The sequence below is a fragment of the Ranitomeya imitator genome, chromosome 2, assembly GCF_032444005.1.
Source record: "Ranitomeya imitator isolate aRanImi1 chromosome 2, aRanImi1.pri, whole genome shotgun sequence".
Lineage (NCBI taxonomy): Eukaryota > Metazoa > Chordata > Amphibia > Anura > Dendrobatidae > Ranitomeya > Ranitomeya imitator.
In genome coordinates, this window is record NC_091283.1 from 214065567 (window position 1) to 214642282 (window position 576716).

A 576716-nucleotide genomic window follows, 5' to 3' on the forward strand; every position below is an offset into this window, starting at 1 on the left:
CTCACACCTTAAACCTGGTGGTGCAGTGCTTCCTGAAAAGTTATCCGGGGTTACCCGACCTGCTCCTCAAGGTGCGCACACTTTGCTCGCACATCCGCCGTTCGCCCGTACACTCCAACTGTATGCAGAACCATCAGCGATCTTTGCACCTTCCCCAGCATCGCCTAATCATCGACGTTGCAACAAGGTGGAACTCCACACTGCACATGCTTCAGAGACTGTGCGAACAGAGGCATGGTGTTATGTATTTATGGGAGGATACACATACACGGGCAGGCAGTTGGATGGCAGACATGGAGTTGTCAGGTGTGCAGTGGTCGACGCTACAAGACCCGTGTCAAGTCCTTCAGTGTTTTGAGGAATGCACACGGCTGGTTAGTGCAGACAACGCCATAATAAGCATGAGCATCCCCCTAATGCGTCTGCTGATGCCAAGTTTGACGCACAAAAAGGAGCAGGCGTCTGCAGCCGAGGACGAGGGAAGCCTTGATGACAGTCAGCCATTGTCTGGTCAGGGTATTCTACTGGACGAGGTGGCGGGCGAGGAGGAGGAGGATGAGGAGGATGGTGGGGAAGAGCATTTTTTGGATGAGGAAGCTTCTCAGGGGGCAATAGAAACTGCTGGCGTTGCAAGGCCAGGTTCAGGGTTTTTGAGGGAGACAAGTGACATTGATTTGCCCGAAAGTGCTCCTCAACCCAGCACAAGCAGTGATTTGACAACTGGAACATTGGCCCACATGGCGGATTATCCCTTGCGTATCCTCAAAAGGGACCCACGCATTGTAAAAATGATGACCAATGACGATTACTGGTTGGCCTGCCTCCTGGATCCACGCTATAAAGGGAAATTGCAAAATATCATGCCACATGAGAACCTTGAACAAATCTTGGCAACAAAACAAGCAACTCTTGTAGACCGTTTGATTCAGGCATTCCCAGCACACAGCACCAGTGATGGTTCTCACACGAGCTGCAGGGGGCAACAGGGCAGAGGTGTTAGGGGTGCACAAATCAGAAGTGGCGTTGGACAGAGGGGTTTTCTGACCAGGTTGTGGAGTGATTTTGCAATGACCGCAGACAGGACAGGTACTGCAGCATCAATTCAAAGTGACAGGAGACAACATTTGTCCAGTATGGTTACAAACTAATTTTTCTCCCTTATCGATGTTCTCCCTCAACTGTCATTCCCATTTGATTACTGGGCATCCAAAATAGACACCAGGCCTGAATTGGCCGAATATGCATTGCAGGAGCTTGCTTGCCCAGCAGCTAGTGTGCTATCAGAAAGAGTATTCAGTGCTGCTCGTTCAATACTGACCGAAAACAGGACTCGTCTGGCTACCCAAAATGTAGATGATCTAACCTTCATTAAAATGAACCACTCATGGATTTCTAATTATTTTGCCCCACCTTTCCCGGCTGACACCTAGCTTTCCTGTAAAAAGGTCTTGCTTTCGGACAGGTTTTACTCACTGTTCCAATCTCATATTTTGCAGCTGCTGTAGGTCCAGCATACGACATGTTTACACCTCCCAAAATGGGCTGACTCCCCCCACGGGGCCGTGGTCGTCACTTAGCGCAAGCACCCGTGAGAGTGCCATTTGTCTGAAGAGATGGGTGTGCACACTTTTGGGCGATGGCACTGGCAGTGGGTCCCTCATAGTACAATGAAGTGTTTCTGACGGTGGTGGCGCGCACCCAACGTCAGACACACCGTTGTAACATGAGGGGCCCTGGGCCAGTACCGCCGGCCACGAGAGAGTGTCCCCCCCCAGCAGTGCTCTGCCACTATCAAACAGTGCTCTGCCACTATCAAAATGAGTCTATGCGGTGAAATCCTTCAATGCCTGGCACGGACAATACCAAATTGTTGACATGTATGATGCTAGTTGAAATATTCAGAGGCCCTGTCCTACATTTACACCAGTAAATACTTTGCGCCAAATAACAATGTCTGAAAGTCAACAAAGGAGCCCACCCCTGTACCTAAGTATGCCACCTGTTTTTTGGTTTTTTTTTGAGAGACATTAACATCTATTTATTATTTTGGAGTACTAACTGTGTCAGACACTCCTTTCAATTGTCCTCCGCTGACCACACCATTGCTGCCTGTGTACCCCTGCAACATAATCGAACCCTTCATTGAGCCTATTTTTTTATTTTAGGCCTACTAAGTCTGTCTGCGGTCCATCCTTCAAATTGTTCTCTGCTGACCATACCAATGTTGCCTGTGTACCCCTGCAACATAATTGAACCTGCATTGAGCCTATTTTTTTATTTTAGGCCTACTTAGTCTGTCTGTGGTCCATCCTTCAAATTGTCCTCCGCTGACCACACCAATGCTGCCTGTGTACCCCTGCAACATAATCGAACCCTTCATTGAGCCTATTTTTTTATTTTAGGCCTACTAAGTCTGTCTGCGGTCCATCCTTCAAATTGTCCTCCGCTGACCACACCAATGCTGCCTGTGCACCCCTGCAACATAATCGAACCTGCATTGTGCCAATTTTTTTATTTTAGGCCTACTAAGTCTGTCTGCGGTCCATCCTTCAAATTGTCCTCCGGTGACCACACCAATGCTGCCTGTGTACCCCTGCAACATAATCGAACCCTTCATTGAGCCTATTTTTTTATTTTAGGCATACTAAGTCTGTCTGCGGTCCATCCTTCAAATTGTCCTCCGCTGACCACACCAATGCTGCCTGTGCACCCCTGCAACATAATCGAACCTGCATTGTGCCAATTTTTTTATTTTAGGCCTACTAAGTCTGTCTGCGGTCCATCCTTCAAATTGTCCTCCGGTGACCACACCAATGCTGCCTGTGTACCCCTGCAACATAATCGAACCCTTCATTGAGCCTATTTTTTTTATTTTAGGCCTACTAAGTCTGTCTACGGTCCATCCTTCAAATTGTCCTCTGCTAACCACATCAATGCTGCCTGTGCACCCCTGCAACATAATTGAACCTGCATTGAGCCTATTTTTTAACTTTAGGCCTACTAAGTCTGTCTGCGATCCATCCTTCAAATTGTCCTCCGGTGACCACACCAATGCTGCCTGTGTACCCCTGCAACATAATCGAACCTGCATTAAGCCTATTTTTTCATTTTAGGCCTACTAAGTCTGTCTGCAGTCCATCCTTCAAATTGTCCTCCGCTGACCACACCAATGCTGCCTGTGCACCTCTGCAACATAATTGAACCTGCATTGAGCCTATTTTTTAATTTTAGGCCTACTAAGTCTGTCTGCGGTCCATCCTTCAAATTGTCCTCCGCTGACCACACCAATGCTGCCTGTGTACCCCTGCAACATAATTGAACCTGCATTGAGCCTATTTTTTTATTTTAGGCCTACTAAGTCTGTCTGTGGTCCATCCTTCAAATTGTCCTCTGCTGACCACACCAATGCTGCCTGTGCACCCCTGCAACATAATTGAACCTGCATTGAGCCTATTTTTTAATTTTAGGCCTACTAAGTCTGTCTGTGGTCCATCCTTCAAATTGTCCTCCGCTGACCGCACCAATGCTGCCTGTGCACCCCTGCCACATAATTGAACCTGCATTGAGCCTATTTTTTATTTTAGGCCTACTAAGTCTGTCTGCGGTCCATTCTTCAAATTGCCCTCCGCTGACCACACCAATGCTGCCCGTGTACCCATGTAACCTTTTTTAAACCTGCAGCGAGCAAACTTTGTGGTGTAAGGTCTACTAGCAGTGTCTGTCTGCGCCACTCAATACAGCTGTCCTCCTCTTAAAAAAAGTGAGCTGCAATTGTCAGGTTTTCAGCCTGTCGGAATTTTAAAAGTGCATTGGGGCCACAAGTTTGGTTGGGGTCTACAAACTGTCTGCAGCTCCAAAGTGTTCTCCTGGTTGCCTTTCCTTAGCTTCAATTTTGAGACTCTCGTTAAGTAGTTGTTCATATAACACTGCATTAGGTCTACAAGTTGGGTTTGGGTTCTAAAAACGGTGTCTGCCGCTCCAAGGTGTTCTCCAGGTTGCCTTTCCTTAGCTTCAATTTTGAGGCTCTCGTTAAGTAGTTGGTAATATAACACTGCATTAGGCCTACAAGTTGGGTTTGGGTTCTAGAAACGGTGTCTGCCGCTCCAAGGTGTTCTCCAGGTTGCCTTTCCTTAGCTTCAATTTTGAGGCTCTCGTTAAGTATTTGCTAATATAACACTGCATTAGGCCTACAAGTTGGGTTTGGGTTCTAGATACGGTATCTGCCGCTCCAAGGTGTTCTCCAGGTTGCCTTTCCTTAGCTTCAATTTTGAGGCTCTCGTTAAGTAGTTGGTAATATAACACTGCATTAGGCCTACAAGTTGGGTTTGGGTTCTAGAAACGGTGTCTGCCGCTCCAAGGTGTTCTCCAGGTTGCCTTTCCTTAGCTTCAATTTTGAGGCTCTCGTTAAGTATTTGCTAATATAACACTGCATTAGGCCTACAAGTTGGGTTTGGGTTCTAGATACGGTGTCTGCCGCTCCAAGGTGTTCTCCAGGTTGCCTTTCCTTAGCTTCAATTTTGAGGCTCTCGTTAAGTAGTTGGTAATATAACACTGCATTAGGCCTACAAGTTGGGTTTGGGTTCTAGAAACGGTGTCTGTCGCTCCAAGGTGTTCTCCAGGTTGCCTTTCCTTAGCTTCAATTTTGAGGCTCTCGTTAAGTATTTGCTAATATAACACTGCATTAGGCCTACAAGTTGGGTTTGGGTTCTAGATACGGTGTCTGCCGCTCCAAGGTGTTCTCCAGGTTGCCTTTCCTTAGCTTCAATTTTGAGGCTCTCGTTAAGTAGTTGGTAATATAACACTGCATTAGGCCTACAAGTTGGGCTTGGGTTCTAGAAACGGTGTCTGCCACTCCAAGGTGTTCTCCATGTTGCCTTTCCTTAGCTTCAATTTTGAGGCTCTCGTTAAGTAGTTGGTAATATAACACTGCATTAGGCCTACAAGTTGGGTTTGGGTTCTAGAAACGGTGTCTGCCGCTCCAAGGTGTTCTCCAGGTTGCCTTTCCTTAGCTTCAATCTTGATGCTCTCGTTAAATTGTTTTTAATATAACACTGCATTTGGCCTACTTGTTTTGTTGGCCCTACTAACGGTGTCTGCCGCTCCTTGCTGTTCTCCTCCACTGAACAAACCAGTGCCACCTGTTTACTTCTGTTTCCAATTTTGAACTGCATTTAGCCTACCTACTGATTTGGGCCTACTCACTGTGTCAGCCTCTCATTACAATTGTCCTCCACTGAAAAAAACAATGCCTCCTGGTTAGTCCTGTTACCAATTTTGAACTGCATTTAGCCCGCTTTATTATTTGGGCCTATATCTGTATTTCCTCCTCATCTTGCCCATTACCCAGCCAGTGATAGATGAGTCTGCTGGTACATTGACCCAGAACGCTACATTCCCCGTGCACGCTACACAGCCAGAATGTGACCCTGCTGAATGTCAGGTTCCCCTTCCCGCATACCATACCACCTTTCACGGGGACAAAGAGGAAGGTGCAGATGAAAGTGCTGGTTCCTTCATCAGGTGGGGGGAATAATCGTTGGCGACGTCACTGGCACAGGGCCCATCATAGTACGCAAAAGTGTCGCTGCCGGTGGGAGGTGCCCCCGCTGTACAAACACACCACCGTACTTTGAGGGGCCCTGTGCCAGTGGCAATGCCAACGAGTAGGCCCCCCCTGCTTGCTCAGGATCACAGCACTTGCAAAGTTGAAATACTTACCTCTCCCTGCTCCACTGCTGTGACGTGGTCCACATTTCCTTGGCCCACTAAATACTTGAACCAGCCCTACCCCCCACAACTTTAGCCAAATGACCCCCAATTTCCAATGCCTAACTATTATTATAAGGTAAATTAAGATTGACAAGCTTCAGTAACAAGAATGGATGTTTTTGCCATTAAAATGGGCACTGTAGGTGTTTTCCTGGCCCCCACTCACTGCCGACTATGCTTCCCCATTGACTTGCATTGGGTTTTGGGTTTCGTTCGATCCCCGACTTTTCGAGATAATCAGCCGATTGCACTCGACTCGACTTTTGATCTAGTCGGGTTTCGCGAAACCCGACTCGACCCTAAAAAAGTAAAAGTCGCTTAACCCTAGTCAAAACAGATAATGGACCTCCATTCAATAGACATGTGTTTGCACAGTTTTCTGAATACTTGGGGTTCAGATACTTTAAATCTTCTTGTTGTTTTCACAATGTGACAGTGGTTTCTAATTTAGTCCCTAAAGCTAAAGGGGCCCTAGTCTATCTCTGTCCCTAAGATTACCCCTGATGGTGGGGATGCCTGGATCTTGTGCCTTGCTATCATCCTGCACCAAACTAATTTGATACTCTCCCCTACCCAGGTAAGAAGCTGTAGAAGTGAAATGGTTAACAAAGACAAGACAGACAGGGGAAAACAGAAGCTCAGTTACACAGAACTCACAAAGGAATAAATACTAAGGAAAGGGACTAAAAAGCCAATGAGGCAAAGACACTATATGTAACACCAATGGGGAAGGAAATGGTTTTCACCAAAAACCATGCACAGCTATCACAGAGCAACCACCAGAAATGCCTGGATAGCTCCACCGCTCCTGACCAGGTTTAGACAAGCTACTGCTGGCACTACCCTACCTGAAGAGTCCAGCACACACATATAGGGTGAGAAAACATATCACTGGTTCTCCCAGAGCATGTGACCAAGGAGAATTAACAACCTAGCAGAGATTTAACTCATGGTGTCGACACCCAAGTCTCCCTTTGATGATTACAGCCATTAATGAAGTTGCAAGGAAGAGGGTAAGAACCTAGAGATTCCCCAGATCCTGACGCCATCATGACAGTCAGCGATGTTTGCAAAAATGTCTTTGTGACAGATGTGTTCACACTGTGGCAAAATCAACAGAAGACAATTGTCGCACTGTATTCATCAAGTCAACACGGGTAGCCTACACAATTTAATTATTATTATGCGAAGTATCGTAGCTTGAAGCTCGTGGGTTCCAATGCAAAATATCCAAACAGGACCCCCAACTATCTTAAATCTTTAATAGTGAAAGTCTTTTGATATGGGCCAAAGGGACCTTTTGGACTCCAGGGCTCATTATAATCATGCCCTTGGCTATGTGATCCGACATTCATGGAGTAAAGGAGAACTGGATGTGGATTGTACAGCTGGCCATTTAGTAAAAAATTCCTGACAATATCTGGGATCAAATTACAGCTGTGGCTCACTAATTAGGATTCCACATCTAATGTAGATAAAACCAACATGTGTGTCAGTATTATCATTACTGTCACCATTCTCTTTCGTAGCACGAGTCTTTTTTTTTTAAATGACCAATCTGTTACTTGAAACTGACGGTATTAAGGGAACGTGTCTTACGGTAATAGTGTCTAAATTAGACTAATATGTAATTTAAAAGTCCTCACCAGATAAGGAATTATGTCAAATAACCTTACAAATTAAGGGTTACCGGTGATATCTGTAAGATAATGTGAAACTCTACGTCGCCATTTCCATTTACATTAGATACTTCTCTTTATATATTCCGATGACAAGTCTCTTTGATAATTGGTTCTATACTCCTAATCATGGTAAGAATTGCCACTAAAGTCAATCTGAGAATTATTAGTGAAAATCACACATCTCCAGCACACGACAGAACCATCTATGTCGTGTGGATCCATAATTCTCTGCCCATAAAAACTATGGACCTAGGTACCTTCTACAAGAACAAACCTGATACTTTCCATCACATGTCTTATAATGACAGTATGAATTATTGCTTCTAGCAGATTAATCAGCGCAGTGTATATGTAAGAGACTGAATGAAGAGGTGTCATCTCTCACCTTATTTTACAAGAATATATCCTTGCACTTAGCTGTGAAGTAACTGACCAATTTGTAACTGGTTATGATTATATTATGATTATTTTTTCCTTTTCCGAAAAAGTGATATGGTTTTTTTATCTTTAACTCCTTCCCTCTGTAACCAATTTTTATTTTTGCTCATTTTTTGTTGCTCCACCTCTTCCAAGAGCCATGACGTTTTTATTTTTCCTTTCACATAGGCGTATGATAAATATTTTTTTGCAGGATGAGTTATAATTTTGAATGACGCCACTTATTTAACAATTCTATGTACCACAATATTATTTTTTTTATTTATATTTTTAATGGCATTTGGCTCGATCTCAAGCCATGGAGACTTGATGAATGAGCGATCTGTAATTAGATCGATTTTTCGCAAGCCTTGATAGGTCCACCAGGGTCTTCTCCATCATTATCTTGATAGTATCAAGTCATTATATTGCTGATCTTCCTCTTCGATTTGTTTCTTCTATTTTTCCGACCATGATGTCTTTCTCCAGTGATTGCTCTCTTCATTTGATGTATCCAAAGTAGGCAAGTCGAAGCTTGGTGATCCTTGCTTAGAGTGACACGTCTTGGTTGATTTGTTTGTTCTTCTTGCCATCCAAAGTATTGGTAACATTCATCTCCAGCACCACATTTTGAAGGCATCAATTCTTCTTCTATATCATTTCTTTATCGCCCAGGTTTTGCATCCGTATGGGACTACAGAAAAGACCAAACTATGTACTGTATGAGCTGTGTCTGTCATCAGTGAAATGTTCCTCGATTTGAAGACCTTGTCCAGTGACTTCATTGTTGATTTGCCCATAGCTCTTCTCCTATTGACTTCCGGTGTCGTTGCTGCATCTTAAGTGACCATTGATCCGAGTAGGTTGATGTCCTTTACAACTCGTTGCCGTCCTTCTCAAATGATTCTCGGTCGTACCTGGCAGGAAACAATATCTTTGCCTTCTTTGTGTTGAGTAGCAGTCCCATGCTTGAGCTTTCCATCTTGACACTCCATAATAAGTCCTTCATTCCATCTACGCTTTTTGCTCTCAATGATGTATCATTTGCGTATTTAACATTGTTGATGATTTGTCCATCAATTTTGATTCCTTTTTTGGCAAGTCCAGCCTTAGATTTTATTCTACATTATAAAATTAATAATGAAATGAACCATAATGTACATTAGTTAGAAGATTGTTGTATTTTCTTAGAGTAAAAATCTGTATTAATAGATATTTCTATACAAACAATCGTCTGTAAGGCTTGGTTCATGTCTGCTTTATTGACGTTGGGGTTCCTTTGAGATTTTACATTTTGTGCTTTTCTTGCCATCAATAATAACGGAAATCTCCATAGATCCATGGTGCAGACTTGCAGCACAGATGTCAACAAAGTATTACCTAGAAATAAGATCTAGACAATCAGTGTTTCTAAAACAATAAAAATACCTTGAAACTTCTCCGGTTTCCTTTCTTGGACATTGGCTGGTTGGATAGTTGACCTTACAGTCTGACAGATCAACATGCCCAGTCTTTGCAATTAGATAGCCGAATTGCTCCTGGCATCCAAAAGTAGCTAATTAAAGAAGTAAATGTGCATGGTGAAAGGTCAGCTGCCAAATTCTCACCTATGTACATGATCTTTTATTTTAGATAATGAATCAATGCAACAGTATATGGTGCTAGAAAGAGCAAAGAGCAGGGGAGCGGAAGACGAGGAGAAATGGGATAACGGATAAAGAGAGGGAAATGAAGAATATTAATGCGTTACACTGCCCAGTTCTCATTATAACCGATATGTTACAAACACTTGACAGCTACCGTACTTCATGGTTAGTGGACTTTCTACTGAATGGTGGAAGACCCCATTTATTAACTAAGACTTCGCCCATGGGGTTAATCCAGATAACCCTTTTGAGGTACAGGCAAGTAAAGCCCATGGGTGAGACCCAGGATGCCGCCACCGGGGTGATGTCACACCAGCACGGTTTCGTTGGTGGAGGGAAAAGGAGGTAAACTTTATAATGTTGCTTTTCATTGAAATATTCAACATATTTCATCTGTGAACTACAGCCTTCATCAGGCACTAATAAAACAGATACGGCCATGACCGAAAGTGTTGGCATCCTTGAAATTGTTCCAGAAAGTGAAGCATTTCTCCCAGAAAATGATTGCACTTATGTTTTGTTATACACATGTTTACTTCATTTGTTTGTATTGGAACAGCAGAAAATAGAGAGAAAAAAGGAAAATTGGACATAATTTCACACAAAAACCTTAAAACTGGGCCGGTCAAAATTGTTGTCACCCTCAACTTAATATTTGGTTGCACCCTTTGAAAAAAAATAACAGAAATCAATTGCTTCCTATGACATCAACAAGTTTCTTACACCTCTCAAATGGAATTTTGGAGCTCTCTTCATCTTTTGCAAACTGCTCCAGATCTCTCATATGTGAAGGCGCCTTCTCCCATCAGCAATTTTAGGATTTCTCCAGAAGTGATCAATGAGATTTATTGCTGCCACTTCAGAACATTCCAGCTCTTTGTGTCATTGCTCTTTTGGATGACCTATGACATAGGACGCAAACCCAGCTTTCTGACACTGGGCACTGCATTGTGATACAAAATCCTTTGTTAATCTTCAGATTTTATTCAAATGTAGATGGATAGTTTGCAATTCCACTGATGGACCCTGAACCTGCAGGACAGCTTTAACCCCCTCTTCGTTTCTTGCATTTTCATTTTTTGCTCCCCTTCTTCCCAGAGCCATATTTTTTTATTTTGAGTCAAAATGGCCATATAAGGGCTTGTTTTTTGTGGGACAAGTTGAAATTTGCAATGGCATCATTGGTTTTAACATATCGTGCACTGGAAAACGGGAAAAAGAATCCAAGGGTGGTGAAATTGCAAAAAAAGTGCAATTCCCCAGTTGTTTTTTTTTTCTTTTACCATGTTCACTAAATGCTAAAACTCACCTGCCATTATGATTCTCCAGGTCATTACGAGTTCATAGACACCAAACATGTCTAGGTTCTTTTTTAAAAAAAAATCCAAACTTTGCTAAAAAAAAAAAAATGGCGCCATTTCTGAGACCTGTGGTATATCCATTTTTCGTGATCTTGGGTTAAGTGAGGGCTTATTTTTTTGCGTGTTGAGCTGACGTTTTTAATTATATCATTTTGGTTCAATACGATCTTTTGATCAACCGTTATTGCATTTTATTGCAATGCAGTGGCGACCACAAAAGTAATTCTGGCGTTTTGAATTTGTTTGATTTTTTTTATTGTTTTATTTTGAATGGGGCGAAAGGGGGGTGATTTGAGCTTTTATTTATTTTAATTTTTTTAAATATTTTTTTTTTTACTTTTGGCATGCTTCAATAGTCTCCATGGTACCCTTTAAGCTGCCATAACCTGATCGGCTCTGCAACATACAGGCGATGATTAGATTGCCTGTATGTAGCAGAAATGCTCACTTGCTATAAACACCGATCACTGGGCGGCGCTCACAGCAATCCGGCCATGACAACTATAGAGGTCTGCTGGAGATTTCTGGTTGTCATGCCAACCCATTGGTAACCTGTGATCACGTGATGGGGTCACCAATGGGTGGGATTTCCGGCGCCCTTACCAGGAAGCTCGAGTTAAATGCCACTGTCAGAGACTGACAGTGACATTTAACATGTTAACAGCCGCGGGTGGATCGTGATTCCATCCATGGCTATTAGAGGCACATGTCAGCTGTTCAAAACAGCTGACATGTGCCAGGAAAGATGTGGGCTCAGCGCCGGAGCACACATCAAAGGGAGAGATTCCGATGTGGGCATGCTATTGTGACCAATGTTGGAAAGGGGTTAATTTCTTTGGAACTTGATTGTAGCTGCTTATCCACCATCCAGAATATTCTGCGTTGCAACCTTTGATTCGTTTTTCTCTTCCATTCACATCGAGGGAGATTAGCAGTACCATGAGTTGTAAATGTTTTCCAATTTGCCTTTTTTTTCTCTGTTTTTATGTTATTCCAGTACCCAAAAAGGAAACATGTCTAACAAAACATGTGTAATTGCAATCATTTTCTGGGAGAAATAGTTCATTTTCTGGAAAAATTTCAAGTGTCAACTATTTCAGCCACGACTGTAAGTGCACAGACATTTGTACATGAAAATGTGGAAAGGAATCAGGGTTCGTGCACAAATCTATTGTTGTATTTGCTAAAAACATAAATGTGGATGTACAGATAAAAGTAAATACTTATTACATTTTCCAATCAAATTGAAATATACACGTTCATGAGTATAATGTTACAAAAAATGAAATATGTTTAAAAAGTAATCTGATTCATTCATAAGATGTCTATCGGAACTTTTTGATTCACTATTAAAACAAATGTTGCATAAAAATGTATGACATCATCATGTTGTAAATAATTAGATGATCAGAGTGGAAAATAGACTGCGATTTGTCCTGAACAGAAATAAAAAAGTAAAAAATAAAAAAGAGGGGGCGGAGGATAGTGACCACTTTTTTGCAGTGGATGATTAGTGGACAGACTATAAAGGGCAATCTGAAAATAAAGAAAGATGCAACATGAAACGTGCAGGAGAGATATGTAACTTGATGTATCTGTATATTTAGGTACATCACTATTGTATTCAGAAAACACCTGTGAATATTTGTGGATGAAAGATAAATCAGTGGCCAAGAATAGTGGGTTTTCAAGTGTGAAAAAATATACTGGAAATGAAATACATCCAGATTATGCAGGAAGTGGAATCAGTCACCAAGTTTTTACTACTCCATCTGAGAGCAGCATGACGTAGGAGTAAAGACTATGATTTCAATGATGTGTCACTTACTGGGCTGCTTGCAGTAGATTTGATAAAATCCCTGTTTTCTCTGCTGCAGATCTAGCAGTGCTCTGAATGCTGAGCTCTGTATAACCCCGCCTACACCACAGATTTCTGTGTACACTGTGCATACGTAGAAAGCTGCCACTCAGTGAGGGATTTTACAAAGCAGGATCACTACATGGCAGCAGGATTACTAGTCCTCTAGTGAAAATCTACTGCTAATAAAACTGTGATTTAATAAGACGACAGCAAGCAGCCGAGTAAGTGGCACATCCCTGGAATCAGGGTCTTTTTCCTACAGATTAAGTATCAGAAACCTGGTGACAGATTCCCTGTAATATGTTCTCTAGTAAGTCTCTTGTATGTGAAGAAACCATTGGAAGATTGAAGAGAGGAGGGTAAAAGTAAAGTAGCAGACAAATGTGGTGCCCCTGAGGGTCTAGTTGCCACAGAGTACTGCACCTCACCCAGAGGTGTGGGATTCTGTTCTCAGGTAAGGAGGGGGCACGACACAGAACCCTACACCTGCATCCAACACTAGACAATTCAGTCAGGGCCAGGCTGGATAGGAAAGGGTGTGGGAGGAGTGGGTGGGGTAGGTAGAGTAGGGGAGGAGATTGTTAGAAACATCAGCTTAGGTGGAGATTGAGAGAGAAGTGGAGCTGAGCATGCGTGGGGGTCTGCAACTCCTGGCAGACAGAAAGGAGTTCCCCAAAAGTGAGGGAAGTGAAGGAAAGAGAAATGACAGAAAGAACCGAAGGGAGGGGTCCTAGAGGCACGGGTAGTGAGAAATTCACCCGTGGGGCTTGTATCCACGCTGACCATCATCGGGTGAAGGGACCAGGTCGCAGTGAGGGACTGGCCCTCAAACTAGTGGAGATACTAAGAACTCAGCTAGCTATCCAGAGGCTGTGGCTTTTGCAAGAAGCACAGTGACATCTGCACACATTCGCTGAAAGGCCAGCCGTATAGGATTCAGGGAGGACTTAGCACTCACCGCTCGGCAGGATCCGTGGCTGCTGGCATGGGACACTGTGTGGCAGGCGCAGGGCAGGAGGGCGAGAGGCAGCACAGAAAGATGGCCAGAGAAAGGAACATAAGAAAGAGGGTTCTGGAAAGTGCACCCAAATTGCTTGAGAGCTGGCTGGATCACTTACTCGGAGGACAAAGCATCCTAGCTTGGGCAACTAAGAACTGTGAGTAAAGCATTGGAAACTGCATCTTGCTGTGTCCTCACATTTATTTACTGCGCCATCCACCCTGCACCACAGCTACTACAACTGCCACAAGCACCACTTTCACCTTTAACGCTACAGCTGCCCTCGGGTTTAGCTCCACCTGTGGAGCAGCGTTGGCTAACATCTCATATTTGCCGAGTACCACAGGTGGCGTCACGAACATTTAATCCCATAAAGTTTATTATTCTTTTATTGGACGTCCAGGGCCATGGACAGGGTCACTGCCGCCGTAACATGTCCCCTTTAAGAACCAGCCCGGTACCGAGTACCGTCCTAGCGGGCGCTCCACAAACAGTAAGACTACAAGCAAAAGTTAAGGCTTCAAACAATGTGAAGTTGCAGTATTCATTCTCAGTCACCTCATTCAAACCATCTGGAGAGCGAGTCTGTAGTTGATAGATCCAGAATGACTCTTTTATTTAACGTCAGATGTCTATTTGGATGACTTTTTCTTATTTGTTCAATTGGAATGATTTTTATTTCACTCCCTTGTTGGACATTGAGATGTCGGGCTTTGTTTGGAGAATTCCCATTTTGTTTTATGTCTGAGCCCATTTATCCCAGCTCTCAGAATATTGGCTGGTACTGCCCATATATATCGGAGTCAGCATGCACAGTCTACGACGTAAATAACAAAACCTGATTAACAAGACAAATGATGGAATCTGAATATCCCAGTAGAACTGTTTGATTTTCTTTCTATTTTGCTTCCAAAAGTGGTTTTGTAACAAAGACATTGTTTTTTATTGCATCTAAAAACACCTATATTTGTATATCTTAAACCTCTTTCAGTGGTACTAAATTCAGATGGATAGGTGCAGTGATATATTCGATGTTCTTATGAAGTTACATTTCTTGAATTATTGGTATACATTTTTTAAGGATTGTATCCTTCATGAGTAATTTCCAAGTCTTATTTAGTATATTTTTAATCTGGGCATATCCATTATCATAGTTGGTAATAAAATTAGCTTTAACCTAATTACTATCCTTTTCCGCTTTTCAAAAAGAAAAAACTATTTTAATTCACCCCTTAACGACTGGAGGTATTTTCATTTTTGCTTTTTCGTTTTTTACTCCCCTTTTTCACAGAGCCATATTTTTTTTTTTTTTTTTCGGTAAAATTGGCCATATGAAGGCTTTCTTTTTGTGGGATGAGTTGTACTTTTGAACTTTAACATATCATGTACTGGAAAACGGGAAAAAAATTCCAAGTGTGGTGAATGAAATTGCAAAAAACTGTGTATATTTGATTTTTTTTAATTTTTTTATTTTGAATGGGGCGAAAGGGCAGGCGATTGGAACTTTTATTTTTTTTAAATATTTGTTAACCTTTTTTTTACTTTTTGCATGCTTCAATAGTCTCCATGGGAGACAAGAAGCTGCAGTACTTTGATTGGCGCTGCTACATACAGGCGATGATAAGATTGCCTGTTCGTAGCGTAAATGCTCATTCGCTATGAGCGCTGGCCAGCAGGTGGCGCTCATAGCAATCTGGCTTTAACAACCATAGAGGTCTGCTGGACACCTCTGGTTGTCATGCCAGCCCATCGGTTACTTGCAATCAAGTGACGGGGTCACCGATGGACAGGATTTCGGCATGCTTCCTGGAAAGTGAAGAGTTAAATGCCGCTGTCAGAGATGGACAGCAACATTTAACTAGTAAACAGCTGCTGATGGATCGCAATTCCACCTGCAGCTGTTAGAGGCCAATGTCAGCTGTTCAGAACAGCTGACATGTGGCGGGAAATATGTGGGCTGAGCACTGGTGCCCACATCAAAGGGAGGGATTACGATATGGGCGTACTATTATGCCCATCGTCGGAAAGGGGTTAAAGAATCAGTTTACACCCCCAGTGAAATCTCTCTGGTAATGCCCACGTAGACTTAAAATAATTAACGCACACCTCGAAGCATTGGGATTTTGATGTAGATTGCTAGCTCTCCACTGGCGACATCATCAGGACCTGATTGGCTCAGGTTACAATGATGTTAACCCTGTGTTATCTTTTAGACGCCACTATCAATAGTGATTGTGGGTTTTAGAAGTTGGTGGGAGGGACAGGTCTCTTTCTCTCACCCCTCAGGCACTCCGGTGACGTGATCACAGAGAAGCTGAAGGTTGTCATGGCAGCCGGATGTCAAATAATGACCTCTGGGTCTGCCAGCTACAGTGGCCTGTTAATCCCAGCCAGCAGCATAGACTTACAGGTGATCTGCCAGTGTAAAGCTGACAGGTCTCATGCACTGCAATACAAGTGTATTGCAATGCATGAGACCAGTGATCAGAAAAATAAAAATTGAAGTCCCATAAAAGGACAAAGTAAAAAAGTATAAAAAAGTTTAAATAAAATCACTAAATGACAAAAAACAAAAAAAAAATGATGGCAGTAATTTTGTATGGTTTTTGTATAAAAAGTGTCTTTTATTGAGCTTTTAGACTGCTAGTCTTATAATGACACCTACTCTTATAATGATAATCTCCAGCTGATAAAACATTGATTATATTGAAACAACAGCAAGCATTTCTGGAATCAGTCTTTCTATGTCTACATTACGCTGCTCTCGGATTACATATCAATTACCTGCTCAGTTTCTCTGGCCAGAGCATTGATATGTGACATTAAGCGTCATACGTTGCTCTTCCCCAAAGTCAAAGAAACAAGCCTGACGTATAACCCTTTCTATGTTTTCCATTATCTACTTAGCTAAAGTGTGAACAAGTGCCACTTCTGACATACGAGATTACATGAAGCGCACACGCGTACAGTAGTTCACCGACAGGAAAGCTAAATCATGTAGCACAGCTGAAAAAAAAACCCCGTATGTCCAGAAAGTTTAACCGAGGGAAGGTAAAGGCTGCGGATGAATGGAAGCGGAACGGGTAAACCGAAAATGTGCTGCCTCTTATTGATCTAGAAAATAGTAAAAATCGATAATGCCTGAACCAGTCTGTCCTAAAAGGGAAAATATTCCTTTTCGATCCGCCTGGATCAACATTAAGAGCAATAATTCTATACATTTACACGAGTTTTGATTTTATTTTGCTGCAAGAAATGTAACTAAAGCAGATATGCCACTGATTCACAGTTCACATGGTAACAAAGCCACATTGCCTCTGAAATGTGAAGTTTTGTGTTCAGTCCCCTTGTTTTGCCTGTCACAATATTTTTTGTAGGGGCTATTTATATACTCACAAGTACAAATTAATTATGTATCTCTTGTCCCTTCTAAAGACCAAATACGTTTCATTATTTTGCTTTTTCCTCTTGACTAAGATCCTCCAGGCCTCTTATCTGATTTGTGTCTCTTCCTTTTACTTTTTCCAAATGGGCATCCTTTCTATCAACGGGTTCCCGGGACTAACCTGCATGTACCAGTTAGTGCAGCACTAATGCTTTATAAAACGGTAATAATATTTTTTCTCAGTGCCTCGAGTCCATGTTAAAACATGACAATATCTTCCTGGGCTTAGGAGACGCAGCTTGACATTGTGCTATTAGTCTGTTATCTACAAATACAACCAGATCCTTCTCTACGGATTTCCTTGTGTTGCACAGGTGATAATTTAATCACCTGCACAGAATGATTCCATCACCTGTGCAATACTAAGGAAATCCTGAAACCATGACCTGTTTGCAGCCCTCGAGGAATGCAGTTTGACACCTCTGCCATACACCACATGTCATTCAAGAATCTGTCTATTAATAGGTTAAATGAAGCAGAGACAGCATTTATCTTATGGCTATTCCTCATATAACTGAGAAAGAATAGAAATATTAGGACAACTCTCTGAATACAGTCTGTGATCCAGTTTTTCGGTTCAACCACAAACTATACAAAATTTTGTAAATACATAGAATTTAATCTTCTCGCAAGGTTTTTGCAGTGGGGAAAAAAAAAGTATTTAGTCAGCGACCAATTGTGCAAGTTGGAGTTTGGAGTGTGACTGTTTGAGGTTGTGCACAGGTGTCTTTAATACTGATAACAAGTTCAAACAGGGGCCATTACTACAGGTAATGAGTGGAGGACAGAGGAGCCTCTTAAAGAAGAAGTTACAGGTCTGTGAGAGACGGAAATCTTGCATGTTTTAAGGTGACCAAATACTTATTTTCCACCATAATTTGCCAAATAAATCTTGCCAAATCAGACAAGGTGATTTTCTGGATTTGTTTTCTCATTGTGACTCTGATAGTTGTGGTCTACCTATGATGTCAATTACAGGCCTCTCTCATCTTTATAAGTGGGAGAACTTGCACAATTGGTCGCTGACTAAATGCTTTTTTTTCCCCACTGTATCTGTCAAACACCTTGGAAAAGTACAACACCAAAGTCCAAAGCAATACATATATTGCCACTTGTTTAGGCTTCTACTCACCTCTTCATGAAAACAAAATCAGATTGGTCTCGCAAATTTTGTCCGTTTTGTACAACTTTTGTAAAACTATTATCCAATCATTTGGAAAAAATTCCCCCTTCTATCCGTGAGTCCTGTAAGCAGGTTGTGGGATGCAGTGGCCAAGAAAGGCAGAGCAATGGTTAGCAATTTAATTTAACAGTGAAGGTACTCCTCGCAGGGAGATTAACAGTTAAATAGAAAATGAAGGAAAGGGAAACAATGGCAATGCAGCAACAGTTCACTTAATAAACTTATCGTGTCCTTAGTTTACTCAGCCGCAGATGATCCGGTGTGGGTTGTAGTTCCAGCAATGGCCAATGAAATGTCCTCAGAGGAGGCTTCACAGCTTGCGGTCCGGCTTCTGGTGGCAACGGGCAGTCTCTGGTCTCACCTGTTGGGCTCCTAATTCATAAACTCATGCAGCCAAATTCAAGGGTGCTGCAAAAGCCCCAGTATCAAGTGAGGTCTCTGGTGTGCTGGTCAGCAAAGGGGATCGCAGTGTCGGGTCCTGTACACGGCCCACGCTCCTATGCACAAGCGCGACCCCAAATTTACCTGAGCCCACAGCCCTGTCTCTGCTCACAGTCCCGATGTAGTGATCCTGGGGTGTCAGCCGCAGTCCGTCACGGCGCTGATGCCTGGAACCCGGAGCCCGCTGCGCACGCGCCTGCTCTGCCTCTGCTGGCGGGAAACTGCCCATCGCTGCACGTGCTTTTTTGTTTGCGATGCCCCTTGCTTCCGGATGAAGAGGTCTGTCCTATATCCTATTCTTTCCCTAAACAACCTGGGACACAGCCTCGACAGTTCCGGACCCATCGCAGTACAGGTGCCCACAACCCGGCCTTCCTCCTTACAATGCCCATGCCTGGTGTTGAACACAAGACCTTTCCAGTTATTTTTTTTAATTCTCTTTACTGATGATTGTCCATGGTGGACATAGTCATTGTTTGTTGTCAGCTTGTATAGGTTATTATTGGCATATTGTTTTCCTATGTGCAGTTTTTTTATTCCTTCGAGAATTAAGGCCTAATAGTATATTTATTACCTTGATATCTCTAAATGCTGTTTTTTGTCTGTTTTTAGCATATTTACATAATTAAAAACGTGTTTTTTTATTGTTAACATTGCCAGTAGGTACATAATTATGTTCTATTTTCACAAATTCTGGCATTCTTGCATATAATCCTTTAAGAGACCCTTACATTTTTCGTCACTCATAATGGCTGTTAAGTGTAGTGGTCAATGATTACCTGGGGAAATATACACCGCATTTGGTTTTTACCAATCCCCTGACATTGTCAAACAATGAAGAATCTTGAAATCTATAAAACAGGAACACAGCAGAATTCAAGGTCTTCACAAATATTTGGTTGCAATCCATCTGGTCTTGGAACCTCGATCACATTTATTTTAGTTAACTCGGTTGGATCATGTTTGCATTGAGCCAATTAAGTATATTAGTTGAGGTATCACCGGTGCTGACTTTGCATCAGCAACTCTCTTAGCTTTTATAAACATAATTATAAAAGAAAACATTTAATAACTCTGTTTTTTTTCTTAATCTCAGTTGACCAACTCCCTGTTACTATTATTTAGGGTACCTACATGTGCTGAAATAGTTTTTTATTTCCGCATTTAAAAGATATTGATGTATTTATTATGCTTTGTTTATGTAGCGCAATCATATTTGGCAGTGCTTTACAGACATCAACATTGTCATGATTTAGGCCGAGGTTGGTTTCTTGCTATCCCCGGTCCGGTCATGCTGGGGTTAACCTTCTCTGTCTCGTTTTGGGTTTTGTGTGGCTATTTTAGTCTGCTGTGGCCTGCAGACCAATGTCAGTGATAGTTCATGCTCCCAGGCTAGAGCAGCAGACCCCTTGAAACCGTGTTTTGTCCTCTCCCCGTTTACTCTGTTCCCCTGACTTCCCTTTCCTGACACCCTGCTCCTTGTGCTTGGACCTCTAGGTATTTGACCCGGCTTGTCTTCTGACCTGTTTTACTGTCTCATGTCTCGGTTATCTCTGCTCCCGTCTGGCTCTGACTTCTGGCTTGTATTTGACTATGTGTATTGCTGTGATCTCTGGTACTTCTGCTCCTGACTGTTTCTGACTCGGCCTGTCTGTCTACTCTTTTGCCACTTGGTGGCGCCTGGTGCTGCTGCCTAGTAGTGTTACGTAGTGTGTGCAACCTCTCTTCCCTCACCAGCATCCCCTGGTGAAGGTTGCTCTATACTGCACTGCAGCAGCATTACAATTGCTCCCATTAGGGCTCACAATCCAAATCAGGATGTCTTTGGTGTATTGAAGGAAACCCAATCAAACACAAGGAGAACATAAACTCCTTACAGATGTTGTCCTTGGTGGGATTTGAACCCAGGACCACAGTCCTGGAGCGATACAAAACTAAACACTGAGCCACCGTGCTGCCCATCAAAAGGCAATTTTTTTAACATTGAAGGACCTGAATAAAATCTTACTGCATGCACAATAACATAATAGGACGGAGAACTGGGGAGCTAAAAAGCAGAATAGGGATCCACTGGGATAATGGAGATACACAGGAATAATCCAGTAAAACCGATAGCAGGAATGCAGTTTATTATCTATGCGTTTCAAAGTAAGAACATATACACATGATGACAGCCTTAAATAGGATGAAATTCAAATAAAGGCGCCATTTCAAATTAAATTCATTAAATGAAAAACAACAAAAAACAAAACAGGAATAAAAAACATAGTGGTGTTATATAGTAGCGCAAGAAACCTTGAATATAAAAATATATGTTTTTAATTGTAAAAGAATAAAAATAGAGACCATCTATAATATATGAGAATGTGTGAGGAATTAAGGATATTATTGAAATGTTGGAAAATGGACTCAACCTGTGTTGTTGAGGAAGATAGACTAATATAGCGTGCATGTATTGTGGTGAGCTAGAGTGGACAGGTGAAAGTAGAGAGTAAATATAATACTTGGGTGAGAGAAAAATGTATGTGGACATGGAATGCAGGAAAAACTAGAGGACACTGTGTTGATAAGTATGTACACTGCAACGCCTATAATGTATCCTTACGTGGTTAGCCAAATATTGAATAAACACCTATAGACAAAGGCACCACGCACCAATGATATAAAAGATTACTTTATTAGTAGAAAAAAAGACCACAACATGGTCATTAAAAAGCCAAAGCAGGCAAAAACGAGACATAACAGACACAGAACAATGATGAACAAAACCTGGTAGTAAATGCAAAACAGTATGTATACGCACTTGGTGTGACAATATAACTTACATTACATAACAGGCATAGTATATGTAGCGATGAGGCAAAAAATTGCATGGATATAATTACTCATAGGCAGTGTCATAGTCACTGCTCAAATATAAAGGTATAATGATATTGGAGTATAAGTAGCTCCAGATATATTACTACACATAGTTATAGGCAGGACTAACATACATTGTAATATTAATAAATGAAGCTAAAATAAGCCATGTACTTCCAATATGCATGATGTCCAAAAACCGCCAGAGCCTACATATAGCCGCTACAGTATCTACATAGACATATATTTACCCGAGTAATGGAGAGGAACCAGGAGTCCACCACACCCGACGCGTTTCGCAATGAAATGCTTCGCCCCCTGGAGTTGGCGGATGCTTTAGTCCAGGCCTGGGAGGAGATCCCTCAGGAGACCATCCGCCGCCTCATCAGGAGCATGCCTGGCCTTGTAGGGAGGTCATACAGGCACTTGGAGGCCACACACACAGTAGGTCAGATGTGATGTAGGTGTGGGAAAGTAGGTCAGGGGTGATGTAGGTGTGGGAAAGTAGGTCAGGGGTGATGTAGGTGTGGGAAAGTAGGTCAGGGGTGATATAGGTGTGGGAAAGTAGATCAGTGGTGATGTAGGTGTGGGAAAGTAGGTCAGGGGTGATGTAGGTGTGGGAAAGTAGGTCAGGTGTGATGTAACATACATAGTAACATAGTAACATAGTTAGTAAGGCCGAAAAAAGACATTTGTCCATCCAGTTCAGCCTATATTCCATCATAATAAATCCCCAGATCTACGTCCTTCTACAGAACCTAATAATTGTATGATACAATATTGTTCTGCTCCAGGAAGACATCCAGGCCTCTCTTGAACCCCTCGACTGAGTTCGCCATCACCACCTCCTCAGGCAAGCAATTCCAGATTCTCACTGCCCTAACAGTAAAGAATCCTCTTCTATGTTGGTGGAAAAACCTTCTCTCCTCCAGACGCAAAGAATGCCCCCTTGTGCCCGTCACCTTCCTTGGTATAAACAGATCCTCAGCGAGATATTTGTATTGTCCCCTTATATACTTATACATGGTTATTAGATCGCCCCTCAGTCGTCTTTTTTCTAGACTAAATAATCCTAATTTCGCTAATCTATCTGGGTATTGTAGTTCTCCCATCCCCTTTATTAATTTTGTTGCCCTCCTTTGTACTCTCTCTAGTTCCATTATATCCTTCATGAGCACCGGTGCCCAAAACTGGACACAGTACTCCATGTGCGGTCTAACTAGGGATTTGTACAGAGGCAGTATAATGCTCTCATCATGTGTATCCAGACCTCTTTTAATGCACCCCATGATCCTGTTTCCCTTGGCAGCTGCTGCCTGGCACTGGCTGCTCCAGGTAAGTTTATCATTAACTAGGATCCCCAAGTCCTTCTCCCTGTCAGATTTACCCAGTGGTTTCCCATTCAGTGTGTAATGGTGATATTGATTCCTTCTTCCCATGTGTATAACCTTACATTTATCATTGTTAAACCTCATCTGCCACCTTTCAGCCCAAGTTTCCAACTTATCCAGATCCATCTGTAGCAGAATACTATCTTCTCTTGTATTAACTGCTTTACATAGTTTTGTATCATCTGCAAATATCGATATTTTACTGTGTAAACCTTCTACCAGATCATTAATGAATATGTTGAAGAGAACAGGTCCCAATACTGACCCCTGCGGTACCCCACTGGTCACAGCGACCCAGTTAGAGACTATACCATTTATAACCACCCTCTGCTTTCTATCACTAAGCCAGTTACTAACCCATTTACACACATTTTCCCCCAGACCAAGCATTCTCATTTTGTGTACCAACCTCTTGTGCGGCACGGTATCAAACGCTTTGGAAAAATCGAGATATACCACGTCCAATGACTTACCGTGGTCCAGCCTATAGCTTACCTCTTCATAAAAACTGATTAGATTGGTTTGACAGGAGCGATTTCTCATAAACCCATGCTGATATGGAGTTAAACAGTTATTCTCATTGAGATAATCCAGAATAACATCCCTCAGAAACCCTTCAAATATTTTACCAACAATAGAGGTTAGACTTACTGGCCTATAATTTCCAGGTTCACTTTTAGAGCCCTTTTTGAATATTGGCACCATATTTGCTATGCGCCAGTCCTGCGGAACAGATCCCGTCGCTATAGAGTCCCTAAAAATAAGAAATAATGGTTTATCTATTACATTACTTAGTTCCCTTAGTACTCGTGGGTGTATGCCATCCGGACCCGGAGATTTATCTATTTTAATCTTATTTAGCCGATTTCGCACCTCTTCTTGGGTTAGATTGGTGACCCTTAATATAGGGTTTTCATTGTTTCTTGGGATTTCACCTAGCATTTCATTTTCCACCGTGAATACCGTGGAGAAGAAGGTGTTTAATATGTTAGCTTTTTCCTCGTCATCTACAACCATTCTTTCCTCACTATTTTTTAAGGGGCCTACATTTTCAGTTTTTATTCTTTTACTATTGATATAGTTGAAGAACAGTTTGGGATTAGTTTTACTCTCCTTAGCAATGTGCTTCTCTGTTTCCTTTTTGGCAGCTTTAATTAGTTTTTTAGATAAAGTATTTTTCTCCCTATAGTTTTTTAGAGCTCCAATGGTGCCATCCTGCTTTAGTAGTGCAAATGCTTTCTTTTTACTGTTAATTGCCTGTCTTACTTCTTTGTTTAGCCACATTGGGTTTTTCCTATTTCTAGTCCTTTTATTCCCACAAGGTATAAACCGCTTACACTGCCTATTTAGGATGTTCTTAAACATTTCCCATTTATTATCTGTATTCATATTTCTGAGGATATTGTCCCAGTCTACCAGATTAAGGGCATCTCTAAGCTGGTCAAACTTTGCCTTCCTAAAGTTCAGTGTTTTTGTGACTCCCTGACAAGTGCCCCTAGTGAAAGACAGGTGAAACTGTACAATATTGTGGTCGCTATTTCCTAGATGCCCAACCACCTGCAGATTTGTTATTCTGTCAGGTCTATTAGATAGTATTAGGTCTAAAAGTGCTGCTCCTCTGGTTGGATTCTGCACCAATTGTGAAAGATAATTTTTCTTGGTTATTAGCAGAAACCTGTTGCCTTTATGGGTTTCACAGGTTTCACTTTCCCAGTTAATATCCGGGTAGTTAAAGTCCCCCATAACCAGGACCTCATTATGGGTTGCAGCTTCATCTATCTGCTTTAGAAGTAGACTTTCCATGGTTTCTGTTATATTTGGGGGTTTGTAACAGACCCCAATGAGAATTTTGTTACCATTTTTCCCTCCATGAATTTCGACCCATATGGACTCGACATCCTCATTTCCTTCGCTAATATCCTCCCTTAAAGTGGACTTTAGACAAGACTTTACATAGAGACAAACCCCTCCTCCTCTCCGATTTTTACGATCCTTTCTAAACAGACTGTAACCCTGTAAGTTAACTGCCCAGTCATAGCTTTCATCTATGTAGGTGTGGGAAAGTAGGTCAGGGGTGATGTAGGTGTGGGAAAGTAGGTCAGGGGTGATGTAGGTGTGGGAAAGTAGGTCAGGGGTGATGTAGGTGTGGGAAAGTAGATCAGTGGTGATGTAGGTGTTGGAAAGTAGGTCAGGTGTGATGTAGGTGTGGGAAAGTAGGTCAGAAGTGATATAGGTGTGGGAAAGTAGTCTCAAAGACTGATGAGTCCCTACGTGTGTGAATACCTCTCTTAGCCTGATGTCTGAATTCCTGGGTGAATGTGGATACCTCTCTCAGCAATGCCTGCATTTATGGGTAAGTAGGCAGTGATTTTAATTACAACAGGTTCCTACTTACCCATAAATGCAGGCATTGCTGAGAGAGGTGTCCACATTCACCCAGCAATTCAGACATCAGCCTAAGAGAGGTATTCACACACGTAGGGACCCATCAGTGATTGAGACCACCATGACATTGGTCGATGGGCAGATAAAATTTGGCCAAATTTTATGCAAAGCATCTCATTTTTTTTCCTAATATTCAAAAGTCGTATTGCTATTCTTATTTCATATATTTCACATAGACATGCTTTAGCATGATAGAGTGCAACCTTCTTTTGTATATGGTGTGGAAAAGTAGGTCAGTGATGATGCAGGTGGAAAAGTAGGTCAGTGATGATGCAGGTGGAAAAGTAGGTCAGTGGTGATGTAGGTGTGGAAAAGTAGGTCAGTGGTGATGTAGGTGTGGATAACTAGGTCAGTGGTGATGTAGGTGTGGAAAACTAGGTCAGTGGCAAGGCAGGTGTGGGAAAGTAGGTCAGTGTGGAGGAAGGTGTGGGAAAGTAGCTCAGTGGTGATCTAGGCATGGAAAAGTAGGTCAGTGGTGATGTAGACATGGAAACTGGGTCAGTGTGGAGGCAGGTGTGGGAAAGTAGGTCATTGGTGATGTAGGTGGAAAAGTAGGTCAGTGGTGATGTAGGTGTGGAAAAGTAGGTCAGGGGGAGGTAGGTGTGGGAAAGTAGTACAGTGTGGAGGCAGGTGTGGGAAAGTAGCTCAGTGGTGATCTAGGTGTGAAAAAGTAGGTCAGTGGTGATGTAGACATGGGAACTGGGTAAGTGAGAACCTTAGATGAAAGCGGAGAAAAGGCCGATCACATGAAGAAATGATGGCCACTGAGAAGATTTCAGTGAAAATCAAAAGGATAGAAAACATCCTGCAAAGATGACCCCGGACTATGGATCAGCGAGAATCCTAGATCAGACAAGAATGAAACAACATTCCTTTCCCCAAACTCCAGCAATTGTCTCCTCACTTCCCTAATATTTACTGACAGTTTTAAAAAGAAGTAGGGATGCTGCACAATGGTAGACGTGGCACGGTCCCACTTTTTTACTGCCATTCACCCCTTTCTGCCATCAGAAGTACTATCCCGTCCATGTGACCTGGGACTTAATTCCCATGGACGGGATAGTACGTCATATGCGATCAACCGCGCTCCCGGCTCTGTAGTCCATAGAACAGGAGAAGGACTTGGGTATTGGGGTACAAGTAAAGGTACTGTCACATTTAGTGACGCTGCAGCGATCTAGACAACGATCCCGATCGCTGCAGCGTCACTGTGTGGTCGCTGGAGAGCTGTCACACAGACAGCTCTCCAATGACCAACGATGCCGCTCTCCTGGTGACCAGGGTAAACATCGGGTTACTAAGCGCAGGGCCGCGCTTAGTAACCCGATGTTTACCCTGGTTACCAGCGTAAACGTAAAAAAAAAAAAACACTACATACTTACATTCCGGTGTCTGTCCCCCGGCGCTGTGCTTTCCTGCACTGAGCGGCGGCTGGCCGAAAAGCACAGCGCCGGGGGACAGACACCGGAATGTAAGTATGTAGTGTTTGTTTTTTTTTACATTTACACTGGTAACCAGGGTAAACATCGGGTTACTAAGCGTGGCCCTGCGCTTAGTAACCCGATGTTTACCCTGGTTACAAGTGAAGACATCGCTGAATCGGCGTCACACACGCCAATTCAGCAATGTCTGCGGGAGGTCCAGCGACGAAATAAAGTTCTGGCCTTTCTGCTCCGACCAACGATGGCACAGCAGGATCCTGATCGCTGCTGCGTGTCAACGATATCGCTAGCCAGGACGCTGCAACGTCACGGATCGCTAGCGATATCGTTCAGTGTGACGGTACCTTAAGCTGAACAGTAGTACTCAATGTCAGGCAGCAACTGCATAAACAAACAAGATTTTAGGGCGTAGAAACAAAGAGATAAAACCCAATGATTCCAACGTATTGTTACCTCTCTATGAATCACTTGTAAGGCAACATCTATACCGAATAATGATGAGTGAGTATACTCATTGCTCGGGTTTTCCCGAGCACGCTTGGGTGGTCTCTGAGTATTTGTAAGTGCTGGGAGATTTAGTTTTGTCCACCCGCAGATGCATGATTTACGGCTGCTAGACAGCTTGAATACATGTGGGGATTCCCTAGCAACCAGGCAACCCACACATGTACTCAGCCTGGCTAGCAGCCATAAATCATGCAGCTGCAGTTGACAAAAACAAAATATCCCTCACAAATTGCACTCACAAATACTCGGAGACCACCCAAGGGTGCTCGAGAAAACCCGAGCAACGAATATACTCGCTCATCACTAATACTGAACAAAAATTTAAACGCAACAGTTTTTTTGTTTTTGCTCCAGTTTTTCATACGCTGAGCTCAAAGACCTAAGACTTATTCTAGGTACACAAAATGCCCCTCTCAAATATTGTTCACAAATGTGTCTAAATTTGTGTTAGTGAGATTTCTTCCCTTGCCGAGATAATCCTTCCGCCTCACAGATGTGGCATATCCAGATGCTGAAAAGATACTCGATTATTGCACAGATGCCTTAGGCTGGCCACAATAAATGGTAACTCTAAAATGTGCAGTTTTACAGTATTGTGGGTCCCGGGGGGATGTCAGAAAGCCATTAAGGGTGATTAAGGGTGATTAAGGGTGCCCTGTCACCTGAAACGCGTAGATAGTGTTTTTATTGTATTGTGCTGATGTTTCATCCTCTGCTTCTGATTGAAGTGAATAAAGTATTTAGTTTTTACTTTTCACGCCTCGTTGAGCTGGAATTTTTTCTTCATTTCTGGTCTCCTCACGCTTGATACAGCGTCTCCGTGCTCCGAGCCTTCTGGGATTACTACTATGGTGAGCTGGACTTCCCCTTTTTTTTCCTGTGGTTAGTATCTGGTGTGACCAACATTTGATCATGTTGGCCCACTGTTCTTCGATGACTGGGCAAAGTTCTTGCATGGCCAGGATACTCACCTGACATGTCACCCATTGAGCATGTTTGGGGTGCTCTGGTTTGATATATATACAACAGCATGATCAAGTTCCTGCCTATAAGCAGTAACTTCGAAAAGCCAAGAATGGAAAAAAAGCATATATTTGGTGTAAAAGGAACGTCCCAACCTTGATTTGTTTTTATGTGCATGTGTGAAGGGGTCCTAAGAAAAATTTAGACAAGGAAAGATAAGAGGTACACACCCTGTCGTCAGACAAGCTCACTGACAGATTTGCTATTATATCATTCTGCAGCTAGCTATGTACTGTAAAGCATAGAGGCTGTAGATGCTAAAGAATTTTAAAAAAAGAAAGAACTAAGAAAAAATGCATCAAAGGTATCTACATCCAGGACAGAATTTGGAGGATTTGATTAGCTTTCTTTAGCTATTTGTCTGCTGCCTTTCATTTTGTATTTCCACTGATTTTCTTAATCTTTTAGTCATCAATACTCATTAACTATATATTTGCCCTCCCAGCTTGACTTTGTTTTTGGGAATTTAGGTAAAATTTTAGAACAATGAAGGTTTATGGTCACTGTTGCCATAAGCTGCATTACAAAAAGTGACTGGATCTAACAGAGCTTTACTTCCTCAAGCTGGGCCATCATGCTAAATGATGAAGATAGTTTCCATCAAGGCATCAATGCTAGGATTACTTGCTTTTTTTCTGGTTCCCCAAAGAGGTAAAAAGAAATGAAAAAATGCACAACAAACACACACACAGGGCATAAGTTTCATGAAATCACATCTGGAGCGCCCCCACGTCAGGGCAATGGGGTACTTGGTACCGGGTCCCTCGGTTCGGGGGGGGAATGGGATGTCATGGTGGCCTGACCCGTTCCGTGGCCCTTTGAGGGGCGTCCAATAAAAGGTAAACAGTTTATAGAGATAGTGTTCGTGACGAAACCTGTGGTATTCTGTCAGGGTGACCGACGCTGCTTAGGGGTCCGCTGGGGTGATGTTATGGCAGCTATATGGTATACCTTCCCACAGGTGAAGTATGTCCCCAGGGCTTACCAGAGTGTAGATGATGGATGGTGTGAGTCGCAGTGAATAACGAGGACACAAGGTTGCAGTCTCTTTACCTTTTACTGAAGGTTTGGCATCCACAGTCCAGGATAGGGACCACAGGGTAGGCAGAGTCCAGCCGGTCTGAAGGCAAATCCAGAGTCTCCATGTCCAGGAGGAATTCCTTCCCCTTGCACACAGTAACGTAGTAGGTCCCTACTTGCATAAGCTACCATAAGGTCCTCACTTTTGTTACTTCTCTCTCTGTCCTCCAGATGGTACGGATAGGACACAACCCGTATGACTGATGGCCTGAGGCTTGTTTATAGGGACCCTAGAGACGCCCCGACCCCCACAAATTGCCACTGTGTCTTCATAGGTATAAAGGTTGGACAGCCAACTTGGAATCAACTGCCCTGCCAGTCTCTGAAGTAACGGCATAGAGCTCTTTACTCCCTCGGTATTCTGGCCACCGGATCTGCGCTTCAGATGGAGGCAGCCTACTTCTAGCTGGTCTCCCACTGATATTTCACTCCTGTGGCTATGACTTCTTTTCTCATTCACTACAGCACAATTCCTTTTGTGTCCTTTCTTAGGATGCTGCCGCATGAGTTGCAGGTGCAGCTCCGTGTCCTTCTTTCCTTTCTCTTCCTCAGATTTCAGTCTGGATCTGACCAGGGATCACCCCAGCCAGCTCGACCGGGAGACCTTTCCTCGTCGGTCCCCAGCCAGGAACTCTCCTCTCCTCCTTCCGAAAACTGACTAACTTCCTAACCAACCCTCCAGTTTTACCCTATATGAGGAGTGGCCTAATAGATAAAACCCTTAGCTCCCCCTGGTGGACTGGCGTGTGAAGTGTGTGTGTGGCTGTGATACCTGGACAGCAGATCTCCTTCATTTCCTTCAGACATAACATCACTCCCCCAACTTGGAAGAATAACATTACTGCAACGAACCAGGACTCTGGGGCGCTGCACATCCACTTCTCTTGAACTGTTAAATACAGATTTTCTGAACAGAAAGAAGCAGCAGAAAAAAATTACAGCACAGGAAAACGGCATTAATGGGATGTCCATTGTTATTTCTTGAAATTTTGCCAGCATCATCTCCCTGGGATTGCGTGACACTGTTATGTCACACAATCCCTGCAGCCTGTCATTGCTGGCTTCACTCTCCCCTCCTTCAGACAATTCAATACATCTGAAGAAAGTGAGAGAGCATCAGCGCTCACTTCTCTGGATGTATGTGCTTGGCCGCAGGGATCATATGACATAGCAATGCCATGCAATCACCGTGAGAGCCAGTGGTGAAACCACTGGAATGGCACCAGCACCGCAGATGAGTATAAGTGTGATTATTGTACAAGGGGGAAACATAGGGATTCCGATGGGGTTGTCCAAGTAGTGGATAACCCCTTTAAGAAATAAATAGTGATTTTTTTTTTAATTAACATCTATTTGAAAAATTGCTGTCAAGTATCACTGATGACCGCCTAAAGGACCTGACTTTCTAGCAAAAGTCGAGTTCGAACTTCTGAGTTGTGCACAACCCTTCATGGCCCTTCTTGCACTGAAAGAGTGAGACTTCGCTGTTTAAACTAAATTTGCTTTTCTACATCCTCCACTGAAAAGTTACTGAGTGCTGACATATTTAAATACAGGACAGAAATATATCTCGGTACCGTGTTAGCCAGTAGATAGAAAAATATTAAGAATTGAGAGTCCTCAGTGGTTGATACCTTTTAATGGCTAACTGAAAAGATGGTAACAAATTGCAAGCTTTCGAGACTACACAGGTCTTGTGTCTTTGCCTGATGAAGAGACCTGTGTAGTCTCGAAAGCTGCAATTTGTTACCGTCTTTTCAGTTAGCCATTAAAAGGTATCAACCACTGAGGACTCTCAATTCTACATATTTGACAAATTTAAAGTGGCTATTGTTCGGAATTGCTCAGTTAAGGATGTAGAAGAGCTTGTTTAGTTCAATCCTCAAGATCATATACCAACATGGGAGATCTTGTGATGTCCCCAGCAAGAGGAGCTGTGGAGGATGGTGGCACCCTGCTCTGCCGGGATCCCACAACCCAAAAATTTTGACCCAATTTTGTTAGAAAGTCTGATCCTTTAGAGGGCCATTAGCGACACTTGTCAGAAATTCTTTTTAGCTGATGGTAATTAATTGTTAAAATTACTAATCTGGGGCTACCCATTAGTTTCATAAATAATAAGGGAAGTTAATGATTCGTGAGAGGTCTCCTTTAAACCTTGCGTTTCATTTATATTCTTAGGTTCTTGCTGATTTTCCTATGTTGCATATGAGACAGGCAATACTCCAGCAAATAGAACTTTGAAGGTCTTTCCTTTGAGCTTTTCTAAAAAAGAATAACAGATAAGGGACATGCAGGTATCAGCAGTCGGTACCGTCACGTGGAAGACTATCAAGAGGTTATTACTGGACTGCCCATGGCTATCCCTGGGCAGTCCACATGCCTACATTTATATTCTAGTCTAAAATGTTGTCAAAGTAGCTACAGAACAGGAAGGAGGAGGAAGCGTGAAAAAAAAGATATCAGCTCGTCAGTGTCCTAATTATTCAGAAATAAATAAACATGAGCTCATATTTACAAACGTTGGCATGATGATTTTTACTCTTTTTAAAACATACAATTCCTTTGATTTCCATTTTTTGTGGCATAATCTTTTGTTCTAAGTGTAGAAAAAAATCGGTAAGAGGACAGTAAGAAGAGCAGCATTTTTGGTGGGGTGGGAGGAAACCAAATTAAAGGGAGCCTGACGCCAACAAAACGGGAATTAACATAATAGACATTCATGAAAGACTCATCCCCTATAAAAAAAAATCACGTACTGTAGACTGTAGTAATTCAGTTTCATATACTTTTTTTTGGTTAAATAGGTAAATGAATGGCTTTGGTGCACCCTTGGCACAGCCAGGGTCTCGGTACACTGTTTTATTCTCTCAAATGATGGTGATTGTCAGGGCTTGATTTGATGCGCTGCCTGATTAAAATCCACAGCCTTGCACATACTGACACTGCAGGGGCCAAGAGCGGCTGCAGAATCAGGGTCCTGGTCCCTACTCATCCATCTCCTGTGTGTAGTGGCCACTTGTTTCAGGGTGCTGATCACTACTCATCCCTCTCCTGTGTGTAGTGGCCGCTTGTTTCAGGATGCTGGTCACTACTCATCCATCTCCTGTGTGTAGTGGCCACTTGTTTCAGGGTGCTGGTCCCTACTCATCCATCTCCTGTGTGTAGTGGCTGTTTGATTCAGGGTGCTGATCACTACTCATCCCTCTCCTGTGTGTAGTGGCTGTTTGATTCAGGGTGCTGATCACTACTCATCCCTCTCCTGTGTGTAGTGGCCGCTTGTTTCAGGGTGCTGAACCCCACTCATCCCTCTCCTGTGTGCAGTGGCCGCTTGTTTCAGGATGCTGGTCACTACTCATCCCTCTCCTGTGTGTAGTGGCCACTTGTTTCAGGATGCTGGTCACTACTCATCCCTCTCCTGTGTGTAGTGGCCGCTTGTTTCAGGATGCTGATCACTACTCATCCCTCTCCTGTGTGTAGTGGCCGCTTGTTTCAGGATGCTGGTCCCTACTCATCCCTCTCCTGTGTGTAGTGGCCACTTGTTTCAGGATGCTGATCACTACTCATCCCTCTCCTGTGTGTAGTGGCCGCTTGTTTCAGGGTGCTGGTCCCTACTCATCCCTCTCCTGTGTGTAGTGGCCACTTGTTTCAGGATGCTGATCACTACTCATCCCTCTCCTGTGTGTAGTGGCCGCTTGTTTCAGGGTGCTGAACCCCACTCATCCCTCTCCTGTGTGTAGTGGCCGCTTGTTTCAGGGTGCTGAACCCCACTCATCCCTCTCCTGTGTGCAGTGGCCACTTGTTTCAGGATGCTGATCACTACTCATCCCTCTCCTGTGTGTAGTGGCCACTTGTTTCAGGGTGCTGGTCCTTACTCATCCCTCTCCTGTGTGTAGTGGCCACTTGTTTCAGGATGCTGATCACTACTCATCCCTCTCCTGTGTGTAGTGGCCGCTTGTTTCAGGGTGCTGAACCCCACTCATCCCTCTCCTGTGTGTAGTGGCCGCTTGTTTCAGGGTGCTGAACCCCACTCATCCCTCTCCTGTGTGCAGTGGCCACTTGTTTCAGGATGCTGATCACTACTCATCCCTCACCTGTGTGTAGTGGCCGCTTGTTTCAGGATGCTGGTCACTACTCATCCATCTCCTGTGTGTAGTGGCCACTTGTTTCAGGGTGCTGGTCCCTACTCATCCATCTCCTGTGTGTAGTGGCCACTTGTTTCAGGGTGCTGGTCCCTACTCATCCATCTCCTGTGTGTAGTGGCTGTTTGATTCAGGGTGCTGATCACTACTCATCCCTCTCCTGTGTGTAGTGGCTGTTTGATTCAGGGTGCTGATCACTACTCATCCCTCTCCTGTGTGTAGTGGCCGCTTGTTTCAGGGTGCTGAACCCCACTCATCCCTCTCCTGTGTGCAGTGGCCGCTTGTTTCAGGATGCTGGTCACTACTCATCCCTCTCCTGTGTGTAGTGGCCACTTGTTTCAGGATGCTGGTCACTACTCATCCCTCTCCTGTGTGTAGTGGCCGCTTGTTTCAGGATGCTGATCACTACTCATCCCTCTCCTGTGTGTAGTGGCCGCTTGTTTCAGGATGCTGGTCCCTACTCATCCCTCTCCTGTGTGTAGTGGCCACTTGTTTCAGGATGCTGATCACTACTCATCCCTCTCCTGTGTGTAGTGGCCGCTTGTTTCAGGGTGCTGGTCCCTACTCATCCCTCTCCTGTGTGTAGTGGCCACTTGTTTCAGGATGCTGATCACTACTCATCCCTCTCCTGTGTGTAGTGGCCGCTTGTTTCAGGGTGCTGAACCCCACTCATCCCTCTCCTGTGTGTAGTGGCCGCTTGTTTCAGGGTGCTGAACCCCACTCATCCCTCTCCTGTGTGCAGTGGCCACTTGTTTCAGGATGCTGATCACTACTCATCCCTCTCCTGTGTGTAGTGGCCACTTGTTTCAGGGTGCTGGTCCCTACTCATCCCTCTCCTGTGTGTAGTGGCCACTTGTTTCAGGATGCTGATCACTACTCATCCCTCTCCTGTGTGTAGTGGCCGCTTGTTTCAGGATGCTGGTCACTACTCATCCATCTCCTGTGTGCAGTGGCCACTTGTTTCAGGATGCTGATCACTACTCATCCCTCTCCTGTGTGTAGTGGCCGCTTGTTTCAGGATGCTGGTCACTACTCATCCATCTCCTGTGTGTAGTGGCCACTTGTTTCAGGGTGCTGGTCCCTACTCATCCATCTCCTGTGTGTAGTGGCTGTTTGATTCAGGGTGCTGATCACTACTCATCCCTCTCCTGTGTGTAGTGGCTGTTTGATTCAGGGTGCTGATCACTACTCATCCCTCTCCTGTGTGTAGTGGCCGCTTGTTTCAGGGTGCTGAACCCCACTCATCCCTCTCCTGTGTGCAGTGGCCGCTTGTTTCAGGATGCTGGTCACTACTCATCCCTCTCCTGTGTGTAGTGGCCACTTGTTTCAGGATGCTGGTCACTACTCATCCCTCTCCTGTGTGTAGTGGCCGCTTGTTTCAGGATGCTGATCACTACTCATCCCTCTCCTGTGTGTAGTGGCCGCTTGTTTCAGGATGCTGATCACTACTCATCCCTCTCCTGTGTGTAGTGGCCGCTTGTTTCAGGATGCTGAACCCCACTCATCCCTCTCCTGTGTGCAGTGGCCACTTGTTTCAGGATGCTGATCACTACTCATCCCTCTCCTGTGTGTAGTGGCCACTTGTTTCAGGGTGCTGGTCCCTACTCATCCCTCTCCTGTGTGTAGTGGCCACTTGTTTCAGGATGCTGATCACTACTCATCCCTCTCCTGTGTGTAGTGGCCGCTTGTTTCAGGATGCTGGTCACTACTCATCCATCTCCTGTGTGCAGTGGCCACTTGTTTCAGGATGCTGATCACTACTCATCCCTCTCCTGTGTGTAGTGGCCGCTTGTTTCAGGATGCTGGTCACTACTCATCCATCTCCTGTGTGTAGTGGCCACTTGTTTCAGGGTGCTGGTCCCTACTCATCCATCTCCTGTGTGTAGTGGCTGTTTGATTCAGGGTGCTGATCACTACTCATCCCTCTCCTGTGTGTAGTGGCTGTTTGATTCAGGGTGCTGATCACTACTCATCCCTCTCCTGTGTGTAGTGGCCGCTTGTTTCAGGGTGCTGAACCCCACTCATCCCTCTCCTGTGTGCAGTGGCCGCTTGTTTCAGGATGCTGGTCACTACTCATCCCTCTCCTGTGTGTAGTGGCCACTTGTTTCAGGATGCTGGTCACTACTCATCCCTCTCCTGTGTGTAGTGGCCGCTTGTTTCAGGATGCTGATCACTACTCATCCCTCTCCTGTGTGTAGTGGCCGCTTGTTTCAGGATGCTGATCACTACTCATCCCTCTCCTGTGTGTAGTGGCCGCTTGTTTCAGGGTGCTGGTCCCTACTCATCCCTCTCCTGTGTGTAGTGGCCACTTGTTTCAGGATGCTGATCACTACTCATCCCTCTCCTGTGTGTAGTGGCCGCTTGTTTCAGGGTGCTGGTCCCTACTCATCCCTCTCCTGTGTGTAGTGGCCACTTGTTTCAGGATGCTGATCACTACTCATCCCTCTCCTGTGTGTAGTGGCCGCTTGTTTCAGGGTGCTGAACCCCACTCATCCCTCTCCTGTGTGTAGTGGCCGCTTGTTTCAGGGTGCTGAACCCCACTCATCCCTCTCCTGTGTGCAGTGGCCACTTGTTTCAGGATGCTGATCACTACTCATCCCTCTCCTGTGTGTAGTGGCCACTTGTTTCAGGGTGCTGGTCCCTACTCATCCCTCTCCTGTGTGTAGTGGCCACTTGTTTCAGGATGCTGATCACTACTCATCCCTCTCCTGTGTGTAGTGGCCGCTTGTTTCAGGGTGCTGGTCCCTACTCATCCATCTCCTGTGTGTAGTGGCCACTTGTTTCAGGATGCTGATCACTACTCATCCCTCTCCTGTGTGTAGTGGCCACTTGTTTCAGGATGCTGGTTCCTACTCATCCCTCTCCTGTGTGTAGTGGCCACTTGATTCAGGATGCTGATCACTACTCATCCCTCTCCTGTGTGTAGTGGCCACTTGTTTCAGGGTGCTGGTCCCTACTCATCCCTCTCCTGTGTGTAGTGGCCACTTGTTTCAGGGTGCTGGACCCCACTCATCACTCTCCTGTGTGCAGTGGCCGCTTGTTTCAGGGTGCTGGTCACTACTCATCCCTCACCTGTGTGTAGTGGCCTATTGTTTCAGGGTGCTGGTCCCTACTCATCCATCTCCTGTGTGTAGTGGCCACTTGTTTCAGGATGCTGATCACAACTCATCCCTCTCCTGTGTGTAGTGGCCGCTTGTTTCAGGGTGCTGGTCACTACTCATCCCTCACCTGTGTGTAGTGGCCTATTGTTTCAGGGTGCTGGTCCCTACTCATCCATCTCCTGTGTGTAGTGGCCACTTGTTTCAGGATGCTGATCACTACTCATCCATCTCCTGTGTGTAGTGGCCACTTGTTCCAGGGTGCTGGTCCCTACTCATCCCTCTCCTGTGTGTAGTGGCCACTTGTTTCAGGATGCTGATCACTACTCATCCCTCTCCTGTGTGTAGTGGCCACTTGTTTCAGGGTGCTGGTCCCTACTCATCCCTCTCCTGTGTGTAGTGGCCACTTGTTTCAGGATGCTGATCACTACTCATCCCTCTCCTGTGTGTAGTGGCCGCTTGTTTCAGGGTGCTGAACCCCACTCATCACTCTCCAGTGTGCAGTGGCCGCTTGTTTCAGGGTGCTGGTCACTACTCATCCCTCACCTGTGTGTAGTGGCCTATTGTTTCAGGGTGCTGGTCCCTACTCATCCATCTCCTGTGTGTAGTGGCCACTTGTTTCAGGATGCTGGTCACTACTCATCCATCTCCTGTGTGTAGTGGCCGTTTGTTTCAGGGTGCTGATCACTGCTCATCCCTCTCCAGTGTGTAGTGGCCGCTTGTTTCAGGGTGCTGGTCACTACTCATCCCTCTCCTGTGTGTAGTGGCCGCTTGTTTCAGGGTGCTGATCACTACTCATCCCTCTTCTGTGTGTAGTGGCTGCTTGTTTCAGGATGCTGGACCCTACTCATCCCTCTCCTGTGTAGTGGCCGCTTGTTTCAGGATGCTGGTCCCTACTCATCCCTCTCCTGTGTGTATTTGCCGCTTGTTTCAGGATGCTGGTCACTACACATCCCTCTCCTGTGTGTAGTGGCCGCTTGTTTCAGGATGCTGATCACTACTCATCCCTCTCCTGTGTGTAGTGGCCACTTGTATCAGGATGCTGATCACTACTCATCCATCTCCTGTGTGTAGTGGCCACTTGTTTCAGGATGCTGATCACTACTCATCCCTCTCCTGTGTGTAGTGGCCACTTGTATCAGGATGCTGATCACTACTCATCCATCTCCTGTGTGTAGTGGCCACTTGTTTCAGGATGCTGATCACTACTCATCCCTCTCCTGTGTGTAGTGGCCACTTGTATCAGGATGCTGATCACTACTCATCCCTCTCCTGTGTGTAGTGGCCACTTGTTTCAGGATGCTGATCACTACTCATCCCTCTCCTCTGTGTAGTGGCCGCTTGTTTCAGGGTGCTGGTCACTACTCATCCCTCACCTGTGTGTAGTGGCCGCTTGTTTCAGGGTGCTGGTCACTACTCATCCCTCTCCTGTGTGTAGTGGCCGCTTGTTTCAGGATGCTGGACCCTACTCATCCCTCTTCTGTGTGTAGTGGCTGCTTGTTTTAGGGTGCTGGTCCCTACTCATCCCTCTCCTGTGTAGTGGCCGCTTGTTTCAGGATGCTGGACCCTACTCATCCTTCTCCTGTGTGTAGTGGCCGCTTGTTTCAGGGTGCTGGTCACTACTCATCCCTCTCCTGTGTGTATTTGCCGCTTGTTTCAGGATGCTGGTCACTACACATCCCTCTCCTGTGTGTAGTGGCCGCTTGTTTCAGGGTGCTGGTCACTACTCATCCATCTCCTGTGTGTAGTGGCCACTTGTTTCAGGATGCTGGTCACTACTCATCCCTCTCCTGTGTGTAGTGGCCACTTGTTTCAGGATGCTGATCACTACTCATCCCTCTCCTGTGTGTAGTGGCCGCTTGTTTCAGGATGCTGGTCCCTACTCATCCCTCTCCTGTGTGTAGTGGCTGTTTGATTCAGGATGCTGGTCCCTACTCATCACTCTCCAGTGTGCAGTGGCCGCTTGTTTCAGGATGCTGGTCACTACTCATCCCTCACCTGTGTGTAGTGGCCTATTGTTTCAGGGTGCTGGTCCCTACTCATCCATCTCCTGTGTGTAGTGGCCACTTGTTTCAGGATGCTGGTCACTACTCATCCATCTCCTGTGTGTAGTGGCCGTTTGTTTCAGGGTGCTGATCACTACTCATCCCTCTCCAGTGTGCAGTGGCCGCTTGTTTCAGGGTGCTGATCACTACTCATCCCTCTCCATTGTGCAGTGGCCGCTTGTTTCAGGGTGCTGGACCCTACTCATCCCTCTTCTGTGTGTAGTGGCTGCTTGTTTCAGGGTGCTGGTCCCTACTCATCCCTCTTCTGTGTGTAGTGGCTGCTTGTTTCAGGGTGCTGGACCCTACTCATCCCTCTTCTGTGTGTAGTGGCTGCTTGTTTCAGGGTGCTGGACCCTACTCATCCCTCTTCTGTGTGTAGTGGCTGCTTGTTTCAGGGTGCTGGACCCTACTCATCCCTCTCCTGTGTGTAGTGGCCGCTTGTTTCAGGATGCTGGACCCTACTCATCCCTCTTCTGTGTGTAGTGGCTGCTTGTTTCAGGGTGCTGGTCCCTACTCATCCCTCTCCTGTGTAGTGGCCGCTTGTTTCAGGATGCTGGACCCTACTCATCCCTCTCCTGTGTGTATTTGCCGCTTGTTTCAGGATGCTGGACCCTACTCATCCCTCTCCTGTGTGTATTTGCCGCTTGTTTCAGGGTGCTGGACCCTACTCATCCCTCTCCTGTGTGTAGTGGCCGCTTGTTTCAGGGTGCTGGTCCCTACTCATCCCTCTCCTGTGTGTATTTGCCGCTTGTTTCAGGATGCTGGACCCTACTCATCCCTCTTCTTTGTGTAGTGGCTGCTTGTTTCAGGGTGCTGGTCCCTACTCATCCCTCTCCTGTGTAGTGGCCGCTTGTTTCAGGATGCTGGACCCTACTCATCCCTCTCCTGTGTGTAGTGGCCGCTTGTTTCAGGGTGCTGGTCACTACACATCCCTCTCCTGTGTGTAGTGGCCGCTTGTTTCAGGATGCTGGTCACTACTCATCCATCTCCTGTGTGTAGTGGCCGCTTGTTTCAGGGTGCTGGTCACTACTCATCCATCTCCTGTGTGTAGTGGCCACTTGTTTCAGGATGCTGGTCACTACTCATCCCTCTCCTGTGTGTAGTGGCCACTTGTTTCAGGATGCTGGTCACTACTCATCCCTCTCCTGTGTGTAGTGGCCGCTTGTTTCAGGGTGCTGAACCCCATTCATCACTCTCCAGTGTGCAGTGGCCGCTCGTTTCAGGGTGCTGGTCACTACTCATCCCTCTCCTGTGTGTAGTGGCCGCTTGTTTCAGGGTGCTGGTCACTACTCATCCCTCTCCTGTGTGTAGTGGCCGCTTGTTTCAGGATGCTGGACCCTACTCATCCCTCTTCTGTGTGTAGTGGCTGCTTGTTTCAGGGTGCTGGTCCCTACTCATCCCTCTCCTGTGTGTAGTGGCCGTTTGTTTCAGGGTGCTGGTCACTACTCATCCCTCTCCTGTGTGTAGTGGCCGCTTGTTTCAGGATGCTGGACCCTTCTCATCCCTCTTCTGTGTGTAGTGGCTGCTTGTTTCAGGGTGCTGGTCCCTACTCATCCCTCTCCTGTGTAGTGGCCGCTTGTTTCAGGATGCTGGACCCTACTCATCCCTCTCCTGTGTAGTGGCCGCTTGTTTCAGGTTGCTGGACCCTACTCATCCCTCTCCTGTGTGTAGTGGCCGTTTGTTTCAGGGTGCTGATCACTACTCATCCCTCTCCAGTGTGCAGTGGCCGCTTGTTTCAGGGTGCTGGTCACTACTCATCCCTCTCCTGTGTGTAGTGGCCGCTTGTTTCAGGATGCTGGACCCTTCTCATCCCTCTTCTGTGTGTAGTGGCTGCTTGTTTCAGGGTGCTGGTCCCTACTCATCCCTCTCCTGTGTAGTGGCCGCTTGTTTCAGGATGCTGGACCCTACTCATCCCTCTCCTGTGTGTAGTGGCCGCTTGTTTCAGGGTGCTGGTCCCTACTCATCCCTCTCCTGTGTGTATTTGCCGCTTGTTTCAGGATGCTGGTCACTACTCATCCCTCTCCTGTGTGTAGTGGCCGCTTGTTTCAGGGTGCTGGTCACTACTCATCCATCTCCTGTGTGTAGTGGCCACTTGTTTCAGGATGCTGATCACTACTCATCCCTCTCCTGTGTGTAGTGGCCGCTTGTTTCAGGGTGCTGAACCCCATTCATCACTCTCCAGTGTGCAGTGGCCGCTTGTTTCAGGGTGCTGGTCACTACTCATCCCTCACCTGTGTGTAGTGGCCGCTTGTTTCAGGGTGCTGAACCCCATTCATCCCTCTCCAGTGTGCAGTGGCCGCTTGTTTCAGGGTGCTGGTCACTACTCATCCCTCTCCTGTGTGTAGTGGCCGCTTGTTTCAGGATGCTGGTCCCTACTCATCCCTCTCCTGTGTGTAGTGGCCGCTTGTTTCAGGGTGCTGGTCACTACTCATCCCTCTCCTGTGTGTATTTGCCGCTTGTTTCAGGATGCTTGTCACTACACATCCCTCTCCTGTGTGTTGTGGCCGCTTGTTTCAGGGTGCTGAACCCCATTCATCACTCTCCAGTGTGCAGTGGCCGCTTGTTTCAGGATGCTTGTCACTACACATCCCTCTCCTGTGTGTAGTGGCCGCTTGTTTCAGGGTGCTGGTCACTACTCATCCATCTCCTGTGTGTAGTGGCCACTTGTTTCAGGATGCTGGTCACTACTCATCCCTCTCCTGTGTGTAGTGGCCACTTGTTTCAGGATGCTGGTCACTACTCATCCCTCTCCTGTGTGTAGTGGCCGCTTGTTTCAGGATGCTGGTCACTACTCATCCCTCTCCTGTGTGTATTTGCCGCTTGTTTCAGGATGCTGGTCACTACACATCCCTCTCCTGTGTGTATTTGCCGCTTGTTTCAGGATGCTGGTCACTACACATCCCTCTCCTGTGTGTAGTGGCCGCTTGTTTCAGGGTGCTGGTCACTACTCATCCCTCTCCTGTGTGTAGTGGCCACTTGTTTCAGGATGCTGGTCACTACTCATCCCTCTCCTGTGTGTAGTGGCCACTTGTTTCAGGATGCTGGTCACTACTCATCCCTCTCCTGTGTGTATTTGCCGCTTGTTTCAGGGTGCTGGTCACTACTCATCCCTCTCCTGTGTGTATTTGCCGCTTGTTTCAGGATGCTGGTCACTACACATCCCTCTCCTGTGTGTAGTGGCCGCTTGTTTCAGGGTGCTGGTCACTACTCATCCATCTCCTGTGTGTAGTGGCCACTTGTTTCAGGATGCTGGTCACTACTCATCCCTCTCCTGTGTGTAGTGGCCACTTGTTTCAGGATGCTGGTCACTACTCATCCCTCTCCTGTGTGTATTTGCCGCTTGTTTCAGGGTGCTGGTCACTACTCATCCCTCTCCTGTGTGTAGTGGCCGCTTGTTTCAGGGTGCTGGTCCCTACTCATCCGTCTCCTGTGTGTATTTGCCGCTTGTTTCAGGATGCTGGTCACTACACATCCCTCTCCTGTGTGTAGTGGCCGCTTGTTTCAGGGTGCTGGTCACTACTCATCCATCACTTGTGTGTAGTGGCCACTTGTTTCAGGATGCTGGTCACTACTCATCCCTCTCCTGTGTGTAGTGGCCGCTTGTTTCAGGGTGCTGAACCCCATTCATCACTCTCCAGTGTGCAGTGGCCGCTTGTTTCAGGGTGCTGATCACTACTCATCCCTCTCCTGTGTGCAGTGGCCGCTTGTTACAGGGTGCTGTTCACTACTCATCCCTCACCTGTGTGTAGTGGCCGCTTGTTTCAGGGTGCTGGTCACTACTCATCCCTCTTCTGTGCGTAGTTGCCACTTGTTTCAGGGTGCTGGTCACTACTCATCCCTCTCCTGTGTGTAGTGGCCGCTTGTTTCAGGGTGCTGATCACTACTCATCCATCTCCTGTGTGTAGTGGCCGCTTGTTTCAGGGTGCTGGTCCCTACTCATCCCTCACCTGTGTGCAGTGGCCGCTTGTTTCAGGGTGCTGGTTCCTACTCATCCCTCTCCTGTGTGTATTTGCCGCTTGTTTCAGGATGCTGGTCACTATTCATCCCTCTCCTGTGTGCAGTGGCCGCTTGTTTCAGGGTGCTGATCACTACTCATCCATCTCCTGTGTGTAGTGGCCGCTTGTTTCAGGGTGCTGGTCACTACTCATCCCTCACCTGTGTGTAGTGGCCGCTTGTTTCAGGGTGCTGGTCCCTACTCATCCCTCACCTGTGTGTAGTGGCCGCTTGTTTCAGGGTGCTGGTTCCTACTCATCCCTCTCCTGTGTGTATTTGCCGCTTGTTTCAGGATGCTGGTCACTATTCATCCCTCTCCTGTGTGTAGTGGCCGTTTGTTTCAGGGTGCTGATCACTACTCATCCCTCTCCTGTGTGTAGTGGCCGCTTGTTTCAGGATGCTGGTCACTACTCATCCAACTCCTGTGTGTAGTGGCCGCTTGTTTCAGGATGCTGATCACTACTCATCCCTCTCCTGTGTGTAGTGGCCGCTTGTTTCAGGGTGCTGGTCACTACTCATCCATCTCCTGTGTGTAGTGGCCACTTGTTTCAGGATGCTGGTTACTACTCATCCCTCTCCTGTGTGTAGTGGCCGCTTGTTTCAGGATGCTGGTCACTACTCATCCCTCTCCTGTGTGTAGTGGCCGCTTGTTTCAGGATGCTGGACCCTACTCATCCCTCTCCTGTGTGTAGTGGCCGCTTGTTTCAGGGTGCTGGTCACTACTCATCCCTCTCCTGTGTGTAGTGGCCGCTTGTTTCAGGGTGCTGGTCACTACTCATCCCTCTCCTGTGTGTAGTGGCCGCTTGTTTCAGGGTGCTGGTCACTACTCATCCCTCTCCTGTGTGTAGTGGCCGCTTGTTTCAGGGTGCTGAACCCCATTCATCACTCTCCAGTGTGCAGTGGCAGCTTGTTTCAGGGTGCTGGTCACTACTCATCCCTCTTCTGTGTGTAGTGGCTGCTTGTTTCAGGGTGCTGGTCCCTACTCATCCCTCTCCTGTGTAGTGGCCGCTTGTTTCAGGATGCTGGACCCTACTCATCCCTCTCCTGTGTGTAGTGGCCACTTGTTTCAGGATGCTGGTCACTACTCATCCCTCTCCTGTGTGTAGTGGCCGCTTGTTTCAGGGTGCTGAACCCCATTCATCACTCTCCAGTGTGCAGTGGCCGCTTGTTTCAGGGTGCTGGTCACTACTCATCCCTCTCCTGTGTGTAGTGGCCGCTTGTTTCAGGGTGCTGGTCACTACTCATCCCTCTCCTGTGTAGTGGCCGCTTGTTTCAGGATGCTGGACCCTACTCATCCCTCTCCTGTGTAGTGGCCGCTTGTTTCAGGATGCTGGACCCTACTCATCCCTCTCCTGTGTGTAGTGGCCGCTTGTTTCAGGGTGCTGGTCCCTACTCATCCCTCTCCTGTGTGTATTTGCCGCTTGTTTCAGGATGCTGGTCACTACTCATCCATCTCCTGTGTGTAGTGGCCACTTGTTTCAGGATGCTGATCACTACTCATCCCTCTCCTGTGTGTAGTGGCCGCTTGTTTCAGGGTGCTGAACCCCATTCATCACTCTCCAGTGTGCAGTGGCCGCTTGTTTCAGGGTGCTGGTCACTACTCATCCCTCACCTGTGAGTAGTGGCCGCTTGTTTCAGGATGCTGGTCACTACACATCCCTCTCCTGTGTGTATTTGCCGCTTGTTTCAGGATGCTGGTCACTACACATCCCTCTCCTGTGTGTAGTGGCCGCTTGTTTCAGGGTGCTGGTCACTACTCATCCATCTCCTGTGTGTAGTGGCCACTTGTTTCAGGATGCTGGTCACTACTCATCCCTCTCCTGTGTGTAGTGGCCACTTGTTTCAGGATGCTGGTCACTACTCATCCCTCTCCTGTGTGTAGTGGCCACTTGTTTCAGGATGCTGGTCACTACTCATCCCTCTCCTGTGTGCAGTGGCCGCTTGTTTCAGGGTGCTGGTCACTACTCATCCCTCTCCTGTGTGTAGTGGCCACTTGTTTCAGGATGCTGGTCACTACTCATCCCTCTCCTGTGTGTAGTGGCCACTTGTTTCAGGATGCTGGTCACTACTCATCCCTCTCCTGTGTGTAGTGGCCGCTTGTTTCAGGGTGCTGAACCCCATTCATCACTCTCCAGTGTGCAGTGGCCGCTTGTTTCAGGGTGCTGATCACTACTCATCCCTCTCCTGTGTGTAGTGGCCGTTTGTTTCAGGGTGCTGATCACTACTCATCCCTCTCCAGTGTGCAGTGGCCGCTTGTTTCAGGGTGCTGGTCACTACTCATCCCTCTCCTGTGTGTAGTGGCCGCTTGTTTCAGGATGCTGGACCCTTCTCATCCCTCTTCTGTGTGTAGTGGCTGCTTGTTTCAGGGTGCTGGTCCCTACTCATCCCTCTCCTGTGTAGTGGCCGCTTGTTTCAGGATGCTGGACCCTACTCATCCCTCTCCTGTGTGTAGTGGCCGCTTGTTTCAGGGTGCTGATCACTACTCATCCCTCTCCTGTGTGTATTTGCCGCTTGTTTCAGGATGCTGGTCACTACACATCCCTCTCCTGTGTGTAGTGGCCGCTTGTTTCAGGGTGCTGGTCACTACTCATCCATCTCCTGTGTGTAGTGGCCACTTGTTTCAGGATGCTGATCACTACTCATCCCTCTCCTGTGTGTAGTGGCCGCTTGTTTCAGGGTGCTGAACCCCATTCATCACTCTCCAGTGTGCAGTGGCCGCTTGTTTCAGGGTGCTGGTCACTACTCATCCCTCACCTGTGTGTAGTGGCCGCTTGTTTCAGGATGCTGGTCACTACACATCCCTCTCCTGTGTGTATTTGCCGCTTGTTTCAGGATGCTGGTCACTACACATGCCTCTCCTGTGTGTAGTGGCCGCTTGTTTCAGGGTGCTGGTCACTACTCATCCATCTCCTGTGTGTAGTGGCCACTTGTTTCAGGATGCTGGTCACTACTCATCCCTCTCCTGTGTGTAGTGGCCACTTGTTTCAGGATGCTGGTCACTACTCATCCCTCTCCTGTGTGTAGTGGCCACTTGTTTCAGGATGCTGGTCACTACTCATCCCTCTCCTGTGTGCAGTGGCCGCTTGTTTCAGGGTGCTGGTCACTACTCATCCCTCTCCTGTGTGTAGTGGCCACTTGTTTCAGGATGCTGGTCACTACTCATCCCTCTCCTGTGTGTAGTGGCCACTTGTTTCAGGATGCTGGTCACTACTCATCCCTCTCCTGTGTGTAGTGGCCGCTTGTTTCAGGGTGCTGAACCCCATTCATCACTCTCCAGTGTGCAGTGGCCGCTTGTTTCAGGGTGCTGATCACTACTCATCCCTCTCCTGTGTGTAGTGGCCGTTTGTTTCAGGGTGCTGATCACTACTCATCCCTCTCCAGTGTGCAGTGGCCGCTTGTTTCAGGGTGCTGGTCACTACTCATCCCTCTCCTGTGTGTAGTGGCCGCTTGTTTCAGGATGCTGGACCCTTCTCATCCCTCTTCTGTGTGTAGTGGCCGCTTGTTTCAGGGTGCTGGTCCCTACTCATCCCTCTCCTGTGTAGTGGCCGCTTGTTTCAGGATGCTGGACCCTACTCATCCCTCTCCTGTGTGTAGTGGCCGCTTGTTTCAGGGTGCTGATCACTACTCATCCCTCTCCTGTGTGTATTTGCCGCTTGTTTCAGGATGCTGGTCACTACACATCCCTCTCCTGTGTGTAGTGGCCGCTTGTTTCAGGGTGCTGGTCACTACTCATCCATCTCCTGTGTGTAGTGGCCACTTGTTTCAGGATGCTGATCACTACTCATCCCTCTCCTGTGTGTAGTGGCCGCTTGTTTCAGGGTGCTGAACCCCATTCATCACTCTCCAGTGTGCAGTGGCCGCTTGTTTCAGGGTGCTGGTCACTACACATCCCTCTCCTGTGTGTATTTGCCGCTTGTTTCAGGATGCTGGTCACTACACATCCCTCTCCTGTGTGTAGTGGCCGCTTGTTTCAGGGTGCTGGTCACTACTCATCCATCTCTTGTGTGTAGTGGCCACTTGTTTCAGGATGCTGGTCACTACTCATCCCTCTCCTGTGTGTAGTGGCCACTTGTTTCAGGATGCTGATCACTACTCATCCATCTCCTGTGTGTAGTGGCCACTTGTTCCAGGGTGCTGGTCACTACTCATCCCTCTCCTGTGTGTAGTGGCCACTTGTTTCAGGATGCTGGTCACTACTCATCCCTCTCCTGTGTGTAGTGGCCGCTTGTTTCAGGGTGCTGAACCCCATTCATCACTCTCCAGTGTGCAGTGGCCGCTTGTTTCAGGGTGCTGGTCACTACTCATCCCTCTCCTGTGTGTAGTGGCCGCTTGTTTCAGGGTGCTGGTCACTACTCATCCCTCTCCTGTGTGTAGTGGCCGCTTGTTTCAGGGTGCTGGTCCCTACTCATCCCTCTCCTGTGTGTAGTGGCTGCTTGTTTCAGGGTGCTGGTCCCTACTCATCCCTCTCCTGTGTAGTGGCCGCTTGTTTCAGGATGCTGGACCCTACTCATCCCTCTCCTGTGTGTAGTGGCCGTTTGTTTCAGGGTGCTGATCACTACTCATCCCTCTCCAGTGTGCAGTGGCCGCTTGTTTCAGGGTGCTGGTCACTACTCATCCCTCTCCTGTGTGTAGTGGCCGCTTGTTTCAGGATGCTGGACCCTTCTCATCCCTCTTCTGTGTGTAGTGGCCGCTTGTTTCAGGGTGCTGGTCCCTACTCATCCCTCTCCTGTGTAGTGGCCGCTTGTTTCAGGATGCTGGACCCTACTCATCCCTCTCCTGTGTGTAGTGGCCGCTTGTTTCAGGATGCTGGACCCTTCTCATCCCTCTTCTGTGTGTAGTGGCCGCTTGTTTCAGGGTGCTGGTCCCTACTCATCCCTCTCCTGTGTAGTGGCCGCTTGTTTCAGGATGCTGGACCCTACTCATCCCTCACCTGTGTGTAGTGGCCGCTTGTTTCAGGGTGCTGGTCCCTACTCATCCCTCTCCTGTGTGTATTTGCCGCTTGTTTCAGGATGCTGGTCACTACACATCCCTCTCCTGTGTGTAGTGGCCGCTTGTTTCAGGGTGCTGGTCACTACTCATCCATCTCCTGTGTGTAGTGGCCACTTGTTTCAGGATGCTGATCACTACTCATCCCTCTCCTGTGTGTAGTGGCCGCTTGTTTCAGGGTGCTGAACCCCATTCATCACTCTCCAGTGTGCAGTGGCCGCTTGTTTCAGGGTGCTGGTCACTACTCATCCCTCACCTGGGTGTAGTGGCCGCTTGTTTCAGGGTGCTGGTCACTACTCATCCCTCTCCTGTGTGTAGTGGCCGCTTGTTTCAGGATGCTGGACCCTACTCATCCCTCTTCTGTGTGTAGTGGCTGCTTGTTTCAGGGTGCTGGTCCCTACTCATCCCTCTCCTGTGTAGTGGCTGCTTGTTTCAGGATGCTGGACCCCACTCATCCCTCTCCTGTGTGTAGTGGCCGCTTGTTTCAGGGTGCTGGTCACTACTCATCCCTCTCCTGTGTGTATTTGCCGCTTGTTTCAGGATGCTGGTCACTACACATCCCTCTCCTGTGTGTAGTGGCCGCTTGTTTCAGGGTGCTGGTCACTACTCATCCATCTCCTGTGTGTAGTGGCCACTTGTTTCAGGATGCTGGTCACTACTCATCCCTCTCCTGTGTGTAGTGGCCACTTGTTTCAGGATGCTGGTCACTACTCATCCCTCTCCTGTGTGTATTTGCCGCTTGTTTCAGGATGCTGGTCACTACACATCCCTCTCCTGTGTGTAGTGGCCGCTTGTTTCAGGGTGCTGGTCACTACTCATCCATCTCCTGTGTGTAGTGGCCACTTGTTTCAGGGTGCTGGTCCCTACTCATCCCTCTCCTATGTGTAGTGGCCGTTTGATTCAGGGTGCTGAACCCCACTCATCCCTCTCCTATGTGTAGTGGCCGGTTGTTTCAGGGTGCTGGTCACTACTCATCCCTCTCCTGTGTGTAGTGGCCGCTTGTTTCAGGGTGCTGAACCCCACTCATTCCTCTCCTGTGTGCAGTGGCCGCTTGTTTCAGGGTGCTGGTCCCTACTCATCCCTCTCCGGTGTGTAGTGGCCGCATGTTTCAGGATGCTGGACACTACTCATCCCTCTCCTGTGTGTAGTGGCCGCTTGTTTCAGGGTGCTGATCACTACTCATCCCTCTCCTGTGTGTAGTGGCCGCTTGTTTTAGGATGCTGGACACTACTCATCCCTCTCCTGTGTGTAGTGGCCGCTTGTTTCAGGATGCTGGTCACTTCTCATCCCTCTCCTGTGTGTAGTGGCCGCTTGTTTTAGGATGCTGGTCCCTACTCATCCCTCTCCTGTGTGTAGTGGCCGCTTGTTTCAGGGTGCTAGTCCCTGCTCATCCCTCTCCTGTGTGTAGTGGCCGCTTGTTTCAGGGTGCTGGTCACTACTCATCCCTCTCCTGTGTGTAGTGGCCGCTTGTTTTAGGATGCTGGACACTACTCATCCCTCTCCTGTGTGTAGTGGCCGCTTGTTTCAGGGTGCTAGTCACTTCTCATCCCTCTCCTGTGTGTAGTGGCCGCTTGTTTTAGGATGCTGGACACTACTCATCCCTCTCCTGTGTGTAGTGGCCGCTTGTTTCAGGGTGCTAGTCCCTGCTCATCCCTCTCCTGTGTGTAGTGGCCGCTTGTTTCAGGGTGCTGGTCACTACTCATCCCTCTCCTGTGTGTAGTGGCCGCTTGTTTTAGGATGCTGGACACTACTCATCCCTCTCCTGTGTGTAGTGGCCGCTTGTTTCAGGGTGCTAGTCACTTCTCATCCCTCTCCTGTGTGTAGTGGCCGCTTGTTTTAGGATGCTGGACACTACTCATCCCTCTCCTGTGTGTAGTGGCCGCTTGTTTCAGGGTGCTGGTCCCTACTCATCCCTCTCCTGTGTGTAGTGGCCCCTTGTTTTAGGGTGCTGGACACTACTCATCCCTCTCCTGTGTGTAGTGGCCCCTTGTTTCAGGGTGCTAGTCCCTGCTCATCCCTCTCCTGTGTGTAGTGGCCCCTTGTTTTAGGGTGCTGGACACTACTCATCCCTCTCCTGTGTGTAGTGGCCCCTTGTTTCAGGGTGCTAGTCCCTGCTCATCCCTCTCCTGTGTGTAGTGGCCGCTTGTTTCAGGGTGCTAGTCCCTGCTCATCCCTCTCCTGTGTGTAGTGGCCGCTTGTTTCAGGGTGCTGGTCCCTACTCATCCCTCTCCTGTGTGTAGTGGCCCCTTGTTTTAGGGTGCTGGACACTACTCATCCCTCTCCTGTGTGTAGTGGCCCCTTGTTTCAGGGTGCTAGTCCCTGCTCATCCCTCTCCTGTGTGTAGTGGCCGCTTGTTTCAGGGTGCTAGTCCCTGCTCATCCCTCTCCTGTGTGTAGTGGCCGCTTGTTTCAGGGTGCTGGTCACTACTCATCCCTCTCCTGTGTGTAGTGGCCGCTTGTTTTAGGATGCTGGACACTACTCATCCCTCTCCTGTGTGTAGTGGCCGCTTGTTTCAGGGTGCTAGTCACTTCTCATCCCTCTCCTGTGTGTAGTGGCCGCTTGTTTTAGGATGCTGGACACTACTCATCCCTCTCCTGTGTGTAGTGGCCGCTTGTTTCAGGGTGCTGGTCCCTACTCATCCCTCTCCTGTGTGTAGTGGCCCCTTGTTTTAGGGTGCTGGTCACTTCTCATCCCTCTCCTGTGTGTAGTGGCCCCTTGTTTTAGGGTGCTGGACACTACTCATCCCTCTCCTGTGTGTAGTGGCCGCTTGTTTCAGGGTGCTGGTCCCTGCTCATCCCTCTCCTGTGTGTAGTTGCCGTTTGTTTCAGGGTGCTGATCACTACTCATCCCTCTCCTGTGTGTAGTGGCCGCTTGTTTCAGGGTGCTAGTCCCTGCTCATCCCTCTCCTGTGAGTAGTTGCCGTTTGTTTCAGGGTGCTGATCACTACTCATTCCTCTCCTGTGTGTAGTGGCCGCTTGTTTCAGGATGCTGGTCACTACTCATCCCTCTCCTGTGTGTAGTGGCCGTTTGTTTCAGGGTGCTGATCACTACTCATCCCTCTACTGTGTGTAGTGGCCGCTCGTTTCAGGATGCTGGACCCTACTCATCCCTCTACTGTGTAGTGGTCGCATGTTTCAGGATGCTGGTCGCTACTCATCCCTCTTCTGTGTGTAGTTGCCACTTGTTTCAGGGTGCTGGTCCTTACTCATCCCTCTCCTGTGTGCAGTGGCCGCTTGTTTCAGGGTGCTGTTCACTACTCATCCCTCACCTGTGTGTAGTGGCCGCTTGTTTCAGGGTGCTGGTCACTACTCATCCCTCACCTGTGTGTAGTGGCCGCTTGTTTCAGGGTGCTGGTCACTACTCATCCCTCTCCTGTGTGTAGTGGCCGCTTGTTTCAGGATGCTGGTCGCTACTCATCCCTCTTCTGTGCGTAGTTGCCACTTGTTTCAGGGTGCTGGTCCTTACTCATCCCTCTCCAGTGTGTAGTGGCCGCATGTTTCAGGGTGCTGGTCGCTACTCATCCCTCTTCTGTGTGTAGTTGCCACTTGTTTCAGGGTGCTGTTCACTACTCATCCCTCTCCAGTGTGTAGTGGCCGCATGTTTCAGGGTGCTGGTCGCCACTCATCCCTCTTCTGTGTGTAGTTGCCACTTGTTTCAGGGTGCTGTTCACTACTCATCCCTCTCCAGTGTGTAGTGGCCGCATGTTTCAGGATGCTGGTCGCTACTCATCCCTCTTCTGTGCGTAGTTGCCACTTGTTTCAGGATGCTGGTCGCTACTCATCCCTTTCCTGTGTGTAGTGGCCGCTTGTTTCAGGGTGCTGGTCACTACTCATCCCTCTCCTGTGTGTAGTGGCCGCTTGTTTCAGGGTGCTGGTCACTACTCATCCCTCTCCTGTGTGTAGTGGCCGCTTGTTTCAGGGTGCTGGTCACTACTCATCCCTCTCCTGTGTGTAGTGGCCGCTTGTTTCAGGGTGCTGGTCACTACTCATCCCTCTCCTGTGTGTAGTGGCCGCTTGTTTCAGGATGCTGGTCGCTACTCATCCCTCTTCTGTGCGTAGTTGCCACTTGTTTCAGGGTGCTGGTCCCTACTCATCCCTTTCCTGTGTGTAGTGGCCGCTTGTTTCAGGATGCTGGTCGCTACTCATCCCTCTTCTGTGTGTAGTTGCCACTTGTTTCAGGGTGCTGTTCACTACTCATCCCTCTCCTGTGTGTAGTGGCCGCTCGTTTCAGGATGCTGGTCGCTACTCATCCCTCTTCTGTGTGTAGTGGCCGCTTGTTTCAGGATGCTGGTCGCTACTCATCCCTCTTCTGTGTGTAGTGGCCGCTTGTTTCAGGATGCTGGTCGCTACTCATCCCTCTTCTGTGCGTAGTTGCCACTTGTTTCAGGATGCTGGTCCCTACTCATCCCTCTCCTGTGTGCAGTGGCCGCTTGTTTCAGGGTGCTGGACCCTACTCATCCCTCTCCTGTGTGCAGTGGCCGCTTGTTTCAGGATGCTGGTCGCTACTCATCCCTCTCCTGTGTGTAGTGGCCGCTTGTTTCAGGATGCTGGTCGCTACTCATCCCTCTTCTGTGCGTAGTTGCCACTTGTTTCAGGATGCTGGTCCTTACTCATCCCTTTCCTGTGTGTAGTGGCCGCTTGTTTCAGGATGCTGGACCCTACTCATCCCTCTCCTGTGTGCAGTGGCCGCTTGTTTCAGGGTGCTGTTCACTACTCATCCCTCTTCTGTGTGTAGTGGCCGCTTGTTTCAGGATGCTGGTCGCTACTCATCCCTCTTCTGTGCGTAGTTGCCACTTGTTTCAGGGTGCTGGTCCCTACTCATCCCTTTCCTGTGTGTAGTGGCCGCTTGTTTCAGGATGCTGGTCGCTACTCATCCCTCTTCTGTGTGTAGTTGCCACTTGTTTCAGGGTGCTGGTCCTTACTCATCCCTTTCCTGTGTGTAGTGGCCGCTTGTTTCAGGATGCTGGACCCTACTCATCCCTCTCCTGTGTGCAGTGGCCGCTTGTTTCAGGGTGCTGTTCACTACTCATCCCTCTCCTGTGTGTAGTGGCCGCTTGTTTCAGGGTGCTGGTCACTACTCATCCCTCTCCTGTGTGTAGTGGCCGCTTGTTTCAGGATGCTGGTCGCTACTCATCCCTCTTCTGTGCGTAGTTGCCACTTGTTTCAGGGTGCTGGTCACTACTCATCCCTCTCCTGTGTGTAGTGGCCGCTTGTTTCAGAATGCTGGACCCTAGTCATCCCTCTCCTGTGTGCAGTGGCCGCATGTTTCAGGGTGCTGGCCACTACTCATCCCTCACCTGTGTGTAGTGGCCGCTTGTTTCAGGGTGCTGGTCACTATTCATCCCTCTCCTGTGTGTAGTGGCCGTTTGTTTCAGGGTGCTGATCACTACTCATCCCTCTCCTGTGTGTAGTGGCCGTTTGTTTCAGGGTGCTGATCACTACTCATCCCTCTCCTGTGTGTAGTGGCCGCTTGTTTCAGGATGCTGGACCCTACTTATCCCTCTCCTGTGTGTAGTGGCCGTTTGATTCAGGGTGCTGGTCCCTACTCATCCCTCTCCTGTGTGTAGTGGCCGTTTGATTCAGGGTGCTGATCACTACTCATCCCTCTCCTGTGTGTAGTGGCCGCTTGTTTCAGGGTGCTGGTCCCTACTCATCCCTCTCCTGTGTGTAGTGGCCGTTTGATTCAGGGTGCTGATCACTACTCATCCCTCTCCTGTGTGTAGTGGCCGCTTGATTCAGGATGCTGATCACTACTCATCCCTCTCCTGTGTGTAGTGGCCGCTTGTTTCAGGATGCTGGTCGCTACTCATCCCTCTCCTGTGTGTAGTGGACCCTTATTTCAGGGTGCTGGTCCCTACTCATCCCTCTCCTGTGTGTAGTGGCCGTTTGTTTCAGGGTGCTGATCACTACTCATCCCTCTCCTATGTGTAGTGGCCGCTCGTTTCAGGATGCTGGACCCTACTCATCCCTCTCCTCTGTGTAGTGGCCGCTTGTTTCAGGATGCTGGACCCTACTCATCCCTCTCCTCTGTGTAGTGGCCGCTTGTTTCAGGATGCTGGACCCTACTTATCCCTCTCCTTTGTTTAGTGGCCGCTTGTTTCAGGGTGCTGGTCACTACTCATCCCTATCCTGTGTGTAGTGGCCGCTTGTTTCAGGGTGCTGGTCACTACTCATCCCTCTCCTCTGTGTAGTGGCCGCTTGTTTCAGGATGCTGGTCGCTACTGATCCCTCTTCTGTGTGTAGTGGCTGCTTGTTTCAGGATGCTGGTCACTAGTCATCCCTCTCCGGTGTGTAGTGGCCGCTTGTTTCAGGATGCCGGACCCTACTCATCCCTCTCCTGTGTGTAGTGGCCGCTTGTTTCAGGGTGCTGGTCCCTACTCATCCCTCTCCTGTGTGTATTTGCCGCTTGTTTCAGGATGCTGGTCACTACTCATCCCTCTCCTGTGTGTAGTGGCCGTTTGTTTCAGGATGCTGATCACTACTCATCCCTCTCCTGTGTGTAGTGGCCGCATGTTTCAGGATGCTGGTCACTTCTCATCACTCTCCTGTGTGTAGTGGCCGTTTGTTTCAGGGTGCTGATCACTACTCATCCCTCTCCTGTGTGTAGTAGCCGTTTGTTTCAGGGTGCTGATCACTACTCATCCCTCTCCTGTGTGTAGTGGCCGCTTGTTTCAGGATGCTGATCACTACTCATCACTCTCCTGTGTGTAGTGGCCGTTTGTTTCAGGGTGCAGATCACTACTCATCCCTCTCCTGTGTGTAGTGGCCGCTCGTTTCAGGATGCTGGACCCTACTGATCCCTCTCCTGTGTGTAGTGGCCGCTTTTTTCAGGATGCTGGACTCTACTTATCCCTCTCCTGTGTGTAGTGGCCGTTTGTTTCAGGATGCTGGTCACTACTCATCCATCTCCTGTGTGTAGTGGCCACTTGTTTCAGGATGCTGGTCAGTACTCATCCCTCTCCTGTGTGTAGTGGCCACTTGTTTCAGGATGCTGGTCACTACTCATCCCTCTCCTGTGTGTAGTGGCCGCTTGTTTCAGGGTGCTGGTCCCTACTCATCCCTCTCCTGTGTGTAGTGGCTGTTTGATTCAGGGTGCTGATCACTACTCATCCCTCTCCTGTGTGTAGTGGCCACTTGTTTCAGGATGCTGATCACTACTCATCCCTCTCCTGTGTGTAGTGGCCGCTTGTTTCAGGGTGCTGAACCCCACTCATCCCTCTCCTGTGTGTAGTGGCCGCTTGTTTCAGGGTGCTGATCACTACTCATCACTCTCCTGTGTGTAGTGGCCACTTGTTTCAGGGTGCTGATCACTACTCATCCCTCTCCTGTGTGTAGTGGTCGCTTGTTTCAGGATGCTGGTCACTACTCATCCATCTCCTGTGTGTAGTGGCCGCTTGTTTCAGGATGCTGATCACTACTCATCAATCTCCTGTGTGTAGTGGCCGTTTGTTTCAGGGTGCTGATCACTACTCATCCCTCTCCTGTGTGTAGTGGCCGCTCGTTTCAGGATGCTGGACTCTACTTATCCCTCTCCTGTGTGTAGTGGCCGCTTGTTTCAGGGTGCTGGTCCCTACTGATCCCTCTCCTGTGTGTAGTGGCCGCTTTTTTCAGGATGCTGGACTCTACTTATCCCTCTCCTGTGTGTAGTGGCCGCTTGTTTCAGGGTGCTGGTCCCTACTCATCCCTCTCCTGTGTGTAGTGGCTGTTTGATTCAGGGTGCTGATCACTACTCATCCCTTTCCTGTGTGTAGTGGCCGCTTGATTCAGGGTGCTGATCACTACTCAACCCTCTCCTGTGTGTAGTGGCCGCTTGTTTCAGGATGCTGGTCACTATTCATCCATCTCCTGTATGTAGTGGCCGCTTGTTTCAGGATGCTGGTCACTACTCATCCCTCTCCTGTGTGTAGTGGCCGCTTGTTTCAGGGTGCTGGTCCCTACTCATCCCTCTCCTGTGTGTAGTGGCCATTTGATTCAGGGTGCTGATCACTACTCATCCCTCTCCTATGTGTAGTGGCCGCTTGTTTCAGGATGCTGGTCACTACTCATCCATCTTCTGTGTGTAGTGGCCACTTGTTTCAGGGTGCTGGTCCCTACTCATCCCTCTCCTGTGTGTAGTGGCCGCTTGTTTCAGGATGCTGGACCCTACTCATCCCTCTCCTGTGTGTAGTGGCCGCTTGTTTCAGGGTGCTGGTCACTACTCATCCTTCACCTGTGTGTAGTGGCCGCTTGTTTCAGGGTGCTGGTCCCTACTCATCTCTCTCCTGTGTAGTGGCCGCTTGTTTCAGGATGCTGGTTGCTACTCATCCCTCTTCTGTGTGTAGTGGCCACTTGTTTCAGGGTGCTGGTCCCTACTCATCCCTATCCTGTGTGTAGTGGCCACTTGTTTCAGGGTGCTGGTCCCTACTCATCCCTCTCCTGTGTGTATTTGCCACTTGTTTCAGGATGCTGGTCACTACTCATCCCTCTCCTGTGTGTAGTGGCCGTTTGTTTCAGGGTGCTGATCACTACTCATCCCTCTCCTGTGTGTAGTGGGCGCTTGTTTCAGAATGCTGGTCACTACTCATCCATCTCCTGTGTGTAGTGGCCGCTTGTTTCAGGATGCTGATCACTACTCATCACTCTCCTGTGTGTAGTGGCCGTTTGTTTCAGGGTGCTGATCACTGTTGTGAATTCTGTGGCAGAGCTCCCTCCTGTGGTCACAAGTGGTACTTCGGCTGATTCTCTCTGTGAGCTTCTGTTGGTGGAGGGAAGTGGTACTGCAGCTTCTGAGTTTCCTCCCTCAGGTGATCTGGTGAGGTCGTTAGGTGCTTCTCTACTTAACTCCACCTAATGCTTTGATCCTGGCTTCCTGTCAATGTTCCAGTGTTGGACTTGCTTTTCCCTGGATCATACCTGTGGCCTGCTGCTCTGCATAGCTAAGTTCTTCTTTGCTATTTGTTTGCTATTTTTTCTGTCCAGCTTGTCTATTTGTTGCTGGAAGCTCTGGGACGCAAGGGTGTACCTCCGTGCCGTTAGTTCGGTACGGAGGGTCTTTTTGCCCCTTTGCGTGGTTTTCTTTAGGGTTTTGTGTAGACCGCAAAGTTATCTTTTCTATCCTCGCTCTGTTAAGAAAGTCGGGCCTCACTTTGCTGAATCTATTTCATCTCTACGTTTGTCTTTTCATCTTAACTCACAGTCATTATATGTGGGGGGCTGCCTTTTCCTTTGGGGTATTTCTCTGAGGCAAGGTAGGCTTATTTTCTATCTTCAGGCTAGTTAGTTTCTCAGGCTGTGCCGAGTTGCATAGGCAGAGTTAGGCGCAATCCACGGCTGCCTCTAGTGTTGTTTGGAGAGGATTAGGGATTGCGGTCTGCAGAGTTTTCACGTCTCAGAGCTCGTTCTATGATTTTGGGTTATTGTCAGATCACTGTATGTGCTCTGACCGCTATGTCCATTGTGGTACTGAATTGCCTTTCATAACAGTACAGGAAGCCCAAAGTACTAATGATTCTCAATAGAGGGAAAAAAGAAGTTCTGAGACCATTTTTTTTTCTTTGCACTGTGTATTGCCTTTTTTTTCCCCTAGACATTTGGGTGGTTCAGTACACAGGTGTGGTGATGGACATTAGAAGTCTGTCTTCATTTGTTGATCAGCTCTCGGCAAGTGTACAAAAGATTCAAGACACTATTGATCAGAAATCTATGTTAGAACCAAGAATTCCTATTCCTGATTTGTTTTTTGGAGATAGAACTAAGTTTCTGAGTTTCAAAAATAATTGTAAATTGTTTCTGGCCTTGAAACCTCGCTCCTCTGGTGATCCAGTTCAACAGGTTTTGATTGTTATTTCTTTTTTGCGCGGCGACCCCCAGGACTGGGCGTTTTCTCTTGCGCCAGGAGATCCTGCATTGAGTAATATCGATGCGTTTTTCCTGGCGCTCGGATTGCTGTACGATGAACCTAATTCAGTGGATCAGGCAGAGAAAAATTTGCTGGCTCTTTGTCAGGGTCAGGATGAGATAGAGGTATATTGTCAGAAATTTAGAAAGTGGTCCGTGCTCACTCAATGGAATGAATCTGCGCTGGCAGCTATGTTCAGAAAGGATCTCTCTAAAGCCCTTAAGGATGTCATGGTGGGATTTCCTATGCCTGCTGGTTTGAATGAGTCTATGTCTTTGGCCATTCAGATCGGTCGACGCTTGCATGAGCGTAAATCTGTGCACCATTTGGCGGTATTTCCTGAGCTTAAACCTGAGCCTATGCAGTGCGATAGGACTTTGACCAGAGTTGAACGGCAAGAACACAGACGTCTGAATGGGCTGTGTTTCTACTGTGGTGATTCCACTCATGCTATCTCTGATTGTCCTAAGCGCACTAAGCGGTTCGCTAGGTCTGCCACCATTGGTACAGTACAGTCAAAATTTCTTCTGTCCGTTACCTTGATCTGTTCTTTGTCATCGTATTCTGTCATGGTATTTGTGTATTCAGGCGCTGCCCTGAATTTGATGGACTTGGAGTATGCTAAGCGTTGTGGGTTTCTCTTAGAGCCCTTGCAGTGTCCTATTCCATTGAGAGGAATTGATGCTACGCCTTTGGCCAAGAATAAGCCTCAATACTGGACCCAGCTGACCATGTGCATGGCTCCTGCACATCAGGAGGTTATTCGCTTTCTGGTGTTGCATAATCTGCATGATGTGGTCGTGTTGGGGTTGCCATGGCTACAAGCCCATAATCCAGTATTAGATTGGAAATCCATGTCGGTGTCCAGCTGGGGTTGTCAGGGGGTACATGGTGATGTTCCATTTCTGTCAATTTCGTCATCCACTACTTCTGAGGTTCCAGAGTTCTTGTCTGATTACCGGGATGTATTTGATGAGCCCAAGTCCGATGCCCTACCTCCGCATAGGGATTGTGATTGTGCTATCAATTTGATTCCTGGTAGTAAATTCCCAAAAGGTCGACTGTTTAATTTATCCGTGCCTGAGCACGCCGCTATGCGCAGTTATGTGAAGGAATCCCTGGAGAAGGGGCATATTCGCCCTTCATCGTCACCATTAGGAGCAGGGTTCTTTTTTGTAGCCAAGAAGGATGGTTGGCTGAGACCTTGTATAGATTACCGCCTTCTAAATAAGATCACGGTTAAATTTCAGTACCCCTTGCCATTGTTATCTGATATGTTTGCTCGGATTAAGGGGGCTAGTTGGTTCACCAAGATAGATCTTCGTGGTGCGTATAATCTGGTGCGAATCAGGCGAGGAGATGAATGGAAAACTGCATTTAATACGCCCGAGGGTCATTTTGAGTATCTAGTGATGCCATTCGGACTTGCCAATGCTCCATCAGTGTTTCAGTCCTTTATGCATGACATCTTCCGAGAGTACCTGGATAAATTCCTGATTGTGTACTTGGATGACATTTTGATCTTCTCGGATGATTGGGAGTCTCATGTGAAGCAGGTCAGAACAGTTTTTCAGGTCCTGCGTGCTAATTCTTTGTTTGTGAAGGGATCAAAGTGTCTCTTTGGTGTGAAGAAGGTTTCATTTTTGGGGTTCATCTTTTCCCCTTCTACTATCGAGATGGATCCTGTTAAGGTCCAAGCCATCCATAATTGGACTCAGCCGACATCTCTGAAAAGTCTGCAAAAGTTCCTGGGCTTTGCTAATTTTTATCGTCGCTTCATCTGCAATTTTTCTAGTATTGCCAAACCATTGACCGATTTGACCAAGAAGGGTGCTGATTTGATCAATTGGTCTTCTGCTGCTGTGGAAGCTTTTCAAGAGTTGAAGCGTCGTTTTTCTTCTGCCCCTGTGTTGTGTCAACCAGATGTTTCTCTTCCGTTCCAGGTCGAGGTTGATGCTTCTGAGATTGGAGCAGGGGCTGTTTTGTCGCAGAGAGCTTCTGATTGCTCAGTGATGAAACCATGCCCTTTTTTTTCCAGGAAGTTTTCGCCTGCTGAGCGAAATTATGATGTGGGCAACCGAGAGTTGCTGGCCATGAAGTGGGCATTCGAGGAGTGGCGTCATTGGCTTGAAGGAGCTAAGCATCGCGTGGTGGTATTGACTGATCATAAGAACTTGACTTATCTTGAGTCTGCTAAGCGGTTGAATCCTAGACAGGCTCGTTGGTCGCTGTTTTTTGCCCGTTTTGACTTTGTGATTTCGTACCTTCCGGGCTCTAAAAATGTGAAGGCGGATGCTCTGTCTAGGAGTTTTGTGCCCGACTCTCCGGGTTTGTCTGAGCCGGCGGGTATCCTCAAGGAAGGAGTAATTGTGTCTGCCATCTCCCCTGATTTGCGGTGGGTGCTGCAAAAATTTCAGGCTAATAAACCTGATCCTTGTCCAGCGGAGAGACTGTTTGTCCCTGATAGGTGGACCAATAAAGTTATCTCTGAGGTTCATTGTTCGGTGTTGGCTGGTCATCCTGGAATCTTTGGTACCAGAGAGTTAGTGGCTAGATCCTTTTGGTGGCCATCTCTGTCGCGGGATGTGCGTGTTTTTGTGCAGTCCTGTGGGATTTGTGCTCGGGCTAAGCCCTGCTGTTCTCGTGCCAGTGGGTTGCTTTTGCCCTTGCCGGTCCCGAAGAGGCCTTGGACACATATCTCTATGGATTTTATTTCTGATCTTCCCGTTTCTCAAAAGATGTCAGTCATTTGGGTGGTCTGTGATCGCTTTTCTAAGATGGTCCATCTGGTACCCTTGTCTAAATTGCCTTCCTCCTCTGATTTGGTGCCATTGTTCTTCCAGCATGTGGTTCGTTTACATGGCATTCCAGAGAATATCGTTTCTGACAGAGGTTCCCAGTTTGTTTCAAGGTTTTGGCGAGCCTTTTGTGGTAGGATGGGCATTGACTTGTCTTTTTCCTCGGCTTTCCATCCTCAGACTAATGGCCAGACCGAACGAACCAATCAGACCTTGGAAACATATCTGAGATGCTTTGTTTCTGCCGATCAGGATGACTGGGTGTCCTTTTTGCCTTTGGCTGAGTTTGCCCTTAATAATCGGGCCAGCTCGGCTACCTTGGTTTCGCCATTTTTCTGCAATTCTGGGTTCCATCCTCGTTTCTCTTCAGGACAGGTTGAGTCTTCGGACTGTCCTGGTGTGGATACTGTGGTGGACAGGTTGCAGCAGATTTGAACTCATGTAATGGACAATTTGACCTTGTCCCAGGAGAAGGCTCAACGTTTCGCTAATCGCAGACACCGTGTGGGTCCCCGACTTCGTGTTGGGGATCTGGTTTGGTTGTCTTCTCGTCATGTTCCTATGAAGGTTTCCTTTCCTAAGTTTAAACCTCGTTTCGTTGGTCCGTATAGGATTTCTGAGGTTCTTAATCCTGTGTCTTTTCGTCTGACCCTTCCAGATTCTTTTTCCATACATAACGTATTCCATAGGTCATTGTTGCGGAGATACGTGGCACCTATGGTTCCATCTGTTGATCCTCCTGCCCCGGTTTTGGTGGAGGGGGAATTGGAGTATATTGTGGAGAAGATTTTGGATTCTCGTGTTTCTAGACGGAAACTCCAGTATCTGGTTAAATGGAAGGGTTATGCTCAGGAAGATAATTCCTGGGTTTTTGCCTCTGATGTCCATGCTCCCGATCTTGTTCGTGCCTTTCATGTGGCTCATCCTGGTCGGCCTGGGGGCTCTGGTGAGGGTTCGGTGACCCATCCTCAAGGGGGGGGTACTGTTGTGAATTCTGTGGCAGAGCTCCCTCCTGTGGTCACAAGTGGTACTTCGGCTGATTCTCTCTGTGAGCTTCTGTTGGTGGAGGGAAGTGGTACTGCGGCTTCTGAGTTTCCTCCCTCAGGTGATCTGGTGAGGTCGTTAGGTGCTTCTCTACTTAACTCCACCTAATGCTTTGATCCTGGCTTCCTGTCAATGTTCCAGTGTTGGACTTGCTTTTCCCTGGATCATACCTGTGGCCTGCTGCTCTGCATAGCTAAGTTCTTCTTTGCTATTTGTTTGCTATTTTTTCTGTCCAGCTTGTCTATTTGTTGCTGAAAGCTCTGGGACGCAAAGGGTGTACCTCCGTGCCGTTAGTTAGGTAGGGAGGGTCTTTTTGCCCCTTTGCGTGGTTTTCTTTAGGGTTTTGTGTAGACCGCAAAGTTATCTTTTCTATCCTTGCTCTGTTAAGAAAGTCGGGCCTCACTTTGCTGAATCTATTTCATCTCTACGTTTGTCTTTTCATCTTAACTCACAGTCATTATATGTGGGGGGCTGCCTTTTCCTTTGGGGTATTTCTCTGAGGCAAGGTAGGCTTATTTTCTATCTTCAGGCTAGTTAGTTTCTCAGGCTGTGCCGAGTTGCATAGGCAGAGTTAGGCGCAAACCACGGCTGCCTCTAGTGTTGTTTGGAGAGGATTAGGGATTGCGGTCTGCAGAGTTCCCACGTCTCAGAGCTCGTTCTATGATTTTGGGTTATTGTCAGATCACTGTATGTGCTCTGACCGCTATGTCCATTGTGGTACTGAATTGCCTTTCATAACAGATCACTACTCATCCCTCTCCTGTGTGTAGTGGCCGCTCGTTTCAGGATGCTGGACCCTACTCATCCCTCTCCTGTGTGTAGTGGCCGCTTTTTTCAGGATGCTGGACTCTACTTATCCCTCTCCTGTGTGTAGTGGCCGCTTGTTTCAGGGTGCTGGTCCCTACTCATCCCTCTCCTGTGTGTAGTGGCCGCTTGTTTCAGGATGCTGGACCCTACTCATCCCTCTCCTGTGTGTAGTGGCCGCTTGTTTCAGGGTGCTGGTCACTACTCATCCCTCACCTGTGTGTAGTGGCCGCTTGTTTCAGGGTGCTGGTCCCTACTCATCCCACTCCTGTGTAGTGGCCGCTTGTTTCAGGATGCTGGTTGCTACTCATCCCTCTTCTGTGTGTAGTGGCCACTTGTTTCAGGGTGCTGGTCCCTACTCATCCCTCTCCTGTGTGTAGTGGCCGCTTGTTTCAGGATGCTGGACCCTACTCATCCCTCTCCTGTGTGTAGTGGCCGCTTGTTTCAGGGTGCTGGTCACTACTCATCCAACTCCTGTGTGTAGTGGCCGCTTGTTCCAGGGTGCTGGTCCCTACCCATCCCTCTCCTGTGTGTAGTGGCCGCTTGTTTCAGGATGCTGGTCACTACTCATCCCTCTCCTGTGTGTAGTGGCCGCTTGTTTCAGGGTGCTGGTCACTACTCATCCCTCTCCTGTGTGTACTGGCCGTTTGTTTCAAAGTGCTGATCACTACTCATCCCTCTCCTGTGTGTAGTGGCCGGTTATTTCAGGATGCTGGTCACTACTCATCCCTCTCCTGTGTGTAGTGGCCGTTTGTTTCAGGGTGCTGATCACTACTCATCCCTCTCCTGTGTGTAGTGGCCGTTGGCTTCAGGGTGCTGATCACTACTCATCCCTCTCCTGTGTGTTGTGGCCGCTCGTTTCAGGATGCTAGACCCTACTCATCCCTCTCCTGTGTGTAGTGGCCGCTTGTTTCAGGGTGCTGAACCCTACTCATCCCTCTCCTGTGTGTAGTGGCCGCTTGTTTCAGGGTGCTGGTCACTACTCATCCCTCTCCTGTGTGTAGTGGCCGCTTGTTTCAGGGTGCTGGACACTACTCATCCCTCTCCTGTGTGCAGTGGCCGCTTGTTTCAGGGTGCTGGTCCCTACTAATCCATCTCCTGTGTGTAGTGGACCCTTGTTTCAGGGTGCTGGTCACTACTCATCCATCTTCTGTGTGTAGAGGCCGCTTGTTTCAGGATGCTGGACCCTACTCATCCCTCTCCTGTGTGTAGTGGCCGCTTGTTTCAGGATGTTGGACCCTACTCATCCCTCTCCTGTGTGTAGTGGCCGCTTGTTTCAGGGTGCTGGTTACTACCCATCCCTGTGGCCGCTTGTTTCAGGATGCTGGTAACTACTCATCCCTCTCCTGTGTGTAGTGGCCGCTTGTTTCAGGGTGCTGGTCCCTACTCATCCCTCTCCTGTGTGCAGTGGCCCCTTGTTTCAGGGTGCTGGTCACTACTCATCCATCTCCTATGTGAAGTGGCCGCTTGTTTCAGGTTGCTGGTCCCTACTCATCCCTCTCCTGTGTGTAGTGGCCACTTGTTTGAGGGTGATGGTCACTACTCATCTATCTCCTGTGTGTAGTGGCCGCTTGTTTCAGGGTGCTGGTCCCTACTCTTCCCTGTCCTGTGTGCCGGGGCCGCTTGTTTCAGGGTGCTGGTCACTACTCATCCCTCTCCTGTGTGTAGTGGCCGCTTGTTTCATGGTGCTGGTCACTACTCAGCCCTCTCCTGTGTGTAGTGGCCGTTTGTTTCAGGGTGCTGATCACTACTCATCCCTCTCCTGTGTGTAGTGGCCGTTTATTTCAGGATGCTGGTCACTACTCATCCATCTCCTGTGTGTAGTGGCTGCTTGTTTCAGGGTGCTGATCACTACTCATCCCTCTCCTGTGTGTAGTGGCCGTTTGTTTCAGGGTGCTGGTCACTACTCATCCCTCTCCTGTGTGTTGTGGCCGCTCGTTTCAGGATGCTGGACCCTACTCATCCCTCTCCTGTGTGCAGTGGCCGCTTGTTTCAGGATGCTGGACCCTACTCATCCCTCTCCTGTGTGTAGTGGCCACTTGTTTCAGGATGCTGGTCACTACTCATCCCTCTCCTGTGTGTAGTGGCCGCTTGTTTCAGGGTGCTGGTCACTACTCATCCCTCTCCTGTGTGTAGTGGCCGCTTGTTTCAGGGTGCTGGTCACTACTCATCCCTCTCCTGTGTGCAGTGGCCGCTTGTTTCAGGGTGCTGGTCCCTACTCATCCATCTCCTGTGTGTAGTGGACCCTTGTTTCAGGGTGCTGGTCACTACTCATCCATCTTCTGTGTGTAGAGGCCGCTTGTTTCAGGATGCTGGACCCTACTCATCCCTCTCCTGTGTGTAGTGGCCGCTTGTTTCAGGATGTTGGACCCTACTCATCCCTCTCCTGTGTGTAGTGGCCGCTTGTTTCAGGGTGCTGGTTACTACCCATCCCTCTCCTGTGTGTAGTGGCCGCTTGTTTCAGGATGCTGGTCACTACTCATCCCTCTCCTGTGTGTAGTGGCCGCTTGTTTCAGGGTGCTGGTCCCTACTCATCCCTCTCCTGTGTGCAGTGGCCGCTTGTTTCAGGGTGCTGGTCCCTACTCATCCATCTCCTATATGAAGTGGCCGCTTGTTTCAGGGTGCTGGTCACTACTCATCCCTCTCCTGTGTGTAGTGGCCACTTGTTTGAGGGTGCTGGTCACTACTCTTCCATCTCCTGTGTGTCGTGGCCGCTTGTTTCAGGGTGCTGGTCCCTACTCTTCCCTGTCCTGTGTGCAGAGGCCGCTTGTTTCAGGGTGCTGGTCACTACTCATCCCTCACCTGTGTGTAGTGGCTGCTTGTTTCAGGGTGCTGAACCCTACTCATCCCTCTCCTGTTTGTAGTGGCCGCTTGTTTCAGGATGCTGGACCCTACTCATCCCTCTCCTGTGTGTAGTGGCCGCTTGTTTCAGGATGCTGGACCCTACTTATCCCTCTGCTGTGTGTAGTGGCCGCTTGTTTCAGGGTGCTGGTCACTACTCATCCCTCTCCTGTGTGTAGTGGCCGCTTGTTTCAGGGTGGTGGTCCCTACTCATCCCTCTCCTGTGTGCAGTGGCCGCTTGTTTCAGGGTGCTGGTCCCTACTCATCCCTCTCCTGTGTGTAGAGGCCGCTTGTTTCAGGATGCTGGACCCTACTCATCCCTCTCCTGTGTGTAGTGGCCGCTTGATTCAGGATGATGGACCCTACTCATCCCTCTCCTGTGTGTAGTTGCCGCTTGTTTCAGGGTGCTGGTTACAACCCATCCCTCTCCTGTGTATAGTGGCCGCTTGTTTCAGGGTGCTGGTTACTACCCATCCCTCTCCTGTGTGTAGTGGCCGCTTGTTTCAGGTTGCTGGTCACTACTCATCCCTCTCCTGTGCAGTGGCCGCTTGTTTCAGGGTGCTGGACCCTAATCATCCCTCTCCTGTGTGTAGTGGCCGCTTGTTTTAGGATGCTGGTCCCTACTCAACCCTCTCCTGTGTGTAGTGGCCGTTTGTTTCAGGGTGCTGGTCCCTACTCATCCATCTCCTGTGTGTAGTGGCCGCTTGTTTCAGGATGCTGGTTACTACTCATCCCTCTCCTGTGTGTAGTTGCCGCTTGTTTCAGGGTGCTGGTCACTACTCATCCCTTTCCTGTGTGCAGTGGCCACTTGTTTTAGGATGCTAGTCCCTACACATCCCTCTCCTGTGTGTAGTGGCCGCTTGTTTCAGGGTGCTGGTCACTACTCATCCCTTTCCTGTGTGTAGTGGCCGCTTGTTTCAGGGTGCTGGTCACTACTCATCCCTTTCCTGTGTGCAGTGGCCACTTGTTTCAGGGTGCTGGTCCCTACTCATCCATCTCCTGTGTGAAGTGGCTGTTTGTTTCATGGTGCTGGTCCCTACTCATCCATCTCCAGTGTGTAATGGCCGCTTGTTTCAGGATGCTGGTCCCTACTCATCCATCTCCTGTGTGTAGTGGCCGCTTGTTTCAGGATGCTGGTCACAACTCATCCCTCTCCTGTGTGTATTGGCCGCTTGTTTAAGGGAGCTAGTCCCTACTCATCCATCTCCTGTATGTAGTTGCAGCTTGTTTCAGGGTGCTGGATCTTACTCATCCATCTGTTGTATGTAGTGGCTTCATGTTTCAGGATGCTGGACCCTACTTATCCCTCTCCTGTGTATAGTTGCTGCTTGGTTCAGGGTGCTGGTTCCTACTCATCCATCTCCTGTGTGTAGTAGCCGCTTGTTTTATGGTGCTGCCCATACTCATCCATCTCCTGTGTGTAGTGGCTGCTTGTTTCAGGGTGCTGGCCCCTACTCATCCATCTCCTGTGTGTAGTGGCCACTTGTTGCACAAAGGATCACTAAGCAGTGAGTAGGCAATGCTGACAGAAGATGGAGATAAAAACGCACTCAATGTCAGTATGTATGAGCTCCTAACTCCCTGTCCTGTATGTTGCCGGCCACTGCTGCATGTGATCCTATGTGCAGCTAGTGGCCACTACATACAGGAGAGGGTTAATTGTGGGTGGGAATTGAGTTCTTTTTGCCCTGAAACCCTTCTTCTAAACAGGAGTCAGACAGATGTGTGAGGTGCTGTGGAGTTTGTTCTTTACTCAGTTATTGTTTGGGAGTCCTTTTTATCTCCCCGTCCATGGGACCGGATCCAGCTTAGAGATATGACAGGAGACCATAGTTCAGGTACAACAGGTTTGGCTTTATGGATACAAGAACTTGCAGCATATATATTGAGACAGAGTCCCTTGTTGGTGATGTTCTCTTTGTTCTGCGTACTATCAGTCCTTGACTCGGTTATTACTGACCTGCCCCTCCTCAACTTCTTCTGCTGGTCCCAGGAGCTTCCAATCCAGGTTAACAGTTTTCCTAAAGCCCACAATATTTCCTTTTTGCACTGACCATACAGAGATATGGCACTCAATACCACTATGAGTCCTACCTCTACCTCAATGGCGTAACTACAAAGTTATAGGCTCCGGTGCAAACTTTCAAATGGGGCCCCCATGCCAAAATATTTTCCACCCAAATTCACATTTTCCCTATTCATTTTGCACACTATAGCTTTGTTGCAATGTTGTATAGTCTGACCTCAGTGGCGTAACTATCCGGTGCCCCATCCTGATATATATTTGTCTCCCGTACTGCCGTTGTTCTGTAATGTATAAAATAAAATAAACCATTATACTCATCAGAGGCTTACATAGAAGCCAGTATAGTATAATGCACCCCCCCCAGCCTGTATAATATAACGCACTCTCATTAGGCAGCCTGTATAGTATAATGCACCATCATAGGCAGCCAGTGTAATATAATGCACCCCCATTAGGCAGCCTGTTTAGTATAATGCACCCCCATAGGCAGCGAGTATAGTATAATGCATTCCCCATTAGGCAGCCAGTATAGTATAATGCACCCCCATAGGCATCCAGTATAGTATAATGCACCCCCATAGGCAGCCTGCATAGTATAATTCACCCCCATAGGCAGCCTGTATACTATAATGCACCCCCATTAGGCAGCCTGTACAGTATAATGCACCCCCATAGGCAGCCAGTATAGTATAATGCACTCCCCATTAGGCAGCCTGTATAGCATAATGCACCCCCATAGGCAGCCAGTATAGTATAATGCACTCCCCATTAGGCAGCCTCTATAGGATAATGCTCCACCATAGGAAGCCAGTATAGTGTAATGCACCCCCAGTAGGCAGCCTGTATAGTATAATTCCCCCCCTTGGCAGCCAGTAGAGTATAATGCACCCCATGAGCAGTCAGTATAATATAATGCACCTCCATTAGGCATCCTGTATAGCATAATACACCCCCATAGGCTGCCAGTATAGTATAATGCACCCTCATTGGCAGCTTGTATATTGTAATGCACCCCCATAGGCAGACAGTATAATGTAATACACTCCCCATTAGTCAGCCTGTATAGTAAAATGCACCCCATAGACAGCCAATATAGTATAATACACCCCCAAAGGCAGCCTGTAAAGTATAATGCACCCAGAGGCATCCTATATAGTATAATGCATCCCCATAGGCAGCCTGTATACTATAATCCACCCCCAATAGGCAGCCTGTATAGTATAATGCACCCCCATAGGCAGCCAGTATAGTATAATGCACTCCCCATTAGGCAGCCTCTATAGCATAATGCACCACCATAGGCAGCCAGTATAGTATAATACACCCCCAGTAGGCAGCTTGTATAGTGTAATGCATCCCCATTGGCAGACAGTAGAGTATAATGCACCCCCATAGGTAGCCAGTATAATATAATGCACCTCCATTAGGCATCCTGTATAGCATAATGCACCCCTATAGGCTGCCAGTTTAGTATAATGCACCCTCATTGGCAGCCTGTATAGTGTAATGTCCCCCATAGGCAGCCAGTATAGTATAATGCACTCACCATTAGGCAATCTGTATAGTATAATGCACCCCACCATAGGCAGCCTGTATAGTATAATGCACCCCCATAGGCAGCCAGTATAGTATAATGCAATCTCCATTAGGCAGTCTGTATAGCATAATGCACCCCCATAGGAATCGAGTATAGTATAATGCACCCCCATAGGCAGCCTGCATAGTATAATTCACCCCCATAGGCAGCATGTATACTATAATGCACCCCCATTAGGCAGCCTGTATACTATAATGCACCCCCATAAGGCAGCCTGTATAGTATAATGCACCCCCATAGGCAGCCAGTATAGTATAATGCACTCCCCATTAGGCAGCCTGTATAGCATTATGCACCCCCATAGGCAGCTAGTATAGTATAATGCACTCCCTATTAGGCAGCCTCTATAGGATAATGCTCCACCATAGGCAGCCAGTATAGTGTAATGCACCCCAGTAGGCAGCCTGTATAGTATAATTCCCCCCCTTGGCAGCCAATAGAGTATAATGCACCCCATAGGCAGTCAGTATAATATAATGCACCTCCATTAGGCATCCTGTATAGCATAATACACCCCCATAGGCTGCCAGTATAGTATAATGCACCCTCATTGGCAGCTTGTATAGTGTAATGCACCCCCATAGGCAGACAGTATAATGTAATACACTCCCCATTAGTCAGCCTGTATAGTATAATGCACCCCATAGGCAGCCAATATAGTACAATACACCCCCTAAGGCAGCCTGTAAAGTATAATGCACCCCCGAGGCATCCTGTATAGTATAATGCATCCCCATAGGCAGCCTGCATACTATAATGCACCCCCATTAGGCAGCCTGTATAGTATAATGCACCCCCATAGGCAGCCAGTATAGTATAATGCACTCCCCATTAGGCAGCCTCTATAGTATAATGCACCACCATAGGCAGCCAGTATAGTATAATACACCCCCAGTAGGCAGCTTGTATAGTGTAATGCATCCCCATTGGCAGACAGTAGAGTATAATGCACCCCCATAGGTAGCCAGTATAATATAATGCACCTCCATTAGGCATCCTGTATAGCACAATGCACCCCTATAGGCTGCCAGTATAGTATAATGCACCCTCATTGGCAGCCTGTATAGTGTAATGTCCCCCATAGGCAGCCAGTATAGTATAATGCACTCACCATTAGGCAATCTGTATAGTATAATGCACCCCCCATAGGCAGCCTGTATAGTATAATGCACCCCCATAGGCAGTCAGTATAGTATAATGTAATCTCCATTAGGCAGTCTGTATAGCATAATGCACCCCCATATGCAGCCAGTATAGTATAATGCACTCCCCATTAGGCAGCCTGCATAGTATAATGCACCTTCATAAGCAGCCAGTAGAGTATAATGCACCTCCATAAGGCAGCCAGTATAATATAATGCAGCCTCATTAGGCATCCTGTATAGCATAATGCACCCCCATAGGCAGCCAGTATAGTATAATGCACCCCTATTGGCAGCCTGTACAGTATAATGCACCCCCATAGGCAGCCAGTACAGTATAATGCACTCCCCACTAGGCAGCCAGTATATTATAATACACTCCCCAGTAGACAGCCTGCATAGTATAATGCACCCCTATAGGCAGCCTGTAAAGTATAATGCACCCCCATAGGCAGCCTGTATACTATAATGCACTCCCCATTAGGCATCCAGTATAGTATAATGCATCCCCATAGGCAGCCTGTAAAGTATAGTGCACCCCCATAGGCAGCCAGTACAGTGTAATGCACTCCCCACTAGGCAGCCAGTATATTATAATACACTCCCCAGTAGGCAGCCTGCATAGTATAATGCACCCCTATAGGCAGCCTGTAAAGTATAATGCACCCCCATAGGCAGCCTGTATACTATAATGCACTCCCCATTAGGCATCCAGTATAGTATAATGCATCCCCATAGGCAGCCTGTAAAGTATAATGCACCCCCATAGGTAGCCAGTACAGTGTAATGCACTCCCCACTAGGCAGCCAGTATATTATAATACACTCCCCAGTAGGTAGCCTGCATAGTATAATGCAACCCTATAGGCAGCCTGTAAAGTATAATGCACCCCCATAGGCAGCCTGTATACTATAATGCACTCCCCATTAGGCATCCTGTATAGTGTAATGCACCCCCATAGGCAGCCAGTATAGTATAGTGCACCCCCATTAGGCAGCCTGTATAGTATAATGCACCCCCATAGGCAGCCAGTATAGTATAATGCAATCCTCATTAGGCTGCCAGTATTGTATAATGCACCCCCAAAGGCAGCCAGTATAGTATAATGCACTCCCTATTAGGCAATCTGTATAGCATAATGCACCCCCATAGGCAGCCTGTATAGTATAATGCACCCCCATTATTCATCCTGTATAGTATAATGCACCCCCATAGGCAGCCAGTACAGTATAATGCACCACCATTAGGAAGCCAGTATTATATAATGCACCCTCATTAGGAAGTTAGTATTATATAATGCACCCTCATTAGGCAGCCTGTATAGTATAATGCTCCAGATCAAAAAAATCCAATACGCACCTTTCTGCCTCCTTGTTCCCATGGTGTTCTGAGCACCCGCTCATCTCCTGACAGCGAGCGCCGGGTACTGACATCATCGCTACCCCATGTCAGTGTCAGCGTCAATGATGTCAGATGCTAACAGGGGATGATGGGAGAAGGAGCATAACCCCTCTCTCATCAAGCTGACCCTGTGATGACAGACAGGTACCCACTGGTGGCACAGGGCCCCCCACCACCTCCTCAGAGGCCCATAGCAGCAGAGCAGGGAGATCGTGTCTCCCTGCTCTGCTGCAGAATGTAAGTGTATCGGTGCACTGGGCATGCCAATACAGTTACATAGCGTAGCTCCGGGTGGGCCCCCTCCGAGCACAAGGCCCTGGACCATCGCCCCCTCTGCACCCCTGGTAGCTACGCTTCTGCTTGGAGGGCAGGTCTGTCTGTTGCCATGCGTTAGGAATCTCCTGCACAGCAACAGATGTTAAATTTTGCTCGAGTTGGCGTGCATCTGACCCACTGAGTCCCTGACACGCCGGGCCCAGTCACCGTGGCGACTGCTGCGTACATGGTAGTTATGCCCCTGCTCTACCTCTACAATACCAATACGAGTCTTAGGCCCAAGAATGCCCTGGCATCCACACGAATCTGTTAGGAGACCTCTGCTGCATCCGCTTTCTTAAAACCCATTGGCACCATCATTATCTAGCACTTCCTCAGAACTGCCTCACACATTTGACTCTCAACTTGACTCCTCATTCACTCGCCTCCACTCATAACTCACTTAATAAAAATAAAAAAAGCTCTAATTTCTGCAGGAATCATTTTCTGGCAGATCAGCAGTTCACAGTGTTGCAATCATTAACTACTTAACAGACATTTTGCTAAATTTTAAAAATATTTTTGGCCAGCAACAATGCTGAACTGTTAGGAGGGGGAAGGGAGGGAGGAGGAGATAGAGACTTTCCTCCTAGTGGGAACAGGGAAGTCTTGGCTGTTGGGACTCTGGCAGATGGATGAAGAATACAATTTTTGGACAATTTTAAAGGGAACCTGTCACCCCACCCAAGCGTTTGTAACTAAACTAAACTATTGCGCCTGCGTGGACGCGCGGCCCAAGATCCCGCCCCGCACTCTCTTCTGATTTTTTCACACTGTGGGGCTGGGAATCTTGGGCATGCGCAGTACTTATATGCGGCTCTCCCTCATCTCCCTCCGCTTTCCTCCTACTGTGCAGCGTCATAGGAATCTGACGATAGCTGACGATTCCTATGACGCTGCACAGTAGGAAAGAGGTGGAGGGAGATGAGGGAGAGCCGCATATAAGTACTGTGCATGCCCAAGATTCCTAGCCCCGCAGTGTGAATAAATCAGAAGAGACAGCAGGGAGGGATTTCGGGCCGCGCGTCCACGCAGGCACAAGAAGGAAGACATCATGGGATGTCAGTGGATGGGCAGCGCTAACTGCGCATGCCCAAGGACAAAGATTACAGCGCAGGCACCGGGAAAATGCCTAAACGCTGAGGAGGCGGCGCCCAAGAGAAATGAGGAAATAACTGATGGCTGTGTAAGAGGGAAAGACCTGCCCCCTGTCAAATTCGAGTTATGAGGGACAAATTATATAAACGATTATTTCAGCGTTGGCAGGGACACAAACTAAAAGAGCCATCTTGACAGAATGCAGCATTAGTGCTGCACAAGATGGCTCTTTTAGTTACAAATGCCTGGGGGGGTGACAGGTTCACTTTAAAAAGATTGTCAATTGGATTGCGTTGTTTTGGGAATTTCTGTCTACATATGACCATTAAAGAGACAGAATTGGCAGTGAATGCACGGAAAGAAGGTCTCATGTTGTGGGCTGTGGAAGAGTCCCTGTAAAAGAAAATTTTCTCAAGTCAGGAAACTAACCTCATCCTTTACTTTATCCATATGGAAAGGTTCAAATAAACAGTCACATAGAGTTAATGAGAACAACGACACAAACGGGAAAAGAAGCAAAGAATTAGCATCTGTTACAACAAGTAAAGGCGCTGCTAACACTTTAGAAATTCTGATGCTAAAATTTCCAAAAATGGAGCAAAAACTTTAAAACCCGTAAACTAATGTGCCAGAAAATGGTTCCTACTTTCATTACAGCTTTTAAAAAAAGCAACACTGGGTATTGAAAAGTTCACTCACAGCCTGGTGCACGGAGGCTGTATTACAATGACACCCACAGAAGCGGACATTGCTCCTCACTGGAGCTGCATCCTGTCCCAATGCTTGTCACACCAGAATTGTGTTGCTACAGTGATCTGGTGGATATGCTGGACCTTTCAAAATTAGGAGTGAGAATTTTGAAAACAGTGGGACTCCTACACTACTAAAGCTTGTGCACTTAAAGCAAGTCTTAGTAAATATTTAACCCCTTAACGACCAGAGGTATTTTTGGTTTTGCATTTTCATTTTTTGCTCCCCTTCTTCCAAGAGCCATAACTTTTTTGTTTTTTGGTCAGAATGGCCAGGTAAAGTTATGTTTTTTTGCGGGATGAGTCGTACTTTTGAATGACGCCATTGGTTTTAACATATTGCGTACTGGAAAAAGGGAAAAAAATTCAAAGTGTGGTGAAATTGCAAAATAAGTGCAATCCTACAGTTGTTTTTTGTTTTGATTTTTTTCTATGTTCACTAAATGCTAAAACTGACCTGCCATTATGATTCTCCAAGTCATTACAAGTTCATAGATGCCAAACATGTCTAGGTTCTATTTTATCTAAGTGGTGAAAACAAATTCCAAACTTTGTTTTAAAAAAAAATTGTGCCACTTTTCGATACCCTTAGCGTCTCCATTTTTCGTGATCCCGAGCTGGGTGAGGGCTTATTTTTTTGCGTGCCATGCTGATGTTTTTATTTATACCACTTTTGTGCAGATGCGATCTTTTGATCGCCCGTTATTGCATTTTAATGCAATGTCGCAGCGACAAAAAAAAAACAACGTAATTTTGGAGTTTTGACTTTTTTTCTCGCTACACCATTTACCGATCAGGTTAATCCTTTTTTTTTACTGATAGATCAGGCAATTCTGATACCAAATATGTGTACGTTTGATTTTTTTTATTGTTTTATTTTGAATGGGGCGAAACTTTTTAACTTTTATATTTTTGTATTCTTTCATATTTTTAAAACTTTTTTTTACTCTTGGCATGCTTCAATAGTCTCCATGGGAAGCTAGAAGCTTCCATAACCCAATCAGCTTTGCTACATACAGGCGATGATCAGATCACCTGTATGTAGCAGAAGTACTCACTTGCTATGAGCGCTGACCATCGGGCGACACTCATAGCAATCCAGCAGTGACTACCATAGAGGTCTGCAGGAGACCTCTGGTTGTCATGCCAACCCATCGGTGACCCGCAATCATGTGGCGGGGTCACCGATGGGCGGATTTCCGGCGTGCTTGCCAGAAGCACATGTTGAATGCCACTGTCAGAGTTTGACAGAGGTATTTAATGGATTAACAACCACAGGAGGATCGCAATTCCACCCGTGGGTGTTAAGGGCACATGTCAGCTGTTCAAAACAGCTGACATGTGCCGGAAAAGATGTGAGCTCAGCGACATTGGCATTCTATTAAGCCTGATGTCGGAAAAGGGTTAAAGGATTGATAGCAGTACACCCTGGAAGAGACGTAAAGATGGGCCTCAGAAAACATTGTTTTAACCTTGGTAATAATGAGTGGTACTCCTAGAATGATAAAGCCAAATCAGTATTTGCAAAGCCTGACAAAAATTAGAAGGAGGCCTTGTGATGCACCCTGGGATTTTGGATTCGTACACAGGTAAAGCCAATGCATGTGGTTGGTGACAGAGGCCGCCATGTACATCTCCATTGTTGAACAGTGCTGGCATCAGATATGTTTCCTAGAGTTTTATGTACATTGCTGTATTCGTTTAATATTATTATAACGTCTATGTGTTTCACATCTGCTTTTTACAAGATTAGGGAAAGATATAGAAGATAGGATAGGACAGTATTGGGAATAGATTAGTGGGGCACAATAGCGGTAAAAAATGAGAGTGCCAGAATAAGCCTTGCTAGAATAAGGGGTTTTCCAGGTTGGGAGGAGTTAGAGATGGGTGCAGTACAGAGCAGTGAGATATACTGGAGACACTTTCTGGGAAAAGTGAGGAAAAGTGATGCAGCAGAGAGAGTGGGCAAACGGATTACCCTGCGGGTGAGGAATACTGAGGCAACGAGGGACCCCAGGCTAAACAGCGTGCGAGTGGTCACCATCTAATGAAGAAACCATTCCAAAGAGGATCCAGGGCCTACGGCCGGGACTAGGCAGAGCTGAGCGCGCCTTTTAACTTTTCCAATTGAAACCAGACAGGGGGAATTGGAGGAAGATGGCGGACTTGGGGGCATGGAAGCCGCAGAAGTAAAAGGAGCGTCTGTGAGACGGATGTTGTGAGAAGAGAAGCAGGGAGAGCTAGTGGAATATGACTGGATGTGAACTTTGTTACCGCTGTACCAGAACGAGCTCATGGAATAAATTGGATGTGACTGTGTTACGTCTGTACCAGAACCCCTGTTTTCCAGTGAAGTTGAACTGTTGAGTAAGAATACGGAGTCTGGAATTGTTTGTGTAAAACCTGTATCTGGAACTAAGAATATGGAACCAGAGGGAATCTCAGTGTCTAATGTAAGTGTCCTGCTTCGCACATTTCACATACAACAGATGGGACATCGTGGTTCTTTTGTGGGGTGCCAGGGTACTGGGACACAGCAGCTCCTCGTCAACACTACGACCCTCTCCACTTCATGTGTGCAAGGGCTGAAAAACATTTATTCCTGGGGGTATTTAGATACCGTATTTTTTGGACTATAAGACACACTTTTTTCCTCCAAAAATGTGAAGAAAAATGGGGGGTGCATCTTGTAGTCCAGGTGCACCTGCTCTGGCTGCAGACTTGGAAATGGGGAGCTGCAGCGGCATAGCAGCGCGTCACAGGAGGCAGGAGCCGGCGGCTGTGGATTACTTCTATGCCCGCTGCTAAAGAGAAATGAATCTTCACTGCATTCCACACCCTTGGGATTGAAAAGCAGTGAATATTCATTTCTCTTTAATAGCGGACTTGCTGTTAGGCCTCTTTCACACATCTGTGTCTCCAGTACGTGTGGTGACAGTTTTCACAAGTACCAGAGACACTGACACATGTAGACCCATTCAAATGAATGGGTCTGTGCACATGTCGGTGTGCTTCCACGGACCGTGTGTCCGTGTGCCCCACACCTAGACATGTCCATGTACATTTTTTTACTGTCAGCACGGACGGCAAAAATGTCCCACACACGTGCACATGGAAAATACAAATTGATGTCATCCATGTGACAAGCATCGGCACTGGGAAAGAAGTGCTTCGGTAAGTGATGTTCCCCGGCAACAGGTGCTGAAAACGGCTCTCATCATTCTCCCCTGCTCTGCCGGCGATCAGCTTGAGCAGAGGATAATGATGAGAGCTATATTAAAGTCAGAATGATAACAGCAGGTGTAGACTTTTGGGATTCTTACTCCCATCATCCGACACCTACTGTCGCTAATAACAGTGACAGCAGGAGCGGATGATCGGGGGTATCACTCACCCACCGCCTGCGATATAACAAAATAAATGAATGAAAAACCCGGTGTGTCTTCCCCCCTATTTTCTTGAACCAACCAAGCAAAACTCATAGCTGGGGGCAACCCTCAGCAGTCAGCTTCAGGTGGGTTGGTTATCAAGAATAGAGGGGTGTTGTGAATTCTGTGGCAGAGCTCCCTCCTGTGGTCACAAGTGGTACTTCGGCTGGTTCTCTCTGTGAGCTTCCGTTGGTGGAGGAAAGTGGTACTGCGGCTTCTGAGTTTCCTTCCTCAGGTGATGTGGTGAAGTCGTTAGGTGCTGCTCTATTTAACTCCACCTAGTGCTTTGATCCTGGCCTCCAGTCAATGTTCTAGTATTGGACCTGTTTCCTCCTGGATCGTTCCTGTGGCCTGCTGCTCTGCAAAGCTAAGTTCCTCTTTGCTATTTGTTTGCTGTTTTTTTCTGTCCAGCTTGTCAATTTGTTTTTTTCTGCTTGCTGGAAGCTCTGGGACGCAGAGGGTGTACCTCCGTGCCGTTAGTTTGGTACGGAGGGTCTTTTTGCCCCCTTTGCGTGGTTTTTGTAGGGTTTTGTGTTGACCGCAAAGTTACCTTTCCTATCCTCGCTCTGTTCAGAAAGTTGGGCCTCACTTTGCTAAATCTATTTCATCTCTACGTTTGTCTTTTCATCTTAACTCACAGTCATTATATGTGGGGGCTGCCTTTTCCTTTGGGGTATTTCTCTGAAGCAAGGTAGGCTTATTTTCTATCTTCAGGCTAGCTAGTTTCTCAGGCCGTGCCGAGTTGCATAGGGAGCGTTAGGCGCAATCCACGGCTGCCTTTAGTGTGGTTGGAGAGGATTAGGGATTGCGGTCAACAGAGTTCCCACGTCTCAGAGCTCGTTCTTGTTTTTTGGGTTATTGCCAGGTCACTGTATGTGCGCTGACCTCTATGTCCATTGTGGTACTGAATTACCTTTCATAACAGTACTGGAGGCCCAAAGAACTAATGATTCCCAATAGAGGGAAAAAAGAAGTTCTGAGACCATTTTTTTTTCTTTGCACTGTGTTTTGCCTTTTTTTTCCCCTAGACATTTGGGTGGTTCAGGACACAGGTGTAGCAATGGACATTAAAGGTCTGTCTTCATGTGTGGATCAGCTCACGGCAAGAGTACAAAGTATTCAAGACTTTGTGGTTCAGAATTCTATGTTAGAACCGAGAATTCCTATTCCTGATTTGTTTTTTGGAGATAGAACTAAATTTCTGAGTTTCAAAAATAATTGTAAACTATTTCTGGCTTTGAAACCTCGCTCCTCTGGTGACCCAGTTCAACAAGTTAGGATCGTTATTTCTTTTTTGCGTGGCGACCCTCAGGACTGGGCATTTTCTCTTGCGTCAGGAGATCCTGCATTAAGTAATATCGATGCATTTTTCCTGGCGCTCGGATTGCTGTACGATGAGCCTAATTCTGTGGATCAGGCAGAGAAGAATTTGCTGGCTCTGTGTCAGGGTCAGGATGAAATAGAGGTATATTGTTAGAAATTTAGAAAGTGGTCCGTACTCACTCAGTGGAATGAAGGTGCGCTCGCAGCTATTTTCAGAAAAGGTCTCTCTGAAGCCCTTAAGGATGTCATGGTGGGATTTCCTATGCCTGCTGGTCTGAATGAGTCTATGTCTTTGGCCATTCAGATCGGTCGACGCTTGCGCGAGCGTAAATCTGTGCACCATTTGGCGGTATTACCTGAGCTTAAACCTGAGCCTATGCAGTGCGATAGGACTTTGACCAGAGTTGAACGGCAAGAACACAAACGTCTGAATGGGCTGTGTTTCTACTGTGGTGATTCCACTCATGCTATCTCTGATTGTCCTAAGCGCACTAAGCGGTTCGCTAGGTCTGCCACCATTGGTACGGTACAGTCAAAATTTCTTCTGTCTGTTACCTTGATCTGCTCTTTGTCATCGTATTCTGTCATGGCATTTGTGGACTCAGGCGCTGCTCTGAATTTGATGGACTTGGAGTATGCTAGGCGTTGTGGGTTTTTCTTGGAGCCCTTGCAGTGTCCTATTCCATTGAGAGGAATTGATGCTACGCCTTTGGCCAAGAATAAGCCTCAGTACTGGACCCAGCTGACCATGTGCATGGCTCCTGCACATCAGGAGGTTATTCGCTTTCTGATGTTGCATAATCTGCATGATGTGGTCGTGTTGGGGTTGCCATGGCTACAAGTCCATAATCCAGTATTAGATTGGAAATCCATGTCTGTGTCCAGCTGGGGTTATCAGGGGTACATGGTGATGTCCCATTTCTGACTATTTCGTCATCCACCCCTTCTGAGGTTCCTGAGTTCTTGTCTGATTACCAGGATTTATTTGATGAGCCCAAGTCCGATACCCTACCTCCGCATAGGGATTGTGATTGTGCTATCGATTTGATTCCTGGTAGTAAATTCCCAAAAGGTCGACTGTTTAATTTATCTGTGCCTGAGCACGCCGCTATGCGGAGTTATGTGAAGGAGTCTTTGGAGAAGGGGCATATTCGCCCGTCATCGTCGCCATAAGGAGCAGGGTTCTTTTTTGTAGCCAAGAAGGATGGTTCACTGAGACCTTGTATAGATTACCGCCTTCTAAATAAGATCACGGTTAAATTTCAGTACCCCTTGCCATTGTTATCTGATTTGTTTGCTCGGATTAAGGGGGCTAGTTGGTTCACCAAGATAGATCTTCATGGTGCGTATAATCTTGTGCGTATTAAGCGAGGCGATGAGTGGAAAACTGCATTTAATACGCCCGAGGGCCATTTTCAGTATCTAGTAATGCCATTCGGACTTGCCAATGTTCCATCAGTGTTTCAGTCCTTTATGCATGACATCTTCTGAGAGTACCTGGATAAATTCCTGATTGTGTACTTAGATGACATTTTGATCTTCTCGGATGATTGGGAGTCTCATGTGAAGCAGGTCAGAACGGTGTTTCAGGTCCTGCGTGCTAATTCTTTGTTTGTGAAGGGATCAAAGTGTCTCTTTGGTGTTCAGAAGGTTTCATTTTTGGGGTTCATCTTTTCCCCTTCTACTATCGAGATGGACCCTGTTAAGGTCCAAGCCATCCATAATTGGACTCAGCCGACATCTCTGAAAAGTCTGCAAAAGTTCCTGGGCTTTGCTAATTTTTATCGTCGCTTCATCTGCAATTTTTCTAGTATTGCTAAACCATTGACCGATTTGACCAAGAAAGGTGCTGATTTGGTCAATTGGTCTTCTGCTGCGGTGGAAGCTTTTCAGGAGTTGAAGCGTCGTTTTTCTTCTGCCCCTGTGTTGTGTCAACCAGATGTTTCGCTTCCGTTCCAGGTCGAGGTTGATGCTTCTGAGATTGGAGCAGGGGCTGTTTTATCGCAGAGAAGTTCTGATTGCTCGGTGATGAAACCATGCGCCTTCTTTTCCAGGAAGTTTTCGCCTGCTGAGCGAAATTATGATGTGGGCAATCGAGAGTTGCTGGCCATGAAGTGGGCATTCGAGGAGTGGCGTCATTGGCTTGAAGGAGCTAAGCATCGCGTGGTGGTCTTGACTGATCATAAGAACTTGACTTATCTCGAGTCCGCCAAGTGGTTGAATCCTAGACAAGCTCGTTGGTCGTTGTTTTTTGCCCGTTTTGACTTTGTGATTTCATACCTTCCGGGCTCTAAAAATGTGAAGGCGGATGCTCTGTCTAGGAGTTTTGTGCCCGACTCTCCGGGTGTATCTGAGCCGGCGGGTATCCTCAAAGAGGGAGTAATTGTGTCTGCCATCTCCCCTGATTTGCGGCGGGTGCTGCAAAAATTTCAGGCTAATAAACCTGATTGTTGCCCAGCGGAGAAACTGTTTGTCCTTGATAGGTGGACGAATAAAGTTATCTCTGAGGTTCATTGTTCGGTGTTGGCTGGTCATCCTGGAATCTTTGGTACCAGAGAGTTAGTGGCTAGATCCTTTTGGTGGCCATCTCTGTCGCGGGATGTGCGTACTTTTGTGCAGTCCTGTGGGATTTGTGCTCGGGCTAAGCCCTGCTGTTCTCGTGCCAGTGGGTTGCTTTTGCCCTTGCCGGTCCCGAAGAGGCCTTGGACACATATCTCTATGGATTTTATTTCAGATCTTCCCGTCTCTCAAAAGATGTCAGTCATTTGGGTGGTCTGTGATCGCTTCTCTAAGATGGTCCATTTGGTACCCTTGTCTAAATTGCCTTCCTCCTCTGATTTGGTGCCATTGTTTTTCCAGCATATGGTTCGTTTACATGGCATTCCAGAGAATATCGTTTCTGACAGAGGTTCCCAGTTTGTTTCGAGGTTTTGGCGAGCCTTTTGTGGTAGGATGGGCATTGACTTGTCTTTTTCCTCGGCTTTCCATCCTCAGACTAATGGCCAGACCGAACGAACCAATCAGACCTTGGAAACATATCTGAGATGCTTTGTTTCTGCTGATCAGGATGACTGGGTGTCCATTTTGCCTTTGGCTGAGTTCGCCCTTAATAATCGGGCCAGCTCGGCTACCTTGGTTTCACCGTTTTTCTGCAACTCTGGGTTCCATCCTCGTTTCTCTTCTGGGCAGGTTGAGTCTTCGGACTGTCCTGGTGTGGATACTGTGGTGGACAGGTTGCAGCAGATTTGGACTCATGTGGTGGACAATTTGACTTTGTCCCAGGAGAAGGCTCAACGTTTCGCTAATCGCAGACGCTGTGTGGGTCCCCGACTTCGGGTTGGGGACTTGGTTTGGTTATCTTCTCGTCATATTCCTATGAAGGTTTCCTCTCCTAAGTTTAAACCTCGTTTTATTGGTCCGTATAGGATTTCTGAGGTTCTTAATCCTGTGTCTTTTCGTCTGACCCTTCCAGATTCTTTTTCCATACATAACGTATTCCATAGGTCATTGTTGCGGAGATACGTGGCACCTATGGTTCCATCTGTTGATCCTCCTGCCCCGGTTTTGGTGGAGGGGGAGTTGGAGTATATTGTGGAGAAGATTTTGGATTCTCGTGTTTCAAGGCGGAAACTCCAGTATCTGGTTAAGTAGAAGGGTTATGCTCAGGAAGATAATTCCTGGGTCTTTGCCTCTGATGTCCATGCTCCCGATCTTGTTCGTGCCTTTCATATGGCTAATTCTGGTCGTCCTGGGAGCTCTGGTGAGGGTTCGGTGACCCCTCCTCAAGGGGGGGTACTGTTGTGAATTCTGTGGCAGAGCTCCCTTCTGTGGTCATAAGTGGTACTTCGGCTGGTTCTCTCTGTGAGCTTCCGTTGGTGGAGGAAAGTGGTGCTGCGGCTTCTGAGTTTCCTTCCTCAGGTGATGTGGTGAAGTCGTTAGGTGCTGCTCTATTTAACTCCACCTAGTGCTTTGATCCTGGCCTCCAGTCAATGTTCTAGTATTGGACCTGTTTCCTCCTGGATCATTCCTGTGGCCTGCTGCTCTGCATAGCTAAGTTCCTCTTTGCTATTTGTTTGCTGTTTTTTTCTGTCCAGCTTGTCAATTTGTTTTTTTCTGCTTGCTGGAAGCTCTGGGATGCAGAGGGTGTACCTCCGTGCCGTTAGTTCGGTACGGAGGGTCTTTTTGCCCCCTTTGCGTGGTTTTTGTAGGGTTTTGTGTTGACCGCAAAGTTACCTTTCCTATCCTCGCTCTGTTCAGAAAGTTGGGCCTCACTTTGCTAAATCTATTTCATCTCTACGTTTGTCTTTTCATCTTAACACAGTCATTATATGTGGGGCTGCCTTTTCCTTTGGGGTATTTCTCTGAGGCAAGGTAGGCTTATTTTCTATCTTCAGGCTAGCTAGTTTCTCAGGCCGTGCCGAGTTGCATAGGGAGCGTTAGGCGCAATCCACGGCTGCCTTTAGTGTGGTTGGAGAGGATTAGGGATTGCGGTCATAGTAACATAGTAACATAGTAACATAGTAACATAGTTAGTAAGGCCGAAAAAAGACATTTGTCCATCCAGTTCAGCCTATATTCCATCATAATAAATCCCCAGATCTACGTCCTTCTACAGAACCTAATAATTGTATGATACAATACTGTTCTGCTCCAGGAAGACATCCAGGCCTCTCTTGAACCCCTCGACTCAACCCCTCGGTCAACAGAGTTCCCACGTCTCAGAGCTCGTTCTTGTTTTTTGGGTTATTGCCAGGTCACTGTATGTGCGCTGACCTCTATGTCCATTGTGGTACTGAATTACCTTTCATAACAGAGGGGTCCCCATGTTGTTTTTTTAAATATTTAAATAAATAATTTAAAAAAACTGTGGTGTCCCCCCAATTTTTGACAATCAGCCTTGCTAAAGCTCACAGCTGGGGGCTGGTATTCTCAGGCTGGTAAGGGGCCATTGATATAGGCCCCCTAAACCTAAAAACAGCAACCCGCAGCTGCCCAGAAAAGGCACATCTATTAGATGCACCAATTCTGGCACTTTGCCCGGCTCTTCCCACTTGCCCTGTAGCAGTGGCAAGTGGAGTTCATATTTATGGGGTTGGTGTCACCTTTGTATTGTCAGGTGATATCAAGGCCATGGCTTAGTAATGGAGAAGTGTCTATAAGACACCTATCCATTACTAATCCTATAGTTGTACGGTAAATAAAGACTCAGCCAGAATAAAGTCCTTTAATTGAAAAAATGACACAGACTCCTTTCATAATCTCAATTTAACCATACTTATGACCTCGTCTAATTCCACCAAAGCCCTCGATCTCCTGTAATAAAAGTAAAATAAAACAACAACAATATACCATACCTGTCCGTTGTTCTGTCCCACACTGTAATTCATGTCTGGGGGCTAAATAGTTTTCAACCTGGAAGGTGCCAAGATGCGACCGTCCAGGCTGAGAACCACTAGTGAATGAGCTGCTACGAGCACAGCATCATTGACCAGTGGTGACTTGTCAGCGGTGACTTGTTGGCAACTGTGTCTCATCATCATCCACCTCTTGAGACTTTAATTGACATTCACAACCGTGGTCTTCTTCTGGCTGTGGCTGCTTAAATATTTGGGCATCAGTGCGTAAGATCTACTCATGTCCCTCTTGAAACTTGCATGTTGACAGGCCAGAAGAAGCCATAAATGGAAAGGTAAGGGTCACTTCCGTCTGTCCTTCTGTCTGTCGTGGATATTCATTAGTCGCGGCCTCTGTCTGTCATGGATATCCAAGTCGCTGATTGGTTGCGGCAAAACAGCTACAACCAATCAGCGATGGTCACAGTCCGGCGGCAAAATAGCCGCTCCTTCCTCCCCGCCGTCAGTGCCCGCTCCAAAATCCCCTCCAGTCAGTGCTCACACAGGGTTAATGGCAGCGCTAATGGACCGTGTTATGCCGTGGTGTTACGCACTTCGTTAATGCTACTATTAACCCTGTGTGACCAACTTTTTACTATTGATGCTGCCTATGCAGCATCAATAGTAAAAAGATCTAATGTAAAAAATAATAATAAAAAATCGTTATATACTCACCGTCTGTCGGCACCTCGGATCCACAACAGGCCTTTCCCACTCCTCGCGACATTCCTGTGACCGCTCCATGCATTGCGATCTCGCGAGATGATGATGTAGTGGTCTCGCGAGACCGCTACGTCATCATCTCGCGAGACCGCAATGCACACTTGAGACCGCAGCGCGCGAAGAGCGTCGGTAACCGCTTTGCCATGATCTGGGGGCCAATGGAAGGTGAGTTTATAACTATTTTTTATTTTAATTCTTTTTTTAACAAGGATATGATGCCCACATTGCTATATACTGCGTGCACTGTGCAATATACTACGTGGGCTGTGCAATATACTACGTGGGCTGTGCAATAGGCTGTGCAATAGGCTGTGCAATATACTGCGTGAGCTGTGCAATATACTATGTGGCCAGTGCAATATACTACGTGGGCTGTGCAATATACTAGGTTGCCTGTGCAATATACTACGTGAGCTGTGCAATATACTATGTGGGCTGTGCAATATACTACGTGGCTGTGCAATATACTACGTGGGCTGTGCAATATACTTCGTGGCTTTGCAATATACTACGTGGGCTGTTATATACTGCGTGGCTGTGCTATATACTACATGGCCGGCTGCGAACAATCAGCGACAGCAGTCCGGCCGCAAATTGGCGCGGAATTTGAACCACGCTTCGCTAATTGGTCGCGGCCGGCTGAATTCTGTGTATTCAATGTATTATTCTAAAATCTTCATAAATAAACTACATACATATTCTAGAATACCCGATGCGTTAGAATTGGGCTACCATCTAGTTTCTTATAAGTGGCAGTTAGTAATGTGCGAACACGAACCGTAAAGTTCAGGGTCTGTACTGAACACCTACTGTTCGGGCACAGACTTCTCCAGAAAGTCTATGTTACTGTTTGGGTTTGGCACCCCGAACATCAGGTGTTTTCCATGCTGTCATCAATGGCTATGGCACTACAGTGATTGGCAGGCAATTCCCGCAGGTTCAGTGGCTCAAACTCAGGTGCTAAACATGCCGGCCTGGGATTTGAGCATGGCAAGCGAGTACCCGGATATTCAATCGAGTGCCGAACTCATCGAGCTGTCAGATGCTCTAACGAGCCTCGAGTAGTGCCGATAGTCGATGAAGCATCAGGCACTTATGTGAGTAGCAAGCAGTACCGATTGTCCCGTGGTGTTCGGATTCCCATAAGTGAATTATCTGAGCCAGGCGGGGGAATATGAGAGTGAGAAAGTAGAGAGAGAATTTTTCTGTCCTCCGGAACAAATGCTCTAGTTTGCCATTTAATTCTATCATGCTCGCTACTCGAGACGAGCAATTCCGAGCGCCTGGCACTCTCAATTCAATTACAGAGCACTTGAGCATTTCAGTTCTCAATTAACATTATTATTATAATGTATCATTCTTTGTATCCAAGATGATTTAAAGGAATTTGCAATCAAATTCAGCAATATGGCTTAAGGCTATGTGCCCAGGTTGCGGAAATGCTGCGGAAATGTCCACAGAATTTCCGCAACTCCCTGCCGTGTGAATTCTGCATGCATTTTCCCCCAAAACACAAGTGTTTTGCAAGCGTCTTTATCTTGCAGAATGCTTGAGCTTTACAAGCGATTTGAAGCATTGCTTGGAAAAGTGATTGACAGGTTGGTCACACTTGTCAAGCATAGTGCTTGACAAGTGTGACCAACTTTTTACTAATTATGCTGCCTAAGATAGAATGTTAAAAATAAAAAAAAATAAAAAAAAAATATGGTTATTCTCACCTTCCGACGGCCCACGATCTCCTCAGCGGCGCTCCTGGTCTGTTCCGTTCCCAGGGATGCTTTGCGCGAAGGACCTTTGTGACGTCATGGTCGCATGACCGCGATGTCATCTAAGGTGATTCGCACAATGCATCCCTGGGAACGGAAGCCACTGCGTGCACCCCTGAAGAGATCGGGGGCCGTCGGAAGGTGAGAATCACCATATTTTTTATTTTAATTCTTTTTTTTTAACAAAAATATTGTACCCAGGACCTGAAGGAGAGTCTCCTCTCCTGCAGACTGGGTACCATCTGCACATGAAGCACTCACTGTACGCATGGTGGGCATAGCCACATGCATAAAGTGAGCGTATCAATGCAAACCTATGGCGGCGGAATCGCCGTGATTCCGCAGAAATAATGAACACGCTGCGGATTTTACCGCTATGCGATTCCACAGCGGGAAAATCCGCAGCATGGGCACAGCAACTGCGGAATCCCATAGGATTGCATGGAAATGCATTTTAAGCGTTTTTTAAGCATTTCCGCTGGGGCAAAAAAACGCGGTGAAAACGCATAAAAAATGCAACGTGGGCACACAGCCTAAAAGGAATCTATCATAAGGTTTTTTTATTAAAACTTGTTTTCTTTGCTGCAAATCTAGCAGTTTCTCGCTCTGCTAGCAGGGATCACACCGAGGTCACCACAGTTCATTGACCCAACTGGAAGCACAGTCTCAGTAACCGGATGTAACCTCGATGATGTCACCGCTAGTCACTGAGGCTGCGCTCGCAGAAGCTCATTCACCAGTGGTTTTCTGCCTGGATGGTTGCATCTTGGCACCGTCCACGTTGAAAACTGTTTATCCACAGATATGGATTACGACGTGGAACAGAATGATGGATAGGTGAGGGACATTATTGGTATTTAATTTTTGTTTTATTACAGGAGACGAGGGCTTCAATGGAATGGGCGTTAGGTGAGTATAACTGTGTGCGTTATTTTTAAATAAAAATGGAAAAGTGTGTTTTGTTTTATTTCAAATAAAAGACTTTATTCTTGCTGTGTGTTTATTTACAATACAACTATAGGATTAGTAATGAATGGGTGTCTTATCTTGATGTCACCGGACAATACATATGTGATATCAACCCCACAAATATGAATCCCACTAGCCACCATTACAGGGCTACAGGGCAAGTGGGAAGAGCTGGGCAAAGTGCCAGAATTGGCACATCTAATAGATAGGCCTATTCTGGGCGGCTGCAGGCTGATACTTTCAGGCTAGGGGGGGCAATATCCATGGTCCCTTACCAGCCTGAGAATATCAGCCCCAGCTGTCAGCTTTAGCAAAGCTGGTTGTCAAAAATGGGGGGACCTCATGCCATTTTTAAATAATTTATTTAAATAATTTAAAAAAAAACAGTGTGGGGACCCCTCTATTCTTGCTAACCAGCCTGGCTAACGCTGACAGCTGAGGATTGCAGTCCCCAACTGTGAGTTTTGCCTGGCTGGTTAACAAAAATACAAGTGAACCCACGCCATTTTTTTTTCTTCATTTATTTATAGCACAGGCGGCGGGTGATGAATACTCCCATCAGCTGTCGCCTGCTGTCACTTTTAATAGTGGAAGCAGGTGTAGGCTGATGGGAGTAATAGGCCCATCAGCCGCCACCTGCTCTCATCGTTCTCACTTGAATACAACTCTCATCATTCTTCCCTGCTCGTACTGATCGCCAGCAGAGCAAGGGAGAATGAAGAAAGCCGTCTTCAGCACCTGATGCCGGGGAACAGCGCTTACTGTACCACTTCTTCCCTGGCGCCAGTCTGTGTGCTACTGATGCAGCACACGGTTGCCACATGTGTGCTGCAAGTAAGGCCGGGGTCACACTAGCCCGTAATACGGCCGAGTGCAATGCGATAAAAAATCGCATTGCACTCGAACCAATATTAACATATGGGGCCGCTCCCAGCAGCCGACTTTTTGTCGGCCGTTTTCGCACCTATATAAACCTATGGGTGCGAGTGAGACAGCACACAGCACTCGGAAATCATCCGAGTGATGTGCGCTATAAGCAGACCCCAGCAATGGAGGAGATGGAGAAATTCATTTCTCCGCATCCTCCGCAGCTGTGCTCCGATCCTCTCTGTGCGAGAGAATCGGAGCACCGACGCATGACACTCGGCTCCTGCTCTGCTGCGATCAGGAGCCGAGTGTCATTAGCATATTGCATCCGCCAGTGTGACCCCGGCCTAATACACACACAGAAACATGGACACTGACATCTCCAGTACTATTTTTTACGGTACTGGAAATACCAGAACATGTGAAACCAGACTAAGGCTGTGTCTACAATAATTTTTTGGTGCATTTTTGACGCTTTGTATTTTTGCAGTGTTGAAAACACAGCGTCTTATAGTTCCAGCAAAGTGGATGGGATTCATAGAAATCTTTTGCCCACTGTACTTTTTTTTAACTCAGTGCAAACTGAGCTGTGGCGCGAGTTTCTAATCTGCAACATGACAATTTCTCTTGTGAGTACGCTAGATTTTATTTGCAGATTTTCCTTATTGACTTGAATTAGATCTTGAAAAACCTCAGGTAAAAAACGGACGTTCACAGTGGAAACGCATGAAAAATGCATATGATCCGCACATGACTATATCAATAAAGTTGTTGCAAAGCCAAATATCAGGAAGTGTCAAAACAAAACAACTTTATAAAAAACACGACACACCAACAAGAGATAAAAACAGGAGAGCCAAAAATGCAGTAAAAACCCATGGGAAAAAAAAGCACATGAAAAAATGCAAGTATCCTAGTTTACACAATACTTGCAGAAAATCTGCAATATCAAAAACTCTCCAAAAGCTCATCATGGGAAGGTAGCTTAAGAAATAACATGTGCATACACTAAGGCTACTTTCCCATGATGACTTTTTGGTGGGTTTTTGATGCTGCAGATTTTTTGCACCTATTATGTAAATTAGGCTACTTCCTTTTTTTTCATTGCGATTTTTAGTGCATTTTTTACTGCATTTTTATCTTGTTTATGGCGCTGCGTTTTGTGTCTCTTTTTCTTGTGTTATGCTTTGTATAAGGCCGGTTTCACACGTCAGTGGTTCCGGTACGTGAGGTGACAGTTTCCTCACGCACCGGAGACACTGACTCACGTAGACACATTGAAATCAATGTGTCACTGCACATGTCAGCGTGTTTTCACGGACCGTGTGTCCGTGTGCAAAACACGGAGACATGTCAGTGTTCGTGGGAGCGCACAGATTACACGGACCCATTAAAGTCAATGGGTCCGTGTAAAACACGTACCGCACACGGTGTGCAGTCCGTGTGCCGTGCAGGAGACAGCGCCACTGTAAGCGCTGTCCCCCTACGTGGTGCTGAAGCCGCCATTCATATCTTTTTTCCAGCAGCGTTCGCTGGCTAGAAGATATGAAAAATCCTTTTTTTTGTTTTTTTCTGTGTTTAAAATAAAGATCCCTGTCCCCAGCCCCCTCCCACCCCCTGTGCGCCCCCCCCCCTCCCCCCGCTGTTACTAAAATACTCACCCGGCTCCCTCGCAGCGTCCTGTCCTCGCTGCACCTTCTCCTGTATGAGCGGTCACGTGGTGCCACCCATTACAGTCATGAATATGCGGCTCCACCTCCCATAGGGAATATGCGGCTCCACCTCCCATGACTGTAATGGGCGGCCCCACGTGACCGCTCATACAGGAGAAGGTGCAGCGAGGACAGGACGCTGCGAGGGAGCCGGGTGAGTATTTTAGTAATAGCGGGGGGAGGGGGGGGCGCACAGGGGGTGGGAGGGGGCTGGGGACAGGGATCTTTATTTTAAACACGGAAAAAAACAAAAAAAAAGGATTTTTCATATCTTCTAGCCAGCGAACGCTGCTGGAAAGAAGATATGAATGGCGGCTTCAGCACCAGATGCAGGGGACAGCGCTTACTTGTAGCGCTGTCTCCTGCACAGTCCATGTGGTAACCAGTTGGCACACGGGCGGCACACGGCTGTCGCACGTGTGCCACACTGATGTTCACGGTAAGCACACGGACAAGGATAATTCCGGTACCGATTTTTCCGGTGCCGGAATTATCTGAACGTGTGAGACTGGCCTAAAGCTGCTTTGTTTTTGATACTTCCTTGTATTTGACTTTATAAATACAGTCCTGTGTGGAATACATGTGTTTTTTTTCCTGTGGATCTTCTACATCTAATTCAAGTCTATGGGGAAAATCTGCACATAAAACTCTGTGTACCCACAAGAGAAGTTTACATGTTGTGGATTTAAAAAAACATGGACCACAGCTTGGTTTACGAGGAGTAAAAAGAAGCCCAGTGGGCAGGAGACTTCTAGAAATCCCTTTTACTCTGCTGGAACTGTAAGACGCTACATTTTCGACACTGCAAAAATACGCAGCACCAAAAACTCATTGTGGGCATACAGACTTACTCTAAGCCATGAAAACAATAGTGAAAAATATGGCATGTACTGTATATGCAGGATTCATTAGCTTCACGTCTCGATGAATCTGCTAATTATTCACCACCAGGTGTTTTAGAACAATATAAGGTTTCTGCATTAAAACAGTTTTCATATAATTACATTTCTCACTGTTGATTGATTTGGTGGGAACATGGGATTCATTTTTTTTTTTAAATTATATACTAGTTTTTATATTTTTTATTGTACAAAGAACTATATAGGACTGAGATTTGTATATTTTGGTGAAAATGCTCTAAAATCAGACTCCTATAATTTTCTTTGTGTTAATATTATGTATACTATATTTAATTTCTTAGAATGTTACTTTGATTTGCATTCACAATACTTGGAATCATACAAGTACATGATGTATAGCTGGATTTCTTGTAGAGGGCCCCGACCCAATAACTGTACAAGACCTTTTCATCTAGTATGCACCACTTATGTGTCAGAAGAGTCTTAGATTCCCTCAGTCATCATGACCCAGATCAGTGAGCTACCTATAACAATCACATTATATACATTCCTTTTTCATAAACCAAATTTATTGCTACATATTTTGTAGCTTGTCTTATTTTGTAACATATTGTGCATGGGTTATTTCTCCTATTTTTAAAAGTTTTATAGAGAACCTATTTAGAAAAATGCCAGCCTAGAACAGCCGAGTTTTGGTAAAAATGGCACTGACCTTAAAGCGAACCTGTCAGTAGGATTTTGCTAAGTAAACTACATGCATTGTCAGGTTGGAAATCTGTCTTGTGTTTTTTGTGTAATCAGTGTTAGATGTTTTCAGTTAATGATATGCCTGTGCTGCGGGGAGACCTCTGAGCAGAGTCTTAACTTCCTACTCTAAGCCAAAGCAACCAAGGAAAGACCAAGGAGAAACCAAGGGAAGACCTGACCACAGCCGCCCTGAAGCACAGTCTGTCTCTCTCCCTTTCTATACGATGAGGAATATGTTTGTGCTTTAGGGCAGCCAGTGGGTAGGTCTTTCCTTGGTTTCTCCTTGGCCTTTCCATGGTTTCTCTAACTTAGAGCAAGAAGATAAGGCTCTGGCTACAGTCCCACACCAAAGCATGAGCATATTATTAACTGAAATCTTCTAATACTGATTACACAAGAACCACAAGACAGATTTCTTCACCCCAGGTATCATTTTCATCAGTTTAACGCTGCCAAGCTGACAATGTCTGTAGTTTACTTAACAAAATCTTGCTGAGAGGTTCGCTTAAAAGCAAGAAAAATGGCCAAAGCATTGCATGTGTAGCTATGTAGGACATCTATAGCTCATATTTTGAATACAATTAATTAGAGATTAAAGAATCATTTGAAATTTGAATTTCCATATTTTTTCAAAAAGATTAAATTTGAGCAAATCTAAGACCTCCAATTGCCCTGATAAGATTTGTATGACATTCTGAGGTCCCCTAGACCTATATTCATCCACTTTCAAGCCAATAATTGAAGCATAGCATTAGTAATGTCAAAGTGACATCCACATACTGTACATGGCCATGGGTAAATGGATGGTAAGTAACCAATAACACAATGACTTTCCAATCCCTTTCTCCCTATGAATTGCATCTATATTATTCCCGTTTTCCTTACACACCAATGTTCTACACTGCTGTGATATCACATACTCTATCTGTACACTTTATTCAGTGTTTTATGGCTTTGTCTCTCTCTCTCTACTATTAATCTGTGAGCTGTGACATTCTCTCAATCAAATTTACTTCAAAATTGGCTTCTGCATTCCCTGCTTAGGCTTTCATGCATGGTATGACAGTCCACATTGATTGGCTGTGCTATACAATGTGATGTAATATCTGCAAAGCATAATGGGGAAGCCCACCTGACCACACCCAAAGTCATAGTAGCCTCCTCTCCAATGTGTAAAATTGTGGTGGCCGTTTTAAGCAATTTGCAAAGAGTGAATCACAAATTATTTTAATTTGCTGGGTTCAAAAAAATCATAAGAATTCAACATGAATTCAATTCATGTTGAATCAATTCACTCATCTCTACAACTGATTAAAATGGTTAAATTGACCTAGATAAACGTGTATTCAGGCAGTGTTCCAAATGAAGCCACCCAAAATAATGAGCATTGTGGGCTACGTTCACCCGATGAGTATTTGGCGAGTTTTTGATGTTGCACATTTTCTGCAGGTTTTTTGCACCTCTTAGCTAAATTAAGTTACTTGCAGTTTTATCACATTTTTTATGCTACAGTTTTAGTCTCATGTTTTAATTAAATCTGCTTAGTTTTTTATACTTCCAGGTATTTGGCTTTGACAAAATTTAACTTATACAGTCATGTGCGGATTACTTGTGTTGTTTACCTGCAGATTCTGTCCATCTATTGCAATTCTATTGGGAGAATCTGCATATAAAACTGATGAGAAATTGGCATGTTGTATATGTCAAACACGCACCGCAGCTCAGTTTACACTGAGTAAAAAAAGTACAGTGGGCAGGAGATTTATATAAATCCCCTCAACTTTGCTAGTATTGTAAGAAGCGGCAACAAAGATACACAGTATCAAAAACTAACTGTCATGATTCTGTTTTTGGGTGACCCAGGACCAGGTGCTCCTTCACTCTCCTTAATGCTATGGGCCCCCAAGCTGGCCCTGTTCCCCAGGTTACTTCTGAAGGTGAAGATGCCGGGGCCACATACCTTGCCTTATCTCGATTCCACCCTCCATCTGTGCCCTTCCACCATGCAGGGAAGAGGGGAGTAGTTGTGCACTGTAGTACACCAACCAGATGAAAAAGGTAATACGAATAGGGAAAATGGAAAATACCAATCATACAATATTCACTCACATATAACAGAGGAATGCACCGGGGAGTGGAAGATGGGGAAATACGAGTAGGAGAAGGAAAGGGAATTATGACACTTACTAAACCAAGCAACGTTCACAGATAAACCCTCTAAGTGCCTTCTAATATAACCACTAACTCCTATCCTCGTAGCCATGCAGCATAAGCTAGCACTGACATGGTATGTCAGTCAAGACCCAGATTACATAGGGGACAGAAATGGCTAGCCAAGCTCAGCTAAGAGCTTAGACTCCCAGAGCTCTCAACATGGCTGATCAATCCCTGTACTGCCAAAAGGAATTTACACCATTTAAAAAGAAGGTGAGGTGATTCTTTTCAGCGCAGGAGTAGGAGCAATCAGAAGCTGTGGTCTTTTGGTTCCACTCTGCTGCGGTAACCCCGTGACACTCATTGTGGAATGTAACCTTCCTTAACAAAAGACTGAACATGTGCACAGCATTTTAATTTTTTCATTGCTGTGCATATGCTCTTTTATTGCGCCGGCTTTGCAGCCCTTTTTCAGGTGGTTTCCAGGTACACAGACGTCTTGTGCCAATATCCTTTGAGGTGCACTCAACTATTGTGCCCCATTTGTAATGGTGTATTATGGATCTTCACGAACACCAGGGCCAAAGTTCAATCTTACCTCTGTAACTCCCTAATGAGACTTCCTGAGTAACACAATGTAAAAGGCAATACGCGGCACGATAATTCATTCACATTTTGGAAAAAAAAATACAAATTGAAGCAAACTTTCCTAGAAAGCCACAACTCCCACATTTCAGATAACAGCTTTTAAGCCTTCCACCGTTTAATGTATATTTCTATATATATTGATATTAAATTTTAGTTTTTTTTCTTTTTTTTAATACTTTCTTTGTGTAACTCTATTAAGTCTGTTCATATTCGATATGACAGATTACGTTAATTACTCTGGTGGTACAACTTTTCTCCCTTGGCTGAGATGTAAATCATTTTCTAATAAAAAAAAATAAATCCAATGAAACCAATGATTAACAAAAAACAGTATGTCGTTTACTAACTTCCTTCTTTTCATTTTTTTAATGTCCTTCACAATAAACATGTGTAGCTTTGAATTTTCATTAACATACTGTGAGAACTCATCTCTCATTGCATAATGTCATTATTTATCTTGTATACTGCAGAAGCCGAGTCATCAGACGACACGCCGGTCTAACACAGACCTCCCGTGGATTTTTCTTCATCGTAAGTTCCCAGGAAACCTTCATTGTCATTTTAATAGCCGCAGACCTGCAAACGCATACAATATTGTTCACATTTTAACTCCCTCGCTCCAAAAAATATATATTAATATCAAGCCGAACAAATATGAATAAGACAGTTTGTTGGCTTAGTTAAAAGATCCCAAAAAGTATTAGTAAAAAAAAAATTGACCAATCTTCCCGATTTTTGATGATACATTTTTTTTTTTACCTGAACTCATCAAGCTTTAGGCTGATCTGACATGGGAATATTACAATGTCACAACAGTCAATGTACACAGTACGAATTTTCGGCTATAATAATGCATATGGTGGAGTTAACGCTCTTTCGAAAGCTCTTCGCGTAAGGGACAAACCATTCTTCTCTATCATTTACTTTTTTTTTAACGTTTCACTCAACATTACACTCTACTCGGTTATCATTGTAGAGTATGTATGTGCTTGTGTATCCGCTTTCACCCAACCACGCCATCCGGTATCCCATGCAGTCAGGTCTCAGCTTGGTGTGTCAATATTTGATATAATTAAGGAGGAACATGCTGGCATTTGCAGAATTAGTAGCTTGTCATCCTCCTATTTGGTTTATAATTCTCCTCATTGTTATTTTATATTTTACATTTTACAAGTTTAATATACAGAAAAAGAAAGATTCTCTCCCTTGTAGGGGGGTAATTTTTTATGGCAGTTTACTCCCTTTACTGCTGGTATTTTCAAGGCTCATGCAGGAGGTCACTAAATTTCTGAAGCATCTCTCCCCAGTCTTACTTGCCGTGTTCTGAACACGGCTGTGTGCTTCTCTCATGTCTTCCCCCTCCTAGGGCAGTGATTGTCTGACTCTGGTATGGGTGGACCCTCTTCGTGATTACGGTTATGGGATTGGTAGACTTGTTTCGAGGCTTTGTCAGTGGACCAAAGTGTTGGGGTAACTGCCATGGGGATTGATTGGAGGGCTGCTTGTTGGATGTCAAATGTCCTTAAGCTGAATTTATCTAGGTAAAAAAAAAGAGACATAATGCGTAACACTTATGTAGCGAAAAAGGATTGTGCATTTTGTAAACGTCTAGAATATTTTGGTACTGTGCCTCTCCCCTTTTTTTTCTTTTTTTTAGAACATCAGTACATATTTGGCACTGCCTGAAAATGAGCATGCTAACAAAGAGTATGACTACATACTTCCGTACACTTTAAAATAATCTCCACATTGTTCGCTTTACATAACCCCCACAGATGCTGGTGTATCTATTTACTATCATTTGTCAAAATTCGTGAAAATGGCTGCAAAATGACAATGAATTGCAAAAAAAAAAAAAAAATCCAAGAATAATCATGTTGGTCCCAAAACGTAGACTTAAAACCTATGAGACTTACAGGCCTTAGCGAGTCTAATATCAGGGATCGCTGCTCTATTTGCGTAGATCTGGTAATAATGTGGCGTGATATGATTGAATGACACATAATAACTTCTGTCCTAGCACAGAACTTGTCTTACAACAATGAATGTTTTATCATCTTGACGATGGAAGACTCGGTCTTCGATACACTACCATGTTATGGACTTTAAAACAAGTCTTGGGTTAAAAGATAAAATATAATCAATAGAAAATAGATTTGATAAGGATACGATGAGGTCTAAAATAAATAGTTTTTCACCAACTATAATTTTATAGATTCTATTCTGCCATAGGATTTATTAGGTTGTATTAAAATAGCCCTGTTCTGTACATTTACTGAGCAAATCAGCTGAAGTAGGGATGAATGTAATAAAATAATATTTCACGAGGTTCCTTAAAGAGTTTCTGGCTATAAGATACCATTGTGGATATTCTAACAACCTATTGTCAACGTAAGTTATTACAGAGACATGTATACTAAGACTTTGGAAACTCTACCAATGTGATCGCTGCAGTATCGGTAAATTGGTAAAAGATAGACAATCGGAAGAAAATCTAATGTTGCGCCATGTTTAATTTTAAGGCTGAGGCTGCATGGTCATTTGGCAAAAATGTGCTCACTGCCATTTTTGGGGGTCACATTGTAAGCCAAAACTTACTGGAATCGTGACAAGTACGTTGAAAAAAGCAATGGGCTAGTTGGATACTTAGTGTCTCACGTGTGAAGATCGCTCTACCTTGTACGACCCCTTTCACCAATATCACACTACCAAAATCACCATGTTGCCCCAACCTAAAGCATAAAAGTGTACCTATAGTAGTTCAGAAATTCATTAGTTATAAATAAATTGGGGCTCCTGATTCTCCATTAACTAGGAGCCTAAGGCGTCAAGCAACACAAATATCGCACCAATAGAAGTCTACAGGTTGCTTATATCTACTACAACCTCAAAGTTTATTCTAAGGCATAGAGAGGTCTCGTAATCTCACACCTAGGCCTGTAACAATGAAAAGGGTTCATCTTCTACATCTAGAAGTCAGGTTTCACCATCACAGTTGGGGATTCTTTACTGTAAGAGCAGTAAGAATATATTTACGTGGTTATTCATTGAATAAGTCCTAGAAATGTTCTGGATTATTTTCTTGAAATTATATAATACAAATTTATGGGTACTAGATTTCTTAAATGGGACATTAATCCAGGGATTTATTTTGATTGCCATGTTTTGAGCTGAGAAGGATTTTTTTTTAATATGGGATCATTAGCATTTGCTTCTTGAGGGTTTAGGTTTTTTTTCGTTGGATCGACACATCCGAATTACAGGCTAGATTCAGTGAACCTAAGTTTTTTTTCAATTTCAACAATTATCTAGTGTAGGAGGCCTAAAGTTGGAAATACACTTATTTAAGTACATAGAAGCTGCAGTTGTATTCAGGCCGTCATTAATTAAGACATAAATGAATATTAAATAGCTGCACTAACATAAAAAGAGCGATGACGGAAAAGCCTAATGATTTAACTCGGGTAAACCTAACTATCATAAATGTTTGATAAAGATATAACACTTAATTATAATTTAAAGGATTTAAAATCTGAAGACCCTGTATGGATGACAACCGAGCACACCCTCCAAAATGTAATAAAAGGAAGTATGTAAATATACTCCATTTTTATAGTTTGCAGCATAATCATAGTCAGGTCGTAAGGTAGATTCTAAGGTAATTAAAGTTCATCTAATTCCCTCAGAGTTTTCACCTCTGGACTTCCAAAATAAATGTTTTGACTCAGAGGAAGGCATGGGAGGGTTAACATAATTTGACTGTCATATGATCAGGTTGCTTCAGAATCTCAGTGTTGTACAAGTCCAGTGCATGATTGACCCGTATGATTTCACTATTGGTCAGCTTCAAGCGATGCTTCAGCATACAGGAAAAGAGGTCCAGCTGGGGTTTTCCTGGTCCAGATGGAGGAGCTAACCGGTTGATTCTTTCCCGGACGTCCAACATAAGCAACATAACAGAGGATGAAGAATAAAATTGGCCACCTTGGGAGTAAGACTGATTTACTTGTTGAACTGCACTACGCAGAAGATCTGGGTTAAATCTCAAGCTGAAACCATATAACTGGACCTCAGAAATCTTCACGTAAAACTGCCTCTTTGTAGGATCTGACAAGTCCACTGGGCCTTGTCCTGTATCGTTACGCATGAGAGAAGGTAGGCGTGCACGACTGCGAAGGTAAATGTGTACAGTTTCAAAAAAGGTCTTCCAGCGGTTTCCCAAGAGAAGAGTCCAATTAAAACACTGACTGTTTTGAAGACGTGTCTTCTCCCACCTTGGATAACCATGTTCTCCAAAAGGCATACTCCAACCTTCAGAATGGCTGCCACTGAATGGGTTGACATATACAAAGAAACTTGGATCCAGAGTGGTGTTCCTGGCCTGACAGATACGCATAGACATTCCAATGACCATGTGGAGGAACTCTACTCTATTTTTGTTGCTTTTTAAAGTGAGTGACATTCTTTTTCTCCAGCGTGGGTCGAAATATGTGTCTAATCGAATCTCGTTACTAATGAAGGTTGTGTGCACATGGAGACGGGAGTCCATCTTCTGCAATAGGTACCGGAGCTCTTGGTCTTGGAAGTCCAACTCTGTTTCAAGGCTTATGAATTGCTCACTTCTCTCAGAATCTACATTCTGTGCCTCACACCGGCCTCGATATAATTTGTAACCTTTATTACATGAGCCACATAGTGAGATGTTAGCCATGCTGCACATTGCACAACTTTGGTTTCCTCCTATAATGCATGGAATAGGTCGCTGGCAAAGCATGCTTCCTCCATGGCAAACACAATTACGCTGACTTTCTAAGAACGTGCCCCAGAAGCCATTTTCATTGCAGTAAAGGAGAGACTGCACTCGAGCCAACCATTGCTGAATAGATCTAAAACAAGAAAATACAACAGTCAGAAGCTGGAAAATAAAAGGTGATTTTTAAAGAGGACCTTTGCCTATCTTTAATTTTACACAATCAATCTTGCCAAAGCAATTTAATGGCCTCATAAAAATATAGGTAGCACATGAATGACGATATTTTACTGTTTAATGGGTATTAGAAACTAAGACTTTTTTTCTTTATATGACAAAAATGGTTGCAACGAGGATTGTAAAAACTTCCACGCAGACTAAAAATGGAACATTATAAAAACATAGACCCCTTTAAATGTTTTATTGGATAAATTACGCTTGATAACGTTCCTAACCTTTTAAAATTGCAAATTATATAACAATTTTGTGATGGGGAATGAAAAGTCTTTCTGGATTGTTGGATACAGATTAAAATAATTTCACCTTGTATAATATTTTCCAGTACATCGTACTGTATATACATAAACTGCGGGTGCAATAATATACTGCGGGAGCAATAAGTATTGAATAAGTAGTTCAATAAGTATTGAACTCAACTCGTCACCAAATTTCAAAGTAAAAATATTCCCAAAGGTGCTATTAATATGAAATTCTCACCCGACAACCCATTCAATCCACACAGGAAAAGAAATCAAACCATAGATGTCCATAAATTAAGTTATGTGTAATAATGAGAAAGACACAGAGAAAAAGTATTGAACTCATGAAGAAAGAGAGGTGCAAAATGCTATGGAAAGTCATGACACCTTCAGTAATTAGAATGCAATCTTGCCACTTAATGAAAAATAATATCAGCTGGTTCAACTAATGGTGTAGAAAAAAAGTGTTTCATTTCTAAGGAGCCATACAAGAAACATCTCATGATGGGTAAAACCAGTGAGCTGTCTCAAGACCTTCCCAACCTTATTGTTGCAAAACATACTGATGGCATTGGTTACAGAAGAATTTCTAAACTACTGAAGGTGTCAGTGAGCAATATTGGGGCCATAATCCAGAAGGCAGACTGCACTAGCAAATGGGATGCTTAAATATCGGTAAGTGCAAAACACATTTTCCATAAGACTAGTGATTTCTATCCTATACTCAAGAAGGCTAAATTCATATACAGGTCCTTCTCAAAAAATTAGCATATAGTGTTAAATTTCATTATTTACCATAATGTAATGATTACAATTAAACTTTCATATATTATAGATTCATTATCCACCAACTGAAATTTGTCAGGTCTTTTATTGTTTTAATACTGATGATTTTGGCATACAACTCCTGATAACCCAAAAAACCTGTCTCAATAAATTAGCATATCAAGAAAAGGTTCTCTAAACGACCTATTACCCTAATCTTCTGAATCAACTAATTAACTCTAAACACATGCAAAAGATACCTGAGGCTTTTATAAACTCCCTGCCTGGTTCATTACTCAAAACCCCCATCATGGGTAAGACTAGCGACCTGACAGATGTCAAGAAGGCCATCATTGACACCCTCAAGCAAGAGGGTAAGACCCAGAAAGAAATTTCTCAACAAATAGGCTGTTCCCAGAGTGCTGTATCAAGGCACCTCAATGGTAAGTCTGTTGGAAGGAAACAATGTGGCAGAAAACGCTGTACAACGAGAAGAGGAGACCGGACCCTGAGAAAGATTGTGGAGAAGGACCGATTCCAGACCTTGGGGAACCTGAGGAAGCAGTGGACTGAGTCTGGTGTGGAAACATCCAGAGCCACCGTGCACAGGCGTGTGCAGGAAATGGGCTACAGGTGCCGCATTCCCCAGGTAAAGCCACTTTTGAACCATAAACAGCGGCAGAGGCGCCTGACCTGGGCTACAGAGAAGCAGCACTGGACTGTTGCTAAGTGGTCCCAAGTACTTTTTTCTGATGAAAGCAAATTTTGCATGTCATTCGGAAATCAAGGTGCCAGAGTCTGGAGGAGGACTGGGGAGAGGGAAATGCCAAAATGCCTGAAGTCCAGTGTCAAGTACCCACAGTCAGTGATGGTGTGGGGTGCCATGTCAGCTGCTGGTGTTGGTCCACTGTGTTTCATCAAGGGCAGGGTCAATGCAGCTAGCTATCAGGAGATTTTGGAGCACTTCATGCTTCCATCGGCTGAAATGCTTTATGGAGATGAAGATTTCATTTTTCAGCATGACCTGGCACCTGCTCACAGTGCCAAAACCACTGGTAAATGGTTTACTGACCATGGTATTACTGTGCTCAATTGGCCTGCCAACTCTCCTGACCTGAACCCCATAGAGAATCTGTGGGATATTGTGAAGAGAAAGTTGAGAGACGCAAGACCCAACACTCTGGATGAGCTTAAGGCCGCTATTGAAGCATCCTGGGCCTCCATAACATCTCAGCAGTGTCACAGGCTGATTGCCTCCATGCCACGCCGCATTGAAGCAGTCATTTCTGCCAAAGGATTCCCGACCAAGAATTGAGTGCATAACTGAACATTATTATTTGTTGGTTTTTTTGTTTGTTATTAAAAAACACTTTTATTTGATTGGATGGGTGAAATATGCTAATTTATTGAGACAGGTTTTTTGGGTTATCAGGAGTTGTATGCCAAAATCATCAGTATTAAAACAATAAAAGACCTGACAAATTTCAGTTGGTGGATAATGAATATATAATATATGAAAGTTTAATTGTAATCATTACATTACGGTAAATAATGAAATTTAACACTATATGCTAATTTTTTGAGAAGGACCTGTATAGTAGGGTTGGCTTTATAGGGTCATACAGGACCATAATGCCTGGGCATACCCAGGGTCTCCTGATCTAAGCTTGCAGCCTCATATGTGTCATATATAAAGTGGATACAAAATGTCTACACACCCCTGTTAAAATGCTAGCTAATTTCCATGTGAAAAAATCATACCAAGAAGAATTGTTTGCAAAGTCTTTCAATCTATGATGTCACCCATGTTATTCACAAAATTGAAGTAAAAATTTAAATATTTTTGGGTTAAAAAAAAGGAACTATGTGACTGTATAAATATGCACACCTTAAAATTAATACTTTGTTGAATTATGTTTTGAATTTATTACAGCATTCAGTCTTTTTTAGGTATTAGTCTGTCAGCATGGCACATCTAAAATGGAAAATCTTTGCCCACTTTTCCTGGCAGTAGCTCTCCAAGTCTGTCAAATTGCGAGGTCATCTCCTGTGTAAAGTGCCCCTTTTATGTCAATCCACAGATTTTCAATTGGATTCAGGTCTGGTATTTGGCTAGACCATTCCAAAACTTTCATGTAATTCCAGTGAAACCATTCTTTTGTTGATTTGGAGGTATGCTTAGCATCATTGTCATGCTGAAAGGTAACATTCCTCTACGTCTTCAGTTTTAATAAGATGGTTTGTTGGTTTTGTGGTAAAATTGATAGATATTTGGAACTGTTCATAATTCCCTCCACCGTGACTAAAGCCTTGGTTTCAGCTGCCGATAAACAGCCCCAAATCATAATGTAGCCTCCACTATGCTTTGCTGTGGGTATGGTGGATCTGGTGTTCTTTTAGTTATAAGCAGTGCTGCCTTTGCATGAAACATACCTTTTGGAGTTATGGCCAAAAAGTTCAACCATGGTCTCATCAGACAATAACATGATTTTACAAATGCCCTGATACAGCCTTTGGCAAAACATTGCTGGGTTTGAATGTTTTAATTTGTATTAAATGGTTTCTATCTTTTCATCTTACGCCAGAGGTCAGACACATTAAAAAAAGTTGGACATTTTTGTCACAGGTAGAACACAATCAGAACATGCCAGAAAATTGTGCATCTCAGTGTTAGGTGTCGAGTTCCCACCTCTGCACAGGGGGAATCCCAAACCATCTCCGCAGCGGTCTCCCATTCTTCTCCAGCCACAGTGGAGTCTGCTCAGCGGAGATGTCGGTCCCAGCGCCTAGCTCAGGCTAATACTGGATGACTGGTTACTACTGCCTTTCCAGGCTCTGTCCTTGTAGCCAGCAATGTTCAGCAGCGAGCAGGTCTTTCTGGGACTAAGTCCTGCTTTTCTCTTACTGAGCATGCCCATGGGATGACCTCCCATTGGAGGTCGGGGGTCACATGCCTCCCGGGGGTCCTGTTGTGGCTCCTATTGGTCCATCTGGAAGGTCTTGTAACACTGCCACTATAAAAGGTTCGCATGGCTCGGCCATGCGCTAGTGTACACTTGTAAACGTGTGTGTGTTGACATGTGAAAGTCCCTCATTAATTATCCCCTCCCTTGTGTATGACTGCTCACGTAAGGTGGATGATTGCTATCTAGCGCCCGACTTAGCTATCAGCACGTGACACACAAAACAGCGTCAAATTGCTGTGACCGCCAGTGCAGCAACGTGCGCTTTCACAGCGCTTTCCTTACCCAAGCCAGGGTGGTTAGTGGCGTCTGCCAGAGCGGCACTGCACGCATTCCCGTGCATTTAAATTATTATTTTGGTTACGCTGACACCCCAGATGAGGTGTCGAGCGCAAGAGGTCTAGTTCTACTCTAATCCCGAGTCTAGGGGTAGAGTTCTGTGACTCCATTCTTGTGCTCTTTGTGTGGTACCGTGGCCCTGTGATGCAACAGGGTTCGCTTTCTTCATACTGGGTAAAGTTATCCCGTGTGTAAATCCATATTGTGCCGCCATATAGTCTTTCATTACTTAGCAGCAGGTTCCATCTCTGCACGGTGGACCCCGGGCTGCGAGCGCACCTTACTCTATCTTTCTAATTATTTGGTGCGTTCCGCTAGCCCTAACATTACACTAGCGCCAGTGTCTGACTAGTGATGATGGACAAACGGCAATCCTTGCGGTGAATCCAGCAGCTGGAGGGTAGGTTGGCGGCTCTCGAGCGCACAACTTCAGCTGTGGATGTAACCGCAGTTGCTGTTCAGGCTGCTAGCGTGGCTGCAGCAACTTTGTCCACTGCCACCCCTGTTCCGACTCTATCTCGCCTCCCACAGCCAGAAAAATTTTCTGGTGATAGTAAATCTTGTAGAGGTTTCGTGAGCCAGTACTCTATACATCTCAAGCTTCTGGCCGCACGTTTCCCCACAGAGCGGGCTAAGGTGGGATTTACTGTGTCTCTCCTGTCAGACAGGGCGTTGGAGTAGTCTATGCCGCTGTGGGAGCATGGCAATCATGTGGTGCAGAGTGCATCGTTGTTCCTGAGCACTCTGAAACAGGTCTATTTAGGAGCTCGTGTAACCATGATACGGCACTCTAACTGTTGGCATTGACTCAGGGCTCGTCCTTGGTCAGCCATTTTGCCATCCACTTTCGCACCCTAGCATCTGAGCTGGAGAGGTCAGATAAAGCCCTTATTCCGATATTTTTGAGGGTGCTGGCAGACCACGTGAAGGACGCTCTGGCCACTAGGGAGATACCTGCCACACTGGAAGAGTTAATAGCTGTGTCCACTTGTATTGACCTCCGTTTTCACGAGCAGAGTATAGAGCGAGCCCAGTGTAGGCAGAGGTTTCGGCTGGCTCCCACCTTCGCCAAACCTTTGGAATCTCCAGTCCAGGCCCATGAGTCACATGAGGCTATGGTAGTGTCACGAGCGGGATCTAAGTCCCGGACCACTCATGCACTCCAGGTTTGTCATGTTTGCCAGCAGTCAGGACATCTTACCACCAGATGTCCCCAGAGGTCGAGGAAACGTCAGCGTCTAGCGGTAGTAGGTGGAGGTACACTAGACACAGCGACGTTTGCCTCCAAATTGTCCTTTAAGGGGACAAATACTATATGCGTATTTACCCACTCGGTAGAGTTCTGCGTGGATTCTGGGGCGGAGGGCAATTTTATGTCTTCTGCCTTCGCCCAACATCACGCAATTCCCCTGGTAATGTTAGCTCAACCAGTAACCGTACGAGTGGTAAATGGGTCGACACTGCCCTCACAGATAACACACCAGACCATCCCTTTTTCTCTGTCCATGTCGCCATCTCATCAGGAAATTATATCTCTGCTCATCATTCCTGAGGGAATTGATGAGGTCCTGTTAGGGATACCTTGGCTACGGTACCACTCTCCTCATATTGAATGGTCCACAGGCAGAATTTTCAGATGGGGTGAATCTTGTGGGGGTAGATGTCAGAGGGAATGTGTTCAGGTTGCCACTACTGAGGTACCCGCAGATCTATCCTCTCTCCCCAAGCAATATTGGCCCTCTGCGGACGTCTTCTCCAAAAGAGCTGTGGGGACCCTTCCGCCTCACCGCCCCTATGACTGTCCTATTGACCTCTTGCCTGGTGCTGAGCCTCCCCGGGGTCGAGTCTATCTGTTATCTCTCCCGGAGACGGAGGCAATGTCACAGTACATCCTGGAAAATGTGGCAAGAGGATTCATTAGGAAGTCAGTGTCACCTGCAGGGGCTGGGTTCTTCTTCATGCAGAAGAATGGGGAACTACGTCAATGCATAGATTAAAGGGGTCTTAACGCCATCACCGTTAAAAATAAGTATCCTCTGCCCCTGACATCTGAGCTCTTTGATAGGCTTCGGGGAGCAAGGGTATTTACAAAATTAGATCTGTCGGGTGCTTACAACCTGATTCGCATCCGTGAGGGGGACGAATGGAAGACGGCTTTTAACACCAGGGATGGGCACTATGAATATCTGGTGATGCCCTTCAGGCTCCGTAATGCCCCAGCCGTTTTCCAAGACTTTGTTAATGACAAATGTTAATGCTCTCCACCTCGGTCGTAGTCTATCTGGATGATATTCTCATCTACTCTCCAGATATTGACTCCCACTGGAGAGATGTTTGCAGAGTCTTCAACTTCTTACAGGCAAATTCCCACTACGCAAAGATGGAGAAATGTGTGTTTGAGCAGGAGTCCTTACCTTTCCTGGGCTATATTATCTCAGGGATTGGCTATGGATCCTGCCAAACTAGAGGCTGTGATGGACTGGCAGGAACCCCATTCTCTGAAAGAGGTGCAGCGCTTTATGGGGTTCATTAATTAACAGCGCCAGTTCATTCCACACTTCTCAACTTTGGTAGCTCCCTTGGTTGCCCTCACCAAGAAGGGAGCAAATCCCAAATTGTGGTCTGATGAGGTCTCCAAGGCCTTTCACTCCATTAAGTCACACTTCGCTAGCGCTCCTATCCTACATCGCACGGATGTAGATATGCCATTTATAATGGAGGTGGATGCCTCATCCGTTGGTGCTGAAGCAGTCCTTTTCCAAAAGGATGCTCAAGGTCGGAAGCATCCTTGCTTCTTCTTTTCTAAGACCTTCTAACCAGCGGAGAGGAATTATTCCATCGGGGACAGAGAGATGCTAGCCATGAAGTTGGCCTTCTCAGAGTGGAGACATCTCTTGGAGGGGGCTTATTTTCCATTCCAAGTCTTCACAGACCACAAGAATTTGGTATGCTTGCAGAGAACCCAGCGGTTAAATTCTCACCAGGCCAGATGGTCCTTTTTCTTCTCCCGGTTTCATTTCACCCTCCATGTTCTTTCCGGGGAGAACATTCATGCCGATGCTCTCTTTCGCTCCGTTGTATCATCTGAGGAGGAGGAAGAGGAGCCTCGGCTTATTGTCCGCACCGAGAGCCTGAGAACTGTGGCCCCAGGTTCGCTAGAGTCTGTGCCTCTGGGCAAGACTTTTGCACCATCCAGCCTGCATCTAGAGGTCCTCTCTTGGGCTCACTCATCCAGGGTGGGTGGACATTTTGGGTCCAAAAGGACATCTGAGCTACTGGCGAGGACATACTGGTGGCCGCATATGGCTTGTGACGTTGCAGACTATGTTCAGGTGTGAGTCTATTGCACCAAGATCAAGTCTCTTCAGCAATGGCCAGCTGGTTTGCTTTACCCCCTGCTGGTGGGGGACAGGCCCTGGGAGATGATCGGCATGGATTTTGTGGTGGGCTTACCCAAGTCTCGTAGCTGCACCATTATCTGGGTGATCATCCACCATTTTTCCAAAATGGTACACTTGGTGCCTTTTCCATTGTTACCTTCTGCACGGGCTCTGGCAGCGTTGTTCATGAAGCATATCTTTCGCCTACACGGTATGCCGAACAAAATTGTCAGTGACCGGGGTCCCCAGTTTGCATCTCGATTCTGGAGAGAGCTTTGTCGTCTACTCAGTATTGAGTTGAATCTCTCCTCGGCATATCATCCCGAGATGAATGGGTTGGTTGAGAGGGCCAACCAGACCCTTGTCACATATTTACGACATTTTGTTTCTGCCAGGCAGGATGACTGGGCATCCTTGCTACCATGGGTGGAGTTTGTGCTTAACAATGCCGTAGCTGACTCCACCGGTCAGACTCCATTCCTCCTAAATTACGGCCAGCATCCGCGTGTTCCTGTGCCCATGCCCTTGTCTTCCGCTGACTCCAGGGTAGAAGATTGGGCTGTGGAGGCACGGGACATTTGGGACCACACTAAGGATGCCATTCGGGCCTCCAAGAAGAGAATGAGGACCTCCGCCTATGCACATCGGCGTCCCGCTTCGACCTTTGCTCCTGGCGACTTGGTGTGGCTCTCCGCCCGTAACATCAGGCTGCGAGTTGAGTCAACTAAGTTTGCACATCTCTTCTTGGGACCTTTCAATGTCCTCGAAGAGGTTAACCCTGTGGTCTACCATCTGGCCCTTCCTCCACGCCTAGGTATCACCGACACCTTTCATGTGTCCCTCTTGAAGTCCGTATACATGTCCCGGTTTTCCGAGTCATCTGCCGGGACATCGGGTTCGTCTACGGACGATTACGAGGTGAACGTTATTTTGGGGTGCAAGGTGGTACGTGGCAAAAAATTCTATTTGGTGGATTGGAAGGGTTATGGCCCAGAGGACAGGTCCTGGGAGCCTGCTGAGCACATTCGAGCTCCACAGCTAATTGCTGTCTTTGAGTCTTTGAGGGGGGTAATGTTAGGTGTCGAATTCCCGCCTCTGCACAGGGGGAATTTCGAACAATCTCTGCTGCGGTCTCTCATTCTTCTCCAGCCACAGTGGAGTCTGCTCAGCAGAAACGTCAGTCCCAATGTCTAGCTCAGGCTGATACTGGACGACTGGTTACTACTGCCTTTCCAGGCTCTGTCCTTGTAGCCAGCAATGTTCAGCAGCGAGCAGGTATTTCTGGGACTGAGTCCTGCTTTTCCCTTACTGAGCATGCCCATGGGACGACCTCCCATTGGAGGTCGGGGGTCACATGCTGAGGTCCTGTTGCGGCTCCTATTGGTTCATCTGGAAGGTCTTGTAGCACTGCCGCTATAAAAGGTTCGCATGGCCGCTCGGCCATGCGCTAGTGTACACTTGTAAATGTGTGTGTGTTGATGTGTGAAAGTCGCTCATTAATTATCCCCTCCCTTGTGTATGACTGCTCACGTAAGGTGGATGATTGCTATCTAGCGCCCGACTTAGCTATCAGCACGTGACACACAAAACAGCGTCAAAATGCTGTGACTGCCAGTGCGGCACCGTGCGCTTTCACAGCGCTTTCCTTACCCAAGCCAGGGTGGTTAGTGGCGTCCACTAGAGCGGCACCGCATGCACTCCCATGCATTTAAATTATTATTTCGGTTACGCTGACACCCCAGATGTGGTGTCGAGCACAAGAGGTCTAGTTGTATTCTAATCCCGAGTCTAGGGGTAGAGTTCTGTGACTCCTTTCTTGCGCTCTTTGTGCGGTACCGCGGCCCTGAGATGCAACAGGGTTCGCTTTCTTCATACTGGGTGAAGTTAACCCGTGTGTGAATCTATATTGTACCGCCATATAGTCCGTCATTACTTAGCAGCAGGTTCCATCTCTGCACGGTGGACCCCGGGCTGCGAACGCACCTTACTCTATCTTTCTCATTATTTGTTGCGTTACGCTAGCCCTAACACTCAGTGAATAGTACTATAGGCATCTTAGTAGCTTCCAATTTTTTCTTGCATTTTTATAAACTTTTGAGGGATGTGTAACCTTGTACTGACTGATAACTTTCAACAATGAGATTGCTTTCCTGTGTTGTAAGCTGTTTACAAATCATGGGTCTTACTGTAAAATGCAACTAAGAACATGTCATGAGAGTCCAACTAGAAGAGCTAAACTTTATTTGGGGATAATCAGAATCACTTTAAATTATGGCAGCTGTTTACTGACTTCTATTTATACTCCAGAATGATGTGGATCAGTGTAATGTACAGTTGATATTTCCCTCTAATCTTCATTCCAGGTACACTAACAGTTTGGTGTTACATTGATTGGGTGTGGAACCAGGGGTACAGCCATTTTTCCAAAGTGTCCAATGAGCCGTTCTTCAACACAAAAATCCCAGACAGTATGTTGCTCATGATACTGGAAGCAGCCTGCATGGCCTAATACATGCTACCATAGCCTGCAGGACATGTTTTTCAACTCGACACCAGCCCACAAGTGGTTTATGCTACTGTGAGCAGCCTGCAGATCCTAAACATTCCACCATGGTTTGCAGGATCTGCGAACTGGTCACCCATTGTGCACACCTGGGATGCCATTGGTCAGCAATTGTAAAGGTAGTTGCCAGAAGAGGATTTTGATGATTTGTTCAAGTGAATTCAGTGTCTGAGATCCTCAGACAACCATTAACAACCTCATTGATAGCAGACAAGGAGTGTAAGTGTATATTTCTGCATGTGGTGCCCATACTCTATACTAAAGAAATCGAGATATTTAGAAAATGTTGTTTCCATGTTTTCATCATTATATGATTATCATATCTATCCATCCTGAAAATTCCATAATTCCACAACTTTTTCTTCTTGGTGTTGCAAAATCACTGTTGATGAGTATAAATATAAATATACACATGGAAACAAAATCTTATTCTATCAACACATGTCTTCAACTTAACGTCGGTTTTGCTCATTTCTGATCTCAGTGGCATTAAGAGTCTCCTAAGAGGCCCTAAGAAGCAATGATATTTTCAATTCTAATTGTTGGGCAAATGCTAAAACTTAGAGATCAAAGCAGAGCTGTATTGTTATTGATTTCTAAAAAGGAATACATGCTAAATGCACTGACAAGTAGAATTAAGGAAATTGTGATATTACAAGGAGATGACTTCAATTATTTTGTAAAAAAAATGGATGTAGAAGAGGATTTGATTTATTTCCTTCTATTAGTTTGAAATAAGCTTCCTGATAGTTCAACTTTCTAATCCTCGGTTTTTGGCTTTCTTTTAATATAATAAGTTATTTTAATGAGGCACATTCACATGCAGCCTGCCGTAATACAACTACACAAGTGAACAGGTCACCATCTCTTGCTAAATCACCTTACATTCCCTGTTGGAACTTCCAATGTTATACAGAATTTGGTAAAGTCTATAGTGCCCAAAAATGGTCATCAAAAAGAGTTTTAAAGGGAATCTGTCACCCCAAGATTCGCCTATAAGCTAAAACCACCGGCATGAAGGGCTTATCTACAGCATTTTGTAATGCTGTAGATAAGCCCCCGATGTAACCTGAAAGAGGAGAAAAGCAAGTTAGATTATACTCACCCCGGGGCCGGTCCCGGTGTGGTCTGGTCCGATGGGCGTCGCGCCCGGGTCCAGCGCCTCCCATCTTCATACGATGACGTCGTCTTCATTGCTTCATGCCGCAGCTCCTGCGCCAGCGTACTTTATCCTCCCTGCTGAGGGCAGAGCAAAGTACTGCAGTGTGCAGGCGCTGGGCCTCTCTGACCTTTCCCAGCGCATGCGCACTGCTGTACTTTGCTCTGCCCTCAACAGGGAGGATAAAGTACGCCTGCGCAGGAGCCGCAACAGGAAGTAAGGAAGAGGACGTCATCGCTAGGGTTGAGCGACTTTTACTTTTTTAGGGTCGAGTAAGTTTTCGCGAAACCCGACTATCTCTAAAGTCGAGTCGAGTGAAATCGGCCGATCATGGCGAAAAGTCGGGGATCGACCGAAACACGAAACCCAATGCAAAGTCAATGGGATTTTTTTTTCTCTCTCTCTCTCTCCCTCTCTCTCTCTCTCTCTCTCTCTCCCCTCCGTCCCTGAACAGAAAAGCTGGTGTTACACATTTCAAATCGCTGCAGCGCACAAGCAACAAGATGACGATAGGCGTCCACGCCCCTAAGACCTATGTCATCACTCTGCCCACGCTCCTTCATTGGCTGAAAAAATGGCGCCAAGTGCGTCATACGAAACGCGACTTTGGCGCGAAAGTCACGTACCGCATGGCCGACCCCACACAGGGATCGGGTCGGGTTTCATGAAACCCGACTTTGCCAAAAGTCGGCGACTTTTGAAAATGAACGATCCGTTTCGCTCAACCCTAGTCATCGCATGAAGATGGGAGGCGCTGGATCTGGACCAAGATGCCCATCGGACCGGACCACACCGGGACCACCCCTGGGTGAGTATAATCTAAGATTCATCATTGTTCAATGTTATCAGTATTTGACAAAATAGAGACATTATCTAGAATTAGACATCCCTCAAAAGTTTCTGAAAACACAAAATGAAAATTGGAAGTTGCTAAGAGGCGTACAGCAGCATTCATTGAGCTTGACAAATTTGTAGCAAGTCCTGATTGTGTACTGCATGTTACAAAAATTTACCACATTTTTTATGTATCTGGCCCATGGGCTAAGGTAAAAAGATGGAAATCTTTTAATACAAATTAAAAAATTCAAACCCAGCTATGTTTTGGCAAAACCTACATCAAGTCCACCAAAAGCATTTGGGAAAATGTGTTGTTGTCTGATGAGACCATGATTGAACTCTATGGCTATAATTCCAAAAGGTATGTCTCATGCAAAGGCAGCAGTGCACATAACTAAAAGAACACCATACCCACAGCAAAGCATGGTGGAAGCAAAACTATGATTTGGGGCTGTTTATCAGCAGCTTGAACTGAGGTTTTAGTCAAAGCGGACGCAATTACTAACAGTTCCAAATATCAGTCACTTTTTGCCACAAAACCATCAGGAGTCTTATAAAAACTGAAGACAAAGAGGAATTTTACATTTCAGTATGTCAATGATCATAAGCATACCTCCAAATCAACAAAAAATGACTTCACTGGAATAACATGAAAGTTTTGGAATGGTCCAGCCAAATTCCAGACCTAAATCCAATTGAAAATCTGTGGATTGTCATAAAATGGGCGCTGTGCACAGGAGGTAACATCTCTTTTGAGCGTTACTGCCAGGAAGAGTGGGCAAAGATTGTCTATTCTAAATTTATCATGCTGACAGACTCCTACCCAAAAAGACTGCTGCGATATATTCAAAGTGTACTTCAACAATATATTAATTTTAAGGTGTGCATATGTATGCAGCCACATAGTTCCTTATTTTTCTTTTTATCCCCAAAAGATTTCAATTTTTATTTAAATTTTGTGAATTGTACATAACATTAAAGGTGGAAAGAGTTTGTAGACGATTCTTCTTGGTATGATTTTTTCACATGGAAAAAAAACTAGCATTTTAACCTGGGTGTGTAGACTTTTTGTATCCACTTTATGTGATTGTAAGCTTAGATCGGGAGACCCTTGGTCTGTCCAGGCATTGTGATCCTTACAAAGACCATGAAATACGACCCTATAAAGCCAACCTTACTGTATATAAGTTTAGTCTTTCTGAATATAGCCTGAACATCTTACAGAAAATGTGTTTTGCACTTACTATATAGGTATGACAGGTTTGTCTCCTTTTTGAAGCATCCCGTTTGATAGTGCAGTCTGCCCACTATCAGGCTCCTGTTCTCAAAACGGCCAGAGATGGAGGATAAGGTCACTAGACCAGACCTTCTCTTGTTGAAGGACACTGCAAGAACCTTCCCATATTCCATTTTTCTAACTGCCCATTATTGACTGCAGTGGTCTCCTGCTCGGTAGTCGTGATCCTTGGCTTGCTATGCACTTTTTATAGAACTCTCCATTCAGGCCACCTCTGGCATTGATTTCAACAACAGCGTTATCATCCAGGCATGATCATCATATGGCAATGTAGCTGCACAGCATCACAGCTCAATCTTTGGGGCACAGTGTCTGGTATTTATGGCCCATGCCATGAGTGCGCAGGCCTAGATACATCTGACATTACAAAGTGGATGCCCCATTTGCAATTATTTTTTATGAGCAGGTACCAAGACCCACTAATAACGACTGTCTCTCATTCTGATGGTCCCAGGTCTTCTACATTTTACAAGGATGGACAGTCATTTGAAAGGTGGTGAGATAAACAAATCAAATTGATGCAAATTGAATTTTTGGCACATTTTTTCGACTTTGTTGAACCCGAGAGAATTTGAAAAATTTGAGATTCACGTTACAAGAATTTGATTGAAAAAAAAAAGCCATTGCCATTTTACATATTTGCACCAGTCAGGATCACATGACCTTCGGCAGGTTTCTCCATAATGTCTTGTAGCTGTCACATCACATATTATAGTAAAAAATTAATCAAGAGGATTTCTGACAGCCTGTATAAAAGCAGATGCAGGAAATGCAGCAGCTATTTTGTGGTTAATCAGGATAGTCAATCTCAGCTTAGCCACAGAGATTTGGACAGAAAGCCATTAAACGTTAAAGGAACTATAATGTTATTTTAAAATGTTGTCACCGAATTCAACTTTTTGCCGAAATAGTTTTGCCTTGATTAATTGTGGCAAAAGGTTAATGCTAAGTATTATACAACTAATGAATGATCAGATGTTGCTTCTCCCGATCACTACATGTGATTGTCTGACCTGACTTCAGTTTATAAAGGAGGCATTTAGGAAATGACTATTTACCTGTATTACAACAATTTGTTAAAAGTCATTACAGTAGAAACCTTCATCATGAGAAATAATGAACTTTATTTGGCATAGACAGAAACATCTCTCCACATTGAGCGTTACTTTATGACAACGTCTATCCGATTGGAACCAAAGTCTGTGTTCTTCAATATGATAAGATTTTGTGCAGTAGTAGAACCCATTTACCTTTCTCTTGGCAGCTGGTGGTTGGGGTTGTGTCGACAGCGTAAGCTAAGGCCAAATAATTTTCGTGCTGTATGCTGCATCTTTTGTCGTTGTATTTCCAGCGAGCCCTGTAGTAGTTTATACCGATTCTGCAATTCCCAATCATTTCCCCAATGCTGGTGAATGGCTCCAATGCTCAAAAAGTGACTGTTGGGTAAGCGTCTCATGAAGGATTTAAACTCATCTGCGAAGGCATAAAAGATACCAATAATATCGCAAACCAAACAAAGAAAAAGAAACGATGTACAAAGTGAAGCTGTGACTTAGGGAGACACAAATGACTTTGGAGAGTGATGATGAGGTATGAAAACGGCTGGAGGAAAAAACAAGAAAAGATCTTTTATTGGCAATCATGCAATAATCAGCCAGTAAGGAACTATATAGTTTAACATTTAAGGTGGAAAGAGCTCCTTGTTGGCACTAGGCATAAATCCCTCATTACCAGTATCAGTCACAAGCACGGAGCTATGTGCAGTCACAGACACAGTGGACCCTAAGGCTCTTCATATAATTCCTCTGCCTGGTGCTATATCACAGAAATATTCTCCCCTAGAAGTAATACTTCAAATGGGGTATCCAGAGGAACACTGAGCACTTGTTTTTTTTCCATTCCGTGTAGAAGCTACCAGAAAAGTGACTTCTATATACAGGGTGGGCCATTTATATGGATACACCTAAATAAAATGGGAATGGTTGGTGATATCAACTTCATGTTTGTGGCAAATTAGTATATGGAAGGGGGAAAACTTTTCAAGATGGGTGATGACCATGGCGGCCATTTTGAAGTCGGCCATTTTGGATCCAACTTTATAAATGGCCCACCCAGGCGTATCCATATAAATAGCCCACCCTGTAGAATCGGAGGCGTACAAATAACACAATCACATCTAAAGTCATTAGATTTTGCTTATAATGTAATGATTTAACTTATGTTTGCAGATCGACATACTACACATTTTTTTTTTGTAAGTCCCATTTTTTAATTTTGCCAGAAACTGTAGAAATAAAGACATGGACCACACATCCAAAAACTATATGTTGATCTAATGTGGCTAGGCCAAAAATTTACAAAACTGAGCATGAGGTTCTTAGTTTAAGATTCTGATGAAAATGTATTAAGCCCACTGCCACGTCACATTGAACCTCTCTGGGTCCCATGAGTGCTGGTCGCAGTGAGGGTGGGCACACACGGTACTGCACCTTTTAGGCCATGGGCCCACTGAGAGGTTCATTCTGATGTAATTTTGATCAGAATGTTAAACTAAGAACCTCATGTTCGTTTATTAAATTTTTGCCTAGCGGCAATCAATATCTTGTAGATTGTGAGCCCTCGCGGGCAGGGTCCTCTCTCCTCCTGTACCAGTTGTGACTTGTGTTGTTCAAGATTATTGTACTTGTTTTATTATGCATACCCCTCCTCACATGTAAAGCGCCATGGAATAAATGGCGCTATAACAATAAATAATAATAATATAGAAATTTTGGATGTGGGGTCCATGTCTTTTTTTCCAACAGTTATGATTTTTTTTAATTTTGTTTTCATGTACTTAAATTTATAAATTGGATCTAATCTATATTATCTTCTTATCTCAGTAATGGAAATTTCTAATTTTTTCCTTAACCCCTTCCCGACCTTTGACGCCACGTAGGCGTCATGAAAGTCGGTGCCAATCCGACCCATGACGCCTATGCGGCGTCATGGAAAGATCGCGTCCCTGCAGACCGGGTGAAAGGGTTAACTCCCATTTCACCCGATCTGCAGGGACAGGGGGAGTGGTAGTTTAGCCCAGGGGGGGTGGCTTCACCCCCTCGTGGCTACGATCGCTCTGATTGGCTGTTGAAAGTGAAACTGCCAATCAGAGCGATTTGTAATATTTCACCCATTATAACGGGTGAAATATTACAATCCAGCCATGGCCGATGCTGCAATATCATCGGCCATGGCTGGAAATACTAGTGTGCCCCCACCCCACCCCTCCGATCGCCCCCCCACCCCCCCGATCTGGCCGGTACACTGCTCCGGCTCCCCTCCGTCCAGTGCTCCGCTCCCCCCCCGTGCTCGTGTCCGCTCCCCCCGTGCTCCAATCACCCCCCCGTGCTCCAATCACCCCCCCTGCACTCCGATCCACCCCCCCCGTGCTCCGTTCCACCCCCCCGTGCTCCGTTCCAGCCCCCCCGCGCTCCGTTCCACCCCTCCCGCGCTCCGATTCCCCCCCAAGTGCTCCGATCCCCACCCCCGTGGTCCCCCCCCACCCTATCATACTTACCGATCCAGCCGTGGTCCCGTCCGTCTTCTCCCGGGCGCCGCCATCTTCCAAAATGGCGGGCGCATGCGCAGTGCGCCCGCCGAATCTGCCGGCCGGCAGATTCGTTCCAAAGTGCATTTTGATCACTGAGATATAATCTATCTCAGTGATCAAAATAAAAAAAATAATAAATGACCCCCCCCCCCCTTTGTCACCCCCATAGGTAGGGACAATAAAAAAATAAAGAAATTTTTTTTTTTCCACTAATGTTAGAATAGGGTTAGGGTTAGGGGTAGGGTTAGGGGTAGGGTTAGGGGTAGGGTTAGGGGTAGGGCTAGGGGTAGGGTTAGGGGTAGGGTTAGGGTTAGGGCTAGGGTTAGGGTTAGGGGTAGGGTTAGGGGTAGGGTTAGGGGTAGGGTTAGGGCTAGGGTTAGGGCTAGGGTTAGGGTTAGGGTTAGGAATGTGCACACGTATTCTGGTCCTCTGCGGATTTTTCCGCTGCGGATTTGATAAATCCGCAGTGCTAAACCGCTGCGGATTTATGGCGGATTTACCGCGTTTTTTTCTGCGCATTTCACTGCGGTTTTACAATTGCGATTTTCTATTGGAGCAGTTGTAAAACCGCTGCGGAATCCGCACAAAGAAGTGACATGCTGTGGAATGTAAACCGCTGCGTTTCCGTGCAGTTTTTCCGCAGCATGTGTACAGCGATTTTTGTTTCCCATAGGTTTACATTGAACTGTACACTCATGGGAAACTGCTGCGGATCCGCAGCGTTTTCCGCAGCGTGTGCACATACCTTTAGAATTAGGCTATGTGCACACGGTGCTGATTTGGCTGCGGATTCGCAGCAGTGTTCCATCAGGTTTACAGTACCATGTAAACATATGAAAAATCAAATCCGCTGTGCCCATGGTGAGGAAAATACCGCGCGGGAACGCTGCGTTGTATTTTCCGCAGCATGTCAATTCTTTGTGCGGATTCCGCAGCGTTTTACACCTGTTCCTCAATAGGAATCCGCAGGTGAAATCCGCACAAAAAACACTGGAAATCCGCGGAAAATCCGCAGGTAAAACACAGTGCCTTTTACCCGCAGATTTTTCAAAAATGGTGCGGAAATATCTCACACGAATCCGCAACGTGGGCACATAGCCTTAGGGTTAGGGTTGGAATTAGGGTTGTGGTTAGGGTTAGGGGTGTGTTGGGGTTAGTGTTGTGGTTAGGGGTGTGTTGGGGTTAGGGTTGTGATTAGGATTATGGCTACAGTTGGGATTAGGGTTAGGGGTGTGGGGGGGTTAGTGTTGGAGGTAGAATTGAGGGGTTACCACTGTTTAGGCACATCAGGGGTCTCCAAACGCAACATGGCGCCACCATTGATTCCAGCCAATCTCGTATTCAAAAAGTCAAATGGTGCTCCCTCACTTCCGAGCCCTGACGTGTGCCCAAACAGTGGTTTACCCCCACATATGGGGTACCAGCATACTCAGGACAAACTGCGCAACAATTACTGGGGTCCAATTTCTCCTGTTACCCTTGTGAATCTAAAAAAATGCTTGCTAAAACATAATTTTTGAGGAAAGAAAAATGATTTTTATTTTCACGGCTCTGCGTTGTAAACGTCTGTGAAGCACTTGGGGGTTCAAAGTGCTCACCACATATCTAGATAAGTTCCTTGGGGGGTCTAGTTTCTAAAATGGGGTCACTTGTGGGGGGTTTCTACTGTTTAGGCACACCAGGGGCTCTGCAAACGCAACGTGACACCCGCAGACCATTCCATCAAAGTCTGCATTTCAAAAGTCACTACTTCCCTTCTGAGCCCCGACGTGTGCCCAAACAGTGGTTTATCCCCACTCATGGGGTATCAGCGTACTCAGGAGAAACTGGACAACAACTTTTGGGGTCCAATTTCTCCTGTAACCCTTGGGAAAATAAAAAATTCTGGGCTAAATAATTATTTTTGAGGAAAGAAAACGTATTTATTATTTTCACGGCTCTGCATTATAAACTTCTATGAAGCACTTGGGGGTTCAAAGTGCTCACCACACATCTAGATAAGTTCCTTTCAGGGTCTAGTTTCCAAAATGGGGTCACTTGTGGGGGGTTTCTACTGTTTAGGCACATCAGGGGCTCTGCAAACGCAACGTGACGCCCGCAGAGCATTCCATCAAAGTCTGCATTTCAAAACGTCACTACTTCAATTCCAAGCCCCGGCATGTGCCCAAACAGTAGTTTACCCCCACATATGGGGTATCACCGTACTCAGGAGAAACTGGACAACAAATATTGGGGTCAAATTTCTCCTGTTACCCTTGGGAAAATAAAAAATTCTGGGCTAAATAATTATTTTTGAGGAAAGAAAACGTATTTATTATTTTCACGGCTCTGCATTATAAACTTCTATGAAGCACTTGGGGGTTCAAAGTGCTCACCACACATCTAGATAAGTTCCTTTGGGGGTCTAGTTTCCAAAATGGGGTCACTTGTGGGGGGTTTCTACTGTTAAGCCACATCAGGGGCTCTGCAAACGCAACGTGACGCCCACAGAGCATTCCATCAAAGTCTGCATTTCAAAACGTCACTACTTCACTTCCGAGCCCCGGCATGTGCCCAAACAGTGATTTACCCCCACATATGGGGTATCAGCGTACTCAGGAGAAACTGGACAACAACTTTTGGGGTCAAATTTCTCCTGTTACCCTTGGGAAAATAAAAAATTGCAGGCTAAAAGATCATTTTTGAGAAAATAATTTTTTTTTTTATTTTCATGGCTCTGCGTTATAAACTTCTGTGAAGCACTTGGGGGTTCAAAGTCCTCACCACACATCTAGATTAGTTCCTTTGGGGGTCTAGTATCTAAAATGGTGTCATTTCTGGGGGATCTCCAATGTTTAGGCACACAGGGGCTCTCCAAACGTGACATGGTGTCCGCTAATGATTGGAGCTAATTTTCCATTTAAAAAGCCAAATGGCGTGCCATCCCTTCCGAGCCCTGCCGTGCGCCCAAACAGTGGTTTACCCCCACATATGGGGTATCAGCGTACTCAGGACAAACTGGACAACAATATTTGGGGTCCAATTTCTCCTATTATCCTTGGCAAAATAGGAAATTCCAGGCTAAAAAATCATTTTTGAGGAAAGAAAAATTATTTTTTATTTTCATGGCTCTGCGTTATAAACTTCTGTGAAGCACCTGGGGGTTTAAAGTGCTCAATATGCATCTAGATAAGTTCCCTGGGGGGTCTAGTTTCCAAAATGGGGTCACTTGTGCGGGAGCTCCAATGTTTAGGCACACAGGGGCTCTCCAAACGCGACATGGTGTCCGCTAACAATTGGAGCTAATTTTCCATTCAAAAAGTCAAATGGCGCGCCTTCTCTTCCGAGCCCTGCCGAGTGCCCAAACAGTGGTTTACCCCCACATATGAGGTATCGGCGTACTCGGGAGAAATTGCCCAACAAATTTTATGATCCATTTTATCCTACTGCCCATGTGAAAATGAAAAAATTGAGGCGAAAAGAATTTTTTTGTGAAAAAAAATTACTTTTTCATTTTTACAGATCAATTTGTGAAGCACCTGAGGGTTTAAAGTGCTCACTAGGCATCTAAATTAGTTCCTTGGGGGGTCTAGTTTCCAAAATGGGGTCACTTGTGGGGGAGCGCCAATGTTTAGGCACACAGGAGCTATCCAAACGCGACATGGTGTCCGCTAATGATGGAAATAATTTTTCATTCAAAAAGTCAAATGGCGCTCCTTCCCTTCCGAGCCTTACCATGTGCCCAAACAGTGGTTTACCCCCACATATGAGGTATCGGCGTACTCGGGAGAAATTGCCCAACACATTTTAGGATCCATTTTATCCTGTTGCCCATGTGAAAATGAAAAAATTGAGGCTAAAAGAATTTTTTTGTGAAAAAAAAGTACTTTTTCATTTTTACGGATCAATTTGTGAAGCACCTGGGGGTTCAAAGTGCTCACTATGCATCTAGATAAGTTCCTTGGGGCGTCTAGTTTCCAAAATGGGGTCACTTGTGGGGGAGCTCCAATTTTTAGGCACACGGGGGCTCTCCAAACGTGACATGGTGTCCGCTAAAGAGTGGAGCCAATTTTTGATTCAAAAAGTCAAATGGCGCTCCTTCCCTTCCAAGCCCTGCCGTGCGCCAAAACAGTGGTTTACCCCCACATATGAGGTATCAGCGTACTCAGAACAAATTGGACAACAACTTTCGTGGTTCAGTTTCTCCTTTTACCATTGGGAAAATAAAAAAATTGTTGCTAAAAGATAATTTTTGTGACTAAAAAGTTAAATGTTCATTTTTTCCATCCATGTTGCTTCTGCTGCTGTGAAGCACCTGAAGGGTTAATAAACTTCTTGAATGTGGTTTTGAGTACCTTGAGGGGTGCAGTTTTTAGAATGGTGTCACTTTTGGGTATTTTCAGCCAAATAGACCCCTCAAACTGACTTCAAATGTGAGGTGGTCCCTAAAAAAAATGGTTTTGTAAATTTCGTTGTAAAAATGACAAATCGCTGGTCGAATTTTAACCCTTATAACTTCCTAACAAAAAAAAATTTTGTTTCCAAAATTGTGCTGATGTAAAGTAAACATGTGGGAAATGTTATTTATTAACTATTTTGTGTCACATATCTCTCTGGTTTAACAGAATAAAAATTCAAAATGTGAAAATTGCGAAATTTTCAAAATTTTCGCCAAATTTCCGTGTTTATCACAAATAAATGCAGAATTTATTGACCTAAATTTACCACTAACATGAAGCCCAATATGTCACGAAAAAACAATCTCAGAACCGCTAGGATCCGTTGAAGCGTTCCTGAGTTATTACCTCATAAAGGGACACTGGTCAGAATTGCAAAAAACGGCAAGGTCTTTAAGGTCAAAATAGGCTGGGTCTTGAAGGGGTTAATACCACAAAATCAGACATTCCAATAAATAATATTTTTGACTTTCTTTTTCAACTATGTCTTTACGCCCTGGCAACCAAAGAGTGCCTAGCTTTGGTCTCAACAGCAATATTTATATAAAAAAAGTAATACTAAGCACCTCGATTCGTTATTGTATTTTCACTTGTTTTTTGTTACGTTTTTAGTGGATTGCTCATTTCTTTTGTTTTCCCCAAGTTCAACTTTTCTTTTGTGCCTTTACAGTGTATGTTATAGATGTTCGTCTGTTTTTTTTCTATATTTGCCATCGTGGATGGAGTTGAGGCTTCCCAGCTATTTTTGCTTGATTCATCATTTTTCATTTTTCAAAAAGTAGCAGCATTCACTATAAACGTTCTCCAGTCTTCCCCCAGAATGTTTGCTTATTTTTTGCCACATTTTGCACTATGAAGTTGAGACAGAAACAAAAGCACCCTTTTTGACTTGGCTCAAAATGTATTCACCATTTTGAAGAATTTGGAGCCAAAACAATGTCAGCGAATACCATAAGACACAAAAATGGAAAAACACGAAAAAAAAAAAAGTGTTAATCTTGATTCGGACCCCAAGTCTTCTTCATGTACATCAATGCATGTGATTTTATGCATTACATTATTGTAGCTGCTTTTGCGGCTGCTGCCTGGCATTGGTTTCTGTAATATTCAGTTTATATTCTTCTACTATCCCTAAGTTTCTTTCAGTGGCAGATTCACCTAGTTGTTTCTTGCTCTGTATGTGATTATGTAATTGCACATATTGACATCCGTCTGATGTTGAAGCCTTTTATGTATTCATGAAATCTCTTAAAGGAACCTCTGATCTCTCTAATTCATTGAGGCTTTTTACGACTCATTTTTTATTCTTTCTTACTTCTTAACGATGTATTGTATGTAATTATGTAATTTCTTATCACATCATCAGGGATCTTACATGTATCACCTTCTATGTATCCGCACTCGCCGTTCTCTCCGATCCTTTCATCTGAACCCCACTATAGAATATTAGGAACCTCTTCTGTGTTCCTTGGAATATTATAGTATTATGTTCACAAATTTCACTCTCTAACCCAAACCTCTCCGACATATTAACTCCAAACATCATTTCCATTGAGCTCTTCCGACATCTGCCGTTCTTCCATCATCACGCGAAGTTGACAAAATGACTCACAAAGGATGGAAGCCCAACTGTCGTGGAGCACATCTCTACAATCAATGACTCATTCCGCTGATGTCTTTTCTACCCTTTCAGGCGGCCGACCAAGGGATATTAACATCTAAAGGTAATGCACGCAGTGTTTGTAGAATCGCACAAATGACTGAAGGTATTAAATATATATTAAGCGAGGCGGGAGCATGCACGTGAAGCCATTATTCTGTCCATCTGAACAGACTCATATCATCGTGTCTTATGCAACAGCAATGAGACTTCTCGACTGAGGTATTAAGATTTGAACATAATATCTGTCAAATTGTTTTAGTTGTTACATAAGATATATCCTTCTATGAGCCGTTTTTGAGTTTAGTTTTGGGACCCCCTGACGTGGGTTGCGAGCTTGCTTATTTTTGCCAAAATATCGACAAATACCTCATGTATTTTTTACTTCATTTTATTGTGCATTTTTACATTTTTTATGCCCTTTTCTGTTGGTTGGGTGATTTGGGGTATCTGTCATATGGGGTGAACTAATATAGTGCTGGCCAGCCCGTCTGATCTAATAGGCTGTGAGACAGACACTGTGCATCACACGTATATATGTGACTGGCGGCCTATGCAAGCCTCATCTGTGTACATTTGTAACTCTAGACAACCACCCCCTCCATGTATTGGTAGGTTTGTGAGTGGTTGCTCCATTAGTATTTTGCACCCGTGCTGCCCCCTTCCTTTATTATTGGGGTCTGCTGGTGCACTGGTAATCTGACCTGGTGTGGGAAGGTTGTTTCTTTTCTGTGATTTGTAATCATCACTTTTTGACTCCATTTTTACAATAATCCAGGTATACTGTTCCTGCCATTTCACTATTACATAATTGTAGACACTTTAGGGTTCTCCCCTTTGGATTGTCTTTGCTGTATGTAACCTATGTTTTCTCATTAAGTAAACTAACAAACAATTATAAACTATAACTTTAATCCCTTCCCGACATGTGACGCACATGGAGATCTCGCGTTGGGTACGGGTCTGTAGAGAAGGCTCGGGAGCAGAGCGCACTCTATATAAGGCAGGTGGCGGCTGTGTTACACCATAAACACCATAAAAAAGATAAATAACAATGTTTTTACATCACACTGAGCCATGTGGGTCTGAATAAAAATCCACTTTTTCGCTCAAAACTATATGGAGTGCTGCCTTCCTTTTTCCTGTGTATATATATATATATATATATATATATATATATATATATATACTGTATGTTATTGAATTGTTGCTACGGTATAAATATCTCATTATTTTTAATTTTAAGGAAGCATACAGTGTTCAGTGTAAAACAATGTCGCCAACTGAGTGCCTCAATGACAGCATGAATATATGGATGCAATTGAGAAAAATAATTGCAATATCCTGCCTTCACATAAAATGTAAGATTGTTTCATTGACATTCTGCCATTTCACTTGGCAAACTATCTCATTTTCCCTGAATTCTCTTCCCTGTGGGATTATATTTATCAAACCCAGCAAATCTTCAGAAGAAGCAAGGATTTCATTATAGCATGGAAGGAAAATTATCTCTATTTATGTTTGGATTACAGACCACTTGCTTACAACTGTTGTCCTTTCTATCTTAGAATTGTTATAAACTGAGTGCTTCTAAATTGTATCTAAAATGTAGCCGTAATTGGTGACGGGATAGATGGAAAAGCACAGTTTGACTTCATGTATGAAACGGCACAAGACAACAGCTCAATCAACAGTCATATCCTAGACTTTACGTGAAGTACACTGCTCAAAAAAAATAAAGGGAACACTTAACCAACAGACTATAACTCCAAGAAAATCAAACTTCTGTGAAATCAAACTGTCCATTTAGGAAGCAACACTGATTGGCAATCAATTTCACATGCTGTTGTGAAAATGGAATAGACAACAGATGGAAATTATTGGCAATTATCAAGACACACTCAATAAAAGAGAGGTTCTGCAGGTGGGGACCACAGACCACATCTCAGTACCAATGCTTTCTGGCTGATCTTTTGGTCACTTTTGAATGTTGGCTGTGCTTTCACACTCGTGGTAGCATGAGATGGACTCTACAACCCACACAAGTGGCCCAGGTAGTGCAGCTCATCCAGGATGGCACATCAATGTGAGCTGTGGCAAGAAGGTTTGCTGTGTCTGTCAGCGTAGTGTCCAGAGGCTGGAGGCTCTACCAGGAGACAGGCCAGTACACCAGGAGATGTGGTGGGGGCGTAGGAGGGCAACAACCCAGCAGCAGGACTGCTACCTTTGCCTTTGTGCAAGGAGGAACAGGAGGAGCACTGCCAGAGCCCTGCAAAATGACCTCCAGGCCACAAATGTGCATGTGTCTACTCAAACGGTTAGAAACTAACTCCATGAGGATGATCTGAGTCCCCGACGTCCACACATGTGGGTTGTGCTCACAGCCCAACACCATGCAGGTCCAGGTCTGGGAGGAGATCCCTCAGGAGACCATCCGCCACATCATCAGGAGCATGCCCAGTCATTGTGGGGAGATCATACAGGCACTTGGAGGCCACACAGACTACTGAGCATAATTTCCTTGTCTTGAGGCATTTCCACTGAAGTTGGATCATCCTGTAACTTTATTTTCCACTTTGATTTTGAGCATCATTTCAACTCCAGACCTCTGTGGGATATTAGTTGCGATTTACGTTGATCATTTTTAGGATTGATTGTTCTCCCACTATGTAATGTACCTGGATAACAATGAAGTGATTAACCAGAGTCAGCATGGGTTTGTAACTAATAAGTCATGTCAAACTAACTTAATTTCCTTCTATGACAGAATCACTGACTGGGTGGATCAGGGAAAAGCTGTAGATATAGTATATCTTGACTTCAGCAAAGCATTTGACAAAGTACAGTGGGGCAAAACAGTATTTAGTCAGTCAGCAATAGTGCAAGTTCCACCACTTAAAAAGATGAGAGGCGTCTGTAATTTACATCATAGGTAGACCTCAACTATGGGAGACAAACTGAGGGAAAAAAATCCAGAAAATCACATTGTCTGTTTTTTAACAATTTATTTGCATATTATGGTGGAAAATAAGTATTTGGTCAGAAACAAACAATCAAGATTTCTGGCTCTCTCAGACCTGTAACTTCTTCTTTAAGAGTCTCCTCTTTCCTCCACTCATTACCTGTAGTAATGGCACCTGTTTAAACTTGTTATCAGTATAAAAAGACACCTGTGCACACCCTCAAACAGTCTGACTCCAAACTCCACTATGGTGAAGACCAAAGAGCTGTCAAAGGACACCAGAAACAAAATTGTAGCCCTGCACCAGGCTGGGAAGACTGAATCTGCAATAGCCAACCAGCTTGGAGTGAAGAAATCAACAGTGGGAGCAATAATTAGAAAATGGAAGACATACAAGACCACTGATAATCTCCCTCGATCTGGGGCTCCACGCAAAATCCCACCCTGTGGGGTCAGAATGATCACAAGAACGGTGAGCAAAAATCCCAGAACAATGCGGGGGGACCTAGTGAATGAACTGCAGAGAGCTGGGACCAATGTAACAAGGCCTACCATAAGTAACACACTACGCCACCATGGACTCAGATCCTGCAGTGCCAGACGTGTCCCACTGCTTAAGCCAGTACATGTCCGGGCCCGTCTGAAGTTTGCTAGAGAGCATTTGGATGATCCAGAGGAGTTTTGGGAGAATGTCCTATGGTCTGATGAAACCAAACTCGAACTGTTTGGTAGAAACACAACTTGTCGTGTTTGGAGGAAAAAGAATACTGAGTTGCATCCATCAAACACCATACCTACTGTAAAGCATGGTGGTGGAAACATCATGCTTTGGGGCTGTTTCTCTGCAAAGGGGCCAGGACGACTGATCCGGGTACATGAAAGAATGAATGGGGCCATGTATCGTGAGATTTTGAGTGCAAACCTCCTTCCATCAGCAAGGGCATTGAAGATGAAACGTATCTGGGTCTTTCAACATGACAATGATCCAAAGCACACCGCCAGGGCAACAAAGGAGTGGCTTCGTAAGAAGCATTTCAAGGTCCTGGAGTGGCCTAGCCAGTCTCCAGATCTCAACCCTATAGAAAACCTTTGGAGGGAGTTGAAAGTCCGTGTTGCCAAGCGAAAAGCCAAAAACATCACTGCTCTAGAGGAGATCTGCATGGAGGAATGGGCCAACATACCAACAACAGTGTGTGGCAACCTTGTGAAGACTTACAGAAAACGTTTGACCTCTGTCATTGCCAACAAAGGATATATTCCCCCATACTCTGGAACTCTCTACCCCAACACATCAGACTTGCGCCTACCATAGAAACCTTCAAAAAGAACCTGAAGACTCATCTCTTCCGACAAGCCTACAGCCTGCAGTGATCCTCAACCTACTGAACAGCCGCACAGCCAGCTCTTCCCTCTCCTAGTGTATCCTCACCCACCCCCTGCAGACTGTGAGCCCTCGCGGGCAGGGTCCTCCCTCCTTATGTACTCGTGTGCCTTGTTATCTGCTCATGTTTAATGTAATTGTCTATATTTGCCCCGTATTCACATGTAAAGCGCCATGGAATAAATGGCGCTATAAAATGTATAATAATAATAATAATAATATTACAAAGTATTGAGATGAAATTTTGTTTCTGACCAAATACTTATTTTCCACTATAATATGCAAATAAATTGTTAAAAAAACAGACAATGTGATTTTCTGGATTTTTTTTTCTCAGTTTGTCTCCCATAGTTGAGGTCTACCTATGATGTAAATTACAGACGCCTCTCATCTTTTTAAGTGGTGGAACTTGCACTATTGCTGACTGACTAAATACTTTTTTGCCCCACTGTATCTCACACCACCCTTATTGAAAAAAGTATTGAATGGACAAGGCAACTGTTAAGTCGATTCATAACTGGCTTAATGATCGGACCCAAAGAGTGGTCATAAATGGCTGCAAATCCAGTTGAAAGAATGTCTCAAGTGAGGTATCACAGGGCTCTGTCCTGGGCCCTGTATTGTTCAACATCTTTATCAATGATTTAGATGAAGGAATTGAGGGTAAACTGATTACATTTGCTGATGACACAAAGCTAGGAGGGAGAGCTAATACTAGAGAAGAGAGAGGATTCAAAAATATATAAATAATCTGGAGCAGTGGGCAGCAACTAACAGAATATTTTTTAACAAGTAAAAATACAAATTACTACATCTGGGCAATAAAAATGAAAAAAAAGCATATACAGAAAGGGAGGAATAGGGCTAAGCAACAGCATGTGTGAAAAAGACTTGGGTATACTAATAGATCACAGACTGAACATGAGTCAACAGTGTGACTCAGCAGCAAAAAGGGCAAATACAATTCTGGGATGTATTAACAGAAGCATACGGTCTAGATCATGTGAAGTCATTATTTCCCTCTACTCCTCTTTGGTCAGACCTCATCTGGAATACTGTATCCAGTTTGGGCACCACATTTGATATCAAGAAACTGGAGCAAGTTCAGAGAAGATCGACCAGGATGGTGACCGGTCTGCAAACCATGTCCTATGAGGAATGTTTAGCTTGCATAAAAGAAGACTGAGAGGAGACTTAATAGCTGTCTACAAATATCTCAAGGGCTGTCACAGTGTAGAAGGATCATCTTTATTCTTATTTGCACAAGGAAAATGGGATGAAACTGAATGGGAGGAGAAACAGATCAGATATTAGAAAAACAATTTTGACAGGGTGATCAATGAGTGGAACAGGCTACCACGGTCTTCCACGGACTTCCATGGAAGTCTTCAAATGGAGGCTGGACAGACATCTGTCTGGGATGATTTACTGAATCCTGCTTTGAGCAGGTGGTTGGACAAGATGACCCTGGAGGTCCCTTCTCACTCTATCATTCTATGATTCTATGAATAAACATTTACAACTGGAATATTTCATTCAGTGATATCTAGGATGTGGGATTTTAGTGTTCCCTTTATTTTTTTTGAGCAGTGTATATATACAGATCTGTCAAAAATTAAGGGACCACTGCAAAATGTTCAGTTTGTCTGATTTTTCTCTTTCTAGGTATATTTTTGAGCAAAATGTAAATTATTCTTTTATTCTATGAACTTCTGACAACATGTCTCCGAAGTTCCAAGCAATACATTTTGTATTTTTTTTCTGACAAGGAAAAATGGTCAAAATTAAAAAAAACTGTGCTTTTCAGACCTCAAATAATGCAAAGAAAACAAGTTCATAATCATTTAGAAATAACAATTCTAATTTTTTTTTTAACTCAGGCAGAGTTCAGAAATCAATATTTTGTGGAATAACCATGATTGTTAATCACAGCTTTCATGCGTCTTGGCAGCTTTCCACCAGTTTTTCACACTGCTTCTGGCGCAAAAATGTAAGCAGTTCTTCTTTGTTTGATGGCTTGTGACTATCCATCATCCTCTTGATTACATTCCAGAGGTTTTCAATGGGGTTCAGGTCTGGAGATTGGGCTGCCCATGACAGGGTTTTGATGTGGTGGTCTTTCTTTTACATGAATGCAGTTACGCTAGAAAATACTTCTTTAATGATTAGAGGTGTTTTTGGCCTTAATGTATAGAGCGCTACTTTTTGGGATACCTTTATAATAGCAATTTTTGTTGGAGTAATGATATTGCAACTACTAGGGGCGGTACCGGCAGCTACCATAGTCAAGAATAGCCAGAGGTCAGTACATGGAGCAGTAGTGTAGTTGGGAGGATAAGCAGGAATCATAGTCAGGATACAGCCAAAGGTCGGTGCATGGAGAAGCGTTGTGGTTGGAAGGATAAGCAGGAATCGTAGTCCAGTTGATAGCCAGAAGTCAGTACACGGAGCAGCGGTGTAGTAGGGAGGATATGCTGGAATTGTGGTCAGAATATAGCCAGAGTTCGGTACACAGAGCAGCAGTGTAGTTGGGAGGATATGCAGGAATTGTAGTCAGGATATAGCCAGAGGTCGGTACACCAAGCAGCAGTAGGATCTTGAGGATAAGCAGGAATCATTGTAAGGATATAGGCAGAGGTCAGTACATGGAGCAGCAATATAGTTGAGAGGATAAGCAGCAGGTGGGAAGAAGCTAGACTAAAGGCTGGGAGCTCAATAATCTCACAAGGAAGGAAGTGCAATGCCAGGTTTAAGTAGGGTGTTCAACCAGGAGATCACAAGATTGAGCCAATCAGGAACTCAGGATCGAGATAATCAAGCACTCTCATAGGTACTAGTATCTGGTTTAGCAAGGAACTGTCCAGTGAGCTGAATAGCGGAATCCCGACACAACCTCTTTCGGCTGAATCTTTAGAAATGAATTGTAAATGATTTACTTATTGCTAATAGTTTCTGCAAACCATGCAGCTATTATCAATAAGCAAACCATTTGCAACTAATAATACAAAGAAGTTGCAACTAGAATCGTCTTTTTTGCAGCCACACCTCAAGCAGGCGTAACACATGCTGATGTATGACCCGCTGCTCTTGAGCTAGTATTGTGTTCTTGCCCCAGACAGAAATTTGTCAGCAAGCCTCTGGTTGTAATGTACAGGGTGGGCCACTTATATGGATACACCGGAATAAAATGGGAATGGTTGGTGATATCAACTTCCTGTTTGTGGCACATTAGTATATGGGAGGGGGAAAACTTTTCAAGTTGGGTGGTGACCATGGTGGCCATTTTGAAGTCAGCCATTTTGAATCCAACTTTATTTTTTCCAATGGGAAGAGGGTCATATGACACATCAAACCTATTGAGAATTTCACAAGAAAAACAATGGTGTGCTTGGTTTTAACTTAACTTTATTCTTTCATGGGTTATTTACAAGTTTATGACCACTTATAAAACGTGTTCAAAGTGCTGCCTATTGTGTTGTATTTTCAATGCAACTCTCTTCTCCCACTCTTGACACACTGACAGCAACACCGCAGAAGAAATGCTAGCACAGGCTTCCAGTATCCATTGTTTCAGATGCTGCACATCTCGTATCTTTACAGCATAGATCTAGTACATGGGATCTTTGTGCTTTACACCTGTTATTCACTAAATAGCTTTGTATATCATTGCATTTACTATGTATGTCATTTTTATGTGTTTTTAAATAAATATTAAATTTTATTCTTGGGACGTTTTTCAATCTTTTTCGTTTTTGTATTTATCATGTCTTTAGCCTCCCTTATCATAATTTTGAGGGTATGACTATATAAAATAAATACGGTTTCTGATCTGAGGATTGTGCATATACATCTCGTATCTTCACAGCATAGACAATTGCCTTCAGATGACCCTAAGCATAAAAGTCTAAGGGGGTCAGATCGGGAGACCTTGGTAGCCATTCAACTGGCCCACGATGACCAATCCACTTTCCAGGAAACTGTTCATGTAGGAATGCTCGGACCTGATACCCATAATGTGGAGGTGCACCATCTTGGGTGTCAGGTCTACCACTGTAGAATAATTAACACAGACACAGGTACCACACCCATCAGAACCATCAATAATGTAATAAGGGCTTGTCATGGGACTTAGATTTTATGCTAGAGGTACAACAGACAACGCGGAGCACAAAATATATTCTAGGAAACTGGCTATGGGGGAATATGTTCTTCTGTATGGTCAAAACTCGTTCTTCTGTATGGTCAAAAATCAATTTTTCAGTCCTGTTTTTCCAGTAGTTATTGCTGTCATTAACTATTCTTACGCCTCCGCTTAATGCAGTATAAAGCATCAATAACTCACACTAATTGCATATGTTATCTGTCTTTGTTGTGTTCAAGATTTATAGTGTATTCTTATACAGCTCTCCGCTGCCTCCTGCTTGGAAGAGCTGACAGGGATAAACCTATCACAAGTAAAAGTGAAAACAGATAGACTGAAGCTACATTACATTGCATACTTTAAGACTCTGCAGAAAACAGTAATTCTATATCACTGATCTAAAACAGCTGCTCTTAGATAGGACATAGAGCAACCAGGAAAAACTGTGATGGTGGTAAAAACTTTTTTTTGATACATCTTTTTGCCTCTTTAAATCCCATATGAGATCTGCATTTTAATACTCTGAGTTTTTCTATTTATTACTCTCATTTTTTCAGGTTGGTATTATAACCACAGTTATTAAATTGAACATAGAGTCGTACAGTTCAGGAGTTCACTAGACAGCATTGTTCTGGCATTTTGTGTTCATATAAAGTTTTCTGAAAGTAATTTTTTTTATGTTATATTTCTTTTTTGTATGGGTTAAACCAAAGGAAAATGTCCTTTCTGCTGCTTGTCAGCACAAAAAGAAGAAAAATCCTCTATGCTTTATTATTTATGCTCTCGCCGAAATATCCAGTGCAGATTTCAACAGAGTCTAAGCCCAATGAAGCAATATTTTTATTTAAGTTTTCACAGTCAAATAACTTTAATCAAATGTTCATGAACCATGATTTGCGGATTTTCATCATCTAAATGGACCAAGACATAATTTTACAAGTGAGGGTTATTTAAAAAAAAAAAGAATAAGTACATTAAGGGCAGATCATATTCACACTGTACAGTTACAATTGCACATAAAATCTAATTAATGCTGTGTAAGAATCTCTGGGAAGAAAAAAAATGCAATTTGTTGGCGAGTTACGTCAGAAAATTCATTCAATAAGGATAATGAGCAATATAAAGAAATTATTTCTGGAACCTTATTTGATTTTCGTTAGAGAACAATCAGAGCCTCGATACAATTAGGGGAAGCCATGTGTTAAAATAGATTATATAATTTCTAGAATGAAGTTTATTTTAACACAGCTCTGCTTCAGTAAACAATAGAAAGAAATATTCACAACTTCATTCTACTATAAAAAATAATTTGACGGTAATGCAAAGATATTTGTTATTCTGAATATCTACATCCTATTTATTCAATAAGCGTCATGATTCCAACACTCACTAAGGATGCCGTGAGTGGCAGCTCAGCCACCCTATAGGATTAGGGGTGTGCTGGACTGTCAGTATTGTAAGTGACAGCTAATCTGCCCAATCTGGTCGGGCCTGCGGGGCTTTTTCTAGTTGTCACCTATTCAGGGTGATTACCTGGCTATTTATCTGTCTGGCAATGTTCAGACTATTGCTAATCGTAGCCTTGCCCAGTGGCGTGTTGCTCTGTGCTTTGTGTTATGAGCTTTGTTGCCAGACCTCAGATTTGCCTTTTATACTACTCAATTGGATTACCCCTTTTGCCTTTGATGCACTCTGACTTTGTTGCCTGACCCTTGACTTTGCCTTTGACTATCCATTTGTTAACTTCCCTGCCTCACTGCTTCCGAGCGAAGTGACTCAGCTTCACATTAAGTGTGTAATACATGTAATCGTGACCTGTGATCTTAAATGGTGGCACATAGGAAAACTGCCAATTAGTTTATATGAAATGATGAAGTTTTACCCTTGAAAAAAAGTACTAGGAGTCCACCTTACATGTAACTTGATGTCGACTGTGTTGGACTCGGCTTCCAAGAAGTGGTTCCCGGTAACCTGTTTTTGAAACTCAACACGTAGACAACAGAAACCAATGAACTTGACTCAGGCATACTCTCGAATAATAGCAGGGGTAACACGTGTTGGGAACTTAGGAAAAGTAAGTTTATGTACCTATAGTGCTGGCAGAATGTCGATGAAGAAAAACAATCTACTGAAAAAGAATGGATGCCAAGTTACAGAGCAGGCGAATCAGGACAGTTCCTGGACAAGTTACAATGATATATGCACCAAAAGTTTTTAAACTGTAAAGGATAAAGGCAGCGAGACCATGCTTTTCTACAGGTTTTAGGTGAAAGGAAAGTACAAAATGTGGTGTTAAAAACTTTTATGCCAAAGACAAAAGTATTGTATATACTAAATGACAGCTTCATAGATAAAAAATGGAAATTTTGGAAAAACAGAACAAAAAATGTATAAACCAATATGTGTAGTATAGTTTAATGCTGTTGTACTTTTTTTGAAATGGTAGTATGAGCGAATCAGGTGCTTACACTGACACGTCTACATATAGTTTACATTCTTCAATACAATAATCTATTAGCAGCTGTCCTGTGTGTACATAAGGAATAACACTATATTTGTCCATGATATTACTTATACTCTGCATTTTTGCCAGTTTTACCCTCTGCGGCCTCTATCTCTAATTTGCAGTTGACTCTGAGCTTGTGAGAGGAGGCTGCACACAGCGCAGTACACAGTAATGGATTCCTGCTCTTCATTCCTTACTTAGCACACAGACAGAAACAGCAGCATTAAGGAAATTATGCAGTAGAACTAAAGAGTATAGATGTGAATCCAGCCCTCAGGTGAGCTAAAAGATGTGTTAAAGAGAGTCTCTCAGCTGCTTTTTGCTATGTAACCTGAGGTAGAGCACAGATTCTAATGATGTGTCACATGTCAGGCTGCGTGCTGTTGTTTTCTTACACTGAAGGTTTTATTACATGGTGAATTATCATTGTCAGGACTACAGCAGTGCATGCATGCTAGTCTGACTCCTCCCCCTCCTGTGATTAGCAGCTCACTGTGAATAGACAATGTACACAGAGAGCCTGGTGTGGGCGGGGTCAGCTTTCTCAGCTCTGCCTCATTGCTAAATATAAAAAAACTCTGGTTGTGTCAGAAAACAAAGTTATACATCGTTGGATTCAGGGTCCCTCTGTCTACATCAGGCTGCTCTCAGATGAGGTAGCAAAAACCTGCTGACAGATTTCCTTTAATAATTTCTCCATCCGCTGCTCCATTCATTCTCTATGGGACTGCTGTAAAAGTCAAGAGCAGCATTCAGTAGCCCCAGAGGGAATGAATGGAGTGGTGACTAAACATGTACACTGCTACTGGATTGAAAGAGGGATAAAAGCTCCATGTTCTGCCGATCGGTGTGGGTCCCAGCAATCAGTCCGAAATGAATAATAAATGATCACATATCCTAAAGACAGGTGAACAGGGGAGAAACCCAGTAAGTAAAGGAACTTTTTTCACCAGAATTCCAATATTTCTAACAGCAATAGTAGAACCGCACACTGAATGATTTTTGCTTTAAAAAAATCAGGGCCGGCCCACGGGGAACTGATACCATAAAAATAAATAGTGCCTTAAAATTATGCAAACTCCATTCTCGTGTCACAAAATTCTTCCAATTATCTGATTTCTCTGGTGGCATTTAGTAAATTGATCCTTTATGGTTCTTCATTAACAGTTCACATTAACTGCTGAGCATAAAGTTAGTGTTATGTCCGTGTTTGAAACCTCTGCTGCTCGGTGGCACTGCTGATGGCTCCGATGGATGCAGGTGGGATCCTAATTCACATTCACATGGCTGGGACTTGTGGTCCCACCCAGAAAGGGAGCCTTTGTCTTACTCTAGAGTTTTGATTATTTGTTGCTATTGGCTCTCTGCTGTGAGGCTTCGGTGGGACCACTCCCTATTTAAACCCCCTCAGCCACTGCTTGCTGCCAGCTATTTTGTACTACCCTTGGTCTGTTGATTTGTCTGTCCCTTGTGTCCTACATCTCCTTGTTTAATTTTAGGAAAATGGTCATGTTTCTGTTTATCTGATTGCATCATGATTATGTCCCTGACTTTGATCTACTGATATTGACCCAGCTCTATGACCCTTAACTCCACCAGCCAGCAGCCACTCCATGGGCATAGTCCAGAGGCCCCTGTGTAAGTCCAGATCACGGTTAAGGATTAAACCCAGGGTTCCTTTGGGAGCTGCTAAATGAAGAGGCTTGTGCAAAGTCTTTCTGTGGAGCCTCTATAACGAGCTTTCAGGCTGTCAGAAACAGACATTAATTGAAGTTAATAGCTAGTACCCTTATCTTCATCTGGCCACTGTGGTTCCTTCAATTCCACATGTTTCTTAAAAATGTTCGGGGTTTTTAAAAAAAAAAAAATGCCTTCAATACTTTGTAAACCTCTCTGAGGTCCCTGTTTCTGCCACTTTTTCCATTTTGTGCTATGTAACTCCAATATTCACATTTATTGATTTTTGACCATAATATTGAAATTCCTGCTTGTAGACCAACTAAGTTTTCTCGGGGGGGCATTTTCATCCCGCCCTCCTAGATACAGTCAATCACAGCTTAGCAGCTAATCTATTAGTCAAGCAGACGTAGATGCTGCTGAGCTTTGATTGACAGTATCTACGAGGGAGCCAGCCAAGAAGACTCTGAAGAAACGCTCGGTTGTACTATAAGCAGAGATTTCACATGCTGCACTCCAAAATCAACCAATGTGAATATCTTTGGATTGGAGCGACGCAGCACAAAATGGAAAACACCAGGACCTCAAGGATATTTACAAGTTATTAAGCGCAACCTTTTTGAGTAAGTTAAATGTCATCTTTAAGGTAGGATTACCACCTGATTCTAAGATTACCCTATGGACAGTGTGGTTCAGTAGTCTGAGATGTCCCCACCATGGTTGTTATCAGTTCTTGTCTATATAATGTCTAGTTTTTAGAAAGACGATGAATTGCTCATTTTTACTTAATATTGGACTGTTTCACGATTGTAGAGGAACATTGTGGCAGACAATTTCATACGATCTATGAAAACTGGACACGATTGGCATTATTTCATGAAAATTAAAAAAATAACCAGCTCACCCAGACTCGGGCGTCCTGAAGCATGGAGCTCAAGGAACCAGTTGCAGATAAATTCAATGGAAAAAAAGGAATTCCAGCTTTATAGATTTGCAAAATTTTATTCCAGTAAAATGGATTCCGTAATCACAGTGGACTCGAAAACGCTCAGCAGAGCCCTGAGGAAGGACGCAGGCGAAACGCGTTGCTGAATCTGCTGTGATTATGGAATCTATTTTACTGGAATCAAATTTAGCAAATCTAAGAAGTCGGAATCTTGGCTTTTTTTTCCATTTAATTATTTCACAAACATTTGCCCTTTTTCTTGACATTTTGCAGGAAGTTAGCTGCTAAATACTCGCAAACACTAGGTGTAAGCTTTACGATACACCCTTTGAGTTGCTCGACATGTATGACATGTACTTGGATTAGTTTGTGTGTCCAATTACTTGCGGCCTTATGTCTGCTTTAGATGTCCTCCCCAGCGTGGTCACGTCGGTGATGGCAGTGGCAGCCAATTAGGAGCCTCAATGGCTTCCCCCCATTAGTTCTCATCAGCGGGAGTCTGAATCACATGCTGACCTCAGAATAACAGAATTCTTTTATAAAGCAGACATGTTTCCAATATTGATTTCATCATGCGCCATGTAGTCCTTATATTTATGGTATTTTGGGATTCTCAGATGACGTCCATCAGTATTCAGAAAATCTCTTCGCTATAACATGACAATCATTATTATCTATCCAATTTCACTTTTATACATAGAAAACAATTACGATAACGCTAAGCCCCCAAACTATCCCAGCATAGCTTGTGTCAACTGCTCTGGAAAAATGAAGGGTTACACTGTGATTGTTTGCTGTGGGCAACGAGGCCGTTATATTGCTGCACAGTTGTGAAAAATGAGGTGTACTCTTCATCTTCACCATGTGATCGTTTTTTTTCAATGTTGAGTTCCATTAAACATATAAAACAGGACATCTGAACTGGTTCTTCTGAGAAAAACCTAATGAGGCATATTTATCAAAATATGGAGAAAGGGAAGTGAAGCAGTTGCCCGCGGTAACCCATGAGAGTCCAGTTCTTTTTTTTTTTCACATTGTCTATTTTCTAACGGAAGCTATGACTAGATTATTTAGTATAGAAATAATTCCTCTTTTACACTAGTTCAAAGCCAGATTCTTATTACCCCATTTGAGGGTAGCAGGATGTAGGGGCAGAGACCCTGATTCCAGTGATGTATCACTTACTTGGCTGCTTGGGAAAGTTTTGATGAAATCACTGTTTTCTCTGCTGAAGGTCTAGCAGTTCTCTGAATGCTGAGCTCTGTATAACCCCACCCACATCAGTGATTGGCAGCTTTCTGCATGCACTCTGCATAGGCAGAAAACTCCCAATCAGTGTATTTGGGTGTATGCACCGATGGGGCCATAGACTATAATGGTGCTGACGGAGTGAATCAGAGCTATGGCATGCATCTCTGTCACACATAGATGCCTACTGGAGGAGGACACTCAGACATAGTAGACTGCCCCTGGGTATCCATCTCCAGTAGGCGTACAACCCCAAAAATGATGCATGACAGAGCGCATGTTCACACTGTCGGCACCATTATCGTCTATGGCCCAGTTGGGGGGGTTTCGACGTAAGCCCCAACGGGACATATGAATGGGTGCCCGCACCCTTAGTTGGATAGAAGGACAAAATGATCAATTGTAAGTACTCAGTGCTATATAGTATAATGATGATTGCAATATAATAAGAGGATCAACATTTTGATGGGAGTGATCCTTTAAAGGTAATCTGTCAGCAAATTTTTGCTACCTCATCTGAGAGCAGCATCACGTAGGAAAAAAGACCCTGAATGCAATGACGTATCACTTGGCTTCCTGGGTGCAGTGGTTCTGACACAATCAGAGTTCCTAGATGCAGCATAAAGCAGAGCTGAGGAAGCTGCCTCCGCCCACACCAGGCTCTGTATGTAAACAGTCTATTGACAGTGAGCTGCTTATCACAGAAGGGGGCGGAGTTGGACCAGCAGTCACGGGCACATCAGACCAGGCAATGAAAATATCCTAGTAATAAAACCTTCACTGTAAGTAAACAACAGCACACAGCCTGATAAGTGACACATCAATGAATTCAAGGTTTAAGCCTCTATCCCCTGCTGTCTTCAGATTTCATAGCAAAAACCTGCTGACACTCCCTTTAATCCTGTGTCTTGAGTGTAGCATGGCTCAGAGGGACTCTCACTTTACCCCTCTCTATGACTTCTAGAAGCTTGTAGGTCAATAGTTTGCATCAGGATTTATAAAGCAAATCTCTCTCATGTTTTGGACCTGATGCAAAATATCGAACAGAATATGACTTTGTGAAAGTGGCCACTTGTCAGAATGTGCGCTATACGCCATCGTTTGCTGTTCCGTGAATCGTTTGCTCTGGGACAGTTTGGCAACAGAATTAGTAAATAAGGTGAATTAGAGCCGCTGAGTCACGTTCATCACCACCTCTAATGTCTCCTCTTTGCACCATTAAATACTTGTAATGAGGTTGTCTTTGCATTCATGTGTTTGACTTACTGCAAAAAAAGGTAACAAATATCGAAGGTGTCTGAGATCTTATATTCATTAATTCAGTTTATATGGAGACGTTCATTGTGCACCTGTGTGGATCTCGGTGAGCCAAGAAGATGTCGGAAAGAAGGAAAAAGCAAATCGAGGTCACTGTAAAGGCTAAAAAAATATTCCCAAATTGTTGTAAGGGAGTCTGCCAGTACAGGATGACTGTTCAAGCCAAGTGCAGGTGCTCGGTGCACCGAGGCGCGGCCAAACATTCAAGTGCACCGGCCCACCTACTTGTTTTCCATCTATCGCCGCCCTTCTCTGGCTCTATGGAGCCACAGCTGTCAATCAAAGAAGAGAGGAGAGGAGGTGACGTGGTGATAGAGGGAAAACAAGGCGATGGGAAGGTGCATGCAAATGATCGGCTACGCCATGGTGCACCACTTAGTTGGCATAGTCATTCTGTGCTGACAGTCGCTTTAAAGGGAACCGGTCATGTCCAAAAATGATATTTACCTGTAGGATTAATCTGCAAGTAAATAGCAATACATTCCTGCCTGGCTGCCTTAGGGCTCGTTCAGACGACCTTATTTTCAGTTTAAGTGCAATCTGACAGAACATTGGATCGCACTCGGACCTACGTGGCAGTGCATGTCTTATTTTTTTTCTTCCGACAGGCTTGCAGAATCGCAGCATGCACAATTTGCGACCGATGTTATGATCCCAGTTGGCCATGCAATTTAAGGCTATGTGCACACGTTGAGTATTTGCTTGCAGAAAGTTCTGCAAAATGTGATCGCGTTGCTCCGAGGGTCTCCTACCTCCTTCTCCCTGCAGGCCCAGGATCCAAAATGGCCACGGGGCTGCATCTGGATCCTGCAGGGAGGTGGCTTGCCAAGCGCCTGCTCAGAACAGGCGCTGGTAAGCCAGGAGCCCTGGGTGTCAGATCGCTGATCTGACACAGTGCTCTGCAGTGTCAGATCAGCTATCTGATCTTATAACATGATGCCCCCCATGGGGCAATGTTATAAAGTTAAAAAAAAAGATTTAGTTGTGTAAAAAAAATAATTCCTAAATAAAGAAAAAAAAATATATATTATTCCCATAAATACATTTCTTTATCTAAATAATAAAAAAAAAACAATAAAAGCGCACATATTTAGTATCGCCGCATCCGTAACGACTCGACCTATAAAACTGTTCCACTAGTTAACCCCTTCAGGAAACACCGTAAAAAAAAAATCAGGCAAAAAGCAACGCTTTATTATCATACCGCCAAACAAAAAGTGGAATAGCACGCGATCAAAAAGACGGATATAAATAACCATGGTACCGCTGAAAACGTCATCTTGTCCCGTAAAAAACAAGCTGCCATGCAACATCATCAGCAAAAAAATAAAAAAGTTATAGTCCTCAGAATAAAGCGATGCAAAAATAATTATTTTTTCTATAAAATAGTTTTTATCGTATAAAAGCGCCAAAACATAGAAAAATGATATAAATGATATAAATGAGGTATCGCTGTAATCGTACTGACCCGAAGAATAAAACTGCTTTATCAATTTTACCAAACGCGGAACGGTATAAATGCCCCCAAAAAGAAATTCATGAATAGCTGGTTTTTGGTCATTCTGCCTCACAAAAATCGGAATAAAAAACGATCAAAAAATGTCACGTGCCCCAAAATGTTAACAATAAAAACGTCAACTCGTCCCACAAAAAACGAGACCTCACATGACATTGTGGACCAAAATATGGAAAAATTATAGCTCTCAAAATGTGAAGACGCAAAAACTATAACTATATAAAAAGCATCTCTTAGTGTGTGACGGCTGCCAGTCATAAAAATCCGCTAAAAAAAACCCGCTATAAAAGTAAATCAAACCCCCCTTCATCAACCCTTAGTTAGGGAAAAATAAAAAAAAATAAAAAATGTATTTATTTCCATTTTCCCATTAGGGTTAGGGCTAGGGTTAGGGCTAGGGGTAGGGTTAGGGTTAGGGCTAGGGTTAGGGCTAGAGTTAGGGTTAGGGCTAGGACTAAGGCTAGGGTTAGGGCCAGGGTTAGGGCTATTGTTAGGGTTAGGGCTAGGGTTAGGGCTAGAGTTAGGGTTAGGGCTAGGGTTAGGGCTAGTGTTAGGGCCAGGGTTAGGGCTATTGTTAGGGTTAAGGCTAGGGTTAGGGTTAGGGTTTGGATTACATTTACGGTTGGGATTAGGGTTAGGGGTGTGTCAGGGTTAGGGGTGTGGTTAGGGTTATGGTTGGGATTAGGGTTAGGGGTGTGTTGGAGTTGGGGTTAGGGGTGTGGTTGGGAAAAGGGTTAGGGGTGCGTTTGGGTTAGGGTTTCAGTTATAATTGGGGGGTTTCCACTGTTTAGGCACATCAGGGCTCTCCAAACGCGACATGGCGTCCGATCTCAATTCCAGCCAACTCTGCGTTGAAAAAGTAAAACAGTGCTCCTTCCCTTCCGAGCTCTCCTGTGCGCCCAAACAGGGGTTTACCCCAATATATGGGGTATCAGCATACTCAGGACAAATTGCACAACAACGTTTGGGGTACAATTTCTTCTGGTACCCTTGGGAAAATAAAAAATTGGGGGCGAAAAGTTCATTTTTGTGAAAAAATATATTTTATTTTTACGGCTCTACATTATAAACTTCTGTGAAGTACTTGGTGGGTCAAAGTGCTCACAACACATCTAGATAAGTTCCTTAGGGGGTCTACTTTCCAAAATGGTGTCACTTGTGGGGGGTTTCAATGTTTCGGCACATCAGTGGCTCTCCAAATGCTACATGACGTCCCATCTCAATTCCAGCCAATTTTGCATTGAAAAGTCAAATGCCACACCTTCCCTTCCGAGCTCTGCCATGCGCGCAAACAGTGGTTTACCCCCACATATGGGGTATCGAGGGACTCAGGACCAATTGTACAACAACTTTTGGGGTCCATTTTCTCCTGTTACCCTTGGTAAAATAAAACAAATTGGAGCTGAAGTAATTTTTTTGTGAAAAAAAATTAAATGTTCATTTTTTTTAAACATTCCACAAATTCCTGGGAAGCACCAGAAGGATTAATAAACTTCTTCAATGTGGTTTTGAGCACCTTGATGGGTGCAGTTTTTAGAATGGTGTCACACTTGGTTATTTTCTATCATATAGACCCCACAAAAATGTGATGTGGTCCCTAAAAAAAAATGGTGTTGTAAAAATGAGAAATTGCTGGTCAACTTTTATCCCTTATAACTCCCTAATAAAAAAAACATTTGTTTCCAAAATTGTGTTGATGTAAAGTAGACATGTGGAAAATGTTACTTATTAAGTATTTTGTGTGACGTATCTCTGTGATTTAAGGGCATAAAAATTAAAAGTTGGAAACCTGCGAAATTTTCAAAATTTTTGCAAAATTTTCGTTTTTTTCACAAATAAACGCATGTAATATCAAAGAAATTTTACCACTATCATGAAGTACAATATGTCTTGAGAAAACAATGTCAGAATCACCAGGATCCGTTTATGCGTTTCAGAGTTATAACCTCATAAAGGGACAGTGGTCAGAATTGTAAAAATTGGCTCTGTCATTAACGTGCAAACCACTTTCGGGTCTTAAGGGGTTAAAAAAGTTTTGTGATGTAATTTCTTGGTTCAGCACCACTTTTTTTCATGCCAATGCAGTAGCATCAGGGTAATGGGATTAGGGCTTGGTGTCAGCAGCTGACACCCTCATTACTAAGTCGATAAGTAAACACAAACACACACACAAACACACACAAACCTAGACACACATTGTCACCAGCCTATGTAGGAGCATTAACAGAATGAACCTTCAAAGGCTGTAACCAAACAGCAACTGTTAATTTTAAAGAAAAAAAATGAAAGAAAAATTAAGTGAGCTAATTTTAATAACCAGCAGAATGAAAGCCGATGGCTGAGGGCTGATGTTTATATTCTGGAAAGGAGTCAATAGCCATAAAGGTTCCAAAGTTCACAGCTGTTTGCTTACCCTTTACTGGGTAGATTATAGGTAGACCCCCAGGAAAAAAATTGTCATAGGTTCCCCCTATAAAAACTAACCAGCAAAGGCTAGGCAGACAGCTGTGGGATGATATTAATAGCCTAGGAAGGGGCCATGGATATTGGCTCCCTCCCAGACTAAAAACATCAGCTCTCAGCCGCCTCAGAAAAGGTGCATCTATAAGGATGAGAAGCCAGGATTAGGTGAGTATAAGGATTTGTTTTTACTTTTGGGTGTTGTGGGGGACCATCATACTATATGGGGGTTGTTTGGGGGGACCATCATACTATATAGGGGTCTGTTTGGGGAGAACCACCATACTATATAGGAGGTTGTTTGGGGGACCATTATACTATATAGGGTCCTTTTTGGGGGACTATCATACTATATGGGGGCTGTGTGGTAGACATGCATACCACATAGAGGGCTCGTATGGGAATACCATCATACTATATAGGGGCATGTGGCGGTATTATACTGTGTGGAGGTTTATGGGGGATACTATGTGAGGGGTTGTAGTGACCATCATACTGTATGTGATGATTAAAGGGAGGTATGCTCTTCTTTGACTGTGACGTGATTGGACTTTTTCTATGGGGCCTGTTATTTCTATGTTCGCCCCGCTCAGTAGCACTATTACAATAAAGAGGAGCTGAAGGTTATTATAAGGAGGCACAATGGGGGGGTCGTTATCATTATAGAGGAAGCAAGGAGGCATTATTATTATGATTATTATTAATATAAGAAAGCACAGGGGGTGTTCGTATTATTATAATGAGGTGCACGGTCATAAATATAAGGGGTCAAGGTGAGTATTATTAAAGGAGGCACCGGGGAATTATTAAAAGTTAGTATAAGGGACATTATTACTGTATGGTGCTGTACAGCTGTAGGGAGGCACAGGGGAATTATTATCACACAGGATACCTTGTGGTTTGTGTAGAGGTGGCAGAATGTGAGGAGAGTCCTGGAAAAGCAGTAAAGATGTCTCTATGTTATATTTTACGCGGAAGAATTATGGATAGAACAAGTGGTCATGGTGGTCTGGACTAAATGCAAAGGAAAAAAAACAGTGCACACCTATGTGGTCTGCAGAGCATTGGTGTAGACCGGATATTACCATTATACGGTGACACGGACAGCATGGGCCTGTGTGCTTTATAATGCCAGGGCTGAATTCCAGTCCCAGTCCGTCCCTGCTCCCGACACTTTGACAGCCTGCTGCACACTCATACTACACACACACACAAATGCTGCACACACATGCTTCACACACATATTCTGCACACATATTCTGCACACCCACATGCTGCACACTCATACTACACACACACACAAATGCTGCACACACATGCTTCACACACATATTCTGCACACATATTCTGCACACCCACATGCTGCACACACAAATGCTGCACACACATGCTGCACACACACATGCTGCACGCACATATTCTGCACACACATGCTGCACACACATGCTGCACACTCATACTACACACACATGCTGCACACACATGCTGCACACACACATGCTGCACGCACATATTCTGCACACACATGCTGCACACACATGCTGCACACTCATACTACACACACATGCTGCACACACATGCTGCACACACACATGCTGCACGCACATATTCTGCACACACATGCTGCACACTCATACTACACACACATGCTGCACACACATGCTGCACACTCATACTACACACACATGCTGCACACACATGCTGCACACACACATGCTGCACACACATGCTGCACACACACATGCTGCACACACACATGCTGCACACACATATTCTGCACACACATGCTGCACACTCATACTACACACACATATTCTGCACACACATGCTGCACACATGCTGCACATACATATTCTGCACACACATGCTGCACACACATGCTGCACATACATGCTGCACACACATATTCTGCACACATTTTCTGCACACCCACATGCTGCACACATATATTATGCACACACATGCTGCACACAATCATGCTGCACACACATGCTGCACACACATACAGTATTCTGCACACACATGCTGCACACACATGCTGCACACACACATGCTGCACACACATATTCTGCATACACAACATGCTGCACACACATATTCTGCACACACATGCTGCACACACATATTCTGCACACACATTCTGCACACACAACATGCTGCACACACATATTCTGCACACACATTCTGCACACACAACATGCTGCACACACATATTCTGCACACACATTCTACACATACATTCTGCACACACACATGCTGCACACCAATTCTGCACACACACATTCTGCAAACACACATGCTGCACACACAGATTCTGCACACATTCTGCACACACACATTCTGCACACACACATGCTGCACACACATGCTGCACACACACATGCTGCACACACACACATGCTGCACAAACATATTCTGCACACCCACATGCTGCACACAGATTCTGCACACATTCTGCATACATACATGCTGCACACACATGCTGCACACATATGCTGCACACACACATGCTGCACACCCACATGCTGCACACACATATTCTGCACACACATGCTGCACACACATATTCTGCACACCCACATGCTGCACACACATATTCTGTACACCCACATGCTGCACACACATATTCTGCACACACATGCTGCACACACATATTCTGCACACACACACATGCTGCACACACATATTCTGCACACCCACATGCTGCACACAGATTATGCACACATTCTGCACACACACATGCTGCACACACATGCTGCACACACATATTCTGCACACACATGCTGCACACACATATTCTGCACACACACATGCTGCACACACATATTCTGCACACCCACATGCTGCACACAGATTATGCACACACACATGCTGCGCACACATGCTGCACACACACATGCTGCACACCCACATGCTGCACACACATATTCTGCACACCCACATGCTGCACACAGATTCTGCACACATTCTGCACACACACATGCTGCACACACATGCTGCACACACACATGCTGCACACCCACATGCTGCACACACATATTCTGCACACACATGTTCTGCACACCCACATGCTGCACACACATATTCTGTACACCCACATGCTGCACACACATATTCTGTACACCCACATGCTGCACACACATATTCTGCACACACATGCTGCACACACATATTCTGCACACACACATGGTGCACACACATATTCTACACACACACATGCTGCACACACACATGCTCGACAAGAAAAAACCACGACCAACAACTCCCGAATATAATTTAGATAATCCACATTACATTTATTGACTAGCCAGGTACAGATGACAAAAAGCAAAAAGAGGGGTTACAACCACTAGCACATGGCAGAAATTAGGATGCTCACAGGACATAACATATATCAATAATATAGGCTTACAGGGACATATATCATAGTATGAAGTATGGGCATGTATATATATTACACATTTCCCATCTAGCCTGATCTGTATAAAGCCTAGCCCATAAGCTATATATCAAAAGTAAAGGGGAAAAGGGAAGCAGCTACAAGAGCTGATATCATTACCCGTGATGTGCCACACGCTGCACACACATATTCTGCACACACATGCTGCACACACATATTCTGCACACATGCTGCACACACTCATGCTGCACACACATATTGTGCACACACATATTCTGCACACACATATTCTGCACACACATGCTGCACACACATATTGTGCACACACATATTGTGCACACACATGCTTCACACACATATTCTGCACACACATGCTGCACACACATATTGTGCACACACATGCTGCACACACTCATGCTGCACACACATGCTGCACACACATATTCTGCACACACATGCTGCACACACTCATGCTGCACACACACATGCTGCACACACATATTCTGCATGCACAACATGCTGCACACACATATTCTGCACACACATGCTGCACACACATATTCTGCACACACATTCTGCACACACAACATGCTGCACACACATATTCTGCACACACATTCTGCACACACAACATGCTGCACACACATATTCTGCACACACTTGTTGTGCACACACATTCTACACATACATTCTGCACACACATGCTGCACACCAATTCTGCACACACACATTCTGCAAACACACATGCTGCACACACAGATTCTGCACACATTCTGCACACACACATGCTGCACACACATGCTGCACACACACATGCTGCACACACCCACATGCTGCACAAACATATTCTGCACACCCACATGCTGCACACAGATTCTGCACACATTCTGCATACATACATGCTGCACACACATGCTGCACACATATGCTGCACACACACATGCTGCACACACATATTCTGCACACACATGCTGCACACACATATTCTGCACACCCACATGCTGCACACACATATTCTGTACACCCACACGCTGCACACACATATTCTGCACACACATGCTGCACACACATATTCTGCACACACACATGCTGCACACAGATTATGCACACATTCTGCACACACACATGCTGCACACACATGCTGCACACACATATTCTGCACACCCACATGCTGCACACAGATTCTGCACACATTCTGCACACACACATGCTGCACACACATGCTGCACACACACATGCTGCACACCCACATGCTGCACACCCACATGCTGCACACACATATTCTGCACACCCACATGCTGCACACACATATTCTGTACACCCACATGCTGCACACACATATTCTGTACACCCACATGCTGCACACACATATTCTGCACACACATGCTGCACACACATATTCTGCACACACACATGGTGCACACACATATTCTACACACACACATGCTGCACACACACATGCTCGACAAGAAAAAACCACGACCAACAACTCCCGAATATAATTTAGATAATCCACATTACATTTATTGAATAGCCAGGTACAGATGACAAAAAGCAAAAAGAGGGGTTACAACCACTAGCACATGGCAGAAATTAGGACGCTCACAGGACATAAAATATATCAATAATATAGGCTTACAGGGACATATATCATAGTATGAAGTATGGGCATGTATATATATTACACATTTCCCATCTAGCCTGATCTGTATAAAGACTAGCCAATAAGATATATATCAAAAGTAAAGGGGAAAAGGGAAGCAGCTACAAGAGCTGATATCATTACCCGTGATGTGCCACACGCTGCACACACATATTCTGCACACACATGCTGCACACACATATTCTGCACACATGCTGCACACACTCATGCTGCACACACATATTGTGCACACACATATTCTGCACACACATATTCTGCACACACATGCTGCACACACATATTGTGCACACACATATTGTGCACACACATGCTTCACACACATATTCTGCACACACATGCTGCACACACATTTTGTGCACACACATGATGCACACACTCATGCTGCACACACATGCTGCACACACATATTCTGCACACACATGCTGCACACACTCATGCTGCACACACACATGCTGCACACACATATTCTGCATGCACAACATGCTGCACACACATATTCTGCACACACATGCTGCACACACATATTCTGCACACACATTCTGCACACACAACATGCTGCACACACATATTCTGCACACACATTCTGCACACACAACATGCTGCACACACATATTCTGCACACACTTGTTGTGCACACACATTCTACACATACATTCTGCACACACATGCTGCACACCAATTCTGCACACACACATTCTGCAAACACACATGCTGCACACACAGATTCTGCACACATTCTGCACACACACATGCTGCACACACATGCTGCACACACACATGCTGCACACACCCACATGCTGCACAAACATATTCTGCACACCCACATGCTGCACACAGATTCTGCACACATTCTGCATACATACATGCTGCACACACATGCTGCACACATATGCTGCACACACACATGCTGCACACACATATTCTGCACACACATGCTGCACACACATATTCTGCACACCCACATGCTGCACACACATATTCTGTACACCCACACGCTGCACACACATATTCTGCACACACATGCTGCACACACATATTCTGCACACACACATGCTGCACACAGATTATGCACACATTCTGCACACACACATGCTGCACACACATGCTGCACACACATATTCTGCACACACACATGCTGCACACACATATTCTGCACACACACATGCTGCACACACATATTCTGCACACCCACATGCTGCACACAGATTCTGCACACATTCTGCACACACACATGCTGCACACACATGCTGCACACACACATGCTGCACACCCACATGCTGCACACCCACATGCTGCACACACATATTCTGCACACCCACATGCTGCACACACATATTCTGTACACCCACATGCTGCACACACATATTCTGTACACCCACATGCTGCACACACATATTCTGCACACACATGCTGCACACACATATTCTGCACACACACATGGTGCACACACATATTCTACACACACACATGCTGCACACACACATGCTCGACAAGAAAAAACCACGACCAACAACTCCCGAATATAATTTAGATAATCCACATTACATTTATTGAATAGCCAGGTACAGATGACAAAAAGCAAAAAGAGGGGTTACAACCACTAGCACATGGCAGAAATTAGGACGCTCACAGGACATAAAATATATCAATAATATAGGCTTACAGGGACATATATCATAGTATGAAGTATGGGCATGTATATATATTACACATTTCCCATCTAGCCTGATCTGTATAAAGCCTAGCCCATAAGATATATATCAAAAGTAAAGGGGAAAAGGGAAGCAGCTACAAGAGCTGATATCATTACCCGTGATGTGCCGCACGCTGCACACACATATTCTGCACATACATGCTGCACACACATATTCTGCACACATGCTGCACACACTCATGCTGCACACACATATTCTGCACACACATATTCTGCACACACATATTCTGCACACACATGCTGCACACACATATTGTGCACACACATATTGTGCACACACATGCTTCACACACATATTCTGCACACACATGCTGCACACACATATTGTGCACACACATGCTGCACACACTCATGCTGCACACACATGCTGCACACACATATTCTGCACACACATGCTGCACACACATGCTGCACACACACATGCTGCACACACATATTCTGCACACACATGCTGCACACACTCATGCTGCACACACATGCTGCACACACATATTCTGCACACATGCTGCACACACTCATGCTGCACACACATATTGTGCACAAACACATGCTGCACGCACACATGCTGAAAACACATATTTTGTACACACCATGCTGCACACACATGCTGCACACACATATTCTGTACAGTACACACCATGCTGCACACACAGATTCTGCACACACCATGCTGCACACACATGCTGCACACACATATTCTGTACAGTACACACCATGCTGCACACACAGATTCTGCACACACCATGCTGCACACACATGCTGCACACACATATTCTGTACAGTACACACCATGCTGCACACACAGATTCTGCACACACCATGCTGCACACACATGCTGCACACACATATTCTGTACAGTACACACCATGCTGCACACACATATTCTGTACACACCATGCTGCACACACATGCTGCACACACATATTCTGTACAGTACACACCATGCTGCACACACATGCTGCACACACATATTCTGCACACACACATGCTGCACACACACATGCAGCACAAACATGCTGCACACACATATGCTGCAGAGCGGGCTGTTAATTAAAAGTCCCAGGAAGTTATTACATCGCTCTCACTGTATAGTGAGTAGTGACTGTAACCTTTCGCTGCACCACCCCAATGATTGGAAGCGAGCGGCTGCAGGGAGGATATAAGTTCATTTTCTCATTGCAGCTGTTGCTCCAGTACGGCAGCCTAACATGAGTTTAATGCCATTTATATGGAGATGAACCCTAAATTTCCAGGTAAATAGTATTTCTGGAAGTTTCCTTTAATGATAACTTTAATGTCAATTTGGATCTGACAGAAAGCTATGACATAGAGCAACGATGAAGACTCATAATGCAAAAAGTAGTTACTTTACAGAGAGTTGTAGGAAATGGCGATAAACTGATTATACATAAGCAACACAAATTTCTACCTATCAAGAAATTCTTAACAACATATTATTGAATAACGTACATAGTACTGGAATCATAAAGGGATGTCATTAGAGAAGCACTCCTTCTCCTCTCCCTCCTCCTCCTCTCCCTCCTCCTCCTCCGATCAATGATTTTATCCTCTTATTATATTGCAGGCATCATTTTATATAGCACTGCGTTCGTACAATTGCTTATTTTGTCTTTCTACCCAGATAATTCTTCTCTTTTTCCATTAGTTCTATGACATCACGCAATTAAAAATTGACTAACTGAATCCTTCTAATCTCGTTGTACAAACAAGAGGTCAACTTTCCCAGCATGAATCATCCCCCTCTTTACCTCCTGACCCAGCTGCTCCCCCCACACCCCAGCCAGGGACTTTTGCAGTGATGACTCATGAAGGGAAAAGAGACGTCCTATTGCTACAAGGAGCTTAGAAGGATTCAGCTCTTCAGTTATTAATCATGTGATGTCACAGACCTAATGAAAAAAAGAAGAATTATCTGGGTAGAAAGGCAAAATGAGCAATTGTAAGTGCACAGTGCTGTATAATATGGTGACTGCAATGTATTAAGAGGATGAAATATTTGATGGGAGTGCATCTTTAGCTTTACAAATAATGTGCCAGCTTGATAACTTTTCTCAGAAAGTTGTCACTTAAGTGAATTAAGATAACATGAATCTGTCAGCATGATTTCATTACCCAAACTATTTATATGGGTGTTTCTGGACTTTCAGAGAAAATATCAGTTGATGGAAAAGAGAAGAATTAACTAGGTGGAAAGGCAAAATGAGCAATTGTTTGTATATTTCTCTTAAAATCTTTGCATACCATTTTATCAAACAAAATTACAAAAATAACACATAGTGCAATAAAAACAATCCTAACATCCCCCAAAAGCCTGTCCTCCTCCCATCCATGGGGAAGAAATAAAATAAATGTAAAGCAATTTTGGAATTTCTTTTCGTTATACTGTTTATACTATAGCTCTTTATCATAGATCTTTTAGGCTACGTTCACACTAGCGTTGTGCGCCGCTGCGTCGGCGACGCGACGCACAACGCACCGAAAAACGCGTGCAAACGCACGCAAAAACGCTGCGTTTTTCGACGCGTGCGTCGTTTTTTGACGATAATCGGATGCAAGAAAAATGCAACTTGTTGCGTTTTCTTGGTCCGACGCTAGCGTCAAAAAAGACGCACGAGTCGGAAAACGCAACAAGCAAAAACGCATGCGTCCCCCATGTTATACATAGGGGCGCATGACGCGTGCGTCGCCGCTGCGTCGCCCGACGCTAGCGCGACGCACACTAGCCGAATGCTAGTGTGAACGTAGCCTTATGTCAATTTTTCAAATGATCCTTATCATTTATAAGCATTATCCAATTTTCAAGATGTGGGCCTTGCTCAGCCATCCATCATTTCGCATTAATTTATTTACCTATCAATAGCACAATATATGAACAAAACATAAATCATCTTTACGGGAGCCCTGCAAATGATCAATAACCAACAAAAAACAAAATCTCATTAAGTCAAGAGTCAAGACCAAAAATAAACCTAATAAAAGTCAAATCGCCTGGTCTAGCAGTGTTTCAAGCTTCAAGCCTGCGCCTTGGAATTGCGGCTCGCGCCCACGCACTGCTGCGGGCAGAGCTGAAAATGTAAGTGAGCATTTACCTCCTGTAGGTCACGGCATAGCGCGCAGGTGCGAGACGCAATTTGTGCGCTCAGGCGCAAGATTTCACCCAGCAATGTGGAGGAAGCGTTGGTACCAGTGAAAGTCTTTGTTCCAACAAGCGCAAGAAGAGTTTTACCTTTCCTCATAGTACCCGCCCAACTTTTAAATGTATTTTTTCAGCAAATTTTCCTATGCAATATGAGGACAGCATGAGGTAGAAGCTGAGACACTGAGTTCAGCAATGTATCACATATCAGGCTGTGTGCTCTTGTTCACCTACAATGAAGTTTTATCACCAGGAGAATATCACTGCAGGACTACAGCAGAGAATGAGCCCTGGTCCGACCACGCCCCCTCCTATGATAAGCAGCTCACTGTCAATATAGAATGTACATACAGATCCTGTTGTGGGCGGGTTAACTGAGTTCTGCTACATGCTACATTTAAGAGCTTTGAACAACCAAAAAGAAGGAAGTGCATAAACCCAAAGGGGTCAAATGTAATACTCTTTATTGAACTCTTGGTTTAAATTCCAATAAAATATTACACTTTTAGGGGGGAGAGAAAGATTTCCGAAAAGAGTGAAGCCGAACCCAGACATAATCACAGGGAGTGGTAATTAGCATGCAGGTAAATCCACATATAGAAAATTTATCCAAATATCATTATGATACAGGGTGCCATCTAGTGACCAATTGATATAACATCAAAAGGATGTAATATTTTAATGTATGGCATGTAAACTTGATCAAAGTAAAAAAAAGTACAGCCACTGCACATATCTCTAAAGGTGGATACTCATAATTAAGACTAAAATATAATGCTATTGTGATTACTGAAAGTAGTGTATTACACAAATAGGTATGGATATATATTCATATAGAGGTAAGTATACACATCCACTCTCAAATACCGCTCATAGCCATATTGCTTGCAACGATGTATGGATAGGTATACATGCATATACAAAGTAAAAGCCAATAAAGTGCTTGTGCAGAGATTATAATAAATCCACAATGCAGAATAATGATAAAGTTCTTGTGCAGTAACTGTATGGGGTAGATCCACAGTATGGGTGTCAGAGCCAGACTCCTATAAGCATATAGAGCAGAAAAATGGTCCAGAGGACCAAAAAAACGACCACAGAGTCCATATATGAAAAATATGCCAAGAACAATCTTTATTAGTTTAAGAACAATATTAATAGACAACACAGAGCAAAGCAAATGGGACAGAGTACCACATGGTGTGCACATACGCCTCACCAGTGTGTAAACCACCACAGGCACACAAAGTCAGGGAAGGAGGGCACCTGCATATAGATATGTGACAGTTCACAAAAAGTACAAGGCAGGCCGCAATATGGGTCACCATCCGGCTTCATATAAGTGGCGATGCCAATCACTAGCTGAAAAAAATAAACCAAATAGCGGAGAATCCGTATCTCCCCAAATACATACAGCCTAGGGACTAAATTAATCCGAGCAAGGCGTCCGAGCCACCGCACTTAGAAAGACCATCAGATACACCAAGCGGACCTTACCTCAATGTGTGTAAAGCAGCGTGCAGCCCTTCCCGGAGTACGTGTGCCCACCCCGACGCGCGTTTCGGTCGCACACCTTCTTCAGGGGGCCTGAAGAAGGTGTGCGACCGAAATGCGCGTCGGGGTGGGCACACGGACTCCGGGAAGGGCTGCACGCTGCTTTACACACATTGAGGTAAGGTCCGCTTGGTGTATCTGATGGTCTTTCTAAGTGCGGTGGCTCGGACGCCTTGCTCGGATTAATTTAGTCCCTAGGCTGTATGTATTTGGGGAGATACGGATTCTCCGCTATTTGGTTTATTTTTTTCAGCTAGTGATTGGCATCGCCACTTATATGAAGCCGGATGGTGACCCATATTGCGGCCTGCCTTGTACTTTTTGTGAACTGTCACATATCTATATGCAGGTGCCCTCCTTCCCTGACTTTGTGTGCCTGTGGTGGTTTACACACTGGTGAGGCGTATGTGCACACCATGTGGTACTCTGTCCCATTTGCTTTGCTCTGTGTTGTCTATTAATATTGTTCTTAAACTAATAAAGATTGTTCTTGGCATATTTTTCATATATGGACTCTGTGGTCGTTTTTTTGGTCCTCTGGACCATTTTTCTGCTCTATAGGTATTAGCGACTAGTCCGTCTTCAGTCTTCCCTTTCTTGTGGGATTTTTTGAGTATATTTGTGATATTATGCTATACTCTGTCGTGCTTTTGGCTAATTATCCTATAAGCATATGCAAACTACAGTAGTTAAAGATGCAGAGATAATACCTGTGTAATCATGTGTCTGCTGGGGTAGCCCAAAAGCCCCGACGCGCGTTTGGTACTCGCTTCTTCCCGGTGGGGTGACCCAGCTTCATACGAATTGAACATGAAAAGGAAGTCAGAGATCAGCTGCAGCCCGGACTTCCTCTTCATGTTCAATTAGTACAAAGGCGAGGCCAGTGATGCCAGCGCTGATTGGGCACCAGGCTCACGTGTCATAACACCAAACGAGACATTGCAGACATCGCAGGAACAGCGCTGACACGGGAGGGAAGTATAAGCTTTTTTATTTTATCAGGGCTAAACATTTAGATTAAGAAACGGTTGTCTTAGTAGTGCACAACCACCTTAACAAATATATCAAGTTTGCCTTTTGAAGCAGAATTTTATATTTTTGTATTTTTCTTTTTTCTATGTTTTGAAAGTAAAGTCAGGAAATGTCATTATCTTAGAGTAGTTGAAGTCTTCAGCTTGGCCCATTAAACATTTTTCCAAGTATCAAATTTTCAACTGGGGACATGAGTGATTTACAAGGATAGGTCTTGACTATAGATGAGTGAATCTTTTGCAATGTGAATTTGAAAGCGTTGGCAATTTTTTTGTTTAATCTACAGATGTACACAAAGTTTAAGAAGCAATCCCATCAAAATTGTGCTGCGTACTTACAATTGCTCATTTTGCCTTTCTTCCCAGTTAATTCTTCTCTTTTCCATTAGGTCTGTGACATCACATGATTAAAAACAGACTAGCTGAATCCTTCTAAGCTCGTTGTTCAAACAGGTCTCCTTTTCCCTCCATCCCACTCTTCAACCACTGACCCAGCCATTCCCCCCTGCCAGGAACTTTTGCAGTGATGACTCACGCAGGGAAAAGAGATGTCCTGCTTAGAGCTTAGAAGGATTCAGCTGATCAGTTAGATCAGATAGAAAAGAGAATGAATAATTGGAAAGAAAGTCAAAATGAGCAATTGTAAGTACACAGTGCTGTATAATATGATGACTGCATTATATTAACCCCTTCATGACCCAGCCTATTTTGACCTTAAAGACCTTGCCGTTTTTTGCAATTCTGACCAGTGTCCCTATATGAGGTAATAACTCAGGAACGCTTCAACGGATCCTAGCGGTTCTGAGATTGTTTTTTCGTGACATCTTGGGCTTCATGTTAGTGGTAAATTTAGGTCAATAAATTCTCCGTTTATTTGTGATAAAAATGGAAATTTGGCGAAAATTTTGAAAATTTCGCAATTTTCTCATTTTGAATTTTTATTCTGTTAAACCAGAGAGTTATGTGACACAAAATAGTTGATAAATAACATTTCCCACATGTATACTTTACATCAGCACAATTTTGGAACCAAAATTTTTTTTTGCTAGGAAGTTATAAGGGTTAAAATTTGACCAGAAATTTCTCATTTTTACAACGAAATTTACAAAACCATTTTTTTTAGGGACCACCTCACATTTGAAGTCAGTTTGAGGGGTCTATATGGCTGAAAATGCCCAAAAGTGACACCATTCTAAAAACTGCACCCCTCAAGGTGCACAAAACCAGATTCAAGAAGTTTATTAACCCTTCGGGTGCTTCACAGCAGCAGAAGCAACATGGAAGGAAAAAATGAACATTTAACTTTTTAGTCACAAAAATGATCTTTCAGCAACAATTTCTTTATTTTCCCAATGGTAAAAGGAGAAACTGAACCACGAAAGTTGTTGTCCAATTTGTCCTGAGTACGCTGATACCTCATATGTGGGGGTAAACCACTGTTTGGGCCCACGGCAGGGCTTGGAAGGGAAGGAGCGTCATTTGACTTTTTGAATGAAAAATTGGCTGCACTCTTTAGCGGACACCATGTCACATTTGGAGAGCCCCCGTGTGCCTAAAAATTGGAGCTCCCCCACAAGTGACCCCATTTTGGAAACTAGACGCCCCAAGGAACTTATCTAGGTGCATAGTGAGCACTTTAAACCCCCAGGTGCTTGACAAATTGATCTGTAAAAATGAAAAAGTACTTTTTTTTCACAAAAAAATTCTTTTAGCCTCAATTTTTTCATTTTCACATGGGCAACAGGATAAAATGGATCCTAAAATTTGTTGGCCAATTTCTCCTGAGTACACCGATACCTCACATGTGGGGGTAAACCACTGTTTGGGCACATGGTAAGGCTCGGAAGGGAAGGAGCGCCATGTGACTTTTTGAATGAAAAATTATCTCCATCGTTAGCGGACACCATGTCGCGTTTGGAGAGACCCTGTGTGCCTAAACATTGGAGCTCCCCTACAAGTGACCCCATTTTGGAAACTAGACCCCCCAAGGAGCTTATCTAGATGCATAGTGAGCACTTTGAACCCCCAGGTGCTTCACAAATTGATCCGTAAAAATAAAAAAGTACTTTTTTTTCCACAAAAAAGTTATTTTGGCTTCAATTTTTTAAATTTTTACATGGGCAGCAAGATAAAATGGATCCTAAAATTTGTTGGGCAATTTCTCCTGAGTATAGCGATACCTCACATGTGGGGGTGAACGACTGTTTGGGCGCACGGCATGGCTCGGAAGGGAAGCAGCGCCATTTGACTTTTTGAGTGAAAAATTAGCTCCAATTGTTAGCGGACACCATGCCACGCTTAGAGAGCCACTGTGGGCCTAAACATTGGAGCTCCCCCACAAGTGACCCCATTTTGGAAACTAGACCCCCTAAGGAACTTAGCTAGATGCATAGTGAGCATTTTGAACCCCCCAGTGCTTCACAAATTGATCCGTAATTATGAAAAAGTACTTTTTTTTCCACAAAAATTTTATTTTAGCTTCAATTTTTTTAATTTCTACATGGGCAGCAAAAAAAAATGGATCCTAAAATTTGTTGGGCAATTTCTCCTGAGTATAGCGATCCCTCACATGTGGGGGTGAACCACTGTTTGGGCACATGGTAAGGCTCGGAAGGGAAGGAGCGCCATTTGACTTTTTGAATGAAAAAATATCTCCATCGTTAGCGGACACCATGTCGCGTTTGGAGAGACCCTGTGTGCCTAAACATTGGAGCTCCCCTACAAATGACCCCATTTTGGAAACTAGACCCCCCAAGGAGCTTATCTAGATGCATAGTGAGCACTTTGAACCCCCAGGTGCTTCACAAATTGATCCGTAAAAATGAAAAAGTACTTTTTTTTCCACAAAAAAGTTATTTTGGCTTCAATTTTTTTAATTTTTACATGGGCAGCAAGATAAAATGGATCCTAAAATTTGTTGGGCAATTTCTCCTGAGTATAGCGATACCTCACATGTGGGGGTGAACGACTGTTTGGGCGCACGGCATGGCTCGGAAGGGAAGCAGCGCCATTTGACTTTTTGAGTGAAAAATTAGCTCCAATTGTTAGCGGACACCATGCCACGCTTAGAGAGCCACTGTGGGCCTAAACATTGGAGCTCCCCCACAAGTGACCCCATTTTGGAAACTAGACCCCCTAAGGAACTTAGCTAGATGCATAGTGAGCATTTTGAACCCCCCGGTGCTTCACAAATTGATCCGTAATTATGAAAAAGTACTTTTTTTCCACAAAAATTTTATTTTAGCTTCAATTTTTTTAATTTCTACATGGGCAGCAAAATAAAATGGATCCTAAAATTTGTTGGGCAATTTCTCCTGAGTATAGCGATCCCTCACATGTGGGGGTGAACCACTGTTTGGGCACATGGTAAGGCTCGGAAGGGAAGGAGCGCCATTTGACTTTTTGAATGAAAAATTATCTCCATCGTTAGCGGACACCATGTTGCGTTTGGAGAGACCCTGTGTGCCTAAACATTGGAGCTCCCCTACAAGTGACCCCATTTTGGAAACTAGACCCCCCAAGGAGCTTATCTAGATGCATAGTGAGCACTTTGAACCCCCAGGTGCTTCACAAATTGATCCGTAAAAATGAAAAAGTACTTTTTTTCCACAAAAAAATTATTTTGGCTTCAATTTTTTTAATTTTTACATGGGCAGCAAGATAAAATGGATCCTAAAATTTGTTGGGCAATTTCTCCTGAGTATAGCGATACCTCACATGTAGGGGTGAACCACTGTTTGGGCGCACGGCATGGCTCGGAAGGGAAGCAGCGCCATTTGACTTTTTGAGTGAAAAATTAGCTCCAAATGTTAGCGGACACCATGCCACGCTTAGAGAGCTCCTGTGGGCCTAAACATTGGAGCTCCCCCACAAGTGACCCCATTTTGGAAACTAGACCCCATAAGGAACTTATCTAGATGCAGAGTGAGCATTTTGAACCCCCCGGTGCTTCACAAATTGATCCATAATTATTAAAATGTACTTTTTTTCCACAAAAAATTTATTTTGGCTTCAATTTTTTTAATTTTTACATGGGCAGCAAGATAAAATGGATCCTAAAATTTGTTGGGCAATTTCTCCTGAGTATAGCGATACCTCACATGTGGGGGTGAACCACTGTTTGGGCGCACGGCATGGCTCGGAAGGGAAGCAGCGCCATTTGACTTTTTGAGTGAAAAATTAGCTCCAATTGTTAGCGGACACCATGCCACGCTTAGAGAGCCCCTGTGGGCCTAAACATTGGAGCTCCCCCACAAGTGACCCAATTTTGGAAACTAGACCCCCTAAGGAACTTATCTAGATGCATAGTGAGCACTTTGAACCCCCCGGTGCTTCACAAATTGATCCGTAATTATGAAAAAGTACTTTTTTCCACAAAAAATTTATTTTAGCCTCAATTTTTTTAATTTGTACAAGGGTAACAGGATAAAATAGATCCTAAAATTTGTTGGGCAATTTCTCCTGAGTACACCGATACCTCACATGTGGGGGTGAACCACTGTTTGGGCGCACGGCAAGGCTCGGAAGGGAAGGAGCGCCATTTGACTTTTTGAATGAAAAATTAGCTCCAATCATTAGCGGACACGTTGCGTAATGAAAGTATGTAGTATATGTCAGGTTGGTATGTGGTTTAGTGTACGTCAGGATGGTGTGTGTTGTGTAGTATACACCACACCCACACAACAACCTGACATACACTATACCACACCACACACCAACCTGACACTACGTCAGGTTGGTGTGTGTGGTGTGGTGTAGTGTACATCAGGTTGGTGTATTTGGTGTAGTATACACCACATGCACAAACCTGACGTACACTATACCACACACCAACCTGACGTACACAGCGCCACACAGACCAACCTGACACGCTATGTCAGGTTGGTGTGTGTGGTGTACTGTACATCAGGTTTGTGTGTGGTATAGTGTACGTGAGGTTGGTGTGGTGTAGTGTACGTCAGGTTGGTGTTTGTGGTGTAGTATACACACACACACACCAACCTGACGTACACAACGCCACACACACCAACCTGACACACTACGTCAGGTTGGTGTGTGTGGTGTAGTGTACGTCAGGTTGTTGTGTGGTGTAGTGTACGTCATGTGTGGTGTAGTATACACCCCACACACCATCCTGACGTACACAACGCCACACACACCAACCTGACACGCTATGTCAGGCTGGTGTGTGTGGTGTAGTGTACGTCAGGTTTGTGTGTGGTATAGTGTACGTGAGGTTGGTGTGGTGTAGTGTACGTCAGGTTGGTGTTTGTGGTGTAGTATACACACACACACCAACCTGACGTACACAACGCCACACACACCAACCTGACACACTACGTCAGGCTGGTGTGTGTGGTGTAGTGTACGTCAGGTTGGTGTGTGGTATAGTGTACGTCAGGTTGGTGTGTGTGTAGTACACACACACACCAACCTGACATACACTATACACACCAACCTGACGTACACAACGCCACACACACCAACCTGACACGCTACGTCAGGTTGGTGTGTGTGTGGTGTAGTGTACGTCAGGTTGTTGTGTGGTGTAGTGCACGTCATGTGTGGTGTAGTATACACCCCACACACCATCCTGACGTACACAACGCCACACACACCAACCTGACACGCTATGTCAGGCTGGTGTGTGTGGTGTAGTGTACGTCAGGTTGGTGTGTGTGGTGTAGTGTACGTCAGGTTGGTGTGTGTGTGGTGTATACTACACCACACACACCAACCTGACATACACTACACCAAACATCAACCTGAAATACACTACACCACACACACCAACCTGACGTAGTGTGTCAGGTTGGTGTGTGTGGCGTAGTGTACGTCACGTTGGTGTGTGGTGTGGTATAGTGTACGTCAGGTTGGTGTGCGGGTGTTGTGTATGTCAGCCTGGTGTGGGTGAGTCCATGTCAGGATGTGTTTAGTCAATGGACGTGTGATGAATTTTGAAGCATTCATTCAAACACAGTCCAGGTTTGTCAGGACACGTTTCACATTGGAAACGAGTTGTTTTTCTTGTCCCCCTTTTATAGCACACTCGGCACCTTTTTCTTATCCCCTCTCTGGGAAAATGTTGCCCCGGTACCATACGGGAAACTTGAGTTCCAGAGGTGCTGGGGCCCGCTCCTTCCTCGCCTCCAAACATCAGGGCCTTTATCACCGCCTCCTGGAACTGAAGGAAGGTGTTGTTGGTCTGGCCTGCACATCGTGATAGCACGTATGCATTATACAGTGCCATTTGTACGATGTGCACAGCCAGTTTTTTATACCACACCTTCGTTTTCCGCATGGCACTATAGGGCTGGAGGACTTGATCAGAAAGATCAACTTCCCCCATGTGTTTGTTGTACCCCAGGGCACAGTCCGGTTTTTGGACCTGTACTGGGGTACCTCGAACGGTGGTGGCCGTGGTGCCGGGACCATGGATTGTTGTCAAGAAAAAGACGTCCCTTTTGTCTTTGAACTTGACCACAAGCATGTTGCCACTACACTGGGCCCGGCTCTCACCCTTTGGGAGAGCCTGCTCAATTAGTGACAAAGGGAGACCCCTCTGGTTTCTGCGCACGGTACCGCAAGCGACGGTAGCTCTGGCAGAGAGGGATTGAAAGAGTGGGATGCTTGTATAAAAGTTATCAACGTACAGATGGTAACCTTTATCAAGCAGTGGGTGGACCAAATCCCACACTATTTTCCCACTCACTCCCAGACCAGGTGGACATTCTGGGGGCTGGATCCTTGTGTCCTTTCCTTGATAAACTCTAAAGCTGAGAGTGTACCCTGAGGTACTCTCACAGATCTTGTAGAGTTTTATCCCGTACCTCGCCCTTTTGCTTGGCAGGTACTGACGGAACTGAAGCCTCCCTTTGAAGTGGATGAGGGATTCATCCACACAAATTTCCCTTTGGGGAATGTACACTTCAGCAAACTTGTTGCTGAAGTGTTCGATAACTGGCCGAATTTTGAACAGCCTATCAAAATTCGGGTCATCGCGAGGAAGGATGTCCGTATTGTCCCTAAAGTGGAGAAATTTATGAATCGCCTCAAAACGTTTGCGATTCATAACCATGCCATATATTGGAGTTTGATATAAAATATCAGTACTCCAGTATTGGCGAATTTCTGGTTTCTTCACAATCCCCATGTGATGGACCAGTCCCCAATATTTCATCATTTCTGCAGAGTCAACGGGACTCCAAGGAGAAAATGATGAAACTGGGTTTTGGGAAAAAAATTGCAGGGCGTACAAATTTGTTTGCTCCACCATGAGACTGACGATTGACTCCGAGAAAAAGACTTTGAAAAAGTCTATCTCCCGGAGGTTGGCAGTCTCAAATTGGATTCCTGATTGGGGAATGAAATCAGGAATCCGTGGAGCAAAATTTTCAGGGACGGGGGTCCAGACGGGGGCACCAGTGCTAGGTTGGGCATGACTAGCACTAGGTTGGGGGTTACTTACTCTTGGCTGTGTGTCTTCTCCCCTGGGCTCGGGCTCTCCTCCCCTGGACTGCGGACGATTTCTCGTCCTGCGACATCTTGGGGGTGGCGAGTCCGTGTCACTAGAGGAGGAAGAGTGGGAGGAGTACAGAAAAGTGGGGTCCTCTCCCTCACTATCAGCTTCGGAGGCAAGAAAGGAATATGCCTCCTCAGCCGAGTACAGCCTTGATGACTGGGATGAACGGGACATTGTGTGTGGGGTGTGTGCGTGTGTAAAAAAAAAAACTAAACTTTATTATGGTGTTGCGTGTGCGTGTGTATGTGCGAGTGTTTGGTGAAACTATTCTGCAGGAGGAGGCTGTCAGGCGCGGGGGGGCTGTCAGGCGCGGGGGGGGGCTGTCAGGCGCGGGGGGGCTGTCAGGCGCGGGGGGCTGTCAGGCATGGGGGAGCTGTCAGGCGCGGGGGAGCTGTCAGGCACGGGGGGCTGTCAGGCGCGGGGGGGGGCAGGAAGGGGCTGAGGAGATGCAGCGTCAGATGGAGCTGGCAGCAGCAAGTGATAAAGGGGGGTGATCAGGTGGTCAGGGGGTGATCAGGGGGGCAGGGGGTGATCAGCGGGGCAGGGGGTGATTAGTGGTGATCACTGAAGAGGGTGATCACTAGGTGAGGAGGGGCTGACAGGCGCAGGGGGCGGTAAGAGGAGAAATTAGTGCAACAGCTGCAGGTGATAAATGAGTGCAGGGGGTGATCAGTGGGGGGCAGGGGGTGATCAGGGGGGCAGGGGGTGATCAGGGGGGCAGGGGGTGATCAGGGGGTGATTAGCAGTGATCACTGAAGAGAGTGATCACCAGGGGAGAATGGGCTGACAGGCGCAGGGGGCTGTAGGAGAGCAGAAAAAAGCACAGAAGCTGCAGGTGATAAAGGGGGGCAGGGGGTGATCAGTGGGGGGCAAGGGGTGATCAGGGGGGTGGGGGGGGCGCGGGGTGGTTGGGGTTGATCAGGGGGTGATCACTAAAGAGAGTGATCACCAGGGGAGGATGGGCTGACAGGCGCAGGGGGCAGTAGGAGAGCAGAAAAAAGCACAGAAGCTGCAGGTGATAAAGGGGGGGCAGGGGGTGATCAGTGGGCGGCAGGGGGTGATCAGGGGGGTGGGGGGGGTTGGGGGTGATCAGGGGGTGATCACTAAAGAGGGTGATCACTAGGGGAGGAGGGGCTGACAGGCGTGGGGGGTAGGAGAGGAGAAAACAGAGCAGGCAGCAGGTGATAAAGGGGTGCAGGGGGGTGATCAGGTGTTCAGGGGGGGGCAGGGGGTGATTAGGTGGGGCAGGGGTGATCAGGGGGGGGCGGTGGGTGATTAGTGGTGATCACTGCAGAGAGTGATCACCAGGGGAGGAGGGGCAGACCGGCACAGGGGGCGGTAGAAGAGCAGAAAATCACTGCAGCTGCAGGTGACAAAGGGGGGCAGGGGGGTGATCACCGGAGCAGGGGGGCGATCAAGTGTGCAGGGGGGAGGGAGCCGAGGTTGGGGGGAGTGGAGGACAGGAGAGGGGAGCTACCTGTCCGCAGCAGCAGCTGCGGTACTGGCAGTGGCAGTGGGGGAGGCGGTGGCAGCGGCGGCGCCGACACTGTGAAGAGGTGTGCGGGGGCTGCGGCGGCGATCGCGGTGTCTGGGGGCACAGGTGGGCAGTCAGGCACTTCGCTCCTCAGCTTCCACGGATGGGATGAAGCTGAGGAGCGAGGCAGACATTGTTTTTCTCCGCCCCTCCACATCTAATTGGAGGGCTAGCGTCACATGGACGCTAGCTCCAATCAGATCAGAGGGGGGTGAAAAAAAGGTCAGCAGCGGTGATCGTAGACCCGGGGGGGCAAAGCCACCCCCCCTGGGGTCAAGTATAGGTCCCCCTGCACCTGCGGGTCGGGTGAACTTTCATTAACCCCGGTCACCCGGCCCGCAGGAACGCAATCCTTCTGTGACACAGCATATGCGTCACAGGTCGGATTGGCACCGACTTTCATGACGCATACGCTGTGTCACAGGTCGGGAAGGGGTTAAGAGGATAAAATCTTTGATGGGAGTGCTTGTTTAGCTTTACAAATAATGGGCCATCTAGTTAACTTTTCTCAGAAAGATATCACCTAAGTGGATTAAGATAACGGGAATTTGTCAGCATGATTTTACTGGAGAAAACATCACTTGAAGTGCTGGATACAAACTACAGGGAGAGATGTGACTGGTTTGTGGCTTTCTATCCCTATCTCTGTTGCAAAGCAGTGAGCTTTGACGTCCTCTCTCACTATCCAGATTCACCCCAAAATGGCTGCGGAATTTCCTGCTTCTTCCTTTATACAGGCTATGACAGTCCCTCCTGATTGGTTGTGCTACACCTTGTGGTGCGATAGCTGCAATGGATTATGTGAAAGTCTACATGGCCACGAGCAAAGCTCATATGAGCCTTCTCTGGTTGATACAATCTTCTGCAATGTGGAAAATGGTGGTAGGCTTTTGTTTGAATTTGCCGGGTTCACCGAGTTGCACATCAAATCAATTCACTCATCTCTAGTCTTGGTCCGTAGTTAAAAAAGGGGGTTAAAGGGAATCTATCAGCAGGTTCCAGGACAGCATGAGGTAAGGGCTGAGATACCGATTTCAGGGATGTGTCACTTATTAGGCTGTGTGCTGTTTTTTCAGTACAATGAATGTTTATCACCAGGAGATTATCACTGCCTGGACCACAGCTCATGTGTGCCCTGGTCCGACCATGACCACTCCTCTGATAATCAGCTTACTGTCCATAGACAAAGTGCACGGAAAGCTGTTGTCTGTGACATCTAAAAACTCTGATTGTGTCAAAGTAACTTGACCCAGTGAATTAAGTGATACATCACTGGAATCGGGGTGTCTTTTCCTTTTTTCAGCTGCTCATATGAGGTAGCAAACCCCTAGTGACAGATTCCTTATATTTGGACCCTATTGGACTTTTACAGTGGCAAATAATAGCAGACTGTATAATGTAACCTGGAATCTTAATTGGTAAGCACTTCATATCAAGAATGTAAGCAATAAATTGACTCTAACGGTCCAATTGTAGAGAAAATCTTGTAATTATGTTTCATCAAGATCATTGAGTGCTCACTCTCATTAGTTATTAAGCTACAATACACAAAAAACTGACTAAAATTGAAACAATTATATATATATATATATATATATATATAATTGTTTCAATTTTAGTCAGTTTTTTGTGTATTGTATATAAATATCCTCTTTTGCTTTTGTTTTAATATACCATATTTTCCGGTGTATAAGACGACTTTTTAACCCCTGAAAATCTCAAAAGTTGGGGGTCGTCTTATATGGCAGGTGTCATCTTATACGGCAGGTGCGGAGCTCCGCTGTCGCTGCATATGGTGCGGGGAGCAGTCCCGATGATACGGTGCCTCACCGGAAAGGTGTAAGTGAATCAAGCCCGCCATTGTATTCTATTACCTCCTTCTTTCACCTGTCTGGCCCGCCTTTCTCTGCCGCTCAAATCTCGTGGTGATGGAAGTGAAGCGGCGCAGGCACGCATGTGACACTACACTTCCATCCTCACGAAATTTGAGAGGCAGGGAAGGGCGGGCCAGATGGGTGAAAGAGAAGGAGCCGTTTCACTTCCATCCTCACAAGATTTGAGTGGCAGAGAAGGGCGGGTCAGATGGGTGAAAGAGAAGGAGCCGTTTCACTTCCATCCTCGCGAGATTTGAGCGGCAGAGAAGGGCGGGTCAGACGGGTGAAAGAGAAGGAGCCGTTTCACTTCCATCCTCGCAAAATTTGAGAGGCAGAGCAGGGCGGGCCAGACGGGTGAAAGAGAATGAGCCGTTTCACTTCCATTCTCACGAGATTTGAGTGGCAGAGAAGGGCGGGTCAGATGGGTGAAAGAGAAGGAGGTAATAGAATACAATTGGCGGGCTTGATTCACTTACACCTTCCCGGTGAGGCACCTCATCATCAGGACTGCTCCCCGCACCATATGCGCGACTGCAGAGCTCTGCACACACCGTATAAGATGACACCCGGCATATAAGATGACCCCCGACTTATACGGCGTGTATATCCCAAACTCTATTTTTTGAAATGGAAAAGTTGGGTGTTGTCTTATCCGCCCAGGCATCTTATACGCCAGAAAATACGGTATATATAAATATTTTTTAATTTTATTCTCCAGGATAAGGGCCAACATACTTTCGGTGTTCCACCATATAAGTATTTGTTTTTTTTTTAAAGAAGACTTACTCAGTCCAATAATAGATTCATACAGTATGGACCATTGACCAAACTTGTGCTTAGCTTGGCTGGGCCTCACACCAGGTCCACAAACAACACAGAAGATTCAGAGAAGCCGGGGCACCAAAACCTTAGATTCTTGATAAAAAGAACTTGAACTTTATTCCATATTAGCTAAAACAGGAAGACAAAGCAGGAAAACGTTAATTAGCCTTTCTCAAGCCTAAAGAAAAATACAGCTACAGCTCTGAAGGCCTTTCTAAAGCTGTATTTTTCTAGGCTTGAAAAAGGCCAATTATGGCAGAAGCGTTTTCCTGCTTTGTCCTCCTGCTTTAACTAATATGCAAAAAAGTTCAAGTTTTTTAAGACGAACCTGCGGTTTTGGTGCCTCGGATATTAGGAAGACTTACTAGATTGGTTTGACGCTCTGTAAAAATATTCTATTTATTCTGTTCTTTTTTTATTATAACATTTATTAAAGTAGGGTTCAGGATCCAGTGCACACTCTAATATTACTTCTAGCATATTTTATATCTTCTCTTTAGGCAGTTCTTCCATCACTGAAAGCCAACCCAATCAACTCCATTGTCTCCACTCTGCGGAGACATGCCTGCTTGCTTCGAGCTTTGTTGTCTAATATTTTCATAAAGTCCCTGACAATCTCTGTCGAGATAAGATAAGAGGTCCATCTCTTAAATGCCACCTTATGACATTTTATACTGAATGTCCATCATCATTTGCTTATCTTTGGTGGCTTTTTGATGTGGGAAATTGCATTTCATTTTTATTAAAGTTTAAGGTGATAGTGAAAGACTAGGACTAAGCCATCAGAGAAACGTGGGTGTCACTTTCTTGGAAAGTGAAGACCTTTAGCTATAAACCGCAACAGTTATGTAATAATGAATGCCCTTCAACTAATTAATTAACCGAAGCCACGTAAACATGGAGAAATAGTAAGACTTGTGGATATTTATATTCACAGGTTTCCTGGTTTTTTATAAACTTACAAATTAAAAGCTGACATTGCAACTCGGCCATGGTGGAGAAATGTGCCTACCTCCGTCTGATGATTCCAACATGTGTTCGAAGAGTTGACGTAAGTTTTAGGAAGACGATATGGTGTGAAGTACCAATGATTGAAAAGTTTCCTCAAGGCTTCAAGGTGGTTGGATCATTTAGAAACTTTATGGACCAGGATAAAGATACATTTTCATTGGTGACTGGTATTTTTTTTATATTTCCTTACACATTTAGAGATGTGCGGAGGGTAGATTATAAAAGAAAGATTCAAAGGATGTAGGATAGGTTAAAAAAAAGTCAGATCAAGGCATGATTGTGAGCAAATGCCGAAGTTACAGTTAAAAAAAAAACTTGTGTAATGTTACATTTCTTGGAAGCTTGATCAAGTTACGTCTGAAATCTTTGCCCTTCTTTGCTTAGAACTCTTCCATCTCTAAGTCATATTTGATGCATTCCAAAATGTTATTTTTTCTTTCTTTCTTTCTCTCTTTCTTTCTTTCTTTCTTTCTTTCTTTCTTTCTTTCTTTCTTTCTTTCTTTCTTTCTTTCTTTCTTTCTTTCTCTCTTTCTTTCTTTCTTTCTTTCTCTCTCTCTTTCTTTCTTTCTTTCTTTCTTTCTTTCTTTCTTTCTTTCTTTCTTTCTCTCTTTCTTTCTTTCTTTCTTTCTTTCTCTCTCTCTCTCTCTCTCTCTCTTTCTTTCTTTCTTTCTTTCTTTCTTTCTTTCTTTCTTTCTTTCTTTCTTTCTTTCTTTCTTTCTTTCTTTCTTTCTTCCTTCCTTCCTTCCTTCCTTCCTTTCTTCCTTTCTTCCTTCCTTCCTTCCTTTTCCTTCCTTCCTTCCTTCCTTCCTTCTTTCCTCTTATATTATTTCTTCTTCTTTATGTCAATACATCCCACAATCGACTTGAATGTCCCATGTTTATGATTAGTCTGCATTCTTGTACTTTATTATAATGGTCCTGCCTATATAACTAGCCTACAGCTAAATACTGTTCATTTTTTTCTTATTAAAAAAGTCTAAAAATCTTTGAATAAAAAATATGCTGAAGAAAAAAACCATAAGAGTTGACCGCTCCATCACAGGTACTCTCGGGACATCCCATACATTTAGGACTTCTGGATCATGTAATGGTGTAAGAACATATTTGGGGGACAGTACTTATGTAGTAGATTATATAATAATGGGATAGGTGGACCAATCCCATTGCAGGATTTCAGAATCATATCATTCTCAACCACCAACAGACCTAACGCTTATATTTTTTTTGCTTAAATCTGTGATTAAAGTGACTCTTTTGGTAGGATTAACCCTTGTTTATACGGGAATGCAGGTCATAGAATGCTGAAAAAAATGATACCTTGATATCTGTGATCTGATGTCTTAATTCAGAGAAATTCATATTTTTCTTACTATGAAAATGAGCTGTTAAGATCTATGGGCCGGACATAGATCTCCCTGAGAATTTGCCTCTACAGCTCATGAGACATGTAATGACTGACAGTCTACTCTCCTGATTTACATGTCTCACACTGGTAACGCCCCCTTACATTTAGAATAAGCTCTGTAGGTGGATTCTCAATGAGATCTATGTCCGGCCCATAGATCTTAACAGCTCATTTACATATTCAGAAAAGCGTGACTTCCTCAGGAATAGCACATCAGATCGTAGATATCAAGGTATCATTTTATTCAGCTTCCTATGACCTACATGACCACACAGATGGCTTAGGAGTATTTATCATACTGACAGCTTCCCTTTAAGGCTTTCTACTGCTCCCTTGTTGGTAAAGACTGGCCCAGAGTGCTGATTATTTTCACTCTTCTCCAGTAATTCATTGTTTATTACAGATTTACCTTGGCTTTTCACAACTTTGGTAGAATAATCAGCTCTTGCCGGTACGATGCTATAATATTATGTTTCATATTTTGTGACGCAAACAATTTTTCCTGCTTTTATACATTTATTGTTCTATTTTGAATATTGTATTAAAACAATGCTTAAAAAGCGAAATAATTGTAGAAACAATGGTTATTGCCAACATGTTATAGCAAAATCCTTCCCTAACACTATCCAATACAGAGAGTTGGAAGTGGCAATTAAAATGGCTGAGATTTCATGTAATGCCAATGGAAATAATAATAATAATAATAAATTAGACAAGTGTAAAAGGAATAGAAGCAAAAATGAAAACAAATTATTAATAGTTCATAACTACCTTAAACACATACATATAATTTGTAACTGCTTTTGACATGAACGACACAATAACTGGAAGGAATAATATGCCGGCAGTTCAATAAAAAAAACATGTAAAAGGTAAGTTTATGAAAACAAAGAACATGTAAATTCACTTCAGACGTGATTACTATGGCGCATGGTGCGAAAGTGTCCAAACGAAGATTTAAGACACTGAACAGAATGAAAAACAGTTCTAAAGCGCAACGATAAAAAAAACGCACACAACATGATTTATGCAACAAAGGACAATATGGAAACTGAGAAATGTGAATCCTCACCTGAACTTTCAAAATCTTTGTATGCCAATGCCCAGGCCTTGCCCTGGTTACTCAGCGTGTTCTCCATGATCTGGATGTCAGTGAAGGGACAGTTACATTGGGGGAAGGATTCAGAGCACAAGCAGGTGCACTGACTGTTCCTGCACACATATTCGCCTTCCCCATTACACATGATATAACTCAATGCAGCCTGAACAAACTTCTCCTGTAAGTACTGAGGCATAATGATCTGCAGACCTGAAGACAATGACAATGATAGAGGAGATTAAACAGAGAAAGGTGTCGGGGGGTATAGATGGCATATACAGGATATTACAGCAGTGCTTACAGATTCACATACCTGCAGACTTCACCCCGCTATCACAGTATGATAAGAGCCCACTCCGGTAATTCTCACTTTCAGCGCACCCAGGTTACTGGCTTCGAAAAATATGTGAGAAAACCGGTAGCAGCTATTATCAGATTGTGAAAGGTGTTGGGTTGGAAGTTTAATCAGAGAGGAGAAATGTGCGGCATAAAATGCTTGTACCAAAATAAGGAGAATGGTCCAAAGCATTCCTCATAGCATCAACACAATGCACACGAATAATGGATCAACGGCAAGATACCAAACAATCTGTGGAATACGTGAGCCTCGATAAAATACGATGACCTTGAATGGCAGTTCCTAAAAGTTTTGGTGACCTTTAAATCAAAAAAATTACGGTACATCAACAGTACTCCTGATGGTCTTCTTCTGTGCCTATTTAAAGCATACGATGTGGAAGTGCCCACTAGACACGTGGACACAGTAGGGGACTAAAGGTCTTTCTTGGGTTAAATATTTCGAAAAAAAAGGATTTTCCAGCACTCCCAACCCTAAAACTAATCTTTTTATCCTCTTCAGTTCTACAATAGCTGATCTTCAGCAGCACGAATTACCGTAACACCCAGCGTAAGACTGAAGAACAATGGGCCCACCAGAGGATTTGATTCTGAAGGCCCACCTTTCTTTCCCGCTCAAGAGCCCAATAGCAGCTGTAAGGTTTGTACTATGGACTCTCCTGAAGGAGAAGTCAGGGCCCACCAGAGGATTCTCCATTTCTCTGGTGGGCCAGTCCAACCTTGGTAATACCCATTCATCAACTTTCCGGTGTATCGTGAGCAATATAGGCGTGGTGAGCTTCTTTTGTTTCTTTTTTCTACAAATTGGGTTAAGTATTTTGTTTGTCCGACTATGTCCAGTGCATATATATGGAATTTTTCACAATAATCAGTTTATAGTAGCCTATTCGTACAGTCTACTAGTGTAAAAAGGTCACCTTGTTGTTGGCAGATAGGCTTACAGAGCTTGATCAAAGTGGGTCTATATTGCAGTAATGCGGATAAAATAGTGGACTCAGAACGCAGTCACAGCAACCTTCACCTACACATTTGTTTTTGCTATATGGTACAGTACATGTCATTTTTTTTTTGTTTTTCTTTGTGCTATCCATAGGAAAGACAAGCAATGTGCAGGGGCTTCTCACAAAATTAGAATATCATCAAAAAGTGAATTTATTTCAGTTCTTCAATACAAAAAGTGAAACTCATTTTGTACAGGGTGGGCCATTTATATGGATACACTTAAATAAAATGGGAATGGTTGGTGATATCAACTTCCTGTTTTTGGCACATTAGTATATGGGAGGGGGAAACTTTTCAAGATGGTTGGTGACCATGGCGGACATTTTAAAGTCGGACATTTTGGATACAACTTTATTTTTTTCAATGGCAAGAGGGTCATGTGACACATCAAGCTTATTGAGCATTTCACAAGAAAAACAATTGTGTGCTTGGTTTTAATGTAACTTTATTCTTTCATGGGTTATTTACAAGTTTATGAAAACTTATAAAATGTGTTCAAAGTGCTGCCCATTGTGTTGGATTGTCAATGCAACCCTCTTCTCCCACTCTTGACAAATGGATAGCAACGTCACAGAAGAAATGTTAGCAGAGGCTTCCAGTATCCATTGTTTCAGATGCTTCACATCTCGTATCTTCACAGCATAGAAGATGTGAAGCATGTGAAGATACAAGATGTGCAGCATTTGAAACAATGGATACTGGAAGATTGTGCTAGCATTTCTTCTGCGGTGTTGCTATCAGTGTGTCAAGAGTGGGAGAAGAGGGTTGCATTGAAAATACAACACAATGGGCAGCACTTTGAACACATTTTATAAGTGGTCATAAACTAGTAAATAACTCATGAAAAAATAAAGATATGATAAAACCAAGCACACCATTGTTTTTTTTTGTGAAATTCTCAATAAGTTTGATGTGTCCACATGACCCTCATCCCATTGAAAAAAATAAAGTTGGATCCAAAATAGCTGACTTCAAAATGGCTGCCATGGTCACCACCCATCTTGAAAAGTTTTCCCCTCCCATATACTAATGTTTCACAAACAGGAAGTTGATATTACCATCCATTCCCATCTTAATTAGATGTATCCATATAAATGGCCCACCCTGTAGAGTCATTACACACAGAGTGATCTATTTCAAGTGTTTATGTCTGTTAATGTTGATGACTGTGGCTTACAGCCAATGAAAACCCAAAAGTCATTATCTCAGTAAATTAGAAAAATTAACAAAAAGCACCTGCAAAGGCTTCCTAAGCTTTTAAAATGTCCTTTAGTCTGTTTCAGTAGGTTCCACAATCATGGGGAAGACTGCTGACTTGACAGATGTCCAGAAGGCAGTCATTGACACACTCCACAAGGAAAGTAAATTTTGCATTTGGAAATAAAGGTCCCAGAGTCTGGAGGAAAAGTGGAGAGGCCACAATCCAAGCTGCTGGAGGTCTAGTGTGAAGTTTCCACAATCAGTGATGGTTTGGGGAGCCATGTCATTAGCTGGTGTAGGTCCACTGTGTTTTATCAAGATCAAAGTCAGCGCAGCCGTCTACCTGGAAATTTTAGAGCACTTCATGCTTCCCTCTGCCGACAAGCTTTTTGGAAATGGAAATGTCATTCTCCAGCAGGACTTGACCCCTGTCCACACTGCCCGAAGCACCAACACCTGGTTTACAAACAACAGTATCACTGTGCTTGATTGGCCAGAAACTCGTCTGACCTTAACCCCATAGAGAATCGCCGAGGTATTGTCAAGAGGAAGATGGGAGACACCAGACCCAACAATGTAGACGAGCTGAAGGCTGCTATCAAAGCAACCTGGGCTTCCATAACCCCTCAGCAATGCCACAGGCTGATCGCCTCCATGCCACGCTGCATTGATGCAGTAATTGATGCAAAAGGAGCCCCGACCAAGTATTAGTTGCATTTACTGAACATACATTTCTGTGGGCCAACATTTCTGATTTTAAAATCATTTTTCAAGCTGGTGTAATAAAGTATACTAATTTACTGAGATAATGACTGTTGGGTTTTCATTGACTGTAAGCCATAATCATCAACATTAACAGAAAGAAACACTTATATAGTACAAGTAATAAATAACAGGCTCAAGTCCCATAAAATGGTCAACTGGTTTTAAGGTAAAAGTCTGCAGTCACTCATTATAACTGCAGACTTGTTAATCCTCACATTATGCGTACTGCACATGTAGGATTCTTTTCCGGTGCTTTTTCTGGTGGATTCCACCCAGAATCCACCTGAAAAAGGATGTTGATTGCACATGTTCTTAATCCCTTCCGTACATATGCCTGACAGTTATGTTATATGTCGTGTCCCTGCCTTTGATGCGGATTTATTCAGCAATCATCTGACAGCTGGGGGTCTGCTGAAGACCCCCTTGCCTGTCATTACTATTGTCCTGCGACAGTGTTTAGCTGGCGGCGTTTATAAAAGATTGTGATTTTCTCTATACACAGCAGAGCTGATGCAGTGCCATGTATAGTACAAGCGATCAGGTGATCGTAGCTTTAAGTCCCCTAGGGGGACTATTAAATAGTTACAAAGTGAGAAAAAAGTTTATTTAAAAATATTTTTTTAAAAAATGTAAAACTTCAAATCACCCCCATTGAAAATTAAATAATAAAAAAAAGAAATACACAAATTTGGTATACATAGATCTATCAAAACATGAAATAAATTAATCCAATCGATAAGCGGCGTAATGAGAAAAGGAATCAAAATGCCATTATGTTTTTTTTGGCAGCCACCAAATTGCAAAAAAATGTAGTAAGAGGAGCTCAAAACATTTGATCTACCCCAAAATGTCATTAGTAAAAATGTGAGCTCAGGGCGCAAAAAATAATCCGTCACACAGCCCCAGATCCTGAAAATTTGAGGCTTTATGGCTGCGAGAAAATGGTGCCAGAAGCAAATTTTTATTTCCACAAATTTACGATTTTTTTTCACCAGTTAAATAAAAAAAAGCATTTTGGATTTTTTTTTGCTTTCCAGTGCATCACATGATAAAATGGATGGTGTCTAGTGATGAGCGAGTATACTTGTTGCTTGGGTTTTCCAGAGCACGCTCGGGTGGTCTCCGAGTATTTGTTAGTGTTCGGAGATTTAGTTTTCCTTGCCGCAGCTGGGTGATTTGCAGCTACTAGACAGCTTGATTACATGTGGAGATTCCCTAGCAACCAGGCAACCCCCACATGTACTCAGGCAGGCTAATAGCTGTAAATCAAGCAGCTGAATCAACAAAAACTAAATCTCCGAGCACTAACAAATACTCGGAGATCACCCGAGAAACGAGGATATTCGCTCATCCCTAATGTGTCATTCAAAACTACAACTCGTCCTGCACAAAAAAAAACAAACCCGGCTATGTGGATGAAAAAATAAAAAAAATTATGGCTCTTGGAAGAAGGGAGGAAAAATAAAACCTGAAAATAGCCTGATCAGGAAGGGGTTAAAGCTCTTTAATTCTGCAACATTTTTATTTTAATTGCTTGATGCATGTGTAGATAATGTGTATTCTTTGTGATCTGGTTTCCTATTGTTGTGAATACAGTAAGTACGGAAAGTATTCAGACCCCTTTAAATTTTTCACACATTCCATTGCATCCAATTGGTAAATTAAAAAAAAACATTTTTTTCACATTAATGTACACTCTGCACCCCATCTTGACTGAAAAAAACATAAATGTAGAAATTTTTGCATATTTATTAAAAAAAACTGAATATCACATGGTCATAAGTCTTCAGACCCTTTGCTCAGACACTCATATGTAAGTCACATGATGTCCATTTCCTTGTGATCCTCCTTGAGATGGTTCTACTCCTTCATTGGAGTCCAGCTGTGTGTAATTAAACTGATAGCACTTGATTTGGAAAGTCATACACCGGCCCATATAAGACCTCACAGCTCACAGTGCATGTCTGACCAAATAAGAATCATGAGGTCAAAGGAACTGGCCAAGGAGCTCAAAGACAGAATGGTTGCAAGGCACAGATCTGGCCAAGGTGACAACAGAATTTCTGCAGTACTCAAGGTTCCTGAGAGCACAGTGGCCTCCATAATCCTTATATGGAAGAAGTTTGGGACCACCAGAAGTCTTCCTAGACCTGGCCATCTAGCCAAACTGAGCAATCGTGGGAGAAGAACCTTGGTGAGAGGTAAATAAGAACCCCAAGATCACTGTGGCTGAGCTCCAGAGATCCAGTAGAGAGATAGAGAAAGTTCCACGAAGTCAACTATCACTGCAGCCCTCCACCAGTCAGGCCTTTATGGCAGAGTGGCGGACGGAAGCCTCTCCTCAGTGCAAGACATATGAAAGCCTGCATAGAGTTTGCTACAAAACACATGAAGGACTCCCAGACTATGAGAAATAAGAATCTCTGGTCTGATGAGAAGAAGATAGACCTTTTTGTTGATAATTCTAAGCAGTATGTGTGGAGAAAACCAGGCACTGCTCATCACCTGCCCAATACAATCCCAACAGTGAAACATGGTGGTGGCAGCATCATGCTATGGGGGTGTTTTTCAGCTGCAGGGACTGGATGACTGGTTGCCATTGAAGGAAACATTAATGCGGCCAAGTACAGAGATATCCTGGATGAAAACTTCTTCCTGAGTGCTCTGGAACTCAGACTGGGCTGAAGGTTCACCTTCCAACAAGACAATGACCCTAAGCACACAGCTAAAATAACAAAGGAGTGGCTCCAGAACAACTCTGTGACCATTCTTGACTGGCCAAGCCAGAGCCCTGACCTAAACCCAATTGAGAATCTCTGGAGAGACCTGAAAATGGCGTCCACCAATGTTCACCATCCAACCTGACGGAACTGGAGAGGATCTGCAAGGAAGAATGGCCGAGGATCCCCAAATCCAGGTGTGAAAAACTTGTTGCATCATTCCCAAAAAGACTCATGGCTGTCTAGCTCAAATGGGGTCTGAATACTTATGACCATGTGATATTTCAGTAAATTTGCAAACATTTCTACATTTCTGTTTTTTTCAGTCAAGATGGGGTGCAGAGTGTACATATAATGAGAAAAAAATGAACTTTTTTAAATTTACCAAATGGCTGCAATGAAACAAAGAGTGAAAAATTTAAAGGGGTCTGAATACTTTCCGTACCTACTGTATATTCATATCATGTTTGTAGGCCACCATATTTTTACTGTCAGTGTATATACAGTAGGTGGAGGGGTGACTTCATTATTATTAACACTTCTATTTTTGAAAACATTCTTATTTTACCGCATTTTTTCAACACCTGCTTCAAACTTTTGCACAGTACTGAATATATACTGTTTGTGTATATGAAAATATGTATGTTTGCACATACAGTCTGGAAAATAAGTATTTGATACACTGCCGATTGTGCAAGTTTTCCCACCTACAAAGAATGGAGGGTCTGTCATTTTTATCATAGGTACACTTCACTTGTGAGAGACAGAATCTTAAAAAAAATCCAGAAAATCACATTCTATGATTTTTACATAATTAATTAATTTGCATTTTATTGCATGAAATAAGTATTTGATACAATAGAAAAACAGAACTTAATATTTGGTACAGAAACCTTTGTTTACAATTGCAGAGGTCAGACGTTTCCTGTAGTTCTTGATCAAGTTTGCACACACTGCAGCAGGGATTTTGGCCCACTCCTTCACACAGATCTTCTCCAGATCTTTCAGGTTTCAGACCTGTCACTGGGCTGCATTTAGTTTCAGCTCCCTCTAAAATTTTTCCATTGGGTTAAGGTCTGGAAACTGACTAGGCCACTCCATGACCTTGAAATGCTTCTTACGGAGCAAATCCTTAGTTGCCCTGACTGTGTCTTTTGGGCAATTGTCATGCTGGAAGTCCCAGCTACGACCCATCTTCAATGCTGTTAATGAAGGAAGTAGGCTATTGGCCAAAATGTTGTGATACATGAACCCATCCATCCTCCCTTTAATATGGTGCAATTTTCCTGTCACCTTTGCAGAAAAGCACCCCAAAATTATGATATTTCCCCCACCATGCTATATGGCTGGGACGGTGTTCTTGGAGTTGTACTCATCCTTCTTCTTCAACCAAGCACGGTGAGTGGAGTTGATAAAAAAGTTCTATTTTGGTCTCATCTGACTACATGACCTTCTCCCATGCCTCCTTTGGATCATCCAGATGGTCATGGGCCTGGACATCTGCTGGAATGAGCAGGGGGACCTTGCGTGCCCTGCAGGATTTTAATCCATGACAACTTAGTGTGTTACTAGCAGTAATGTTTGATACTGTGGTCTCAGCTCTCTTTAGATCATTGACCAGATCCTCCCATGTAGTTCTGGGCTGGTTCCTGACCTTTCTGAGAATCATAATTACCCCACGAGGCTTGGAGCTCTAGACCGAGGAAGATTGACAGTCATCTTGTGTTTCTTCCATTTCCTAATAATTGAGTCAACATTTGTTGCCTTCTCACCAACTGACTGACCATTGTCCTGTAGCCCAACCTAAAGTTGCTCCGGTCTACAGTTTTGTCCCTGGTGTCCTTAGACTACTCCTTGGTCTTGGCCATGGTGGAGAGGTGGTTGGAGTGTGATTGAATGCCTGGACAGGTGTCTTTTATAAAGGTAACAAAGTCAATCAGGTGCAATTAATCCAGGTAATGAATGCAGAGTAGCAGGCGTCTTAAAGAAAATCTAACAGGTCTGTGAGAGCCTGAATTCTTATTGGTTGGTCAGTGATCATATACTTATTTTGTGCAATAAAATGCAATTTAATTATGTAAAAATCATACAATGTGATTTTCTGTTTTTTTATTTTATTTTTAGATTCTGTCTCTCACAGGTGAAGTGTACCTACAATAAAAATTACAAACTCCTTCATTCTTTGTAGGTGGAAAAAATAGCAAGACCGGCCGTGTATCAAATAAAAGTGCTAAAGAGAGTGAAGTACATGAAGGCAGCCTATAAGGCCATGTTCACACGGTCAGTATTTGGTCAGTATTTTCCATCAGTATTTGTAAGACAAAATCAGGAGAGGAACAATCAGAGGAAAAGTATAATAGAAACACGTCACCACTTCTGTATTTATCACCCACTCCTGGTTTTGGCTACAAATACTGATGTAAAATACTGACCAAATACTGAAAGTGTGAATGTGGCCTTAGGATAAATCTATGAGGTTTGTTATTTTTTTAGAACCTCATGTAGAATTTAAGGACTAACATGAGTTAAAATCTATGACATTTTCAAATGCTCAATAGTTGTTTGCTTTAAAGATTTTCCCAGGACCCGACTACATGGTTATGCAGACATATGGCGTAGGCTGACAGCTGGAGGGTCGGCTTATCTTATCAGATCACCATGTTACGTATCAAAGTCACCATTTGTGCATAATATCAGCAAGTTCCGAAAAGAGGCACATTAGATATATCAATAAATCACGTCATTTTTAGTGAGACCTGGGGACTATGTAACATGAATGTGGGTGTTCTGTCTCACCTATTATTGATCTAGTAAGAATGATCTGGTAATCCCCCAAAAAAGGACATTTTCAAACCATTGTACAAATTACAAAATTATGATATATCCATTATCTCACTCAGTGTCATAGACTTTGAATGGGGTCATAAGGGCTTTTATCGCTCTATTCAACTTTTTCTGCATACGGACTTTTGCCGGGGGACAAAGCACAGAAAGTGATAATTTAAAGCCTCTGATGACATTGACGGGTTCATCTACTAATGTGTATGGGGGCTTCGGACAATTTGTTATTGGGGCAGATTTCGATCTGGTATGCCTGATTTCAACCTGCCCATCTTTTTGCTCTCTAAGACATGTCTGGTGGTGGCTGTCTCATAGAGAATACAAGATTATTCAACCAAACAAGCGCTCCTGTGTATGGGAGAGTTAGCTGAGATGGCTACAGGCCGAACGATCAGCCAAAGCTTTGTTTGGCTGACAGTCATCTCATGTGTATGGCAGACTTACGGTAAGTCCCCCATACAAGCGATTAGTGAGGATTCTATCATTTGCATCCACCATGAACAATTATAAGCTTTTCAGTACATAGGTGACCATTTTTGTACAAAGTACAGCGGTGCAACAAAAGAAGGAGCCAAAACCCGGGTAACGAGAAGAAGTATGTAACTTGATCTTGGACCTAAATGGAATAAATTTAGCATGCTAACTCATCATGGTGCCGTCATGGGATAGCATCAGTCAGTCAAAAAAGGATCAAACATGTTGGATTTTAACATGCCCAACGTTTGTTCACACTTTAGGTAAGGTGTTGTTGGAGGTGATTGGCAGCAACTTATTAACCTGACCCGACTAAAATGAACGTAGAATGCATATCTATGGTCGAGAAAAAACTGTGGACAGAAGTGCCTTACGGTATAAATGCAATTAAACACCTGTCATGGCAGCTATGTTTACTTATTTCAATAAATTTTTATAAAAATGTGTGTCAATGTAAAACTCAAAGCTTCATGTCCGTCCCAACAATAGCACTATAGATTCCCATGGTTACAATGAATGATTCATAATCTAATATCCATTTAGCTGATATTTCTTTCTTCGTTTTTCTTCCAATTATGTCTGAGTGTGAATAACAGGTATGTGTATTGCTTGTCTATTCTACACAAGGTCGCCATTCAATTTTAGGCTGTTTTCGAAAATGTTGGCCACTCACACTCAATGGTATTCATAAAAGCGAATCTAATTGATATTCTCTTTAGAAGTTTTCAAGTTTTCGTCTCTAAAAAATATATCTGTATTTTGCAGAATTTAGACCATCATTCTGAATCCAATCACTAAGACTCTCCAGTGGTCCTGCATCGCACATTTAAAGAGGAGCTGTCACCAGGTCAAAAGTGTCCAGCTTTTGCTTTTATTTTATTCACATTGTTCCCTTGATTATTCCATTCTTTTCTATTTTAAAATAGGCCATATGGCTCCAGAGGCAAGATCATTTCTGTTTGCAGCTAATTTGTATGGGTGTGGCTCACAGGATTCTCAGGGACGGATGTTTTAGGCTGCTCTGCATAATTATCCTGTGAGCCATGCCACGGAGAATCATGTGAGCCATGCCCCCAAGAATCCTGTGAGCCATGCCCCCAAGATACCTGTGAGTCATGCCCCAAGAATCCCGTGAGCCATGCCCCTGGGAATCCCGTGAGCCATGCCCCTGAGAACTCCATGGGTCATGCCCCTGAGAATCCCGTGAGCCATGCCCCTGAAATTCCCGTGAGCCATGCCCCTGAGAATCCCGTGATCCATACCCCTGAGAATCCTGTGAGTCATACGCCTGAGAATCCCGTGAGCCATGCCTCTGAGAATCCTGTGAGCCATACCTCTGAGAATCCTGTGACCCATGCCCCGGAGAATCCTGTGAGCCATGCCCCTCAGAATCCCATGAGTCATGCCCCAGGGAATCCCTTAAGCCATGCCTCTGAGAATCCTGTGAGTCATGCCCTTGAGAATCCTGTGAGCCATGCCCCTGAGAATCCTGTGAGCCAAGCCGCAAAGAATCTCGTGAGCCATGCCCCTGAGAATCCCGTGATCCATGCCCCTGAGAATCTCGTGATCCATGGCCCTGAGAATCCTGTGAGTCATACCCCTGAGAATCCTGTGACCCATGGCCCTGTGGTAAAGACCATCAAATTTTGTATTAAACAAAAATGTCTATATCTCTGGAACTGTGTGGCAGATTTTAAATAAAGAAGAAAATGTAACACTTAGGGACTGAAGAATAACATAAGAGCAAATATTGACCACTTTTGAAATTATGATAGGTCATCTTTAGATGAATGCATGGTTACACATGCTCAATGCCACTCAATTTACTTTTTTTTTAAATTGTGGGATAAGTATGGAACTTTCTTATATTTCAGAACATGGCCATGCAAAAATTGAAGCAAATCATTAACATTAATGCCACAGAAGAGCCAGTTAAAAAAATATTCATATGTTGGTTCTTCAAGAGTCACAACTTCTCGGCCTCCCAGATTTTTTGTCCAGAAAAAGCTGCCTCTTGTGGGAGACTGGTCTGTCGCCTGCGAGACCTCTTTTCGGGTGCCCCAACAGTACCACTTCTCCATTCGCCACAAAACTAGCCATGACCATGGCAATGCTGATGGGCTATCCCGGCAAGGAGAGATTGCGGGAGTGTGCTCAGGGGAACACAGGAATGTGATGCCCCATAGCGCCCTCTAAAGGGGGAGGTGTGAGATATGGGAAAATGATATCTAATTGATATCATTTTGATATCTGATGGAATTCCCTGTCAGATGCAATGGCCCAAAGATACTCACTCCAAACTCAGCCCCCACTCTTGGCATTCCCCCAAGCAAAAGGCAAGTCAATTACACATTATACAATGGGACCTCATTATCCAGTGATGTCACTTCCTTGGTCAGAGCAGATCAATGTTTTTCTTTAATTGTCCCAAGCAAACAGGCCCTTGAAGCTCTCTCCAGTGAGCCAACAGACCGTAGACCCAGTGTCTCCCAGCACCAAGTTTTCTAATCATTTCAGGGGTGTGAACTCTTGTGCTCTTGTGCAGCCAACTGGAGTCCTTTGTTTGACTCAAGAAGACCTTGTAGCACTACAGGTCACAGACCAGCACAAGGCTCTGAGATATTGAAACTAGAAAATGACCTATAATAAAAAAAATGCAATATCTCTGAGCCTAGCCAAGCACATAATCGGAATCTGCATTCCTTTCTCCACAAGCCCATCCTCTACAGCCACCTCTAGAACCCTGTATTATTGAGTTATAAAGCATAGCTGCCAGGAATTAAATACGGTAGCCATATTTGGTCTCCCTCTGCACAGATAAAGTCCAGAAAAACCCAGTGGCGCTGCTGTCGTTCCATCTGGTCCCTCGAGAGGAAAGTCATGAGCGTCCATGCTTCTGGACAGAAAACCATACTCTCAGATATGGGAGGAGAGAAGCTGCACAAGCCCAGGGGTGGGCACAGCATGTGGGAGGGGGCAGCCTAGGGGATAATATGCAGCTTCTCATTTTGGAGTAAGGTTTTCTACTGGCAGGAGGCCCATTAGCTGACATGGCCAGAGAATCACGTAACAAAGATTTGGACCTGTGATCCAGCAACACCTCCCTGTGTTCACATGATACATAACACAGTACCGTATTTTTTGGACTATAAGTTGCACTTTTTCCCCAAAAAAATTGTGAGGAAAATGGGGAGTGCATCTTATAGTTCGAATGCAGAGTTCCTTCCACAGGTGAGGTGATGCCGCGGCCCGGTATCCAAGGCGAGCAGCAGAGTCGGGTGAATCACGGCTTTCTCGGTGGTGGCGGCCATCTTCCTGAGGTCGCGCGTGCGCAGATTGAGTTCTCTGCTTCCTGGGGCTTCAGGAAAATGACCGCGGGAGGCCGGGTGTGCGAAGACTGAGGTCGCGGCGGCCATTTTCCTGAAGTCGAGTTCTGCAATTTTCACCCCAAATTTGGGGTGCTTCCTATGGTCTGGTGCGTCTTATAGTCTGAAAAATACGGTAATTGCAACCTATCTATACCCTACCCTTGTACTACACACTCTTGACTGTATACCTGTATATTTGCTTTTGTAAATATATACCTGTATCTTTCTAGTGCGCCGTTCGGCGAGTAGATATAAAATTAATCTTGGGCTGCTCTTTTATCTAGATTCACGAATCCCCACGTCTGCACACTCAGTTGGTTGATTTCTGACCCAATATAAGCCTGCTGTCAGACAGGGCTTATATCCAACGAGGAACTGGTGGCAGCATACCGTACTGTGTTAGTGAGGAGCCCTGACAGTGACGGCCAGGAGGTTTATCTATATATCCTCAGCCTGGACTGGTGATGTAATCCCCCTCACTGGGAGTGCTTCATAACTGTAAGGGAAGCCCTCGGTGCAGTTCCCTGACTGGCCTGGGGCAAGTGGTGGTGCCAGAGAGCCGATCCCTGCTGGGTCCTTCTCTCCCCTTCCCAGAGGTGAGTGAAGTAAACACACTCCTTCCCCTGTGCCATCTGTTACAGTATGTTTTTCTAAATATGGATATACTTTATAGTGTCTAGCTTTATTTTATTGTTTTGTTATACAAATATAAAGATATAATTTTTTTCTGATATTTATCTCTCATGAGATAAGTATTTATTCTAGTAATCCCATTATTTTTATAAGCTTTTTAGGAATGTTAGATATAAGTCACCTTTTCTAGTGACTGATGGGGGTCTAAACAGTCAGACTCCCACTATTGTTAAAGCTTTTAACTATCCTGTGGATAGGTGATAACATCTTATCAATGGAATACCACTTTAATGGGGGTCCCTGACTGTTAGAAATTGTGAATATATGAATTCCCTTTATTAATATTATTATTGGTAGTACTAGTATATATAGTTATATTTTTAAATAATAATCTTTATTTTTGTACTGTTGTGTAAAAAAAAAAAGTTTAGACACTTATGGAATAGTTTTCCTTGTCCTCATAGTAATGTGCACATTCTAAATTCAGACTGAAGGCAACAATGAAGGCAGCAGGAAATAAGGAGTAAATAAACAAGCATGAAACAAGCCAGAATATGTGTTAATCCTTAGATTACTTAAAGTGCCTCCATTTGACTCTGATGACTGCTTCGCTGCTCCTTTGCATTCTCTTAAGCACCTTCATCAAGTAGTCACCTGGAATTGCTTCCCAACAGTTTTCAAGGTGTTCTTAGAAGTTCTGAACATTTGTTGGCTGGTTTGCCTTCACTCTGCAGGCGAGCTCATCCTAAACCATCTTAAATGGGTTAACGTGATTGTGGAGATCTAACACACAACTCCGTCCCTCGGCTTCATACCAGCCACCAAGGGCAACATCTGCAAGGAGTTTATATGTTCTCCCCATGCTTGTGAGGGTTTCCTCCGGGTTCTCCCACATTCCAAAGACATACTGATAGGGAACATAGATTGTGAGCTCCAACGGGGACAGCATTAATAATGTGTGCAAACTCTAAAGCGCTGCAGAATATGATAGCGCTATATAAAAAATAAAGATTATTATTACATAGCATTTACATAGCATAGTAACATAGTAACATAGTAACATAGTTAGTAAGGCCGAAAAAAGACATTTGTCCATCCAGTTCAGCCTATATTCCATCATAATAAATCCCCAGATCTACGTCCTTCTACAGAACCTAATTGTATGATACAATATTGTTCTGCTCCAGGAAGACATCCAGGCCTCTCTTGAACCCCTCGACTGAGTTCGCCATCACCACCTCCTCAGGCAAGCAATTCCAGATTCTCACTGCCCTAACAGTAAAGAATCCTCTTCTATGTTGGTGGAAAAACCTTCTCTCCTCCAGACGCAAAGAATGCCCCCTTGTGCCCGTCACCTTCCTTGGTATAAACAGATCCTCAGCGAGATATTTGTATTGTCCCCTTATATACTTATACATGGTTATTAGATCGCCCCTCAGTCGTCTTTTTTCTAGACTAAATAATCCTAATTTCGCTAATCTATCTGGGTATTGTAGTTCTCCCATCCCCTTTATTAATTTTGTTGCCCTCCTTTGTACTCTCTCTAGTTCCATTATATCCTTCCTGAGCACCGGTGCCCAAAACTGGACACAGTACTCCATGTGCGGTCTAACTAGGGATTTGTACAGAGGCAGTATAATGCTCTCATCATGTGTATCCAGACCTCTTTTAATGCACCCCATGATCCTGTTTGCCTTGGCAGCTGCTGAAAACAGGATAGCCTGAAGACGTGTTTTGGGTCATTGTCTTGTTGCGACACAAGTGATGGTCAAAGTGACCATGACTGCATATAAGGACTGCATCAAGGATGTAACAATTTTCCAGATTGTCTGACCTTCATGTCTTGAAATAATAAAGGCTCTTCACTTCGTTTCAGTTAAATGAGTGGTTTGTGCCATATTCCAGCTTAGAAGAGTTGTGAAATAGGGCTCAATGCTATGTGGAACTGTGTGCCAATTTTTGTGAAAAACAGTAATCTTGTCCAACACTCAATTTCCAAATTTATAAAGCAAGAAAACAGCTTTATTGATCCATTAACATCCAGGACATCCTGTTAAAAATCCTATGCTTTTCGAATGTAGAAATATGTACGGTTCTTAGTCATGGCATAATTCTAGGTTGGAAATGTGTAGGGCTTTTGTTTTTAAACTTGTGTGTGGTTTTTGTATCTTTTTAATGGATCAATAAAGCTCTTTTTTACTTGAAAAATTTGGAGATTGAATGCTGGACAAGATTATCCTTTTTTCACATGTTCTATTATCCTTCCAACTGGGATTCAGTGTCCGGGCACATCTTAAGAGTTCAAAGCTGTTTTCATCCAGTAAGCTGAACATTTCTTTCTTGTGAATGGTTGTACAAGTGTGTGCCAACTCTCTCTTTGCAAAACGTACCTCAAGGTCGCAAACACTTTCTGAAAGCCAACTATTTCAGGAATTAACTCTTTACAAAACATTCCTGTTCGTTGGAAGCCATTCCAGGTGACTACTTGGTGAAGATACTTGGGAGAATGCAAAGGGGGTATAAAGCTGTCATCAGAGAAAGAGGGGAGAATTTTGAGGATTTTTCATGTGTTCCTTTGTGGTCTTAATGCCATTAGATTGATTCTACAATGTCCATATCCCACTAAGAACAAGGAAAACCAAACTTGTCCAAACTTTTGGCTTACACTGTACACTTTCAATACTTGCGACCAACAACTCAACAATGACATTCTTCTTCCAACTACTGATAAGTAAGTTGAAGCATCACAGATCCAGAAATACCATATATTATTCCTATAGTTTCATTAAGCCGTTTCTTCCAAGGTTACATTTAATAATAGATTTGAGATGTTTTCAATCCTGGTACAAGTTAAGAGCTCACATTTATTATGTAAAATCCTAGAGATGCAGATAGAATAATGCTTGTGTTAGCGTCCTCATTAGAATTACATCTGTAAGGGTAGCCATGAATGTTACACTTAAAGATGTTTGGATTGAATTATAAACACTTTACTTGCGTACAAAACATTATGTTAATTCCAATCGACATTATACAATCAACTATACACTGTTCAGATTGTATAACTTGGAAAATGTTTATCTAGATGACATTGAAATCTTGACGACACAGTCAATTAAAAAAAGAAACACTGTGGAATAGGATCTCTAAAACCGTATTTTAATTGTCGCCTCTATTGAATTATGGATTTGGACACTTTCAGGGAAAATTGTGTTATTTTGGATTTTCATTAAAAACATGCATTTTTGGCTAAAATCATTTTTTCAATGGGGTTTCTTTAAAAAGATTTCAACCATTTCGCTTCTGCAGCCTTTGTTTATCATAGTACATAACTGGCTGCAGAAAAAGTAATAATGAATTTCATGAGTGATCTTGTTGTGACCGACGGCAGGGACCGTGATCCTTTCCATTGTTCTTGTGCACTTTTTTTCTATGCCGATTTATGACCAAACTAAAGTTGTCATACAGCAACTTTTATAAAGTTTATAGGAACAAAAATAAGGCCTACAAAATGTCAGCAGAATTACCTTACTGATACATATGTTTGTATGCATAAAATCTAATTTTTTCTTCATTTTTTTTTTAATTTTTTGGGGTTCAGATACCTAATTTTCTATTTTCTATTTGTTATGAATCAAGAGCGTCTGACTCCAGCAAATTTGCTCATCAAAACCGGTGTAAACAACACCAATCTTGATGTATCAGGCACATAGCTTCAAAGGCCGGCTGGCTACAATAGGGGGTGACAAGACTAGTCTGGTGCAGCCCACGGCTCTTTCCCGCACCACTCCAGTTAATGGTGGGTTAGTCACTATGTACACATAAGGGAGAGATCTGTCATCAACCAAGTGGGGAGGGCATAAATTGTCAGGAGGTTGCACAGGACTAGGTAGGTCTCTCCCTATAATCCATTACCAGTTATTCAGGTTTGTCAAACTATGTTTTCTCAGAAAAGCTACAGCATTTTAGAGAAATACATATCCGGCAACTATCATGCAGTCAGGTTCTATTCTTACTGCCCATGGTTCAGGCAGCATGAATCTATCGACATTCTGTGCTCAGAGACCCAACTTACACAAAAAAGACAACCACACCTACACTACTGAAAATATGTTTAAAGCATAACTAAACTTTTTGAGATATTTATTGATCAGTTTTAGTTTTCTCTCAAACTCAGTGCTGAAAGGGCTGTTTCACCTGCCTTGTTCATGCACTTAGAGAAGCTGTTTTGATCTACAGATCTAGTAAATACCAGTACTACTGTGTGAGTGACTTCTCTGCTCCTCATGCTCAGACAGGGAAAGTGTTTGTGAAAATGTTGTCTGAGCATGGAGGAGGGGAACAGAGGACTATAGATATTTCCCAGACCCGAAGTTCAAAACAGCTGCTCTAAGTACATGAACAAGGCAGGTGAAACAGCCCTCTCAGCATAATGTTTGAGATAAAAGGATGCAAAAAGAGTAATGTGTACACTGCAAAGATTCATGACTAAGTAAAGAATGATCATTACTAAATTGAAAGAAAAAATAGTCTTTAAAATTATTGAAAATGTAGATTATCTCCAAAATAATGAACAGTACAATAGATAATATAATATATGCATTCTGAAGCACACAGCTGTATACTCACCCTGAAGATGGAGTTTGCTTTCTGTGCTTTGTAACAACACAGAACTGACTGAATCGAGATTGTCATAGCTGCTACATCCGAGTGGTCCTGTACGAGTCTCAGTGACCTACAAAGATTCAAAATGGTTGGAAAAATATAGGATTAGAGACGAGAGAACTTTCTTTTTACATTTTTAAGTATTAGGCAATTAGTAGGGATGGGTGAACCCAAACTGGAAAGTTCGGGGTTCGTACCTTGCGTCCGGTAATAAACCCAAAAACACTGTCTTTTTTTTACTGTATGTCCGGCTTCCTGTGTGGGTTTGCCAGTCTAATAAAGCATGTTGAAAGGCTGCAGTACAGCCAATCAACAAGATTTTAGACTGTAGGTTCTTTCGGAGCCGTCACAGCCAAGTATTGGCATGGTTGTGATTGGCCGGCACAGCATATGACTCGGCCTGTATAATGGCCTGTATAAGGGCCAGATCACAAGTGTCACTGCCATTATGCTCTTATAAGTGTGGGAATACGATGTAGTTGGATAGAGGGACAGATAGTGACTGTGCACTCTTCAAAAAAAATGCTGTGTGTACTCTGCAACCCATATCTGTGCTAGTACTGTGTTAAACGCCTGGTGTGTATTCTGCAACCCATATTTGTGGGATTACTGTCCTTTAACCTGCTGTGTGTTCTTTGCACCCCCCACCTGTGGGAGCACTGTCCTTTAAGCCGCTGTGTGTACTTTGCACCTCACTGCCTGTGGGAGTACTGTCCTTTAAGCAGCTGTGTGTAAAATGCACCTCCTGCCTAAGAGAACACTGTCCTTTAAGCCACTGTGTCTTCTGTGCACCCATATCTGTGGGAGTACTGCACTTTAAGCCACTATGTGTGCTCTGCACCCCATCTTTAAGAGTACTGTTATTTAAACTGCTGTGTGTACTCTGCACCCCATGCCTGTGGGAGTATTGTCCTTTAAGCTACTGTATATACTGTTTAACTCATATTTGTGGAATTACTGTGCCAAAAACCTCTGTGTGTATTATTTAACCCATATCTATGGCAGTAATGTGCCTTTAAGCTGCTGTGTGTACTCTGCAATGCTGCCTGTGGGGGTACTGTGGGCCAGTGTCTGGGTGTGAAATTTATCAGCTTCTGTGGGGGAAATGTGGAAACATGCTCTGTGGGTGAAATTGTTAACTGAACTGCCGGTAGCAAGCCTCACTGTAGAACGCTAGCTCGATCCAAGATCATACTACAAACTTTTCACTGGTGGCATTTGGAAAGTATATCTGACACAGATATTTTGGAGCTGTTGTGGTACTGTGCCTAATGCTCTGTGGGTGAAATTGGTTATTAGCTTCTATGGGGGTACTGTGCCCAAAAGCTTCTGTGTACTCTGCAGCCATGTCTGTACGAGTAATGTGCCTAAAAAATAATTTTACTCAATTTTTGTGGCCGTGCCTAGAGCTCATAAAAATGTTTAACTACTCTTTCCAATTATAGAACCTCGAAATTGTCATGGATGGCTATTCCGTCTTCCAATATCAGCGAATGACTCAGTTGGGAAGTGGATAATTTGCTTGACTGCTGACTTCCTTGGATGTGGTACACGTTTATCAGGCTGCCTCACCAGAATACAACCCTGATTCTCCGTTACACATCAAACAGTATGACCAAGACAAATAGTATTGCCAGGAGCATACAAAAATAACCACTTGTAAACAATGTGTTCATTTAAAATTATATTACTTTATTAAATATCCTTAAAACACATTGGCTATATTAAATATATTAACAAGATGCCTCTTGTTTAACCAAAGAAATACATACAAATTGTGCTGGACTTTATCCTACTTGCTTATCCATAGGCACCTCAACTATAATGGGGGGTTTTATGTCTTCTGTTTCTGTAATTGTGGGTCAATACAATTATTATATTTTATTATTTTGGTGTAGTGTGCATGCCTTACAGTAGTGCTTTTCTTCTTTTTGGCTTCATTATTTGTTTTTACTACTGGCTCTTGCACTTCCCTTGATGATCTTTGTATAGTAGTGCACCTGGTTCCATTATCCTAAATGTGCACTGAGAACATTGTGTAACTTGACCTCCTCCATAATGATGGCGTTTTAGACACATTCTCTGCCCTGTAAAACAGGGAGGCAACTCTGAAAAAAAGTGTGGGCTTTTTATTAAAAGGGGCCTGGCCAAACATGCAAGATAGTCCACCAAAAGATGTAAACCAACCAATAGATGGTGTCATCTTAGACCAGATGATCTAAAAGTACGATTTATCAAACAGCAAAGAATTCACTGCGACACATCCGATGCATTTAAAGACTTTCCCATCTAAGTTTGCACTGTGTAAGAATTAGACAGAGGAGATAAATGTACCCCACGCTCTGGAACCGGTCCTTTAAAAATGACAGTGGCAATGTCAGTAAGTCACTATTTAATGTAAGTTACACATTATTTATAGAATATTATTAGAATTATGTCTGATTTATAAAGAAAAACTAATAAAAAAAGACAAATCTGAACAAACCAAATAAATGGTGAAAAGTCAGGAGGACACCAACAATAGAGCAAGGAAAATGCATCAATACAAACTAACAGACTGAGGGCAACACTGGTCATTAGAAGAGATAGCTTACCCTACATATTTCAGATACCCAGCTATAGCTGAAGAAGATGACGACTTCCATAATTTTGGTATATTATAATGAGAAAACCATTGATTATATTCTCACTCCTGTTCTGTCTGACAGATTAATGACAATCTGTAAAAGAAGGATTTCACCCCCAAAACTATTTATATGCGCATTTAGTTCTTTCAAAGACGAGTCCGGCAATACCTTTACATGGCCGGTCCCTTCCTCCGTTACTGAGAAATCAGTTCTCAAATTTATATGCAAATGAGGCTAAAGGGCTATGGTAGATCTGACGCCTCTGTCACTCCAGCTCTACTCCCCACCCAAAGCCACCTCCTTCTCCTTCACTGACAGCCTTTATGCTGTGTGACTTCAGGAAATGGAGCCTTCAGTCAAGTAGGAGGAGAAGGTGCTTGGCCGGGAACAGAGCTGGAGTGACAGATGCTTCAACTCTACAAATAGTTCTTCAGCTCCATTTTTATCAAAAGTGTAGCAAGCAGCTCAGTAAATGTTATATTTCTGGAATCAGGGATTCTTTTCCTACAATCATGATGCTCTCATATAGAACAGCAAAAGCCTGGTGACAGATCTCCTGTAAGTAAATGTCTCCCTATCCTTATAATTTAAGTCCATTTTTCTCCTGCCGAGCTTCTGATTTCTCACCCAAATGGAGGACCTTCATTGTTATGATTGGTGGAGGGCCCCTGATTATGTTTGGGTTATAATATTTGATTGCGGGACATCAGCACCTGAAGCTGTCAGTACCTTAATGGCTCCTGTTGATATTTGGATCTCATGAAGTTTCCTCATAGTTCCATCCCTGTCTACGAAGTAAGATGACGCCAAATGATGTAAAGACTCCACGCTCTGGTTTCCATTTCCCGCATGTCGGTCCAAGCGGCTTTTGTCCATGTACATCGTCAGCGCCTCCTCGCCTGTCGGATCAGAGAAAATCAGTGATGTTTTATTTTTATGCAAAAAGGCTTGGTTTCGTCCCTTATACACGGCGGCACAGTTGTCAATTAATGCACAGGACGCAATTAAAACGTACGGCATCATTTTACTCTATTTCATGCATTTAATTCAATGTTCTCCTCTAAGAGGCCCTTAAATCATTTTGATACCAACATCTTTGCCTAGCTAACCACAAAATTGATTATTCAATTACTGGAAATTAGAGTCATCCTGAATGGGTGCAGGGACATTACTTTCTAGACATCAATTATATATATATTTTTTAAAAATGGTTAATAAAAAAACTGCTACAAATTGTCCATTGTAGGATAATTTGAGCTACTTTATTATATATTTTGCTATATTATTTATCTTTATTACATCAGATTCCTCTATTATTTTTAGCCTTCTTTACCCTTTGTATATATTCTGACTTTATTGTGGGTGGGACTGGTGGCCTTTATGCAAATACATAAAGGGGTATTCCCATCTCCAAGATCCCATCACAATGTGTAGTAGGTGTAATAATAATAACACACGCCACCAATTAGAAAAGTAGTATAGTTCTTCTGATTAGCTAAGCCACATACCCAATGTGCAGGGCACTGCAGTAGCTTAGGTATCAATGTGTTAGACCACTCATATACTGACAATTGGATAGTAAGGTATTAGTGGTTGTAACCGTTGATACCTAAGCTACTGTAATACCCTGCACATGGGGCAAGAAACAGCTAATCAGAAGAACTATACTACATTTTTAATTGGATGTATTCCAATTTCTATTACACCTACTACATATTGGGATAGGATCTTGGAGGCGGGAATACCCCTTTAAGTAATCCAGTGTGTTATAGCTGGATACATGCCTATATCTTAACAAGTAGGACTATGATCCTCAAAACACGTAATACATTTGACACCATACCAAGAAAGGATTTTTAAGTAAACCTCTCCTTCAACAGATGGTCATCTGCACCACCATCAAAGTCTCCTGCTTGGGGTAACAATAAATAACCCTTATTCCTTTGGTTTCCTTCCCTAATTGAGGACCCTTGTGCCTGGCAGTGATTACCTCCAGCTATACATTATCTTAGACGACCATCATTGTAGTTGTGTCCACTTTTGAACAACCCTTAACAGTGAACCTTTTCTCTGCGTCTTCTGTTTCAATATCATGACCTACAAACAATAAGAACGCCTTTTTCGGGATTTCATGCCATTGAATGTTTTAGGATGGCACATGTGCACCTTTAGTGGCATTTATATGCATATGAATTATGGGAATACTGTCATGCTGTTTCATATGCGAAAGTAACGTGTCTATTGTAAGCTAATGTAGTATGGTGATGTATAGGATATAAAGTGCTAGAGCATAATGTCTGTATAGCCTAAGGATGGACTTACGACAACAGGCTAGCATGCAGACAGGAAGTGGTTAAGGTTAGGATTAGCCAAGTGGGTGGGCACTAGTGTTGATAAGAAGGGGGCACTTCCTGCTTAGGGGGAGTTCAGTGTCAGCCAGTGAAGTGTGGAGGAGAGTACAGGTTCAGGTACGGTGGGCTGCTAGGGGCGACATGGGCCAACTATTCAGGGCAGTAAGTGGCCAAATGGAGATTCCTGAAGGACTCTCTGTTCTCTTCCCAGATTTCAGCTCCATGAAAGAGGAAGAGAAAAAATATATCCTGCTGGGGGAAGAAGAGAGCGCGGTGGAGATAGCAGCGCAGTTTGTGAGCGGGTGCCATAGGCTGCGAGAAAGGCAGCCATGATATGCCACGGACTTCCTTAGCCCCCACCCTGTACCCCATCCGTCGTCCCCACAGTCCCCACCCATTATCCCTACATTCCCTACTCCCTATTCCCTACTGTACACATCCTTTGGCAAAACTAATGTTTATTTGGTCCTGCCAATAAAGCTCCTGAATTGACATTCCAAGAGAGTGTGGAGCCTAGGACTTGGGCCAGGTACCATGGGGCAGGCCTGGTCTTCTGACATCACGAGGTCCGTGAACATGGAGTTACGTGGGACCTGGGTACACTGCTGAAGTGGACAACGAATCCCTGAGGCTGATGGAAGCAGTGGGCTTGGGGGTAGTCCAAAATGAATGGGTGACAGAACAGAAGATGAGTTGTGGCTCAGGAGGAAGGAAGTGCGTATTGCTGTGCCCTATCCCACCCATAACCACCTGATGAACATGGACTGTTTAGTAAAAGTTTCGCTGTTACAAAGAACTTGGTGTCCCATGCATTGTGAGTGGCGGCTCCTGAGGACGGAAGTCTGGAGGCGGTGGACACCTGCGGCCTACAAATGAGTGTGATGGATTTCACACCCTACAACGCACTGGGAGAGGGACACCCCTTGTCTGTAAAGTGCCAGAGCGCAACCGGACAGCAGCTTGGTCGCAACTACCGCTCTCTGCCACCATATGTCCCTTAAAAAGTGCAATAACAAGTGATTAAAGCATCATATGCACTTCTAAATGGTGCCACTAAAAACTACAGGAAACAAGTCGTTTTGCTGCTCTAATTATAGAAAAGAGAGAAAAATGAACGTGCAATGAAAAAAATTGGTCCTGGCAGGAAGAGGTTATGTAATGTTCATATTTAGCAGGTCTGTCAGTGATATGGCTGATATGGCTGACTGTGACGAGGAGAATGAACCCAACTGCACATTGAATTGGCCTAACTGGTTCAGTAGCTATGGGGGAAACTACTTTCTCACGTAGGACCAGGTTGGGCTGAGCAGCAATTTTCTCAATAAATGAAGTCATCATTTAGGAATCAGTATTTTTTGTTTGACTTTAGTGTGGGGACTCACAAAACAATGAGGACCCTTGACATCGGTTGCGAGCTTGCCTATTTTAGCCAAAATAATGAACAATACCTCATGGTATTATATATATTTTAATGCAAATGTGTTAATTTCTATGCAGAGTGCAGCCAGGCCCTTCAATGTTGGCCTTGTAAAGTAGGGTGTCTGTCCTGGTGGCGTGCACTTATATAGTGCTGGGCAGCTCGCCTAATCTAATTGTATGGGTGTCACTAATAGGCACTGTGCATCATATCTGTGTGACTGGCGCCCAACACAAGCTTTATCCATGTGCAATTCTAATACTAGGGGATCACTCACTCCATGAATTGGTTGGTGTGTGAGTGGTTGTTTCATCAGTATTTTGCACCTTGTTGCCTCTGCTTTTATCAATGGGGTCTGTTACCCCCCGAAAGCGCATTACTTTTCTGACCTGTGTTAATAAATATGGTTGTCTTATTTCTGCTGTGCTTTGAATTTTTTGAGTTGCAGGCCGCTCCTGCCAGCGACTCGGCAGCTTCTGCAGGCATCATGTTGACAGTGCAGCAGCTTCTCTTCCACTCTGCTCTGATAACAGGGTGTGGCTATCGATGTCATGCTGATTGACATCTGGCTCCCTGCTGCCTAACTGCGGGGAGCTGGCTGTCAATCAGCATCATATTGGCAGCCACACTCTGTTGACTGCACAACTCGGAAGAAGAAGTACTCTGTTGATGTGGAGCAGCTGAATCGTTGGCAGGAGCGGTCAGTGAATATTCGGTACAACAGGCAGGTTGTTGCAACTACCTGCCTGTTAGTTTTTAGGCCTGTAGTAAAAAAATTAAAAAAAAATAATTAGCCCTGGAGAACTACTATAAATGTAGTTTGATGATTCGAAACATTTAAGTGTTGCAAACATTAAAAGAAATTAGGAAGGGGGCATATTTCTTCTCAACACTGTAATATAAACTAAATTAGGAATCTACTCAGGTCAACCCGAAGCAACCAACCGTTCCTTTTCTTCTGTTGTTTGAATTCGTTACTGCTTTTACTAACCTCCTTTTCTATCTTGTAGTCTATTCTTATCTCTAAAACCAGCCCCCACCTCCTCCAGCTCTCTGTGGATATCCTAAACTTGACGGTAGAAAATAAATGTCAGCAGTTTTTTGGGTTCCAGCATAAAGCTTCTGCTCTATTAGCTTAACATGCATTTGACTTTTTGATGCAAAGCATTTTTTTTGGTATTGTAACCGATGTTTTATTTATGACATTTGTATAATATGCGTCCGAAATCAAAATGACAATTTGAGCACAGTGTAAGTTACGTCATTACAAAGTATCACAGGGCATGGCGAGAAACTTATTAAGCATTGTACATCTTAAAATAAATTCTACATGGGGGAGCAGGAAAATATTATTCCAGTTGATGTTCAAGACTGATAAACACTTCATTGATGATGATTATGCCAAGGCGATGAAAAGTATTAGAGCCAAGGTTAACTTACGTTTTCTTTAGGAAGACATTGCGTTCTGTACATTGTCAGCTACCCAGAAAATGAACGCTCCGAAGCAGTGACTGAATGGGCACTTGACATTGAGAGAGGATGAACATCAACTCCTACACTCCTATACTAGTTATAGTTTATGTCATATCGCATCAAGAACAATGATGGTGGGAGCTGTAAAATGTTTTATAAACCATCTAAATTAAAGGATAACTTAGACATACCATGGTTCATACACAGTTTGGAGAGTGTTTTTTTTGTGTGGTTGCCAACGAGTATCATATGTCTAACGATGTGAAGGAAAACATCTAAAAGAGGTGGTCTACTACCTTTTCATTGATGACCTATCCTAAGGAAAGATCATCAATGTCTGATCGGTCCAGGACCGACACATGGAACCCCCGCCGATCAGCTGTTACTGGTGTAAGCGGTGGCAAGCGCCGGCAGGAAGTGCTCACTTGTGTAGATGGCCGTCTTCTGATAGTGGCCGCCTAAGGGTACAGCACATCTGGCTCTTATTGATTTGAATAGGAGGCGAATGTGTAATATAAAGCCCCGGCCACTACCAACAGACGGTAAGATCCACAAGTGAGTACTCCCTGCCGGCATCCGCCACTGCCAACACAGATAACTGCTGGTCAGTGGGTGTTCCGGGTGTTAAACCCCCCGATCGATCAGACATTGATGACCTATCCTAAGGATACTTAACAAATAAAACTGCACTCTGTAGTGCATTGCCTTATAAATATGAAATATGAATTGCATTACTGTTGTAGATAATAGGAAAGAATAGAGACACTCAGAACACAATTTGACCAGTTCATGCATGCCCAGCAGCCAACAACAAGGCAATCTCCTGTTGCTGGGAACCTATCCTAATGTGAATCCTCTCCTAGGCTGAAGCCTGTATTTATATGGGTAGGTAGGATCCTGCTACAATTAGAACTGCCAAGGGCTGATGCGTAGTGTGCTCGGACAGAGAGCTTATATATAAGTAACAAAAGACTAACTGTCTCTTACAAAGAGAAAACTGGTGTGAACTAAGAGTTGCCATCTCTATACATAATTAACAAGTAAAGTATAGAAATGGCTACTCTTACTTTGCACCTGTACGCACCAGTTTTTCAATTTTGCAAAAGAAGGATACTACAGAACTATTATATAATGGAGAGTGCAATTATTTCTTAAGGCATTTAGTAAAGCTGCCCGATGAGCTATAAGAGCAACAACGACAATATTACAGCAGCTTTTATGCATCGGTGAGTTTGTTTTTCCTAACACTATAGTTCTGCCACCACACATGACTGAGCAGATTATACAATAATATATACAGATTAAATAACAGATGACTGATAGATATGAACACATTAGAAACAATATAGAGCTGTTAAGCTTTGTACCTCCAAGAGTGGCAGAGACTACAAGATGTGTCCCGTATTTCTTAATGATGGTCTCGATAATTTGTTGAGAACTTGGCCTCCGCCCCAGAAGTCTCAAACTTCTCTGGAATTCAGGCATCAAGGGCAAAATACTTTTAAGAGGTTCCTTACGATCCACGGCAACGTTTCTCACCTTCCAGCGGGCAAACTCCCTTTAAAGAAAGTACGTTAATATACGTGAATGAAATAAGAAGGTACATATTTTATGGTTTAAGCAGCATAAAATCTCATTAACAAAAAAGTCTCCTAAATTCATGAACGTTTCCTAACTCTTTCAGATCACTGCACTTATTTTAGTAATCATTCTGGAAATATTTCAGGTCTGACTTTATTATGTATGAAGCTTCTAGATACTGTATATACAGAAGCGTCAAAGGTTAAAGGAAAGATTTTCACTGTAAAATAACTTTTTTTGCCCTTTACTTTTATTTTACTCCGAGTTCAGACTGGCTTACCTGTAGAACTTCCATTATTCTAATTTCTGTGATACTGATCACTAAGAATAGGAATAGAAATAGTCCAAAAAATGTGACTCTACTTAACGAGGCAATGCCACAGCAGTATTGGCAGGTGGCCAATCCAGGTAGTAAAATGTTCCATTAATTAGTCATTTACCCTACTTTTGAGTCTTCCAGTGGGCCACCTGTATGGCTGGCAATGCTGCTATAAATTCGATTATCCAGTAGATAATGGTCCATGATACCTGGACCCTCCTTTTCAGATCCACATGCAGCTGCACTAGGCTCTATTTAGATCCAGTGTCAGAATGTAGCATGTGACAGAACACATATTCCTACTAGAAATGTATGAATGTCAAATGGTCTACATGGAGATGTACTGATTCCAACAGTTACAGCTGCCATAAGAATCTTACATTGGGTTACAAGCAATCTCATGGACTGCGATGTTTTAAATTCATCAGTAATGTTAGAAAAAGTCATTGTATAGCTCTAAAATAATGACATATGTGTGTTACCATTCACATTGTCATGAGATGGACAGGTCTCATTGATGGAATTGACAGTCTGCAATTATAAAGATTAAAGTGGTCGGCTGCTTTCTCTGAATACGTTCTGACCAGCAGTTCTACCCATACAATGGCTGCTGGTGGAGGAACATGTGATCAGACCTGTCTATATAATGGCTGCTGGTGAAGGAACATGTGACCAGACCTGTCTATGCAATGGTTGTTGATGGAGGAGCATGTGACTAGACCTGTCCATACAATGGCTGCTGGTGGAGAAGCAAGTAACCAGACCTGTCCACACAATGGCTGCTGGTGAAGGAGCATGTGACTAGACCTGTCCATACAATAGCTGCTGATGAAGGAACATGTGACCAGACCTGTCCATGCAATGGCTGTTGATGGAGGAGCATGTGACTAGACCTGTCCATACAATGGCTGCTGGTGGAGGAACATGTGACCAGACCTGTCTATACAATGGTTGCTGGTGGAGGAGCATGTGACCAGACCTGTCCATACAATGGCTATTGGTGGAGGAGCATGTGACCAGACCTGTCCATACAATGGCTGCTGGTGAAGGAGCATGTAACCAGATCTGTCCACACAATGGCTGCTGGTGAAGGAGCATGTAACCAGTCATGTCCACACAATGGCTGCTGGTGAAGGAACATGTGACCAGACCTGTCTATGCAATGGCTGTTGATGGAGGAGTATGTGACTAGACCTGTCCATACAATGGCTGCTGGTGGAGGAACATGTGACCAGACCTGTCTATGCAATGGTTGCTGGTGGAGGAGCATGTGACTAGACCTGTCCATACAATGGCTGCTGGTGGAGAAGCAAGTAACCAGACCTGTCCACACAATGGCTGCTGGTGAAGGAGCATGTGACTAGACCTGTCCATACAATAGCTGCTGATGAAGGAACATGTGACCAGACCTGTCCATGCAATGGCTGTTAATCGAGGAGCATGTGACTAGACCTGTCCATAAAATGGCTGCTGGTGGAGGAACATGTGACCAGACCTGTCTATACAATGGTTGCTGGTGGAGGAGCATGTGACCAGACCTGTCCATACAATGGCTATTGGTGGAGGAGCATGTGACCACACCTGTCCATACAATGGCTGCTGGTGAAGGAGCATGTAACCAGACCTGTCCACACAATGGCTGCTGGTGAAGGAGCATGTAACCAGTCATGTCCATACAATAGCTGCTGATGAAGGAACATGTGACCAGACCTGTCCATGCAATGGCTGTTGATGGAGGAGCATGTGACTAGACCTGTCCATACAATGGCAGCTGGTGGAGGAACATGTGACCAGACCTGTCTATGCAATGTCTGTTGATGGAGGAGCATGTGACTAGACCTGTCCATACAATGGCTGCTGGTGGAGGAACATGTGACCAGACCTGTCTATACAATGGTTGCTGGTGGAGGAGCATGTGACTAGACCTGTCCATACAATGGCTGCTGGTGAAGGAACATGTGACCAGACCTATCCATACAATGGCTGCTAGTGGAGGAACCTGTGACAAGACCTGTCCATACAATGGCTGCTGGTGGAGGAGCCTGTGACTAGACCTGTCCATACAATGGCTGCTGGTGGAGGAGCCTGTGACCAGACCTGTCCATACAATGGCTGCTGGTGAAGGAGCATGTAACCAGACCTGTCCACACAATGGCTGCTGGTGAAGGAGCATGTAACCAGTCCTGTCCATACAATAGCTGCTGATGATGGAACATGTGACCAGACCTGTCTATGCAATGACTGTTGTTGGAGGAGCATGTGACTAGACCTGTCCATACAATGGCTGCTGGTGGAGGAACATGTGACCCGACCAATGCATGAGCCTCATCTAACTGTAAAACATCTCACATTGTAAAGCTGCTTTTCTATTAGAGAAGGCTGATGGACAGGTCTGGGTCACATTCTCCTCCACCAGCCACCATTGTATGGACAGAAGTGTTAGTAAGTGTGGGACTAAAGCCATAACAGCAAGAGAAATTGGCAAACCAATTTAACTTTTATGGTGAAAGAGATGTAGCAATGTGCAGAACATTGAATCAAACTGATGGAATCACTGACAGAGGTAACATCATCCTGCTGTGACTGAGATGATGAGGGATGTGCTATATAATCTATACCATCCTCAGCTTTCTTCTAACTTATTAATTTATGAAAGGAAAAGGAGGAAAATAGTGACCTGTATTTGGTAATAGTAATGCCCGGACGTATGGTGCCAGTGGTGGTGGTGGTGCATCTGCTGCTGCTACTTGCAGTTCCAACATTCTTATTGCCTGATGCCGTTATATGGATTTTTCTTTTTTATTTTACCCTGTTCATTTCCATTGCTACCTTTTCCATCAACAAATCCATCAGTATTGTTAGAAAAAGTTTCAGTATAGCCCTAACCTAATTGACATATGTGTTATCATTCCCTTTGTCATGAGATGTATTCCCACACAGTCTGATGCTGTGATAATTGAACAGTGTCAGACTGTGTAGGGACACAGCCTGTTGACAAGAATGGTAACATTCAATTTTCAATTTATTCACACATTTTCAGGAGAAAATGTAATTCTAGAGAAGGCTTTTATTTTTGCAAGAACATAAATGAAACTGATAAAAATTTAATAATCAGGTAAAACCCGCTTTAAAGAAGCTCTCCTCCTCCCTTCAAATTGTTTATCCTCCTAATATATTGCAATCATATTATATATCACTGTGTACTTACAATTGCTCATTTTCTTTCTGCCCAGTTAATTCTTCTCTTTTCCATTAGGCCTATGACATCACATGAATAAAAACTGACAAGCTGAATCCTTCTAAGCTCTATGTAGAAAAAGGAAATCTCTTTTTCCCTGCATGAGTCATCCCCCTTTTCAACTCCTGACCCAGCTGCTACACTCTCTTCCCTGCCAGGGACTTTTGCAGTGAGTAGAATTGTTGTTCTAATGATGATTCATAAAGGAAAAAAGAGTTCTTGTTTCTAGAGATTAGAAGAATTCAGTCAGTCAGTTTTTAATCACTTGATGTCATAGCCCTAACAGAAAAGAGAAGAATGAAGTGGATAGAAAGGCAAAATCAGCAATTGTAAGTATACAGTGCCATATAATATAACAACTGAAAAATACTAAGAGGATAAACATTTTGATGGGGTGCATCTTTAAAAGTGATAGGGTCCTTCTTTCCATCTGGAGAAACAAAAAAGATTGAAAACTCCAAAAGTGACCATGAGAACCATAAATATGTGGAATGTTTTATGGCAAAAGCTGCTTACAGAAGGAACAATCAAAAGGTTCAGATAATTTTTAAGAACAAAAAAATCAATACTTATATAAATGTACAGAGTAGTTATCCTGAAAGATAACTTTGTCTGATTGCTAATCAAGAGTCAAAAATGTCCCTTTTAGAGTAGATCCCTACTCTAATCAGATCCCTTTTTCTTCAAAGTTACACTCCTCTGTGTATCAAGCCACAGAAAGCATAAAAAACACATAATAAAAGTGTTGCCAGACATGTCAATCTAGCATTCGATAATGCATAACTGGTCAAGGAAGGTTGAACTTGATGGACCTAGGTATATTTTCAATTATGTACAGTTTTTGGTGCACATTGCACAATTGTTGGCATACATCTGGCCAACATACCATCACTTTCACCTGACAGTTAGTGTTGAGCGATACCTTCCGATATTTGAAAGTATCGGTATCGGATGGGATCGGCCGATTTCCAAAAAATATCGGATATCGCCGATACCGATACCCGATACCAATGCAAGTCAATGGGACACAAATATCGGAATGTATCCTGGATGGTTCCCAGGGTCTGAAAGAGAGGAAACTCTCCTTCAGGCCCTGGGATCCATATTCATGTAAAAAATAAAGAATAAAAATACAAAATATGGATATACTCTCCCCTCCGACGAACCCTTGCTGTCACTGCTGCAAGCGTCTGCCTCCGTTCCTGAGAATGCAGAGAGTGAAGGGCCTTCGATGGCGTCGCGGTCAGCTGACCGGTCACCTGACCGCTCACGTGACCGCGACGTCATCGAAGGTCCTTCACTCTCTGCATTCTCAGGAACGGAGGCAGATGCTTGCAGCGGTGACAGCCAGGGTTCGTCGGAGGGGTGAGTATATCCATATTTTTTTTTTTTATTCTTTATTTTTTAGATGAATATGGATCCCAGGGCCTGAAGGAGAGTTTCCTCTCCTCCAGACCCTGGGAACCATACGCACCGCACACGCCGAAGATGACTGGGAACTTATAGGAACTTCCGATTTCCGATATCACAAAAATATCGAAACTCGGTATCGGAATTCCGATACAGCAAATATCGTCCGATACCCGATATTTGCAGTATCGGAATGCTCAACACTACTGACAATACAATTGTTAGCAAAAAAGGAATTATTTTTGTTTGTGTAAATGGCATGAAGTTGCATTTGTACAGGGCCAAAACTTGGGTGACCTTTTTCAAACAGCACAAGCAAGAGTAATGCCCATGGTGTGAACCTAGTCTAAACAGAAACATTGCCTTCAGATTTAAAACAGCATATTAGCATAAAATACGACTGAATGTTTTGAAATTCAAATTCATCAGCTTTGTTGAAATTTGCCAGGTGATATTTTTTGCAATGAATTTAATCTACTTCACGTCATCAATTTCCCCTGAAAATACATCTATCTGTTGTCATTCTCCTGATATGAAAGCTTTTATTATACATAGTTTACAGCTGGGTGCCAAGGAGACTGACCAATCCAGCATGGCCAAGAGTGCAAAGTAGCTACGATTCAGAAAAAAAAAAAAATTCATGATAGGACTCATGATACGTTGACATTGTGTCCTTTTTTGGCTCCCAAGTTCTTTCCATCACACAGTCATAATCATTATTTATCATCATCATGACAATCATCATCATCATCATCCCTGACTTGATTGACAGTTGTCTCAGAGTGAGAAACGTCCTCCTCGCTTCCTTGATTCCCTTCTGATTTTCACCTCGATACGATTCATGATACGTGGACATCATGTCCTTTTTTGGTTCCCAAGTTCTTTCCATCACACAGTCATTCATAATCATTATTTATCATCATCATGACCATCTCCATCATCATCCATGACTTGGCTGATAGTTGTCTCAGAGAGAGAAAAGTCCTGACCTCTTTGCTTCTCTTCTCATTTCCACCTCTAAATTTGCCCTGAAAAACACCTCACCACCAGATTTACTCTTACTACCACCTCATCTGCAACTACCACTGCACCTAATACTACAGCTACCAGCGTTACTAGTTCCTGCCACCACCAACACAACCAGACATTTTAAGCATGTCCTCAACTGCCTCCACCCAAGTCCAAATGCTAACTCTTGTCATCCAACGCATCAACTGGAAGAGGCTGGTGATAAACATCTTCCTAAGCATCCAAAGTGACCATGGGACTAGAGATCAGAAAACACAGATATGTCATTGACGGAATTGAAAGTCTTCAAATAAAAATATTACAGAGGTCACCTACTACCACTTGTTAGTGCAGATTTTCCCACAAACTGACCAGCACTTCTGTCCATACAATGGTCGCTGGTTGAGGAGAATGTGAGCAGCCAAATCGATCCACCTCCTCAAATTGTAAAGCAATTCATTTTAGAAAGCTTATTTTCTATTGTAGGAACTTATTGTCTGGTAACATGCTCCTCCACCACAAGCCATTGCATGGACAACAGTCCTCGTCTTACTGAAGACAAATATTACGAGGGAATTGAGTCCTAGGGGGGAAAAAAGCAGATGTTATTTTCATCAAGGGTGCAGAAATTAAACTCCTAACTTAAGTCTTCAGTTGATCAGGATATTCCCTCAATTCACAAAGGATATTGACTTTGGAGGTCCAGGTACCCAAACTATAAGTTATATATACAATCATGTGTTTGCCTAAGTGTATTATACATATAGAATGTATACATGATGGAATATATTTGAGTTGACTTCCAATCAAAATTTGCAAAACTCCCCCATGCCAAGTCACACATACTATCATTTGTGCTGTTTTTATTATTGCTTATTTTAAAACATTTCTGTTTACCATTTACAGTATGTCACAAAAGTGAGTACACCCCTCACATTTTTGTAAATATTTTATAATATCTTTTCATGGGACGGCACTGAATTTATGACACTTTGATACAATGTACAGTAGTCGGTGTACAGCAGTGCAAATTTCGTGTGACCTCTAAATAATTCAACACATAATCATTAATGACTAAATCGCTGGCAACAAAAGTGAGTACACCCCTAAGTGAAAATGGCCAAATTGTTTCCAATTAGCAATTTCCCCTCTCCGTTGTCATGTGACTCATTAGTGTTACAAGGTCGCAGGTGTGTTACATTTCTTTGTTTCTCACACTCTCTCATACCGGGCACTGGAAGTTCAACATGTGACTCCTCATGGCAAAGAACTTTCTGAGGATGTGAAAAAAAAATTGTTGCTCTACATAAAGATGTCCTAGGCTGTAAGGAAATCGCCATCACCCTGAAACTGAGCTGCAGCGTGGTGGTCAAGACCATACAATGGTTTAACATGACAGGTTTCCCTCAGAACAGGCCTCGCCATGGTCGATTAAAGAGGTATAGTGCATGTGCTCCGTGCCATATCCAAAGGTTGTCTTTTCAAAATATATGTATGAGTGCTTCTGGCATTGCTACAGAGGTTAAAAGCATGGGGGTTGGTATGTCACTGCTCAGGCCATGCGCTGCACACTGCATCAAATTGGTCTGCATGGCTGTCGCCTCTTCTAAAGATGATGCACAAAAAACCTGCAAAAACTTTTCTGAAGACAAGTAGACTAAGGACATGTATTACTGCAACCATGCCCTGTGGTCTGAAGAAAGGAAGATAAAATTATTTGATTCAGATGGTGTCAAATGTGTGTGAAGGCAACCAAGGGAGGAGTACAAAGACAAGTGTGTCTTGCCTACAGTCAAGCATAGTGGTGGGGATGTCATGGTTTGGGACTGCATGGATGATACCAGCTGTGGGAAGCTACAGTTAATTGAGGGAATCATGAATTCCAACATGTGCTGTGACATACTGGAGCAGGGCATGATCCCCTCAATTTGGAAACTGGGCCGCAGAGCAGTATTCCAACATGATAATGTCTCTAAACACACCTCCAAGACGAACACTGCCTTGCTAAAGAAACTGATATTAAAGGAGCTGGACTGGCCAAGCATGTCTCCAGACCAAAACCCTATAGAGCATCTGTGGGGCATCCTCAAATGGAAGGTGGAAAAGTGCAAGGTCTCAATATCCACCAGTTCTGTGATGTTGTCATGGAGAAGAGGAAGAGGATTCCAGTGGTGGCCTGTGAAGCTTTAGTGAATTTCATGCCCAAGAGAGTTGAAGCCGTGCTTGAAAATAACGGTGGCCATACTAAATATTGACACTTTGGGCAAAATTTGGCCATTTTCATTTAGGGGTCTATTCACTTTTGTTGCCAGCGGTTTAGACATTAATGGCTGTGTGTACACTGACTAATTTACATTGTATCAAAGTGTCAGATCTTCAGTGTTGTCCCATGTAAAAATATTAAAAAAAATTACAAAAATGTGAGGGATGTACTCACTTTTGTGATATATTGTATGTTCATTTCTATGTATCACTCTCAATGGTCGCAGAAAGAGAAGAGAGAATATATGAGAGAGGAATTAAATTGTACCTGAATATAACAAAAATCCACATTTGCCAAAGGGAAAAATATCTGTAGTTCGTTTCTGAGAGGATTCAGCAAAATGGCAGCTGCTAGCCACCATTTTTCTGAACCGTGAACAACCTTTATACATTTACAAAATGTAAAAAATCATTATACTCACCTTAACACTCACCTCTCCGACACCTTCATTCCTAACCATCAACCATGAGGTTCCTCATCGCATCTTCTGATCACCTTCATGAGCACTGAAATCCCCAGCCATCTCATGCTGGGTTGGGACTTCAGGCTCTGATGAGGGTTCTGCACATGCATGAATAAGGTCAAGACACCATAACATCACGACGTTCCTCATGATCTTTTGCGAGCTTGCACAGAACCTTCTTGGGCCTCATCAGAGCCAGAAGTCCTGATCAAGTGAGAGTAGTCCAGGTATTTCTGCAATCAGAAGATGCAATGAGGTGTGGATGGATGACAGTAAGGAGCACCGAGGCCAGAGGAGTGGGCGGTAATTAAGTAATTGTACAGATTTCTTTTTTTCATTTTTACCTATTTTTTTATTGTTATTTTATGGGATATGGATAAGGCACATTACATTTATGAAAAATAACATCTCTGTGAATCGAATTTCCTGGGAAAATCTGCATGAACAAGTGATTTCAAATATTGTCTGATCCGCTAATTTCTAATTAGTATTTCTGAAATCATGTGAAAATTAGCAAAGGACTGAAACTATGCCTTTATAATAGAATATGTCCAATGGCCAAGGAAGACGTCTACATATTGGAAATATACAACAGTAGTTGCCTAGTTTCTCTGGAGTACAAAAAATACTGCCCAGCAACAGACAGTGAGCAGGGTAAGACATAGTTAGGTGTTGGGGCTAGCCCAGAGAGGGTGGGATTATGTAGCAGGATCAGAGAGGACTTCCTGGTAGTTACTCAGATAGGGCCTAGCTTGCAGCTAAAGCAGACGTTTGCTCTGAGTGCTCAGCAAAGCCACATGCATTAGGTGTTCTGTGGCCAGATAGGAGATTGGTACAGAGACAGCATGATCCTGAGGAACTGACCGTGCCAGAGAAAGTTACAGAAACGCAGAAATAATGACAGTGCCAGCTCAGAGGACTGACAAGGGAGCAAGGCCCCAAGTAGCTTACAGCTCTTAAAGGTAATGTGTAACGAGCTGGGTGATGGAACCACTGTGCCAAAGCCCAAGGAAGACCTGGAGGGGCATGACTAGGAGCATCACCCAATCTGACCATGGACATACAGCAGTTAACAACACCACGGTCCGTGGAGAGACAAGGGAGGAGATCCAGGTGCTACTCCAGGACTGACCTTAAGTAGATGGCAGCTGACCCCTAGGAACGGATAGCTGGGATGGCTCGGAGGAATGCCCAACAGATGCAGGCAGGCAGAGAAGATGACAGGAACCGCAGGTGCAGACAGGACAGTCTGACGGAGAGATGACCACTGGTGGGTGCACTTGGCCCAGCTGCCATTGAGGAAATAAGCACAGTGCCTGGAGACCTGCTAGGAGTGCACGCACCCCGGGCAGCAGCAGACCCGGAAGGAGCAGGACGGGAGACTCGGTGGTGAGTATACTGATGGCTCTGCAGGTAGAGAGGAACTGCAGATAGAGATGTAGGCCCTACATAATGGGCCAGGATGGAATAAAAAGTGAGTGTCCCAGGCAGGAGTTCTCTAAGCGTCAGAAGGCTTGAACCTGAGCCCGGCCATACTGGCAAACCCTTCCCTATATGAGGAGATTCAGACATGGAACCGCGGGAAGAGGAAATGAGTTTCACGGAAAGTACTGTGTTGCTAGGCTGGCTGGTGGTGAAGGAAATCAGGCAGGTGGAGGCAGGAATGTGTGAGGCAGTGGAAATAATGAGACGGTGTATTGAGATGCTCTCTATTAATGAAGAAACGTAAGAGAAGTTGTGTAGCCGCTATCCCGTGTATATAGTTGTCACGCAGTGGCTGTTTAGTAGAACTTTGTTAAGAACTGGTGGTCTCCTTTCATTAGCTGATTAACATCTGGTCCTGGCAAACCAGCGTCATTGGTTACATCCGGCTGCACGAGCATAGCATCCTCACAGCCCACATCCACACACCAGGCCAGGACTCCCACCTTCATGCAACGTTCCAGGGTGAAACAGATGAGTACCTGGCCCATCACTACAGCCCTTTGCCATGTTGCACACTCACAATGTTCAGGGGTAAGGGTGCTGGGTGCACCAGAAACACTTTGGTGTTCTTATCTATGGACTAATGATGTATGGCATAGTGACATAACGCTAAAGGTACCGTCACACTAAGCGAAGCTGCAGCGATACCAACAACGATGTCGATCGCTGCAGCGTCGCTGTTTGGTCGCTGGAGAGCTGTCACACAGACAGCTCTCCAGCGACCAACGATGCCGGTAACCATGGTAAACATTGGGTTACTAAGCGCAGGGCCGCGCTTAGTAACCCGATGTTTACCCTGGTTACCATCGTAAAAGTAAAAAAAACAAACACTACATACTTACCTTCCGCTGTCTGTCCCCGGCGCTGTGCTTTCCTACACTGACTGTGAGCACAGCGGCCGGAAAGCAGAGCGGTGACGTCACCGCTGTGCTTTCCGGCTGGCCGGCGCTCACAGCCAGTGCAGAGAAGCACAGCGGGGGACAGACAGCGGAATGTAAGTATGTAGTGTTTTTTTTTTTTTACTTTTACGCTGGTAACCAGAGTAAACATCGGGTTACTAAGCGCGGCCCTGCGCTTAGTAACCCGATGTTTACCCTGGTTACCAGTGAAGACATCGCTGAATCGGCGTCACACACGTCGATTCAGCGATGTCTGCAGGAGGTCCAGCGACAAAATAAAGTGCTGGACTTTCTGCAGCGACCAATGACATCACAGCAGGATCCTGATTGCTGCTGCATGTCAAACTGAACGATATCGCTAGCCAGGACCCTGCAACGTCACGGATCGCTAGCGATATCGTTCAGTGTGACCAACCTCTCCAGAAGGTGTCTGCAGGCTGTGACTCACTGCATGCTATCTTATCAAAGATTAAATATTTTAATACAGAAAGCAAAGAATGGAGCATTTAGCACTAATTAAGGTTCATATGTTTATTATGCCATTAATCAATCCCAAATTAACCCCCTAGATATTGATTGGCTGTTCATGTCACTACGCAGAGACAAGTAAATGGCTCGATCCTGCCTTTTATCTGCATTGTCACTTGACTGTTGCACTTCTTGCCACTTTTGTCGTGTTTTGTATGGTGTGATTACATGTTTCCATGGTAACCTTTCTTATTACCATTGAAGAACAAAAGCAGCATGCTATCTGTGGAGGCTGCGGTAATCTTCCTGTGGACTTGTGACAAGTTAATCCTTTTTTTCTCCTTATGCAAATTCACCTATACTGTTTTTCTGATATTTTTGCCATTCTCACATGTTCTTAATTTTTTTTTAGTTTATATACTTATAGTCAAACAAATGCTCTAAGACTTAGGCTCTTAGCATGGGTTTATCGGAAAAGTTCATGTTTTGAAAATGTATTTTCGATTTGAAGAGGTTGTCCGACACTTGAATACAAGACATACAAGTCTCCCATACTCTCCCTTTAGTCCCCTGTGGGTCCAGATGTCTATGCCAGCTCCGAAAGCAATGTCTACTCAATTCCAAAGGACGGCTGCAGTCTGTGGTTGGCTGCAACAGTCAGATGACTAGAGGAGCAGATGATGTGTTCTTCTAGTCATCTGATTGCTGAAGCCAATCACAGGCTGCCCTGATAACTTCCGAATGGAGTAGACACCACTTTCGGGACCGTCACAGACCTCCACAGCCAACTGCATCGGATCCACCGAGGTGCTGAATGGTGAGTATGTCTCCATTTATTATATTTGAGCCATTTTTGAAAATTTAGTCAAGTCTTGGACAAATCTATTCAATGTATTTTTAAATATTGTTATATTATGTTGCATTATATAAAATATGCCAAACAGACGGAAAAGTCAACGGCCACTTCATTTTCACTGATTTCCTTTCATTCTCAAATATATAAAGTATAGTAATTAGCAAGCAAAGGTTATGACTTTATTCCATCTAAGGGCTCATTCAGACGTCCATTTTTCACGTACATGTTCTATCACTGTTTATCAAGGATAGACCACATTCCTATTGGAATCTCTGGAGCTGTTCACATGTCCGTGCTTTTTTGCAGACTGAGTGATGTAAAAAAAATCAAAGAGATCAGTCCATTTTTTATCCAATACTATGATCAATATTACTCATAGAAGTCCATGAGACTGTGAAAAATCAATGACAGCATAGATTGCCATCTTGTGTTGTCCATTTTTTATCATTATAATGGGTGGAGAAGCGGTTTCAAGCTTTAATTTTCTTTTCGGCATATGAAAAAAAAATAGAGGAATCACTGATGGTAAAAACTGAAAATTGATCAAATTAATGAAAAATGGTCCTTACTTTACGTGTGAGAAAATCAGAGATGTATGAATGAGGCCTTAAAGAGGGAATCTGTGGTAGGATCAACCCTCTTAAGTTGTCTGTATAAACATGTAGGTCAAAGGAATCTGAAAAAAATGAAACCTTGATCTCTGCAATCTGATGTCTTATTCCAGAGAAATCCATGTTTTTCTTAAGATGTAAATGAGAAGTTAAGATCTTTGGGCCGGACATAGATCTCTCCAAGATGTAGAGCTCATTTTAAATGAAAGGAGGCGTTACCAGTGTGAGGCATGTAGATGCGGAGAGCAGACTATCAGTCATTACATGTCTCACACTGATAACACTTCCTTTCAGATAAAATAAGCTCTGGAGACAGATTTTCAGCAAGATCTATGTCCGACCCATAGATCTTAACAGCTCCGTTACATCTTAATAAAAATAATACATTTCTCTAAAATAAGACATTAGATTACAGATATCAAGGTATCATTTCATTCAACTTTCTATGACTTGCCTGCTCATATAGACTGATTAGGAAAGTTGTTCCTGCAGACAGATTCCTTTTAATAATTTATCTTATTAATTGGCCATTGTAAAGTAATTTAACCCCTTAGTGATGAGGCCAATTTTTTTAAAATCTGACCAGTGTCGCGTCATTTTATGTGGTAGTAACTGTGGAATGTTTCAATATATCCCAGTGATTTTTAGATTCTTTCGTGACACATTATATTGTATGACAATGGTAAACTTAAGTCGATATGTTTTGTGTTTATTTATAAAAAATATCAGAAAATTTACAGAAATTTCTAAATATTTGCAACTTTGAATGATTATCCCTTTAATCCAGATAGTCATGCCACACAAAAACATTAATAAATAACATTTCCCTCATGTCTGCTTTACATCAGCACCATTTGTAAAATTTTATTTTAATTTCTTTTGCATTTTAGAAGGTTTAAAAATGTTGCAGTAATTTTTCATTTCTCCAAGGAAATTTACGAAATGTATTTTTTAGGGAACTATTTAGTTTTTAAGTGACTTTGGGGAACCTGTATACACTGCTCAAAAAACTAAAAGGAACACTAAAATCCCACATCCTAGATATCACTGAATGAAAGATTCCAGTTGTAAATCTTTATTCATTACATAGTGGAATGTGTTGAGAACAATAAAACCTGAAAATGATCAACGTAAATCACAACTAATATCCCACAGAGGTCTGGAGTTGGAATGATGCTCAAAATCAAAGTGGAAAATGAAGTTACAGGCTGATCCAACTTCAGTGGAAATGCCTCAAGATAAGGTATGATGCTCACTAGTGTGTGTGACCTCCATGAGCCTGTATGATATCCCTTCAATGCCTGGGCATGCTCCTGATGAGGCGGCGGATGGTCTCCTGAGGGATCGCCACCCAGACCTGGACTAAAGCATCCGCCAACTCCTGGACAGTCTGTGGTGCAACGTGACGTTGGTGGATGGTGCAAGACATGATGTCCCAGATATGTTCAATCGGATTCAGGTATGGGGAACGGGTGGGTCAGTCCATAGCTTCAATGCCTTCATCTTGCAGGAACTGCCGACACACTCCAGCCACATGAGGTCTGGCATTGTCCTGCATTAGGAGGAACCCAGGGCCAACCACACCAGCATATGGTCTCACAAAGGGTCTGAGGATCTCATCTTGGTACCTAATGGAAGTCAGGCTACCTCTGGCGAGTACATGGAGGGCTGTGCGGCCCTACAAAGAAATGCCACCCCACACCATTACTGACCTACTGCCATACCGATCATGCTGAAGGGTGTTGTAGGCAGCAGATCGCTCTCCACAGCATCTCCAGACTATGTCATGTCTATCATATGTGCTCAGTGTGAACCTGCTTTCATCTGTGAAGAGCACAGGGCACCAGTGGTGAATTTGCCAATCCTGGTGTTCTGTGGCAAAAGCCAAGCATCCTGCACGGTGTTGGGCTGTGAGCATAACCCCCATCTGTGTAAGTCAGGCACTCAGGCCATCCTCATGGAGTCGGTTTTTAACCGTTTGTGCAAACACATGCACACATTTGTAGCCTGCTGGAGGTCATTTTGCAGGGCTTTGGCAGTGCTCCTCCTGTTCCTCCTTGCACAATGGCTGAGGTAGTTGCCTTGGGTTGTTGTCCCACAATGCTGGGTTGTTGCCCTCCTACGGCTCCCTCCACGACTCCTGGTGTACTGGCCTGTCTCCTGGTAGGGCCTCCAGCCTCTGGACAATACGCTGACAGACACAGCAAACCTTCTTGCAATAGCTCTCATTGATGTGCCATCCTGGATGAGCTGCACTACCTGAGCCACTTGTGTGGGTTGTAGAGTGCATCTCATGCTACCACAAGTGTGAAAGCACAACCAACATTCAAAAGTGACCAAAACATCAGCCAGAAAGCATTGGTACTGAGATGTGGTCTGTGGTCCCCACCTGCAGAACTACTTCTTTATTGAGTGTGTCTTGATAATTGCCAATAATTTCCATCTATTGTCTATTCCATTTGCAAAACAGCATGTGAAATTGATTGTCAATCAGTGTTGCTTCCTAAGTGGACAGTTTGATTTAACAGAAGTTTGATATACTTTGAGTTATGCTTTGTTGTTTAAGTGTTCCCTTAATTTTTTTGAGCAGTCTATATTGGAAAAAGCCCAAAAGTGATACCATTTAAAAAAACAGCATCAGTCAACATATTCAAAACTGCTTTCAGGTAGTTTATTAAACCTTCAGGTGCTTTTCAAGAATTAATGCAAAGTAGAATGAAAAAAATATTTTTATCACCTAAAAGTTGCTAACTTCTGAACAGGTCACTATATCTGGCAGACTCCAGGGTCTTCATTTGGCCATGGATTGTCATGGAAAACATCAGGACCACAAAATCATAATTTCAGGGTACTGTTGTGGTTAAAAAGGAAGCTCCTGCACTCTGGCAAACATGTAGGTGCTGTACTTACTATTGACAGCAGCATCTAAGAGGTTAAATGGCCATGATTGGTGCTAACATTGATTTTGATGCAGCAAGTTGTCAGCTATAGTGTACAGCCGACAGCTGCTGCATTGTCACCTGTATGGGGATGCTAGTCTCTTATATCTTAGGCCAGTAAAAAGACGTATTGGAGGTCTTTAACCCCTTAATCCCATATGACGTACTATCTGGTTGAGGTGACCTGGGACTTAATTACCAGTGATGGGATAGTACGTCATATGCAATCGGCCACGCTCACGGGGGGAGCGCGTCCGATCGCGGCCGGGTGTCAGCTGACTATCGGTCCGCTGCACCCTGCTTGTGCATTTGTATTGAGGCCTATTTAGACAGGTAAGCATCTTTGCCTGTTTTTGGTGTTTTTTCTTGAATGTGTCCTTTTTTGGTGTTTTTCATGTTAGAGTAGGACTGGCAATACGTAAGGACCCTTGGCGTGGGTTGCCAGCTTCCATATTATGGCCCTAATATCAACTAATACCTTACATATATTTACCGTATATACTCAAGTATAAGCCGAGATTTTCAGCCCATTTTTTTGGGCTGAAAGTCCCCCTCTCGGCTTATACTCGAGTCATATACCCGGGTGTCAGCAGGGGAGGGGGAGCGGGGGCTGTGTAATCATACTTACCTGCTCCCAGCGCGGTCCCTGCAGTCCCTGGCTTCCCCGGCGCTGCAGATTCTTCCTGTACTGAGCTGTCACATGGCACCGCTCATTACAGAAATGAATAGGCAGCTCCACCCCCATAGGGGAGGAGCCGCATATTCATTGCTGTAAATGATCGGTGCCATGTGACCGCTCAATTACAGGAAGAAGCTGCAGCGCCGGAGAAGCCAGGGACTGCAGGGACCGCGCCGCAGCAGGTAAGTGGAGCGCAGCGCTATAATTACCTGCTCCTCGCTCCGGCTCCGTCTGCAGTGTCCTCTAGCAGTGACGCTCAGGTTAGAGGGCGCTGTGACGTAGTCAGTGCGCGCCCTCTGCTGAGCGTCAGTGCTGGAGACAGAGCCGCAGAGGAGCAGGTAATTATTGAAAGCGCCGGCGTCCTGAGAAGAGAGGTGAGTATGTGATTTTTTTTTTTTTTTATGGCAGCACCAGCAGCATTCTAAGGAGCACCTATGGGGCCATAAAGGTGCAGAGCATATAAGGGGCACAGCATTCTAAGGAGCACCTATGGGGCCATAAAGGTGCAGAGCATATAAGGGGCACAGCATTATAAGGAGCACCTATGGGGCCATAAAGGTGCAGAGCATATATGGGGCACAGCATTATAAGGAGCACCTATGGGGCCATAAAGGTGCAGAGCATATATGGGGCACAGCATTATAAGGAGCACCTATGGGGCCATAAAGGTGCAGAGCATATATGGGGCACAGCATTATAAGGAGCACCTATGGGGCCATAAAGGTGCAGAGCATAAATGGGGCACAGCATTATAAGGAGCACCTATGGGGCCATAAAGGTGCAGAGCATATATGGGGCACAGCATTATAAGGAGCATCTATGGGGCCATAATCAAAGGTGCAGAGCATTCTATATAGCACAGTTGTATATGGAGCATCTATGGGGCAATAATGAACGGTATGGAGCATCTATTTTTATTTTTGAAATTCACCGGTAAATGCTGCATTTTCTACCCTAGGCTTATACTCGAGTCAATAAGTTTTCCCAGTTTTTTGTGGCAAAATTAGCGGGGTCGGCTTATACTCGGGTCGGCTTATACTCGAGTATATACGGTATATGTTTTTTTTGCACGTATATTTTTTGCAGGGTGCAGCTGGGCCCAAATTGTTCTGTACACTGTGGCCTCTGTTCACACGGGATGCATTTTAGCACTGGGCAGCCCGCCATAGGGCGTTATTAATAGGCTGTAGCCAGATGCTTTGTATTCCTTGTGTGAACACGCCACATACAGAGTATTTTATCTTAGTGCATTGGTGTACCACACGGCCAAACCCTTATTGAAGGCTGGCTGTTTCATTAGGTATTGCACCTGTGCACTTGCTATTTTGTTTGGGTCCGCTGCACACTGCTTGTGCATTTGTATTGAGGCCTATTTAGACAGGTAAGCATCTTTGCCTGTTTTTGGTGTTTTTTCCTAAGTGGACAGTTTGATTTAATAGAAGTTTTATATACTTTGAGTTATATTTTGTTGTTTAAGTGTTCCCTTAATTTTTTTGAGCAGTCTATATTGGAAAAAGCCCAAAAGTGATACCATTTAAAAAACAGCATCAGTCAACATATTCAAAACTGCTTTCAGGTAGTGTTAGGGCTAGTGGAACGCACCAAATAATAAGACTGATAGTGTACGGTGCGTTCGTAGCCCGGGGTCCACCGTGCAGAGATGGAACCTGCTGCTGAGTAATGATGGACTATATGGCGGTACTCATAAGTATACTCGCGTGGGTTAAACTTCACCCAACGTGAAGGAAGTGATCCTGTTGCGTCACAGGATCGCGGTACCACACATAGAAGGCGAGCAAGCAGTCAGCGAACTTAACCCCAACTAGGATTGAAGTCCGATTAGACCACTTGCTGACACAACACCGCAACAGGGTGTGTTAGGCAACTCTTATAATAAGAGCACCGAAGTGCGAACTGTGCCGTGCTGGCAGGCACCACTAAGCACCCAGACGTGGGTCAGGAAGCGCACTACTGGCGCGTGGCGCCGCACTGGCGGTCACAGCAATAGACGCTGATACGTGTGTGACACGTTGAGTGATTTGTCGGGCGCTAGATAGCAGCCATACTCCATACGCGAACAGTCATACAATAGGGTAGGGGTATTTAATGAACGACTTGCACTCACAACAAACACACGTATTCAATTGTACACTAGCGCATGGCCGTGCGGTCATGCGCAGTTTATATAATTGCAGGACAGGAAGTGGCCACAGAAACTTTGCCCTTCCAAGACCTGCCAAGAGGACCAATGGAATGCGCTGCAGAGCCAGAGCACATGACCCTCGATCTCCAACGGGAGATCTTGCTCTGGGCATGCTCAGTGTGCGCAAACAAGGACTTAGTCCCAGGGAAGTCCGCTCGCCGCTGACCAGCACTGACTTTAATGGCAGGAGCTGAAGAAGCAGCAGTAACTCTCTGTACAGAGTGAGAGCGAGCAAGACACTGGGAGCGACGTCCCTGCTGAGCAGACTCCACTGCGGCTGGAGGAGAATGGGAGAGCGCAGCGGAGACGGATCGAGATTCCCCCTGTGCAGCAGAGGAAACTCGACTCCTAACAGGTAGTTTATTAAACCTTCAGGTGCTTTTCAAGAATTAATGCAAAGTAGAATGAAAAAAATATTTTTATCACCTAAAAGTTGCTAACTTCTGAACAGGTCACTATATCTGGCAGACTCCAAGGTCTTCATTTGGCCATGGATTGTCATGGAAAACATCAGGACCACAAAATCATAATTTCAGGGTACTGTTGTGGTTAAAAAGGAAGCTCCTGCACTCTGGCAAACATGTAGGTGCTGTAATTACTATTGACAGCAGCATCTAAGGGGTTAAATGGCCATGGTTGGTGCTAACATTGATTTTGATGCAGCAAGTTGTCAGCTATAGTGTACAGCCGACAGCTGCTGGATTGTCACCTGTATGGGGATACTAGTCTCTTATATCTTAGGCCAGTAAAAAGACGTATTGGTGGTCTTTAACCCCTTAATCCCATATGACGTACTATCTGGTCGAGGTGACCTGGGACTTAATTACCAGTGATGGGATAGTACGTCATATGCAATCGGCCGCGCTCACGGGGGGAGCGCGTCCGATCGCGGCCGGGTGTCAGCTGACTATCGGCCAATAAGATGCGGCGTCTTTGTTGCCTCCCACATGTGACCGGGGCTCTCCCCCCGCCCACACGCTGGGATGCCTGACGCCGTTCCCTGGCACAGGACCTGCCGATTGACCAGCGCATGCGCCGCTTTTGCCACATCTTATTGGCCGATTCACAGCATGTGATATGTCACGTGCCCTAAACCCGGCCCATATTAAGGTCCTTTTCGGCATGACAGACCACTTCCCCTTGAGAAAGCGGTAATTACAAAAGCGAAACGCGCATCGGGGGTCTTTTGCTTGATCCTGGTTCCAGTCCGGTGTGCTCCTCTGCCCTCTATTCTTGCGGTAACCGTCGCATTATATGTGCCTACTATTGGAGACTCTGTGTCATCTTATTGCATTAACTATTACGGCTATGTTCACTACCAGTTAGCTGATTGTATCAGACTGGTTTACATCTTGGGCACTGTACACCGGTGGATACCTGATTCCTTTAACCATCCTTATGCACTCTTACTTATGCTCTTGTAATATAATATTGTTGTACTTTTGATACGTGTTTATGATCACTTTGTATATTTAATAAATTTATATACCCGTTATACTCCTTTTTTCTCCTTGTCTCTACTCTACGTTAATGTGTCCAATAGTCTTTAGTAAGCGGTCAGCTTCTCATGGGGACTGCTGGAGATAGTCAAGCACTGCATTTGGCTGGTTTTTGGCACTCCCAGAAGAATGAATGGATCGACATTGTGTTTGATCGACTACTGCTCAATTTCAATCGGGGCTCTTCAGATTCAGATCGGTGGGGGTCCCAGTGGTTGTATCCTCAACAATCAAGAATTTATACACTTGATTTGCATGTCAAAAAAATGAGGCATATTATATGTTAGGGGTCGAGTTCCCGCCTCTGCACAGGGGGAATCACGGGCCATCTCCGCTGCGGTCTCCCATCATTCTTCTCCTGCCGCAGTGGAGCCTGCTCAGTGGAGACGTCAGTCCCAGTGTCTCACTCAGTCTGACTCTGTACAAAGAGTTACTGCTGCTTTTCCTGCTTCTGCCATTGAAGCCAGTGCTGGGCAGCGGCGAGCAGACGCTTCTGGGACTAAGTCCTGCTTTTCTCGTTCTGAGCATGCCCAGAGTAAGATCTCTCAGTGGAGATCGAGGGTCACATGTTCAGATACTGCAGCTAAAGCCATTGGTCCTTCAGGAAGGTCCTGTAGGTGCTCAGGCTCTGTGGCAGCCTCTCATTGGTCCTTCTAGGAAGGTCCTGTACGTGCTGCAACTATTTAAGGCTCGCATGACCGCACGGCCATGCGCTTGTATCTTTCTATGTTATGTGCTTTGCGCCAGTGTGGTCATGTAAGTTTGTGGTCAGGGACCCGGCTAACATAAGCCCCAAGAATGCTGGCACCTCCGGCAAGGAGATTGTGTGTGTATGTATTCAGGGACCTGGCTGAAATAAGCCCCTAGAATGCTGGCACCTCCGGCGAGGAGTTTTGTGTGCATGCATGACCACTGACTGCTCTCAGTTGGGTAGTTAGCCTGTGCCTCTGTGAAGTCTAACAGGGCGCAGTGCTTTGATTTCATGGCTACTCTGTGAAATAACAGAGTTAGTTCATACCGCCATATAGTTCTGCCGTTTGCTAGCAGCAGGTCCTCCTGCACGGTGGACCCCAGGCTGCGAACACATCGATTACAATAAAACATCTATATTTACTCGGTGCGTTCCGTTAGCCCTAACATTATATCCTCTAATATCTCTCCCATCTCCCCCTTGAACAGGAACACTGGGTTTAATTGAGCATGCCTGTGTTCTCTATGAGATGACAGCTGCCAGATTCCACTGGCAGCAGCTGATCTTCAGTAGCATTTAGGAGTCTTCATCTGAATGAGGAGCCTGTTACAGAGATCGCAGGATGTAGATAAGTTGCCATGTCAGTTGGGGGCATACTGAAAGCCCCTGTTGAACTATATTGGGTTACTAATGAAGCCAAGCCAAAAGCTAGGCTTCATAGAAGATCATTATTTTCCTATATGTTGCAATACCAAAACCGTCTAGTTCACATCTCCTTGAGAGATTGACTAAACAAGTGAAAATAAATTGAAAAATATTTTAAAAATATTAAAAAGTAAAGAATACATAACTATTTTCTCAATTCAAAAATAAAGCTATGGAAATTGGCTCAGACAGGGAAAGGTTAAATGAGAATAGCTCAAAACTGAGTTTTTTGTGGAAAAAGCTGGAGGTGTGGGCTATTGTTTAGTAGATTAAAATAATTTTCTGTCTAGTGTGCTCAGAAAGCAATTAGTCAAGATCAAAAGAATTTCTCAACCACTGGATGTTACATTAAAGTAATTTAAATGTCTATTCCATTATTCATAACTATAATCTTTAAAACTGTGTCACTTTAAAAAAAGTTATTGTACCATAAAGGTTGCTGAGGTCTAAAATAATAAACTCAACAGTTACTCATTCTAACCTAATCCAACACTGCCTCTACACTTCTGCTCTTGTCTTTGTTGATAAGTTTTAACGTTGGTGTCATTTCTGCACTGCTTTTAATAGCTGCAACCAATCACTAGCTGCAGCAATAAAGACCTCCCTGGCAGCTGAGCCCCGCAATTGGCTGTAGCTCTTAAGAGCATTGTAGGCATAATGTCACTGGAGCAGCGGATCAACAAAGACTGGAGTAGCAGGGAAGAAGTAGTGCTGTACCTGGCAAGGATGAGAAACTAATGAATTGATAGAACTTTGAAGACCTGCGGAGAGTAGCACGGGACCAGAAGAGGGTAAGTAACAGCTACATTTATTGTTTTAGTGTTTTAGACTTCTGCACTTAATTGGCATTATACATTTTTCATATTTGATTATTGCATGGTATATAAAAGTTCAAAATGAAATATTTGCACTGTGACTACTATTTTCACTGACTCATTGAAAATTGAAATTCAGAAAAAAAATTAATTGTATCAAAATATTCAAAAAGTGAAGTCGAACTTCTTTCTTAAATTTAATTCTTCATTGTTTGATTAAATATAGGAATCTTTCGACTCTTTTCAGTTTCTGACTTCCTATAAACAGGATGAGAGCATCACCTGTCAAATGTTCCTTATAGCTCTCAGATATACCTTCTTCTCCCTTGGTATGATCTCCCATGCATGCTCACAACTACTGTTTATATAAGTGTTAAGTACAGAATCAATGTATTTCCATGAGATTTAGTTTCATACTATAATGACACGTTGTTAGGACTGGCGGAACGCACCAAATTTAAGATGTAAAGGTATTAGGTGCGTTCGCAGTCCGAGGTCCACCGTGCAGGTGAAAACCCTGCTGCTAGTAGAGACGGACGATATGGCGGTACAATGTGAATTCACACATGGGTTAACTTCACCCTGTGTGAAGGAAGCGAACCCTGTTGCGTCACAGGGCCACGGTACCGCACCAAGAGCGCAAGCAAGGAGTTTCAGAACTCAATCCCAAGACTCAGGATTTGAGTTCAAAAAGACCTCCTGCGCTCGACACCGCTACTGGGGTGTCAGAGAGACAGAAATAATATTATATAAGAAGCACGAGAGTGCGTGCGGTGCCGCACTGGCGAACGCCACTAACCACCCAGGCTTGGGTCAGGAAAGCGCAGAGAAAGCGCACGGCGCCGCACTGGTGGTCACAGCAATTAGAGGCTGTAATGTGTGTAACGTGCTGATGGCTAAGTTGGGCTCTAAATAGCATCATACACCTTCCGCGAGCAGTCATACAATAGGGAGGGGATTTTAAAGAACGACTTTCACTCCCAACACACACACGTTTACAAAAGTCAATACTAGCGCATGGCCGTGCGGCCATGCGAGCCTTAAATAATTGCAGCACGTTTAGGACCTTCAGAGAAGGACCAATGGCGTTGCTGCAGTACCTGAGCATGTGACCCCAGACCTCCACTGAGAGATCTTGCCCTGGGAATGCTCAGAGTGCAAAGCAGGACTTAGTCCTAGCACCTACAAGGACCTTCCAAGAAGGACCAATGACCTAGCTGCAGTATCTGATCATGTGACCCTCGATCTCCACTGAGAGATCTTACTCTGGGCATGCTCAGAACGTGAACAGCAGGACTTAGTCCCAGAAGCGTCTGCTCGCCGCTGCCCAGCACTGACTTCAATGGTAGAAGCAGGAAATGCAGCAGTAACTCTTAGCACAGAGTCAGACTGAGCGAGACGCTGGAATTGACGTCTCCACTGCGGCCGGAGAAGAATGGGAGACCGCAGCGGAGATGGCCCGGGATTCCCCCTGTGCAGAGGCAGGAACTCGACCCCTAACACACGTCACCTGAGTATAAGGAGAAACCTATCACAAGCAGGAGCCAGAGTAAACAGGCTGAAGCTTCATTTTGTAGGGTACAGTGAGATAAGATTAAGAAATGAAGAAGTTCAAAGTAATTGGACCCTGCCCCCTCTACAAAACCAAAAGTATCATGGTATCATGGGAAATATTCAAGCAGAACCATAGCAGAAAGGAAATAATTTTTTTTCTTTAAGAATATGGTCCAGCATAATGAAACACATTCAATGATTATCACTTGAACTTAGTGATGGTGGAAGAAAGTCGATTCTGATTTATAAAGATCTAAACTGGGCTGCTCATCTGCTGTCTTTGGAAGACATCAATTCTCAGGTATTTATTCAAATGTGGTTTTTATTCAGCGCGTGTCAAGCACTTCTTCAGGAAATAACCACATACCTTTACTATTTCCTATGTGGACATTTCCTGAAGAAGTGCTTGACACTTTGAAAAGGTTTGAATAAAAACCACATGTTTGAATCAATCGATGAGAATTGACGTCTTCCATGGAAAACAGTGCTAGAGGTAGACAACAATTTTTTTTCTATTTTCGTGCTTGTTGGTTTTGCAACCCGTGGATCTGCAGAAGTTGTACAATGATTTAAAAATGCCTTTTAAGTCATTAGTTAGACTAGTAGAATCTGATACATAACTCCAATTGTATGTCAGATGAGACCCTATTTGCGTTATGTTCTCCCTATTTTTTTTTAGCTTGGGATCTTAGCATCTTGCAAAGTGAAAGTAAGAATGTGCTCCAGCTACACACTCAGTGAACAGGAACTTCCTGGTTTTTTTTTTTTTAGAAGTGCTTTACTGGCAAAAAATATCTCTGTCAGGAAGAAGCCGTTACCCTGACCAGCCAACCTGCCAGGAAATTTCAACACAATGATCTAGGGACTAGCAGGTAGGTAAAAACATCAGTCATTTCTTTATCCAAGAACCCTTCAACTGTCTTCAGCCAGCTCCTATGGAGCCATGTTGCCTTGAAGCTCAATGAAGTGGATGGAAGTGTGCTGGATACTTCTCACAACAGGTTCTGCAAGTAAACATTGATCGGCCAAGCCTTCTTCAAATCTGCAATCCTAGGTATACGGGCATTCATGACCAGAATCTTCTACAGATGTTGATTGATGAAAAAGTCAGATAGAAAATATTTTTCTCTTTGTGTACTGCTACATAATCCAAGAGAGGAGAGTGAAGTGATGGTCTCAATGTAAAACGTTCATATCCAAAGCAAAGACAGTTCCATATTTCTGAAGAGCTCATGTACATTGGTGAGGGAAACAACCCACATACTGAACAGTTATGGATTCTTCACTGACAAATGGCCAGCTGTTGTCTGACTCAAGAAGAATGAAACCTCAGAAGATGGTCTCTAGTAGCTATCTCAGACTTTCACTTTGGGCAACTCATATGGACCCACCCAGTATATTGATATGCCTCATATCTGGAAGAGATGTGGCAAAATAGGACATGCAATGAAGGGCTGTAAGAATAAAGGTGTTAAGGTTGGCGGATTGCGCTACATTAAAAATAAATAATAAAGTGCAATCACAACCCGGAGTCCACCATGCAGAGAGGTATAACTGCTGCTAGTGTGAACAATGGCGGAACGAAGCAGTGAGCGTTAACCATAATCAGACTGCGCTAACTCCACACATTATGAACAGAATGTAAAGTAGCCATCTCAGTTACTTCATTGAGAGGTATTACACTCAATATGCTGCGTACTATACCCTGTTAAACGTCAAAGTGATGATAGCACGTGGGTTGCACCCGCTCCGCAACTAAACAGTGCCAATCACACACAAGAATGAAGCAGATGCTGAGCCAAAGGAAAGAACTAATGTGATGCTAGGTGCAAAGTCCTGACGCTTTCCCTGAAAGGTGTAGCTTGAGGGTTGGACTTTCTCTGTAACTCAGCTGTGCTAACCGCACACATGAAGGAAACAGATGCTAAGCCAAGGGGTAGCTACTCAGTCCTAACCCTACCTGCCAATGAAAGAACTCTCAGTGTATAGAGCATCACGTGCCAACAGAGTGGTAGAGTATCCACTCACAGACAGCACACATAAGTGATACTAGCGAGCCCGCATGCGCAGCTGAAAGCATTTTAAACCCTAGGCTCCACCCCAAACACTCATGCCCAGGCAGCCAAGATGTCACCCGTGGACCAATCCAGGGCTGACACATCACAAGAGCAGCTAGTTAGACCACCAATGAGATGACGTCACATCACTGACATGCTCAGTAAGGTGATCTCTGGACTTAGAGGGCAGGGCTGCACAGAATATCACTGGCTCCCATAGACTTGGCTGGAGAGCTAGCAGTAACCAAGTGAATATCACGAGCCTGAGCAAGATATTGGGACCGACATCTATGCTGAGCAGCACCTGCCTCAGCCAGACCTAAATGGGAGACCACAGCATCAGGCAATGCTTGGGATCTATCCTGCACAGCAGGAGAATTCCAATGCCTAATAAAAGGTAGCAAGCTTTGCCATCTCACAAGGAAAATGACCAAGACCCCATGCCCAGTACTTCCTCAGTCCATCTTCCCGGTGTATTCATGAGTGTTATGTTTGGATATAGCTTTAAACATGTGATTTCTTCTTCCTATCCTTTTTTCACATCGTCATTTATTTATCACAACTTGGTATGGTTTCTTTTTGGGCTTATTTGAGGATATAGGAATGTTAGAGTAGCATGGGGCATGATGCAAGGTGTATGGGCATCAGGGGCATCAGGGGCAGCATGGTGTGTTCTGCATGCAATTCATTACAAACTGTTACTTAGCTTGCACTCTGTTTCAGAAAATCATAAATTTGGTTTTGACAAACTGATAGCAAATTACTTTCAATCAAAAAGTTGCAAAGTTATATGTAATGAGAAAAGTCACGTAGAAGAATAAAGTTGAGGTGCAAAGGATCGAGTAGTACAAGCAGTCAAAATATGGTGTTCAAACAATGGGAAATAGAAACATTGGTGGCACCATAAATGGGACAATATCAATGTAAAGGGGAAAACACCCATTAAAGTAAGGTGAGGATATGCGGATGAATCTCCTTACAGATTTACTATACATGGCATGATAAGTGAAATGAAGAAATCATTTATCTAAAACAGATGATCGTGTTCAAGAAATAAGTGGGCAGATTGTTATGTCTCTTAAAATACCTGGAACAGTGATTTAATCGTTCCTATTATATTATATGAGACATTGTTATAATTTAGTATCGTAGCAAGTGGGATGCCAAGAAATTGACAGACAGATGCCAAAATAACTGCACAGGGATTTTGTTCATACGTTCCTCCAATTGAAAGTCCAAGAAGTTAATTTTTAGGACGAATCATTAGGAAGAAAAAAAAACATTTTGGCCATTCTGTTGCATTTGGCTATGTTGATTCTTATTGTGTTCCAAAGCTAAAGAAAAATCCCAAAGGCTAATGCTTCTAATCTGATGACAGAGTGAAAAAAAACAAGTCTGAAAATGTGTGCATAAGCAGGATGAGTCTTTTTACCAGCAGGGATTTGATTTCTTGACCAACTGCTTAGACAAGTGCCTGAATGAGAGCAGGAGAAAAATAGAATAGATATGTTTTTTCCATCAGTTTCATAAATTCCTTTAAAAAATAGAATTCATGAATTCATAAAGTAACTCGATTACATAAAAAATAAATTCCAGGAATCCTTAGTGTGGTCTTCGCTTTATGTAAAATGATTTTCTCTCGTGCTTTGACTGCCTCCTCTACTGAAATAAATAAAAATCCTTTAAATGGGTTGTTACCTTTGTAATGTTCGGATTCGGATTGACCACCACCTTATGGATGTGATGGTAGTGACGCAGTTAATGTCAGACACTGGGAGCAGTGATGGAGACTCAACACTGTACCCAAAGAGGGTGGATACAGGATGGCTTCATATATTTTAAATAGAGTTGAGCAAATTTTTCAATATTCGGTACAGATTACATCGCCGGCGAATATTGTTTTTGCAATATTCGCCAAATGTAGCCAAACGTCATTGGAGTCAATAGGAATAGAAATGAGCAAATATGTTCAGAAATGATCGTCAAACATAAATTTGGCACAAATAGGGTACCAATATGGCATGAATATGGAAAATTCGGATTTGGTAATCATTTCCGAACATATTCGCTCAACTTTAGTTTTAACCCCTTCATGACCCAGCCTATTTTGACCTTAATGACCTGGCCGTTTTTTGCAATTCTGACCAGTGTCCCTTTATGAGGTAATAACTCAGGAACGCTTCAACGGATCCTAGCGGTTCTGAGATTGTTTTTTCGTGACATATTGGGCTTCATGTTGGTGGTAAATTTAGGTCAATAAATTCTGCGTTTATTTGTGATAAAAACGGAAATTTGGCGAAAATTTTGAAAATTCGCAATTTTCACATTTTGAATTTTTATTCTGTTAAACCAGAGAGTTATGTGACACAAAATAGTTAATAAATAACATTTCCCACATGTCTACTTTACACCAGCACAATTTTGGAAACAAAATTTTTTTTTGCTAGGAAGTTATAAGAGTTAAAATTTGACCAGCGATTTCTCATTTTTACAACGAAATTTACAAAACCATTTTTTTTAGGGACCACCTCACATTTGAAGTCAGTTTGAGGGGTCTATATGGCTGAAAATACCCAAAAGTGACACCATTCTAAAAAATGCACCCCTCAAGGTGCTCAAAACCACATTCAAGAAGTTTTTTAACCCTTCAGGTGCTTCACAGCAGCAGAAGCAACATGGAAGGAAAAAATGAACATTTAACTTTTTAGTCACAAAAATTATCTTTTAGCAACATTTTTTTTATTTTCCCAATGGTACAAGGAGAAACTGAACCACGAAAGTTGTTGTCCAATTTGTCCTGAGTACGCTGATACCTCATATGTGGGGGTAAACCACTGTTTGGACGCACGGCAGGCCTTGGAAGGGAAGGAGCGCCATTTGACTTTTTGAATGAAAAATTGGCTCCACTCTTTAGCGGACACCATGTCACGTTTGGAGAGCCCCCGTGTGCCTAAAAATTGGAGCTCCCCCACACGTGACCCCATTTTGGAAACTAGACGCCCCAAGGAACTTATCTAGATGCATAGTGAGAACTTTGAACCCCCGGGGGCTTCACAAATTGATCTGTAAAAATGAAAAAGTACTTTTTTTTCACAAAAAAATTCTTTTAGCCTCAATTTTTTTCATTTTCACATGGGCAACAGGATAAAATGGATCCTAAAATTTGTTGGGCAATTTCTCATGAGTACACCGATACCTCACATGTGGGGGTAAACCACTGTTTGGGCACATGGTAAGGTTCGGAAGGGAAGGAGCGCCATTTGACTTTTTGAATGAAAAATTATCTCCATCGTTAGCGGACACCATGTCGTGTTTGGAGAGCCCCCGTGTGCCTAAACATTGGAGCTCCCCCACAAATGACCCCATTTTGGAAACTAGACCCCCCAAGGAACTTATCTAGATGCATATTGAGCACTTTAAACCCTCAGGTGCTTCACAAATTGATCTGTAAAAATGAAAAAGTACTTTTTTTTTCACAAAAAAATTCTTTTCGCCTCAGTTTTTCATTTTCACATGGGCAATAGGATAAAATGAATCCTAAAATTTGTTGGGCAATTTCTCCCGAGTACGCCGATACCTCATATGTGGGGGTAAACCACTGTTTGGGCACACGGCAGGGCTCGGAAGGGAAGGCGCGCCATTTGACTTTTTGAATGGAAAATTAGCTCCAATTGTTGGTGGACACCATGTCGCGTTTAGAGAGCCCCTGTGTGCCTATGCATTGGAGCTCCCCCACAAGTGACCCCATTTTGGAAACTAGACCCCCCAAGGAACTTATCTAGATGCATATTGAGCACTTTAAACCCCCAGGTGCTTCACAGAAGTTTATAATGCAGAGCCATGAAAATAAAAAATAATTTTTCTTTCCTCAAAAATGATTTTTAGCCTGGAATTTCCTATTTTGCCAAGGGTAATAGGAGAAATTGGACCGCAAATGTTGTTGTCCAGTTTGTCCTGAGTACGCTGATACCCCATATGTGGGGGTAAACCACTGTTTGGGCGCACGGCAGGGCTCGGAAGGGAAGGCACGCCAATTGGCTTTTTAAATGGAAAATTAGCTCCAATCATTAGCGGACACCATGTCACGTTTGGAGAGCCCCTGTGTGCTTAAACATTGGAGATCCCCCACATATGACCCCATTTTGGAAACTAGACCCCCAAAGGAACTAATCTAGATGTGTGGTAAGGACTTTGAACTTCCAAGTGCTTCACAGAAGTTTATAACGCAGAGCCATGAAAATAAAATAAAAATTTTATTTTCTCTAAAATGATTTTTTAGCCTGCAATTTATTATTTTCCCAAGGGTAACAGGAGAAATTTGACCCCAAAAGTTGTTGTACAGTTTCTCCTGAGTACGCTGATACCCCATATGTGGGGGTAAACCACAGTTTGGGCACATGTCGGGGCTCGGAAGTCAAGTAGTGACATTTTGAAATGCAGACTTTGATGGAATGCTCTGCGGGCGTTACGTTGCGTTTGCAGAGCCCCTGATGTGGCTAAACAGTAGAAACCCCCTACAAGTGACCCCATTTTAGAAACTAGACCCCGAAAGGAACTTATCTAGATGTGAGGTGAGCACTTTGAACCCCCAAGTGCTTCACAGAAGTTTATAACACAGAGCAGTGAAAATAATAAATACGTTTTCTTTCCTCAAAAATAATTTTTTAGCCCAGAATTTTTTATTTTCCCAAGGGTTACAGGAGAAATTGGACCCCAAAAGTTGTTGTCCAGTTTCTCCTGAGTACGCTGATACCCCATATGTGGGGGTAAACCACTGTTTGGGCACACGTCGGGGCTCAGAAGGGAAATAGTGACTTTTGAAATGCAGACTTTGATGGAATGGTCTGCGGGCGTCACGTTGCGTTTGCAGAGCCCCTGGTGTGCCTAAACAGTAGAAACCCCCCACAAGTGACCCCATTTTGGAAACTAGACCCCCCAAGGAACTTATCTAGATATGTGGTGAGCACTTTGAACCCCCAAGTGCTTCACAGACGTTTACAACGCAGAGCCGTGAAAATAAAAAATCATTTTTCTTTCCTCAAAAATGATGTTTTAGCAAGCAATTTTTTATTTTCTCAAGGGTAACAGGAGAAATTGGACCCCAGTAATTGTTGCCCAGTTTGTCCTGAGTACACTGATACCCCATATGTGGGGGTAAACCACTGTTTGGGCACACGTCGGGGCTCGGAAGGGAAGGAGCACCATTTGACTTTTTGAATAAAAGATTGGCTGGAATCAATGGTGGCGCCATGTTGCGTTTGGAGACCCCCTGATGTGCCTAAACAGTGGAAACCCCTCAATTCTAACGCCAACACACCCCTAACCCTTATCCCAACTGTAGCCGTAACCCTAACCACAACCCTAACCGCAACACACCCCTAACCACAACCCTAACCCCAACACACCCCTAACCCTAACCACAACCCTAATTCCAACCCAACCCTAACCCTAAGGCTATGTACCCACGTTGCGGATTCGTGTGAGATTTTTCCGCACCATTTTTGAAAAATCCGCGGGTAAAAGGCACTGCGTTTTACCTGCGGATTTACTGCGGATTTCACCTGCGGATTCCTATTGAGGAATAGGTGTAAAACGCTGCGGAATCCGCACAAAGAATTGACATGCTGCGGAAAATACAACGCAGCGTTTCCGTGCGGTATTTTCCGCACCATGGGCACAGCGGATTTGGTTTTCCATAGGTTTACATGGTACTGTAAACCTGATGGAACACTGCTGCGGATCCGCAGCGGCCAATCCGCTGCGGATCCGCAGCCAAATCCGCACCGTGTGCACATAGCCTAATTCTAAAGGTATGTGCACACGCTTCGGAAAACGCTGCGGATCCGCAACAGTTTCCCATGAGTTTACATTTCAATGTAAACCTATGGGAAACAAAAATCGCTGTACACATGCTGCGGAAAAACTGCACGGAAACACAGCGGTTTACATTCCGCAGCATGTCACTTCTTTCTGCGGATTCCACAGCGGTTTTACAACTGCTCCAATAGAAAATCGCAGTTGTAAAACCGCAGTGAAATGCGCAGAAAAACCGCGGTAAATCTGCCATAAATCCGCAGCGGTTTAGCACTGCGGATTTATCAAATCCGCTGCGGAAAAATCCGCAGAGGACCAGAATACGTGTGCACATACCGAAACCCTAACCCTAACCCTACCCCTACCCCTAACCCTACCCCTAACCCTACCCCTACCCCTAACCCTACCCCTAACCCTACCCCTACCCCTAACCCTACCCCTAACCCTAACCCTAACCCTACCCCTAACCCTACCCCTAACCCTAACCCTAGTTCTAACTCCAACCTTAGTGAAAAAAAAAAAAATTCTTTATTTTATTATTGTCCCTATCTATGGGGGACAAATGGGGGGGGTCATTTACTGTTTTTTTATTTTGACCACTGTGATAGATTATATCACAGTGATCAAAATTCACATTGGAACGAATCTGCCGGCCGGCAGATTCGGCGGGCGCACTGCGCATGCGCCCGCCATTTTGGAACATGGCGGCGCCCGGGGAAGAAGACGGACGGACCCCGCCAGGATCAGTAAGTATAAGGGGGGGAGATCAGGGCACGGGGGGGCGTCGGAGCACGGGGGGGGAGGGATCGGAGCATGGGGGAGAGTGATCGGTGTGCGGGCGGGTGGATCGGTGTGCAGGGGGGGTGGATCGGTGTGCAGGGGGGGTGGATCGGAGCACGGGGGGGATCGGAGTGCGGAGGGGTTTGATTGGAGCACGGGGGGGTGTGATTGGAGCACGGGGGGAGCGGACAGGAGGACGGGGGAGCGGAGCACAGGACGGAGGGGAGCGGGCCACAGATCGGGGGGCTGGGGGGGCGATCGGTGGGGTGGGGTGGGGGCACATTAGTATTTCCAGCCATGGCCGATGATATTGCAGCATCGGCCATGGCTGGATTGTAATATTTCACCATTTTTTTAGGTGAAATATTACAAATCGCTCTGATTGGCAGTTTCACTTTCAACAGCCAATCAGAGCGATCGTAGCCACGAGGGGGTGAAGCCACCCCCCCTGGGCTAAACTACCACTCCCCCTGTCCCTGCAGATCGGGTGAAATGGGAGTTAACCCTTTCACCCGATCTGCAGGGACGCGATCTTTCTGTGACACAGCATATGCGTCACAGGTCGGATTGGCACCGACTTTCATGACGCATACGCTGTGTCACAGGTCGGGAAGGGGTTAACAAACTGCAGCCAGAATGATACCAAAACCTAAGAGTTGCGTGCACAACACTAAAAAAGTGAGAGGAAAGGGGATTTCTAAAAACTATGAGAGGAGAGGCGAGAATAATATGCAGACTCAGACTGAAAGGTGTTCTTCCATGAAGAGATGAGCAGATCGGGCAAAATTTGAATTAATCTCTTTGCCCAGATTTTCCAAGGAAATATGATTTGCAGAGAAGTTATTCTCTGCAAATGTAATGTCCCTCATTATGTTTTGGAGTCTCCCCAGACCCCAGAGCATAACAAATGTTAGATGTAAAAAATTTAAAAATCCTTATACTTACCTGCCTGCTCATTTCTGCTTTCCCTCTGTTCCTCACCACCACTCATTCGGTCATCGCCGAATCATCTTATCACCGAAGCTTGTGCTGAAAAGGTCATGACTTCAGGCAGTCACAATGTGACCTTCAAGCAACGGGGCAGAGTTGTCCTATACCTCATCAGAGTCAGAAGTCCCATCCTAGAGTGAAAAGTCAAGGGGCTTCAGCACAAGTTGTGGTGATAAGAAGATGCAGCAAGAACCCAAAGAGTGATGGTAAAGAACAGAAGAGCTGGAGTGGTTTGTAGAGAGGTCAGTATAAGGATTTATTTTATTTTTTATCTTTGATGGCCATTTACAGCTTAGAAAAAATGCTGGCCGACTGAAGCTAAATACAAAAATTCCGCATTTTGGCAAATATTTGTAAAATTAGACGAGAATTCAATTCTGTTCTAATATATACTGTGTGCTCATCTCTATTTGCTAAAATATTTCAATAATTCGGTGCACACATAACAACACAATGCCCGTTAACCCAACAATAAAGTCCAATCATGAAATTAGAGCATCAAGCTTCCATCTCATGGGTTTGGGCACAAAGTGTGGGATTAGGAACATGGATAGTGGTGATTCTTCCCAATAGTAACAAAAAGTGATGAGCTAGCCCACAAAGAAAGCAGCGTCTCATCTGTGCAGTGTCTGTGACTTAGCTCCATTCCATTACTGCTACAATTACAGCCCATGGTAGTCGTCACTTAGCAATTTCCTGCCTACGGTTAAAGAACAACAGCTCCAAAACACATCACGTAGGTTCTAATACTGTGTAGACTAAATATTATTACATTCAATTTTTTTGCTTAAATTAAAAAAAAAATTAAACTTTCACTGAAATGTTCAATACCAGATTCTTTAATAAAGAAAATATCACAGTTTATTACAAAGCATGACATTGCTAAATTACTTTCTAAATTGTTCTGGAGATCAAGAGAATTTATTATTATTATATGGGACTTATCTATAAAGTTTAAAATTATAAGTTTATTATATGACAAATTTGATTAAATGTTTTATTACAATAATTAATCGCACACATGCATACAGCATAGTTAATTATGTTGAAAAAAGAATCTAGTTTTCCTCAAGTTGCATTTAGAATTCTGGAATACAAAGGCTATAAGGGTTTTTTTTGTAATCCTTTAATTTAATCAATTAAAATAATTAAAATGCCTTTCCAGTTTCCATATTGGAGCACCATTTATGAACCCTTGTTTATGACCCAAAGCATAAATCTTTTGACATACAAAAATTAAACAGCATTAATTCTATTGTTTTGAATGAATAGTCATTTCCATAAGTGAGCAAAATCAATTGTCTGGTCCGGGATTTGTAATGAATCTGAATTGTTCTCTTAATTCACCAAATGCAATGAGAAGAGTTTCTTTCCATACAAGTCAGAGCAGAGTAATAAGAGCCATGTTCGTACTTTATAACTATTTCATAAAGACTTATTTTCCACAATAGCGATTAAGGTATAATTACTAGTGTTGTTGATCGTGCACTGAAATGCTCAAGTAGGGAGCTAATGGAAGTGAATGGCAAACTCGAATATTTTTCTGGAGAACAGAAAAATTCTCTCTCTCTCTAAGCCTCCTTGGGTCCACCAATGAGTCTACGAGTCTACACCACTGCTCTAAGTGCCTGCCATCGGCTGTGGTGCTAATGACATGCCAACAGGGCTGCAGCTAATTAGAGAGCGCCATGGCTCTGAGCTCGAATATCGGTATTCTGTCTACACTGGAATGCCCCAATGAGAGTCGCTGAGCTCACTGATTGGCTGTTGTGCAATCTAGTTGCCACAGCCAATGCCATGTACCGGGGATGGCGGTGTAGACTCACCAACGGCCTTTGTGATGGTGAAATTAGCTCTTTTTTCAACAAAATGCAGAAAGGGATTAATTATGTTTAAAAGATGATGTAGTAAATTATGGAGGTGGAATTTATTGGGAGCCCATGTCATGAGTGAGGTGTGAACATTTTGGTTAAAACATACCCCTTCACTCCACGGAATCTTCATACCTATGGTTTATGACAGCGTAGAAATGATGATGTGTGCTCTAAGTTGGGGCACTGGTATTGATATTTGTTGGACAGAAAGACATTGGCCATCATGGCGCAGACAGAGGGACATAATTCAGAGTGTGCTCTACAAAGAGATTGGACACGTAATTGATAATGTGTCACTTAACCTTGGGTGCAGAGAATAACACACATTACAATATAAGCATAGTGAATGATGAGTATGGGAGGGGGTTACCACTTCCCTAATGATGAACCACCCTCTCACGTAACATGGACCGATAAGCACCATGAAAGCTACATGGGTGTGTGGCTAACTATATGAGTAAAACACCAGATAGCTAGACTGGTGTCATTGCCCATATGAGTTGCAGCATGTTGGTTCTTAAAATATGCTCCCTGATGAAGCAGCGAAACGCGTTGGAGTGATTAGGGATAGTTTAGGAGCATTGCAGTTTAGTATTATTGGTATTTTTAGGTAGGGCTACATCAAGAGAAAAGATATATAATGAATTATTTATAAAGGGAATTCAATCTGATGAAATGTGATCAAGTCATTAGATCATGTAAATTAAAACAGGTATGAATGTGTGTGCCTACTGTGCTTTAGGTTATGGCAAGGCTCCATTGTATATCATCGAGTTCACGAGAGTAAGCCATTCCATGGCTGAATGTATACAAAGGATGTAAAGTCCAACACTTGGGATTAGAATCTTCAAAACCTTTATTCACATCTTCTTAAAAAGTTACACAAATTAGCAACGTCAAAGCATGTATGGAAAAACTCCAATGCCTTTCAAGCTGATCACAGCTCTTGTTAACAGCATAAATAAAAGGAAACATGAACACTTATTAATAGAAGCATGAGTACCAATTACAAATTAATAACAGCTGCTATGTCTATCTTAAATGGAGAACACGGATAGGTTAGTAGAAGTTGTGCCTAAAAGACAATGCAGCTAGAAATTATCTGTGAAGATATGACACAATGTAATATAATCCAAGATATATTTCAAAAGTACTATAAATATTATAAAAATAGAAGAAAACACAGACATGCAGAGTAATAACACATAATACCCTATAACGTATAATTTCTAGAACAAAACTCAAAGAATTGTGGCTGGCATGTCATTGCAGAAAGGTGGACATGTAGGGTAAGTGCACCCTGAACTTGAAATAAATCAGTGTCATGAGCAAACAGTTCCTCCGTTGCACGACAGAAACAAGTCTATTCTTCTTGCTTGCAGTCCTCAGTAGTGGCTTTTTTGCATCAATTTGACCATAAACATCTGCTTCTTACAGTCTGCTCTGGAAAGCTGATGTGAAATGTGTTTGCTACTTGATGTCTGTGCTTCATTTATGAGGAATGTTATCTGACGTGAATTTGAGGTTTCTGGGGCTGATAACTCTGATTAACTTATCCTCTGCAGCAGAACATAATACTTTGTTTTCATTTCCTGGGGCAATTTCATCATAGATTATTTTTTTTATAACTACACTTGAGGATGCCTTCAAGATTCTAGCTATTTTCGGAATTAACTGACCTTCATGTCTTAAAGTGATGATGAACTGTCATTTTTCTTAGCTGAGTGGTTATTACCATATTCTGGCTTAGAATGATAGTGATTCCACAAATGAACCCTTGATGAGGCACACCTTTATTGGAAGCAGATCCAAGTGACTTCCTGATAAAGCTGCTTGAGAGAATGCAAACTGAGTGGAAAGTTGTTTTTAGAGTGAAAGGAAGGTACTTTGAGGAGTCTAGGATTTAACACATATTCTGGTTTGCTTTACACGTTTCTTTATTCCCTATTTCCGAATATGTTCTTTCGTGATTTTATTTCTTCATTTTGAATCTTTAACGTGACGTCCATTGTCCAATAAGAACAAGAAAAATAAATTGCACAGACCGATGTGTCCAAACTTTTGACTGTTACTATAAAATTTTCCTTAGAGTGCATCCTTCCAGACAATATATGTTAGGCAAATGAAAATGTAGATTCCTTATGGGTGGAGAAAAGGGATAAAAAATAATGAAATACAGATAAGCATTTATTATGTTTCCAAGTTCAATGGAAACAACAGAAATAATCCTCATAAAACAAATAAATGAGGCAGCAAATCTAGTAGAAGTGATTCTTAAAGGGATCTAAATTCCCCTGAAGAGCAGAAATCTGCAGTTTCAGCAAAGGAAACAAGTTTTTGACAATGAGAAAAACAATTTCCCATCTGATCCAACAAAGGGGGAGCATTTTGAGACATAATTTTAACCAATAGGCCAAAGTATCAAATGAACAGGTTGGGAGTCAGTTTGGTAATAGTGATCACTAGTGATGAGAGACAACTTTTCCACCCTCCAGAGAAAAAACTTGAGTTTTCCATTGAGTTCCATTATGTTCTCAACTCGAGTTGAGCATGTCTGAGTGTTCGACGTGCTTGATTCGAGTACTGAGCTTTCGAGTATTTCAGTGCTCAATCAACACTAGTGATCACAAAATAATATGTTTTCAAGTATCCTTTAATGCGATGTATTGGCAATACAATCCTATGAAAAAAAGTTAGAAATAGCAAGAAATCACTATGGTTAAACAGAGCTGTAAGGAGCACAATAAATGACAAAAAGCATTTAGACAGCTAAAGCAAGACAATAGTGATGAGGAATTAAACAATTATAGAAAAACAATAAATTGTATAAAACACAAATCAAAGCAGCAAAGATTGTGACAGATAGGCTCATTGCCATAGAGAATAAAAATGATCATAAAATATTATTTCACTAAGAAAATGATAGTGTTGACACCTCAAAAATATTTTGGGTGAAATGGTGGAAGAAGATGAGGGAAAGGCCAATTTATTACACACCTTCTTCTCGGCAGAATTTACACAAGAAAATCCAATAACAGAAGACATGAGCAGGGATACCATAAATTCCCCATTAAATGTCACCTGTTAACCCAGCAGGAAGTTCAGTGCCACCTCAATATCGCAAAAATAGATAACTCACTATATCGGGAAAATCATACACCCCCAAGTTCTGCAGGAATTAACTACCGTGATAGACAGACCTTAATTTCCAATTTTTAATTAATCCATAATTACAAGGTCTGCTTCAGAGGAGTGGTGCATTGCTAATGTGGTGCCAATATTCAAAAACGAGTTGAAATCTGAGCCCCAAAATTATAAGCCAGTAAATTTAACCTCGATTATTGTTAACATCTTTAAGGGTTTTATAAGACATGCTATCCTGTAGTTTCGTAATAAAAATAATCTTATAACCTAACATCAGCTTAGGTTCATGAGGAGGTAAATTCCAAATTGGACCAGGGTAAGGCTGTGAATGTTGTGTATCTGGACTTTTCAAAGTCATTCTACTGTATGTGGTGCTGCATAAAATGTTGGTACATAAAAAGACAATGATGGGACTAGTAGAAAATATAATTTGTGGTTCAGTGAGAACGTGGTTATTAGAGAAACACTCTCTGCTTGGACCAGAGCCTAATAGTGGGGGTATCATAAGGGTCAGCAATGGGTCCTCTTCTTTTTAATATATTTATTAATAAACTTGTAGAGGGCATATAGAGTAAAATTTTAATATTTGTAAACTCTTCAAAGTAATCAACCCAAAGGAGAATATCTGGGTGTATTGGGAGACAAAAAAACTCAAGTTTTGCAACTGGTGACCAGTACCAGGCTGCTGCTGCCAAGGCAAATGAAATCATGGGGTGCATTAAAAATTGGACAGATATTCATTCTGGGAATACTGTCTACAAGTTTGAGTTTGGGTGTATTAGAAGGACATAGCTGAACTAAAGTGGGTTCCGAGAAGGGTGACCAATGATATTAGGGAAAAGGGTGCACTGCTATTTAATAAACAAGCTCAAGGAGGGCTTGTATGAATTTCTTAAGATACATAATATTACAGCTACTAGATTTCGCACATGGGATATTAATTACAGGAACTGGTCTAATGGCAGTGTATGGAATTTGGAAGGAATTTGGGGCAAATAGCATCTGCCTAATAGGATTTTTGCCAACATGTTAGATGATTGGTTGAACTTGACAGATTTGTGCCTACATTCAACTAGAAAACTACAAAGACATTCTTAATTACATATGAGTATGTAAAATATAGAAATATAGTAGCATACATAGAGCATATGCAAGTAACAGAATGCCGAATGTAGAGAATGCGTCACTAGAGTTGAGCGACTTTTTCTTTTTTCGGATCAAGTCGGGTTTCGCGAAACCCGACTTTGTCAAAAGTCGGGTCGGGTGAAATCGGCCGATTATTGCGAAAAGTCGGGGGCCAAATGAAACACGAAACGCAATGCAAGTAAATGGGGAATCAAAGTCGGCAGTGAGTGAAGGACAGGAAAACAACTACAGTGCCCATTTTAATGCCAAAAACATCAATTCTTATTACTTAAGCTTGTCAATCTTAATTTACTTTATAATAATAGTTAGGCATTGAAAATTGGGGGTCATTTGGCTAAAGTTGTGGGGGGGTAGGGCTGGCTCAAGATTTTCGTGGGCCCAGGAAACGCAGAATATGTCACGGCGGTGGAGCAGGGAGAGGTAAGTATTTCAACTTTGCAAGTGCTGTGATCCAGAGCAAGCAGGGGGGGCCCACTAGTTGGCACTGGCACAGAGCCCCTCATAGTACGGTGGTGCGTTTGACGGCGAGTGGGCCTCCCACTGGCAGAGACACTTTTGCGTACTATGAGGGGCCCTGTGCCAGTGACGTCGCCAACGACTATGCCCCTCACCTGATGAAGGAACCTGCACTTTCATCTGCACCATCCTCTTTGTCCCCGTGTAAGGTGGTATAGTATGCGGGAAGGAGAACTTTCAGCAGGGTCAGATTCTGGCTGTGTAGAGTGCAAGGGGAATGTAGTGGTCTGGGTCAATGTACCAGGAGACTCATCTACCAGTGGCTGAGCAATGGGCAGGATGAGGAGGAAATACAGATATAGGCCCAAATACTAAAGTAGGCTAAATGCAGTTCAAAATTGGTAACAGGACTAAACAGGCGGCATTGCTTTGTTCAGTGGAGGACAACTGTAATGAGTTGCAGACACAGTTAGTAGGCCCAAATAATAAAGTAGGCTAAATGCAGTTCAAAATTGGTAACAGGACTAAACGGGCGGCATTGCTTTGTTCTGTGGAGGACAATTGTAATGAGTGGCAGACACAGTTAGTAGGCCCAAATAATAAAGTAGGCTAAATGCAGTTCAAAATTGGTGACAGGACTAAACAGGCGGCATTGCTTTGTTCAGTGGAGGACAACTGTAATGAGTGGCAGACACAGTTAGTAGGCCCAAATAATAAAGTAGGCTAAATGCAGTTCAAAATTGGTAACAGGACTAAACAGGCGGCATTGCTTTGTTCAGTGGAGGACAACTGCAATGGGTGGGAGACACAGTTAGTAGGCCCAAATAATAAAGTAGGATAAATGCAGTTCAAAATTGGTAACAGGACTAAACAGGCGGCATTGCTTTTTTCAGTGGAGGACAACTGTAATGAGTGGGAGACACAGTTAGTAGGCCCAAATAATAAAGTAGGCTAAATGCAGTTCAAAATTGGTAACAGGACTAAACAGGCGGCATTGCTTTGTTCTGTGGAGGACAATTGTAATGAGTGGCAGACACAGTTAGTAGGCCCAAATAATAAAGTAGGCTAAATGCAGTTCAAAATTGGTGACAGGACTAAACAGGCGGCATTGCTTTGTTCAGAGAAGGACAACTGTAATGAGTGGCAGACACAGTTAGTAGGCCCAAATAATAAAGTAGGCTAAATGCAGTTCAAAATTGGTAACAGGACTAAACAGGCGGCATAGCTAGGTACAGGGGTGGGCTCCTCTGCTGAGTAGCAGACAGTGGTAGTAGGCGCAAAGTATTAACTGGTCTATATGGAGGCCAGGGCCCCTGTATATTTTAACTATCATCTATCATTTCAGCAAATTTGTATTGGCAGTGCCATTGAAGGATTTAACAGCACAGACTACACAGTGGTGAAGCAGGGAGAGGTAAGTATTGCAAGTGATAGAGCACTGTTCGAGCTGGGGGGGAACACTCTCTCGTGGGCAGCGGTACTGGCACAGGGCCCCTCATGTTACGACGGTGTGTCTAACATTGGCTGTGCACCACCACCATCAGAGACACTTCATTGTACAATGAGGGACCCTGTGCCAGTGTGGTCGCCCAAGAGTGGGCACACCCACCTGTCCAGGCAAATGGCACTCGCACGGGTGCTTGCGCCAGGTGGCGACCACGGCCCTGTGGGGGGAGTCAGACCATTTAGGGAGGTATAAAAATGGCCTATGGTGGACATTCAGCAGCTGCAAATGGAGGAATTGGAGAAGTCAGTAAGAGGAGGCCAAAAGCAAGACGTTTTTCAGGCAAGCTACGTGTCAGCAGGGGAAGGTGGGGCAAAATAATTTGAAATCCATGATTGGTTCATTTTAATGAAGGTTAGATCATCCGGCTTTAAAAGCTGTTTTCCTACTCCCAGATAAGGGAGCACTTGAGGCCTTGTGTAGCCAGATGATGACGCTGGCTCAACACCTCCAGCCTTAGGTGCTATTGTGCTTTTGCCACTACCACCAGATGAACCACCAGCACCACCATCAGTACCAGCTGGCAACCGCCGCCCACGGGCTCTTCCACCAGACTTCCTCATTTTTTGGAAAATCTAACCAAAATAACAACCGTTATATGGTACTGTAAAACAAGGTAGAAGGTGTATATAAACTTTTTGAGAATTTAAATCTCCCTTTTTTGGGGGGGAGACTGAACCAAAACTCAGGCCCTGTGCATAAAACGACACAATGTAAGTGGCAGAAAGTGGCTGGTTGACATACGACAAACTAACAGGACTGCAGTATATCCACTTTGTGAGAATTTGAATCTCCCTTTTATTGGGGGGAGACTGAACCAAAACTCAGGCCCAGTGTATAAAACAACACAATGTAAGTGGCAGAAAGTGGCTGGAAGATATATGAAAAAATACAAGGACTGTGATACAATTTCAATCTCCCTACAATGATCTCAGGAAAAGTATGGCAGCAATAAAAAGGACTGCTGCACACAAAAGTGTGGACAAATAAACAAGAGAACTGTGCAGAAAGGAGCAACAGGATTTTTGCTTTTAAAAAAGCAGTTGGTTTGCACAGCGGCGTACAAACAGCAATGCAGCTATCAGGGAGCCTTATAAGGCAGCCTAATAAGCTACAGAGCTGATGCACAAAAATATAGCCTCCACTGTCCCTGCAAACAAATGGTGGTGTTGGACAGTGGAAATCGCTACAGCACAAGCAGTTTGGGGGTTAATCTTCCCTCCCTAACTATATCCCTTCTTCTGATGAAGCTGCAGCAACCTCTCCCTATGCTAAGATCGGCAGAAGTAAGATGGCGGTCAGCGTGCACGCCCCTTTATAGCCCCTGTGACGCCGCAGAAAGCAAGCCAATCACTGTCATGCCCTTCTCTAAGATGGTGGGGACCAAGACCTATGTCATCACGCTGCCAACACTCTGCTTCCTCCTTTATTGGCTGAAAAATGGCGCTGAAAGCATCATACGAAATGCAACTTTTGCGCGAAGATCACCGACCTCATGGCCGATTCCACACTAGGATCAGGTGGGTTTCATGAAACCCGACTTTGCCGAAAGTCGGCGATTTTTGAATTTGTGCGATCCGTTTCGCTCAACCCTATGCATCACTATTTTGTCTAGTAAAATAGAAGACATCATGACTTAAATCCACAAATAATCAAAAGGGCTCCATAAAATGACGCTTGTGGCCATAATGTTCGCAGTGACATTACTTCTACTGTTTTGCTCCTATGAAGAGTTAGAAGAATCAAATCACCAAAAGTAGGTAGAAACAAAGCCTTTGTGGTCAAAAAAGTTAAAAGTTCTTCATATTAAAGAGGCCTTTAAAGCCATTAGTGTGTAATTGTATGCACTTACTGAATACACATCAATATACTTGCTGCATTATCCCTGAGGGAATAGAAGGGGGGATTGGGTCTATTGTATTTCGAAAGCTGTATATAACTTTCACAATAAATGGGAATGCTGTCTCTCTTGGAACTTCATTCATAGAATATATAATACAGAGTGAGTGAAAAGATAACCACAGGAGACCAAGATACATAAAAATTCAGTAAATTTTATATTTGCATTGTAAAAAAGCAGATTTAAGTACTAGCCACAGGCTAACTCCAGGCAGTAAAAGCAATAACCTGGCCAAAAGAGGGTAGTTAGCATCTAAGACTGCATAATGAAAGAAGGTTTTTTACATATTTATTTTACTAGCGCCATTAATTTTGTACCATTAATCTACTTGTGTGCAGGACAAAATATACTAAACATACAAATATAGGCGTTATGGTGATGTCAGCCATCCTTTCCACATTAGCAGGCTCTAATTTTAACCCCTTTCTAACCTTAGACATATAGGAACGTCTTAGGTTGACTCTCCATTTGCTGCGGTCTCTGGCAATGAGCCCGCAACTTTTCCTGTGCATGTCATAGTAACATAGTTAGTAAGGCCGAAAAAAGACATTTGTCCATCCAGTTCAGCCTATATTCCATCATAATAAATCCCCAGATCTACGTCCTTCTACAGAACCTAATAATTGTATGATACAATATTGTTCTGCTCCAGGAAGACATCCAGGCCTCTCTTGAAGCCCTCGACTGAGTAATGGCAATTAACATGCTCGCTCCATGAGTGCATCACTAATCCCATCCATCAGAGCCTGTGTCACATGGCCGGGGGTCGCCGATGCTTTGTCATGACAACCTGTGGTCTACAGGAGACCACTGTGGTTGTCATTGTCAGATACCTACGAGTGCTGCTCAGCGGTCGGCGCTCAGAGCAAGTGAGAATTTCTGCTACACAGAGCAGGGTAGGGTTGGGCTTAGTGTTAGGTTTGGGCTTAGAATTATGGTTGGGGTTGCGTGTAGTGTTGGACCTTAGGGCTGGGCTTTACGGTTAGGCTTTAGGGTTAGGTTTTTGAGTTAGGCTTTAGGGTTAGGGTTCAGTCAAAAGTAAAAAAAATAATAATAAAAAAATTACTACTGTTACGTTAGGTCTATTATTGTTTGATTAGGTTAAGCTTACTAATGTTATACTATGTTAGGCTTACCAGTGTTAGATTAGGTTAGTTTTTTGTTGTTGTTAGGCATTCATATAAAATAAAACAATGGCCCGCAGAACATTTACCGTACACCTCGCTGTGCACCGGCAGTTCTGGAAATTAAACCAGATCTGCTTCTGAAGCAGAACAGTTTTCAGCCAGTGATGATGACTCTTCCACTACAGGATACCAAAGCCCGATGGTAGTGGAGTCAGTCGTCACTGCTGAATCATCAGAGGTAAGACCAGGTTCTGCAGCCCCTGCATTGTTGTATCCCGACAATACATTTTCCATCAAATTCTTCCTTTTTTAGAAGCCCTTGGAATACAATTAGATGTCACCAATTTTCCCCCCTTTGAATTTTTCAAAATTTTTCTTACAACAGATTTTCTACAATTAATTGCCCACCAAATCACTTTATATGCCGACAATATATTTCTCAAAAGCTCACTGCCTTTCATTCCCATTCATGGATCCCCACAAATGTCCCTGAAATGAAAAAATTTGAGGGCCTTACCCTCAACATGGGTTTAGTAAGAAATTCCACTCTCCACTCCTACTGGGCAACAGAATCTGCCCACAGCACCTCTGTATTGTCAGCTGTCATGTCCCAAGCCCGTTATGAATCCCCAGTGAGATTCCTTCATTTTAGTGATAACTCCCAAGCCCCCCAAGAAATGACCCCAACTACAATCGCCTAAACAAATTGAGACCCACAATTTTCCTCATAAAAGATTCATTTCTAAATTCCTATTCCTCAGAGCAACTTGTTGCAGTCGATGATTCCCTCATGAGTTTCAAGGACCAATTTGTCCCCCCCTTTACGTCAATATGGTGTAAAATTGTTCAAAATGGGTGAGAGCACATTAGGGATCCTTTCTAATATATGAAGGTAGCGACCGCCAAATAAACCCACCAAACTGCCCCCAGACAATTGCATCTCAGGTAAAATTGTCTGGGAACTAATAGCGCCATTTCTTCACCAAGGGTTCCACGTGTAGACAGACAATTACTACAAAAACTAGTACAATAAAAGTTGTGGTTTGTTCCCCAAAACGTACAGAAAAGATTCATGAAAGTAACTGAAAAAATGAAAATTGTGATTTTTCAAACTTGTGTTGCATCAACCGCATAAAAAATGGTGATATCAAACTACTCACTACCTCCCTAGGTAAATACATTAGAGGGTATAATTTACAAAAAAAATACATTTATGGGGGTTTTCTGTTGCTCCTAAACCACACAGGCTCTGCAAAATGTATGAAAATATATCCAATAGGGGCAAATTAGTGTTCCAAAATTTTAAAGATGGCTCTTTCCGTTCCGAACCCTGCTATTTGTTCAAACAGAACTTTTTGACTACCTTTCGGGTATCGCTGTGCTTGTAAGAAATTGGGTAACAAACTGTGCTGTCTACCTTTTGGTGTTACCTCTTGCAAGAGTAAGTAATTTGAGGATAAAGCAAGCTTTTTTGAAAAAAAAAGAACTTTTTCAATATGATGACATAATGTCATCAAATTCTGTTTAGTACCTCGGGTTCAAAACGCTCACTCTACCCCTGGATTAAATCCTTGAGAGGTGTAGCTTCCAAGATGAGGTCACTTGTGGGGATTTCTGCTGTTTAGGCACCTAAGGGGCTCTCCAAATGCAACATGGTGAATGCCATCTCTTTTAGCCAAATTTATGTTCCAAGATTCAAATACTGCTCTTTCTGTTCCGAGTCCTGCTGTTTGTCCAAACAGACCTTTTTGACTACATGTGGGCCATCGCCACGCTTGTAAGAAAATCAGTAACAAACTGTATAATTCACCTTTTAGTGCTACCTCTTACAAAGGGTAAAATATTGGGGCTAAAGCAAGATTCTAGAGGTAAAATGTATTTATTTTTTATTCCACTTTCATTATTTCCTGTGTATCACTTAAAGGGTTAAAAAAAAAATTCCCGACAACAGTTTTGAAGTATTTGAGGGGTGTAGTTTTATAATTGCCTCACTATTGGGAAGTATACAATATATAAACCCCTCAAAGTCCATTTAAATCTATATAGGTCCCTAAAGAGACATGTTTTGTAAATTTGTTGAAAAAATGAGAAATTGCTGCTAAACTTTTAACCCCTCTAGCATCCTAAGAAAAAAATATGTTTAAAAAATGATGCGGATGTAAAGTAGACATATAGGAAACGCTATTTATTCATTATTTTTGTGTGGCATAATTATCTGATTTAAGAGCACAAAAAATGTAAGGTTTGAAAATTGTGAAATTTTCATTTTTTTGTCCAAATTTAGATATTTTCATAAATATACACAAATCACATCAACCAAACTATTTATCACTATCATGAAGTATAAAATGTCATGAAAAAAAAAACAATTTCAGAATCAGTAGAATACTTTGATGCATTATAGAGTTATTACCACATAAAGTGACACTGGTCAGAATTTTAATATTTGGCTTGGTTAAAATTGGTTCTGTCACTAAGGGGTTAAAGAAGCACTCCCATCAAAGATTTTATCCTCTGAATATATTGCAGTCAAAGTATGGCACTGTGTACTTACAATTGCTCATTTTGCCTTTCTACTCAGTTAATTCTTCTCTTTTGCACTAGAAGATCATTTGCTTACAAACTGACGAGCTGAATCCTTCTAAGCTCTATGTACACTTTTGCATGAGTAATCACTGCGAAAGTCTCTGGCAGGGGGAGAAGGGAGCAGTTGAGTCTGGAGTTGAAGAGGGGAATGATAAATGCAGGGACAAGAGACTTCCTGTTTTTGCATAGAGCAGAGAAAAGAAGAATTTACTGGGTAGAAAGGCAAAATGATCAATTGTAAGTACACAGTGCTATATAATGTGATGATTGCAATATATTCAGAGGATAAAACTTTGGTGGGAGGAGTACTTCTTTAAGTTCTACTTTTACCAAGAAAAGTCTGGTAGGCATTTTGCTATAAATTGCTGCTGCAGTGATCCTTAATCATGTAGAAAAAGTCTCAAAATTATAATTTTTTAAATCTTAAATTATTGGTCTTGTTTCATGAACTCTAAGAGGGACTATATATTTGTAAGGATGAGCGGACCTGTGAAAGTTTGGGTTCATCGAGTTCGACCGAACTTTGGTCCTAAACTCGGTTTGGGTACCAGAACTATATCCAAACTCGAACTTCCATCCGAACCCCATTTAAATCAATGGGGACCTGAACTTTGCAGCTGGAAAAAATCGCACTCTCCCTCTGGACTCCCAAACTGTAAAACGGACTTCAAGGTGAAGTCCGTGTTCGAAGTTCAAAACCGGACACTTAGTTTCCGGTACCAACCCCGAAGCGCTCACCTCTACTTATTTGCTACCGTTTGCTCTTGAATAACTACTGCTATTTTCTGCACTTTTCTCACCTGCCCTGTAACCTTTGTAGACTTAAGACCATTATTCACATTAGATAGTTTGGATGATCATTCAGGGGGCAACCACCTCGGACGGCTCTCCCTTACACAGGAGCCGAGTGTTCCTGTGTCTTCTATGAAAAAGCTGCTGCCAATCATTTTGTGGTGGCGGATAATCTCAGGGAGAACAAAAGAATCAGCCTTCCGAAAACAGACATGCCCGATCCTTAATTCCCCACAACAATCAATTTTCTGAGGTCCCCATGCAAATTAGATCGTTGTCCAAACCAATTGATATTGGCGGCTTTGAAGGACATTGGTCTGGTTTTCCGAATAGGTCTAGACTTACTACTTCCTTCTATCTCTCTAATACTTAGACCACTAAGGAATTTTTAAGTACTTTGAAACATTTTTTGCTGATTTTCTGTTGTGTAAAATGTGGGTGTGTTAGATTATCTGAAAGCACAGAACATATTTAAATTAGAAGTGCATCTTTAAGTTTAATATAAACTTTTCTCAAGATGAAATTGCTGGGTACAGAAATTCCTTGTTTGCGTTTCTCCATATAACGAGTCATCATTTTGATTTTGAACACTTTCCAGCACTTTGAAACTGAAAATAATTACCAGCCCACCTTCTTCTCCTGAAAGTATGCCACCGTCTGATAAAAAAAAAACACTTCCTCCTTAGAAGCTGGCCCTACTGAGTGGCCTTTTTTTAAAGTTCTGCTCTTAAACAGATTAGCTTTTCAATTGTTGAACATAAATTTCAATTTATTTTCTCGTAGACATTACTTTTTGAGGTCATGATAGTACCTACATTGTTCTAATTCCAACGTGTTCATTTAAGCTTCGGCTGAGAAACGATCTACGGCCGATGTTATCAAAAAGCTTCTACAGTTTGATTTTTCTTTTTGTCAAGCTGGATATGCTTTTGTAAAAAGCATTTCTGTGTCAAATAAGGAGAGCACATTTAATAGATTTGAAAGCAATTTAAACTTGGATTGCTAAATCACTGGTTATATAATCTAAGAACTATAATTCCATAAAATATGAATTCTGTTCCGGTGAGAGACAAAATTGACCATACCAGGTCACAAACATCAAAAATTCTCTATCAATTAATTCAAATTTGATCAATGAATGTTCTAAATACAAAAAACTGTCAGAGCCTGATTTTTTCCTTTTCTAACCAAAAAATATATCGAAAACACAAGTACAACTTTTATTGAAAAGTACAACTTGACTCCCCCACCCTCCCTCCAAAAAAAGACATACCCTAATTTGGCCAAGTTGTTGGACACAAATAAAGAAATATGGCTCTTTGAACGCAGTGAAAAAAACAAACAAATAAAACAAATAAGTCCTAAGTAGTGTTGAGCATTCCGATGCTGCAAATATCGGGTATCGGCCGATATATTCGCTGTATCAGATTTCCAATACTGAGTTCCGATATTTTTAAGATATTGGATACCGGAATCGGAAGTTCCTATAGTGCAATGATGCACTATAATGGAGTGTGGGCGGTGCCTGGGTGGAGACTGCGTCTGTGTGTGCGGGCGGGGTCAATGTGTGACCATGGGGGGGTTTGTGTGGGCCTGCTGGGGTCTGTACGGGCATCTCGGGGGTCTGTGCGGCCTGACGGGGGTCTGTGCGGCCTGACGGGGGTGTGTACAGGCCTCTCTGCGGTCTGTGCGGCCTGCCAGGGGTCTGTATGGGCCTCTCTGGGGTCTGTGCGGCCTGCCGGGGATCTGTGCGGCCTGCCAGGGGTCTGTACATACTCACCATTACTTGTCATTTTGATCCCCGAAGCCAGTGCCATCTGTAAAAAAGATTAAAATAACAAACAACCAATATACTCCCTGATCCGCAGAAATCCACGAGTGTCCCATGATGATCTCCCATGGAGAACGGCAGCATCAGCTGATGTGACCGCTTTCTAGGGGCTCCAGGAACACAATGACGGGAGGAAGGTATCCTTCCGCACTGTATTCTTCCGCCGCTGTAAAAAAATAGTCCCTAGTCTCACTTTTGGCATTGCTGTGTGAGACATTTTCCCACGCAGCAATTGCCATAAAGTGAGACTTTGAACTCTAGTAACCTCAGTGATGCACTGCCGGAGCCATTGTACTCCTGTCAGAGTATGTAATCTATGTTTAATGTACTGTATGTCTGTACGTATTGTATGTAATGTATGAATGTATTGTATGTAGTATGTATGTAATATGTATGTAGTATGTAGTGTTATGGCTGGCAATCAGGCAACACAGCGTGCAGTAATCAGCGCACATACAGAGATCTGGCAATAACCAAAAACAATAGGACGAGCTCTGAGACGTGGAATCTCTGTAGACTGCAGTACCTGATCTATCCTCACACAACTATAAGCAGCAGTGGATTGCGCCTAACAACTACCTATGCAACTCGGCACTGCCTGAGGAGCTGACTAGCCTGAAGATAGAAATACAAGCCTGACTTACCTCAGAGAAATACCCCAAAGGAATAGGCAGCCCCCCACATATAATGACTGTTAGCAAGATGAAAAGACAAACGTAGGAATGAAATAGATTCAGCAAAGTGAGGCCCGATATTCTAGACAGAGCGAGGATAGCAAAGAGAACTATGCAGTCTACAAAAAACCCTAAAACGAAAACCACGCAAAGGGGCAAAAAGACCCACCGTGCCGAACTAACAGCACAGCGGTGCACCCCTCTGCTTCTCAGAGCTTCCAGCAAAAGACAATAGCAAGCTGGACAGAAAAAAACAGAAAACAAACTAGAAGCACTTATCTAGCAGAGCAGCAGGCCCAAGGAAAGATGCAGTAGCTCAGATCCAACACTGGAACATTGACAAGGAGCAAGGAAGACAGACTCAGGTGGAGCTAAATAGCAAGGCAGCCAACGAGCTCACCAAAACACCTGAGGGAGGAAGCCCAGAGACTGCAATACCACTTGTGACCACAGAAGTGAACTCAGCCACAGAATTCACAACAGTACCCCCCCCTTGAGGAGGGGTCACCGAACCCTCACCAGAACCCCCAGGCCGACCAGGATGAGCCACATGAAAGGCACGAACAAGATCTGGGGCATGGACATCAGAGGCAAAAACCCAGGAATTATCTTCCTGAGCATAACCCTTCCATTTGACCAGATACTGGAGTTTCCGTCTAGAGACACGAGAATCCAAAATCTTCTCCACAATATACTCCAATTCCCCCTCCACCAAAACAGGGGCAGGAGGCTCCACAGATGGAACCATAGGTGCCACGTATCTCCTCAACAACGACCTATGGAATACATTATGTATGGAAAAGGAGTCTGGGAGGGTCAGACGAAAAGACACCGGATTGAGAATCTCAGAAATCCTATACGGACCAATAAAACGAGGTTTAAATTTAGGAGAGGAAACCTTCATAGGAATATGACGAGAAGATAACCAAACCAAATCCCCAACACGAAGTCGGGGTCCCACACGGCGTCTGCGATTAGCGAAAAGCTGAGCCTTCTCCTGGGACAAGGTCAAATTGTCCACTACCTGAGTCCAGATCTGCTGCAACCTGTCCACCACAGAATCCACACCAGGACAGTCCGAAGACTCAACCTGTCCTGAAGAGAAACGAGGATGGAACCCAGAATTGCAGAAAAATGGAGAGACCAAGGTAGCCGAGCTGGCCCGATTATTAAGGGCGAACTCAGCCAACGGCAAAAATGACACCCAATCATCCTGGTCAGCGGAAACAAAACATCTCAGATATGTTTCCAAGGTCTGATTGGTTCGTTCGGTCTGGCCATTAGTCTGAGGATGGAAGGCCGAGGAGAAAGATAGGTCAATGCCCATCCTACCACAAAAGGCTCGCCAGAACCTCGAGACAAACTGGGAACCTCTGTCAGAAACAATATTCTCAGGAATGCCATGTAAACGAACCACATGCTGGAAGAACAAAGGCACCAAATCAGAGGAGGAAGGCAATTTAACCAAGGGCACCAGATGGACCATTTTAGAAAAGCGATCACAGACCACCCAAATGACCGACATTTTTTGAGAAACGGGAAGGTCAGAAATGAAATCCATCGAAATATGTGTCCAAGGCCTCTTCGGGACCGGCAAGGGCAAAAGCAACCCACTGGCACGTGAACAGCAGGGCTTAGCCCTAGCACAAATACCACAGGACTGCACAAAAGCACGCACATCCCGTGACAGAGATGGCCACCAGAAGGATCTAGCAACCAACTCCCTGGTACCAAAGATTCCTGGATGACCGGCCAGCACCGAACAATGAAGTTCAGAGATAACTTTACTAGTCCACCTATCAGGGACGAACAGTTTCTCGGCCGGACAACGATCAGGTTTATTAGCCTGAAATTTCTGCAACACTCTCCGCAAATCAGGGGAGATGGCAGACACAATGACTCCTTCCTTGAGGATACTCGCCGGCTCAGATAACCCCGGAGAGTCGGGCCCAAAACTCCTAGACAGAGCATCCGCCTTCACATTTTTAGAGCCCGGAAGGTATGAAATCACAAAATCAAAACGAGCAAAAAATAACGACCAACGGGCCTGTCTAGGATTCAAGCGCTTGGCAGACTCGAGATAAGTCAAGTTCTTATGATCAGTCAATACCACCACGCGATGCTTAGCACCCTCAAGCCAATGACGCCACTCCTCGAATGCCCACTTCATGGCCAGCAACTCTCGGTTGCCCACATCATAATTACGCTCAGCAGCAGAAAATTTCCTGGAAAAGAAAGCACATGGTTTGAACACTGAGCAACCAGAACCTCTCTGTGACAAAACCGCCCCTGCACCAATCTCAGAAGCATCAACCTCGACCTGGAACGGAAGAGAAACATCAGGTTGACACAACACAGGGGCACAGCAAAAACGACGCTTCAACTCCTGAAAAGCTTCCACGGCAGCAGAAGACCAATTAACCAAATCAGCACCCTTCTTGGTCAAATCGGTCAATGGTCTGGCAATGCTAGAAAAATTACAGATGAAGCGACGATAAAAATTAGCAAAGCCCAGGAATTTCTGCAGACTTTTTAGAGATGTCGGCTGAGTCCAATCCTGGATGGCCTGAACCTTAACCGGATCCATCTCGATAGTAGAAGGGGAAAAGATGAACCCCAAAAATGAAACTTTCTGCACACCGAAGAGACACTTTGATCCCTTCACGAACAAGGAATTAGCACGCAGTACCTGGAAAACCATTCTGACTTGCTTCACATGAGACTCCCAATCATCTGAGAAGATCAAAATGTCATCCAAGTAAACAATCAAGAATTTATCCAGATACTCACGGAAAATGTCATGCATAAAAGACTGAAAAACAGATGGAGCATTGGCAAGTCCGAACGGCATCACCAGATACTCAAAATGACCCTCGGGCGTATTAAATGCCGTTTTCCATTCATCTCCCTGCCTGATTCTCACCAGATTATACGCACCACGAAGATCAATCTTAGTAAACCAACTAGCCCCCTTAATCCGAGCAAACAAGTCAGAAATCAATGGCAAGGGATACTGAAACTTAACAGTGATCTTATTAAGAAGGCGGTAATCAATACACGGTCTTAGCGAACCATCCTTCTTGGCTACAAAAAAGAACCCTGCTCCCAATGGTGACGACGATGGGCGAATATGTCCCTTCTCCAGGGACTCCTTCACATAACTGCGCATAGCGGTGTGTTCAGGTACGGACAAATTAAATAAACGACCCTTAGGGAATTTACTACCAGGAATCAAATCGATAGCACAATCACAATTCCTATGCGGAGGTAGGGCATCAGACTTGGACTCTTCAAATACATCCTGAAAGTCCGACAAGAACTCTGGGATGTCAGAAGGAATGGATGACGAAATAGACAAAAATGGAACATCACCATGTACTCCCTGACAACCCCAGCTGGTTACCGACATAGAGTTCCAATCCAATACTGGATTATGGGTTTGTAGCCATGGCAACCCCAACACGACCACATCATGCAAATTATGCAGTACCAGAAAGCGAATAACTTCCTGATGTGCAGGAGCCATGCACATGGTCAGCTGGGCCCAGTACTGAGGCTTATTCTTGGCCAAAGGTGTAGCATCAATTCCTCTCAACGGAATAGGACACCGCAAAGGCTCCAAGAAAAATCCACAACGTTTAGCATAATCCAAATCCATCAGATTCAGGGCAGCGCCCGAATCCACAAACGCCATGACAGAATACGATGACAAAGAGCACATTAAGGTAATGGACAAAAGGAATTTGGACTGTACAGTACCAATAACGGCAGAGCTATCGAACCGCCTAGTGCGTTTAGGACAATTAGAAATAGCATGAGTAGAATCACCACAATAGAAACACAGTCTGTTCAGACGTCTGTGTTCTTGCCGTTCTACTTTAGTCATAGTCCTGTCGCACTGCATAGGCTCAGGTTTACTCTCAGACAGTACCGCCAGATGGTGCACAGATTTACGCTCGCGCAAGCGACGACCGATCTGAATGGCCAAGGACATAGACTCATTCAAACCAGCAGGCATAGGAAATCCCACCATTACATCCTTAAGAGCTTCAGAGAGACCCTTTCTGAACAAAGCCGCTAGTGCAGATTCATTCCACAGAGTGAGTACTGACCATTTCCTAAATTTCTGACAATATACTTCTACATCATCCTGACCCTGGCATAAAGCCAGCAGATTTTGCTCAGCCTGATCCACTGAATTAGGCTCATCGTAAAGCAATCCGAGCGCCAGGAAAAATGCATCAACATTACTCAATGCAGAATCTCCTGGTGCAAGAGAAAACGCCCAGTCCTGTGGGTCGCCGCGCAAAAAAGAAATAATAATCAAAACCTGTTGAATAGGATTACCAGAAGAATGAGGTTTCAAGGCCAAAAATAGCTTACAATTATTTCTGAAGCTCAGGAACTTAGTTCTGTCACCAAAAAACAAATCAGGAATCGGAATTCTTGGTTCTAGCATCGATTTCTGATCAATTGTATCTTGAATCTTTTGTACATTTACAACGAGATTATCCATTGAGGAGCACAGAGCCTGAATATCCATGTCCACAGCTGTGTCCTGAAGCACTCTAATGTCTAGGGGAAAAAAAAGACTGAAGACAGAGCTAAGAAAAAAAAATGATGTCAGGATTTCTTTTTTCCCTCTATTGGGAATCATTGGTGGGGCTCCTTGTACTGTTATGGCTGGCAATCAGGCAACACAGCGTGCAGTAATCAGCGCACATACAGAGATCTGGCAATAACCAAAAACAATAGGACGAGCTCTGAGACGTGGAATCTCTGTAGACTGCAGTACCTGATCTATCCTCACACAACTATAAGCAGCAGTGGATTGCGCCTAACAACTACCTATGCAACTCGGCACTGCCTGAGGAGCTGACTAGCCTGAAGATAGAAATACAAGCCTGACTTACCTCAGAGAAATACCCCAAAGGAATAGGCAGCCCCCCACATATAATGACTGTTAGCAAGATGAAAAGACAAACGTAGGAATGAAATAGATTCAGCAAAGTGAGGCCCGATATTCTAGACAGAGCGAGGATAGCAAAGAGAACTATGCAGTCTACAAAAAACCCTAAAACGAAAACCACGCAAAGGGGCAAAAAGACCCACCGTGCCGAACTAACAGCACAGCGGTGCACCCCTCTGCTTCTCAGAGCTTCCAGCAAAAGACAATAGCAAGCTGGACAGAAAAAAACAGAAAACAAACTAGAAGCACTTATCTAGCAGAGCAGCAGGCCCAAGGAAAGATGCAGTAGCTCAGATCCAACACTGGAACATTGACAAGGAGCAAGGAAGACAGACTCAGGTGGAGCTAAATAGCAAGGCAGCCAACGAGCTCACCAAAACACCTGAGGGAGGAAGCCCAGAGACTGCAATACCACTTGTGACCACAGAAGTGAACTCAGCCACAGAATTCACAACAATGTAGCATGTATGTATGTATGTATGTATGTATGTATGTATGTTGTATGTATGTTGTATGTATGTATGTTGTATGTACGTATGTAGTATGTATGTTGTATGTATGTTGTATGTATGTAGTATGTATGCATGTAGCATGTATGTAGTATGTAGTATGTATGTATGTTGTATGGATGTATGAAGTATGTAGTATGTATGATGTATGTAGTATGTATGTAGTATGTATGTAGTATGTATGTAGTATGTATGTTGTATGTATGTAGTATGCATGAAGTATGTAGTATGTATGTATGTTGTATGTATGTTATATGGATGTATGAAGTATGTAGTATGTATGATGTATGTAGTATGTATGTAGTATGTATGTAGTATGTATGTATGTAGTATGTGTTAGGAGTCGAGTTTCCTCTGCTGCACAGGGGGAATCTCGATCCGTGTCTGCTGCGGTCTCCCATTCTGCTTCGGCCGCAGTGGGCTCTGCTCAGCGGAGGCGTCGCTCCCAGCGTCTCGCTGGGACTGATTCTGTGCAAAGGGTTACTGCTGCCTTTTCCGGCTCTCCTGTTGTACCCTGCACTGATCTGCGGCGAGCGGGCTTCCCTGGGACTAAGTCCTTATTTGCACACACTGAGCATGCCCAGGACAGGATCTCCCGTTGGAGATCGAGGGTCACATGCTCAGGTGCTGCAGCACATCCCATTGGTCCTCTTGGCAGGTCCTGAAAGGGCAAAACTTCTGTAGCAGCTTCCTGTGCTGCAACTATATAAACTGCGCATGACCGCACGGCCATGCGCTAGTATTGTCTTGATAATATGTGTGTGTGTTGTGAGTGAAAGTCGCTCTTTAAAATACCCTCCCTATTAGATGACTGTTCGCGGAAGGTGTATGTTTGCTATCTAGCGCCCGACTTATCCAACAGCACGTTACACACATAACAGCGTCTAGTTGCTGTGACCGCCTGTACGGCGCCGTGCGCTTCCTCTGCGCTTTCCTTACCCAAGCCTGGGTGGTTAGTGGCGTCCGTCAGTGCGGCACTGCATGCACTCTCGTGCCTTTATATACTATTTTAATAGTTTCCTTACACACCCAGTTTAAGGGTCGAGTTTATCCATTATCTCTCGCGGAGACGGAGGCCATGTCTCAGTACATTCAAGAGAATCTGGCAAGAGGATTTATCAGGAAGTCAGTGTCACCTGCTGGGGCAGGGTTCTTCTTCGTGCAGAAGAAGAATGGGGAACTACGTCCATGCATAGACCACAGGGGTCTTAACGCTATCACCGTTAAGAACAAGTATCCTTTGCCCTTGATATCCGAGCTCTTCGATAGGCTTCGGGGAGATAGAGTGTTTACTAAATTAGATCTGCGGGGTGCTTAGAACCTGATTCGCATCCGTGAGGGGGATGAATGGAAAACAGCGTTTAACACCAGAGATGGGCACTATGAGTATCTGGTGATGCCCTTCGGGCTCTGTAATGCCCCAGCCGTTTTCCAAAACTTTGTCAACGACATCTTCCGGAATATGCTTTCCACCTCAGTTGTAGTCTATCTGGATGATATTCTCATCTTTTCTCCAGATATAGACTCCCACCGGAGAGATGTTGGCAGAGTCTTCGACCTCCTACGGGCAAACTCTCTTTATGCTAAGTTGGAGAAGTGTATGTTTGAGCAGGAGTCTTTACCGTTCCTGGGCTATATCATCTCCGCCCAGGGATTGGCTATGGATCCTGCCAAACTACAGGCTGTGATGGACTGGCAAGAGCCCCATTCTCTTAAAGCGGTGCAGCGCTTTATGGGGTTCATTAACTATTACCGCCAGTTCATTTCCCACTTCTCAACTCTGGTAGCTCCCTTGGTAGCCCTCACCAAGAAGGGAGCGAATCCCAAATTGTGGTCGGAAGAGGTCTCCAAGGCCTTCACTTCTATTAAGTCCCACTTTGCTAGCGCTCCCATCTTACATCGTCCCGATGTGGATAAGCCATTCCTAATGGAGGTGGATGCCTCATCTGTTGGTGCTGGAGCAGTCCTCTATCAAAAGGATGCTCAAGGTCGGAAGCATCCATGCTTCTTCTTCTCTAAGACCTTCACGCCAGCGGAGAGAAACTACTCCATCGGGGATAGGGAGTTGCTAGCAATGAAATTGGCCTTTTCAGAGTGGAGACACCTTCTGGAAGGTGCGCGGTTTCCCTTCCAAGTTTACACGGACCACAAAAATTTGGTCTACTTGCAAACAGCCAAGCGGCTAAATTCTCGCCAAGCCAGATGGTCCTTGTTCTTTTTCCGGTTCCACTTTTCCCTTCATTTTCTCGCCGGGGAGAAGAATATTCGTGCTGACTCTCTCTCTCGCTCCCTTATGTCAACTGAAGAGGAGGAAGAGGAGCCTCGGCTTATTGTCCCTTCTGAGAGCCTGAGAACCGTAGCGCCGGTTTCGCTGGAGTCTGTGCCTCCGGGCAAGACTTTTGTGCCCTTTAATTTGCGACCGGAGGTTCTCTCTTGGGCTCATTCGTCCAGGGTGGGTGGACACTTTGGGACAAAGAGGACATCTGAGCTACTGGCGAGGACGTACTGGTGGCCGCATATGGTCCGGGATGTCAGGGATTATATTCTGGCGTGTGTTTCCTGCGCCAAAAATAAATCTCCGCGGCAAAGGCCAGCTGGGTTGCTCTATCCCTTGCCGGTGGCAGATAGGCCCTGGGAGATGGTCGGGATGGACTTTGTCGCGGGTTTACCCAAATCTCGCGGCTGTACCATCATTTGGGTCATCACCGATCATTTCTCAAAAATGGTGCATTTGGGGCCGCTACCACGGTTACCTTCTGCACGGGCCTTGGCAGCGTTGTTCATTAAACACATCTTCCGCCTACATGGTATGCCTGACAAAATTGTCAGTGACCGGGGTCCCCAGCTTGCGTTTCGGTTCTGGAGAGAGCTTTGTCGTCTTCTCAGTATTGAGTTGAATCTCTCTTCCGCTTATCATCCCGAGACGAATGGGTTGGTAGAGAGGGCCAACCAGACCTTGGTCACATACCTGCGACATTTTGTTTCAGCCAGGCAGGATGACTGGGCATCCTTGCTATCGTGGGCAGAGTTTGCGCTGAACAACGCCGTAGCCGACTCCACTGGACAAACCCCATTCCTCCTCAACTATGGTCAGCATCCACGGGTACCTGTGCCTATGCCCGTGTCTTCTGCAGACTCCAGGGTGGCAGACTGGGCTGTGGAGGCACGGGATATTTGGGACCGCACTCAGGATGCCATTTGGGCCTCTAAGGAGAGAATGAGGTCCTCCGCCGATGCTCATCGGCGCCCCGCTCCGACCTTTGCTCCTGGCGACTTGGTGTGGCTCTCCGCCCGTAACATCAGGCTGCGAGTTGAGTCCACTAAGTTTGCTCCTCGCTACTTGGGTCCCTTCAAGGTCCTCGAACAGGTTAATCCTGTGGTCTACCCTCTGGCCCTTCCTCCACGCCTCGGTATCACCGACACCTTTCATGTGTCCCTCCATAAGCCCGTATACATGTCCCGGTTTTCTGAGTCATCTGCCGAGACATCGGGTTCGTCTACGGACGATTTCGAGGTGAACGCTATCTTGGGGTGCAAGGTGGTACGTGGCAAAAAAATTTTTTTGGTGGACTGGAAGGGTTACGGTCCTGAGGATAGGTCCTGGGAGCCTGCTGAGCACATTCGGGCTCCGCAGCTTATTGCTGCCTTCGAACGTAGCGAGGCCCAAGGAGGGGGGGGGCCCTAGGAGGTGGGGTAATGTTAGGAGTCGAGTTTCCTCTGCTGCACAGGGGGAATCTCGATCCGTGTCTGCTGCGGTCTCCCATTCTGCTTCGGTCGCAGTGGGCTCTGCTCAGCGGAGGCGTCGCTCCCAGCATCTCGCTGGGACTGATTCTGTGCAAAGGGTTACTGCTGCCTTTTCCGGCTCTCCTGTTGTACCCTGCACTGATCTGCGGCGAGCGGGCTTCCCTGGGACTAAGTCCTTTTTTGCACACACTGAGCATGCCCAGGACAGGATCTCCCGTTGGAGATCGAGGGTCACATGCTCAGGTGCTGCAGCACATCCCATTGGTCCTCTTGGCAGGTCCTGAAAGGGCAAAACTTCTGTAGCAGCTTCCTGTACTGCAACTATATATACTGCGCATGACCGCACGGCCATGCGCTAGTATTGTCTTGATAATATGTGTGTGTGTTGTGAGTGAAAGTCGCTCTTTAACCCCTTAGTGACCGAGCCAAATTTTTGAAATCTGACCAGTGTCACTTTATGTGGTAATAACTCTGCAACGCTTCAACAAATCCCAGTGATTTTGAGATTGTTTTTTCGTGACACATTATACTTTATGATAATGGTAAATTTTGTTCAACATTTTTTGTGTTTATTTATAAAAAATATCAAAAATTTGAGAAAAATATTAAAAAATTAGCAATTTTCTAAATTTGAATGATTATCCCTATAATCCAGATGGTCATACCACAGCAAACCATTAATAAATAACATTTCCCACATGTCTGCTTTACATCAGGACCATTTGTAAAATATTATTTTATTTTGTTAGCAGTTTAGGAGGTTTAAAAATGTAGCAGCAATTTTTCATTTTTTCAAAGAAATTTACAAAATTTATTTTTTTAGGGACTTATCCATGTTTGAAGTGACTTTAGGGGTCCCATATATTGGGAAACCCACAAACGTGATACCATTTTAAAAACAGCACCCCTAAACATATTGAAAACTGCTGTCAGGTAGTTTATTAACCCTTCAGGTGCTTTACAGGAATTAATGCAAAGTGGCATGACAGAAATGAAAATGTGTATTTTTACCACCTAAATGTCTCTAACTTCTGAACAGATTACTACAGCCGCCAGACTCTAAGGCCGCTATTTGGCCATGAATTGCCATGGCAAACATCAGGACAACAAAATCATGATATGAGGGTACCAATTGGGACAAAGAAGAAGCCCCCACGCTCTGTTAACCATTTAGAATGATGTAGTCACTATTGACAGCAGCATCTAAGGGGTTAAACAGATTTGGATGGTGCAAATACTGATCGTGGCTGATACAGCAAGTTGTCAGCTATAGTGTACAACCAACAGATGCTGGATTGTTATCTGTATGGGGAGGCTATTCTCTTATATCTCAGGTCAGTTAAAAGACGTATTGGCGGTCATTAAGGGGTTAAAATACCCTCCCTATTGGATGACTGTTCGCGGAAGGTGTATGTTTGCTATCTAGCGCCCGACTTATCCAACAGCACGTTACACACATAACAGCGTCTAGTTGCTGTGACCGCCTGTACGGCGCCGTGCGCTTCCTCTGCGCTTTCCTTACCCAAGCCTGGGTGGTTAGTGGCGTCCGTCAGTGCGGCACTGCATGCACTCTCGTGCCTTTATATACTATTTTAATAGTTTCCTTACACACCCATTTGCGGTGTTGTGCCAGCAAGTGGTCTAATCGGACTTCAATCCTGAGTTGGGGTTGTGTTCGCTGACTTCTTGCTCGCGCTCTATGTGCGGTACCGCGGTCCTGTGACTCAACAGGATCGCTTCCTTCACGCAGGGTGAAGTTAACCCATGCGTGTATACTTATAGTACCGTCATATAGTCCGTCTTACTAGCAGCAGGGTTTTTACCTGCACGGTGGACCTCGGACTGCAAACGCACCTAGTTTCATATCATCTATACTTGGTGCGTTCCGCCAGTCCTTAACAGTATGTACTGTATATAGTATGCATGCATGTAGTATGTATGTTGTATGTAATGTATGTTGTATGTATGTTGTATGGATGTATGTAGTATGTTTTATGTATGTTGTATGTATGTAGTATGTATGTATGTTGTATGGATGTTGTATGTACAGTATGTGGTATGTAGTATGCATGTAATATGTATGTATTATGTTGTATGTATGTTGTATGTATGTATGTAGTATGTGTGTAGTATGTTGTATATGTATGTAGTATGTATGTAGTATGTTGTATGTATGTATGTAGTATGTATGTAGTATGTTGTATGTATGTATGTAGTATGTCGTATGTATGTAGTATGTATGTAGTATGTTGTATGTATGTAGTATGTTGTATGTATGTATGTATGTAGTATGTATGTAGTATGAATGTAGTATGAATGTAGTATGTATGTAGTATGTATGTTTTTTGGTTTTTTTTTTCATTCAACACATTAGCCGGATGATGGGACTACTACTGTCCCATCATTGGCTAATGTGTCAATCACTGCCATTGTAGCAGGCATAGCCCGATGGGACTTGAAATCCCATCGGACGATGCCTGCACACAAACAAAGACCCTCGGCAGGCCCGCTCAGACCCCCGAGAGGACAATACAGACCCCCAGCAGGCCGCACAGACCCCCGACAGGCCGCACAGACCCCAGAGAGGCCCGTACAGACCCCCAGCAGGCCGCACAGACCCCCGGCTGGCCGCACAGACCCCCAGAGAGGCCCCCACAGACCCCCGGCAGGCTGCACAGACCCCCGAGAGGCCCGTACAGATATCTGGCAGGCCGCACAGACCCTAGGCAGCCCACGCAGACCCCCAAGAGGCCCGTACAGACCCCCGGCAGGCCCACACAGACCTTCACGGTCCCACACAGTCACGCAGTCTCCGCCCATGCACCGCCCACACTCTTCCCCCCTCTGGAACAGGATGTACAAGGACAGAAAGGGCTTATTTTAATTCCGATATTTGTGTCCCATTGACTTGCATTGGTATCGGGTATCGGCGATATTCTATAAATTTTTTATATCGGCCAATACAATCCGATACCGATATTTCCAAATATCAGAAGGTATCGCTCAACACTATTCGTAAAAGATTTTAAATAATTACTGTTGTTTCAACAAAATTTTCATAAATCAACAGAACAAGCAAATTTAAGATATTTCGTAATATATGTTATTCACAAAATATGCTTCTTTCTCCACTCATGAGCCACTTATACTCCACATCCCCTATCTCTTGAACTGCCATCTACTCTAAAAAACAGCTCATATCCGACTTTGTCAAAGCCTCAAACTCTCTGAAATGGGGAGGATGAGTGAAGAGTAGGGAGAGGCACTAAAACTGACAGAAAAATACTTCCCTGCTTCAACTTATGTAGTAAGTAATTTGGTCAGTGTTGGATTCACAGTTACACTGCTCAGTACTGCTTCACAATGTCCTCCATGCATCTGTTGCTCCTGTCTGTGGGCTAGAATCCATCTTTCTCTGTGTGCTTTGTACATCAGACACGATAGCAGCTAATCTCCACCCACAAGTTCAGAGAGAACTGGGAATTGTTGACAAAGCCTTCAAAAGAGAAACTGGAGAGAAATGCCGGATACAAGTAGTATATAGTTCTATTACCAAGCACATAGATGACTGCTTATTCTGAAAAGCTACCTGAAAAGGCACTTTAATCATTATCTATCTTTAAGGGACATTTATCTTCATAACTCGTATGTATTCTCATTGTCAATTTTTTTACAATCACGTTTTACTTGATAAATGAGACCTTATCCAGCCACAGCGACCTCTGGCATTCATGTGTGAGGGCACCCAGGAGCCAGTGTCTAAGGAGTTATTACACAGTTCCCAACCTAAGGGGTAATGTTTCTCCTTGTGAAGAGTGACATGCCAGGGTAAGGAGACTTTTAGGCCCCTTAATGCTCATCTGGTAAATTAAATATGCAAATTGCCTCTTCAGAGAATAAGAGGACTTGAACTCTAGTGTCATCCACTGAAAATAGCAATCCTAAAAGTCAAACACCTGAAAACACGTGTCTTCAAATTGAGATTCTGGTGTGACTTTTATCAAAATCTTTTATAGTCATGTGGTCCGGCTCATTGAGGGTTCGACATTGACTGTAGGATTTCTACTTTTAATAAGTGACACTAGAGTTTTAGTCCCATTCCTCTCTGAAGAGGTTATTGGCATATTTAATTTCCAAGAAGAGCATTTCATGGCTTATATGCCTCCTTACCCTGGAATGTTATCCTCAACTAGAAGAAATGCTTCCCCTTAGACCACAGTCAGAGACTTCTTATACAGCCAAATCAGATCTCTTGTTTTACACTGAAGAAGGGCAAATACCCCGAAACACGTGTCTGCAAATTGAGATTTTGATTAGGCTTTTAAAGCCTTGTGTCATGGCTCATTAAAGAGTCGATACTGACTGTTAGGATTTCTACCTTTAATAGGTGAAACAAAAGTTTTAGTCCCCTTCCTCTCTGAAGAGATGATTTGCATATTTAATTTCCCAGAATTACATTTCATGGCTTATAAGCCTTCTTATCCTGGAATGTCAGGAATGTCATTCTCGATTAGAAGAAATGTTACCCCTTAGACCCCCGTCAGAGGCCTCTCATACAGCCAAATCAGATATCTTGCTTTGCGCTGAAGAGAGGCGAATACCCCGAAACATGTGTCTGAAAATTTTGATTTGGCTTTTAAAGCCAAGTGGTAAGGCTCATTAAAAAGTCAGTTTTTATTTTTAGGATTGCTACTTTTAATAGGTGGCTCTAGAGTATAAGTCCTCTTCCTACCTGAAAGGACAGTTTATACAGGTCCCAATGAAATTTGTGACATGTATCAATGTAATGCACGCAATGAGTCAAGTTTTACTGGAGCTTTGTAGCTGCTTCCTGATCCTTCTAATTGATGAAAGTCCCAAGCAAGAGACCATTATCCCCTTAGTATGATATTTAACCCCTTCCCGACCCATGACGCCACGTAGGCGTCATGAAAGTCGGTGCCATTCCGACCCATGACGCCTATGCGGCGTCATGGAAAGATCGCGTCCCTGCAGATCGGGTGAAAGGGTTAACTCCCATTTCACCCGATCTGCAGGGACAGGGGGAGTGGTAGTTTAGCCCAGGGGGGGTGGCTTCACCCCCTCGTGGCTACGATCGCTCTGATTGGCTGTTGAAAGTGAAACTGCCAATCAGAGCGATTTGTAATATTTCACCCATTATAACGGGTGAAATATTACAATCCAGCCATGGCCGATGCTGAAATATCATCGGCCATGGCTGGAAATACTAGTGTGCCCCCACCCCTCCGATCGCCCCCCCACCCCCCCGATCTGGCCGGTACACTGCTCCGGCTCCCCTCCGCCCTGTGCTCCGCTCCCCCCCGTGCTCGTGTCCGCTCCCCCCGTGCTCCAATCACCTCCCCGTGCTCCAATCACCCCCCCTGCACTCCGATCCACCCCCCCCGTGCTCCGTTCCACCCCCCCCGTGCTCCATTCCAGCCCCCCCGTGCTCCGTTCCACGCCCCCCGCGCTCCGTTCCACCCCTCCCGTGCTCCGATTCCCCCCCGTGCTCCGATCCCCCCCCCCCCGTGGTCCCCCCCCACCCTATCATACTTACCGATCCAGCCGTGGTCCCGTCCGTCTTCTCCCGGGCGCCGCCATCTTCCAAAATGGCGGGCGCATGCGCAGTGCGCCCGCCGAATCTGCCGGCCGGCAGATTCGTTCCAAAGTGCATTTTGATCACTGAGATATAATCTATCTCAGTGATCAAAATAAAAAAAATAATAAATGACCCCCCCCCCCTTTGTCACCCCCATAGGTAGGGACAATAAAAAAATAAAGAAAATTTTTTTTTTCCACTAATGTTAGAATAGGGTTAGGGTTAGGGGTAGGGTTAGGGTTAGGGGTAGGGTTAGGGGTAGGGTTAGGGGTAGGGTTAGGGTTAGGGGTAGGGTTAGGGCTAGGGTTAGGGCTAGGGTTAGGGCTAGGGTTAGGGCTAGGGTTAGGAATGTGCACACGTATTCTGGTCCTCTGCGGATTTTTCCGCTGCGGATTTGATAAATCCGCAGTGCTAAACCGCTGCGGATTTATGGCGGATTTACCGCGTTTTTTTCTGCGCATTTCACTGCGGTTTTACAATTGCGATTTTCTATTGGAGCAGTTGTAAAACCGCTGCGGAATCCGCACAAAGAAGTGACATGCTGCGGAATGTAAACCGCTGCGTTTCCGTGCAGTTTTTCCGCAGCATGTGTACAGCGATTTTTGTTTCCCATAGGTTTACATTGAACTGTACACTCATGGGAAACTGCTGCGGATCCGCAGCGTTTTCCGCAGCGTGTGCACATACCTTTAGAATTAGGCTATGTGCACACGGTGCGGATTTGGCTGCGGATTCGCAGCAGTGTTCCATCAGGTTTACAGTACCATGTAAACATATGAAAAACCAAATCCGCTGTGCCCATGGTGCGGAAAATACCGCGCGGGAACGCTGCGTTGTATTTTCCACAGCATGTCAATTCTTTGTGCGGATTCCGCAGCGTTTTACACCTGTTCCTCAATAGGAATCCGCAGGTGAAATCCGCACAAAAAACACTGGAAATCCGCGGAAAATCCGCAGGTAAAACACAGTGCCTTTTACCCGCAGATTTTTCAAAAATGGTGCGGAAATATCTCACACGAATCCGCAACGTGGGCACATAGCCTTAGGGTTAGGGTTGGAATTAGGGTTGTGGTTAGGGTTGTGATTAGGGTTAGGGTTGGAATTAGGGTTGTGGTTAGGGTTAGGGGTGTGTTGGGGTTAGTGTTGTGGTTAGGGGTGTGTTGGGGTTAGGGTTGTGATTAGGGTTATGGCTACAGTTGGGATTAGGGTTAGGGGTGTGTTGGGGTTAGTGTTGGAGTTAGAATTGAGGGGTTACCACTGTTTAGGCACATCAGGGGTCTCCAAACGCAACATGGCGCCACCATTGATTCCAGCCAATCTCGTATTCAAAAAGTCAAATGGTGCTCCCTCACTTCCGAGCCCTGACGTGTGCCCAAACAGTGGTTTACCCCCACATATGGGGTACCAGCATACTCAGGACAAACTGCGCAACAATTACTGGTGTCCAATTTCTCCTGTTACCCTTGTGAAAATAAAAAAATGCTTGCTAAAACATAATTTTTGAGGAAAGAAAAATGATTTTTTATTTTCACGGCTCTGCGTTGTAAACGTCTGTGAAGCACTTGGGGGTTCAAAGTGCTCACCACATATCTAGATAAGTTCCTTGGGGGGTCTAGTTTCTAAAATGGGGTCACTTGTGGGGGGTTTCTACTGTTTAGGCACACCAGGGGCTCTGCAAACGCAACGTGACGCCCGCAGAGCATTCCATCAAAGTCTGCATTTCAAAACGTCACTACTTCAATTCCAAGCCCCGGCATGTGCCCAAACAGTAGTTTACCCCCACATATGGGGTATCACCGTACTCAGGAGAAACTGGACAACAAATATTGGGGTCAAATTTCTCCTGTTACCCTTGGGAAAATTAAAAAATTCTGGGCTAAATAATTATTTTTGAGGAAAGAAAACGTATTTATTATTTTCACGGCTCTGCATTATAAACTTCTATGAAGCACTTGGGGGTTCAAAGTGCTCACCACACATCTAGATAAGTTCCTTTGGGGGTCTAGTTTCCAAAATGGGGTCACTTGTGGGGGGTTTCTACTGTTAAGCCACATCAGGGGCTCTGCAAACGCAACGTGACGCCCACAGAGCATTCCATCAAAGTCTGCATTTCAAAACGTCACTACTTCACTTCCGAGCCCCGGCATGTGCCCAAACAGTGATTTACCCCCACATATGGGGTATCAGCGTACTCAGGAGAAACTGGACAACAACTTTTGGGGTCAAATTTCTCCTGTTACCCTTGGGAAAATAAAAAATTGCAGGCTAAAAGATCATTTTTGAGAAAATAATTTTTTTTTTAATTTTCATGGCTCTGCGTTATAAACTTCTGTGAAGCACTTGGGGGTTCAAAGTCCTCACCACACATCTAGATTAGTTCCTTTGGGGGTCTAGTTTCTAAAATGGTGTCATTTCTGGGGGATCTCCAATGTTTAGGCACACAGGGGCTCTCCAAACGTGACATGGTGTCCGCTAATGATTGGAGCTAATTTTCCATTTAAAAAGCCAAATGGCGTGCAATCCCTTCCGAGCCCTGCCGTGCGCCCAAACAGTGGTTTACCCCCACATATGGGGTATCAGCGTACTCAGGACAAACTGGACAACAATATTTGGGGTCCAATTTCTCCTATTATCCTTGGCAAAATAGGAAATTCCAGGCTAAAAAATCATTTTTGAGGAAAGAAAAATTATTTTTTATTTTCATGGCTCTGCGTTATAAACTTCTGTGAAGCACCTGGGGGTTTAAAGTGCTCAATATGCATCTAGATAAGTTCCTTGGGGGGTCTAGTTTCCAAAATGGGGTCACTTGTGCGGGAGCTCCAATGTTTAGGCACACAGGGGCTCTCCAAACGCGACATGGTGTCCGCTAACAATTGGAGCTAATTTTCCATTCAAAAAGTCAAATGGCGCGCCTTCTCTTCTGAGCCCTGCCGAGTGCCCAAACAGTGGTTTACCCCAACATATGAGGTATCGGCGTACTCGGGAGAAATTGCCCAACAAATTTTATGATCCATTTTATCCTACTGCCCATGTGAAAATGAAAAAATTGAGGCGAAAAGAATTTTTTTGTGAAAAAAAATTACTTTTTCATTTTTACAGATCAATTTGTGAAGCACCTGAGGGTTTAAAGTGCTCACTAAGCATCTAAATTAGTTCCTTGGGGGGTCTAGTTTCCAAAATGGGGTCACTTGTGGGGGAGCGCCAATGTTTAGGCACACAGGAGCTATCCAAACGCGACATGGTGTCCGCTAACGATGGAAATAATTTTTCATTCAAAAAGTCAAATGGCGCTCCTTCCCTTCCGAGCCTTACCATGTGCCCAAACAGTGGTTTACCTCCACATGTGAGGTATTGGTGTACTCAGGAGAAATTGCCCAACACATTTTAGGATCCATTTTATCCTGTTGCCCATGTGAAAATGAAAAAATTGAGGCTAAAAGAATTTTTTTGTGAAAAAAAAGTACTTTTTCATTTTTACGGATCAATTTGTGAAGCACCTGGGGGTTCAAAGTGCTCACTATGCATCTAGATAAGTTCCTTGGGGCGTCTAGTTTCCAAAATGGGGTCACTTGTGGGGGAGCTCCAATTTTTAGGCACACGGGGGCTCTCCAAACGTGACATGGTGTCCGCTAAAGAGTGGAGCCAATTTTTGATTCAAAAAGTCAAATGGCGCTCCTTCCCTTCCAAGCCCTGCCGTGGGCCAAAACAGTGGTTTACCCCCACATATGAGGTATCAGCGTACTCAGGACAAATTGGACAACAACTTTCGTGGTTCAGTTTCTCCTTTTACCATTGGGAAAATAAAAAAATTGTTGCTAAAAGATAATTTTTGTGACTAAAAAGTTAAATGTTCATTTTTTCCTTCCATGTTGCTTCTGCTGCTGTGAAGCACCTGAAGGGTTAATAAACTTCTTGAATGTGGTTTTGAGTACCTTGAGGGGTGCAGTTTTTAGAATGGTGTCACTTTTGGGTATTTTCAGCCACATAGACCCCTCAAACTGACTTCAAATGTGAGGTGGTCCCTAAAAAAAATGGTTTTGTAAATTTCGTTGTAAAAATGACAAATCGCTGGTCGAATTTTAACCCTTATAACTTCCTAACAAAAAAAAATTTTGTTTCCAAAATTGTGCTGATGTAAAGTAAACATGTGGGAAATGTTATTTATTAACTATTTTGTGTCACATATCTCTCTGGTTTAACAGAATAAAAATTCAAAATGTGAAAATTGCGAAATTTTCAAAATTTTCGCCAAATTTCCGTGTTTATCACAAATAAATGCAGAATTTATTGACCTAAATTTACCACTAACATGAAGCCCAATATGTCACGAAAAAACAATCTCAGAACCGCTAGGATCCGTTGAAGCGTTCCTGAGTTATTACCTCATAAAGGGACACTGGTCAGAATTGCAAAAAACGGCAAGGTCTTTAAGGTCAAAATAGGCTGGGTCTTGAAGGGGTTAAAGATGGCTTTCCAAAATCCAACAACCTTTCAAAGGACAATATTTGTATGAAAAATATTCCTTTCTGAACAGATAATGCAACAAACCTCAGAGTTTGACATCTATAAATCGGTAGAGAATGAGTTTGCAGTGGATCCTTAGGTGACAACTCTACTGCATGTGTCCCGTACATCTGCTTAGCTCCTGCTGCTCCTCCTATACTTCGGGAAACATGTTCAGTGTGACAGATCTGCTTTGAACATGCAAACCAGTCGTAGTTTTATCAGTTGCATTCTAGCTGGATGCAGCTTACGAGTCACATCATCTTCATGGGAGAGAACATCAGAAGTGACAGCTCATGGAAGAATGTCATGTAAAAAATAAGGCCTACAAGATATAAGTTTTCCTACTTTTGCTGTTATGATACTTTGCTTTCAACATAATGAAAAATATTTTTACGTTCATCCATATGAAAAAGAATTGTTCTAATGTAAAGGATGCAGCATACTTTCTGCTTGGCAAGTTTCCGAAAATCCTCGTCTATGTCTATTAGAAAATCTTTTGAACCAAACGACACAACTTTGGATTTATCTTTTACAGTCAAGTAAGCAACATGATGAGCCCATCCAGCTCCATGAGTTTTTCAATTTCTGTGTTTTCCTGCAGATATTTAATTATACCTCTATGCTTTCCATCTATAACAGCTGCACTCTCAGACCGAGAGGCCGGACCGTTCTGATTACATCCCAAAATCATCTGAGTGGCTTTCTTTACGGCTCTTCTATTATTCCGATTAATCGGATGAATATCAATAAACGATACCACCACGCGTGACTCTCCACCTATTACCAGGAGTAATGGGATATGTCATCATTGCTCTGTAAATCGCATCCTTGAACAGTTTATAATGTCATAATAATTAATATCCTAAAATGAAAACCTAATTAATTATTGAAAATTACTTCCTATCTCCTCCACAAATTAAGTCTTAAAAGGAACCTGCCACCAGAATTTTCCCTTATGAAGTAGAGCCACCACCATTAGGACCTTTTTTACAGCATACTGGAATGGTGCCAAAAAAGTCCCCAATTCAGTATGGAGACGCCAAAAATAACCTTTATTATACTCACCGTGCAATACAGTCCGATGGGTGTCTCTGGTTTGGATCCAGCGCATCCTCAATTCTTGCATTCACCATCCTCCGTCCTTCTTTCATGTGGATGACATGTCCTACGTCATCCACATAGTGTCCCCATCGTTCTCGTGCGCAGGCGCACTCCTCTTTCCTGTTCAAAGTATTATAGTGCGCATGCTCCGGGAAAGTCCAAAGAGCGGTGATGACCCGGAAGTAAAGCCGGTGCGTGGCACTACAGTACTTTGTTCTGCCCTCGGCAGGGCAGAGAGAAGTGCGCCTGTGTGGGAGCGCGATGGAGGAAACCGTGCGGATGATGTAGGACGCGTCATCCACATGGAGAGTGAAAGGACAGCAATCGCAAGAAGAGAGGAGGCGCCTGATCAAGACCAGAGATGCCCATTGGACTGGACCTCCCTGTCTGTGACTATAATAAAAGCTATTTTTTCGGATCTGCAGACTGGATTGGGGACTTTTTTACAGCACTGCAGTGTGCTGTAAAAAAGGACCTAATGGTGGTGGCCGTACTTTATATGGGGAAAACCTAGTGACTGGTTCCTTTTAAGGCCCCTATATACATTAGACATTGGCAGGCTAGTCCAAAAGCATTTTGCATATAATGGCCTACTGACCCTTCCCTGACAGGTGATGTTGGGGGAGAGAAGGATCCGGAACGGTGAATTTCATCATTTGATCCTATAATCAGTGTTGAGCATTCCGATACTGCAAATATCGGGTATCGGCCGATATTTGCTGTATTGGAATTCCGATACCGAGTTCCGATATTTTTGCGATATCAGAAATCGGAATCGGAAGTGTTCCCAGTCATCTTCGGCGTGTGCGGTGCGTATGGTTCCCAGGGTCTGAAGGAGAGGAGACTCTCCTTCAAGCCCTGGGATCCATATTCATGTAAAAAATAAAGAATAAAAAATATGGATATACTCACCCCTCCGACGAACCCTGGCTGTCACCGTTGCAAGCGTCTGCCTCCATTCCTAAGAATGCAGAGAGTGAAGGACCTTCGATGACGTCGTGGTCACGTGAGCGGTCAGGTCAATATGGATCCCAGGGCCTGAAGGAGAGTTTCCTCTCCTTCAGACCCTGGGAACCATCCAGGATAGCTTCCGATACTTGTGTCCCATTGACTTGCATTGGTATCGGGTATCGGTATTGGCAATATCCGATATTTTTTGGATATCGGACGATCCCATCCGATACCGATACCTTTGAGTATCGGAAGGTATTGCTCATCAACACTATCTATAATACTTCTGTGAGATGAGGAAATCTGGCAGCAGGACTCATATAGAGAACAAAGGAGTGATCTCTTGAGCCTGTTGTCTCTGTGTATGGGAGAGTTGGGAAAGATAGCTTTCAATGAGACAGTAGTTTGTCCGACAGCTATCTAATATGTACAGGTATGTGGGTCTTTACTGACAGCATGTTTCAATACCATTAGGACTTACTTTTATAATTGTGCTGGGGCAAAGGTTTCTCTTAATTTACTATTTGAGCATATATATATATATATATATATATATATATATATATATATATATATATATATATATAAAGCTCTGGCAAAAATTAGGAGACCACCACATCAAAAAAACCCTGTCATGGGCAGCCCAATCTCCGGACCCATTGAAAACCTCTGGAATGTAATAAAGCGGATGATGGATAGTCACAAGTAGTGTTGAGCATTCCGATACCGCAAGTATCGGGTATCGGCCGATACTTGCGGTATCGGAATTCCGATACCGAGATCCGATATTTTTGTGATATCGGGTATCGGTATCGGAAGTGTAAAATAAAGAATTAAAATAAAAAATATTGTTATATTCACCTCTCCGGCGGCCCCTGGACATCAGCGGGAGGATCCGGCGTCCGGCACGGCTTCTTTCTTCAAAATGCGCGCCTTCAGGACCTGTGGAATGACGTCCCGGCTTCTGATTGGTCGCGTGCCGCCCATGTGACCGCCACGCGACCAATCAGAAGCCGCGACGTCATTCCTCAGCTAAAGTCCTAGAATGAGCGCCTTCTAGGACCTGAGGAATGACGTCGCGGCTTCTGATTGGTCGCGTGGCGGTCACATGGGCGGCACGCGACCAATCAGAAGCCGGGACGTCATTCCACAGGTCCTGAAGGCGCGCATTTTGAAGAAAGAAGCCGTGCCGGACGCCGGATCCTCCCGCTGATGTCCAGGGGCCGCCGGAGAGGTGAATATAACAATATTTTTTATTTTAATTCTTTATTTTACACTTTAATATGGATCCCAGGGCCTGAAGGAGAGTTTCCTCTTCTTCAGACCCTGGGATCCATGAGGATACATTCCGATACTTGATGTCCCATTGACTTGTATTGGTATCGGATATCGGTATCGGCGATATCCGATATTTTTCGGGTATCGGCCGATACTATCCGATACCGATACTTTCAAGTATCGGACGGTATCGCTCAACACTAGTCACAAGCCATCAAACAAAGAGGAACTGCTTACATTTTTGCGCCAGAAGCAGTGTGAAAGACTGGTGGAAAGCATGCCAAGACGCATGAAAGCTGTGATTAAAAATCATGGTTATTCCACAAAATATTGATTTCTGAACTCTTCCTGAGTTAAAACATTAGTATTGTTATTTCGAAATGATTATGAACTTTTTTTCTTTGCATTATTTGAGGTCTGAAAGCACGTTTTGTTTTTTTATTTTGACCATTTTTCTTTGACAGAAAAAAATACAAAATTATTGCTTGGAAATTCGGAGACATGTTGTGAGAAGTTTATAGAATAAAAGAACAATTTACATTTTACTCAAAAATATACCTATAAAGAGAAAAATCAGACAAGCTGAATATTTTGCAATGGTCTCTTAATTTTTGCCAGAGCTGTATATACACTGCTCAAAAAAATAAAGGGAACACTTAAACAACAGAATGTAACTCCAAGTAAATCAGACTTCTGTGAAATCACACTGTCCACTTAGGACGCAACACTGATTGACAATCAATTTCACATGCTGTTGTGCAAATGGAATAGACAACAGATGGAAAATATTGGCAATTATCAAGATTGACTCAATAGAGGAGTGGTTCTGCAGGTGGGGACCACAGACCTCATTTCAGTACCAATGCTTTCTAGCTAATGTTTTGGTCACTTTTGAATGTTGGTTGTGCTTTCACACTCGTGGTAGCATGAGATGGACTCTACAACCCACACAAGTGGCTCAGGTAGTGCAGCTCATCCAGGATGGCACATCAATGTGAGCTGTGGCAAGAAGGTTTTCTGTGTGTCAGCGTAGTGTCCAGAGGCTGGAGACGCTACCAGGAGACAGGCCAGTACACCAGGAGACGTGGAGGGGGCCGTAGGAGGGCAGCAACCCAGCAGCAGGACCGCTACCTCAGCCTTTGTGCAAGGAGGAACAGGATGAGCACTGCCAGAGACCTGCAAAATGACCTCCAGCAGGCCACAAATGTGCATGTGTCTGCACAAACGGTCAGAAACTGACTCCGTGAGGATGGTCTGAGTGCCCGATGTCCACAGATTAGGGTTGTGCTCACAGCCCAACACCATGCAGGATGCTTGGCATTTGCCACAGAACACCAGGATTGGCAAATAAGCCACTGGCGCCCTGTGCTCTTCACAGATGAAAGCAGGTTCACACTGAGCACATGTGACAGACTTGACAGAATCTGAAGACGCAGTGGAGAGCGATCTGCTGCCTGCAACATCCTTCAGCTTGACTGGTTATGCAGTGGGACAGTAATGGTGTGGGGTGGCATTTCTTTGGAGGGCCGAACAGCCCTCCATGTGCTCGCCAGAGGTAGCCTGACTGCCACTAGGTACCAAGATAAGATCCACAGACCCCTTGTGAGACCATATGCTGGTGCGGTTGGCCCTGGGTTCCTCCTAATGTAGGACAATGCCATACCTCATGTGGCTGGAGTGTGTCAGCAGTTACTGCAAGATGAAGGCATTGAAGCTATGGACTGGCCTGCCCATTTCCCAAACCTGAATCCGATCTGAGACATCATATCTCGCACTATCCACCAACGTCACGTTGCACCACAGACTGTCCAGGAGTTGGCAGATGCTTTTAGTCCAGGTCTGGGAGGAGATCCCTCAGGAGAACATCCACCTCTTCATCAGGAGAATGCCCAGGCATTGTAGGGAGGTCATACAGGCACGTAGAGGCCACACACACTACTGAGCATCATTTCCTTGTCTTGAGGCATTTCCACTGAAGTGATCAGCCTGTAACTTCATTTTCTACTTTGATTTTTGAGCATCATTCCAACTCCAGACCTCCGTGGGATATAAGTTGTGATTTACGTTAATAATTTTTAGGCTTTATTGTTCTCAACACATTCCACTATGTAATGAATAAAGATTTACAACTGGAATATTTCATTCAGTGATATCTAGGATGTGGGATTTTAGTGTTCCCTTTATTTTTTTGAGCAGTGTGCATATATACTATATATATATATATACAGTTAGGGCCAGAAATATTTGGACAGTGACACAAGTTTTGTTATTTTAGCTGTTTACAAAAACATGTTCAGAAATACAATTATATATATAACTAGATGGCAGCCCGATTCTAAAGAATCGGGAGTCTAGAATCCATATATACTTTATTTATTCAAATGTAAGAATAATACAATTAATAAATAATAGTAAGAAAGAACAAAAATAATAGGCAGTATATGGAGAAAACACCAAACAAAAGTTCAAAATTGGTGTGAAAATGTCACTGAACCACTTCACAACTAAATATATATAGTTTTGGTAAATGGTATTATCATTTTTTTGACGAAATTCGGCAGGAGCTTGAAGAGCAACGTCACTGGGCCCGCCTCCACGCAGTAGAAACTTGCTGTGAGGTAAAAATTCAAAAATCACACCAAAATGGCGGGCGGAGTGTGTCACAGTACGGCACGTTTCTGATTGGTCGCTCGCAGCAGGCGGCAACCAATCAGACACTGGACACTGTTGACGTCACTTATCTCCGGACATTAGCTCCGGACATTAGCTCCGGACATTAGCTCCGGACAAAGCCACGGAAGTTGGCACAAATTGCAGGAAGTAGTATTCTAGGCAATTATATATTAGATATGGGCTGAAAGTGCACACTCCCAGCTGCAATATGATAGTTTCCACATCCAAATCGGAGAAAGGGTTTAGGAATCATAGCTCTGTAATGCATAGCGTCCTCTTTTTCAAGGGACCAAAAGTAATTGGACAATGGACTCTAAGGGCTGCAATTAACTCTGAAGGCGTCTCCCTCGTTAACCTGTAATCAATGAAGTAGTTAAAAGGTCAGGGGTGGATTCCAAGTGTGTGGTTTTGCATTTGGAAGCTGTTGCTGTGAGCAGACAACATGCGGTCAAAGGAACTCTCAATTGAGGTGAAGCAGAACATCCTGAGGCTGAAAAAAAAGAAAAAATCCATCAGAGAGATAGCAGACATGCTTGGAGTAGCAAAATCAACAGTTGGGTACATTCTGAGAAAAAAGGAATTGACTGGTGAGCTTGGGAACTCAAAAAGGCCTGGGCGTCCACGGATGACAACAGTGGTGGATGATCGCCGCATACTTAATTTGGTGAAGAAGAACCCGTTCACAACATCAACTGAAGTCCAGAACACTCTCAGTGAAGTAGGTGTATCTGTCTCTAAGTCAACAGTAAAGAGAAGACTCCATGACAGTAAATACAAAGGGTTCACATCTAGATGCAAACCATTCATCAATACCAAAAATAGACAGGCCAGAGTTAAATTTGCAGAAAAACACCTCAAGAAGCCAGCTCAGTTCTGGAAAAGTATTCTATGGACAGATGAGACAAAGATCAACCTGTACCAGAATGATGGAAAGAAAAAAGTTTGGAGAAGAAAGGGAACGGCACATGATCCAAGGCACACCACATCCTCTGTAAAACATGGTGGAGGCAACGTGATGGCATGGGCATGCATGGCTTTCAATTGCACTGGGTCACTTGTGTTTATTGATGACATAAGAGCAGACAAGAGTAGCCAGATGAATTCTGAAGTGTACCGGGATATACTTTCAGCCCAGATTCAGCCAAATGCTGCAAAGTTGATTGGACGGCGCTTCATAGTACAGATGGACAATGACCCCAAGCATACAGCCAAAGCTACCCAGGAGTTCATGAGTGCCAAAAAGTGGAACATTCTGCAATGGCCAAGTCAATCTCCAGATCTAAACCCAATTGAGCATGCATTTCACTTGCTCAAATCCAGACTTAAGACGGAAAGACCCACAAACAAGCAAGACCTGAAGGCTGCGGCTGTAAAGGCCTGGCAAAGCATTAAGAAGGAGGAAACCCAGCGTTTGGTGATGTCCATGGGTTCCAGACTTAAGTCAGTGATTGCCTCCAAAGGATTTGCAACAAAATATTGAAAATAAAAATATTTTGTTTGGGTTATGTTTATTTGTCCAATTACTTTTGACCTCCTAAAATGTGGAGTGTTTGTAAAGAAATGTGTACAATTCCTACATTTTCTATCAGATATTTTTGTTCAACCCTTCAAATTAAATGTTACAATCTGCACTTGAATTCTGTTGTAGAGGTTTCATTTCAAATCCAATGTAGTGGCATGCAGACCCCAACTCGCGAAAATTGTGTCACTGTCCAAATATTTCTGGCCCTAACTGTATATATATATATATATATATCTTTTCAAGTTGGGGCGGAATCACCATTTTAGGGTGTTTTTGATGCATTTTATGGGGTTAAAAAAAACCAGTGTGGAATTGTGTTTTCCTGCTTTCTTTTTTCCATCCAATTCAGTCCATATAATAGTTGGCAACAGTACTGAAGTTGGTGGCATTGTTCCAATTATTTGGAAAGAATCCAGGCAAAATTTGAGGCTGTCCCAAATCAAATCGGAGCTGGCATTATATGCACTTTTGACAATTCTGGGGGCATTCTTAGGTGGGGTTTGTTACGGGATTTATTCTGCCAACATCACTGTATATTAGCATGCTAAATAACTCCTACTTATTTATAGTTGTTCACATCCTTATTTTACATTTGACATTAAGGGAACCTGACAGGTCCCGAGATGTATTAAGCAGCTCCTATGACCTTTCAGAGCTTCAATCAAAATGTTATTGGTTAATGGATCTGCACAAGTGAACCAGGACTAGTCTGGTCACATTAGTGGACAGATCTTGGTACATGGGCGGCGCTTGCAGAATTGAAGAATAATTGATGGTATAAAATTAAGGTTTTTATCAACCAACGCGTTTCGGCGCCAGACTGAGGCCTTTTTCAAGTTAAGAAAACAGATGTCTCTTTTTCTTTTTACCTTGAAAAATAATAATAATCTTTATTTATAAAGCGCCAACATATTCCGCAGCACTTTACAGTTTAAAAGTATCAAACACAACAGTCATAAGTAACAACGTTAACAATACAATAATTAAAGCGAAATAAAACGACCCTGCTCGTGAGAGCTTGCAATCTACAATGAGGAGGGGGAGATACAAAGTACAGGTGTGTATTTGCAATGATGTATTTACAGTGATGGTCCAGCCATCTTCAGGGGGTGGGGGATAGATGGAAGTAGTGAATGGGCTACACACAAACATAAAATGACTTTGCAGCCAGTCCGGCACCAACACGCGTTGGTTGGTTCATTTTAGACCATTGAGGATTCTTCATTCCTCAACCACAGCCCAGGTACTGTGATATCTCCACTTAACTGAATAACGATCTGGAAGAATTTCTCCTCCAGCCACAGGACTGCAGCCACGGATTCAAAGGCTCTAACTGATGTTTTGTCCATGCACACAACTCCTCAGGTGAGCACTACCATCACTCTTACTCTCTCTTATTTTTCTCACGGTATTGCCCTATTGTGCACTTCTTTCCTAACCAGACCTCAGGACTGATGAGGCTTTCACTCACTGAGTTCAGTAGTTGACATCACGCCCCTTTGATATGATTGACAGTCTTTTCACTGCCGGTATTTTCACATGTTGCTCTTCCCTGGACAACTCATTTCTTCTGTCACAGTTCTCCTATTAGTCCTTTATAGAGCAGAGATGTAACAGGGGAACCAAGATGCTTGGAGACTGTGAAGACACAGGCAGTAGAGGGATTATCAACTGCTTCCAGGAGGCTTTACTGCAACTACTGAGCCAATAACCTCAGAGGGTAAACATCGCACCATGCTAGTCCTCGTTCGTTAGCATACAATGAGGTGCAATGTTCATTTTTACTGAAATATGTGCCATTCCATAAAACAGTAAAGACCCTACTGAACTCAGTGAAGCTTTATAAGATCAGGAGGACAGTTTTGAAAGAATCACAGGACCTGGCACGTTCACTTTCATATCAAATATAATCATTATCTCATATTAAAGTCCGAACTACCATTTGTGATTACTGGAGATGGGAGAACTGATTTTCATGACTCTGGTCTATCAACTACGTCACTGACCACTGAATGGGAGACCTACGAATCCCCTTTCCTCTTGGCATTTCTGGTTCTTCTTTTAATTAGGTGGGCTGGTGTGATGACACAATGATGACATCACACCAGCCCGGCTAATGAAAAGAAGACCTGGGAATGCCAGGAGGTAAGAAGATTGGCAGGTCTCCCATCCAGCAGTCACAGATTTCTGTCCTGGCTGACAGACTGAAGTCCTGAGAATCGATTCTCCCATCTCAAATTACTATTTATTTGTCAGCCATAATAAGGCCTAGAAGACTCATATGAAAGTTTGAAGATACTATCTGACCCCCATGTTGATTAGAAGTATCAATTCATACCTCATCTTCCTTCTTCAGCGGCCTAATTTTATGACAAGGCGTTTATTCATCTACACAGACTGACTGCTCTATGCAAACCGCCATTAGCACATACGATTTTCCTAACAGTTTGCCTCCATATGAAGTATATAAAAAAGTCTAAGCAGTTAATATGTGATACTCGTAAAAGATTTATCCAAGATTATTTTAATTTTAATGTGGATATAAAAACAGGCAGGTAGGTGCTAGCTAACTACAGTACCTGTCTGTTGTGCCCGATACCAATCTCTGCTGGCCCAGAAGTCACAGACCGCTCCTGCTGGTGATTCAGTGGCTTCAGATGAAGTCAGGTCAACAAAGCAGTAGCTTCTTTTCTGCTCTGCTCAGTAAACAACATGCCACTGCCGACATCAGTCTGATTGACAGTTGAATCCTCGCTGCCTAACTATGGGGAGCCGGCTGTCAATCAGCATGATGTTGGCAGTCACACACTATCGAAAGAGCAGCCCGGAAGAAGAAACACTGCTCTGTTGACTTTGAGAAGCTGAATTGATAGCAAAAGCAGTCAAGGTGGTTAGCAACTACTTGACTATTAGTTTTTAAGCCCATAATTAATAAAAACAATTCTGGGATAAACCCTTAAAGTATTACTAATTTATCACCAAAATTCAAAATACATCATTTTCAATTTACTCTACCCAACCGAAAGTAATAGTGTGTCGATACAAAAGGTGGGATAGTACAGTTTACATATAATTAGATGTATAGATATATGGCATGGTATTACATAGACAGATTTTAACCTGTAAATCTTGTATCTTGTTGAGTAGCCCTGCCGATGCCTCTCCACAAAGGACAGGTAACTCTTAGAATGGTGAAATGGACCCCGATCAGAGATGAGCCAGGCAAACTCTTTGGAGACATGTTCTTGGGATTGGAATGATTCCTGCACAGCGATCTGCTCCCAAATAAACAGGAAGGAGAGCAACTTGACTAGACGCCAGCTCATGCTTCTCCCTCTGCTTCTCCCCTCTCATTCTTGCTCCATTTTCTGGAGTCCTGTTAGAAGAAAGGAGAGAAATGTAGGAATTGTCATTACAGTTACATTTTCTCATCATTGCACATTCTCTCATCTTTGATCTTTCCTACTTTTCACATTTATTTTTATGCATTTACGCAGTAGATCTACAAACACAAGCCGATCACTTGATAGCACGTGATAGCATTAATTATAATGGGTGCTCTAACCAAGAGACTATAAATAGTTGTTTTTCTTGTGTGCTTAAATTTAAGGGCATCTTGAGGTTTGAGTATGGAATCAAAATTCAGCTTAGACTACTTGATCAGAATCCAGTAATATTTGGCTTGATCTACTGATACTACATGCCAGCTGAGACTCTTCTTAATCATTAGACTTGGCAGACAATAAAAACATTGGTGCATATGGAAGTTGGATGTTTCCTACAAAAAATACAAAATGTAGTCCTAGTTCAATAAATCATATGTAATTTTTTTTATCAAGAATGTGCCTGGTTTGTCCATAATATGTGATCAGAAAACAATTTTTCATTTAACCAAAATTTGGTTTTCCGGATGTTCCTTGATTTGTAGGACCAGTCAAAGCATCAAGCTAATACTGAAGGTATCAATGATTGACGCTTGTTGTTCATCATCATATCAAAAGCAAGATATTTTCATGTCAACAATTTCACAATTGTGAAGCTACTGAGCTAAATTAGGTTACAATTTTGCCTTCAAAATCCCAAAAAAGTGGATAATTTTGTTCTTCGAGTGAAAAAAATATCAGCTCTATATTGATGTACTTAGCACCAACATTTGCCACAGAGCTGTACAGTGCCTGTTTCAAAGGAAGATCAGTATACAATTGAGGTGGAAACCAGTCTACTTCTTCCAAAAAAACCAGAGGGAATATACAAATCCTATGAATATGTTCTCCATGATTGGATAGCTTTGACATTTGAGAGCAATTATTGGTAATTTCAAGAGCAACATGGGAGGGACAATGTTTTAGAGTTAAAAAAATAGATAGATGAAAAGTGTTTCATGCACCATCTGGAGCTAAGAGGTTAAGATTAAACAGGAAAGTAAATAAAAATAAGAAAAGACAGATGAGCCAAGACAACCTCAGTCAAGGATTCAACTACTTTGCTTTCGCAATCAGACAGTTCTTCTAATTGCTCTTTTCCATTGCCGTCTGGGATGTTCAGTCTGAAAAAACTGAGTTATTACCAGACATCTCTCTTAAGAACCAATTTTTTTATAAATGGATTTGCACAGAAACATCAAAAGATGGGAGCTGCAAACAGTGGAAAACATCTCAGGAATTGGTCAGTATGGTGAGAGGAGAAATAGTGCCCCGTTTGCTGAGTGCTCCAAAAGCAGTTCAATTTACAACTACCTATCTGCTTGCCGAGTGATATTGTTTCCTACGTAAGAAGAGGCAAGTAAAAGTAATATGGTGTCTCTCCAACTTTATCTAAGTCAATTAGGGAACCATCAAGATACATAGCACCTGAGTAAGAGTTAAACCTAGCCCATACCAAATGCCCCCAAAAATGGGTTGTAAGGGTCAAGTGACAGTCATTGCATTGAGTCTCTTGCTACAAAGATTTATGCATAATGCACATGATATATTTTTCTGTAGGTATATAATTCTTTATTGTTACTGGACTTGTCACTCATTATTAGAAATGAGCTGATAGATCCGCGTAGGATCGAGATTGGGTTGAATATCATGAAATTTGTGATTCTGCACAAATTTGAACACTTTGAGATTCAATTAGCAAAAATTCTTGTCCAGCACCATTTCTCAGACTATGCTGAAGCATAAAGGAGAGGGTAATATCGTTTTGTGAGGTCACACTGGATTCCCCTGGCAGATTCTACTTGGTAAGTGGAAGGCATGTATCTTATCTATCTCACTCGAATTTCTCTGGCTACTCAATATGATTACTCATGTCAATGTCCTGTGAATGGTAGTAATATAGTCAGTCACCTTGCTGATCAATTTAAGACAGATATTTAAATTATGAACAATCTTAAGGCCCAAATATAGATTAAAGAAAAGTTGTCCAAATCCACCAATTTTGACGAGACCGAACAACCATCTCATGTGGACTGGTGAGTGGTGACTTTCTATCTCTCCCCTGACATATGATATTGACACTGGATTTGAATATGTTCTCCTTCGACGTAAGACTTGAAGGCACCATCAGAGGTGTCTGGAAGAAAATTATTCGATTTGGGTTTGGGACCCACTCAGATCTGTGCGACCACAAATATTCTTCAACTACATAAACAGTAGGAGATTCAAAAATTATAATGTTGGCCTCCTCAAATGTATTTTGAGAGAACTGGTGGAAGAGGATGAGGGAAAGGCGAATGTAATTAATGCTTTTTCTTCACACTATCTACACAGGAAAATCCAATGACAGATCACATGATAGGGAGTACCATTAATACTCCATTAAATGTTACCGGCCTAACCCAGCAGGTAATGCTACGTCACCGCAAAAATAATTACGTAAACAAATCCCTGGCCCCGATTAGCAGACACCCCCAAATACTGCAGGAATTGAGAACTGTAATATGCAGACCGATATTTGTAATATTCAAGGGTTCCATAATAACAGGGCATGTACCACATGACAGGCACTGAGCAAATGTGGTGCCAATATTCAAAAAGGGGTAAAAAAAACTGTGTTTGAAAATGATAGGCTCACTAGTTTAACCTCTACTGTAGAAAAACATCTTTGAGAGTTTTCTAAGACGCTATCCTGGAGAATCTCAATCAAAATAATATCTTAGCCCTGCATCAACATGGGTTTATGAGTGATCAGTCCAGTTAGACTAATTTGATAAGCATCTGTGTTCCACCTTAGACCAGTGTTCGTATTTGGATATTGTATATTTGAATTTTCCAATGGCATTTGATAGGGTGCCATATTAAAAGTTGGTAGAGAGCAACAGGAACGGGGGAAAATGTGTAAGTGAGTTAAAAACTGGCTCAATGTTAAAATACCGAGATACAGTGGTTATTATTGGAACATATTCTGATTGGTTGACAATTAACAGTGGGGTTCGCAAGGGGTCAGTATTGGGCCACCTTCTTTTTATCTTTTAAACATATTTATTAATGACCCTTTAGGGGGGCACACTGAGTAGACTTTCAATATTTCCAAATGATTCTTAACTCTTCAAGGTAGTCAGCACAAAGAAGGATAATTAAATATTGCAAAGGGATTGTTAGGGCTAGCGGAACACACCAAATAATTAGAGAAAAGGAATAAGGTGTGTTCGCAGCCCGGGGTCCACCGTGCAGAGATGGTACCTGCTGCTAAGCAATGACGGACTATATGGTGGTACAATGAGGATACACATGGATTAGCTTCACCCTGTGTGAAAGAAGTGAACCCTGTTGCATCACAGGGCCGCAGTACCACACGTAACAAAACTAATAATTAAATAGCACGAGAGTGCGAGCTGTGCCGTACTGGCGGACACCACTAACCACCCAGACTTGGTCTAAAGAAGCTCTCTAATGGCACCGTACTGGCGCTCACAGCAATAGATGCTGTTTCGTGTGTTAACGCTGTGAGTTCAGCCGGGCTCTAGATTGCAGCCATACACCTTACGCGAACAGTCATACACAAGGGATGGGAGTTTTAAGGAACGACTTGTACTCATCAACACACACACGATTACAATTGTATACTAGCGCATGGCCGTGCAGCCATGCAAACCTTTTATAGCTGCAGTATGTACAGGACCTTCCCAGAAGGACCAATGGGAGGCTGCCACAGAAGTTGAGCACCTTCAGGACCTTCCTGGAGGACCAATGGGATCTGCTGCAGTATCCGAGCATGTGACCCTCGATCTCCAACGGGAGATCTTGCCTTGGGCATGCTCAGAAGGGCAAAAGCAGGACTTAGTCCCAAAAGCGTCTGCTCGCCGCTGCCCAGCGCTGGCTTCAATGGCAGAAGCAGAAAAAGCAGCAGTAACTCTTTGCACAGAGTGATACTGAGCAAGACGCTGGGACCGACATCTCCGCTGAGCAGGCTCCACTGCGGCTGATGTAGAATGAGAGACCACAGCGGACATGGTTAGAGATTCCCTCTGTGCAGCAGCGGGAACTCGACTCCTAACAAAGATTTTGTAAACTGGAGGCTTGGGCTGAGAAATGGCAAATTAAATTTAATTTAGATAAATGTAAGGTTAGGTACTTGGGCAGAGAAAATAAAATGTATAATTAATAGGGATGAACGAGCGTGCTCGGATAAGATCTTACCCAAGTATGCTGGTGTCCTAATAGACTATCTTTGGTGTGTTCGAATACTATGCTCGAGTTGCCGGGGCTGTTCGACAGCCACAACACATGCAGAAATTGCCTGCCAAACAGGCTTATTCAATTTGGAAATACAAAGGATTAGGGGCAATGTACAAATATATGAGGAGACAGGACAGAGGTCTTCTTGGGGAACACTGGTCTAGAGGAAAGATTATGGAACTCTCTGCCACATGATGTTGTAATGGCTGATTCACTACAAGTATACAAGGACGCTTGGACGTCTTTATTGAAAAAATATAATATTACACATTATGGGCGCTAGATTCTGTGAAGGAACTAGTCTGATTGCCACACCTGGAGTAAGGAATTAATTTTCCACCTAATCTGGAGCAATTAGTATCTGCCTCATAGGGTTTCTACCTTCACTTGGATCAACATGTAAAGTTATAGGTTATATTTGATGGACTTAGGTCTTCTTTCCATCTCAGTACTATGAAACCCCTCGCTAAGCCTCTGAAACCCACTAAGTTGCTTTCTGATTATCTTCAGGAGATTGAGTTACGGTTATTGATACTCAAGACTTGTAATGAATGTATCAATTTCTCCCATAACAAAAGTTTGACTTTTGGGGTTATACATGACCCAAATGGAGGAGCGTGCTGTTATTCCCATCAGACAAAACTGTATGGGAGAATATAATTATTATTTGTTTGGTTTTGTCAGACACTGCAAAAATACATTTATAAAAAAAATGCTGACATCTGCAAAGAGAGAATTACAGTTCTGGTGTCTGCAAAATTATCTCTGCAACATGATATACAATAAGACGGCGGAATTTTAAATGCTGACAGCGTGATGCTGGAAAAGTCCCGGGAACACTGATCACCCAGGTTTACAGTCTCGATTTGGAGAAAATATATACATATTGTGCATATATATATCTATATTTAGAGTTTACTTGACTCGAATGTCCAAATGTCCATGAAGAACTAATCTAACGAACGAATCTAATCAATCAGTGCAATCATTTCCATGGTGTTTTAATTAGAAAAAAAGGGAACTGCAGTGCATAAATTATATAACCATACCTGCATGTGAAAATGATAGAGAAAATAATCAGAACGGTCATTGTAATTGTAATCTATAAGTTGTTAATATTAGTTAGCTTAACCCCTTTCTGACATTAGACGTAATAATACGTCCATGTGCCCTGGGTCTATCTGACCAGGGACAGTATATTACGTCTGTGCAATCACCCACACACACAGGGGGTATGCTGGCGATCACCGCCTGATGTCAGCTGACTAAGTGCCAGGAGCGGTCACACGCCGCTCCCAGCACTTTATGTTAGGACTGGCGGAACGCACCAAGAGAGATGATATAGATGCGTTCGCAGTCCGGGGTCCACCATGCAGGTGAAACCTGCTGCTAGGAAATGACAGACAATATGGCGGTATTCAAAAGTATACACGCGTGGGTTAAACCTCACCCAGCGTGAAGAAAGCGATCCTGTTGCGTCACAGGACCGCGGTACCGCACATAGAGCGCGAGCAAGTGGTCAGCGAACTAAACCCCAACAGGGATTGTAGTCCGATTAGACCCTTGCTGGCACTACACCGCTACTGGGTGTGAAAGGAATTATATAATTAAAGCACCGAAGTGCGAACTGTGCCGTGCTGGCAGGCACCACTAAGCACCCAGACGTGGGTCAGGAAGCGCACACTGGCGCATGGCACCGCACTGGCGGTCACAGCAGTAGACGCTGACACGTGTGTGACACGTTGAGTGATAAGTCGGGCGCTAGATAGCAGCCATACTCCATACGCGAACAATCATACAATAGGGTAGGGGTATTTAAAGAACGACTTGCACTCACAACAAACACACGTATTAAATTGTACACTAGCGCATGGCCGTGCGGTCATGCACAGTTTATATAGTTGCAGGACAGGAAGCGGCCACAGAAACTTTGCCCTTCCAAGACCTGCCAAGAGGACCAATAGAATGCGCTGCAGAGTCTGAGCACATGACCCTCGATCTCCAACGGGAGATCTTGCCCTGGGCATGCTCAGTGTGCGCAAAGACTTAGTCCCAGAGAAGTCCACTCGCTGCTGACCAGTATAGGCTTTACAGGCAGAAGCTGGAGAAGCAGCAGTAACTCTTCTCACAGAGTCAGACTGAGCGAGACGCTGGGATCGACGTCCCTGCTGAGCAGGCTCCACCGCGGCTGGAGGAGAATGGGAGACCGCAGCGGAGACGGATCGAGATTCCCCCTGTGCAGCAGAGGAAACTTGACTCCTAACATGCCCCCCCCTCCTTGGGCCTCGCTACGTTCGAAGGCAGCAATGAGCTGTGGGGCCCGAATGTTTTCAGCAGGCTCCCATGACCTGTTCTCTGGACCATAACCCTTCCAATCCACCAGATAGAACTTTTTGCCACGTACCACCTTACACCCCAAAATAGCGTTCACCTCGTAATCGTCCGTAGACGAACCCGATGTCCCGGCAGATGACTCGGAAAACCGGGACATGTATACGGGTTTCAAGAGGGACACATGAAAGGTGTCGGTGATACCCAAGCGTGGAGGAAGAGCCAGGCGGTAGACCACAGGATTAACCTGTTCGAGAACCTTGAAGGGACCCAAGTAGCGAGGCGCAAACTTAGTGGACTCAACTCGCAGCCTGATGTTACGGGCGGAGAGCCACACCAAGTCGCCAGGAGCAAAGGTTGGAGCGGGGCGCCGATGAACATCGGCGGAGGACCTCATTCTCTCCTTGGAAGCCCGAATGGCATCCTGAGTGCGATCCCAAATGTCCCGTGCCTCCACAGCCCAGTCTGCCACCCTGGAATCGGCGGAAGACACGGGGATGGGCACAGGTACCCGCGGACGCTGACCATAGTTAAGGAGGAATGGGGTCTGTCCAGTGGAGTCTGCTACAGCATTGTTAAGAGCAAACTCCGCCCACGGTAGCAAAGATGCCCAGTCATCTTGTTTAGCAGAGACAAAATGTTGCAGATATGTGACCAAGGTCTGGTTGGCTCTCTCCACCAACCCATTCGTCTCGGGATGATATGCCGAAGAGAGATTCAACTCGATACTGAGAAGGCGACAAAGCTCTCTCCAGAACCGAGACGCAAACTGGGGACCCCGGTCACTGACAATTTTGTCTGGCATACCGTGAAGACGGAAGATGTGTTTAACAAACAATGCTGCCAAGGCCCGTGCAGAAGGTAGCCGGGGAAGCGGCACCAAATGCACCATTTTAGAAAAATGGTCGGTGATAACCCAAATGACAGTACAGCCACGTGACTTGGGCAAACCCACCACAAAGTCCATCCCGACCATCTCCCAGGGCCTGTCTGCCACCGGCAGAGGGTATAACAACCCAGCTGGCCGTTGACGGAGAGACTTATTTTTGGCACAAGAGACACATGCCCGAACGTAGTCTCCAACGTCACGAACCATATGTGGCCACCAATACATTCTCGCCAACAACTCCGATGTCCTCTTTGCCCCAAAGTGTCCACCCACTCTGGACGAATGAGCCCACGAGAGAACCTCCGGACGCAAATTGATGGGGACAAAAGTCTTGCCCGGAGGCACAGACTCAAGCGAAACCGGAGCTACGGTTCTCAGACTCTCTGAAGGGACAGTGAGCCGTGGCTCGTCCTCCTCCTCCACAGTTGACACCAGGGAGCGAGAGAGAGCGTCAGCACGAATGTTCTTCTCCCCTGCGAGATAATGTAGAGTGAAGTGGAACCGGGAGAAAAACAAGGACCATCTGGCCTGACGAGAATTCAGCCGCTGGGCTGTCTGTAAATAGACCAAATTCTTGTGGTCCGTGAAGACTTGGAATGGGAACCGAGCACCCTCCAAGAGATGTCTCCATTCCGAAAAGGCCAACTTCATTGTCAGCAACTCCCTATCCCCGATGGAGTAATTTCTCTCCGCTGGTGAGAAGGTTTTTGAGAAGAAGAAGCATGGATGCTTCCGACCTTGAGCATCCTTTTGATAGAGGACTGCTCCTGCACCAACGGAAGAGGCATCCACCTCCATTAGGAATGGCTTATCCACATCGGGACAATGTAAGATGGGAGCGCTAGCAAAGTGGGACTTAATAGAAGTGAAGGCCTTGGAGACCTCTTCGGACCACGATTTAGGATTCACTCCCTTCTTGGTGAGGGATACCAAGGGAGCTACCAGGGTTGAGAAGTGGGGGATGAACTGACGATAGTAATTTATGAACCCCATAAAGCGCTGCACCGCTTTCAGAGAATGGGGTTCCTGCCAGTCCATCACTGCCTGTAGTTTGGCAGGATCCATAGCCAATCCCTGGGCCGAGATGATGTAGCCCAGGAAAGGTAAAGACTCCTGCTCAAACATACACTTCTCCAATTTGGCATAGAGGAAGTTTGCCCGTAGGAGGTCGAAGACTTTGCAAACATCTCTCCGGTGGGAGTCAATATCTGGAGAGTAGATAAGAATATCATCCAGATAGACTACGACCGAGGTGGAAAGCATATCCCGGAAGATATCGTTCACAAAGTCTTGGAAAACGGCTGGGGCATTACAGAGCCCGAAGGGCATCACCAGATATTCATAGTGCCCATCCCTGGTGTTAAAGGCCGTCTTCCATTCGTCCCCCTCACGGATGCGAATCAGGTTGTAAGCACCCCGCAAATCTAATTTAGTAAATACCCTTGCTCCCCGAAGTCTATCGAATAACTCAGATATCAAGGGCAAAGGATACTTATTCTTAACGGTGATGGCGTTAAGACCCCTGTAGTCTATGCATGGGCGCAATTCCCCATTCTTCTTCTGCACGAAGAAGAACCCTGCCCCAGCAGGTGACACTGACTTCCTAATGAATCCTCTTGCCAGATTTTCCTGGATGTACTGTGACATTGCCTCCGTCTCCGGGAGAGATAGCGGATAAACTCGACCCCGGGGAGGCTCAGCACCAGGCAAGAGATCAATAGGACAGTCATAGGGGCGATGAGGCGGAAGGACCTCCGCCGCCTTTTTGGAGAACACGTCTGCATAAGACCAATACTGCTTGGGGAGAGAGAATAGATCTGCGGGTACCTCAGTAGTAGCAACCTGAACGCACTCCCTCTGACACCTACCCCCACAAGATTCACCCCAACCCAGAATTCTGCCTGAGGACCACTCGATATGAGGAGAGTGGTACCGTAGCCAAGGTATTCCCAACAGGACCTCATCAATTCCTTCCGGAATGACGAGCAGAGAAATTATCTCCTGATGAGATGGCGACATGGACAGAGTAAAAGGGATGGTCTAGTGTGTTATCTGTGAGGGCAATGTCGACCCATTCACCACTCGCACCGTTACTGGTTGAGCAAGCATAACCAGGGGTATTGCGTGACATTGGGCAAAGGCAGAAGACATAAAATTGCCCTCCGCCCCAGAATCCACGCAGAGCTCTACCGAGTGGGAGAATGAGCCAATAGTAATTGTCCCCTTAAAGGACAACTTAGAGGCAAACGTCGCCGTGTCTAGTGTACCTCCACCTACTACCACTAGACGCTGACGTTTCCTCGACCGCTGAGGACATCTGGTGGCTAGATGTCCTGACTGCTGGCAAACATGACAGACCCTGAGTGCACAAGCGGTCCGGGACTTAGATCCTGCTTGTGACACTTCCCTGGCCTCATGTGACTCAGGAACCAGGACCGGAAATTCCAGAGGTTTGGCGAAAGTAGGAGCCAGCCGAAACCTCTGCCTACACTGGGCTCGCTCTAACCTCCGCTCGTTAAAACGGAGGTCAATTCGAGTGGAGACAGTTATTAACTCCTCCAGTGTGGCAGGAATCTCCCTAGTGGCCAGAGCGTCCTTTACGTGGTCAGCCAAGCCCCTCCAAAATATGGGGATAAGAGCTTTATCCGACCAATCCAGCTCAGATGCTAAGGTGCGGAATTGGAGGGCAAAATGACTGACCAAGGACTCACCCTGAGTTAATGCCAGCAATTGGAGCGCAGTATCATGGGTGACTTGAGGTCCTAAAAAGACCTGTTTCAGAGCGCTCAGAAACAGCGGAGCACTCTGCACCACATGATCGCCACGCTCCCACAGCAGCGTAGCCCATTCCAATGCCCTGTCCGACAATAGAGACAGAATAAATCCCACCTTAGCCCGCTCTGTGGGAAAACGTTTAGCCAGGAGCTCGAGGTGAATAGAGCACTGACTCACAAATCCCCTACAAAACTTGCTATCACCAGAAAATTTTTCTGGCAGCGGGAGGCGAGATAATGTCGGAACAGGGGTGGCAATGGACATAGTAGCTGCAGCCACGCTGGCAGCCTGTACAGCTACTGCAGTAACATCCACAGCTGAGGTCGCGCTCTCGAGAGCCGCCAACCTACCCTCCAGCTGCTGGATATGCCGCAGAGATTGCTGTTTGTCTGTCATCACTAGCCAGACCCTGGCGCTAGTGTAATGTTAGGACTGGCGGAACGCACCAAGAGAGATGATATAGATGCGTTCGCAGTCCGGGGTCCACCGTGCAGGTGAAACCTGCTGCTAGGAAATGACAGACAATATGGCGGTATTCAAAAGTATACACGCGTGGGTTAAACCTCACCCAGCGTGAAGAAAGCGATCCTGTTGCGTCACAGGACCGCGGTACCGCACATAGAGCGCGAGCAAGTGGCCAGCGAACTAAACCCCAACAGGGATTGTAGTCCGATTAGACCCTTGCTGGCACTACACCGCTACTGGGTGTGAAAGGAATTATATAATTAAAGCACCGAAGTGCGAACTGTGCCGTGCTGGCAGGCACCACTAAGCACCCAGACGTGGGTCAGGAAGCGCACACTGGCGCGTGGCACCGCACTGGCGGTCACAGCAGTAGACGCTGACACGTGTGTGACACATTGAGTGATAAGTCGGGCGCTAGATAGCAGCCATACTCCATACGCGAACAATCATACAATAGGGTAGGGGTATTTAAAGAACGACTTGCACTCACAACAAACACACGTATTAAATTGTACACTAGCGCATGGCCGTGCGGTCATGCGCAGTTTATATAGTTGCAGGACAGGAAGCGGCCACAGAAACTTTGCCCTTCCAAGACCTGCCAAGAGGACCAATAGAATGCGCTGCAGAGTCTGAGCACATGACCCTCGATCTCCAACGGGAGATCTTGCCCTGGGCATGCTCAGTGTGCGCAGACAAAGACTTAGTCCCAGAGAAGTCCACTCGCTGCTGACCAGTATAGGCTTTAAAGGCAAGAAGCTGGAGAAGCAGCAGTAACTCTTCTCACAGAGTCAGACTGAGCGAGACGCTGGGATCGACGTCCCTGCTGAGCAGGCTCCACTGCGGCTGGAGGAGAATGGGAGACCGCAGCGGAGACGGATCGAGATTCCCCCTGTGCAGCAGAGGAAACTCGACTCCTAACACTTTAACCCCTGAAATGCTGCAATTGAACTACAGCCCCTCTGCCTTTAGATCGGAGACCCCGTGGCGTGCCGCGGGATCCGGATCATTGCCATGATGACCCGATGTCGTCATGGCAACATCCGGGTCACCAGAACTAGGAAACATGCTGATCATGCGCAGACAACAATAACAGTTGCACCCACTTGCCTTTCATTTCATTTGGGGGCCTCCTCCTCCCCCCCCCAGGCTTCCTCCTCCACCTCTTCCACCTACACTGTCATGTCCATCTCATCGTCAAGTTGGACCTCCGCCCCCAGGTTGTAGCTTGGTATTTTATTTGGGGTTCATTCTATGTTCTTTAAAGTAATTTCCCTAAAATAAAAAAAGTGTTGGATTATTTCTCCTTTGCCTCTTCCATACATACTGACACATCCACCTTTTCCTCCACTTGAACATACACCTTGTGGTTCTACATAGCTAGTTTTAGTTTTGTAGATTCTAGGTTTGTTTTAAGTGAGGTACTTTTAAAAAAAGAATCAGAATAGCTAAAAATAAAAAAAACATGAAAAAAATAAAAACAAAATTGCTGGATTACTCTTCCTTTGAATATTTATTTTATTTGATTTCTTTTAATTTTGTAAATTCTAGATTGTTTTAAGTGAGTTTCGATTAAAAAGAAAAAAAGAAAAAAAAAAAAGGAAATAAATACATAACTAAAATAAATAAAAACAGTGAGTGTTGAATTAGTCCACCCTTGCCTCTTCAGTCCATACCAGCACTTCCACCTCTTCCTCTACTTGGACCTTTGCGTAGTGGTCCTAGATAGCTAGTTTTAGTTTTGCAAATGCTAGGTTGTTTTAAGTGAGTTACATTTAAAAAATAAAAAAAATAAAAAACATGAAAAAGATACAAAGCAAAGCAGTGTTGGATTACTCCTCCTTTGACTACTTTATTTATTTTACTCAGTTATATAGCATCATTGAAGATCACAATCTAATTTCCCTATCAATATGTCTTTAGAGTGCGGGAGGAAACCAGAGAACCTGAAGGAAACCCACGCAAACACAGGGAGTACATGCAGACTCCTTATAGAAGTTGAATTTGAACCCAGGACCACCCCCAACCATTGAGTCACCATGCTGCCCTATACCGTCATGTCCGCCTCCTTCTTCACTTGGACCGGTTCTTCCTGGTTCAAGTTTCCTTTTTGCAATTTCTACTCTGCTTAGCTTAGGGACAGGATGCCGCTGTAGAGAGGGACAGTATTAGGTTTTGCATATTTGCAGTTTAACAAACACACTCTCTATGTGTACTCTACACCCGTCTGTGATAATACCGTGCGTAACCAAAAGTTATTATAATCTTCAACTGTGATGGAGGGAGTGATGTGCGTCTAATAGTGTTGAGCATTCCGATACCGCAAGTATCGGGTATCGGCCGATACTTGCGGTATCGGAATTCCGATACCGAGATCCGATATTTTTGTGATATCGGGTATCGGTATCGAATCAATAGGGATGTGTAAAATAAAGAATTAAAATAAAAAATATTGATATGCTCACCTCTCCGGCGGCCCCTGGACTTCACACTGCTAACCGGGAGGCTTCTTTGTTTAAAAAGCGCGCCTTTCGGACCTGTGAATGACGTCCCGGCTTCTGATTGGTCGCGTGCCGGTCACATGGGCGGCACGCGACCAATCAGAGGCCGCGACGTCATTCGCAGGTCCTCAATTCCTAGAATTAGCAGTTTTGTGAATGAGAATGACGTTGCGGCTTCTGATTGGCCGCGTGCCGGTCACATGGGCGGCACGCGGCCAATCAGAAGCCGCGACGTCATTCTCATTCACAAAACTGCTAATTCTAGGAATTGAGGACCTGCGAACGACGTCGCGGCCTCTGATTGGTCGCGTGCCGGTCACATGGGTGGCACGCGACCAATCAGAAGCCGGGACGTCATTCACAGGTCCGAAAGGCGCGCTTTTTAAACAAAGAAGCCTCCCGGGTAGCAGTGTGAAGTCCAGGGGCCGCCGGAGAGGTGAGCATATCAATATTTTTTATTTTAATTCTTTATTTTACACATCCCTATGGATCCCAGGGCCTGAAGGAGAGTTTCCTCTCCTTCAGACCCTGGGAACCATGAGAATACCTTCCGATACTTGATGTCCCATTGACTTGTATTGGTATCGGATATCGGTATCGGCGATATCCGATATTTTTCGGGTATCGGCCGATACTATCCGATACCGATACTTTCAAGTATCGGACGGTATCGCTCAACACTAGCGTCTAAACATATTTTTCTACTTTGAGGCAACCATGTCTGTGATAGCACTGTGCCAAAAGCCAAAGTGTGTACTCTGTACCCCATATCTGTGGAAGCATTGTGAATTCAGCCACTGTGTGTACACTGCTACCCAGCCTGTGTGGTACTTTGGGCCACTGTCTGGGTGTGAAATTCTAAATCAGCTTTCTCAGGGAAATGTGGAAACACGCTCTGTCGGTGACATTTTTAACTGAACTGCCCATACCAGGCCTTGCTGCGGACCATTAGCTGGATCAAAGATCATACTACAAGCTTTTCATTGGCGGCATTTCTAATGTCTGCTACTGGAATAGACATTTTGGTGCTGTGGGGGTACTGTGCCCAATGCTCTGTGGGTGAAATTTGTTATCAGCTTACGCGGGCTAAATGTGGAAACATGCTCTGTGGGTGAAATTGGCTATTAGTTTCTGTGGGTGTACTGTGCCCAAAAGCCTCTGTGTATTCTGCAGCTGTGTCTGTACGAGTAGTGTGCCTAAAAAATATTTTTAATCTACCTTTGTCACGGGACCTAATGCTCCTTAAAGAATTGAACTACTCGTTCCAATTACAGAGCCTTTAAATTGTCATGCATGGCTGCTCTTTCTCACTACATTAACTGCTGACTCAGTTGGGAAGCAGTTAATTTGCTTGACTGCTGCCTTGTTTGAATGTGGTACAAATTGATTTGTTCGTCTTGCCAACCACGGTATTGATAACAACCTTCTCCAGCACCACATTTAAAGTTCACAATAACTGCGACACTGGTTCAAAAATTTAAGTTTTCCTCCCTAATTTTACAAACATTCGTTGCCGCTGAACATATTTAGAAAACTAGTTTTAAAAACCATTAAAAGGTGTGGCAGTGAAATTCAGCTGCAATGGGGTGATATGTAGGGGGCTACATCTCTACTTAATCTGCTGAAAAGACTATTTAGATTCCACGTAATGGTATCCACTTGAAGAAGTATATGGACATAGATATAAAGGGTGATTTTGATCATACGATAACTCTAATGTGCCAGAGGGTGGAAGCAGAAAGTGTTTTATTGAGATACTAGATCAAGGAAACTGCAGACATCACCCATAACTTAAATCAATAATAACCTCAACTGGTAAAATAAATGTCCTATTTGTAACTTATTCTACTAGCCATTTTATGCATCAAATCCAATTGTCCTCCTCAACCACATAACCACAAATAAGTCAGAATTTATAGATATCTTTAGACACTGGAAATAAAAACCCTTTCATGATCCATGGAATATATGACGTTAAAGTCTGTAGATAGGAGAAGACACCCCTGGAGAAGGTGCTCAATTAGGGTCTTATTCCTTACGAAAATTTATAACAAGAACTTGGCACTCAAAGATGCAAATTAGAATTCTTTATTCAACTGATAACCAAATCAGACCTCTTGTTTTGCACTGAGGAGGGGTAAAACTCTGAAACACGTTTCTGCAAATTCAGATTCTAGTTTAGCTTTTAACCTAAGTCATATGGCAAGGCTCGCTAATGGGTGAATATTGACTTTTAGGATTTCACAATACAACAGTTGGCATTAGAGTTCTAGTCCTCTTCCTCCCCGGTTAGACAATTTTCATTATTCAATGAATCTGGAATCTGCACTCAAATATTAAGTTTCAGCCAAAAAATAAAATGAGAACAATCAAAAATACAAATCATATATCCAAAAAATGACTGTGAAATATAAGAAATAAAATAACATATGTCATGTTAGAAACATCTTGCTATAGATAATACATGTGAACAAAACTGTATCACTACTACTGAAAAAACATCTGGAACTAAACTACAATATGGACTTCAAGTATAGTTAAGCGCTCGGCAGTAATCGATAGTCCTATCAAAGTAAATAGGTGTGATACAGAATAAAAACCGTATTAGGAACACCATATTTGACTCCAGAACTGGTAAGCACATAAGTTGAACTAGTCACAGATTAATGTCACATCACATTAAATTCTAAATGATATGACAGAAATAATGTATCAAGGCATATCAATGGATGGCAGCAATGTGACCTAGAGAACTGCTGTATATCACTTATATGTAACACAGGATAAAGCTGAGATAGAGATAAAAGCAGAGTAAAAATCAAAAGCAGTTGTAATCAGAAAATTGGTATCTATAAGATATGCATTGTAAAGTCTTCCGTAATATGGAAACATAAAATGAAACCACAGTCAATTACTTCTGATTATGTTAAAAGATGATTCAGAATACTGCAAAACCTTTGATAAAAGTTGGGATAAGCATTTTCTTGATTTGTTGACACGTACTGTTGATCATCTACAGTAAACTATTAGAGCATCGAAAGAGAAATTAGATAACATTGATACACAGCTTACTCCCATCATAGTTACGGAGGAATGAGTTGTGCAATGAAGAACACGTTACCCATCGTATCACCTATCCACCGGTGAAGTACAATTGATCTGCAGAGTGGGGAAATTTTATCCCCCCCATTAGAACAGAGCAGCTGTGCATTTACTCATCAAAGACCGCCTAATAACCAAAGCCAATCAACACTACTTTTTCCTCCTCCTTCTTGTCCTCTGCCTTCGACACAGTGGACCATTCCCTAGTACTACAGACCCTCTCATCCCTTGGCATCACAGACTTGGCCCTATCTTGGATATCGTCATACCTAACTGACCGAACATTCAGCGTTTCCCACTCGCACATCACCTCCTCACCTCGCCCCCTATCTGTCAGAGTCCCGCAAGGTTCAGTTCTAGGGACCCTGCTATTCTCCATTTGGACCTTTGGCCTGGGACAGCTCATAGAATCTCACGGTTTTCAGTATCATCTGTATGCTGATGACACACAGATCTACCACTCTGGACCAGATATCACCACCCTATCAACCAGAATCCCACAATGTCTGTCCGCTATTTCATCCTTCTTCTCAGCTAGTTTTCTAAAACTTAACATGGACAAAACAGAATTCATCATCTTTCCCCATCTCACCCGACCCCCCCAATGGACCTACAAAAAGAAAAAATGGCTGTCCACTCTCCACAGTCCACTCTCCACAGTCCCACAAGCTCGCTGCCTCGGGGTAATCCTTGACACTGATCTCTCATCAAACCACATATCCAAGCTCTTTACACTTCCCACTGATTTCAACTCAATAATATTTCCTGGATCTGTACATTCCTCAACCAAGACTCTGCAAAAACTCTAGTCCATGCACTAATCATCTCCTGCCTTGACTGCTTCAACCTCCTAATTTCTGGCCTCCTTTCTAACACTGTTGCACCCCTCTAATCTATTCTAAACTCTGCAGCCCAACTAATCCACCTGCCCCCCACTATTCCCCGGCCTCTCCCCTCTGTCAATCCCTTCACTGGCTCCCCATTACCCAGAGACTCCAGTTCAAAACCCTAACCATGACATACAAAGCCATCCACAACCTGTCTCCTCCATACATCTGTGACCTCGTCTCCCAGTAGCTACCTGCACCAACCTCTGATCCTCACAAGATCTCCTTCTCTACTCCCCTCTTCTCTCCTCTTCCCACAATCGCATACAAGATTTCTCCCGTGCATCCCCTACTCTGGAACTCTCTACCACAACATATCAGACTCTCGCCTACCATCGAAACCTTCAAAAAGAACCTGAAGACCGACCTCTTCCAACAAGCCTACAATGTGCAGTAACCACCAAACTGCTACACGACCATAATGATCCTTCCTCATGGTTTAGATTCAGGATCTCTCAATGGCTTTATGATCTCAATGCTGGGATCATTGATAAAAAACACAATTTTCTGATCAAAATACATCTAGTAGTTACTGTCCTTTTTACTGGATACTAGTGTTGAGCGATACCGTCCGATACTTGAAAGTATCGGTATCGGATAGTATCGGCCGATACCCAAAAAGTATCGGATATCGCCGATACCGATATCCGATACCAATACAAGTCAATGGGACACTAAGTATTGGAAGGTATCCTGATGGTTCCCAGGGTTTGAAGGAGAGGAAACTCTCCTTCAGGCCCTGGGATCCATATTAATGTGTAAAATAAAGAATTAAAATAAAAAATATTGATATAATTACCTCTCCGGAGGCCCCTGGACATCACCGCTGGTAACCAGCAGCCTTATTTGCTTAAAATGAGCGCGTTTAGGACCTGAGAATGACGTCGCGGCTTCTGATTGGTCGCGTGCCGCTCATGTGACCGCCACGTGACCAATCAGAAGCCGCGACGTCATTCTCAGGTCCTAAATTCCTAGAATGAGGAGTTTAGGGCCTGAGAATGACGTCGCGGCTTCTGATTGGTCGCGTGGCGGTCACATGAGCGGCACGCGACCAATCAGAAGCCGTGACGTCATGGAAGTCCCTAAACGCGCTCATTTTAAACAAAGAAGGCTGCCGGTTACCAGCGGTGATGTCCAGGGGCCTCCGGAGAGGTAAGTATATCAATATTTTTTATTTTAATTCTTTATTTTACACATTAATATGGATCCGATACCGATTCCCGATATCACAAAAATATCAGAACTCGGTATCGAATTCCGATACCGCAAGTATCGGCCGATACCCGATACTTGCGGTATCGGAATGCTCAACACTACTGGATACTTTTTGAAGTTGATTACTAGTGATGAGCGAGTGTACTCGTTGCTCGGGTTTTCCCGAGCACGCTCGGGTGGTCTCTGAGTATTCGTAAGTGCTTGGAGATTTAGTTTTCATCACGGCAGCTGAATGATTTACAGCTACTGCCTTGTTTGAAAAATGTGGGGATTCCCTAGCAACCAGGCAACCCTCACATGTACTCATCCTGGCTAGTAGCTGTAAATCATTCAGCTGTGTCAACAAAAACTAAATCTCCGAACACTAACAAATACTAAGAGACCCTCCAAGCTTGCTCGGGAAGACCTGAGCAACGAGTACACTCACTCATCACTAGTGATAACTGATCTTAGACAAGAAGAAAAGACACTAAGTTGGTTTCCTTTGATGTCAGTAGTCTTCCTCATCTATAAAACATCCTAGGAGGTGGAGAAGTGTGGAAGAACTTCTCCTTAAATCTTCACATTCACGTTAGGTCTATAATATAGTTTTCTGTGCTTACTGAATTTGTTTTTCTTTTCCAGCAAACTGCTATATGTCATCTTTTGAGGAAACATACTGTATCTTTTCCATCTTTTATACGGCAATCGTGTGCTCCTTGGAAAGACACTACATATATCGATGATATATTTTGCATATAGGATGACCCACTGGAATCCCTACGTGATATTCATAATTTTCTGAATTCTATGTGGGCTGAATTCCAAATTACTATGAATTCTCATAACGAGCACATTACTGTCCTGGACACCATGGTAATAAAACATAACACGGGCATACTGTCCATAGACCGACTGTAACAACCCGTTACATTTTCCTAGGTTCCATTTAACCTCCATCAATAAATTCCTACCTTTTTCACAATTTCAGTGCATGTTTTGTATACTGACAGATGACACAAGAAGGTCCATAGAACTTAATGAAATTCAGAATAATTTTGAGTAGAATGTTTACCATTTGAACATTCTTGAGAAGTGGAGGAAACTCTCCCATATGCCAAAATTGATTATGTACTCTTTTATCCATATCTGATATCTATTTGCATTTTAGATATACAGTATAAGGCTATCAGGAGCCAGTGGAGTATAATACAACAGGGTTATTCAGGAGTACAGGATTTTCATAAACCCTTTTCACCCTGTTTTTGACATTCTTGTAGTTTGAGAGACAAGCTGGTTGATGTTAACTAAACTACCTTGACAGCAATTCCATAAAACTCATAAACGAGGGACTTGCTTGTGACTATAGTGTTATCAATGCAATGTACAGAAAGTTGACAATGTCCATCATGCACAAACAATGAAAAATTGCCATACTCATGGTTATCTTACCCATGACTAATCCTATGTGGTCTATGTAATCAAGTGCCCTTGTAGTCTTGTCTATGTTGGGAAGACCACCTAGCATATATGAGACGGCATTTCAAAATTTCAAAACTCAAGTCCACTATTAGGCACAATCATTTACTTTTTCCCGACCCATACCATTTTCACAACAAAGGTTGTAATGTTTCCCAACTCAGATTTCAGGTACTAGAGCATGTACCAATTGCCAGGCAAGGTGGTGATCACCATCAGATCCTTAATAAAAGAGAAGCATTTTGGATAGATGAGTTACACAATCACTAGAGTCAAAGGCACTTAATAGGGTCCAGGGCACAGGCATATCTAGGGGAGCAGGCAGGGCATTTGCTAATGCGGTGATACAAAGTGTCTCCACAGATGATGCATTTTGCCACCCATCGTAGTGGGTTTCAGCCATTCTTCGAGCTGGCTGTCAAACTGACAGCTCAGAAAAGGTGCTGGCCATTGGCTCACAGCAATCAATTATACTCACATCTTTCAGACGCAAGTGCTATGAAAGCCCTGACTGCCGGCACTTCTGGGTCAGGATGATATCACCAAAGTGATTAGGTCAGCTGAGCACTCTGCTCCGGAACTATCTAACACTGCATAGGCTCGGTCAGGTAAGCGCTCCCCTGGAGCCCAAGAGATGAAAGATTTATTGTTTGGGGGAAAGAGACATTATACAAAGCAGGGATGATGAGGATCGGGGATTTGTGTGGACATAGTATGAGGAGTATGGGGGTTAGTGTTGCAAACACAGTATGAGCAGTGGTGGGGTTGTGCTGTAGAAACAGTATGAGAAGTGGAGGATTGGTGTGGACATAGTATGAAGAGTGGGAAGGTTGGTGCTGCAGATGCAGTATGAGGAGTGAAGGATTGGTGCTGTGGACACAGCATGAGGAGCAGGGGGAATTGGTGTGGATACAGTATGAAGCATTGGGGGATTGGTGCAGGCACAGTATGAAGGGCATGGAGGATTGGTGCTGTGGACACAGTATGAGGAGTTAGGGGATTGGGGCTGTGGACAAAGTATGAGGAGTGGGGGTAATGGTGCTTTAGACACAGTATAAGGACTAGGGGGATTGGTGCTGTGGACACATTATGAAGAGCAGGGTAGATTGGTGCTGCAGACACAGTGTGAGTAGCAGGGGGGATTAGTATGCACATAGAATGAGGAGCATCACCAAAAAAAGTTAACTGGAGCATAAGTTGGTATGCATGCAAAATAGGAACATGTTCATACTGGCCATAAAACAGACAAACCAGATTTCTGCATTCAGTGCAGGTAAGGGCATGGCCTCTCTTTCTTTGAGTTGGACATATATTTATGTAACCTTCTATTTGCTGGGTATCCATATACTGGACCCGGTCTGCTCGGCCCTTATTCACAAGTACTCTATGTTATTTATATGCACTTCTACTTATTTACTTACAACAAGGTACTTGGGTATTAAAAATATTAGAAGTGATTGGTGATGCTGACAGAGTATGAGGAGCAGTGGGGGGATTGCTGCTGTAGATACAGTATGAGGAGCAAGGAGGGATTGGTATGAACACACTATGAGGAGAGTTGGGGGAGATTGGTACTGCCTGTGAAGAAACAGTATGTCAGTATGGGGAGTGAGGGGGACCAATGAGGAGACAGAATGGCGGTATGGGCAGTGAGGGTGACCTGTCCTAACAGGTCTCCTAAGACAGTATGGCAGTTTGGGGAGCGGGGGAGAATCTGTGACAAGACAGTATGTAGAGTGTGGAATATGTGAAGAAACAGAATGATGAGTGGGAGGGAATGGGTGAGCAAATTGTATGGGGATGTATGAGGAGACAGTATGGTGAGCAAGGGTGGGAATTATTTGAGAAGACAGTATGAGGAGGGAGGGGGATTTTTTTTTGAGGAGACTATTGAGTTGAACAGTGTGAGGAGACATTATGAGGAAAAAGTGTGAGTGGGGCACAGAATAGGGACTGGGTACTGTGGGGAGAGAAGCAGCAGTGTGAGAGCACAGCAAGGAGAGGACAGTATGACGAGGAGGGGAGTATGTTGAGGGGGCACAGTAAAGAGTACCATTAAGGGGACAGTGTGGCATCATATTTTGTGCAGGAAACACAGTGAGGGGCAATTATTTATTTAGGGGCATATTTTAGGGCAGATATTTTTTATTCAGTAGCATTATAATCTCCCTGCAATTTTTAAGGTCAAGATGAGGAAGAAAATAGAATGACTCCAATCAGACAGGATGCCACCTATAAGGTACCTGGATGTTAATGTATATTTGTGATACTGACTAACTTTCATCAGTACTGTGGTTCCTGTGTGATCTGATAATGACTGATGATAACAACATCTCCATATACTATGTATTCCATGTTGATGTCATGTGACACCATTTCATTTGTTTCTTACAGAATCACATTTGACTTTTTATTGGATAGATTCCTTCCACCGAAGACTGTGAGCCAGATTGTATCTCTCTTTTACTCACCTCCACTCCTCTTGTTTATTTTTTTTACTATTTGACGTTGGCAATGGGATACTATCTTACCCTGGAGTTTACATCATGACCTCCATGTTATAACACTACTGGTGCCACTCTTAATACGCACAGTATGACAAAAACTACTCACTTCTCTATCTTGCTGCATTCTGTCGATACCTCATCCTAGACTGAGATATTTCACTAATGTTGCTTCCTTAGCAGGGTCTCCACCTTACACTTAGTGTTCATCTCTTACACTATGCACTTACTTTCCAAGCAATCTGAAAAGGTACATTGAGTCCAATTCATCAAAGCTTTCATACCGGAATTCTGGGGTAAAAGCTTAGTAAAGTCACAAAATGTAGGGGCGACTCCAAGGGGCACCGAACTCTTGCAACATTTGACGTCTTCTCTGAGCTCTGCTAAAATGAGTGGAGCTTGGGTAGAATGGGGGCATGGGGGGGGTGACATCACATCTTGTCTAATTTATGACAAACTGTAGCATTCTCTACCCCAGAAAGCTCACTCCATTACCTGACTGGAGTAAAATTTTCTGGCACGGCTCATGGAGGCACATGCCACCTGTCAGGCACTCTAGATTTATCAAGAGGCACCCCTTCATGAATCAGGAGCATCTGACTCCAGCATGACCCCTCATCAAGACCGGTGTGAGCAAGGCCTGTCTTGATTAATCGGGCCTTATATTTTTACAGGTTCAGCTATGTCTGTCTAATATGCTTGTGCATTTGTTTTTTTCAAAGGTTCCATAGTACCGGTGGCTCTACAATGCATATCTTTAGATATTGTAGGGGTTTCAGCTCTCTGGTAGCTACTTGGATACACATGGATTTTTAATATCAAAATAGAACAAAGGTTATTGTCCTTCAGAAACTTTGCAGCTCCCAAGTGAAGACCACCATTCTTCAGCACAAGTCATAAATCCCAGACCTTAAAACCAGTCTAATAAAACCACTCATAGTATGTTGTGAATTCTGCTTTTGGGCTCCCTCCGGTGGTTATGAGTGGTAGTGCTGCGGAAGTTGGATCACAGCATTTATCAGGTGTATCTATTTTTTGCAATTTGGGCTGGGCTATATAGCCTTGCTTGATCCTTTAGTCAGTGCCAGTTGTCCATTGTTTTTGGAGGATTCACATCCCTTCTGGTCTCTCCTGTTTGCTGTGCTTTTCTTCAAAGATAAGTCCTGGCTTTGTTTTTGCTGTCCACCTGCTGTGGACCTTATAGTTCTGTGCATTTTCATGTTTTTGTCTTGTCCAGCTTAGTCTGTGGAGGATTTTTTGCAGCCTAGCTATTTCTCTGGAGATGCAGATATACCCTCCATGTCTTTAGTCAGATGTGGTGTTTTGTATTTTCTGTGGTGGATATTTTCTAGTGTTTTAATACTGACCGCATAGTACTCTGTTCTAGTCTTTCTTTTTAGCTAGTATGGCCTCCTATGCTAAATCCTGATTTCATTTCTGCGTATGTTATTTCCCTCTCCTCTCATAGTCAATATTTGTGGGGGGCTGTCTTTCCTTTGGGGATTTTCTCTGAGGCAAGATAGGTTTCCTGTTTCTGTCTTTAGGGGTAGTTAGTTCTTAGGCTGTGTCGAGGGGTCTAGGGAGTGTTAGGTACCCCCCACGGCTACTTCTAGTTGCGCTGTTAAGTTCAGGGTTTGCAGTCAGTACAGGTTCCACCTTCTCCAGAGTACGTCTCATGCTGCTCCAAGGCCACCAGATCATAACATAGTAACCTAGTGTTTCTGGTATAGACTTCAAGGGACTTACATTACAGAGGACAGCCGCCTCGGTGACATATACCTAACATCCAGGACCCTACCTACTGATTTCTTACAATATTCAATTACAACCGCTTTTGATTCTTACTCTTCTTCTTGAATAGAGAGCTTTACACTAGAGGCAGAAGAGTTTTAAACTAGAGAAATAGGGGATAAGAAATATATGGCCAGAAACAAAAAGGGTCAGCTAATTAATTCTTTTTAGAACCCTGCTATTGGAAGTGGAAATAAAGAGCAAAAACAACAAATTCTGAATTAAAATAGAGGAGAAATAGAAACCGACTACAAACTAAAATGTGTCTATACAAATGCACAGAGCATGTGAAACAAACAAGGAGAATTGGAGCTGCTAACACAGAAAGAGAGATATGATGTCATAGGCCTCACTGAAGCATGGTGGGATAATACACATGATTGGAATACAAACCTTGAAGGCTACAACTTATTTATTAGAAACAGGATTAACAAGAGGGGAGGAGGTGTTGCATTGCATGTTACGAAAACGCATATCTCCACAGAGATCCAAGCATCAGACAATGGTAGCTCTGCAGTAGCTGTTTGGGTAGGGATACAAGGAGGGAAGAACAGAAAGGACACTATTGTAGATGTTTACTATAGGCCACCTGTAAAGACTGAAGATATGGATGAATTCCTTTAACACCAGATGTCTCAGTTGAGGAAATAAAGGTAGCTTTGAATTTAGGAGACAGGGATCAAGAAATCCTCAAAATTTGAATTACACGAGGAGGAAGACCAATGAGGAGGAACACTTTAATGTTGGACTTGAGAAAGACAGTTTTTAATGGACTCATACAGAGGTTAGGAAAGGTCCAATGGCTGGATGTTCTAAAGGACAGAAATGTCCTAGAAGGATGGGAGGTTTTGCTAAATGGAATTCTCACTGCATAATAAGCAACAATCCCGAAAGAAAAAAAAAACTGGAAACATTTCATGAGACCAGAATGGATGAACACAGAACTTATACACTTGTTAAAAAGAAAAAAAGAAATGTAAGTTAAATGGAAAGAGGGGGCATAACTATAAAAGAATATAATGCTGTCTGCAGTGTTACGTCGCCTCATACTTACCTTTCCGGCCGTCACACTCCTGACGCTCCTTTTCGCTCCTCTGCATCTGGACTTTCTGGTGCTCGTCCCTTCAGTGGTCGTGCTCCTTTCACTGCTGGGGCTTCAGGGAGGTCGTTACCCGGTGGCTCCACTCCGGCGCCCATTGGGTATTTCTCCCCTGCATCTTTCCTGGTAAGATGCCTTTGCGTCTATTGCTTTCGCCGGCTTCTTGCCGGCATCTCCTTAGGTTCCGAGGCTCCAGTCTCCGTGCTCCCCATGCTTAGACTCAGAATTGGCTTGTTACCTATTGTCATTTCTCTGCCGTCCCTGCCAGTCCTGTGTTCTTGTTATTTCCGCCAGTCCTGTGTTCCTGCCGTCTCCGCCAGTCCTGTGTTCCTGCCGTCTCCGCCAGTCCTGTGTTCCTGCCGCTCCTGCCAGTCCTGTGTTCCTGCCGCTCCTGCCAGTCCTGTGTTCCTGTTGTTCTCCGTCTATCGTGTGTCTCCACCATACCAGTCAGAACAGAGTCTTGCCGTCCCTGCCTGTCCGGTGCCTTCTCCGTTTTGGTCTCCTCTGTGGTCCCGTCTCACTCCTGTCCTCAGTACCATCTTTTGCCCAGTCCTCAGTCGCCCCTTTGGCTCCGGAAGTTGCAGCTCCATCCTCCTTGGGCCTGTCCCAAACACTCCCTGTATAGGGGCTGGCACTATCTGGTCAGCTCGCCCTCGGGGGCTCTGAAGCTGCGACCCAGAGGGTCCACTTCTTGAGTTCTAATATGCAGGGAATGCAGGGCAAGTATTAGAAAAGCCAAAGCAAGTAATGAAGTGAGGCTTGCAAAGGAGATCAAAAGCAATGAAAAAAAGATATTGGGGGTATGTCAAAAGCAAAAGAAAAATCAAAGTTGCTACAGGATTTTTACAGGATGAAAAGGTTGAAGTGGTCAAAAATAATGTTGAAAAGCCGAACTTTTAAATTCCTTTTTTGCATCTGTGTTCTCTAAGAAAGCAGTTGTAACATCAGTTGATCTTCACGGTTCTATCGAAGGAATACAAGAATCCACACAATCTATAAAAAGAGATCATGAGGGAATACTTAGCTAATTTAAATCTTCTGCTCCAAATGAATTACATCCAAGGGTATTCAAAGAGTTAGCAGAGGAAATTGCAGAACTGCTAGCCAGAATCTTTGAAAATTCCTAGATAACAAGTGAAGTCTCAGAAGATTGGAGAAAGACAAATGTTTTCGCTATCTTTATCTTTAAGGAAAGAAGATGGAGCCCGGAAATTACAGGCCAGTGAGCCTTACGTCTATACCTGGAAAGATCTTTGAACAAATTATTAAACAGCATACGTGTAAGTACTTGGATAAGAATACAGTAATTATCCAGAGACAGCATGGGTTTGTAGCAAACAAGTCATGCCAGACTAATCTTATTTCCTTCTATGATGGAATCACTGATTGGGGAAATGTGGTAGATAGAGTATATCACGACTTCAGCAAAGAATTTGGAAAAAATGACCAAGTATTGGATTGACAAAGCTACGGTTAGGTGGATTCATAACTGGCAAAAAAAAACGAAAGCAAAAGGACCCCTAAAATATAACCTTTAGTAGAAAGTTAAAAAAAAACCTGCAGCTTACAGTTAATGAAATATATACGAAAAACAATACAGAATGTTGAAAAAAGGGGTATAAGGGTTTACCCCCAAGGGAACAATGACAATCACAAAATGTGTAGGCTAATATGCCCTAGAATTCTGTCAAGGATATCCTACCTATCAGTGGAGGTTGGCACCTTTAGTTTCTGTGGTACGCCAGTCCCATTCAATGGCAGCTAGTCCTAATCATCCTGATGTACCCTTAACCTAACGTGTAGTAAAAACAAACAATCATATAACAACACAGTATGTTGCTGTAGCCAAAATAATCATGAAACCAACAGAACACCACAAAAGTAGGTAATTAGGCCAAAAACCACAAACATAGAAATGTGTGAATTGGTATAGTTCATATATGGAGAAGGCAGTATTGGCCACTAGATTATTAATGGGGTTGAGAGCAGAGGGTATAAACACCATATGGTAAACGTATCGACAGGGGATCAAGGGGACCAGGCAAAGGCACTCTGAGAAAACCACAACTTAAAGATGTACTAGGGATGCAGTTATACGTATGAGATAGCGTCTTGCTAAGATAAATGCAGTCTATCCAATGAAATGTCAGATCCACGATGATTCTGTGTCTATCTCACCTATATCCTCTTTGTTACTTATATTATAAGTGATGCACAGCAGTTCTCTTGTTGCACTCAATTTGTATACCTTGACCACTAACACTGGTAACTGGAGGATTTCTTTATTTTACCTTGAACTTTAGCCTTATTGGATAATATCTTTTGGCCCATGTTTATCATGTTTCCTTGATGTCAATGCCTGATGAAGAGGCCGGAGTAGTCTCGAAAGCTGCAATCTGTTCCCATCTTTTCAGTTAGCCATTAAAAGGTATCAACCACTGAGGATTTTCATTTCTAAATATTTTTCTTGATATCTAACATTTATATTTGCTCCCTTATTGTATTACTGAGGTGAGGTGAACTAAAAAAGCTAGGTACTGTCACGATGGGTTACATCTTGTTGTGCTAGGATTTTTTTTATTATCAGAGTGTTAATTAACTAAGAACCCCATGTTATTTACATTTACTATTACTATTTATGTACTTAATACAGGGTATTTGTTTCCTTTTTATCCTCTTATCCTTATTATCCTGATTGCTAAATGGCCACAGTGTGAATGCACACCTATGAATTGCACTTATACTGTACCAACATATGCTCTGGCTCCATTTTTTTGTTTTGTTTTTATATAAGGCTATGCCTAATGGATAAAAGAGAGACTGTTAGATTAAAAAGTAGAGTTTGTAATTTGATTGAAAGCTGGTTCAACCGTTGTGTTCAATGATTCCTTCTCTATGGTCAATGATTCCTTCTCTGTGGTCAATGATTCTTTCTCTGTGGTAAATGATTCCTTCTCTGTGGTCAATGATTCCTTCTCTGTGGTCAATGATTTCTTCTCTGTGGTCAATGATTTCTTCTCTGTGGTCAATGATTTCTTCTCTGTGGTCAATGATTCCTTCTCTGTGGTCAATGATTCCTTCTCTGTGGTCAATGATTCCTTCTCTGTGGTCAATGATTTCTTCTCTATGGTCAATGATTTCTTCTCTGTGGTCAATGATTCATTCTCTTTGCTCAATGATTCCTTCTCTGTGGTCAATGATTCCTTCTCTGTGGTCAATGATTCTTTCTCTGTGGTCAATGATTTCTTCTCTGTGGTCAATGATTCCTTCTCTGTGGTCAATGATTCCTTCTCTGTGGTCAATGATTTCTTCTATGTGGTCAATGATTCTTTCTCTGTGGTCAATGATTTCTTCTCTGTGGTCAATGATTCCTTCTCTGTGGTCAATGATTCCTTCTCTGTGGTCAATGATTCCTTCTCTGTGGTCAATGATTCCTTCCCTGTGGTCAATGATTCCTTCTCTGTGGTCAATGATTTCTTCTCTGTGGTCAATGATTCCTTCTCTGTGGTCAATGATTCCTTCTCTGCGGTCAATGATTCCTTCTCTGTGCTCAATGATTCCTTCTCTGTGGTCAATGATTTCTTCTCTGTGGTCAATGATTCCTTCTCTGTGGTCAATGATTCCTTCTCTGTGGTCAATGATTCCTTCTCTGTGGTCAATGATTTCTTCTCTGTGGTCAATGATTTCTTCTCTGAGGTCAATGATTCCTTCTCTGTGGTCAATGATTCCTTCTCTGTGCTCAATGATTCCTTCTCTGTGGTCAATGATTTCTTCTCTGTGGTCAATGATTCCTTCTCTGTGCTCAATGATTCCTTCCCTGTAGCCAATGATTCCTTCTCTGTGGTCAATGATTCCTTCTCTGTGCTTAATGATTCCTTCTCTGTGGTCAATGATTCCTTCTCTGTGGTCAATGATTTCTTCTCTGTGGTCAATGATTCTTTCTCTGTGGTCAATGATTTCTTCTCTGTGGTCAATGATTCCTTCTCTGTGGTCAATGATTCCTTCTCTGTGGTCAATGATTCCTTCTCTGTGGTCAAAGATTCCTTCTCTGTGGTCAATGATTCCTTCTCTGTGGTCAATGATTCCTTCTCTGTGGTCAATAATTTCTTCTCTGTGGTCAATGATTCCTTCTCTGTGGTCAATGATTCCTTCTCTGTGCTCAATGATTCCTTCTCTGTGGTCAATGATTCCTTCTCTGTGGTCAATGATTACCCCAGTAATGAGTGGAGGGCCTTATCATTCAGTGCTGTGTCCACTATTATTCAATGTATTTCTTACTGAACATTGATGCAATACATTGGATTAGTACAACTGTTCCTATTTTTTGCTGATGACACAAAGCTATGTAGTTTAGTACAGTCCATAGAAATAGAAACTTGTAAACGTTAAAAAAGGCTTGCATAAATACAGTATGTGGCGAAAAGCTGTTCCTTGAATTATCCTCTCAAAAGACAAAGGGGCACTGTCTTCATCTGAAAAAAAAAGATTTCATTTCCAGGGGCTACAAATGATCTTTATCACAAGGGCTGGGAACCTGTGGAATAAGCTATGTTAGAAGCTGGCCACAGCGGGAACATCTGATGACAAAGGTTCACACAATTTCTTAAAGCAAAATCACAAACACTTTTGTAAACATATAGAATTGTTGTTTAAAGGAGTTGTCCTGCTCCACCAATCGTCAAGGTATACCCATATAGAGCAGTGGTGGAGCAGCATAGTATACATTTTTTTTTAAAAAAAAGTATCAACTAAATACCTTGTTTTTTTCCATCTTTTGACTAGCACTTGCTTATTACTGTGATTTTTTTTTACAACAGAGTATTTTTGACCTCACTGTGCTCTTTTGTGTCTTCAAGTTTCTTGGTGGTGTGTGAACAGGTTCCTACAGACTTGTTCAATGTGCAAGTAGCCCATGTGTTTCTGGTTCTGTAATTGTTCTCTTGTTTCTATAAGACTGGGGAGTCCACCACTCCTTTGTGGGTCATTTTCACTAAAGCTGTTCCATCCTGCATGTCCACATGGATATTCCCTCCCTGAACCCTGCTTATACAGGCACTATACATATGATCAGGTTTTTAAATACATCAGATAGGGATTATATACATTAGATAGGACTGCTCTATTTGGGTATACCTTGATGTTTGGTAGAGCGGCTTAATATACATTTTTTTGCAAAAAACATATCAACTAAATACCCTGTTTTTTTTCCATCTTTTGACTAGCACTTGCTTATTACTGTGATTTTTTTTACAACAGAGTATTTTTGACCTCACTGTGCTCTTTTGTATCTTCTAGATTTGGTCAGGGTCAAGTGGCAAGGATCATTATGGGGGTCAATATTAACTAGAAAGGTGGCTACCGCCAATAAGTAACATTGGAGACATAGAATTATTCCCCTTGGGAGAGATTAAGTGCAAACCTTTTTCCAAACGAGCTGTACACCAGCTCAACACTATCCACAAGGAGAAACTTTACCCCCCATGATGCAATTTGGTTAATTTCTCTCATTATACATTATATTTTCTATATAATATAGATCTCTTCAGCTTAAAAAGCCTCGAAAAAGTAGGAATGAGTATAGTACAACCAAGCTGGCCCATTTTTCTCGAAAAGACCCCAAGCAGTCAACCAGGGCTGGTATGCCAGTATTGTATGTACACCCTTGGTTATTGGATGTCAATTAGTTTTGCCATTTTGTTTTATAATTTATTTTTGTTTGTTTAAAGCATCATACAAATCGCCATTGTTACTATGTTTTAACACTGTTGAACCTTTCATATACCGCAGTTCTTCATTCTACGTCAATCAGTACAGATTATTATAGCATAGCTTACTCTTAAAAAGATGCAATAAATAAGAACAATTTCATTAACAAATGAATTAATAAATGATAGCGTCAACTCAGGATAAATGAGTATTTTGTGTAGGAAATGTTGCTCTTTCCATCGGGCTGAGGTCAGTTTGCGGCTTTTCATATTATTGATCCCGCTAATGGAATAGTTACAACATGAATCTTGACAGACTAACAATTATATAAGGAAATATAATATAGATATATTTATAGATACATTAGTAAGAAGGAATGAACTGCCAGTGTCCCATACTTGCCCCTTTACAAATCTATCTATTAATGTATCTATATTATATTTCCGTCTGTCAAGCTTCATATTGAAACTATTCCATTAGCATGATCAATTCAGCCACAAGCTGATGTCACTATCTGAAGAGCAATATTTCCTACACAAAATGCAAATATATTTTGTGTTGACACCATTATGGGGCCAGGGGCGAAATAAATCATCAATCCCCAATGGTAAGGACTAGAACAATCTAAAAATCATCAACACCTACCCAGAGGCGGCTTTTTTTACTCCTAGCAGGGCATTATACGTCCTTCGGGGTTTTGCTACAACAGATATATCTAGTGTCAACATTCAATATTGAAGCCATAACTCTTACATATTGAATTACGCAAACTCAATTACAAGAGAAACAAGCATGCACGCATTTACAAAAGCAAGCAGTCACATTGGTAATGGGGGCCAAGGTTTAGTATCCTTGCAGGTTCTGCTTTCGCAAATGCTAATCCTGCATGGGCTCAGTGTGAATTCCAAAACAATCCCCTAGACTCCATGACCTAAGCTAGACGGTACCAATCTCTGTGTCATGCTGGTGGATCGTGGACCCACTGTGCCACGTACCGGGCTTAATCTGGAGGGGCAAGGGTAAGAGGCTACCTTGTTTTAACTAGAGCTCCTGATGGTGGAGTCATCCTTGAGCTGCAGGTGAACGCCAGGTACAACTCCAGGGCAGTTCCCGGTAGTGCAAAAGCTGACCTCAAGGATCGCAGGATCTGCTGACATCAGGGCTGTAGACAGAGACTCTGAGTCGCTGTTGGGGCAGGATTTGGGAATACTGGTTGATCAGATGTCTGAGCCTGTTCTGATAGAGTGAGATCAGGTTCAGACAGAACCGGATATTCAGACGGGTCGTACACTGGTGCTGGTTCAGACAGTCCAGATTCTGGATCACAGACAGGATGGACACTAGTGCTGGTTCAGACAGTGATATTCTGGATTACCAGACAGGAGGGTAAGAGGTTCAGGTACTGGTTCAAACTAGGCAGGTTCAAGAAGGTAGAACTGGTTCAGGTTCTGAGTACAGGACTAGTACTCAGACAGGGACCTGGCAACGGACTTTAAATTTCCAGACTAACAAAACACTAATGTTGCTCGAGCACCTCTCAACAGGGGAAGGTGCCTTAAGTACTAAATGTCTCTCAGCTATTGGCTGGAGACACATCAGGAGTGCACTCGCTACCCCTTTAAGAAGCGGGGAGTGCTCACACACCCTAGGCGCACTGCTGGGAGACCTGTGCAGTGTTTGCAGGTGCTAGGAACAGGAAGCCGTGGCAGGTGGCTGAGATACCGGAGAGCGGCCAAGGCAGTGAGTATGATGACGTCCATGCTGGAAGGAGGGAGAGAGGCCATGCAGGGATGCTGATATTGGTGTTATGCCAAGCAAATTTTGGTGGAATGACATCACTGAATCCTTACAGAGAAGATCACCTTTATCTTTTATTTGATACATAGTTCTCAAAGAACTAATAAATGAGAGGGGGCACCACAAAGAAACAGGGATCCTACCTGATCTATACTATGAACAACAATGCAAAAAAGAACAACAAGAAATAGATCATAGAAAGGGGATCACCTGAGGCATTGGATCAAGTATAACAGTGCAAATTTTATTTATACTGTACAACACAAAGAAACCCACAAAACACATGTTACAAACATTTAAAATGGTCACACATGTGACCTAAACACAATACCACATGGCTCATAATAAAGCCAACCCCCTGAACAAACTCCCCAATGATCATACAGTAGAGTATCCTTGTTAATACAAGGTCTGGTATCTATGTGAACAGCACTTGTAGCTCAAAAAGAGAGCAAAATATAGGATCACTGAGAAAGACTAAACTGTAGCAGATTGATGCATAAATGTACAATCCGTAAATTACAGACCTGACGACACACTGTGCAATAATACAAAAGCTCAAATGAGCCATGCAAGGGTAAAGCAGTTTGTAGGGTACAACAGCATGTAATAAATATGCATCAGAAATTAGAACATGAACTCAATCTCACCCACTGAATGGCTGAAGAAGGAGAGGGATAGAGAAAGAAATGCGATATATCAGCAAAATTACTATACATAACGCCCTCTCAAGTGGTCCTTTAAAGGGGTGTGAGTTCTAGTAGCCCAGTAAGACTAGCTTACCCACCATGGAGAGCATACAAAGGGTTACCAAAGCAAATGTGCCCACACCAGCATGTTTTAGTCCCTATATATCAATCCCAGTTGGTGCTGTAAGCCTATAGAGAGCCCTAGGGAGTAAAAGACAGGAGGAGCGCTGACCCGACGCGCGTCGCCACCTAAAGTGGCTTCTTCAGGTCGACATGTGTGACCATTTTAAATGTTTTTAACGTGTTTTGTGGGTCTCTTTGTGTTGTACAGTATAAATAAAATTTTCACTTTTATACTTGATCCAATGCCTCAGGTGACCCCCGGTTATGAACAGGTAATTCAGAACCACAATGGACCTTGAAGTTCAGAGCACACAAAGTGACCTGACAATTACCAAAAACATAGGACGAGCTCTGAGACGTGGGAACTCTGCTGACCGCAATCCCTAATCCTATCCAACCACACTAGAGGTAGCCGTGGAGCGCTCCTGACCAGTCCTATGCGCCTCGAGCACAGCCTGAGAAACTAGCTAGCCCTACGAAAGAAAAATAAGCCTAGCTTGCCTCAGAGAAATACCCCAAAGGAAAAGGCAGCCCCCCACATATAATGACTGTGAGTTGAGATGAAAATACAAACGCAGAGATGAAATAGATTTAGCAAAGTGAGGCCCAACTTACTGAACAGACCGAAGATAGGAAAGATTGCTTTGCGGTCAACACAAAACCCTACGAACAACCACGCAGAGGGGGCAAAAAGACCCTCCGCACCGACTAACGGTACGGAGGTGCTCCCTCTGCGTCCCAGAGCTTTCAGCAAGCAAGAAAAACCAATATAGCAAGCTGGACAGAAAAAATAGCAAACAAAAATAACACAAGCAAAACTTAGCTTATGCAGGATAGACAGGCCACAGGAACGATCCAGGAGAAAGCAAGACCAATACTAGAACATTGACTGGAGGCCAGGATCAAAGCACTAGGTGGAGTTAAATAGAGCAGCACCTAACGACTTAACCTCTACACCTGAGGAAGGAAACTCAGAAGCCGCAGTACCACTCTCATCCACCAAAGGAAGCTCATAGACAGAACCAGCCGAAGTACCACTCACGACCACAGGAGGGAGCTTGGCCACAGAATTCACAACAGTACCCCCCCTTGAGGAGGGGTCACCGAACCCTCACCAGAGCCCCCAGGCCAACCAGGATGAGCCACATGAAAGGCACGAACCAGATCGGCAGCATGGACATCAGAGGCAAAGACCCAGGAATTATCTTCCTGACCATAACCTTTCCACTTAACCAGATACTGGAGTTTCTGTCTCGAAACACGAGAATCCAAAATCTTCTCCACTATATACTCCAACTCCCCTTCAACCAAAACCGGAGCAGGAGGATCAATAGATGGAACCACAGGTGCCACGTATCTCCGCAACAATGACCTATGGAACACGTTATGGATGGAAAAAGAAGCTGGAAGAGTCAAACGAAAAGACACAGGATTAAGAACCTCCGAAATCCTATATGGACCAATGAAACGAGGCTTAAACTTAGGAGAGGAAACCTTCATAGGAATATAACGAGATGACAACCAAACCAAATCCCCAACACGAAGTCGGGGACCCACACAGCACCTGCGGTTAGTGAAACGTTGAGCCTTCTCCTGGGACAAAGTCAAATTGTCCACTACATGAGTCCAAATCTGCTGCAACCTATCCACCACAGTATCCACACCAGGACAGTCCGAAGACTCAACCTGCCCTGAAGAGAAACGAGGGTGGAACCCAGAATTGCAGAAAAACGGCGAAAACAAAGTAGCCGAGCTGGCCCGATTACTAAGGGCAAAAAGGACACCCAATCATCCTGATCAGCAGAAACAAAACATCTCAGATATGTTTCCAAGGTCTGATTGGTTCGTTCAGTCTGGCCATTTGTCTGAGGATGGAAAGCCGAGGAAAAAGACAAATCAATTCCCATCCTAGCACAAAAGGCTCGCCAAAACCTCGAAACAAACTGGGAACCTCTGTCAGAAACGATGTTCTCTGGAATGCCATGTAAACAAACCACATGCTGGAAAAACAATGGCACCAAATCAGAGGAGGAAGGCAATTTAGACAAGGGCACCAAATGGACCATTTTAGAGAAGCGATCACAAACCACCCAAATGACCAACATTCTTTGAGAGACGGGGAGATCCGAAATAAAATCCATAGAGATATGTGTCCAAGGCCTCTTCGGGACCGGCAAGGGCAAAAGCAACCCACTGGCACGAGAACAGCAGGGCTTAGCCCGAGCACAAATCCCACAGGACTGCATGAAAGAACGCACATCCCGCGACAGAGACGGCCACCAAAAGGATCTAGCCACCAAATCTCTGGTACCAAAGATTCCAGGATGACCAGCCAACACCGAACAATGAACCTCAGAGATAACTTTATTCGTCCACCTATCAGGGACAAACAGTTTCTCCGCTGGGCAACGGTCAGGTCTATTAGCCTGAAATTTTTGCAGCACCCGCCGCAAATCAGGGGAGATGGCACACAAAATTACCCCCTCTTTGAGAACACCCGCCGGCTCAGGCAAACCCGGAGAATCGGGCACAAAACTCCTAGACAGGGCATCCGCCTTCACATTTTTAGAGCCCGGAAGGTACGAAACCACAAAGTCAAAATGGGAGAAAAACAGCGACCAACGAGCCTGTCTAGGATTCAACCGTTTGGCAGACTCGAGATAAGTCAAGTTCTTGTGATCAGTCAAGACCACCACGCGATGCTTAGCTCCTTCAAGCCAATGACGCCACTCCTCGAATGCCCACTTCATGGCTAGCAACTCTCGATTGCCAACATCATAATTTCGCTCAGCAGGCGAAAATTTCCTGGAAAAGAAGGCGCATGGTTTCATCACCGAGCAATCAGAACTTCTCTGCAACAAAACAGCCCCTACTCCAATCTCAGAAGCATCAACCTCGACCTGGAACGGAAGCGAAACTTCTGGTTGGCACAACACAGGGGCAGAAGAAAAACGATGCTTCAACTCCTGAAAAGCTTCCACAGCAGCAGAAGACCAATTGACCACATCAGCACCCTTCTTGGTTAAATCAGTCAACGGTTTAGCAATACTAGAAAAATTATTGATGAATCAAAGATAAAAATTAGCAAAGCCCAGGAACTTCTGCAGACTCTTCAGAGATGTTGGCTGAGTCCAATCATAAATGGCCTGAACTTTAACAGGGTCCATCTCGATAGTAGAAGGAGAAAAAATGAACCCCAAAAATGAAACCTTCTGAACACCAAAGAGACACTTTGACCCCTTCACAAACAAAAAATTAGCACGCAGGACCTGGAACACCATTCTGACCTGCTTCACATGAGACTCCCAATCATCCGAGAAGACCAAAATGTCATCCAAGTATACAATCAGGAATTTATCCAGGTACTCTCGGAAGATGTCATGCATAAAGGACTGAAACACTGATGGAGCATTAGAAAGCCCGAATGGCATAACCAGGTACTCAAAATGGCCTTCGGGCATATTAAATGCTTTTTTCCATTCATCGCCCCATTTAATACGCACAAGATTATATGCACCACGAAGATCTATCTTGGTGAACCAACTAGCCCCCTTAATCCGAGCAAACAAATCAGACAGCAGCGGCAAGGGGTACTGAAATTTGACCGTAATTTTATTTAGAAGGCGGTAATCAATACAAGGTCTCAGCGAACCATCCTTCTTGGCCACAAAAAAGAACCCCGCTCCCAATGGCGACGATGACGGGCGAATATGACCCTTCTCCAAAGACTCCTTCATGTAACTCCGCATAGCGGCGTGCTCAGGTACAGATAAATTAAACAGTCGACCCTTAGGAAACTTACTACCAGGAATCAAATCGATAGCACAATCACAATCCCTATGCGGAGGTAGGGCATTGGACTTGGGCTCATCAAATATATCCCGGAAATCAGACAAGAACTCTGGGACCTCAGAAGGGGTGGATGATGAGATAGACAGAAATGGAACATCACCATGTACCCCCTGACAACCCCAGCTGGACACAGACATTGATTTCCAATCTATTACTGGGTTATGGACTTGTAGCCATGGCAACCCCAACACGACCACATCATGCAGATTATGCAACACCAGAAAGCAAATATCCTTCTGGTGCGCAGGAGCCATGCACATGGTCAGCTGGGTCCAATACTGAGGCTTATTCTTGGCCAAAGGCGTAGCATCAATTCCTTTCAATGGAATAGGACACTGCAAGGGCTCCAAGACAAACCCACAGCGCCTAGCAAACTCCAAGTCCATCAAATTCAGGGCAGCGCCTGAATCCACAAATGCCATGACAGAATAGGAAGACAAAGAGCAGATCAAAGTAACGGACAAAAGAAATTTCGACTGTACCGTACCAATGGTGGCAGACCTAGCGAACCGCTTAGTGCGCTTAGGACAATCGGAGATAGCATGAGTGGAATGGTGAGTCATTGGACGTGGTATATCTCGATTTTTCCAAAACGTTTGATACCGTGCCGCACAAGAGGTTGGTACACAAAATGAGAATGCTTGGTCTGGGGGAAAATGTGTGTAAATGGGTTAGTAACTGGCTTAGTGATAGAAAGCAGAGGGTGGTTATAAATGGTATAGTCTCTAACTGGGTCGCTGTGACCAGTGGGGTACCGCAGGGGTCAGTATTGGGACCTGTTCTCTTCAACATATTCATTAATGATCTGGTAGAAGGTTTACACAGTAAAATATCGATATTTGCAGATGATACAAAACTATGTAAAGCAGTTAATACAAGAGAAGATAGTATTCTGCTACAGATGGATCTGGATAAGTTGGAAACTTGGGCTGAAAGGTGGCAGATGAGGTTTAACAATGATAAATGTAAGGTTATACACATGGGAAGAGGGAATCAATATCACCATTACACACTGAACGGGAAACCACTGGGTAAATCTGACAGGGAGAAGGACTTGGGGATCCTAGTTAATGATAAACTTACCTGGAGCAGCCAGTGCCAGGCAGCAGCTGCCAAGGCAAACAGGATCATGGGGTGCATTAAAAGAGGTCTGGATACACATAATGAGAGCATTATACTGCCTCTGTACAAATCCCTAGTTAGACCGCACATGGAGTACTGTGTCCAGTTTTGGGCACCGGTGCTCAGGAAGGATGTAATGGAACTAGAGAGAGTACAAAGGAGGGCAACAAAATTAATAAAGGGGATGGGAGAACTACAATACCCAGATAGATTAGCGAAATTAGGATTATTTAGTCTAGAAAAAAGACGACTGAGGGGCGATCTAATAACCATGTATAAGTATATAAGGGGACAATACAAATATCTCGCTGAGGATCTGTTTATACCAAGGAAGGTGACGGGCACAAGGGGGCATTCTTTGCGTCTGGAGGAGAGAAGGTTTTTCCACCAACATAGAAGAGGATTCTTTACTGTTAGGGCAGTGAGAATCTGGAATTGCTTGCCTGAGGAGGTGGTGATGGCGAACTCAGTCGAGGGGTTCAAGAGAGGCCTGGATGTCTTCCTGGAGCAGAACAATATTGTATCATACAATTATTAGGTTCTGTAGAAGGACGTAGATCTGGGGATTTATTATGATGGAATATAGGCTGAACTGGATGGACAAATGTCTTTTTTCGGCCTTACTATGTTACTATGTTACTATGTTACTATGAATCACCACAGTAGAAACACAGCCCATTCTGACGTCTGTGTTCTTGCCTTTCAGCTCTGGTCAAAGTCCTATCGCACTGCAAAGGCTCAGGTTTATGCTCAGATAATACCGCCAAATGGTGCACAGATTTACGCTCACGCAAGCGTCGACCGATCTGAATGGCCAAAGACATAGACTCATTCAGACCAGCAGGCATAGGAAATCCCACCATGACATCCTTAAGGGCTTCAGAGAGACCCTTTCTGAAAATAGCTGCCAGCGCACATTCATTCCATTGAGTGAGCACGGACCACTTTCTAAACTTCTGACAATAAATCTCTATCTCATCCTGACCCTGACACAGAGCCAGCAAATTTTTCTCTGCCTGATCCACTGAATTAGGTTCATCGTATAGCAATCCGAGCACCAGAAAAAACGCATCAATATTACATAATGCAGGATCTCCTGGCGCAAGGGAAAATGCCCAGTCTTGAGGGTCGCCACGTAGTAAAGAAATAATGATCTTAACTTGTTGAACTGGGTCACCAGAGGAGCGGGGTTTCAAAGCCAGAAATAGTTTACAATTATTTTTAAAATTCAAAAACTTAGCTCTATCTCCAGAAAATAACTCAGGAATAGGAATTTTAACATAGGATTCTGAACCACTAAATCTTGAATATTCTGTACATTTATAGCGAGATTATCCATCAAAGAGAACAGACCCTGAATGTCCATGTCCACACCTGTGTTCTGAACCACCCTGATGTAAAGGGGAAAAGAAAGACAGAACACAGTGCAAAGAAGAAAAAAAATGGTCTCAGAACTTCTCTTTTCCCTCTATTGAGAAGCATTAGTACTTTGGGCCTCCAGTACTGTTATGAACAGGTAATTCAGAACCACAATGGACCTTGAAGTTCAGAGCACACAAAGTGACCTGACAATTACCAAAAACATAGGACGAGCACTGAGACGTGGGAACTCTGCTGACCGCAATCCCTAATCCTATCCAACCACACTAGAGGTAGCCGTGGAGCGCTCCTGACCAGTCCTATGCGCCTCGAGCACAGCCTGAGAAACTAGCTAGCCCTAAGAAAGAAAAATAAGCCTAGCTTGCCTCAGAGAAATACCCCAAAGGAAAAGGCAGCCCCCCACATATAATGACTGTGAGTTGAGATGAAAATACAAATGCAGAGATTAAATAGATTTAGCAAAGTGAGGCCCAACTTACTGAACAGACCGAAGATAGGAAAGATTGCTTTGCGGTCAACACAAAACCCTACGAACAACCACGCAGAGGGGGCAAAAAGACCCTCCGCACCGACTAACGGTACGGAGGTGCTCCCTCTGCGTCCCAGAGCTTCCAGCAAGCAAGAAAAACCAATATAGCAAGCTGGACAGAAAAAATAGCAAACAAAAATAACACAAGCAAAACTTAGCTTATGAAGGATAGACAGGCCACAAGAACGATCCAGGAGAAAGCAAGACCAATACTAGAACATTGACTGGAGGCCAGGATCAAAGCACTAGGTGGAGTTAAATAGAGCAGCACCTAACGACTTAACCTCTACACCTGAGGAAGGAAACTCAGAAGCCGCAGTACCACTCTCATCCACCAAAGGAAGCTCATAGACAGAACCAGCCGAAGTACCACTCACGACCACAGGAGGGAGCTTGGCCACAGAATTCACAACAATCCCCTTTCTATGATCTATTTCTTGTTGTTCTGTTTTGCATAGTTCTCAAAGAAACATCCAACAGAACTCAGAACAACGATTGTCAATTTTTTTACATTTTTAACCAGATGAACCACCTTTAAAAAGAAATTACATTTTCATTCACTTCTCTAAGGACACTACAGATACATCTACATCGGTAACAACATAGGATCATTGCATTGTTAATGTCAACGAATGGCAAATCACCGGCTCATTATATTTCTGGGAGCCGCACCGCTGTGTCCTACGTCTTGTGAAACAAACCGCACAAAAACAGAATAGAATATGGGATCCAGTTTTGGGCTCCATATTATAAAAAGGAAGTTAGAATCAGCTAGGCGGCAAATGGATTATTATATGAGACGGCGGTCTCTCTTGGAGTGAGAGGTTAGAAAAGTTGGTTGTAAATAGTCTAGAGCAGTGTTCCCCAAGTTTGGTCCTCAAGAGCCACCAACAGGTCATGTTTTGAGGATTTCCTTAGTATTGCCCAGGTGATAATTGCATCACCTGGACAATCAAGCATTCAATGACCTGAGCAATACTAAGGAAATCCTCAAAACATGACCTGTTGGTGGCTCTTGAGGACTGAAGTTGGGGAACACTAGTCTAGAGATAGAGAATGTAGGATGGACCTGGTGGACCTGAGGCTTTTTTAACCTATGTAACTATGCAGCTGTATATTCTCTCTCATTTATTTGGGTAGTGTTGAGGAACACTAATATATACTGCTAGCTTTCATCTTACTGGAAATAAATACGTAGGGCATGTTCACTTCACATGGTTTCGCTTACTAATGGCTTTCTTCAGGGGATATAGTCTCATTATACACTGACTGTCCTATTAATTGTGTTTTACTTGCTGTATTAACAAAGACACCGTGATAACACCGACCTTTACACATCCTATAAATGATGACAGATGAGAGGGATTTTACATGGCGTAATGGAACATGCTGTGACTAAGCGCACAGGAGGCGGCAAAGACATGTCAGTAGTATCAATGGAAGCTGCAAGCACTTTAATGGATTATTAATAGGGGATGTCTTCATGAACATACCAGAGGGCTGAAGTTTCCCGATACCCGTAGCGTCTCCATTTTTCGTAATCTACAGTTGGGTGAGGGCTTTTTTTTTGCATGCCGAGGTAATGTTTTTAATTATGCCATATTGGTGCGATATGATCTTTTGATGGCCAATTATTGCATTTTAATGCAATGTTGTGGCGACTAAAAAAAAGGTAATTCTGGCATTTTGACTTTTTTCTCTTTACGCCGTTTAGCGATCGGGTTCTTTTTCTATATTGATAGACCACGAGATTCTGAACGCGGCGATACCAAATATGTGCATGTTTGAATTCTTTTTATTGTTTTATATTGAATGGGGCAAAAGGGGGGTGATTTGAACTTTTATATTTTTTTATATTTTTAAAAACATTTTTTTTTTACTTTTAGCATGCTTTAATAGTTTCCATGGGAGACTAGAAGCTACCATAACCTGATCACCTCTGCTACATACTGGCGATGATCAGATCGCTATGACTTGCTATGAGCGCCGATCGCCGGGCGGCGCTCATAGCAATCCGGCATTCATGACCATAGAGGTTTGCAGGAGACCTCTGGTTGTCATGCCAACCCATCGGTGACCTGCGATTGCGTGACACAGGATTTCTGGCGCTGTTGCCGGAAGCAAATTAAATGCTACTGTCAGAGTTTGACAGCGTTATTTAACGGGTTAATAGCCGCGGGTGGATCGCGATTCCACCCACGGCTGTTCCATGCACATGTGAGCTGTTCCAAACAGCTGACATGTGCCAGGTAAGATGTAGGCTCACCGCCCTTTCACATGAAGCTGGAAACCGCAGACATGTCTGAATCCTTCCATACCGCAATAATAACGCATTTGGGACATATTGGAACACTTACAGAGTTATTTCCGTCTCCTCCTTTCATCTCTGAGATGGGATTAACTGCTCCTAGATCTCGGGCACCAGATGAGTTTACAAAAATGCAAAACGGCGCTATGGTGTTTGCATAACTCACAGGGAAAGGCATAGGAATTACAGAAAAGTGACACCATTTTTTGTCATACGTAGAGAATAGAAAAAAGCTTCTCCATTCCATCTCGTCCTATGTCATCGGAGTGCGGTCTGATTGTTTCATGGACCCATTGACTTGCACTGTTTATTCTGATCCGACACTCAGATCAAAGCCAAACATGTCTCCACAATTTTGAATGGACCGCTCGGTCCACGGAATATAATGGACATGTGAATGGCCCCATAGACTATCACAGGTACAAGTGCTATCCGTGTAAACCACGCCAAGCACCCGTACAAGAGCATCGGACGACTGAAGGAGTCATTATTCCAAATGCGCTTCTGCTCTTCTTGAAGAACCTTTGGCTATGAAGTAGCACTTCTTAGAAACACTAATAAACACTTCTGAATAAATGTATAACTAATAAATGCCCAACTGGAACTTGCAAAAATATTTCCATGGGCAGATCTGATTGTAAACATTTTATAACACTAGTTGTTAAACGCGATGTTAAGAAATGTAATCTGAGCTGAGATATTATTTCCATCGCTTTGATGATGATTTTTTATTATGAATATTATTATTAATTCACTGACTACATGTGAAACATTTATACCATAAAACATATCTGGCGGCAATTTGATCATCACCTCTTTTAGTAACACCCTCTGCCTATGAAAATTCACTGTATTAATAATTAATGTTGAAACAAGAAAGAATACATAGAACTGATATGGATACGTCATCACGCTCGTCACACCATCAGGACATTACAACAATCTATGGGTAAAAAAAGAATCACTTCCGTCTTCAGCTTTAGATATGCACTATATGTAGCGAGGCCAAAAAATGTTGTAATCTGCAGATTTGGGATATTTTTTTCATCCCTGTTCTGCTTTCTGAAAATGCTCATTTTCTCCTTCATTGCCTGCTGAGCGTGACCGGCTCTTCGTGGTGTGATGTCAGTGCTTTCGGATGATTCTCCTGATTCTCCATTTTCATTTTTTTACAGTATGAGTCTCCCACAAGCTGAAGAAAAGAGACTATCATAACGTTCTCCTCCCACTGGCAGCAACACACCTGCAGATCCCTTCACCTAAAGGTACCGTCACTTTAAGCGACGCTGCAGCGATATAGACAACGATGCCGATCGCTGCAGCGTCGCTGTTTAGTCATTGTGTGGTCGCTGGAGAGCTGTCACACAGACAGCTCTCCAGCGACCAACGATGCCGAAGTCCCCGGGTAACCAGGGTAAACATCGGGTTATTAAGCGCAGGGCCGCGCTTAGTAACCCGATGTTTACCCTGGTTACCATTGTAAATGTAAAAAAAAAAACACTACATACTTACATTCCGGTGTCTGTCACGTCCTCCGGCGTCCGCTTCCCTGCACTGTGTAAACGCCGGCCGTAAAGCAGAGCGGTGACGTCACCACTGTGCTCTGCTTTACGGCTGGCCGGCGCTGACACAGGATGCAGGAGGAGTGCAGGGAAGCGGATGCCGGGGGACGCGACAGACACCGGAATGTAAGTATGTAGTGTTTTTTTTTTTTACATTTACAATGGTAACCAGGGTAAACATCGGGTTACTAAGCGCGGCCCTGCGCTTAGTAACTCGATATATGAGAGGCCTCCATCCCGTGTAATATATGAGAGGCCTCCATCCCGTGTAATATAGGAGATCCCTCCATCCCGTGTAATATATGAGAGGCCTCCATCCCGTGTAATATATGAGAGGCCTCCATCCCGTGTAATATATGAGAGGCCTCCATCCCGTGTAATATATGAGAGGCCTCCATCCCGTGTAATATATGAGAAGCCTCCATCCCGTGTAATATATGAGAGGCCTCCATCCCGTGTAATATATAAGAGGTCTCCATCCTGTGTAATATATAAGAGGCCTCCATCCCGTGTAATATATGAGAGGCCTCCATCCCGTGTAATATATAAGAGGTCTCCATCCTGTGTAATATATAAGAGGCCTCCATCCCGTGTAATATATAAGAGGCCTCCATCCCGTGTAATATAGGAGAGGCCTCCATCCCGGAGAAGTGGAAGCCAGCGTAGTGAGACGGCCAGAGAATGGCATACGCATTTGCTGGACCACTGACCTGAAGAACACAGCATCCGGCTGACGTTTCTGGACTGGAGAACTGTGAGTGGAAACTGCACCTTACTGTGTCCTTATTTCTCCAACACCTGCCCGGCCTACGACAACCACCATCATTCATCACTTAAACATACAGTTGCCCTGGGATTTAGCTCTGCCTGTGGAGAGCTGCACCAACTCTGCTGCATCACCATCAGCCCCAGTGGACTCTGAAGCAACGTCGGCTAACACCTTTATTGCCGGCATCACAAACAATCTCCCATAAACTTTTTTCCCCCTTTATTTCACCTTTAATTGGATGCCCAGGGCCACAGACCGGGCCACTGCTGCCATGACCACATCCCCTTTAAGAACTGTGCAACCCGACCTGAGTACCCCACGGCCCTTGGGGCGCTCCACTGTCAGTCCATGAAAATAGAACTGCACTCTGATGTCATCCAAGTGTGATCCGATTTAGCGGACACGTATACATACATGGATTAATGCCATCCGATACCGGACACACCTCGGGCATATTGCGGTCTTAAGAAAGAGCCGGACATATGCACAGCCCCCTAGAATAACTTGGGGACGAGTGCTGTCTGCGAAAATGGCAGGGATCACTCGTCCCATTATTACGGGTGCATGAGCCCCAATCTTGGTACCAGTTTATTATTATTCTTTATATACATCGGCTCCAATTCATTAGCGCTGAAATTCAGTCCTCCAGTCTTAAATGGCGTGCAGGAATAAATGATCGAATGTAGCGCATCTTATCAGTGGTGTGCGCCTCCAGAAATGGTACTCCAGTCAGAGATTGGAGTAACATTTCTGGCATAATGATGAGTTTGTTGGGCGGGCGTTGCCATGCCCCGTCTCACCGCGCCCAAATCAAAATGTTACAACTTTTTCAAGTATTTTACGCCAAACACTTTGATGAATCCAGACCATTATTATTATTATTATTATTATTATTATTATTATTATTTTTCACTGCTGTTTGCGCTTTGTGTCACTTATTGACATTTTTTTCATTATCTGGAGAAGAAGCCGCATATCGCTGCTGCCTGCAGTGTGTAGATCTTGATACCGTCCGCTATAAAGATGGAGACGGATATATAAAGACGAGTAATAAGCCCGCCGGCGTATGAGCAATTATTCTATACCTTGAAGACTTCTTTCTGGCTATTCCCTCACATAGAGATGAAAGCCTGGCGACTAACGGTTAATTAACAGAACGAGCCGGCGCCCGCCTAGGTAAGCAGACTGTTCCTACATAGGCGGAAAGAAATAATTGATTTCTCCTGTATTTCAATATTTGTATGGTATGTCTTCAGGAGAATCTGGAGGACAAGCATTTGGTAAGCAGTAGGCAATTAATATGGAAATGTGAAATCCCTGCACTGATCAATGTGATTTGCTTTGGGGATTGTAGGAAGACTAAGGAGATCAGAGGGGGAAAACACATGTAGACATGTAAATATTAGCTGCGAATTAGCATAGTGCGTTATTAGCATCGCACTGTGGGTGCAGGATGATGGAAGCAAGATCTAACCAGTATATTAATCCGAGACCACTGCAGCGAATGCACATGAGGGGCTCACCTACAACACCGCTCAGCGGCTGCAAGCTTTAGTCTAAAAGTGCCTTTAGATGCTCAGAAATGTATTAACCAAGTCTATAGATGCCACGCCCACGAGGAGCACGCAAATCATCCAATCACAGCAATCTGTAGCAGCAGTTTTACATGAGCAGTGTCCTGCCGCCCTGCCTTCCTCCACCATGTCTCCACCACAACCTAAGCCTCGCTCTCTCCTTTCTCCCCTTCCTCAAGTTGTATTCCCATCTCCGAGACCCTATCCCGATATGTAGATGATGTAATAACAATAATATTGGCAAATACCTCCAATTAGAAATGCAGTTTAGTTCTTCTGATTACCTCATGCGCAGGGCATTGCAGCAGCTTAGGTATCCATGGTTGCAGCCAGTAAGTTGTTAGTGGTCTTCTAAGAGGTAATCAGAAGAACTAAACTGCATTTCTAATTGGAGGTATTTGCCAATATTATTGTTATTACATCATCTACATATCGGGATAGGGTCTCGGAGATGGGAATACAACTTGCCTTGTGACATAGCTAATCATTGGAACTACACTACAGTTACAATTGGACGTATTTGCCAATGTTATTATTATTACTACATCTACTACGGGTAGGACATTGGAGATGGGAATAGTTTTTTTTTTAAGTCCGTGATACTTTTGAACCCTGTTCAGCCTTATAGCTTTAGGAATGGCTAGGAGAGGCCCTTTAAATGTAGCCAATCCGGGTGACAGAGATCCAACAGTGCGGCAATAGATTCATTAAGTGGGAAAAAGAGAGAAAAAGTGCAGGCGCCAAGGAGAGCAGGAGCACTGGACCGGCTGATCACTTAAAGGAAATCTGTCAGCGGGTTTTTGCTAACCATCTTAGAGCAGAATGATGCAGGGGCTTAGACCCTGATTCCAGCAATGTGTCACTTACTTTACTGGGTGCAGCAGTTTTGATTAAAAATAGTTTTTCCTGCTGCTGATCCAGCAGGTCTCTGAATGCTGAGCTGTGTATAGCCCCGCCCACACCTCTGATTGGCTGCTTTCTGCCCATGTACAGTGTACATATTGCTGCTAATCAGTGGTGTGGGCGGAGTTATACACAGCTCAGCATTCAGAGATCAGGGTCTCTGCCCTTGCATCACATTGCAAATACCTGGTGACAGATTCCCTTTAAATAGGTTTTCCCCTTTAAAATTTCGGTACAAATTTATCCTTATGGTGCGGAAACAAACCCCTGTACGTGTGGTATACAGTCAATGTCAGCCCAGGCTGAAGACCCATTAATCCCCAGGTACACCCCCAACATAAACTATTCCTTTCACAAATGACAAGTCTATAAAATATATCATTAGTTCAATATGACAAATGAATCTGAAATATTTGTGCAGTTAGAGTATCAATAGATCAATAATTGGAATAACCTGTATTCCAGCGGATGAAGAACTGATGAGCACAGCGTGGCCCTCGACGTGTCACCTGTATACCCTGCGCAGGAAATCCTGGGGTATAAATGAATATTGACTGCTTCAATGGTCAAGGCGATATCATAAAGTAATCCGGTTTATTGATTTCTTTACTTTCTAAATTACATAGAGAAAAACTAATAATAGGAAAAAAAGAAATCCTAATATCGATGACAAGATTGTGGGATATAAATATACAAAAAATGGAATAAAATATTGCAATTGAGAAAAAAATATATTTTAATAAAACACATATTTTTATAGGTATTTTTCTCCTACATTGCTGCTGATGCTCCCTAAGGAGGCAGTTGAATAACTAAAATAATACCGGTCCTGACCAGTGCTGAGACGAAACAGGATTGTCAAGAAATGAGAATCTCATTAAGTCGACATCTTAGTTCTCTATTGTATACATCTTGGCTGCTATCAATGAGGTTATTAATGGTTGTCAGAGCAATGTTCTGCTACACTGACTGCACTTGGTCAAATCATCAAGATCCACTGCTGGCAGCTCTTTTGCAATTGCCAACCAATGATGCCACTGAATTACTCAATGAGAGACAAGCCCAGAGATGCTGCAGAAAGTAGAGCAGGATGCTCACAGTAGCACAAGAAACATGCGGCCTTAGGTTGCTATGTACACAATGTAAGAATGCTTACCAACATAACATTGTTAATAGTTTATTTTTATTTCCATAAACAAAATGAAAACGAATAAACAGAACAGAAATCAAAATCAATTGTGAGGACACAGCATTTAATCATAATTATCCAGACGTCTATTTCAGTTGGTCAAGAACCATAGACTGTTGTCATATGAGTCTTAAAAGTTGATTCTTGGTATTTTTGAATGGTTGCTGTTTGTCTCCTATACTGTATGTTATATTTGCAAACCAGGAACGCAGGGTCATTAAACAATCAATGTTTGATAATATGTTGATTGGCCATTGTGTGTGACCCTGTGACTTGTTGACTTGCAAAACAGAGGAGGAAAAACTATGCAAATTGATGAAATACTCAAACAATGAGAGTTAAACTCATCCCACCTCCCCCCTGACCTGTGGATGATGATCTGAAACACATGTGGGTATAAAAAAGGATTTCTATCATTCTGCAAGGAGAATCAGAGACTCTTTATAAAACCACAGCTAGGAACACTCTACAGGACAGCAGCCAGGACATCGTGGCGCCATGACAAGGGACACGGATTTGACATTCTACAAGATGTCAGCTTAGGAGACAACAGGCCTGACTGGAAGAATGCAGATCTGCTCCAGTGACCATCACTGAACCCATGGATACATTTGGGTTCTTGGATTTGGACCCACTGGTCACCTGAGCCTCATGGAGACATTCAGAGATGCCAGGTTGTGACCCTCCGGTCACGTGGTCACGTGCCTCAATGTACTTTCAGGTTCCTAAGCTTGTCATTACCTCCTATCACAGGTGGAGGTAGTCGGCCCTGGAAGCTCTGAAGTCGCAGCCGCTTCAATCCTGGTGAGTCAGCGGAAAGGATGAGACTGCAATTTTACACCATCTTGGGTATTTTGCTGGGACTGCTCTATATGCTATTGTCTGTTTGGTGCTTCAATAAAGTATGTTGTTTTACCTTCACCCTGTGTTGCCTGAGTAATTGCTATGCCCATGGTAATAGGAGAGCGGGTGTTCAGTGGGATGAGCCCAGGTCCATATGGTCTCAAGTCAGCGGACTAGAACACCTGCTTCCAACCATCCACCATGTCTCACTGTTGCCTGCAGACCCTAATTCTGCCAGTCCCCAGCCTTTCCACAAATTGCCTTCAGTTACAGCCAAATATTTCTGTTAGGGCTAGCGGAACGCACCAAATAATTAGAGAAAAGGAATAAGGTGCATTCGCAGCCCAGGGCCAACCGTGCAAAGATGGTACCTGCTGCTAAGCAATGACAGACTATATGGCGGTACAATGAGGATACACACGGATTAGCTTCACCCTGTGAGAAAGAAGCGAACCCTGTTGCATCACAGGGCCGCAGTACCACACGTAACAAAACTAATAATAAAATAGCACGAGAGTGCGAACTGTGCCGTACTGGCGGACGCCACTAACCACCCAGACTTGGGCTAAAGAAGCGCTCTAAGGGCACGTGGCACCGTACTGGTGGTCACAGCAGTAGGCGCTGTTTCGTGTGTTAACGCTGTGAGTTCAGCCGGGCGCTAGATTGCAGCCATACACCTTACGCGAACAGTCATACACAAGGGATGGGTTTTTTAAGGAACGACTTGCACTCATCAACACACACACGATTACAATTGTATAGTAGCGCATGGCCGTGCGGCTATGCAAACCTTTTATAGCTGCAGTATGTACAAGACCTTCCTAGAAGGACCAATGAGAGGCTGCCATAGAAGATGAGCACCTTCAGGACCTTCCTGGAGGTCCAATGGGATCTGCTGCAGTATCTGAGCATGTGACCCTCGATCTCCAACGGGAGATCTTGCCCTGGGCATGCTCAGAAGGGGAAAAGCAGGACTTAGTCCCAAAAGCGCCAGCACTGGCTTCAATGGCAGAAGCAGGAAAAGCAGCAGTAACCCTTTGCACAGAGTGAGATTGAGCCAGACCCTGGGACTGACGTCTCTGCTGAGCAGGCTCCACTGCGGCAGATGCAGAATGAGAAACCGCAGCAGACATGGTTCGAGATTCCCCCTGTGCAGCGGCGGGAACTCGACTCCTAACAATTTCACATCTTAACTCGTCAGTCCAGAGCATCTGTTGCCATTTTGCTCCACCTCAGTTCGTAAGTTTTCATGCAGTCAAATCACTTGGCCTTGTTTTTATGTCAAAGGAATGGCTTTGTGGTCACAGATCTTCCATGAAGACCAATTGTGACCAGACTCCTCTGAATAGTTGATGGATGCAGTTGGCTCCCACTGGATTCTACCAGTTCTAAGCTGATGGCAGCGCTGGACATCTTCTGATTTCAAATGGAAGTGATCACGATGTGTCTTTCATCAGCCGTTTCCCAACAACCGGGTGTACCATTCTCATTGTTGCCCATTTCTTGATGCTTCTTCAAGAAAAGTTTGAACAGCAGATCTTGTATCCCCAGTCCATTTTAAAATTTTTGACTGGTAGATGCAGTATAACTACCTTGTGTTCCTCACGTAGATTTAAGCCCCTTACACAGAGGTTTCTGTTTCAGTTAATGACCATGTTTCCACTTATATATGAAAATGATGATTTATCACCTGTTTGATATAATTTGTTACTCATACACCTGACTATAATCTTATAACATTCTAAAACTTTGTACTAGTGTATCCAGAAGAAATGATGCTGCTTTGCTCAATTTCAATAATATAATATTGATATGACATCAGAAAACTAAGACATTGGGTAACCGGTTGACATGCTCATTTGTTGCCACGCCTGTTTTGGGTATTCTCAATGGCTGATCATTGAGTACATTGAAGGCATCGGTCTGCTAGTATAAGAGCCCCTTCCTCGCCGATTTCTCCAGGTCCAAAGCCGATAATTCCCTCGATCACATCCACAGTACAATTTGGCCATCTGGAACATGGTTGTCTTTCATCTGCAAGAGTATTCTTTCCTCAATATTCTGGTTTGGGTCAACCTCATTTATCTCTAACCTAGTAGTAGTTTGCATATAATGTATGCCCATCATTTTTTGACTTTTATGTCATAATTAGTGTTGAGCATTCCGATACCGCAAGTATCGGGTATCGGCCGATATTTGCGGTATCGGAATTCCGATACTGAATTCCGATACTTCCCGCGTATCGGATACCGGAATCGGAAGTTCCCAGAATTCAAATTGAACGCAGCAGCCAATGAGGAATGAATGAAAGTGTGGGCACATCCTGTTTAGCATGGTGGGCATGTAAGTACTGGCAAGGCTTGGATTGGCTGCTGAAATGATGTCACTCTGCACTATAAAAAAGCGCTGCCGCCATTTTGCGCTCACTCTGCTGTGATTTCAGTTAGGGACAGGACGCTGTGTTCTAACTGAGGGCCAGTTGAGCTAGCTAATTGCTTTATTTTCCTTTCCAAAGGCTAATTTAGCAAAACGCTGTGTGTTCTTCACTGTTCACCTTGCTCTTGCCTTGCAGCGCTGTTTTAACAGCGTTCTGCAAGGTCTCTGTGTGTGTGTGTGTGCAGCTCACTCTGTAGTCTGTGTGCAGCCATATACCCGGTTGTATTCAGCTCAGGGGGGGTTCACACTGCCTCACACAGTTGTTCTTTTTTGCTCTTAGTGCAGCCTGCTGCACATTTTTTCTCAAATTTCCTATTAGTGTTTTTCCACCAGTCTCCAGCTCTATTGTGGAAAAACACTACATAGGATAACCTAGAGGGGGGTTTTTGGGCCTTGCAGCGCCGTTTACGGCTGTCTGCACGGTCTCCGTGTGAGCCCAGCTCGCCCTGTAGTCTGTGTGCAGCCATAGCCGGTTGGATTCAGCTCAGGGTTCGTTACTGGCTCATACCTTGAGAAAAATTTTCCTTTTTTTCAAATAGTGCAGCCTGTTTAAAATTTGAAAAAAAAAATTCCTATTAGTGTCTTTCCACTCGTATCCAGCTAAATAGTGGAAAAACACTATATAGGATAACCTAGAGGAGGGTTTTTTGGCCTTGCAGCGCCGTTTACGGCTGTCTGCACGGTCTCCGTGTGAGCCCAGCTCGCCCTGTAGTCTGTGTGCAGCCATAGCCGGTTGGATTCAGCTCAGGGTTCGTTACTGGCTCATACCTTGAGAAAAATTTTCCTTTTTTTCAAATAGTGCAGCCTGTTTAAAATTTGAAAAAAAAAATTCCTATTAGTGTCTTTCCACTCGTATCCAGCTAAATAGTGGAAAAACACTATATAGGATAACCTAGAGGAGGGTTTTTTGGCCTTGCAGCGCCGTTTACGGCTGTCTGCACGGTCTCCGTGTGAGCCCAGCTCGCCCTGTAGTCTGTGTGCAGCCATAGCCGGTTGGATTCAGCTCAGGGTTCGTTACTGGCTCATACCTTGAGAAAAATTTTCCTTTTTTTCAAATAGTGCAGCCTGTTTAAAATTTGAAAAAAAAAATTCCTATTAGTGTCTTTCCACTCGTATCCAGCTAAATAGTGGAAAAACACTATATAGGATAACCTAGAGGAGGGTTTTTTGGCCTTGCAGCGCCGTTTACGGCTGTCTGCACGGTCTCCGTGTGAGCCCAGCTCGCCCTGTAGTCTGTGTGCAGCCATAGCCGGTTGGATTCAGCTCAGGGTGCGTTACTGCCTTATACCTTGAAAAACAATTTCCTTTTTTTCAAATAGTGCAGCCAGTTTAAAATTTGAAAAAAAAAATTCCTATTAGTGTCTTTCCACTTGTATCCAGCTAAATAGTGGAAAAACACTATATAGGATAACCTAGAGGAGGGTTTCTTGGCCTTGCAGCGCCGTTTACGGCTGTCTGCACGGTCTCCGTGTGATTTAAACTAGCTCTGTAGCCCGATCTGCACCAAAAAAAAGGTTAAGTTCACCAAACACAACTTACACTTGTGTAGGCCACATTTGAAAAATAATAAAGTTTAGTCCACAATTTACAACATTAGTGTTTCTTACACCTGTTAGGAGGAGCATTACAGGAATAAGCACACTAAGGCCTTAGTACTTTTCTGCTTATCTTTATCTGTCAACCAAGATGAAGAGGGCAGGGAGTAAGGCACGTGGGCGTGGGCGCGGAGCAGGGAGAGGAGCAGGGAGAGGACGTGGTGATTCTGTGCCTGCTGCGGGCGCCGGTGACTCGTCGTCACTCAGTTTCAGCAGGGAACAGTCCTTCATGCGCAGCTTTGTCGGAGAGCGCCGTGCACCGCTGCTGCGTGAAGACCAAATTGAAGCCGTTGTCGGGTGGATGGCAGCTAACGCCTCGGCATCGACTTCAGTTAGTGCCACATCCTCTCAGGCACAGAGCACTGGAGAGCAGCCATCTGTCTCTTCACCACCTGCCAAATTGGCCAGGCAGTCAGAGAGCCCAGGACAGGAGCCGTCTCTACTTCTGTTCTCTGAATCTCTTGGCTTGGAAACAGGGGGCCAGCCAAGCAGCATTGGAGAAATGGAAGAAGAGGCAGTGTGCAGTGATGCCCAACACCTTTTTCTCTCTGACTCTGAAGAGGCAGGTGGGCCAGTGCCTCCGGTGACCACAGCGCAGTACGCATCTGATGATGAAACTCAGGTGCCGCTTTCTCGTGCGTACTGTGCTGCTGAGACTACCCAGGAGGAGCAGTTGGTGGCAGAGGGTAGTGGAGATGATGAGGTCCTTGACCCATCGTGGCGTGAGGAACAGGAAGGTGGTGGGAGCAGCTCAGAGGAAGAGCTTCCTCTTACGGGCCAAAGAGGGAGAGGGAGGGGGAAGACTGCGGAGCCTGTAGCCTCCACTTTGGCACCCGTTAGGAGCCTGTCTCTTTCCAAAGCCAAAAAGGGCGCTCCCAAGACTTGCAGTGCCTGGTCCTTTTTTGACACAGTTGCAGATGACATTTGTTTTGTCAAATGCAAGCTGTGTCATCATAAAGTAAAAAGAGGGAAAAATGTCAGCAACCTCAATACCACAAATATGTGGAAACATGTGCGGACCAGGCACGCGGTGGAGTTACAGAAACACACTGAAGATGTAGGCCAACCAACAGCGGCAGCTACCACCTCTTCAGCTCGTGTTGCCTCTTCCTCCAGCTCACGCACAGCTGGTTTGGCTTCCTCCCAGAGACCTTGTGTAATTCCACCCACAGCACCACCTTCCCAGTCATCCTCACACTCCCAGTCTACTCTACAGCCATCGGTAGTACAGGCATGGGAGAAAAGGCGGGCATTCTCGGCCAACCACCCCCGAGCACAGGCTCTGAATGCAGGCATTGCCAAACTGTTGTCCCTGGAAATGCTCTCGTTCAGGCTGGTGGAGACTGACAGCTTCCGTGACTTGATGGCATTGGCAGTCCCACAGTACAAGGTGCCCAGCCGCTTTTACTTCAGCAGGCAGGCTGTCCCTGCCCTGCACAGGCATGTTGAGGCAAACATAAAACATGCGCTACTGAACGCCGTCAGTAGCAAGGTCCACCTCACCACCGATGCGTGGACCAGTCAGCATGGACAGGGGCGATATGTTTCCCTCACTGCCCATTGGGTTAATGTTGTTGAGCCAGGTACAGATCGTGCGAGTGGCGCAGGACGTGTCCTGCCCACTCCAAGGATTGCAGGAATCCAGTCTGTACGCATCGACTCCTCCTCTTACACCAGTTCCTCTGATTCCTCTCTGCAGGATCCGTCACAGTCCACCCCCACATGGACCCGTGAACGTTTACCTATGACCGACATGAGCACAGCCGTGGCCAAACGTCAGCAGGCCGTCTTGAAACTAGTTTCATTGGGGCATCGAAGCCACACAGCGCAGGAGCTCTGGAATGCCATAAAGCAGGAGAGCGATGTGTGGTTACTGCCAGCGAATCTCCAGCCAGGCATGGTAGTGTGTGACAATGGCCGAAATCTGGTGGCAGCTTTGGCCCTTGGCAACCTCACTCACATCCCATGTCTGGCACATGTGCTCAATTTGGTTGTGCAGAGTTTTCTGAGGGACTATCCGGATCTTGATGCCCTGCTGCACAAGGTCCGCCTAGAGTGTGCTCACTTGCGGCGTTCCAGCTTGGCCAGATCCCGCATTGCTGCTCTGCAGCGCCGATTCCGCCTTCCGGAACACCGCATCATATGTGACCTACCTACCCGGTGGAATTCCACGTTACATATGTTGGAGCGGTTGTGTGAGCAGCAGCAAGCAGTTATGGAGTACCAGCTGCATCAGGCGCAAAGAAGTCGCAGTCAGCGCCGATCAGACTTCACAACCACAGAGTGGGCCACTATGAAGGACGTCTGCCAGGTTTTGCGTCCTTTTGATTATTCCACGCGGATGGCAAGTGCAGATGATGCACTAGTCAGCATGACTGTCCCCCTTATCTGCCTGCTTCAGCAAACTTTGCAAGGGTTAAGGGATGATGTGGTGGAAGAGGTGGAGGATGAGGAGTCACCTTTTCCATCAGCTTCTGGAGAGTCAGCGCCACGTGGTTCCTCACAAAGGGGTACGCAGGGGCCAATTTGTGAGGAGGATGAGGAGGAGTCAATGGAGGAGGAAGAGCTCCGTCCAGAGGAGGGAGCGACACAATTGTCCAGTGGTCAGTGTGTACAGCGAGGGTGGGGTGATGACGAGCGGGCAGAGATCATGTCTCAAGCAGGGGACAGCGTTTCTGGGCCGGTTGGCACTCTGCAGCACATGGTGGATTTCATGCTGCAGTGCCTGAGAAACGACCGCCGCATCGACCACATTCTCAACATGCCTGATTATTGGGTGTTCACCCTCCTCGATCCTCGCTACCGGGACAACGTCCAAAACCTCATCCCTGCGTTGACCCGGGAGCGTAAATTGCGGGAGTACCACGACACACTGGTGAATTCCATCATCTTCTCCTGTCCAACTGAGAGGAGTGCTGCTAGTGCTTTACAAAGCAGCTCAGTGCGTCGAGGCAGTGGGGGAGGCTCTGCCCAAAGAGGGAGCAGAAGCAGTGCCTCTGCCCAAGGCAAGCCCAGTATGGCACAACTCTGGCACACTTTTGTGTGCCCGCCCCAAATGTCTACACCATCACCGGCGGCTCCAGTCAGCAGGAGGCAACGGTTCCGTCAGATGGTGACAGACTACATGGCTTGCCCTCTTACTGTACTCCCAGACGGCTCTTCCCCGTTCAAGTTTTGGGTCTCTAAGCTGGATACATGGCCAGAGCTAAGCCAGTATGCATTGGAGGTGCTGGCTTGCCCTGCGGCTAGTGTTTTATCGGAACGTGTCTTTAGTGCCGCAGGTGGTGTACTAACAGACCGTCGCATGCGACTATCCTCCGATAACGTTGACCGGCTTACTTTCCTGAAAATGAACCAGGCCTGGATCTCGCAGGAATTTGCCACTCCTCTGCCTGATTAAGTAATTGGGTGTCATCCAGGTCTCCTGCTGTGTTCATCTTTCTACCACCTGAACTGCTATTCCTGGGCTCCAACACCGCCAGTTGCGGCTCAGAAGTGCAGGCTGCACAGTAAAAACATACGACCCAGTGTTATTGGGTTTCAGTAACGTCAGCTGATCCCCAGCTGTGTAGCCGGCAATGTGTCCTGCGACCGCCACGCTGGCACAACAACCTAAATGTAAGGGAACCTGTCCCCCCCCCCCCCCCCCGTCGTTTGTTACTGAAAGAGCCATCTTGTGCAGCAGTAATGCTGCACAAGGAAAAGGTAGCTCTTTTTTTTTAGCTCTTTGCACACGCAGAACTTAACACTTATAAAATGTGTTCACTGATACCGTTATACCGTCCCGGAGCTGGGACTTTCCTTCGTAATGTGACGCAGCACAGCCGTCATTCCTACCCCCTTGGTGCCATGCGCTGCCTCCTCAGCGTTGTTTTAAGCTGTCACGGAGCCTGCGCTGTTCTGTTATCCCTTGGGCATGCCCTATTTGCGCTGCCTGTCTTCTGACATAATTTGGTGTCAGGCTGGCTGCGCCTGTGCGGCCGCGGTGCCCGAGATCCCGCCTCGCAGTGTCTTCTGATTGAGTCACACTGCGGGCCTGGGATCCATGGGCATGCGCAGTGCATATCTTCCCCTCGGGCTCTCGCTCATTTCCCTCCGCCTTCTTTAGACTGTGCGCCGTCAGCTGATCCCTAGCATGCCACGGCCGTGACACCGCACAGTCTGAAGAAGAGGGAAGGAGGGGAGTGAGAGTCGAGGTTATGCACTGTGCATGCCCATGGTTCCAAGGCCCGCAGTGGGATTACGTTAGATGAGACTGCGAGGTGGGATCTGGAGCAGCGTGGACGCACAGGCACTGACAGCCTGACACCAAATTATGTCAGAAGACAGGCAGCGCTAATTGGGCATGGCCAAGGGCTAACAGAACAGCGCAGGCTCCGTGGCAGCTTAAAACAACGCTGAGGAGGCAGCGCACGGCATCAAGGGGATAGGAATGACAGCTGTGCTGTGTCCCATTACGAAGGAAATTCGCACCTCCGGAACGGTTTAACGGTATAAAGGGACACATTTTTAGTGTTTACTTCGGTGTTTGCAAGGAGCATAATTAAAAGAGCAACCTTTTCCTTTTGCATCCTTAGTGCTGCACAACATGGCTCTTTCAGCTACAAACGTCTTGGGGGGGGGGGGGTTAAAGGTTTCCTTTCAACTTGCTCCAATCAGGCTTCGGCCTACACTCTGTTCCTCTGCTCCTCCTGCTGTCCCTGGGCTCTAACACCGCCAGTTGGTGCCTGGAAGTGCTGTGTGCACAGTCAACAGTCGCTCCTCTGTTATTGGGGTTCAGTAACGTCAGCTGATCCCCAGCTGTGTGTGCGGCAATACCTCCAATCTGCTCCTCCTGCTGTCCCTGGGCTCTAACACCGCCAGTTGGTGCCTGGAAGTGCTGTGTGCACAGTCAACAGTCGCTCCTCTGTTATTGGGGTTCAGTAACGTCAGCTGATCCCCAGCTGTGTATCCGGCAACGTGTCATGCGACCGCCACGCTGGCACAACTAAAATGTAAGGGGACCTGTCCCCCCCCCCCCCTAGGCGTTTGTTACTGAAAGAGCCACCATGTGCAGCACTAATACTGCACAAGGGAAAGGTCGCTCTTGAAATTATGCTCCTTGCAAACGCTGAACTACACACTCATGTAATGTGTCCCCTCACACCGTCCAACCGTCCCGGAGGTGGGACTTTCCTTTGTAATGTGACACAGCACAGCCGTCATTGCTACCCCCTTGGAACCGTGCGCTGCCTCCTTAGCGTTGTTTGATTCCGTCATGGACCCTGCGCTGTTATGTTATCCCTTGGCCATGCACAGTTTGCGCTGCCCGTCCTCTGACATCATTTGTTGTCGTCCTGGCTGCGCCTGTGCGTCCACGCTGCCCGAAATCACACCTCGCAGTGTCGTCTAATGTGATCCCACAGTGGGCCTGGTATCCATGGCCATGCGCAGTGCATATACTAGCCTCTCACTCCCCTTCTTCACGCTTCTTCAGACTAGGCGGCGTCAGCTGATCCCTAATAGCATGCCACGGCCGTGACGCCGCACAGTCTGAAGAAGCAGGAAGGAGGTGAGTGAGAGGCGATGATATGCACTGCGCATGCCCATGGATCCCTGGCCCGCAGTGGGACTACATTAGATGACACTGCAAGGTTGGATCTCGGGCAGCTTGGACGCACAGGCACTGCCAGCCTGACACCTACATGATGTCAGAAGACGGGCACCGCTAACTGTGCATGGCCAAGGGATAACATTACAGTGCGGGCTCCGTGACAGAACCAAACAACGTTGAGGAGGTGGTGCCCGGCACCAAGGGGGTTGGAATGACGGCTGTGCTGTGTCACATTACAAAGGAAAGTCCCACTTCCGGGATGGTTTGACGGTGTGAGGGGACACATTATATGAGTGTGTACTTCAGCGTTTGCAAGGAGCATAATTTTCGGAGCCACCATTTTCCATGTGCAGTATTACTGCTGTACAAGATGGCTCTTTCAGCAACAAATGCCTGGGGGGGGGGGTTAAAGGTTCCCTTTCAACTTGCTCCACTGCAGGCTTCGGCCTACACTCTGCTCCTCTTTGATTCCCTGGGTTTCAACACTGTCAGTTGCCACCTGGAAGTGTTGTCTACACAGAAAAAAACACTAGGTGATGTGTCAGTGGGGTTCAGCACCGCCAGCTGTTCCCCTGCTGTGTAGTCGGCAACGTGTCCAGCACAAGCCACGCTGGCACAACAGAACAAAAGCTGCCACCAGTGCAGGCTTCGGCCTACACTCTGCTCCTCTCCTCCTCCTGCTGACCCTGGGCTCAAACACCGCTAGTTTTTGCCCGGAAGTGCTAGCTGCACAGAGAAAAACACCAGCCAATGTGTTAGTGGGGTTCAGCAACGCCAGCTGTTCCCCTGCTGTGTAGCCGGCAACGTGACCTGCAAACGCCATGCAGGCACAGGAACTGAAATTAAAAGGGAACCTGGCCCCACCCCCCCAGGTGTTTCTATGTATAACAGCCACCTAGTACAGCAGTACTGCTGCATTTGTACAAGGTGGCTGACTTTTTCTCCTTGCCCACGTGGAACTCAACACGTACAAAATGTGTCTCATTGAGACCATTCCACTGTCCCTGAGGTGTGACTTTCCTTTGTAATGATACGCAGCACCCCCCTTGGTAGCGTTTCCCGTCTTTTGTCATCATGGTTAGCTGGCTGCGCCTGTGCATCCGCCCTGCTAGAAACAACGCCCCTCGTTGTCATATTTATTTTGTCAGCGAGGGTGTGGTTTATGGGCACGAGCAGTGCATATGTTCGCCTGTCTTAACTCATCTCCTTCCGCCTTCTTCAGACTGTGCGGCCTCCTGGCCGTGGTAGGCGATAAGGGATCAGCTGAGGCCGCCCAGTCTGGAGCCGGTGTAAGGACATGTGTAAGCGGCAAACCTATTTACTGCACAAGGCCACGAATCCCAGCCACGTAGTGTGATTGTTTGAAAACACACTGTGGGTCTGGGATTCATGTCCATCGCTAACCGCAACGGCCGACATGAAATGAGGTCAGAAGACAGGAAGCGCTCACAGCGCATGGCCAAGGGATCACAATAGCGCAGACTCCTGTACAGCAAATAACAACGCTCAGGAATCTGCGCCCAGTACCTAGGTGCAAATTTTGACACCTGTGCTGCGTCTCGTTAAAAAGACAAGTCACGCCTCCACAACTGTTTGACAGTATAATGGGCTAAATAGTGTACGTGTTTTAGTCAGCGTGTGCAAGGAGCAAAACAAATAGAGCAACCTTTTACTTGTGCAGCATTAATGCTGCACAAGGTGTGGCTCTTGTACCTTGCAACACCTGAGGGGGGGGTTAAAGGTAACCTTTGAAATTGGTTCAACTAGGCTTCGGCCTACACTCTGCTCCTCTCCTCCTCCTGCTGACCCTGGGCTCAAACAACGCCAGTTTCTGCCCGGACATGCTAGCTGCACAGAGAAAAACACCAGCCAATGTGTTAGTGGGGTTCAGCACCGCCTGCTGTTCCCCCGCTGTGTAGCCGGCATCGTGTCCAGCACAAGCCACGCTGGCACAACCGACCAAAAGCTGCCACCAGTGCAGGCTTCGGCCTACACTTTGCTCCTCTCCTCCTCCTCCTGCTGACCCTGGGCTCTAACACCGCTAGTTTTTGCCCGGACATGCAATCTGCACAGAGAAAAACACCAGTCAATGTGTCAGTGGGGTTCAGCAACGCCAGCTGTTCCCCTGCTGTGTAGCTTGCAACGTGACCTGCAAACGCCACGCAGGCACATGAACTGAAATTGAAGGGAGCCTGCCCCCCACCCACAGGTGTTTCTATGTATATCAGCCACCTTGTACAGCAGTACTGCTGCATTTGTACGAGGTGGCTGACTTTTTCTCCTTGCCCACGTGGAACTCAACACGTACAAAATGTGTCTCATTAGAGACCATTACAATGTCCCTGAGGTGTGACTTTCCTTTGTAATGACACGCAGCACCACCCTTGTTAGCGCTGCCCGTCTTTTGACATCATTGGTTAGCTGGCTGCGCCTGTGCATCTCCCCTGCTCGAAACAACGGCCCTCGGTGTCTTATTTTTTTGGACAGCGAGGGTGTGATTGATGGGCATGTGCAGTGCATATGTTTGCCTGTGTTCACTCATCTCCTTCCGCCTTCTTCAGACTGGGTGTCCTCATGGCCGCGGCAGGCGATAAGGGATCAGATGAGGCCGCCCAGTCTGAAGCAGGTGTAAGGACATGTGTGAGCGGCAAACATATTTAGTGCACCAGGGCACGAATCCCAGCACCGCAGTGTGATTTTTTAAAAACACACTGTGGGTCTGGGATTCATGTCCATCGCTAACCGCAACGGCCGACATGAAATGAGGTCAGAAGACAGGAAGCGCTCACAGCGCATGGCCAAGGGATCACAATAGCGCAGACTCCTGTACAGCAAATAACAACGCTCAGGAATCTGCGCCCAGTACCTAGGTGCAAATTTTGACACCTGTGCTGCGTCTCGTTAAAAAGACAAGTCACGCCTCCACAACTGTTTGACAGTATAATGGGCTAAATAGTGTACGTGTTTTAGTCAGCGTGTGCAAGGAGCAAAACAAATAGAGCAACCTTTTACTTGTGCAGCATTAATGCTGCACAAGGTGTGGCTCTTGTACCTTGCAACACCTGAGGGGGGGGTTAAAGGTAACCTTTGAAATTGGTTCAACTAGGCTTCGGCCTACACTCTGCTCCTCTACTCCTCCTGCTGACCCTGGGCTCAAACACCGCTAGTTTTTGCCCGGAAATGCTAGCTGCACAGAGAAAAACACCAGCCAATGTGTTAGTGGGGTTCAGCACCGCCAGCTGTTCCCCTGCTGTGTAGTCGGCAACGTGTCCAGCACAAGCCACGCTGGCACAACCGACCAAAAGCTGCCACCAGTGCAGGCTTCGGCCTACACTTTGCTCCTCTCCTCCTCCTGCTGACCCTGGGCTCAAACAACGCCAGTTTCTGCCCGGACATGCTAGCTGCACAGAGAAAAACACCAGCCAATGTGTTAGTGGGGTTCAGCACCGCCTGCTGTTCCCCCGCTGTGTAGCCGGCATCGTGTCCAGCACAAGCCACGCTGGCACAACCGACCAAAAGCTGCCACCAGTGCAGGCTTCGGCCTACACTTTGCTCCTCTCCTCCTCCTGCTGACCCTGGGCTCAAACAACGCCAGTTTCTGCCCGGACATGCTAGCTGCACAGAGAAAAACACCAGCCAATGTGTTAGTGGGGTTCAGCAACGCCAGCTGTTCCCCTGCTGTGTAGCTTGCAACGTGACCTGCAAACGCCACGCAGGCACATGAACTGAAATTGAAGGGAGCCTGCCCCCCACCCACAGGTGTTTCTATGTATATCAGCCACCTTGTACAGCAGTACTGCTGCATTTGTACGAGGTGGCTGACTTTTTCTCCTTGCCCACGTGGAACTCAACACGTACAAAATGTGTCTCATTAGAGACCATTACAATGTCCCTGAGGTGTGACTTTCCTTTGTAATGACACGCAGCACCACCCTTGTTAGCGCTGCCCGTCTTTTGACATCATTGGTTAGCTGGCTGCGCCTGTGCATCTCCCCTGCTCGAAACAACGGCCCTCGGTGTCTTATTTTTTTGGACAGCGAGGGTGTGATTGATGGGCATGTGCAGTGCATATGTTTGCCTGTGTTCACTCATCTCCTTCCGCCTTCTTCAGACTGGGTGTCCTCATGGCCGCGGCAGGCGATAAGGGATCAGATGAGGCCGCCCAGTCTGAAGCAGGTGTAAGGACATGTGTGAGCGGCAAACATATTTAGTGCACCAGGGCACGAATCCCAGCACCGCAGTGTGATTTTTTAAAAACACACTGTGGGTCTGGGATTCATGTCCATCGCTAACCGCAACGGCCGACATGAAATGAGGTCAGAAGACAGGAAGCGCTCACAGCGCATGGCCAAGGGATCACAATAGCGCAGACTCCTGTACAGCAAATAACAACGCTCAGGAATCTGCGCCCAGTACCTAGGTGCAAATTTTGACACCTGTGCTGCGTCTCGTTAAAAAGACAAGTCACGCCTCCACAACTGTTTGACAGTATAATGGGCTAAATAGTGTACGTGTTTTAGTCAGCGTGTGCAAGGAGCAAAACAAATAGAGCAACCTTTTACTTGTGCAGCATTAATGCTGCAGAAGGAGTGGCTCTTGTTCTTTGTAACACCTGAGGGGGGGTTAAAGGTAACCTTTGAAATTGGTTCAACTAGGCTTCGGCCTACACTCTGCTCCTCTCCTCCTCCTGCTGACCCTGGGCTGTAACAACGCTAGTTTTTGCCCGGAAATGCTAGCTGCACAGAGAAAAACACCAGCCAATGTGTTAGTGGGGTTCAGCAACGCCAGCTGTTCCCCCGCTGTGTAGCCGGCATCGTGTCCAGCACAAGCCACGCTGGCACAACCGACCAAAAGCTGCCACCAGTGCAGGCTTCGGCCTACACTTTGCTCCTCTCCTCCTCCTCCTGCTGACCCTGGGCTCAAACACCGCTAGTTTTTGCCCGGAAATGCTAGCTGCACAGAGAAAAACACCAGCCAATGTGTTAGTGGGGTTCAGCAACGCCAGCTGTTCCCCCGCTGTGTAGCCGGCATCGTGTCCAGCACAAGCCACGCTGGCACAACCGACCAAAAGCTGCCACCAGTGCAGGCTTCGGCCTACACTTTGCTCCTCTCCTCCTCCTCCTGCTGACCCTGGGCTCAAACACCGCTAGTTTTTGCCCGGAAATGCTAGCTGCACAGAGAAAAACACCAGCCAATGTGTTAGTGGGGTTCAGCACCGCCAGCTGTTCCCCTGCTGTGCAGCTTGCAACGTGACCTGCAAACGCCACGCAGGCACATGAACTGAAATTGAAGGGAGCCTGGCCCCCACCCCCAGGTGTTTCTATGTATAACAGCCACCTTGTACAGCAGTACTGCTGCATTTGTACAAGGTGGCTGATGTTTTCTCCTTGCCCACGTGGAACTCAACACGTACAAAATGTGTCTCTTTGAGACCATTCCACTGTCCCTGAGGTGTGACTTTCCTTTCTAATGATACGCAGCACCCCCCTTGGTAGCGCTTCCCGTCTTCTGACATCATTGGTTGGCTACTTGCGCCTGTTCGTCCGCCCTGCCTGAATAAAATGCTCCTCGTTGTCTTAATTATTTTGACTGCGAGGGTGTGATTGATGGGCACGAGCAGTGCATATCTTCGCCTGTCTTAACTCATCTCCTTCAGCCTTCTTCAGACTGTGCAGCCTCATGGCCGCGGCATGCAAGAAGGGATCAGCAGAGGCCGCCCAGTCTGAAGCAGGTGTAAGGACGTGTGTGAGCGGCCAAAATATTTACTGCTCAAGGCCACGAATCCCAGCACCGCAGTGTGGCTTTATGAAAAGACACTGTGGGTCTGGGATTTATGGCCATCGTTAACCGCACCGGCCAACATGAAATGATGTCATAAGATGGGCAGCGCTAACAGGGCATTGCCAAGGGATAACACAAGAGCGCAGACTCCTGTACAGCAAATAACAACGCTCAGGAAGCTGCTCCAAGCACCAAGGCGTTATTTTGGACACCTGTGCTGCGTCTCATCAAAAAACCAAGTCACGCATCCACTACAGTTTGACTGTAGAATGGGGTAAATTGTGTATGTCTTTCATTCAGCGTGTGCAAGTAGACAAATTAATAGAGCAACCTTTCACTTGTGCAGCATTAATACTGCACAAGGTGTGTCTCTTGTACTTTGTAACACCTGAGGGGGGGGTTAAAGGTTTCCTTTGAAATTGGTTCAACTAAGCTTCGGCCTACACTCTGCTCCTCTCCTCCTCCTCCTGCTTCAACACGGGCTCTAACATCGCTAGTTTTTGCCCGCAAGTGCTAGCTGCACAGAGAAAAACACACGCCATTGTGTTAGTGGGGTTCAGCAACGCCAGCTGTTCCCCCAGTGTGTAGCCGGCAAAGTGTCCTGCAAACGCAACGCAGACACAAAGCTGCCTCCAGTGCAGGCTTCGGCCTACACTCATCTCCCCCTGCTTACCCTTTGCTCCAACACCGCTAGTTGGGGCTCTAGGAAGACAATCTTTAATAGGCAAGGCAACGCATCCGGGTTCCAGCACCGCCAGCTGGTTCTCGGCAGTGTTCTTGTCACAGGTACTCCCTCGTGCCAAGCCTGGTTTCAGCACCGTCAGCTGTTTCCGGGTTGTGTCAAGCTCACTGAGACACCTATGCTTGCCTCGTCGTGGTGCGGTCGGGTTAGCCAACTCCAGGGTGCCTCCAGTTTAGGAGCTTCCTATGTGGGCTGCGTGAACTGGTAGTCAAGGCTGGTTCTGTAGTGCCAGTAGGCCCAGCTCCCCCTGTAGGACTGTTGGGGTTCGGTAACTGCGGCTGCCTCGCGGCCTAGCTGTTCTCTCCTCTCCTGTGGGCCTTGGGGTCCACCACCTGGTTCCAGCACCGTCAGCTGGTTCCGGGCCGAGCCTTTGGCTTAGGTGCCTCCTCCTGGGTATCCGAGTTCCGCCAACGCCAGGCGGTCCTTGGTAGTGCTTTTAAGCGCGGGCACCTACAGCTTAGTAACCGGGTTCCAGCACCGTCAGCTGGTCCTCGGTCGTGCCATTGGCTCTTGCACACTGGGGCAACGCATCCGGGTTCCAGCACCGCCAGCTGGTTCTCGGCAGTGTTTTTGTCACAGGTACTCCCTCGTGCCAAGCCTGGTTTCAGCACCGTCAGCTGTTTCCGGGTTGTGTCAAGCTCACTGAGACACCTATGCTTGCCTCGTCGTGGTGCGGTCGGGTTAGCCAACTCCAGGGTGCCTCCAGTTTAGGAGCTTCCTATGTGGGCTGCGTGAACTGGTAGTCAAGGCTGGTTCTGTAGTGCCAGTAGGCCCAGCTCCCCCTGTAGGACTGTTGGGGTTCGGTAACTGCGGCTGCCTCGCGGCCTAGCTGTTCTCTCCTCTCCTGTGGGCCTTGGGGTCCACCACCTGGTTCCAGCACCGTCAGCTGGTTCCGGGCCGAGCCTTTGGCTTAGGTGCCTCCTCCTGGGTATCCGAGTTCCGCCAACGCCAGGCGGTCCTTGGTAGTGCTTTTAAGCGCGGGCACCTACAGCTTAGTAACCGGGTTCCAGCACCGTCAGCTGGTCCTCGGTCGTGCCATTGGCTCTTGCACACTGGGGCAACGCATCCGGGTTCCAGCACCGCCAGCTGGTTCTCGGCAGTGTTTTTGTCACAGGTACTCCCTCGTGCCAAGCCTGGTTTCAGCACCGTCAGCTGTTTCCGGGTTGTGTCAAGCTCACTGAGACACCTATGCTTGCCTCGTCGTGGTGCGGTCGGGTTAGCCAACTCCAGGGTGCCTCCAGTTTAGGAGCTTCCTATGTGGGCTGCGTGAACTGGTAGTCAAGGCTGGTTCTGTAGTGCCAGTAGGCCCAGCTCCCCCTGTAGGACTGTTGGGGTTCGGTAACTGCGGCTGCCTCGCGGCCTAGCTGTTCTCTCCTCTCCTGTGGACCTTCGGGTCCACCACCTGGTTCCAGCACCGTCAGCTGGTTCCGGGCCGAGCCTTTGGCTTAGGTGCCTCCTCCTGGGTATCCGAGTTCCGCCAACGCCAGGCGGTCCTTGGTAGTGCTTTTAAGCGCGGGCACCTACAGCTTAGTAACCGGGTTCCAGCACCGTCAGCTGGTCCTCGGTCGTGCCATTGGCTCTTGCACACTGGGGCAACGCATCCGGGTTCCAGCACCGCCAGCTGGTTCTCGGCAGTGTTTTTGTCACAGGTACTCCCTCGTGCCAAGCCTGGTTTCAGCACCGTCAGCTGTTTCCGGGTTGTGTCAAGCTCACTGAGACACCTATGCTTGCCTCGTCGTGGTGCGGTCGGGTTAGCCAACTCCAGGGTGCCTCCAGTTTAGGAGCTTCCTATGTGGGCTGCGTGAACTGGTAGTCAAGGCTGGTTCTGTAGTGCCAGTAGGCCCAGCTCCCCCTGTAGGACTGTTGGGGTTCGGTAACTGCGGCTGCCTCGCGGCCTAGCTGTTCTCTCCTCTCCTGTGGGCCTTGGGGTCCACCACCTGGTTCCAGCACCGTCAGCTGGTTCCGGGCCGAGCCTTTGGCTTAGGTGCCTCCTCCTGGGTATCCGAGTTCCGCCAACGCCAGGCGGTCCTTGGTAGTGCTTTTAAGCGCGGGCACCTACAGCTTAGTAACCGGGTTCCAGCACCGTCAGCTGGTCCTCGGTCGTGCCATTGGCTCTTGCACACTGGGGCAACGCATCCGGGTTCCAGCACCGCCAGCTGGTTCTCAGCAGTGTTCTTGTCACAGGTACTCCCTCGTGCCAAGCCTGGTTTCAGCACCGTCAGCTGTTTCCGGGTTGTGTCAACTTCACTGAGACGCCTATGCTTGCCCCGTCGTGGTGCGGTCGAGTTAGCCAACTCCAGGGTGCCTCCAGTTTAGGAGCTTCCTATGTGGGCTGCGTGAACTGGTAGTCAAGGCTGGTTATGTAGTGCCAGTAGGCCCAGCTCCCCCTGTAGGACTGTTGGGGTTCGGTAACTGCGGCTGCCTCGCGGCCTAGCTGTTCTCTCCTCTCCTGTGGGCCTTCGGGTCCACCACCTGGTTCCAGCACCGTCAGCTGGTTCTCGGCAGTGTCTTTTGCTCTTGTACCTTCTGCTCCCCATCCTGGTTCCAGTACCGTCAGCTGGTTCCGGGCAGAGCCTTTGGCTTAGGTGCCTCCTTCTGGGTATCCAAGTTCCACCAACGTCAGGTGGTCCTTGGTAGTGCTTTCAGGCACGGGTACCTCCTGCTTAGTAACCGGGTTCCAGTAACGTCAGCTGGTCCTCGGTAGTTCCATTGGCTCTTGGACCTTCGGCTACCCATCCGGGTTCCAGTACCGTCAGCTGGTTCTCGGCAGTGTCTTTTGCTCTTGTACCTTCTGCTCCCCATCCTGGTTCCAGTAACGTCAGCTGGTTCCGGGCAGAGCCTTTGGCTTAGGTGCCTCCTTCTGGGTATCCGAGTTCCGTCAACGTCAGGCGGTCCTTGGTAGTGCTTTTTAGCACGGGTACCTCCTGCTTAGTAACCGGGTTCCAGTAACGTCAGCTGGTCCTCGGTAGTTCCATAGGCTCTTGAACCTTCGGGTAGCCATCCGAGTTCCAGTTCCATCAGCTGGTTCTTGGCATTTTCTCAGCCTTCTTGTACCTTCTGCTACATTTCCAAGTTGAAGACCCTAACGTCGACGACCCGGAAGACCACCACGATGACGACGACACGGAAGACCACCCCGATGACGACGACGACGACGGCGGAGATGACGACACTGGAGACGACGACCCTGGAGACGACAACATGGAAGACCGAGAAGCAGAAGAACAAGAGGCTGCAGAACAAAGAGCAGAAGAACATTAAGCATAAGACTTAATATCAGAGCAAAAGATATTATCTAAATTATATGCAGAAGAAGACTAAGCAGTGTATGGGGGTGAGTCCGTTCCTCCTCGTGGTGCCCCTGGATAAAGCCTGATGCTGCAGGCCAAACTGAACGCGGACAAATGTAACTTTTGTGACTGGCAGAACGGAAGGTGTAATCTTCAAACTTTTATAGATAACAACTACGGGAATGCCTGTCACAAATGAGAATATGATGAAGAAGTAGAATAGGAAGAATAATAACAGTGGAATAAAAAGAATATGTAGAATAAGAAGAATAATAATAGTTGAATAAAATGAATATGAAGAATGTAATAAAAAAAAAAAAATAGGTAGAAGATGAAGAAGAAGATGAATAAGGTGAAGAAGTTGATGTCAAAGATGCTGATGATGATGAAGATGAAAGTGTGGGAAAAGAAAAAAAAAAAGAAAAAAAAGAAGGGGAAGGGCGTGGAATAGTGAAACATCAATATCTGACAAAATAAAAAAAAAATTTACATAGTCAATATCTTTGTCACTCCGAACGTCTTAAAAAAAAACAAAAAACATGCTATTCTATTTGATTGGGATAAACCTCTATGACTTTAATGTCTCCGCCACCTCCCCAAATACATCCGGCATTATTCTTAGTTGTTTTCCTTCATGTAGAATGAACCTACAAGGAAAGAAAGGGTTTATTTTAATTCCGATATTTTGGTCCCATTGACTTGCATTGGGATCGGGTATCGGTATCGGCGATATCCGATATTTTTTGAATATCGGCCGATCCAAACCGATACCGATACTTTCCGATATCGGAAGGTATCGCTCAACACTAGTCATAATTTTTTTCCTTTCGCAGAATTTTATTCTTGTAGGTTTATTGCATTGATCACTTTATCTAGAAGGCGGCATTGTATTTTCACGTGTAACTTACTGTGCAGGTATTTGATGCAATGCAACAACATCAACTGAATTTGGAATATTTATTGCAAGGGAGATTTCTAGATGGTTTACTTGGTTCTTTGAAGGGTGCACCATGTATATTCAGGCAATTTTATTCTTTGGGTCAGTACGATTACAGCAATACCAATATTTTTTTTTTATGTTTTGGTGCTTTTACACAACGGTGTTCACTAAAGGGGTTAACTAGCGGGACAGTTTTATAGGTTGGGTCATTACGGGCACGGCGCTATCAAATATGTGTACCTTTATTGTTTTTTCATAAAAATATTGATTCATGGGTACAATATATTCAGGTTTTTTTATTACTAGTAGTATTATTATTGTTATTACTATTTTATATTTTTTTATGTAACTTTTTAATATTGATTGTCCCACTATGTGACTATCATTTTTTGCAGGCTGATCACTTGTACAGCATGGGGATGCAGCCGCATCCCTATGCTATGCAAACTGTCAGCTCTGCACTGACAGATAAAGTTGTTGATCATGCTCTGAGCATGATCAAACAAATTTCCGAGCTCTGGTGACCCAGGTATTTTCATGACAACGTCAGGTCACAATGGCGATGATCAAGACCCCGCGTCACAGGGATGTATGGATACGTCTAAGGTGGGAAAGGGGTTAATCTTTGGCAGTGTTTTTTTATATCTTGCAATCTGTGTTAGAAAATAAAAAATAGAACTCTTGCAATTTTCAACATGGCCACTGGGGCTATATTAGACTTGGAAATACACATGTACATGAGCAGCAGCATAATGACTCCAATTATATCATTTGTATCGAAGCATCTAATGAGCATGTGCAAAAGTGATTGGAAGAAGAGAGAAAGCTACGACAACACTAACTGGGATTGGTAGATCCTGTGTGATCAGCTGTATCTAATTTTCTGAAGTTAAAGAACATGCTGAAAAATTTCAACCTAGTGGCCAGCATGAAAATTCCAATAATTCTATTTTTTTTTAGTACAAATCATAAAAACCTTACTTAAGCAATGGGTCATTTTGGGATTACATATTCCCTTTAATAAAGCTTTTCCTTGCATTTCATAATGCTAGGTTTGGATATTTTTTCATTTATGTTCCACCCCAAACGCTGGACTCTCCCTTGTGTGATATCTTGCTGTTCCTATGTCTTTCCTGTGATAATAAGTCCTGGTCTGTGGTTGTTTCCTGACTACTAGATCCTTCGTTCTTCATGATTGATCCGGGCAGGCATAAACTGTCTGCTACTTGTTTGTCTTCCTACAAACTCAGAACTAGAGAGTTTTTTCAGAGGTTTCGATTTTTTCATCTTTGCTGCCTCTGAAGTCCCATCTTTTCACTCTGTGAACCTTCTTAATAAGGGTCACGGCTCCTTTTTCATTTTCTATAAGCGCAAGACTGTTCCAATGTTCAATATCCGCCCTAACGTTTCAGAAGAAAGCTTTCGCTATTTGTGGAATTATCTGGAAGCTATAACACATCAATGGCAATTGAGAATATAAACAAATCCTAAATTCCGACCTTTGCTGAAAGTAATCTGCTGCAGAAGAGTTAACATTTTCCCATTAACAAGCTTTAACATAAAAATATGAATATTCATCTATACCTTCAGACTCACCACGTGTAATTATCTCGTCTCCTAAAAGCAATAATTTTGTTATTATTTCCTCATGATTGCCTTCAGGGGTGTGACAATCTCAGTTGCAGAGGGTGCGACTGCGACTGGGCCCATGCTGGAGAGAGGCCTGCTGACACCAGCACTTCAACTGGATGTGCGTCCCCGGACTGCCGGGTACCTGTTTTCCTGAGTACACTCGCTCATCACTAATTACCAGTAGAAATGGCCTCTGTTTGAACTTGTTATCAGTATAAAAGACACCTGTCCACAACCTCATACAGTAACACTCCAAACTCCACTATGGTGAAGACTAGGGTTGAGCGAAACGGGTCGAACATTTTCAAAAGTCGCCGACTTTTGGCGAAGTCGAGTTTCATGAAACCCGATCCGACCCCTGTGCGTGGTCGGCCATGCGGTACGCGACTTTCGCGCCAAAGTCGCGTTTCAATGACGCGAAAAGCGCCATTTCTCAGCCAATGAAGGTAAACGCAGAGTGTGGGCAGCGTGATGACATAGGTCCTGGTCCCCACCATCTTAGAGAAGGGCATTGCAGTGATTGGCTTGCTGTCTGCGGCGTCACAGGGGCTATAAAGGGGAGTTCCCGCCGACCGCCATGTTACTGCTGCTGATCTGAGCTTAGGAAGAGGTTGCTGCCGCTTCGTCAGAAGCAGGGATAGCGTTAGGCAGGGTCCATTAACCACAAAACCGCTTGTGCTGTAGCGATTTCCACTGCCCAACACCACCTTCGGTGTGCAGGGACAGTGGAAGCTCCTTTTTTTTTTTTTTTCCTCAGCGCTGTAGCTCATTGGGCTGCCCTAGAAGGCTCCCTGATAGCTGCATTGCTGTGTGTACGCCGCTGTGCAAACCAACTGCTTTTTTCAAAGCACAAATCCTCTTGTTCCTTCCTTTCTGCACAGCTATCTTGTTTGTTTGTCCACACTTTTTATTTAATTTGTGCATCAGTCCACTCCTTATTGCTGCCTGCCATACCTGGCTGAGATTACTGCAGGGAGATAGTAATTGAAGGACAGTTCCTTTTTTTTTTTTTTTTTTTTTTTGTGGGAGATTAAGATTGACATTTCTGCTAGAGTGCCATCCCTGTGTGTGCCATCTCTCACTCAGTGGGCCATAGAAAGCCTATTTATTTTTTTGCTTGATTTGGGTTATAAAATCTACCTGAAAAAATCACTACATCAATCAGTGGGAGAAAAATATTGGCCTCAGGGCTTGTGTGCCACTCTTGACTCCTGTGTGTGCCATCTCTCAGTCAGTGGGCCATAGAAAGCCTATTTATTTTTGTGCTTGATTTGGGTTCTAAAATCTACCTGAAAAAATCACTACATCAATCAGTGGGAGAAAAATATTGGCCTCAGGGCTTGTGTGCCACTCCTGACTCCTGTGTGCATCATCACTCACTCAGTGGGCCATAGAAAGCCCTTTTTTTTTTTTTTTTTGCTTTATTTGGGTTCTAAATTCTACCTGAAAAAATCAATAAATCAATCAGTGGGAGATTAATATTGGCCTTTGGGCTTGTGTGCCAGTCCTAAGCGTGCCATCTCTCTCTCTCAGATAGTGGGCCATAGAAAGCCTATTTATTATTTTTTTTATTGGGTTTATAAATTTTCCCTGGAACAAAAAAAAAAAAGTGGGAGATTAATATTGGCCTCTGGGCTTGTGTGCCAGTCCTGAGCGTGCCATCTCTCTCACAAATAGTGGGCCATAGAAAGCCTATTTATTTTTTTGCTTGATTTGGGTTCTAAAATCTACCTGAAAAAATCACTACATCAATCAGTGGGAGAAAAATATTGGCCTCAGGGCTTGTGTGCCACTCCTGACTCCTGTGTGCATCATCACTCACTCAGTGGGCCATAGAAAGCCCATTTTTTTTTTTTTTGCTTTATTTGGGTTCTAAATTCTACCTGAAAAAATCAATAAATCAATCAGTGGGAGAATAATATTGGCCTTTGGGCTTGTGTGCCAGTCCTAAGCGTGCCATCTCTCTCTCTCAGATAGTGGGCCATAGAAAGCCTATTTATTATTTTTTTTATTGGGTTTATAAATTTTCCCTGGAAAAAAAAAAAAGTGGGAGATTAATATTGGCCTCTGGGCTTGTGTGCCAGTCCTGAGCGTGCCATCTCTCTCACAAATAGTGGGCCATAGAAAGCCTATTTAATTTTTGGGTTGATTTGGGTTCTAAATTCTACCTGAAAAAATCAATAAATCAATCAGTGGGAGATAAATATTGGCCTCTGGGCTTGTGTGCCACTCCTGACTCCTGTGTGTGTCATCTCTCACTCAGTGGGCCCTAGAAAGCCTATTTTTTGTATTATTTGTTTTCTAAATTCTCCCTGAAAAAATCATTTTATTTTATTTGGTTTCTAAATTATTCCTGAAAAAATCATTTTTTTGGTATTTTTTTTTTTCTAAAGTCTCCCTGAAAAAAAAAAAAAAATCAAATCAGTGGGAGATTAATATTGCCCTTTCTGCTTGTGTGCCAGTCTTGACTCCTGGGTGTGCCATCTCTCTCTCTCTCCAATTGTGGGCCATAGAAAGCCTATTAATTTTTTTGCTTGATTTGGGTTCCAAAATCTACCTGAAAAAATCACTAAATCAATCAGTGGGAGATAAATATTGGCCTCTGGGCTTGTGTGCCACTCCTGACTCCTGTGTGCGTCCTCTCTCACTCAGTGGGCCCTACAAAGCCTATTTTTTTTTTATTTGTTTTCTAAATTCTCCCTGAAACAATCATTTTATTTTATTTTGTTTCTAAATTCTTCCTGAAAAATTCATTTTTTTGTATTTTTTTTTCTAAAGTCTCCCTGAAAAAAAAAAAAAAAATCAAATCAGTGGGAGATTAATATTGCCCTTTCTGCTTGTGTGCCAGTCTTGACTCCTGGGTGTGCCATCTCTCTCTCTCTCTCCAATTGTGGGCCATAGAAAGCCTATTAATTTTTTTGCTTGATTTGGGTTCCAAAATCTACCTGAAAAAATCACTAAATCAATCAGTGGGAGAAAAATATTGGCCTCAGGGCTTGTGTGCCACTCCTTACTCCTGTGTGTGCCATCTCTCACTCAGTGGGCCATAGAAAGCCTATTAATTTTTTTGCTTGATTTGGGTTCTAAATTCTACCTGAAAAAATCAATAAATCAATCAGTGGGAGATTAATATTGGCCTTTGGGCTTGTGTGCCAGTCCTAAGCGTGCCATCTCTCTCTCTCTCAGATAGTGGGCCATAGAAAGCCTATTTTTTTATTATTTTATTGGGTTTATAAATTTTCCCTGGAAAAAAAAAAAAGTGGGAGATTAATATTGGCCTCTGGGCTTGTGTGCCAGTCCTGAGCGTGCCATCTCTCTCACAAATAGTGGGCCATAGAAAGCCTATTTATTTTTTTGGTTGATTTGGGTTCATAATTCTACCTGAAAAAATCAATCAATCAATCAGTGGGAGATTAATATTGGCCTTTGGGCTTGTGTGCCAGTCCTAAGCGTGTCATCTCTCTCTCTCAGATAGTGGGCCATAGAAAGCCTATTTATTATTATTTTTTTATTGGGTTTATAAATTTTCCCTGGAAAAAAAAAAAAATGGGAGATTAATATTGGCCTCTGGGCTTGTGTGCCAGTCCTGAGCGTGCCATCTCTCTCACAAATAGTGGGCCATAGAAAGCCTATTTATTTTTTTGATTGATTTGGGTTCCTAATTCTACCTGAAAAAATCAATCAATCAATCAGTGGGAGAAAAATATTGGCCTCAGGGCTTGTGTGCCACTCCTTACTCCTGTGTGTGCCATCTCTCACTCAGTGGGCCATAGAAAGCCTATTAATTTTTTTGCTTGATTTGGGTTCTAAATTCTACCTGAAAAAATCATTAAATCAATCAGTGGGAGATTTATATTGGCCTTTGGGCTTGTGTGCCAGTCCTAAGCGTGCCATCTCTCTCTCTCTCAGATAGTGGGCCATAGAAAGCCTATTTTTTTATTATTTTATTGGTTTTATAAATTTTCCCTGGAAAAAAAAAAAAGTGGGAGATTAATATTGGCCTCTGGGCTTGTGTGCCAGTCCTGAGCGTGCCATCTCTCTCACAAATAGTGGGCCATAGAAAGCCTATTTATTTTTTTGGTTGATTTGGGTTCATAATTCTACCTGAAAAAATCAATCAATCAATCAGTGGGAGATTAATATTGGGCTTTGGGCTTGTGTGCCAGTCCTAAGCGTGCCATCTCTCTCTCTCAGATAGTGGGCCATAGAAAGCCTATTTATTTTTTTTTTTTTTATTGGGTTTATAAATTTTCCCTGGAAAAAAAAAAAATGGGAGATTAATATTGGCCTCTGGGCTTGTGTGCCACTCCTGACTCCTGTGTGCGTCATCTGTCACTCAGTGGGCCCTAGAAAGCCTACTTTTTGTTTTATTTGTTTTCTAAATTCTCCCTGAAACAATCATTTTATTTTCTTTGGTTTCTAAATTATTCCTGAAAAAAATCATTTTTTTTGTATTTTTTTTTTCTCTCAAGTCTCCCTGAAAAAAAAAAAAAAAAAAAAAATCTGTGGGAGATTCATATTGCCCCTTCTGCTTGTGTGCCAGTCTTGACTCCTGGGTGTGCCATCTCTCTCTCTCTCCCCAATTGTGGGCCATAGAAAGCCTATTAATTTTTTAGCTTGATTTGGGTTCCAAAATCTACCAAAAAAAATCACTAAATCAATCAGTGGGAGATTAATATTGGCCTCTGGGCTTGTGTGCCACTCCTGACTCCTGTGTGCGTCATCTGTCACTCAGTGGGCCCTAGAAAGCCTATTTTTTGTTTTATTTGTTTTCTAAATTCTCCCTGAAACAATCATTTTATTTTCTTTGGTTTCTAAATTATTCCTGAAAAAAATCATTTTTTTTGTATTTTTTTTCCTCTCAAGTCTCCCTGAAAAAAAAAAAAAAAAAAAATCTGTGGGAGATTCATATTGCCCCTTCTGCTTGTGTGCCAGTCTTGACTCCTGGGTGTGCCATCTCTCTCTCTCTCCCCAATTGTGGGCCATAGAAAGCCTATTAATTTTTTTTGCTTGATTTGGGTTCCAAAATCTACCAAAAAAAATCACTAAATCAATCAGTGGGAGATTAATATTGGCCTCTGGGCTTGTGTGCCACTCCTGACTCCTGTGTGCGTCATCTGTCACTCAGTGGGCCCTAGAAAGCCTATTTTTTGTTTTATTTGTTTTCTAAATTCTCCCTGAAACAATCATTTTATTTTCTTTGGTTTCTAAATTATTCCTGAAAAAAATCATTTTTTTTGTATTTTTTTTTCTCTCAAGTCTCCCTGAAAAAAAAAAAAAAAAAAAAATCTGTGGGAGATTCATATTGCCCCTTCTGCTTGTGTGCCAGTCTTGACTCCTGGGTGTGCCATCTCTCTCTCTCTCCCCAATTGTGGGCCATAGAAAGCCTATTAATTTTTTTGCTTGATTTGGGTTCCAAAATCTACCAAAAAAAATCACTAAATCAATCAGTGGGAGATTAATATTGGCCTCTGGGCTTGTGTGCCACTCCTGACTCCTGTGTGCGTCATCTGTCACTCAGTGGGCCCTAGAAAGCCTATTTTTTGTTTTATTTGTTTTCTAAATTCTCCCTGAAACAATCATTTTATTTTCTTTGGTTTCTAAATTATTCCTGAAAAAAGTCATTTTTTTTGTATTTTTTTTTCTCTGAAAAAAAAAAAAATCTGTGGGAGATTCATATTGCCCCTTCTGCTTGTGTGCCAGTCTTGACTCCTGGGTGTGCCATCTCTCTCTCTCTCCCCAATTGTGGGCCATAGAAAGCCTATTAATTTTTTTGCTTGATTTGGGTTCCAAAATCTACCAAAAAAAATAACTAAATCAATCGGTGGGAGATTAATATTGGCCTCTGGGCTTGTGTGCCACTCCTGACTCCTGTGTGCGTCCTCTCTCACTCAGTGGGCCCTACAAAGCCTTTTTTTTTTTTTTTTTTCCTAAATTCTCCCTGAAACAATCATTTCATTTTATTTGTTTTATAAATTCTTCTGGAAAAAATAATTTTTTTTTAATTTTTTTTTTTCTGAAGTCTCCCTTTTAAAAAAAACAAACACAAATCAGTGGGAGATTAATATTTACATTTGTGCTTCAGTGACAGTCCTGCGTGTGTGCCATCTCATTTGTTGCCAACAACAACAGAGTGTGTAACATTGTGGCTGATTTTCGTTGTGGTCTCACCCACCTGTAAAGGGGTAGCTAAATCATACTGAAGTTATAGCTCACCGTGTAAGTTGTGTGACAGCAACAAATACCGTTCGTTTGGTAACGTTTTTAAAACAATGAGGAAGTCTGGTGGAAGAGGTCGTGGCCGGGGGCGTTCATTGTCAGCTGGTAATGAGGGTAGTGGTAGTGGTGGAGCATCAGCTGGTCGTGGGAAAAAAAATATTGCACCTAAGTCTGGAGCTGTGGAGCCAGGTTCGTCGTCTGGCTACACAAGGCCTCGAACGCTCCCTTTTCTGGGAGTAGGAAAACCGCTTTTAAAGCCGGAGCAGCAAGAGCAAGTTTTGGCTTATCTTGCTGACTCAGCCTCTAGCTCTTTTGCCTCCTCTCGTGAAACTGGTAAATGTCAAAGCAGCGCGTCGTTAGTGGATGTTCACGGTCAGGGACAAGTCGCTTCCTTGTCCTCTTCAGCAAAAACAACAACAGAGAAGAATGCAGCAGGCGACACAACGGGTTACTCCATGGAGCTCTTTACACATACCGTCCCTGGCTTAGAAAGTGAAGCAGTTAACAGTCCATGCCCATTACAAGTTGAATCTGACATGGAGTGCACTGATGCACAGCCACAGCCAGACTACTATCCTGGTCCTTTGACTCAGACCACAACATTGCCCTCGCAGGGTGCTGATCAAGAATCAGACCCTGATGAGACTATGTTGCCCCATCACGAACGCTATACCACCGACCGACACGGTGACACAGACGAAGTTGCACACGAGCTACAAGAAGAGGTAATAGATGACCCAGTTCTTGACCCCGATTGGCAGCCATTGGGGGAACAGGGTGCAGGCGGCAGCAGTTCTGAAGCGGAGGAGGAGGGGCCGCAGCAGGCATCAACATCGCAACAGGTTCCATCTGCCGGGCCCGTATCTTGCCCAAAACGCGTGGCAAAGCTAAAACCTGTTGGAGGACAGCGGGCCATCCGGTTAAAGCTCAGTCTGCAATGCCTGAAAAGGTATCCGATGCTAGAAAGAGTGCAGTCTGGCATTTTTTTAAACAACATCCAATTGATCAGCGCAAAGTCATCTGTCAAAAATGTTCAACTACCTTAAGCAGAGGACAGAATCTGAAAAGTCTCAATACAAGTTGCATGCATAGACATTTAACCACCATGCATTTGCAAGCCTGGACTAACTACCAAACGTCCCTTAAGGTTGTAGCACCCTCGGCCAATGAAGCTAGTCAGCAACGCAACATCCCTTCCGGCAGTGTAGGGCCACCATTTTCCGCACCACCTGCAGTATCTGTGCAGGTTTCTTTGCCAGGCCAAAGCCGTCAGGGTCAGGGAATCACCAGTTTCGTAGTAGGAAACACTGCATCTAGGGCACCGGTGGCAACAATACCATCTCCCACCGTCTCTCAGTCTGCCATGTCCACCGGCACCCCCGCTAGTTCCACGATCTCCAGCTCTCCAGTCCAGCTCACCCTACATGAGACTATGGTTAGAAAAAGGAAGTACTTAGCCTCGCATCCGCGTACACAGGGTTTGAACGCACACATAGCTAGACTAATCTCGTTAGAGATGATGCCCTACCGGTTAGTTGAAAGCGAAGCTTTCAAAGCCCTGATGGACTACGCTGTAACACGCTACGAGCTACCCAGTCGACACTTTTTTTCCAGAAAAGCCATCCCAGCCCTCCACCAGCATGTTAAAGAGCGCATCGTCCATGCACTCAGGCAATCTGTGAGCACAAAGGTGCACCTGACAACAGATGCATGGACCAGTAGGCATGGCCAGGGACGTTACGTGTCCATCACGGCACACTGGGTAAATGTGGTGGATGCAGGGTCCACAGGGGACAGCAAGTTTGGGACAGTTCTGCCTAGCCCACGGTCTAGGAAACAATTGGCTGTAGCCGTTCGCACCCCCTCCTCCTCCTCTTCGTCCTCCTGCAGAAGCGAGAGCTCGTCCACAGACCGCAGTCGCACAACCACTCCATCCGCAGCTGCCACTGTTGCACACCAGGTCTCCCATTATGGGGCAGCTACTGGCAAACGTCAGCAGGCTGTATTGGCTATGAAGTGTTTGGGCGACAACAGACACACCGCGGAAGTTCTGTCCGAGTTCTTGCAGAAAGAAACGCAGTCGTGGCTGGGCACTGTAGATCTTGAGGCAGGCAAGGTAGTGAGTGATAACGGAAGGAATTTCATGGCTGCCATCTCCCTTTCCCAACTGAAACACATTCCTTGCCTGGCTCACACCTTAAACCTGGTGGTGCAGTGCTTCCTGAAAAGTTATCCGGGGTTATCCGACCTGCTCCTCAAAGTGCGTGGACTTTGCTCACATATCCGCCGTTCGCCCGTACACTCCAGCCGTATGCAGACCTATCAGCGTTCTTTGAACCTTCCTAAGCATCGCCTAATCATAGACGTTGCAACAAGGTGGAACTCAACAAAAACTCCATGGAGTACAAAGTCCAAAACACTCAAATAAAAATTCAGTAATTTTATTAATTATAATCCAAGAGATAATAAAGCATAACTACAAAATGACGACACAGACTTCAGACATGATGCTTGTACAGACAGATTAAGGCAACTGTAGTAACACACGGGGAAGATAAATCAGAAACGCGCATCGGGGCTGCTGCAGGAGACAGGCACTGGCACATGGGTAAGATAAGCGGCGCACTGGGCATTTACCTATATTCTTCGGTCCCGTAGGTTATACAGTGTGTATTGTATTATGCTCCCCAAATTGGGATATAGTTATATATTTCTTTAAGCACTTAGATTGCACTAAGCACTTTTCCAGTACATGCTGTACCATATATAATACGGGTATCTGATTTATCTTCCCCGTGTGTTACTACAGTTGCCTTAATCTGTCTGTACAAGCATCATGTCTGAAGTCTGTGTCGTCATTTTGTAGTTATGCTTTATTATCTCTTGGATTATAATTAATAAAATTACTGAATTTTTATTTGAGTGTTTTGGACTTTGTACTCCATGGAGTTTTTGTAGGATATATGCTTTTGGAGTGTCCTGGTTATTATGTCCTAATTGATATGGGATGTTTTCCCGGAATATTTATCTGAATTATGTATCAATGGTATTGGTTTTTCAAGGTGGAACTCAACACTGCACATGCTTCAGAGACTGTGTGAACAGAGGCGGGCTGTTATGTTTTTGTGGGAGGATACACATACACGGGCAGGCAGTAGGATGGCAGACATGGAGTTGTCAGGTGTGCAGTGGTCGAAGATTCAAGACATGTGTCAAGTCCTTCAGTGTTTTGAGGAATGCACACGGCTGGTTAGTGCAGACAACGCCATAATAAGCATGAGCATCCCCCTAATGCGTCTGCTGATGCAAAGTTTGACGCACATAAAGGATCAGGCGTCTGCAGCTGAGGAAGAGGAAAGCCTTGATGACAGTCAGCCATTGTCTGGCCAGGGCAGTGTACAGGACGAGGTAGCGGGCGAAGAGGAGGAGGAGGACGAGGAGGATGATGGGGATGATTATATTTTTAATGAGGAAGCTTTTCCGGGGCCACTGGAAATTGGTGGCGTGGCAAGGCCGGGTTCTGGTTTTTTGAGGGACACAAGTGACGTTGATTTGCCTGAAACTGCCCCTCAACCAAGCACAACCGCAGATTTGAGAACTGGAACTTTGGCCCACATGGCGGATTATGCCTTACGTATCCTCAAAAGGGACACACGCATAACTAAAATGATGAATGATGACGATTACTGGTTGGCCTGCCTCCTTGATCCTCGCTATAAAGGCAAATTGCAAAATATAATGCCACATGAGAACTTGGAACTAATATTAGCAACCAAACAATCAACTCTTGTTGACCGTTTGCTTCTGGCATTCCCTGCACACAGCGCCCGTGATCGTTCTCACACGAGCTGCAGGGGCCAGCAGACCAGAGGAGTTAGAGGGGCAGAAATCAGAAGTGGCGTTGGCCAGAGGGGTTTTCTGACCAGGTTGTGGAGTGATTTTGCTATGACCGCAGACAGGACAGGTACTGCAGCATCAATTCAAAGTGACAGGAGACAACATTTGTCCAGTATGGTAACTAACTATTTTTCATCCCTTATCGATGTTCTCCCTCAACCGTCATTCCCATTTGATTACTGGGCATCAAAATTAGACACCTGGCCAGAATTGGCAGAATATGCATTGCAGGAGCTTGCTTGCCCGGCAGCTAGTGTCCTATCAGAAAGAGTATTCAGTGCTGCAGGTTCAATACTAACAGAAAAAAGGACTCGTCTGGCTACCCAAAATGTAGATGATCTAACCTTCATTAAAATGAACCACAACTGGATTTCGAAATCTTTTGCCCCACCTTGCCCGGCTGACACCTAGCTTTCCTATGAAAAGGTCTTGCCTGTGGACTATTCTGAATGCCTTTTCCAATCTTGTAATTTTCAGCACCTGATTGTCCAGCATACGACATGTTTACACCTCACTAAATGGCCAAACTCCCCACACGGGGCCGTGGTATCGACACTTGGCGACAGCACCCGTGAGAGTGCAGTTTGTCTGAAGAGGTGGGTGAGCCCGCTTTTGGTCGACGGCACTGCCACTGGGTCCCTCCTAGTACAATAAAGTGCCTCTGGCGGTGGTGGTGCGCACCCAACGTCAGACACACCGTTGTAATATGAGGGGCCCTGGGCCTGTACCGCCGGCCACAAGACAGTTTCCCCCCACCCCAGCTCAAACAGTGCTCTACCACTTGCAAAATTATCTCACAGCTCCACCAATGTTTAGTCTATGCGCTGACATCCTTCAATGCCTGCCACTGACAATACCATTGTATTGACATTTTTGTTATGTTAGGCCTTCGATGCCTGTCTGTGGTCACTCCTTCCACTAGGCCTCCACTGACCACACCACTGCTGCCCGTGTACCCCTGGAACCAATTTAAAATTGCCTACAGCCATGTGTTATTATTTTAGGCCTTCGATGCCTGTCTGCGGTCACTCCTTCCACTAGGCCTCCACTGACCACACCACTGCTGCCCGTGTACCCCTGGAACCAATTTAAAATTGCCTACAGCCATGTGTTATTATTTTAGGCCTTCGATGCCTGTCTGCGGTCACTCCTTCCACTAGGCCTCTACTGACCACACCACTGCTGCCCGTGTACCCCTGGAACCAATTTAAAATTGCCTACAGCCAGCCCAATTTTTTTATTTTAGGCCTTCGATGCCTGTCTGCGGTCCATTCTTTCAACTACTACTACACTGACCAGGGCACTGCTGCCCGTGTACCCCTGGAACCAATTTAAAATTGCCTACAGCCATGTGTTATTATTTTAGGCCTTCGATGCCTGTCTGCGGTCACTCCTTCCACTAGGCCTCCACTGACCACACCACTGCTGCCCGTGTACCCCTGGAACCAATTTAAAATTGCCTACAGCCATGTGTTATTATTTTAGGCCTTCGATGCCTGTCTGCGGTCACTCCTACCACTAGGCCTCTACTGACCACACCACTGCTGCCCGTGTACCCCTGGAACCAATTTAAAATTGCCTACAGCCAGCCCAATTTTTTTATTTTAGGCCTTCGATGCCTGTCTGCGGTCCATTCTTTCAACTACTACTACACTGACCAGGGCACTGCTGCCCGTGTACCCCTGGAACCAATTTAAAATTCCCTACAGCCATGTGTTATTATTTTAGGCCTTCGATGCCTGTCTGCGGTCACTCCTTCCACTAGGCCTCTACTGACCACACCACTGCTGCCCGTGTACCCCTGGAACCAATTTAAAATTGCCTACAGCCAGCCCAATTTTTTTATTTTAGGCCTTCGATGCCTGTCTGCGGTCCATTCTTTCAACTACTACTACACTGACCAGGGCACTGCTGCCCGTGTACCCCTGGAACCAATTTAAAATTGCCTACAGCCATGTGTTATTATTTTAGGCCTTCGATGCCTGTCTGCGGTCACTCCTTCCACTAGGCCTCCACTGACCACACCACTGCTGCCCGTGTACCCCTGGAACCAATTTAAAATTGCCTACAGCCATGTGTTATTATTTTAGGCCTTCGATGTCTGTCTGCGGTGACTCCTTCCACTAGGCCTCCACTGACCACACCACTGCTGCCCGTGTACCCCTGGAACCAATTTAAAATTGCCTACAGCCATGTGTTATTATTTTAGGCCTTCGATGCCTGTCTGTGGTCACTCCTTCCACTAGGCCTCCACTGACCACACCACTGCTGCCCATGTACCTCTGGAACCAATTTAAAATTGCCTACAGCCAGCCCAATTTTTTTATTTTAGGCCTTCGATGCCTGTCTGCGGTCCATTCTTTCAACTACTACTACACTGACCAGGGCACTGCTGCCCGTGTACCCCTGGAACCAATTTAAAATTGCCTACAGCCATGTCTTATTATTTTAGGCCTTCGATGCCTGTCTGCGGTCACTCCTTCCACTAGGCCTCTACTGACCACACCACTGCTGCCCGTGTACCCCTGGAACCAATTTAAAATTGCCTACAGCCATGTGTTATTATTTTAGGCCTTCGATGCCTGTCTGTGGTCACTCCTTCCACTAGGCCTCCACTGACCACACCACTGCTGCCCGTGTACCCCTGGAACCAATTTAAAATTGCCTACAGCCATGTGTGATTATTTTAGGCCTTCGATGCCTGTCTGCGGTCACTCCTTCCACTAGGCCTCCACTGACCACACCACTGCTGCCCGTGTACCCCTGGAACCAATTTAAAATTGCCTACAGCCAGCCCAATTTTTTTATTTTAGGCCTTCGATGCCTGTCTGCGGTCCATTCTTTCAACTACTACTACACTGACCAGGGCACTGCTGCCCGTGTACCCCTGGAACCAATTTAAAATTGCCTACAGCCATGTGTTATTATTTTAGGCCTTCGATGCATGTCTGCGGTGACTCCTTCCACTAGGCCTCCACTGACCACACCACTGCTGCCCGTGTACCCCTGGAACCAATTTAAAATTGCCTACAGCCATGTGTTATTATTTTAGGCCTTCGATGCCTGTCTGTGGTCACTCCTTCCACTAGGCCTCCACTGACCACACCACTGCTGCCCGTGTACCCCTGGAACCAATTTAAAATTGCCTACAGCCAGCCCAATTTTTTTATTTTAGGCCTTCGATGCCTGTCTGCGGTCCATTCTTTCAACTACTACTACACTGACCAGGGCACTGCTGCCCGTGTACCCCTGGAACCAATTTAAAATTGCCTACAGCCATGTCTTATTATTTTAGGCCTTCGATGCCTGTCTGCGGTCACTCCTTCCACTAGGCCTCTACTGACCACACCACTGCTGCCCGTGTACCCCTGGAACCAATTTAAAATTGCCTACAGCCAGCCCAATTTTTTTATTTTAGGCCTTCGATGCCTGTCTGCGGTCCATTCTTTCAACTACTACTACACTGACCAGGGCACTGCTGCCCGTGTACCCCTGGAACCAATTTAAAATTGCCTACAGCCATGTCTTATTATTTTAGGCCTTCGATGCCTGTCTGCGGTCACTCCTTCCACTAGGCCTCCACTGACCACACCACTGCTGCCCGTGTACCCCTGGAACCAATTTAAAATTGCCTACAGCCATGTGTGATTATTTTAGGCCTTCGATGCCTGTCTGCGGTCACTCCTTCCACTAGGCCTCCACTGACCACACCACTGCTGCCCGTGTACCCCTGGAACCAATTTAAAATTGCCTACAGCCAGCCCAATTTTTTTATTTTAGGCCTTCGATGCCTGTCTGCGGTCCATTCTTTCAACTACTACTACACTGACTGTTGTGAATTCTGTGGCTGAATTCACTCCTGTGGTCACAAGTGGTACTGCAGCTTCTGAGCTTCCTTCCTCAGGTGTTCTGGTGAGCTCATTAGCTGCTTCGTTACTTAACTCCACCTGATGCTGCTATCCTTGCTCCTAGTCAATGTTCCAGTGTTGGATCTGAGCTTCTCCTGATTGTTCCTGTGTCCTGCTGCTCTGTATAGCTAAGTGCTTTTTTGCTATTTTGTTGCCTTTTTTCTGTCCAGCTTGTCTTTTGTTTTGCTGGAAGCTCTGAGACGCAAAGGGTGTACCGCCGTGCCGTTAGTCCGGCACGGTGGGTCTTTTTTGCCCCTTTTGCGTGGGTTTTGCTTTAGGGTTTTTTGTAGACTGCAAAGTTCGCTTTACTGTCCTCGCTCTGTCTAAGAATATCGGGCCCCACTTTGCTGAATCTATTTCATCCCTACGTATTGTCTTTTCATCTTACTCACAGTCATTATATGTGGGGGGCTGCCTTTTCCTTTGGGGTATTTCTCTGGGGGCAAGTCAGGCCTATTTTTCTATCTTCAGGCTAGCTAGTTTCTTAGGCTGTGCCGAGTTGCATAGGTAGTGGTTAGGCGCAATCCACAGCCACTTTTAGTTGTGTTTAGGATAGGATCAGGTGTGCAGTCTACAGAGTTTCCACGTCTCAGAGCTCGTTCTTTTGTTTTTGGGTATTTGTCAGATCACTGTGTGCGCTCTGATCGCTAGGCACACTGTGTCTCTGGATTGCCTTCATTACACCTTTCATTAGCAGACATAACAGTACTAGGAGCCAACTAATGATTCTCAATAGAGGGAAAGAAAAAGTTCTGACATCATTTTTTTTTTTTTCTCTGCTCTGTGTTCACTTTTTTTTTTTTTTTTTTTTTCCCCTAGACATTTGGGTGTTTCTGGACACAGGTGTGGACATGGATTTTCAGGGTCTGTGCTCTTCAATGGATAATCTCGTTATAAATGTACAAAAGATTCAAGATACTATTGATCAGAAATCTATGTTAGAACCAAGAATTCCTATTCCTGATTTGTTTTTTGGAGATAGAACTAAGTTTCCAAGTTTCAAAAATAATTGTAAGCTATTTCTGGCCTTGAAACCTCATTCTTCTGGTAATCCTATTCAACAGGTTTTGATTATTATTTCTTTTTTGCGCGGCGACCCTCAAGACTGGGCATTTTCTCTTGCGCCAGGAGACCCTGCATTGAGTAGTGTCGATGCGTTTTTCCTGGCACTCGGATTACTGTACGATGAGCCTAATTCAGTGGATCAGGCTGAGAAAAATTTGCTGGCTTTGTGCCAGGGTCAGGATGATATAGAAGTATATTGTCAGAAATTTAGGAAATGGTCAGTACTCACTCAGTGGAATGAATCTGCGCTGGCAGCTTTGTTCAGAAAGGGTCTCTCTGAGCCTCTTAAGGATGTCATGGTGGGATTTACTATGCCTGCTGGTTTGAATGAGTCTTTGTCTTTAGCCATTCAGATCGGTAGACGCTTGCGCGAGCGTAAGTCTGTGCACCATTTGGCGGTATTGCCTGAGGTTAAACCTGAGCCTATGCAGTGCGATAGGACTATGACCAGAGTGGAACGGCAGGAATACAGACGTCAGAATGGGCTATGTTTCTACTGTGGTGATTCCACTCATGCTATTTCTGATTGTCCTAAGCGCACTAAGCGGTCCGCTAGGTCTGCCGTCATTGGTACTGTACAGTCCAAATTCCTTCTGTCCATTACCTTGATATGCTCTTTGTCGTCGTTTTCTGTCATGGCGTTTGTGGATTCAGGCGCTGCCCTAAATCTGATGGATTTGGATTATGCTAAACGTTGTGGGTTTTTCTTGGAGCCTTTGCGGTGTCCTATTCCATTGAGAGGAATTGATGCTACACCTTTGGCCAAGAATAAACCTCAGTACTGGGCCCAGCTGACCATGTGCATGGCTCCTGCACATCAGGAAGTTATTCGCTTTCTGGTGTTGCATAATCTGCATGATGTGGTCGTGTTGGGGTTGCCATGGCTACAAACCCATAATCCAGTATTGGATTGGAATTCCATGTCGGTATCCAGCTGGGGTTGTCAGGGGGTACATGGTGATGTTCCATTTTTGTCGATTTCGTCATCCACCCCTTCTGAGGTCCCAGAGTTCTTGTCTGATTATCAGGATGTATTTGAAGAGCCCAAGTCCGATGCCCTACCTCCGCATAGGGATTGTGATTGTGCTATCAATTTGATTCCTGGTAGTAAATTCCCTAAAGGTCGATTATTTAATTTATCCGTGCCCGAACACGCCGCTATGCGCAGTTATGTGAAGGAATCCCTAGAGAAGGGACATATTCGCCCATCGTCATCACCACTGGGAGCAGGGTTCTTCTTTGTAGCTAAGAAGGATGGTTCGCTGAGACCGTGTATTGATTACCGCCTTCTTAATAAGATCACTGTTAAATTTCAGTATCCCTTGCCATTGTTATCTGACTTGTTTGCTCGGATTAAGGGGGCTAGTTGGTTCGCTAAGATAGATCTTCGTGGTGCGTATAATCTGGTGAGAATCAGGCAAGGAGATGAATGGAAAACTGCATTCAATACGCCCGAGGGTCATTTTGAGTATCTAGTGATGCCGTTCGGACTTGCCAATGCTCCATCAGTGTTTCAATCCTTTATGCATGACATCTTCCGTGAGTACCTGGATAGATTCCTGATTGTTTACTTGGATGACATTTTGATCTTCTCAGATGATTGGGAGTCTCATGTGAAGCAGGTCAGAATGGTTTTTCAGGTCCTGCGTGCTAACTCTTTGTTTGTGAAGGGATCAAAGTGTCTCTTCGGTGTGCAGAAAGTTTCATTTTTGGGATTCATCTTTTCCCCTTCTACTATCGAGATGGATCCAGTTAAGGTCCAAGCCATCCAGGATTGGATTCAGCCGACATCTCTGAAAAGTCTGCAAAAGTTCCTGGGCTTTGCTAATTTTTATCGTCGCTTCATCTGTAATTTTTCTAGCATTGCCAAACCATTGACCGATTTGACCAAGAAGGGTGCTGATTTGGTCAATTGGTCTTCTGCTGCTGTGGAAGCTTTCAGGAGTTGAAGCGTCGTTTTTGTTCTGCCCCTGTGTTGTGTCAGCCAGATGTTTCTCTTCCGTTCCAGGTCGAGATTGATGCTTCTGAGATTGGAGCAGGGGCAGTTTTGTCACAGAGAGGTTCTGATTGCTCAGTGATGAAACCATGTGCCTTCTTTTCCAGGAAGTTTACGCCCGCTGAGCGTAATTATGATGTGGGCAACCGAGAGTTGCTGGCCATGAAGTGGGCATTCGAGGAGTGGCGTCATTGGCTTGAAGGAGCTAAGCATCGCGTGGTGGTATTGACTGATCATAAGAACTTGACTTATCTCGAGTCTGCCAAGCGCTTGAATCCTAGACAGGCCCGTTGGTCGTTATTTTTTGCCCGCTTCGACTTTGTGATTTCGTACCTTCCGGGCTCTAAAAATGTGAAGGCGGATGCCCTGTCTAGGAGTTTTGTGCCCGACTCTCCGGGTTTATCTGAGCCAGCGGGTATCCTCAAGGAAGGAGTCATTGTGTCTGCCATCTCCCCTGATTTGCGGCGGGTGCTGCAAAAATTTCAGGCGAATAAACCTGATCGTTGTCCAGCGGAGAAACTGTTCGTCCCTGATAGGTGGACTAATAAACTTATCTCTGAACTTCATTGTTCGGTGTTGGCTGGTCATCCTGGAATCTTTGGTACCAGAGAGTTAGTGGCTAGATCCTTCTGGTGGCCATCTCTGTCACGGGATGTACGTACTTTTGTGCAGTCCTGTGGGATTTGTGCTAGGGCTAAGCCCTCCTGTTCTCGTGCCAGTGGGTTGCTTTTGCCCTTGCCGGTCCCAAAGAGGCCTTGGACACATATTTCGATGGATTTCATTTCTGACCTTCCCGTTTCTCAAAAGATGTCAGTCATTTGGGTGGTCTGTGATCGCTTTTCTAAAATGGTCCATCTGGTGCCCTTGGCTAAATTGCCTTCCTCCTCTGATTTGGTACCTTTGTTCTTTCAGCATGTGGTTCGGTTGCATGGCATTCCTGAGAATATTGTTTCTGACAGAGGTTCCCAGTTTGTTTCAAGGTTCTGGCGAGCCTTTTGTGGTAGGATGGGCATTGACCTATCCTTTTCCTCGGCTTTCCATCCTCAGACTAATGGCCAGACCGAACGAACCAATCAGACCTTGGAAACATATCTGAGATGTTTTGTTTCTGCAGACCAGGATGATTGGGTGTCCTTTTTGCCGTTGGCTGAGTTCGCCCTTAATAATCGGGCCAGCTCGGCTACCTTGGTTTCTCCATTTTTCTGCAATTCTGGGTTCCATCCTCGTTTCTCTTCAGGACAGGTTGAGTCTTTGGACTGTCCTGGTGTGGATTCTGTGGTGGACAGGTTGCAGCAGATCTGGACTCAGGTAGTGGACAATTTGACCTTGTCCCAGGAGAAGGCTCAACTTTTCGCTAATCGCAGACGCCGTGTGGGTCCCCGACTTCGTGTTGGGGATCTGGTTTGGTTATCTTCTCGTCATATTCCTATGAAGGTTTCCTCTCCTAAATTTAAACCTCGTTTTATTGGTCCGTATAGGATTTCTGAGGTTCTCAATCCTGTGTCTTTTCGTCTGACCCTCCCAGACTCCTTTTCCATACATAATGTATTCCATAGGTCATTGTTGCGGAGATACGTGGCACCTATGGTTCCATCTGTTGAGCCTCCTGCCCCGGTTTTGGTGGAGGGGGAATTGGAGTATATTGTGGAGAAGATTTTGGATTCTCGTGTTTCTAGACGGAAACTCCAGTATCTGGTTAAATGGAAGGGTTATGCTCAGGAAGATAATTCCTGGGTTTTTGCCTCTGATGTTCATGCTCCCGATCTTGTTCGTGCCTTTCATGCGGCTCATCCTGGTAGGCCTGGGGGCTCTGGTGAGGGTTCGGTGACCCCTCCTCAAGGGGGGGGTACTGTTGTGAATTCTGTGGCTGAATTCACTCCTGTGGTCACAAGTGGTACTGCAGCTTCTGAGCTTCCTTCCTCAGGTGTTCTGGTGAGCTCATTAGCTGCTTCGTTACTTAACTCCACCTGATGCTGCTATCCTTGCTCCTAGTCAATGTTCCAGTGTTGGATCTGAGCTTCTCCTGATTGTTCCTGTGTCCTGCTGCTCTGTATAGCTAAGTGCTTTTTTGCTATTTTGTTGCCTTTTTTCTGTCCAGCTTGTCTTTTGTTTTGCTGGAAGCTCTGAGACGCAAAGGGTGTACCGCCGTGCCGTTAGTCCGGCACGGTGGGTCTTTTTTGCCCCTTTTGCGTGGGTTTTGCTTTAGGGTTTTTTGTAGACTGCAAAGTTCGCTTTACTGTCCTCGCTCTGTCTAAGAATATCGGGCCCCACTTTGCTGAATCTATTTCATCCCTACGTTTTGTCTTTTCATCTTACTCACAGTCATTATATGTGGGGGGCTGCCTTTTCCTTTTTGGTATTTCTCTGGGGGCAAGTCAGGCCTATTTTTCTATCTTCAGGCTAGCTAGTTTCTTAGGCTGTGCCGAGTTGCATAGGTAGTGGTTAGGCGCAATCCACAGCCACTTTTAGTTGTGTTTAGGATAGGATCAGGTGTGCAGTCTACAGAGTTTCCACGTCTCAGAGCTCGTTCTTTTGTTTTTGGGTATTTGTCAGATCACTGTGTGCGCTCTGATCGCTAGGCACACTGTGTCTCTGGATTGCCTTCATTACACCTTTCATTAGCAGACATAACAACTGACCAGGGCACTGCTGCCCGTGTACCCCTGGAACCAATTTAAAATTGCCTACAGCCATGTGTTATTATTTTAGGCCTTCGATGCCTGTCTGCGGTGACTCCTTCCACTAGGCCTCCACTGACCACACCACTGCTGCCCGTGTACCCCTGGAACCAATTTAAAATTGCCTACAGCCATGTGTTATTATTTTAGGCCTTCGATGCCTGTCTGTGGTCACTCCTTCCACTAGGCCTCCACTGACCACACCACTGCTGCCCGTGTACCCCTGGAACCAATTTAAAATTGCCTACAGCCAGCCCAATTTTTTTATTTTAGGCCTTCGATGCCTGTCTGCGGTCCATTCTTTCAACTACTACTACACTGACCAGGGCACTGCTGCCCGTGTACCCCTGGAACCAATTTAAAATTGCCTACAGCCATGTCTTATTATTTTAGGCCTTCGATGCCTGTCTGCGGTCACTCCTTCCACTAGGCCTCCACTGACCACACCACTGCTGCCCGTGTACCCCTGGAACCAATTTAAAATTGCCTACAGCCAGCCCAATTTTTTTATTTTAGGCCTTCGATGCCTGTCTGCGGTCCATTCTTTCAACTACTACTACACTGACCAGGGCACTGCTGCCCGTGTACCCCTGGAACCAATTTAAAATTGCCTACAGCCATGTCTTATTATTTTAGGCCTTCGATGCCTGTCTGCGGTCACTCCTTCCACTAGGCCTCCACTGACCACACCACTGCTGCCCGTGTACCCCTGGAACCAATTTAAAATTGCCTACAGCCAGCCCAATTTTTTTATTTTAGGCCTTCGATGCCTGTCTGTGGTCCATTCTTTCAACTACTACTACACTGACCAGGGCACTGCTGCCCGTGTACCCCTGGAACCAATTTAAAATTGCCTACAGCCATGTGTTATTATTTTAGGCCTTCGATGCCTGTCTGTGGTCACTCCTTCCACTAGGCCTCCACTGACCACACCACTGCTGCCCGTGTACCCCTGGAACCAATTTAAAATTGCCTACAGCCAGCCCAATTTTTTTATTTTAGGCCTTCGATGCCTGTCTGCGGTCCATTCTTTCAACTACTACTACACTGACCAGGGCACTGCTGCCCGTGTACCCCTGGAACCAATTTAAAATTGCCTACAGCCATGTGTTATTATTTTAGGCCTTCGATGCCTGTCTGTGGTCACTCCTTCCACTAGGCCTCCACTGACCACACCACTGCTGCCCGTGTACCCCTGGAACCAATTTAAAATTGCCTACAGCCAGCCCAATTTTTTTATTTTAGGCCTTCGATGCCTGTCTGCGGTCCATTCTTTCAACTACTACTACACTGACCAGGGCACTGCTGCCCGTGTACCCCTGGAACCAATTTAAAATTGCCTACAGCCATGTGTTATTATTTTAGGCCTTCGATGCCTGTCTGTGGTCACTCCTTCCACTAGGCCTCCACTGACCACACCACTGCTGCCCGTGTACCCCTGGAACCAATTTAAAATTGCCTACAGCCATGTGTTATTATTTTAGGCCTTCGATGCCTGTCTGCGGTCACTCCTTCCACTAGGCCTCCACTGACCACACCACTGCTGCCCGTGTACCCCTGGAACCAACATCAGAAAATATAAAAATAAGTATTTTGCTTATAAAAAAGAAAATACTGGAGAGATATCAAATGCAGACATTTTAACATTAAAAACAAACACACAACTAAAATCTGGTACAGTACTAAAAATGGCCACCAGCTACAATTACTTTCTCCTGCAAGTAGTTAACTGAAAGGTTTTTTAAATTGAAAACACAGATATGGCATCCACCGAGTGTTGTCCTGTCGCGTCTTCTTTATATTATTGCCGAGAAGATGCAAAACAATGAAAATAATAAAATCATTAATTACCAAAATAATAGAGAAAGTCAACACCACATTGCAAATAAACATTCATTCCAAATAAAGAAGCAGGGCGCGTCCGAGGGTGAGTATATACCTAATAAGAATATAATCACCCTTGGACGCGCAATGCTTATTTCCAACAGCCTTCCTTCCTAAGAATCAGCCCTTCCGTGGTGTAGAGAGACGTTGTGTTACACTCCAAGGTGTTCCCCAGGTTGCCTTTCCTGAGCTTCGATCTTCCGGCTCTCGTTTAGTAGTTGTTGGAAACTACGCTGCATTAGGCCTTCACATTGGGTATGGGGTGTAGAGAGATGGTGTGTTCCACTCCAAGGTGTTCCCCAGGTTGCCTTTCCTGAGCTTCGATCTTCCGGCTCTCGTTTAGTAGTTCTTGGAAACTACACTGCATTAGGCCTTCAAATTGGGTATGGGGTGTAGAGAGAGGGTGTGTTACACTCCAAGGTGTTCCCCAGGTTGCCTTTCCTGAGCTTCGATCTTCATGCTCTCGTTTAGTAGTTGTCGGAAACTACGCTGCATTAGGCCTACAAATTGGGTATGGGGTGTAGAGAGAGGGTTTGTTACACTCCAAGGTGTTCCCCAGGTTGCCTTTCCTGAGCTTCGATCTTCCGGCTCTCGTTTAGTAGTTGTTGGAAACTACGCTGCATTAGGCTTTCAAATTGGGTATGGGGTGTAGAGAGAGGGTGTATTACACTCCAAGGTGTTCCCCAGGTTGCCTTTCCTGAGCTTCGATCTTCCGGCTCTCGTTTAGTAGTTCTTGGAAACTACACTGCATTAGGCCTTCAAATTGGGTATGGGGTGTAGAGAGAGGGTGTGTTACACTCCAAGGTGTTCCCCAGGTTGCCTTTCCTGAGCTTCGATCTTCCGGCTCTCGTTTAGTAGTTCTTGGAAACTACACTGCATTAGGCCTACAAATTGGGTATGGGGTGGAGAGAGATGGTGTGTTCCACTCCAAGGTGTTCCCCAGGTTGCCTTTCCTGAGCTTCGATCTTCCGGCTCTCGTTTAGTAGTTCTTGGAAACTACACTGCATTAGGCCTTCAAATTGGGTATGGGGTGTAGAGAGAGGGTGTGTTACACTCCAAGGTGTTCCCCAGGTTGCCTTTCCTGAGCTTCGATCTTCCGGCTCTCGTTTAGTAGTTCTTGGAAACTACACTGCATTAGGCCTACAAATTGGGTATGGGGTGGAGAGAGATGGTGTGTTACACTCCAAGGTGTTCCCCAGGTTGCCTTTCCTGAGCTTCGATCTTCCGGCTCTCGTTTAGTAGTTGTTGGAAACTACGCTGCATTAGGCCTTCAAATTGGGTATGGGGTGTAGAGAGAGGGTGTGTTACACTCCAAGGTGTTCCCCAGGTTGCCTTTCCTGAGCTTCGATCTTCCGGCTCTCGTTTAGTAGTTCTTGGAAACTACACTGCATTAGGCCTTCAAATTGGGTATGGGGTGTAGAGAGAGGGTGTGTTACACTCCAAGGTGTTCCCCAGGTTGCCTTTCCTGAGCTTCGATCTTCCGGCTCTCGTTTAGTAGTTCTTGGAAACTACACTGCATTAGGCCTACAAATTGGGTATGGGGTGGAGAGAGATGGTGTGTTCCACTCCAAGGTGTTCCCCAGGTTGCCTTTCCTGAGCTTCGATCTTCCGGCTCTCGTTTAGTAGTTCTTGGAAACTACACTGCATTAGGCCTTCAAATTGGGTATGGGGTGTAGAGAGAGGGTGTGTTACACTCCAAGGTGTTCCCCAGGTTGCCTTTCCTGAGCTTCGATCTTCCGGCTCTCGTTTAGTAGTTCTTGGAAACTACACTGCATTAGGCCTACAAATTGGGTATGGGGTGGAGAGAGATGGTGTGTTACACTCCAAGGTGTTCCCCAGGTTTCCTTGCCATTGCTTCGGTCTTCCGACTCTCGTTTAGTAGTTGTAGAAAAGTACACTGCATTAGGCCTACAAAATGGGTATGGGGTGGAGAGAGATGGTGTGTTACACTCCAAGGTGTTCCCCAGGTTGCCTTTCCTGAGCTTCTATCTTCAGGCTCTCATTAAATTGTGGTTAAATGGAACAACTGCATTTGGCGTACTAGTTGGTTTGGGGCCTACTATCGGTGTCTGCCACTCCTTGCTGTTCTCCTGGTTTCCTGTCCTGAAATTCCATTTTCAGGCTCTCGTTAAGTAGTTGTTAATGTTAGACTGCATTTGGCCTACTAGTTGGGTTGGGGCCTACTATCGGTGTCTGCCACTCCTTGCTGTTCTCCTCCACTGAACAAAGCTGTGCCGCCTGTTTACTACGGTTGCCAATTTTGAACTGCATTTCGACTACTTACTGATTTGGCCCTACTCTCTGTGTCAGCCTCTTATTCCAGTTGTCCTCCACTGCAATGCCCCCTGGTTATTCCTGTGTTACCAATTTTGAACTGCATTTAGCCCACTTTATTCTTTGGGCCTATATCTGTGTTTCCACTTCATCGTGCCCATTGCCCAGCCAGTGATAGATGAGTCTGCTGGTACATTGACCCATAACGCAACATTCCCCGTGCATGCTACACAACAACATTGTGACCCTGCTGAAAGTCAGGTTGCTCTTCCCGCATACCATACCACCTTACACGGGGACAAAGAGGAAGGTGCAGATGAAAGTGCAGGTTCCTTCATCAGGTGGGGGGAGGAATACTAGTTGGCGACGTCACTGGCACAGGGCCTCTCATAGTACGCAAAAGTGTTGCTGCCGGTGGGAGGCGCCCCCGCCGTGCAAACACACCGCTGTACTTTGAGGGGCCCTGTGCCAGTGCCAATGCCAACAAGTGGGCCCCCCCTGCTTGCTCAGGATCACAGCACTTGCAAAGTTGAAATACTTACCTCTCCCTGCTCCACTGCCGTGACGTGGTCCAGATTTCCTGGGCCCACTAATTACTTGAACCAGCCCTACCCCACACAACTTTAGCCAAATGACCCCCAATTTCAAATGCCTTCCAATTATTATAAGGTAAATTACGCTTGACAAGCTTCATTAAGAAGAATGGATGGTTTTGACATTAAAATGGGCACTCTAGGTGTTTTCCTGGCCCCCACTCACTGCCGACTATGCTGCCCCATTGACTTGCATTGGGTTTCGTGTTTCGGTCGATCCCGACTTTACGTCATAATCGGCCGATTTCACTCGACCCGACTTTTGAGATAGTCGGGTTTCGCGAAACCCGGCTCGACTCTAAAAAGGTCAAGGTCGCTCAACTCTAGTGAAGACCAAAGAGCTGTCGAAGGACACCAGAAACAACATTGTAGCCCTGCACCAGGCTGGGAAGACTGAATCTGCAATAGGCAAGCAGCTTGGTGTGATGAAATCAACTGTGGGAGCAATAATAAGAAAATGGAAGACATACAAGACCACTGATAATCTCCCTCGATCAGGGGCTCCACGCAAGATCTCACCCCGTGGGGTCAAAATGATCACAAGAACGGTGAGCAAATATCCGAGAACCACATGGGGGACCTAGTGATTGACCTGCATAGAGCTGGGACCACAGTAACAAAGGCTACCATCAGTAACACACTACGCTACCAGGGACTCAGATCCTGCAGTGTCAGACGTGTCCCCACTGCTTAAGCCAATACATGTCTGGGCTGGTCTGAAGTTTGCTGGAGAGCATTTGGATTATCCAGAAGAATATTGGGAGAATGTCATATGGTCTGATGAAACCAAAGTATAACTGTTTGGCAGAAACAAAACTCATCATGTTCGGAGGAGACAGAATGCTGAGTAGCATCCAGAGAACACCATACCACCTGTGAAGCATGGAAGTGGCAACATCATGCTTTGGGGCTGTTTGTCTGCAAAGGGACCGGGACGACTGATCCGTGTACATGAATGAATGAATGGATGGGACCATGTATCATGAGATTTTGAGTGCAAACCTCCTTCCATCAGCAAGGGCATTGAAGATGAAACATGGATGGGTCTTTCAGCATGATAATGATCCCAAGCACACAGCCAGGGCAACGAAGGAGTGGCTTCGTAAGAAGCATATGAAGGTCCTCTAGTGGTTATACATATACACCAGGATGGGGTATAGTGTTTCAGGATTGGGGGACATACTGTAGATATACCAGGATTCGGGGACATATATAATAGGAATGGAGGACATATATGCCTGAAATTGGGCCAAGACATTACTAAATAATTAAGGGGTAGGGTCAATATTTATATCCTCATAGGATTTAGAACACTACAAGAGCCCATAAATCTGCCCAATATGCAGGAGGCCCAAGTCCAAAGTTTGCACCAGGGCCCAATGGACTCTAGATATGCCAGTGGTTACCAGAGATATGTGAATATCATTTCATTAAAATATAATGTTAAATATGAGAAATAGGATTTCCACAACATTTCTAAAGCTATATATATTTCTATAATACTTGGCACACATTATACTGACACAGCATTTAGTGACATTTGATAAGCTGGCTGACAACTGATAATGTGGTTTCAGTGCCCTGAATATTTCTAAAATAAAAATGGGTATCGGCATTTTTTATAACTGTGAGATTTGGCTATATGCCACTTGGGTTAAAGCCAGCTTGCTTTAAAATAAACCACCTCTCTGCACATGCTAATAAAAAGCTTGATTTCTTGCCATTATTATTTTGCACTTCTGTTTTTTTTACTTTTTTTTCTTAAAACACTTTAATATATTTTTGTTGACGCAAATTAACATCGTTCTATTTTTCTCCTCTTACAGTCAATAGATCCACACGTGTTTGGACTCATTGTTATATGAAGTAACAGGCACAAGGTCTTAAGAGACAACATGTCCAATGCAACAAGGTCAGAAAAGGCAACCCAATGATTTGCAATTACTTGACTAAAGAAATCAATGCTGAGTCTTGAATATTCACTTAGTGAAAAAAAAGATATGGCCATGTTATCAGCCGCTAAAGGTCCACGTCCAAATTAAAGTTGGCTGAACCTGCCTATTTTGGTGGGACTGGCCAACCTTCTGATCTGTGAGGTCACACCCAGGTGCATAAAGAGGACTTATTTTATTCCCACTATTACCTGTGAATACCAGGGTTTTTTTAATCCACCATACAGCTACAAAGATTTTTTCTATGTAATGCTACTTTTTATGGTCTTTACTAGGGTTGAGCAACCTTTACTTTTATAGGATCGGGTAGAGTTTCACGAAACCCGACTTTTTCAAAAGTCGGGTCGAGTGAAATCGGCCGATCCTATAAAAAAGTCTGGGTCGGGGTCGGACGAAACCCGAAACCCAATGCAGTGCATTGGGTTTCCATGGTTCCCAGGGTCTGAAGGAGCGGAAACTCTCCTTCAGGCCCTGCGATCCATATTTTAGTGTAAAATAAAGAATTAAAATAAAAAATGTTGCAATACTTACCCTCTGACGCGCCCTGGTACCAACCGGGAACCTTCCTTCCTTAGAAACAGCCTTCCAGGACCTTGCGGTGACGTTCGCGGTGACGTCGCGGCTTGTGATTGGCCGCGCGGCCGCCCATGTGACCGCTCGCGCGGCCAATTAGAAGCCGTGACGTCACCGAAGGTCCTGGAAGGGCTGATTCTTAGGAAGGAAGGCTGCCGGAAAGAAGCAGGGCGCGTCCGAGGGTGAGTATATTCCTATTAGGTATATACTCACCCTCGGACGCGCCCTGCTTCTTTCCGGCAGCCTTCCTTCCTAAGAATCAGCCCTTCCAGGACCTTCGGTGACGTCGCGGTGACGTCGCGGCTTGTGATTGGCCGCGCGAGCGGTCACATGGGCGGCCGCGCAGCCAATCACAAGCCGCGACGTCACCGCGAACATCACCGCAAGGTCCAGGAAGGCTGTTTCTAAGGAAGGAAGGAAGGTTCCCGGTTGGTACCAGGGCGCGTCAGAGGGTAAGTATTGCGATATTTTTTATTTTAATTCTTTATTTTACACTTAAATCTGAATTCCGATACCCATTCCCGATATAAACATATCGGGAATCGGTATCGGAATTCCGATTCTAGATTCAAAAGATCGCCGACTTCATGGCCGGCCCCACACAGGGGTCGGGTCGGGTTTCATGAAACCCGACTTTGCCAAAAGTCGGCGACTTTTGAATATTTTCGACCCGTTTCGCTCAACCTAGTCTTTACTAGAGATGGGCAAATTGATTTGTAGAACTCCAGATCATCGGCCAAGTCAGTAGTCTATGGCCCCAGGACGAGAGGTTTGTGAATTTCTTAGGGTATGTGTCCACGTTCAGGATTGCATCAGGATTTGGTCAGGATTTTATGTCAGTATTTGTAAGCCAAAACCAGGAGTGGAACAATTAGAGGAAAAGTATAATAGAAACATATGCACCACTTCTGTATTTATCAGCCACTCCTGGTTTTGGCTTACAAATACTGACATAAAATCCTGACCAAATCCTGATGCAATCCTGAACGTGGACGCATACCCTTACATTCAAGCATGGCTTTTGGTTATTCAGGGTTGCCGCAACCTCATCTGAGAGTCACAATGTTGATGTCACCCTACCCCGGCTAATCAAAACCATGGCAGGGGTCCCGGAAAGAAACAGGTTCACGAGCATCCCCTCCAGAATCTATCGATCTGGCCAATGGTCCAAAGTTCAGCCCATCCTTTTATATTATTGTTCACAGGACAATAAATGAAGCCTAATGACACACCTACCTATTCCTGAATACTCAGGCAAACATTGGGAATAAAATAAGAAAAAAATGGACAATTTTGACCTGGTTGTGAAGACACACAACATTGTACGTTAATTAACCAGACAACCGTTTTTAGCAAACCAAGAACAACAGAATGTTATCTGTATGTTGGCTTTCGAATTTAAGTGTTGATTTCTGGTTTGTCGAGAAAACAGACTTTTGTTTGTGTAAGCCATTAGAATTGATTTGTATTGTGCGCTTATCCTTGATCACTAGTGATGTTTGCTGATATGCTAATTATGCATTGTGTTATGGAGCCAGTTTGTTGACTTCGAAAGCAGAGAGGGAAAAACTATTTAAATAGTTTAAATAATCAAGCAATGCTATTTGATCTCATCTCCATTCTTACCCTTTATGTAAATACTGAATGAGGGACACTTGTTAAGTCTAAAAATTGGTTACATGTCTCTGTGTAAAGAGACTGAGAGAAACAGCCGGAAAGATTCTGCCAAGACAGGCTACGTTCACATTAGCGTCTTTGGGCGCAGCATCGTCGACGGATACCAACGCATGCGTCATGCGCCCCTATCGTTAACATGGGGGCGCATGGACATGCGCCGGTATGCGTTGTCAAGCGTTGTACGACGCATGCGTCATTTGGGCGCACCAGACAGGGCGCGGCCGACACTATATGTTGCATTTTTCCTGCGCCAAATTTCCAGTAAACAACGCATGCAACGCACTTGCGTCGTAAATGCACCAAAAAAATACATTAGTGTCTATGTAAAACGCATAGGGCGCAGGTGCCTGTGTTGACCCGTGTTGTTCGACGCATGCGCCTTTTGAGTAAAAAACAAGTGATGAAGTGTCTAGACAGTGACAAGAGCATAAGCATTAGCCAAGGCAAAATCCAACTCCATATTCATGTAGATACTCTCCATAGGACGCTCCATCTTGATGCTGGAAAAACAAGCAAAATGGGAGGAATTCATCTCTGCAAGGGTATATATGCACAAATTCCATTGGTGGTCTTTCTCTTTATAGAGTCTAGACACTTTTTTGGGTGTTTTTTATCTTCAATTGTGTCAAGAATAATAACATTTTAGGACAACGCATGCGTCAAAAAACGCTGCGTTGTGTATGCGGTTTGACATGCGTTTTGGGTTGCGTCGACGACGCTGCGCCCAAAGACGCTAATGTTAACTTAGCCACACCCATATATCCAAAGGACCAGAGACAGGACAGCAGCCATCTTATGTCATGGCTCCATCACGAGGGACATGGATCTATCATTCTACAGGAAACAACCTAGGGGTTTTTGGCCCCGGTGGGAAGAATACAGATCTGCTCCATTGACCATCACTGAACCATGGATATGTTTGGAGAAGCCAAGTTGTGATCCCCGGATTAACTGGCCTTGTACTTGTATGGACTCAATGGACTGTAATCTTCCTACACTTGTCGTTACCACCTCGCTGTGTGCGTGCCACAGGTGGGGTAACTGCCCCTGGAAGATGAAGCCAGGCTGTGATCCTTGGATCAACTGGCCTTGTATGGACTCAATGGACTGTCATCTTATTAAGCTTGTCGTTTCCTACTCTCTGTGTGCGTGCCACAGGTGGGGCAGTGACCATGGAAGATTTGAAGTCACAGCTGCTATTATTCCGGCGAGTCAGCAGAAGGGTGAGACTCTGTGCTAGGACTAGCAGAACGCACCAAATAATAAAGAGGTAAATATGAGGTGCATTCGCAGCCCGGGGTCCACCGTGCAGAGATGGTACCTGCTGCTGAGTAATGGCGGATGGACACTTGCTCACACGTGGGTTAGACTTCACCCAGTATGAATGGAGGCGAACTCTGTTGCTTCACAGAGTTGCCAAAATACGTTGCGCCCTGTTAGCTTTCACAGAGTGCAGCTGCAAGACAGTATTGGGATCCCTATGAATCACCCCCACTAAACTGGTGATTGGACTCGCTCTGACTCTTGGTGGCTTTTGAGCCCACGCCTGAGGACGCCCCGAATCAGATGCAGAGTCCAAGTAGGAGTTCCCACCCTACACTGACAAGCTGTCAGGAAAGCGCACTGTTTGCGCATGGTGCCGTACAGACAGGCACTGCAAAAAGGCACTGTAACGTGTGCTACGTGTGCAGGTAGCACTGTTGGGCGCTACATAGCTTCCACAATTCGCGAGCAGTCAACAACACAAGGAATGGGAATGATTAAGGAGCTTTCATCCATTAACAGTCATTCATCTTCACACACACGTTATCAAGTTTATACTAGCGCATGGCCGTGCAGCCATGCAAACCTTTTATAGCGTAAGCTCTCCAGGACCTTCCTAGTGATCAAATAGGAGCCGCTAAAGGACCTGAGCATGTGACCCCCGACCTCCAAAGAGAGGTCATCCCTTGGGCATGCTCAGTAGAGAAAAAGCAGGACTTAGTCCCAGGAGTGTCTGCTCGCCGCTGATCAGTGCTGGTTACAATGGCTGGACCTGGAAAGGCAGCAGTAACCAAGTGCACAGTATCTGCCTGAGCCAGACACTGGGACCAACGTCTCTGATGAGCAGACTCCACTGCGGCTGGAGAAGAATGGGAGACATCAGTGGACATGGTTCGAGATTGCCCCTGTGCAGCGGCGGGAACTCGACACCTAACACTCTGTAATGTGCACCATCTTGGGTACTGCTCTGGGACTGTTCTATGTGGTATCTGCCTGTTTTGTGGTTCAATAAAGTATTGCCACACTGTTTTACCCTCATCCTGTGTTGTCTGAGTAGCGTTACGCGCACGTTAAAGGGAGAGCGGGCGTTCTGTGGGACAATCCCTGGTCCATGCAGTTCTGGCTAGTGGACCCGGTGCACCCGCCGACCCCTGCGTTTCCACACTGGTGACAAGTCTTCTTTAAGTGAATGGAGGAGCCAGGAAAGAAAGGTACCAGCTGAGTTAGCGTTCAGCCAAGAGCCGTCTAAGGTGTGTGGGAACCTTAGGTCTTTAATTTAAAACCCTATAATCTTTGGGGAACTCTTGAAAATATTTCCATCCTTTATGAACCCACTGCATTTATTCCTAACTCAAAGAAGCTTGCTCTTTGGCAGGTAATACTTTCTATAATTCTCGGCACTGGTATTTTTGTCCAGATTTGTTGACTTCTAGCCAAACATCTATGTGTCCAACTTTACATTGACGGTAACAAGTCTTATTGTTGCTGTTTCACAGCATTTCCAAGAAACAAAGGTTAGGAAACATTGTCCTAAGTAATGGGCTGGGCACGTTGTCTGATACATACTGTAGATCCCAAGATTTTTTTAGACTTTAGTAGTCCAAAACTTGTTCATCTTCGATGCTTTGTATAATAAAAATGTAAGCTGGCTCTCAAAAAGAAACCCAACTGCTCATCTAGCCCTACCATATAATTTAAATATTCTTTGCTTCCAAACGTGCATAAAATGCAAACACACGATTTACCAGGCAGTTGCCATGAATCATATTTCTTGTACTTCTGCCAACGTTTCAAACCCAAATGGATCTTTGTAGATGCCTTTTGCCCAGATTCTGGCAGAGTCTGGATGGCAGCTGCCATTATTGCATGTGATATAACATTTTGGAGGTATCTGAAAGAGTTTCCAGCATATCACAAATTTGCTAACTCAAATACACCAAGAACATCTTGCGTTGCACAACAATATTAAAGAGGTTTTCCAGGAGTTTATATGCATGGTAAATTATTGGGGTAGGCAATAAAGATGCAATTGAGAAAACTCAAATCAGCTGGAAAAGGTTTTGTGTCAGGCATAACCTCAAATATAGATGAGCTATGAATGACTGGATAATCTATGAAGAAGCCCCCTGACGCATGGCTGCTCTTAGGACTGCTGATTGTCGGGGTCTCAGAGGCTGGACACATTGATTACCTTTATTTCCAGTTAAATCCATTTAAACTCAACATATATGTACTAAATTGATTAAAAAAAGGATGAATAATCATTCATGTATAAGCTTATAATTCCTGGGTATACAAAGATCATCCATAACATTAAAACCTCTAACAGTGGACATGAATAATATTAAAAGGAATCTGTCAGTAGGTTTTTGCTATGGAATCTGAGGTAAGGGCAAGGACCCTGATTCCAGCAATGTGTCACTTACTGGGCTACTTGCTGTAGTTTTTATAACATCTCTGTTTTCTCTGCTGCAGATCTAGCAGTTCTCCGAATGTTGTGCTCTGTATAACCCCGCCGACAAAACTGATTGGCAGCTTTCTGTGTATAATTTGAATAGGCATAACGTTACCAACCAGTAGTGTAGGCGGGGCCACACAAATTAACTGGACTTCCTGGCTCACAATGCCTAGACCTGCAGTGATAATTTCCTGCTGATAAAACACTGACTGAATTGAAACTACAGCCCTGGAATCAGGCTGTCTGCCCCTACATTATGCTACTCCAGGAATAAATAGCTAAAACCTGACAGTGACAATAGCACCAGTTAAAGGGAACCTGTCACCCCAAAAATCGCGGGTGAGGTAAGCCCACCAGCATCAGGGGCTCAGGGGCTTATCTACAGCATTCTGTAATGCTGTAGATAAGCCCCCGATGTTACCTGAAAGAGGAGAAAAAGACATTATATTATACTCACCCAGGGGCGGTCCCGCTGCTGGTCCGGTCAGATGTGCGTCTCCGGTCCGCTGCGGCGCCTCCCATCTTCATTCCAAGACGTCCTCTTCTGATCTTCAGCTACGGCTCCGGCGCAGGCGTACTTTGCTCTGCCCTGTTGAGGGCAGACAAAATACTGCAGTGCGCAGGAGCCGGGCCTCTGACCTTTCCGGCGCCTGCGCACTGCAGTACTATCCTCTGCCCTCAAGAGGGCAGAGCAAAGTACGCCTGCGCCGGAGCTGAAGATCAGAAGAGGACGTCTTGTAATGAAGATGGGAGGCGCCGCAGCGGACCGGAGACGCCCATCCGACCTGACCAGCAGCGGGACCGTCCCTGGGTGAGTATAATCTAACGTCTTTTTCTCCTCTTTCAGGTAACATCAGGGGCTTATCTACAGCATTACAGAATGCTGTAGATAAGCCCCTGATGCTGGTGGGCTTACCTCACCCGCGATTTTCGGGGTGACAGGTTCCCTTTAAGGGGTGCACTGGGTTCTTTAACCAGATGTGTTTGAAGCAATTGTAAGGATGTTTTGAGAATTATTTGGCTTGGAATATTGGGTTCTAGAGGTTAAGTTAGCTTTAAACTCATCACCAACCTATATACTGTTGTAGACCAATTTTATGCCTTCATGGCAATGTCATGCTCAAAGTACACAGTGCTGGTCTCTTTCAGCTAATTGCACCCTGCCACACTACAAACATTGTTCAGGAATGGTGTTACAACTGTGTCAGCATCACTGCATGGCCTTCCATCCCCCACCTGCCTGTTACATCAACTCACTCACCCGGTACCATGCTGTGAGTTCTGTCTGCTGCCAGCTCCATGCCATGTGCTCCATGGCCGCTTACTCTGTGTACACTTCCTGGCTGTGTGCATAGAGGGGGCGGCGCTGGCAAATCCAGGTTCTTATTGAGACTGTGTGCACCTCCCTAAGGTGTCCCTGGCCAATGGCCTAGAGGCCTCTGATACTTAAGCTGTCCTCACCTCAGTTAGTATTTGCTACTGAGCTGCCAGGTCATGTCTGTTTCCTGTCTCTGAGGGCTGCAATACGCAGGCCTATCTGTGTCTAGTTCTAGTATCTGTGTCTGTTCCTGTCTGAACTCTGGTCTATGTCCGTTCCTGTTGTTTATTTGTTTACCATTCCCACTCTGCTGTGCGTACATCTGTGTTCACGCTCCTCTCCTGCTCGCCACTACCTGAGGCTCTGCATCTCTTTGCTCTGCTTGCCACAATCAGTGGCTCTGCTTTGTTCACCACTACCCATGGCTCTGTGCTTCTCTGCTTTGCTCGCCACCTGTGGCTCTCCACTTTCTGGTTCTTGGCTTTGTCTCCTGCGGTTCTGGTTCTTGGCATTGCCTCCTGCGGTTCTGCTCTTGGCTCCGCCTCCAGCATCTCTGCTCTTGGCTCCGCCTCCAGCGTCTCCGTCTCCAACGGCTTTGCCTCCAGTGGCTCTGTCCTTAGCTCTGCCTTCTCCTTCTCTGCTCTTAGCTTCCACCTTCTGGTCTTAGCTGCGATTCTGTTCTTGGCTCTGCCTCCTGTTCTTGGCTCTGCCTCCTGTTCTTGGCTCCGCCTCCTGTGTTTCTGTTCTTGGCTCCGCCTTTTGCCCTTGGCTCTGCCTCCTGTGGTTCTGCTTTGCATCCGCTCTTACGGTCTCCATTCTGTAACTTGCCGCACAGGTCTCTACCTGTTTCTTTATATTCACCAGTTCGAACAGGTCCCTACCTGTTCCCATATACCCTCCAGTCTGAATAGGTTCTTACCTGTTTCCATACACCTGCCTGTATACCAGTTCCTACCAGACTATCAGCCCTGTCCATCTGACCTGTCAGAGTGCCAGCCGTGCCGCCTGCCTGCCTGTGTCTCCATCAAGCCCCTCTGCTCATCAGGGCCTCTGCTGTACCCGTCCGCCAGCCAGTGTCACTGCCATGCCTGCCTGTGTCCTGTCTCCCGGTGGGATCAGCATCCACAGTCAGACTCCACCCTGCAGTGGTACCTGGTAGCTTTCTGCCGCACAAGCCTGACCTCACCATCAGAGGCTCCAGCGAACACCTAGGAAGCTACTTAGTTACGCCCCTTCCAGGGTAGTCTGGTCAGTGGTCCAGTGGGGCCACACCTCCGGACGCCTGCGCCAACCAGTCTGGGCGCAAGCGTTACAAATGGTTTAAGTAACGTGACAAAACCTTCGAGTTCTTCACCTGGCCTCCAAAGTCCACAGTACTCAACTTCATCAAACATCTATGGGACAAGCGGGAAAAACAAACCTCATCCATGCAGTCCCCACCTTTCAATTTAGAAGGCTTAAAGACCACTCTCTTGACGAACCAAGAATATTGGTGAACTGGAGATCATTGTCTGTGAAGAATGGGCTAAGTACACTCAAACATGCTGAAACAACCTGGTGTCCAGCTGCGTAATATGCTTGCAGAAGGTCATCACAGCCAAGCCGGTACTAAGCCCTGAAGACCCTTGTCACAAAGGGATTGAATAATTCTGAGACAGCAGTGGTCAGTAAAAGTGGTATTTTGTGTTGAATTTGGAGAAACCACATGTTATATTAGTAGAGTGGAGATGGGCCGACCCCTGGATGTTCACCTATTTCTAGTCGTGAGCCATTTTAATTGCTCTTGTTTCATTGGTTTATTACAAATAGCAAAAGGTATGCAAATTTTGGTAATAAACCTAATTTGTAAAGGTGGTTGAATATTTTGATTGCAATTGTATAACAAGATGCTCTATAAAACTGCTGCTTTGTCTGACTGGACTGGGACTAGTACAGCCTTGCCCAGGTAATCAGGGATGTGTTTTGTTTAGTTAATGCTTGGAGATGGGTAAGGATTTAGAGATTAGAATTTTTTTCTGTTAAATTCAACCTGTGGAATTAAATTGACCGATGGGTCAGGTTACACATATTGTTGTATCTGGAGTCCTTCTTTTGTGATTTTTAAAGACTGGCTGTCACGATTTGTTCTCCTATCTTGGTCTATAATTCTATTGTTTTATTTTTATCGGTTGAGGTATCCACTGTACTTCTTGTTACCATATAGAGCTATTTTTTTAGCAAGTGAACAAGTTCTACGTGTTTTACGCCAGTGCCGACCGCCTTATGTACTCTACCCATGAACTTTAGAGATGCTTCCATCTTTCTTCTTACTGTCTTGCCTTATCCTTGCCCTGCCTGGATACACAAATGAAAGGGAAGGTTGCGTTCATTGTTATTATTCTTTATATCGCTTTTCCGAGAATAGAAATGAAAAAAACAAGCTGTTTTATTATCAAACTGCACAGTTTTATACTCGTTTGTTGCTACTCATAACCCGGGCCTTGTTGCTTACTTTTTGCAAACAATTTTAATTACAATGTTGTGCATTTTTCATATCTTACTTTGCAATTTTTAAATAAACTTGTAAAAGTTTATTTATTTGAGTTCCTCCATATGATTTGCATAAGGACCCAAAAGGCCAGTGTTATGCGAAAGTGTATATTTCAGACATCCCGTATTCTAGGGTAATACTTAAAATGAATAGTTTAGAGCAGTGTTTTCCAAGTTCCAGGCATCATATTTAACAGCTTAGTAACTGAGCCAGTTTTGACCATAATGACCAAGCCAATTTTTACAATTCTGACCACTGTCAGGTGAGGTCGTAGCTCTGGAACGCTTCAATGGATTCCATTGATTCTGAGACTGTTTTTTCGTGACACATTGTACTTCATGTTAGTGGTAAAATTTATTCGATATGACTTGGGTTTATTTATGAAAAAAATTGAAATTTGGGTAAAATTTTGAACATTTTGCAATTTTCAAACATTTAATTTTTGTGCCCCTAAATCAGAGAGCGTTGTCTTACACAATAGTTAATAAATAAAATTCCCCGCATGTCAACTTTACATCAGTACAATTTTGGGGATATAATTTTTTTTGTTAGGACTTTATAGGTCTTAAATGTTGACCAGCGATTTCTCATTTTTCCAACAAGATTTACAAAACCATTTTTTTAGGGACCACCTCACATTTGAAGTGAGTTTAGGGGGTCAATATGACAGAAAACACCCAAAAGTGACAGCATTCTAAAAACTGCACCCCCCAAGGTGCTCAAAACCACATTCAATACGTTTATTTGTTTAAAGACATACAATTCTGCCCTTCACCTCTCCAAACAAACCTATTTCAACACCCTCATCACCTCCCTGTCCAATAACCCTAAACGTCTCTTTGACACGTTCCAGACCCTACTCAACCCAAGAGAGCAGGCCCCAACCACGGATCTCCGTGCTGACGATCTGGCCAATTACTTCAAAGAAAAATTGACCACATTCGACAGGAAATCATCTCCCAATCTCTTCATACCATGCACTGTCCTCCCTCCCCCACTGCATCTAGTTCACTCTCTGACTTTGAACCAGTTACAGAAGAAGAAGAAGTAAGCAGGCTCCTTGCATCTTCTCGCCCAACCACTTGCACCAGTGACCCCATTCCGTCACATCTCCTCCAGTCTCTTTTCCCGGCTGTCACCTCTCACCTAACAAAAATATTCAACCTTTCCCTCACTTCCGGTATTTTTCCCTCCTCATTTAAGCATGCCATCATACATCCATTACTTAAAAAACCATCCCTCGACCAAAACTGTGCCGCTAATTATAGACCTGTCTCTAATCTTCCCTTCATCTCTAAACTCCTCGAACGCCTGGTCCACTCCCGTCTTACCCGCTATCTCTCAGATAACTCTCTTCTCGACCCTCTTCAATCTGGCTTCCACTCTTTACACTCTACTGAAACTGCCCTCACTAAAGTCTCTAATGACCTACTAACAGCTAAATCTAATGGTCACTACTCCATGCTAATTCTCTTGGATCTCTCTGCAGCATTCGATACTGTGGATCATCAGCTCCTCCTCACTATGCTCCGCTCCATCGGCCTCAAGGACACCATTCTCTCCTGGTTCTCCTCCTATCTCTCTGACCGATCCTTCACTGTATGTTTTGCTGGTTTCTCCTCCTCTCACCTTCCCCTTACTGTTGGGGTTCCTCAAGGATCAGTCCTAGGCCCCCTCCTCTTCTCGTTGTATACTGCCCCTATTGGACAAACAATCAGTAGATTTGGTTTCCAGTACCATCTCTATGCTGATGACACCCAATTATACACTTCTGCTCCTGATATCTCGCCTGCCTTATTAGAAAACACCAGTGATTGTCTTACCGCTGTCTCTAACATCATGTCCTCCCTCTATCTGAAACTAAACCTGTCAAAAACTGAACTCCTCGTGTTCTCTCCCTCTACTAGCCTACCTTTGCCTGACATTGCCATCTCCGTGTGCGGTTCCACCATTACTCCAAAGCAACATGCCCGCTGCCTTGGGGTCATCCTTGATTCTGACCTTTCATTCACCCCCCACATCCGATCACTGGCTCGCTCTTCTTATCTGCATCTCAAAAACATTTCTAGAATTCGCCCTTTTCTTACTTTCGACTCTGCAAAACTCTTACTGTTTCACTTATTCATTCTCGTCTGGACTATTGTAACTCTCTACTAATCAGCCTCCCTCTTACCAAACTCTCCCCGCTCCAATCTGTCCTGAATGCTGCTGCCAGGATCATATTCCTCACCAATCGTTACACTGATGCCTCTACCTTGTGCCAGTCATTACACTGGTTACCTATCCACTCAAGAATCCAGTACAAAACTACTACCCTCATCCACAAAGCACTCCATGGCTCAGCACCACCCTACATCTCCTCTCTGGTCTCAGTCTACCACCTTACCCGTGCCCTCCGCTCCGCTAATGACCTCAGGTTAGCATCCTCAATAATCAGAACCTCCCACTCCCGTCTCCAAGACTTTACACGTGCTGCGCCGATTCTTTGGAATGCACTACCTAGGTTAATACGATTAATCCCCAATCCCCACAGTTTGAAGAGTGCCCTAAAAACTCATTTGTTCAGACTGGCCTAACGCCTCAATGCATTAACCTAACGATCCCTGTGTGGCCTATTTATGTTCTCATTCACTTTATGCAGTTAATAGCCCTCTGTGTCTGTACTGCTACATACTTAGGCAGTTAACTGGTTCATGCAGCTTTACATGAAAACCCGAGCCTTACACTATGGCTGGTCCGAATAACTATAGCAATTGTTACCATCCACCTCTCGTGTCTCCCCTTTTCCTCATAGTTTGTAAGCTTGCGAGCAGAGCCCTCATTCCTCCTGGTATCTGTTTTGAACTGTATTTCTGTTATGCTGTAATGTCTATTGTCTGTGCAAGTCCCCTCTATAGTTTGTAAAGCGCTGCGGAATATGTTGGCGCTATATAAATAAAAATTATTATTATTATTTATTAACCCGTCTGGTGCTTCATGACAACTAAAGCAATGTGAAAGGAAAAAATGAACATTTAACTTTTTTCACAAAAAATGTAATTCAGATCCAATCTTTTTTATTTTCACAAGGGTATCAGGAGAAAATGGACCACAAAATTTGTTGTACAATTTCTCCTGAGTGTGGGGGAATGCCACTGTTTGGGCATATGGTTGGGCTCAGAAGGGAAAGAGCACCGTTTGACTTTTTGAACGCAAAATTAGCTGAAATCAATGGCGGATGCCATGTCGCATTTGGAGACCCCCTGATGTACATGAACATCCCCCTATTCTAACTCCAACCCTAGCACAACCCCAACCCTAATTCCAACACACCCCTGACCCTAATCCCAGCCCTAACCACAATCATAACCCTAACCACCACCTTAACCCCAACAGCACCCTAACTCAAATACAACCGTAACCCCAACCATAACCCCAACACAACCCTCTCCCCACAACCACAACTGTAGCCCCAATTGTAACCCCAACCCAACCCTAACCCCAACACAACCCTAACCCTAGCCCCAACTCTAATTCTAGCCCAAACCTTATTCCTAAGTCAAATCCAAATCCTAACCCTAGCCCCAACTCTAACCCTAGCCCAAACCCTAACCCTAGCCCCAACCCTAACCATAGCCCCAACCCTAACCATAGCCCCAAACCTACCCATAGCCCCAACCCTAACCCTAGCCCAACCCTACTCTAATCCTAGCTCTAACCTCAACCCTAGCCCCAACCTAACCCTAACTGCAAAGAATGGAAAAAATACATGTTTTTATTTTATTATTTTTACCTAACTAAGAGGGTGACAAAAGGGGGTTTGATTTACATTTTTTTTAAATTTTGATCACTGTGATATGGTCTATCACAGTGATCAAAATGAACCAATAGGAAAAATCTCATATTGTCACATTGTTGCCAGGTACCGACAGGCAGATCTCGGTGGGCGCACTGCACGTGCGCCCACCATTTTTTTCCAGTATGAACACATGGAGAGCCGGGGCATGCAGTATGAGGGCCCAGGGATGATGGAGGTACCGGGGGTGTTCAGAGGACCCAATTTCTCTCTCCTCTGGAATGCTAGATCATATCTAAGGAGAGAGAAATGAATGGGAAATCAGACTTTTTTTTGCGATTTGCTCATTTTCATTTTGAGCTGCTTCCCCTCTACTGCAATGATATACTGTACACATTGTTACTTTTGGAGTACAGTATGTGAAATCTCTGCTTATATTACAACTTGGAGATTCTTAAGGTTGGGCGCCCAATTTTTAATTAAATGAATAACGGGGATAATTAGATTGGGGACGGTAAAAACCGACGAGATTTTCTGACGCTGGGGGCGCTATACCCTTATTTCTCAGCACCGTTAAAAAGGGGCACTGAGGAATAAGTACCCTTAACTGCCGTCATTAAAAGGCATATTTGTTACTTTTGGAGTATGTGAAATCTCTGCTTGCAGTACAACTTGGAGATTCTTAAGGCCGGGTGCCCAAGATTCGAAAGTAGCAGCGTTTTGGATGCAGTGTATGTTTGCTGTGTGCAAAGAGCTGCCATCTATTGAAAGCAGGTGAATCCACTGTGTTCACTGAACCATTGTTCACATGCGGATATACCGCATCAAATACATTCTATTGGTGACATTTCTCTTGCGGAGATGCTAATCACTTAATCACTTGTGTAATACCGCGGTAGCACCATACGCAGTGAAGAGGCAATGACCCACAAAGTTCAAACACAAAAGTCTCTTTAATGTGTTATCTTCACACAAAGGTTCCAATCCACACGAATGCATTTAACCTCAGTGTATAATACTTCAGTGCATATTATCAGTGTTCAATTCACACCAGTTCGTAGCACTTCATAGTACTCAGCATCCTTTAGATTGCAGTCATTGCACATGCTAGTCCTCCTCTGACTAGTTCCCGTGGGTGTCCTGCACAACTGTATCACAGTCTCTCTACACAACCGTACACAAACCTTGACATCCTCCTGTCTGCAGCTGTGACACACGGTGGTCCTTCCTTAGGGCACAGGACAGTCTACCTCCGGTTCAACTCCGGGCACAACACCTGTCCACATCCGTGACCAGTCATCGTAGACAACAGCACCAGTGTGTATGCTGTGGGTTGCCAGGCCTCACTCTGGCCCTGACACACCTGAGACTCACTAAGCACTCCCTCTGTCCTACTCATATCTCACTAAGACTTTCCTGCAGGGCTTTTAACATAAAAAACATGTGGCTTCCTGCCACATGGAAAACCCAGACCGGACATGAAACGGACTGCACCATTAACATACTGCAGTCAGTCTCATAACCCAAAACCCAGAGCAAGTTTTCCCTAAATCTTTCTTGGACAACAGTATGTCCAAGACTAACCTTATTTATTATTACATTTAACCTGCATTGCAGTCACCGCTAAGCCCGTGACTGCCATGCACACCTATGGACTTCATACATCTCCATGCACAATGTGGGAAGAACACACAGCGACCTCTACCTGTGACAATGGTCACTGCTTCACCATTGCAATCCCAGCTACACCTGTGACTGCAATACCCCATAATAGCCTCACTACGCCTCCGTGCACATTCTGGGGAGCACAAACAGCACCCCCTAGCTGTGACAGGAGTCACTGCCTCACACTTGTTAAAAAGGAAAAAAAATGTATATCAAATGTTAAGATGGGGCACATCTAAAGAGGAATATAATTCTGTCTACAGGCAAAGCAGGGCAAGCGTTAGAAGAGCTAAAGCCAGTAATGATGTGAAACTTGCAAGGGAGACCAAAAGCAGCAAAAAAGGATTTTAGGGGTATGTCAAAAGCAAAAGAAATGTCAAAGATGCTATAGGATTTTTACAGGATGAAAAGGGTGAAGTGGTCAAAAATGTTGTGGAGAAGGCCGAACTTTTAAATTCTTATTTTGCATCTGTGTTCTCTAAGAAAGCAAATTCAACATCAACTAATCTTCACTTCACGTTGCCATTGAAGGAATAAAAGAATCGATATTGTCCATAAATAGAGAGATGGTGAGGGAACAATTAGCTATTTTAAATTAATTTATATCTCCTGGCCCAGACGAATTACATCTTGGGTACTGAAAGAGTTAGCAGAGGAAATTGAACAACCACTAGCCAGAATCTTTGAAAAATTCTGGAAAACAGGAGAAGTCCCAGAAGATTGGAGAAGGGCAAATGTTGTCCCTATCTTCAAAAAAGGAAAGAAGACAGAGCAAGGAAATGACAGGCCAGTGAGCCTTACTTCTATACCAGGAAAGATCTTTGAACAAATTATTAAACAGCATACGTGTAAGTACTTGAGTAAGAATACAGTAATTAACCAGAGTCACCATGATTTTGCAGCAAACAAGTCATGCCAGACTAATCTAATTTCCTTCTATGATGGAATTACTGACTTGTAGATCAGGGAAATCAGGTAGATATAGCATATCTCGACTTCAGCAAAGCATTTAATAAAGTATCTCATACTATCCTTATTGAAAAAAGTATGGGATTGACAAGGCTACAGTTAGGTGAATTCATAACTGGCTCAGTGATCGAACTCTAAGAGTGGTAACAAATGGTTCCACATCCAATTGAAAGTGTGTTTCAAGTGGGGTACCACAAGGCTCTGTCCTGGCACCAAGTGTTGTTTAACATTTTCATAAATGATCTAGATAAGGCAACTGAAGGCAACTAATCAAATTTGCAGATGATGAAAAGCTAGGAGGAACAGCTAACACTGGAGAAGACAGAGAAAGGATTCAGAAGGATCTAGATGAGCTTGAACAATGGGCACAGACTAATAGAATGGTATTAATAAGGGAGAAAAGCAAGAGTCTATATTTGGATAAGAAAAAAAATATGACATCTATATAATGGGAGAAATAGAACTAAGCAACAGCACTTGTGAAAAAGACTTGAGTATACTAATAGATCACAGACTACACATGAGTCCACAGTGTGATGCCACAGCATAAAAGGCAAACACAGTTCTATGATATATAAAAAGAAGCATAGACTCTAGATCGCATAAAATAATTATCCCCCTCTACTGCTCCTTGGTCAGGCCTCATCTGTAATACTGTGTCCAGTTCTGGGCACCACATTAAAAAAAACATTGAAAAACTGGAGCAAGTTCAGATAAGAGCTACCAGGATGGTGAGTGGACTGCAAAGTATGTCCTACGAGGAACAGTTAAAGGATCTTGGAATATTTAACTTGCAAAAAACAAGGCTAATAGTAGACTTAATAGCTGTCTGAAGCGATGTCACACATTATTCTCATTTGCATATGGAAACACGAGAAGCAATGGAATAACCTGAAAGGGAAAAGATATAGATTAGATATTAGAAAAAACTTTTTGACAGTGAGGGTGATCAGTGAGTAGATCAGGCTGCCACGAGAGGTGGTGAGTTCTCCTTCAATGGAAATCTACAAACAGAGGCTGGACAGACATCTGTCCGAGATGGTGTAGTGAATCCTGCATTGAGAAGGGGGTTGGACATGATGACCCCGGAGGTCTCTTCCAACTCTAATATTCTATGATTTTACTTTGGGGAAGCTGGCTGGAACTGACATGAAAATACCAAAAGTCACCAATATTTTGTGCTAACATTTTGTGACTTTTTTAAAGTGTTTTCTTCTGGCGTAAACACTTTGATGGATCTGCCTCATAGATTTCTATTCCTGCATCAATATCTGCTATTAAAGATTACTCCAAGGAACGGACAATGGAGCAACTCCCAGATAAAAGCCGTTCTTGATAGTGTGACTGTCCGGAAGGTTTTGTACAGGGACCTGACAGATGGTTAGGTTTCATGATCGGAATGAAATCATAACTGATGCCACAGAAACTGGACATGATTCTTACACTTTTCTATTCCGTCCTCTATTTAAAATTGTGCAACCTATTAAACATTTATTAGAAATAGTAAAATGTTATTCCATTGGTGGGTATTGCATGTCATTGGGCTCGTAAGAAGCTACGTAAGTTCCAGAAATGTCCATTCCAGTGGGCTAAGGGGCCTTGTTCGTCTAATGGCAACGGAGCCTCTTTTTTGCTCATTTCTGTCATACAAACCAAACCATTTTATGACCTGAAAATCGTATTTGAAGATATCGCATGTACCAATTTTGTTGCGCTGAATGCCAAACTTTCTTTAGGGGATTAAATATGGCAAGGAATTACTATCCTCCTATGCTATTCGATTCAATAACATTCTGCTTCACACGTTAAAGTGCATGGTCACCTTTGAATTCTGAAATTACTGAGACACATTTCTAAAAACTAGGCAGAACTTGGTCGGCGGGATTGTGTCTAATTACTGTGTGCCAAATTCACTGTAATTTAAGCCAAAAAATTGGCATAAGTTATATTGGAAATAGAAGCCGAAGCCAGATGGGACAATCCAAAGTTGCATAAAATTAATTTCGCAAGTTTGTTCCTCTGGACGTTTTTCTTCATATTTACATTAAAATGTACAATTCTTTCTATTTTGCAGCTAATAAAAATTTGGGATTTTTAAATATTGTTTTAAAGGTATTATCCTGGACTTCAGGGTTTTTTTTTAATGAAGGGGCTAAGGACTTAAAAGAAGGTAGTCGAGAAATACCTGCCTGTTCTGCCCAGAGACTGCTCGGTGCAGTCATGAAACACTCCTTCTGGCAATGCTTTGGGTGATGTCATTGACAGGGCAGCTTCTTCTCTTTCGCTCTGCTATGTCCATGGGACGTCTCTGCCGATGTCATGCTGATTGAAAGCCGCCTTCCGTCTTCACAACTGCACTAATCCAGCTGTCAATCAGCATGACGTTGGCAATGACGCCTCATCGACAGAGCAGCCTGGAAATGCAAAAGCTACTCTGTTGACATGAGGTCAACTGACCCAACAGAATTGACGTCTGGAGCCGTCTGTGACTGGGGCTGGACAGAACAGGCACGCTGTTAGCAACTAAGTTCTTAGCCTCCTACGAAAATAATATAAAAGTCCTGGATAACCACTTTAATAATTTTAAAGACAATAGGTCAAGGTTACCTCTGCAACCCTTTGAGTGGCTAAGAAGTATATAGCAACAGAACCTGACACTCTTTTCATTCTTAGCATTTTGGATGCTGTTTAGCAGATCTAGCCAAGTGGTGGCCGTAGACAAGCATGAATAAGACGTCCGAGCACACATGCAGCCACTGTGTGCAGACCAGCATGACACTATGGGCGTGCTGTTCCGATCATCCAGTGTCAGAGCGCAGACGCAGACAGGAGGTGCAGTGTTTGCACTGGGCCTTGGAGACAAGTCAATCAATGGGAGGTATAGCTTTATTATGCAGATAGGAGGGCATGGCGGTGCACCAAGGCATAGGCCACCCCAAGGGTGCCGCAACGCGCCCTCATATGCATATACAATAAAAGTAGATTTTTAATTAACGATAAAGTTAAGCTCTACTTGCTTAATATGACTTAAATAGGGGCTAGGTCCCCTATATAAATGTTTAGGAAGAATAAATGTCATTTTTGGGGGTGACAGACTCCCTAAAACCTAAAAATGAAAGGATCGCCAAATAAATGTATATTTCTTATATGCTCTAAATAAAATAATCCTTCTTGGCATCCAAAATTCTGAAGAGGTAGATAAAGTGGCAATATTTCTAAGCCATAATCCAGAATGTGGAATTTCACCTACCCAAAGGCATTTTTTGCAAAGTAACCAGGAGACATATCATTCGTGCTGCTGGTGCTTTCGCTCGCGTAATATTTCCAAGGCAGGATACAACTGTAACAATATATCAGCTGTGAGAAGCAATATGTCCGTGAATGATCTCATCCAGGGTTCGATAATCCGCACCAACAGGAAACAGTGATTGGAACATTTTGAAGAATTGAGCTATAAAGTTAATTAGAATCCTGCATATCTTTTCATTATAGAATCAATAGGAGAAGACACAGTATTATAGACAAAGAAACAGAAAACGTTTCTTTTTTTTACTGCTGTGTCCACTAAGCTTTTCTGTCTCATCAATCAAAAATTCACATCTGTAGGGAATAGGCTCTCCCGAGTGGCTCCCCATTACCTCCCGAGAGGATAGAATCCGTGAAAGTCACAGCAGAAACGTACAATACGGGTGATGAAAGCCCATCCATTATTATGAAAGCTTATGCTAAAATCTGAAATCTATCTCTGTCATTTTGACCAATTAGGTGGTTGTACTGAACAAAATGTCACCGTTTTAATGAAAGAATAAAGAAAATGTAAAAACCTTCATAGCAGACTATAGGTAGCTCTATGATCCATACATCTTTTAGGTTATAACCACATCAGTGCTAAAAGTTCCTTTATGACCATAAGTGTAATAGCAGTTGCACGGAACCTCCACCAGGGGGCGCAGTTAAGGGGAAAAAGGTAGTACTCACCGTGTAGCACCACAGTGCAATGCGCGGAGCGCCACTAGGAGGTGGCAGAGTAGTTAGACAAGCTGGTCAGCAACAAACAGGAAAAGAAAGTACCAGAGGTAACAGCAATGCACATGGTCAGAGACAAGCCAGAAATCGGAACCAGACGGGAGCGCGGGATCCAAAACATGAGACAGAAGGCATAGGCGGGGTATGAGCCAGAGAGTCAAAGCCAGATTGAAAACGTAGTAACAGAGAGGGAAAGCAGGAGGCAGGGTTCAGAATTCAAGCCGAGTCATACACTGTAGGAAACCACCAAACACACACTAAGTCAGGGACAGGGAACGGGTCAGGGTAGTCAGAGGCAGAAGGATCACTAGGGTATACGGGTCAGCTGCTCAAGCCAGAGACTGAAGCTATCACTGACAAATGCTACCAGAAATGGCAACAATAAATAGCCACCCACAAACCAAAGAGAGGCAGGAAAGGTTAACCTCACCATAACCAGGCTGGGGAAAGAAAAGCAAGAAGCAAACCCCGGCCTGGATCATGACAATAAGTTTCCAGGTATTATAGAAGGTCCAGTTACAACATTCAAAATGTCTGAGCCACAACTGATATTTTGGGGTTCACAATTTTCTTAAAAAATGTATTATTGAGGAGCAGGAGTTGCAAAAATTGCCAGAAACTGCAATGACTGAGAAAACACAGGACAATAAATGACTTAAAAGAGGCTGTTCACTACCCTAACAACAATGGCTTATCCTTAGAATAGGTCACCAATGTCTGATGGGTGGAGGGTGCGACACCCGGTACCCTGCCGACCGGCTGTTCACAGGGTCGGTGGAGGCCAGAACTGACCAGTTACAGAGCTGCACTGCACGGCTCTATCCACCGTATAGTGGCCACTGCTGGGTACTGTGCATTCCCTATTGATTTGATTAGGTGGTAAAATTGCAGTCACTATAGAGCGGACTGAGCTGTGCAGTGCAGCTCCGTAATTGGTCACTGAGAACAGCTGATGGGTGGGAGTGTCCCATTTGCCCAATCAGATATTGATGACCTATCCTAAGAAGATACCGTTGTTGTTAAAGTAGTGGACAACCTCTTTAAATAAAAGTATTTTCTGTATCAGAGATTTGCAAAAAAATTTCATGCCAGACAAATAACATAGTAACATAGTAACATAGTAACATAGTTAGTAAGGCCGAAAAAAGACATTTGTCCATCCAGTTCAGCCTATATTCCATCATAATAAATACCCAGATCTACGTCCTTCTACAGAACCTAATAATTGTATGATACAATATTGTTCTGCTCCAGGAAGACATCCAGGCCTCTCTTGAACCCCTCGACTGAGTTCGCCATCACCACCTCCTCAGGCAAGCAATTCCAGATTCTCACTGCCCTAACAGTAAAGAATCCTCTTCTATGTTGGTGGAAAAACCTTCTCTCCTCCAGACGCAAAGAATGCCCCCTTGTGCCCGTCACCTTCCTTGGTATAAACAGATCCTCAGCGAGATATTTGTATTGTCCCCTTATATACTTATACATGGTTATTAGATCGCCCCTCAGTCGTCTTTTTTCTAGACTAAATAATCCTAATTTCGCTAATCTATCTGGGTATTGTAGTTCTCCCATCCCCTTTATTAATTTTGTTGCCCTCCTTTGTACTCTCTCTAGTTCCATTATATCCTTCCTGAGCACCGGTGCCCAAAACTGGACACAGTACTCCATGTGCGGTCTAACTAGGGATTTGTACAGAGGCAGTATAATGCTCTCATCATGTGTATCCAGACCTCTTTTAATGCACCCCATGATCCTGTTTGCCTTGGCAGCTGCTGCCTGGCACTGGCTGCTCCAGGTAAGTTTATCATTAACTAGGATCCCCAAGTCCTTCTCCCTGTCAGATTTACCCAGTGGTTTCCCGTTCAGTGTGTAATGGTGATATTGATTCCCTCTTCCCATGTGCATAACCTTACATTTATCATTGTTAAACCTCATCTGCCACCTTTCAGCCCAAGTTTCCAACTTATCCAGATCCATCTGTAGCAGAATACTATCTTCTCTTGTATTAACTGCTTTACATAGTTTTGTATCATCTGCAAATATCGATATTTTACTGTGTAAACCTTCTACCAGATCATTAATGAATATGTTGAAGAGAACAGGTCCCAATACTGACCCCTGCGGTACCCCACTGGTCACAGCGACCCAGTTAGAGACTATACCATTTATAACCACCCTCTGCTTTCTATCACTAAGCCAGTTACTAACCCATTTACACACATTTTCCCCCAGACCAAGCATTCTCATTTTGTGTACCAACCTCTTGTGCGGCACGGTATCAAACGCTTTGGAAAAATCGAGATATACCACGTCCAATGACTCACCGTGGTCCAGTCTATAGCTTACCTCTTCATAAAAACTGATTAGATTGGTTTGACAGGAGCGATTTCTCATAAACCCATGCTGATATGGAGTTAAACAGTTATTCTCATTGAGATAATCCAGAATAACATCCCTCAGAAACCCTTCAAATATTTTACCAACAATAGAGGTTAGACTTACTGGCCTATAATTTCCAGGTTCACTTTTAGAGCCCTTTTTGAATATTGGCACCACATTTGCTATGCGCCAGTCCTGCGGAACAGACCCTGTCGCTATAGAGTCACTAAAAATAAGAAATAATGGTTTATCTATTACATTACTTAGTTCTCTTAGTACTCGTGGGTGTATGCCATCCGGACCCGGAGATTTATCTATTTTAATCTTATTTAGCCGGTTTCGCACCTCTTCTTGGGTTAGATTGGTGACCCTTAATATAGGGTTTTCATTGTTTCTTGGGATTTCACCTAGCATTTCATTTTCCACCGTGAATACCGTGGAGAAGAAGGTGTTTAATATGTTAGCTTTTTCCTCGTCATCTACAACCATTCTTTCCTCACTATTTTTTAAGGGGCCTACATTTTCAGTTTTTATTCTTTTACTATTGATATAGTTGAAGAACAGTTTGGGATTAGTTTTACTCTCCTTAGCAATGTGCTTCTCTGTTTCCTTTTTGGCAGCTTTAATTAGTTTTTTAGATAAAGTATTTTTCTCCCTATAGTTTTTTAGAGCTTCAATGGTGCCATCCTGCTTTAGTAGTGCAAATGCTTTCTTTTTACTGTTAATTGCCTGTCTTACTTCTTTGTTTAGCCACATTGGGTTTTTCCTATTTCTAGTCCTTTTATTCCCACAAGGTATAAACCGCTTACACTGCCTATTTAGGATGTTCTTAAACATTTCCCATTTATTATCTGTATTCTCATTTCTGAGGATATTGTCCCAGTCTACCAGATTAAGGGCATCTCTAAGCTGTTCAAACTTTGCCTTCCTAAAGTTCAATGTTTTTGTGACTCCCTGACAAGTCCCCCTAGTGAAAGACAGGTGAAACTGCACAATATTGTGGTCGCTATTTCCTAAATGCCCAACCACCTGCAGATTTGTTATTCTGTCAGGTCTATTAGATAGTATTAGGTCTAAAAGTGCTGCTCCTCTGGTTGGATTCTACACCAATTGTGAAAGATAATTTTTCTTGGTTATTAGCAGAAACCTGTTGCCTTTATGGGTTTCACAGGTTTCTGTTTCCCAGTTAATATCCGGGTAGTTAAAGTCCCCCATAACCAGGACCTCATTATGGGTTGCAGTTACAAACAAAGTTACAGGTTTTTGTAATCACTTTACAAAGGACTATTTACAATCTGTAGGACATTCATCATTGATTGAACTCCAAGTGGTATTTATGGTATCTCAGGATCCAGGATCTCAGGATACAATTGGTGGCTATGCTCTCAAGTGAATACAAACCCCATGCAGTTGCCTATGTAATGAATAAGTCAAAGGGGCATGTACCATGGAGGCAGACCATTCTGCTGATACAGACCCCATGGTGGGAAAGGGCACAACCCTGGTTATTGCTATTTATTTTACCTCTGTATTTCGAGAACCTAATCCAATGCTGCTGCCTTGCAATGCTCTATAACACTGCTCAAACTGGTAAAAGTGAAACACCTATAAAGGGACTAAGTAACAAAAGTTAAAAAGAAAAACTTAAAAAACTGTGAAATTTATCTTTTTTAATCACAAAGTAATTAAAATATATATATATTGTATCCATAAGTGTGAATTTTTATGTAAAATAATAAACAAAAAAAGTATACGTTTGCTAACGACCAGACCTAAAAACTGTCACACAAGTTAACCCCTTCAGTGAACACAGAAAAAAAAAGTGGCAAAAAACAATGCTTTATAATCATGCCGCCAAATAAAAAGTGGAATAAAACGCGATCAAAAAGACAAATGTGAGTAAAAATGCTATTCCTGAAAACATAATTTTGTCCTGCAATAAACAAGCTCCTTCAGTGAAAAAAATAATAAAGTTATAGCTCTCAAAATAAAGCGATGCAAAAATAATTATTTTTTGTACAAAATAGTTTTTATTGTGTAAAAGCACCAAAATATTTTGCAAAAATTATATGAATGAGGTATCGCTGTAATCGTACTGACCCGAAGAATAAAACTGCCTTATCAATTTTACCACACACAGAATGGCATAGAAAAAGGTAAAAATAATTCTGAATTGCTGGTGTTTGTGCATTTTGCCTTTCAAAAATTGGAATGGAAAGTGATATTCATACGCCCAAAAATTAAATCAATAAAAACAACGTCCCGCAAAAAACAAACCCTCAAATAACTCAGTGGGACGAAATCTGGAAAAATTATAGCTCTCAAAAGGTGCCTAATCACTTATACTGCACGAGGAACAGCGTAAAAAATAAATAAAACCAATTCTTCACCTGCTGTTGAGTTTTTCATTCTGCCTCCCAAAGATCACAGTAAGGCTTGGCGCAAATTTATCTTGTTTTCTACACTGAGCGCTTACACCAGAGTTTCCATGTAAATCTCTGAAATACGTGATTCAGATGGTACCTCTGGAGGAAGATTCCCTATAATGAGGCAGATGGAGACAATGTCGATGCAATCTGGTCTATGATCCGGTAGTGTCTGTCTTTTTTTCAGTGTGCATAAAAGTGCGGTGCAATGCAGTTTTGTGCACTTTTGAAAAGAAGGACACCACTGAACATAGGCCAGATGGAGTCCAGAATAAATCCTTTGCCTCATTGTAGTGAATGGATCCTTCGGGGGTTTCATCTGAATCACTTCACTCGAAGATTTAGATGTGAACCCCGATGTAGGTGCCCAGCGTAGAGAGCAGGATAATTGTGATCCAAAATGTTATGTAAAATGTTCCCAACAAAAGCTTCAAATCAATCCACAAAAAAAGAAAGTCCCCACTTAGGTCCATCATGTTAACAGAAATAGAGTGTGCTTTCATGTTACAGGTAGTGCAAAGGCTCTGCAAAAGCAAAATAGCTGCTCAGGTGTACTCAGGAGAAATAGCACAACAAATTTTGGGGTCCATTTTCCCCTGCTATCCTTGTGGAAAAAAATTGGGGCTCAAATAACATTTTTGAGAGAAAAATATTTTTAAACTTCTGTGAAGCACCTGGGGTTTCATGGTGCCCCTCACATATCTAAATATATTCCTTAAGTGATCTATTTTCCATAATGGGGTCAGTTGTGTTTTTTTTCTACTTTTTATGCACATCAGGGCCTCTCCAAACATTATATGGCATCCACTCTCGATTCCAGCCAATTTTGGTTTCAAAAACTTAAATGGCACTCCTTCCCTTCCTAGCCCTGCCATTTATCCAAACAGTGGTTTTCCCCTATATATGGGGTATCATCGTGCTCAGGAGAAATTGTACTACAAAGTTAGGGGTGCATTTTCTCAAGCTACCCTTGTAAAAATATTTAAAAAATTGGTTCTAAAGTAAAATATTTGTGAATAAAATGTAAATGTTCATTTTTTTCCTTCCACATTTCTTCAGTTCCTGTGACACATCTGAAGGGTTAATACATTTCTTGAATGTGGTTTTGCGCACCTTGAGGGGTACAGTTTTTAGACTGGTGTCCCTTTTGGGTATTTTCTGTTATATTGACCCCCCAAAGTCACATCATATGTGAGGTAGTCCTTAAAAATATGGTTTTTGCAAATTTTGTTGGAAAAATCCAAAATCGCTGTTCAACTTTTAACCCTTGTAACTTCCTAACAAAAACAAAATATGTTTTCAAAATGGTACTGGTGTAAAGTAGACATGTGGGAAATGTTATTTATTAACTATTTTGTGTGACATAACTTTCTGGTTTAAGGGTATAAGAATTAAAACTTTGAAAATTGTGAAAATTTACAATTTTTTGCAAAATTTCAGGTCTTTTTATATCGAGCAAATTTTACTACTAACATGAAGTACAATATGTCAAAAGAAAATGAATCACCGGGATCCGTTGAAGCGTTCCAGAGTTATAACCTGACAGTGGTCAGAATTGTGAAATTTGGCCTGTTTATGAAGGTGAAAACAGGATTGGGGGTAAATGGGTTAAGTCAACCCTAACAGGAAACAAGATGGCTTCCACAAGCTCAACACCGGTCATCTTACAAAAGGGCGTTTGCCAAGGTCATGGAAAATCTTGGAGAGAAAAAACACACATTATATCCTTCAGTCCTGCCAATTAGGAGACCAGATCTGATCTTTGATCTTAAAAAGAACCTGGACAATTAGACGGTTGCATCAGAACACAATACTGTAAGTGCACGCTCACCAGTGCTATCATCAGACAATGTTCTGATTAAATCAGTTTGTGTTAAATGTCTGTTTTAAAAAAAAGTTGTCATTTTTTTATTTTCATATCAAAAACTGCATTATAATAAAAGATAGAAATCTTGTTATCTTCACATAGGCCACTGGGCCTTTTTTAGACTCTAAAGCGATGTTCACATGATCAGCAATCATCCTTTAAAATTGATCCATCGGCAATCCGTTGTGCAGATGCAACTTTTTTGTCCTCTTGAAAAAAAAAAGATTTCAACTGGATCCCTTTGCTAACATTACAGTCAATGAAAAACGGATCCGTTAAATAACCATCAGTTTTTCTCCCATTTGAAAAGGATCCATTTTTTGATTACTGGTTTTGTTTCAAAGATAATTCCCATGTACAGTAGGATGTTAAATCTTCATGTTTCCACCTCCAGAAAGCAAAAAAAAAACAGATCCTTTTCAAATGAGAGAAAAATGGAAAGCTATTAGTGATGAGTGAGGGTACTCGTTGCTCTGGTGGTCTCCGAGTATTTTGGCGTGCTCGGAGATTTTGTGTTTGTCGACGTAGCTGCATGATTTGCGGCTGCTAGACAGCTTGAATACATGTGTGGAATTCCTAACAAACAGGCAATCCCCACATGTATTCAGGCTGTCTAGCAGCCGCAAATCATGCAGCTGTGTTGACAAACACTAAATCTCCGAGCACGCCAAAATACTCGGAGATCACCCAAGCATGCTCGGGAAAACCCGAGCAACGAGTATACTTGCTCATGACTAATAGCTATTTAACTGGTGAAATTTCCTTTGACTTCAATGTTAAAAAACTGATCCAGTTGAAATCAGTTTTTTTCAGGCGGACAAAAAAGTTGTGAACACCTGAAGAGAAGAAATGGAACATGAGTTGGTGTGCGAGCAGCATGTAAGCGCATGATCACACTGGCTATCAAACAGACAAAACTCAAGATAAAGATATAAAAAAGCAAATACCCCGCAGTAAATAAATTAACAGCAATACTGCATTAAAATAATACAGGGTGCTTAGTTAACATCATTTTGATTTTAAAAAAAGTGAAACAGCCATCCCACCACATCACGGTGACCCTATTCGACACGGTTCTAACCTCTAGTATTAAAACATAACCATTTGCCAAGTTCCATGACACCCGGGCATATTTCTGTGTTTTTTTCATTTTGTGCATATAAAGGAGTGGCCTCCCTTTTCTTTCAGCTGGACATGTAGTTCCCCATGCCTGGGTGTACATTATCCTGGCTCAGCCCTTATAAGCCCTTATCCACATGCACTTCACTTGACAAATGGTAAGGTTTTAATATTAGAGCTTAGGACCATCCCGAATAGGGTCATCATGACGTGGTGGGATGGCTTTTACATTTTTTTAATCAAAATTATATTAACTAAGCGCCCTATATTATTTTCGTCCACTATTGCTGTTTATTTATTTGCTGCAGTGTATTTGCTTTTTATGTTTTTATCTTTGGTTTTAGACAAAAAAAGTTGTGCCTGCACAACTTTTTTGTCAATGGTCAGTTAAGACTGATGATTACTTGAGATGTGAACTTAGCCTAACTTCTTTTTGTTTCAGGAAACAACACATGTATATAGTCACAATGGTCAGACCCTGACTGTATCTTTTAAAAATGAAGCATCTAATAAGGGTCATTGTGAAGGGAGGAGGAGGTAATCTGTGACATCACCTATTGCGATTGGGGGACCCTGTGTTATCAGCTGTGTATAGAGGGGTTACCTGTCATTGTAATCCTGCCTCTGATTATACAAAAACTCTGGTAAACTGTTCCAGAAAGTCTAAAATAGCCCCAGTGTTAGTGTGAAAATTGCAATATATCCTTTTTTGATAAATACCATGTTATGAAAAAAAAGGATAGCCAACATTTAAAAAAAATAGATGTAACACAAAAACCTAAATTATACAATAATATTCTGATGATTGTTTCCTTTTAATCTTTGCGTCTTTTTAATGGCATCTTAAGATTATTCTCCTTAGCTCCCCTACTCCTGGTAACAAGAAAAAAAAATGGAAAAAGGGAGATGTTGCAAAATTATACTAAATATTTGTATAAGGGTTCTTTCACATTGTGTTCAGGCATGTGCTCGTTGGTCCCATCGGAACATATGACTGGACCCCCTGCAAAATGGGATTGGGGCATATGGCCGACGGGGCCATAGACTATAATGGTGCTAATAGAGCAAACGTGTGCTCTGTTGTGCATCATTTTCAGGGGTATACACCTTTTTGGAGGCGGACACTCAGATGTAGTCTACTACAACTCAGTGTCCGCCTCCAGCAGGCATATAAGCCCGAAAAGATCCAGGTCAGAGAGTATGTTCGCTTTGTAAGGAAGCATTATAGTTTGTAGCCCCGTTGGCGCATATGCTCGAATCCAATTTGGTGGTGGGTCATGACGTAACCTCCAAGGGGACCAACAAACACGTGCCTGAACGCAATGTGAAAGCACCCTAAGACCTAGGTCTATTCCAAAAGGTAGCCTTAATCATAAAATGTATTTTTCAAGCAAAAAATATAATTGCACATTTAGTAACATGATGACTCACAAGTTTTTCATCTTCCTTTTACCAAAAAAAATAGTTTAATATTGATACAATTTCGAAACTAAAGATATTGTTAGGCCTTTATCAAGAAAATACTAACTTATTATGGAATAATTGGCTTTTTATATGTATGGCGCAACATTTGTTACAAGTCTCTTATCTCAAGTCACAAATTTACCTGATTATCACCAAATATAGGGGGAAAGCATAACAGCTCACATACAAACCTGCCAGATCTGTTCATTTGTTTTAATAAGTTTAACACAAATTACAGCGTAAGACGTTATCAAATTAGAACTGAAATTGTGCTTTCGATAGAAGCCTTATTTATATGCATGTCATTATATACATGTTACATTTTTCATTCAGCCCTTGGCAAGCAGTGACGGACTCGTGAGATCAAGAGAAGATACGACTGGCGTAAATCCAGGATTCTGCCAAAATTGAATCTAAAAAAGCCTTTAAAAATGTATCTGCAAGAGACCATGTTTCAGTCTAATCAGGTTTTCTTAAATGTCAAATAAAGAACGTAATTTATTATCATCTAATCTCCAATAGCAAAACTTCAAAGTATACAGTAAAGTCAATATGGACTGAAAACTAGATAAACTATAGTGGGTAAACATATGTAGACAACTATCCTACTTATTAAAGGGAACCTGTCAGTAGGTTTTCCCAACATAAATAACATTCACAACCTTTACAGTGCCATGAAAAAGTATTCATACCCCGTGATATTATCCACATTTTTTTTACGCTTAAATGTACATTATTGGGATTTTATATATCAACACAAAGTAACAAGTATTGTAAGTAGTGCAAAGGAAATGATACACGGTTTTCTAATTATTATAAAAATATAAATCTTAAAATTGTGAGGTGCATTTGTAGTCGCCTCCCTGTAGTCTGACACCCCTAAATAAAATCCTGAGTGCCCAATTGCCTCCAGAAGTCACATAATTAGTAAACTGAATGTAAATTGTGTGCAATTTCTTCTCAGTATAACTACAGCTGTTCTGTGGAAGCCTCAGAGGATTGTTAGAGAATGTAAGGGACCAAACAGCATCATGAAAACCAAGGAACACACCAGACAGGTGAGGGATAAAGTTGCGGAGAAGACTAAAGCAGAGTTAGGGTATAAAAAAATAGTCTAAGCTCTGAACATCTCACAGAGCACTGTTCAATCCACCATCCAAAAATGGAAGGAGCATGGCACAGCTGCAAACCTACCAAGATATGGCCATCCACCTAAACTGACATCCAGAAGACGGAGAGCATTAGTTAGAGAAGTATATACTTACACTTTTGAACAAATAGTCTAGTTGTACTTTTATAAAGTAAAGCTACTATACATGTGAGGAGTCCGATCGTTTGCTCAACCTGACTCTTCTGCAGTGTCTCCCACCAACAGTAGTGTGACACAGTAGGCAGCTACCACACCTGTTAATTCACGTTTTTCGACAAGTCACATGATTTTCAATATTTCATACAACAGGTAAAAGCAAGTTAAGAGCTTAATCCTTGCTGAATCTAGGCAAGGGTATTAAAGATAAATTTGGTTTCCTGGTGCTCTGATGAATCATGATTTGAAGACATTTAGAAAACATCAATAACATTTTTTTTACAAATTCCAATATTATGTACATCATACTGTATGTCCCTATTAGTAAATCTTTACCAAAGGTTATGAACCAAGCTATAAAGATACTTAGCCTTTCCTAATCTTTGTTCATGTGATGACGTTTTCCGCAGGGTGACCCTTCTGTAATGTCTAAGCGACAGCTCCTGTAGATTGGTTAGCAGGAAACAGTTTGTATTTATTCCTGTCACATACTATTGGCTTTCATAAAAGTAGAAGCTGTCACCTGCATGTGGATATTGTTGACAAGTTTTTGAGCTGCTAAGTTGGCAGTTTTTTAATAAAACATGACTGCAGATGAATGTAGATGACTCCTTTCTTCCAGTTTCATGTTCCAGCTCTCTTTAACACTCTAAATCTTTTCATAAAAACTAAAACAGAGGTCGACAGGTAGAGAGAGCAAGCAGGCAATGGTTCTGTTGGCTTGAAAAGGCCACCTTCTCCATTCAAATCAATGAACATATAAGGTTTTCAGGCAGCTTAGACAATTTATGCTTTGCCACTCCCTACAACCTTTACTAATCTTAGATGAAGTTTTCGACAAAGTGACCCTTGTATAATGTCTAAGTGACAGCTCCTGTAGATTGGTTAGCGGGAAACAATATTGGCTCTAGCAGTAGAAGATGGCATCTACATATGGATTTCATTGACAGGTCTTTGCGCTGCTAAGCTAGCATTTTTTAAGCCTACTCTTAATTAAAAGTGGCTGGAGAAAACACCTCCCTTCAATAAACTTAGAGGTCTCGTTACTCCCAGTATCATTTTCCAGTTCCCCTTAACTTTCTGAATTCTTCCATAAAAACAAAAACAGGGGGCGAAAAGTAGGAGGGGGACAAAGAGGCAATGGTTCTCCAGGCTTAAGTAGTCCAACTCTGTAATTCAAACCAATGAACATATAAGGTTTTCGGGCAGCTTAGACAATTTATGCTTGGCCACTCACTATAACTCTTCCTAATCTTAGACGAAGGTTTCCGCAAGGTGACCAATCTATAATGTCAGACTAGGGTTGAGCGAAACGGGTCGTTCATTTTCAAAAGTCGCCGACTTTTGGCAAAGTCGGGTTTCATGAAACCCGATCAGACCCCTGTGCGGGGTCGGCCATGCGGTACGCGACTTTCGCGCCAAAGTCGCGTTTCAATGACGCGAAAAGCGCCATTTCTCAGCCAATGAAGGTAAACGCAGAGTGTGGGCAGCGTGATGACATAGGTCCTGGTCCCCACCATCTTAGAGAAGGGCATTGCAGTGATTGGCTTGCTGTCTGCGGCGTCACAGGGGCTATAAAGGGGAAGCAGGGATAGCGTTAGGCAGGGTCCATTAACCACCAAACCGCTTGTGCTGTAGCGATTTCCACTGCCCAACACCACCTTCGGTGTGCAGGGACAGTGGAAGCTACATTTTTTTTTTTCCCCCTCAGCGCTGTAGCTCATTGGGCTGCCCTAGATGGCTCCCTGATAGCTGCATTGCTGTGTGTACGCCGCTGTGCAAACCAACTGCTTTTTTCAAAGCACAAATCCTCTTGTTTCTTCCTTTCTGCACAGCTATCTTGTTTGTTTGTCCACACTTTTTATTTAATTTGTGCATCAGTCCACTCCTTATTGCTGCCTGCCATACCTGGCTGAGATTACTGCAGGGAGATAGTAATTGAAGGACACTCCCTGTTTTTTTTTTTTTTTTTTGTGGGAGATTAAGATTGACATTTCTGCTAGAGTGCCATCCCTGTCTGTGTCATCTCTCACTCAGTGGGCCATAGAAAGCCTATTTATTTTTTTGCTTGATTTGGGTTATAAAATCTACCTGAAAAAATCATTACATCAATCAGTGGGAGAAAAATATTGGCCTCAGGGCTTGTGTGCCACTCTTGACTCCTGTGTGCATCATCACTCACTCAGTGGGCCATAGAAAGCCCATTTTTTTTTGCTTGATTTTGGTTCTAAAATCTACCTGAAAAAATCACTACATCAATCAGTGGGAGAAAAATATTGGCCTCAGGGCTTGTGTGCCACTCCTGACTACTGTGTGCATCATCACTCACTCAGTGGGCCATAGAAAGCCCATTTTTTTTTTTTTTGCCTTATTTGGGTTCTAAATTCTACCTGAAAAAATCAATAAATCAATCAGTGGGAGATTAATATTGGCCTTTGGGCTTGTGTGCCAGTCCTAAGCGTGCCATCTCTCTCTCTCAGATAGTGGGCCATAGAAAGCCTATTTATTTTTATTTTTTTTTATTGGGTTTATAAATTTTCCCTGGAAAAAAAAAAAAAAAGTGGGAGATTAATATTGGCCTCTGGGCTTGTGTGCCAGTCCTGAGCGTGCCATCTCTCTCACAAATAGTGGGCCATAGAAAGCCTATTTATTTTTTTTTGGTTTTATAAATTCTCCCTTAAAAAAAAAAGGGAGATTAATATTGGCCTTTGGGCTTGTGTGCCAGTCCTAAGCGTGCCATCTCTCTCTGTCTCTCAGATAGTGGGCCATAGAAAGCCTATTTTTTTTTTTTATTTTATTGGGTTTATAAATTTTCCCTGGAACAAAAAAAAAAAAGTGGGAGATAAATATTGGCCTCTGGGCTTGTGTGCCACTCCTGACTCCTGTGTGCGTCATCTCTCACTCAGTGGGCCATAGAAAGCCTTTTTTTGTTTTATTTGTTTTCTAAATTCTCCCTGAAAAAATCATTTTATTTTATTTGGTTTCTAAATTCTTCCTGAAAAAATCATTTTATTCTATTTTTTTTTTTCCTAAAGTCTCCCTGAAAAAAAAAAAAAAAAAAACAAATCAGTGGGAGATTAATATTGCCCTTTCTGCTTGTGTGCCAGTCTTGACTCCTGGGTGTGCCATCTCTCTCTCTCTCTCCAATTGTGGGCCATAGAAAGCCTATTATTTTTTTTAGCTTGATTTGGGTTCCAAAATCTACCTGAAAAAATCACTACATCAATCAGTGGGAGATAAATATTGGCCTCTGGGCTTGTGTGCCACTCCTGACTCCTGTGTGCGTCATCTCTCACTCAGTGGGCCATAGAAAGCCTTTTTTTGTTTTATTTGTTTTCTAAATTCTCCCTGAAAAAAATCATTTTATTTTATTTGGTTTCTAAATTCTTCCTGAAAAAATCATTTTATTCTATTATTTTTTTTTCCTAAAGTCTCCCTTAAAAAAAAAAAAAAATCAAATCAGTGGGAGATTAATATTTACATTTGTGCTTCAGTGACAGTCCTGCGTGTGTGGCATCTCTCTCATTTGTTGCCACCAACAACAGAGTGTGTAACATTGTGCCTGATTTTCGTTGTGGTCTCACTCACCTGTAAAGGGGTAGCTAAATCATACTGAAGTTATAGCTCACCGTGTAATTTGTGTGACAGCAACAAATACCGTTAGTTTGTTTACGTTTTTAAAACAATGAGGAAGTATGGTGGAAGAGGTCGTGGCCGGGGGCGTTCATTGTCAGCTGGTAATGAGGGTAGTGGTAGTGGTGGAGCATCAGCTGGTCGTGGGAAAAAAAATATTGCACCTAAGTCTGGAGCTGTGGAGCCAGGTTCGTCGTCTGGCTACACAAGGCCTCGAACGCTCCCTTTTCTGGGAGAAGGAAAACCGCTTTTAAAGCCGGAGCAGCAAGAGCAAGTTTTGGCTTATCTTGCTGACTCAGCCTCTAGCTCTTTTGCCTCCTCTCGTGAAACTGGTAAATGTCAAAGCAGCGCGTCGTTAGTTGATGTTCACGGTCAGGGACAAGTCGCTTCCTTGTCCTCTTCAGCAAAAACAACAACAGAGAAGAATGAAGCAGGCGACACAACGGGTTACTCCATGGAGCTCTTTACACATACCGTCCCTGGCTTAGAAAGTGAAGCAGTTAACAGTCCATGCCCATTACAAGTTGAATCTGACATGGAGTGCACTGATGCACAGCCACAGCCAGACTACTATGCTGGTCCTTTGACTCAGACCACAACATTGCCCTCGCAGGGTGCTGATCAAGAATCAGACCCTGATGAGACTATGTTGCCCCATCACGAACGCTATACCACCGACCGACACGGTGACACAGACGAAGTTGCACACGAGCTACAAGAAGAGGTAATAGATGACCCAGTTCTTGACCCCGATTGGCAGCCATTGGGGGAACAGGGTGCAGGCGGCAGCAGTTCTGAAGCAGAGGAGGAGGGGCCGCAGCAGGCATCAACATCGCAACAGGTTCCATCTGCCGGGCCCGTATCTTGCCCAAAACGCGTGGCAAAGCCAAAACCTGTTGGAGGACAGCGTGGCCATCCGGTTAAAGCTCAGTCTGCAATGCCTGAAAAGGTATCCGATGCTAGAAAGAGTGCAGTCTGGCATTTTTTTAAACAACATCCAATTGATCAGCGCAAAGTCATCTGTCAAAAATGTTCAACTACCTTAAGCAGAGGACAGAATCTGAAAAGTCTCAATACAAGTTGCATGCATAGACATTTAACCACCATGCATTTGCAAGCCTGGACTAACTACCAAACGTCCCTTAAGGTTGTAGCACCCTCGGCCAATGAAGCTAGTCAGCAACGCAACATCCCTTCCGGCAGTGTAGGGCCACCATTTTCCGCACCACCTGCAGTATCTGTGCAGGTTTCTTTGCCAGGCCAAAGCAGTCAGGGTCAGGGAATCACCAGTTTCATAGTAGGAAACACTGCATCTAGGGCACCGGTGGCAACAATACCATCTCCCACCGCCTCTCAGTCTGCCATGTCCACCGGCACACCCGCTAGTTCCACGATCTCCAGCTCTCCAGTCCAGCTCACCCTACATGAGACTATGGTTAGAAAAAGGAAGTACTTAGCCTCGCATCCGCGTACACAGGGTTTGAACGCACACATAGCTAGACTAATCTCGTTAGAGATGATGCCCTACCGGTTAGTTGAAAGCGAAGCTTTCAAAGCCCTGATGGACTACGCTGTACCACGCTACGAGCTACCCAGTCGACACTTTTTTTCCAGAAAAGCCATCCCAGCCCTCCACCAGCATGTTAAAGAGCGCATCGTCCATGCACTCAGGCAATCTGTGAGCACAAAGGTGCACCTGACAACAGATGCATGGACCAGTAGGCATGGCCAGGGACGTTACGTGTCCATCACGGCACACTGGGTAAATGTGGTGGATGCAGGGTCCACAGGGGACAGCAAGTTTGGGACAGTTCTGCCTAGCCCACGGTCTAGGAAACAATTGGCTGTAGCCGTTCGCACCCCCTCCTCCTCCTCTTCGTCCTCCTGCAGAAGCGAGAGCTCGTCCACAGACCGCAGTCGCACAACCACTCCATTCGCAGCTGCCACTGTTGCACACCAGGTCTCCCATTATGGGGCAGCTACTGGCAAACGTCAGCAGGCTGTATTGGCTATGAAGTGTTTGGGCGACAACAGACACACCGCGGAAGTTCTGTCCGAGTTCTTGCAGAAAGAAACGCAGTCGTGGCTGGGCACTGTAGATCTTGAGGCAGGCAAGGTAGTGAGTGATAACGGAAGGAATTTCATGGCTGCCATCTCCCTTTCCCAACTGAAACACATTCCTTGCCTGGCTCACACCTTAAACCTGGTGGTGCAGTGCTTCCTGAAAAGTTATCCGGGGTTATCCGACCTGCTCCTCAAAGTGCGTGGACTTTGCTCACATATCCGCCGTTCGCCCGTACACTCCAGCCGTATGCAGACCTATCAGCGTTCTTTGAACCTTCCCCAGCATCGCCTAATCATAGACGTTGCAACAAGGTGGAACTCAACACGGCACATGCTTCAGAGACTGTGTGAACAGAGGCGGGCTGTTATGTTTTTGTGGGAGGATACACATACACGGGCAGGCAGTAGGATGGCAGACATGGAGTTGTCAGGTGTGCAGTGGTCGAAGATTCAAGACATGTGTCAAGTCCTTCAGTGTTTTGAGGAATGCACACGGCTGGTTAGTGCAGACAACGCCATAATAAGCATGAGCATCCCCCTAATGCGTCTGCTGATGCAAAGTTTGACGCACATAAAGGATCAGGTGTCTGCAGCTGAGGAAGAGGAAAGCCTTGATGACAGTCAGCCATTGTCTGGCCAGGGCAGTGTACAGGACGAGGTAGCGGGCGAAGAGGAGGAGGAGGACGAGGAGGATGATGGGGATGATTATATTTTTAATGAGGAAGCTTTTCCGGGGCCACTGGAAATTGGTGGCGCGGCAAGGCCGGGTTCTGGTTTTTTGAGGGACACAAGTGACGTGGATTTGCCTGAAACTGCCCTTCAACCAAGCACAACAGCAGATTTGAGAACTGGAACTTTGGCCCACATGGCGGATTATGCCTTACGTATCCTCAAAAGGGACACACGCATAACTAAAATGATGAATGATGACGATTACTGGTTGGCCTGCCTCCTTGATCCTCGCTATAAAGGCAAATTGCAAAATATAATGCCACATGAGAACTTGGAAATAATATTAGCAACCAAACAATCAACTCTTGTTGACCGTTTGCTTCTAGCATCCCCTGCACACAGCGCCCGTGATCGTTCTCACACGAGCTGCAGGGGCCAGCAGACCAGAGGAGTTAGAGGGGCAGAAATCAGAAGTGGCGTTGGCCAGATGGGTTTTCTGACCAGTTTGTGGAGTGATTTTGCTATGACCGCAGACAGGACAGGTACTGCAGCATCAATTCAAAGTGACAGGAGACAACATTTGTCCAGTATGGTTACAAACTATTTTTCATCCCTTATCGATGTTCTCCCTCAACCGTCATTCCCATTTGATTACTGGGCATCAAAATTAGACACCTGGCCAGAAATGGCAGAATATGCATTGCAGGAGCTTGCTTGCCCGGCAGCTAGTGTCCTATCAGAAAGAGTATTCAGTGCTGCAGGTTCAATACTAACAGAAAAAAGGACTCGTCTGGCTACCCAAAATGTAGATGATCTAACCTTCATTAAAATGAACCACAACTGGATTTCGAAATCTTTTGCCCCACCTTGCCCGGCTGACACCTAGCTTTCCTATGAAAAGGTCTTGCCTGTGGACTATTCTGAATGCCTTTTCCAATCTCGTAATTTTCTGCACCTGATTGTCCAGCATACGACATGTTTACACCTCACTAAATGGCCAAACTCCCCACACGGGGCCGTGGTATCGACACTTGGCGACAGCACCCGTGAGAGTGCAGTTTGTCTGAAGAGGTGGGTGAGCCCGCTTTTGGTCAACGGCACTGCCACTGGGTCCCTCCCAGTACAATAAAGTGTCTCTGGCGGTGGTGGTGCGCACCCAACGTCAGACACACCGTTGTAATATGAGGGGCCCTGGGCCTGTACCGCCGGCCACAAGACAGTTTCCCCCCACCCCAGCTCAAACAGTGCTCTACCACTTGCAAAATTATCTCACAGCTCCACCAATGTTTAGTCTATGCGCTGACATCCTTCAATGCCAGCCACTGACAATACCATTGTATTGACATTTTTGTTATGTTAGGCCTTCGATGCCTGTCTGTGGTCACTCCTTCCACTAGGCCTCCACTGACCACACCACTGCTGCCCGTGTACCCCTGTAACCAATTTAAAATTGCCTACAGCCATGTGTTATTATTTTAGGCCTTCGATGCCTGTCTGCGGTGACTCCTTCCACTAGGCCTCCACTGACCACACCACTGCTGCCCGTGTACCCCTGTAACCAATTTAAAATTGCCTACAGCCATGTGTTATTATTTTAGGCCTTCGATGCCTGTCTGCGGTGACTCCTTCCACTAGGCCTCCACTGACCACACCACTGCTGCCTGTGTACCCCTGGAACCAATTTAAAATTGCCTACAGCCATGTGTTATTATTTTAGGCCTTCGATGCCTGTCTGCAGTCACTCCTTCCACTAGGCCTCCACTGACCACACCACTGCTGCCCGTGTACCCCTGGAACCAATTTAAAATTGCCTACAGCCATGTGTTATTATTTTAGGCCTTCGATGCCTGTCTGCGGTCACTCCTTCCACTAGGCCTCCACTGACCACACCACTGCTGCCCGTGTACCCCTGGAACCAATTTAAAATTGCCTACAGCCATGTGTTATTATTTTAGGCCTTCGATGCCTGTCTGCGGTCACTCCTTCCACTAGACCTCCACTGACCACACCACTGCTGCCCGTGTACCCCTGGAACCAACATCAGAAAATATAAAAATAAGTATTTTGCTTATAAAAAAGAAAATACTGGAGAGATATCAAATGCAGACATTTTAACATTAAAAACAAACACATACAACAAAAATCTGGTACAGTACTAAAAATGGCCACCAGCTACAATAACTTTCTCCTGCAAGTAGTTAACTGAAAGGTTTTTTCAATTTTAAACACAGATATGGCATCCACCGAGTGTTGTCCTGTCGCGTCTTCTTTATATTATTGCCAAGAAGATGCAAAACAATGAAAATAATAAAATCATTATTTACCAAAAAAATAGAGTAAGTCAAAACCACATTGCAAATAAACATTCATTACAAATAAAGAAGCAGGGCGCGTCCGAGGGTGAGTATATAACTAATAAGAATATAATCACCCTCGGACGCGCCCTGCTTCTTTCCGACAGCCTTCCTTCCTAAGAATCAGCCCTTCCGTGGTGTAGAGAGAGGGTTTGTTACACTCCAAGGTGTTCCCCAGGTTGCCTTTCCTGAGCTTCGATCTTTCGGCTCTCGTTTAGTAGTTGTTGGAAACTACGCTGCATTGGGCCTACAAATTGGGTATGGGGTGTAGAGAGATGGTGTGTTCCACTCCAAGGTGTTCTCCAGGTTGCCTTTCCTGAGCTTCGATCTTCCGGCTCTCGTTTAGTAGTTGTTGGAAACTACGCTGCATTAGGCCTACAAATTGGGTATGGGGTGTAGAGAGATGGTGTGTTCCACTGTAGAGAGATGGTGTGTTCCACTCCAAGGTGTTCCCCAGGTTTCCTCGCCAATGCTTCGATCATCATGCTCTCGTTTAGTAGTTGTTGGAAACTACGCTGCATTAGGCCTACAAATTGGGTATGGGGTGTAGAGAGATGGTGTGTTCAACTCCAAGGTGTTCCCCAGGTTTCCTCGCCAATGCTTCGATCATCATGCTCTCGTTTAGTAGTTGTTGGAAACTACGCTGCATTAGACCTACAAATTGGGTATGGGGTGTAGAGAGATGGTGTGTTCCACTCCAAGGTGTTCTCCAGGTTGCCTTTCCTGAACTTCTATCTTCAGGCTCTCATTAAATTGTGGTTAAACGGAACAACTGCATTTGGCGTACTAGTTGGTTTGGGGCCTACTATCGGTGTCTGCCGCTCCTTGCTGTTCTCCTGGTTTCCTGTCCTGAAATTCCGTTTTCAGGCGCTCGTTAAGTAGTTGTTAATGTTAGACTGCATTTGGCCTACTAGTTGGGTTGGGGCCTACTATCGGTGTCTGCCACTCCTTGCTGTTCTCCTCCACTGAACAAAGCTGTGCCGCCTGTTTACTACTGTTGCCAATTTTGAACTGCATTTCGACTACTTACTGATTTGGGCCTACTCTCTGTGTCAGCCTCTCATTCCAGTTGTCCTCCACTGCAATGCCCCCTGATTAGTCCTGTGTTACCAATTTTGAACTGCATTTAGCCCACTTTATTCTTTGGGCCTATATCTGTGTTTCCTCCTCATCCTGCCCATTGCCCAGCCAGTGATAGATGAGTCTGCTGGTACATTGACCCATAACGCAACATTTCCCGTGCACGCTACATTGCAAGATTGTGACCCTGCTGAAAGTCAGGTCCCCCTTCCCGCATACCATACCACCTTACACAGGGACAAACAGGAAGGTGCAGATGAAAGTGCAGGTTCCTTCATCAGGTGGGGGGAGGAATACTAGTTGGCGACGTCACTGGCACAGGGCCTCTCATGGTACGCAAAAGTGTTGCTGCCGGTGGGAGGCGCCCCCGCCGTGCAAACACACCGCTGTACTTTGAGGGGCCCTGTGCCAGTGCCAATGCCAACGAGTGGGCCCCCCCTGCTTGCTCAGGTTCACAGCACTTGCAAAGTTGAAATACTTACCTCTCCCTGCTCCACTGCCATGACGTGGTCCAGATTTCCTGGGCCCACTAATTACTTGAACCAGCCCTACCCACCACAACTTTAGCCAAATGACCCCCAATTTCAAATGCCTTCCAATTATTATAAGGTAAATTATGCTTGACAAGCTTCATTAAGAAGAATGGATGGTTTTGACATTAAAATGGGCACTCTAGGTGTTTTCCTGGCCCCCACTCACTGCCGACTATGCTGCCCCATTGACTTGCATTGGGTTTCGTGTTTCGATCGATCCCGACTTTACGTCATAATCGGCCGATTTCACTCGACCCGACTTTTGAGATAGTCGGGTTTCGCGAAACCCGGCTCGACTCTAAAAAGGTCAAGGTCGCTCAACTCTATGTCAGACAGCTCCTGTGGATTGGTTAGCAGGAAACAGTATTGGCTCTCACAGCAGTAGAAGAAAACACATCCCTTCAATGAACTTAGAGGTTTCCTTCCTTCCAATATCAGATTCCAGTTCCTCTTAACTCTCTGATCTCTTCCATAAAAATAAAAACATTGGGCGAAAAGTCGGAGGTTGGGAGTGGCAAGCATTCAATGGTCTTGATGGGTTGAAGAGGCCACCTCCATCAATCAAGCAAATGATTTTCCAGAAAACTTAGACAATTCAAGCTTGACCACTCACTATATTTGATAAGACATGGCCTTACCAGCAGTACCTTTACCCGTACTAGTATTTTTCTGCCCTGTCACAAAATAGTCATATCATATGTTACTGTGTATGGCACAAGTGTAAAAGTAAATTACTTTTATTATAACATGACTAGGAGTTGTCGTATACATCTATTCTATTTCTTTTTCTTTAAAAAAGGTGGAAGGACCCCCATCCTATGCTCCGCCCAAGGATCACAACCAGTATTACCCAAGCCTAGATTGTAGCAGCTCGTTGATGAGCACAACTAATAAATATGTACTGGAAATATCATATCAAATCCCAGAATGAATAAATTCGAGAGATGGTCATAATCTGGTCTGTCGGTATATTATCTCATAATATTCTGCTTTACTGCCGGAATCCAAGAGCATCGTTAAGTTATTCGTTTTTCTGATAAATACATATAAAAGTGAAAGTGGAGTGGAATTCAGAGGTTTCAAATTATAATTTTAAGAATAAAAAAAAAAAATCAGAAACCTGTTTTTATTCCAATTCCCAAATCTTTCAGCTTTCATTTGTGCGAAGGATAAACAGTTAAGACTTTGTTAGGTCTAATGTTGTGGAAAGGACACAAAGTCCTTGGCCTAGTGTATCAGTATAACGCAGGAGACAGAATGCCGAAGTTATTTTTTTTTTCTTATTATCTCTCGACAATTATTTACTTGTTTGAACTGCTAAAAAATGAATATAGACTTGACCATAAATACGTTCGATGCAAGAGTGAATCAAGAAAGTGGAAATACAAAGTACTCTCTTAGAATATTAAGCAGCTTTGTCTAGTTTTTCGTAGCAGTTGAATTACAAAAGACAAGCCTATGCTCTAAATATCGTATAGATGCCGATCCCACCACCGGCACCAACATCTATCTTAAGAATGGGGCATACCCTGCCAGAGTCTGACCACCAGGGAGTGGGGAGTTGATGGAGCTTGTGCCAGAGTTTTCCATTTTTTGCTATGGGAGGTCCAAATACGGCCAACATTTTTGTATCTCCCCCTTTAGCGGAAATCCCATGAAATTGGATACCAGGAAACAATCTGAATTTTTCAGATTATAAGATGCACTTTTTCCCTAAAAATTTGAGGAGGACATGGGGGTGCATCTTATAACCCAAATTGTAGATGCTTACCTGAGTTGCAGCTGCCAGAAGCTTCTGGGGTCAGCTGAGACAGGAGTCAGTCGATGGCTACAGGCCCAAGGATAATACAATGAGATGTTCAGTGGTGCTGGGGCTCCGACGACATTTTGTGAAAGCCCAGAGCCCAGCACTTTCCCTACTCTTCTATGTGGTCCATTCTAGGAAAATGGCCACCAGAGGCAGCGCATGCACAAATTGAGATCTCGTCACCAAGACCTCATCTCCTGATATCTTGGCTTCTGAGATCTCAATTACACATGCACCGCATCTGGTAACAATTTTGCCACAGACCATTGCATTAGAGAGTACAGTATTGAAGGTGCGGGGCTCTGGGCTTTCACAAAATGTCACCGGAGCCCCCGCATCGCCAAACAATTCGTCGTACCAGCCATTGCCCGACCCCTGCCGCCACCGAATACCCTGTCCTATGAAGCCCGCAGCATTTCTTGCCCCGAACAGCAGCGACGCTGCCACCTGGGACCCCGCTCCACCACCGCTCAGAAACAGCAAATTATGACACTAATCATTTTATTAAAAAAAGCATTTTTTTTTTCGTATTTTCCTACCCAGAAGTATGGGTGCGTCTTATGATCCACAAAATAAGGTAGTATTAAATGGGGTCTATTTCATTATCTACAGAATTCAAATGGATAAAAAATTGGCTGTGTAGCAAATTTCATTTTCTAAGGTCATTAACTTTCTCCCTGCCATTTGCTGATTTTGTTTTTCATCAATACTCAATAGGCAGTTTGACAATTTATATTTATTTTAAATCTAATATATAAAGCTGAATGTATGTGTGTATGTCCGGGATTGGCATCTGCACCGTCGCAGCTACAGCCACAAAATTTTGCACAGTCACACGTTTGGACCCCGAGAGCGTCATAGGCTATGTTGTTAGGCAAAATTTTAGCCCCGCGCTTTCCAATTCACCAAACAATTCTGCCCCTATCTACATAATGGGGAAAAAGTGAAAGGAAAAGTGTTGGAGGCAAATTGACAGCTGCCAGATGTGAACAAGGGGGACTTAAAGACTGAGAGTGATGGCGCCAAAGAGTATATACCGTACAGTTGCTAAGGTGGGGCCCCGACATGGGATACTCACCACACACGGGGATATGAACACACACACAAAATGTGCCACACACTACCACGTGCTTGAACACATATACCACCCTTAGCACACATTTCACCACACATACACCAACCTCGCCACATAAAAGTCGAAACACAAAAGTCGCCGCTCAAAACTCGCCATGCTCAAAACTCACCACATGCAAAACTAGGCTCACGCAAAACTCGCCACACGTGCAAAACTCACCTCATGGAAAACTCGCCACGCGCAAAACTTGCACACGCGGAAAAATTGCCACATTGTTATGAAGGCAATCCAGTAACACAGTGTGCCAGTAATCAGAGCACATACAGTGATCTGACAATAACCCAAAAACAATAGAACGAGCTCTGAGACGTGGAATCTCTGTAGACCGCAATACCTGAACCTATCCTAAACACAACTAAAGGCAGCTGTGGATTGCGCCTGACACTACCTATGCAACTCGGCACAGCCCGAGGAACTGACTAGCCTGAAGATAGAAATACAAGCCTGACTTGCCTCAGAGAAAACCCCAAAGGAAAAGGCAGCCCCCCACATACAATGACTGTCAGCAACATGAAAAGACAAAACGTAGGGATGAAATAGATTCAGCAAAGTGAGGCCCGATATTCTAGATAGAGCGAGGATAGCAAAGAGAACTTTGCAGTCTACAAAAAACCCTAAAGCAAAAAACCACGCAAAGGGGGCAAAAAGACCCACCGTGCCGAACTAACGGCACGGCGGTACACCCTTTGCGTCCCAGAGCCTCCAGCAAAAACGAATAGACAAGCTGGACAGAAAAAACAGCAACAAAAGCAAAGAAGCACTTATCTAAGCAGAGCAGCAGGCCACAGGAAAGATCCAGAAGCTCAGATCCAACACTGGAACATTGACAAGGAGCAAGGAAGACAGAATCAGGTGGAGTTAAATAACAAGGCAGCCAACGAGCTCACCAGAACACCTGAGGGAGGAAGCCCAGAAGCTGCAGTACCACTTGTGACCACAGGAGTGAATTCAGCCACAGAATTCACAACACCACATGCACAAAAGTTGCAACACATGCAAAAGTTGCCTCGCACAAAACTTGCACATACTCAAAACGCACCACACATAAAACTCGCCATGTGCAAAACTTGCTGCACACAACTTGCTACACTAACCTGTCACATGCAGCTCGACACAAAAAGTTGCTACACGCATGTCGCCACACAAAACTCATCTCACAAAAGTCGCTACATGCATGTCGCCACACGCAACTCAACACACACAACTTGACACATGAAACTCGCCCTAAAACACACACAAGTCTGGTATTATCCTTCAAAAATAAAAAATCTGATTAATAAGCAGACAAACTACTAGAGCAAAAACTGTACCATATAGGAAATCCGGCAGCTGTCAGTCACATGACTTGTCTATTATGTGTATATGTGTGAGCTAATATATACTGCCAGGGGGGAGGGCTTCCTGTTGGCTGGGGATTTATCAGGCTGCCAATTTATCTTACAAATACTGAGGTAAAAATACTAACCAAATAACGTGTGAACGCGGTCTAATACAGGAGGAGATGACACACAGATATATACTATATACAGGAGGAGATGACACACAGGTATATACTATATACTATATACAGGAGGAGATGACACACAGATATATACTTTATACAGGAGAGATGACACACAGATATATACTATATACAGGAGGAGATGACACACACATATATACTATAGACAGGGGAGATGACATACAGGTATATACTATATACAGGGGAGATGACACACAGGTATATAATATATACAGGAGGAGATGACACACACATATATACTATATACAGGGGAGATGACACACAGTTATATACTACATACAGGAGGAGATGACATACAGGTATATAGTATACACAGGAGGAGATGACATACAGGTACATACTATATAAAAGAGATGACATCCAGGTATATACTGTATACAGGAGGAGATGACATACAGTTATATACTATATACAGGAGATGACACACAGGTATATACTATATATAAGGGAGATGACAAACATGTACTGTATATATTGAGGGGAAAATGAGAGGTGTGAGGTGAAAATGAGAGGTGTGAGGTGAAAATGAAAAGGTGTGAGTGCAAAATGAGAGGAGTGAAGGAAAATAGTGGAGTGATCGGAAAATGACAGATGTGAGGTCGAAATAACAAGTGTTGGGGGGGATGAGAGGAGTGAGGGGGAAAATGAGAGATGTGAGGGGAAAATGAGAGAAGTGAGGGAGAAAATGAGAGATGTGAGGGGGAAAATGAAAGATGTGAGGGGGAAAATGAGAGGTGTGATGGGAAAATGAGAGAAGCGAGGTGCTATAACTAACCACAGATATTTACTATGCCCAGGCAACGCCAGGCTCTTCACGAGTATATATATATATATATATATATATATATATATATATACAGTTAGGGCCAGAAATATTTGGATAGTGACACAATTTTCGCGATTTGGGCTCTGCATGCCACCACATTGGATTTGAAATGAAACCTCTACAACAGAATTCAAGTGCAGATTGTAACGTTTAATTTGAAGGGTTGAACAAAAATATCTGATAGAAAATGTAGGAATTGTACACATTTCTTTACAAACACTCCACATTTTAGGAGGTCAAAAGTAATTGGACAAATAAACATAACCCAAACAAAATATTTTTATTTTCAATATTTTGTTGCAAATCCTTTGGAGGCAATCACTGCCTTAAGTCTGGAACCCATGGGCATCACCAAATGCTGGGTTTCCTCCTTCTTAATGCTTTGCCAGGCCTTTACAGCCGCAGCCTTCAGGTCTTGCTTGTTTGTGGGTCTTTCTGTCTTAGGTCTGGATTTGAGCAAGTGAAATGCATGCTCAATTGGGTTTAGATCTGGAGATTGACTTGGCCATTGCAGAATGTTCCACTTTTTGGCACTCATGAACTCCTGGGTAGCTTTGGCTGTATGCTTGGGGTCATTGTCCATCTGTACTATGAAGCGCCGTCCAATCAACTTTGCAGCATTTGGCTGAATCTGGGCTGAAAGTATATCCCGGTACACTTCAGAATTCATCCGGCTACTCTTGTCTGCTCTTATGTAATCAATAAACACAAGTGACCCAGTGCCATTGAAAGCCATGCATGCCCATGCCATCATGTTGCCTCCACCATGTTTTACAGAGGATGTGGTGTGCCTTGGATCATGTGCCGTTCCCTTTCTTCTCCAAACTTTTTTCTTCCCATCATTCTGGTACAGGTTGATCTTTGTCTCATCTGTCCATAGAATACTTTTCCAGAACTGAGCTGGCTTCTTGAGGTGTTTTTCTGCAAATTTAACTCTGGCCTGTCTATTTTTGGTATTGATGAATGGTTTGCATCTAGATGTGAACCCTTTGTATTTACTGTCATGGAGTCTTCTCTTTACTGTTGACTTAGAGACAGATACACCTACTTCACTGAGAGTGCTCTGGACTTCAGTTGATGTTGTGAACGGGTTCTTCTTCACCAAATTAAGTATGCGGCGATCATCCACCACTGTTGTCATCCGTGGACGCCCAGGCCTTTTTGAGTTCCCAAGCTCACCAGTCAATTCCTTTTTTCTCAGAATGTAACCAACTGTTGATTTTGCTACTCCAAGCATGTCTGCTATCTCTCTGATGGATTTTTTCTTTTTTTCAGCCTCAGGATGTTCTGCTTCACCTCAATTGAGAGTTCCTTTGACCGCATGTTGTCTGCTCACAGCAACAGCTTCCAAATTCAAAACCACACACCTGGAATCCACCCCTGACCTTTTAACTACTTCATTGATTACAGGTTAACGAGGGAGACGCCTTCAGAGTTAATTGCAGCCCTTAGAGTCCATTGTCCAATTACTTTTCGTCCCTTGAAAAAGAGGACGCTATGCATTACAGAGCTATGATTCCTAAACCCTTTCTCCGATTTGGATGTGGAAACTATCATATTGCAGCTGGGAGTGTGCACTTTCAGCCCATATTATATATATATAATTGTATTTCTGAACATGTTTTTGTAAATAGCTAAAATAACAAAACTTGTGTCACTGTCCAAATATTTCTGGCCCTAACTGTATGTTGATCATACCTTTAGGCCAGGAATATATTCAGAAGGTTCAATTTCAAACACATTAATTGTATGTCTAGCATAGATCAGCATTGTGCACAGCACAGTATCCGGAGCCATATGGGGAGCGCAGCTCCTGAAATGCATGGGTGAATATTCAGGCACAATATATCAGCACAATCTTATTGATGCATGGAGGAACTGTTCCCGCTAATCCAACCTGCAGGTTTCAGCATCTGGCTCTCAAATTAATAGGATTCTGGTTCACTAGCAGCAAATCTGGAGACAGCCACTTTAATCAGCATTTGTAAAAGTTTTAATTACCCATCTGAAATCCTAGACACTGCTTGGTATTTTGGTCATTAGAACGGTCCTCAGGGTTAATACAGTTACATGAACAACTAATCCCACTTGTTTTTCTTTGCTTCCTAATAACAATATTTTAATAAATGAGAATTAAATCAGCAATAAAACACATAGTATTTACAATCCACGCCAAACATATATACACATATACAGCGCCTTGAAAAAGTATTCACGCCCCCAGTAACTTTATTCACGTTACACCTACAAACGTAAATGTATTTTAATGGAAATTCATGTGATCAATCAACTCCAGCTGCAAGTATTTGTGACGTCTCAAGAAAATGATGCGAGGCTGTCAAAATATTGTAAAAATATAAATCTGAAGATTGTGATGTGCATTTGTATTCAGCCCCTGGGTCAGCACTTTGTAGGACCACCGTTCTCTGCAGTCTTTTGGGCTCTGTCTCTCCCACCTTTCTCTGCAGTCTTTTGGGGTCTCTCTCCACCTTTTCTGTACTCTTCGGGGGTCTGTCTCCATCTTTCTCTGCAGTCTTTTGGGGTCTGTCTCTCCCACCTTTCTCTGCAGTCTTTTGGGGTCTCTCTCCACCTTTTCTGTACTCTTTGGGGGTCTGTCTCCACCTTTCTCTGCAGTCTTTTGGGGTCTGTGTCCCCACGTTTCTCTGCAGTTTTTCGGGGTCTGTCTCTCCACATTTCTCTGCAGTCTTTTGGGGTCTATCTCTCCACCTTTCTCTGCAGTCTTTTGGGGTCTGTCTCTCACCTTTCTCTGCAGTCTTTTGGGGTCTGTCTCTCCACCTTTCTCTGCAGTCTTTTGGGGTCTCTCTCCACCTTTTCTGCACTCTTCGGGGGTCTGTCTCCACCTTTTTCTGCAGTCTTTTGGGGTCTGTCTCTCCCTCCTTTCTCTGCAGTCTTTTGGGGTCTGTGTCCCCACGTTTCTCTGCAGTTTTTTGGGGTCTGCCTCTCCACTTTTCTCTGCAGTCTTTTGGGGTCTGTCTCTCAATGTTTCTCTGCAGTCTTTTGGGGTCTATTTCTCCCACCTTTCTCTGCAGTCTTTTGGGCTCTGTCTCTCCTCCTTTCTCGGCAGTCTTTTGGGGTCTGTCTCTCCACCATTCTCTGCAGTCTTTTGGGATTCGTCTCTCCCTCCTTTCTCTGCAGTCTTTTGGCTCTGTCTCTCCCACCTTTCTCAGCAGTCTTTTGGCTCTGTCTCTCCACCATTCTCTGCAGTCTTTTGGGGTCTGTCTCTACTGGTTTTCTCAGCAGTCTTTTGGGATCTGTCTCTCCACCTTTCTCTGCAGTCTTTTGGGATCTGTCTCTCCACCTTTCTCTGCAGTCTTTTGGGGTCTGTCTCTCCCACCTTTCTCAGCAGTCTTTTGGGGTCTGTCTCTCCAGGATTCTCTGCAGTCTTTTGGGGTCTGTCTCTCCACCTTTCTCTGCAGTCTTTTAGGGTCTGTCTCTCCTCCTTTCTCTGCAGTCTTTTTGGGTCTGTCTCTCCACCTTTCTCTGCAGTCTTTTTGGCTCTGTCTCTCCTCCTTTCTCTGCAGTCTTTTGGGGTCTGTCTCTCCACCTTTCTCTGCAGTCTTTTTGGCTCTGTCTCTCCACCTTTCTCTGCAGTCTTTTGGCTCTGTCTCTCCACCTTTCTCTGCAGTCTTTTGGGGTCTGTCTCTCCACTTTTCTCTGCAGTCTTTTGGGGTCTGTCTCTCCACCTTTCTCTGCAGTCTTTTGGGGTCTGTCTCTCCACCTTTCTCTGCAGTCTTTTTGGCTCTGTCTCTCCACCTTTCTCTGCAGTCTTTTGGCTCTGTCTCTCCACCTTTCTCTGCAGTCTTTTGGGGTCTGTCTCTCCACTTTTCTCTGCAGTCTATTGGGGTCTGTCTCTCCAGGTTTCTCTGCAGTCTTTTGGGGTCTGTCTCTCCACTTTTCTCTGCAGTCTTTTTGGCTCTGTCTCTCCACCTTTCTCTGCAGTCTTTTGGCTCTGTCTCTCCACCTTTCTCTGCAGTCTTTTGGGGTCTGTCTCTCCACCTTTCTCTGCAGTCTTTTTGGCTCTGTCTCTCCACCTTTCTCTGCAGTCTTTTGGGGTCTGTCTCTCCACCTTTCTCTGCAGTCTTTTTGGCTCTGTCTCTCCACCTTTCTCTGCAGTCTTTTGGCTCTGTCTCTCCACCTTTCTCTGCAGTCTTTTGGGGTCTGTCTCTCCACCTTTCTCTGCAGTCTTTTTGGCTCTGTCTCTCCACTTTTCTCTGCAGTCTTTTGGGGTCTGTCTCTCCACCTTTCTCTGCAGTCTTTTTGGCTGTCTCTCCTCCTTTCTCTGCAGTCTTTTGGGGTCTGTCTCTACTGGTTTTCTCTGCAGTCTTTAGGGTCTGTCTCTCCACCTTTCTCTGCAGTCTTTTGGGGTCTGTCTCTCCACCTTTCTCTGCAGTCTTTTAGGGTCTGTCTCTCCTCCTTTCTCTGCAGTCTTTTTGGGTCTGTCTCTCCACCTTTCTCTGCAGTCTTTTTGGCTCTGTCTCTCCACCTTTCTCTGCAGTCTTTTGGGGTCTGTCTCTCCACCTTTCTCTGCAGTCTTTTTGGCTCTGTCTCTCCACCTTTCTCTGCAGTCTTTTTGGCTCTGTCTCTCCACCTTTCTCTGCAGTCTTTTGGCTCTGTCTCTCCACCTTTCTCTGCAGTCTTTTGAGGTCTGTCTCCACGATTCTCTGCAGTCTTTTGGGGTTTATCTCTCCCACCTTTCTCTGTAGTCTTTTGGGATCTGTCTCTCCAGCTTTCTCTGCAGTCTTTTGGGGTCTGCCTCTCCCACCTTTCTCTGCAGTCTTTTCGGGTCTGTCTCTCCACCTTTCTTTGCCGTCTTTTGTGGTCTGTCTCTCTCCTCCTTTCTCTGCAGTCTTTTGGGGTCTGTCTCTCCCACCTTTCTCTGCAGTCTTTTGGGGTCTGTCTCTCCCACCTTTCTCTGCAGTCTTTTGGGGTCTGTCTCTCCCACCTTTCTCTGCAGTCTTTTGGGGTCTGTCTCTCCACCTTTCTCTGCAGTCTTTTGGGGTCTGTCTCTCCACGATTCTCTGCAGTCTTTTGGGGTTTATCTCTCCCACCTTTCTCTGCAGTCTTTTGGGGTCTGTCTCTCCCTCCTTTCTCTGCAATCTTTTGAGGTCTGTCTCCACGATTCTCTGCAGTCTTTTGGGGTTTATCTCTCCCACCTTTCTCTGTAGTCTTTTGGGATCTGTCTCTCCAGCTTTCTCTGCAGTCTTTTGGGATATGTCTCTCCAGCTTTCTCTGCAGTCTTTTGGGGTCTGTCTCCCCCACCTTTCTCTGCAGTCTTTTCGGGTCTGTCTCTCCACCTTTCTTTGCCGTCTTTTGTGGTCTGTCTCTCTCCTCCTTTCTCTGCAGTCTTTTGGGATCTGTCTCTCCCAACTTTCTCTGCAGTCTTTTGGGGTCTGTCTCTCCCAACTTTCTCTGCAGTCTTTTGGGGTCTGTCTCTCCCAACTTTCTCTGCAGTCTTTTGGGGTCTGTCTCTCCGACCTTTCACTGCAGTCTTTTGGGGTCTGTCTCTCCCACCATTCTCTGCAGTCCTTTGGGGTCTCTCTCTACCGGCTTTCTCTGCAGTCTTTGGGATCTGTCTCTCACTCCTTTCTCTGCAGTCTTTTGGGATCTGTCTCTCCAGCTTTCTCTGCAGTCTTTTGGGGTCTGTCTCTCCCTCCTTTCTCTGCAGTCTTTTGAGGTCTGTCTCCACGATTCTCTGCAGTCTTTTGGGGTTTATCTCTCCCACCTTTCTCTGTAGTCTTTTGGGATCTGTCTCTCCAGCTTTCTCTGCAGTCTTTTGGGGTCTGTCTCTCCCACCTTTCTCTGCAGTCTTTTCGGGTCTGTCTCTCCACCTTTCTTTGCCGTCTTTTGTGGTCTGTCTCTCTCCTCCTTTCTCTGCAGTCTTTTGGGATCTGTCTCTCCCAACTTTCTCTGCAGTCTTTTGGGGTCTGTCTCTCCCACCTTTCTCTGCAGTCTTTTGGGGTCTGTCTCTTCCACCTTTCTCTGCAGTCTTTTGGGGTCTGTCTCTACTGGTTTTCTCTGCAGTCTTTAGGGTCTGTCTCTCCACCTTTCTCTGCAGTCTTTTGGGGTCTGTCTCTCCTCCTTTCTCTGCAGTCTTTTGAGGTCTGTCTCTCCAGCTTTCTCTGCAGTCGTTTGGGGTCTGTGTCCCCACCTTTCCCTGCGGTGTTTTGGGGTCTGTCTCTCCACCTGTCTCTGCAGTCTTTTGGGATCTGTTTCTCTCACCTTTCTCTGCAGTCTTTTGTGGTCTGTCTCTACTGGTTTTCTCTGCAGTCTTTGGGGTCTGACTCTACCGCTTTCTCTGCAGTCGTTGGGGGTCTGTCTCTCCACCTTTCGCTGCAGTCTTTTGGGGTCTGTCTCTCCCTCCTTACTCTGCAGTCTTTTGGGGTCTCTCTCCACCTTTCTCTGCAGTCTTTGGGGGTCTGTCTCCACGATTCTCTGCAGTCTTTTGGGGACTATCTCTCCTGTTGTGAATTCTGCTCTCGGGCTCCCTCCGGTGGTTGTAAGTGGTAGCGCTGCGGTCTTTGGATCGCAGCAGCCATCAGGTGTGTCCTCTGATTGCAATTCTAACTGGGCTATTTAGTCTTGCTTTACCCTTCAGTTAGTGCAGTTGTCCATTGTTCCTGGAGGATTCACATCCCTGCCTGGTCTCTGCTGCTTGCTGTTCATTTCATCTAAGCTAAGTTCTGGCCTTGATTTTTGCAGTCCACATGCTGTGGGCCTTATTGTTCAGTGCTTCCTCATGTTTTGTGTTTTGTCCAGCTTGGTCTGTATAAGGATTTGTTTAGCCAGCTGGTATCTCTGGAGATGCAGATATACCCTCCATGCCTTTAATTAGTTGTGGAGATTTTTGTATTTTCTGTGGTGGATATTTTCTAGTGTTTTAATACTGACCGCATAGCACTCTGTCCTGTCCTTTCTATCTAGCTAGAATGGCCTCCTTTGCTAAATCCTGATTTCAGTCTGCGTATGTTATTTCCCTCTTCTCTCACAGTCAATATTTGTGGGGGGCTGTCTATTCTTTGGGGATTTTCTCTGAGGCAAGATAGTTTTCCCTTTTCTATCTTTAGGGTTAATTAGTCCTCTGGCTGTGTCGAGATGTCTAGGGAGCGTTAGGTACATCCCACGGCTACTGCTAGCTGTGGCGTTAAGTTCAGATCTGCGGTCAGTACAGGTGCCACCTTCTCCAGAGAATGTCTCATGTTGCTCATAGGCCACCAGTTCATAACACTCTCCCACCTTTCTCTGCAGTCTTTTGGGATCTGTCTCTCCAGCTTTCTTTGCAGTCATTTGGAGTCTGTCTCTCCCACCTTTCTCTGCAGTCTTTTGGGGTCTGTCTCTCCCACCATTCTCTGCAGTTCTTTGGGGTCTGTCTCTACCGGCTTTCTTTGGGGTCTGTCTCTCCCTCCTTTCTCTGCAGTCTTTTGGGGTCTCTCTCCACCTTTCTCTGCAGTCTTTGGGGGTCTGTCTCACGATTCTCTGCAGTCTTTTGGGGTCTATCTCTCCCAATTTTCTCTGCAGTCTTTTGGGGTCTGTCTCTCCCTCCTTTCTCTGCAGTCTTTTGGGATCTGTCTCTCCACCTTTCTCTGCAGTCTTTTGGGGTCTGTCTCTCCCTCCTTTCTCTGCAGTCTTTTGGGGTCTGTCTCTCCCTCCTTTCTCTGCAGTCTTTTGGGGTCTGTCTCTCCCTCCTTTCTCTGCAGTCTTTTGGTGTCTGTATCCCCACCTTTCTCTGCAGTCTTTTGGGCTCTGTCTCTCCACCATTCTCTGCAGTCTTTTGGGGTCTGTCTCTCCCACCTTTCTCTGCAGTGTTTTGGGGTCTTTCTCTCCACCTTTCTCTGCAGTCTTTTGGGGTCTGTATCCCCACCTTTCCCTGCAGTCTTTTGGTGTCTGTCTCTCCACCTTTCTCTGCAATATTTTGGGGTCTGTCTCTCCTCCTTTTTCTGCAGTCTTTTGGGGTCTGTCTATCCACCTTACTCTGCAGTCTTTTGGGGTCTGTCTATCCACCTTTCTTTGCAGTCTTTTGGGCATACCTCCCAGCCGTCCCGGATCCAGCGGGACTGTCCTGATTTTGACAGTCAGCCCCACGATCCCGGGCGGGACATTAGTTGTCCCACACTGGTTGGGAGATGTGTTATCACCAGATCAGCTCCCTGAGTCCCTGCACCCGCAGAGCAGCACACCACATATTGGCTGCTTTGTGCGCACAGGACCTGTGATGAGGTCACAGGATGGGAGGAGTCGGGTCACATGATCGGGAGGAGTCAGGGGGTCACATGATCGGGAGGACCTCCTTGTAATGTACAGGACTCTGCTGGTTGCCATGGCGCCGGAGGAGGGTAAGCCTAAGGCCGGGGTCACACTAGACCGTAATACGGACGAGTGCAATGCGATTAAAAAAAATCGCATAGCACTCGTCCCAATGTTAATCTATGGGGCAGCTCCCATCATCTGATATTTTCTTGGCCGTATTCAGGATCCGAGTGAAATCGCAGCATGCTGCGATTGTCAGCGTATCTCAGCCGAGAATCGCCAATGAAAGTTTATGGGGGTGAAAAAAATAGCACAGAACACGGACCATCAGTGTGACTTGCGAGAAATTCTCAGGCATTGGGCAGGTGACAGGAAAGGCTCAGCCATTATTTGCTCATTTTGCAAGTGTGTGAGAAAATCTCGCCATACGGATGTCACAGGAATGTCAAACGGATCATTTGATGCAAGAAAATCGCATCCTCGCACTGCACACGGATCACTGTTTTGGCAACATTTGTGCGATTCTCGTCCGTCAAAAACGGACCATTTTATTATACGTTGTGTAAGACTCATGCTGGTGTGGTAGATGGAGGCAGGTATATCTCGCCCAGGTGTTTGTCCTATGTGAATTAGGCCACTCAGTATCTTCAGGGTGCTAATGGGTTAATGATTGCAGGAATAAAAGATGACCTGGTGGTTTCCAGTGTCTGCCTGGGGCACACAGATTGCCTGCCTGTGTGAGACAAACGTGAGTGAAGAGCTCTGCTCAAGACCTGTGTGATGTTAGCTGGGTGGGAGAAGCCCCCCCAGTTGTTGAGATAGCAACGTATTTGTTTAGTCAGTGCTGGACAGGCTAGGATTTATTTTTATGTTTTGTTTTTTTTTGTTTTTTGTGTTGCTTTCACGTTAATAAATCTGACCTGAGGTCAGCCTGCTCAGAAACCTGCTGTACGCCTCAGATTCAATGCACAAACCACGTGTCCTTTGACCCCAGCAAAGGCGATCCCAGAGTGTTTTGTCACATTGTGGTGGAGAACGCGGGCATACCGTGGCACAGGCGACAGCATGGAAGACGTGGTGAAAGCCTTAGTACAGTCCACTGCCGTACAGCAGCAGGCCACGGCCGCACAGCACGAAGCTAATCGCTTGATGGCCGCACAGCTGAAGGAGTTACTGGACATGACGGTTGCAGACCGCCAACTTCTCCAACAGGTGGCGCAGCGCCTGGTGAGCATGCCTGACGCTGACCCGGAAGCAGAGTCCAGAAGGATCCATGTGAGTCGATACTGGCAAAAGCTGACTGCAGAAGATGACGTCGAGGCATACCTGACAACGTTTGAGCGGACGGCATTGAGAGAGAAGTGGCCGAAGGCACGATGGGCCGATTTGATTGCCCCGTTTCTCTCCGGCGAGGCCCAAAAAGCTTACCATGATTTGGACCCGGAGGTCGCTCAGGACTTTGAGAAGCTGAAAGCTGAGATCCTGGCCCGGCTGGGTGTGACGACGGCTGTCCGTGCACAGAGGGTACATCAGTGGACATACCAGCAAGATAAACCGGCGCGGTCTCAGATGTTCGATCTGATCTACTTGACAAAGAAATGGCTGCAACCCGAGGTACTGACAATACCCGAAATAATCCAGCGGGTTGTCCTGGACAAGTACCTGAGAGTACTACCCCCAGCGCTGAAAAGGTGGGTAAGCCAAGGAAATCCCACGACAGCGGATCAACTTGTGGAGTTGGTCGAGCGTTATTCCGTGGCAGAAGGACTTCCCGACGACACCGCCAACCCCCGGTCTGTGCCTCCTCCTCGTGGAACCGGTAAGACTGTTCCAGGGACCATGGGTGAAGGAAAATCGCTTAAAACTGTGGGGGAGGAGTCCGGGACTGCTCGCACTCCGAGACCAAGAGTATTGGACGGTGGTCTCAGTAGGGGACCTGTTAGGTGTTTCCGCTGCCATGAGAAGGGTCATGTTTCTGCGAACTGTCCTGTTACCGCTGAACCCATGCAGTGCGACGTTATAGACTCTAGAAAACGCATGTCTTTGGTTACACAGCTAGTGAGTGTGAATGCGGGTCAAAATGATACAGTGAAACACCTGTGTGAATTATCTGTTGATGGGAAAAATGTTGTGGCATTACTAGACTCTGGAAGTGTGGTGACTCTGGTGAAAGCTAGTCTGGTGGCACTTCCGTCTGATCCGTCTGACAAGTTTTCTGTGACGTGTGTGCATGGTGACACCCGCTCGTACTTAACAGCGGTCATATGGATTTCTACTCCCTATGGGTCAGTGCAGCACAAAGTGGGACTCGTCCCCGCATTGTTACAGGATGTAATCCTGGGCAGGGATTTTCCCTATTTCTGGCAGTTGTGGGAGAATCAGTTGCTCCTTCACGGTAGCTGTACCCGTGAATCTTCTCCCATGCCATCTGGAGGTCCCGAGTCCCTAGAGGAGACCCCACAGGAAGATGTTGCTGGGGAGGTTAGTGAATCTAACCTTCAGTACCCCTTCTCCGTCATGGCGGGGGAAACAGAGGAAACTGAGGAACCTCAGCGAGAGGCGGAGGCAGACAGCCATCCGGCACCCTGCCTGCCAGATTTGGGAGTCCAGGTGGATGACTTCCACAGCGAGCAAATGAAAGATCCTACCCTGACTCCGGCTAGGAAAAATGTAAAAATGATAGATGGGGTACCCGTAGAACCTGACACTAGGCTAGCGTACCCGTATATGGTTCTTGAAAATGATTTGCTCTACCAGGTAGAAAAAAAAGGGGAAGACACAGTGCAACGGTTAGTGGTACCCAAACCTTATCGGCGGAAGGTACTGGATTTGGCCCACGGACATATAATGGGGGGACATCTGGGGGTACAGAAAACCACAGAAAGGATATTGCATTGTTTTGTGTGGCCTGGAATACATTGTGATGTGCGTAACTATTGTGAGTCCTGTCCAGAGTGCCAAATCGCGGCCCCTAAATCTCAGTTCCGTAGCCCTTTGGTACCCCTTCCTATCATCGGGGTCCCTTTTGAGAGAATTGGGATGGATTTGGTTGGGCCCCTTCCCCGATCCGCACGTGGGCACCAACATATCCTCGTCATCGTGGACTATGCCACTCGTTACCCGGAAGCCGTCCCTTTGCGTAACACAGCTACCAAGACGATCGCCAAGGAATTGGTACAAGTGTTTAGTCGGGTGGGAATTCCAAAACAGATACTCACCGACCAGGGGACTCCCTTTATGTCGAGGGTAATGAAGGAGCTCTGCAGGCTCTTACAAATAGACCCGTTGCGTACGTCTGTCTATCACCCTCAAACAGATGGCCTGGTTGAGCGCTTCAACAAAACCTTAAAACAGATGCTCCGGAAGGCGATAGACAAAGATGGGAAGAACTGGGATTACTTGTTACCCTATTTGCTGTTTGCCATTAGGGAAGTTCCCCAGTCTTCCACAGGGTTTTCGCCTTTCGAACTGTTGTACGCCCGTCGTCCCCGGGGACTGCTGGACGTCGCAAAAGAAACCTGGGAAGGTCAAGTCACTCCCTTTAAAACGGTGATCGACCATGTAACACAAATGCAGGATCGTATTGCCGCTGTCATGCCCATTGTTAGGGACCATATGTTACAGGCCCAGGGAGCCCAGAGGCAAAGTTATGATAGAGGCGCTAAGGTCCGTACATTTGCACCCGGCGATAGGATGTTGGTCGTAATCCCTACGGTGGATAGTAAATTCCTGGCGAAATGGCAGGGCCCATTTGAGGTCCGAGAAAGAGTTGGTGAAGTGAACTATAAAGTGTACCAGCCGGGTAAGAGAAAACCGGAACAGATTTATCATGTGAATCTGATAAAATCCTGGAAAGACCGCTCTGCCCTAACGGCGGATCTGCCCGTCCGGTTTGTTCACCTACTGTACCAGAGGTGCAGGTTGCTGAGACTCTCTCAGAACGACAAAAATCTGAGGTTAAGCAATTTTTGTTACAGAACCGACAGTTTTTCTCCGAAAAACCTGGCCGGACTAAGTTGGTGAAACATGAGATTGTCACAGAGCCTGGCGTCACTGTTCATGTGAAGCCCTACCGGATTCCGGAAGCCCGCCGTGAAGCCGTCTCCCGGGAAGTGATGGCAATGTTGGACTTAGGAGTCATTGAGGAGTCACACAGCGCCTGGTCCAGTCCAATTGTGTTGATACCTAAACCGGATGGCTCCATCCGGTTTTCTAATGACTTTAGGAAACTGAATGCAGTTTCTAAATTTGATGCGTACCCTATGCCCCGGGTCGGTGAGTTGATCGACCGGCTTGGTAAAGCCCGATACATTACGACCCTGGATTTAACAAAGGGGTACTGGCAGATTCCTCTGGCCGAGGCGGCCAGAGAGAAGACGGCATTTGCTACACCGGAAGGTCTGTTCCAGTATGTCTATATGCCGTTTGGACTTCACGGAGCTCCCGCAACGTTCCAGAGATTGATGGATCGAGTCTTGAGGCCTCACAGACAGTACGCTTCTGCCTACCTGGATGACATCGTAATTTACAGCATGGACTGGGAAACTCATCTCCAGAAGGTACAAGCGGTGATTGATGACCTGCGAGATGCAGGTTTAACGGCAAACCCCAAGAAATGCCACATCGGGCTTGAAGAAGCCCGATACTTGGGCTACGTGATTGGCCGAGGAGTGGTTAAACCCCAGATCGACAAAATACAGGCAATTCAGGGCTGGCCACAACCAGTGAACAAGAAACAAGTGCAGGCTTTCCTGGGGATTGCCGGCTATTATCGCCGGTTCATACCCAATTTTGCAGCCATGGCTACTCCCTTGACGGATCTTACCAAGGGGAAGGGTTCCGTCATGGTAAAATGGACCTCAGCTGCTGAAGAGGCCTTCCACAGCCTGAAACGGGCTTTGTGCTCTCAGCCCGTACTAGTGACTCCTGATTTCAGCAGCGAGTTTGTGGTACAAACTGATGCCTCTGATACTGGTGTCGGAGCTGTACTTTCCCAGGTGAGGGACGGAGTCGAACACCTGGTCCTCTATCTCAGTCGGAAACTGAATGTACATGAGCAGAGGTATGCGGTGGTTGAAAAAGAGTGCCTAGCCATTAAATGGGCTCTCGACTCCCTCAAGTATTACCTGGCTGGTAGGAAGTTTAGGCTGGTCACAGACCATGCCCCTCTCAAGTGGATGCACCTCCACAAGGACCGTAATAGTCGGGTAACCCGGTGGTTCCTTGCCCTGCAGGCTTACTCTTTTACGGTGGAGCACCGACCTGGGGTGCAGATGGGGAACGCCGATGCCCTATCCCGAGTGCACTGTTTCAAAAGTGTTCTTGCTCGACCGGAGTGGTCTGAGCAGGGGGGGGATATGTAAGACTCATGCTGGTGTGGTAGATGGAGGCAGGTATATCTCGCCCAGGTGTTTGTCCTATGTGAATTAGGCCACTCCGTATCTTCAGGGTGCTAATGGGTTAATGATTGCAGGAATAAAAGATGACCTGGGGGTTTCCAGTGTCTGCCTGGGGCACACAGATTGCCTGCCTGTGTGAGACAAACGTGAGTGAAGAGCTCTGCTCAAGACCTGTGTGATGTTAGCTGGGTGGGAGAAGCCCCCCCAGTTGTTGAGATAGCAACGTATTTGTTTAGTTAGTGCCGGACAGGCTAGGATTTATTTTTATGTTTTGTTTTTTGTGTTGCTTTCACGTTAATAAATCTGACCTGAGGTCAGCCTGCTCAGAAACCTGCTGTACGCCTCAGATTCAATGCACAAACCACGTGTCCTTTGACCCCAGCAAAGGCGATCCCAGAGTGTTTTGTCACAGTTGTTTGTGTCCCCGGCCTAAGTGTGAGGTCAGGAGGTGTTTACAGTGTGGATGTAAGGCTACGTTCACATTTGCGTTGTGCGCTGCTGCGTCGGCGACGCAACGCACAACGCAAATCAAAACGCACGCAAAAATGCTGCGTTTTGCGACGCATGCGTCGTTTTTTGCCGAAATTTGGACGCAAGAAAAATGCAACTTGTTGCGTTTTCTGCACCCGACGCTTGCGGCAAAAAAAACGCATGCGTCGCACAACGCAGCACAACGCATGTCCATGCGTCCCCCATGTTATATATAGGGGCGCATGACGCATGCGTCGCCGCTGCGTCGCCCGACGCAAACACGCAAAACGCTAATGTGAACGTAGCCTAACAGAGCCGTGTGTACGAGGTGTATGGATCGGAGCAGCGTGTGAAAGGTGTTCGGAGCGGAGTCATGTGTGTAAGAGGTGTACGGAGCCATGTGTGTAAGAGGTGTGCGGATCGGAGCAGAGTGTGCAATGTGTATGGAGCAGAGTCGTGTGTGTAAGAGGTGTACGAAGCCGTGTGCATGAGGTGTACGGAGCGAGGCTGTGTGTGTATGTGGTGTACGGATTAGAGCAGCATGTGAAAGGTGTATGGAGCGGAGCAGCGTGTGAAAGGTGTACAGAGCGGAGTCGTGTGTGTACGAGTTGTACGGAGTGGAGCAGCAGGTAAAGGTGTATGGAGAAGAGTCGTGTGTGTTCGAGGTGTACAGAGCAGAGCCACGTGTGTACGAGGTGTATGGAGAGGAGCCATGTGTGTATGAGGTGTACGAAGCGGAGCTGTGTGTGAGCAAGGTATACGGAGCGGAGCAGCGTGTGCAATGTGTATGGAGCAGAGCCGAGTGTACGAGGTGTACGGAGCGGAGCCGTGTGTATACGAGGTGTACGGAGCGGAGCTGTGTGTGCACGAGGTGTACAGAGTGGAGGCGTGTGTTTACGAGGTGAGCGGAGCCGTGTGTGTACGAGGTGTACGGAGCGGAGCCGTGTGTGTACGAGGTGTACAGAGCGGAGCCGTGTGCATACAAGGTGTACGGAGTGGAGCCTTGTGTGTACGAGGTGTATGGGGAGGAGCCGTGTGTGTACGAGGTGTACCGAGCGGAGCCGTGTGTGTACGAGGTGTACGGAGCGGAGCCGCATGTGCAAGGTGTATGGAGCGGAGCCATGTGTGTACGAGGTGTATGGGGAGGAGCCGTGTATGTATGAGGTGAACGGAGCAGATCCGTGTGTGTATGAGGTGTATGGGGAGGAGCCGTGTGTGTACGAGGTGTACCGAGCGAAGCCGTGTGTGTACAAGGTGTACGGAGCGAGCCGCATGTGCAAGGTGTATGGAGCGGAGTCGTGTGTGTACGAGGTGTATGGAGCAGATGCTGGCTGAGTCGGATCGGAGTAGATATTGCTCCTCGCTCTGACACTGACTGGCACAGGAGACACGGAGAGGTCTTTATCAGTGGCGTATCACAGCTGCAGCGACGTGAGCAGTCAGCGGCGCAGCAGGATGACACCATTCAGCGCCGTGGGAGTGGAAGCTGCCGGCTGTTGCGAGGGTGCGCAGTGAAAGGTGTGTGTAGTGATGGAGAAGGCACTGATGGGGGTGGGGTAACAATGTGGGGCCATTATACTGTACCCAGCATCGTGTGGGGCCATTAAACTGTTCAAAGCATCATGTGTGGCCATTATACTGTATGGACCATCACTTGGGGCAAGTATACTGTACGCAGCATCATGTGGGGCCATTATACAGTATGGAGCATAATGTGGCCATTATACAGTATGGAGCATTGTGTGGCCATTATACAGTATGATGCATTGTGTGGCCATTATACAGTATGATGCATTGTGTGGCCATTATATAGTATGGAGCATCATGTGCAGCCATTATACAGTAAGGAGCATCATGTGTGGCCATTATACAGTATGGAGCGTCATGTGTGGCCATTATACAGTACACAGCATCATGTGTGGCCATTATATAGCATGGAGCATAATATGGCCATTATGCAGTATGGAGCATCATGTGTGGCTATTATACAGTATGGAGCATCACGTGGGGCCAGTACACTGTACGCAGCATCATTTGGGGCCATTATACAGTATGGAGCATCATGTGTGGCCATTATACAGCATGCAGCATCATGTGGGCCCATTATACTTTATGGAGCATCACGTGGGGCCAGTACACTGTACGCAGCATCATTTGGGGCCATTATACAGTATGGAGCATCACGTGGGGCCAGTACACTGAACGCAGCATCATTTGGGGCCATTATACAGCATGCAGCATCATGTGGGCCCATTATACTTTATGGAGCATCACGTGGGGCCAGTACACTGTACGCAGCATCATTTGGGGCCATTATACAGTATGGAGCATCACGTGGGGCCAGTACACTGTAAGCAGCATCATTTGGGGCTATTATACAGTATGGAGAATCATGTGGGGCCAGTACACTGTATGCAGCATAATTTGGGGCCATTATACAGTGTGGAGCATCACGTGTGGCCATTATACAGTATGGAGCATCATGAGGGGCCAGTACACTGTACGCAGCATCATTTGGGGCCATTATACAGCATGGAGCGTCATGTGTGGCCATTATACAGTATGGATCATCACGTGGGGCCAGTACACTGTAAGCAGCATCATGTGTGGCCATTATACAGTATGGAGCATCATGTGGGGCCATTATACTGTATGGAGCATCATGTGTGGCCATTATACAGTATGAAGCATCATGTGTGGCCATTATACAGTATGGAGCACTGCGTGGCCATATTTTTTTGTTCATAATTATTGTTTATGAAACATTGAGATCAAAAGTGCTAAATGGGTGTGGTTGGGGCATGACTAGTTGTGAAATGGGTGTGGTCAGAGGTGTGGCTTCAAATTTGCCATGACACGCTGCGCGCGCCGCTAACTTTGACCGTCTTTCCCTTCCTCAAAAGTTGGGAGGTATGTTTTGGGGTCTGTCTCTCCACCTTTCTCTGCAGTCTTTTAGGGTCTGTGTCCCTGCCTTTCTCTGCAGTCTTTTGGGGTCTGTCTCTCCACCTTTCTCTGCAGTGTTTTGGGGTCTGTCTCTCCACCTTTCTCTGCAATATTTTGGGGTCTGTCTGTCCACCTTTCTCTGCAGTCTTTTGGGGTCTGTTTCCCCACCTTTCTCTGCAGTCTTTTGGGGTCTGTCTCTCCCACCTTTCTCTGCAGTCTTTTGGTGTCTGTCTCTCCAGGTTTCTCTGCAGTCTTTTGGGGTATGTCTCTCCACCTTTCTTTGCAGTCTTTTGGGGTCTGTCTCTCCCACCGTTCTCTGCAGTCTTTTGGGGTCTGTCTCCCCCTCCGTTCTCTGCAGTGTTTTGTGGTCTGTCTCTTCTCCTTTCCCTGCAGTCTTTTGGGGTCTGTCTCTACTCCTATCTCCGCAGTCTTTTGGGGTCTGTGTCCCCAACTTTCTCTGCAGTCTTTTGGGGTCTGTCTCTCCAGGTTTCTCTGCAGTCTTTTGGGGTCTGTCTCTCCCACCTTTCTCTGCAATATTTTGGGGTCTGTCTCTCCATTTTCTCTACAGTCTTTTGGGGTCTGTCTCTTCCACCTTTCTCTGCAGTCATATGGGGTCTGTCTATCCACCATTCTCTGCAGTCTTTTGGGGTCTGTCTCTCCATGTTTCTCTGCAGTCTTTTGGGGTCTGTCTCTCCACTTTCTCTACAGTCTTTTGGGGTCTGTCTCTCCACCTTTCTCTGCAGTCTTTTCGGGTCTGTCTCTCCACCTTTCTCTGCAGTCTTTTGTGGTCTGTCTCTCCCGCCTTTCTCTGCAGTGTTTTGGGGTCTGTCTTCCACCTTTCTCTGCAGTCTTTTCTGGTCTGTCTCTCCTCCTTTCTCTGCTGTCTTTTTGGGTCTGTCTCTCCCTCCTTTCTCTGCAGTCTTTTGGGGTCTGTCTCTCCAGCTTTCTCTGCAGTCTTTCGGGGTCTGTTTCTCCACCTTTCTCTGCAGTCTTTTGGGGTCTGTCTCTCCACCTTTCTCTGCAGTCTTTTGGGGTCTGTTTCGCCTCCTTTCTCTGCAGTATTTTGTGGTCTGTCTCTTCCACCATTCTCTGCAGTCTTTTGGGATCTGTCTCTCTCACCTTTCTCTGCAGTCTTTTGGGGTCTGTCTCTCCCTCCTTTGTCTGCAGTCTTTTGGGGTCTGTCTCTCCAGGTTTCTCTGCAGTCTTTTGGGTCTGTGTCCCCACCTTTCTCTACAGTCTTTTGGGGTCTGTCTCTCCACCTTTCTCTGCAGTGTTTTGGGGTCTGTGTCCCCACCTTTCTCTGCAGTATTTTGGGGTCTGTCTCTCCCCCTTTCTCTGCAGTTTTTTGGGGTCTGTCTCTCCTTTCTCTGCAGTCTTTTGGGGTCTGTCTCTCCTTTCTCTGCAGTCTTTTGGGGTCTGTCTCTGCCGGCTTTCTCTGCAGTCATTTGGGGTCTGTCTCTCCACCTTTCTCTGCAATCTTTTGGGGTCTGTCTCTCCACCTTTCTCTGCAGTATTTTGGGGTCTGTCTCTCCACCTTTCTCTGCAGTATTTTGGGGTCTGTCTCTCCACCTTTCTCTGCAGTATTTTGGGGTCTGTCTCTTCCACCTTTCTCTGCAGTATTTTGGGGTCTGTCTCTTCCCCCTTTCTCTGCAGTATTTTGGGGTCTGTCTCTCCACCCTTCTCTGCAATATTTTGGGGTCTGTCTCTCTGAAGCGATGGGCAGGGGACCACCACGGTGCAGGAAGACTACTGTACACAAGATGAGGTGCAAACAACAAAGGATAGATTTATTGGGAAACAGGGAATGGAAGGGACAAGGAAGGTGCAAACAGGGGTTTACAATAGCAAAAGATAATGCACATGAGTTATCTTCTCTGTAAAATAGCACAGTGCTTCAACAATAGGGTTGAGCGAAACGGGTGGAAAATATTCAAAAGTCGCCGACTTTTGGCAAAGTCGGGTTTCATGAAACCCGACCCGACCCCTGTGTGGGGTCGGCCATGAAGTCGGCGATCTTTTGAATCTAGAATCGGAATTCCGATACCGATTCCCGATATGTTTATATCGGGAATTGGTATCGGAATTCAGATTTAAGTGTAAAATAAAGAATTAAAATAAAAAATATCGCAATACTTACCCTCTGACGCGCCCTGGTACCAACCGGGAACCTTCCTTCCTTAGAAACAGCCTTCCAGGACCTTGCGGTGACGTTCGCGGTGACGTCGCGGCTTGTGATTGGTCGCGCGAGCGGTCACATGGGCGGCCGCGCGGCCAATCACAAGCCGCGACGTCACCGCGAACGTCACCGCGAACGTCACCGCAAGGTCCTGGAAGGCTGTTTCTAAGGAAGGAAGGTTCCCGATTGGTACCAGGGCGTGTCAGAGGGTAAGTATTGCGATATTTTTTATTTTAATTCTTTATTTTACACTAAAATATGGATCGCAGGGCCTGAAGGAGAGTTTCCGCTCCTTCAGACCCTGGGAACCATGGAAACCCAATGCACTGCATTGGGTTTCGGGTTTCGTCCGACCCCGACTTTTTTATAGGATCGGCCGATTTCACTCGACCCGACTTTTGAAAAAGTCGGGTTTCATGAAACCTGACCCGATCCTATAAAAGTAAAGGTCGCTCAACCCTATTCAACAATTACAAACTAAGTATCTGTCTCACAAGCAACTTTACACAATAAAACAAATATCGATGCTACTCTGCATATAACCTCCCTGGCCTTTACTACGCAGGCCACACGGCTGCCGTGCTCTAACTACTGAAGCCTGCTCTAGGCCCTAACAGGTGCACCAAACAGGAACAAACTCACATTGATGTTGGGGACACAGGTCCAGTCCCAGGGGGCCCCCCGAAGTCCAAAACGGTGGTGCGCACGGATTCCTGTCAGCTCTGCAAAGCGTGGTCTTCTCCTTGCTTCTGGATCCTAGGGATGCTCCTGGAAATTGTAAATCCCTTTCTCAGTATCTTCGTGGCTTCACAAACTTGCACAGAACAGCCACCCTTTGCTGTAACCGGGAAAGTCTATTTAACAAACGCAGTTCGTCTCAAGCTGTGTAATCTTTCTTGCAGCCAACAACTCTTCCTTGCAGACAGACCAGCACACAGTTCTCCCTGAACCTTTCCCTCCAACGCTGCTTCAGCTCCACCCCTCCACACAGAACCGACCAGTTCATAAAAACATAAGAGCAGGGGAGAAAAGCAGAACATACCATCACACCAGACAAGGGGATGCAGCCTCTTAAAGTGACAGCGTGTTTCTTATTGTCCATAACAGCACCACCCTCTTACATGCCTCCCTTCTTAATGATGGTCGTCCTCGGCCATCACAGCATCAGGGTAAAAGTGTAATGGAGGAGGCAACAAAGGTGTATAAACAGACAGAGCACACTGTTCTACATATCGGACCGGTGGAACCCCTGCATTAGACCTCTGGGATCTCCGAAGCTCTTGGCTGTCAGGCAAGGCTTGACTATCTTCCAGAGGAACACTTGTTGTAGGGGACATTGTGCGCTCTTGTCTGATCTCATCCTCGCATGGCGGCACTGGTACATCCATGGGATTACCATCTCTGGGCGGCTGAGGACCCCCTACTGTGTCAGGGACGGTCCAACACTCATCATCGATTTGGTCATCAGGCATGACAGATTCAGGAAGTGGAGTGGCACCTTCAGGCGACAATGGCATAGAACAGACTTCAGACCGGCAAGGCCGCAGCATATTTCTGTGAAGTACTCTAGGGGCGGCTGCCCCATCTTCAATCTGTACCTTGTAGACAGGGCCGTTAGCATACACTCGCTCGATAACCTTGTACGGCTGTACTTCCCATCTCTCACTTAGTTTTCCTTTAGGGCGTTTCTCTCTGGCCAATACCCGGTCTCCAGGTTGGAGCGGTAACTCTTAATCGGTTTGCGGGCCGTGTGTCCTTTTTCTTGCAGTTGCTGAGCCGCCAACTGCCGTATCGTTTGCAAACATTGCCGATGCTCTTTCACCCATGAGGTGACAGTCCGCTCCATCAGCTCCTCTGGCTGTTCCAAATTCAGCTCAATGATCTCTTGTCCAGCTCTTCCAAACAACAGTAGATGGGGGGGGGGTATAACCCGTGGTGGAGTGGACCCGATTGTTGTAGGTCCAGACCAATTCTGGCAGATAGACACAAAAGAGAATAGTAAAACCAAAAACACTCAGTTTGAAAAAATGTTGCAGTAATCCGCAAGTGCTAGTAAAAGATGTAAAAAACAGGGTATTTGGTTGATACGTTTTTTGCAAAAAATGTATACTAAGCTGCTCTACCAATCTTCACGGTATACCCTTATCAGAGCAGTCCTAACTAATGTATGCAATCCCTATCTGATGTATTTAAAAACCTGATCATCTGTATATAACCTGTGTGAACAGGGTTCAGAGAGGAAAAATCCATGTGTGCATACAGGGTAGAACAGCTTTTGTGCAGATAGCCCAAGAGGAGTGGTGGAACTCCCCAGTCTTGTAGACACAAGAGAACAATTATGGAAACAGGAGTTCCACCACTCCTCTTGGGCTATCTGCACAAAAGCTGTTCTACCCTGTATGCACACATGGATTTTTCCTCTCTGAACCCTGTTCACACAGGTTATATACAGATGATCAGGTTTTTAAATACATCAGATAGGGATTGCATACATTAGTTAGGACTGCTCTGATAAGGGTATACCGTGAAGATTGGTAGAGCAGCTTAGTATACATTTTTTGCAAAAAACATATCAACCAAATACCCTGTTTTTTACATCTTTTACTAGCACTTGCGGATTACTGCAACATTTTTTCAAACTGAGTGTTTTTGGTTTTACTATTCTCTTTTGTGTCTTCAGGTTTCTTGGTGGTGTGTGAACATGATCATACAGACATGTTCACTGTGCAAGTAGCCCATGTGTTCCTGTTTCCATAATTGTTCTCTTGTGTCTACAAGACTGGGGAGTTCCACCACTCCTCTTGGGCTATCTGCACAAAAGCTGTTCTACCCTGTATGCACACATGGATTTTTCCTCTCTGAACCCTGTTCACACAGGTTATATACAGATGATCAGGTTTTTAAATACATCAGATAGGGATTGCATACATTAGTTAGGACTGCTCTGATAAGGGTATACCGTGAAGATTGGTAGAGCAGCTTAGTATACATTTTTTGCAAAAAACGTATCAACCAAATACCCTGTTTTTTACATCTTTTACTAGCACTTGCAGATTACTGCAACATTTTTTCAAACTGAGTGTTTTTGGTTTTACTATTCTCTTTTGTGTCTTCAGGTTTCTTGGTGGTGTGTGAACATGATCATACAGACTTGTTCACTGTGCAAGTAGCCCATGTGTTCCTGTTTCCAATTCTGGCAGATAGTCTGGCCAACACACTTTCTTATCCTCCTCCAATGTTCTCAGCATCTGAAGCAAGGTTCTGTTGAAGCGTTCGCAAGCTCCATTGCCTTGAGGATGGTAAGGGGTGGTCCGGGACCGCTCGATGCCATACATGCGATACAATTCTTCCATCACCTTGCCTTGGAAACATACGCCTTGCTCGGAGTGGATGCGCTTTGGGCACCCATACACCCGGATGAAGTCTTGACAGATGGCTCGCGCCGCTGATTCCGCAGTCTGGTCTCTAGTCGGAGTGACTACTGCGAACTTAGAGAAATGATCGGTCATCACCAAACAGTATTGCAGCCCCCAGGCCGAGTGTCCCACGAGGAGATAGTCGATCATCAAGACTTCCAACGGTTCCTTAGTTTGTATGGTCTGGATGGGTGCCCTCTGTTCAGTACTCTTAATGAGGTCACATACTCGACACTGCCGGCAAACCTCTTCCACCACAAGCTCCAACCCGGCGCAATACACATACCGCTGCAACCATTGCTAGGTCTTTGTGGGGCCGAAGTGTGCTCCGAATTCGTGGGCTTCTTTAGCTATTTCTTGAGCCATTCTTCCTGGGATGACCACTTGCCACCTTACTTCCACATCTTTTGGCTGTTGCCTCTTACGATATAGTACTGACTCTCGCACTTCCAGTCTATCCCACTGGTGCAACACACTCCTCATTTCAGAGTCCAGATTATCTCTCTCTTGTTTGCCAGGCTTCCGCTTTTGCGTTACCCACCATTTCATCTGTCTCAGCCCTTCGTCTTCATCCTGAACGTGTCCCCATTCCTCATTGGTTCTCCCCAGGGACCGGGGTAATGCGCAGGCCTCCCTTCTTGACTGGGCCACAACCATTGGGGGCTTGAACTTATTGAAGTCTGGGGTTTCCTCCTCTTCGAGTTGCTCATCAAGATCCCCCACTGGAGTCTCCACAGGCACTCTTGACAGCCCATCCGCATTTGCGTTTTCGGTAGCAGAGCGATAACGAATGGTAAAGTCGAACTTGACCAGGCGAGCCATCCACCGTTCTAAGGCCCCCAGTTTAGCATTCTCAAGGTGGGCCAGGGGATTATTGTCTGTTCGAACTTGAATTTTGGTACCTGTCAGGAAGCCTGCAAACGTTTCTGTCATGGCCCACACCAGGGCCAGGAGCTCTAACCGGAAGGAGCTGTAATTGTGAGGGTTTCTTTCGCTGTCTCGCAGGGACCTGCTAGCATACCCGATAACTCTCTCATGTCCATCCTGCATCTGAGAAAGTACTGCACCGAGTCCATGAAGGCTACCATCGGTGTACAACAGGAACGGATGATTGAAGTCTGCATAGGCCAAAATCGGGGCCGAAGTAAGGGCATTCTTTATAGCCTGGAAGGCCTCGTGTTGTCCCTGTGCCCATGGGATGCGCTGGGTCTTCGGCACTCCAGCAGTCCCCCTCAGCAACTCATTGAGAGGACCTTCCACCTTCGCAAAGTCTTTAACAAACCGGCGGTAACATAGTAACATAGTTAGTAAGGCCGAAAAAAGACATTTGTCCATCCAGTTCAGCCTATATTCCATCATAATAAATCCCCAGATCTACGTCCTTCTACAGAACCTAATAATTGTATGATACAATATTGTTCTGCTCCAGGAAGACATCCAGGCCTCTCTTGAACCCCTCGACTGAGTTCGCCATCACCACCTCCTCAGGCAAGCAATTCCAGATTCTCACTGCCCTAACAGTAAAGAATCCTCTTCTATGTTGGTGGAAAAACCTTCTCTCCTCCAGACGCAAAGAATGCCCCCTTGTGCCCGTCACCTTCCTTGGTATAAACAGATCCTCAGCGAGATATTTGTATTGTCCCCTTATATACTTATACATGGTTATTAGATCGCCCCTCAGTCGTCTTTTTTCTAGACTAAATAATCCTAATTTCGCTAATCTATCTGGGTATTGTAGTTCTCCCATCCCCTTTATTAATTTTGTTGCCCTCCTTTGTACTCTCTCTAGTTCCATTATATCCTTCCTGAGCACCGGTGCCCAAAACTGGACACAGTACTCCATGTGGGGTCTAACTAGGGATTTGTACAGAGGCAGTATAATGCTCTCATCATGTGTATCCAGACCTCTTTTAATGCACCCCATGATCCTGTTTGCCTTGGCAGCTGCTGCCTGGCACTGGCTGCTCCAGGTAAGTTTATCATTAACTAGGATCCCCAAGTCCTTCTCCCTGTCAGATTTACCCAGTGGTTTCCCGTTCAGTGTGTAATGGTGATATTGATTCCTTCTTCCCATGTGTATAACCTTACATTTATCATTGTTAAACCTCATCTGCCACCTTTCAGCCCAAGTTTCCAACTTATCCAGATCCATCTGTAGCAGAATACTATCTTCTCTTGTATTAACTGCTTTACATAGTTTTGTATCATCTGCAAATATCGATATTTTACTGTGTAAACCTTCTACCAGATCATTAATGAATATGTTGAAGAGAACAGGTCCCAATACTGACCCCTGCGGTACCCCACTGGTCACAGCGACCCAGTTAGAGACTATACCATTTATAACCACCCTCTGCTTTCTATCACTAAGCCAGTTACTAACCCATTTACACACATTTTCCCCCAGACCAAGCATTCTCATTTTGTGTACCAACCTCTTGTGTGGCACGGTATCAAACACTTTGGAAAAATCGAGATATACCACGTCCAATGACTCACCGTGGTCCAGCCTATAGCTTACCTCTTCATAAAAACTGATTAGATTGGTTTGACAGGAGCGATTTCTCATAAACCCATGCTGATATGGAGTTAAACAGTTATTCTCATTGAGATAATCCAGAATAACATCCCTCAGAAACCCTTCAAATATTTTACCAACAATAGAGGTTAGACTTACTGGCCTATAATTTCCAGGTTCACTTTTAGAGCCCTTTTTGAATATTGGTACCACATTTGCTATGCGCCATTCCTGCGGAACAGACCCCGACAATATAGAGTCCCTAAAAATAAGAAATAATGGTTTATCTATTACATTACTTAGTTCTCTTAGTACTCGTGGGTGTATGCCATCCGGACCCGGAGATTTATCTATTTTAATCTTATTTAGCCGGTTTCGCACCTCTTCTTGGGTTAGATTGGTGACCCTTAATATAGGGTTTTCATTGTTTCTTGGGATTTCACCTAGCATTTCATTTTCCACCGTGAATACCGTGGAGAAGAAGGTGTTTAATATATTAGCTTTTTCCTCGTCATCTACAACCATTCTTTCCTCACTATTTTTTAAGGGGCCTACATTTTCAGTTTTTATTCTTTTACTATTGATATAGTTGAAGAACAGTTTGGGATTAGTTTTACTCTCCTTAGCAATGTGCTTCTCTGTTTCCTTTTTGGCAGCTTTAATTAGTTTTTTAGATAAAGTATTTTTCTCCCTATAGTTTTTTAGAGCTTCAATGGTGCCATCCTGCTTTAGTAGTGCAAATGCTTTCTTTTTACTGTTAATTGCCTGTCTTACTTCTTTGTTTAGCCACATTGGGTTTTTCCTATTTCTAGTCCTTTTATTCCCACAAGGTATAAACCGCTTACAGTGCCTATTTAGGATGTTCTTAAACATTTTCCATTTATTATCTGTATTCTTATTTCTGAGGATATTTTCCCAGTCTACCAGATTAAGGGCATCTCTAAGCTGGTCAAACTTTGCCTTCCTAAAGTTCAGTGTTTTTGTGACTCCCTGACAAGTCCCCCTAGTGAAAGACAGGTGAAACTGCACAATATTGTGGTCGCTATTTCCTAGATGCCCAACCACCTGCAGATTTGTTATTCTGTCAGGTCTATTAGATAGTATTAGGTCTAAAAGTGCTGCTCCTCTGGTTGGATTCTGCACCAATTGTGAAAGATAATTTTTCTTGGTTATTAGCAGAAACCTGTTGCCTTTATGAGTTTCACAGGTTTCTGTTTCCCAGTTAATATCCGGGTAGTTAAAGTCCCCCATAACCAGGACCTCATTATGGGTTGCAGCGTCATCTATCTGCTTTAGAAGTAGACTTTCCATGATTTCTGTTATATTTGGTAGTACCCCGCGAGTCCCAGGAAGGCTTGGAGTTCTCTCACTGTTTGAGGGACTGGCCACTTCTGGATAGCAGCCACTTTTTCTGGCGAGGGTAGAACTCCATCTTGTGACACTATGTGGCCTAGGTACTCGATCTCCCTCTTGAAGAGGTGGCATTTTTTTGGCTTCAACTTCAGGTTATGAGCCCGCAGTCTTCTGAGTACCTGTCCAAGCCGGGCAAGGTGGTCTTCGAATGAGGATGAAAGCACAATGATGTCATCCAGATAGATCAGGGTAGCCTCGAAATTTAAATCTCCCAAACACTTTTCCATCAGCCGTTGAAAGGTGCCTGGAGCATTGGAGAGCCCGAAGGGCATCCGGTTAAACTCGAACAGTCCCATAGGGAGGATGAAGGCGGTTTTCTCTGTCTTTCTCTGCCACGGCTACTTGCCAGTATCCGCTTGCTAGGTCTAGGGTGGAGAAGTACTTGGCTTTCCCCAACGCTGTCAAGGATTCCTCGATGCGGGGCAACGGATACGAGTCTCGAACAGTGCAGGCATTGAGTTTCCTGTAATCTACGCAGAAACGGATGGTCCCATCCTTTTTCTTGACGAGCACCACCGGGGCTTCCCAAGGGCTCTGACTACTCTGCACCACTCCTGAATCCAGCATCTGCCTCAGTAATGTTTTCACCTCTTGGTACATCTTGGGCGGGATCGGCCGGTATCGTTCTCTAATTGGACGAGCTTCCCTAGTCGGGATCTCATGCGTGATGGCTTCAGTACAGCCGAAATCTTCGGCGTGACGGGCGAATGTGGCCTGATTTTCCCACAGCATAGTTTCTATTGCTTGTACACGCTCAGGGCCCATAGCCTTCACATCCACTTCCATTTGCTCAAGGATGACATGTCCACTCCACTCCGGGGATGGTGTCTCTTCATCTCCTGCAGCAACTGCTAGGGTCCACCCCACACCTTCTTTCGGTGATAAAGACCTCTCCTTCTGACTCACCACTTCACCCTTATGTAGGTACACCAGGGCCAGATCTGTCCCTCGTGGTAAGGTGACCTCCCTGGGGCTCACATTCAAAGCTCTTATGGAGACATGTCCTCGCTGGACCACAGCTATTGTATGAGCTATCATGACTTCTTGATCCACTCCTCCACCTACCACAGGCTGAACAACCACTTCCAACCCATCAAGGTTGCGGTGAGTCCCCACTGGAAGTTATACTATAGTTTCTCGCTCGGGAGGTAGGATTGCAGGTTCTTTACCAGGAGCCCGGATGACCCCTACCGTCTGATAAGGTGGCGCACTCTTCTGCGTCCCACAGACGCGGATCAGTCATTGAAGGGCTTCTTGAGTAGGCTTATGTGTAGTAGCCTTCTTCCAATATCCAGGTCCCCGTTTGGTAAACATAATCTGATCGAGTTCACGTAGGATATTCATTCCCAGTACTACAGGCACATCTTCCTTGACAGGCTCAGGGACTAGCAGGATCCCTTTTCTTCCAACTTCTTGCCCACAGATTCGAATATTCATTCACACGACCCCTGTGACCGGAATCGGTTGTTGGTTGGCAGCAAACAAGCGAATCAATGTCTCTTTTTCTGGCTTAGCCAGGTTCTGGAAATGCTGCTTGAAGTACGCTTCTGGCATCGTTGTCACTTGTGACCCGGTATCTACCAGGCAATCCACCAGAACTCCTTCAAATTCAGCACGTAGGATGGGGCTCCCAGCGATCAAGTGTTTGTTATGATATGGAGCGGCCTCTCTTCTCGCCTCCCCCGCAGAGTGCCGCACTACTGCGGGGGTTGGTAGTTTAACGACGGCTTCCACTGGCCTTGAGTATAGTTCCGACAGTCTCTGGCAAGGTGCCCCCGTCCTCCACACTCCTAGCATTGAATGCCTCCTCTTCGCCGAGGGGTACTTCGAGCCTGTCCTCGTGCCGCCGATGCCTGATGGGAGGGGGCTTGTTCCCACTGATCCCTTGTCGATCGGGCTGAAGAATGGTTGCATGAGTATGGTGGGTCAGTCTCTTGTAGTTCCCCCACTTTTCGCTCCATCTGGGTCATTTTCTCTTGCACGTTAGCAAGGGACCGCTGCAAGTCTTGCAGTACCTGGACCAGCACCTCTTGATGGTTTGGGTCCCCTCTAGAATTGGCGCCCTGGACACGCATCACTCCAGACGCATAGCTTTCTTCTTTACTTCGGGCCACTGTTTCCGCCAGAACTTGACAAAATGTAAGGGCTGGATCTGCCCAGACCCGTTTTGACAGTGCTCGCCTCAAGGATGTGCTGTGTAGTCCCAGAATGAATTGCTCCCGGAGTATCCGGTCTTTAGAGCCCATGCCGCCAAATCCATCTGCCTCCTTTCTCTGCACCTCTTCAAACACTTCTTGCAGTGCTGTTGCATACTGAGAAATTCCTTCTTCTTCCCGCTGCAGCCTAGAGAAAAATTTGGCGCGAAGATGTCCCGCGCTAGCAGTCTCGCCGTAGATCTCTTCCAGGAACTTCACTAGCTCCTTCAGGGTACTGCGGGTGAGTTCTGGTTGTAGGCAGACGTTTCTGCGAGCTTCCCCCTCTAGGGCAGTTAAAGCAATGTCCACTTCAAGGTCTGGGCTGATGTTATAAATCTTCAGGGTGCATTGCAGCCGGGACACCCAGTCGGACAGTGGCATATTCTTGCCGTCAAACTTTGGGAGCACACTATATATGGTGCCCATAGGGAGTGTCCTTGCAGGGGTTCCACCAATGCCCATAGCATCCCCATTAATGTTAGCATTCCCGCCATTGCTGTCTGCTGCCTCCATCCTGGTGACAGTACCCTGCTCGCAGCGTCACTTGAAGCGATGGCTGGGGGACCACCATGGTGCAGGAAGACTACTGTGCACAAGATGAGGTGCAAACAACAAAGGATAGATTTATTGGGAGACAGGGAATGGAAGGGACAAGGAAGGTGCAAACAGGGGATTACAATAACAAAAGATAATGCACATGAGTAATCTTCTCTGTAAAATAACACAGTGCTTAAACAATTACAAACTCAGTATCTGTCTCACAAGCAACTTTACACAATAAAACAAATATCGATCCTACTCTGCATATAACCTCCCTGGCCTTTACTACGCAGGCCACACGGCTACCGTACTCTAACTACTGAAGCCTGCTCTAGGCCCTAACAGGTGCACCAAACAGGAACAAACTCACAGTGATGTTGGGGACACAGGTCCAGTCCCAGGGGGCCCCTCAAAGTCCAAAACGGTGGTGCACACGGATTCCTCTCAGCTCTGCAAAACGTGGTCTTCTCCTTGCTTCTGGATCCTAGGGATGCTCCTGGAAACTGTAAATCCCCTTCTCAGTATCTTCGTGGCTTCACAAACTAACACAGAACAGCCACCCTTTGCTGTAACCGGGAAAGTCTATTTAACAAACGCAGTTCGTCTCAAGCTGTGTAATCTTTCTTGCAGCCAACAACTCTTCCTTGCAGACAGACCAGCACACAGTTCTCCCTGAACCTTTCCCTCCAACTCTGCTTCAGCTCCACCCCTCCACACAGAACCGACCAGTTCATAAAAACATAAGAGCAGGGGAGAAAAGCAGAACATACCATCACACCAGACAAGGGGATGCAGCCTCTTAAAGTGACAGCGTGTTTCTTATTGTCCATAACAGCACCACCCTCTTACATCTCCACCTTTCTCTGCAGTATTTTGGGGTCTGTCTCTCCACCTTTCTCTGCTGTCTTTTGGGGTCTGTCTCTCCCACCTTTCTCTGCAATCTTTTGGGGTCTGTCTCTCCATCTTCCTCTGCAATCTTTTGGGGTCTGTCTCTCCACCTTCCTCTGCAGACTTTTGGGGTCTGTCTCTCCCCCTTTCTCTGCAGTCTTTTGGGGTCTGTCCCACCTTTCTCTGCAGTCTTTGGGGGTCTGTCTCTCCCCCTTTTTCTGCAGTCTTTTGGGGTCTGTCTCTCCACCTTTCTCTGCAGTCTTTTGGGGTCTGTCTCTCCACCTTTCTCTGCATTCTTTTGGGGTCTGTCCCACTTTTCTCTGCAGTCTTTTGGGGTCTGTCTCTCCACCTTTCTCTGCAGTCTTTTGAGGTTTATCTCTCCACCTTTCTCTGCAGTCTTTTGGGGTCTGCCTCTCCAGCTTTGTACATCCAGAGGTGACATTTTGCCCCTTCTTCTTTGCCCCTCGCTCTCGCTTAGTGACATTGCTGGAGACGTCTGTGATCAGTCATTTTCACGTCTTGCCACAGATTCTCTGGGATTCAGGTCTGGACAGTGACTGGGCCGCTCACCCACATGAATATGCTCTGATCTAAACCCTCCATTGTGGCTCTAGCAGGATGTTTAGGTTGTTGTCCTGCTGGAAGCTGAACCTACACCCCGCTCTCAAGTCTTCTGCAGCCTCTAACAGGTTTTCCTCCAGGCCTGACCTGCATTTAGCTCCATCCAGCAAATCAAGAGTGTAGTGAAGTGACCATGAGACATTATCCCACAGCGCTCCACAGAGATTGTCACCATTCTCATCAGTCACTGTCCCTACTGGGACTCAGCAATATATATATATTTTTATGCAAATTGCCTCTTCTGAGAAAAAGAGGACTTAAACTCTATAGCGCCAACTGTTGGAAGTAGCGATCCTACAAGTCACAATCAACTCTTTAACGAGTCGTGGAATATGACTTAGGATAAAAGCCAAATCAATATCGCAATTCGCAGACACGGTGTTTCGGGCTGTTGGCCCTCGTCAGTGCGAAGCATGAGAACTAATTTGGCTAGGTGAGAGGCTCTGGACTGGGGTCTAAAGGGTATCATTTCTCCTTATGGAGAGTGACATACCATCTCTGGCTTGTCAAGGTAAGGAGGCTTATTCGCCGTGCAATGCTCCTCTGGGAAATATAATATGCAAATTGCCTCTTCTGATCGCTACTTCCAACAGGTGGCGCGATAGAGTTTAAGTCCTCTTTTTCTCAGAAGAGGCAATTTGCATATTATATTTCCCAGAGGAGCATTGCATGGCGAATAAGCCTCCTTACCTTGACAAGCCAGAGATGGTATGTCACTCTCCATAAGGAGAAACTATATATATTTTTAGGGACACAAACACACAAAGGTCAATGCCATAGGATGCCGAGTAACTATTAGAATATTGTCGGTGTATCAGGAAAGCCGTGCAAGCAACATAAGAGGCCACACACAAGCTGGTAGAATGTTTTGCCCTTGGTCAAATTCTAATTTGTGGCCCTATAATTCTAATCAAGGACCCTGGAACTGCAAGACAACAATGCTAACCACTGATCAACCTGTCAGCTCCGCAATATGATTTGTAGACTATTATAAAAAGAAAAAAAAAATAATAACGTAGCAACAACCAACTGGTTCATTAAAAACAGGGCTGAAGCTGCTTATGCTATAAAATACCAGAATAAGCCGTAATTATCTGCTGAAGCCGTCCCCGTTCCAGGGTCTCATCGCGCTGTCTACTTCCACATCACTTCTAAGCCCAGTGAATGGGTTCAGTGGTCACGGCTGGTAGACACCCTGTCAGCAGAGGCCAGCGGGGAGCAGGTAAGTGCTGCTTTTATACATATAAAGATATATCTTTTTCTTTAATAAATCATAAGCAGTCCCCATTTTTTTTTTTTTTATTGAAACAGGAAAACCTCTTTAACCTTTCCTTCTCCACCTCCTATACGGTTCCTTCTGTTCTGATGTTAATAATAGTTTTTAACGTCCCAGTAATTAGGACCCTGTGATGTCCTCTTCCAGGTTTGGAAATAAACTCTTAATTTGACAGATATGACCTTGGATCCTTCATTAGATACGAAGGCAGCGGTTTGCCAAGCTTCTGAAGGCCACGGGAACCTTTCCTCGTGTGACCTCTCACCTCCCCTACACGTAGATGCCAATAACAGTATCCAAGCTGCATTTCTCATCAAGCCTGAAATCATCTCATTAAAGCAAATCACAAGTGTTATCACGGGTTTTAAGTCCAATTTCTTAAGGGTATGTGTCCACGTTCATGATTTGATCAGGATTTGGCGCAGGTAAAATCTGCACCAAATCTGCATCCGAGGTCACTGGCAGGTCACCTGCGTTTTTCATGCGTTTTTTACGCATTTTTCATGCGTTTTTTTTTATGCGGATTTGTGTGTTTTTGTAAGCTCAATAGAGATATGCAAAAAAAAAAAGAATTGTGATATAATTTCTTGTCCAACCTCTTCATTTACATGCTCCATTGAAGAATAATGTTTACACACAGCTAGATAGATAGATATGTTAGATGGATACAATAGATAGATACGATACATATCTACCGTATCTATCGTATCTATCTATCATATCTATCTATGGCTCTATCTATCGTATTTATCTATGGTATCTATCTATCGAAATATCTTTCTATTATCTACCGATATATCTATCTATAAATATATCTATACATAGATATGTCGATAGATAGATAGATAACATAGATATCTATATATCATATCTATCTATTGTATCTATCTATTGTATCCATCTATTGTATCTATCTATCTATCGATATATCGATCTATAAATATATCTATCTATACATAGATTTATCGATAAATAGATATATAGATAGATATCTAGATAATAGATATCTAGATAATAGATAAACAGATGATAGATAGATAGATAGATAGATATGATAGATGGATCACACAAGCGAGAAACTCGGACAAGTCTCGCATCTTAATACCCGACACTGCCGCCGTCACTCGGGAGCGTGCTGTTGCATGTATTTCTATGCAGCCGCACGCTCCGCTCCCGAGTGCCGGCGCCAGTGTCGGGTATTAAGATGCGAGATTCATCCGAGTTTCTCGCATGTGTGATCCCGGCCTTAAATAAAGACACACACATGAAATCTGCGTTAGGCCGGGGTCACACTGGCAAGAAACTCACACAAGTCTCTCGCATTAATACCCGGCACTGCCACCGGCGCTCGGGAGCGGAGCGTGCGGCTGCACGTATTTCTATGCAGCTGAACGCTCCGGTCCAGAGTGCCGGCCGCAGTGCCGGGTATTGACGCCGGCCTTAAACGCAATATGTTTAATTTAAAAAAAATAATTTTTGGAAAAAAAAAATGGCTTGGGCTCCCGCGCAATTTTCTGCGCCAGAGAGGGAAAGCCAATTGATATTGAGAAGAAACTAGCGCACTACTATTATAGAAATCGAAATTAAAAGGGGTGCAAAAAAGTGGTAACATGGCATAATGCAAAGAGAGAAAAGGGAACCACTCAAAAGTAATGCACACCACTACTCAGTATATAAATATAAAAGGTAAACTTTTATTGACAAGAGGCATAAATTCCACATGAGTTCAATACACAATATGAAATATCATGGAATATAAGGAATGACCCTGTCCCCTTGTGCACAAAGCACACTACCACCACCCCCGGTTGAAAAGTAAGCAATGAATATATGTAACAAGAGCGAACAAGGGACAATGCAGGTAAACCAATGGTTAGAGCGTGCACACTGAAGGGTACCTGATAACACAAAAAAAAACAACATGTGCCTGCAATGGAAATTGTACGCAATATGTACCTGTATTCCAAAGAATTGCTGATGTGCCGCCAAAATATGGACAATAGTGCATGTGAGCCTAAATAAGCGCTATCCAAGGTAGGCTAACCACAGCCAAATGAAGGCAACATCAATGATAGTCCACATGTCCAGCCCAATAAAGCACATAGAATCAAAATGCTAAAACCGGGGGAGGAACAGAGGCAGGAATCAGCGTGGGGGAGAACCCAACGCGTGTCGCTGTTACACGTACGGCTTAGTCAGGGGGAAGTGTGGAATACGTGATCAACGCCAAGTTTAAATACCTCTTGGTGCTGGCTGGTCAGTGAACACAGGTGCGGAAAGGCCAGTTGCGGAAATGACCTAAGCCGGGCAAGGAATACAGGCAGACATCTCTGCCAATAGTACCCAATGCACACGCGCCAAGCTTGTTCAGCACGGCGCATTGGGACACTATAGAAAATGTAGAGCGCAAGCGTAGTCTAAGGGCACCAGACGCCGAGGCAAGGACCTTGCGGCATATGGTTAAACGGGACATGGTAGTGAATATGTAAAACGCAAGCATAGTGTAGGAGCACCAAAGTAAAGGGAATGAACCCCAAAACATTGTAGGAGCACCAGAGTAAAGGGCATGAACCCTAAAACATGTAAAAGAATGAACAAGCACAAAGAAAAACAATGGGGACAAATGAAACGTGTAGAAAAATATTTTATTGCCAGAAAGGCTAAGCAGACAGCTGCGAGCTGATATTCATAGCCTAGAGAGGGGCCATGGATATTGGCCCCCCGACTACAAATACCAGCCCGCAGCCGCCCCAGAAATGGCACATCTGTAAGATGCGCCAATTCCGGCACTTAGCCCCTCTCTTCCCACTCCCCTGTAGCGGTGGGATATGGGGCAATAAGGGGTTAATATCACCTTGCTAATATAAGGTGATATTAAGCCCGGTTAATAATGGAGAGGCGTCAATAAGACACCTATCCATTACTAATCCTATTGTAGTGAAAGTGTAAAAAAAAATAAAGACACAACCAGAAAAAAGTATTTTATTATTCTTAATTTCACCATACTTACCATACTTGAGCGCCTCCAAAAAAAGGAAAAATAATAAACCAACCGTATACTTGCTCTCCACCGTAGTCCAATTAATAACGAATGTCCCACGACGATCTCCCCTATAGAACAGTGACATCGGGTGATGTCACTGCTCTATAGGACCTCCAGTGACACACTGACAGGAGACAATGGCTTCTGCAGTGTATCACTGAGGTTACCTTAGTTCAGAGTTTCACTTTATGGTGAAGCTGTTTTGGAATTTTCCCACACAGCAGTGCCACAAGTGAGACCAGGGACTATTTTATCACAGGGGCGGAGGAATACATTGTGGGGAATACATTGTGGAGGGATACCTTCCATCATTGTATTCCTGGAGCCCCTGGAGAGCGGTCACATCAGCTGATGTGGCTGATCTCCACGGGAGATCGTCGTGGGACACTCGTTTTAATTGGATATCTGCGGACAGGGAGTATATTGTTTGTTTATTATTTTATTATTTGTTACAGGTGACCATGGCTTCAGGGATCAAGGTGACAAGGTGATGGTGAGTATGTACTCTATGTTTAATTACTGTATGTATGTACTGTATGTATGTTATGAATGTTAACAAAAGAAACAAGGGAGATCCAGCTCCAGGAAAGAGAAATAGTCTCTGATAAAATCCAAAATAGCTTCATTGTCATGAAAAAATTTAAAATGTGGACTCCAATGACAAGTGGTATAACAAAGGAATCACATAGCAGCTCTCACTGCACTGAACGCGTTTTGAACACAGCTGTGTTCTATATCCTCAGTATATGTTATGAATGTTGCATGTTCTATATGTATGTACAGTATGTCGCATGTTGTATGTCGCATGTTGTATGTCGCATGGTGTATGGTGTATGTTGTATGGTGTATGTTGTGTGTTGTATGTGCACACAGTCTAGACGAGTCCGGCTCTGCTACATCTGGATGCCTGACATCCAGATGTAGCAGAGCCTGTAGATAACTCTCCAACTATCACCTACACTACAGCGTTCTCACAATCAGCTGATCAGCTGTTTGTGAGAGCCTGACTAGTGACCGGAGATGACTCCCGGTCACGTGCACGGCAGTTCTCGCGATAAGATAAGTTATTGCGAGAACTGCAGTAGACGAGGGTCTTCCGGCGGCGGTACAGGTGAGCCGGCAGACATGCGTAGTAAGCTGCGGGTACTCAGTTTCTACGCATGTGACTAATCATTAGATGCGGTTTTACCGCATCTAATGATTGTCTATGGTAAATTTACGGCGCGGTGACGGAGCGTCGCCACATTGTAAACAGATATGTTGCATTCTGAAAAGATGCGCCACATGTCCGTTTACGCGGGTCAGCCGCCTGCGTGTTTTACCGCATAGTGGAGACAGGATTTCATGAAATCCCCTCCACTATGCTGTAACACCTGGACGCTGCGCGTTTGATGCTGCGGCTCTAAGCAACGTCAAACACGCAGCGTTTCCTGAACGTGGACACATACCTTAAGAGTGCTGCCAATATTCCAGAATGCATACCATCCATAACCAAAATCTATATCATAAGGAATTCTCACTTCTATACAAGTCTTGAAGAAAAATATTAAAAATCTATTGGAAATTGAAATCAACACTGTTAACACTAGATTAAGATGGAGTACTGTAAACCTGTCACATCTCCTCCGGGACCCGCTCCTGTGACGTCTGCTTTTGTCACCAGGTGCCTTCATATGCATTCTGCAGGTGGTGCTGATGATGGTGGAGATGTTGTAACTAGAAGTTCTGGGTGGCACAGGCTTTATCCAACCACCTAGACTGGGACCTGCTGTGTGTCATCCAGTCTGGCACTATGAATTTGTGGACTGTACAGCTGAAGTATTCAGATCTCTGCTTTGGTCAATGGGACAGCACTAAACCCTACAGATATTCCCATCCTAGTACTGGGAGCTGCCAGATATAGTTAATTTACTCTGGTTCAGACCCCGTGCAATCTGCTCTTGCTTTCTTGCATTTCTGTTGTTTTACTGCAACCTGTTTCCTGACCATTCTTTTGCCTTAAATAATAATATAATAATAATAATTTTATTTATATAGCGCCAACATATTCCGCAGCGCTTTACAAATTATAGACGGGACTTGTACAGACAATAAACATTACAGCATAACAGAAATACAGTTCAAAACAGATACCAGGAGGAGTGAGGGCCCTGCTCGCAAGCTTACAAACTATGGGGAAAAGGGGAGACACGAGAGGTGGATAGCCTTCCGATTTTGTACCTTTACTGCCTTCTTGGTTCTTACCTGACTACTCCTGCCATACTGTTAATTGAATACCCCTGCCAACTGATTCCATGGCCCAACCTAGGGATCCGTGTAAGTCTGAAACTATGTACAGGGGCTAGTACAGAGGCTGAAAGGTGAAGACCAGCTGCTGTCTCCATGGCCCCAACCCCAGAACCCCGTGTAAGTCTAAATCTCTGTACAGGAATTAAAAGGTAAAGGCCAGCAGCTGACGCCATGGCCCCAACCCCGGGAGCCCATGTAAGTCTAAATCTCTGTACAGGAATTAAAAGGTGAAGACCAGCAGCTGACTCCATTGCCCCAACCCCGGGACCCCGTGTAAGTCTAAATCTCTGTACAGGAATTAAAAGGTGAAGGCCAGCAGCTGACGCCATGGCCCCAACCCCGGGACCCCGTGTAAGTCTAAATCTCTGTACAGGAATTAAAAAGTGAAGGCCAGCAGCTGACTCAATTGCCCTAACCCAGTGGCACCAGTGTATGTCTAAGGCCGGGGTCACACTAGACCGTAATATGGCCGAGTGCAATGCGATAAAAAATCGCATTGCACTCGGACCAATGTTACCATATGGGGCAGCTCCCACCAGCGGACTTTTTGTCGGTCGTTTTCCTCGGTCCGAGACAATCGCAGCAGGTTGCGATTGTCTCGGACCGAGAAAAACTCTCGGGTCACTCGCACCCATATAAGCCTATGGGTGCGAGTGAGACAGCGCACACCACTCGGATATCATCCGAGTGATGTGCGCTATAAGTGGACCCCAGCAATGGAGGAGACGGAGAAATTCATTTCTCCGCCTCCTCCGCAGCTGTGCTCCGATCCTCCCTGTGCGAGAGAATCGGAGCACAGACACATGACACTCGGCTGCTGCGAGCAGGAGCCGAGTGTCATTAGCATATTGCATCTGATGCTCTCGCATCAGATGCAATACGCTAGTGTGACCCCGGCCTAAATCTCTGTACAGGAATTAAAGGGTGAAGGCCAGCAGCTGACTCCATTGCCCTAACCCAGTGGCACCAATGTATGTTTAAATCTCTGTACAGGGGTTAAAAGATGAAGGTTAGCAGCTGACTCCATGGCCCAACCCAGGGACCTGCGTAATTCCAGATCTCTGTACAGGGTTTAAAAGGTAAAGGTCAGCAGCAGACTCTGTGGCCCCAACCCAGAGGCACCAGTGTAAGTTCAGTTTGATGTGCAGATGTAAAAAAAAAAAGCCAGAACAACCACTGGAATCTGGTACACAGAGTAGCCTGCACTAAACCTGTCCATCGCAACCATTTTAGAGCTGCCAGGCAAACACGGACATACCCTTGTAGCAAAACCATAGTCCAACAAATAATCATTTGGACAATGTTGATCTAGTTTTGGGAAACTTTACCCAGTTAAATCAATTTATTATATGTATATCATTTATGTCCGCGTTAAAAAAATCTATTAAAGGGTTATTCCCAAAAATACTATTGAATCCTTACCCATACGATTCATAAGATAGGGGATAACTACCTGATCGCTGAGAATCCGAATGCTGGGGCCCCTGGTAATCCCAAGATCATGGCTCTGGAGTCCGGGCCTAAATGGAGGGGAAGTGTGCATGCTCATCCTCCTTTGCATTCATTGTTAATGGGACATGCCGGTGAAGGCTTAGTACAGAGCTCAACTTCTTCCAGTGATACCATAGAGCAGTGTTCCCCAACTCTGGTCCTCAAGAGCCACCAACAGGTCATGTTTTCAGGATTTTCTTAGTATTGCACAGGTGATTGAATGCTTTCCTGTCCAGGTGATGCAATTATCGCCCGCTGCAATACTAAGGAAATCTTGAAAACATGACCTGTTGGTGGCTCTTGAGGACCGAAGTTGGGGAACACTGCCATAGACAATGAATGGAGTGGAAGTCAAACATTCACCTCTGCTTCATTCCCGATCTCGGGATCAATGGGTGTCTCAGTGGTAGAACCCTCAACAATAAATATTTTATGCTCTGTGGCAGGGGATAACTTGCTTTTTTGGAAATAACCCTTTAATTATTTGTATTTTAATAAAAAAATGTTAAATATGGGTATCAAAATGCTTCATTGTTTTGTTAGATTATGGCCCTTGCAAGAGAAGACCATAAGGCAGGAGGTATGGTTTTAAAGTAGAAACCTCTTGTTCTATCTGGTTTTATTATCCTAACCATCTTTTCAGCCTTGACATGATTTTACAAATTTCAAAATACATTCGTATTCACTGGCTTGGATCATTTTAGGTAAGTTCTATTGGATCTTAAAAGACAATAATGTAAGTAATCAATTTCATTCAGTGCCCAGGTTCTCCAACCTAAGTAATGAAACTACAGTAACCAGCAGATGAAAGTGAGATCAATACCAAAACAGAGGTCAAACCAAGGGTTAGATCGATGACCTCAGTATGAGGGGACACATGAGAGAGTCTCGTATATAGCCAAAGTGTGAGTGTCAGAAGTCATCAACCAGAAGTAGCACAGATACAAAGTCCATTCTTCTCCAGGCTTGGATCCTTAGAGTTTTGGTTTAAAAATACAGACACACCATGGACTAAGTATTATAAGCCCTTTGTCTTGTGGCAAGAGTAAGCTCTACTTGTTCTCAAAAGACAATATTTCAAGTAAGTAATCCATTCAATGTCCAAGGTCCGCAGGTTTGTCTAAGTAATGACAATATAGGAATCAGCGGATTAAAGTGAGGACAATACCAAACCAGAGGTCAAACCAAAGGTCAGATGGGATCAGTAGGAAAGAATGGATGAGAAAGTCATGTGTATAATAAGTCATCAACCAGAGGGAGCACAGATACATAACCAAGAACAGGGCAAAGGTACAGAGCTAGGAACATCAAGGGATTACGTGACCACTCAGCTTTTTCGCTCTAAATATATTCTTGTGTGCATCTTGAAATCGTTCGGAGTTCAAAGTGACATTCCTTGTGAAAAAAAAGAACATGCCAAGTTGGTGCATAGAAATCACACCTAAAAATCAATAAAAAATGACAGCTCCGGCTACGGCCTGTAAGCATTTGTTTACTGCAGATGTTACTTTATGACTTTATGTAGTAGAACAGATGCATTTGGAATATTTCCGCTGACTTATCAGGTCCAAAATATATACACTCCAAGATTACTACGTAGACATACGTGAAGCAGTGGTCATAAGAACGATGCCTCCCATAGATGATGACCTTCAGTCTCCTCTATTCTTTATGGGCTTTTGTTTTCCATGCCTTGTACATTACTTCCTTCAATGAACAGGCAGATGATCCACATTCGAAAGGAATTAATATTGCGGCATAGTGAATTATCATGGTTCAAATACTAAAAAAAAATAAAAAGGTCAAGTAGTGATTTTCCCATTCCTGAGTCTTCTAGGTGGGGCTCAAGTTTTATAGTTTTAGTTATGACTTTTTGTCCATTCCAGTCATCTGAGTTATACCATATATAATTATGAAATATGTAACCCTACTAATTTTACAGTTAGAAAAAACATTTCGTCCCACATCCTCCAGAAAAAAAGAACTATTTAACTTGTAATTGAACTATTAGTATCAGTATAGGAGATTGAAGGATGGAACAAGAAGGGGTTTAATGATACAGCAATTTTGGCAAAATGGTAAATGTTCAATTCTAAGCTGGGCTTATGAATAGTAATAATAATAAATGATAAATGTTCACAGCATTAACAATAAAAAATAAAAACAAAGTCCGTATAACGAAACCCAAATCATGCAAGCTGGCGGAGACGGCATTTTTTTTTTTCTATCAGATATAGATTCTTGACGATAATGATGTCCTCTTTGAAGAAGAGACAAAAGACTAAACATGCAATTTTCTGGAGTAAAACCCATCCTGAAAAAAAAAAAAGAAAACAAAAAAACTGCTGATACAATACGGAATGTTCAAGCGAACAAAAGACTCCGACGAAACCTTTGTAGAGAAAATAACAACAAGGGCAGAAAGGAAGGAGAAGGCAATGAGGAGGCAAACAGACGTCGTCTGCTACGACCACGAGAATATTCTGAAATTTAGAGATGAGTTATTGAAAAATCTATTCTAAGGAAACACAAGTTCCTCAACCCACTGCTCACAAGGAGGCAGTATATGCCGCTGGTAAAGGAAAGAATAGAAGGACATGCAAATAATTCTAATGTATGAAGCCACAATCTAATGCCCAACTGTGTCCTGGATGTAGTATTTTAGCAGAGATTGATGTCGGCCACAGGACATATATATTCGTTATGCTGCTTCTTCACTATGACCTTGTTTTTATTGATATATATATTTCATGCGCGGGTCAATACACCCAATAACATTTGCTATGCCAAGTTGACTATCAATTCATTTGGAGTGATTGCTTTGTTGTTTTCGGTCGGCAGTCTCGCTAAATGATATACAGGACGTTCCGCAATTAATAATTTTTAGCCGTGGAGATGACTTCAGCGCACCTCGCATCTACACCCACCTCGGTGCCAAAAACAAAGGAAAATAAAGACCTTGATACTAAGTATCTGGGGCACCAGGAGGAACACAATAATTGATGCAATAAATACAACATATAAATAAATATATATATATATATATATAAAAAAAAGATATTACACAGAGCATAAAAGTTATGTCTAGATACGAAGATCAGAGAAGACTAACATTGGGACATTGAAAATTTTTTATCCCCATAAATGATATATATGGATTTTGTCATTCCAAACATTAATGTATGATGTGAAAAATATAGTATAAGATGTAACCTACGTAATTAATATAAAAAACAATAATGTCTTCTACTTTAATGACGATTTACTATACTGTATGCCATAAGCGTCAGTTCACATGGGTCAGATTGTGTGCCCAATAGACCATCCATATAGCATTCACATGAATGGGTTTTGTTGCCATAGGACACCGCCCCCTACTGGATTTTTATCTGCACTACATATTTTTTAAAAAATCAGTGTCGGAAATGCAACCATGCTACTTTTATTTCTACAAAGTCAACACAGAAAAGCATTGTGCTTCTTCCTCAACGCCTCTGATCCTCACTTGGACTTTCAGCACATCTGCAGAATACAACGGCATAAAAACCTGATGCAAATCCAACACGTGTGAACGTGCCCAAAACATACGTATTGTGTTCATGCATTTGCTTAATCACTATAATAATTACAACATACCGTGAAATCAAACAAATGGAAATGTTTGCAGACTGGGGTAAACTTACATAGGAGGAGCCTTTAAAAAAAAAGGAAATAATCCCCTTCCCGAGCCATTAGAGCTAACGGGGGAGTAACGATAATGCAAGCTGTACTTAATTCCACACATTTTAACCACTTTTCACCCAAACTCTAATTTTCATGTTTTTTTTCTACCTTTTCCTAATTCGTGCATTTTCACAAGTTTGAGGAAGCAGCGATCGATAACGTGCCGTAGGGTGATATAAATAATCATTTATTTTATAGCTATAAATATTTACATTTTATTTTTCCTATTTAATTCTTTCTCTTATTAATGAGCACAAGCAAAACACCCTAGAATGAATATCCTCTTGCATGTAGAAAAGGCTAAAGTAGGGCTGCTCCTTGTGAGCAGAGGTCACGTCCCATATTACAGCCAGAAGGTCCAGGCCCATCTCACTAGCCAACACGGAAAATCCGCCCCTAGACTAATAGAAATGCGCCCAGTCTTCACTGAATTTCCATAACAGCTGAGAGCACGTTTTCTCGCCAGAGCCCAGAAAGCAGTGTTGCAGAACCTGAGACAGCTCCAGTAGAAAGCATTCAGGCTGCAACATCTGTATATCAGGTGCCTCCAAAAGATTCTGAGCAGATACACAAAAAATGAGATGCTTTTTTATTCCTCCCACCCACCCCGAAAAAAAAAAATCAATCCAGAAGCATGTGCTCCTTCCTGTCTTACCGCACTTGGGTGGGGGGGGGCTCATGTGCTCAAATCGAACACTGGGGGGGCTCATGTGCTCAAATCGAACCAGAGCAACATCTGCATAGAGTTTACATGTTCGCCCCTGGTTGGCGATTGGTTTATTCACACTCCCCTCCGCAAAAAAAAAAAAAATACATGCTTAGGTTAATTGGCTTCTTACGACATTGGCCTTGTGTGAGTGCCGGACAGGGAAGACGAGTGTGTGAGCCCTTTGTAAGGTCCAGCGCAATCTCCGCACATCATTATGGAATAGGTTGGCTCTACCTAACGAACAGGTAATCGATACGGAATGAATAAAACATGAAGCCGAGCGCGTCTTGCTCTAATGGGTCGCCTGTCTCCTGGTGGCGGCGTGGGCACGTTTTCTATTTCTCGCCTGCCCGCACGTTCATCCTTTTGGGTTCATTCCTTTCGGAATTCCAAAAAAGAGATGCTTTAACGTGTGTACACGTGTATCATCCGCGTCTGAATATATAATCGAGCTGGCGCTTACGTGAGCGGTATGTAATCAGACGGCGGCGTTTTATGGAACTAAAAGTCTATATCCAGTCACGCTCGTACATGACTGTAAAGCAGCCTACGTAACCGCCGCGTATGAATGTGACTGTGTGCATCTTCCCCCAGGTATTAACCATTTACCTGCAGGTGTCTGTGCGGCGGAGCCGTGGGCACGTAGATACATGTAGTTGAGGAATCTGCAGGAGCTCTCTCTCTCTTTTTTATGTCTCTCTCTCTCTGTTTTTGCATCTTTTTTTGTATTAGGAAATATTTGTTTTATGTTGTTTCTGCGATGGTTTTATGACAGTGTGGTGTCAATAATGGATAAATAGTAAATATTACAAGGGTGCAATTACTTGCCTTCTGTCAGCGTGCCTCTCCGGCAGCAGGGAATAGGTATCCACAAGCGGTAATTATCCGAGGTAGGTACCTCTGGGTGCTGCTGACATGCTGCTGCTGCTGCTGCTGCTGCTGGCTGTACTGTAATCTTGGATTGTCAGCAGTCCTTGTCATGCTCAGGCACAAAACAACCTTCCTTTCTAAAGATCCCAAGCATTAAAAAAGGCAGCGGTTATTGAACGTGCTGGCTATTTTCCTCCTTGTACTTATGCAGACAAGATGATGACTGGAGCAGGAAAAAGAGAGAGAGAGGGAGAGAGAGAGAGAGAGAGGGGTTGTGGAGGGGGATGGGAGATGGGATGCAATGAATGAGGAAAGTGCTGGGAGGAGCCGGCTGCACAGATCTGATCCCGAGCTGTGCATCCTATAAAATTCAGGAATAAAGATAAACTGAGCCCCGTCCGAAAATATTCCGATGTGTCGTAAAAAGAGGCGACAGGGTCTAGCGAGACCGTCCTCATCATCTGTCACTCCAGAGCTAAGGCATTATTGCTGGATGTAGATGCAGCATTGAGGAGAAAACATGGCTTCAGAGCAGAGGTAGGAGAGGCGAGGCGTGATGGTCACTTGGAATGGGGGGGATGTCACTTTTTGGGGGGTATCATTTAAAAAAAAAATTTAATATCAATAAAAAAAAAGTATGGGTATCGCGTCGCATGCCAACCCAACGAATTAATTTACTGTCACTCTCTCTGTCTGAGCTGCAAGTGTCATTTGAAGATTAGTCTGGATAGATGTGCTGCCTCCCCTCCAGAGATCAGGGACACAAGGATGTCGCTGGGTCCTAAAGCGGATACCTGGTTTTGAACATTGCTGCAGTAAGAAGTGGCTTATCTCATTCCAAGCAGTCACACACACACCGGTAAGGGCGCCCCCAGGCGGATCTGCATTTAGGGGGCCCATGTTAGGACGCTCCTGCTGCACCACGCTTCCACTAGTGCTTCACACTCCCTCCCTCCCAAGTCACCTGTTTTTTTTCTTTTGCTTGTTATTCATCTTCCCTCCGTATCTGTCACCTCTCTCCCAACCCCTATCAATTATCAATCGCTGAGCAAAAATAAAACCGAATTACGTCAAGCAATTTTACCTTCAGATTTCAATGTGTTTTCAGACAGAATTCAAGAAATGTACAGATCAAGTCAGTAATGTAAGCCGACAGTAGGGTAGAGCACTTTGATGCGTAAACAGGAAGATGCCAATACACCCAACGTATTCCTCGGCTTTATTTAATATCACAACTTCAACAATCTCAGTAGGAGCCAGATGAAGTACTGCTTAAGTGCTGTGAGATTTCCCCCAGCTGCCTGACATTCTGAAATGGGCCAGATACTTCTGCCACGTTTCCAGCAGCGCCGTGACAATTGGGCACTAATACTGTAGACAAAGCTACATGTCTTGGTCTCGCCTTTTTCAAAACAAGAAAATATGATGCTCAAAAGTCTTAAAGTGTTCTTGGAGCCTTTGGAAAAATCCTATATGCGTTTGGATATTTGCCACTCAATACCAACAAGCTCAGAAAAATGTTGTTTTTGCGGTCATTACAAGGGCTTTCTGGTGTAAAAAAAAAAGTAAAAAATAAAATAAAAACTGAGCTTTAGTAACTCACTGTCATGATGGTGTTGGAATTAAGGGCGCTAACAAAGTTTCTAGAACTACGGGCACCCTATCTGTCCCTGTCCCCCGGATAACTCCTCAAGGTGGAGAAGCCGGGGTCACGCACCTTGCTATACTCCCATATCAACCCTGATTTGCCCCCCACCCAGCGTAGTGGGAAGATGAGTGTATAGGAACACACAAACCAGGCTAACAAGGGAAGACGGACAGGGATAACTGAAAATAACAATCATACAAAATACACACACCAAGCAGCAGAGTGGAATACAAGGGAGTAAAAGGAAGGAGAAGCAAAAAAGAAATGAGGTTAGGATGAGGATGTGCACACAAACAAATATGTAGTCATCTGGCTGTGAATCATACCGCAATGTTGCAATTTCACGCACTAAGAAAACACAAATAATGAAATCCAGTAGGCATCCGAGTGCGTCCGTGTACACCATCCATGTGCCGCCCATGTATACGTATGTACCATCTGTGTGACATCCATGTGCTGTCCGTGTACACCTTCCATGTGACACCTACCAGAATAGAATGCAGAGCAAAAATTACAGATGCTTAGGTATTAACCCCTTTTCAACATTGGGCATGATAGTACGCTGACACCCCCCTTTGAAGTGGGAGCTGGCGGTGAACCCACATCTTTCTGGCACATGTCAGCTGTTTTGAACAGCTGACATGTGCCTCTAACAGCCGCAGGAGGAATTGCGATCCACCTGCAGCTGTTAACTAATTAAATGCCACTGTCAAACTCTGACAGCGGCATTTAACACGCGATTCTGTTAAGCGCACTGGAAATTCCGACCATCGGTGCCCATGTCATGTGACCGCAGGTTGTCAATGGGTTGGCATGACAACCAGAGGTTTCCAGCTGACCTCTAAGGTTGTCACTGCTGGATTGCTATGAGCGCCGCCCGGTGGTCGGCACTCATAGTAAGTGATCAATTCTGCTACATACAGGCAATCATCTGATTATCGACTGTATGTAGCAGAGCAGATCGGGTTATGGCAGCTTCTAGTCTCCCATGGAGACTATTGAAGCATGCCAAAAGTAAAAAAAATGTTTTTAAAAATATAAAAAAATATAAAAGTTTAAATCACCCCCCTTTCGCCCCGTTCAAAATAAATTAACAATAAAAAATCAAACATACACATATTTGGTATCGCCGTGTTCAGAATCGCCCGCTCTATCAGTATAAAAAAAAATTCACCTGATCCCTAACAGTGTAGCGAGAAAAAAAGTCAAAACGCGAGAATTGCGTTTCTTTAGTTGCCGCAACATTGCATTAAAATGCAATAACGGGCGATCAAAAGAACATACTGTATCTGCATCAAAATGCGATATTTAGAAACATCAGCTCGGCACGCAAAAAATAAGCCCTCAACCAACCCGAGATCATGAAAAATGGAGACGCTACGGGTATCAGAAAATGGTGCAATTTTTTTTAGCAAAGTTTGGATTTTTTCTCCACCACTTAAAAAAAAAAAAAAAAACAACTTAGACATGTTTGGAATCTATGAACTCGTAACAATCTGGAGAATCATAATGGCAGCTCAGTTTAGCATTTAGTGAATATGGTAAGAAAAAAATAAAAATTCTACAAAAGACCGGTGAGTGCTATCTGCTTTTCTTCTGGTGGATTTATTACACTGTGTTTTCTTGGATAAGCACCTGAGGTCATGAGGCTAAGCCTGAAGCATGGCATGATATTGACAGCACAGGATTTCAGCAGCTCTGGCGGTGCCATCCATCTTTTTGTCTTACAGCTCAGTAGATAGATAGATGATAGACAATAGATAGATAGATAGATAGATAGATAATAGATAGACAGATAATAGATAGATAATAGATAGATAATAGATAGATAATAGATAGATAATAGATAGATATTAGATAGATAGATAGATAATAGATAGAAATAGATATTAGATAGATAATAGATAGATAGATAATAGATAGATAATAGATAGATATTAGATAGATAGATATATAATAGATAGATAATAGATATTAGATAGATAGATAATAGATAGATAGATATTAGATAGATAGATAGATAGATAGATAATAGATAGATATTAGATAGATAGATATTAGATAGATGATAGATAGATAGATAGATAGATAGATAGATAGATAGATAGATAGATAGATAGATAGATAGATAGATAACAAAAAAGGGAAACGGCACAAAAAGATATAAAAAGAGGGCTTTAATGCCCGGTGGCGTGGCAACGTTTCGGATAAAACAAATCCTTTCTCAAGATTGTTTTACTTTATCCGGAACGTTGCCACGCCACAGGGCATTAAAGTCCTCTTTTCATATCTTTTTGTGCTGTTTCTCTTTTTTGTTCACTGTTTGAAACGCCATTGAAATGCTGGTCAGGGAAGTGTGCACGCTTTAAGCTATTTTTTTTGGTGCTGTTCTTCTTTTTCTATCTATCTAGATAGATAGATGATAGATAGATAGATAGATAGATAGATAGATAGATAGATAATAGATAGATAATAGATTTGATAGAAGATAGATAATAGATAGATAGATAGATAGATAGATAGATAGATAGATAGATAATTATTATTATTTATTTATATAGCACCATTGATTCCATGGTGCTGTACATGAGAAGGGGTTACATACAAATAATAATAATAATAATAAATTACAGATATCATTTACAGTAAACAAACTAACAATGACAGACTGATACAGAGGGGCGAGGACCCTGCCCTTGCGGGCTTATATTCTACAGGATTATGGGGAAGGTGACAGTAGGTTAAGGGTTGCAGGAGCTCCGATGGTAACTCCGGCAGTGATGAGGTCAGTGCAGGCTGTAGGCTTTCCTGAAGAGATGGGTTTTCAGGTTCCGTCTGAAGAATCTGAGGGTGGTTGATAGTCGGACGTGTTGGGGCAAAGAATTCAAGAAGATGGGGGATATTCGGGAGAAGTCTTGGAGGCGGTTGGGTGAGGAACGAATAAATGTGGAGGAGAGTAGGAGGTCTTGGGAGGACCGGAGATCACATGAGGGAAGATATCGGGAGATTAGTTCAGAGGTATATGGAGGAGACAGGTTATGGATGGCTTTGTAGGTTAGTATTAGTAATTTGAACTGGATACGCTGAGGGAATGGGAGCCAGTGAAGAGATTTGCAGAGGGGGGGAAGCAGAGGAGTAGCGAGGAGAGAGATGAATAAGTCGGGCAGCAGAGTTAAGAATGGACTGGAGAGGTGCAAGGGTGTTAGCAGGGAGGCCGCAGAAAAGGATGTTGCAGTAGTCAAGGCAGGAGATGATGAGGGAATGCACAAGCATTTTAGTAGATTGAGAGTTGAGGAAAGGACAGATTCTGGAGATATTTTTGAGCTGAAGGCGACAGGAGGTGGAAAGAGCTTGGATGTGCGGTTTGAAGGACAGGGCAGAGTCAAGGGTTACTCCGAGGCAGCGGACTTCCGGTACGGGGAAAGCATGATGTCATTAATAGTGATAGATAGGTCAGGTAGGGAAGATCTATGGGATGGAGGAAAGATGATGAGTTCAGATTTGTCCACAATGAGTTTGAGGAAGCGAGAGGAGAAGAAGAAGGATATGGCTGATAGACTCTTCGGGATTCTGGACAGCAGAGCAAGGTAGATCTGAGTGTCATCAGCATAGAGGTGGTGCTGGAATCCATGGGAATTTATGACTTGTCCCAGATAGATGGATAGATAATAGATAGATAATAGATTGATGATAGATTAGTAATGGAGAGGCGTCTGTCTGATGCAGGATGCAGGAAACATCATGGGAAGCACAGGACTACCTCGAACGTTGGTCCAGCCAATCTCAGTCAGCTTTTCCATAGACAGGAGCATTCATTCGGATGAGCACTCTTGTGTTCTCGATGAGAGAGCAGTCTCCAGACATGACCAAAATCAGATATGTAACATAGATATTTTCCCTGGTAATAAATTGCTTAGAGCCATTATAAATATTTGATATTGGCCAAACCCATCGATATTTTCAGGTTTGGACAACAGTGTAAAGTGTCTGCTCAGTGTTTTTCGCTGTTTTCTTTTATCCGGAATAAATCTTGAATAAAGAATTTTCAAAAAAGAAAAGAGAGCTGCATTTTATTCATGGTTCTGGAGTCTGTCTGTTTCATCTGCTTCTGTTTCTGCAGGTACGTCCAGGTGGTGGAGGACTTTGTTTCTGATTTCCTTCGCTTTGAATGTTTCTTGATGACCTTGGCCAGGTGTTTGGGGTCACTTCACTATTGAAGAATGATGTTGGTGACTGATCAGACTCCTCCTTGATGTTATTTCATTCTGGATGATGAGCTACTGGTACTTTTCATTTCATTTTTTGGACCACTCAAGATCACTCTACTAGAAAACATGTAGTTTCATATCTACCGGAAATGCCTTTTTCCTGCAAACGATTATCAGGGCACTTATCTTTCTTTTTTTTAAATAACATTTATTAACTGTAATAAATTGTATGCATAAAAAAAATTCTCAGTCATTTATTACATCCATTTATCCTCCCTGTTCATAAAAAAAGAAAAGAAAAAAAAAAGGACATAAAAATAGAACCCTAATGATGTTACAATTCTCTGTGGATAGCTTTTCATATTTTGGACTGCTCATTCTTGACATAGCATCTTTTCAGAATATTTTACTTGCAGAACCAATTTTTCACGATTATGGTAGAGATTTTGTTTGATATCAAAATCTTGCTATCGATAGTATGCAAAAAAAACAAACAGTGTTCTTAAAGGGGTTGTCCAGGCTTGAGGTTCAAGTCTACAGTCACTTTCTGTGACTGCAAATTTGCTCATCCTCACAGTGCGCAATGTGTGAGCTGTCAGGATCCTCCTAAGAGCGAGCAGGCGGGCGTATGATTGAACGTATGCTATTTTCATACATGCGATTAAATGCCGACTAGACGTGCACAGCCTTGCTCATATTAAGAGCGTTGAGTGAGGCTGGGCACGTCTAGTTGGAATGTGGCCGGAAGTATGCAAATCGCATAGATGTGGTCACATAGCCTTCTACTTACGGCACAACAAGGTGTGCGCTGTGAGGATCTCACAAGTTTGCACTCATAGAGTGATGCAAACTTGTAACCCAAGCTTGGACAAGCCCTTTTAAGACCAGTCATGTGGCTTTCTCTATATCTAATCAACCCATATTACAGTTAAAGGGGTTGTCTCGTGATCGTAAATGGTGAAAAACGCAAAGTGCTTCTGAAAACAGGCAACCTTGCAATTTATTCATTAAAAATTCTCTACATTCTGAAAAATGGATGGATTTTTAGTGTGTTTTTTTATAGCTCATTGCCTAGTTGACTGGACAACTCTGAAGTGGTTGGTTTCCTAGGAGAGGAGCGCATGCATGATTGTTGCTATACAGCTTTAAGGAGCGGACAGCTTCCCTATGAAGCCACCTGAAGAATGAACATACTGCTTCTTTTAACCACTTCACATTTTCCAAACCCAGCAGCTGTTAAAAGAAGAAACAAAAGACTGAACATGTGCCGAGCAATATTGCTTTTACATTGCTGCGCATTATGTTCATTTTTTTGTGGTTTAGCTGAACTTTTCAAGGTGGTTCCAGGTGGAACTTGCCTAAAGAAAAAAAGACGTCGTTTGCACATTTCCTTGGGTGTTTGGAGCAGAAAAAGAGTGTAAACTCAAAGTATTTCAGTAGTTTTGATTTTGGAGGAGGATTTGGAAAGTTTCCGCTCAGTGGTTATGTGTACACAGAGTTTTTCGTGAAGCTTTGGGAGCAGAAGGTCAACAGAAACTGAGCAGAAACTCTCCAAATCTTCCACAAAAATTCAAAACTCCTCAAAAACTTGGAGGCTCTGCTCAGTTTCTGCTCTATAAACTCTGTGGTTCCAGGTGGAATTTGCCTGAACAAGCCATCATATGCACATATCCTTGATTTTTATAGTAGAATTTCAAAGTATTTGAGGAGTTTCAACTCTTAGAAAAGGATTTGGGATGTTTCCGCTCAGTGGTTATGTGCAGACTTTTTCGAAGAGTTTTGTAAGCAGAAGGTCAACAGAAACTGAGCAGAAGCTCTCCAAATCAGGGTCCCCCAAGTCATGTTGTAGTGTTGATACCACGGCTATTCATATGACCCATGATTTCAGGAAAAGTCAACCTTCTGAAAACTAGTCTCAAAAAGCATCATTTAAATGGAAGGTGCCAGTGACCCCCGGCGATAAGATTGCAAGAAATCAATGTCTTACTATGACAGCCGAAGGTCTGCTAAAGACCTCCTTTGCCGTAATCTTGGTCCACCTGTGAAACCGCCATAGGCTGAGCTTCCTAGGTGACCAAGATCTTCCCTATATACTTCAATACTAAGTGGACTAATAAAAAATGTAAAAAAAAAATAGAAAATTTTAAAAAAAGTTATGAAAGTTCACATCACCCCTCCTACCCCATTAAAATTAAAGGAAGGAAAAAAATATACATATTTGGTATCAACGTGCTCCTAAAAGTTTGATCTATTAAAATATGGGACTAATAAACCTGATTAGTAAAGGTCATTAAGAGGAAAATAAATTAGAATTTTTTTGGTCATCTCACCCCCCATAAAAAATGAAATCATAAGCAATCAAAGCATGATAAGTACTCAAAATGATTACCAAGAAAAACCTCAGCTCAACACGCAAAAAACAAGCCCTCACTCAGCCCCATCAACAGAAAAACAAAAATGTTATGGGTCTTGGAAAATGGCAACTCAATACATACATTTTTTACAACATTCTGAATTTTTTTTGCATCACTTTAGTAGAAAACAAAAATCTATGCATGTTTGATATCACCGTAAAATCAAAAGTGGGATTAGAGGAAAAACGACTAAGTCCAATACAGTGAGATGTCGCTACTAGCCAATAAGAATTATACACTGCTCAAAAAAATAAAGGGAACACTCAAATAATACATCCTAGATCTGAATGAATTAAATATTCACATTGAATACTTTGTTCTGTAGAAAGTTGAATGTGCTGACAACAAAATCACACAAAAATCATCAATTGATATCAAATTTTTTAACTAATGCAGGCCTGGATTTGGAACGATACTCAAAATCAAAGTGGAAAATCAAATTACAGGCTGATCTAACTTCAGTGGAAATGCCTCAACGCAAAGAAATGATGCTCAGTAGGGTGTGTGTGGCCTCCACGTGCCTGTGTCAAGGTGAAAATATATATCTTTATACTCTTTTGTACTTTTATATTCTTATGCTGTGAAACAATAAGTTTTCCCTTCATGCTTACTAATGCAAATTTAACTGTATTTAAGATGGCTGCCAGTATTCACCTTTGCCTTAGTTTTTGTTCTTGCCAAGAATCTACTTTCGTTTCTGAAGCTAAAGTATCGTTGCTGGAGAAATGGAAACTTAAAGTGACGTGGAGGAAGGAGGATCCATCATATGACGTCAGACCAACCAGAAGGACTGAATACTAGATACATTGCTTAAACCCCGCCTAACCCCGCCCTCTGCACACCTTCCCCCAATAGATCATATAATGTTGTGCATCAGGAAATAAAGTCAGTTGCTGTGACGTTGCTACACTATGTAGACACACGAGCATGCAATGAGTTTGAACCAGCCTTTGTCTGACTCATTCTTATCCGGTACCAATGCTTTTATTCTGATTTGGAATGACTGGTGAAGGAAGGGCATTGTCGTGACGACCCCGACACCTGTACAACCTTACAATGCATTGGACCTGCTCCTGATGAGGCGGCAGATGGCCTCCTGAGGGATCTTCTCCCAGACCTGAACTAAAACATCCGTCAACTCCTGGACAGTCTGTGGTGCAACGTGACATTGGTGGATGGAGCGAGACATGATGTCCCAGATGTGTTCAATCAGAATCAGGACTGGGGAACGGGTGGGCCAGTCCATAGCTTCAATGCCTTCATTTTGCAGGAACACTCCAGTCAGATGAGGTTTGGCATTCTCCTGCATTAGGAGGAACCCAGGGCCAACTGCACCAGCATATGGTCTGACAAGGGGTCTGAGGATCTCATCTCGGTACCTAATGGCAGTCAGGCTACCTTGTTGTGAATTCTGTGGCTGAATTCACTCCTGTGGTCACAAGTGGTATTGCAGCCTCTGGGCTTCCTCCCTCAGGTGTTTTGGTGAGCTCGTTGGCTGCCTTGCTATTTAACTCCACCTGAGTCTGTCTTCCTGGCTCCTTGTCAATGTTCCAGTGTTGGATCTGAGCTACTGCATCTTTCCTGTGGCCTGCTGCTCTGCTAGATAAGTGTTACTTTGTTTTTGTTTCCGTTTTTTCTGTCCAGCTGTGCTATTCTCTTTTGCTGGAAGCTCTGAGACGCAAAGGGTGCACCGCCGTGCCGTTAGTTCGGCACGGTGGGTCTTTTTGCCTCCTTTGCGTGGTTCTGCTTTAGGGTTTTTTGTAGACTGCATAGTTCTCTTTGCTATCCTCGCTCTGTCTAGAATATCGGGCCTCACTTTGCTGAATCTATTTCATTCCTACGTTTTGTCTTTTCATCTTGCTAACAGTCATTATATGTGGGGGGCTGCCTATTCCTTTGGGGTATTTCTCTGAGGCAAGTCAGGCTTGTATTTCTATCTTCAGGCTAGTCAGCTCCTCAGGCAGTGCCGAGTTGCATAGGTAGTGTTAGGCGCAATCCACTGCTGCTTTTAGTTGTGTGAGGATAGGTTCAGGTATTGCAGTCTGCAGAGATTCCACGTCTCAGAGCTTGTTCTATTGTTTTTGGTTTATTGCCATATCACTGTATGTGCGCTGATTACTGCACACTGTGTTGCCTGATAGCACAGCATAACAGTACAAGGAGCCAAACCAATGATTCTCAATAGAGGGAAAAAAGAAGTCCTGACATCATTTTTTTTTCCTCAGCTCTGTCTTCAGTTTTTTTTTTTTTTCCCCTAGACATTAGAGTGCTTCAGGACACAGCTGTGGACATGGATATTCAGGCTCTGTGCTCCTCAATGGATAATCTCGTTATAAATGTACAAAAGATTCAAGATACAATTGATCAGAAATCTATGCTAGAACCAAGAATTCCTATTCCTGATTTGTTTTTTGGTGACAGAACTAAGTTCCTGAGCTTCAAAAATAATTGTAAGCTATTTCTGGCCTTGAAACCTCATTCTTCTGGTAATCCTATTCAACAGGTTTTGATTATTATTTCTTTTTTGCGCGGCGACCCACAGGACTGGGCGTTTTCTCTTGCGCCAGGAGACCCTGCATTGAGTAATGTTGATGCGTTTTTCCAGGCGCTTGGATTGCTTTACGATGAGCCTAATTCAGTGGATCAGGCTGAGAAAAATTTGCTGGCTTTATGCCAGGGTCAGGATGATGTAGAAGTATATTGTCAGAAACTTAGGAAGTGGTCAGTACTCACTCTGTGGAATGAATCTGCACTGGCGGCTTGGTTCAGAAAGGGTCTCTCTGAAGCTCTTAAGGATGTCATGGTGGGATTTCCTATGCCTGCTGGTTTGAATGAGTCTATGTCCTTGGCCATTCAGATCGGTCGTCGCTTGCGCGAGCGTAAATCTGTGCACCATCTGGCGGTATTGTCTGAGAGTAAACCTGAGCCTATGCAGTGCGACAGGACTATGACTAAAGTTGAACGGCAAGAACACAGACGTCTGAACAGGCTGTGTTTCTACTGTGGTGATTCCACTCATGCTATTTCTAATTGTCCTAAGCGCACTAGGCGGTTCGATAGCTCTGCCGTCATTGGTACTGTACAGTCCAAATTCCTTCTGTCCATTACCTTGATATGCTCTTTGTCATCGTATTCTGTCATGGCGTTTGTGGATTCAGGCGCTGCCCTGAATCTGATGGATTTGGATTATGCTAAACGTTGTGGATTTTTCTTGGAGCCTTTGCGGTGTCCTATTCCGTTGAGAGGAATTGATGCTACACCTTTGGCCAAGAATAAGCCTCAGTACTGGGCCCAGCTGACCATGTGCATGGCTCCTGCACATCAGGAAGTTATTCGCTTTCTGGTACTGCATAATCTGCATGATGTGGTCGTGTTAGGGTTGCCATGGCTACAAACCCATAATCCAGTATTAGATTGGAACTCTATGTCGGTAACCAGCTGGGGTTGTCAGGGAGTACATGGTGATGTTCCATTTTTGTCTATTTCGTCATCCATTCCTTCTGACATCCCAGAATTCTTGTCTGACTTTCAGGATGTATTTGAAGAGCCCAAGTCTGATGCCCTACCTCCGCATAGGAATTGTGATTGTGCTATCAATTTGATTCCTGGTAGTAAATTCCCTAAGGGTCGTTTATTTAATTTGTCCGTGCCTGAACACACCGCTATGCGCAGTTATGTGAAAGAATCCCTGGAGAAGGGACATATTCGCCCATCGTCATCACCATTGGGAGCAGGGTTCTTTTTTGTAGCCAAAAAGGATGGTTCGCTAAGACCGTGTATTGATTACCGCCTTCTTAATAAGATCACTGTTAAGTTTCAGTATCCCTTGCCATTGATATCTGACTTGTTTGCTCGGATTAAGGGGGCTAGTTGGTTTACTAAGATTGATCTTCGTGGTGCGTATAATCTGGTGAGAATCAGGCAGGGAGATGAATGGAAAACGGCATTTAATACGCCCGAGGGTCATTTTGAGTATCTGGTGATGCCGTTCGGACTTGCCAATGCTCCATCTGTTTTTCAGTCTTTTATGCATGACATTTTCCGTGAGTATCTGGATAAATTCCTGATTGTTTACTTGGATGACATTTTAATCTTCTCTGATGATTGGGAGTCTCATGTGAAGCAAGTCAGAATGGTTTTCCAGGTACTGCGTGCTAATTCCTTGTTCGTGAAGGGATCAAAGTGTCTCTTCGGTGTGCAGAAAGTTTCATTTTTGGGGTTCATCTTTTCCCCTTCTACTATCGAGATGGATCCGGTTAAGGTCCAGGCCATCCAGGATTGGACTCAGCCGACATCTCTGAAAAGTCTGCAGAAATTCCTGGGCTTTGCTAATTTTTATCGTCGCTTCATCTGTAATTTTTCTAGCATTGCCAGACCATTGACCGATTTGACCAAGAAGGGTGCTGATTTGGTTAATTGGTCTTCTGCTGCCGTGGAAGCTTTTCAGGAGTTGAAGCGTCGTTTTTGCTGTGCCCCTGTGTTGTGTCAACCAGATGTTTCTCTTCCGTTCCAGGTCGAGGTTGATGCTTCTGAGATTGGAGCAGGGGCGGTTTTGTCACAGAGAGGTTCTGGTTGCTCAGTGTTGAAACCATGTGCTTTCTTTTCCAGGAAATTTTCTGCTGCTGAGCGTAATTATGATGTGGGCAACCGAGAGTTGCTGGCCATGAAGTGGGCATTCGAGGAGTGGCGTCATTGGCTTGAGGGAGCTAAGCATCGCGTGGTGGTATTGACTGATCATAAGAATCTTACTTATCTCGAGTCTGCCAAGCGCTTGAATCCTAGACAGGCCCGTTGGTCGTTATTTTTTGCTCGTTTTGATTTTGTGATTTCGTACCTTCCGGGCTCTAAAAATGTGAAGGCGGATGCTCTGTCTAGGAGTTTTGTGCCCGACTCTCCGGGGTTATCTGAGCCGGCGAGTATCCTCAAGGAAGGAGTCATTGTGTCTGCCATCTCTCCTGATTTGCGGAGAGTGTTGCAGAAATTTCAGGCTAATAAACCTGATCGTTGTCCGGCCGAGAAACTGTTCGTCCCTGATAGGTGGACTAGTAAAGTTATCTCTGAACTTCATTGTTCGGTGCTGGCTGGTCATCCAGGAATCTTTGGTACCAGAGAGTTAGTGGCTAGATCCTTCTGGTGGCCATCTCTGTCACGGGATGTGCGTGCTTTTGTGCAGTCCTGTGGAATTTGTGCTAGGGCTAAGCCCTGCTGTTCACGTGCCAGTGGGTTGCTTTTGCCCTTGCCGGTCCCGAAGAGGCCTTGGACACATATTTCGATGGATTTCATTTCTGACCTTCCCGTTTCTCAAAAGATGTCGGTCATTTGGGTGGTCTGTGATCGCTTTTCTAAAATGGTCCATCTGGTGCCCTTGGTTCAATTGCCTTCCTCCTCTGATTTGGTGCCTTTGTTCTTCCAGCATGTGGTTCGTTTGCATGGCATTCCTGAGAATATTGTTTCTGACAGAGGTTCCCAGTTTGTCTCGAGGTTCTGGCGAGCCTTTTGTGGTAGGATGGGCATTGACCTATCTTTTTCCTCGGCCTTCCATCCTCAGACTAATGGCCAGACCGAACGAACCAATCAGACCTTGGAAACTTATCTGAGATGTTTTGTTTCTGCTGACCAGGATGATTGGGTGTCATTTTTGCCGTTGGCTGAGTTCGCCCTTAATGATCGGGCCAGCTCGGCTACCTTGGTCTCTCCATTTTTCTGCAATTCTGGGTTCCATCCTCGTTTCTCTTCAGGACAGGTTGAGTCTTCGGACTGTCCTGGTGTGGATTCTGTGGTGGACAGGTTGCAGCAGATCTGGACTCAGGTAGTGGACAATTTGACCTTGTCCCAGGAGAAGGCTCAGCTTTTCGCTAATCGTAGACGCCGTGTGGGTCCCCGACTTCGTGTTGGGGATCTGGTTTGGTTATCTTCTCGTCATATTCCTATGAAGGTTTCCTCTCCTAAATTTAAACCTCGTTTTATTGGTCCGTATAGGATTTCTGAGGTTCTCAATCCGGTGTCTTTTCGTCTGACCCTCCCAGACTCCTTTTCCATACATAATGTATTCCATAGGTCGTTGTTGGGAAGATACGTGGCGCCTATGGTTCCATCTGTGGAGCCTCCTGCCCCTGTTTTGGTGGAGGGGGAATTGGAGTATATTGTGGAGAAAATTTTGGATTCTCGTGTCTCTAGACGGAAACTCCAGTATCTGGTCAAATGGAAGGGTTATGCTCAGGAGGATAATTCCTGGGTTTTTGCCTCTGATGTCCATGCCCCAGATCTTGTTCGTGCCTTTCATGTGGCTCATCCTGGTCGGCCTGGGGGTTCTGGTGAGGGTTCAGTGACCCCTCCTCAAGGGGGGGGTACTGTTGTGAATTCTGTGGCTGAATTCACTCCTGTGGTCACAAGTGGTATTGCAGCCTCTGGGCTTCCTCCCTCAGGTGTTTTGGTGAGCTCGTTGGCTGCCTTGCTATTTAACTCCACCTGAGTCTGTCTTCCTGGCTCCTTGTCAATGTTCCAGTGTTGGATCTGAGCTACTGCATCTTTCCTGTGGCCTGCTGCTCTGCTAGATAAGTGTTACTTTGTTTTTGTTTCCGTTTTTTCTGTCCAGCTGTGCTATTCTCTTTTGCTGGAAGCTCTGAGACGCAAAGGGTGCACCGCCGTGCCGTTAGTTCGGCACGGTGGGTCTTTTTGCCCCCCTTTGCGTGGTTCTGCTTTAGGGTTTTTTGTAGACTGCATAGTTCTCTTTGCTATCCTCGCTCTGTCTAGAATATCGGGCCTCACTTTGCTGAATCTATTTCATTCCTACGTTTTGTCTTTTCATCTTGCTAACAGTCATTATATGTGGGGGGCTGCCTATTCCTTTGGGGTATTTCTCTGAGGCAAGTCAGGCTTGTATTTCTATCTTCAGGCTAGTCAGCTCCTCAGGCAGTGCCGAGTTGCATAGGTAGTGTTAGGCGCAATCCACTGCTGCTTTTAGTTGTGTGAGGATAGGTTCAGGCATTGCAGTCTGCAGAGATTCCACGTCTCAGAGCTTGTTCTATTGTTTTTGGGTTATTGCCATATCACTGTATGTGCGCTGATTACTGCACACTGTGTTGCCTGATAGCACAGCATAACACTACCTCTGGCGAGCACATGAAGGGCTGTGCGGCCCTCCAAAGAAATGCCACCCTACACCATTACTGACCCACTGCCAAACCGGTCATGCTGAAGGATGTTGCAGATAGCTCTCCACTCTGTCACGTCTGTCGCATGTGCTCAGTGTGAACCTGCTTTCATCTGTGAAGAGCACAGGGCGCCAATGGTGAATTTGCCAATCCTGGTGTTATTTGGCAAATGCCAAGCATCCTGCACGGTGTTGGGCTGTGAGCACAACCCCCATCTGTGGACGTTGGGCACTCAGACCATTCTCATGGAGTCGGTTTCTAATCATTTGTGCAGACACATGCACATTTGTGGCCTGCTGGAGGTCATTTTGCAGGGCTCTGGCAGTGCTCCTCCTTTTCCTCCTTGCACAAAGGTGGAGGTAACGGTCCTGTTGCTGGGTTGTTGCCCTCCTATGGCCCCCTCCACGTCTCTTGGTATACTGGTCTGTCTCCTGGTAGCGCCTCCAGCCTCTGGACACTACGTTGACAGACACAGCAAACCTTTTTACCACAGCTCGCATTGATGTGCCATCCTGGATGAGCTGCACTACCTGAGCCACTTGTGTGGGTTGTAGAGTCCGTCTCATGCTACCATGAGTGTGAAAGCACAACCAACATTCAAAAGTGGCCAAAACATCAGCCAGAAAGCATTGGTACTGAGATATGGTCTGTGGTCCCCACCTGCAGAACCACTCCTTTATTGAGGGTGTCTTGATAATTGCCAATAATTTCCATCTGTTGTCTATTCCATTTATACAACAGCATGTGAAATTGATTGTCAAACAGTGTTGCTTCCTAAGTGGACTGTTATGATCTGGTGGCCTTAGAGCCGCATGGAACTTTCTCTGGAGTTGGTGGAAACTGTACTGACCGCAAATCCTGAACTTAACACCGCAACTAGAAGTAGCCGTGGGGTGTGCCTAACAAATCCTAGACACCTCGACACAACCGGAGGACTAAATACCCCTATAGATGGAAGTAGGAATACTAGCTTGCCTCAGAGCAGAACCCCAAAGGATAGGCAGCCCCCCACAAATATTGACTGTGAATAGTAGAGGAAAGACACACACAGGCAGGAAACAGGATTTAGCAAAAGAGGCCACTTCTAGCTAAATAGGAAAGGATAGGACAGAATACTAAGCGGTCAGTATTAAAACCCTTCCAAAAAATATCCACAGCAGATGATACAAAAACTTCCACCATCTAACTAAAGATATGGAGCGTATATCTGCAACTCCTGAGAATCCAACAAGACTGAGAAAACACTGACACAATCTAAGCTGGACAAGAGAAAACAAATGAATAGAACATAATTATTAAGCGCCACAGAAAAAACAAACAAACACTTATCTTTGCTGAATTGGCAGCAAGGCAGGAGGAACCAGACATAGATCCAAAACCTCCCTGAACCATGGACAACTGGCAAGGACTAATGAATCCTGCACACCTAAATACCCCAGTCAGAACTGCAATCAGCAGATACACCTGACCATGACTGCCACTCAGGGACAACTGCATTACCACCTACAACCACTGGAGGGAACCCAAAAGCAGAATTCACAACAGTACCCCCCTCCTTGAGGAGGGGTCACCGAACCCTCACCAGAGCCCCCAGGACGATCAGGACGAGCCAGATGAAAGGCACGAACCAAATCAGCAGCATGGACATCAGAGGCAAAAACCCAAGAATTATCCTCCTGGCCATAACCCTTCCATTTGACAAGGCACTGAAGCCTCCGCCTCGAAAAACGAGAATCCAAAATCTTCTCAACCACATACTCCAACTCTCCATCAACCAACACAGGGGCCGGAGGATCAACAGAGGGAACAACGGGCTCCACATATTTCCGCAATAAAGATCTATGGAAGACATTATGGATAGCAAAAGAGGCCGGAAGCGCCAATCGAAAAGACACCAGATTAATAATCTCAGAAATCCTATAAGGACCAATAAACCGAGGCTTAAACTTAGGGGAAGAAACCTTCATAGGAACATGATGGCAAGACAACCAGACCAGATCCCCAACCCAAAGCCGGGAACCAACACACCGACGATGGTTAGCAAAACGTTGAGCCTCCTCCTGAGACAACACCAAATTGTCCACCACATGAGCCCAAATCTGCTGCAACCTGTCAACCACAGAATCCACACCAGGACAGTCAGAAGGCTCAACCTGCCCAGAAGAAAAACGAGGATGAAAACCAAAATTACAAAAGAAAGGCGAAACCAAAGTAGCCGAACTAGCCCGATTATTAAGGGCAAACTCGGCCAATGGCAAGAAGGCCACCCAATCATCCTGATAAGCAGACACAAAGCATCTCAAATAAGTCTCCAAAGTCTGATAAGTTCGCTCAGTCTGGCCATTTGTCTGAGGATGAAATGCAGCAGTAAAAGACAAATCAATGCCCAGCCTAGCACAAAAGGCCCGCCAAAACCTAGAAACATATACAACAAAACCTGGCACTCAGCTTTTATGTCTGAAGAAATATTTATTTTATCAGCAACGAAACGTTTCGGTCCTAAACACTCTGGACCTTCATCAGTCACGTGCTATTTGGTATAACTATGAGTGACGTGCTCCTATGGGCAGGCGATAAGAGGTATCAGTAAAGCTATGAGGAAATAATCCGTATGGCTGCAAGGGCAGCATCCGTGCAGGGATAACTAAGCTGACGCGGAGTCCACCGCTAGTCCAAGAGCTGAATAAGGAGGGCGCCCTCCTTATTCAGCTCTTGGACTAGCGGTGGACTCCGCGTCAGCTTAGTTATCCCGGCACGGATGCTGCCCTTGCAGCCATACGGATTATTTCCTCATAGCTTTACTGATACCTCTTATCGCCTGCCCATAGGAGCACGTCACTCATAGTTATACCAAATAGCACGTGACTGATGAAGGTCCAGAGTGTTTAGGACCGAAACGTTTCGTTGCTGATAAAATAAATATTTCTTCAGACATAAAAGCTGAGTGCCAGGTTTTGTTGTATATGGTCATGGTGTTGGAACCTACCTGAGCACCACTTGTTTTGAGGCTGTGCACCAGTTTTTGTACAATTAAAACCTAGAAACAAACTGGGAACCTCTGTCGGACACAATATTCTCTGGAATACCATGCAAACGAACCACATGCTGAAAAAACAATGGAACCAAATCTGAAGAGGAAGGCAATTTAGGCAAAGGCACCAAATGAACCATCTTAGAGAACCGGTCACAAACAACCCAGATAACAGACATCTTCTGGGAAACCGGAAGATCAGAAATAAAATCCATAGAAATATGCGTCCAGGGCCTCTCAGGGACTGGCAATGGCAAAAGCAACCCACTAGCACGGGAACAACAAAGCTTGGCCCGCGCACAAGTCCCACAGGACTGCACAAAAGAACGCACATCATGTGACAAAGAAGGCCAACAAAAGGACCTACCAACCAAATCTCTGGTACCAAAAATACCAGGATGACCAGCCAACACAGAACAGTGAACCTCAGAAATCACTCCACTAGTCCATCTGTCAGGAACAAACAGTTTCCCCACTGGACAGCGGTCAGGTCTGTCAGCCTGAAATTCCTGAAGAACCCGTCGTAAATCAGGGGAAATGGCAGAAAGGACCACCCCTTCTTTCAGAATGCCGACCAGTTTCAGGACCTCAGGAGAATCAGGCAACAAACTCCTAGAGAGGGCATCAGCCTTAATATTCTTAGAACCCAGAAGATACGAAACCACAAAATCAAAATGGGAAAAAAACAAGGACCATCGAGCCTGTCTAGGATTCAGCCATTTGGCAGACTCGAGGTAAATCAGATTCTTATGATCGGTCAAGACCACAATACGGTGCTTAGCTCCCTCAAGCCAATGTCGCCACTCCTCAAACGCCCACTTCATAGCCAACAACTCTCGATTGCCGACATCATAATTGCGTTCAGCAGGCGAAAACTTACGGGAAAAGAAGGCACACGGTTTCATCAAGGAACCAACAGAATCCCTCTGAGACAAAACGGCCCCTGCCCCAATCTCAGAAGCGTCAATCTCAACCTGAATCGGATAAGAAACATCCGGATGGCGCAAAACCGGAGCAGAAGTAAAACGGCGTTTAAGCTCCTGAAAGGCAGAGACAGCCGCAGAGGACCAATTCGCCACATCAGCGCCTTGCTTTGTCAAATCGGTCAAGGGTTTAACCACGCTAGAGAAGTTAGCAATGAAACGGCGATAAAAATTTGCAAAACCCAAAAATTTCTGAAGGCTCTTCACGGATGTGGGTTGAATCCAATCATGAATGGCCTGAACCTTAACCGGATCCATCTCCATAGATGAGGGAGAAAAAATGAAGCCCAAAAAAGAAACCTTCTGCACCCCAAAGAGACACTTAGACCCCTTCACAAACAAAGCATTGTCACGAAGGATCTGAAATACCATCCTGACCTGTTCCACATGAGACTTCCAATCATCGGAAAAAAATCAAAATATCGTCCAAATATACAATCAAGAATTTATCAAGATAAGTCTGGAAGATCTCATGCATGAAGGACTGAAAAACAGATGGAGCATTAGTGAGCCCAAATGGCATCACAAGATATTCAAAATGACCTTTGGGCGTATTAAACGCAGTATTCCATTCATCACCCTGCTTAATACGAACAAGATTATATGCCCCCCGGAGCCATCCTTCTTAGCAACAAAAAAAATTCCCGCTCCCAACGGTGAAGAAGATGGCCGAATATGCCCTTTCGCCAAAGACTCCTTAATATAATTCCGCATGGCGGTATGTTCAGGCACAGACAGGTTGAAAAGTCGGCCCTTAGGAAACTTACAGACTGGAATCAAGTCAATAGCACAATCACAGTCCCTGTGCGGTGGAAAGGAACTGGACTTGGGCTCATCGAATACATCCTGAAAATCAGACAAAAACTTAGGAATTTCAGAAGAGGAAGAAGAGGAGATTGACATCAAAGGAACATCATTATGAATCCCCTGACAACCCCAACTAGTCACAGACATAGACTTCCAGTCCAACACAGGATTATGTACCTGCAACCACGGAAAACCCAGCACGATAGCATCATGCAAATTATGCAACACCAGAAATCGACAATCTTCCTGATGGGCTGGCGGCATGCGCATGGTCACCTGTGTCCAAAACTGGGGCTTATTTTTAGCCAAAGGTATAGCATCAATGCCCCTTAAAGGAATAGGGTTCTGCAAAGGCTGCAAGGGAAAACCACAACGCCTGGCAAACTCAAAGTCCATCAAGTTCAAGGCGGCGCCTGAATCAACAAACGCCATGACAGAAAATGATAACAATGAGCAGATTAAGGACACAGATAACAGAAATTTAGGTTGTACAGTACTGATGGTAAATTAACTGGCGATCCTCTTTGTCCGCTTAGGGCAGACAGAAATGACATGAGAAGCGTCGCCACAATAATAACACAACCTATTCTGACGTCTGAAACCTTATCGTTCTGTTCTAGACAGAATCGTATCACACTGCATTGACTCAGGAATTTGCTCTGAGGACAACGCCACAGCGCGCACAGTTCTGCGCTCCCGCAAGCGCCGGTCAATCTGAATGGCCAGAGACATAGAATCACCCATAACATATTTAACGGATTCAGAAAGACCCTTTCTGAAAATTGCCGCCAAAGCATCATCATTCCATTTAGTCAACACAGACCATTTTCTAAATTTCTGACAATACAATTCTGCCGCCTCTTGACCCTGAGACAGGGCCAACAAGGTCTTCTCCGCTTGATCCACAGAATTAGGTTCATCATATAATAATCCTAAAGCCTGAAAAAGGAGTCTACATTAAGCAAAGCCGGATTCCCAGATTCCAGGGAAAATGCCCAATCCTGTGGATCGCCATGCAGCAGGGAGATGACGATTTTAACCTGCTGAATGAAATCACCGGAGGATCGAGGTCTCAGAGCAAAAAACAGTTTACAGTTGTTTTTAAAACTCAAAAATTTGGACCTGTCACCAAAAAACAAATCAGGAGTAGGAATCTTCGGCTCTAAAACAGGAGTCTGAACAATATAATCAGAAATACCCTGTACCCTAGCAGCAAGCTGGTCCACACGAGAAGCTAATTGCTGAACATCCATGCTAGCACAAGACTCTTCAGCCACCCAGAGAAAAAGAGGGAAGAAAAGACAAAACAGAGTGCAGGAAAAAAAATGGCTCAACACCTTTCTTCCCTTCTTCTGAGATGCATTTAACTCATTATTGGCCAGTTGTACTGTTATGATCTGGTGGCATTGGAGCCGCATGGAACTTTCTCTGGAGTTGGTGGAAACTGTACTGACCGCAAATCCTGAACTTAACACCGCAACTAGAAGTAGCCGTGGGGTGTGCCTAACAAATCCTAGACACCTCGACACAGCTGGAGGACTAAATACCCCTATAGATGGAAGTAGGAATACTACCTTGCCTCAGAGCAGAACCCCAAAGGATAGGCAGCCCCCCACAAATATTGACTGTGAATAGTAGAGGAAAGACACACACAGGCAGGAAACAGGATTTAGCAAAAGAGGCCACTTCTAGCTAAATAGGAAAGGATAGGACAGAATACTAAGCGGTCAGTATTAAAACCCTTCCAAAAAATATCCACAGCAGATGATACAAAAAAAATCCACCATCTAACTAAAGATGTGGAGCGTATATCTGCAACTCCTGAGAATCCAACAAGACTGAGAAAACACTGACACAATCTAAGCTGGACAAGAGAAAACAAATGAATAGCACAGAATTATTAAGCACACAGCATGTGTGCCACAGAAAAAATAAACAAACACTTATCTTTGCTGAATTGGCAGCAAAGCAGGAGATACCAGACATAGATCCAAAACCTCCCTGAACCATGGACAACTGGCAAGGACTAATGAATCCTGCACACCTAAATACCCCAGTCAGAACTGCAATCAGCAGATACACCTGACCATGACTGCCACTCAGGGACAACTGCATTACCACCTACAACCACTGGAGGGAACCCAAAAGCAGAATTCACAACAGTGGACAGTTTGATTTCACAGAAGTTTGATTTACTTGGAGTTATATTCTGTTGTTTAAGTGTTCCCTTTATTTTTTTGAGCAGTGTACATTTGCTTATTTTTGTAAAGACTTTGCAAGTTTTGGTTGAAATGTGGATGATTTACACCAAAACTAATATTTAACAGAATTCATCCCCATATTAGGAATTGACGGCTACATTTATACTAATTTTGAACAGTCTATAAACCATATATGTTCTAATAATCTGCCAAAGTTAAAAATCAATGCAAAATGATATCAATGTATTGATAAAACGATTAACCCAGTTGCTATTTTAAGCATTGAATGTGAGTGCTGGGTCACCGGTAAGGACGGCTTCACCATAAATGTAGTAATTGCATCCCCGAGGAGGCTTTCCCCTGGTCATCATTATTGATTTTCATGCATGGCTACAAATTTATAGACAACACTGGATGAAAAGGTATTTCCACCTTACGTGAATACTATGCTTTCTACCCTGTCAAATTATCATTTGTTCATCTGCACATTTCCACTCCGAGCAATTAGGTTTATATTTCAGAAATTATATGAAGCAGCTTGGCAGATACTTTTCTGCAATGATTTTCTACTGATTTTCTAATGATGCTGCATTTCACTAGTTTCCTCCAATAACATCCAAAGCTGCATTCAAAGCTTTAAAACAGCAATGCTCCAGTCCTCATTTTCTTTCTTCCCCTCCTCTTTCTCCTCCTCCTCCTCCTCTTCCTCCTCCTTTCTCCTCCTCTTTCTCCTCCTTCTCCTCCTCCTCTTTTTCCTCTTCCTCCTCCTCTTTCTCCTCCTCTTCCTTCTCTCTCTCCTCCTCATACAATTGCTCCTTTTATCTTTCTACCCAGATAATTCTTATCTTTTCCATTAGGTATATGACATCATGTGATTGAAAACTGACAAGCTGAATCCTTCTAAGCTCCATGTAGAAACAAGAGGTCAATTTTCCCTGCATAAGTAATCACTGTAATGTCCCTGGCAGAGGGAGGAGTGGAGTAGCTGGGTCAGGAGTTGAAGAGGAGGCTGATTTCTGCTGGGTCAAGAGACTTTCTGCTTCTACACAGAGAAAGAGAAAATCAGCTGGGTAGAAAGGCAAAATGGTGCCAAAGGCAGTACCCCACAAAAAACACTATAGGAAATAGCGAGCTGTCTGTGGAGCGGCGCTGAGAGGTGCTCGGGCTCCGGGAAACGCTTATGTGCCATGAGGATCGGCCCGTCATCGCTGAGCAGCCTGTGCGTGCTGCTGCTGTACGTGCTGGGAATGGTAGCTGCCTACTTAGGGGGCCGCTGGGGCAAGTAGGAGAGCCGTCCGGTCACGTTATGGGTAAGCATGCATAGATAACCAACTTACTAAGGAGTGTTTTTTGTGGGATACTGTCTTTGGCACCCCTATACTATATTGAAACTATCCTTGCCACGTGGGTTTTACTTGGAATAGCATAATTGTTGTTAGTGTGCTTGCCCTGGATGTATTTTGCTCTTCCCATCTGAACCAGCTTACCTTCAGTTTCCTTCCATATTTTTTACCTGTATGGGTGCTAACATTTACTATTGATTAATATGTATTTTTGTAAAAATAAAGACTTTTTTTGTTCTATTATGATCTTTGGGATTTGTATACTCCGTTTTTTCGCTGTATTCCAGTGTTGGGGGCGTAGTAGGACTAGGAGGCACAAGACACCTAGTCCTGTAGTAATAATATTCTGACATTGTATTAAAATGCAGCAACTCACAGCACAATCACTTATTTGGCACACATTCACACCTATACCAGACATCTTGTGGCAGAGCATGAAATCATGATTTTTTTCTAAAAGCTGGAGATCTAATTCCACCTGCAGAGATACATTGAGCCAAGGGTAAAGGTAAGGAAGGTCACGACTGTAAATCTGAGGCCGCCGTTAGCTCGACATTGCTGTCACATCCCAGTGATCAGAAATTAGCAATGCCTGAATAAAGTATCATAATAACCACTAATTGTTTTTGACAACACAATCTCTACCTGCCTGAAAATAAAGCGTAAAAAGTCAAAACAATATTCCTGTAGGCTGACATGGTCAATTGTGTAACTTCTCGGTCTCAGGCCACTTACCACCTGTATTAAGAAAATGTTTATATTTCGTGAAGAAGTTGCCATTTTGTTCTTGATAGAACTTATTTTCCAAAAATGTCAACTTTGAAACACATGTGGTAAAGAATGGTGCTCAACTTTATGATCAAAAAGCAAAAAAGGAGAAATCCAACAAATTTTGAGCTCATGGATGGTGAAGAATCTTCCCTTTTTTTAATTAATGGGTTGTCTTGTTTCATAGAAATACGGAGTACAGGCTGGATCAGCTTTTAGGATATCAATGCCAAGAGGACGCTATTTACCCTCTGAAGCCCCAACTACTCCACCGTCACTTCTCTGTGTTGGTCGTGGTAACATGGCAGAAGCTAAGACATCCTCACGCTGTCCAGGTTAGCATGACCACTGAGCCCGGGCATTGGGGCAGTGGTCACACACGGTACACAGGACTTCATCTCTGCAGCACTGTTAACATAACAAGGCTTGCAGGGAACCTGAAAAATCACTTTAAAGATTTCTACAATCGCTGTTGAAAGACTTCCAATTCATTTCATTGTTTATATATGTTTAGTCTTTTCAGGGTTTTTTTCTCTCCATGTTCTGAAAAATGCCCGGGGGAAATAAAGTTCATGTCAAATCAAATGCTTCAAGGAAAAATAAACTATTCTAAAATGCTTCAAAAGCTTTTCAAAACTGATTCAGGAAACAAAAAAACCTCAAAAAACTCTAAAGATGGAGCATTTCTAGAAGCAGTTTCCACTTGAAAACGAATCATATTTTTATGCCTTCAATAAAAATTTTTGTGTACATAGCCTAAGGCCACATTAATACGCTCAGTATTTGGTCAGTATTAGAGATGGGCGAACTCGAACAGTAAAGTTCAGCGTCCGTACCAAACACCTACTGTGCGGCACGGACACCAAACAAGGACTTCACCAGGAGGTCCGTGTTACTGGAGCGCCCCATCAGCGCTCCCACGCCTTGCTGTGACAGCGATGTGTCACAGCAAGGTGCGGGAGCGCTGCTATAGAACCAGATAACACCAGATACCAAAAAACCACAGGACTACCACCCACCTATAATACACGAGCAGTGCTACAGCAATTGCCGTTTCAGGGCACTGCGGGATATCTATTCCATACTCGGCATTCTAATTTTGACTTTGAAAAAGCGATGAAATGATTAAGGCTCTGGTAGAGCCGAAACGTCTTGTTTATATCGCTTCTACTTTATATTTCTGTTTTGCTCCCAAATATATTCTTTACAAATAAATACTTATAATCAATCAACATGGTATCATTAGAGTGTGCGGTGAAGTTATGTTTACTGGTGTTTGAAGTAAGGCGTAGAGGTCCTTATTACCTCGGTGGTCCGGCTACCGGTGTTCTGCGCCTAAGAAGGAGGCAGCCTGTTCGGGGCTGGTCCCCTTTCTGGTATCTTCTCCTGTGCTTTGCTTTCCTTCACGCTCACAGCAATACAATTCTGCCTTCAAAATGTCTCTTTCTGGGAGCTGCAGCTCTTAGGGCATGGACAGCTCCGTGGACCCTCTTCCCTGTCCTCTGAAAGGAATTCGCTCCTGCCAGGAACAGCTTCCCTGAAGGACTGACTAACTTTCCCTACAGACTACCAGTTATAAATATGGGGAGTCACCTAGTAAATAGGATCAAAAGCTCCCCATGGTGGCCTGGAGTGTGAATGTGTTGCATATTTGTGGTACCTGGATGCAGTTATCCTTCCTTGCCTCCAAACGTAGCATCACTCTCCCCGGGAGGAAAGCAATACCACTGTGATGACCAGGACCCTGGGGCGCCATATGTTGTGAATTCTGTTGTTGAACTCCCTCCTGTGGTCGTGAATGGTACTTCGGCGAGATCTGTCTATGGACTCCCTCTGGTGGCTGTGAGTGGAGCTGCTGCTTCTGAGGTTCCTTACACAGGTGACGTGGTTTATCCTTTGGTTGGCTGCTCTATTTAACTCCACTCAGATCGTTACTCCATGCCAGCTGTCAATGTTCCTGCATTGGTTCAGTTCGCTCTTGGATCTTTCTGGTGACCTGTCTGCTCCTGCAGAAGCTAAGTCCCTGATAGTATTTATTTGTTCATTGTTTTCTTGTCCAGCTGGATATCATGATTTTGCCTTGCTAGCTGGAAGCTCTGGGATGCAGAGTGGCATCTCTGCACCGTTAGTCGGTGCGGAGGTCTTTTTGCACACTCTGCGTGGTCTTTTGTAGTTTTTTGTGCTGACCGCAAAGATACCTTTCCTATCCTCTGTCTGTTTAGTAAGTCTGGCCTCCCTTTGCTAAAATCTGTTTCATTTCTGTGTTTGTGACTTCATCTTAACTCACAGTCAATATATGTGGGGGGCTTCCTTTGCCTTTGGGGAATTTCTCTGAGGCAAGGTAGGCTTTATTTTCTTTCTCTAGGGCTAGCTAGCTCTTAGGCTGTGAAGAGGCGTCTAGGGAGAGTCAGGAACGCTCCACGGCTATTTCTAGTGTGTGTGATAGGATTAGGGGTTGCGGTCAGCAGAGCTCCCACATCCCAGAGCTTGTCCTGTGTCAGTTTAACTATCAGGTCGTGCCGGGTGCTCCTAACCACCAGGTCCATAACAGCCATATTACTGTTTGGATTCGGCCCCCCAAACACTGGATGTTTGTTGAGCTGTCATGTCTATGACACCGCAGCAAATACTTCTTCTGATCGGCGGTGAAATCATCACAGCCAGTCAGAGAGTCGGGATTCTCATGCTGTCAAATGAAAGGGTGACCTTGCAGCTGTGATCGGAGGTAAAAAGCCTACACCTGCTGCCGCAAAGAGCAGTGAGAGCAGGTGGCGGCTGATGGGAGTATTCATCTATACACCTGAGCTCTAAATAAATGAAAAAGAACAGCGTGGGTTCCTTTGTATTTTTCATAACCAGTTAGGCAAAAACAGATAGCTGCGGGCTGCAACCCTTAGCTGTCAGCAAGGCTAGTTATCAAAAATAGAGTGGTCCCCATGCTGTTTCTTTTAAATTATTTAAATCAATGTAATTTAAATTTAAAAAACAGCATGGGGTCTCACCTATTTTTGAAAACCAGCCTTGCTAAAGCAGACAGCTGTGGACTGGTATTCTCAGGCTGGTAAAGAGACATGGATATTATCCCCCTCAGGCTAGAAATAGCAGCCCGGAGCTGCCCAGAAAAGGAGCATCTATTAGATGTGCCAATTCTGGTGCTTTGCCCGGCTCTAATCATGCCAAAAATGTCTCTTTTTCAACATACTGCATGCAAAAATTTGAACAAAAAGCCCTAATATGACTCATTCGGAAAAAAATATAAAAAATACATAAAAACCTACAGCTCTCAAAATGTGGTGATGCAGAAACAAATTATTGTTGTAAAATATTATTTTTAGTCTAAAAAAGTAGCAAAGCATAAAAAACTATATAAATCTAGTATCACTGTAATCGTACTGACCTGAAGAATTCGTTGTACTTATCACTTTTACCGTATGGTGAACCTCGCAAAAAAGAAAAACAATAACCAAATTTCATTTTTTTTGTTCGTTTTGCATCTGCCCCAAAATGGTACAAAAAAAATCTTCAACTCTTCGCACAAAAAAAAAGCCCTCATACAGCTCTGTTCGCCAAAAAATATAAAACTTAGAGCTCTCAGAATATGACAGCAAATAAACAATTATTTTAATAAAGGAAAGCATTTTTAGTGTGTGATAGTAGCAAAATAAAATAAAACATAAAAAAAACTATTTAAATCTGGTATCATTGAAATCACACCAACCCGAAGAATAAAGTTGTCTAATAACTTATACCGCACAAGGAATGGCGTAAAAATAAAAATAAGAATTATTCTTGTACTGCTGTCTATTTGTTCAGTGTCCCTCCAAAAAATTGGCATAAGGCATTTATACTGTGCTCTCCGCTGAGCGCTTTTTTTCCTTTGTAAATCCCCAAAACTGCAATTCAGACAAAACCCCATCCAAAACAACTAATTTTTGAGGCAGCAGAAGCCCCTTGGGACCAGTCTCTGTCCTGGCAGAGTCTCATCATTTTAGGTGTCTTTTCAGCCCACAATTGTGGATGACCACAGTTCTGTGAATGCCTAAAAAGATGGATATTACAGGCTACATGTCTCCAGAAGAATAAGCTGGGCACAATGATTACACAGTATGGGGGCACAATGTATGGGGCACTACACTGGGGGCACAATGTATGGGGCACTACACTGTAAGGAGGCACAATGTATGGGGCACTACACTGTATGGGGGCACAATGTATGGGGCACGACACTGTATGGGGGCACAATGTATGGGGCACTACACTGTGTGGGGGCACAATATTTGGGGCACTACACTGTATGGAGGCACAATGTATGGGGCACTACACTGAAAGGGGGCACAATGTATGGGGCACTACACTGTATGGGGCACTACACTGTATGGGGGCACAATGTATGGGGCTCTACACTGTGTGGGGGCACAATGTATGGGGCACTACACTGTATGGGGCACTACACTGTATGGGGGCTCAATGTATGGGGCACTACACTGTATGGGGCACAACACTGTGTGGGGGCACAATGTATGGGGCACTACACTGTGTGGGGGCACAATGTTTGGGGCACTACACTGTATGGGGGCACAATGTATGGGAACTAAACTGGCAGATTTGCAATTCTTCAGAAAACAGCACAACATGGATCTTACAAAATAGACGCTGCAGCCGTACATAAATAAATAGAGAGGTGTAATTTCTACAATGGGGTCACTTTTGGGGTGTTTCCTGCTGTTCTGGCACCTTCGGAGCTCCAAAAACTATTCTAGCAAAGTCTCTGATCCAAAAGCCAAATAACGCTCCTTCCTACTCAGCCCAGACGTCTGGCCAAACAGTAGTTTCGGATGAAATATAAGGCATCACCGCGTTTGAGAGACATTGCACAATAAATTATGGGGTCCAGCTTTATCTATTAACCCTTGTGTAACTGACAAATATGCTGTCAAAAAAATTATATTTTTACCACTAAAATGTTCTATTGCCACATCCCAATGTTCTAAAATTCAGTGAGGCACCTATGCTTTCAAAACATTCACTAGATGAATTCCTTAGCCAGTGAAGCTTCCAAAATGGGGGTCACCTGGTGGGAATTTCTGCTGCTCTAGCACCTCAGGGGCTCGGCTCATGGAGCCCACAATCTATTCAAACGGAATCTGTGTTCTAAAAGCCAAGTAAGCGCTCCTTCCCATCCGATCCCTGCCATGTGCTCAAACAGTAGTGTACTACCAAATATGGGGTGCTGCCACATTCAGTAAAAATTGCATTACAAATTATGGGGTCCATTTTCATCTATTAACCCTTGTGGAAATTATAAATTTGGTGCGAAAACAGTATTTTTTGTTTTCACATCTAAATGTTATAAAGTTTCTTGAATCACCGATATGTTAAAAATGCTCAGTACGCTAGTCAAAGAATTCCTAGAGGGGTCTAGTTTCTAAAATGGGGTCACTTGTGGAGGCTTCTGCTGTTTTGGTACCTCAGGGGCTTGATAAATGAGACATAGCGTCTGCAATCTATTCCAGCAAAATTTACATTCCAATTACCAAATGTCATTTCTATCTTTCCGAGCCCTGCCATGTGTCCAAACAGAACTTTTTGACCATGTGTGGGATATCATCACACTCAGAAAACACAGATAGCAGACTGTGGGAATTAATGCAGCAAAAAAGGGGCAGCAGTGTTCACCTGCCCAGGCGTCAGAGGTTCAGAACTAGTGCACTCTCAGGATGCAGCAAACCCATGTAACGATGGTGCAAAACAGGTGCAATATACTGATGAGACCACCACCCACAGCCTACCAACTCATGGAGGGGGTGGTTGCTTAGTATTTGATTGCACAATAGTGGCTCGTATAAGGCGCTGGTCACACACATGTAATGCACAGTGTCTGGCTTAAAGCCTATTAGTGTCGCCCATACTATTAGATCAGGCGGCCTGCCCAGCATTATCAAAGTGCACCCCATGAGAACAGACAACGTTGTTTACGAGACCAAAAATGCTGGGCCTGGCTGCACTCTGAAAAATTGAAGTGCAAAAAATATAGATACACATAGTATTTGAGGTATTGGTTGGTATTTTGGCCAAGATATGCAAGCTCGCAACCCGCGTCATGTCCTCACACTTGCAAGTCCTAACACTAAACTTAATAGAACAGCCACAAAAGAGTGCATTAGTTCTGAGACTTGGGTAGGTAAGCACTGCTGCCCCTTTTTTACTGCATAAATTCTTAAATTTTTGCAGGATTTTTAGTACTCTCTTTGTGGCTTTGCTATTAAGTTTAGTGTTAGGACTCGCAAGTGTGAGGACCCTTGACGCAGGTTGCGGGCTTGCATATCTTGGACAAAATATTGACCAATAAATAATATATTATATATATATACTGTATATATATATATATATATATATATATATATATATATATATATGTATGTATATATATATATTGCACTTAATTTTTCATGGATCACACGTATTGGTGCCTGGGAATCGGCAGTACTGTTCTCACTGCTTACTGGTGCCGGGTGCTGAAGAAGCTTACGTCATTGTCCCCTGAGAATTCTGAGAGCTGTCTTCAGGCCCCGGCACCGGGGAGCAGCGCGAATAGTACCGCTGATTCCCAGGTGCCAATACGTGTCACACTGATGACGCACGAATGACATCCATGTATCATCAGTGTGCACGTTTGCAGAAAGTTTTGCGGCACGTGCTGCATCTTAAAAATATGGTCCATGGACACACACTGACATGTGCGGTGTGAAAGTGTCTCCGGTACGTGTGAAAACTGTCACCACGCGTACCGGAGACACTGATGTGTGAAAGAGGCCTAACCTTAATCTTGCCCTTTGGTTTTACACTATGGAGTGCTCACTTTGATATTTAAGGTCCTTTGATCGATTTGATACTACATTTTCTCTGAAACCCAAATAAAAAACCGGATAAAATCGTGCAGCCAAGCTCTGATTCCTGCTGCCTGTGGTTTGAGAGGCAGCATGAATCAAGTGACAGGTTCCCTTTTAAAAAGTTGTTCCTGTATCTATATTGGTCAGATATTTACTCTATTTTCCTCCAACTTAAAAAAAAATGATATTTCACATAAGTGCTGTAAGAAAGGAAATTATAATCTCAAGTGAAGACAGAGACTGATATGAGTGAATACAGCAAACTGCGTAAAGTGCTGCAGAAAATTGCATTATGTAAGTAATGGGAAATGACTGAATATGAACAGTGGGGGTCCGTGTTTGAATAGATCAACAAAAAAATACCATTTACTGTATATAATCTAATGTAATGTATAACCATTAATGATTTTACATGTTTTATATACCAGACATATGTTTTGTTTAATAAAGCCCTCCTCCTCCTATCAAAGATTTTATCCTCTTAGTATATTGAAAATCATCATAATATACTATAACTACAGTATACATAATAATTGTGTACTTACAATTTCTCATTTTCCCTTTCTCTCCAGTTAAAGTTTGCCACTACTTGGACAACTCCCTCTCATACCCCATGCTTGGCCCCGATAAAATAAATAAATAATCTCCCCGGGGCTTCTGGGCTGCTGTGACATGTGACCCCACTGCCCAATCAGCGCTGGGGTCAATGTCTCCGCCTTCAGAAAAATTGAACATGAAGAGGAACTGAGAGCAGCCGCAGCCTGGACTTCCACTTCCTGTTCAATTTGTCGGAAAGGTGGAGACAGTGATGCCGGCACTGATTGTGAATCGGCGTCACATGTCACAACGGCCGCATGATAGCCCTGGGACCGCAAGTGCTGACATTGCTGGAATGGCACCAGCACGGGAGGTGAGTATAGGTTTTTCATTTTGTTAGGGCCACACATTTAGATCAAAAATGGGTTGTCCTAGAAGTGAACAACCCCTTTAATAATTCTCTTTTCTCTGCTCTATCTAGACACAGGAAGTCTCTTGTCCCTATATGACTTATTCCCCTCTTCAACTCCTGATCCAGTGGCTCCCTCCTCACCCTGTCATAGACTTTGCAGAGAAAATTGACTTCCTGTTTGCACATAGAGCTCAGAAGGATTCAGCTGAGAGCCGGACTGGCCATCTGGCAATTCTGGCAAATGCCAGAATCAGAAGGGCCTGTCTGGTCATGGGCCGCCTTTTCTGCTATGTTGTTAACAGAATCGGTGTCCTCAAGACCCACATGCCATTAACAGGTGTGATGGAACACAAAGGTGCTGGCTCTGTCACTTACACCCGCAAGCAGGCCACGAACGTCCCTTCTGTCTGTGGCCTGCTGGAGGCCAGCACCAAGCAGGGGACGGCAGCGGTGCAATGACATCACTGCACCACACCACCAGCCTCTACTGCGAGAATGGATAGAAGAGGAGACAGATGCTGCAGATGATGAGGATTCTGGATTAGGTGAGTATGGGGATTTTTTTTATTTTCGGGGGACTGTGGGGTACCATCACAGTATATAGGGTGCTGTGAGTTGGACCATCATACTGTATAGTGTACTGTTGGGGGACCATCATATTGTGTGGGGACTGTGACCATCATAATCATGATAAGATATAAGGAGCTGTGGGGTGGACCATCATACTATATGAGGGTGTTGGGGCACCATCATACTATATAGGCTGCTGGACGGATCCTCACACTACAGTATATGGGGAGCTGTGCAGGGGAACCAACACAATGCATAAGGAGCTGTGGGGTGGACCATCATACTGTATGAAGGTGTTGAAGGGACCATCACACTATATAGGGGCTGTGATGTGGACCATCATACAATATAGGGGCTGTGGGTGGACCATCATACAGTATTGGGGCTATGGAGGATCTTCATAGTGTATAGGGAATCTATCACAATGTGTGGGGTGGTTGTGAGGGAACTATCTTACTGTGTAGGGTGGTTGTGGTGGACATTATACTGTCTAGGGTGGCGTCACGCTCGCGCCCAGACTGGTTGGCATGGGCATGCGGGGGTGTGGCCCCGCTGTGCCGCAGACCAGACTACCCTGGAAGGGGCGTAACTAAGTAGCTTCCTTGGTATACGCTGGAGCCTCTGATGGTGAGGTCAGTATTGTGCGGCAGGAAGCTACCAGGTACCACTCCAGGGTAGTGTCTGGCTGTGGCTGCTGATCCCACTGGGGGAAACAGAACATAGACAGGCAAGCGGGCACGGCTGGCACTCTGGCAGACAGACGGGTACAGCAGAGACACTGGCAGGCAGGCGGGCATGGCTGGCTCTCTGGTAGGCAGACAGGTACGGTTGGCTCTCTAGAAGGACAGGCGAACAAGGCTGGTACACTGGAAGAACCGGTAGGGACCAGTCTGCAGGTATGTAAAACAGGTAAGAACCTGTTCAGACAGGATGTTCAGACAGGAGGGTATATGAGAAACAGGTATAGAAACACCGCAAGGAGCGGAGCAAAGCAGAAACGCAGGGGCGGAGCAAAGAAGAGAAGCACAGGAGGCAGAGCCAAGAGCAGGAGGCAGAGCCAAGAACAGAAGCGCAGGAGGCGGTGCCAAGAGCAGGAGGTGGAGCCAAGAACAGAAGCGCAGGAGGTGGTGCCAAGAGCAGGAGGCAGAGCCAAGAACAGAAGCGCAGGAGGCGGTGCCAAGAGCAGGAGGCAGAGCCAAGAACAGAAGCGCAGGAGGCGGTGCCAAGAGCAGGAGGTGGAGCCAAGAACAGAAGCGCAGGAGGTGGTGCCAAGAGCAGGAGGTGGAGCCAAGAACAGAAGTGCAGGAGGCGGAGCCAAGAGCAGGAGGTGGAGCCAAGAACAGAAGCACAGGAGGCGGAGCCAAGAGCTGGAGGCGGAGCCAAGAATAGAAATACAGGAGGCGGAGCCAAGAGCAGGAGGCGGAGCCAGGAACAGAAGCGCAGAAGGCGGAGCAGGAAAGAACCGCAAGGAGTGGAGCAAGGTAGAACCACAAGGAGCAGAGCCGCAGAGCAAGAGCATAGCGGAGCTGCAGAGCAAAGCCACAAAGTGCAGAGCTGAGAGCAGAGCAAAGTCTGAGTGCAGAGCAAAGTTACAGAGTGCAGAGCTGAGAGCAGAGCAAAGTCAAAGTGCAGAGCTGAGTGCAGAGCAAAGCTACAGAGTGCAGAGCCGAGAGCAAAGCCACAGAGTGCAGAGCAAGGTACAGAGTGCAGAGCCGAGAGCAAAACCACAGAGTGCAGAGCAAGGTAACAGAATGTAGAGCAAGGAGCAAAGCAAGGTTGCAGAGAGCAGAGCAAAGCGAGACACAGAGTACGCACAGCAGAGAAAGCAAACCAAGACAGGGATATAAACGAACACAGGAACAGGACAAGACTAAGACAGAGTCAGGAACGGACAAGGCACAGAGACACGGACACATGCTAGGGTATGATGCCCCACTGAGTGGCTATACAAGGACACAGGCCAGGGTACTATGCCCAACTGGGTGGCTACACAAGGACACAGGCCAGGGTGCTATGCCCCACTGGGTGGCTACACAAGGACACAGGCCAGGGTACTAAGCCCCACTGGGTGGCAAACACAGGACACAGACCAGGGTACAATGCCCCCCTGGGTAGCGGACACAAGAGTCACAGAGAAAGGGCCTGGCACCTCAGTAGCTAAGAACTGACTGAGGGAGTAAGTTGCAGTGGCCCCCACCAATGGGTGGGGATGTCTTAAATACAGGAAGCATCATGGCAATTGGCCGGGGACACCTTAGCACCACCCCCCTATTCACACAGACAGAGCATGCACAGAGCAAAGAGCAGACATGAGGCACAAAGCATGGAGCTGGCAGCAGAGAGAAGTCACCACAAGGCCCAGAAAAGTAAGTGAGTTTGAGTGTAATGCAGGTGGGGGATGGGAGGCCATGCAGTGATGCCAGCAGGGTTGTTACAGTTGGCTGTGGTGGACATTATACTGTGTCGAGGTCTATGGGGTATGTTATAGTATGTTTTGGGGGGCTGTGGTGAAAATCATACTGTCTGGGATAGTTATGTGGGACATCATACTTTACTGAACAGGGGGATTTGATGGACATCACACTTTATATAAGGGTCTGTGGTAGGCATTATACTGTGTAGAGGTCTGTGGTGCATATCATACTGTATATTGGGGGCTGTGGTACAGTAGATACCATACTATATGGAAGGCTGTGGTGACAATCTTACTGTGTGGGGTGCTGTGGGGCATCATTCTTTGTGTAAGGTTTGTAGCGTAATCATACTGTGTGGGGTTATCATACTTTGTGGGGGCATAATACTCTAAGGGAGTCATGAAAGGGGTATCATACTGAGTGAGACAACTTAGGGGCTGCAGTAGGGGCAAAATAACTGTCTAGTGCGTCAATACATTTCTTAAAAAGTTGGCAGATATGCTCTACTTTGACTGTGACAGGACTTTTTCTATGGGACATCTGTTATTTTTATGTTCGCCCCTGTTCAGGAGCATTATTACAATAAAGAGGTGCTGAGGGTCATTATTGTAATGAGGCAAAATGGGTGGGTTGTTATCATTATGGGGAAGCAAGGAGTCATTTTTATTAATATAAGAAAGCACAGGGTAGTTTTATTGTTATAAGGAGGTACAGGTCATTATTATAGGGGTCAGGGGGAGCATTATTAAAAGGGGCACAGGGGAATTATTATAAGACAAGATACATTGTGGTTTGTGTAGAGGTGGTAGAATGTGAGAAGGGTCCTGGAAAATCAGTAAAGTGAAGATGTGTGTTATATTTTGCAGGGACGAATTATAGATGGAAGAAGAGGTCATAGTGATCTTCACCAAATGCAAAGTAAAAGGGAAAATGAACTACGACAATCAGCGAGACATCACTGGGGAGAACCTGTACAATATACACATATATCAGGGGCAAGCCCCCGGAATCCAAAATGCTCGGGCGGCAGCCGTATCCTGCCGGTTACCAGCCCTTTAACCTCCAAGTGCACAGCACGCAGCATTCATTATAGAATGCTGCCTGCCCTGCACATGAAACATGATGTCGTCTGGGTGGGCAGGGTTATCGCTAGGGTGGGCGGGATTAGCGCCCAATGCTCTCCTGTCCCGGAAGAGAAGCTCGTGCTGAGTCCAGAGCGATCTCTGTGCCTCCCCAGGGATCTCTGTGCCGGCAGTTCTGTTCTTTTCTACTGGTGATATGTGCTCCTTGTGATCTATGTGCCCCCAGCTATGCAGCTATGTGCCCCCCATGATCTCTGTGTCCCCCAGCTATGTGCCCCATGTGATCTTTTTGGCCCCTGTGATCTGTACCCCCCAACTATATGTCACCTTGCGATCTTTGTCTCCCAGCTATGTGCCCCCATGTGCCCCATGTGATCTTTTTGCCCCCTGTGATCTGTGCCCCCAACTATATGCCACCCTGTGATCTTTGTGCCTCCCAGCTATGTGCCCCATGTGATCTCTGCCCCCCTGTGATCTCTGTGGACCCAACTATGTGCCCCCTCCATGATCTCTGTGCCTCATTGCTATACAGTTAGGTCCATATATATTTGGACAGAGACAAAAATTTTCTAATTTTGGTTATAGACATTATCACAATACATTTTAAACAAAACAATTCAGATGCAGTTGAAGTTCAGACTTTCAGCTTTCATTTGAGGGTATCCACATTAAAATTGGATGAAGGGTTTAGGAGTTTCAGCTCCTTAACATGTGCCACCATGTTTTTAAAGGGACCAAAAGTAATTGGACAGATTCAATAATTTTAAATAAAATGTTCATTTTTAGTACTTGGTTGAAAACCCTTTGTTGGGAATGACTGCCTGAAGTCTTGAACTCATGGACATCACCAGACGCTGTGTTTCCTCCTTTTTGATGCTCTGCCAGGCCTTCACTGCGTTGGTTTTCAGTTGCTGTTTGTTTGGGGCCTTTCTGTCTGAAGTTTAGTCTTTAACAAGTGAAATGCATGCTCAATTGGGGTGAGATCAGGTGAATGACTTGGCCATTCAATAATATTCCACTTCTTTGCTTTAATAAACTCCTGAGTTGCTTTGGCTTTATGTTTTGGGTCATTGTCCATCTGTAGTATGAAACGACGACCAATAAGTTTGGCTGCATTTTGCTGGATCTAAGCACAGAGTATGTCTCTGAATACCTCAGAATTCATTCGGCTTCTTCTGTCCTGTGTCACATCATCAATAAACACTAGTGACCCAGTGCCACTGGCAGCCATGCATGCCCAAGCCATCACACTGCCTCTGACGTGTTTTACAGATGATGTGGTATGCTTTGGATCATGAACTGTACCACGCCTTCGCCATACTTTTCTCTTTCCATCATTCAGGTAGAGATTGATCTTGTTTTCTTCTGTCCAAAGAATGCTCTTCCAGAACTGTGCTGGCTTTTTTAGATGTTTTTTAGCAAAGTCCAGTCTAGTCTTTTTATTCTTGATGCTTATGAGTGGTTTGCACCGTGCAGTGAACCCTCTGTATTTACTTTCATGCAGTCTTCTCTTTATGGTAGATTTGGATATTGATACGCCTACCTCCTAGAGAGTGTTGTTCACTTGGTTGGCTGTTGTGAAGGGGTTTCTCTTCACCATGGAGATTATTCTGCGATCATCCACCACTGTTGTCTTCCGTAGACACCCAGGTCTTTTTGCATTGATGAGTTCACCAGTGCTTTTTATCTTTCTCAGGATGTACCAAACTATAGATTTTGCCACTACTACTAATATTGTAGCAATTTCTCGGATGGGTTTTTCCTGTTTTTGCAGCTTAAGGATGGCTTGTTTCACCTGCATGGAGAGCTCCTTTGACCGCATGTGTACTTCACAGCAAAACCTTCCAAATGCAAGCACCACACCTCAAATCAACTCCAGGCCTTTTATCTGCTTAATTGAGAATGACATAACGAAGGGATTGCCACAACTGTCCATGAAATAGCCTTGGAGTCAATTGTCCAATTACTTTTGGTCCCTTTAAAAACAGGGTGGCACATGTTAAGGAGCTGAAACTCCTAAACCCTTCATCCAATTTTAATGTGGATACCCTCAAATGAAAGCTGAAAGTCTGAACTTCAACTGCATCTGAATTGGGGTTTTTTAAATTCATTGTGGTAATGTCTATAACCAAAATTAGAAAAATGTTGTCTCTGTCCAAATATATATGGACCTAACTGTATGTCTCCCTGTGATCCCTGTTCCCCCCAGCTATATGCCCCCCTGTCATTTCTGTGCCCTCCAGCTATATGCCCCCTGTGACCTCTGTGCCCTCCAGCTTTGTGCTCCCTCGTGATCTTTGTGCACCCCAGCAATATGCCCCCTGTGATCTGTGCCCTCCTGCTATGTGCCCCCTTGTGATCTGTGCCCCCAGCAATATGCCCCCCTGTGATATCTGTGCCCCCCAGCTATATACAGCCCTGTGATATCTGAGGTTCCCAGCTTTGTGCCCCCTGTGATCTATGTGCCCCTGTTATCCCTGTGCCTCCCTGCTATGTACCCCCAGTGATATTTGTGCTCCCATGGTATCTCTGTGCCTCCTGTGATCTCTGTCCCCTCCAGCTATGTGCCCCTCAGTGATCTATGAGCCCCCCACCCCGGTGATCTATGTGCCTCCCCTGCGATGCCTGTCCCCCCAAGTGCTATATATCCCCCCATGGCTGTATGTGCCCCCAAGTGATGTGTACATTCCCCAGTGCTGCATTTACCCCAAAAGTGCTGTATATCTCCCGAGTACTGTATATCCCCCACCTGTGATATATAGCCCCAGTGATGTAAGTGACCCCACCAGTGATGTATATTCCCCCCAGGGACATATATACCCCCAGTGCTGTCTGTGCTTCCTAGTGATGTATATAGCCCTTCAGTGATGTCTATTCCCCCCAGCCTCCTCCGTGATGAATATGTCCCAGCTAGGGTTGAGCGACCTTTACTTTTATAGGATCGGGTCGGGTTTCACGAAACCCGACTTTTGAAAAAGTCGGGTCGAGTGAAATCGGCCGATCCTATAAAAAAGTTGGGGTCGGGGTCGGACGAAACCCGAAACCCAATGCAGTGCATTGGGTTTCCATGGTTCCCAGGGTCTGAAGGAGCGGAAACTCTCCTTCAGGCCCTGCGATCCATATTTTAGTGTAAAATAAAGAATTAAAATAAAAAATATCGCAATACTTACCCTCTGACGCGCCCTGGTACTAACTGGGAACCTTCCTTCCTTAGAATCAGCCTTCCAGGACCTTGCGGTGACGTCGCGGTGACGTCGCGGCTTGTGATTGGCCGCGCGGCCGCCCATGTGACCTAATAGGAATATACTCACCCTCGGACGCGCCCTGCTTCTTTCCGGCAGCCTTCCTTCCTAAGAATCAGCCATTCCAGGACCTTCGGTGACGTCGCGGGTGACGTCGCGGCTTGTGATTGGCCGCGCGAGTGGTCACATGGGCGGCCGCGCGGCCAATCACAAGCCGCGACGTCACCGCGACGTCACCGCAGGGTCCTGGAAGGCTGATTCTAAGGAAGGAAGGTTCCCGGTTAGTACCAGGGCGCGTCAGAGGGTAAGTATTGCGATATTTTTTATTTTAATTCTTTATTTTACACTTAAATCTGAATTCCGATACCAATTCCCGATATCTTAAACATATCGGGAATCGGTATCGGAATTCCGATTCTAGATTCAAAAGATCGCCGACCTCATGGCCGACCCCACACTGGGGTCGGGTCGGGTTTCATGAAACCCGACCTTGCCAAAAGTCAGCGACTTTTGAAAAATTTCGACCCGTTTCGCTCAAGCCTAGTCCCAGCATCTCCTGTGATGTCTATGCCCCCCAGCCACTCCTGTAGTTTATATGATCCCAGAGTCTCCTGTGATGCATATATAGCAGTCTTAATGTTTCCTATGTTATGTATGTACAGCAGTCCCAACTTTTCATATGTGATGTATATACAGCAGTCCCAGCATCTCCTGTGTGATGTATATACAGCAGTCCCAGCGTCTCCTGTGTGATGTATATACAGCAGTCCCAGCGTCTCCTGTGTGATGTATATACAGCAGTCCCTGCATCTCCTATGTGATGTATATACAGCTGTCTCAGTGTCCTCTGTGATATTTTTTTGTCATTTTGGTTTTCATCCTCGTTTTTCTTCTGGGCAGGTTGAGCCTTCCAACTGTCCTGGTGTGGATTCTGTGGTTGACAGGTTGCAGCAGATTTGGGCTCATGTGGTGGACAATTTGGTGTTGTCTCAGGAGGAGGCTCAATGTTTTGCTAACCGTCGTCGGTGTGTTGGTTCCCGGCTTCGGGTTGGGGATCTGGTCTGGTTGTCTTCCTATGAAGGTTTCTTCCCCTAAGTTTAAGCCTCGGTTTATTGGTCCTTATAGGATTTCTGGGATTATTAATACGGTTTCTTTTCGATTGGCGCTTCCGGCCTCTTTTGCTATCCATAATGTCTTCCATAGGTCTTTATTGCGGAAATATGTGGAGCCCGTTGTTCCCTCTGTTGATCCTCCGGCCCCTGTGTTGGTTGATGGGGAGTTGGAGTATGTGGTTGAGAAGCTTTTGGATTCTCGTTTTTCGAGGCGGAGGCTTCAGTACCTTGTCAAATGGAAGGGTTATGGCCAGGAGGATAATTCTTGGGTTTTTGCCTCTGATGTCCATGCTGCTGATTTGGTCCGTGCCTTTCATCTGGCTCATCCTGATCGGCCTGGGGGCTCTGGTGAGGGTTCGGTGACCCCTCCTCAAGGGGGGGTACTGTTGTGAATTCTGCTTTTGGGTTCCCTCCGGTGGTTGTAGGTGGTAATGCAGTTGTCCCTGGATTGCAGTCCTGGTCAGGTGTATCTGCTGATTGCAGTTCTGACTGGGGTATTTAGGTGTGCAGGATTAATTAGTCCTTGCCAGTAGTCCATGGTTCTTGGGAGATTTTGGATCTCTGTCTGGTTCCTCCTGCCTTGCTGCCAAATCAGCAAAGATAAGTCTCTGGTTTTTGTTTCTTTGGCACACATGCTGTGTGCTTTATTATTCTGTGCTATTCATTTGTTTTTTCTTGTCCAGCTTAGATTGCGTCAGTATTTTCTCAGTCTTGTTGGATTGTCAGGAGTTGCAGATATACGTTCCACATGTTTAGTTAGATTGTGGAATTTTTTGTATTATCTGCTGTGGATATTTTTGGAAGGGTTTTAATACTGACCGCTTAGTATTCTGTCCTATCCTTTCCTATTTTAGCTAGAGTGGCCTCTTTTGCTAAATCCTGTTTTCTGCCTGCGTGTGTCTTTCCTCTACTACTCACAGTCAATATTCGTGGGGGGCTGCCTATACTTTGGGGTTCTGCTCTCAGGCAAGGTAGAATTCCTATTTCCATCTATAGGGGTATTTAGTCCTCCGGCTGTGTCAAGGTGTCTAGGTTTTGTTAGGCACACCCCACGGCTACTTCTAGTTGCGGTGCTAGTTTAGGATTTGCGGTCAGTACAGTTTCCACCTACTCCAGAGAAAGTTTCATGCGGCTCCAAGGTCACCGGATCATAACAGGCGTCATCAATAGGTTGAATACAGACACTGTGCACCGCACTTATCAGTGTGACTGGCGTCCTATGTGAGTTATATCAATGTGCATTTTTTCTGCTAGGCAGCCAACCCCTGCAATGTTTGGTTGGGGTGGCTGTTTTTATCAAGTAGTTTGCACCTGTGCCGCTCCTAGCCTTTATCAGTGGAGGCCTGCTGCATCCTGCTAAGTGTGCATTTGTCATCAGACAGGGTTTTGGGAAGGCCGTATCTCATGGTATGTATTTTTTCAGTGCATATCTTTGCCTGTCTTCACTCATCTCCTTCCGCCTTCTTCAGACTGTGCGGCTTCATGGCCGTGGCATGCGATAAGGGATCAGCGGACGCCGCCCAGTCTAAAGCAGGTGTAAGGACATGAGTGAGAGGCGAACATATTTACTGCGCAAGGCCATGAATCCCAGCCCCGCAGTGTGAATTAATGAAAAGACACTGCGGGGCTGGGATTCATGGGCATCGCTAACCGCACCGGCCGACATGAAATGAGGTCAGAAGACGGGCAGCGCTAACAGCGCATGGCCAAGGGATAACACAACAGTGCAGACTCCTGTACAGCAAATAACGACGCTCAGGAGGCTGCGCCCAGCACCAAGGTGGGATTTGTGACAGCTGTGCTGCGTCTCATTAAGAAGGCAAGTTACGCCTCCATGACAGTTTGACTGTATAAGGGGCTAAATTTTATACGTGTTTCATTCAGCGTATGCAAGGAGGGAAATTTAAAGAGCAACCTTTTACTTGTGCAGCATTACTGCTGCACAAGGTGTGGCTCTTCTAGTTTGTAATACCTGATGGGTGGTTAAAGGTTACCTTTGAAATTGGTTCAATTAGGCTTCGGCCTACACTCTGCTCCTCCTGCAGACCCTGTAACACCGCCAGTTGGTGACTAGAAGTGCTGGCTGCACAGAGCTAAACACCCGCCAATGTGTCAGTGGGGTTCAGCAACGCCAGCTGTTCCCCTGCTGTGTAGCCGGCAACGTGTCCTGCAAACGCCACGCAGACACAACTGACCTAAAGCTGCCTCCAGTGCAGGCTTCGGCCTACACTCTGCTCCTCTCCTCCTCCTGCTGACCCTGGGCTCTAACACCGCCAGTTGGTGCCCAGAAGTGCTGGCTGCACAGAGCAAAACACCCGTCAATGTGTCAGTGGGGTTCAGCAATGCCAGCTGTTCCCCTGCTGTGTAGCCGGCAACGTGTCCTGCAAACGCCACGCAGACACAACTGACCTAAAGCTGCCTCCAGTGCATGCTTCGGCCTACACTCTGCTCCTCTCCTCCTCCTGCTGATCCTGGGCTCTAACACCGCCAGTTGGTGCCCGGAAGTGCTGGCTGCACAGAGCAAAACACCCACCAATGTGTCAGTGGGGTTCAGCAACGCCAGCTGTTCCCCTACTGTGTAGCTGGCAACGTGTTCTGCAAACGCCACGCAGACACAAAGCTGCCTCCAGTGCAGGCTTTGGCCTACACTCTGCTCCCCCTGCTGACCCTTACTCCAACACCGCTAGTTGGGGCTCTAGGAAGACAATCTTGAATAGGTCCACATCCTGGTTCCAGCACCGTCAGCTGGTTCTCGGCAGTGTCTTTGTCACGGGTACTCCCTCCTGCCCAGCCTGGTTCCAGCACCGTCAGCTGGTTCCGGGTAGTGTCAAGGTCACTTACACGCCTATACGTTGTCCAGTCGTGTTGCGGCTGGGTTAGCCAACTCCATGGTGCCTCCAGTTTAGGAGCTTCCTATGTGGGCTGCGGGAAGTGGCAATCAAGGCTGGTTCTGTAGTGCCAGTAGGCCAAGCTCCCCCTGTAGGACGGTTGGTGTTCGGTAACTGCGGCAGCCTCGCGGCCTAGCTGTTCTCTCTTCTCCTGTGGACCTTCTGCTCCACATCCTGGTTCCAGCACCGTCAGCTGGTTCCGGGCAGAGCCTTTGGCTTAGGTGCCTCCTTCTGGGTATCCGAGTTCCGCCAACGTCAGGCGGTCCTTGGTAGTGCTTTTTAGCATGGGTACCTCCTGCTTAGTAACCGGGTTCCAGCACCGTCAGCTGGCCCTCTGTTATGATTCGGTGACCTTGGAGCTGCATGAGAACTTTCACTGGAGAAAGTAGCCACTATACTGACCGCAAATCTGAACTTAACATCGCAACTAGAAATAGCCGTGGAGTGTACCTAACACACCTAGACACCTCGTCACAGCCGGAGGACTAAATTCCCCTAAAGGATGGAAATCGGAATACTATCTTGCCTCAGAGAAAATCCCCAAAGGACAGACAGCCCCCCACAAATATTGGCGGTGAGTCGGAGAGGAAAAAACATACACAGGCAGAAAACACAGGATTTAGCACAGGAGGCCACTCTAGCTAGATAGGACAGGATAGGACAGAGTTCTGTGCGGTCAGTATTTAAACCCTTCAAAAAATCCACAGCAGAATATACAAAAAACTTCCTACATCAAACTAAAGATGTAGGAGCGTATATCTGCAACTCCAGTGAATCCTACAAACAGAGCAGGAATAAACAGAAACAAGCACACAACAGTGTTCCACAGATACAAAAAACAAAACACTTATCTTTGCTGAAATTGGCAGCTAAGCAGGTGAGGCCAGGCTGAGATCCAATACTTCCAAAGAAACATTGACTACTGGCAAGGGCTAATGAATCCTGCACACTAAAATATCCCAGTCAGAACAGCAATTAGCAGATACACCTGACCAGGACTGTGACTCAGAGACAACTGCATTCCCACTTACCACCACTGGAGGGAACCCAAGAGCAGAATTCACAACAGTACCCCCCCTTGAGGAGGGGTCACCGAACCCTCATCAGGACCCCCAGGACGATCAGGATGAGCCAGATGAAAGGCACGGACCAAATCAGCAGCATGAACATCAGAGGCAATAACCCAAGAATTATCCTCCTGGCCATAACCTTTCCATTTGACAAGGTACTGAAGCTTCCGCCTCGAAAAACGGGAATCCAAAATCTTCTCAACAACATATTCCAACTCCCCATCAACCAACACAGGGGCCGGAGGATCAACAGAGGGAACAACGGGCTCCACATATTTCCGCAACAAAGATCTATGGAAGACATTATGGATAGCAAAAGAGGCCGGAAGCGCCAGTCGAAAAGACACCGGATTAATAATCTCAGAAATCCTATAAGGACCAATAAACCGAGGCTTAAACTTAGGAGAAGAAACCTTCATAGGAACATGACGGGAAGACAACCAGACCAGATCCCCAACCCGAAGCCGGGAACCAACACACCGACGACGGTTAGCAAAATGCTGAGCCTCCTCCTGAGACAACACCAAATTGTCCACCACATGAGCCCAAATCTGCTGCAACCTGTCAACCACAGAATCCACACCAGGACAGTCAGAAGGCTCAACCTGCCCAGAAGAAAAACGAGGATGAAAACCAAAATTGCAAATGAAAGGCGAAACCAAAGTAGCCGAACTAGCCCGATTATTAAGGGCAAACTCGGCCAATGGCAAAAAAGCCACCCAATCATCCTGATCAGCAGACACAAAGCATCTCAAATAAGTCTCCAAAGTCTGATTACTTCGCTCGGTCTGGCCGTTTGTCTGAGGATGAAATGCAGAAGAAAAAGACAAATCAATGCCCAGCTTGGCACAAAAGGCCCGCAAAAACCTAGAAACAAACTGGGAACCTCTGTCGGACACAACATTCTCCGGAATACCATGGACCACATGCTGAAAAAACAACGGAACCAAATCAGAAGAAGAAGGCAATTTAGGCAAAGGCACCAAATGAACCATCTTAGAGAATCGGTCACAAACATCCCAGATAACCGACATCCTCTGGGAAACCGGAAGATCGGAAATAAAATCCATAGAAATATGCGTCCAGGACCTCTCAGGGACCGGCAATGGCAAAAGCAACCCACTAGCACGGGAGCAACAAGGCTTGGCCCGCGCACAAGTCCCACAGGACTGCACAAAAGAACGCACATCACGCGACAATGAAGGCCACCAAAAGGACCTACCAACCAAATCTCTGGTACCAAAAATGCCAGGATGACCAGCCAACGCGGAACAGTGAACGTCAGAAATCACACTACTAGTCCATCTGTCAGGAACAAACAGTCTCCCCACAGGACAGCGGTCAGGTTTGTCAGCCTGAAATTCCTGAAGAACCCGTCGTAAATCAGGGGAAATGGCAGAAAGGACCACCCCCTCTTTCAGAATACCGACCGGCTCTAAGACCTCAGGAGAATCAGGCAAAAAACTCCTAGAGAGGGCATCAGCCTTAATATTCTTAGAACCCGGAAGGTACGAGACCACGAAATCAAAACGAGAAAAAAACAAGGACCATCGAGCCTGTCTCGGATTCAACCGTTTGGCAGACTCGAGGTAAATCAGATTCTTATGATCGGTCAAGACCACAATACGGTGCTTAGCTCCCTTAAGCCAATGTCGCCACTCCTCAAACGCCCACTTCATAGCCAACAACTCCCGATTGCCGACATCATAATTGCGTTCAGCAGGCGAAAACTTATGGGAAAAGAAGGCACACGGTTTCATTAAGGAATCAACAGGATCCCTCTGAGACAAAACAGCCCCTGCCCCAATCTCAGAAGCGTCAACCTCAACCTGAAACGGAAGAGAAACATCCGATTGACGCAACACTGGAGCAGAAGTAAAACGACGTTTAAGTTCCTGAAAGGCAGAGACAGCCGCAGGGGACCAATTCGCCACATCAGCGCCTTTCTTTGTCAAATCAGTCAAGGGTTTAACCACGCTGGAAAAATTAAAATGAAACGGCGATAAAAATTAGCAAAACCCAAAAATTTCTGAAGGCTCTTCACGGATGTGGGCTGAATCCAATCATGAATGGCCTGAACCTTAACCGGATCTATCTCTATAGACGAGGGAGAAAAAATAAAGCCCAAAAAGGAAACCTTCTGCACCCCAAAAAGACACTTAGACCCTTTCACAAACAAGGCATTGTCACGAAGGATCTGAAATACCATCCTGACCTGCTGCACATGAGACTCCCAATCATCGGAAAAAATCAAAATATCGTCCAAATATACAATCAAGAATTTATCAAGATAATCCCGGAAGATATCATGCTTGAAGGACTGAAAAACAGATGGAGCATTAGAGAGTCCGAATGGCATCACAAGGTATTCAAAATGGCCTTCGGGCGTATTAAATGCAGTTTTCCATCCATCACCCTGTTTAATACGAACAAGATTATAAGCCCCCCGAAGGTCAATCTTAGTAAACCAACTAGCTCCCTTAATCCTAGCAAACAAATCGGAAAGCAAAGGTAAAGGATATTGAAACTTGACTGTGATCTTATTCAAGAGGCGATAATCAATACAGGGTCTTAAAGAACCATTTTTTTTAGCAACAAAAAAGAACCCCGCACCCAACGGTGAAGAAGATGGCCGAATATGCCCTTTCTCCAAAGACTCCTTAACATAGCTCCGCATGGCGGCATGTTCAGGTACAGACAGGTTGAAAAGTCGGTCTTTAGGAAACTTACAGCCTGGAATCAAGTCAATAACACAATCGCAGTCCCTGTGTGGTGGAAGGGAACTGGACTTGGGCTCATCGAATACATCCTGAAAATCAGACAAAAACTCCGGAATTTCAGAAGAGGAAGAAGGGGCGATAGACATCAGAGGAACATCATTATGAACCCCGTGACAACCCCAACTAGTCACAGACATGGACTTCCAATCCAAAATAGGATTATGTACCTGTAACCACGGAAAACCCAGCACGATAGCATCATGCAAATTATGCAACACCAGAAATCGACAATCTTCCTGATGGGCTGGCGCCATGCGCATGGTCACCTGTGTCCAAAACTGGGGCTTATTTTTAGCCAAGGGTGTAGCATCAATGCCCCTTAAAGGAATAGGGTTCTTCAAAGGCTGCAAGGGAAAACCACAACGCCTAGCAAAGCCAAAGTCCATTAAGTTCAAGGCAGCGCCTGAATCCACAAACGCCATGACAGAAAATTATGACAATGAACAGATCAAGGACACAGATAACAGAAATTTTGGTTGTACAGTACTGATGGTAAATGAACTGGCGATCCTCTTTGTCCGCTTAGGGCAGACAGAAATGACATGGAAAGCGTCGCCACAATAATAACACAACCTATTGAGAGGCCTGAAACCTTGTCGTTCCGTTCTAGACAGCATTCTATCACATTGCATAGGCTCAGAAATTTGCTCTGAGGTTAACGCCACAGCGCGCATAGTTCTGCGCTCCCGCAGGAGTCGGTCAATCGGAATGGCAAGAGACATAGAATCACTCAGACCGAAAGGCGTGGGAAACCCCACCATAACATCTTTAACGGATTCAGAAAGCCCCCTTCTGAAAATTGCCGCCAAAGCATCATTATTCCATTTAGTCAACACAGACCATTTTCTGAATTTCTGACAATACAATTCTGCCGCCTCTTGACCCTGAGACAGGGCCAACAAGGTCTTCTCAGCTTGATCCACCAAATTAGGTTCATCATACAGTAATCCTAACGCCTGAAAGAAGGAGTCTACATTAAACAAAGCAGGATCCCCAGATTCCAGGGAAAATGCCCAATCCTGTGGATCACCACGCAGCAGGGAAATGATGATTTTAACTTGTTGAATGGAATCACCGGAGGATCGAGGTTTCAATGCAAAAAACAGTTTACAGTTGTTTTTAAAACTCAAAAATTTGGACCTGTCACCAAAAAACAAATCAGGAGTAGGTATCTTCGGTTCTAAAGCAGGAGTCTGAACAATGTAATCAGAAATACCCTGTACCCTAGCAGCAAGCTGGTCTATACGAGAAGCTAATTCCTGAACATTCATGCTAGCACAAGGCTCTTCAGCCACCCAGAGATTAAGAGGGAGGAGAAGACAAAACAGAGTGAAGAAAAAAAAATGGCTCAAGACTTTTCCTCCCTTCTTCTGAGATGCAATTAACTCATTGTTGGCCAGTAGTACTGTTATGATTCCGTGACCTTGGAGCTGCATGAGAACTTTCACTGGAGAAAGTGGCCACTATACTGACCGCAAACCTGAACTTAACACCGCAACTAGAAGTAGCCGTGGAGTGTACCTAACACACCTAGACAGCTCGTCACAGCCGGAGGACTAAATTCTCCTAAAAGATGGAAATTGGAATACTATCTTGCCTCAGAGAAAATCCCCAAAGGATAGACAGCCCCCCACAAATATTTGGAGTGAGTCGGAGAGGAAAATACATACACAGGCAGAAAAAACAGGATTTAGCACAGGAGGCCACTCTAGCTAGATAGGACAGGATAGGACAGAGTTCTGTGCGGTCAGTATTTAAACCCTTCAAAAAATCCACAGCAGAATATACAAAAAACTTCCTACATCAAACTAAAGATGTAGGAGCGTATATCTGCAACTCCAGTGAATCCTACAAACAGAGCAGGAATAAACAGAAACAAGCACACAACAGTGTGCCACAGATACAAAAAACAAAACACTTATCTTTGCTGAAATTGGCAGCTAAGCAGGTGAGGCCAGGCTGAGATCCAATACTTTCAAAGAAACATTGACTACTGGCAAGGGCTAATGAATCCTGCACACTTAAATATCCCAGTCAAAACAGCAATTAGCAGATACACCTGGCCAGGACTGTGACTCAGAGACAACTGCATTCCCACTTACCACCACTGGAGGGAACCCAAGAGCAGAATTCACAACAGTCCTCGTTCGTGCCATTGGCTCTTGCACACTTGAGCAACGCATCCGGGTTCCAGTACCGTCAGCTGGTTCTCAGCAGTGTCTTTGTCACGGGTACTCCCTCCTGCCCAGCCTGGTTTCAGCACCGTCAGCTAGTTCCGGGTAGTGTCAAGGTCACTTACACGCCTATACGTTGTCCCGTCGTGTTGCGGTCGGGTTAGCCAACTCCATGGTGCCTCCAGTTTAGGAGCTTCCTATGTGGGCTGCAGGAAGTGGCAATCAAGGCTGGTTCTGTAGTGCCAGTAGGCCAAGCTCCCCCTGTAGGACTGTTGGTGTTCGGTAACTGCGGCAGCCTCGCGGCCTAGCTGTTCTCTCTTCTCCTGTGGACTTTCTGCTCCACATCCTGGTTCCAGCACCGTCAGCTGGTTCCGGGCAGAGCCTTTGGCTTAGGTGCCTCCTTCTGGGTATCCGAGTTCCGCCAACGTCAGGCGGTCCTTGGTAGTGCTTTTTAGCACGGGTACCTTCTGCTTAGTAACTGGGTTCCAGCACCGTCTGCTGGTCCTCGGTCGTGCCATTGGCTCTTGCACACTTGAGCAACACATCCGGGTTCCAGTACCGTCAGCTGGTCCTCGGCAGTGTCTTTGTCACAGGTACTCCCTCCTGCCCAGCCTGGTTCCAGCACCGTTATCTGGTTCCGTGTAGTGTCAAGGTCACTTACACGCCTATACGTTGTCCCGTCGTGTTGCGGTCGGGTTAGCCAACTCCATGGTGCCTCCAGTTTAGGAGCTTCCTATGTGGGCTGCGGGAAGTGGCAATCAAGGCTGGTTCTGTAGTGCCAGTAGGCCAAGCTCCCCCTGTAGGACTGTTGGTGTTTGGTAACTGCGGCAGCCTCACGGCCTAGCTGTTCTCTCTTCTCCTGTGGACCTTCTGCTCCACATCCTGGTTCCAGCACCGTCAGCTGGTTCCGGGCAGAGCCTTTGGCTTAGGTGCCTCCTTGTGGGTATCCGAGTTCCGCCAACGTCGGCAGTCATTGGTAGTGCTTTTTAGCACGGGTACCTTCTGCTTAGTAACCGGGTTCCAGCACCGTCAGCTGGTCCTCGGTCGTGCCATTGGCTTTTGCACACTTGGGCAACGCATCCGGGTTCCAGTACCGTCAGCTGGTTCTCTGCAGTGCCTTTTGCTCTTGTACCTTCTGCTCCCCATCCTGGTTCCAGTACCGTCAGCTGGTTCCTGGCAGAGCCTTTGGCTTAGGTGCCTCCTTCTGGGTATCCGAGTTCCACCAACGTCAGGTGGTCCTTGGTAGTGCTTTCAGGCACGGGTACCTCCTGCTTAGTAACCGGGTTCCAGTAACGTCAGCTGGTCCTCGGTAGTTCCATTGGCTCTATGACCTTCGGGTAGCCATCCGAGTTCCAGTTCCATCACCTGGTTCTCTGCATTTTCTCAGCCTTGTACCTTCTGCTACATTTCCAAGCTGAAGACCCTAAAGACGACGACCCGGAAGACCACCCCTAAGATGACGACGACACAAGAGACGACAACCACTGAGATGATGACAACCCTGGAGACGATGACCCTGAAGACAACCCCGATGACGACGACGACGACGACGACACCGGGGACGACGACCCTGGAGACGACGACATGGAAGACCGAGAAGCAGAAGAACAAGAGGCTGCAGAACAAAGAGCAGAAGAACATTAAGCATAACACTTAATATCAGAGCAAAAGATATTATCTAAATTATAAGCAGAAGAAGACTAAGCAGTGTATGGGGGTGAGTCCGTTCCTCCTCGTGGTGCCCCTGGATAAAGCCTGATGCTGCAGGCCAAACTGAACACGGACAAATGTTACTGTTTTGTGACAGGCAGAACGGAAGGTGTAATCTTCAAACTTTTATAGATAACAACTACAGGAATGCCTGTCACAAATAAGAATATGATGAAGAAGTAGAATATGAAGAAGAATAATAGTTGAATAAAAAGAATATGAAGAATGTAACAAAAAAAATAATAGGTAGAAGATGAAGAAGAAGATGAATTAGGTTAAGAAGAAGTTGATGTCAAAGATGCTGATGATGATGAAGAAGAAAGTGTGGGAGAAGTAAAAAAAAAGGTGAAGGGCGTGGAAGTAGTGAAACATCAATATCTGACAAAATAAAAAAAATTTAACATAGTCAATATCTTTGTAACTCCGAACGTCTTAAAAAAAAAAAAAAATTCCTGCTATTCTATTTGATTGGGCTAAACCTCTATGCCTTTAATGTCTCCGCCACCTCCCCCAATATATCCTACATTATTCTTAGTTGTTTTCTTTCATGTAGAATGAACCTACAAGGAAAGAAAGGGTTTATCTTAAATCCGATATTTTCGTCCCATTGACTTGCATTGGTATCGGGTATCGGTATCGGCGATATCCGATATTTTTTGAATATCGGCCGATCCAATCCGATACCGATACTTTCCGATATCGGAAGGTATCGCTCAACACTATGAAAGAGGGAAAGCCAGTGACTGAGGGCAGATATTAATAGCCTAGAGAGTGACCATAGTTATTGCCCCCCCGGCTAAAAAATCTGCCCCCAGCCACCCCTGAAAAAGTGCATCTGTAAGATGTGCCTATTCTGGCACTTATCCACTCTCTTCCCACTGCCCTGTGGCATTGGCATATGGGGTAATAAGGGGTTAATGTCACCTTGCTATTGTAAGGTGACATTAAGCCTGGTTAATAATGGAGAGGTGTCAATAAGACACCTCTCCATTATTAATCCAATAATAGGAAAGGGTTAAAAATACACACACACATTAAGAAAAAAGTATTTTATTTAAAGAAAGAAACGCACAGGTTTTTAATATGTTTATTGTATGCTCAATCCAACTGAAGACCCTCGTTCTCCTGAAAAAAAAATCAAAAATCAAAAAGCAACAATATCCCATACCGGTCCACCGTACAGTCAAGTCCCACGCTGTAAATCCATCTCAAGGGGTTAAATACATTTACAACCAGGAGTGCTGCTAATGCAGCTGCTCCCTGCTGTAAAAGACTGGGGAATGAACGAAATGCAGTGGCGGAGCTTTGGTGACTAGCGGTGCCGTCACCGAAGCAAATTTTGCACAGACACTGCTAACAATATTAGTGAAGGACATATAAAAATATATTGGATATGCAATGGTTTACTGTATGTAACCATGTCTCATGTAATGTTGGGTTCGGTAATTATTTAGCAAAAGCCGACAATTGAATTACCGGCTTTTATGCTATCTAGCTCTGTATGAAATATAAATATATGTATATACAGTACAGACCAAAACTTTGGACACACCTTCTCATTTAAAGATTTTTCTGCATTTTCATGACTATGAAAATTGTACATTCACACTGAAGGCATCAAAACTATGAATTAACACATGTGGAATTATATACTTAACAAAAAAGTGTGAAACAACTGAAAATATGTCTTATATTCTAGGTTCTTCAAAGTAGCCACCTTTTGCTTTGATGACTGCTTTGCACACTCTTGGCATTCTCTTGATGAGCTTCAAGAGGTAGTCGCTGGGAATGGTCTCCAACAATCTTGAAGGAGTTCCCAGAGATGCTTAGCACTTGTTGGCCCTTTTGCCTTCATTCTGCGGTCCAGCTCACCCCAAACCATCTCGATTGGGTTCAGGTCTGGTGACTGTGGAGGCCAGGTCATCTGGCATAGCACCCCATCACTCTCCTTCTTGGTCAAAAAGTCCTTACACAGCCTGAAGGTGTGTTTGGGGTCTTTGTCCTGTTGAAAAATTAATGAAGGTCCAACTAAACGCAAACCGGATGGAATAGCATGCCGCTGCAAGATGCTGTGGTAGCCATGCTGGTTCAGTATGCCTTCAATATTGAATAATCAAGTAAATAAGGCAGCACACTGCGGCACTAAAACATGCAAAAATGAAACACGAAAATTGAACTGCATTACTGCACTAGAAATATGAAAAATGAGAGCGTTTAGCGCATAAAAATGGCCAATTTTATGTGTACCTGGTAGCCACTTTAGGGCATCTCTCTTATACCAAGTCCTACACTTGCCTTTCCTCGCTGAGAATAAACGTCTCCATCTGAATGGGTACCTGTGATACCTCTTCTTAGACTAAAATTCTCTCTCTGTGGAGGGGTTATGGACCTGTTGCGATTAAAACACCTGTGGCCAGTAGGTGGAGTGCTCGGTCAGAAGGCTAAAGAATACATTTAAAAAAACTGACCGTCACATCAAAACATAGACTAAGTGTGAAAAGGTGCTGAACCTAGAGTCACCAACTCGTATACAGTCAAGTAAATAAGGCAGCACACTGCAGCGCTAAAACATGCAAACATGAAACACGAAAATTGAACTGCATTACTGCACTAGAAATATGAACAGGTACCCATTCAGATGGAGACGTTTATTCTCAGCGAGGAAAGGCAAGTGTAGGACCTGGTATAAGAGAGATGCCCTAAAGTGGCTACCAGGTACACATAAAATTGGCCATTTTTATGTGCTAAACGCTCTCATTTTTCATACTTCTAGTGCAGTAATGCAGTTCAATTTTCGTATTTCATGTTTGCATGTTTTAGCGCCGCAGTGTGCTGCCTTATTTACTTGACTATATACGAGTTGGTGACTCTAGGTTCAGCACCTGTTCACACTTAGTCTATGTTTGGATGTGACGGTCAGTTTTTTTAAATGAATTCAATTTTGAATAAATTTCCAACAGTGTCACCAGCAAAGCCCCCCACACCATCACACCTCCTCCTCCATGCTTCACGGTGGGAACCAGGCATGTAGAGTCCATCCGTTCACCTTTTCTGCGTCGCACAAAAGCAAGGTGGTTGGAACCAAAGATCTCAAATTTGGACTCATCAGACCAAAGCACAGATTTCTATTGGTCTAATGTCCATTCCTTGTGTTCTTTAGCCCAAACAAGTCTCTTCTGCTTGTAGCCTGTCCTTAGCAGTGGTTTCCTAGCAGCTATTTTACCATGAAGGCCTGCTGCACAAAGTCTCCTCTTAACAGTTGTTGTAGAGATGTGTCTGCTGCTAGAACTCTGTGTGGCATTGACCTGGTCTCTAATCTGAGCTGCTGTTAACCTGCGATTTCTGAGGCTGGTGACTTGGATTAACTTCTCCTCAGAAGCAGAGGTGACTCTTGATCTTCCTTTCCTGGGGCAGTCCTCATGTGAGCCAGTTTCTTTGTAGCGCTTGATGGTTTTTGCGACTGCACTTGGGGACAATTTTTCAGACTGACTGACCTTCATTTCTTACAGTAATGATGGCCACTCGTTTTTTCTTTACTTAGCTGCTTTCTTCTTGCCATAATACAAATTCTTACAGTCTATTCAGTAGGACTATCAGCTGTGTATCTACCAGACTTCTGCACAACACAACTGATGGTCCCAACCCCATTTATAAGGCAAGAAATCCCACTTATTAAACCTGAAAGGGCACACCTGTGAAGTGAAAACCATTCCCGGTGACTACCTCTGGAAGCTCATCAAGAGAATGCCAAGAGTGTGCAAAGCAGTCATCAAAGCAAAAGGTGGCTACTTTGAAGAACCTAGAATATAAGACATAATCTCAGTTGTTTCACACTTTTTTGTTAAGTATATAATTCCACATGTGTTAATTCATAGTTTTGATGCCTTCAGTGTGAATTCACAATTTTCATAGTCATGAAAATGCAGAAAAATCTTTAAATGAGAAGGTGTGTCCAAACTTTTGGTCTGTACTGTATATATGTGTCTCACTGACATACATATATATATATATATATATATATTGTAATGTGGCTAAAGGTTGGATAGTCGACGGGAGGTATGTATCACAGAGAAGGCTTGTCGCTGTGATGTGACCCAGAGTGTTTTCTGTAATGCACATAAAGCAATAGGAGGGTCTGGCTACCCATATATCTAACCCCTGGGTAGGGGGCATAACCGTGCCTATCTATGTTTGTTTTAGGACCTGTGGTGATGTCAGAACCACATGTTTATCATGTGATGGGTTCCTGGGTAAAGAGGTGTGTGTGTGTAGCACATGGAGAGTGTGTTTGGGAGTCTGCAAGAGTGGACAGACTTCCATGTGTCCTGGCTGGACACTGCAGAGTGGCCTGTGTGTTGGACGGTTCCACGTGGGGACAGGCGTCCTGAACAGCACACAGAGACCATATTTAGACTGGAGAGCCTACGTGCTGGACATAGCACAGCCTGTGTGCCTACAGGTCTGAGAGAGAGTGGAGCTCTACTATGGACACTGAGGACTTTTCAGTCTGATGTAAGACTGTTTACCCTTGTGTTGCTGACTTAAATGGTTTATGGTGGAGTGAATAAACCTACATGAACGCTGAAGAGAATGTTCCTCCTGTTTCCTCCTATGCATCCGAGTGAGTACAAGATCCCACTCTAACGAGCACTTCATCGCATTCAAACAGTCCCTCACTACTTTCAAGACCACACTCGCCACAACTAAACAAACGTACTTCTCATCTCTCATATCCTCTCTCTCTCACAACCCTAAACAGTTATTCAACACCTTCAATTCTCTCCTCCGTCCCCCAGCACCTCCTCCCTCCCCACTTATCTCCGCTGAAGACTTTGCCTCATTTTTCAAGCAGAAGATTGATAGCATTAGAGACAGTTTTGGTCAACAACCCCCAGAGCCCTTCCTCCCGATTTCCCAGCCCTCCACCTCCAAAACCAACTTCTCCACCATTACAGAAGATCGACTCTCCACTCTAATCTCAAAATCGCATCTCACCACCTGTGCACTTGACCCACTCCCATCCCACCTCATCCCAAACCTCACCACAGTCTTCATCCCAACCCTAACCCATCTCTTCAACCTATCACTAACAACTGGTGTTTTCCCCTCAAGCTTTAAACATGCCTCCATCACACCTATCCTCAAAAAGCCCTCTCTTGACCCATCCTCTGTATCTAGCTATCGCCCTATATCACTTCTCCCCTATGCCTCCAAACTACTGGAACAACACATTTACCTTGAACTGTCCTCCCATCTCTCTTCTTGCTCCCTCTTTGACCGCCTACAATCTGGCTTCCGGTCACACCATTCCACCGAAACTGCCCTAACTAAAGTCACCAATGACCTCTTAACCGCCAAGAGCAAGCGACATTACTCTGTCCTCCTCCTCCTCGACATGTCGGCTGCCTTTGACACAGTGGACCATTCCATGTTATTACAAACCCTCTCATCCCTTGGCATCGCAGACTTGGCCCTATCCTGGATCTCATCATACCTAACAGACCGGACATTCAGCGTCTCCCACTCACACACCACCTCCTCACCTCGCCCTCTATCTGTCGGAGTCCCACAAGGTTCAGTCCTTGGGCCCTTGCTCTTCTCCATTTACACCTATGGCCTGGGATAGCTCATAGAATCTCATGGCTTTCAGTATCACCTCTATGCTGACGACACACAGATCTACATCTCTGGACCAGATATCACCTCCCTTCTAACCAGAATCCCTCAATGTCTGTCTGCTATTTCATCCTTCTTCTCCACTAGATTTCTAAAACTTAACATGGACAAAACAGAATTCATCATCTTTCCCCCATCTCACACGACCCCCCCAACGAACCTATCCATTAAAGTAAATGGCTGCCCACTCTCCCCAGTCCCACAAGCTCGCTGCCTCGGGGTAATCCTTGACGCTGATCTCTCCTTCAAACCACATATCCAAGCCCTTTCCACTTCCTGCCGCTTTCAACTCGAAAATATTTCACAAATCCGTTCATTCCTCAACCATGAATCTGCAAAAACCCTAGTCCATGCCCTCATCATCTCTCGCCTTGACTACTGCAACCTCCTGCTCTGTGGCCTCCCCTCTAACACTCTCGCACCCCTCCAATCTATTCTAAACTCTGCTGCCCGACTAATCCACCTGTCCCCCCGCTATTCCCCGGCCTCTCCCCTCTGTCAATCCCTTCACTGGCTCCCCATTGCCCAGAGACTCCACTACAAAACCTTTACCATGACGTACCAAGCCATCCACAACCTGTGTCCTCCATACATCTGTGACCTCGTCTCCCGGTACTTACCTACCCGCAACCTCCGATCCTCACAAGATCTCCTACTCTACTCCCCTCTTATCTCCTCTTCCCACAATCGTATACAAGATTTCTCTCGCGTATCACCCCTACTCTGGAACCCTCTACCACAACACATCAGACTCTCGCCTACCATCGAAACCTTCAAAAAGAACCTGAAGACCCACCTCTTCAGACAAGCCTACAACCTGCAGTAACCACCGATCGACCAAAACGCTGCATGACCATCTCTACCCTCACCTACTGTATTCTCACCCATCCCTTGTACATTGTGAGCCTTCGCGGGCAGGGTCCTCATTCCTCCTGTACCAGTTATGACTTGTATTGTTTAAGATTATTGTACTTGTTTTTATTATCTTAGTTCAAGGAGAAAAAAACTGAGCATTGATGAACAATTAATAAACTTTATTCCATAAACCAATAAAATCACAATAGGTCTCATATCAAAATATCATAGAGTAATATGCACAACGATGAAAGCTTAGAATATGCTGACAAGTAACCCCCATACACCTACTCCCCCAAAGCCCTGCCCACCCCCTCCAAAAAACCGAGGGAGAAAAAAGGTTGAAGCACACATGCTGGTAAAAATATGCCCATGGACACAGGTGTGTCTAACCTGAAAAGAACCCAGCCCTATACACTGTGTAACAATATTCAATTAAACATTATTGTGGTACCAAAACCATGTGAATCAGTAAAAACACAATACCAGGGGTATTCGGGTCCACAGGTAAATAGAGACATAAATGTGCCTCAACCTAATAGATAGGCGCCCATGCGCACAGAAGTACCATCCATGCTGCAGTTATACAAAAATACCTAAAGTCATAGTAACCAGCATGAGGACAGTGTGAAAACATAGGCTTACCTAATTACAGGGCAGAGTGGGGGGACAGTCAGGAGGTGGTGGTCCCCGACGCGCGTTTCGCGGCCTCAAACCGCCGCTTCCTCAAGGGGATAACTAAACTGTGCCCAAAAGGACCCTGAAATAATCCCTGACCCCGGTCACATGATGCCCGGTGACCAATAGCAGTGGCGCAATCGGCGCATGCGCACTGCGTCCGCCAGGTCCTGGCAGTGCAACTCAGCGCCAAGGCAAGTGCGCACGTGCAGAAAAAAATCTGCAACGTGCGAACGAGCCATAGAGACGCTAGTGCACGCCAGGACAAGGCAGGACGGAGCGCGACGCGCACTGCCACCAATGTGTAAAGAACTGATGGTAAAGGATGGTCTGAGCTAATACAGCCGTCCCAAACTCCGCCCCCACCAATAGGAACAAGTGCCAATCTGATGTCAATCCCCCAAATCCCATATATACGACACACGAACGCGCCCATAAATACATACAAAAACATTATCAATAAAAGAGAAGAATAATCCAGTCTCCAAACACCAATTCACTACTGCCGTGCATATATTCATTGCTTCATGGATGAAGTGTTCATAATATTAGATGGGAAATATCCTATTCAGTTGCACTGTGATAGTAGTTGATGGAATCTTTATGTCACAGTTGGTGGTGAAGATTGACGGAGCCACATGATGGCATGACAGGAAACGCCTCTAGGCACAACGTTATTCTGGTTCACTATTGATATAGACATAAAGCAGTTAAAATCACAGAGACAAGAACCAAAAAATAATTAAAATAACATAAAAACAACCACCCGACTGCCATCGGGTATGGAGGCCCCGGTAAGGAGAGATATTAGTACGATATTAACCTACAAATACAGGAGTACTCAGGAGGTAAATAGTATAATAAACACGCCAAGAGCAATATAAAACAGTGCCTACAGATAGGGGGCAAAACTTAATGCCTCATTTAGGCCTTTTGGTGCCATAGTGCCAAGCTGCACTATCCATTTTGTTTCTTTTTGCGCCAGCAACTTTTTATTGTCCCCACCCCGAACACCCAGATGTAAGACATCAATACCTCTCACACTCAGTAATTTTGCATCACATTTGTGGTGCAGCCTGAAATGGCGTGGGATTGATTTCAGTTCGAAAAGATCAGGCACCGTCCTGGCCGCACCAATGTCCCGCACATGCTCACGGACCCTAACTCTCAATTCACGAGTAGTTAAGCCCACATAAACCATTGGGCAGGGACACGTGGCGTAATAAATCACATTAGTTGTGCCACAGGAGATTCGTTCTCTGATGTCATATTTTCTGGTCCCATCCGTAGATGTAAAACTAGAGCATCGCAGGACATTGGTGCAGGCAAGACAGTGCCCGCATGGGAAACAACCCTTAGTGGGGCCCCTCGTACCAAATGGGTTGTTCGGGGTGGGGACATAGTGGCTACGCACCAATAAGTCGTTGAGGTTTTTACACCTCCTCGACGTCATCTGTGGACCAGGACCCAGGAAGGCCGCCAGAGAGGGTTCAGTCCCCAAAACAGACCAATGTTTGGCAAGGATGGAGCGCCTATTGCCCCACTCGTGATTGTACGTTGAAATAAAGCGAATGGGACCAGCCCCATCCCTGTTGGTCTGCTTATTAAGTGAATGCAATAGAGTCTCACGCGGTGTTCTTCTGGCGCGATCATAGCCGTATTTAATAGATCTCCGGCTATAACCCCGGGCCAGAAAGCGCCCTTTTAGATCAGAGGCTTGTGCCTCGAATCTGGACTCAGAAGAGCAGATTCGCCGCATCCTGAGGAACTGTCCGACCGGGACGGCCCTCACCGTGGACGGGTCATGTGCAGATGAAGCATGTAGAAGTGAATTGACCGAAGTCGATTTCCTGAAGACATCCGCCTGGATACGCCGAGAAGAATCGACCTCCAAGCGGATGTCCAGAAAATCGACCATGACATTGCTATGTGTATATGTCAATCTAATATTGAACATATTGTTATTTAGAGTACCCATAAAGTCCTCGAGCTGCCCGACGGTCCCGTCCCACAAAAAGAAAATATCGTCAATGAAGCGATACCAGCACAGCACATGGGAAGCGGCCCGCGGGCCCTCGTCGCCAAAAAGGAATCTCTCCCAGTAACCCAGGAAGAGATTAGCGTATGAGGGCGCACAGGCCACGCCCATGGCTGTGCCACGCTTCTGTAAATAAAAAACGTCTTTAAAGACGAAAAAATTGTGGGTAAGGGCATAGTCAAGCAGCTCGAGGACAAGTCCACGTAGTGGGCCGTCCAGGTCGGAGGTCCCCAGGAAGAAGCGAGCCGCCTCTAAGCCACAGGAGTGTTCTATGCAAGTATACAAACCCTCCACTTCAGCAGTGACGAGGAGGGTTGTATCGTCCACAAGGATGCCATCAACCCGTGCCAGGACGTCAGTTGTGTCACGGACATATGAAGGTAATGTTTGGACCAGAGGTTTTAGATAGAAGTCTATAAATCGACACACATTGTCACATAAACCCCCAATGCCGGACACAATGGGACGTCCCGGGGGGTTGAGGGCATCCTTGTGGACTTTAGGTAACAAATAGAACGTTGGAGTCCTAGGGGACCTGACCATCAAACCATCGAAAACATTTTTAGGGATGGTACCCTCCACCTGGGCACCAACAAGAATCCTCTCCAACTCCCGCAGGTACGTGCCCATCGGATTGAAGGATAACTTGAGGTAAGTATTAGAGTCCCGAAGCTGGCGGAAAGCCTCCCGTTCGTACTTATCACTTGGCCAGATCACAATGTTCCCCCCCTTGTCCGCAGGTTTAAATACAACATCCTGCATAGATTGTAATTGCGAGATAGCTTGCCGTTGTTTAGCCGTTAACGGTGATAAGTACGAACGGGAGGCTTTCCGCCAGCTTCGGGACTCTAATACTTACCTCAAGTTATCCTTCAATCCGATGGGCACGTACCTGCGGGAGTTGGAGAGGATTCTTGTTGGTGCCCAGGTGGAGGGTACCATCCCTAAAAATGTTTTCGATGGTTTGATGGTCAGGTCCCCTAGGACTCCAACGTTCTGTTACCTAAAGTCCACAAGGATGCCCTCAACCCCCCGGGATGTCCCATTGTGTCCGGCATTGGGGGTTTATGCGACAATGTGTGTCGATTTATAGACTTCTATCTAAAACCTCTGGTCCAAACATTACCTTCATATGTCCGTGACACAACTGACATCCTGGCACGGGTTGATGGCATCCTTGTGGACGATACAACCCTCCTCGTCACTGCTGACGTGGAGGGTTTGTATACTTGCATAGAACACTCCTGTGGCTTAGAGGCGGCTCGCTTCTTCCTGGGGACCTCCGACCTGGACGGCCCACTACGTGGACTTGTCCTCGAGCTGCATGACTATGCCCTTACCCACAATTTTTTCGTCTTTAAAGACGTTTTTTATTTACAGAAGCGTGGCACAGCCATGGGGGCGGCCTGTGCGCCCTCATACGCTAATCTCTTCCTGGGTTACTGGGAGAGATTTCTTCTTGGCGACGAGGGCCCGCGGGCCGCTTCCCATGTGCTGTGCTGGTATCGCTTCATTGACGATATTTTCTTTTTGTGGGACGGGACCGTCGGGCAGCTCGAGGACTTTATGGGTACTCTAAATAACAATATGTTCAATATTAGATTGACATATACACATAGCAATGTCATGGTCGATTTTCTGGACATCCGCTTGGAGGTCGATTCTTCTCGGCGTATCCAGGCGGATGTCTTCAGGAAATCGACTTCGGTCAATTCACTTCTACATGCTTCATCTGCACATGACCCGTCCACAGTGAGGGCCGTCCCGGTCGGACAGTTCCTCAGGATGCGACGAATCTGCTCTTCTGAGTCCAGATTCGAGGCACAAGCCTCTGATCTAAAAGGGCGCTTTCTGGCCCGGGGTTATAGCCGGAGATCTATTAAATACGGCTATGATCGCGCCAGAAGAACACCGCGTGAGACTCTATTGCATTCACTTAATAAGCAGACCAACAGGGATGGGGCTGGTCCCATTCGCTTTATTTCAACGTACAATCACGAGTGGGGCAATATGCGCTCCATCCTTGCCAAACATTGGTCTGTTTTGGGGACTGAACCCTCTCTGGCGGCCTTCCTGGGTCCTGGTCCACAGATGACGTCGAGGAGGTGTAAAAACCTCAACGACTTATTGGTGCGTAGCCACTATGTCCCCACCCCGAACAACCCATTTGGTACGAGGGGCCCCACTAAGGGTTGTTTCCCATGCGGGCACTGTCTTGCCTGCACCAATGTCCTGCGATGCTCTAGTTTTACATCTACGGATGGGACCAGAAAATATGACATCAGAGAACGAATCTCCTGTGGCACAACTAATGTGATTTATTACGCCACGTGTCCCTGCCCAATGGTTTATGTGGGCTTAACTACTCGTGAATTGAGAGTTAGGGTCCGTGAGCATGTGCGGGACATTGGTGCGGCCAGGACGGTGCCTGATCTTTTCGAACTGAAATCAATCCCACGCCATTTCAGGCTGCACCACAAATGTGATGCAAAATTACTGAGTGTGAGAGGTATTGATGTCTTACATCTGGGTGTTCGGGGTGGGGACAATAAAAAGTTGCTGGCGCAAAAAGAAACAAAATGGATAGTGCAGCTTGGCACTATGGCACCAAAAGGCCTAAATGAGGCATTAAGTTTTGCCCCCTATCTGTAGGCACTGTTTTATATTGCTCTTGGCGTGTTTATTATACTATTTACCTCCTGAGTACTCCTGTATTTGTAGGTTAATATCGTACTAATATCTCTCCTTACTGGGGCCTCCATACCCGATGGCAGTCGGGTGGTTGTTTTTATGTTATTTTAATTATTTTTTGGTTCTTGTCTCTGTGATTTTAACTGCTTTATGTCTATATCAATAGTGAACCAGAATAACGTTGTGCCTAGAGGCGTTTCCTGTCATGCCATCATGTGGCTCCGTCAATCTTCACCACCAACTGTGACATAAAGATTCCATCAACTACTATCACAGTGCAACTGAATAGGATATTTCCCATCTAATATTATGAACACTTCATCCATGAAGCAATGAATATATGCACGGCAGTAGTGAATTGGCGTTTGGAGACTGGATTATTCTTCTCTTTTATTGATAATGTTTTTGTATGTATTTATGGGCGCGTTCGTGTGTCGTATATATGGGATTTGGGGGATTGACATCAGATTGGCACTTGTTCCTATTGGTGGGGGCGGAGTTTGGGACGGCTGTATTAGCTCAGACCATCCTTTACCATCAGTTCTTTACACATTGGTGGCAGTGCGCGTCGCGCTCCGTCCTGCCTTGTCCTGGCGTGCACTAGCGTCTCTATGGCTCGTTCGCACGTTGCAGATTTTTTTCTGCACGTGCGCACTTGCCTTGACGCTGAGTTGCACTGCCAGGAGCTGGCGGACGCAGTGCGCATGCGCCGATCGCGCCACTGCTATTGGTCACCGGGCATCATGTGACCGGGGTCAGGGATTATTTCAGGGTCCTTTTGGGCACAGTTTAGTTATCCCCTTGAGGAAGCGGCGGTTTGAGGCCGCGAAACGCGCGTCGGGGACCACCACCTCCTGACTGTCCCCCCACCCTGCCCTGTAATTAGGTAAGCCTATGTTTTCACACTGTCCTCATGCTGGTTACTATGACTTTAGGTATTTTTGTATAACTGCAGCATGGATGGTACTTCTGTGCGCATGGGCGCCTATCTATTAGGTTGAGGCACATTTATGTCTCTATTTACCTGTGGACCCGAATACCCCTGGTATTGTGTTTTTACTGATTCACATGGTTTTGGTACCACAATAATGTTTAATTGAATATTGTTACACAGTGTATAGGGCTGGGTTCTTTTCAGGTTAGACACACCTGTGTCCATGGGCATATTTTTACCAGCATGTGTGCTTCAACCTTTTTTCTCCCTCGGTTTTTTGGAGGGGGTGGGCAGGGCTTTGGGGGAGTAGGTGTATGGGGGTTACTTGTCAGCATATTCTAAGCTTTCATCGTTGTGCATATTACTCTATGATATTTTGATATGAGACCTATTGTGATTTTATTGGTTTTTGGAATAAAGTTTATTAATTGTTCATCAATGCTCAGTTTTTTGTTTTTTTTTTCTCCTTGAACTAAGATATGCTCTTGAGCGGATTTAGTGAGTCCGGGGCTCACTGGCGGTAATTTCGCCGGGACCCGTTATCTCACAGTATGTATTTGGGATCCTTGTTTTCCTTGTTTTTATTATGTATACCCCTCCTCAAATGTAAAGCGCCATGGAATAAATGGCGCTATAACAATAAATAATAATAATAATAATCCCTACAATATATATATATATATATCAACTATATAATTGTCTAAGGGTCACTTCCGTCTTTCTGTCTGTCACAGATATTCATTGGTCGTGGCCTCTGTCTGTCATGGAATCCAAGTCGCTGATTGGTCTCGCCAGCTGCCTGTCATGGCTGCCGCGACCAATCAGCGATGGCCACAGTCCGATTAGTCCCTCCCCTGCAGTCAGCGCCCAGCGCCCGCTCCATACTCCCCGCAGTCACCGCTCACACAGGGTTAATGCCAGCGGTAACGGACCGCGTTATGCCGTGGGTAACTCACTCCGTTATCCCCGCTATTAACCCTGTGTGACCAAGTTTTTACTATTGATGCTGCCTATGCAGCGTCAATAGTAAAAACATCTAATGTTAAAAATAATAATAATTAAAAAAAATCATTATATACTCACCTTCCGCCGCCTTTCCCGCTCCTGGCTACGGTCCGGTGACCGCTCCATGCAAGCGGCAGGTTCCGGTGGTATGGGAGAAGGACCTGCCATGACGTCACGGTCATGTGACCGTGACATCATCACAGGCCCTGCGCGCCTGCGCAACAAGGACCTGCCATGACGTCACAGTCATGTGATCGAACTACAACTAGCCCTCGGAAGGTGAGTATATGGTTTTTTTTTTAACCTGTGACATACATGGATGGGCAATATACTACATAGCTGGGCAACATACTACGTGACTGGGCAATACACTACGTAACTGGGCAATATACTACAAGGCTCTGTGCTGTATACTATGTCGCTGTGAAATATACTACGTGGCTCTGTGCTGTATACTACGTGACTGGGCAATATACTACGTGACTGGGCAATAAACTACATGGCTGGCCAATATACTACGTAACTGGGCAATATACTACATGGCTCTGTGCTGTATACTACATAGCTGGACAATATACTACATAGCTGGGCAATATACTACGTGGCTGGGCAATAAACTATGTGGCTGGGCAATATACTACGTGGCTGGGCAATATACTACACGGCTGAGCAATATACTACATGGCTGGGCTATATACTATGTGGTTGGGCTATATACTATGTGACTGGGCAATATACTATGTGGCTGGGCAATATACTACGTGACTGGGCAATATACTACGTGACTGGGCAATATACTACATGACTGGGCAATATACTATGTGGCTGTACACTATACTACGTGGACTGTGCAATATACTACGTGGCTGGGCAATATACTACGTGACTGGGCAATATACTATGTGGCTGGGCAATATACTACGTGGCCGGGCAATATACTATGTAGCTGGGCAATATACTACGTGGCTGGGCAATATACTATGTGACTGGGCAATATACTACTTGACTGGGCAATATACTACGTGGCTGGGCAATATACTACGTAGCTGGGCAATATACTACGTGGTTGGGCAATATACTACATGATTGGGCATTATACTACGTGGCTGGGCAAGATACTACATAGCTGGGCAATATACTACGTGGCTGGGCAATATACTACGTGCGCTGTGCTGTATGCTACGTAGCTGTGCAATATACTACGTGGCTGGGCAATATACTACGTGGTTGGGCAATATACTACGTAGCTGGGCAATATACTACGTGGCTGGGCAATATACTATGTAGCTGGGCAATATACTACGTGGTTGGGCAATATACTATGTGACTGGGCAATATACTACTTGACTGGCCAATATACTACGTGGCTGGGCAAGATACTACATAGCTGGGCAATATACTACGTGGCTGGGCAATATACTACGTGCGCTGTGCTGTATGCTACGCCGCTGTGCAATATACTACATGACTGGGCATTATACTATGTGGCTGGGCAATATACTACGTGACTGGGCAATATACTATGTGGCTGGGCAATATACTACGTGACTGGGCAATATACTACGTGACTGGGCAATATACTACATGACTGGGCAATATACTACGTGGCTGTACACTATACTACGTGGACTGTGCAATATACTACGTGGCTGGGCAATATACTATGTGACTGGGCAATATACTATGTGGCTGGGCAATATACTACGTGACTGGGCAATATACTACGTGGCTGGGCAATATACTATGTAGCTGGGCAATATACTATGTGGCTGGGCAATATACTATGTGACTGGGCAATATACTACATAGCTGGGCAACATACTACATAGCTGGGCAATATAATACGTGGCTGGGCAATAAACTACCTGGCTGGGCAATATACTATGTGGCTGGGCAATATACTACATGGCTGAGCAATATACTACATGGCTGGGCTATATACTATGTGGTTGGGCTATATACTATGTGACTGGGCAATATATTATGTGGCTGGGCAATATACTACGTGACTGGGCAATATACTACGTGACTGGGCAATATACTACATGACTGGGCAATATACTACGTGGCTGTACACTATACTACGTGGACTGTGCAATATACTACGTGGCTGGGCAATATACTACGTGACTGGGCAATATAATATGTGGCTGGGCAATATACTACGTGACTGGGCGATATACTACGTGGCTGGGCAATATACTATGTAGCTGGGCAATATACTACGTGGCTGGGCAATATACTATGTGACTGGGCAATATACTACTTGACTGGGCAATATACTACGTAGCTGGGCAATATACTACGTGGTTGGGCAATATACTACATGACTGGGCATTATACTACGTGGCTGGGCAAGATACTACATAGCTGGGCAATATACTACGTGGCTGGGCAATATACTACGTGCGCTGTGCTGTATGCTACGTCGCTGTGCAATATACTACGTGGCTGGGCAATATACTACGTGGTTGGGCAATATACTACGTAGCTGGGCAATATACTACGTGGCTGAGCAATATACTATGTAGCTGGGCAATATACTACGTGGCTGGGCAATATACTATGTGACTGGGCAATATACTACTTGACTGGGCAATATACTGCGTGGCTGGGCAAGATACTACATAGCTGGGCAATATACTACGTGGCTGGGCAATATACTACGTGCGCTGTGCTGTATGCTACGTCGCTGTGCAATATACTACGTGACTGGGCAATATACTATGTGGATGGGCAATATACTACGTGACTGGGCAATATACTACGTGGCTGGGCAATATACTATGTAGCTGGGCAATATACTACGTGGCTGGGCAATATACTATGTGACTGGGCAATATACTACTTGACTGGGCAATATACTACGTGGCTGGGCAATATACTATGTAGCTGGGCAATATACTACGTGGTTGGGCAATATACTACATGACTGGGCATTATACTACGTGGCTGGGCAAGATACTACATAGCTGGGCAATATACTACGTGGCTTGGCAATATACTACGTGCGCTGTGCTGTATGCTACATCGCTGTGCAATATACTACGTGGCTGGGCAATATACTACGTGGTTGGGCAATATACTACGTAGCTGGGCAATATACTATGTGGTTGGGCAAAATACTACATGACTGGGCAATATACTACGTGTCTGGGCAATATACTACGTAGCTGGGCAATATACTACGTGGTTGGGCAATATACTACATGACTGGGCATTATACTACGTGGCTGTGCAAGATACTACATGACTGGGCAATATACTACGTGACTGGGCAATATACTATGTGGCTGGGCAATATACTACGTCACTGGGCAATATACTACATAGTTGGACAATATACTACATAGCTGGGCAATATACTACGTGGCTGGGCAATATACTACGTGGCTGGGCAATATACTACATGGCTGAGCAATATACTACGTGGCTGGGCTATATACTACGTGGTTGGGCTATATACTACATGACTGGGCAATATACTATGTGGCTGGGCAATATACTACGTGACTGGGCAATGTACTACGTGACTGGGCAATATACTACATGACTGGGCAATATACTATGTGGCTGTGCACTATACTACGTGGACTGTGCAATATACTACGTGGCTGGGCAATATACTACGTGACTGGGCAATATACTATGTGGCTGGGCAATATACTACGTGACTGGGCAATATACTACGTGACTGGGCAATATACTATGTGGCTGGGCAATATACTACGTGACTGGGCAATATACTACGTGGCTGGGCAATATACTATGTAGCTGGGCAATATACTACGTAGCTGGGCAATTTACTACGTGGTTGGGCAATATACTACATGACTGGGCATTATACTACGTGGCTGGGCAAGATACTACATAGCTGGGCATTATACTACGTGGCTGGGCAAGATACTACATGACTGGGCAATATACTACGTGACTGGGCAATATACTATGTGGCTGGGCAATATACTACATCACTGGGCAATATACTACATAGCTGGACAATATACTACATAGCTGGGCAATATACTACGTGGCTGGGCAATATACTACGTGGCTGGGCAATATACTACATGGCTGAGCAATATACTACGTGGCTGGGCTATATACTACGTGGTTGGGCTATATACTACATGACTGGGCAATATACTATGTGGCTGGGCAATATACTACGTGACTGGGCAATGTACTACGTGACTGGGCAATATACTACATGACTGGGCAATATACTATGTGGCTGTGCACTATACTACGTGGACTGTGCAATATACTACGTGGCTGGGCAATATACTACGTGGCTGGGCAATATACTATGTAGCTGGGCAATATACTACGTAGCTGGGCAATTTACTATGTGGTTGGGCAATATACTACATGACTGGGCATTATACTACGTGGCTGGGCAAGATACTACATAGCTGGGCAATATACTACGTGGCTGGGCAATATACTATGTGGCTGTGCACTATACTACGTGGACTGTGCAATATTCTACGTGGCTGGGCAATATACTACGTGGCTGGGCAATATACTATGTAGCTGGGCAATATACTACGTAGCTGGGCAATTTACTACGTGGTTGGGCAATATACTACATGACTGGGCATTATACTACGTGGCTGGGCAAGATACTACATAGCTGGGCAATATACTACGTGGCTGTGCAATATACTACGTGGGCTGTGCTGTATGCTACGTCGCTGTACAATATACTACGTGGCTGGGCAATATACTACGTGGTTGGGCAATATACTACGTAGCTGGGTAATATACTACGTGGTTGGCCAATATACTACATAACTGGGCAATATACTACGTGTCTGGGCAATATACTACGTAGCTGGGCAATATACTACGTGGTTGGGCAATATACTACATGACTGGGCATTATACTACGTGGCTGGGCAAGATACTACATGACTGGGCAATATACTACGTGACTGGGCAATATACTATGTGGCTGGGCAATATACTACGTCACTGGGCAATATACTACATAGTTGGACAATATACTACATAGCTGGGCAATATACTACGTGGCTGGGCAATATACTACGTGGCTGGGCAATATACTACATGGCTGAGCAATATACTACGTGGCTGGGCTATATACTACGTGGTTGGGCTATATACTACATGACTGGGCAATATACTATGTGGCTGGGCAATATACTACGTGACTGGGCAATGTACTACGTGACTGGGCAATATACTACATGACTGGGCAATATACTATGTGGCTGTGCACTATACTACGTGGACTGTGCAATATACTACGTGGCTGGGCAATATACTACGTGACTGGGCAATATACTATGTGGCTGGGCAATATACTACGTGACTGGGCAATATACTACGTGACTGGGCAATATACTATGTGGCTGGGCAATATACTACGTGACTGGGCAATATACTACGTGGCTGGGCAACATACTATGTAGCTGGGCAATATACTACGTAGCTGGGCAATTTACTACGTGGTTGGGCAATATACTACATGACTGGGCATTATACTACGTGGCTGGGCAAGATACTACATAGCTGGGCATTATACTACGTGGCTGGTCAAGATACTACATGACTGGGCAATATACTACGTGACTGGGCAATATACTATGTGGCTGGGCAATATACTACGTCACTGGGCAATATACTACATAGCTGGACAATATACAGGTCCTTCTCAAAAAATTAGCATATAGTGTTAAATTTCATTATTTACCATAATGTAATGATTACAATTAAACTTTCATATATTATAGATTCATTATCCACCAACTGAAATTTGTCAGGTCTTTTATTGTTTTAATACTGATGATTTTGGCATACAACTCCTGATAACCCAAAAAACCTGTCTCAATAAATTAGCATATCAAGAAAAGGTTCTCTAAACGACCTATTACCCTAATCTTCTGAATCAACTAATTAACTCTAAACACATGCAAAAGATACCTGAGGCTTTTATAAACTCCCTGCCTGGTTCATTACTCAAAACCCCCATCATGGGTAAGACTAGCGACCTGACAGATGTCAAGAAGGCCATCATTGACACCCTCAAGCAAGAGGGTAAGACCCAGAAAGAAATTTCTCAACAAATAGGCTGTTCCCAGAGTGCTGTATCAAGGCACCTCAATGGTAAGTCTGTTGGAAGGAAACAATGTGGCAGAAAACGCTGTACAACGAGAAGAGGAGACTGGACCCTGAGGAAGATTGTGGAGAATGACCGATTCCAGACCTTGGGGAACCTGAGGAAGCAGTGGACTGAGTCTGGTGTGGAAACATCCAGAGCCACCGTGCACAGGCGTGTGCAGGAAATGGGCTACAGGTGCCGCATTCCCCAGGTAAAGCCACTTTTGAACCATAAACAGCGGCAGAGGCGCCTGACCTGGGCTACAGAGAAGCAGCACTGGACTGTTGCTAAGTGGTCCCAAGTACTTTTTTCTGATGAAAGCAAATTTTGCATGTCATTCGGAAATCAAGGTGCCAGAGTCTGGAGGAAGACTGGGGAGAAGGAAATGCCAAAATGCCTGAAGTCCAGTGTCAAGTACCCACAGTCAGTGATGGTGTGGGGTGCCATGTCAGCTGCTGGTGTTGGTCCACTGTGTTTCATCAAGGGCAGGGTCAATGCAGCTAGCTATCAGGAGATTTTGGAGCACTTCATGCTTCCATCGGCTGAAATGCTTTATGGAGATGAAGATTTCATTTTTCAGCACGACCTGGCACCTGCTCACAGTGCCAAAACCACTGGTAAATGGATTACTGACCATGGTATTACTGTGCTCAATTGGCCTGCCAACTCTCCTGACCTGAGCCCCATAGAGAATCTGGATCTGGATGAGCTTAAGGCCGCTATTGAAGCATCCTGGGCCTCCATAACATCTCAGCAGTGTCACAGGCTGATTGCCTCCATGCCACGCCGCATTGAAGCAGTCATTTCTGCCAAAGGATTCCCGACCAAGTATTGAGTGCATAACTGAACATTATTATTTGTTGGTTTTTTTGTTTGTTATTAAAAAACACTTTTATTTGATTGGATGGGTGAAATATGCTAATTTATTGAGACAGGTTTTTTGGGTTATCAGGAGTTGTATGCCAAAATCATCAGTATTAAAACAATAAAAGACCTGACAAATTTCAGTTGGTGGATAATGAATCTATAATATATGAAAGTTTAATTGTAATCATTACATTATGGTAAATAATGAAATTTAACACTATATGCTAATTTTTTGAGAAGGACCTGTACTACATAGCTGGGCAATATACTACGTGGCTGGGCAATATACCACGTGGCTGGGCAATATACTACATGGCTGAGCAATATACTACGTGGCTGGGCTATATACTACGTGGTTGGGCTATATACTACATGACTGGGCAATATACTATGTGGCTGGGCAATATACTACGTGACTGGGCAATGTACTACGTGACTGGGCAATATACTACATGACTGGGCAATATACTATGTGGCTGTGCACTATACTACGTGGACTGTGCAATATACTACGTGGCTGGGCAATATACTACGTGGCTGGGCAATATACTATGTAGCTGGGCAATATACTACGTAGCTGGGCAATTTACTACGTGGTTGGGCAATATACTACATGACTGGGCATTATACTACGTGGCTGGGCAAGATACTACATAGCTGGGCAATATACTACGTGGCTGGGCAATATACTACGTGGGCTGTGCTGTATGCTACGTTGCTGTGCAATATACTACGTGGCTGGGCAATATACTACGTGGTTGGGCAATATACTACGTAGCTGGGTAATATACTACGTGGTTGGCCAATATACTACATAACTGGGCAATATACTACGTGTCTGGGCAATATACTACGTAGCTGGGCAATATACTACGTGGTTGGGCAATATACTACATGACTGGGCATTATACTACGTGGCTGGGCAAGATACTACGTAGCTGGGCAATATACTACGTGGGCTGTGCTGTATGCTACGTCGCTGTGCAATATACTACGTGGCTGGGCAATATACTACGTGGTTGGGCAATATACTACGTAGCTGGGCAATATACTACGTGGTTGGGCAATATACTACATGACTGGGCAATATACTACATGACTGGGCAATATACTATGTGGCTGGGCAATATACTACGTGACTGGGCAATGTACTACGTGACTGGGCAATATACTACATGACTGGGCAATATACTATGTGGCTGTGCACTATACTACGTGGACTGTGCAATATACTACGTGGCTGGGCAATATACTACGTGGCTGGGCAATATACTATGTAGCTGGGCAATATACTACGTAGCTGGGCAATTTACTACGTGGTTGGGCAATATACTACATGACTGGGCATTATACTACGTGGCTGGGCAAGATACTACATAGCTGGGCAATATACTACGTGGCTGGGCAATATACTACGTGGGCTGTGCTGTATGCTACGTTGCTGTGCAATATACTACGTGGCTGGGCAATATACTACGTGGTTGGGCAATATACTACGTAGCTGGGTAATATACTACGTGGTTGGCCAATATACTACATAACTGGGCAATATACTACGTGTCTGGGCAATATACTACGTAGCTGGGCAATATACTACGTGGTTGGGCAATATACTACATGACTGGGCATTATACTACGTGGCTGGGCAAGATACTACGTAGCTGGGCAATATACTACGTGGGCTGTGCTGTATGCTACGTCGCTGTGCAATATACTACGTGGCTGGGCAATATACTACGTGGTTGGGCAATATACTACGTAGCTGGGCAATATACTACGTGGTTGGGCAATATACTACATGACTGGGCAATATACTAAATGGCCGGGCAATATACTACGTAGCTGGGTAAAATACTACGTGGTTGGGCAATATACTACGTAGCTGGGCAATATACTACGTGGTTGGGCAATATACTTCGTAACTGAGGCAATATACTACGTGGTTGGGCAATATACTACATGACTGGGCAATATACTACGTGGACTGTGCAATATACTACGTGGACATGCATATTCTAGAATACCCGATGCGTTAGAATCGGGCCACCATCTAGTATATATATATATATATATATATAGACTGTATATATGTTTTTATGAATATTTGAGCCCATGGATCCACTCTATGTCCATTTTGCAAGCTGACGAGAAAATCTCGCCATACGGATGCCATACGGATGCCATATGGATGACACACGGATACATTTTGGAAAAAAAATTGCATCCTCGCATTGAATATGGATGACATACTGATCACTGTTCATGAACATTTCTGCGTATCTCGGCTGTAAAAAACGGCCCGTATTTTTATACGTTCGGTGTGACGCTGGCCTAAGGGTCAGTTACCATAATTAATTGTTTGACTAAATATATCGGGGTAATTTTCAAGGTGATCATTTTTGTGTGGCCCCTGAATGATGGTAGAAATGGTTCCCAACCCCTGACATATATGGTCTGCAGAGCACTGGTGTAGACCTGGTATCACCATTATATGGTCTTAGTACAGTGTTTTTGGTTAAAGTAATTGTCCAAGCTTGAAGTTAACCTGATAACGTCCAATGACGGGCAGAGTCCATCATTTGATGCCTCCCCCCATTTGATGTGGGCTCTGGCGATGAGTCCGCACCTTTTCCGGCACATGACAGCTGATCTGATCAGCTGACATGTGCCCCTAACATCCGCGGGTGAATCGTGATTCAACGGCTATGAACATGTTAAATGTCACTGTCAAACTCTACATGCACTTAACTCTTAACATGCACGCGCAGGAAGCGTGTCATTACTTCCTCCCATCAGCACCCGTGTCACAAAAGGCATAGCAAAAAAAAAAAATCAAAATGCCAGAATTATGTTTTTTGGTCGCTGTAACATTGCAATAAAATGCAATAACGGGCAATCAAAAGATCGTATCTACACCAAAATGGTATCAATAAAAATGTCAAATTAGCGCACAAAAAATAAGCCCTCACCCAACCCCAGATCCTGAAAAATGTACAGGTCTCCGAAAATGGCTTTTTAAAAAATATATTTTTACAAACTTTAGAATTTTTTTTCACCGCTTAAATTAAAAAGAACCTAGACATGTTTGGTATCTACGAACTGTAATGACCTGGAGAATCATAATGACAGGTCAGTTTTAGCATTTAGTAAACATGGTAAAAAAAATCCAAAAAACAATTGTGGAATTGCACTTTTCTTGCAATTTCACCCCATTTGGAATTTTTTTTCCCCATATTCCAGTACATGGTATGGTAAAATCAATGATGTCTATCAAAAGTACAACTCGTCCTGCAAAAAAACAAGCTCTTACATGGCCATATAGATGGAAAATAAAAAAAGTTATGGTCGTGGGAAGAAGGGGAGCAAAACATGGAAACACCAAAATGAAAATACCCCTGGTCCTTAAGGAGTTGTCTGCACTGACTCTATGAGACTACGGACTTAGATTCTGCTCGCTGTGAGGATTCTCCGGTGCCGGAGCTGGGAGTTGGTGATCATGTGCAGTGGCGTAATTTGAACAGCATGGACCCCAAAGCAAAAGCTCTAATGGGGCCCTAATGATTGCAAGTCTTTAATAGCGTTGATCTTTTTATATAGACCAAGGTGCGATTACAACCCTTGCACATACTGTAGTTACGCCCCTGATAATGTTACCGCATTTATACGATTTGCATACATGCAGTTGCAGCGCCCCAGAGTCCTGGTCGTTGCAGTAATGTCGCTCTGCCACTAAGGGGGGTGATGTTATGTCTGATTGCACTAAAGGAGTTCACCTGACCAGATATCACAGTCACACATTACACTTCACACTCTGGTAAAACTGGGGGTTGGACAGGAAGTTAGTGAGAACACAGCCTGGGAGAGCTCCAGGGAGGACCTGTCAGGGGTGGGTTCCTGGCAGGTACCTAGCAAAAAGGACAGAGCGTTACGGAGCCGCGCCTGCACTACCTTGCGGTGGCATCCTAAGGAAGGACACGAAGCGAAGGATATTGTGGAGAAGTGAGAAACGAAATCGCAGCACAAGGAGATAAACCAGAAGGAGTCGTGCCCCGAGATCGGCAACATCCTACTGAGGCATGTAGCCGGTGGCCGGAACGCCGAAGAAGTAACAGACTTGAAGCATTACTTCAAACAGCGGCAGAACAGTTGATTATAGGTTGGCTGTCTACCTTACATCACCTAAGCAGACATAGGGGGCAAACAAGCAGAGGGGCATCTCTAGGGTCCCAGAATAGCTCTGAGCCTTCCCATCATACGGGTGCGTCCTAGCCAGATAAACTTGGGGGACGGAGAAGAGAGAGAACGAATACGAAAGTTGTGAGGACTATCCCGAATGCTCAGCGGGGAAGGACTACAACACACAGGCGCTAGTTGGTAGGCACTGATTTCCACCTGCAAAGGGAACTCTGGATGTGCCTTCGGTCCGGCCGGACTCAGCCAGCCCTGTTAGCAGTGCTCTGGATTGAGGATCCTGAAGCCTTCAGTAAAGAGGTAAAGAGACTGCAACCCTGTGTCCTCGTTATTAACTGCGCCTCACATCATCGCCACCTACACTACTGGGAAGCCCTGGGGACACACTTCACCTGTGGGAAGGTATACCATCTAGCTGCCATTCCATCACCCCAGCGGACCCCTAAGCAGCGTCGGTCACCCTGACCGAATACCACAGGTGGCGTCACGAACCCTTGCCAAACTTTCATCACCCTTTTATTGGACGCCCCTTAGCAGGGTCACGGACCGGGTCCAGCCACCGTGGCAACCTCAGCACCGAGACAGAGAGGACCGGTACCGAGTACCCCGCGGCCCTACGTCTGGGGGGCGCTCCACAGTCACCTACTAACCAGAAAATGAGCAATTGTAAGTACACACTGCTGTATAATATGATGACTGCAATATATTAAGAGGATAAAATATTTGATGGGAGGGGAGGATTAGGAGGAGGAGGAGGGGAGGATAAGGTGGAGGAGGAGAAGGTGGAGTAGGAGGAGGAGTAGGAGGAGGGGAGGAGAAGATGGAGGAGGAGGAGAAGGTGGAGGAGGAGAAGGTGGAGGAGGAGTGCTTCTTTAACCCTCTTGTAAAGACACATGGGACCTTTTAATTGTTGATGTGACATAAATTCACATTCATTTGTTGGGGAATGTCTCATGTTTGCTAAATTAACCACCTGTTATTCTGACACTTTTTGCTGCATGATTGTAGTTTTTTACCTGAAAATTCAGTGTTTTATTTCCTGTTGTAGATTTTCCTCTGTACCTACACTAAGTCCTGTATGTCCAAAATCTGTGACCGATTTCAGCAACAATATTATTGCAGCATTAGAAAATCTCTGCTGTGAAGTCCGTTCATTAGCAGTTTTTTTAAGGGAATCTATCACCAGATTTATGCTACCTAATCTAAGAGCAGCATAATATAGAGGCAGAAACCCTGATTCCAGCAAAGTATCACTTACTGGGCTGATTGCAGTAGTTTTTATAAAATCAAAGTTTTATCAGCAGGAGATTATCACTAGAGGACTAGTAAACCTGCTGCCACATAGTCCAACCACGCCCCCACCATTGATTGGCAGCTTTCTGACTATGCACAGTGTACCGAGAAAGCTGTCAATCAGCGTTGTGGGCGGGGGTATGCAGAACTTAGCATTAGAGAACTGCTAGATTCACAGCAAATAAAATAGTTTTTAATTAGAACTTCATCAACTAAGAAAGTAAGTGATGCAATATGCTGGTTTTAGATGTGGTTGCAAAAACCTGGTGACAAATTCCCTTGAAAGCACCGCTCCAGAGTGTTTTTATTTCAACTGCTGCTGTCTTCAGCTCTTCCCAGTGCTGCTCCAGTCCCAATTCACCATCTTGTGACTGCAAATTGAATGGGCGAATCTCATCCTAAAGACTGAAGAAGTGCATGTTGCAATGTTTTTTTACATGAAGATTCAATCCATGTGGAAAAAAAGTTGACTTATATGGCCTCTTTCACACGGCAGGATTTTGGCAGTATTTGTAAGCCAAAACCAGGACTGCATCCAAAATATGGAGTTGCAAACCTTACCATTGTAGTTTTCTCTGATTTATATTTTTGTCTGGATTTTTGCTTACAAATATTAATGCAAAATACTTCAGTGTAAAAGTGACCTATGGGTGATTTGTGATTCCGCTAAAATTTGGACATGTTTCCAATATAATGGGTATGTGTTCTATCTGTGAAAACAGACAGCTCAATAATGCTACAAAATAGCTCTCCTCCAAAGGGGATAAAACCGTCTCTCTGGTGCCACCTCTCTCTGGTGCCGGCTAAATTACATTGCACGCATCGGTCTCTGACAACTGTGGCTAAAGCCAGCCTCTACCAGTGGCTATTAAAAGTTTAAATGACATATCAGTTCATGACATTAGCACACCAGATCCTATTGGCCTCCCGCAACGCAGACGCGGAGAGCCTTATGGATTACTACAAAAGCTCTTGGTGAAGAGCCCTGTTGTTGTCGTCATCTTGACCCTCCGGAACACCATACATAGCACAGTTTCCAGTCTACCAATGAAGTAGAAAAGAAATGAAAAAAAAACATAAAAGTTCAAATCGCCCCAATTTTTCCCTGTTAGAAAAAAAAGGGAAATGTATTTGGCAGATGTCACGGGGTTACTGCAACAGAGGGGAACCCAAAGACCGCAGCATCTGAATGCACTGAAAAGAAGCACTGAAAAGAAGCACTTCTTTTTAAATGGTGTTTATTTCTTTTGGCAGAACAAGGGTTAAATGGCCATGTTGGAAACTCTGGGAGTATGTGCTCTCAGCTGAGCTCAGTTAGCCACTCCCATCCTGCTGTTTTCAGTTTTATCATTGTTTGTGTTGCCTTGTTCTTCAGGTTGGTGTACTGCAGTGCACAGTAGCGCCCCCTCTTCCCTGGGTGGGGAAGAGAACAGATGGAGGGCTGATTCAGGAGATAAGGCAAGGTTGATGACCCCAGCATCTTCACCTTCAGTAGTATCCTGTGGAATAGAGCAAACTAGGGCGCCCCCTAGTTGTAGGGACAGGGAAGGAGCCCTTGGTCCCGGGTCAAACGACAGATGGGTCGTGACAGTAGTGTTGCTTTTGTAAAAGCCTGAACTACTAAAGCGTAAAATTAATTATCACCATTAAACCAGTTAATGCTGCAAACGTTAAAGACAATGCAAGAATGGTTGTGATGGTGTGATATGCTATGTGGGTATCATTTTTCTGTATGTGTCTATTTTACTTATTTTTATGGTGTTCTCTTGTAGGATGAGTTATTTGCTAATTGATGAATGGCTGTGGTAGCCATCCGATATCAACCCCCCCAACCCCCCCCCGCCCCGTACTGTATTGTTGTCTTCTCACATTATCAGTAAAAAATCCTGTTTGCTAATATGCTAATGACATGTTGACCTAGCTTGTTGAAACAATGAACCCCTGCGACCTTCCCCCTCCTGTCCTGTGAGGGAGTAGGGGGACTTTTAAAATATCAGGGAGGTGAGACACAGATCAGTCCTGTGTGGAATGATGATGTGTTCACAGCACCTCAGAAAGAAAGAAGAGCATATGGACTATGCTATCCTCTGTCTGCTGGATTGTTGGACTCTTATCCTCTTACTGAACTACATTCGGATTCTGGACTATTGTATCCTTTGTGTGGTGGATCGTATATGGACCTTTCGTATTTTTGCCTAAATGAAAATCTTGAAATTGTTTCCTATACTCTAGCCCTGTTGATTGTGTGATACCAGAGAAGGACCCCGTGATAATTGTATTTTTTATCACCTCACTTGTGAAAAACAGTGTAATAATAAGCAATCAAAGCAACACATGTATACAAAATTGGTATCAATAAAAAATACCAGCTCACCGTGCAAAAAAACAAGTCCTCACTCAGCCCCATCAATAGGAAAATTAAAATGTCTTGGAAAATTGTGACAGTGAAAAAAAAAATAATAGTTTTTGACAATATTCTTTATGAAAAGAAAAGGTTAAAAGTTGACCAGCGATTTCTCATTTTTCCAACAAAATTTACAAAACCATTTTTTAGGGACCACCTCACATTTGAAGTGAGTTTGGGGAGTCAGTATGACAGAAAATACCCAAAAGTGACACCATTCTAAAAACTGCAGCCCTCAAGGTGCTCAAAACCACATTCAAGAAGTCTATTAACCCTTCAGGTGCTTCACGAGAACTGAAGCAATGTTGAAGGAAAAAATTTACATTTTTATAATTTCACAAAAAATGTACTTTGGAACCAAACTTTTTTATTTTCACAAGGGTATCAGGAGAAAATAGACCACAAAATTTGTTGTGCAATTTCTCCTGAGTACGCCGATATCCTGTACGTGGGGGAAAGCCATTGTTTGGGCTCGTGCAGGGCTCAGAAGGGAGGGAGCACTGTTTGACCTTTTGAATGCAAAATTGGCTGGAATCAATGGCAGGCGCCATGTCATATTTGGAGACCCCCTGATGTACCTAAACAGTGGAAACCCCTAATTCTAAGTCCAACCCTAACACAGCCCTAACCAAAACCCTAACCCAAACTCACCCCTCACCCTAATACCAACCCTAACCACAACCATAACCCCAACACAACCCTAACCCTAACCCCAACACCACCCACATAACCCCAGCACAACCATAACCCCAACACAACCCTAACCCTAACCCCAACACCACCCACATAACCCCAATACGATTATAACCCCAACACAACCCTAATCCTAGCCCCAACCCTAACTCTAGCCCAACCTAATCCCTAGCTCTAACCCCAACCCAATCCCTAGCCTCAACCCTAGCCCCAACCCTAACCCCAACCCTAACCCTAACCCTAGATCTAACTCCAACCCTAACCCAAACTGCATAGAATGGGGAAAAAAAAATTATTTTAGTATTTTTTACTTAACTAAGGGGGTGACAAAGGGGTGTTTGATTTACTATTTTTTTATTTTGATCACTGTGATAGGGTCCGCCATTTTCTTCAGGGAGGGCAGGGGATGGAGCCGTAGGGTCTAGGGATGGCGTAGGTACCTGGGGGGATCAGGGGACCTCATTTCTCTTTCCTTTTGTATGCTAGATTATTCGGTGAATAACGGCGATCAAAAAACTGGGGACGGTAAAAACCGACCGAAATCATGTTCTCTGTGGTCTCAGCTACCCCCCATAGCCGAGACCCCAGAGATTTTCCGACGCTGGGGGCGCTATACACTTATTTCTCAGTGTCGTTAAAAAGCGGCGCTGGTGAATAAGTATCCTTAACTGCTGCCGTTAAAAGGCATATCGGTGGTCATTAAGGGGTTAAAATTACAACTTGTCCCACACAAAACAAAGTCGCCTTATGGCTATGTGAATGGAAAAATACAATAAGTTATAGGCTCTTGAAGAAGAAAGTGAAAGCACAAAAATGAAAAATGTTTTGGTCCTTAAAGGGTTAAAGACTACTAGCCAGGACTCTGGAAGTAAGATAAAACATGCAGCACCAAATCAACTATGTTTTTTCTTTTATTTTGTGTTTTAAATAAATATACTTTTTTACATTATCCTTTTCAGGACCAAGGGTCATTCATGCCTCAATGGTCAGTCCGCATTTTGCACATTTGCTGTGCGTAGCTTCACACAAATGTCTTTTCAACAATTTTGCATGCTTCAATTAATTCTACACAAGGCTTATAAGTAATGACTTCATTTTCTAAACTGACAGCTCAACAGATTTACTACAATTTACAACTAAAAATGTTGCAAATAATAAAAAAGAATGTGCTTACTGCACTCACCACAGGTATTTAGCGAGTTCTCCACTCGTGTATTGTGTAGGAGCCACTTCACTGCTGGCCTGCAGTACAGATAAGAAAGTTCTGTCATTCTTCTGAATTCAATCTCATGAGCTTGTGTTCTATCGTTGGCTACTTTTTCTGCCGAGCCACAGGAAGCAAACCTTTTTATCTGGGTGTTTGAGTTCTGCTATTCCTTCTGCAGTCTGTCTACTTTAACACAGATTTTTAAATTTGTCTGCCTATCACCTTGTTGGTGCAGCCTAATGTTCTGTCCCCCTGCTGGAATTTCCTGCTGGTGATAGATTCAGTTGGATGTTCTGACATTCTATTGATATTTGGAGCCAGTATTTGGGTTTCCAGTTAAGGGTTTTCACTTTGCTATTTCTTTGCTATACTTTGAGCCTATCTTATGTTTATCATTAGAAAGTAGGCAGTATATTTGTTAACAGAAATTGCTTTATTATTTGTTTGGTGTTTTGCTGTTTACTCACTCTGGAATCTTTCCTTTGTTCTGCACACTTCTCCTCTTATAAGTAATTCACACTCTGCTCTACCCTCCGGTTCTTTAGGAGTAACGTGAAGAAACTTGACAACCGTTCAGGCAGTATAGGTCTGAGTTGCCATCTCCTAGTCTGTGGTTATGGCCAGCATCTGACTGGAGCACCTTGGTTCCACCAGATAAAATCATTTTTGGGGCCCTTCCCGTAGAATATAATGCAGCCCCCTAATATAGTATAAAGCAGCCCCTAATGTAGTATAAAGCAGCCCCCATAGAATATAATGCAGCCCCCTAACATAGTTATAAAGCAGCCCCCAATAAAGTATAATTAAGCCTCCTCATAGAGTATAATGCAGCCCCCATAGAGTATAATGCAGCCCACTATAGAATATAATGCAGCCCCCTTAGAGTATAATGCAGCCCCCTCCGAGTATAATGCAGCCACCCATAGAATATAATGCAGCCCCTCTAATATAGTATAATGCAGCCCCCCATAGAATATAATCCAGCCCCCCATAGAATATAATGCAGCCTCCTCATGGAGTAAACTGCAGCCCCCTCATAATGTATAATGCAGCACCCCCATAGGGTATAATGTAGCCCCCCTCATAGGGTATGCTATAGCTCCCATAGAATATAATGTAGCCCCCCATAGATTACAATGCAGTCTGCCCCATAGGGTATAATGCAGCCCCCTCTGTTGTGAATTCTGTGGCTGAATTCACTCCTGTGGTCACAAGTGGTACTGCAGCTTCTGAGCTTCCTCCCTCAGGTGTTCTGGTGAGCTCGTTAACTGCTTCATTACTTAACTCCGCCTGATGCTGCTATCCTTGCTCCTTGTCAATGTTTCAGTGTTGGATCTGAGCTTCTCCTGATTGTTCCTGTGACCTGCTGCTCTGTATAGCTAAGTGCTTTTTGCTTTTTTGTTGCTTTTTTTCTGTCCAGCTTGTCTTTTGTTTTGCTGGAAGCTCTGAGACGCAAAGGGTGTACCGCCGTGCCGTTAGTTCGGCACGGTGGGTTTTTTTGCCCCCTTTGCGTGGTTTTGCTTTAGGGTTTTTTGTAGACTGCAAAGTTCGCTTTACTGTCCTCGCTCTGTCCTAGAATATCGGGCCCCACTTTGCTGAATCTATTTCATCCCTACGTTTTGTCTTTTCTTCTTACTCACAGTCATTATATGTGGGGGGCTGCCTTTTCCTTTGGGGAATTTCTCTGGGGCAAGTCAGGCCTATTTTTCTATCTTCAGGCTAGCTAGTTTCTTAGGCTGTGCCGAGTTGCCTAGGTAGTTGTTATGCGCAATCCACAGCCGCTTTTAGTTGTGTTTAGGATAGGATCAGGTGTGCAGTCTACAGAGTTTCCACGTCTCAGAGCTCATTCTTGTATTTTTGGGTATTTGTCAGATCACTGTGTGCGCTCTGATCGCTAAGCACACTGTGTTTCTGGATTGCCTTCATAACACCTGTCATTAGCATACATAACAGTACAAGGAGCCAAACTAATGATTCTCAATAGAGGGAAAGAAAAAGTTCTGACATCATTTTTTTTTTTTTTTCTGCTCTGTGTTCACTTTTTTTTTTTTTTCCCCTAGACATTTGGGTGATTCTGGACACAGGTGTGGACATGGATATTCAGGGTCTGTGCTCTTCAATGGATAATCTCGTTATAAATGTACAAAAAATTCAAGATACTATTGATCAGAAATCTATGTTAGAACCAAGAATTCCTATTCCTGATTTGTTTTTTGGAGATAGAACTAAGTTTCTAAGTTTCAAAAATAATTGTAAGCTATTTCTGGCCTTGAAACCTCATTCTTCTGGTAATCCTATTCAACAGGTTTTGATTATTATTTCTTTTTTGCGCGGCGACCCTCAAGACTGGGCATTTTCTCTTGCGCCAGGAGACCCTGCATTGAGTAGTGTCGATGCGTTTTTCCTGGCGCTCGGATTGCTGTACGATGAGCCTAATTCAGTGGATCAGGCTGAGAAAAATTTGCTGGCTTTGTGCCAGGGTCAGGATGATATAGAAGTATATTGTCAGAAATTTAGGAAATGGTCAGTACTCACTCAGTGGAATGAATCTGCGCTGGCAGCTTTGTTCAGAAAGGGTCTCTCTGAGGCTCTTAAGGATGTCATGGTAGGATTTCCTATGCCTGCTGGTTTGAATGAGTCTTTGTCTTTGGCCATTCAGATCGGTCGACGCTTGCGCGAGCGTAAATCTGTGCACCATTTGGCGGTACTGCCTGAGGTTAAACCTGAGCCTATGCAGTGCGATAGGACTATGACTAGAGTTGAACGGCAGGAATACAGACGTCTGAATGGTCTGTGTTTCTACTGTGGTGATTCCACTCATGCTATTTCTGATTGTCCTAAGCGCACTAAGCGGTCCGCTAGGTCTGCCGTCATTGGTACTGTACAGTCTAAATTCCTTCTGTCGTTACCTTGATATGCTCTTTGTCGTCGTTTTCTGTCATGGCGTTTGTGGATTCGGGCGCTGCCCTGAATCTGATGGATTTGGATTATGCTAAACGTTGTGGGTTTTTCTTGGAGCCTTTGCGGTGTCCTATTCCATTGAGAGGAATTGATGCTACACCTTTGGCCAAGAATAAACCTCAATACTGGGCCCAGCTGACCATGTGCATGGCTCCTGCACATCAGGAAGTTATTCGCTTTCTGGTGTTGCATAATCTGCATGATGTGGTCGTGTTGGGGTTGCCATGGCTACAAACCCATAATCCAGTATTGGATTGGAATTCCATGTCGGTATCCAGCTGGGGTTGTCAGGGGGTACATGGTGATGTTCCATTTTTGTCGATTTCGTCATCCACCCCTTCTGAGGTCCCAGAGTTCTTGTCTGATTATCAGGATGTATTTGAAGAGCCCAAGTCCGATGCTCTACCTCCGCATAGGGATTGTGATTGTGCTATCAATTTGATTCCTGGTAGTAAATTCCCTAAAGGTCGATTATTTAATTTATCCGTGCCCGAACACGCCACTATGCGCAGTTATGTGAAGGAATCCCTGGAGAAGGGACATATTCGCCCATCGTCATCACCACTGGGAGCAGGATTCTTCTTTGTAGCCAAGAAGGATGGTTCGCTGAGACCGTGTATTGATTACCGCCTTCTTAATAAGATCACTGTTAAATTTCAGTATCCCTTGCCATTGTTATCTGACTTGTTTGCTCGGATTAAGGGGGCTAGTTGGTTCACTAAGATAGATCTTCGTGGTGCGTATAATCTGGTGAGAATCAGGCAAGGAGATGAATGGAAAACTGCATTCAATACGCCCGAGGGTCATTTTGAGTATCTAGTGATGCCGTTCGGACTTGCCAATGCTCCATCTGTGTTTCAGTCTTTTATGCATGACATCTTCCGTGAGTATCTGGATAAATTCCTGATTGTTTACTTGGATGACATTTTGATCTTCTCAGATGATTGGGAGTCTCATGTGAAGCAGGTCAGAATGGTTTTTCAGGTCCTGCGTGCTAACTCTTTGTTTGTGAAGGGATCAAAGTGTCTCTTCGGTGTGCAGAAAGTTTCATTTTTGGGGTTCATCTTTACCCCTTCTACTATCGAGATGGATCCAGTTAAGGTCCAAGCCATCCAGGATTGGATTCAGCCGACATCTCTGAAAAGTCTGCAAAAGTTCCTGGGCTTTGCTAATTTTTATCGTCGCTTCATCTGTAATTTTTCTAGCATTGCCAAACCATTGACCGATTTGACCAAGAAGGGTGCTGATTTGGTTAATTGGTCTTCTGCTGCTGTGGAAGCTTTTCAGGAGTTGAAGCGTCGTTTTTGTTCTGCCCCTGTGTTGTGTCAGCCAGATGTTTCTCTTCCGTTCCAGGTCGAGGTTGATGCTTCTGAGATTGGAGCAGGGGCGGTTTTGTCACAGAGAGGTTCTGATTGCTCAGTGATGAAACCATGTGCTTTCTTTTCCAGGAAGTTTTCGCCCGCTGAGCGTAATTATGATGTGGGCAATCGAGAGTTGCTGGCCATGAAGTGGGCATTCGAGGAGTGGCGTCATTGGCTTGAAGGAGCTAAGCATCGCGTGGTGGTATTGACTGATCATAAGAACTTGACTTATCTCGAGTCTGCCAAGCGCTTGAATCCTAGACAGGCCCGTTGGTCGTTATTTTTTGCCCGCTTCGACTTTGTGATTTCGTACCTTCCGGGCTCTAAAAATGTGAAGGCGGATGCTCTGTCTAGGAGTTTTGTGCCCGACTCTCCGGGTTTATCTGAGCCAGCGGGTATCCTCAAGGAAGGAGTCATTGTGTCTGCCATCTCCCCTGATTTGCGGCGGGTGCTGCAAAAATTTCAGGCGAATAAACCTGATCGTTGTCCAGCAGAGAAACTGTTCGTCCCTGATAGGTGGACTAATAAACTTATCTCTGAACTTCATTGTTCGGTGTTGGCTGGTCATCCTGGAATCTTTGGTACCAGAGAGTTAGTGGCTAGATCCTTCTGGTGGCCATCTCTGTCACGGGATGTACGTACTTTTGTGCAGTCCTGTGGGATTTGTGCTAGGGCTAAGCCCTGCTGTTCTCGTGCCAGTGGGTTGCTTTTGCCCTTGCCGGTCCCAAAGAGGCCTTGGACACATATTTCGATGGATTTCATTTCTGACCTTCCCGTTTCTCAAAAGATGTCAGTCATTTGGGTGGTCTGTGATCGCTTTTCTAAAATGGTCCATCTGGTGCCCTTGGCTAAATTGCCTTCCTCCTCTGATTTGGTACCTTTGTTCTTTCAGCATGTGGTTCGGTTGCATGGCATTCCTGAGAATATTGTTTCTGACAGAGGTTCCCAGTTTGTTTCAAGGTTTTGGCGAGCCTTTTGTGGTAGGATGGGCATTGACCTATCCTTTTCCTCGGCTTTCCATCCTCAGACTAATGGCCAGACCGAACGAACCAATCAGACCTTGGAAACATATCTGAGATGTTTTGTTTCTGCAGACCAGGATGATTGGGTGTCCTTTTTGCCGTTGGCTGAGTTCGCCCTTAATAATCGGGCCAGCTCGGCTACCTTGGTTTCTCCATTTTTTTGCAATTCTGGGTTCCATCCTCGTTTCTCTTCAGGACAGGTTGAGTCTTCGGACTGTCCTGGTGTGGATTCTGTGGTGGATAGGTTGCAGCAGATCTGGACTCAGGTAGTGGACAATTTGATCTTGTCCCAGGAGAAAGCTCAACTTTTCGCTAATCGCAGACGCCGTGTGGGTCCCCGACTTCGTGTTGGGGATCTGGTTTGGTTATCTTCTCGTCATATTCCTATGAAGGTTTCCTCTCCTAAATTTAAACCTCGTTTTATTGGTCCGTATAGGATTTCTGAGGTTCTCAATCCTGTGTCTTTTCGTTTGACCCTCCCAGACTCCTTTTCCATACATAATGTATTCCATAGGTCGTTGTTGCGGAGATACGTGGCACCTATGGTTCCATCTGTTGAGCCTCCTGCCCCGGTTTTGGTGGAGGGGGAATTGGAGTATATTGTGGAGAAGATTTTGGATTCTCGTGTTTCTAGACGGAAACTCCAGTATCTGGTTAAATGGAAGGGTTATGCTCAGGAAGATAATTCCTGGGTTTTTGCCTCTGATGTTCATGCTTCCGATCTTGTTCGTGCCTTTCATGCGGCTCATCCTGGTCGGCCTGGGGGCTCTGGTGAGGGTTCGGTGACCCCTCCTCAAGGGGGGGGGGTACTGTTGTGAATTCTGTGGCTGAATTCACTCCTGTGGTCACAAGTGGTACTGCAGCTTCTGAGCTTCCTCCCTCAGGTGTTCTGGTGAGCTCGTTAACTGCTTCATTACTTAACTCCGCCTGATGCTGCTATCCTTGCTCCTTGTCAATGTTTCAGTGTTGGATCTGAGCTTCTCCTGATTGTTCCTGTGACCTGCTGCTCTGTATAGCTAAGTGCTTTTTGCTTTTTTGTTGCTTTTTTTCTGTCCAGCTTGTCTTTTGCTTTGCTGGAAGCTCTGAGACGCAAAGGGTGTACCGCCGTGCCGTTAGTTCGGCACGGTGGTTTTTTTTTGCCCCCTTTGCGTGGTTTTGCTTTAGGGTTTTTTGTAGACTGCAAAGTTCGCTTTACTGTCCTCGCTCTGTCCTAGAATATCGGGCCCCACTTTGCTGAATCTATTTCATCCCTACGTTTTGTCTTTTCATCTTACTCACAGTCATTATATGTGGGGGGCTGCCTTTTCCTTTGGGGAATTTCTCTGGGGCAAGTCAGGCCTATTTTTCTATCTTCAGGCTAGCTAGTTTCTTAGGCTGTGCCGAGTTGCCTAGGTAGTTGTTAGGCGCAATCCACAGCCGCTTTTAGTTGTGTTTAGGATAGGATCAGGTGTGCAGTCTACAGAGTTTCCACGTCTCAGAGCTCGTTCTTGTATTTTTGGGTATTTGTCAGATCACTGTGTGTGCTCTGATCGCTAAGCACACTGTGTTTCTGGATTGCCTTCATAACACCTGTCATTAGCATACATAACACCCCTCATAGGGTATAATGCGCCTCCCCCATAGACTATAATGTAGCCCCCTCAGAGTATAATGCAGCCCGCTCATAGGGAATAATGCTGCTCCCCATAGAATATAATGCAGCCTCCTCATAGGGTATAATGCAGCCCCCTCATTGGGTATAATGCTGCCCTCATAGAATATAATGTTGCCCCCACATAGGGTATAATGCAGCCCCCTCCATAGAATATAATACAGTCCCACAGTAATATGACAACCAGTAACCACTCACTTATATATACATAAAAAAACACAATACTCACCTCTCCTCCTTGTTACCCCGCTGTTCCCGACTCTGCTCCGGTCTCAGCAGCTGCATTGCTGCTTGCCCAACACAGCATGGAGCACGATGAAGTGACGTCATTGCACACCCGCTAAGTCAGAGACAGAGGGAAATGATCGGGAGGGAGCGTCATTTGATGCCTTCTCATACATTATTACTATCAACTGTATCGGCATCTATGATGCCAATACAGTTGAATGCGTCACACACAGGGGCGGCGCTGGTGCCGGGCAGGCCTCCCTGACTCACAGGTCCCATAGCAGCCGCATGGTGTGCCGCTATTAGTGGCACATTACTGGCTAGTGGCCTCTGAGGGAACAGGGGCCCTATTCTGCCTGCCCATAATGCTGGCCCTGATATTGGGCAGCTGCTGCAGTAATTGGTTGCTGCAGCTAACACTGTTCCGCTATTAAAGTGAAATGAATATTCACTGCTCTATACGCCCATGGGCATGGGGAAGAGTGAACATTCATTTCTCTTTAGCAGCAGGCACAGGCTTTAGTCGCAGCCACCGACTCCTGCCTCCTGTCACCCACTGCTCCACTGCTGCTGTTCTGCTGGCGCCGGGCAGGTCACTCTGACCCCATGGACCCATAGCAACTGCATGGTGTGCTGCAATTAGTGACACGCCACTGGCTGGGGGCCCCTGGGGCAGCAGGGGCCCTAGGCAGCTGCAGGCCCTGTATGCCAGCAGATGTCAGTGCCTGGGCCCACTAGAGAATTCTCCGGTGTGCCAGTCCGACCCTGGTTATGGCTATCTCTGCACCGACAGGCCCCACTAGGGACTGCAAAGTCAGTATATCTAGTCTGTATTGGAACCGGCAGGGTAAGTTTCAGTTATCAGGGTATAACATATTTTCCAAAGTAAGCTGCTACATAGGCATAATAGTTCAAGAAAAAGGAATTGGCACTCCCAGAAAAGGTATAAAAACAGGATTTTCATTAAAGATATTTTCCCTAAAAATCACATGTGCACTTCCATGTTAACCCTTCGACAAGTTTCCAGTGTGCCACACACACTTTGTCATAAAGATATTCCACCATAGGCCTCCTTCACAGGGCCGCTTAAAAAGCGTATGCATGAGAAGGTCCATTTTACTGTCCGTGTAGTTTTCTGTTGTTCGCCCATATGTACGTTTTTATATCTCTCCTAGGAGTGCCAATACCTTTTCATTGGAAATGACATCGGAAATTGACAGTGTAGATTTTAGGTTGTAGCACACAGGAGCTCGAATTCTTAATAAATTTGGTGAATCTTAGGTTGCGTTCACACATGGGCACAGTGCGTTTTTTGTTTGTTTTTTTGCTGCAGTCGCAATAAAACCATAATGTTTTTGCTGCCACAATGTGTGAATACAGCCTTACTCCAGAACACTTTTCTTCGAGACTGATAATGATGTACAATAACAAATTGTATTCTGTGAATATTTTTCTGCCCAATGATGACAGAAGTATTCTAGGAGTGATACCTTTATTGGCTAACCAGAAAATATGTTTGCAAGCTTTGAGAGCACAGAGGCTCCTTCTTCAGGCAGGTTTTTGTAATCTTGTCTGAAGAAGGAGCCACTGTGCTCTGAAAGCTTGCAAACATATTATTTTCTGGTTAGCCAATAAAGGTATCACTCCTAGAATACTTCTGTCATCATTGGGAAGAAAAGTATTCACTTCGAGACTGATAGAAATACCAATCTTCATGAATCGGTTCTATAGTTTTTGGTATTTTACCAGGAGTGCTAAAAAATCAGAATTTGTTCACAAATCTGCAAATTAGGAAAATACACAATTTATGGTATTCAATATAGTAGATATTTTGCACAAAAAAAAGCATTTTAAAATTACTTCTAAATTTTATTGGAAGTGATGCAAAAAAAAATTGTGTGGACATAACTTTTTTTTTCTAGAACATGTTACGGTGCCTAGTAGCAGAAGTTCACTTTCCTTTTTTAGGCTTCATGCTAGAGAATCGGCCCAATTGTGCTAAAGAAACTTGTCTCAAACTCTGTCAGAGATAGATCCAAGTGTCATCTGAGTGTGATCCATTTTCTCGAATTAGAGAATCGTATCACGGGTGTGGAGAAGACGGAAAACTTAATTTTTCCATCTTCTCCATTGTCTCTGTGCGAGTACATTGGACTGCACACATATGACATCCCCCAGCCTCACTAAAGTTGCTTTTGTAAAAAAATGAAATTAAAATCAGGCCTTGGTATTAGATTCATTTTAGAGCATTCATAAAAACACATGGCTAACATAGACCGACAATCGGTTAATACCTTTTGCTCTCTTTGCATCTTTTCTGAGCCACAACACATTCTAGGCGATCTGGACCAGGAACTCTTGGATGGAATAAACCTCTTGAAATTCAGAATATTTTTTCAACTTGATTAGCGACTCATCTATAGCTTTTCACTGATGGTACATAACTCCAAAAAACGCATAAACATGTCCTAAAAGATGGCAAGATTGATATAATTTGTTATAGTTAGGAAAAAAGGCACTGATTGTGGTTGGTAAAGTGTAGAAACTGTTAGGTTATGTTCCCACAGTGAGTTTTTAGTGAGGTTTTTTTTTTTTTTTTCGAAAAAGTGACCTGTTTTACTTAATAGGTGCAGAAAATCTGCACCATCAAAAACTCACCAAAAACTCATCATGGGAACATAGCCTAAGAGTGTTTCATAGCAAGAATAGGTTATATCTGCAGAAAAAGTGGGGTGCTATGAATGAGGCTTGTCTCTAAATCTGTGGGAATCTTCACAAAGCCTAGAAGAGTCAACTCATCATCACTAGAGACTGAGAATTGATTCGCACGCCTCCAGACCCTCATCCATGGCAGTAGTCTGTTACCGCTGGATGGGAGACCTGTGAATATCCTTACCTCCCGTATTCTCTAAATCTGTGAGAATCTTCACAAAGCCTAGAAGGGTCATCATCACTAGAGACTGAGAATTCATTTGCACGACTCCAGACCCTCATCCTCGGCAGTAGGCTGTGACCGCTGGACGGGAGACCTGTCAATATCCTTACCTCCCGGTATTCCAGGTTGTTCTTTTGATTATATAGTCCATTCTGAGGACTTGATAATTGGTGATTGCTGGAAGGGACCTCCCTACATTCCCAGCTCTTCTTTTGATGACTCGTTATGTTGAGATGTCATCATAACGGCGTGATGAACACATAACTTCGCAAAAGCTTGGCTCATCCAAAGAAGACCCGGGAAGTCAACTCCGGCAATCACCGATTATCAAGTCCTGTGAATCGAATATCTCATCTCAAGTTGCTTTTCTGATCAAAAGAAGAACCAGGAATGCTGAGCGATAAGGGGATCCCCGGGCCTCCTGTCCACCGGTCACTGACTTGGACGGTGCACCGGAGTTCAGCAAATTGAATCTCCCATCTCTACAAATAATAATTCCATTTCACTTTACGTTCTTGGGTGTTCATTTTCCTATCTGTAACTTTGAGTAGCAAGATAACAACTTATTTCACTATAAACAGCATAGCATATAGATTTTTTTAAAATAATACATAAATGTTTTTGTAGTATAATGTATTTTCTTTGAAACAGATTTTATTTATTCAGTCTTTAAGAGACGCCTGTCTTCTAGTTTACTTTAAATTCAGTACATAAAGTATTTTACACTTTTGCTGTGATTAGTGTATAATCTTCGGTCCTACACCGCGGGCCCTGCTAAAAGCAAAGTTAGAGAAGCATACCAATCATCCTACATCATGGCGTGAAGTACCTTGTACTCATCGACTGCAAATTATTTTCAGTCCCCCCCAATCCTGTTGCTCTTGCTGACATCATGGCTCTGTGCTGTCAGGGCTTGTAGGAGTAGGTCACTTAGTAGACACCATGGTTACTGCACGGCGAGGGTCTGCACGCCCGCACAATAGCACACAACACTACATGCTGCAACGTGAAGAGACTTCCTTAACAAGGTAATAATACATTTTATATCATTTCAGACAGTTTTTTTTATTTTACTTTAAATTAAAAAAGTTTACATTAACATTAAAGAAATGTTATATATATACAGTATATATATACTGTATATATATATATATATATATATATATATATAGTGCTCAGCATAAGTGAGTACACCCCCATTGAGAAGTAAGAATTTACTCTTTATGTCACCGAACACTAGAATTATTTCCTTCAATTTGACAATTCTGAGCTTCATAGAACATTTAGGTAATCCATAACATGAAAGTAAGGTTAATAATACAACTTTCATTATAAAATATTCAGTTCTACTCAAATTAGTCAATGTAAAAATGAGTACCTCCCACATCAAACACTAATACGCATAGTATTTTGTAGGACCTTCATGATTTTTAAGGACAGCACCGAGTCTTCTAGGCATGGAATGAACAAGTTGTCGACATGTTGTAACATCTATGTTTTTCTAGTCTTCAAGGCTCTAGAGCCTGGATGGTGGATGAAGAGTGATGACAAGTTACGTCTTCTGAATTTTCCTTAGGTGTTCGACTGGGTTCAGATCAGAAGACACTTGGTACTGAATCACTTTCACCATGTTTTTATTCAGAAATGCAACAGTGGTCAGAGATGTGTGGTTTAGATCATTGTCATGTTGGAAAAGTGTATGTCTACCAAAGGCATGAAGTGATGATGGCATCTTCTCTTCCACTATATAACTTCACACACACAGCCCCACCTCCCAGGAGAACCTAATGCTAAACGTGCGTACAAACTTTTCTTGCTACTATCATTTGGTACAGTGGACACGGAAAGTATTCAGACTCCTTTAAATTTGTCACTCTTTGTTTCATTGCAGCCATTTGGTAAATTCAAAAAAGTTCATTTTTTTCTCATTAACCCCTCTGTGACCTTAGACGTACTATCCCGTCGAGGTGCCCTGGGCTTATCTGACCCTGGACGGGATAGTACGTCATAGCCGATCGGCCGCGCTCACGGGGGGAGCGCGGCCGATCGCGGCCGGGTGTCAGCTGCTTATCGCAGCTGACATCCGGCACTATGTGCCAGGAGCGGTCACGGACCGCCCCCGGCACATTAACCCCTGGCACACCGCGATCAAAGATGATCGCGATGTGCCGGCGGTACAGGGAAGCACCGCGCAGGGAGGGGGCTCCCTGCGGGCTTCCCTGAGCCCCCCGCAGCAACGCGATGTGATCGCGTTGCTGCGAGGGTCTCCTCACCTCCCTCCCTGCTCGAGCCCCGGATCCAAGATGGCCGCGGATCCGGGTCCTGCAGGGAGGGAGGTGGCTTCACAGAGCCTGCTCAGAGCAGGCACTGTGAAGCAGCCTGCACTCCTATCAGATCAGTGATCTGACAGAGTGCTGTGCAAACTGTCAGATCACTGATCTGTGATGTCCCCCCCTGGGACAAAGTAAAAAAGTAAAAAAAAAAATTTCCAAATGTGTAAAAAAAATAAAAAAAAATATTCCAAAATAATGAAAAAAAAAAAAAAATATTATTCCCATAAATACATTTCTTCATCTAAATAAAAAAAAAAAACCAATAAAAGTACACATATTTAGTATCGCCGCGTCCGTAACGGCCCGACCTATAAAACTGGCCCACTAGTTAACCCCTTCAGTAAACACCGTAAGAAAAAAAAAAAAAAAACGAGGCAAAAAACAACGCTTTATTATCATACCGCCGAACAAAAAGTGGAATAACACGCGATCAAAAGGACAGATATAAATAACCATGGTACCGCTGAAAGCGTCATATTGTCCCGCAAAAAAAGAGCCGCCATACAGCATCATCAGCAAAAAAATAAAAAAGTTATAGTCCTGAGAATAAAGCGATGCAAAAATAATTATTTTTTCTGTAAAATAGTTTTTATCGTATAAAAGCACCAAACCATAAAAAAATGATATAAATGAGGTATCGCTGTAATCGTACTGACCCGAAGAATAAAACTGATTTATCAATTTTACCAAACGCGGAACGGTATAAACGCCTCCCCCAATAGAAATTCATGAATAGCTGGCTTTTGGTCATTCTTCCTCACAAAAATCGGAATAAAAAGCGATAAAAAAATGTCACGTGCCCAAAAATGTTTTCAATAAAAACGTCAACTCGTCCCGCAAAAAACAAGACCTCACATGACTCTGTGGACCAAAATATGGAAAAATTATAGCTCTCAAAATGTGGTATTGCAAAAAATATTTTTTGCAATAAAAAGGGTCTTTCAGTGTGTGACGGCTGCCAATCATAAAAATCCGCTAAAAAACTCGCTATAAAAGTAAATCAAACCCCCCTTCATCACCCCCTTAGTTAGGGAAAAATAAAAAAAAATGTATTTATTTCCATTTTCCCATTAGGGCTAGGGTTAGGGCTAGGGTTAGGGCTAGGGCTAGGGTTAGGGCTAGGGTTAGGGCTAGGGTTAGGGCTAGGGTTAGGGCTAGGGTTAGGGCTAGGGTTAGGGCTAGGGTTAGGGCTAGGGTTAGGGCTAGGGCTAGGGCTAGGGTTAGGGCTAGGGCTAGGGTTAGGGCTAGGGTTAGGGCTAGGGTTAGGGCTAGGGTTAGGGCTAGGGTTAGGGCTAGGGTTAGGGCTAGGGTTAGGGTTAGGGCTAGGATTAGGGTTAGGGTTAGGGTTGGGGCTACAGTTAGGGTTGGGGCTAAAGTTAGGGTTAGGGTTTAGATTACATTTACAGTTGGGAATAGGGTTGGGATTAGGGTTAGGGGTGTGTCAGGGTTAGAGGTGTGGTTAGGGTTACCGTTGGAATTAGGGTTAGGGGTGTGTTTAGATTAGGGTTTCAGTTATAATTGGGGGGTTTCCACTGTTTCGGCACATCAGGGGCTCTCCAAACACGACATGGCGTCCGATCTCAATTCCAGCCAATTCTGCGTTGAAAAAGTAAAACAGTGCTCCTTCCCTTCCGAGCTCTCCTGTGTGCCCAAACAGGGGTTTACCCCAACATATGGGGTATCAGCGTACTCAGGACAAATTGGACAACAACTTTTGTGGACCAATTTCTCCTGTTACCCTTGGGAAAATACAAAACTGGGGGCTAAAAAATAATTTTTGTGGGAAAACAAAAAGATTTTTTATTTTCACGGCTCTGCGTTATAAACTGTAGTGAAACACTTGGGGGTTCAAAGTTCTCACAACACATCTAGATAAGTTCATTGAGGGGTCTAGTTTCCAATATGGGGTCACTTGTGGGGGGTTTCTACTGTTTAGGTACATTAGGGGCTCTGCAAACGCAATGTGACGCCTGCAGACCAATCCATCTAAGTCTGCATTCCAAATGATGCTCCTTCCCTTCCGAGCCCTCCCATGCGCCCAAACGGTGGTTCCCCCCCACATATCGGGTATCAGCGTACTCAGGACAAATTGGACAACAACTTTTGTGGACCAATTTCTCCTGTTACCCTTGGGAAAATACAAAACTGGGGGCTAAAAAATAATTTTTGTGGGAAAACAAAAAGATTTTTTATTTTCACGGCTCTGCGTTATAAACTGTAGTGAAACACTTGGGGGTTCAAAGTTCTCACAACACATCTAGATAAGTTCATTGAGGGGTCTAGTTTCCAATATGGGGTCACTTGTGGGGGGTTTCTACTGTTTAGGTACATTAGGGGCTCTGCAAACGCAATGTGACGCCTGCAGACCAATCCATCTAAGTCTGCATTCCAAATGATGCTCCTTCCCTTCCGAGCCCTCCCATGCGCCCAAACGGTGGTTCCCCCCCACATATCGGGTATCAGCGTACTCAGGACAAATTGGACAACAACATTTAGGGTCCAATTTCTCCTGCTAACCTTGGAAAAATACAAAACTGGGGGCTAAAATATAATTTTTGCGGAAAAAAAAATATTTTTTATTTGCATGGCTCTGCGTTATAAACTGTAGTGAAATACTTGGGGGTTCAAAGCTCTCACAACACATCAAGATGAGTTCCTTAGGGGGTCTACTTTCCAAAATGGTGTCACTTGTGGGGGGTTTCTACTGTTTAGGTACATTAGGGGCTCTGCAAACGCAATGTGACGCCTGCAGACCAATCCATCTAAGTCTGCATTCCAAATGATGCTCCTTCCCTTCCGAGCCCTCCCATGCGCCCAAACGGTGGTTCCCCCCCACATATCGGGTATCAGCGTACTCAGGACAAATTGGACAACAACATTTAGGGTCCAATTTCTCCTGCTAACCTTGGAAAAATACAAAACTGGGGGCTAAAATATAATTTTTGCGGAAAAAAAAATATTTTTTATTTGCATGGCTCTGCGTTATAAACTGTAGTGAAATACTTGGGGGTTCAAAGCTCTCACAACACATCAAGATGAGTTCCTTAGGGGGTCTACTTTCCAAAATGGTGTCACTTGTGGGGGGTTTCTACTGTTTAGGTACATTAGGGGCTCTGCAAACGCAATGTGACGCCTGCAGACCATTCCATCTAAGTCTGCATTCCAAATGGCGCTCCTTCCCTTCCGAACCCTCCCATGCGCCCAAACGGTGGTTCCCCCCCACATATGGGGTATCAGCGTACTCAGGACAAATTGGACAACAACTTTTGTGGTCCAATTTCTCCTCTTACCCTAGGGAAAATACAAAACTGGGGGCTAAAAAATAATTTTTGTGGGAAAAAAATTTTGTTTTATTTTTATGGCTCTGCATTATAAACTTCTGTGAAGCCCTTGGTGGGTCAAAGTGCTCACCACACATCCAGATAAGTTCCTTAGGGGGTCTACTTTCCAAAATGGTGTCACTTGTGGGGGGTTTCAATGTTTAGGCACATCAGTGGCTCTCCAAACGCAACATGGCGTCCCATCTCAATTCCTGTCAATTTTGCATTGAAAAGTCAAACGGCGCTCCTTCCCTTCCGAGCTCTCCCATGCGCCCAAACAGTGGTTTACTGCCACATATGGGGTATCAGCGTACTCGGGACAAATTGGACAACAACTTTTGAGGTCCAATTTCTTCTCTTACCCTTGGAAAAATAAAAAATTGGGGGCAAAAATATAATTTTTGTGAAAAAATATGATTTTTTATTTTTACGGTTCTGCATTATAAACTTCTGTGAAGCACTTGGTGGGTCAAAGTGCTCACCACACCTCTAGATAAGTTCCTTAGGGGGTCTACTTTCCAAAATGGTGTCACTTGTGGGGGGTTTCAATGTTTAGGCACATCAGTGGCTCTCCAAACGCAACATGGCGTCCCATCTCAATTTCTGTCAATTTTGCATTGAAAAGTCAAACTGCGCTCCTTCCCTTCCGAGCTCTCCCATGCGCCCAAACAGTGGTTTACTGCCACATATGGGGTATCAGCGTACTCAGGACAAATTGGACAACAACTTTTGAGGTCCAATTTCTTCTCTTACCCTTGGAAAAATAAAAAATTGGGGGCAAAAATATAATTTTTGTGAAAAAATATGATTTTTTATTTTTACGGTTCTGCATTATAAACTTCTGTGAAGCACTTGGTGGGTCAAAGTGCTCACCACACATCCAGATAAGTTCCTTAGGGGGTCTACTTTCCAAAATGGTGTCACTTGTGGGGGGTTTCAATGTTTAGGCACATCAGTGGCTCTCCAAACGCAACATGGCGTCCCATCTCAATTCCTGTCAAGTTTGCATTGAAAAGTCAAATAGCGCTCCTTCCCTTCCGAGCTCTCCCATGCGCCCAAACAGTGGTTTACTGCCACATATGGGGTATCAGCGTACTCAGGACAAATTGGACAACAACTTTTTGGGTCCAATTTCTCTTGTTACCCTTGGTAAAATAAAACAAATTGGAGCTGAAGTAAATTTTTTGTGTAAAAAAGTTAAATGTTCATTTTTATTTAAACATTCCAAAAATTCCTATTAAACACCTGAAGGGTTAATAAACTTCTTGAATGTGGTTTTGAGCACCTTGAGGGGTGCAGTTTTTAGAATGGTGTCACACTTGGGCATTTTCTATCATATAGACCCCTCAAAATGACTTCAAATGAGACGTGGTCCCTAAAAAAAAATGGTGTTGTAAAAATGAGAAATTGCTGGTCAACTTTTAACCCTTATAACTCCCTAACAAAAAAAAAAATTGGTTCCAAAATTATGCTGATGTAAAGGAGACATGTGGGAAATGTTACTTATTAAGTATTTTGTGTGACATATCTCTGTGATTTAATTGCATAAAAATTCAAAGTTTGAAAATTGCGAAATTTTCAAAATTTTCGCCAAATTTCCGTTTTTTTCACAAATAAACGCAGGTACTATCAAAGAAATTTTACCACTATCATGAAGTACAATATGTCACGAGAAAACAATGTCAGAATCACCAGGATCCTTTGAAGCGTTTCGGAGTTATAACCTCATAAAGGGACAGTGGTCAGAATTGTAAAAATTGGCCTGGTCATTAACGTGCAAACCACCCTTGGGGGTAAAGGGGTTAATGTACACTCTGCACCCCTGCAACCCTTCTGGAACTCAGTTTTCGATGCCTTTCACTTGATGACTGGGGTCCGCCACGAGCCCTCCCCCCAAATGGCCCTACTGTCCCTGATACCCAGTTCTATAGCTTCCGCTAAAAAGGGGATCCTGAGATTTTGCCTCATAGCTGCCAGGACAGTTATTCTCCGACATTGGATTTACACTGAGGTCCCCTCCACGAAGGAATGTATAGCTGAAATGGATAGATTACATCGTCTGGCGTCGCTGGTGGCGGGTGATGGTGATGCTGCATATGACCAGGGATGCACCTGGTTCCTCTGGCAATCCTTCAAGGAGAGCACAGGGTTCCTGACTTGGCTGCGTACATACTCATAATTCTCCATACGTGGGTGTGTACATTGCTGGGTCTCCATTAACCCCCCTCCCCTCCCCCTCCTTACTCCCCTTCTCCCCATTCCCCCCCCCCTTTTTCTTCTCTTCTTCTCTTTCTTTCCTTTTCTCCTATCTCTACAATTGCTTTTCTTACAGGTTCTGTATTCTGTATATAAGGTCCATGTCCCGAGGTGATTCTCAAGATGAGAAGCATGTACCCTTTATGTGCCAGAGTCCTTGTTCAACTACACTTGTGCTGTGTTCTCAGAGGCGTAATGTATAGCTCTGGACATTGTAATGATTCTTTTTATTGTTTTTCCTGTTTCAAATGTTGTTAAAATTTCAATAAATATATTTACTGAAAAAAAAGTACACTCTGCACCCCATCTTGACTGAAAAAAATAGAAATGTAGAAATCTTTGCAAATTTATTAAAAAGGAAAAACTGAAATATCTCATGGCCATGAGTCTTCAGACCCTTTGCTCAGTATTGTGTAGAAGCACCTTTTGAGCCAGTACAGCCATGAGTCTTCTTGGGTATGATGCAATTTCACACCTCCATTTGGGGATCCTCGGCCATTCTTCCTTGCAGATCCTCTCCAGTTCCGTCAGGTTGGATGGTGAACGTTGGTGGACGCCATTTTCAGGTCTCTCCAGGGATCCTCAATTAGGTTTAGGTCAGGGCTCTGGCTGGGCCAGTCAAGAATGGTCACAGAGTTGTTCTGAAGCCACTCCTTTGTTATTTTAGCTGTGTGCTTAGGGTCATTGTCTTGTTGAAAGGTGAACCTTCGGCCAAGTCTGAGGTCCAGAGCACTCTGGAAGAGGTTTTCATCCAGGATATCTCAGTACTTGGCCGCATTCATGTTTCCTTCAATGGCAACCAGTCATCCTGTCCCTGCAGCTAAAAAACACCCCCATAGCATGATGCTGCCACCACCATGTTTCACTGTTGGGATTGTATTGGGCAGGTGATGAGCAGTGCATGGTTTTCTCCACACATACCACTTAGAATTATCTCCAAAAAGCTCTATCTTCATCTCATCAGACCAGAGGATCTTATTTCTCATAGTCTGGGAGTCCTTCATGTGTTTTTTAGCAAACTCTATGCTGGCTTTCATATATCTTGCACTAAGGAGAGTCTTCCGTCCGCCACTCTGCCATAAAGGCCAGACTGGTGGAGGGCTGCAGTGATAGTTAACTTTGTGGAACTTTCTCCAATCTCTCTACTGCATCTCTGGAGCTCAGCAAGAGTGATCTTGGGGTTCTTTTTTACCTCTCTTACCAAGGCTCTTCTCCCACGATTTCTCAGTTTGGATGGAGTGCCAGGTCTAGGAAGACTTCTGGTGGTCCCAAACTTCTTCCATTTAAGGATTATGGAGGCCACTATGCTCTTAGGAACCTTGAGTACTGCAGAAATTCTGTTGTAACCTTGGCCAGATCTGTGCCTTGCCACAATTCTGTCTCTGAGCTCCTTGGCCAATTCCTTTGACCTCATGATTCTCATTTGGTCTGACATGCACTGTGAGCTGTGAGGTCTTATATAGACAGGTGTGTGCCTTTCCAAATCAAGTCCTATCAGTTTAATTAATCACAGCTGGACTCCAATGAAGGAGTAGAACCATCGCAAGGAGAATCACAAGGAAATGGACAGCATATGACTTAAATATGATTGTCTGAGCAAAGGGTCTGAATACTTATTAAAAAGAAAAACTGAAATATCCCATTGTCATAAGTTTGCAAAATTTTTTACATTTCTGTTTTTTTCAGTCTAGATGGGGTGCAGAGTTAACATTAATGTAGAAACAATGAATCCTCTGGATCAACATGTTAGGGCATGTTAGGTTAGGCTATGGGTTGAATTAGGCTACTTTCACACTAGCGTCGGAATCTCCCCGTCGCAATGCATCGGGCAGAGATTCCGACGCTAGCGTTTAACGCACTGCACAACGGAGGCAGCGGATGCATTTCTCCGGCGCATCCGCTGCCCCATTGTGAGGTGCGGGGAGGTGGGGGCGGAGTTCCGGCCGCGCATGTGCGGTCGGAAAAAGCGGTCCGTCAGGAGCAAAAAACATTACATGTAGCGTTTTTTGCTCCCGACGGTCCGCCAAAGCACGACGCATCCGTTGCACGACGGATGCGACGTGTGGCAATTCGTCGCAATGCGTCGTCAATACATGTCTATGGGGAACAAACGCATCCTGCAAGCACTTTTGCAGGATGCGTTTTTTCTGCAAAACGACGCATTGTGACGGATTGCAGTTAACGCTAGTGTGAAAGTAGCCTAAGATGAACTTAAAGTCTTCTTTCAACCTTAATAACTATGTTACTATTTTTGAATTTACCAAATGGCTGCAATGAAACAAAGAGTGAACAATTGAAAGGGGTCTGAATACTTTCTGTACCCACTGTATAAGGGAACGTAACTAATCTCTGTCTGTGTATTTCTTGTAACATTACTTTTTTGGGGATCAGGTCTTCTACGTTTTTCTCTATAGCCCTGATGATTTGTTATGGGTATTTTCTTAAGCCATAATACGATTTTTCAAACTCTTGTCTGACTGTTCTGTACACTATAATTTTGCAAGTACTTATGAGTGTTAGGTTTTTCCTATATACAGTACAGACCAAAAGTTTGGACTCACCTTCTCATTTAATCACCGGAAATCATTTTCAATTCACAGGTGTGCCCTGTCAGGTTTAATAAGTGGGATTTCTTGCCTTATAAATGGGGTTGGGACCATCAGTTGTGTTGAGCAGAAGTCTGGTGGATACACAGCTGATAGTTCTACTGAATAGACTGTTAGAATTTGTATTATGGCAAGAAGAAAGCAGCTAAGTAAAGAAACACGAGTGGCCATCACTACTTTAAGAAATGAAGGTCAGTCAGTCCGAAAAATTGGGAAAACTTTGAAAGTGTCCCCAAGTGCAGCGGCAAAAACCATCAAGCGCTACAAAGAAACTGGCTCACATGAGGACCGCCCCAGGAAAGGAAGACCAAGAGTCACCTCTGCTTCTGAGAATAAGTTTATCCAAGTCACCAGCCTCAGACATCGCAGGTTAACAGGAGCTCAGATTAGAGACCAGGTCAATGCCACACAGAGTTCTAGCAGCAGACACATCTCTACAACAACTGTTAAGAGGAGACTTTGTGCAGCAGGCCTTCATGGTAAAATAGCTGCTAGGAAACCACTGCTAAGGACAGGCAACAAGCAAAAGAGACTTGTTTGGGCTAAAGAACACAAGGAATGGACATTAGAGCAGTGGAAATCTGTGCTTTGGTCTGGTGGGTCAAAATTTGAGATCTTTGGTTCCAATCACCGTGTCTTTGTGCGATGCAGAAAAGGTGAACGGATGGACTCTACATGCCTGGTTTCCACCGTGAAGCATGGAGGAGGAGGTGTGATGGTGTGGGGTTGCTTTGCTGCTGACAGTGTTGGGATTTATTCAAAATTGAAGGCATACTGAACCAGCATGGCTACCACAGCATCTTGTAGCGGCATGCTATTCCATCCAGTTTGCATTTAGTTGGACCATCATTTATTTTTCAACAGGACAATGACCCCAAACACACCTCCAGGCTGTGTAAGGGCTATTTGACCAAGAAGGAGAGTGATGGGGTGCTATGCCAGAAGACCTGGCCTCCACAGTCACCAGACCTGAACCCAATCGAGATGGTTTGGGGTGAGCTGGACCGCAGAGTGAAGGCAAAAGGGCCAACAAGTGCTAAGCATCTCTGGGAACTCCTTCAAGATTGTTGGAAGACCATTTCCGGTGACTACCTCTTGAAGCTCATCAAGAGAATGCCAAGAGTGTGCAAAGCAGTCATCAAAGCAAAAGGTGGCTACTTTGAAGAACCTAGAATATAAGATATATTTTCAGTTGTTTCATACTTTTTGTGAAGTATATAATTCCACACGTGTTAATTCATAGTTTTGATGCCTTCAGTGTGAATTTACAATTTTCATAGTCATGAAAATACAGAAAAATCTTTAACCCGTTAAACCCCAAGGGTGGTTTGCACGTTAATGACCGGGCCAATTTGTACAATTCTGACCACTGTCCCTTTATGAGGGTATAACTCTGGAATGCTTCAACAGATCCTGATGATTCTGACACTGTTTTCTCGTAACATATCCTACTTCATGATAGTGGTAAAATTTCTGCGATAAGACTTGCGTTTATTTGTGAAAAAAAAATGGAGATTTGGCAAAAAGTTTGAAAATTTCGCAATTTTCCAACTTTGAATTTTTATGCCCTTAAATCACAGAGATATGTCACACAAAATACTTAATAAATAACATTTCTCACATGTCTACTTTACATCAGCACAATTTTGGAACCAAAATTTTTTTTTCTTAGGGAGTTATAAGGGTTAAAAGTTGATCAGCAATTTCTCATTTTTACAATTTTTACAATTTTTTTTTTTAGGGACCACATCTCATTTGAAGTCATTTTGAGGGGTCTATATGATAGAAAATAACCAAGTGTGACACCATTCTAAAAACGCCATGTTGCGTTTGGATAGCCACTGATGTGCCTAAACATTGAAACCCCCAAAAGTGACACCATTTTGGAAAGTAGACCCTGTTAGGACTGGCGGAACGTACCAAGTATAAGATGAAATATTAATAGGTGCGTTCGCAGTCTGGGGTCCACCGTGCAGGTGAAAACCTGCTGCTAGTAAAAGGCAGCGCTATATGGCGGTGGAAGCGAACCCTGTTAAGTCACAGGACCGCAATACCGCACTAAAGAGCGCGAGCTAAGAGTCACCAAACTCAGTCCCAAGACTCAGGGTAGAAGTTCGTTTAGACTAATAGCGCTCAACACCGCAACTGGGTGTATTAAGTAACAATAGGAATATTTTTAGAGCACCGAAGTGCGAGCTGTGCCGTGCTGGCAGACACCACCGAGCACCCAGACGTGGGTTAGGAAGCTCACTACTGGCGCGTGGCGCCGCACTGGCGGTCACAGCAATAGACACTGATTTGTGTGTAACACGTTGAGTGGTTAGTCGGGCGCTAGGTAGCAGCCATAACACCTTACGTGAACAGTCATACAATAGGGTAGGGGTATTTAATGAACGACTTGCACTCACAACAAACACACGTATACAAATGTACACTAGCGCATGGCCGTGCGGTCATGCGAAGCTTATATAGCTGCAGCACGTTCAGGACCTTCCAATAAAGGACCAATGGGAACTGCTGCAGCATCTAAGCATGTGACCCTTGATCTCCAAAAGGAGATCTCACCCTGGGCATGCTCAGAAGAGAAAAAGCAGGGCTTAGTCCCAAAAGCGTCCGCTCGCTGCTGCCCCACACTGGCTTTAAAGGCAGAAGCTGGAATAGCAACAGCAAGCCTAAGCACAGAGTGAGACTGAGCCAGACGCAAGGACCAACGTCTGCGCTGAGCAGGCTCCACTGCGGCAGGAGAAGAAAGGGAGACCGCAGCAGAAACGGCCCGAGATTCCCCCTGTGCAGAAGCGGGAATTCGACCCCTAACATTACCCCCAGGGCCCCCCCTCCCTGGACCTCGCTACACTCGAAGGCAGCAATGAGCTGCGAGCCCGAATGTGCTCAGCAGGCTTCCAAGACCTGTCGTCAGGACTACAGCCCTTCCAATCCACCAGATAAAAATTTTTGCCACGTACCACCTTGTACCCCAGAATGGCATTCACCTCGTAATCGTCCGTAGACGAACCCGATGTCCCAGCAGATGACTCGGAAAACCGGGACATGTATACGGGCTTCAAAAGGGACACATGAAAGGTGTCGGTGATACCTAGGCGAGGCGGAAGGGCTAAACGGTAGACCACGGGATTAACCCGTTCGAGGACCTTAAAAGAACCTAAGTAGCGAGGTGCAAACTTAGTAGACTCAACTCGCAGCCTGATGTTACGGGCGGAGAGCCACACTAAGTCGCCAGGAGCAAAGGTCGGAGCGGGGCGCCAATGTGCGTCGGCGGAGGACCTCATTCTCCCCTTGGAAGCCCGAATGGCATCCTGAGTGCGATCCCAAATGTCCCGTGCCTCCACAGCCCAGTCTGCCACCCTGGAATCGGCGGAAGACACGGGCATGGGCACAGGTACCCGCGGATGCTGACCATAGTTAAGGAGGAATGGGGTCTGTCCAGTGGAGTCGGCTACAGCATTGTTCAGAGCAAACTCCGCCCACGATAGCAAAGATGCCCAGTCATCTTGCCTAGCAGAGACAAAATGTCGCAGATATGTGACCAAGGTCTGGTTGGCTCTCTCTACCAACCCATTTGTCTCGGGATGATAGGCAGAAGAGAGATTTAACTCAATACTGAGAAGATGACAAAGCTCTCTTCAGAACCGAGACGCAAACTGGGGACCCCGATCACTGACAATTTTGTCCGGCATACCGTGAAGGCGGAAGATATGTTTAATAAACAACGCTGCCAGGGCCCGTGCAGAAGGTAGCCGAGGAAGCGGCACCAAATGCACCATTTTAGAAAAATGGTCGGTGATTACTCAAATGACGGTACAGCCACGAGACTTGGGCAAACCCACCACAAAGTCCATCCCGACCATCTCCCAGGGCCTGTCTGCCACCGGCAGACGGTATAACAAACCAGCTGGCCGTTGACGGAGAGACTTATTTTTGGCACAAGAGACACATGCCTGAACGTAGTCTCCGACATCACGAACCATATGTGGCCACCAGTACATTCTCGCCAGCAACTCAGATGTCCTCTTTGCCCCAAAGTGTCCACCCACTCTGGATGAATGAGCCCAAGAGAGAACCTCCGGTCGCAAATTGATGGGAACAAAAGTCTTGCCCGGAGGCACAGACTCAAGCGAAACCGGAGCTACGGTTCTCAGACTCTGCGAAGGGACAATAAGCCGAGGCTCCTCCTCCTCCTCCTCAGTTGACACAAGGGAGCGAGAGAGAGCGTCAGCACGAGTGTTCTTCTCTCCGGCGAGATAATGTAGAGTGAAGTGGAACCGGGAGAAGAACAAGGACCATATGGCCTGACGAGAATGCAGCCGCTGGGCTGTACGCAAATAAACCAAATTTTTGTGGTTCGTGAAGACTTGGAAGGGAAACCGAGCACCTTCCAAAAGATGTCTCCACTCTGAAAAAAAGGCCAACTTCATGGCTAGCAACTTCCTGTCCCGAATGGAATAATTCCTCTCTGCTGGTGAGGTCTTAGAAAAGAAGAAGCAAGGATGCTTCCGACCTTGGGAATGCTTTTGATAGAGGACTGCTCCAGCACCAACAGATGAGGCATTCACCTCCATTAGGAATGGCTTATCCACATCGGGACGATGTAAGATGGAAGCACTAGCAAAATGAGACTTTATAGAAGTGAAGGCCTTGGAGACCTCTTCCGACCACAATTTGGGATTCGCTCCCTTCTTGGTGAGGGATACCAAGGGAGCTACCAAAGTGGAGAAGTGGGGAATGAACTGGCGATAGTAATTTATGAACCCCATAAAGCGCTGCACCGCTTTAAGAGAATGGGGTTCTTGCCAGTCCATCACAGCCTGTAGTTTGGCAGGATCCATAGCCAATCCCTGGGTGGAGATGATATAGCCAAGGAAAGGTAAAGACTCCTGCTCAAACACACACTTCTCCAACTTTGCATAAAGGGAATTCGCCCGTAAGAGTTCGAAGACTCTGCCAACATCTTTCCGGTGGGAGTCAATATCTGGAGAGAAGATGAGAATATCATCCAGATAGACTACAACCGAGGTGGAAAGCATATCCCGGAAGATATCGTTGACAAAGTCCTGAAAAACGGCTGGGGCATTACAGAGCCCGAAGGGCATCACCAGATACTCATAGTGCCCATCCCTGGTATTAAAAGCCGTTTTCCATTCGTCCCCTCACGGATGCGAATCAGGTTGTAGGCACCCCGCAGATCTAGTTTGGTGAATACCTTTGCTCCCCTTAGCCTGTCAAAGAGCTCAGAAATCAGGGGCAACGGGTACTTATTTTTAATGGTGATGGCATTAAGACCCCTGTAATCGATGCAAGGGAGTAATTCCCCGTTCTTCTTCTGTACGAAGAAGAATCCCGCCCCTGCAGGAGTCACTGACTTACTAATGAATCCTCTTGCCAAATTCTCCTGGATGTATTGAGACATAGCCTCCGTCTCAGGGAGAGAGAGGGGATATACCCTTCCCCGAGGAGGTTCAGCTCCAGGCAAGAGGTCAATAGGACAGTCGTAGGGTCGATGAGGCAGTAGAGTCTCTGCTGCCTTTTTAGAGAATATGTCTGAATAGCACCAATAGCACTTGGGAAGAGAAGAAAGGTCTGCAGGTACCTCGGTAGTAGAGACCTGTACTCACTCACTCACACACCTGCCCATACAAGACTTACTCCAACCCAATATTCTCCCTGAGGACCACTCAATATGTGGGGAGTGGAAACGGAGCCTGGGTATTCCCAGTAAAATTTCATCCATTTCCTCGGGAAGGACAAGAAGGGAAATAATCTCCTGGTAGGAAGGGGACATGGACAACGAGAATGGAACAGTCTGGTGTGTGATTTGCAGTGGAAGTGTCGTCCCATTCACAACTCTAACTGTTACAGGTTTGGCAAGCATAACTAATGGTATAGCATGGCGCAAAGCAAAAGCAGAGGACATAAAATTTCCCTCTGCTCCTGAATCCACACAAAGCTCGACTGTTAGAGTAGAAGAGCCTAACAGGATTGTCCCTTTAAAGGACAGTTTGGAGGAAAATGTAGCTGTGTCTAGTGAACCTCCCCCAATGGTTACTAGACGCGATCGTTTCCCGATCGCCGTGGACATTTATTAGCGTAATGTCCTAGTTGGTGACAATTTTTGCAAACAACGGGTACTCGAGCGGCCTGAGACTTAGGTCCCGCTCGAGAAACCTCCATGGCCTCATGGGAGTCGGACGCCAAAACAGGAGACTCAAGAGGTCTGGCGAAGGTGGGAGCCAGCCGAAACCTCTGCCTACACTGGGTCCTCTCTAACCTCCGCTCATGGAAACGGAGGTCAATGCGGGTAGATACAGAAATAAGCTCCTCCAGTGTGGCGGGTATCTCCCTGGTGGCCAAGGCGTCCTTCACGTGGTCTGCCAGTCCCTTC

The 576716-nt window shown here is 44.7% G+C and overlaps 2 protein-coding genes and 1 long non-coding RNA gene across 4 annotated transcripts; 2 read left to right on the plus strand and 1 right to left on the minus strand.

The window, feature by feature from the left end:
- Positions 1-94414: 94414 nt before the first annotated feature.
- BRINP1 (BMP/retinoic acid inducible neural specific 1) lies at positions 94415-468505 on the minus strand. 2 transcript variants are annotated; one of them, XR_011318054.1, is made up of 9 exons: positions 467508-468400; positions 278481-278736; positions 197515-197705; positions 191636-191805; positions 188244-188349; positions 170228-170464; positions 113880-114102; positions 97793-98983; positions 94415-95634 (listed from the first exon to the last, which is right to left on the minus strand). XR_011318054.1 is itself a non-coding variant. In XM_069748560.1 (8 exons), the coding sequence occupies exons 2-8, from the start codon at positions 278684-278686 to the stop codon at positions 97843-97845; spliced, it is 2274 nt and encodes a 757-aa protein (XP_069604661.1). In that variant the 5' UTR covers positions 278687-278736; positions 467508-468505; the 3' UTR covers positions 94415-97842. The 2 variants fall into 2 exon arrangements, 1 of the variants encoding a protein (XP_069604661.1); XM_069748560.1 differs by having other exon boundaries at positions 94415-98983; positions 467508-468505.
- Positions 306937-308322, plus strand: LOC138666327 (discoidin-inducing complex subunit B-like). Its single transcript, XM_069754554.1, has one exon. It carries the CDS (start codon positions 306937-306939, stop codon positions 308320-308322), a length of 1386 nt encoding a protein of 461 aa, XP_069610655.1.
- On the plus strand, positions 466834-476732 carry LOC138662687 (uncharacterized). The gene is made up of 4 exons (XR_011318055.1): positions 466834-466924; positions 473318-473480; positions 476216-476350; positions 476456-476732. It is a non-coding gene; the product is annotated as an uncharacterized lncRNA (long non-coding RNA).
- Positions 476733-576716: the final 99984 nt, after the last annotated feature.

Bases quoted from the DNA above. Each gene is read 5' to 3' on its own strand.
- BRINP1 (XM_069748560.1), bottom strand. From the start codon at position 278,686: ATGAGCTGGCGTCTAGTCAAGTTGCTCTCCTTCCTGTTTATTTGGGAG. The intron at 197,706-278,480 runs GTTAAAATCTGT...CTTTCTTTAAAG, and splicing joins ACAAGATACAAGATTTACAG to GGAGTTTGCCCGCTGGAAGG. The intron at 188,350-191,635 runs GTACTGACAGCT...GAATCTTTGTAG, and splicing joins TATCAACAGGAGCCATTAAG to GTCACTGAGACTCGTACAGG.
- LOC138666327 (XM_069754554.1), top strand. From the start codon at position 306,937: ATGGTCAATGATTCCTTCTCTGTGGTCAATGATTCTTTCTCTGTGGTA.